Here is a 446148-nt window from a genome sequence, read left to right on the forward strand (position 1 = left end):
TGTCTTTGAACACATCTTTGACTTTCAATGTACACACTGTTATTTAGGGATCTCTACATTAAGCTTTATACCTTTTTTTTTCTTTTTTTTTCCCCCAAGGATCCTAGTCTCTGAACTGCTGTTAAACACCCAGCACTAAAGACTGTACTGAACGGTCAGCAGCAAACCTGCCTCCCATAATTTGTATGCAATGCTGCAGCAACGGCAAAGAGAGGTTACATTGCCCACTGCTTGGTTTAATTGGAGTTAAGTAGATCTATTATGTCAGTGTGCCCCATACACTAGCTGTTTATTTTGATTAATGGATGCATCCCTATGAGTGAAATGTCTGTGTGAGAAACTTTTAGAAGAAATAAGTGAACAGTAAGAAGATGTTATATAAACTAATTTTCCCAAGAGATCTGTGTATTTTAGTGCTTCTCCCTGGCTGGGGTAGCCAATTTCAGACTCTTTGATAGATTTGCTGCTCGGGATGAGAAGTACTCAGCAATTGTTATATTTCACAAGCTGGGACCCTAAGAATTGAGACACTAAATCACCAGTCTTATTTAAATTTCATTACTTCTAATTTGTGACAAAAATAATATTGAGTAAACTATGAGTGGGGATCTGGCCAAAAGGGATGTAGAGACTTGAAACGGGCAGTTTAAAAGAATAAGATGTGAAATAAGACAGGGGAAAAAAGCAGCTGGGAAGAAACTTCTTAGATTTGCTCATAAGCAAAAGGATATACAGCCTGCAAGGGTATTGTGATGGCAAAATAACAAAGGTTAAGGCATTAGCTAAAGGAGGATAAATCCACCATCTATAAGCATCAGACTGGCAGATAGATTCAAGGCTGTCGTCTTCCTGGACTGTAATGGAAGGAAAAGTGGTTCTGCTTTGGGAGGAACGCAGGAGAGGAGATGACTCTTTTAGAGAGCACGAGGGGTAGATGAACCTAACTGGAAAGAAAATGCGAGGACCAGGACAAAACCTTTCCAGACAAACTCCATCAAGGTCAGGTAAATTCGAGTCCCTTCCAGCATCAGCTGAATCTTCCTGGTGGTTACAAAGGGAACGTAAATGACTCGTTTATGCTAAGTGCCTGAAACCAAGGCATCAACCCTGTGCCATCTGTGAACGTTACCAGCCATGTGTGCTGCAGGAAACGGCTGTACTGTGGCCTCGGACTGAAGGTTATTTAGAGAAAGTCCTTTTGTGATCTTACTTATTGCACTGAAAAACGCAGGGAAAGGGGGTGCCCTCAGCAGCCAGAATCTGCTCAGGACCTCCTAGAGGCACACCAGCCATGCCTTCTAGTGGGAAACAGGGCCAGAGAGATTACCTGGCGGAGGTTCTTTAGGAGGTTAGGACCAAGGGACACAAGCGCTTATTAGAAAATAAGAATAACAACCAAAGTTGGGATAATAGCTCATAAGCTCTCAAAGTTTCTAGATGCTTATCCTAATGACAATTGAACCTCTGAACCTTCTGAGGTTAACTTGTCCCCACTTATAACATCATTAGGAGATAATGTCAATGAAATGGAACATTGTCACAGGACAGCAGTTTCCCACTGCTAAATAAATGCTGAGCTAAAGCCAAGTTATTTATTTTCAAAGTGGGAAATATTTACCCTGTGAACATGTTCTGTTCCAGTGACTTTATGTCTGTTACACCAAAATGCTAATGAGGTAGATGCTGCCTGATGCATGTGGTTAAACTAATAAGAGTTTCTCCATGTCTTGCTATTGAAAATATGTATTTTTATTGGATTAGAGAACAGATTCACTCAGCATTTCAGCTAATCTGGAAAACAGTTCATTCATTCCAGTGCAGTTTCTGATATACACCCTACTTCAGTGGCTCCTCAAGGTAAACAGCTGGAAAGCCCTGTTGTCATTCAACAGGTATAGACCTGTAAATTAATTGTCTTGCTAGGCTAACAACTTGACATATATGATGGGGCACTGTAGACGTCACAGGAACCAAAGTTGCAGAATCCCATTAATTTCAACGTGAATGTTACGAAAGGAATATCAGCAGTTTCTGGAGATATGGAGAAGGAGGAAGATGTCTGGGCCAAGAAGCTGCTGTTTGCGTAGACCCGAGACTTTCCAGGACCAAACCCAAGCAGATGTAGGAATTTGGAGAAAGACACATCTGCTCAGTCAAGCATGGGGAGTACGGGTGCCAGAAGAAGGGGATGGATATAGGGGCAGGAAGGTAAATAGTTTTAATAGCCACTTCTATTAAAGCAAGTCTCTACCAGAGCTACGGACTGGTTTCTCGCCTGCTTTGATCATCACAGTCTTTGATTGTTGACCGCCTAGAGGAAACAGAAAAATTGTTTGCACAGAAGACCTCTATTTTTAATTATTTCTTATATTAAAAAAAATCAAAGCTTAAATTAGAAGTTCTAAAATTCAACAAATTCTTCCTTTCTGGCCATATATATTGAGGAAAGGCTTAAAATTATGATTTGGAAAGTAAATTTCTAGAGAGAAAAAAAAATCCCATTAAAGACACTCCCTTTCCCAAGAGCACCGAGTTCCTAAGTCACATGATGTTAGTACCATATTTGTTATTTCAGGGGTTTAAGACTCCTTAGTGCTTCTGTGGATCTGGATCCTCATGCCTTTAATTTACCAAATCATAGTTTCTTCAGTAGTGAGAGTTGAATATTGCATATTGCATAGGCCTGAACTGGAAGTTGATCTAAACAGTAAAAAGCATTGACTGTTAAGGAATACTTATATATTGTAATGAAGCCTCTCTTATTATTTACACCTATTATCCTTATTATTTTTACCACATGGACTTTTTCTTAGGCAAGGCGTTTGGGTAGAATCACCTAATAAAACCATTAATCCATTGCCTAGCAGTTTGTAGTAAGGTATTCCCACTGCTTCTCTGCTCCTTGGTGAGGCCAGGATATTTTAGTGTTTCAGAAATAAACCAGCCTCAGAGCGTTAACCACAAGGGCACACCTTTATGACTTACTGTATTCCATTTTCTTGCTTTTGTTATGAACTCTCTCAGTGCTTTACTCTGTTCTGAAAATTATTTTTAAAAAAGGAATGTATTTTCCAGGAGCAATCCTAGGGAACGTTGATGTGGGTTTGAGTTTGCATTTTGAGAAACCTTCCTTTTCAGCATATATCCATAGCTCCATGACAGTCCTTCCTTGGACGACATATGTCAATGGTGGTAAGCTCTACAGCTTCCTCCATATTCAAATTGCCTCAACGTGCTTTTTCTGCAGGTTTATTTCAATTCATTTTAATATAGTCTCAGAGCAGATGTCATCAGGATCCAATAATCACAGTTTATTGGGTGGACAGAAAGCAGGCAGTGAAGTCTCTATTGGGATCTTCTGCATCAATTTATGAGGTGCACTGCAAAACTAAAATCCATCTGATTTCCATCAGCTTAGCTATAAATGTAGGCATAATGATTCTGTCCACTTATTTTCAAATCAATTTAACATAACTATCTCCCAGAATTAGGAGACATGGATCACTGCACAGTTTAGGCACTAATACAGTGGTTTCTACTCACCAACGTCCAATAGCACTGATTAGTTTAGCGTCCTACTCCTGCATTCACTCCACATCTTTAACAACTATTGGAAACTGTAGAGTTGTGTGGTCTGGGCTTTCCTACACAATCCATGCAATTTGGAGAGCAGAAAAGGCAAAAGGTTTTAATATCAACTGCTACAATTGATAAGTGCTTAGCGCATCAGAATGCTAAAAATAATTTGGTGCTTTGGGGATAAAAATGTCAATAACTTGAAATTTGGAAATTTGGAATGACATGTTCATGGAAAACTTGGATTGAATAAAAATGCCCATTTTATAAGCAAAAATGAACTCTGTTTCATTTGTGTTTTCTCCCAGTTTTCAGCTGTCTCATCAGCTTTGCTAGAATACAAGTGGTTTACACAAGTATAGTTATGCTGATGGTTGAAATGGGGGCAAATCCCAAGTTAGACAATACATTAGTGGAATTTATATGAATATGTAAATATGCATAGCAATATTTCAGTGTACACATTATTCCAGAGCAAAATTCAATTCACAATGTGTAAAGAAAGAATTGAGACATTAAGTTGGATGCATTTTAACGTGGAATTTTAATTTGTATTTTCTATGTTTATTTATAGGGAAGGCTTTATTATGAACAGGATGTTCATCTGATCAAATGCAATGATGCAATTAAATTGCTGCTTGTTGAAACAGGTTTTATGGTGCTTATTAAAAGTAAATATAAATAAAAGTTTGAAGACCTGTTTGATCAGAAATGCCTTTTGATATTAGATGGAAATATATCATTGCATGAAATGCCTTAACTCTTTAAATGTGGCAGATGAGTGTTTTTAACATCACCACACCAAATTACTATAAACATATATGACACAACTAATTTGTTTTTTTCAAAAGCTTTTGTCAGAGACCTCATGGGAGGCCATTAAAAAAACAACACAAACTAATCATGGGCTATATCAGAAATATCCAGGTCAAAGACAGAATCCAGTATGAGAGTATACTGTTAGAAAGTCAGGCAATTTAAGAAGAGTAAGAAAAGACTTGTTCTGCTACCAAATGGAGGGGAAATCTATGGAAAGAAACATCCAAACAAGCCAGTGTCTACTGCCTTTTTTGCTTCTGCCTTCACTAAAGAGACTGATGTGATGAAATGGCTAAAGCAATTAAAGGCATGAACAAATGAGAAAAACTGAGACTAAGATAAGTGCTTATGTTAGTTATATATTTTCATGGTCACTGAGCCTCAGGAAATCCACCCCAAAGTGAGCACTATCAGAGAAAAAGAGCTGTCAGGACAATCTCAGAGCTGTCACTGGTTATCTTGGGGAGCTTATGGGGGGGGGGGGGGGGGGGGTCCAGAATACTGGAAAAGTGCAATTATTGAGCCTATCTTTAAAAAAGGGGGAAAGGAGGATAGATTTGTCAGCTTAACTTCAATTCCTAGAAAAATCCTGGAGCAAATAACCAAGCAAACAATTTGTAAGCCCCTAGAAGATAACAAAAAGATGAGTGACAGCCAACACGGATTTGTCAGTGTGGTGGGTTGACCTTGGCTGGACGCCAGGTGCCCACCAAACCGCTCTACCAGTCCCCTGCTCAGCAGGATGGGGCAGGGGAGAAAATAAACTTGGGGGTCAAGATAAAGGCAGTTTAATAAAGCAAAAAACAAAGGCCGTGTGTGGAAGCAAAGGAAAACAAAAGATTTCTTCTCTACTTCCCATCCACTTCCCTGGAAGCAGAGCTTCAATATAGGTAGTGGTTTCTCCAGAAGACAAACGTCGTAACAACGAATGTCCCTGCCTCCTCCTCCTTTCTCTTAGCTTTTATTGCTGAGCAGCCACCATATGGTGTGGAATATCCCTTTGGCCAGTTTGGGTGGGCTGTCCTGGCTGTGTCCCCTCCCAGGATCTTGCCCAGCCCCAGCCTGCCGGTGAGGGGGGCGAAAATGTTGGAGAGACAGCCTCGATGCTGTGCGAGCGCTGCTCAGCAGTAGCCAAAACACTGGGGTGTTATCAACACCTTTCTAGCTACCAATACGGAGCACAGCACTATGAGGGGTGCTGTGGGGAAAATTAACTCCATCTCAGCCAGACCCAATACAGTCAGAAACAAATCTCATCAAACCAACTTCATTTCCCCCTACGATAAGGTAACAGGCTTTGTAGATAGGGCAGAAGCAGTAGATGCTGTATATCTTGACTTCGTTGAGGTTTCTGACAATGTTTCAGCTGACACTGTCATAGTAAGGGAGGGAAACATTGGCTAGATTAAACTACTATAAGATGGGCAGAGAAATGGCTGTAAACCTCTACTTGAGGCAGACAGAGGAAAAGAAAGTGTATTTATTAGGCCAGATGATGCCAAGTAACTGAAAAGAGGTCCAACCACTTGGGAGGGTGAGATTTCAGAATGAGCTTGACAATTTGTAGAAACAGTCTGAAATATCTAAGATGACTTCAGGGAACAAATGGCTAATCAGCGGCTCTGCAGAAAAAGTACAACGATGGAGAATAAGATAAGAGAGGATCCCTGAAATGAATATTATCAGCAAAGTGACACTTTTGCAGAAAAGCCAAATACTATTATGGGATGTACAAGCAGAAATAATCTCTCTAAAATACATGACATAATCTTTTCTGCTCTATTTGGTATGAATGAGGGCGTAGCTGAAGCATGGTGTTCCCTCTGCAGTTTGCATTTTAAGAAATATTTGGGTCAGCTAAAGGCAGAGCAGAGCGATTAGGGGTGTAGAAACTTGACCTATTAGAAATCAAAGAGTTGAGATTGCTTCCTCAAGAGAAAAGACCAAGTGGAGACAGGATTAGTAGTCTCCGAATACATAAAAGGTTGCTGAAAAGGGGAAAAGATTGAATTGTTCCACATACCCATTTTTGTATGCGACAAGAAATAATGTGCTCTAAATTGCAGAAAGGAATATTTAGGTTAGACAGTGGAAGAACTTTTTAATGGTAAGAATGGTTAAGCACAGAAATATATTGCCCGAGAAGATTGTGAATCTCCATCACTGGAGACCAGTTTACGAGCAGTTTAGGTAAACATATGTTAGGAATAGTTCAGAGAGAGCTGATCCTGCCCGGGGTAAAAGAATGACCCCTTGATGTTCCTTCCACCCATTCTTTCTTTATTTCTCTAAACCATTAACACGATGGCACACAATGGTTCACCATTCAGAATTGTGGAGCTGAATGTATTTCCTAATGATGCGCACAATGGATAAGCAGGACGTTGACAGATGACAGAATATTTTCTCTAGTTAAAGTTTACTCAGAGGAATTTGTGACAGTCCTAAACGGGAAGAATGATAGCGAAGATAGATAGCTTGAAATACTTATTCACAGTGCTGGCTAGGCTAGTTAGCAAACCAGAAGTCTAGGAGACTTTGTGCATAAGACACATGAAGGGCCTGTTCAGCCCTCCCCAATGGTGAAACTGAGCATGAAAGAAAGGAGTCTACACTGACAGTCATAATACTTTTAGGTAAAGTCAAAGAACTTATTGTTTTTTAACTTGGATTATTATATGAATTTGGGTCATTCTTTAGCAGAAATACAGAAGTCCAAATTTGTATCGTTTCCTTATTACAGAGGAACTGAATGACTAGATTGGTTGGAGACGAGTGGGGAATATTAAAAAGCTAATAAAAATAATGATATACTGAAGTGTATTCCATCTTATAATTCAAGATCACATGAGCACACAACACCATTTGTGCCATTCCAAGCGATGAGGAAAATGAAACCCTAGAATATCACTAACCAGCTATTTTTTAGGTTACCTGTCATTTAGAGTAGTCTGGCTTAGAGACAGGAGAGTGTATTCATCAGAAGAGCAATAGAGCAACACTCATAAATAGGTGGTGTGTTTTGAACTCTCTAAGACTGCTTCAGCTCTCTGTACAATAGAGGCTTGTATCCTGGTAAATGTTTTCCTTCTCTCCAGTTAGTAACTATGCACCGTTATTAGCCATCAGAGTCTACACCGGGCCATTCTGCCCTTGCAGACATGTAATCTACTGTAATTTGCTTCCTTGCAAGTAGCAACTCTTTTTTGAAGTATGATTATGTAGGCAGGTTTTGCCTAATCGCAGCGCATTCTACTTCTTAGAGAAATGCATAGCATCAGATATGAGTCTACCACATCTTTTGAATTAACCAAGGTGTTACCTGGAGTTTTTACCATGATTACAAGCCAAAGAAAACCTATGTGCACCAAGATGCTAGTGATATCTCATAAGGAATGTTGTCTTCCAAGTCAACAAAGAGCAAATCTGTGCTCCTAAATTCACAAAACATAACACAACACTGCTAGGTTTTCTTGATTTTTTAAGATGAAGAAACAAGAACTTCCTACCTGCCTGGAGTGTCAAGGAAAGAAACCTCACTGTTTGCATTTCCTATCTAACTATATTTGTCTCATATCAATATAAAATGATTGTTGTATTTCCCCCAGCTGCAGTTGTCTTTGCAAAGTGGATAATTGTGCCTCAGAGTCTCTAAACCGTGTTGGTGTTCTTCAGGATATAAACTGCTACACAGATAACTAAAAAAATCATCTACTTTCATGGTTTAGTTTGATCATAAAGGAAAGACAATTGCTTGCACAACATTTAGAGGAGGAAAAGTTATTAGCAGAGTTTAAAGGTGTTACTTGTTGGAATACAGCAACGCAGACTTAACAATTTGAAATTACTGTAAGAGTCACTAAATAAAGTAATGGGGTCAAATCTCATGTGTCTCTAAACTGGTACAGGTCCATGGAGTTTAACAACGCTGTGCTAATTACATCAGCGGAGAATTTGTCCTCTAGTTTCTCAAGGCCTGTCACAGACAAAAATGCTTTGCACACAGGCGTTTATTCTCAATTTGATATCCTTGGATGTGCTTGTTTGTGTTTATATAGATACCGAGACTGATACGGGGATAGATCTGTGCAGTTCTCTGGCTCTGGCATGGCTACCAGCAATCTGTACGTTTTCATTTTGAACTCTGGCACCTCAGAATAAGCTGGAGAAGAACTAATAACTCTGCCTGGTGTCTTCAGGTCTAGAGAGATCTGAAATGCTTTTATTGATGGACGATGAACTCTGTTTGTGTCTGAGGAGTGTGGGGAGAGTTAAGGGGCGTTCTGCTGCTGAAAAACCATAACTATTGAACTACTTTTACTGAGGAAGGGAAAAAAGCGAGCAAACAAAACAACTCAATGTACTGTGTATTAGGCCTGAATTCACCTTAGGCCCTTTATCTACTTTTTTCATCCTGTTTTCTCCCTGCTTTATTCCCTGCTCCAGCCTATAAGGATTTGACAGCACTGTTGCCCTTTAGCAATGCTTGCTCTACATGGGAGGGCAGCAAAATATTAGCTAGTTTAATGACACTCTCTGGCTCCCTAGAAGAGCAGCATTCATCATCATCACTTAAGAAAACACCTTATCTCAAGTAGACAAGCTCAAGCAGGTTATTGCGTCCACATCCATTACAAGGTTGCAACATGTACACTGAGGTTACCAAGAGTCAACATACGTTTTACTACGGCTTCAGAGAGAATTAATGTATTGAACTACAGTGCTAGCTAATTACCCATATCATTGACCCTGACACCTTAATGGAAAGTATTGTTCACCCACTGCACAGCAGCTCACACAGAATTAGCGTTGCATTGAACATATTATAATTAAGGCCTGAAAGCAGAGAAATTGTTAGAAAGAGGAAAAGAGGCCACTCTTGGTCTGCCTTACTCCCTCTCTCCTGTTCCTCCTTAAGGTGCAACTCTGAGTGGAGTTTTCAGTTCATTTATATGTGTTGCAACCTTGTGTCAAACGGTGATGTCCAAGACGGTTTTGTCTTGGGATCCTAAGATCATAGGCTTGTTATATGTTAATTTAGGCTAGAAGGAACCTCATCCATCCAAGATCCTGCTCACAGCAGGGTCAGCAAGGAGGTCAGACCAGGCTCCTCAAGGCTTTAATAGGTTTGGGTAGCAAAATGCTCCACCTCTCAACTGGATTGCTCCTGCCAGTCACTGAGGTCACTGCTGCTCTCTGCTTCTCTAAGTAGTGCTAACTCCACCATGTAGAGCACTTCACTAGCTGTGTCTATTTCCTTTTAATTGTACTCCTTACTAACACCCCATCACTTTGTCACCACACTCACAACACTGAGGTAGTAAGTTCCAGAAAGTAGTTCTAAACATATAATTATTTGTGGCTTCCCAATCACCATCTGTTTTCTAGTTTCTTCCCCATTATTAATCTTCTTCCTCTTTGCTGACTAGTCAGTTGTCTTAAATATTATTCTTTTAAGTCTCTATAGTGTCCGATGAAAAGGAGTTAGGATTCTGAACGTGTTCTCAGACTTAATCTTGCAATTATCTACTTCATAGTTTTCATCCCTCTGCCCAGGCTCTTTCTTTAGGAAGATTATTTGGCCTGAATAAATACCTTCAAGGTTTGAAGACTCAGTTTCAATAAAGTTTACAGAGGCTTTCATCTTTATCGACATTACAAAAGTCTGCAGTGTGATTTTTAAATTTAGTGGCATAGTGTCTTCCTTGGGCTCATAACAATACTCTTGCCCAAGAGTTAGGAAAACTGTAGTAACCACCTTTTCAGTACTTTGATTCATCTTTTCCTTACTGGACTCAGAAACTGGATTATAGGGTATAAAGACATGGAAAATGTTAAGAACATGTGAAGATTAATGAATAGGACTGAAAAGCAGAGATCCAAGGATTATAAGGCATATTTCAGATGACTATAGATCACTTACAAAAGATTTGTTGTCCTGACCTTATTTTTTTGGTGTATTAACTGTGGTAGCATCTCAGTCTTTATGCAAAGTTACTTCAGGCAACTGTCAAACTTTTTGAAGTGCTCACAATTCTGAAATCCTTAACAATCGAGTTCCTCTGAAATGAGCAAAACAACACCATCTCATGGCAAAACTTTCATGAAGCAGTCAGAGACATAATAATGGCTTCAGAAACTGAGATCCCTAAGGAAACACACCATCAGTTCAAAGCACCAATGCACAGCCTTGCTCAGGATGCAGCTGGCTGCTGAGAGCAAGAGCATCTTCCCAGTTTTGAACCAAATATCAGTATGAAGATATAGGCACCAAAACCAAGACATTGTCCATGGAAAAGTAAACCTGACCTTGACTGAGCCAGAGGTTGAACTAGACAACCTCCTCTGGTCGCTTCCAACTTGTAGTCCTATAAATCATGAATAAGAGTAATTTTTTTTTTAAGATATATTCTTACATATTTAATTGCCAGTTCTATTACTGCTGGCTTAAAACTAGGAATTTTCTGAAGAAATTAACTAAAAAAAACCCCAACAACAGTAAAGAGGCTGTAAAATTAAATTAAACATCACTCTTTAATATCCAGGCCAGAAAATACAAAGTTTGTAAGGCAAATACAGTAAATCTATGTACATATTTTAGTGGATTAGATGTATAATACATGTGGATGACTGTCCTATGCTATGTTTTATTTGCTACACTAAATGCATCGTATCTTACAGACCACAGAGAATTGTGCTGCTGTATTAATTACATTTTTAAGTGATTTTCTGATCTTTGGACCATTTTAATATCTGACTGTTGCAGGGAGAGTGTATTAGAATTTCACACAGCATTGCTATTTGAAAGAATTTAAATAGTAAGCAAAAGCTCTCAATTTTTTGTGTTCTTTCAGCCATTTATTTCTATTAGTATCAAAGTGGCTGTTTTACATTATGCAAACAGTCATTGCAAAAGCAAGCTGGATTGTAGGTTAACTCTTAGAGGAGAAATATATGCTATGATAACATTACCCAGTGTGGATGTGTTACACTTAAGACATTAACTTCAGTATAAATCATTCTTCATACAAAATAAAAGTGCTTTATTGCATTACAGCAAGATCCTAAAACACAGTAGATGGATGTCGTAGAATGTATTCTGGGTGTTGCCAGTCAATTGCTGCTCTTTTTAAAGTAAAGGATGAAATTGTAGACAATGATATCCAGAAGAACATAAAAAACTGATGTATACCCACAAAATCAATGACTATTTAGAATGAAGCTTGAAAACTCGGTATAAAACACTATCTTTATCTCATCAAGCTAGGCCTACATCTTGTCCCATTGAGGGGATTTATGGAGGCAGTACTGCAGTATCTTTAAATGAATGTGAATTCCCTTGCTCCTTCAGGTCTAAGACGCACAGTGGAATATTATGACCTGTTGAGATTTTTCTGAGCAGCAGCAAAGGTAATAACAGCTTCACTTACAGGAATGTGGGAAATCAACCACTCTTTCCTTTTAAGATTCTCTTTGCTTGTGAATAATATAACCATAGTATAAAAGAATGTTTAGCAAAACAAGGAATTAATTTGTTTTCAGAGCTTGCTGGAAATTTTCCATCCATGTTCTTTCAGTAGGAAGAAAAAAAAAAAAAAAGTGTTGTGAAAATGAAAAGTTCTTCTGGAAGTGTCATTTTTCTGAGAAAGGCTTTTTTCCTGCCTTAAAAACATGTACTATACGTTTGAACTAAAAAGCATATTTACCGTTCTTTTTTTTCCCCCCCCCCAAGTATTTCCTCTCTACATTACTAACTAATCCTTAAGTAGCAGTTTTCATCAGTAGCTTTCAAATCAGTACAAAGGAGAAAAATGTCATTGTTCCTCCTGAACCTAAGGCACAGCAAGGGGGAGGAAGGAGATGCTAAGTGGCTTGCATTAATCACCCAGCATGCCAGTGCAGCAAAACCCACCTCCCAAACCCTAGGACAGTTTTCTACTTACTTTTGCACAACCAGCCAGCACTCCCTGGATGCCTGCTCTTTTGGCAAGAATCCCACTGAAATCCTCAGCCCAAAATACCTTTAAGTATGGTGGAATATGGATTTAACCTTCATGTTTGAGCAGTTCGTCTGCTGAAGGAGGAACTCAAGGCTCAGTTAGAAAAAAATCTTCCCTTCCTTCTCAGTTCCTCAGCTTCTGAGTATTGGGAGCCAAACCACATGAATTTTTGTGCCTTGTATGTTTATTGTTTTACTTTGTAGCTCAGCAGACAATGAAGAAGAGAGCAGGTGTGGAAGGCAGGGAAGAACAGTGGGACTCCTTCAAGACAGGAAAAAATACTCTCAGGCATGCGGAGAAAAAGAAGAGTAAGTTGCTTTGTGCTACCAGTCCCTACAGTGGAGGAGCCAAACTACATTCCCAACAGCAGTTCTACCTCTTTCTCCATGCACCTCATTTTTGCATAATAAGAGAAAATAATACTTTGTCATGCTGTATTAAAGATAATCATCTCCTGCTTTTCTATGGTTCTATAGTTAACCCAGTTACAGTCCTTGATATTTGCACAGCAACTGGTTGTTACTGCCTCGAAACAGAAATTCTTTGTTTGCACCTGAAGAAAACCTTATCGATCCAGATGTTGACCTTGATTGCTGGTCACTCAGTCAGAAACAGCCTTGCCAAATTCAAGGAGAGCTGTGGTCAACCCTTTGATTAGTTTGTGTTCTTGAGAGCCTCTGAAAAAGGTCTACATGGTTGTGACACATCTGGAGCCAATGTCCCTAGAGAAAAAGGTGGTGACCCACACCATGAGCCATCAGAGCACAAGAGGAAGCACATGTCCATGGAAGTTTTACTGATTTCCACATAGCTGTGAGCATGGAAATACGTTTGGATCTAGTGGGGCTTGATTTACTGATGGTAGCTGCACTTCTAGCAGAGGGCCCTTTGTAGGAAAACCAGTCCCCGAAGGAGACAACCAGGGGACCTACTCTGGAGGTCCTCTACATTCACGAAGCCTGGAAATCTGCCAACGTCCTTGAGAATATCGTGGTGTTCTTCATGTTCTCCTATAGAGCTGAATGGAGGGCTTACAGACAGATGTGAGTCACAACTGTGAAAAGAGTCCAAATAGATGAAAACCAGAGCAATAAAAGAGATTTCCTGAATGAGGGCAAGAGAAAGCTATACATCCGTCATCGAATACAACGTGCCTACCGGTGAATAACTTTGGAAAGCCTACAGGATGCAGCCAGTATTGGAATACCTGAGACACTCCAATACATTAAAGGGCTTGCAGACTGCAAACTATAAAGCTTCATCCTCCGGTATTTGAGCACACAAAGGCTTGGCTTTGCCCACAAGCCAGCACTGGGGTCCTCCTGGTCTCAGGGCTTGCTTTTTTGGACTTGCAGGAGGGCAGTCACGGGCTAGGGCAGCATACTTAGATCCCTTACATGTTTTTTTTACCTTCTGGTAATATCTAAAAGTGTCAGCTGAAATAACTGCACCATGCTGTACACTGTACCAGCACTATAAAAGACAGTAGGAGTCTCAAGCCACCTACCATTTAAATAGACAAAAGAATGGGAGAATGTAAATATTATCATTCCCATTGAGCAAACAGAGAGCTGGTATCACTCAGGAGGGTCAGGAGGATTAAGGAAGAAAACCCAGATCTCATGACTCCCAGGCCAGTGTCTGAACCACACAACCACAGTTCCGCTCTCAACAGAGCTGCTGTCTCTGGGTTTTGATCAGCACATATTGCTTCCAGCAGTTACCCTGTCTGATTTCCATATCCTTATTAAATTTTCTATAGATGATGTAAAAGGTCAGGGGAAAAAAAAAAAGAAGCACATGCAAATGTGTCAAGAAAAATGCCATCCCTTTTCTGAAAGCTTATTGTAAAATAAATAAATAAAGTAGTATTAAAGAATGGAAAAATTACCAAGGGAGTCATAAAAAGTTAGCTTTAGGCCAGAGAAATGTTGCTTTTCATTTCTATACAGTACATGAGAATATTTTGTGGACTAACAGTGCATGAATAATGTTTTATTAAAATGTATATCTTTACAGCTTTATTTTATCAAGTACTTCAAGGCTTGGCATAAAAAAGGTTTAACAAGTTTGACACATGCTGATTTAGCATTTATACCACAAACTGAATCTGCTGCTTTGTGAAGGAAAATAGGCCAGCTTTCAAAATACAAACACTGTGAAGTATTCAAAGTGAAACAAAACAAAAGTGAGAAGTGGGAAGAACAAAAAAAAGAAAAGAAGAAGAAGAAAAATGCAGACCATAATCATTCCAAACCTGCTGTGGAAAGGTTTTGAACTAACTTAGAAAATATATTGCATTAAATGTTGCATCACTGATGGTCTCAGCATCCTAGTTTCTTAATAGAATACTCAAGCCTGATCTGTAGAATTCAACTAAAAGTAGTCAGTGAGGTTTTCTTCTCTTTTCTTCTTTCAAATGAGCATTTGATCAAGCTCTTCCTGAGCAATCTTAAGACTTTCAACTGCTAAAGATATTAGCCAAAAGAAAACACTTCTGAGAATGTAAAAGAGTTTTAAAATTTTAAATTAATGTCACATCATCAGTTGCAGAAGGAGGTATTTTAGAAATCTTCTTGTTCAGCCTTAGTCTCCAGCCCAGAAGAAAGGCACCCTAAGGTTCATTTGGGATATTATTTGTAAGTTGGTACTTACAAATACTTACTTACTTACTTACAAGGCAATAATTATGTATTGCTTTAAACACAAACAGTTAGAAGAAAAAGGGCTTTTCCTTGCTATGCTAAACTGTGACCTAGATTCCTGCGATACTGAAGTTAGCTGAACCTCAGCTAAACTCTTAGCTAACCTGTCTTGTACAGGAATTTTTAAAATTTTTAAAATTTTTAATCCCAATTTTTCTTTTTGTACAAACCCTAGATAGCTGGCACGTTTTGTAACTTTGCATTTCCATTATTAAAATTGCCAGATGGAGGCCGGTTAAAATTATTTTTATTTCTTTTACTTCAATATTTTTGTACTTCTGCTTTTAAACTAACGAGATGGGGGTTAGCTAAATCCTCTGAGCTACTTGTTTATACAAATGGACTGTAGAGACAAGTATATAAATCTATATACTAAGCTTGCTGGAATTGCTACAGCACTGCAATAGGCAGAAGATGGGTAACATATCTTCTTTGTTAACAGGGCATCATCTTTATAGAGCTAATCAATAAACTAATTAAGATTTGGAGTTGTACCATTGCCCAACTTCACGGTGAGGCTTTTATGTTCTATCTATATCTCTTCCACATTTCCTATATTTCTGCCAAATTACAGATGACAGAAATTTGCCTCTATCATGACACATATCTGAACTGTTATTTCTTGGTATACTAAGCAGCAGGGGCCCACCCTACATCATAGCTTAACATGTGTGTTAGAAGGAAAGCTAGCTGTATATGAAGCCCCTAATGTTTTCTCTGATAACTACATTCTTATGACATTCGTTTAGTCTAAAGATGATTTTCCTGACCTCTGTACACTCTTTGTTTTAAAACTCCTAAGCTTTCTAGTACCTTAAAATCCTTTCAATAATCATCATTCTAGAAGTAATTACAATATTTGTTATTTGTACAGCAATTTCAATACCATTAATTTTTGAACTTCAGGAGATTCCAAAGCTACTTGAATGGGTTATTTCATTTTCCAGCAGTATAAGTGGACACAGCCACTTTCTGCAGCAATCCAGGAGAAGAAAACGGTGATGGTTGTCACATTCCATTGCAATTTCAAAAAAAATGTACATAAACATTTTGTAAAGCCTGAACTTCAAAAAGTAAAATTAACAGAGCTGGTCTCATGAAGTATACATCATAATTTTGATGAAACCAACAGTCCTTTACTTACATGCATCTACATGAAACAAATGAATATGGGAAGTATATATCAGAGATTCTCTAATTTATTAAGCTTTATGGAACCATCCTTTGTTCTTTTAGAAACAGTGTACTTTGTAGTTTTAGCCAACAGTTTTTATCTTAACTGTGTCAACTAGAATACATCTTTCCTTAACAGTCTTCATATGCAATACAATACTGGGGGAGAATATGCTGTTTCTTGTGGTAACAGGTGTGGTAACATTAACAGAAATTTTAAGGCAATTTATGCCTTTTTAGGGTATATTTAGTATGAGACAGGCTCATACTTTCCTGAATAAATAGCATAACTCTATACAACAATTGCCAATTTCTCTCCATTGTATGTTTTATTGCTGGGTGATTCAAAACTGAAAAAATGCTGAAATGGTCCTAGGAAAAAAATAGTTAGATTGGGTAATGGGGCTAATGGAAAGTGATAATTGAGGAAGCTATAAAAGCTGGAAATTTTGTAGTCTAATAATAAAGGAACAAATGTTAATTTTGACTGCTTTGCAGTAATCTGCACAAGAGAAGATTTGTATAGCAATAGAAATCTGATCAATGAAGAAATTGTCTTGGGATTTTCATACAAATTCACAAGCTCTGCAAATCTACATTTTCTGGTGACATATTATCCTGTTTGTTCAGTTGCCTCCCCTATGAATTTCCATTTCAAATTTAACTTCTAAACCCTTTGTGAATATAGTAAGGTAGTGTGACAACAGTAGAGCACTCTAAATCCTTATAGCACTTTCTAACCAGTGCTGTGTGGCAAATTTCTCTTAGCTTCAACGGTAATGGCTGTGAAACACTACCACAGATTTAATTTAATGTCATCCTCATCATAATATCATCTTCTCCGTAGTGTCGCCTCCTTCATAACATTTTCGTCTTCTTTAGTTTAATCCTCTTTCCCACTTGGAGAATGGAAATAAGGGTTAATCATTGTAAATGCTCATGACATAAAATCAGCTCATAGCTGTTGATGACCGTGCTCGAGGAAGGTCTGCAGAGCAAGTTGTTTTGCTTTGTTTTCTGCTAAGCATTGTGGGCGGCCCAATCCTCTCTGCAGGCCTCTGCTCCCACAGAGTTGTCCAGATGGTCTGGCTCCGACCTTCTTTCCTTTCATGTGAGGTGGGAAGGTGGTGGGGAAAGTTTGTGTCTCGCCTAAATGACTCATCCCCTAGATCCCTGGGCCTCAGCTGCTATACAATCCTCAGAAGATCCCAACACGTGTCTTACACCATTGCTTTTTTTTTATTTTTATTTTTTTTATTTGAAATAATCTCACCGCCACCTCTTGCTCCTTGAGCTCTGGAAGGATACAGGGGAGCAGATGTTGCCCCCCTACTAGCTCTAAATTGTAAGGCAAGCTGGACAGTGAAAAGCAGGGAACGTTGGGATGGCTCTGGCTGGCTACAGCAACAGTACAATAGACATTTCAGTGCTTTCGACATGTTGGAAAAAGGCCAGTTTTCCAGGTTCGTGGAAGACAACCTGACGGAGACACATTGGAGACTGGTCTCCCCCCATTCCCCACTAGACAAGCTTGTTGTACCTGTGCTCAGGGTTGGCTGAAAACTGTCTGTCTGTGCTTAGCACAGCCTGACCCTCAGCTGATGAACCATACAGCACAGCACTAATGTTTCAGTCAAATAATAGCTGGAGCAGCAAAGAGGGCTTTCAACTAGCTTGCTTGGTAGGGTATTGTGAAGGTCCAAAATCAAAATTGAACCCGTGCAGCAATGAATATGAAATAAATATGTTTTCTTAGTGCTTAGATGTGAGTGCTAGTCCTATGAATTAAAATCGAGGGAACTGGAAATTTATACAGAAAAATCTGATATAGTTATCTTGTTGAAAGACTGCTGACTTGTATAAACAGATTTAATATATCTACCTGTAACCAGTCTAAAAAGAGTGGAGTGGGCAAAAAAAAGGTGAGAGGAGAGGATTTTGGATCGTAAGATGACTGGGGTTGGAAGGGACCTCAGGAGATCTCTCGTCAAACCTCCTGCTCAAAGCTGGGCCAGCCATGAGGTCACACCAGGTTGCCCAAAGAGAGAAGTCTGCAAAAATTAGTGTATGTAAAGCATAAAATACGCTTGCTATAAAGAACGTACTTGAAGTGGAGATCATTTGTGGAACTAATGGATGGATGGAATAGGAGATGCCCAGAATCTCGGTGCTGTGGAGCTCTGTGCAAGTTCATAAGATTATGGACCACAGGATTATAGGAGAGGCAGTGCTCTGCACTCCAACCACCACCTGCATCTCCGTTAGCAGGACTGAGAGCACACATCAATCAGTGATGTAACTAATGATGCTGTAAAGGTGTCTCCACGCGACTATTATTTCAAACAAGAGGCAGAAATCAAACCTCAGAATAAGATGTGTTATTCCATAAGCACCAGTCAGTAATGCAAGGAGAGGAATCGAGGTGTGATGGGAGACCTCAGTGCCCGAGACACGGCTACTGTATCACTGCAGTTGGTAGCAAACTTAGGTTTTTTAAGGAAAGTAGTTTCAAACATAAATGATATCGTGCTCAATGCAAACAAAGTCTGTTCTGGACTTCATTATGTTGGATAATGATGAATTTGTCACTAGACTGGAAGTTAGTGGTTGCCTAAGGATGAACGATCAGGACATGATTACATTCGGTATAGCAAACTAAGTACATCCCTGCTAGTCATACACATGCTGGTGCTTTAAAAGAGATAATTTTCCAAAGGAGAAAAATTCTGAATGAAACTGATTGTAAATTAGAAAGTTCTCTATTCATGGTTTATTAGATTGTTATAATTCCACAGTCAGGCAAGAGGATACCTTTGGCTAAAAGCTTATGCCATCTCAGTGGTATGGAGAGCAATTATAGATATATAGAGATACAGCAAGAGAAAATGAGGAAAAAGGGGGAAATAGGGGTAAATGAAAAGTTATGAAATACGTAATGTTGTAATAGAGAGGCCAAAGGCATAGCGGGGGGTGAGGGGTGGCTGTCAGGACTAAGACCAAGTGGGACAAGCTGAAGGTGTGCCAGGAGCAAAGAGCAGTGCTATAGCTCAGGGGACTGCGAACATTTATTGCCACATACTGGTATTGTTGCTGGTAAGGTAGTAACAGGTTTTGGCTCTGGGACAGCCTATTTACTTCAAAGTGGCTCTTATATCACTCTTTAATTTGGGAATTCCTGCCTTTAGGAACCTTTTCTTGTATTATTGAAAATGACATAATTTCTAAAAATCCAATGTATTTTTCATTCACTAGGTTATTTTCTTAATTATATTTGCTGGAGATAGTTTCAGCTGCAGTTTTGTTCACCTTCAATTTATGTTCTTATTTCTAAAGCCTTTGGCAGTCTTTCAAAGAGTATTCATACACACTGAATTTCGTCTCTAGCTTTAGATGATAGCTCTCAATAAATCCACGAGCAGTGCTTGCAGAGGGGAGAGCACCTTCCCTTTTCTCCTTCCCTGAGCAGAGCTCCAGCATAAATCACAATCCGCAACACTCCATTGATCTTGGTGAAGCTCTCCTTTCTGCCAAATTCAATGGCTGATGAAGCTGAAGCTACTATTTCTCCAGTCATGTGCCAGCTTTTACAGCAGTTGGAGCAGAAATTAAAGAATCTGTAATATATTAATGTCTGAGTGTGGTTTTTCCATTCCAGGTATCCAAAAGCTGTCCTACTGCCCAGGTCAAGACAGTTTTCCATGACAGTTATTTTGCTCAGACATGAGTTTGAACTATGATAGACATATGTGGTGGGTTGACCGTAGCTGGATGCCAGGCGCCCCCCAAACCCGCTCTATCACTCCCCTCCTCAGCTGGACGGGGGAGAGAAAATATAACGAAAGCCTCATGGCTCAAGATAAGGACAGGGAGAGATCACTCAACCAATTACCATCACAAGCAAAACTGACTAGACTTGGGGAAAATTGGCTTACTTTATTGCCAACCAACCAAAGTAGGGTAATGAGAAATAAAACCAAATCTTAAAACATCTTCTCCCACCCCTCCCTTCTTCCCAGGCTCAGCTTCACTCCCAAATTCTCTACCTCCTCCCCTCCAGTGGCACAGGGGGACGGGGATTGGGGGTTGGGGTCGATTCATCACACGTTGTCTCTGCCGCTCCTTCCTCCTCAGGGACAGGACTCCTCACTCTTCCCCTGCTCCAGCGTGAGATCCCTCCCATGGGAGACAGTCCTCCATGAACTTCTCCAGCATGAGTCCTTCCCATGGGCTGCAGTTCTTCATGAACTGCTCCAGTGTGGGTCCCTTCCCCGGGCTGCAGTCCTTCAGGCACAGACTGCTCCAGCGTGGGTCCCCCGTGGGGTCACAAGTCCTGCCAGCAAACCTGCTCCAGTGTGGGCTCCTCTCTCCATGGGGCCATGGGTCTTGCCAGGAGCCTGCTCCAGCATGGGCTTCCCACAGGGTCACAGCCTCCTTTGGGCATCCACCTGCTCCGGCGTGGGGTCCTCTCTCCCCAGGCTGCAGGTGGAGATCTGCTCCCCCATGGACCTCCCTGGGCTGCAGGGGGACAGCCTGCCTCACCAAGGTCTTCCTCACAGGCTGCAGGGGAATCTGCTCCAGCACCTGGAGCACCTCCTCCCCTCCTTCTTCACTGTCCTGGGGGTCTGCAGGGCTGTTCCCCTCACTTGTTCTCACTCCTCTGTCTGGCTGTGGTTTCTGTTCTGCCACAACTATTCCCCTTCTTAAATCTGTTCTCCCAGAGGCGCTACCACCGTCGCTGATGAGCTCGGCCTTGGCCAGCGGCAGGTCCGTCTTGGAGCCGGCTGGCGTTGGCTCTGTCAGACATGGGGGAAGCTTCTAGCAGCTTCTCACAGAAGCCACCCCTGTAACCTCTCTGCTACCAAAACCTTGCCCCCCAAACCCAAATCAACATATCAGTTCAGGTATTTTTGCTAAAATGGTTGTCACCTCTGACAGCAGGGGACAGTGGCCAGATAGGAGTTGGGAAGAAAGAATCTACTTCAGCAAGGCCTGACGAACTTTCAGCGTGTACGAGTGGGGAGAAAAAGTGGCATTGCTTCTCTGTGCTGGGCTGCACACTCTTTTAAAACAGTTTCTAAATTTTAAAACAGGTTCATGCCACCTTCTGTGTATGAATTCCTGGTAGAGGTCATTAGTAGCCAGGGATAAAGTTGTTAATAGCACTGCAAGAAAGACAGAGGTGGCAATAGGTTTTTCTAGATCCTGGATGATAAATAGTCTGGTTCTGTATTTGAAACATAGCAGAATGATTTGCTCACATCATCTAAGGATAATGAAATTTGTTTCAAATTTATAGAAAATTTAGATAGCTAGAAACATCTCTTGGAAATATATTATTTTAAATGTATGGACTGGGTTAACCTGCACTGAAAGGGAAATTTTATTTGTCATAGCATGGCCATGTTAAAGTTATGTGGGTTCAGAAAGGGCAGGTGGGCTGCCGCACATAGCCACGGGCTGCTCAATCTGTCAACAAAGAGAAAATACCAGAAAAAATACAAAACATTTGGCTGAAAAATATTTTACTAATAAGAATGTAACTAATGAGAACCAGAAATTCCTTCAAAAATACCCATTTCAGTCCTTTTTTGACATTACAATGGGAAAGTATTAGTACTCCTAGGCCCTTTACTTTGCAGCCCTTGGCAGCCTACGGAAGGTCATGGCTATTCATTACCAGCAGAGCACAGGTTAACTGGATTGAACATAGGCCAAATAACATCTCAAAGCAGGCCTCAGCTGGATGATTGTGTTTTGGGAGAAGTATTAGGCCAGTTTTTTCATCAGTAATACCAGCATGAAGCCTGAACTCACCATTGACATCATGAAATGTACATGAATTTTAGATGCAGCATCCATAATTTGAAAAGAAGGTTGTCTGGAAACAACCTCTGAGTGCAATTCAGGATCTTGAGGGCAGGGAAGAGGGTGAAAAGCAAGCTCAAAACCCTGGACTTCAGGAGAGCAGACTTTGGCACTTTTAAAGATGGGGTAATGCCCTGGAAGGAAGGATGGCCAAGAAACTGGTTCGTATTCAAGGATCACCTCCTCCATGCTCAAGAGAGGTCCATCCCAACAAATTAGAAGTCAGGCAAAAATGTCAGGAGGCCTGCATGGATGAACAAGGAGCTCCTGGCCAAACTTAAACACAAAAAGGAAGCATACAGAAGGTGGAAGCAAGGACAGGTAACCTGGGAGGAATACAAGGACATTGTATAGTCATCCAGGGATGAAGTTAGGAAAGCTGAAGTCCAAATGGAATTTAATCTGGCCAGAGATGTCAAAGACAACAAGAAGAGCTTCTATAAGTACACAGTCGACAAAGGAAGACTAGGGGAAATGTGGGCCCATTGCTCTATGAGACAGCAACCGCGTTACACAGGACACAGAAAAGGCTGCGGTACTGAATGCCTTCTTTGCCTCAGTCGTTACTAGCAAGACCAGCCTTAAGGAATCCCAGGTCCCAGAGACCAGGGGGAAAGGCTAGAGCAAGGAAGATCTACTGTTGGTAGAAGTGGTTCAGGTGAGGGAATACTTAGGCAAACTGGACAGACATAAATCCATGGTCCCTGGTGGGATGTCCCCATGAGTGCTGAGGGAGCTGGCAGATGGTGTTGCGAGAATGCTCTCAAGAATCTTTGATGGATGATGGTGACTGGAAGAAGTGCCTAAAGGCTTGAAGAAAGCAAATGTCACTCCTATCTTCAAGAATGGCAAGGAGGAGGACCCAGGGAACTACAGGCCAATCAGCTTCACCTCGATCTCTTGGAATGTGATGGAACAACTAATCCTGGAAACCATTTCCAGGCACACTGAAGACAAGGAAGTCGTCAGGAATAGTCACCAAGGGTAAATCATACTTGACCAACTTGATAAATTTCTACAATGATGTGACTGACCTGGTAGATGAGGAGAGAGCAGTGGACTACCTGGACTTCAGTAAGGCCTTTGACACTGTTTCCCATGAGATCCTGACAGAGAAGCTGTTGATGTGTGGGCTGGACGAGCAGACAGGGAGGTGGATTGAAAACTGACTGAAGGGCTGGTCCAGAGGGTGGTGACCAGTGGCACAAAGTCTAGTTGGAAGCCAGTAACTAGCAGTGTACCCCAGGGGTCAACACTGGGTCTAGTCCTGTTGAACATCTTCATTAATGATTTGGATGATGAGGCAGAGTGTACCCTCAGAAAGTCTGCAGATGAGACCAAATTGGGAGGAGTGGCTCATTCTCCAGAGGGTCATGCTGCCATCCAGAGGGACCTTGACAGGCTGAAGAAATGGGCTGATGGGAACCTCATGAAGTTCAACAAGGACAAGTGCAAAGTCCTGCACCTGGGGACGAACAACCCCAGGCACCAGCACATACTGGGACCCACCCGGCTGAAAAGCATCTTGGCAGAAAAGGACCTGGGGGTCCTGGTGGACACCGAGTTGAACGTGAGCCAGCAATTGTACCCTTGAAGCAGAGAAGGCAAATGCTATCTTGGGCTGCGTTAGACAAAGTATTGCCAGCAGGTCCCCTCTACTCAGCACTGGTGAGGCCACACCTGGAGTACTGTGTCCAGTTCTGGGGTCCTTAGTACAAAACAGACATGGACATACTGGAGAGAGTGCAGCAAAGGGCCATGAAGATGATGAAGGGTCTGGAGCATCTGTCCTATGAGGAGATGTTGAGAGAGCTGGGACTGTTCAGCCTGGAGAAGAGAAGGCTCAGGGGGACCCTATCAGTGGACGTAAGTACCTGAAGGGAGGGTGCCAAGAGGAGAAGAGAGCCAGGCTCTTTTCAGTGGTGCCCACCGACAGGACCAGAGGCAATGGGCACACACTGAAACACGGGAGGTTCCCTCTCAGCATCGGGAAACACTTTGTCACCGCCGGGGTGACCGAGGCCCTGCTTGAGTAGGGGGTTTGGAGACAGTGACCTCCAGAGGTTTGTCCCTTCCAATCTCAACCGTTCCATGATTCTGTGAGAAACAAACTATTCAAGTACTGAAGAAAATGCCTTAAGTTAGCAATATAGAGTTCAGTTTGTCTGGGAGAATTTCAATATTTTTTTTTTTCAATGGTGGAGCCATAAAAATGTTCTACTGGACGCAAAAAACCCAACCTTTCCAAGGGAATTTAGGCCTGTTCATGAGTAGTTCACTTTCTGTTTACTTTCCAAGGAGCTGGTACCTAAAAGGAAAAAAAGAAAGCTTGTGGGTATCTAAAAGCAGCCTGGTAAGTGACTAGACACCTGTTTCTTCAAGAGAAAAAGCTTTCTGAAACTACTGGATAAGGAATAATTAGCAGCAGCTGGAACTTATCATTTACAGACAAGCTACAAACTAAAAGAGAGAAATATAAATTATTTGAAGAAACTATTGTGAGAAGCAGCAGCACCTTCCTCTCCTGATTTCCTCAGGCAGAGACTGAACACCTTCCTGGCTGATGAGGACACACACAATTTGTAATTCAGTCCTCCAAAAATTCTGTCAGGCAGGGCGAGCAGTGAAATCTAAGATGGAACGATCTACTGATCTCTTCTTGCCTGACACACCAGGAACCTGTGAAATGAAGTCAGTTTCCCAAAGACACCCAGGAGTTATTAGCAACCGGCCCAATCCAGGCTTGGGGAACTCAGCCCATATTAGGTCCTGCAGCTTCCAGAGAGGCACAAATTTGCTTAGGCTGTAACAACTGAACACTCAAATGAGAAAACGAGCATCTTTTCCTTGCTCCTCTATGGGTCAAACTATACGATATGCAATTTTTGAGACATCCAGTGTCTAGAGGGCAGTGTAATGTTCTAGAAAGGTGGTTCTATTAATCTAACTCTTTTTGCAGTCCTTATTGGTTGGATTTTGTCAGATGAAGCAATGAATGTTTATGCCCGAGGTTTAGAAAGTAATAAAAATGTTTTATTTTCAACATGGGGACCTGTGCTTGTCTTTATTGGAATCACAGCCTAGGCCTTGTCTGGGAGAAAAATCACTAACGTGCTTGGACTTTTGTAAATGAGGTCAGCAAGAAAGAAAAGTGTGACATGAGATTTTGAATATTTTTGAACAGAAGGAAAGGATCTCTTGTAAACAAACTGTATGTGTGAGTATGACCTGTGTATATAAATAATGTAATCTGGGCTACAGTAGCTATTAATGCTTTGAAAGATATAAAACTTTCATGAAGAGATGTAGGAAGTAATGGAATAGCCAACATGGGAATGAATGAACATTTACGTGATGCTTTTTTTAAAATGAGTGGTCCTCAGAAATAGAAAAAACATGGTACTGCTTTTTCACAAATAAAAGAAGTTTCTTCAGATAATAAAGGCAAATAATTGCACTCAATAATTAAGGAAAAAAGTTTTCTCTGATGTCCCCTGAATTAGAAAAAGGACCTTTTTAGCGAAATTTTTATATGGATAAGTTGCATTTTAGAATTGAATTTAATTCCAGCCTTCTTTTGATGAAATAATACTGTTACAAAACTCTCCTGTACTGTTTTCACAGGGATAACGTGGTTTGTCTTTTTTCTCGGGAGAGCAACAGGGTATTTCAGTGTGCTCCACGGTGCTTTTTTTAGATATACATGCACACACCTGTACATGGATTTGTAGATGCTTGTGCTTATGCAAGCAGATAAGCACTTCTAAACAAAGGCTCCAGGGGAGTTACATGCCCAGAATCAGGACACTTAATTGGTTTTTTGCGCCTATAAAAATCTCCTGCCAGCTGTCATGGCAAAAAGTAGTCTTCCCATTTTGTCAGCTCTCCTTGCCTTTGTAACAGGAAGGGAAGATGAAACTGTTTTCTCTAGTGAGTCCGGCAAATCTTGAATCCTGACCAGCGTCAGACATAAACTCAACCTGTGCTAGTGCAGTTCTTATACAGGCTAAAAGGATTCTTCTCCGTGCCTTTAAATGAAATATGTATGTGATTGCTCTGGCATCTAAAGTATTTTCTCTTTCCCTACTTGCATGTCATCATCTTTAGGTCAATAGCAAAGCACACTGTCACAAGGGATCTTGTGTCTCTCTCCCTCTCTCTGTTTAAAGGATATAAGCTCCATGTACAAGGTAGGTGTTTGCCGTTGGTATTTTCAAAATCATGTGCCTGAATGTAGTTTAATAAAGATGAATCTCAGAAATGGAAGATTTATCTCACCAATTGCTTAATTCCATAATTATTCCCTTTTGCAATTTTCCCCTTATTTCCCTCTAGGACTTTGGAGCTTTTAAATTATTTTCATTTTAAAGTGTATGGTATAGGTGACCATTTTTTAAAGCTTATGGGGTTCCTTACTTGCTGCAGCAACTCTTACATTTCTGAAGGGGTAGAAGCCATCTGTCTCAACAGATCATGTTCTTTTACACTGAATGATGAACCAGTATTTCGGTTGATTTAGACTTAAAACAATCTTGGAAAGGAGGGAATTTCATAAAGCTGCCAATTTTTATGTCTTCTATTAAGTTCCTACTGTTCTGCTGTGTAGATTGCTGGGGTGGTATCTGTCCCTCCCAGATGGCAATGTACGGCTAGATAAAAAAAAAATAGTTTTCTCAATGTCAAGAAGAAAGACATCGAGAGGAATTAACTTAATATCTCCATGTAGTCCCTTATCAATAATCATCCTATTCTCTGGACATCCGCAATGGACAGAAAACCAGAGGTAAATATTTGAAAAGTCTATTAAAGGCACATATGGATATGGAGCCACTAATTTTCCTTTTGTCTCTTTGGAAACCGTTTCCTAAACATTTTACAGCATGCATTCAGCATAATTTAATTACTCTTAGATTTATACTTCAATGCTGCATGAGATGGCATTCAGACTGTATAAATGCAGCTGTGGTCCATGTGAAAACATGGCCTTCACAACAAAGCACTTACTAAGGTCATTACCGAAGTTTTTATTTTCTGGGCTATGTTATGGAGGCAGCCTGAACAATAACCTTTTCATAAGGATTCATAAGGACCTCTTGGTGTTCACTGTATGACCTGACACCAAAAGAATGGAAATGGAAAAGACAGACAGTGTCAGCTTTGGCTTTTCAGTCCGCTGCGGCGCTGGAACAGTTAACAGCTGCTATTTTCCTCTCTACCAAATTTGACCCATGACTCTCCCGAATGGAATGAAAGAAGCAGATCGGGGTGTGCAAGTAGCTCTTTTTGAACCTGTCTGGCAAATACAAGGAGCTTTTCTTTTCTTTCATTCTTTCCTTTGGGTTAGGAAGGGCAAGCCCTGCCTCGGACTACAGAAGTGTTCTCACTCTGCCAGTGCTGCAGAATGAAGAAACCCTTCTGCTAGCCAATAAAGAGAAATTTAGCAGAGGACGTAAATGTTCGGCTCATACACTGTTTAAAGTAAACTACAAACACCTTAAAAACAATTAGGGTGATGGGAGTTTGGGGAAGACTGTCTCTTCAGAGAGGCTGGAAAGCATTTCTCCCATAATAGAGTATGCCGTAATAGTCATTTTCTGCTAGGTGAATAGGCACAAAACACATCTTTGTTCATAAGGCTTTTTATTGTAGCGGTTGTCATGAGCAAAACCTGAAAGTACTTGAAAATCCATTAAAATCACAATCAGTATATATAAAAAAAAAACTCTTGAAAGTTTTTCTCTGCAGACTTTGTAAAAGTGAAAAGTCGATATGTATGAGACACATTTATGTAATTTAATGATTAACTGTTAAAGTGCAGGCTTTGTACAATCAGGCCTGCTGTTTAGCAAAGAAACAAAACCCTTAAATCTTTGCAGCTGCTGGATGAAGCCAACTTCTAAATTGCTGTGTGTGATAAGATGTGCTGAATCCCAGACTGGTTGGCTGTTGACTGGCCTTGAATCAGCGATTACTGTCTCGGGGGTGTTTCAGTTACAGTACTCTTTCCCAAAGGGTAATTGTCATTTGGATTTACGCCTGCTTGGAACTGCTTTTTCTCTGGTTGTGTCCAAGCACTGGTGCAGGACTTTGTGCATGTCTTAAACTTGGGACTTACAATTTCTGGTCTCCCAGACCACATATTTCACAAAGAGAGAATGGACTTGCTTTTAAGATTTGTAATACTTGGCTTTACTTATACCAGTTCTAGAAGTGAGTTTTTTAATATTTTTTTTTTTCAACAGAATTATTGAATTCAGCCAGATTATTTTCACACATCCAGGCCATGAACAAGTGCCTGAGTTCCCAAGTTAAAACAGCATCTTGCCAATTTTAAAACATTTGGCTGGTCAGCAGGAAAGGAAAAGCTGCTTGTAAAGCACTGGAATGCATTTTCAATTAGTCACTCCATTGCTTAAAAGGCGAGGTATTAGGCACCGGGAGGAGAGGCAGGGGGGTGGCAATGCTGGTGGGGAGGGACAGCAAGAGACAGTCTGGAGAAGAGCCTTTATCAGCCCACAACAGCAGCCCTGAAGTTGGAGGCCACTCTTTAATAGATAAGCTTTTGTTTAACAACAGGCTCCCTGGGGACAGTGAGGTTTTCCTGGTAAAAGACCAGGATTTCTTTCAAATAACTTAATATCGCCTTGTATGAGAGAGCAATGGAAAATATGTGTTGGGAAGATGCTAGACGGTTAGTTATTTCTCTATTATTGCCTGATAACCAGGCTGTTGGGCATCCTGACTAAAAGGCTGTGCTTTGGCAGACCTTCCTTGGCTCCTAAAATATTTTGAATGAGATAACACCCTTGAAAGAAGATTAATAACTAACCCAAACTACTCACTATACTTGGTTTATTTTCCTGACCAACACTATGAAGTCCTCAGTCCAATAGGTTTCTGGTAAAAAAAACAGCTGGGAAAAAACCTCTCATGACATAAAACCATCTTTCTAATGCTCAGTAGCCATCGTTGCTCATGCTTTTTTAAACGCTTTGTCCTGTACTTGACCTTCAAATGTTTGTAGCTAGCTGATCTGGAACTTTTTTGACTCCACAGCTGTCTAAACTAAGTATGATGACACTGCTTAGAGATCCTTTTGTGTATGCATGTGTGTATATATGAATCCTCTTCTCAAAAGTGTATATATATTTATTTAACATGACTCAAAACCTTGGAAAGCTTGTACTTCTTTATCGTATTAACTGGGAACTGCTAAGCTCTTGCTAGTGGGACATGGTATGGCATGAGAGACCCAAGTTATACAATAGGCTGGATTTCAGCAGGTAGAGGAAACTTTCGCAGTTGTTGCCTTCTGGCTAACTGTAATAAATTTGCTTAAGTAATACTTCACAGATGTGCTGGCTGTTTCTTGGCAAACAAGCCAAAGACCGTAGGAAATTTCTTCACTTAAAGCATAAAAATAAAAGTTTGAAGAAGTAACAGAAGTAGAAAGTACAACAGAAAAAACATTTAGCTAAAAGATGGGCTGAAGTGCTGCTATCCAAGCACAAGAGTTAAAATAATTTTACAGCGGATTTCTGTTTCTGTTTTATTTGTTTTCTCCTACTATAGCTACATGCTGTATGAAATACGTGAGGCTGTTTTGGAAAATCCATTGCCTGTCACAAGTTTCTCTGTGCTAAACTTAATCTTCTAGTTTTATTTTTAGAAAGCGTATAGTTGCTTTCTTCAATGTTGTAGGAAAAGCTGGCAAAATGCCAGCCAGGTCCAGAAAAATGGAGACCTGGCTTTCGTTCCAGACATGAAAAGTTTAACATTAAAATAAATAACTGTAAATAATTGCAAGTGGGAAAGGAATAAGAATCTTTACTCCTACGGTGTAGTTTTCGTGTGGATATGTTGGAGGAAATAATGGAGTGTTTTCTGTGGGAAGGCAGTGAAAAATGTGTCTATGGAAAGTATAAAATATACTTGTTAGAGAGAAAATTCTTGAAACGGAGAGAGTTTGTGGAATTTCTGGATGAACAGAGTAAGAGCATCTTGGTGCAGTGGAGCTCTGGGCTGGTTTGGCGTTGACCTGGAGTGGGGGACAGGGGCTGAGCTGTTTCTCTTGGCCTTGGTTTCTCCATATACACCAGGGGAAAATGTGGTCCTCCACCTCGTGTGTCTAGTCCTTGAAGTCTAGGGATATAGGAACATCTAACCTTAGCGTAAAGGTCTCTTAGCCTTGTAGCTCTCACCTGAACTGTACAGAAATTGAAACCAGTTAGGTCCCTAAGTGGGACACAGAGGCAGAACATCATGGGCTCTTTCTCACCTTCACCTGCAACAGTGGCCAGATAGGATGTGACAAGGACTCAAACTGGGCTTACAGAGGGGCCGTGATGGGACAGCGTATTTTGAATTTTTTTTGTTTGCAGGCTAAACCTGAAGCCTTTCTTAACTTGAGCCTGGTCATCAATATGAAACACTCGGTGAGAAGTTTACATGGGCAAATACATGAATATAGCTCTAAAAGAAGCAAATGTGACACTAAGAGAGGAAAGAGAAAAGCAGTGTACTGTAACCACTTACGTCCTCCCCAGCTCCAAGTGATGGATTAACCTGTGTAATGGTGGTTTACAAACTTTTGGGAAGAAAGGAAGAGACGCTAGCCAACCTCTTAATTGCTTCCCACGCTAAAAATGCAGGTTTCCTCAGGTCCAAAGAAACATATGACAAGTGGCAACTGAATTTCATTTTCCATGGCAAGCAGCTAACCCATCTCCTGTAGGTAAATAAATACATGACCCCCAAAGTTTCCAGGGGTGGATACAACCCTTATCTCTGAAGAAATGCTCAGAAACATGCGTGAACGAGGTGAGAAACACCCTGTGCCACGTTGGCCTTAAGAGGGAGGTGGGAGCACCTGTGACCCCCCCCAGCTGTCCTCCACCCTCCTCCCCCAGATCTGCACCTGCAATCCCACCATCAGCAGTCTCCGATGTGTTCCTCCTTGTCACAGCCCTCAGAGATAAAGCAAAGCTGTCGGAGCTGTTGCTCTGCGCAGGAGGTAAAATCCAGAGGTCTGAACTTGGGGTCTGACTTGCTCAACTGATGTGGCCCCACACGCTGAGCTTCCCCAGGCTGAGGCGTGGAAAAAGAGGCAGGAGAGGACTCAATGTACAGTTCTGCTACGGTAAGGGGTCAACGATGTGCTGGCCTTTGAACAAAGAAGGTGTTTTGTACCTAGGTAGTTTAAAACTGGTTGTTTCTATCTGACCGCTGTCTGGCAGGCAAAACGGTCACAAAATCTTTTTGGGACAGTGAGAAGCCTCAGTGTCACCTTCTGGCAAGGGCAAGACTGTGCTGGCTTTTGTACTAGAGGGACACCAGTAAGGGGAGGGTCAGGCTGCCCAAAACCAGCCTACAGCGTACGAGGGAGCCCTGAAAACAGTTCAGACGTAGCTCGAGTTTTATCTCACTGAAGGAGGGGGTGGTGGAAGACTTAAAGCAGCCTCAAAAGTTTATTAGGCCTTATTATACCCTTAATTCTGTTTCCATGAGTGTGTGATGCCACACACTACCAGATCTCTACGTGACCATCACGTTACTGCTTCTTTTTAACATACAAGGGCTGATCTTTTCCTTTTTTCTTTTTTTTTTTTTTTTTTTTTTTTTTTTAGAACTGGTGGCAGACTGAAACTAGGAGCATATGCCTGTGGTATAAATAGCAAAGTGGAAGTATCTGTCATTTGGGGTAGTTTGGTTCTGACTGAACAATTCATGAGCTACAGTTTTGCTCCCCCCCCCCCCCCCCCCCCCCCCCCCGCTAGAAGTTTAATTCGGGAATTTCTAGAAATCCCAGTGAATTGGTGGAGCTCAAGGAGAGGTTACAGTCATCCACAGGATGAATGGGAAACATTTAGAGAGGAAAATAATGCAAAAGAGAAATATTTAAATGCAGGGAAATCAATGTCAAAAAGTGTTACAGTAACATAAAAGAAGCCAGTCGTCTAGATTTTCCTAAATAAACACACACTAACAGCAGTTACACAACTTTTCAGATCACCATAGTGATCTGGAGGACGCTTTACTATTTATTTTTTAAGCAGCAACGAAAAGAAGAAATGGATTTAGTGGAATTAAATAGACACCTTTTCCCCTTTCAAACATCGAAAGGGTTACAACTGTCTTTGCATTATTAGGCTTTTTATTATTCCACCATAATTGCAGTCCCGCTTTCAGTCACAGCTTCAGCTTACAAGTCTATCAAGTCTAATAGATTTACAAACATAAAGGGGGAGGGAGAAAGATGATTCTGTATTCAAAAGGTTGTGAACTGTTTTTATTGTGTGTATCTCTATATGAGGGTGAGGGGAGGGTGGGAAAGGAGTTGCATTAGAAAGTCCCTCCTTGAAAAGTGTCAAGTCCAACCTGCACAGAACAGGGAAAAGGAGACCCCCAGCAACCTTCAGAAAATAATATAAAAGCAAACCTCAGAGGCAGAAGAAAAAACCCAAAAGGAGAAGACTGCAGCTTGCAGTAATCTGTAAATGATTGCTGGCAAAGACTGGAGGCTTCAAGCTTGAGCTGTGTTTGTTCCAAAAGAAAGCCAAGAAGGACGGTGTTAATAAAGAGAGATTTAACTGAGGGCTGTGCTCGGAATAAAGTGGGCTACAAAAAGGTCAAATTTGATCAGTTGGAGCAGATTACAAGGGCTTGAAAAGGTAGTGGTGGAGAAATGAAACTGGGACTGTGAAGCAATATAGCACAAGATTGATTTTGGGGGTGGAGAGAAGCCGGGACAAGTGCTTATCAGCTGGAGAAGGAGGAAGAGCTGTGCTGGGTTTGTTGTCATTCCCACACTGAGTAGAGTGCTTTCTGCTTTTGTGGTTAGGCTACCCTGCCGTGGGTTGTGTTTGGGGGTTTTTTTATATATATATTTTATTGTTGTTATTACTAAAATGGTGTCTATAATCTCTGACTTGGATCCTCTGAAAAGCTGGAAAGTTTTAAGGTAGGCCTATGTTTTCTTCTGTTTGGTACAGGCATTTTTGGTTTAGCCCTAAATTAACTGGAGCTTGAGTTATAATCGAAATGTGAGCCCTGGGCTTAAGTAAGAGAGGAGTTTCTGGTAATTAGAGCCCTTTTAAGATACAGCAAACCTTTAAGCAGATGTTTAGAGAGACCCGAGGGAGATTTTTAAAATATACTTCTTGGTGTTACAGTGCAGCAAGGAATTCTTTTTTTTATTCTTTCTTTTTTTTTTTAAGGAGAGATTGCTCCGTAAATTCAAGTTAATAGTAAAGGCTCACACCAGTTGAAACTGCAGGATTAACTCTCTGTTTTCCTCGCAGTGCTCTGCAGGGGAATGGGTGGGAAACTTCAGAGGAGGAAAAAAACCAGCGTGAAAGTTGATCAAGAAGGGGAAAATAGTCTTGGGGGAAGGAAGGGGGACAAACGTGCTTGTTTCGTTTTGTTGTTGAAACTTCCACAGTTTGTTGTCCCTCTAAGGCATGTATTTGATACTGAAAAGTTGCTACCGATTTTTACCTTCAGCACTGCTATTTTTTTCTTTGAAGAGTGAAAAATGGTAATTCGAACCGCTAAAAGAAGGATAAGGGGAAAAAAAAAAATCACTGTTAATGCCTGCTGCAGATATTAGAACTCCGCAGTGTTAAATGCCCATGTTTAATGCTGCTGTAAGTGCCTAGTTTTGCCTATTGAGAATCCGGACGTGTAAAAAGTTTGCAGATGGCTTGCAGAAACGTCACTAAAACATCAGAAGCATCTGGGAATGTAGATGGTGAAATTATACAATTAGTTAAATGTAAAGTTTATTTCCCTCAGCTCTTAAGCAAAACATGAAGCTGCACCTAATACAGTTTGGTTTGTGGTTTGTTTTTTTTAAAAGGAGTAAGTTACAGGGATTTTGAGTATGTGAATTTAATAATAATTATAATGATAATGATAATAATAATAAGATAAAGTACACTTGAGCATCTTGCTACAATGTTTTAAAAATTTAATGTGTCCTGAGCTGAAAGAGGAAAACCAACCCTTCAAAAGTCATACTATAAAGTCTACTTACATGTTTGGTTTTTTCCTCATATTTGCAGAGCATTGAACTTTCTTTTGTCATAAGTTTACATTTCTCTGACCATCTTCTGAGCCTGTATGTAGGAATGTGGACTAAGATCCTTTATCCTTATCTGTGATATGGGACTTGGCCTAGCAGTCTTATTGCAAGTTTAGTTGTTTGTTTTGGTTTTGGTTTGGTTTTTTTTTTTTTTTAAAGTCATTTAAGACTGTCAGCACAGAGTGATGAGTTTCTATTTGACTTCCAAAAGTTCCATGTGGGTGTTAGCTCACATGTAGCGTTGTGTGGGATGGTGGAGTGCAGGGCTGTGATTGGCATCTGGGGCGGGTGGTCAGGCTACGGACCAGAGCTGGGGGGACTTGTGAGTCATCCCCAGTGAATGCCAGGAAAGTGTTTTTGCAGAGCTCCATATGTGTTGTCTTACGACGTGCGTGCTCCAGAAAAGCTATCCTAGGAATTATTTTAAAAGTTTATCTAGCTCTGTGAGACTACTTCTGATTCCTCTGCTAGTCAAGTCAGGTGATACCCGTGTTTTGCTGAGTTGAGGAATGACCCAGAGGACTTGAAAGTCAAGAAGATTTAAGGAGGAGACTCTGTTGTCCTCTTGAATAATTCTGTTTTCTGAGAAAAGGGACATGTTTACACGACTGTAGAAAAAATATCTCCCTGGCACTTTTTCCCTACAGCATGACTGAAGTTTCCCAACTTTGTGTGTGAATCTGGAGATTACGGCTGTACGGACACAGAGTAGGTCAAAGATGCTATTAAGTCAATTTTACTGGACATTTTTTTGTGTAGTTACTGTGTGTGATTGCAGCAGCAGCTCTGTACAGACGTGACATTGTGCAGATCAACTGCAGGATGCAGAGGGTTAAGAGGTGGGAAAAGGCAGTATGTAATACAAGTGAAACGATCACTGATAGTAAAAAAAAAAAAAGAGCTAGAAGTCAACATGCAGCTCATACTGCTTGCGACTTACTAAATTGTAATGCCGCTTCTACCTTTTCTTACGAATTTTAGTTCTTCTTCTGCAGGCCAATTTCCAGCCTGTTCAGTGCTTCTGAGCGTACCGTTTTTAGTGTCTCCCCTCCATGTATCAAGGGAGCCTGTAGCTAATATTTCTAAGAAATAGAGGAGTGTTTCTGTAGGTTTCTCTTAGGCGGCACAAAGCAATTCTTTAAGACCCAAATGAAATGCTGTAGCAAATCCTACAATCAGCTCGCGAGTAGTGTCCTATGGTGGCAAACTCTCAATTTTGTTTTGCTTGTACACCCCCTGTAATTTATTCTGTGACTGGCTCACAGTTTGAGACCTGTTTAGCTGGGAAAAGACTGAAGGATGCAGATCTCGTGGAGGCGGAGGGAATAACTGCATTGGGGTTTAATAATTCCCAGGGACTCAGAGCAGCTGTGGGCCGCCTTGGTGCTGGCTACCCCCGTCTCAGCTGAGCTCTGGCACCTCTGCCCTGCTCTCCAAATCCCCTAGAAGAACATCCTCTGCCCTCTGAATAATGGTGGTAATAAAGGAAAATGTACAATATAACAACAGACAAGGCCGTGGCTGGTGGTGGAGCCTAACAGGTAGGAGAAGGTGGTGTTGGAGGATGGCAGGGGATTTTGCCAGACTTCACCCAGCAGGACTGGGAGAGCTAGCAGAGGTATTAAAATAAATAAATGGCAATATGATGTGTATGTATAATATTACATCAGGCCTCCCTCTTTCGTTGTCTGTCTGGGGTAGTCCACTGAGAGTTGCAATACTTTCTGGCTCCATGTTACAGCAAGGGGGGAGAAACTCACAGGCTCTAAACACAGTTTAACGTGCAGAACAAAACCCAGTTCAGAAAATATTTTCTTTCACTGGATTTCTCAATAGTGAACTGAATATTAAAGTTATTGGAAAGTAATCTGCGAGAGCTCATGAGTTTATTTTTTTTTTCCTCCCATTGTCTCTCTTCAGATAAGCTCCCAGCATAAGATCTATGCTTTGACATTAACACACTGCTGCCTGATCTTCCCTTATAGATGCCTTCTTGCTTTTCATAGTGTGACTAGAATAAGTGTCATATCTGTTGTACTCCTTGGAGCCAGGACAGATTGGCAAAACTTCAGGCCTTTTTAAAATCCTTCAGAGCCTTACCAGCAAATGATGTGTGCTCACCCAGACACAGAAATCCCATTTACCTGTCTCTAAAATGATATGGGTGTTGGGATCTAGCCACCCTAATGCATAAGAGAGACCGAGATCAGCTGCTGTGACTCCAGAGACGTTTCTAATCTCTGTTCAGAACTTCCCCTGTACTCCTGGGATGTGGGTTTTTTCCCCATACCTGACAGGGACAGCTTTGGTTGCTGTTTCTGAAATCAGATCCTGTGCTCTGGGTCCCTACAACAGCAAAAGCAGAGCAGTAGCCAGGCAGGGAAAGGCACAAAAAGGAGGAAAATAAACCAACCTCAAGGCCACGTCTCCTTTGTTGCTTTTTCCCCTTAATTTGGCTCCAACAAGGCTAAATGCAGCACTATAAATCACATGAGTTACCTATACAGGGAAGACCTTGTACTCCTTTGCATTCCTGTCTGAAGAAGTATGTGACCTTTCAATGGCTTATTGCTGGGAAAAAAAAAAGTTGTTTTTAACTTGACTTCGCAACCTCAAGGTGAAATCCAAGCAAAGAGTAGTTTTCACTCAGATGAGCGGTCAATTTACAGTCTGTGAAGCAGCGAATCTTGCCCTACTGCTCTGCATACAGATGACCTGAATTTCACAAGTCCTATTGAACTGGTCCATACAACTTGGGGAGTGGAGTGGGGAACATCTAGTTTGGAACATGTGTCCGGCAGACATACCAATTCAAATGTTCTCTCCAAACTGCCACCCAAACAGCTTGTAAATGGTTTAGCTTTTCAGGAAAAAAGTGTCTTTCATGCTTGGCGAGTCAGTCCAGGAGGAGCAATTTCAGCCTTGTTGGTGTTTGTATTGCGAGCTATTTGGGGGCAAATAGTCCTATCCACACATGCAGCTCCTGTGATTGCCTGTGAATTAAGGTGGGTTAAATAGCTTCAAGGTGTTCAAATTGGGAAAGGGGGGAGGAAAGTACACACAACAGCTCAAATTCAGTTGTTAGCACAGAGCAATAAACTAAGGCTCGTTCCTGTTTTGGCTTTTGCCTTCCCAATTTAGCAAAGCTTAAGATAAGGCATCCGGTGTTGTATTCAGTATCTGAACAGACCAGTTAAGTGCATGGACCCCCGACACAGAACCACTGTTCAGAAAAGGGGGTAAAAGAAATTATTTCACATGCGCTTTACTCTGAGGACCTGAACAACATTGTCTCTAACCACTACTCAAAACCAAAAGAAAACAAGCCCTGAAAGTTTGACCCAGGAACATAATGCTGGAGTCCATCACCACGATGAAATACAGATAATGGAATTTCAGATGTCAGCGGAGAATACAAATTCCCCCATAATTGCCACAATATGCTCGCTTTAAAAAAAATAAATATGCACAAAAAGAGGGTGTGTGTATCTTGTAATAACTAGAAACACATTTCAGAGAGGGTTTTCCAGTTAACCCCTCCAAAAATACAGATTGTGGCAGATGGCACTGAAAGTGATATTAGCGAGGGTCACATAACTCCCGAGTAGTGACACAGATGAGTATTACTGGGGGGATGATGGGTGTTACTAAACTCTGATATATAAAATATGAGCAGCAAGACATAGTCTGGATTCCTCTGCTTTCGGTTTGAACATGTAACTCTGCAATCACTCAAGTGAGTAATACTGGGATGAAAAATCAGGGCTAGCTACATTGAAGTATGAGTTTTTAATCACTTTTTCATCTTTTGTATCTGCGCTTCCTCTGCACTTTGTAGAGGACAATACTGGCAGGGATTTTGGTTTGGCTTTTTTTCTTAAAAAGGCAGAATATAGGGGGTGATTGAAAAAGTAAAGATAACAGAAAATAGCAGATTAGGATGTAACACACTCCTGCATCCATTGTTGATGGCTGAGAAAGTCATCTAGTCCTTCTCTAAGCCTGTGCAGATTTATTCTTGCATCTTTATTTTCGCCTGATTAAAATTCAATATCACTCTTTTCAATAAGAGGTTATTCTCCACTGTTTTACTAAAAACAATCCACTTTTCATATCAAGCCTGTATACAAGCTTATTACATCTTGTTCATTTGGACATGAGTTGTTAAATCTTCCAGGTGCTTTATGGGGGATTTAACCATCCAGTTCAAATGAATGCTCTCTCACAAAGAGGTTTACTTACCATTGCTGCTGTGTTCCTTTGCCTAATTGTTTAAATTGCCCTAACCCCTAAAATGTAACATAAAATTTCTGCACCAGCAACACAGATGTCGAGCAAGAATCTACGATGGTAAGTGTGTAGTAACACTTTCCCAGCCATGAGTGATTTGCAGTTCAGGAACTTCCGATGCCAGCAGTGATGTCTTTTTCTTGATGAATGCTTCCTCCATGAATTTCTCTGGCTGGTATTGCAGTTTTAACTTTGGGCTCACAGCATCTTGCAGCAAAGAAATTCTGTGGTTTGACACACTGGTTACATCTATGCTAATAAAGCAATGCACTGGAAGGGCTCTTTTATGTGTAAATTTGTCTTGCATCCATGTTTTGGGATATGTGGTAGCTGTTTGGAGTGGTTTCCCTGCTAAGGCCTTGAGACATTGAGTTTAGGTTCCTTTCTTTTGAGGGGAGGGAGAGGTTGTGTTGGTTTTGCATCTGTTATACACCAAAATTTCATTCATGACTGGTGATTAGTGACATCTAGTTACACGGATGCACGTGTTGCAGGATGCAGGTAAAAACAGGATCATCCTTTCCTACATGCATTACTTAATCATCCTGACTTTCATCTACCATTTCATCATCTTCATCTCTTAAATCAATGAGAGTCCTAGTGTACTTCTGCAGATCTCTGCAGCTCTTTCATAACTAACCCATTGCAAATTTTTAAGCGTTGTCTAGTTCTGTGCTCGGTGGAACTGAAATAAGGAGGAAATGCCTGTAGAAAGGAAAGGTAGCTGGGCAGTGGCAGTGTTACATTGTGCCTTGAGAGATAAGATTATAATTTCGAGCTTTTCCCAGGCTTTCTGTGTCAGTTTGGATGGTTACTTAATCTCTGTGTGCCGCAGTTCTCACCGGTAAAATGGAGTTGTTTATACCTGTCTTATCTACTTTGGCTGTAAACTTTTCATGGCTATAGAGATGTCCAGCTCTGCACAGAGCTCGCAGCAGTGAGGGCTCAGCCTTGGGCTGGGTTTTTCACTGCCTGCCCTCATAAAAATAATTTACTTAACTGAAACTAGAATTTAACCCTTTTGAGAACAAGTAATTCCTCGCTCATTGGCTAAAACCCTTTCTTCAGTGTTTCTGCCTTTACAAGGCAGCTCCGCAGACAAGCCACTAAAATTCCTCGCACACGCCAGCTTTTTTGCAAGAAGTTGTTAGGCTGAAGCTGGTTGAAGCCTGGAACCCAGAGCTGAATGATCTGGCTGAGTTTTGCCTAATGGCAAATTACTTAGCTTGGTGGTTTGGGTTCCTTATTTTTCCCCTTTGGGTTTTTTTTTTCTTTCATGTGTGTGTGATGCTTCTGTTCAGTAAATCTTTATAAAACTTTGTAAGCTCAGTTACTGTTCTGCTTTATTAACCCCCCCCCCCCACTCCAAGCTCAGTCTCTCCTTTGGTACGCAGTTCCTTCTCTGCATAGCTGTTCTTTTCATGTCCATGAATAATTCTTTTCATAGGCTCATTGCTTGCTCTCCTTCGTTTTTCTAACCCCCTCCCCAGTGGACACACAACTTTACTCCCCTGTGTTTCGTCACCTTCATCCAGCGATACCTGTGCCACGTGACGTTTTCCCAGCACCGGTAAATGGAGGGGCGTCATTAGAGTAATGAACTTCTAGCAGTTATTATTCCAGCAGTCATTATTATAGCATTGCCCATAGAAGAGGCTTTGTTTTGTTCAAGAGAGATTCTTTGAAGATCTCTTGCACTCCCGCTAGTCTCAAGGTGCCGTACCAAGGACGGAGCAAAGGACGGTGAAACCAGGGAGATTTGCAGTCTCTCTTGCTGGGCCTTTACATCAAGATCCAGAAGATTTTCCTTTGCTTGACCTCAGTAGGAGCTTAATTTCTTATCTGTAAGGAAAACGCTCTAACTGTTCCCTGTGGGTGTTGTCTGGTGGGTATCACTGTCTCCCAAGGAACCTGTTCAGACTTCAGGAGCTCTAATACTCCTGAAAAATGCTCTGTGGCACTAAAAAAATTCTTAGCATAACCTAAACCTTATATTTATCCAATCTCTCTTATATGAGCAGCTGAACATGCTTCTACTGATTATAGTCCAATTTTCCTTAATTGAAAAAAAACAACAAAAAAAAAAAACAAAACAAAAACACAAACACAAACCACATAGGAATTGCATTTCTGCATAACTTTCTTGGGTGTTTTTTCTTTGATTGTGTGTGTTTCCTCATGTTTCATCACAAGTGGAAGAGGTTCCTCAGTTTTTTATTCCTTGTCTGGGAAATTCCACGCACCTCCTGTGTACAGAGTTCATTCCGATCATTCATTATAGGATATTTGTTCTTGAGTTGGTCCCAAGCCGGTATTAGTGGACCACTTTGTTACTGAGCTCCTGTTGATCTGCAGATACTGACTTTTTGTTGTTGTTTATTTGTTTTTTTCCAAATGAGTTTTAAAACTGAAGATTTTCTAAAGGTGCAAATATTGGGAGGCTCTAGCGATTATCACAATAATTGTACTGTCTCTCTCTTTTGTTGAACATGTGGATTTCAGATTATTGGAAAAATTTGTCATGTCAGTTGTGCTAGATTTCTTTCTTTTCTTTTTCAGATGTCAACTTAAATTTTCTGTAGCCAGTTATCTTCAAGAAATGCTTTATATAGATATTTTGTATTTCTTAAAAAATTAACGTACTTATTCAGGTAACTTTGCAAGTCTTCAGCAGTGGAAGACTGGTTCTCAACTTAACATACTTGAACTGCAGGTTACATTTATATATTAAATTAGTAGATCAGTGGAGCCAGAACTTAGTTGGGGTTGGAAATTTTGGTATGACTTTTGAGTGATTTGATTAAGCATATTCCATCAAAGAATTTATAAGATACTATGGAAAGCTTTAAAGTAAAAAGGGGGCGAGGTTAGTTTTTTCTTTAGTTTTAAGACTTTTTTAAATAGGGTTTAAATAGGGTTCTTGGTTTCCAAGTCCCAAAGAAAACAGTGATGTATTATAGGAAGGACTTCAAGTGAGCCTTTGAAGCAGTGGACATTCCAGTTCTGAAAAATATGTGGACTTAATAATCTTTCTGCACAAAGAATAGTTTATAAATACAGAAGTGAATTAATCTACATGTGTCACCCCAGCACTACTCTTCCTGTTACGCTCATCCTGAACCAGGGGGCACTGGCAGATTTCAAGCTGAGACTATCTAATTCTGCAAATAGTCACTAAATTCACCTTCAAGCATTTGTAGGATGAATTTCACTTCTCAGACTCTTAGGCTGTAATTAATCTTTGCTTTAAGCAAGCAAGGGGTTACTGCATATTAATCAGAGGTGGTTTCTAGTCCCTGGGAGGTTTGCATGGCTCTCCATGCAGCTTCCTTCCAGAAGTACTGGGTCTGTGATCTGTGTTATGTATTTCAGCCTTAATTTTTACGTGCCCTGTCGGTAGAGCTGCTGGGCATATTTGCTAACTTGGCACTTCAGCTGGACATCCTTTCTGCCCTGGTGTGGTCTTAGGGAAGAATTTCAATCCCACCAGTAGCTGGCACTGCTAAGGCTGGTGGGTGTCCCTGCAGCCCTTGGACTTCCCCCTTGTTGGAAAAACTGACCTTGCCAGGAATTGCAAAATGTCATTGACTGGGGTCAAGTTTCCGCTGGACATGCCAAAATAAAGGATTTATGTAGCCTGGGAAGAATTACGGGCTTGGAAGGGGGAGATAGGTATTAAAGGTTTCAAATGGGGTGATGGGGAGAAAAGTATTTAAACAGTGATGTAAACTTTCATTGACTCCAACAGGAATTAATTGGCAGGGTCTTTAATGTGACTTTTGGGGTTAGAATTCCAGCTGATGCAAACTGACAAAGCTCCATTGAGCAAGATCTACTGACTGAGAGTAACTGGGATTTGGGCCCCATGTGTTTTGCAGAAGACTTGACATCTTTCTTTTGATACATAAGTTTCTGGATCTAATAGGAGAAAGAATGTTTTGGTCAGTGCACTTACTGTATTACTTAATTCCAGCCTGTTGATGCCCAGTTTTACACCGCCTGAAGTCTGGACTCTAATAAGCTCGCTCTTGGGAATAAGGTTACCTTAAGTTTTAACTTTCTAGTTATTTTTTCCTGTATTTAAAAGAAACAGATGACCTACCTCTTTGCTGTTTAGTCAGCATTCAAGTAGACTAATAAATTTAGCATAATCTATTAACAAACCTAAACCTATGACATCCTAGGTTGCAGACAATCTTTGTAAACTATGTAAGTTGCATACCAACTTTAAATCATTGGAAAGTGGTGATAGGAGAAACTAAACTTGCTGTATTGTAGAGTAACTTTTTTTTTTTTTTTTGCTACCTGTTTAAGCTGAATGTCTCCTGATTTTTGCAAAAGGGATTTTTTTTTATCTCTTTTTACTGCTGCAAAAGCAGTTTGTATTTTTAACCCAGAGCGTTGTGGTTCCCATATATAGCTCTGAGACTGCTCTTAGGCTGAGTTCAGATCTCCCTGTTGTTTGCTGAGAGTTGTAGCTACATCTGTGGGCACTAAGTTGCTCTGTTTGCCATGAAATTCATTAAAATCTGTAGTTAATGAGAGCTTACATCATGCACACAGGTCTTACAAGTGCAACTGCAGAGTCTTGTTACATGATGCCTCAAAGCTGGCTAGGTGGCTATTTTATGTGGACTTTGAGGTCTTCTCTTACATCTTGACTCTCATCCTTCTCATAAGAAGAATTCAAAAGCAGTCTCAGTTCTCCACCTCCACACCCCAGAGAAAAAGCAAGTTACTCTTTTACTAAGAGGTCCCCTAATTTAAAAGTAAACCCCTCTAGCAATACTTTCTTTAGTAAGCTAAGATCTAAATTTTTTCTGTTGGTATCAGTCTGGGATGCAGTTATTACACTTTACATCCTTTCTTCTCTATCTTAACTGTAGGTACCATACAACCATGCACAGCAGAGTGTCCAACAACAAAATTAGGTATTTATTCTTGCAGTGTCAAAATAGCAAAAAGACTTTGATCTACTGCAAAGAAAATTCATGTTGTTCACATTGGTGTGGTCGAGTAAAAGCAACAAGAAGAATGAGCATGGATGAAGCTGCAGGTCCAATTCCAGGAGGCATAACTTTATCCTGTTTACATGCAGATAAGAAGTTACCTTTGCCAGAATTATTTTTGCTACAGTTGCAGATGTTTACTGGGCAGGCATCATAGTAGGGAAGTCCTAGGAAAAGACTTCAGTTAATTTCCAGAGAAAAACATCATAGTCACTGTTTGAGAAAAATAAAACACCTTAAAGCAAAATGTCCTGTAATGTACAGAAACCTAGCTTGAATGTATCGTGTACCTGTATTAATCTGACTGTACTAATCGTTACCTTGTTTTCCCATCAAGCTCTCTGCAAGATATTACAGGCTTCTTTGTACATCGTGTATCGGCAATTCAGATTGTGGATTAAATTTAAGCAGATATAATGAAAATACAGTCTATAACAACAGGGGGAAAACAAGCTCTGTTGATGAAAATGAGCCATGCGTACAGGGAGCTTGTGATTTGGACATGAACCAATGGTGGGCTCCAGGTTGCAACATCGCAAAACATGACAATTTGGAGGAAAGAATGAGTTCTGCATTTATTCCCCCCTCCCCACCCCGATTTGTTCTTGTAATACACAACAGCAGTCAGACCACACAGGAAGTTTGCACAAATCTACATGGTGAAAGTGGGGTGGGAAAGCAGAACTAGTTCAGCAGCAAAGGGTTAGGCATTTTTCTTTCTTCAGCAGCTGGAAGCTTACTGTGGTACTACAGAATAAGATCAGCTTTGCGGGGAGGAAGCTCTATAATCAGTATGTGTGATGGTTTCTTAAGATGTGATCATCTGGAACAGAGCAGTTACCTATATATGGTATCTTAGTATATTCTCAGTAGTAGCAGCCAATTTTGAATTCCTTCAGAAAGGTGATAAAAAATGTGCCTTAACTGAGGGGTTCCAGCAATAGTTGGCTAATAATTTCAGACCTAGAAGGACTTCCTTATGAGGAGTGTTTAATTACAGAGGCAAAGAGTTGTACAGAATAACAAGCGCTTCTCAGAAATGGTGATTTAGGCTTTTGTTGTTTGAATTTTGTCGTAACACAAAGGGGGGGAAAAAAAAATCTAGTGGGAGATTTGAAACCAATAACCCGCATGACGATTAGCTCGCAGGATACTGTGCCAGTAGATACCATGGAGGCCAAATGCTTAGAATTGGAAAAAAAATATTTTTATGGATGATGAGAACATCTACAATTAGGTAGGATTAAAATGGATGGGGAAGAATATAAGTCCTGATGCTTTGGCCAACTACTATCTGAGGTTGAGAAGAATCTTTCCTTATTTGGCAACATATCCCTATCCGTGTAGGCTTTTTGTACCTCTTAGAGATGGAAGGTCATATAAAACAAACTCCCGTCTGATCCCATGAGACAATTCCTGTGTTATACAAGAGTGTTTTTAAACCCTACTAATTGAGTTTTCTTTCCTAATACTGAATTCTAACAGCTTTTACCTTATTGATGCAATGCGTGAGGCAAAAGAAAGAATAAATCTTTCAAGCCTGCTGTTACAAAAGAATATACTTTTATTCAACAGTATTATATACAGTATCTTAACCACTTTCTGGACCGATGAGTTCCACAGGGTAATTTTGCATTGCATTAAAATAATTATCCGTCACCATTTGAACTTCGTGTACTCTCAGATAGGTAAATTGTATACTTTAGCAAACCAGCATGCATTCCAAAATTGTTATGGGAAAGATTTGCATTAGAAAAATGTAGACTTCCTCCCCCTCCTTCTCATGACAAAAATCTCCGTACACAATAGCTGTACTGCCACATGTCATGGGGACATTGTGTAAATTACAGAGTTACAAATTTGTCAGCCTAACCAAATGTCTGAAAGAATAATGTCATATTAGTTATATTTCAGCTGTAAGCCTGGCCTGTTTTAACCTTGATTTGTGTGGCAGCTAGCCATACCAACAGCTTGTGCATGGTTGATTATAAACAACTTTGTTTTAATGTAACAAGATTCTCATTTAATTCCTGGGAGCTTGATGCAATGGTGATCAAAGATAAATTCAGACATATCCCCGAGGTAAAGGATTAGATTAGACTGACCAGAAAAGACAGGGTTCTGAAGATTTCAAGATCATAAGATCTTTCGTATGTTGTAATTCAAGCTTTCTGAAGTTGGATAGCGCACCTGAAAATATATAGATGGAGAACTGCCTTGCGTGTAAGCAAGCCTTGATACAATTTGGACTAGTTTTGATTTTCATTTAATTCTACTTGTGTGTGGAAGGTCCTGCATGTGCAACCAAGATTTTTTTTCTTGTTTTTAGAAAAGCTTTATTCATTTGGGAATGCAAGATATTTTTCCTCTGCATTATCTTTCCATATTAGGGATGAAAAGTTTATTCTGGAAGAGCTGGAACCCTTGAAATCCCTTTTCTTTGTTTGGCGTTTGCGTGTGTGTCTTAGATCCTCTTGTGCTGAATCAGATGCAGGGGAGGGGGGTCCTGCTTTGGGTTTTTTGATATTGCTTGTGCTTTCGGTGTTGTTAGGGGCTTTTTGGGGGGGTCCTCCTTTTCTTTTTTTTCTCTTTATTATTATTTCATTTGTTTTGGGGTGGGTTTTATTTTGGCTTGGGTTTTTGTTTGGATTTGTGGGGGTTAGGGGTTGTTTGGGTTTTTTTTTTTTGTTGATGAGGATTAAAATTGTCCTTGTCTGAAGCAGTGTACCTGAGAGGCTCCCTGTCTTTACTTGACTGCCTATTTTCCGGAGGCTTAAGACAATTTAGTATTTTTGAGATTACTATCTCCTTGCCAAGCATCTCAGAAACTGGGCAAGAAGTTCAAAAAGGTGGGAGGAATTAAGCTAACATTTGTATGTGACTATACTTAAGACATCTGCTTCCTAAAGAGGGCAGGAAGGGGCTACGATGTTCACTTTATTTTGAAATCAGCAATAGTCAACTTAGATCTGTAAATGTCAAATTTGAGGGTTTTGGTTACGTGAACATCAAAACTTGACTTGAACCTTTGAGTGGTTCTTAAGTATGTGGGGAACTGAATGAAATTGCAGGAATGATCCTTAATGTAATTACCTCAATAAATTCCTGCTACTTTGCAGCTTTACGTTCTTTCTTTGTAAATAGCTAATTTTGGACATTCCCTCTTTCCCTACTCTTGCCTTCAGAATCAAACCTTTACACAAAGATGGGTGGTAAGGTTGGGAAAAATTTTGGGTTTTCCCTTTTTCTTTTTTTTTTTTTTTTTAAATTTTTCTTTCCCCCTCAAGTCTTCAGTTCCTGAGTTTTCTGTTTGAGAGAGCAACAATATAAACCATGAACTTTAATTTTCTGTGCTGTGTTGTCAATGACGAGTGGGGAAACAGGAGTAATAACCTAAGGTCCTTCATTATGAGTTTGATATTTGTATATATAATATAGTGTTGCCCTTCACCCTGGTGTTGGGAAATCTTTAGGAGTAAAGACAATTAATCCAGTGCTGCCAGTTTTCATAGTTACAAATTTCCTCGGCTCTGGCGAAAATGATTATGCGAATGGGGATTTCTAGTCCATAAACACACAGGGAAAAGGCACAGATGCTCACATGTACACAAAGACTTTTAAGGTAAATAACCTTTTGTTCAGTCAGAAGGTAAAAATGTACAAATTTGCTAGTATTTTTTCTTTATATATATAATATCATATAGTGGGGTTTTCTTTACCTCTACTCTGAGATTATTGCACAACTTTAGGATTTGCTTGGAGACCTACATTTCTTTTGTGGTTGTCAGTCCATGAATTTTTGAAACAGGAACAGCAGAAAGATTTCTGACCTGGTAACAGAAATTACTCTTCTAAATTCCGCATGAGCTTCCGACCAAATGTTCACTTCTCTTTCAGCTGCGATATTTCCCCCTCCGTCTGGACTACTTGTGATAGGTTTCTTGACTCAAAATGGAAGCATCGGTCCTGTTTCTGGGCCAAATTTTCGTGGTCCTTTTAAATGCGTACTATAGAAACTACATAAAACTCCTACCCAACATCCACAGAAGACATCAGCTTGTGAAGATTTCTGACAGTGTGCTTCAGGGAAAGATTTTAAGTCATTTCAAATAGTTTAACTCTAGTTCTTTTATATTCTCATGCTTATGGCTTGCTGTTTTGAAGACCTGTTATTTTTAAGAGTTCATACCAGTACTAATCAATCTTAGCTGCATATCCCCAGATTATGTATGAAGACAATGTATTTATGTATTTATTTGTCAAAGAAGACTCTACGCCAAACCAAAGGCTTAATAATCAGTGAGTGCTGGGTGGGGATCTTTTTTGTTTAGCTGTGTTTGTCCTGGAGATTGTTAGGCTGAACTATTTGTTTAAAAGAAACAAAATGAAAATGAGAGGTCTGTAGCCAAGTTTTCAAATGATCCTCTTGCTCACTGGCACTCACTGAGACAGGAAAAGTGATGGCTAGTGCTTCAAAAATCCTTTGTGCTCTCATTTTTTGGAATTTGAGCTCCTAAGAGAGTTTGGCCTTTTGCCTGCATCCTCAGATTAGCCTGAGCACTGGGGTTTTTTTCCGATCTGCACAGTCTAAAATTAAGACATTGATTGGGAAGGTTTTAAGCCAGTTCTTGTTAAAGCATCTGCTTCGAGGTACTAGCCACCTTAACTGTTCTTGACTTCAAAGAGTGTCGATGATTGAGTTTCATACTGTGATATCAAAACAGAAACAGACCCCCAGTTTGGCTTTCATTAGATTTTGAACCTCTCCTGCCATTTCTTCTCTGCGAATCTCAATTGTTTCTAATACTGTGTTTAACTTTGCTGTGAACTTTTGTTTGGCAAAGGAATGTATTTGCTTGTTTGGGGCAGGCTGAGTTTTACTCTTTGCTTGAATTTCCTGGTGTTCTCCAAAATCACAGTGGCTTACTTGGGAATCCTGCCAGTGTTTTAGACTTCAAATAGTGATAGTAAGTTTTGTGTGCTCATTTGAGGCTTACATAAGGCTAAAGCTAATATTTGTGGGCATGATTAAATGTGTTTGGTATTTTGGGGGGAGAGGGATGTATCTAGCTTATGAGTTATACTTGCTGCCTTGTGGGGATTCTTATGAAATGTAGCAGCAACTCAACAAGTTCTCTAGGAGATGGAGAGTTAATGCATAGTGCTGATACTCATAAATCAGTAGATTAGCGCCTGCCTTACATCTCTTAATAGAAATAGCAGAGAACAACAATCTTATCAACATACATCTAATCAGTAAACTAGTGTTGTGTTCATACAGAAAATAGATTTTTTTTATCATTCTTCTGCTTCACCATGTGACTGTGCAGTGAAGCACTTGCAGGAGATGAGTTAATACATGTTTGACGACAGTTGCAGGCCAAAAAAAACAAACGCAAAAATAATGATTACTAACATGAGGCAGATAATTGGGATGGGGGGGTGAATGTCCACATTTGAACTTTTGAACTGTCGAGCATAAAAGCCTGCTGCTTCCTCTCTGAAACTGGTAAGAAGCTTGTAAATTTTGTGAACACCTGGCCTAAACAAAAGTGGCATGTGGCGAGTCTTCCAATTAATAAAGAGAGATGACGCTGATGCATCAATTAGCAGGCTGATCACTTGTTGTTCTTCTGCACATAGACTGTTTTGATTGGTAAATGTGAAGTTTGGGGGCCCAGAAAGAAGAGGAGGCTGAAAAGATGTGTTCCTAGAAAGAAGTGGTCTTAGAGAGGAGGAGGAGGAGGAGAAGAAGAAGGCTTAGAAAGAAGATGGAGATCACAACTGGAGGAAAGATCTGGGAAGTGAAGCAAGTCCTGGAGATAAGGAAGGTGGGTAGAGATGAATATTGGGGGATGCCTGGAGACCTTGGCCAGTGATGTCCAAGATGGATAACTGCAAGCAGTGGCACAGCATGGACGAACACAACATCTTACCTGACCTTCCCAGACCAGGGATGTTGATACATTATGAATGTAGTATGTGAGGTGATCAAGTAAGTTGAAACTGAATGTCCTTGGCTCCTAAACAACTTGCACTGCCATGAATGATCTGCTGAAACATTAACAGATATTCAAGCTTGCATATATAACGGCACTCTTTAGGTGGTGTATGTAGAACTTTTCAAAGCACAAACCAAATTCTGGCTAATGCATGCACATGACATACAGGCTCAAAGATGATGTAGAATTATCTTAATTCCATAAACAGTATTTATAGTAGGTTGCGGGACTGTAAGCAGCAGTGTAATCATATGTATTTTCCAGAGGAGATTGTGGTTGCCATTTCAATGCCAGTCCATTTCCAAAAAACACAAATAAGCTTGAAATATTTTTAATTAAACAGTACTCTGTGAAAAGTGGGTAGCATTCATTACACACATTCCTAATTAGGCCTTTGAATATAAATGATTTTATATCGTTTTAAATAACATTTTTTGCTTTGAACTCTCAAACCTCACTCTAATCACCTTCTAGCTTTCTTTGCTACTCTTGGGTACAAACTACCCCCCTTTCTTTTTCCTCAAATAATCTATTAAGGGTTGTTAGCTGTGGTAAGAGGGTCCTCAGAGAAGGGAGTAAGTCAGTGACATAATTAGTTTCCTCTCAGAAATATGTATGAATGAAGATAGTTGCATCTGTTAGTGAGTGCAGAGATAAACTTCCCATGCTTTGATTAAGAGTCTTTTGATAAATATTCTTTGTGTATATATTTTGTAGCTAACCCATTTTAAGGAAAAATTTGAATAAATAGGATGTCTGTACTTCCTAAAAAGTGAGCCCTTATTAAAAGTGAAGGAAATGATAAACTATTTTAAGCGGCTTAACTTTGCACAGGGAAGACACGGCAAACTGGGTGTAAAACCCTGGTCTGTATCTTGAAGCTGGAATAAAGGATGACAGGTGTAGTTATTACTTGAATATCTTCCTACATAAAGCTAATAAACCATTTTCCACTTGATTTTCTCACGGCTTTGAAACTCCTCCTAACATAGGTCCCTCTCCTTCAACATGTCCTCCTTATAGGCTTCATCATGGATGGTTTGGAAAGTTAGAAGGGAAGTATCTCTTCGCCTGCCCCCATCTCACCATCCTTAGTCCCTCTTCTTCTCCAAACATTAATTGAAATTAATTAATGTTATACCACAAATCTGAGCAGAATCTAGGTGTCAGACCCCTAAATCTTATCCTTTAAGGTAGCTTGGACATACAGTAGCTGTATTAGCCCAAGCAGAGGAAAGAGATCAATCTTGTAAAGACAGCTTACGCACTGAGCAGAACCATTTGGTCTCCAGTCATACACAAGGAGCTCTCAAACTATCTTATAAAAAGGACAGTCACAAATTGTTATAGCATCAGATACTTATACTTGGAGTTGAAAGAGGTTGGATCATCTGTAGTTAAATTCCAGTGGTGATTGAACACCTAGCTCCCAAACCAATGCTGTCATTAAAAGCAGACCAACATTGGCTCTGAGCCTACTAAGACTAGGTTAGATTTTAAAATACATAAATATGTCTGTCTTACAACAGACCTTTTACATTAAGTCAAGTGAAGCTACTCTGTAACCACAAGCATGGCTCTAGTGCGGTATTAGTTGCTGTCTCAACTGCTGGGTTCACAAAATGCTTCACTCGGCACCAAATGCATAGTATAGTTATCATCTGTCCAGGTTATTTGATGGACGACTCTTCAGAAACAGAAATAGACTCTTAACTCTTCTGCACACTGTTTCTTCTTTGTACAGAGATGACACGAAGGGAAGAAAATCTCTATGAAGACTCTCATTGAATTGATGAGGTTATACAAAACAGTAGCAGAGAATTTATAGGTTAATGTGCCTAAAATGTGTTGTAAAACCCAACAATTTGCATGGGCATATTTGGGATATCCAACATACATTCCAGAGGATACTTGTAACACCCCCCCCCCCCCTTTTCGTGCTCTCCCTAACCCCTTCTTCCCCTGGGCTCCACCCTGCTGTTGAGTTAAAGCCTCTTTTCATCACATCTTGATTAATACTAGGTGCTAAAAGTAAATTGGTGATAACTGCTGGTCATGACAGCTATTGTGCAAACTCTTGCCAATGGCGGTGCTAGTTCTTTCCTGTTCTTACCTGCAGCAGCCTTCGTATTTTAATCACGGGCCCCGAGCAGAAATTGTCAATTAGATTGAGCCTTGTGGTTGTCTTTGAATAAATGTTCCTTAGCAGATAGATTTAGTGCCTTGCTACTCTATTCCCCTGGTTTCTATGTGCAATATACCTTCCATATACACTAAAATGAAGTATCTTCCTGGGGAAAAAAAAAATCTATCCAATCACACACCAGATAAAGTGGCTACTCTGCTGAACTCAAGAAAGAAATGAGAAGGCTTGATGAATGCCTTGAGGCCAAAACAATGATTCTCTTGCTGCTTTCTCTTGGAAGAAAAAAAGTAAGATGGAAAATCTGAGTTATTTCAATTTAAACAGTACAGAGGATTGTGGTGAAAGAGGCAGAGTCACTTCTTTTATCGCGTCTACATTTGATCAATGTTTCTTGAACAGTTTTGTCCCAAGTGGGATAAAGGAAACTGGGATCTTCTGTGTACAGAACTGGCTACAAATTATTGATAAATGGGGCAGGATCTGTGAGGATGCAGGGTGGGTTGTTCCACCGACTCATGAGAGCTCTGGGGGATGCTGGATGCAAATGCAGCTCAGTCGTGTTTCAAAGGATGATTGCATAGTCAGAGACTTGCCCGTCTTAAAAATCACAGACAATTTGCACATAATTATATCTGTTGGACTTGAGTGGGCTGTGAAAAGGAAAGATGATAGAGTCTGGAGTCTGGTGATGTCTAAGAAAAGTCTAGCCCAAGGCAGGGAGGGACAGAACGTCATCTTGCATCAAACGTGATTTTTTGAGTTTCTGATTCTTTTTTTCAAAGAAGTTTCTTAGTTATCTTTTATAGTGGAATCGAATATACATGTAAGATGCTCATACACTGGGGCGGATGAATGAAGGCAAAACATCCCACTTGAAGGGACTGTGGTGGGTACCAGCAGGGCATTGGGACAAGTCCAGGATCCCACAGCACTCCATGGTTCTGGGCCAGGAGATGGCCACAGGAGACACAGGGAGGACTGCAATCATATAACTAATAGGTGGAGTCCGGAGCTGAGACTAGTGACTGGACACTGGGGTTGAAATTTTCACAAGAATGGTTTGTTCTTTTTGGTTTTGCCTTTTTTTTGTTTGGTTGGGTTTTGCCCTTTTTTTGTTTGGTTGGGTTTTGCCCTTTTTTTGTTTGGTTGGGTTTTGCCCTTTTTTTGTTTGGTTGGGTTTTTTTATTTTGCTTTCCTCATTCCACCAAACTGGGGGGGGAATCCCAAAGAACAAAACAGAATAAGACAACAAAAGCATAGGAAGAAGTTTATCTAGCACATATATCAGCAGTTGTCCTGACTGGCCTGTGTGCACACACAGATGTGAGTTTCTGACCAAAAAGATGATGTTGGGTGTTGGAGGTGGACAACAGGATTTGTTGTGCTTGGCAGCATATGTGCATGCTCTAACATGCACTGTTCGTGAAAGAGTATGGCTGGAGGAGGCAAAAGAGAAAGGGCATAGTTGTTACCATGATATAAATGGGTATAATTAGGTGCCTTGCCCAAGGTGACGTGGAAATCCTCTCTCAAAAATGAAAATGGTAATTGAAGTCTTGTGGAGAAAAACCTGCTGCAATAAACACAAAGTTATCTTTCCTCTTCTAGCTGTTGCTTTCCAGCTGAACCCTCTCCTCCAGGGCCGTGGGCTTTGGTTTTACCTCTAGTAACATAATGACTGAAAAAGGTGCTTGGGCAAAAAGGATTAGTAACTCTAAGCTTCCGACCATGGACAGTGTGTAGAACAAATGCTTCTTACTGGCAACGAGTTCAAAGGTCCATCTTAGCTTGTGGGGGTTTTTTAGTGTTTTTACTATCAATTAATTCTTTTATTAATGTTTGAACTTCAGAATGGAAGAGACTCCTGTGCGAGGCAAACTCCAGCAATTTTGCACTGAATAAAATGGAGGCAGCATTTGCCTGTGCTTCCCCTGCAATTACAAAGCAACTCTCTTGTTTTGTTTGAATTTCCTTTGTCGTTATGAAACACAACAGGCTGACGGCTTGATATTAAAAGCAATTGTGTTTCCATTCATGCAGATGCCAGCCTGTTTAGGTGAATTTACTAAGTCCCTAGACGTACATTTTTATATTATTGCTGTCTCTGGGCCGTGCTGAGCATTTTAATTCTCTGAAAATAACCTCTGTTTTCCTTTCATCTCTTCATTAGCTCTTTCATCATGAGGACATGAATTTAAAAATACATATATATCTTAAAGTTGTATGTAATAAAGATGTTTTTATCATTCCAATTTGTTGAGCTGTGCTTTTAAACTTGCACAGCTTTCACAACCATAAAATGGCACAATTATTTTTGTGTTGTATTGCTTTGTACCCTGAGGTTCCATTTAAAGCAAAGCAGAGAGACGTGTTTATAGGCAGTATTGAAAGCAATGTATATGGATCTTGATGTCAAGCATATTTTATTGAAGTAAGATTAGAAAGGGATCTGATGACAAGTTCTGCACTACTGGAGTGAAATCAGAATGAGGTTTTGTGCCATGCTGCACATTGTTAAATCAAAATTAAAGTAATACCAAGCTGTGTTGTTATTTCTGTGGCTTTTTGGTGCCATCTTTTAAAGATAAACTTTATAGCTAATTATGAATAATTTAAAGTAAATATTCTGAGCTTTTTGGACATGTCAGTACATTGCAGTACATGCGCGTGCTATCCCAGCCAGGCCTTTGGGTTGGGGGGAATTTCTGTAGGTGTATCAGATATCTGAAGATTGCAGTTTCCTGCTATATATTGTGCATGTCTGCTTGGATTAAATCCTTGCAAGTAAGACTAATTTCCTTTCTATATAAAATCACCCTGTTAAGTACATCTCAGGTGAAAAGCCCTTTTTTATTTGATCTCTTCATCTATTTTGTTAATGTTCTGAAAACAGGCTCAGAAGGTTTGGGTTTTTTTCAAGAGGGATAGGCTTAAATTCAGTCTGTTCTTAAGTCAAATGCCTGGGGTTGGCGCTAGTTAATAACTGCAGTACAGAAAGGAAAATAGTACCAGAAAATTAGCCGAATTGTGGATTTTCTTTCTGTGTACAATTTTTCATTGTGGTAGGAGGGGAACCCATAGGAAACATAGTTGAGCTTTCAAATTTGCATTTTGGATTCGTAGAGGAGATCCATTTCTGATTAATAGAGGGAACTCCCAAACTACAGGCTTAATTAGATTATTTGTGCTTCAGGATGTGAAGGAATCACCTCTTAAAGGCTGGTCAAATTAAATATCTTGCTTCAGTGTTTTATGATGAGCTGCTCCACAGGAACACCTTGTAGTTTGCACATACACTAAAATTTCTGTGATGGTACAGTATTAGTGTCTGGAAAATACAGTTACTTGAGGCTTTTGAAGCTATGAAGTAGTATGACTCAAACTTCTTAGTGTGCTATTGCAAGAATTTGAGTATGTTAAGGGAACACCAGGTTCCTATTTTAACTGCCAGCTCTGCATGTTCAGCCTGGGCTCTGAATGTCAAGCTGGATTTTTTTTTAATCATCACTGGTGTTATTAATGTCTCTCACCTCTTCTTCCCATGAGACAGTAATCTTAGCAATATATGATCTAATAAATACAGATGATTTAAAATCCCAGCTGCCTTTACTCCATCTAGTCACGGTTTAACTACTGCCTGGTGTGTGTCACGTACTGTCTTCACCTTTTTTTTTTTTTTTTTTTTTTTTTGGCTGTTTCCCTTCCAGGTTGTGCTCCTTTTCCATTGAAATTGCAAAGGATGGAGGCTCTCCGTCAACATGTTTTATGCAGCATTCAGCATAGTCAGATCTGGTTCCCATTTTAGGCCTGCAGATGTTGGCATCCCAAACATATTCCTACTTGCTATTACTTCTTTAACATGGGAAGTTTTATAGCTCAGTCCCAGACTCCCTTCACCCACAAGGGTGAATAACATGGAGCTACTGTTCCAAATACACTTCTTCGGTCAGATGGGCTTTCTAGTTCCAAAACTTGTGTTTTAATTATTAATTATTAAGCAATGATTCTATATAACAACATATAATAAGTTTATATAGAGAAAATCATATATAATATTATTCTGTATAATAACAAGATCAGTGGTATGGAAGTGTGATTTTTGCCTGTGCACTGAAAGACTGTGGATTTGATTTGGGGTTTGGTTTGTTTTTTTAATGATAGCAAAATCTATCTGCAGATTAAATCCCATCCATAGGACTGTTACTAGGTGAGGACTAGTAATCTTTAAAAGCTAGTTTTTTGTAAACATATTTATCCAGAGGGAGGAAGGAAGAATAGTTGCTTTAATTTAGTTTTACATTTCCAGTCATTTGGGTGGCACAGTAAAAAGGTCTTTTGCCAAGCTCAAGGGGAGAAGATAGTAAATGACTTATTGTTGTTTTAAATTTTTGGCTGTTACAACTTGAGTATGCTAGGCCCACAGATTTTTTGTTAATTTGGGTAATTTTTCCTTTTGTTTCAGTTTTTATGGAGAAATTTGATATGTGGAGAAATTGAGGAATTTACCACCCAGCAAAAAACCAAGCTGAATGTATTCATTAATACCAACCCCACAGATGGCTTGTCCATTTTTAAAGGGACACATACTGCTTGGGCTTGGAGAATGAATCAAAAGACCAGGATGATATAATTTAGGGACAACTTTGCGGACAGTCGTGTTTCTGCAAGTTTGCCCAAGCAGGCAAAGCTGCGGAATCCATGACCATCTCTGTCTAAAAGCACAACTCCTGTGTTGTTCACTGGTAATAAAAGCATAAGAACTGGGTATTTGGGAAGCTACTGTCCTAAAAATAATCAATGTTAGTAAATGGGGGGGGAAATGTACAGGACACTCTCTGAGATCAAATTACCAGCTTTAGAAGAGTTGTCTGTCACCTGCTGCAGGTAGTACACAGAGAAGGATGTCTTGAGGGAAATTGGGTTATGCATTTTTAGTTGCTTTTCTTCTGACATTGGTATGAAAGCAAACAGGCTTCGTAAGATCTGGGGGCTTTTGGCTTCCCATTTTCTTTTTGGTGCCAGGTGACCTCAACCCTTGACGGCCAGCGCCATTCTCAGCCAGGCATGTGAGTGCAATACGTGTCAGCAGTTGCGCCGCATATATATTTTTTTATTTATCCTTGGGACGTGCACGGTGAAAGACTTCTCGAGCCCCTGCTGTAATGCAGCATGTCAACTTGGCAGCCTTGGTTTGCACAGGCACTCGTCCTCTTCCTCTCCTCGCCCGTTCACATGCTCCATTTTGGCACGTGTGTCAACAAGTGTGATCGGGTGTAAAGAGGCGTGCGGCACAGAAGTGACGTAGCTGTCACATAGGATGAACTTCCCGCGGTCCAGACGGCACCTCCCGTGATATTGCGCCAGCTGCCCGTGCCCCCGCGAGAGCTGGTTCACCAGCAAGGAGGTAGCATTTACGTCTTTTTGGTAAACGTTTTGTGTTCTGACCCCGGCGTTGCAGTGCCACCGCTGCGTTAGCTCGGTGATTTCCCCGCTTTGCCTTCTTCTCGGCGTGGGCATGCACTGTCGTTCATCCCGCTCGTATTTTGGAGCGATTTGGAAGCCAGCCAGCCGGAGGTGACTTGATTCTAGTTGTCAGCGTCAAAATCTGCAGACAACGAGACGTTGCTGCTTTATTGGTTGCTGCCAGGAAATCATCCTGGTAGAACGGACCCTGAAAGTAATTTAATGGGACGGCTACATTTCAGATTGCTTAGAGGGCTCCACTGAAGGCAGGTCTTGCTTATAGAGAAACTTCGCAAAACGCTGTGCAGAGTTAACCGCAGCGTGTACTGTATGTTGTGTTGGCCTTCCCAGCGGATGAAGAAGCAGTACAAGTGCTAAATACTGGTGGAAGAAATTATCAGAGATGAATGAAAACATGACTTCATCAGCAGGAGCTACAAAACATTTGGTTTCAAACCATTAACAGCCCAACAGTAATGTTTTGAAAAATAGTGTACAGTTGTATTTTTAACTCAACCATCTTCCTTTGCACCTAGCACAAGACAAACCAGCTGGAGAGGTTTAGCCATTGGAGGTTTCACAAGTTGATGGATCTGAGACAATTTCCCAGAGGCTGGGTGATGACAGCCCAGGCTGGATGTAATGCCCTCGTGAAATACGCGATGGCTCAGCCCTGTCCCCGAGATTGATAATCACAAAAAAATTTCCCTGCCTTTGAAGATAGACCAAGGGTGGGTTACTCCAGAAATCAGGCCTTTTAGCTGCTTGTCAAGCATTGACGTTTCTCTTCTGCCTGCCCATGATGTGCCAGCGATGGACTCCATCAGTAACTTCCAGCTGTGGAGCTGTCAGTCTTTCACTAGTTCAAATTCAACTTTAAAATAAAGCCAGGGCTTCTCCATAGCTATGCAGGCTATTTTTGATGGCTTCTACAACGGCTGAGAAGTAGGCAGGTGTCTGTGCTGGTTTTCAGTGGTTGGGACAAAGCTTTGTGAGTGATATGGAAGAAGGAAATGAGGGGTCACAACAGGGTCGCATTTTGCAGGGCTTGCCTGTCCCCTTTCAGAAGTTACCCTCCCTCCGCCAAACACAATTCTTTCTGACTTCCGTGAAGTTATAAGTGATTAAGGGTAGGAATCCAGAAATCCCAGAGCCTGAGAGCTCAAAGAGTTCAGATCAAACGGGGCATGGTGACAAAAATGTAGGCAAAGGACACGAAGCAAAATTCCAACTGTAATTGCAGTTGTGCTGTATCAAGCAGTTATTCAGACAATGAACAATTGAAAAGCTATTCACATCACTTCACATTTGCTTAGCCTTGTGGCTAACATGTCATTTTGGCTATTGTTAGGTGGCAACCAAAAGCAGTGAATAGTCTCTACTGCTTGGGAAAGAATTTAAAAATCTGAGTAAATGAATAGCTCTTTCTTGGATGCCTCTTACTGCTCTAAGTTAGACATGGAAGTGTTAGGTGAACTCGACCTGTTCTCTGCAAGTGCCTTGGTCTGTCCGTAGCATACGTGGAAAGCCAGAGAAAATTAATTAGAAAGGATGTATCTAATTTTTACACAGTGAAAGCTAAGTAAAGCAGACTCAAGCGTGACAAAAAAAGGTACAAGGAGACATCTCTTGACAGGAGTCTGTGCTTGCTTTGGAGATTTTCCCCCAATGTGAATACAGTTCTTTTATTTCTGACTTTGGATGAAACTGAAAGAAAACTGAAAGAAAGGCTCCCTTTGCAGTACCTATCTGAAGCCTGAACAAGAACTAAATCAAATTTCTTTAATCTAAAGAAAGCATCTGGTTCAAATATTGGCTTTGAACTTGGCTGCTGCTTCTTCTGTAGAAGCTATTAGCCCTTCCCCAGGTCTGACCTGGAGCTTCCAAAATCGGAGGGTTTTTCTCTTTCTTTAGATTGCCAACAACATTTGATCTTAACAGTTATGTTTAAAAAACAAATAAACAAAAATCCCCACAACAGCTAAAACACTCTGATGTCTAAAGTCTGTGCTATAGAGAGATGGTATATTATATCTTTGGAAGCAGTACAGGGGAAACCAACTACACAGGAAAGACCTTTAGCCACTGAGACTTGCAAGGGTATCAGAATAAAACTAAAATTAGTAGTAATCAGTGACAATGCTGTTGTTTGGTTTTAGCATTTCACTTGATGCAGAACAAGCAAATAAAAGAAACCTGTTCATGACAAAGAAAACTCTCCCAAATGCCCGCACCAAGAAGAATCCAGCCTGTATGCCCAAATTCTTGACGTGCAGCGTACTTTAATTGTGATTTTTTTTTTTTTTTTTTAAATTGATTTCCATGTTTCTGCTGAGTCAAAATCAGGCAATGCCATGCAATTGCTTTTTGTATGACTGCTAAGGGGTCCTTCTGTACGTGTTAATCTGTGGCCTGACACAATGGTTAACATGGGAGAGAAAGGATGTCTCAAACCTTCCTTTCAGAGTTGCCAGCTCTCATGACTGCTTCAGAACATCAAAAGCAATAACCAAATAGGGTTGGCCGATTTGGTTGGTTTTAAATTGTATTCAGCTCCTTACATTGTAAGGACCAGAGCTTAATTGCTTATCTGCCTGATAAAGAGACAAAGGTGCATGGTTAATAAATAGATCAAACAAGGTCAAGACAGAGGACTTGGAGTCCATAGGAATCAGAGATCCCATCCCAGGTTGGCAATAGGCGTCTTGGGTGACCCTGGAGAAATTGTTTAATACCTAGGGATCTCTGCTGAGTATTAAAAACCAGGATGATAATAACTTGAGTATTATAAAGACATAACTCATTAGCACTTGCATGGGGCTTGGGCATTGCAAAGGTGAAAGCACTTTCCTGATGTGGTCTTAACTCCATGGGTAGAGTAGACTCAGTCAAAATCCAGTTTGTCCTCCAAAATATTACCGAGTCCAGTTCTCTGTGCTTTAAGAAAAAGAACAGACTAGGTGTGGGGTTTGTTTTGTTTTGTTTTGTTTCGCTTTTCCATGGTTATGCCAGTTCCATTGACAAGGTAGGAGCAAAAGGCTTTTGGAAATGAGGGACACTGTACTTGGATTGAATGAAACAGTGTATCATGCAAGCTAAATTACTTTGTACAAATAACTAACATGATTATGTTTTTATATTAAAAACAGTAATTCACAGTCACAAAAATCCATTCCCTGAAGACAGCTTAATACAAAGAGGCTGATTTGGTGGTTGTGTGTTCTGCCAAACCTTTTTTAAAATTAGATATTTATTTTGTAATTTTTTTTTTTCCCTAAGGGTACTTCAGAAAAATAGTAGAGAAAAATATAAATGGGGTGTCTCCTTCTATAAATTCTTGTGTAAACAGCTAAACTCAGAAAACCCAGACAGAGCTATCTGCCACTGTGCTAGGCTCTGTACAAAAGCAGCGAAATTCAGACCTTATTACAATTTAATTAAAATAAACTGCGATGAGTATAAGGAAATCATTGAAAAGCAAAGGCGAGAGTCTTTGGAGATTAATCATATTTGTCACTTAGAAGTACTTTCAGCACGAGTAGGGGGTTTCATGTCTTTAAAATAAGTAAATATATGCAGGTTAGGAAGCTGCTAACATCTTCCAATTAAGAAGTGATAGTTCCTATATCAGAAGTGATGTTTCAGGAGGGATTTTTGTAGCTGGAAGGCATTTCCTAGGAATGTGAGTTGGGTATAGAAAGAGTCCAGTTAACCTGTTGCAAGTAGTTATGTCCCTTCCCGGAGGACTAATTTGAGGCAATTTGGAAGCAACGTACTGTAGTACCTATACATGAAGTACATGAGTGAGCGATGAACACAACTTCTGACAGAGTGGAGACTACATGATGGTTTAAAATGAAAGTGAGGACTAGAGTTGGGCTAAAATCATTAAGCAGCACAGGAGCTTTAATATTAAATAATATTTGCTCTCATTTCCTGAACTGCTCACAGCTCAGTTGTAAAAGTCCACTAACTCATAATATTGTGTTGTTCATGTTCTTCAGGAAAAACAATTTATTTATTTTTTTTTTTTAGTACAAAATCTTACTCTTGGTGTGGGGAGAGGGTGTTAAAAAGGAGAGTACTTTCATGTAGCATTCATTAATAGCAAATGCATTTTTTGGTTTTTACCTGTAGGTTGTTTTCTGCTCGGAGACGGATTCATAGTTATGTGTGTTTAAGGGAGGAAAATTAGATTCCTTATTAGATTATGGTTTTTACGTTTTAGGTCTACATTCATCAGTGTTGATATATTGGAAAAGCAAAGTTATAAGTAGTTCAGTTGCTTGCAGAGATAGGCATCGGCAGGCTTGCAGCCTGTGTTTATCAGAGCTGTCCTGCGTGGCTGCATTTATAACATCGGGCATCTATGAACAGGCCACAGGGCAAATAGTTTAAAATGTGTTGTAATTTGAGAGGCTGCTTCTTTTTTTGTCCTCTCTAAAATGGAATTGTAGTGGTAGATCCCAAATAATCTGAAGACAAGTGTCATTTTATTCTTTTTCTCTAAACTCATCTTTCTTGGACTCAGTATAAAGGTTCACTTTCAGTTCTGTGATGAGTCTTAGAAACTCAAAGTAGCAAGTCCATCCTAGAAAAGAATGTTATCACTGTTATCTATGCAAAAGAGAAGCTGAAGTGGAATCTAAGTCATCCAGACAATCTCAAGCCCTGAAACCTAATTTTAGTCTTTCAGGGAGTGGAAAGGGATGCACAGATCTACTTACTCCAACATTAGACTAGCCAAAACCGGCACATGTCATTTGAGACTTGAGCCTGTGGAAACAATTTGGAATGAAAATGTAGGAGAAAACTGCTTGCTTAATCATCATCTTTCCGCATCTTCACTGAAGAAGAAAAGTAAAGTCAGATAAATCCAATTTGCATGAGATTTTTCATGCATGCAGTTCCTGCTGTGAAGTAGAAAAATATTTCCTCTGCATTTGGAGAAGCCATGATAGCCTGCCAGTGGCTAGTTTAACATCTGTAAGCCCACCCGGCTCTTACCCAAGTCCTGTGAATCCAGGCAGATAAAGCAATCTTATTTCAAAGACGGTAAGTTCAAATCTAGTGGCTGCACATAGTCTTTTATCTTCCATGCACAATCCATTACTGTGTTTTCAGCACTTATTTCCAATATCGTACCCAAATAGTCTAAATTGAGAATTGAGGTATGTCTCGCTATAGAGGACCTTGCCTGAGTAATAGGAATATCCTATTAATTAAAACACATTATTTTTATCAGCGTAGAGGGTTGCTTAAATACTTTCGCTTATCATATAACAAAGGAAAAGATACGATACCTGTTTTTAATTACTGATTTCACTAACTGTTGCATGATTTTACAGTTTTTCCAAATAAAACCCTTCAAGGGCTTTAGATGTTTTAGCTTAACACTGCTACACTTTTGGGGACACAACAGTGCAGAAGCATGTGCTTTACACTGAAGCCTTCACCACATCTTTTAGCTTCGCCTGCCATTGTGATTAGGGTGCATAGCATATCATGTAAAACTTCTTCTGTTTTCATTTTCCAGAGCTGCAAATTTCAAATTTGTAACTCTGTGAGTACCTCCAAAAAGAGCTGGTTTAAGCAAGGAGTGTTACTACAAACTCGAACAGCTGGAGTTGGGCAAAGTTGCAATCAATTGGTCGTGATAGGAGCTGCTAAGGGAGTCTTAATTGCAGTTAGGTTTGAGGTACTGGACCAGAATGGTCATTAAAATCGGTGTTCCGTTGTCAGAGCGAACACTGATCAGAAAGCTTTTTCTACTGACGGGAGAGGGAGGTTTATATGATCTGAGGGGATGGTGCGTATTTTCTGAAGGAAAGTAAAATGCGTACTATTTAAAGTCCTTGAAGTACTGCTTCAAATTCTGAAAAACACCTTGGATGTCACTAATATCTAGAAAAGCCAAGCATGTGAGAATTTAGGTGGTGCTGCAAAAGAGGTGATGCTTCCTGTGTGGTCAGCAAGAGTAGAAGACCTATCCCACCCTGGAAACTCCCGACACCTTTTCTCAAAGAGTAAACTAATAGTTTCTTGCCAGTGATGATTTTCTCTGAATGGCAAATAAACCTTCCAAGAAACGTAATATGGAAAAGCGCAAGCCCTTCGCACAACTTCATCTAGCAATGAGAAAATGTTATTATCTGGAAGTGAAAAAATTGAACTTTGGGAACTTTGTTTAACAATCATTTCTCTTCCTGATTGAAATAAATGAGCCCAAAGATTTAGCCCCACGTTCACTCTTCAGAGAAAGGGCTTTTACATTGATTTCTTTCAATGAGCATAATTTTTTATTTTGATGTGCAATTAGGGCAAATTCAACTTATTTTTTTCTAGCTCTTACTTTTGCACAATGCCCCTTAATTAAACGCACTATACAGAAATGGCAGGTGACTTGATGTGCAGGGCTGAGACTCTGCTGTAATCAGAATTGGAGCCACAGTTCATACCAGCCAGTGGCACTTTCAGGAACATAAAGCTGGAAAATTGAAGGTAAGAAAGCCAATAATGGCTCACTACAGAGCTAGCCAGTGGAAGCCAAGCATGGGCAAGCTCTCAGGTGTAGTACGAGCCGGTTTGTATAGCATCATGTTGACTAGCTGGTGGTCACGTATAGCAAAGGATACATCTCATTAGCAAAACCCCTAGCCAGATCTGAAGCCCTAATTTGCTTGCAACTTGCTGTTCAACAGCAACCCCCTCTAAGTAAAAGGAGCTCCTGCTTGTCAGCGAGGGCTGTGCTAATTGTGTTGAATGGGATTCGGTTCCCTGCCCTGCATCTTGGGCTGAAAGCCAGTGGGGACCTTCAGCTCTTCCTGTGGCTTTGGGCGTTCGCGGTTTCCATTGCCCTAATACGTCAGTAATTCTTGCGACCCGTACCGGCGCGTTAATTCTTCAAAGCACTTTGCAAATCCCTGCGTGGCCAGTTCCAGCTGGCCGCTGTAGAGGCACGTCGATTTGAACGTGTACATGTGGACACTTACCTGCCTAAGCAATGCTATAGCATAGATTTGCTTGAATTTTTTCATGTAAACTGTTTCCCAAAGTATCTTGCAATGATAAATACTCCTTTAGGGCAAAGCAGGTGAGGTAGAGTATGGAAGATACAAGGAAATAACTGGGGTTTTTCTACTGTGCTCTATGGAAGATGGAAAATTGAGAAAGCAAGAGTATCCAAGGAGACTTGTCCAGGTGGCTAAAGGACTATTTAAAGTGACTTTCCTGCCAAATTCTTTCAGACTCTTAAATTCCTGACCTGGTCAGGATTTCACTTTCTTTCTACTACATATATCAATGCTTCTTGACACTTAAAACCAGGAACATACTCAAAAGCTTAAAAAGGAGATCAGCGTTAGGCAAAGGGGAGACAGGGAGGTAACCTGAGCCCCTGAAAATGGACTTTACGGATAAAACTGGGCAAACTGCAAATTCTGAGATCAGTTGGTATTCTAGAAATAACCTGTTTTCAGATGCTACGTATTTTGCTGAATATATGACAAGGATATGTTGACACAGGGACTTGAGGAGCCTTGGAGGAAAACATGGTTAGAAATACTTCTGAGCTTGCAGGACTTTTTTTTTTTCCCCTCCTTTTTAATATATCCTGACTGCCACAGTCCATATTTTCTTTGTTCAAAACTGTACAGTAGCTGTCTACAAACTGCTGTAAAGTGCAGTTACCTGTTATTGCCCTGTAAATAATTGAATAACCTCTTCCAGGCAACATGGTCAAGATGCAGATTTAATTTACTTACAGGCCAGGAGTAAAGGTGGTTGAATCCGTTTGGTTCACTGTCTGTGTCTGGAGGTGTTGCGTACAGGTACATAAATAGTTTACTGAACCTGTCAAATTCTCTGCCAGGAATGAGCGTGCCCTCTGGTCTGCTACATGTACTTATATGAAACAGTTCCCCTTCAGTTCTCAAGCAGTAGGGAGTAATATATTTTCCAATACTTTTGTGGAAGTAGGTAAAAGACATAATGAATCATACATACAGTAGCAGAAATGGACAGAGGGTTTGGGGTTTTGTGGGTTTTTTGCTGGTGGCTTTTTTGGCAAGGGGAAGCATGGTATGAGGGGTTTTTTTGTTGGGTTTTTTTTGTCTCTGTGCTCTTGTGAAACGACATAACCTAATTGGAAAGGTGATGTGTAATTGCCTCTGCCAAAATGTTGATGGTAATAGACAATAGGGTTGAAGTGCTCCCTACCGTAATGTTCAGGTTGTGAAATGAAGCGCAGGAAAATCAAAACTCAAATTAGTCACCATAAACGCGAAATCGGATGCGTGTGGCCAGCAGCTTGCCGTGGCAATGGCCCTTTGAGCTGTGGTGATGGGGACCAGCCGGTGACTTCGTACCAAAGTCAGGCTTTTGGAAGTACTCAAGGCGCTGCTCCGCAGAACCATCCCCCCATCACCAGGGCATAGGTTTGTCACATCTCTAATGACGATGTCACATTAAAACTGCTTTTTTTTTGGGGGGAGGGGGGGAAATTAGTACCATGATAAGGAGTGTGATTAAAACAAGAGACTAGCTTATTTTTTACTTAAAGCCAAGATCCAAAGTCAGTAATATCCCTTGACTAGTTACCTGAGCCTTTCAAAATCTTTCATGTCTGATTTTCAAAGTTTTTATATTGCTTAAAGAAAAAGCTTTTTACTCTGATCTGCACTTATTAAATAAAACTTTAATTGATATAATTTCCTTCTCAAGTTAGTATGTTTTGAATTCTTTAGTCTCTCTTATATTTTAAACAATAATAAAAAAAGACAGATGAAGAGAAAAATAATTTTTTTAGGGGTGAGATGTTGGAGAGAAGAGAGAGAGGGGAGAGATGTTCCATTTATGAAGAGAGTCTTAAATGAGGTGTCATCATCTGCAGATGTCCCCATCGTCTAAACTGCTTTTCCAGAATAATTAACAAAACCTGGATGCCACTATTTCTCCATTAACACTACCCCTTTGGAACAGTAGATGCTAAAAATCATGTTGACAGCCCAACTTTTCCAATCGCTGCCATTAAAAAAGGTTAAGATAATAGAAACAGGAACACTCCTTTCAGCTGTCAGTCTCCAAGATGTGAATGCTTTAAGGCCTGATCACATACAATCAGTAAAATTCCTCTTTATTTCGGTAAGATGGTGGGTGTCTAACGCACTGACACACACGCACGCTTGCAATGTCCTGGCGATGTTCCAGAATGCATAATGATTTCCCTATCTCGGTTCCATTACAGTTTGGATTAGATACAGTATTTTTTTGCTCTTGCTGTTGTAAACTTTTTTTTACATCGCATGGCTGTGCACTGTTAAACAGCTGTTACCGTCCTCTCTAGAGGCGGATGCATTAAGCAATTCTCTTTGCAGAAATACCTTAAGTGGTTTTTAATGAAAAGTATAGAGGTGGGGAGCCACTGTCCAAAATTATGATATTTTCTTGGAATTTGCCTCTCTTGGAAGGTCACTAAAGATATTCTATTGTTTTGAATGGGTGCTCCGTTGCCTTTCAACAGCCCACACGTCCCGTTCATGGTTACCCTCCCTCCAAGGACAGTATGGTGCATTCCTGCAAAGTGACCACAAGGCCACTGTCCCCAGTGTGTAACCAGCCGCGTAGCCATCACACAAGTGGTTTGCCATAACCCTGACCGATAAAGACATCGTAGTACCAGACAAGGCAAAGCGGAGCCAGAGCTGGTATCCCAGAGATGACGTACCTGCTGGCAATATCTGTGCCCCATGACTCCATCACTGCACGACCTGGATGTTTCGGGAGTTGCTATCACTGCTGTTCCAAGGCAGCAACTCCTGACTTGAAGTCTGTTAGTTTTGAAAATAACCTTCTTGTACAGAGAGGTATAAGTAAAGGCATTGTATCTGTATATAATAATGTGCAGCTAATATTTATAGAAGTGCTCTATACTGCTTAACAGTTTTTCACTTTTGTTGCAAGCTTACATAAAATCTATGGCTGCTGTAGGGCAAAGGTATAAAACTTTCATGAGTAATATAAAATATACAAAATGCTGTTGTTAATATTTAATACAATTTGCAGCAGTCAATGAGCACAATCAATGTTTATTAATTAAGTTGTTCTGTTGCAATAGCAATTTCTTCGTTTTGGTGCATGTGTGTCTTCGGGGAGAATTTAGCAAGCTTTTTTGACCCTTTCGAAAAAAATTGGCGTGTTTAACAATAGTGTTGGCAATGTCTTACATTACTTGTTTGCCTTTTCTTCAGCAAGTAAACACAACTCTTTTAGTGACATCTTCTATTTAAACACACTACATGATAAGAGAACTGGGTTTTGGCCAGGGTGTTTAATAAGATGTGTCGCAATTCAGGCTGTTTGTAGCAGCCATACTGACGCACTGCAGATAATCTAGCATTTGGGGGTGTGGTTTTTTTTGTTTTAACCCAGCTTCCTACATGTCCATGGGGGTTGGAGACAAGCAGTACGCAGGGTAGGAGCTGAATTTCTTCAGGTGATACCTGTAAGATCTTTAGTTAACTTGGCGTGTGCCTTGCTGTACCTGTTGAATCAGGCCACGTACTGAATTGCCCCGGCGGGGCAGCGCTTTGGCCCCAGGCACAGACGTGCCCATGTTGGGGATGCTCCTCCTGGAGCCTACCCCACCATGGGGTGCTTCCCCTGAAAGCACAGGAGGGAGCTAATTCCCTGAGCCAAACGTTCTTGCAGGGTTGAACGGGTCAGCAGCAGGATTTTAAGTAAGCCCACCACAGCTCAGATCGGTCTGGTTTATCAAGGTTGCGTGAAAACCATTAGCTTTGAGGCCTTCATAGTACCAAAGGGGCTGGTTGTGGTGGAGAGCCGCCAAGGACCAGGACCCGTTTCAGCAGCAGATGTAGCGTTTGATTCAAGTGAATCCAGGAGATTATTTCTGTCACCTGAAGTACTTGGTTAATCTCTTACTGTGGTTTTAATTTGTCTTCTCCATTTTTTCCACGTTATGTCTCTCTTAAATAAAACTAAGTGGTTTTAAGGTGATTTCTTCACACTGTAAAATAACTCAGTACATCTCTCGGAAAAGGTTTTTGCGATAGCGCTTAATGCCGTATCCAAAATTGTGTGTAGTCTGTAAAGTCCATCCTTTCATTTTCATCTGTGTGCTGTACCAGTTGAGAACTGCTTAAGTACATTTTATTACTATTTTTTTCCCTAGACCATACTGAACTCTCCAACTGCATTAAAACTGGAGCACTTCATGGTTTTGGGTTTCTTTTGGCTTCTTCAGAAGTAAAAACATTTTACAAGGTAGACTAGAGAAGTGTAAGAAGTGGTTCTCCAGCAGCCGGGAAGTGGTTAAGTCATTAATTTATTTGTCTAAAATCATCCCTAAAGTAAACATAAAAGCCCCGATACTTTATTTAATTTGTCCTCTGGGCTAAAAATGCCTTGAGATTACCAATGATCTTAGTTGTAATAACTTTTATATATATATCTCTCTCTATATAACTCTGCCACATTATTTTGAACTATACTGCTAGGGATTTATTGAAATATATCAACCTTATTGCTAATATTTCACAGACGGTTCTTCATTTCAGCAATATAGAATTCAATTTAGCAGAAATGTGATATTCCTTCTGAAATTTTAAATTCCCGGCAGATGTATAATTCAATTAAGTCCAGAAGATTAAAAAAATTGAAGTCATTCTCTATACATACACTCTTTCTGCTCAGTTCCAAAATAATGAAAAACTACAGCTGTTCAGTTTTGGTTCATCTATCGCTTTGTACAATTTTTATGGGTTTTATGTGTAATCACATTTGCAGAGAGAATTTTTATACAGCCTGCCCCATTTTGCACAGTTATTATCTTTCCACATTAAAAACAGATTGTAAAAACTGATACACAAGCCTTGGGCCCACTCCTTAAGGAAAGTAAAGCACGGTCATTAATCATGGGGGGCTGTGGGGGAAAAAGGAGCTTGTAAAACTTAATTGTTTTGTTTCCTTGTGCTACGGGATGGCCTTTGTCTCCTTTTCTTCCTTCCATCAACATGTTTTGGGTTTTTTTAATTTTAAAGTCTTTCCAGTCTCTGTGTGGAACTAAAGGGGTCATTTATTTGTGCATAACTGACTTCAGCAGAAATTGGACACAGGCATTACCTAGAACTGTGATTCTCCTCTGAAGGTGAAGAGGTCTTTTTAATGTAAGCGTCTGCATGCTGAGAGCCTTACCAAACCTTCTTAAGTTCTTGGCTCGTGTTCCTAGGCCAGCGCTCGAGGTCAGGTTTCCATGTCAAATGTCACAACAGTGTCTGTGATCTGTGCAGAATAATTTAATTTCCTGTGCCTCAATTTGTCCGGTTTTGAATGCAGCTGCAACACAGACCTGTTTCAGAGGGTGCTGCCTGCACCTAAGCAATTGCTCAGTTAGTTAAACTGGGATGCCTACAACCTTGCTACTCCATAAGGATATAAGGGAGGTAAACCTTGAATATAGTCACATAACTTATGCCTCAGAGTTTGCTCATCTTTTTTTCCTCTAATCATATCAGTCTATTAAAATATTACCTCTCTCTGTCTCTCTGAATTCCTGGTCCAGAGGGGAATGAAAATCTGTTTCATCTTGGCATTTCAAACATAAAATATATAAAATATTTTTATTCAAAGTGCCAAGTGGAGGGTGTCAGAAGGGGAGTTTAAAAAAAGTTTACCCTATGATTCCTTCCAACAAGAGAGCATTTGCTACTCTCCCTAAGCAGTCACTCAAAGGTAAATAGCTTAAGCATTAGTGATCACCACTGCATCTAATCAACTACCTGATTGCCTATACGAATCCTACACTGCTCAGTATTGACCTGCACGAAGAAAAAATTGATTCACTGACCTGTCACTAGATTGTTTTCCAGAAAGTATAAGGGACTTACCCATGCTTGTTGAAGGTGCTTCTAATCTGTAAGATGTTTCGCCTTCAGCAGATAACGGCAGGGTTTTTTTCTCTCCTCCTTCCCCAGCAAAACTGGAATGTACAGCTGTTCAAATGGGAGAAGCAGATGATTTCACTTTGATTCTGTTTTAGCTAAAGGATCTGGCTTTGGGCTGAATAAATCAGCTCAAGAAAAATAACTGGCAAAAAATTAATGTTGGCAGGAGAGCAGTATTAGATGGAACTGTGAACAATCACGCTAGGTGAAATATGATATATGTACTTGCCACAGCACGTGAAATAACACAGCTGTCCTGTCCACGGTTACTACTTCAGCAGTCATAAAAAGGTTTTCAGATCAGAATCTACTTTCATCTGTGTTACAAACTGATAATCAGACCACTTTAATAATTATGGAAGAAGAAAAACTTATTTACTGTTGGCCTGTGTTTTTTGTGTCTTGTGTATGTGACAACATGTTAAGATCTCGGTCATCAGTTCGGTACTATGCATTCCTCTTACTAGTCCTTTTAATGTATATTTTGGTCTATGAAGTTTGTAGAGAGTTTGTTTGCAGCTTCGTAGAGATCCAGCTCCCAGGTTTGTTAGTTTTCTAACAGGAAAAAATGCCCATGCCATCATGAACCAAGAGGTATTAGTACCTACTCCTAACTTTTCACCTCCTTCTGAATCATGTCCTATAAAATATGAAAATCTTTGAGCTGTAGTCGAGTAATTACTTCTTCCCTTCCTCTTGCAGTCTGCCTGCATCATAGATGCCTCCCTACACCTACTAAGCCACCAAACCTAAACACTATCCTCTTCTGATGCTGCTATTCCTCTTTGATAGTACAGCAGCTTTTCCCTGGCCTGTAAGATTTGACTTCATGCTTCTACATACGAATTAGAGCTACAGGAGACACTCTAAGTAAGGGACTATAAGGAAAGGTCAGTATTTACTGGGATCTGACCTGTACGCTTACCTATATCACTTGTAACATGCAAGTCAGACATCTGCCATTAAATATGTCTAGTTATGTGAATTCTGCATTCCTCTAACTGTGGACATGGAGAACATGTTATTCTCCTCTTTTTGCAGCAGCCTTTTCTGTATTTGAAAGACACAGAAGCTGATCTGTAGCTTTTGAAGGTGTTGAAGCTTCCCTCAGCCATCTACTCTTCAGATCACCCCAGCAACCCTGGTTCTTCCCCCTTTTGCCTCTTGTACATCATAGCATTTGGAACTTGGACCATTCTTGTTGCTCTCCTCTGTGGTCTCTATTTGTCTCATAACTCTGTCATAATTTGATGCCCGAAACCTCAGCAGCACTGGGTAGAGCGTGTTGTGCTAAAAGTTACTTTTGTGGAACAAAAATTCCCGTTTCCCACTGGACTGTGTAAATGTGGCGACACCGACTTTGTTTATCTCTCCTGTGGTCAGGGTGGTCTTCGCACCCTCCCCTTCACATCTCTGTTCCTTTCAAGGCCCTTTTCCCTCTTCCCACCATGTCCACACTGCAGTGGCGTATTAGGACTTAACTGCCTGCAGAAAGAACTTCTTCAGCCTGGCTAGTCTAAGCTGTAACGAAAACAAATAAATATTGTCCAGTTGGATGATAATTTATCTTCAATGTTTTCTCACTGAATTTGCTGTGTTGCAAAACTTTGTGTGCCCATAGCCTATGTTTTGGAAGCTGACCCTGTTGATGCTGGAAAGGCTCAAGAAGAGCATCCAGAACAGAAGATGAGAGATCCTATCCATCTGGCTGACTGATGAGACAATAAAAGAAGGGTGGCTTGGTTTTTTTTGCTGTTACCCAATCTGTCCTCAGACATTATCTGCATATCCAGACACACTGACTTTTTCCCAAGAAATCTCCATGTGAGAATTTTTTCATAGTTCTCTCATTGCACTGAAAATTTATTGTCCAGTAGATGGGATGGCAGTACCGAGATACTGTAGCTATACATAAATTCCTTGACTGAATAAATGCTTGTCAGTAAATACTTGTGGGGTTTTGTGCAAAATCTGTATTTTCTTCATAAATGGGTTTCCTCCTTTTAGATTATGACATGAAGCAGGCATTTAAGTTTGCTATTTATATTTGATCGGACAATAGGTTACATGACCGGAGCCAGGAAGGAAATGAAGCTGGGGTTCTTACCTTACCAGCCATTCAGTCTCGATCTTTTATTGCAGCAAGTATATTTCATTGTCACCTTATACAGGGTTTCACAGCTAATGCCCCACAGCAGCTTCTATATAATTTACAAATCATCGGGGCCCTCACATAATTTCCTTTGTAAAAACTTGATAAAAGTTTTGAAAAGCTTGTGAACTTACCTTTTATCAGGTGCAGGCGTGAGTCTCCATTTAGCCTGCCTGAGCTGCAAGTGAGCAAGAGTCTGGGTTGAGTTTGAAGTATTTTTTTGCAACTTGCCTATGGTTAAATGTGACTCTGTTGGTCTGAGAATAATGGACTTAGATTCAAGAACACAATGCCAAACTGGTAACTGAGATCACCCCAATTTGTAAGAAAATTTCTCCTTTGTTTTAAAATGTTAAATCCTTTATCTCTAGCAACTGAAGAGAGTAAGACAGGCTAAAGTGTGCTGCTACAGGCCTGGCCCTTCTTCCTTGGTTTTTTACTGCTGGGTGCACATTAGGCTTTCAATTACTTTCTTGTTTACATCAGGAGAGGAAAACAATGCTGGTTGTACCCACAGGTGGTCAGCCTTTAGGTAATCAAATGAAAGCAATTAATTCCTTCCACGCACAGCAATGCACCTCCTCCTAATGGAAAATAAACACTGTCACTTCCCATAATGCAGCCCAACACCGGAGGAAGGACCTACGGACGCAGGACTTTCCCAGCTGCCATATTGCTTTCCTTTTCCATCCTGAGAGGGAAGAGGTGAGGGGTCGGAGTGGGGCAGGGAAGATCTCTAATTGGGCATTTTATTTCCCAGCCGCTGCCCTTTGGGGAAAATGGGTCAAAACACACAAATCCCTGGATGTAGAAAACATCACAGCAATCCATATCCAGTAAACTCTGAGGAATGAGTGCTGTAAAGGGCAGTTTGTGGTTTACTGCCCTCCCAAACTCTTAAACAAGCAGCAAATATATGCTGGAAGTGGTTGAATTCCTGCAAGCAGTGCTCTTTCTGGAGCAAGGTAGGGTCCAGGGACCTCGGGGCTCAGATCCGGGGTCGGTGGTTTCACAGCCATGGGTGCACCCTGTGATACTGTCGCGTTGAAAACCAGCTGCTGTCTTTCCTTCAAGGCCCAAGAAAAGCACCTCTTTTTACCCAAGTGATGGCATAGGAAACGTAGAGATGAGTAAAGCAGGCATTATCTGGTTGAGGACAGGAATCCATCCGTCCCAGCCCAGGTAACCAGGTATTTAAGAGATCCTCATCAAAACATTATGGCATGGGCCCTCCAAAGAAACGAGGAAGATATTCTTTCAAATGCTTGAAGGTATACAAAGCTGTTAAGTTGTTATTTTCATTTGTGCACTGTTCCCCCCCTCCCCTCCATTAAAGTGAGGCTTAGAAACTCACTTGTAAAACAAACAAAAAAGCATCCTACTAAGAAAAGTGCTACCGTGGGACTTGCAATAAAAGTGAAGAAGCTGATAATCCTGTATCCTGTCTTTCCAAAACATATATTTGAGCATTTTATGACTTTGACCTGGGTGAGCATGAAATCTTACTCAACCCTAGCTTGAAACTCTTGTGGGTTTTGTCTTTTGAATCGCAGTATGAGTGAGCTGATGGTTCAAATTTAGATATACTTAATGTTTTGGGTTTTGCCATCTTGAAATTCAAGCGTCTTGTATTCTCGTATTTACAAAGTGTTTCCTTCTAAGCTGAAAATGAGAAAAAAACCTCTGTAGTTCATTTTCATTTAGTCTATTTATATGCAAAAGTAGTCAAAGTGATACTCCTAAGAGATTCCAGCCTCAGTGCATCCTAACCCAAAACAAATTTGGAGAAAACTTAGCAATGGACAGGGTAGGGTTTTGTTTTATTTGGGGTTGATTTTTTTTTTTTTTTTTTTGCCCCTGATTAGTTTATGCTGGTTTAAGGCAGGACCAGTGATAGGAGGAAGATACTGCAAGGGACGTGACCTTAATGTTATCCCCAGTTTAGCAGAAAACAATTACTTAATGCAATTTTTTTTCTTTTTACTTTATTTAGGAGTTATTAGATTTAAAAGAAAAACAAAAACAAACCCACAAAGAAACACGTCAAGAACAATTACAAAAAGGAAAATCAAGGCAACAATCACAGTTCTCTGAATTTATCAGACCCACTTTTCCTCTTCTGTGGCAAGTTCAGTCCTATACGTCTTCTTATGCAAATATGTAAACTTGAGTAACATGAGCTTGATAATGCAAAGAATATTAGTGCTAATCACTTGGAAGCTTGTGTAGCTCTCTGTTACAGTTATCTCTTTCACACACATCAGAATGAAGTTTACCTCTTTTTCTTTATCTCTCAACATTTCATCTCTGTATTTGGACAATTCAGTCTCTACTCGCACTACCCTCCAAGATGTTGCATGATAGCTAATGGCTACATTCAACAGCTGGCTTGTCCTATGGCTATCCACAACAACCTCAAGAAAATAAGCTTTTTTCCCCATGCAACTGTTAGGGAGGCCTCCAAACATCACCTTTTCTGTGTTTAGTTTTGTAAAAAGGGCATAATTGTTCTTGTGCTTCGAGTGACCAAAGCCTTGAAGTTCATTTTTTGTCTTGAGTGGGAAGGCCATTGTGGTTCGTGCACATCATCTTGGCTGCTGTTATCTAACATCTAAGTCGTAAATGTAAAGTGTCATGACTCCTTCGAGTGGCTCGAGTGCTGGGAAACTGCCTTGAAAGCTGTCAAACCAGCCAAAGCGTTGCTCCTCAGTCATGATCTGTCACTAAAAAATCCTTTCAGCCCGAAGTTGCCTCAAATAGCAAACTCACTACCTGGGCTATCAGACCAATTTCTATTCATAGGGTGGGAGAAAAGGCATGTTCAACACTGGGAAAATTACTTGCTGGTAATTTTTTGTTGTTAGCCTGTTCTTTTCCCAGACTGCTTTCCTTCCTTCTTGCCTGTCTGGGATGTTGCTTGACAGATGTTTCCTTCTTATCTCACTCTTTCTTTATTGCTCTGCCAGTAGTATCTGATTGATAGCAAGTGGGCAGGCTGGTACTTACAATACCATCCTTGGCTGATAACTCTTTTGCCACCTTTTTTAAGAGAGCTGGAGTCATTGCTCTGTTTTGACTGATTTCTGCTAATAGAGCATGAAAAAGAAAGTAGGATAAATTGCCCTGTGGTAATTACTATTCTTATTTTGCATGGAATTTTAGTAAAGCCTGAATAAATTTGAGCAAATCCTTGAGTTTTAAGGATCTGAGTGATCCACTTTACTTTAAACATTTAGCTGGGCTGGGACCTGGATTGAGCTCTGACACTGATGTAAAAAGATTTAGGGCAAAGGTTTAAGACCTTCCATCATCTCTGTATAAATAAGTCCTACTGACTAAATTGCTGGCCATGTTGGAAGTGTCATTCTGTTGCCTGGCTCCTTCATTCCGTTCATGTGAGTGCTTATCCTGGTGCTGAATATCTCTGGTCCTGGTCTTAGTTCAGTAAAATGTCATGCAAGTCGACAGCGCAGCTTGTGTGAAGGAGAACCATTCGTGGGGATAAGGAGGAGACCTAATGGTCCTCCTAGGCATAGGAGAAGCATATTTATTGCTTTCATTGCAATTTAGTAGACAATTTTTTGTCCTGATGGCTCTTTAAACTATCTGGAACCTATAAAACCACTTATGTGGGGAAATTTTACCGAGTAAGAAATGGAGACTGGTCCAAATTGCAACAGTACCTAATATATTAGGAGTCATGTCTGCGAGGATTTTTGTCACTGTATTTCTCTTTTATCACTATTTACTATATGTCATTGCCAGTACACCCCGTTCATCTGTGATTAATAGGATAATTTCATTCCTGACTTAACTGGGACTCTGCATAGTAAGAAAAATGTGGTGGTTGTATTACTTTATGCAATAAGAGTTGTGTCATGTAAGCAATTGGGGAAACATTCTGCCTGCATGTGTTTATTATGGTGCAGTACTTCATAAAGTCCATTTGAATTGAAAAAGGCTTTTGAACTATTGATTTAGCTGGCACTTTGTGCTTTGAGAATAATAAACAGTTGTAGATTGTAGGCAGCAGTCTATAAGAGGTAGGATTCTGTCTGCTGGCATATGTAATGCAACAACTGATGTCAGCTGCACCGATGAGAAGCAGTAATGAATATGGCAAAGCATAAATTTTAAAAAAATAATAAAAAAAGAACTTAACTTCAAACTGTCTAAGCAGGAACATACAGGGCATTTTGTCCTGAGGCCAGCTTTAGGTATGCAGGAAATCCCATAATGTGTTTGGCAGTGATGTATACTTTGCTGAAATAATTTACGTTGTTCAAATAGACTTAGAAATCGATCTAATAGGAGAATAGCATATGTATTTATGTTGGCCAGATATATGTTTGTATGGGCTAACCTTCTCCTTCCGAAAGATGTACCTGGAAATAAAGAAGCATAAAATACATTGTCTGGAAGTTTTCTAGCCAGCTTAAGTATTTGTAGATTATTTATGAAGTTTGCAGCATGATGATAGAGCTGCACATCTTAAATCTTTCTGTTTACTAATGTATCTCAATCGACTTTTCCCCTCTATCAGTGAATGGAAGAGAGGGTTGCACCCACTAAGATGAAGCAGACATAAGAGACGGTAATGAATGAGGATAATCTTTTTGTCCCTGGGAACTCCAGTGACGAATGAACGCAGATCAAATCCTCAGCACCATGTTCTCTTAGTTGTTTGGTTTGGGGTGGGTTTTTTTTAATTTTTCTTTTTTGTTTTACCTCAAATGCCTGCCTGAAACGACATCCATTAGAAGCGCGTAGGCGCTAGCTTTGTAGAGGAGAATGGGCCACATCACGCTGTCACTTTGGAGGCAGAACTCCCACGGACTCGAGCGAGCGCTGCTGGGAACCAGATGCCGTGTCTTGGCCCAGCCGAGGCGTACGAAGCCGAACCGAGGCACAAGCAGCCTGTTTGGCAAATCCTTTTGAAATTGGGGTAAATTCTTGTGGCTTTCTGTGATCTAGCCTGGATTTCAAATAGAGGGGTTTTGGGTTTTGGTGGTGGGGTTTTTTTTTTCTTTTCTTTTATTGTATAGCATCAGCAAAGCTTTTTTGCCATCCTGCCGATCCGCTGTGATCAAAAAATGATGCTCGAGTCTTGCTGCTGGTGGGAGGTTTCGTACAGTACCTCTGTGCACAGAGTGGACCCTCTACTTCAATCTGCAGCAAGTGGAGGGAATAAAGTGCCGTGTTAGCCTGGTGTACATTTTTATATATTTAAATGTAACAGTTTATGACAGAATTCAAAGTAACCAACTTTATATTCATAGAGAAGCTCAGAATTAAAACTGGTGGGCTTTTTTTTTCTTTCAGATTTTTTTTTTTTCCCTTTACAAAGGCCCAGAGGCAGCAGCATGATTAACACATCATGAGCTTTTAAGTGCACAAGCATTTTTTTTTTTTTTTTCCCCCTTCATTTGTGTTTGCCACGTGCCTGAAGTTAACCACGTGCTTAAGAGCTTTGCTGGATCAGAGGTGAAATCCAGCGAGTCTGACTGTCATTTCTAGCACAAGCAAACAGAAATTGAGGACTGTTAGCAGGGTTTTGGTAACCGCAATTGTTTGGGGCTCTGGAGCCTCAAGGTAAAATTGGTGGACCATACTGGCCGTGCAGAGTTCACAGTTAACCTGCAGTATCTGCTTTAAATTTTTTTTATTTGATGATATGGTCTCCATAGTCTGCCTGAAGCATTGATCATAGACTGACGGGTCGCCACCTTGATCCAAAGCGTGTCGGCTGTCAGCCATGGAAGAGTTTTGGGTTTTTCTGTGGCATTTGAAATCTGGGCTTGGTTTATTTTGGCCCTCTTTCTTGTATTTGGGTTGGTTTTGTTGCCCTCATTCACTGTAAGATGCTCTGCATCCTTTGACCCTTGCAGTGAAAGGGTTTGCATGTAAATGACTGAGCACAGGACAAATGTGGTGGTGTGCGGTTATTCCTGCCATGTTGTGGTAGCCAGGTTTTGGTTTGTTGCTCTTTTTTTTTTTGTTGTTGTTCTTTTCTTCCCAACCCCCCCCCCCCCCCCCCCCTTCTTCAATGAAGAAGCAAGGATTATATAGTTGAATTGTCTGTCAGCCCCTATTTTTTCTCCTCTTGTCTCTGTGGCTTTTTATGCCAGTGAATACATTTTAACCAAATTTGACAGGCACAGAGGTCTCAGATATATTTAATTTCTGCCAGTTTCATGAAAATAGCAGGCATTACAGAGGAGAAAAAGTAGTCTCTACAAGGGAAAGTCAGGAGATCAACCTTCATTAGGTATTCAAAAATTTGCGTGGGAGGGCAACTTTGAGACATAAATCAATGGGCAACGAGGCGCCTTCGGTTCTGCCGCTCGCCAAACCCCTCGTCTTTCTCCCAGCTCTACGTTTAGCTGAATCATTAGGAGCAGATACGGCATAATTCTCTGTCTGAGCACGCTGTGGGGTGACATAAGATGAATGTGAGCTGTAGCAGCATTACATTGAAAGCAAAAGGCAGTTGGAAAACTAAATTCAGATTCACTTATTATTTTTGGATGGACTTCGGGGACGGGGAGGGCAAGGAAACAGCCCCTCTTAAATTGTCTGTGTGCTTAAAGTGGTTGAGCACGGGAGCAGGTCAGGCAGGCTGGTGCTGCCTGTGTGTGTCTGTGTGTGTTTGCAGTGCCGATTAATTACATTTCTTTGTAGCTTGGTAGTGATTTCATCCAGGGGAAATGAAAGGATGTGCAGTTAAATAACCGTCTGTGTGTATATGTAATTTCTGGAGGTGCCTGTGAATGCTAATATTGTTATTCGATGAGTTATTGCTCGGCTCTTGCAGCCGCCTGGCAGAGCACAAGGGGAAGTTTTGTGAACTTTTAGGTGATTTGCCCAGAGAAAATGCAGCAGGTTGGTGACGGCACGATCTGCTTTTGTGTGTCTCTTAAGTTCCTAATCATTGGATAAAAATCATCATTTGTTTTCAGGGAAATAATAGGGAAAATAATGATCTACAGCTTATTTTAAAAAAGTCTAAAGGTATGAATTCTAAATGTACGTGGATTCAACTCTAAAAACGTATCTAAGCCAAGGAAATCTTTCAGTCTGAAATCTGTGGATTTGCTTTTTTGTTGTTTTCTACTTCTGGCTGCCGTTCTGTGAGATGGCGCCTGTTTGGAGGTGTTAATCTATACGTAATGAAATTTCAGAGAACGCATGTACTATATCTGTAGTGCTCCAACTGTTCTTTGAGATCCCTGTGAATGCATCTCACATAATAACCAAAGAAAATAGCGGAAAGCTTGCGATTAGAAACCTGACAAGTAGAGCTTATATAGTGATAGCTAAAAAAGCTACCATTCACATGTTGGCTTTCTTTACACAGCTCAACAAGACATATCTGTGCTTTTGCCGGGGTAGAAAACACTTTAAAACAGAGTACAGGAATTTATGATTTCCATGGCTCACTTTGAAAATCAATCTTTTTCCAGTGGTTTTTCTCTCTTTTCTACTGAAAGCTCTTTTTGAAGGTGTAAGACCTGTTACACTAGCCAGCTTAATCTTTTTTCCCCACTCTGTGTAGGTCAGTAAAGTGAGAACCTTTCAGGCAAACAACACTGAAAGATTAGGACCATTAAAAACATAGCTAATACCTGAGTTGAGTCAATAACGGAGCATCTTACATAAAATTATTGACCATTCCTTAAGTACCGGCTTCCTGTTAAGTCTTATTTTCTGGGACATTGTGTGTTTGTCACTTGCCAAATGGGAGGGAAGGTGCAGACTAGGTCAAAATAACTTGCATCTAAGCAGTCTGTGGCATGTAGGCATGAATATGAGCACAGTAAGAAGTAATTGAAGCGGCAATTGGCCATAGCTGACTATTGCAGTATATTGGTAACTTGTGCGCTAGGTTGTTATGTATACTCCAGGTTCACTGTTCTACCTGGATTGGGTGAAAATGTGGCTTTAGGAAAGAGGCCTGATGGACTGATGTTTTGTGTAGTGGATAAAATACTTGTGTTTGAATTTTATTGATTGATAGTAGAGGAGGTGAAGTAGACTGTATTTCTGGAGGCAAGGGTACACATACAGATCAGATTTGCCAGAATAAAGGAAGCTGGGGCAGAGGAAGATGATGTGAAAGGGGAGTGAAAAGCAAGAGGAGGTGACCGTGAACTGAATACTGGGAGTAAACCAGACTAGAAGAGATTTAAAAATAGAAGAAAAAGACACATTTCTGGCAGTCAAATAAGGAAGGGCCACTGAGACTTCTGCCAGCAAAAGATGTGCAAGTATGGAGATAAACCTCAGCAGTGGAAAGGAAAAAGCAAGAACATCAGTCAGCTTGCTGGGTTTTGTCTTTTTTTTTTTTTTTTTTTTTTTTAAACAGGTAAAAATCTCATGCATGTTGATAGTATTAGGTTATGAGGGAAGAACTTCAATAGCTGACAGACGATAATGTAACTGTCACTGTTGTGCGTGTGGGGAAATGTCCCTGGAGTTTATAAAAGTGTTTCTAATTCCTAGTCCTTCCTATTTAAAATACAAAGCTTTTAGGGGCCTAATAGCCTTAATGGGGCTGTGGCGTGTGGATTTGGTGTTAACTCAAAGAGCGCTACTTGTGAGAGTCACCACCAAGAACTTCCTGAAGCAGCTGGGGTTCCCTCGGAGGTGTCTCCCACAGTCCCGGCCAGACCTGGCCCCGTTTCACTTATGAGATCTGACGAGATCATAGCCTGGGGTGGGAATGGCTTCTGCGAAGAGCTCCGTAGGTTCGGGGAATAGGACAGATTGGGGTCAGGTTGACGAGATTGAAGTTGACATACATTTCATGAAATGAAAAGGTCACGTTTCAATAAAAAACAAGTGGGGTTTTTGTTTGTGGGATTTGTCTTTTGGCTTGAATTTCACTGATGGCGTTCAGGTCCACAAACGTTAAGTGAATGCGGCCAACCCTTGAATATCAGGGCTTTTGTAAGGATTTCAGGTGGTTACAACTCATTCATCTGATCTGTCCCAGTTGTTCGAATATGCCAGTTCACTCCACACCTCCCGCACCCTCTGTATTTCAAAAAAAGCCTTACCTGTGGCTTCATAAACTAATAATATCCAAGAAAGCTTTGCACCTCTCAGTGGGATGGCAGAGCTGCTTCGATATCCTTCCTTCTCAAGGGATTCAGCTGGGGGGAAATGTTGAGATCTCTGCCTGGCTGAGAAAACTCTCCTTTTGTCCCTGCTATAAAGTTTTAAACCCAAACTAGCCAGGATTTTAAATGGGTTGAAACTTCAATAAGGAAAACTGTTCCTGTATTGAAACATTCCTGTTTTTTTTCTCTTGAAACACTTATGGCATCACCTCAAAGCCCTAGCTGTGCTCTGTGCTGTCTGTAAATGCAACAAAAAAGTTGCTTCTGGCTCAAAGAGAATATAATCTATATATATAATGTAATGCAACCAGAGGGAGTTCTCACTAATATGGGCTCCCCAGTTGGAAATAAACTGTTGTATATATCTCTACTGTGGACAGGAGGGTTGGAGGTTTCTGTTTTCTGCATTCGAGACTGCTGTTAAAGGACTTCTGCTGATGGCTATTTTTATTCTTCTCACTATTTTTCTCTTTGGCATTGATTTGTTTACAGCTCTTGTAGTTGCACCCAATTTCCACCTGTCATGGAGGTGCGATGACTTAAGTTGGGCCTCATACATAAGGAGTTCCTAATACCAGTTTGAAATACAGTACCCCCTAAGGTCTACGTATTAGGACCCTTAACGCTTTCATTCACTGGGCCTACTTTTTCCGAGGTGCGGTTGGTGTGGTCACACCAAGTAATTGGTAAAAGAAAAAAGAAAAAGAAATCTTCAGTTTTCCTAAACACACCTGCATTATGATGCTACTGGAAGCTGTTTACCCAAATGGTATTATTGACAAAATGTTCTTCCACCTATACTGCAGTACTCCTTCCTAGAGGGGCAAACAGATTCCTCCATTTTTGCCTTCTTTGATCAATCAGCACGCCCATAGCATCTAAAGACGAGTATTTCCGTACTCGAGTGAATGTGATAGCAGCAAATCTCTGCTCCACGGGCAAATGAGATGTGCCAGGCATTTTAATGATGAGGTAGGTTAGCCAGGTTATAATTGTCTTTAATTTGCACTTGCAGAAGCTGTAACATTTACCTGAACATGATTGGCACTGGGAGAAGTGGAAAATTCTGTCGCACTTTTGAAAAAAAATCAAAGAAACAACTTCAGATCTCATATTTGAAACAGAATATCCTGCTGATTGACCACGCACATTGGTATCAGTAGGATTTTTTTGATCCGTAGAGCTGAATGATCGCTGCAAGTAGTGAACACAAAAAATTAGTTCCATGGTGGAAAGCATGTAGTTTTGCTTTTATCTTTTTTTTTTTTTTTTTTCTTTTCCAAGAGCATTACAGAACGCTCAGCCCTTTTCCCTGCTGAATGGCACATTGAATTCTTGCTCTTCTCCTTGCTGGCCTCGGAGACTTGGAAAATTTTTAACTGAGGTTATCTGGGGTTTTGTCTAGTTTGGTTATTTTTAATAATGGAAAGAAGAGGCTGTCCTTCCCACCCCGCCCACTATTGCACCTTTTTACTGTAAAATATAATTTCCTTCATGAATGAGACATGAGTGATGAACACAATAACTAATGCAGGCCTCTGCACCAGTCCTGGCACTTTTCATGAACTCGTAAACCAAGGCTGTGTTTTCTTATTCTGTTGTGTCCTGCAAACTTCCCCTCTTTCTTTGCAGAAGATCGTGCAGGAAATACCCATAGGCTTTAATTTCATACTTACTGCTGCATTTTTTGTTATTTTTCAACTTCTGCAGTGAATGGTTTTTGCTTTCAGTGTTTCTGTTCTGTAGGAGGGAACTGTGGGTGGTTACAGCTGTAACGTGTGCTCCATAATCTCAAAGCATTTGTTCAAAAAATTCCCGTTTGCTCTGTTTCATTTTTAACCAGTTGAGTGGCGTATGCCGGTGCCCTGGGGGAGACTTGCTGCTCCAGCATCGCAGGCTGAATTGCATCCCACCAACACTTGGAGCACTTGGCAATTGCGACAGGACCCTACAAGACCCCCAGCCTCCAAAGAGAGGATGAGATGAGGGATGAAGGTTGTGTTGTAAGCCTAGCAATTGCTGTGGGTGGGAATTGAGGGGTGAGGCTGCTGAAGATTTTATTTTGTGTTTGGGTCTAATTTTTTCCCCTAAGCTTCTGGCCAGCCGGTCCACAACCCACGTTTCTGCTGAAGCCACTGGGGGAAAGCAGGAGGGCTTATTAGGGAACAGTGGGAGTCGTCTTGGTGGTAGCCAACAGCAGAAGGGCCAAAGTATTGATTGGGAAATGTGCGAGAAAAGGCTACTGCTTCCTCTTAGGAAGCAGCAAGCATGAACAGCAGGCAGTTTGGATGGGAAGAGGGATTTCGGATTAGGGGCAAGGAGGAAAGAGACCACTGCTTGCCTTTGTTTACATCCATCCTGAGTATTTGGGAGTATGTGGATGTTATGTCCTCATGTTAACACTCTCCACAAATCCTTTTTTTTTTTTTTTTTTTCTCCTTGTTGTGATGATGTGATATTTGCAGTGCAAGTTTCCTTGATACTGTTGTTATAGAGACGTTTCTCCTCTCCTCGTGCCAACTATTAAGAGCCATCATGTGCAATAGCATTTGAGCTTATTCTTCTCCTGGCATTAGCAGAGAGATTTCTTCTCTTTGTAAATGTTGCAATGTTTTGCAGCTTAGTTATAAATATAGCAAAATCATGTTGCTTTAGTTCCAGCATCTGGTAGGATCACTTTAAAATATAATTGAGTAAAAATTAGAATTTAAACAGCAATTTTGTCCCTATTTTGCTACTTTAAAACCAAAAAGTCCAACTTTTTTGTCATGATATGTATAAACAAATCTCTTCTTTCTTTCATGAAACTAAAAATAACTACAAATGCAGTCTCTTTCCCAAATTGCTTGCAATTTATATTAGCAGTGGCTTCAAGATTAAAAGTGTGGATCCGCCTATTGAACAGTCCCTGAACTGATGGATATAAGATTGTGGGCTTTGTCAGGGAGACAGCCAGACATGAAACCCTCTTCACCTCTTGTTTACTATTATGGATGTTCACTTTTGATAATTTTGTAAAGAAATGAAAGGCAGATGAAATGTGTGTGAATCTTGTTGCTGTACATACAGGTTCTTGCAATGTAGCGTGTGCACCATCATTTCTCTGTGCTGCTAAAATGGAGTATTCAGCCCCTCTCTTGGGCGAAGTACATGGCAGGTTTGTGGTGGGGTCTAGAATTGAAATAAAGGATCTATTTATTCTCTCTCTACTTTTTCTTCTTGTTTCTTTCTCCTTTTTTTCACTGTCTTGTTTTTGGGGGGAGCCTTTGGACAAAAAGGCCTTTGAAATTCTGTCCCAGGTTTTGTCTTCTCAAGTGTGGTCTCTGTTTCAGCACAGAAGTTTTGTTCAGCCCAAACAGTAGGTACAAATCCGTGTTCGGGAGAGGACGCTGCTTGGAAATAGGTCGTGAGCACTTCTGTGAACCAACTGTGAGTTTAGTATCTCAGTCTAACCTTCTTCTGAGCAAAAAGTGGCAGTCATCTTCCCTTTTACAACGCAATTCAAGCCTCCAAATTCCCCATTTATTTTAAATCAGTTGATGAAACTTCTCTGATTCTCTTCAAGGAAACTTTTATTTACACCTACAGAGAGAGCCTACAGAGCTGGGAAAGGGGAAATGCCTCTTTCTGTCTCAGAGCTCCTCGTTCATTAAGTTAATCTTTGCAAGAGTGAAATATTTTCATAGCCCTGGTTTGTAATTTATATTTCTGTGTAAAAGTAGTAAGGCGATTGCTTGCGAAAATAACTGAACCTTGAGTAACTTCACTATTTTTTCTTCTGATGACTTGAAGAAGACTGAAGACATACATGAGAAATCTGTTCCTGTGTCTTGAAATGCCTTTCATTAGTCCCTGCTTCTAATTCAGCTACTTTGGGAGAGGCTCCCCTTGGCAAACAACATCTGTGCTATAGATTTGTGGCTGTAGTCAGAAACCTGTTACATCTGTTAAAAACGTGTAAAAGATGGACTCTGCCACAAGAACTTCTTCTAAACTTAATCAAAGCAGATAATGTGGGCAAAGGATGGATAAGGAAACAGTTCAGTGATCCTACTCCAGGCTTCCCAATTCCCATCATTTAGATTATGCTGTTCTTAATTTATACAAAGGCCTCACCCTTTGGAAGAGACGGCCAGTAGAAAAGGAAAACTTAACTGGACTTGGTGGTTGTAGTTTGCTATCTTTTTGCATCACAACATTTATTTTGCAGTGTTCGGAAAAGATGCGTTACCGAGTGAGAGAATTTTACATGCCATATCTTCATTTAAAAGCTGTGGCACACATTAAATTTAATTACTCTCCTTCTATGGCTTAAATTGAGGGCAGCTTCAAAAATGAGGGTGGCTTCTATTAAACTTAATTACTTTTCCCTGCAGTCTGCATGGTTAGTAATCGCGGGTAGATTCTAAACAAAGATACAGTAGAGAGATTCTTTTATGAGAATAGGGCTGGAAAGTAGCCTATAAAATATAGAGAGATGCCAAATACCTTTTATACCCCGCTTTAATTTATTATTGTTATAGTTAGCTTGTATAATAATAATAATAATAATAATAATAATAATGTTTCACTGTGATTAGGAAGGTATTGCTGGGGAAGGGGTGTTAGTTGAATTTGGCCTTTAAATGTTTAAGCAATGAATTCTTCAATTTCTGCAAGTTCTTTTGCAGATTTATGGGGTGAAAAAAGGTTAATGATAGAATTTTTTTACAATGTGTTCTATTGACTATAGATGGCAGATCTGACAGTTAAAATGAAAATTGTTCCAGAAGAAACTTGAGTCAAACTAATTATTGGAGATGTTATAGGGATGTATAATTATATTCACCTTTAAAAAAAAAAAAAAAAAAAAAAAGAGAGGGGAAAAAAGTTTTATTACAACTGTGCTTTTTAAAGAACAAGTGGAGAAATAAAAGCTGTAATTGTTCTTAATTATAGCTAACTGTAATTGCACACGACCGCAATACGCAGCACATCAGCAGCAGATTAAGAGATCCTGGCATATGTGTAGTGTACAGAGCAACTTTGAGCAGAGGTGTAGTTTTATGAATATAGTTATGTATAATTTAGGTCTCCTACTTTGGATTCCATCCGTGTTGATTTTATTTTATTTTTATGGCTATTGTGGCAAGATAATTGTCACCTGGAAAGTGCTGCTGCAGTGATTTATGTGTTCTAAATGAGTCAAAAACCTTCAAAAGGAAAACTTGTTTTCTTTTACACCAATGTTGTGATGTGACCAGGAGAGATTCTCTCAAAAGCCCTTGTGTAGCTACTGATGCAGATAGATGGCTAGCAGGATTTTTATTTTAAGCATCTGAATATAATCAGCACCGAGCTCCCAAGGATTTTGCAGCATGGTTGAAAATCTTTGTTAGCAATCTATCCACAAGTTTTTTAGATTCAAACCACTTGAAAATGTAACCCATGAGTCTTTAGCCCATGTGAAAATGCTGCTTTGAACAAAAGCTAGGGATGCGAATGCCTGAAGTTAGACTCCGATTTCTTCTCTTTGCACCCGGTTTACAGTCTAACTTTTTTCAGCTGCATGCTTTCAGCTCCTGTTTTTGAGTGCAGTTTTGCCTGTAAAACACTGCGCTGTTGTTACATAGTGAAAGAAAGAGGGAATGCAGATGCTTAAAGGAGGCTGTTGAGGTTCAAAACTACTAGTTATACTGCGAAGCAGATCATTGCTGAGTGAGGGTCAGTGGGCACCATATTATCAATGAATGTGATAAGTTGTAAGGAGCTGTACTTCGACGTTTGTTTAGCTTTGTAGTTTGGGAAAAGTGTGTATGTCTACCCAAAAGCGGTAGAGAAGGCTTTACGAAAGGACAGTGTGCTTTTAAAAAAGGGGTTTCACCAAGAAGGACAACAATGCACAAGAAGTGAGTGGCAGATTTCTAAGGCTAAGAAGCAGCATCAAGAAATTGGGTGAAATCACTCACAGTAGAAAGAAAAGCTAAAATGGATGGCTAGATACACAAGCAAGCATGCAAAGTTGTAGGAATAATAGAAGTTAAACTCATTCTTGCAAGTAAAAATAAGAAATCAAAACTTGTTGTTTCAAAAAGCTTACTGTGTGGAGAATCTCCTGATAACCAGCATGTTGTAAATAAAATGTTCGCTTCAAATGGCAGCACCGTAGCAAAAATGTCCCTATTACAGGGCTGCTAATAAGCCAATGTGAGCAATGTTTCTTGACAGCAGGCTGTGGGTGTTTTTTAATAAATCTGTGTTAAGTAGAAAAGGAATAGAAGCTGAAACCCAAATAGCAATCCACTTTGGCTACTGTTTTCTCACTCCAAGTATAGATGGATGCATTGACCCCAATCTGAAATTTGTGAAGGATAATTCTGGTTAGTAGAAGCTAATGTGGAATTAAATGTGTATACATTTGTGTATGTGTTCCCAGAAAAGCTAATGATATGATTCCAAATGCTGAGCATGTTCCCCACTCCTCTTTGTTAATACAGTGTTGCTTATGCTCTGCAATAAACTATTATTTCTGTGCTACTTCTGTAATTACATTTAATAATCAGCTCTCACAGTCCAATAGTATTAAACGTAGGAGTCTTTTCAACAAACTATGATAAATAGCTCCTTGCAGAACTGTTGTACTTGAGGAAGCTTTATGGCTCTCTTTGTAAGATTTGTCATTTTCTTAATGCAGCTTCAAAAAGCTTCTGAGCTTCGTTATGGACCGTCACTGTATTTTTCCCTTCCCCCTCTGCCTGTGAGTGTAGCTGGGTAAATGAAGCTTAATGTGCCATTTCCAAGCACTGTGACACTCCTCCAGGGCTGGTTACATTTACCATTGCTAAAGTCTAAATAAGTGAGTTTTAATGAGCAGGAATGCTTGCTAATAGCTGATTCAGGTACTTAGTAGTCCGTGTTATTTAACTGTGGTAGAATTACAGAACATAAATGGTCTGATGATTAATAGATGTACCTGCTATATATTGCAGTCTAATAGTTTTTGCCATTAAAGAACTATCTTAACATCTTTGGGGTTGGATGTGGTTGGCGAGAAAAGGACTTGCTTGTGGATTTATATCACTGGTAACATACACCTTAAAACACTTTATATAATAATTTCACAACACCATCAATATATTGTTCAGTAACATTAATGAACTCGTTAGAGAACGGTGGTACTTGTGTAATTCAACTTCCTGAGGTGGCCAGCTCAGCAGCTTTATTCTCTCTGCTTAGGGCTGTCAAAAATAAATTCAACCCATCCTTTTAAGGTCAGAAATAAGGCAGTGAATTAGATCTTTATCGCCTTTCTTCTCCCGTCCCTTTAATTTTGGGCAGTAGTAGAGGGACCAGTAAGAACAGAGCTTGACTGTATTTTCTGATTTGTGGATGGGCAGGTGGCAAGAGAGAGAAAAAAAAGGCAAAAAAACCCAGATGAACAACAAGTGAACAAGAATGAAGAAATAATAGCGTCCAACATCTGTTGCTGTTTGCGCTGGGATACTCCAGAAGATACTGCAGTATTTATGGAAATCGTATAAGGACTGTTTTGAACTGCAGCTAATGGGACACAGACTGCTGGCAGGCAGGCTTGTTCACAGCATCCTTTCTGCTTTTTTTCCTATTCCATCCCATGTTTCAACCTGACATTTGTGGGTTTGGGATCACAAGGAGGAGATGTCAGGACAGAATGGAGCGAAGCAATGACTATCGTTGACTAACCAGTAGAGAGAAAGGCAGAAACTATTTCAGCAGGTGGATTAAAAGACGATATGAGCAGATATCTGAAGGAGATGTTGGCAACAGTGGTGTTCCAGGTAGAGATGAGCTGTTTTCAGTAGTTCCTGTATCCGTCCGATGAAACCTGTGGTAAAGCTGGTTTCTGTTTCCATAGCTGGGACCGTAGACAGAGGAGTTTGCATCTGCCTGTGGTACAGCATGTGGCCGTGCCCAGCATCCCTCCTACGGCATGACACTTCAGCAAGAGCTGACCTTGTGAGATTTCTGGCATTTGCTGCCTTCTGAGTGGAAAAATTCAGTGAGAGTTCACTGCTCTCAAAGCTGGAAGTAGGAAGACCCCAAAGCCTGGAAATCTGTGGGGTTTTCAAGGGTTGTTGTGTTTTGTTGTGGTTTGGTTTGGGTTTTTTTCCCCCTGGTAGCTGGTGGTGCCGTTCCTATAGAAAACAAGTTGTTTGCATATTGAATTGAGCAAGTAAGGCCATCCTCTTCCTAACTGATGTTAGTTCTTCTAAGGTGCCTATATTTTACCATCCTGTTTTATTCCAGAAGTCCCTCAGCTTCACAAAACTACAGATTCCCAAATGCGTGTCTCTGCCAGGTCTGCATTGGGTGAGAAAATGAATAAATAGTTGACTTAGCTGAAGTATCCAAGTTGTTCTGATTCAGTAAAGTATCTCAGTAGCCTGAGACCAGGATGAGAGGCCATTTCCAAGCTTGGCATTCCTTCATGGAGAATCAAGAGTTACTTCTCAGAAATAAGTTTAACTAAAGCCTCCAAATTTTTTGAGTGGATTCAAGTCTGTCTATATTAGTGAAAACATCCAGCTCCAGGGAATTCAAAGTTTTGAGCTGTTAGCATGTGAAATTGGAGGCGGGGGGCAGGGAAGAGAGAAGAGTGAGGTGTGGGCGTTCAATGGAGAACAGTTGTTAGGGTGGCTTTTTCTTTTTGGCATTCATCACTGAAGACATCAACATTTGACCCAACCAACAGCTGCTACACCATAAAAGCTGCTTGTGGAGACGGTACATATAAGTGCTCCCTGCACCCTACGTAAATATGATAAAGTCTTAAATATCAGAATATATTTCCCTGTACAGCATCCTAAAAACCAAGGAAAGAATCTAGGCCATCACTGTCTATAGTGCTTGAATAATTTCTGGGTCTTTCTTCATAAATCTTATGCATCCTCGTGATTCTTGCGGTTGTTCAGCCTAGAGAATAGAAGGCTCCGGGGAGATCTTATAGCAGCCTTCCAGTACCTAAAGGGGGACTACAGGAAAGCTGGGGAGGGACTTTTTACAAGGGCAGGTAGTGATAGGACAAGGCTTCAAACTGAAAGAGGGTAGATTTAGATGAGATGTGAGGAAGAAATTCTTCCCTGTGAGGGTGGTGAGGCGCTGGCACAGGTTGCCCAGAGAAGCTGTGGATGCCCCATCCCTGGGACTGTTCAAGGCCAGTTCGGATGGGGCTTTGAGCAACCTGGTCTGGTGGAAGGTGTCCCTGCCCATGGCAGGGGGGGTGGGACTAGATGGTCTTTAAGGTCTCTTCCAACCCAAACCGTTCTGTGATTCTTGTGTAGAATTAATACATGGCCCACAGTTCTCTTTCAGTTCTATTTTTGTACAACTGAGTTTGCCCTCAAATTACTGCTGAGACTTCAGGTGTGATTCCCCTCCTTTCCTTTGTGCCATGGAGAAGAGATGGTGGTAAAGTTTAACACTGCAACCAGTGGAAATGGTAGCATGAGCTACAGGTCAGTCAAATACCAAGTGTGCAAAATTTTCTACCCAAGGAGGTTACAGCAGGTTTAATGAGCATAAGGGGAGGAATGTCTGCTCTGTTTTGGATGGTCGGTCTTCTCATTTTGGAGAGAGACAGAGGGTATTTTCCTCCCACTGAGCTCATACAGCTCCCTGAGGCGGGAGCCTGTGCATCACTGCTTTCTCTCCCTGTACTAACGGGGTGAGGATGTAGGAGTTGGTACCATGGTGGATTCTCCTACATGTTCCTCCTGCTGCTTGCTGTGCCCCAGAGCGCCAAATTCGGTACCCATGGTGCTTCCTTCCTTCGCTTCTGAGTCATTAACTTTCAAAATACGGCACTTCCCTGAGAGAACGCGCGGCAAGGACGGTCCCTGTGCTGCCACAGCCGTATCGGCACATCCACGACGGCAGGGTCCGACCTTGGAGCAAAGCACCGAAGTGGGATCTTTCTTCATTTCTCCTCTATGCCCTGGCATTTCTCCCTGACAACCCTGGCTAAATTGCATCCTGTCTGTGCCCCTGTTACCAACCTATAAAATGGACACACTGCTGTTTCTTCCACCTATTCATTTTTATTTCGCTCTTTAATACCAGAGCAGATGACGTAAGAGAGAGGAGTTTTCATCTGACATGCTTGGCGGGTGCTTAGACAAGAGGCCAAGATCTTAGCTGGGATTTGTAGGTAAATTGCAAGGAGTGAGGATTTGCCCTGAATTACGCTTTAACTTGTAAGTTGTAATATTGCTGTCTTCAAAGATGTTGGGGGGGGGGGGGGTGTTAAATAGAAACTTAAGTTTTTATGAAATATATAAAATAGTCACAATGATGAGGACATGTTTTATTTGGGGTATTATTTGTATACTGGATGTACACTGGACTTACACTCTTTTTGTGGCAGGCACTTATCACTGAATACACAGAGATTTCTTTCCTCCTTACCTTAGGAGGAATGAAAAATTCAGAAGTAGCAAATTTAGAATAGTGAAAAATGCAGCTTTTAAAAATAATCATTGGAGAAAACAAGAAGCATGTTTGTTCATGTCCTTTATCTCAGTCAGCTAATCTTGCAGAATGTCAGCTTGTATAGAAATAGATTTTTACATATGAACTTGTTACATCACTTCCTAAAAAAAGAGTATTTAGCTTGTACTTAAATAGCACATTCAAAGACTGTTTATGCAGTATTTCTGCTGCAAATGTATGATCCTTGTTAGGTAGCTAAGCTCTGTGTGAAGTTTTAAAACTGCAGTGTATTTATTTGCTGCTTACTATGTGAAAGATGAAATACTTACAAAAGTATCAGTTTGTAATCTTGATTTTTTTTAAATATCATAATTTTTTTTTTAAAGATGGAATTGCTTTCTACCATTTTGACCTTTACTGGTCATAGGGAACAATTCTTAAAAAATAGAGATGCTAAAAGTATGTGATAGAGAGAAACTGAAACTTTCTGTGAAATCCATTAAATTAGTCATAGCAAAACATAATTCAAAATTTAAACCCCATATTTTATCCAACTGGAGCTTGTTTATTTTTTTACACCCTAACAAAGCTGAGAAACTATCCAATTTAAGACCAGTGACATATCTTGTGTCTCACAATGGTATTTCAATACACATTATTAATTCTTCCAAGTCAACTCCGACGTAATGCCCCATGTGATTTTAGGAAGAGCAGAGACAACAATGTGTCTTTGGAGGTGCCATTTTTCAACTGAAATGTGAAATCAATGTCCTGACCGTTTGTGGTCATTAAAAATCCCATGGCACTTTTCTGCAAGAGTAGAGGCATTGACTCCCAAGTCTTGGTGAAATTCCAACTAAGTAATTATATTCCTCCCGATACAACCTTCCTTTTAAAGCTAATTTAATGTTCCTCTTCAGCTGTTCTCCCTCGCTTTAAGTGGAAAATCCTTCATTTCCCTTTGTAAACTTTTCTTTAGTTCTGCTTTATACTGACAATTAGTAGCTGTCTTTTCTCTTGCCACATCACTGATGCATGTCTACGCAGTGCAAGCGTGGACCCCTACAATTTAAAAAGCTGTTTATTGATGGTCTGGTTAAAGCCATTGAAATTAATGGGATGTATCCCTTTGAGTTGGTGGTCACAGGAGCCATCAATGCTGTAGCTTAGAGGTGTTGCTCAACAGTCTGTTTTGGACCCCTCTCTACCCTGATTTTCTTGTGTTGCTGAGCGTAGTGTAGGGAGTCGGGGGTATGGTGTCTGCTCCCTGTCTGCGTGTAGGCAGAGCCAGGAACGAGTGGTCGAAACATCAGACACGTCGTTTGTTCTGGCAAGCCAGATTTGCCCATGGGGCAAAACAAAGAACAGCTTCACGGTTTTAGAATATTTGGAAATATTTCAAGGTGGAACTTCCTAGTTATCATCATTATTGCAATTTGTTACACACAGCTTATCAGCCCACGTGCCATATCCAGTTATGCTCACAGTGGATATTCCTGGAAAAATATAAACTTTTCAAGTGATCCTCTCAAATACTTAATTTCTCTTCAACTTGTACTTATTTCTGTTCATAAGCATATCCCTTCCGGTACGATTAATGCTTGTTCCAGGTGGAGGACTCTGTTTAGTAAAGGGTTGAACGTTTCACCCAGACCAGAAATATCAGCTTAACTTTGAGGGGGGTTTTTGTGCTTCATGGAAAATGAGCATAAGTGATAGATCAAACTGCTCCTTACAGGGAATCAAATGGGTCATGGTCACTTGTCCTGGAGAAGACAGGACTATCTAACCCTCCTGGTTGAAATTATGACCTCTGGCTCTGATGCCTACAACCACGACCTCAGGGTTTGGACACTTGTCTTCACAAGTTGGAAGACTCCCGTATTCTGCATCGTGGGGGTTTTCTGCTTGCATTTGTGCTGCTTTCTTAATGGCACACCATACAGATCCCTTCTTCAGCTTCGCCCGTATCCTTATGTCCTTATCCTCATGTGCCTCGTGTGCCGTAGGCGGGCTTTATCCTCTCCCCAAAGTGTGAGATGGAAAAAGGAAGAACGGTGACATGATTGCAGGAATGTGTTGCTGCCTTTCTTTTTGCATCTTCCCCAGCACCCCGACAGATTGCTTAGCTTGAATCCATATGCTTTCCTTTTCACAACAAAAATTGTTCTCGATGGAGACCTAAAGTGATTTCCAAATCACTAAGGGTCATGATCCCGCAGAAGGAAAACTTCTTTCTAAGCATAGCCTTGACTCCTATGGTTTGAACTCAGTACTTGCTAAGTTTCCTGGCATGAATCTCGCAGAATATACACAAGATTAACTCAGTTGCCCTTTAAACCCCTGCCCTGTCTCTTGTGCCTCAGTTTACATCTCTGCGGAAGCACAGCATGGAGTATTAAACCGGACAAAAATGTTGCACAGTTAAACCTCAGAGCTGTGTTGTGCCAAACCCTGCACGTAGGTGGGTAACAACAGCTGCCAGTCAGCCTCTGAGAGAAGAGCACCATATGATTTCTCAGTGAGCAAAACATTTAATACAAACACAACACTTTCCAAGTACTCTGAAGAGTTTTCCTGAACAACTTTCTTTAAACAAAACTAATAGGCAGTAAAGTCTGTTTGCTGATCTTTATGCAGATCTTCCCGCTTCCACTTCATTATGAGGTTTTGACTAAAATATTTATACTTTTCTGCTTTGGTACACATCCTACCCCAATCCTACGGGAAGGATTTCTCAGCCTGTAGAGAGAAATGACAAAATGTGTGTGTGGTGCTTGGTTCACCCACACTGGCTTTCTGAGTTTTGAGAATAGCTATATAGTCCTCTCTGGAGGGTGCAGAGCCTCTTCAGTAGGTCAAAGCTCCTCACAGATCTAATGAACAATTTGTAAGCCCACAATTTGATCTTTTTGGAAGACCACACATGACAGGGTAACATTTGGGGGTGCAGATCTCCCACCCAGCACCCTTTTAGCTTCAAAAGCACCTTTATCTTCCATACGTACGGACCACACTACCCCAGATCTGTCCTGCACCGCTGAACACAAAATGCTGGGAAATTGTAAATTACCTTCCCGGAAATCCTGTGGTTGCAGTTTATAATGTCACCCTCCACCTAACAGCCTTTCTAGGGTCTTTAGCCTTGTCCTCTTCTGTCCTTAGCGTTGTTGTGCATTAGCTTATCCCGTTTGCATTGACGCTGATGTCAGTGGAATTCGGGGCAGCCCTGATGAAGCGTTTTGGTTTCCATCTTCACTCTTTTCTAAGGTCATCCTTTCATATCATAGGCAGGACGTGAAAATACGTGGTCTTATATTCATTTTTCCTTTGAGTATTACCCTTCTCTTGTTTTTATCCTAGGAAAAAAAATATCTGTAGATACAGTAAATTATGAGTTATATTTATTGTACGTGTTATTTGGGAGTACTAGGGATCTGAAAATTGGTTGTATAAGTCTAGCTTCAGTTTCTTGAAATACTTCAGAATCCATACGACTGTATCCATTATCTTTAAATAAACTTTAAGGGTTTTCTTGATGAGTAATTTGCTCCATAAGATTTTCTTTTTTAAACTCCCATGAAATATATTTATAGAGCAGTGTTTCAATTCCTGATATTTATAGGACACTTACAGTGGACATTAACCATCTTCAGCAGTCCATGTACCATTTATTTCCAGTGACTTTGTAGGGATAATTGTGTTTGTTTTCTAGGAAAATAATATTTTTAGTTTAATAATCTAAAGGGGGAGCGGGTATGGTTTAAATGTTTACTGAGTTTATGAGAAACAGTGAAACCTTTGGCTAGTTGCGAAGAATCAAACTTCCCTTTTACTTGTGAATTCTAGAGTTTTGTTTGAGTTTGATCTGTATTTCAAAAATCGTTACCTTACGTATTTTTGTTTAAAATTGGAATTTGATCTGACCAAATGCGAAACTGGCAACACAATTAATTACATTAAAAATGTATATGCTAAAGGCCTGCAGTGTCTTTGTTCAACATTCCGATCACATTCAGATTTTTTACCGCTGTATCGACTATTTAATAATTGTTTTCATAAGGCCAGCATCTCTTGTAGAGAGGGTTATTTAACAAAAATGAAAATCTTTAGAAATTTAGATGCACCAATCACTCACTTCTCTGCTCAGAAGCTGACAGTGTGTTTCCAGTTAAACGTCCTCTTTTAAACCTAGCTGCTTCTGCTTCTTGACGCTTCTGCAACACCCACCTGCGATTTGCCTCTAAGCTGGATGAGCAACCGCTATTTTATAAAATGTGCTCCCATACCCTAAAGCAATAAGGTTTGTGCTATTCTGTTATTAGAGCGATAACAGGTAGCTAAAGGCTAGGGAGTCCCTTTAGAAGAAGAAACAAAGAAACGCCCAGCCTGACTTTTTAGTCCAGGTTCTTTCCCCAAAAAAGCATTTCAATGAAAGGTGATGATGCCTGTGATTAGTGGTGGAAGAGAAATATTTCCTGACTGCTCGAACCATTTAGTGATCCAGTTCTTTGATAGGTTACAGAAAATATCATATAAATTCTTTGAACTGTGTAAGTTATGAGTAGGGCTTGGAAAATAAGGTGGCATGACACCAACGTGCAGAGGTTTAATGAAAATAAAATATCTAAAACGTACAGCTGTATCAAATTACCCCATAGAAACCAAGTCTGTATTGCTCCACTCTAATTTCATTTTCTTATCTCTTTCCATTCTCTTCCTCTTGCTCCTGGCTCTCACCTTTGATGCCATTTATATCGTGGACTTTGTTCATCACAGGCACCTGCTAAATACAGACCTGTCTGCCTTTGCTGGGGTGGGAACTGGCTCTTCTGAAAGGGCTTATATAGCTGTCGGTCTGCCACTGAATGCTGTGTGCAAGAAAAGGGTGTGAGCCAGCTTTTTTTTTTTTTTTTTTTTTGCTTATTCCTCTTTGCAACCACTGAACACGGTTCTGCTCTGTGCCTTTTGAAGCAAAACGCCGGGAGGTTTAAGGCAACCTTCTGTGACCGGCAAACTGCGCAGCTTGAAGATAGAGACTCAATGAAAATGCAAAGCCATGCATGTTTAGAGGCACCATTTTATCTTCTCTGACGCTGTAATGGAGTCTACAATGGCCAGTGTAACCATTAAGGAAAAAGCCTGGGTGTCACTGTGGGGTGCTCCATAAAAAAAAATTAATCCTTTAAAAAACAAGACCTTGTACATGCTCATAGTTCATATAGTGCCAAAAAGCATCAGGAATCTGGAACTAAAGAGGAGCTCTGAATTATTGTGGCTTTAGTATAATAACTCCATAGTTGCCCCATCAAAAAAGTGGCTTCAGAACATTGTAAAGTTCTACAAGAGCCTTCAAAAATAACTTTCTTTTTTCTTTTTTTTTTTTACTTTGGATTCATAAAGAAATTAGGCTTGGGGTTTCAATCTGTATTTATAAGGTTTATACCCTCAGAACAAAAATGCGTAGGCTCGGTTCCATGCTTAGAGGTCACTAGGTCCATGGTTTTGGGAATTGTTAAGGCAAGGAAGATTCTGAGGCCGGTATTAATTACCACCACCACCACCTCCCCCCCCAAAAAACCCCAATATTAGATTTCCCCCAGCACCACCACCTGTATGTAAAAGTGAATGGAAGGATTTTCTGTTCCTCAGCTGTAAACAAGGAGAAGAGAGTATTATGTTGAGAATTGTCCCATACCACAAGTTCAAAGCTAAAGATCTGAAATTGTGCAATTTGGATCCAGCTGAAGCAAACAGGGTGTGAACTACCCAGCTATCTTTCATGCAGCAAACTTAAACATAGGACACAGATTTCATAGCTGGACAAGCAAAGTGTGAAACGAGTTGGACCTCTGGTCGAGTCTAGGACAACGAACCGCCTTATGCCTCCTTGATGGTTTTTTTGAGGTCTTATACATGCGAGAGAAAGGAGAAATAGAGCTATCCAGCTGTTTTGCTGAAGTTTGGATAAGGTCTGAGCAAATGTGCTGGGGAGGGGAGCAAGGACATACAGCGGTGGTAGATCTGGGATGTATTTTAAGGACTGTGTACATAGGTAATGGTAACGTATTTAATTGCGCTTTAATGTGACATACTGGTTACATTAGCCCACTTTCACTATCTCACGCTCAGTTTCCCTCAAAACAAATTGCAAACCCACAAACCAGATTCAAACAAGTAAATTGGATCAAAAATCACATATTTGGAAAACAACTAATGCCTAAAACCCAATATAAGAAGATTTAACGTTAACATGGTATCTTTTTCAGTGCACGACATGGTTATAAATGTGTAGAATGTCTTGCTTTTGCTGCAGCACTGAAAAAAAGGAACTTTTTCCACTGGAAAATTGGCCCAGTGCTACATTTCATCTATGTAGGACCATGCAGTGCTGGCATTTGAAATAGCGATAATTTTATGCCTAAAAAATGAGTAATTGAACCACTGAGAACTTCATTCTGATGAAATCCTTAGCTCACACTCCATCATCTGCTTTTCACATTCTTGTGTATATGATCATGCAGACGTCACATCTGCAAATGACGCGTTTGCGTATAAAGCTGTGTATGTGTCTCTGCACTCCTATAAAATATAAGCAGTATAAAGGCGTCTTTAAAATTTTATAGCTTCTTTAAACACAAGCTAATTTTTCCTCACTTTGTGTCTTTCAGAGAGACTGCCACAGAGTTATCTGGAACATTACCAAGGTAAGCAAGTCGCTCTAAACTGCATCTGTGTATCCATGTCTGGAAGGTACTGAAAAGAGCACGACTTTTTGAGCCAGAACATGATCCTTTTCCTAAGGAAAACTGCTGGGATCCTGAGAACTGGGGGTGCAGAGAGGAGAACACACACCGCTTGCCAGAGACAGACAAAATGTCTGTGAAATACTGACGCAACCAAAACGGCGCAGCTGAAAGCGACACGTTGAAGTTGCTTTGAGGTTTAGCACAATTATGCACCTGATGAGAAAAATCCCAGATGTGGCTTTCTTCCAGCTGTGCAATTATACCCATTGCAGGGGGTTCGGCTTTTGCTTTAAATTTCACCTGAGAGATGAGGGGAGGGAAATGTGGAGGTAGGAGGAAAAACACTGTGATCTTAAGGCATTTTCATTTGGAAAGCAGCTTAGACCAAATTCTTCTATGCTGAGAAAGCTTTCCATAAAATAATAGAACTAGACAAGACTCGCAGGCTGCAGTAGAGGTTTTTGATGAGAGACCTGCCTACATATTGTCAGCAGATGCAATAACATGCTGTAATCATGCAGATAGAGAAAAGGGTGGAGAGAAGGGAAACAAAAAAATCTGATATTGTAACCTGTCACTTAGCAGAGATGCCTGGTGAGTAAAAAAAAAATGGTGCTCTCAGTCCTCTTGCATCTTCTGCCACCAGTTTTGCTCTCTGAGGTGCAAGGGGTTTTAACGGGGTCACGGTTTTGGGGAGGGTTGTTCTCTGGTTAATACCAGTACTGTAGTTTATACAATATATAACGTAAAAAAAAATATTTCAACAAGTCAGTTTTCTTTAAGCATGGTAATACATACAGAGAAAAAATGTCTGCCTTTATGGTGCACGAGGTGTATATTATTTGGCCTGTCTATATCGATAAGCTGTAAATACGTAGATTTTCAGTGTATGTGATGGTTTTTCCCCCTCTGTAATGTATCACTTCGTTCTGTAGGTACAAACTTGTGTGATTTATATCAGTTGTTAATTTATTAGATACTTACCATCACTTGATATCCTCAGTTGCGCAAGCAAATACGGTGGTGAAATTTTGCCAGGCGTTTGAAGTGCAGACGAATTATCAGGCCTACCTGACACATAAAAGATTTTGTTCATCTCCATTGCAAAAGAATTACAATTCTTCACACATACAAAAAAGAAAAAAAAAAAAGAAAAAAAAAAAAGAAAAAAAAAAAGAAAAAAAGAAGAAAATAGAGACTCAGCAGAGTAGCTGTCTCCTTGATTAGGAACATCAATAACAATGCTTAGCTGTATCTTTTACTGGTCTTAGTGCTAAAATATTTCTAGTTTTGACTGCATGCCCCAGTTGTTTGGGTGTTAGATGACTAATATAGTGGAAACATGAAGTCCTTGTAATGTAGAAATGAATTCCACTTTAAATTAAGTTAAGAAGAGAGATATAGGTGCTTGAATAAACATCCAGTTTCATACTTGCCATTAATGATTTCCTAAATGTGTTTTTTGAATTATTACCACAAGCCTTTAATTTCAACTGTGGCAAGATGTCACAAGTAAAAATCAGATTATACAAGCAATGTGCACAAGGCATTGCAATTGTGTTATAAATATTAAAACCAATGATCTTGTCTTGATTTAAAACAAATGTTTACAGCTGTGCGCAGGTTGGCTAGTCCTCCAGCCTTCTGGGGGATTCACCTGTTCCTGCAGTTCTCTAGACAAGCAGTTCCTTGGGGTTTTTAATCTTATGTTGTGATGTATTAATCTAATATTTTTTGTTCTTCTTTCAAACTTCAAGTGAACCATTTTGCTATTATTAATTCATAACAGTGAAACAGTCTAAGTTCCCCACCAACACCACATCTTCTTCCACCTTCACCCTGCAACTACTTTATAGCATATAAAATTTTAGTTGTTGCACCTTGAAATAACGAAACTAATAACCGCTTTCCCGTGGTCGCTGTGTTCATTGTATTTTGTCCAATGGGGCAGAAAGAGCCCTCTGTAATGCTAGAAATCTGACTCCCATTTGTGCAGGCAAACATGATGCCTTTTCTCAGGGTAATAATGACTCGTGGATATATTTGTGGCCAGGATTGATCAAATCCTTTTCAAGCACTCGTAAACCTGGTGAAAGGGTTTTTCCTGCACGTGACGTAAGTGCGAGCAGATGTGTCTGTACTTGGAATATTTTGTCCAACTGTCAGGAAGGTTTAGGCGCTGGTGGCACTGATTTTTTGTTGTCATTAAAAAAAAAAAAAAAAAAAAAAAAAAAAAGGGGAAAAAAATTCTGCAAACCCCCTTCTGAATTTTACCTAGTTGAATTAAAGAAGTTAAAGATTTGTTCCCAGAATGCCCTGTAAATAGTCAGAAGTTACAGAAGAGAATATTTTGCATATTTTCTCTTCTCCTATAGTAACCAATAGAGGTTACGTATGTACATTTTGAAAAAAGAAAAGTGTCTTAGTAAGTGGTGACTTTTTAATATAGTCATTTTCCATTAGATACTGCTGATTGTTCTCTCATGATTATATTTAAGAGGAAGAAGAAATTACCTTACTTCTTGCCACTGAAGAATATGTACCATTGATAGGCAAATGTAGAAAAATCTGAGTTGGTGGACATCATTTAGAAGAAAAGCTAATAGATTAACTTTGCCTGTAGAAAGATATAAAAATATTAGGCATGATTATATTGTGTCAGTTCTAATTTACCAGTTATTTCTGATGATTTGGGGAAGTTCAAGCTAGGGAAGGAATTGAAAATTTAAACTTAAAATATGATAAAGAAGCTTTACAATTTTTATAATAAATGACATTATTATATCTATGAATGTATATTGTTTTTTTCGAAGACAGGCTTTCTGTGTGCAATGGCACATCAAAGAACGGATCTTCACAAGGAAAACTTTATAGTAATATTAAGTTGTTCATTGCATGACCTATTTAGAGTACTCAGATACTTCTTGTTGTAGACTACATAATTAAATTTTAAATGGAACATGATAAAGAAATTATACTGGTGATCTCTAGAGATTTGAATACCCTATTTGGATCTTTACAAGAGTGTAGCGAAGGCATACTTTAAAATTTAATAAAGGTCTGGCCTATTTTTTTTTTTCCTCTTAGATGTTCTATAGCTGCTATAGCAGTCCTATTTCAAACTATATTTGCTCTCAACGTTCATAGACGGTACCTGTGATAACAGACCAAACTAAAAGTATTAGAAGAAATATAGCTTAACTTGAGAAATGCACCATTTACACATGATACAGAACAATTATTGAAGGAAGATAAGCTCTTAAAATCTTGTGGTACCTAAGGTAGTAACCACACTTTCATAAACCAGCGTCTGAGCTAAGCGGTCGAAGGGAGCAGTAAATTAGCGAGGTGGAGTGCTCGAGCACAGTGCAAAGCCCTATGGGCACGAGGGAGATGATGTTTGGAGCTTAAACGAGAAAATACTCAGCTTCAATATCAAAGGAATGATTTCAGTCTCTAGCCACTTCTGTTTGTTTCTGTGAGAGTTACTTTATATTTAAAGAAGAACAAATATTTTAAATATAGACTAACCTCACGGATTATTTATTTGCTTAATACTAGGTTACTAATGATAACAGAAGTAAAATTTGGGATACTTTTCCATATTTATGTAGTGGCTCAAATTTACATTTCACTCGGGGCAGGACAGGGGGGAGAAGTTTAAAGTTTAAACGGTCACTTCCTCCTCTAAACTGTTCTTATTTACTGTTAAAAAAAATAAAGAGAATAATTTGCATAGATATTTTGTATAGAAAAAAAATTGTAGAAAGACGTCTGCAGCCGCTGCTTAAATCTTGAACATACTCAGGAAAACTTGTGTTTGGAGGTAAAGGCCATCTTAAAACTGTCATTTAGAAATTATTTTAGAAAGGTGGGAGGAAATCTGCAATAAAATTTAATGGCATAGATACATCAATGTGAAACCAATCAAGTAAGTTCAAAATGGAAATTTAAATCTTTAGCTTGTCTTAGAATTGTAATAATTGGCAAACTTTATATATTTTAAACCAGTGGTCTGGAGTAGGGTAGAAATTTAAGCCCTCTTGAGTTGGTTTCTTATTCTCTGCCTTTCCATAAATTTCTTTAATAATGTCTAAGTTCCATTTACTGTAGAGACTTATGTTCCTGTGTGTCTACAGCATTTTGAAAATAGAATTTAAGTACTGAAGTCACTTCGGTACTTTTGAAAAATGTTAACCTGCAACTTCGCCATTATTTAAATCTAACGCAACTAAGCTTTTATCTAAAGGGAAAAGAAGAATTGACAACCCACCATATGACAAGCAAAATGAAATCTCTTGATCACTAACTGTCAGCAGTCTTTCTAATACCATTGTGTTAGGGAATGATATGTCTTCCAAGGAGCTAAGTACACAAGGTTTTGAATCATTTCTGTCTTGACAGCCTAACCCAAGTAACTACTTGTAAGTGCTTGGATGAATTATAAAATCTATGTGGCTCTGTAGAGTGAGTTAATAAAACATCTATGAGCATTTTAATTACTATAAAATGAAAAGGATTTTCTCCTGACAGTAATAGGGGCATGGACTAAAGACCTGCTTGACATCTCAATTGCTGTCTTCACTGGTTTTGCATGGATTGTGGGAGCTGGGGTTAGCTTCTGTGTTTGCTTTTCTGGTTCCCTTCCAGTGGAGGTCTTCTGCCAAGCAATTTCTCTCACTCTGAGAAGACCAGGTTATAGTTTTTACCCCTCCTGTTTCATATACTGTGGATGTCCTCTCCTGCCACCGGTGCCGCTTTGCCAAGTCATGTCAGGCTTGAACACCCATCCACCTACACTGTACGCGTGTCTCTGCCAATTTACAACAGAATTTTCCTTACCTTGATGTAATATTTACTGAAGTTTTATTCTCCCTTAAATAAAGCGGGGATTGCGAGTATTCCGTTCGTGACCCTTTCTTCTAAAGGAGAAGTTCTGCTTCCACCTCCAAATCCCTTCTCAAAACTCACTTTCATTTAGAGGCATATAAATAATAGGTCAAGAAAATGTTGTTGCTTCTGGGTGGCAGGCAGTGGTAGGTGATAACATTAAAATCTCTTGAATGTCAAACTATATGCAGCTAACCAGCTTTAGTCTTTGGAAATGATCTCATCTTGTATCTTTTCTGAAACCACATCATTAAAAAGAAAACGATTCCAGCCCTTCGATATTTAAATGTTCTCAAGTCAACTGTCTTAAAGAGCAGGTTTTCCATAATTTGAATGCCTGCTATTTTCTGAAGAAAATCATTATTTTAAATTGAGACTTGAATTTAACTAATCACTGCCTTAAAAAAAAAAAAAGGAAAAAAAATCTTATGTTTGACCTTTCTTTATGCCTCAGATGCTTATTTCTAAATACTCTTTTCTTTCATCTAACCTTTGAGCTGTTTTTCTGTACTGCAAGCAGGACTGCCTATTACCCATTCTATGTGCTGTATAGGAATGCCCTGATATTGTTTGGTCCTTCTGAGATGCTGTAATATAAATTACAGTAATTATTTGTGTTAGTAACGAGTTTGATGCTACTGTAAGTGAATCTGGGTTTTCTGAGGAAATAATACACAAGTTATCTCTTCACTATTCTGATTTTTATTTTTTTCTGAGTAAAGCTTCAATATCATTAAAATGTGACAGGGAGTTAGTTATTCCTTCTAGTAGCTGTCAGCATTTTTGTTGTTGTTGTTTTACATCCATTTTGAAATATGATTTTTACAGCTAATGTTAATCTTAAAACACACTTATGTGCAATCTGATCCCTTTCTGAAGAGATATTTTTAAGATCTTAAGAGGAGCCTAAGGAGCATAGAGGTGATTATCCATATGTGCTTACTGATGACTTGCATTCAGAAATTTCTAAGATACCAATGGCAGGATTCACATTGCCTAAATTTAGCTATCACAAAAATCCTCAGTCTAGAGAACGAGGGCAGAAATGAAGAGAAATAGGTACCTCATCTCAGGACAGGGTGAATAACCTTGGGGAATTGTTTTTCTTTCTCCATTGCCTGAAAGTGGAGCCTGGGGGAATAGCATAGACTAGACGTTTCACCTGATGATAGCTTTAATTTAAGGTGAGTCCTAGCAGCCTAAGTTTTATAAGTGTAAAAGTGCCAAGTGACGTAAGCCAATGCCTACTGGAGTTTCGAGGACATTGGCATGCTTAACCTCAAAAAAACTTTCGATATTTGGTACTTAAGTCCTAAATATAGACTCTGGGAAGGAGGGGGGAAAGTCGGACAAAAATGATTGTTGGACTTGATATGGCTGTGACCCAGAAGGCAGTAACTCTTCTCACAGTGCAGTGTCCTCAGAAATCATGGCTCGCGGTCTTGAAGCGGCTCCTAATTATACGTAGCCTTTGAATCTTAAAATGAGTGTTAGTGATTTTACTCAGTGACCTGGGTTTTGAACCCACAACCATTTTTCACCAGCAATTGTTAGCATCTCTCACAAACCTTAATGAATTTGACAGCAGACCTTTATCTTAAAAGTCTGGTAGGGCTTTTATTTTTATTCCCTTTTGTAAAACTCTAAAACTAGAGGCATATTCCCTTCTTTTTTTTTTTTCTGTTATTCACCTTTACCAGACTTCCAAGCATCTTTTTAACTCGTCTTACAAAGCATTGCCATCCAAACGTGCCCAATGAGGATAATGTGCAGCAGAAATGAAAGGACTCGGATCTCTTCATTTCCATTCCTGAAGGTGAATTCCAAGATCGTGATTATTTTTATTTATACAGTGCCTAAAGAGTGCTAAATACTTTATGGAACAAATAAAAGACCTCTTGTAGAAAGCACGCATTCCTATAATCTAATTTTAGTCTCAAATCAGGCAGTATGAATGCTAAGCAGCAGGGCTTGAAGAAAAACGGAAGGTATATGAGGGCTACACTAATAAGATTGAGCAGTTATTTAGGTTCATTATCTGTTCCACTTAATATCGCTGCAATATCTTACTGGTTTAAGTTAAATTTACATTGGTCTGCGGAGGACATTTGACTGACACAGGAATGGTATTTCTCCGGTTAGGTCAAAAAATGAGCCCTTGAACAGCAGTTTGAATGAAGATAGAGAAAAGGACCATTACAGATGTATTTTGAGAAACAGCAAAGGAAACAAACTTAAAATACAAAGCCTTTTTTCCCCCTCCTCGCTTTATTTCCCAGCTCAGTTGAAATACTTGTGCTCCAAGCTAGTAATTTTTGTGTGTATCCATCGCTTAAGTATTGTTTCAGAGCTTAAGATCACTAGAACAGCGTTATGTAGAAAGTCAGTGCGAAGGATGAAACTTGTGGGAATAACTTCAGATGTAAATATGCATTTGGGGAGGGAAAAAAAAGATGTACACACATCAGCTTCTGGAGAAGCAGACCAGCAGCTGAAGTCAAGGAGAGCTTTGTTAACATGGCAGAGTTGAGTTTTCGCTTAGTTCCTTTGCTACAAGACAGTCAAGGCATGTATAATATATTATGATATAATTATATACTACAGAGTATTATATCATATGTTTTATAAATAGTTAGAAATGAACTGCTGATATACAAGATTTTTTGTGTGTCATCCTTACCATTGGTCCCAGAAAAGCAGTAGTAAGTTACGTGGATGGGACAGTGTCAGGATCCCACGCTGATACTCCTAGGACAGCACAGACTCCGGTTTAGTGCTCCCTTCAGCCTTCTCTGCCTTGTGAGCTTCTCTTTTATTTATGAAATAATAGCTAATGTAACATCTACAAAAATTGCAACTGTATGAATGATTCCAAAAGATTTGCTATGAAAATCAAGCAAGTCTTAGACAATTCTTAGTAAATTATTTAAAGGGTTTTAAAAAACCCCCAAGAACCTAACACATTCCCCAGTGTTCAAGGTTAACAGTTTATACTTCATCTACATTATATTAAAAACATTTTTACTGGAGTCCATAAATGTTACATATTTTTAAAAGGCAATGATCACAGTGGGACTAGATACATTACATAAAGCCAGACACAAGACCTGCAAGCAGTAAATGGTGACTGTTTTTTTTATTTTTTGTGGGTGCTGACTTGAGATTCCTCCTGTGAGACGATGCGGATTTTCCCCTCTGCGCCTTGTCATTAGAAGCAGGCAGTCCCTAAATTTTTTCTGTGGTCAGCAGAAGAAGACCGTGAGCCCCAAATTCCCATGTTCAGAGCAGCGTCTCATCGCCGTGCTGTAATTCTCTTACTAGCGGGGATGTTTTGCCAGTTTGGAGCCACTGAGGACCTACCCCACTTTCTGTGTACCTTCTCCCAGTGTATTTTGCAAGTTGTGCCCTACGCAGCACTTCTACAACAGCAAAGTGCTGGCGCGGCGCTTCTCTTAACTGGGCTATAATGGAAAATATTTTTCATTCAGACCCTTGGAATTTTTAGCACTTTCGCACCGTGTTCTGCAGGGAACACTAAAGCCTCAGCGAAGCCATGATGTTGTAGAGGGGATGCAAATCATGTCCGTTTGCCATAATCGAACCTAATGAATGTCCATGGAGAACAAGAGAGGGAAAACAAGATACTAGGCTTCAGCTAAAAAAAAAGAGAACTGACTATCAGCCCTTTCTGATTATTTTGCTTCTGAACTTTTAGATACTAATCTTTCAACAGTTCACGTGCTTAATTTTGGACAATAGTCTTGCTGATATCAAAGTGATTGCACAAGTCAGTGCAATTTTAGCATGAATGTTGCTGCTTACTCATTGCTGTCAAATGAATATCATCTGATTTGATCCCAGCTTTGTCACTAAGACTATAGACAGCTCTACTTGATGAAGAAAGAAGAATATACACATAGAAACTCGGGTTTGGTAGTATCCTCTGGAAACATGAACCGAGAATCATAAAGTGAAAGCTTACAATGAGGGTCTAAATGGTTCCTAATACTATTTAGATACACCGTTTGGGTTAATAAAAAGTACTGGGGAACTGCAGGTGCCACTGACTTTGGTTCAAAGGGCAAGTGTGCTTTTCTGAACCAGGCTATTAATTCAAGTTCTTAAAAGGTGGCTGTGACATTTAGGAAATCTGTTAGGGCTTGGAGCTCAGGAGCCCAGCTTTTAACTGAATGTTCAAAAATTATTTTCTTTATTAAGATTTTCTGTTGGGGGGGTACATAGGAGCCTGCACCGATGTGCTCGTGGATGCCAAAGAGACTGTGGTTTGTCTCAGTTGCCGGTAGCTTTCATTCCAGGATCGCGTAGTGAAGTAAGCAGAAGTTCCTGCAACTAAAAAGTTTTATTTAACAAAAATGAAATATTATTATTCATGTCATGAGTAATTGAATCTCCAGATGTTCTCATTCTGTATCAATGGCTAGGGACAATATGACTCTAGATAGACTGTGACAACATGAATTTATTTCTTTCTCATTTTTCTTTTTTTTTTTTATATTTTAAACCTGCAAAGTGACTGGGGGGTTTTTTTTAGCTGATTACTTGGAGCTGACATTACAGGCTGTGCAGCTGTAAAAAAGACCTTCTCATTTTCATTGAGAGTAATAAAATAAAATATTGCAGAAATAGCATTGCTTTTCCCTGGTCCTGCCCCTGCAGAAATAAACAGAGATAACGTGGATAAAGCAATTGAATTTGGAAAGGCATTCGCAAGAAGAGATGGTTGCTGCTAACACTGAATATTCAGAATGTAATAATAAAAGTAATCATGTTACTAAAAAGCCACCTGTTACTTTCTTCAGTTTTTACCTAAAGCACAGAGTTCACTTTTTTGTTTCTGAATTTATAGCAGAGATGGGAAGTCCAGCTCCTTAGAAACCTTATTATATGCAAGGTAGTAATGCCTTATTAAAGTTAAATAGAAAAAGAAACCATGGTTGCTAACGTTTCTAAAGCTGTTAAAGATGAATGTTTCCACGAAGGAACAGAAGTAGCAAAACTTTAAGTGCTTGTTAAGGCATGCACACACAGTGCATATGAGCAATAAGTCTGTTTTGCTGAACTGTGAAATTGCACTGAGTAATTTCTCTAATAACAGAATAGATATTGCACCTCTGACCCCAGAGGAGCTCCGGGCTCGGTGCAGCAGCCAGCCCTGGCATCAGCAGAAACTTTTGCAACCAAAGCATGGGCTGCGTGCTGAGTGGTGGAAAGACAAGGGAAAAGGTGGCAACTGAAGAAACTTGACATACAGCTTGTAAATGTTCTGGTTGATTTGAAAATTCAGAAAATGATTAATGATGAAGGTACTTTATTTTTGATTCCCCCTGCCCCATGACCTATTCTTCAGAGGAGCTGCACAATTGTGTCCAGAGCTGCGTGTTTGACAGCTACCTCCTACTTCCAAAGAAAGTATTCAATCCACTATGAACGTACAGCAGCAGAAAGTTTTAATTGGCATTTCATGTTAGCTTTCTCTTATAGAAATGATGCAGTGGTGATGCTTTTCCTTTGTGTTATGGAGAATGCCTGTGGAAATAATAGTTCAGTAGCTGGAGCAGGAAAAAAAAACCCCGCAGTATCCCTCAGGATAATACTGCACGTGCAGAAATGGGAAAAGAAATCATATAAGAAAAACATTCCGTTAAAGCAGCAACTTATATCTTCTATTTCAAAACTTGCAAGGTGAAAGAGAGTGATGTGGTTTAAAGGGGATATTGATTTGGCTGATCTATGCGTGAACTCATGCCACAACCCCAGTACTTCTCCAGTCTCTGAACCTCTTAGAATTAATGCAAGGGTTTTAGATTGATTGCTTGAAGTTTTTCTGTAAAAAACAGTGGGTCTGATGAATGGCAAGTACTTGAGGTGATTAAAAAATAAATAAATTAAAAAGTTACTTTAAGGACTGAGAAAAACTCTGGCAGTTGTACTTTCTTGTAGTGCTGTACAGTGAGAGCGAGGCAGCAAGAGACTCTACCTCATTTCTTCTGCCTTCCATTTTATCTTGTGAGTGATTGACTTTCTTCAGCAGCTCCATCAGGTAATGTGACATAAATGGGAAATAAATTCCCATCATGAATTTGTCTCACAGTGACAGGGACATAACAGACGTTTTTAGATATTCATCCATTTGAAAAAATTCAGAGCTCAGGCAGATGTTGAAAACTTGGCAGTCAAGTTTGGCTTGCTATTCTAATGCGGGTTTTCAAATTTTGGTCTTAAGTAGGTGATATTTTATTAACTTGTGGAATGCTGTGGGGCCGAGGTAGTGGGTACTGGATAATAGAAACATGTGGCAGGAGCTGTTTATCTTTACAGGAGCATGAGTTGTTGTTCAGGAGGAAGCCAGTGGTTCAGCTCTTCATCTGATATTATCTCGCAGCTGCTTTGAAAGACAGGCTGGCAAAGTAGAGAAGAGGCAGCTATGGAAAGAAATATCTGCAGGAAAATCTTCTCAGCCCCTGCCCAAACCTCTTTTCGCAGAAATAAGAAGGTGCTTTATATCCTTGGGGTTTTATGGGGTTTAGGGCTTTTATAACTCCTGATATTCTACCTTTCAAGAGATACAGATGTCCAGCTTTCTTCTGTGACTGTCAGCTGTAATGCTTTCTTTAGATGAACCAAAAACATGTTTCATTTTGTAAATTTGACTTCGGGTTGACTTCATTCTGTGAGACAAGGCACAGATTTAAAGAATTATGGCTAGAGTTCACAAAAACATAAGGAAATAAGGATTACCACTAAAAAACCGAAAAGCCTCAAATTCCTTCCCCCCCCCCCCCCCCCCCCTTGTTTCCCTGTATTCTACATGCATCAAAGCTGGTCTTTTCTGACCTTCTAAAGGCTTATAAGATTTATGACCTCTATAAATATTATGGTGAAGCATCAAGTCTAATATAACAAAAATCAAACTGTCCAAAGCAAAAAGACGCACAAAGCAAAAGTTCCAAAACTACACCAACCTATCTTTGATATTATTCTGCCCATGTAAGAACGTCTCAGAGTAGCTAGAGACAGTGGCACATGATTTTCCTGCGTCCAATACTGCCTGCGCAACGCTCACCGGTGAGCTGCTGCTCTCAGGCATGCGATGCATCAGTCATCTTTTGCTTCTCTCACCATATTTTTTAGTCTTCCTTACATGCAGAAATTCTCAAAATGTGCTTTCCCCAAAAAATCTGCTCCAACCACCCGTCTCTCCTACTGGTATTTCCTGATTGAAAAAAAAAGGGGCTTTTATCACATATCCCATATGTGCTCTATGGTGCTGAGAGTTGATAACTAAGATATGATTTTATGATGAAAAATCCCCCAGGGAAGCGTGCAGATGTACTGTGGAAAGATACTGACACTTTGTGCTTTATTTGTAGGAAGGGTATGAACACTTTCTCCCCTTCTTTTTAACAGAAAAGAATATTAAATTAAAAAACAGCCCTGTGTCTCTTGTAAAACTCCTAAAGATATGTCCAAGCGGCGGCTGAACGATGTACACGTTAAAATGGCGCTCTGCAACATATCAAGCTAAAATTTGGAACAGATACCTGATCAGTGGTGATATCACTGTCTCCTTTCTTTCAGCTAAATCTGTAGCCTTTTAGAATTTGAAGTGAACGCTGCAGCTAGGGAAATTCAGCAAGATGTTAGTAATGGGGGCTACTGATGGCATGCTCCATACTGGAAAGCTGTCTTGTTATTGAATGCAAATGTGACTTAGATATGTAAATTATATTCAAGATTTCATCAGTAAGTCTTTAATATATCTAGAAACCATCTTAAAGCATTTTTTAAAAATGTTAATTGAAAGTATGGAATAGTGTTAGCAAGCTCTTTCAAAGAAAGCTTCAATTCCAGGCACGTAACGAGGAAGCAAGCACTCTGATCTAGTCAAACAGAACCTCCCATGGTAAAAACCTATAATTGTTTTAAAGTTCTCTAAAAACCTACATCTCTGTTCTCATCTCATCCCACACACTGTGATATTCCTTATGTTCCTCACTCTCCTCTCTCAGAGCTGACTTTCTTTGTAGCCTTCTCCCACTCCCAGCGTGCTGCCTTCTCTCACCTCCTACGCGTGGAGCTGCCTCCTGCTGCCCATACAACAAGCACTTTTCTACACATCCCAGCCCTTTCCTTTCCTTGAGCTCGTCTGCGCCGAATTCCCCATGAAGCCATCAGGATGTCTTGCCCTGCAGCAAAATCCAGAGGATGAACTTCGTTTCCAAACTCAGGAAAGCTCAGTAATGAGCCAAGCAGTGAATTTACATCTTCTGAGAGCTATCATCAGGTGGAGCAAATGACTGATCTTTATATTTAAAAATAAAAGCAAACCTATTTTAAAGAATAAAGAGACAGCGGATGAGCTAGACAGCATCCCTCTGGTGCTTATGGAAATATGTTCACAAGTGGCAGGGCAGTTGTCACCAACGTTGACTTCAGTGGTTCAACTTCAACCGACCCAGGTCCAATTCATCAACAAAAGCTTGAAATTAGTCTTAAGAGCTAGAAGTGTGGGAACACGGAAGCACAAGCATCCCTTGCTGCCACTCTTGTTTTGATTGTCACTCCTTACCTGCTCATTAAGCAGAGGGATTTTGGAGGTATTTGCTAAGTTACCTTCCTATCTGCAGATGGTCTGCAACAGTGACAGCAGCTGTTCCAAAAGCGAGCATGAAGGGAGGTATTATTGCTGCTTAGCTATGTTTACAAATTTATAACAAGACTACTATTTAAACTATGTTCTTTTGTGACTGCACGCAATATGTTATCATCTGAATGTTGCTGGATTGATGGAGGGCATCAAAGGAATGCGGCACAGAGAGTTTTCTCTGCTTTGGAGTGGTTTCTTTCTTCCAGAGCTTGTGTGAATCTCATAGGTTTGGGAAGAGGTTGCATGGATTAATACTATAACCTGTGATTTGTTCTCCCATGACCAGGAGGAAAAGGAGGGCAGCCACGTGATAGTGTTCAGCTGACAGGAGTTTAGTGGGTAAGGCTGGGGAAGCGCTTGAGTTCAGGAAAGATATAGTTCTATACTGAAAAGCAAAACATAAGTAGAAATAATGCACATTTAATTTTTGCATGTCGAATGCACTTTTAATGGTAGAGGAAAATTGCCAGCTAGGAGTGATTTTTATGGCCTTTTTTCACAAATCACTACATCCACAGACCGATGGAGCCCAGCGTGTGCTATGCCTCAGGGAGGCCACCGGAGGACTGGGATGCTCTTGCATGGCTCCTGACCGTCTCTCCCAGCAGCAGCGACTCAGGCAGGCTGTGCTGCTTTAACCACGATGCCTCACGGGTATGACCAAAGTGCAGAACCCATCCAGGCAGGATGCAGCTCCCGAAGCTGTCAGGACCCCATCAACCCAAACCATAGATGAGGGGTGAAAGCTAAGGTCCTGCCCGTGCTCTTCTAGTAGAAGCTTCTCGGATTCAGTGTATCTTCTCTCTGTTGTGCTTTACATAAAATGGTTGCCATCGAAGATGCTCTTTTTTTGCTTTGCAGCTCATCTATGAATGAGGGTTTCTGACTGTGGTTTTCTTTGGGAAGTGTTTGCAGGAAAAAAAAAGTAAAAGGGGAAGTGCATGTAATGAAAAATTTAAATATAAATTCTAAACTTTTTAGTAGGGAAGTGAAAATCCAAACTGCCTCATTTCCATTGGAAACATGCTGAGTTTCCATGTGGTTCCCCACTTGCGTGACTCATTGCTGCTGTTTGTGTTATTCCCACTTGGCTTTGAAACCGTTCCCCACCTTCTCAGGTGAAGGGATTCATCCCACAGTCCTTTACAGATCCATATTGGAGTGAGATGAATCATTCCTGTCTGTGTTCACTGCTGACTTGAAGGGCACCTACGCAACAGCGTTCTCATGGAAAAGTCCACGTTGGAGACAGGTGAAGTTAAGGGGGAAAAGCTTCGCTGTTGTCTTTTAGTGAGAGCGGGATTGCAATTCTCATTTTCTTGCAATAACACAGGGGGTGAGGAACTGTAGTGATGCACGTATCCCAGTGCATGGTACCTTTTGGCAAACCACACATGTTAGTCTGATGGTTTGAAGTCTATGGTAAAGTGAGAATGAGTTGTGTGGTTTTGAGCATTAGATGTTAATGCATATATTTTGGCTAGTGAAATGCATTCAGTTATCTTTCTGGGAGTAGGCAATCGTCATTTCTTGATATTGGTCACCTGTTGGGTAGCAGAACGCGTTTAAAAATTGCAGCTTGCTGAACTGGTTTGATTAGAGGTCAGTTAAATGTAAATGGGAGAAAAAGAGCTGATGCAGAAGTTTGGGGGTTATTTAGATTGGGTATGAATAAGAAAGCTCTGTGATGTAGGACTGAAGGTCATACTGGGGCTCACTCAAAGTGGAAGGTGAATGTGCTGTGGCTATTACCTGTCAGGGGAGGTAGAAGAAAAGATCGTAATTCTCTGCACAGCCAAAAAGCCAGTGTTTGCAAGGCTGTTCCTGCATGCGTTGTAGCTTACAACTGCTCCATGTAAGTTTTCCTGTGTTCCGGCCTGCTGTCATCCCCCTAACCTTTGAATACACCTGTGTAATCGAATCAGAAAGTAAAGGTCTATCATTTACTTCTCTTAATACCCTTGGACAGAGCGCTGTCTCATTAGAAAGACTCGGCAAAGTAATTCAAGAACTGTAAGGCGCTAATAAGACGCTGTCTTTAAAAATGGATTGGCTGAGTGGAAAGTCTGGCAGGTCCCCAGAATGACTCTCTGGCCACAGGCTGGAATTATTTCTGTGCTAATCTGCTTGGCGTGTTCAGAGGATCTACTTGCATCTTGTGGAGCGGGAGGCTTGGAGGCTGCTGACCCATGAAGAGCTCCCATCTGCGGATCCAGCTTGCTGCGACGATGTCTGGTGGGTGGCTAAAGAGTTTGCCGTTTTCTGCAGCTACCATCCATGGGCCAGGGTGTAGTCTATGAACAGAGGCATATTCCGAATATGCCCAGCCCTAAACTGTATTTACGTTTCACTAGGGTGATGTATAGGCTTTATGTAGCTCTGTTTGCTGTGCTGAAGTGAGCTGTCAGAGCTTATCACTGTAAATTTATTTTTTTCTATGCATCCTTGGGAGAGGAAGCTTTGGATTTTAGAAAAGGAATGGCAAAGAGAGAGCTGACAAAATCAGAAACTCTGCACTTCACTGAAAAGTGACTGGGCACAGCTCTTTAAAGTACGGGCTTTGCAGTTGTACAGAATTGATCTGGAAGAAGATGCAAATTCCATCCAGACTAAATTCAGATTTAGATTTAAAATGCAACTCGCATGGGCACCAGCTAATACACCAGCCAAATTCACTCCACTATTAAGTTAAGAGACTATCAGGTGACCTCCGTGAAATGTATTAACATAATGTCAATAATGAGTCTTTTTATAGGAAGGTGTTGAAGAAATGCAAGCAGAGTCTGTAATATGGTGCCACGCTTCCAGCCTGGCTCGTTTCTCATTTCACAAAGCTTTCTGTGATGGATCCATCTGTTCCCAGGAGATGGGAATGTTTTGATGCCATTTCCACGGGAGACTTTGTTTCTAGGTTGAAGCTTTTCTGAATTCTCTGGAAGTTGCTTGAGACTTGGTATGCATTGCCTGGGGCTAGCTATTGCCAAGCCAGTCAGCATAGCCAGCAGAGATTGCCTTCACAGGCTGGGTGGGGCCTTTACTTAACTCAATCAAGGCTCATTAAAGCTTCAAATCTCTGAATGCACATTCAAAATTGAGTGACAGGAACTTCTGGGAAAGTTTCGCTGAAAAGCCTGCCATAACTGAGTAATTATAATATAGCAGTACTTCATATGCAACTTGATTGTCAGAGTCTGTGTCAAGAGAACTCACAATTTCTGAAGGATAAGACCATATGTTCCAAAAAGAGCTTTCAGAATGTGGGATACTTGTTTTGCAAGTTATTTTTTTTTCCTCTTCATAAAAAACAAAGTGTTATGAAATGAGATTAAAAAAATCCCCCACACTTAATTAAACTGATTCTCCAAGAAAAGGCCCCAAACCTGTTGGGTTAGCATGTTCTAACAAACAGCTGTGGTTTCCGATTTACTTCTGGGTAAACGCTGAAATGAAATGTTGCAAGGATAGTTGAAAGGACACTGCTATCCTAAATAAAAATCTAAGAATGTGCAAGATTTTTTTTTTAAATTTGTATTTCTACTTATACTGTCTAATGCAGTAGTTAAGGACCTCTTTGCGTAAGACGACAATCACCTCGCCGGTTATAATTGGCCTCTGCAACAAAGTATGACCAAAAAAGTCCACCAAATGTCCAGGCAGATTTGTGTGTAGCAACTGGAAATGTTACATGCTGTGGCTTACATCAGCATCGAATATAAATGTAGGTGACTTAATCGTCTTCCATTTTAAGCTGTATCTAAATCACCTGTATTGTCCTGAAAACTTCTTGCTTCTTGAATGTAATGTGAAAAAGTAGCTTTGGGCGTCACTGGTGTTTAAAAGTCAGAGCTGAACCTGAGATGACATTTCTGAGGACATAGGAATTATTCAGAATTCTGCTCCAACAGGAAGGAATAATATTGACTAACAAGATCTCGGTCTGCTTTTGGAGACCCTGAATCTACACTGTGCTTATATTTTTAGAATTTAGATTTTATTTTCATTAGCAATAATATTCTAGTGATGGGGTAGAGAAAACCAGCTAGAGTCAGGTTGGTGGGTAGGGATATTTTTATTCCCAGTAAGGGACAAGCACAGAGGAAGATATGATTATTGCCCCAAGAGATTATAATATCCATTGTCACAAGCACAGCTTTATCGGCTAATTAAGGATATTCCTGTAAGATTTCCTAATAGATTTTTTTCCTCCATTTCATACTGAAGAAAAGTGCCATACAGCAATCAGTCTTTGCTTGCCTTGCTAGGGAGAAGTTTTACTTACACTGTTGTGATAAAATGGGATAAAATCACTCTTGTAAATATTTTCTTGTCCTATATGGGAGACAGTCTCATCATCTTAGCTCTGCATGCTCAATCTCTTTGTTTTACTGGTAGCTTCCTTTAAATGAGGGTAGCATTATGTAAAGTCCACCTGTAAATTTATCTACTCTAATTACTTGGAATATTCTGAATGTTTTATGTGTGTTTAATTTCACCTGTTTTCTTAACATTGCATATTTCAAATATCCTCTCATCGCTAGGTTCCTAGCGGATACTTACTAAATAAGTGACAGATACCTCCACTGGAAGGGAGCTATGTAGATTTGGCATTTGTTAGGCTTGCAACGTTTGCTGATCCGTGTCTCCCATGGAGTATTGATTGAGACATTACATGAATCCTAAACAACATGTTGTAATTGCATATTGGTATCTACTTTGCAGATGTCCTCATCTGGGCTGGCCATTCAGTGCTTCCTTTATGGTCAAGTAGAGAAGAGCTGGCACTTTTCCAAAAAAATTTTCCCAAGATAGATATTTAAAATAGGTTGTATGGATTGCGTACAATACAAATACAGCTATTTATGGATTAAATAACTCAATGGGGAAAAATAGGCATTGTTACACAGGGAGTCCGAGTTAGTGGTTCAGGTGTGGACACCTTCTCTGAAGATATCTAAAAACATATGATATGGATTGTACCAACTTGCCCCTTGACTCTTTATGGGGAGGGGAAAAAAAATAAAATCCTTCCATAAATCTTTTCCATTATGTTGTCTCACAGAATAACTTCTAATGGTCTGACAGATGCTAAAAAGATCACCCATTTTCCATGATCTGTCAAGTTAATTAGACAGATTCTGCCTATATTCTTTCTGTGTTCCAAATCCCAATGATTTGGTTGGCTGAGTTTTGGCTGGCCAACTTGCAATGTCTGCAGCAAACCCTCTAGTCTGCAAAGGCTTCGCTGACTGGTGTAAAGAATAAACTAATTCTACAAAGTACAGCCTCCATTACACAACTCTCTGGTAAATGGTAATGAGTAAGTAGCAAAAGGTGTTCTAGAAGTGATGTGAGCTGCCTCCACTTAACAAAATAGCCACCTTTTTCCTAGTTTTAGCTTGTCCCAGTCCTCATTTCCTAATCTAGGCAAACCACAAGAGAACTGTTTAGCTAATGAATGATTGAAAAGTATGAACACCAAATTCAATAAGTCAAGAAGAAAACAAACATAAAACCCCACAGAGATAACAAAATGTATGCTTAAATGCATCATTCAATTACTCTGCTCGCTCTTTGCTTCCCATTACACTCTCCTTTGTCAGTACACAGTGTATCTAAATGGCAATCTCTGTCACAAGAAACTTTTCTTCATGCCTTTACCTGCTGGTGCAGAACACTGTTGGTACTTTGCAAATACCAAACAATAAAAAGAATTGATTGCAAGCAACATATGAATTGCATGATGGTTAGTGAAGCTTCTCAGAATTTTCCCTACCCAGTACTAAGGTAGCCACGAATGTTTGCAGATTTGGACTGTGCTGCTCTTTATGAATGAAAAGGGCAGTTTCAGGTCAACTGCCGTCAGATAATTTCAGTTCCTTAAGTCACCAAGGGCCATACAAGACACAGAAGGATTGTGATCGATACGGCATTATTCTTTGGTTTTTCTTTCAAGTCAGCCACGAAGCATATTGCCATTACCTGCTTAAAATAGTTTGTCCCGAGGAGGTAAGCTGTACCAGGTTTTCGACTCAAGCTTTTCTTTCTTGAATGTTCCTAGAAAGTTGGTTCATCAACCTGGCACAAACGGAGCAAACCAGCTTTTCTGCTCAGAGGCCACCCTTATTGTAGAATACAGAAGTTCCCTTGCCTCAAAGAATGGAGCCAACTGCTTTGTCTTGCACCATTCTTCGCAGGTCTTTTTAACTGCCTATAATGTGAATAAGTCAAAGGCAGAGCTAACGTTTGTATTGTTAGGCTGCATGGCATTAATGCTTTTTGGGATCTCAAAATCCTCATTTTCAGTATACTAGCATCTGAAAATGATTGTACGATTCTCCAGAGACTTTGCTTGGATATTGCAAGCAGATGTTAGAAAAAAACTGAAAATGGATAGTGGTATTGATGAGTCCCATCATAAAAAGATAAAATAAAAATGTCATTACCTTTGCATTGCTGTGCAGCTTAAGATGATGAAATGCAGCAGTTATCATCGAAGAAACGGTCTTTTTGCATCCTCCAGCTATAGTCTATTGCACGTGATTAACACTGAGAGTCTTTACTAATTAGTTTTTATGGTCAGACAGTTTTCATGAAGTTGGTTTCAAAGAAATCGAAATTAAACTCCTTATAGCTCTGAAAGATAGAATTATGGAACACGAACGCATAGATAATCTTTACAAGCTAGAGGAAAATGATCATTGAGCAACAAAAGCTATATAAAAAGACCCAATAATATCTCAGGTATTGCAATATAGTGTGTATAGGTAAGTGATGATGCTAGGATTTTATAAATACAGTCTAAGTAGGGCGGGGGATACACAGGGTTATCTTTTGTCTGATGGTATGCACTGATGAAACTTTACATATTGATGCTGTGAATGCAAGTGGTGTAGAATTGAACAGGGCAGGATGTAAAACTTCTCTCTTTAGTCATCCTTATAAAATTAAAAAATATAAGAATAGGATGTGGCAGACTGAATTTATCCCATCAGAAGAACTGCCGCAAATCAAAATGAATAATTTCCCCATCCACCAATTTGCTCCTTAGTTTCTCTTTGCATTGTCTTTTTAGTTTGCCATGCCTTCAAAATAAAACACTGCTTCGACTGACTTCATCCCACAGCATTGCACTGCAGACGAAAAAGCTTTTAAAAGATGCTTACACTGAAATGTGGTGGTTCTTTTCCAAGTCAAACCGCCTTAATTTACCTGTGTGTTTGTGCAGATAAGCTTTACTAAACTGTGGCCCAGTAAATATCCTCTCTTCAGTGAGCCTGTAGCAATTACATTTCACAGAAGGAAGAGGAAGCACTGGATTTAGTACAGTTTTCAAAACAACTTAGTTTTATAGCAGAAAAACGTTTAAGCATTTAGGGGCTCGTATCCCAGTCACTACCAATAAATTTCTGGCTCCCAACAGATTCAGCAACCGAAGTACTTCTGAAAAATCTATCTTTTGCTCACTGAATCTCATAGATGAATCACAACCATTTAATTGTTTTATAGAAGGGGAGGTCTTAACTTTTTGGGGGGCTGCATTCGGGAATCAAGACCTTTGTAGTGGACAGTGGAGACAAAAACATACAACTCCAAAAGGGCTAGATCTCATAGTTTCATGAAATTTACCCCATTCCTATACCATTGAACCCTTCGACAGATGACAACTTCATGTCAAAGAGATCCTTAAACAATTTCTAAACGTTAGAGACATACGCAAAAGAAGAAGTTTTCACGGGTCGGCTTTTTTCCAGGGTTGTTTCATAGGAAGGCTTTATTCTTCTAGTTGTATTGTGGAGCCCTACGACAGAGATTTTTGCCGTTCTGATATGGTTTACATATTTGAGATTCCCCAAACACTGCTTTCTTTGGTCCCATTGTTAATGTTTGCCTAATTAAATAACAGGGTCAAGTTGAGGATGATTCTGCCCTAGGCTAGATTATTGCAGCTCTGAGAACGTGCAAAAATTGAGTGTTCTCCTGAAGTAGCACGGGATGACTATAAGATCATTTCATTTCAATTTTGTGCTCTTGTGCCAGGGTTTTGGGTTTTTTTTGTTGTTTTTTTTAGTATGGTTTGGGGTTTGGGGGCAGGGGTGGGGTCAGTTGTACCTAGTTATACAAGTTCCTGGCATCATCGTTACAAAATAAACACGTATATAACGGTAGAATCTTACCCATTCAGAGAAGCATTAGATTGAAGGCATTGGAGGCAATTAGGTGTATATAGCAATTCATGTTTTCAAAGCGTATTATAAACTCCATTTCAAACCAGGCGGATTGTCTCTCCGGACGAGGCAATCTCCACAGCTTGCTGAGATCTTGGCTTCTTTTTTTTGACATTGCCAATGTAGGCCAATAAATGTAAAGCTTGTCTTGATTTTGAGATGTGCCCTCTGTCCTAAACATACCCTGATGGCTGTCATATTCTGTTCAGGACAGCACTATCCAGCAATAAATGCATCTACTACTACACCAGATTAAAGGATGTGAAGCCTTGGAAATTGAACAAGGGGTTAAATTATGAAGTGGCCCAGGTGCACTCCATTAATAAAAGAAGAAAACCACTACTTCAAGTGTTGGGAAAAGTTTCTTTAGTGGTTGTAAAATAGGTTCCGTTGCTCAAGAGAGTTAATACAATAAAAGGGGCTGGCCCCATTATATCATTAAGAGAATCCACTTCCTATTTACAAGTTAGGATTAATTTTTACTGAGGCTTAAATGCTATAAACCCCTGTTGTGTGGCAGAGACTGCGACATTCTGCTACAGGTTAATTTCTTTCCTTGCAAATTAGAAAATAGTGTGACTTACAAAACAGGGGGAGAGAAAGGGGAAATAAGCCAGCAGCTGTGCTTAGACTTTTTTGCCTTTTGGCTTCTTCTTTCATTTTCTAGTCTGCTGCACTTCTTCTTTCAGTGATTTGGATGCTGGATGCCAATTTAAATTTCCAGTGCATTTAGCGTCCTACAACACCAGGGGATTGAAAAGAGAATTAAGAATGTACACGGCATAAAAAAAAGATGATGTATTTTTCTCCACAGTCCTTTTTATCTTTTTACCTCTCTGTGATCGCAGTGATAACAGAATCCAGTAAACTACAGCTGCAAAAAGCCAGTAGCATGTTTATTTGCAAAGGTGTGTTTATAACGGGAACTAGACGGGGCTCGCTCGTCGCTCACAATCTGTAGAGGGCTCTTTCACAGATCAACAGACTATAAGATTGCTTTCCTGGATATGAGCCACTGATGGACCCATACAGGCTAGTAAGAGTCATGTAAGAGTCTTTTATCCTGTCTCAGCGGGGACATCTTCCCCATGGGCTTCACGAGAGAGTGTTTTCCTAGCAGCGGATTTAACGGGGGGAGAGAGGGGATGGAAAGAAGATTAATGTTTCTGCCAGTTCCCCGCAAGTTCACGGAAAATATTGGCTAGAGCAGGAGTGGCCCAACTCCGTCGTGCTCCAGCCTTTTCTGTGTAGTCAGAGTGGCATGTTTTTAATCAAATGTGAAATATAGCTTTAGCAGGTCGAATGGATTAGCCTTCCTTGTAAGTAACCCTGTCTGCTTTAGTCAAGAGTGCAACTTTTTTTTTTTTTTTTTTTTTTTTTTAATGTTTCACACTTAAGGTTGTCGTCTTTAACTTCATCAGTTTAATGGGTTTTGGGAGTTTTGATTGTTAAAAGTGGGAACTATTTAATAACCATATCCAATTGAGCTTCGAAATACGCGCAGCGAAGACGGCAAGGTAAGGAACTTCTCAGCTGGTCTGTCATAAAAGCTTGGAAATGCTTGAAACAAACAGGGAGTGATCTGTTCCTTTTCTTAATACCATATTGAGATTACAGCACTTGTAAATATTTAAGTTTTCTTTGCGTTGGGCTTTCAAATCTTCCTACGTTTTGAAAGTTAATATCCTCTTATTCAAAAGCGGGAAAATCTGTTCATGACAATGTACATAACATGATTTCCTTCCTCTAATGCTGGTTGTTATTTATCAGCATCTCATCAGTCTCCTGTTCTCATACAGCATTGAAGTTATCAGAGAACTGGGGGGATTTTCAGCTACCTTATTTCTGGGCCTCTGAATCAGCTGAGCCTCTAATAAAGTTAGGCTGTTCGTATCAAACCATCCCTTATCAGTAATGTACTTTGAAAGCTGTTCTATCTGGTTAAATCCAAGTGAAATAATAGACCTCGTACCTGTCACATCCTCAGGCTGCTGTAAAGTGTTGTTGCTCCACTAAAATAAATAGTTCAGGTGATTTCCGTGTGCCAAAAAGTTGATGTAAGAGAAATAATTTTTGAAATAGTTTGATTTTCAGAGTAACTGAAGGGTTTTTTGATATATTAATCACTGCCATATTTCAGTGCCAAATATGGTGTGAATCTCACCACACGATCTTTGAAAATTTTAATTTTAGTACTATTTGTAATTACCTTTTACATTTCTGACCTGTGTTTTAATGTGTTGTTTAGACAACTTTCCAGGGGCTTGTTCACTTCACTAAGTATGGTTATAAAAAAGTAAGGTTTTAAAAAAAAAAACAAACCAAAACCAAACTTCAAAATTTTAAAGCTGTCTTTATAGGAATTCATGGGATTAGAAGGCTAGGGAGAGACAGCAAAATGAAAATATAACCAAAGATTCATGGCTGAAACAGGTCTGTGCAGTACTCTTAAGGCAAGTTTAATTCTGTTCACACTGAAGTAGATAGGAAATTTTAACATTCTCTTTAGTGGAAACCAACACTGGCTTCTCTGAAGATCCTATCTTAGATGACTACCGTCTCATCGTTGCTGTCATGTTGAAATTCCTCCTTCTGTGCTGCAACAGTCAGCAACGTAAGTGCAGACAGCAAAAACTCCAGCAGTCAAGATATTCTGCAAGATTTCAGGCAACAGAGAACAGGATAACATGATAGCTTGACCATATACCATTGGATTAAAAATGTAAGACATAGTTCTTCTATTTCTATGAGGATCATCTTCCAGTTGTTGCCATGGGACAAAATCCATTACTTACCATAACAGACTTATATATTTTCTTTTTTTTTTTTTTTTTTTTGGGGGGGGGGGGGGGGGGGGGATAAATAATTAGTGTAGCCCAGTAGTATTGCAAAAGGTGTTGGAACCAGATCCTCTGGTTTGTATTCCCAACACCTTGCACATTCCATTCTCATATCTTTCCTATTCCTCTGCCTGTCTGTTCATTAAGTAGGAATAAAGGGTGCCTGGTGTCTTCTGTACTTTTTTTTCCCTTTTTTTTAATTTGAATGTTGGTTCAAGGCCATGTTTCGGTAAAGCATGTCTGCATTTGTTTAAGTCTCTCTGACTTTAGAGATGAGCGCAGTGTTTTGAGAAACCGAGGCCTCTGAAGTTATGCGAAAACAGTACTTCCTCAGTATAAATAGTATCTCTTGTTTTATCTGATTAGTGACGGGCTATGCTTTTTTTTGCTTTTTAAAGCAAGTGCCTTCATTTATCACCATCCAGGGACCTATTTGGATAGTCAGTGGACAGAAAACAAGGCATGAATATGTTGGAAAAATCATTTGGCTCATGTAGTCCTTTCTAAATATAACTCCCCGATCAAAGCGCAGAGTGTCTTTTGTAAGTCCTATCCAAAACAGATATTAGATGAAGAATATACTGAAGCCTTCAGATTTTTGACGGTGCTTTTTCAAAGGCATGCCATCCTGGATGTAGCATCATGTGATGTTGTTTGAACTGAGCAAACATTTTGCCTTCAATTTCTCTTGCATTTGTGCCACTCTACAGAGATAATTGTATATACAGCTTAAAAAAAAACCAACCCAAAACCAAACAAAAAAGCATCTTCAATTAAAATGCTGGGGATTTTTGAAGGCTGCTGGAGAAAAGCAGTTGCAGTGTTATGTCTTAGAAGTAATTTTTTTATTTATAGCAACTTCTGGACATAAAGAAACATAAATCGTTACAGGGTTTTGTAGTTTGTTCATAAACATAAGGGTCCTTGCAGCTGAAACGGTATCCTTCTGAAATGACAGTTAATAAAAGCTATTTTTATTTAGCTATTAACCAGTTTATATTGTAACAGTGTCTTCCAGGTGCCTTAGTGTCTTGGGGAGAGATGTGGGTGTAGGCATAGGAAGAATATGACTAAACCCTGGTAAATCTTTACCAACTATTAGTTGAGCATTGAAATTTCATTGGATTGCTTTTCCAGTGCTGTGGTTTTCTAAAACAAAGTTGTTAGCTGTTCTGGGGGTGCAATCACAGGAGAGAGGGATGGGCAGAGGCGTGAGGCTTTCCTACTAGTGCACATGGGAACAGGGGGGGCCAGGGAGAGAAAGCTGTTGTTCCTGTAAAACTGCCACAAACAGCGCTAATTAATACACTGATTTTACAAGTGAAGTAGGGGACTTACATAGAATCAATTATTAAGATCTCTTTCTTCAAAACACTGTTTCTATGGTGCTTTGCATGATTATAATATGAACCTGCCCTACAAAGAAGTCGCAGATCTAAGGCTGGATTCCGACAACAGTCATGTAATTTATCAACAGTATGAAGATGAATGTATGCACACATCTGGTAAAATTAGGGAGCCTGGTTCTGAGAGATGCTGTCAGGATCAAAGCCTGGGGAGTAAAACACGGTGAGAGAAGTCAACATGCATCAGGGGAAAGTAAGACTTTACTGATTCAGTCACAATACGTGGGACTACTCCCTCCTTTTCTAGTTTTTAAAGTATTAAGTTTTTTGATAGTTCTATGAACTTTATTGTGCCATTTTCATCAGAATGCAGAGAGGGATGTAGTGAACAAATCCAGCTGTGATTATGCTGGAATTGCACTCTCTTGGTGCTGGACTTACTCCTAAACTACCTGCAATAATCTGCAGTAGCTATTCTGTAGTGAGCTGGGCTTTTTTTGCAGCTATCTAATTGGGGTTCATGCTTCAGGGACCTATTTTTAGAATTATAGTGAAAATCAGACCTTGCAGTGGAGAAAGGTTTGTAACAGACCAAAGGCCAAATTGTTATTTCTAATGCTGGTTTTATTCTTAGCCCTGCATAGTGATGCTCCTCATGTCTGGAGCACAGATAAAAATGAGATATTGATGACTTTCAGACTCCAAAACCCTTTCGCTTGTCTAGAATGCAATTATATAAGTGGCAGTAAGCGATGCCTGAATGAGATTAATACAGGCTGCCTTGCTCCTCGTTGCTACAGGTAGGAATGAGAAGATCTAGGGAATGACTATTGAAAGTATTAAGCAATTAAGGTGGGTAGTAAAAAGGGGAGACTGACTGGGGGTTTTTTTCTCTAACTTCATGAAAATCTGAAGTAACGAGTAGCTGCATTATATAAACCATCAGGTGTGATGATGCATTACATATACTGCTCTTATTTTGTTTAAGAATAACTTCAAAAGATCTAATGCTCCTTCTCAATCTCATTTTAAGCAATCGGAGAATATTTAATGATACAAATCTCTCTTTACAGGCTAAATATTTATATCCATCTAAATGAGTAAAATTAAAACCGGAGTTTGTGCAATTTGAAAGCAATTTAGTCTACCAAATAACAATAGTGTACAAAAGAGGCTCAGCCTCCACTGATAGGGTCATGTCTTCGTACTGGTTAAGTTTTGGGGCAGAATCTGTTCTCAGTTTTACACCTCTATAAACTGACAGTGATTTCATTAGTGCCATTATACTTAATCTGTGTAATTCAAGTAAGAATTGAGACCCTGGAGGTTGAAAAGCACAATGTCAAATTGCAATAACTATGAAGTCAATCACTGTATAATTTCCCTTAGGTTTCATGGATAGTGAAGTCTCTGGAGACCCGGATAAACTTTGAATAATTGGGGGAACATAAATTCAGGGGTTTGTGTTGAGGAACTGAGCTTTCGGGGAGGGAGATGTTTGTTCGGTTGGGTGTTTTTTTTCCAGAGAAGGTGAAAAGATTGCATTGATCACATTGCTGTAATTGATGTGTGGCAGCCCATTTACTACAAAATAAAACACATCAGAAGAAAAAATACTTGCTCCTTTCTTGAAAGTATAATATTAAAATCTATTGAACTTAAATAAGTCCATTGAGTTTCATTGCAGAAGAATCACTTGTTTGAAAAGTTACCTAAACTGACACTAACGGTGTGCTGGGAAATGAAGCAACGGAACCAAATTCTGATCTCATTTATACTGATATAATTAAGGAAGATTGTAGGCCCTTTGGTCTTTGAGGTGATCCTTGCGCGTGAATAGGGCCAATGGGGGCTACAATAATAAAACTAATATATCCAAGAAAATCACTGACAATGGTGTAAAGCTGCTTTGTGGTAAGAGTAAACCTGATCAACACATAAAGCATCCAGAAGACATTTTTCTCAGGAGGTTGTTCACATAATGCACACAGGAGTGTGGGAATGAGAAGGGTGATTATCTTTTACATTAACATCTTTTTATGTCTCTCTAGAATATAAAGCAGCTGTAGGAAAGAATTTACACCTATCTTCGGTTCCCTGCGTACCATGTCTGCAACGTAGAGGGGATATGCATGTGTGCGGGAGCAAGGCCCATATATAATACGTCTCAGCGCTGAAAAGGGTTTTCTGCTTTGCAACGCTCTTAGGAAAGCTTGAGCTCAGGAGTTTGCCCATGCAACCCCCAAGTTTTGCTGGTGCCCTTCCTAGGAGTGAGTTTATTCAAGGCAACGTGAAATAAAATGCGGTAACCTCGTCCCTACTGCAGATGGAGGGGGGAAGGTGGCCTCCCTTTCTTCTTGCAAGCTATTCAGCTCTGCAAAGAGAAATCTGGGGTGTTGAGCTACCAGCTGCTCCTGCCGCAGGTGCATCGGAGGATGCTGCGGGGGAAGGATTCAGATCGGGGCCAGGCAACGTGGATCAGGCAAAATATCTGCTGTGAACACATGTGTGCGCCGTGTAGGGCAGCTGGTGTCACTGGTCCCTTTTTTGCTTTTGTGCCTGTTGGGGCTCTATGGAAAATCCCATCTATTATGTTACCAAAAAATAGATCAGCATAGACTGCAGTTATATATCCAGAGCAGCATTCTGATAGCCATTTCATCCCTAACTTATCTAGTGTGGATAAAGCTGTTGTTTGTCCTTTACTAAAAAATAAAAAGTAAGAAAAAAAAATTTTTTTTAAGCATGGCAACTGTGCAGCACATGGTTCCTGTGCAACTCTTTTGAAACGCCCAATAGTTCAGAAGTATCCACTAATTAGGGCCGCCCAATTGGGCCTGATTTTTCAGATCTTCTGAGTGATTGTTGCTTTCATTGATCTTTAACAGGAGTGGACGGTCAGAGCATCCGAAAATCTGTGAGGCAGGAGGATGAATGTTGATGAACCAGAGGGAGAGTGTGGAAAGAAAATGCTTTGTTTGATATTGCTAATTGTTTTGTTTTGGCAATTAAGTATTTTTTGAAGCAAGTGATTGATTTGGTGAGAGATGAAAAGGGATTAAGTGTGACCCACTGAAACTCATTTCTAGCCCTAGCTGCTTATTACAAAATTAGTTTTTGTTTCAGAATGAAACACACAGAGATACTTGGTGGTATGGAAACTACCAATTCGCTGAATATACAGAGAAGTCCCTTTCTGTAAGATGTCATCTTCTTATCTGACAATCTTCTAATCTGACAATCTTCTAAATATATTCTTTTGAGAGTTTTAATTATTTGGTGACGTTTTTAAAAGTAGCCGTGATAAGGAAAATAAATAGACTGTGATGGAAAACAACTGAAAATACTTGTCTACGCTTTTATTTCTCCAAAACATATCCAGAACAAATTCTTTTGGCAATTCTAAAATAATGCTGTTGGTTTGGTCAAGGAGACTATAACTCTCTGTCAAGAATTGTTTGATACTCTTATCATGAAATATTGATTTTAGTGCCTTTGAGTTAAAATAATAGTAATACCGTGTTGTTTGCTTCATTTTTTTTCCCCAGATGAGGAGCAATTACTATGAAGTTAAGTGGTAGACACAAACTCAGGCAGGAAAGTGTTTGTGTTACTGTGATTATAAGACACACAGATGCCATATAAAATGAGCTTAAGAAGACTTTGTAGTATTTGGGGCATCTTCTTTTCTGCAATAAATGTCTAGTTGAAATGCAGTCTGATGTACCTCCAAAGATTTGGGACTTAATTTTCCACACAAAACAAAATTCAACAAAAAAATCAGACCTTACAAAGTATTTGAAGGAATGATGAGGCTTCTCAAATACTTACATCACGTTATAAAACATGCAGGCAGGAAAAACCCAAACAAAAACAACCTAGGATCCCCAAGATTTTGGATCTGTTTTTAGGAATATGAATGGATTTCACAGAGGGTTCAGCACAGCTGGCGTAGCCAATTCCACAAGGATGATCCTTGATCATTTTTGGGTCCCCAGCCAGCCAGCCACCAGCTCCATCTCTGTGGCTTTGTGGATGATCTTTATTTGTAGCTGCAGCTCTCGATGCAGAGAGGAGCAGCAGAAGAGCACATACAGAGGAAGCAAAGAAGAAAGAATAGAGAGGAAGAGAACGGGGCTCTTAACAGTACAGCTTGATTTGATGTTTTGCCTGAATCTTCACAAGTGTAAATATTTGACTGCAGTTTTGGTGCTTTTTTTATTCCCCTTCAGGTAGAGTATTTGTTTACATAGCATAAAATTTCTTCCTTCCTCTCTTCTGTTCTTTCACTCCACAAGTGAAAATCTGCAGCTTTTTTGGCAAGGGCTTAAAGGTAATAATACTAGCGAGTGGGAATGCTGCTTTCTCTTGAGATTATATAAATCACCCTCCTTTTACTAAAGGCTCCCATGGGAAGGGGCATTTGAGTTTTGGCCCATTTTTTTGCAGCCTCACCCCAGTGAGAGTCCAAATGGACCTGGAAAGCTTGGTTAACAAAACCATCAGATTTTTAACATGAACATCCAAGTTGCAAATTCTTGCTCAGGTGAGGCCTTCCTTACAAAGTGGAGAGCAATTCAGGAGCTAATGCTGGAAGTCTTGTGCTTGAGTACTATCTACTCCAGTCATCTGAACGAATACTGGGAGTATATATATGCCGCAAATGTTGTCTTCTGTTACATGAGAAGAATAGTCAGCACAAGGGTCCTACTCCCAAGAACAAAACCATGGATATGTCTCTACTTCTAGGAATCACATTCATTGTTTACTGTTTCATCCAGGCACCATTGCCTCCAGCACGTGCCATTACACATGCACGTGGTAGGATTGTTTAAGTTCGGGAGAGTTTACCTTCTTTTTGGAAGTTTTATGGAAAAATAAGAGAGTGACTCTACCATAGGTTTCTATTTATGTTGTTTTTTTAGAGGGCGGCAACAAACAACTAAACATATGTTCTTTCAGATGTGTAGATGTAGAGACATTTGCTTATGAAGCTTATCTGATGATCTATGAAGGTTGCTTTTAAATGCCATAAAAGCAAAAAAAAAAAAAAAAAAAAAAAAAAATTAGCCTTAAAAATCCATAAACAAGAACATGCGTTGACATTTGGCAGGTTCGTACCCCATTTCTGGGATCTTGCACAACAGAATAGTCACAAAAGAGATTTAACACTGCAGCATCTCTGGCATTAAAAATCTCCCTCTTTCGAGTGACTTTGCTGAAGTAAAGTATATAGTTGTAAGATTTAGGAGTAGCTTAATTTAAGCATATTGAAACCTGATGATTGAGTGAAACAGCTTTTCCTAACGAGTACCTTGCTGGCAAGGTAGAGAAGATGATATGCAATTTTTTTTCTTAATGAAAATGGAATAGGAAGGAATTAGGTTTCATAGGCCTGTTTCAGAAGTGCTAATGCAAGAAGCAAATCAGTAATGAAAGTACAGATTATTTTTTTTTTTTTTGGTCATGTAAAGGAAAGTTACTGAACCTGTAATGACTGACAAGGGCCGATTTTCACATTACTAACAATTTTCTCTGTGCGTTTTATTATGAAATTATTTGACACTTAAATACCTTAATAAAATTATCAGGCTTAAAAGACCAGCATGGGAGAGTGTGGAAGATGTCACACTGTCATCTGTGCTGTTTCCCATAAAAGATTCAATCTTATTTATTTTGCTTTATGAGTTAGGAAAGAAGGTCTTTTCTGGAATAACATGCAAGCACCTCGCAATTAGTTGTTCACACTCATGTCATCTCCAGGACTGAAGGTACCAGATAGGTTAATGAATTTTCTGTTTTAAATTGATCATATTGCTTGACTTACAGGACAACAGATGGTTCAAGACTGTAGTATTCTTTTAAATCACACAAGACTGACAAAATCCACTCATCTAGATGGAGAGGGGGCAGATATATATGTTGAAGAGTGTAGTAGAGTAATTGAAGTAGATGGAAATTATTTGGGGATGGAATTTCTGGCAGCCAGAAATATTTTCTTGAGCTTAAATGTAGATGTTTTGAATGCTATTAGGAATTTTTAAGCTGTATTAGGCTTTGCGTCCATAGGGTCAACTATCTACAAAACACTGTTCTCCAATGTCTCCTTGGGTTTTCATACTAAATTAATCTTTTGGAAAAGTCATTCTCCCTCAGTTCAGCCATCTCAGTCTTTGGGAATGATTTCATACCATTTGAAGAACTGAATCTAACTTCTCTAACACTGACATACTTGATACTGCATGATCTTATATAAGTGTTGCCTGGAAAGTAGTATGTAGCTAGACTGTGAAATATGGACAGTGTGGGTTCCCATTAGCTGAAATACCTAAAGAATTTGTTATATTTAGGATTTTGTTCACTTATGCTTAATAGAGCTCCACTTTAAGTTAGGGAAAATTGGTTTCATTTTCTCTTCCTACCATTAATAGCTATTAGAGTTGAAAATAAGGCTTTAAACATATCATTAAAGTACGCTTAAGTAACTTGCAATTGACAATTAACTCAGCATGGTAATACATTATCATAACATTTTCCTTTGATAGGTTTGTCTCTTAAAAGATACAAGGAAAGACAAAGGATGCCTTTGTAAGACTGATGTTGAAGTTATTTCTGTTTTAATCATTGACATTTTGTGTATTTTATCAGTGAAATGTGTTCCATCGTATATCTTCAAAAAACATTTATTTGGTGTTTGATGGTGGGCAGTTGTAACAGCCTGTGTTGAGGGGATGTCTGGGTTTCCATGATTTGTTTCTGTGGGTACAGTAGTCAGGTGGGATGGATACAGAAGGAAATTTGCTGCACACTTCATGGATCTCAAAGTTTGGGAGATTAGTCACCGAAGGATGATACAGGCAGAGTTCAAATCCAGTTTCAAGCATGTTTGGCATTCAGGTTTTATTAAAAACCTCTTCAGCAGAAGGCATGGTAAGTTCTAGGAAAAAAACCCTGATTACTAACATCTCAGCATAAGATAACCATTTGTTTTACCTTTCTGGACAACAGTAAGGTATAGTAGTTAAACTGAAAGCACTGTTTGTCCTGTCTTTTAAGACACAGAGTTAACGGTGAGCGTGTGAGCGTGCAGCTCCTCGGCACGATGACCAAGGACTGCCACCTCCCAAAGCTGAGTCGGAACATTACTATGACAATAGCAACACCGATGACATTCTCCATTCCTTGCACAGCCAATGGGCATTGACCTTATCCTGTCAAAGCATGTAAAAGCGACGTGGGCAACACTGGCTTTGTGAAAATTGGACACTTTTATCTAGGATGTTTCACTGCGTTACCATATATTGAGTTGTAGAAGTGTAGCTAAAATAGCTGCTGCGTTGTAAGTTTTTTGCAGTGAAGCTAGAAAAGCAACAAAGGCAACTGTAGTCTGAGCGAATGTTTTTTTCTAATGCTTTAAAAGCAAAACCACCAGTGCCAGGCATGCAAAATTCTGTCAGTTCTATGCCCCAGATCTCCTCTCCTGTTTTCTTGTAAATCCACTCTCGAACATATTGATCTGAAAATTGTACATCTTAGGGCTCTGTAGCCTGGCAGTCTGAGCAGTTTGTTTTATTTTGAACACTTTTGCCATGTTTAAGTCTGCAGAACTTAAAGAAATCAAACTGTTTGCATACATTCTCCTGAAGTCGATAGTAACACAGCATTCAAGCATAGTATTTCCTAGCTCACTCTCCTCTCTTTCCTCCTCAATCATTTCTTGAAAATTCCTTCATAATAACCTTATCCAAACCATAAATATGAAAGTCAAATAAGCCCAAAGGAGATTTATCATCCTCTGACTCGGCACTCCTTTTATGATTAATAATGACATTGATTCCTTTAGAAATGAAACAAAAATTAATTTAAAGGTTCTGATTGGTTTTACTATTAGGTAAACTTAACATATTGAATGAGCGTAAAACAATTATCAGTCTTATTAACAAAATTAGCTACAGCAAATTTACCAGAAGGAAACTGTTGCTATTTAGCTCCCTAATTATGTCACTATTCTTTGTGACCAAATGATATAATGAAAATAATTTGATCTACTGGTGCTGCATAGAGAATTTCCTGGGAGCCGCTGCATATCATAATCTGTTTTGAACGTATGTTTTCCTACTCTTCTTCTGTTTCAGAAAGTAGAGGTCAAGGGCTTCAAAGAACTTTGCAGTGAAGTGAAGTTGAACTGTGCTGGGCAGAATATGGAATAGATTCTTTACTATTATAAAATGTTAGATAACCCTTTCCTTGAGGCCAGAACCCTTTGACTTCTTCAACTGACTCGTGGTGTATGAATTTCAGGCTCTGGAAAAGCATAGGACGTCTTTTATTCTGACTGGCACTAAGGCCACGAACTAGACTTTCCGTGCTGTGCTGTTGTCTATGTATTTCCTTGCACTGTGCCTCCATCCAGGCACTTAAACATGGCAAGTTTTTCTTTTCAGCCCCAAGAGCTGATAAAGCAGAGAGCAGTTGGATGCCCTCTAGCCATAGACATTTCAGCCCAGAGGGAGAGTCACCTGGCCAACCTTGAAGGCTACCGAAGCTTTGGTGATACACAGAACTTGATTTTTGGGTGCCAGCTTTCATCTATTCTGTGTGAGTATCCTATGCTCGTGGGTTAGCGGTGCAGCGGGGTAGAAGCAATGAGAGCTGACGAAGCCGATGAGGGAAATCATACACGGTGCTGGAAAACTTCTTGCAAAATGTCTCTACTGGCACTACTGTACTTTCACCCCAGCAAGCATTTAAACGGTAGGGTCACCGAGCGTTTCCTTCCTACCAGATCTCTCTGCTCTCCCTGGGTGCATCCCGACTTTGTCAGGATACGACCCTCGCAGTATGTGTTCTCATGCCTTTCTTCCACTTGCCATCCGTCTTCCCTGCATTGCCACCAGTGGGCAACTTGGGTTTAGGCACATTTCCTAGTGCCATACCTGTAACAGCTGCTCTGGGGAAATGGTACCATTTATAAGTAGGATCTTTCCCTCTCTCTCTCCCGATGTAGCTTTATGAACTGGAAATAAGGAGATGAAGACATTTTGGTACAGTAAGAAATCTGCAGCGCATGAGTGATCTGCATATTGTAACACTGCCTTAGATTGTAACAATGAACTTCAACACGATCAACTCTGATATTAAACTACACAGAAGAATTGGATGGGAAAGCTCCTGTGGAATAGAAACCCCTTGAGTACTTCCCCGGCTGTTTGCTTAATGCTTATGAAGATGCTCTGAACTACACAACTTGTTTTCTTGCCCACACTACGACTTTACATCTTTATGGTTTGTGTCCTCTGGGAAATATTTTTATTTTTGTTTCATTATTTAAAGCAAACCTAATATTAATGATGGGACTGCTGTGCATTAAAGCACTGTGCTACCAATCCACATCAGTGCATAAGTTTTGGTGAGGCTTTCTGCTACCAATCCACATCAGTGCATAACTTTTGGTGAGGCTTTCTGCATAATTTATGTCCAAAGGAGAGTATGCTGACACAAAATTGAGGATTTAACCATGTTTACTGCTGCTTGCAATAATTAGATCATTTCATACTGGAACTACTAAGCAAGTGTGGCAAGGTAGGCCTCTGAGTAACTGTTACATTTACAGTCTTCTCTTAACTGGTCAAACATGAAGAACTTGAAATATGTTTTGTAGCTTGTTCTTTCTATAGCATCATCAGACAACCCAGATGCTTTAAATGAGATACTTGGGTGCCATCAGATGGACCACTGCAAGAACTGGCAAGCAATTGCTTGGGTTTATAAAACTTCCTATGGTATTTCTTGAAAGAGTTACGTAAAAGCTGCGTGAGGCCCTGGAAGAAGTTCCAAATATCAATTTGTTGACAGTTTCAACACTTCTAAACATGACTGGAACAGAAAGGGCTTTAGATGAGAAATCAAATCTACACGTGTTAACCTCTGGTTTGGCACATTTTAAATCACTGCACACATTTCTATACACTCTCCCTTCAGCCATGCTCTGGCATCTGGTTAAAAGCATATACCAAGTCATATAGCTCAGCTGTCTAAGAAATAAATATATGGGGTGTGTGGTGTCAATATGAGGAAGATCTAGAAGAGTAAACAGGCACCTAGCTCAAATGCAGTATAGAAAGATGAATTGAGAAAGAAAAAAAATTGTGTTTGATAAAATCTATTCTTTTAGGTGCAAACAGAGGCATTTTTTCTTACTGATGGATTACGGAAGAATTATAAGAAACATAAATTCAGACTCATGCAGCCATCCAGAGAGAATTTACATCCAGCAGCACTAAAATGTTCACATTCTTGCACAGGTAAACTGTAGAAACACTTAGTCCTTTGCCTTGAAAGGCATTTTCCATCAGTCACTCACTCCTGTGGCTCCTTCTCACCTTCCTGTTCTGCCATCTGATGTTTGACATCTCAGCTGAAGGGGAAGACTTTTATATTCAGAATGGTTCCATCCATCTTTTGACAGCACTGAAGGATTTAGGTAGCAGAATGTGACCCTTCGTTTAGTTTATATTCTGTTTTCTCTGTAATTGACTTCTGTAGCTGGAGGTGTGGAGACGGCCAGTCCAGCAAAGCAAAAACCTGTCTTCACAGGTTGGGAGGAGTTGGGCTGGATCAAACTGCTACACGTAATCAAGTCAGGCTGTTCTGAGAGGAGAGGTGGTTGCTAACTTCTGCCTCACAGATGAGACTTTAAATTATTAGACCCTACGGATCAGAGGAGAGAAAGAGGTTCCCATACAATCGAAGCATTAAGTTTGGGTGCTCCTTGCGACGTTCCAGAGAGCTTTTTTGATTTCCTGATGGTGGCTCATTTCTTTCCTGAATCAGACAATGCCTGTTCTTGTTTTTACAGCTTTTATAGCAGCTCACCTTGTATCCCTTTAGATATCCTGAAGTGGCATGTGCTTGATACAAGCTCCCCCATTTGCATCCTTTTCTAGGAAAACAGAAACTGTTCTTCCCCAAATCCAGACTTAGTTGTGCTACGTCTTTTTTCAGTGGGTCAGAGCTAACCGTGCTTCAATCTTAACACAGAAATTCCTGTTTGCAAATCCAGTTTTCCAGTCCCTGATGCAAAGTGATTAAGAAAAATACAGTTCCCGCATATGTTACTCCTGCACTTCCTTTCCTCAGTCATATCTACGAGTGAAATGCATTCAAATACCAAAAATACGTAGCGTTTCTGAAGCTGTTATTAATATTGTTCTGTTTGGGGTTTTTTAGCTGTAAACCTTTTTGAAGTGCCTAGCAAACAGCGAGAGGAGCAGCTTTGGAGGGGGGGGACAACTTTGAAATCCACAGAGCAGAAGCTTTAATCTCCAGTTGTGACTGACATCAAACAAAAGTGCAAAAACTCCCTTTGTTCTTGAGCACAAAGGGTGTGTTTGTTGTTTGTTCAGGGTAAGTGAAAGGCCCCCATGAAGTCCCACTGAAGATGTTTAATGAATCTGGCAGCCTCCAAGCTGTCTCTTCTAGAGAGTAATCCTAACGACAGACCCATCACACATAATTTAACGGAGTGTGACATGACAATCTCTGCTCAGGAGAGTCTTTGGAAGGGGAACACTTTTATTACTCAAGAGCACAGACCCCTTAGGGTCGGCGGTGTGGAGCAGAGCTCTTGGTGGTGGTGGTCACACTTTTGCTTCTGAATTGAGGAGATTTGCGTGCTCAGGTGTTGGTTATTAAGCTTCCTAAACACTGACTTTGAATTCATCATTAAAAACGAGTGACTTGTACTATCTTTAGGGCAGGGGGACTGGGATTTTGACAGCCTCAGCTTGTAGTAGAAGTCAAAGTCAAGAATATCTAACAAAGGAGGTCTGCTACCAAAATCGGGCCAAACAGGGCCATGGGTATTAGGGAAGGAAGGGAGAAATAGCACCAAGAGTGGAACAATAACGGAAAAGACTATAAAAAACCAAACAACTGAACATTTCCTGGGCATCAGGTCAGTTAAGGCTTACCATATATATATATATATGAATGACATCTTTTTATCAGTTCATGCTACTTCATCAGTCTTTGGATGACTGGAATAGGAACGACAACGGCCTGTGTCTTCAGCCTCCCTTGTCCTTTCTGTGGCCTAATGTTTATAGCCTTTGGTATTGTGGCAGTTGGGCTGTTTGCTGCCAGGTCTCATGTTTTATTGTCAGAGTGAGGACGTTTTGTGTGGCTGGGAGCATGTGGAGTAGCTGGTGTGTGCCTTTATGGTCTGGGCATCTATTGTCCGGGAATGGGGCAGAAAGGACTTAAATCCTCTCTAGTCTTGAGTGCTCAGGTGGGAGTAATACCTGAGTGCATTGCTCTTCTCTCAGCAAAATCTGTTTTTAGCTCTGCCTCATGCTGCATATGTAAATTTGGGCAATTCACTTAAGTTTTCTGTGTCGCCGCTTCTTCTATAAAATGGGCATAATCTTGTTTACCTACTTCGGGATAAACTATGGAGTTGAGTGTGACTACTTAAGCGCAGCAGAGCCTATGAAGAAGAAACCACTGTTCTCTTGGAGAACACCACGTTTGAGGTTCTTTCTCTCCCTAGCTTCCTCATGACATAAATAAAATTTTATGCCCGCTGCTAGATATAAATGCAAAATGCATTTGTACTGCAAATGTCAGCCACTCCAGGGACTGCTGAAGAGCTAAGCACTACCTGCTGTTGCATTTGATCCCCATGCCAATTGCCAACCACAGCCCCAGCAACCCATCATATATCAGGTCTGATGACTGGGATTCAGCCTCGGTGCCAAAAAACAACCCTGATATCCTGGAACACAATACACAGCCCCTTTCTAAGAGCTTATCTGCCCAGTATCACTGTTTGAAATAATTCCTTGTTCTCTCTTGAATTGCAAGAATATTGTAGGATCTATCTAAAATAGAAGTCCCTGTTTCCCTCCCTTCTTCCCCCACCCCTTATCAAATCAGACGTCCAAAATCAAGTGCCTGTGTACTCTGCTGACAAGCACAAGGGGATTAGGGAGTGACGGGTTTAACAAAACTGGCTCAAGGTTTTGTAAAATGCATCTTGGAGCTTGAGCTCTGAACGAGCCATAAAATTCCTCCCACGAGGTAAAAGTAAGGTTTCTGCAAGACTGGATCAGAACTTAATAATGTTTTTTTAGGTTATTTTTTCTTGCTTTCTAAAAGGTGCTACAAAACCATATGATTTTTTAAGATGCTGCAAGACTAACAATGACTTAATGTAACCATTGTGTAAAAAATCACAAATGTGTTTTACCACCAGCAAAAAGAACTGATTTCTGGGCTGCATGCAAACCATTTGGGGCAATTAGCATGTAATTTAATTTGCATTAATCAGCACAAGGTCAGCAAGAAATTAACTTTGGGTGTAGATTTTACATATAACAGCGTATAAGAAAAAGGGAGGAACTGTTTTTACAGGGTGTTAATTTGGAGTTAAGTGCATTCAGCAAGTTCTTCAGGGTTTGGCCTTGCAGAAGAAAGATGAATGATGTGGATTTGGGAGCACTGAAAGCACAAAATGATGTGGCAATTTACCAAGCATTTAATGTTGCAATATGTAAACGCTTTAACAGACGTCTTGGCACTTGTAAAGATCAGAGCACAGGTTTTGCTGAAGCCTCGAACGCACTGCTAGCACTGAAGGGCCGTGTCTGGATGAACATGGATGGGGTCCCACACGGCTGTGTGCGCTGACCACGCATTGTGCCAAATGATTCAAAACACAGACAGGTATCCCAAAAGCACAGATCTCTCTGCAGCTCCACAGTATTACCTTACTGAGCTCTGAAGTGGGAGGAATTTAGGCAAATGACTCATTTCCTTCTGCACCCCTTTGGCCCTCCAGCCTTTCCCTCCGCTGCCATTTCATTTCACAAAGTCTCCTGGGGCTCTGTGAGCCTTTGGTGCTAGCAACATGGTATGTGTTGTGAGAAATCCACTGCTGGAGACACAGAAATCGTTTTTGACAAGTGGTATCTGAGCATCTGGTTATGGGAAATGAGATGCTGAGGAGTCTGGTGGTGTTTGGCCATGGTAAGGGGGTAGATAAATGTATATGGCTGTTCTTATGCCTTTTTCTTTGAATGAAAAGTATTTATCAGTTCTGTGGCATGGAAGGTGTCTGAAAGTGAGTCTCGTTTGTTACCTGTTGGGGTTTGGTTTTTTTTTGCAGAGGATAATCTCAAGGCACCTTGGAGCTGCCATGTCTACATCTGTAGTCCACATACTACTTTGTTATATCAGGGTTAGAAAGAACCGGGGGCAGCATTGCATAGCCCATTTCAAGAGAGGATGTCATTGCCAGGTCTGCACCCATTGCCCAAATATTCTTCTGGAAACAGGATTTGTGGACAACGTAGACATGGAGACGTCTCATCCAGTTATTTATGCTTAACCGAGATGCTGAGGTTGACCCTAGTTCACCTATGCTTCTTGCCTAGTCAAAGGGAGATCCATGGTAGGTTGAACTGGAATTGAATTGGACGCCAAAGGTGATTATGCTTTTGGGCTTCTCTGTTAGGTGCCCAAAGTTAAGTGGCATTAATCAGGCCAAAGCATATCTGAAGGAACTGGTTATACAAAGAGTTTGGTCAGGCAAAGTGCAGTCACTTTGGGACTCAGAATTAGGATCCAGTTTGTTCACAAACTGGGTTCATATCCTTATCAGATAGCTTAGTTTTGCTCGAGCCTTCCTCCCCTGTGGCTTAGGATACGCTTACATCATCTACTAAAACATTCAAGCTAGTGGGAACGGTCTATCTGCCATGGCAAAAAGCTATTTGGAAGTGGACTTACCCTACTTCTTATGCTGCTTCCATTGCTTCAGTAAGATTTTGGTTTCTTGACACTCTGCCTTGCCAAGATATCCTTAAGCAATATTTTCCCTACTTAGCTCACTATAGAAAAAAAATTATAGTTAATTTTTAAGTCACATGACAGGTTAATAAAAGCAAATTTGAACTTGGAATCATAGAATCATTTAGGTTGGAAAAGACCTTTAAGATCATCGAGTCCAACCATTAACCTAACACTAACAACTCCACCACTAAACAGTGTCCGTAAGCACCACATCCACATGTCTTTTAAATACCTCCAGGGATGGTGACTCCACCACTTCCCTGGGCAGCCTGTTCCAATGCTTGACAACCCTGTCAGTGAAGAAATTGTTCCTAATATCCAATCTAAACCTCCCCTGCTGCAACTTGAGGCCATTTCCTCTCACCCTATCGCTAGTTACTTGATAGAAGAGACCAGCACCCACCTCACTACAACCCCCTTTCAGGTAGTTGTAGAGAGCGATCAGTCTCCTTTTCTCCAGGCTAAACAGCCCCAGTTCCCTCAGCCGCTCCTCACAAGACTTGCTCTCTGGACCCTTCACCAGCTTCATTGCCCTTCTCTGGACACGCTCCAGCACCTCAAGGTCTTTCTTGTGGTGAGGGGCCCAAAACTGAACACAGGACTCAAGGTGTGGCCTCACCAGTGCCCAGTACAGGGGGACAACCACTGCCCTGCTCCTGCTGGCCACACTATTTCTGATACAGGCCAGGATGCCGTTGGCCTTCTTGGCCACCTGGGCACACTGCCAGCTCATACAGAGCCGGCTGTTGACCAACACCCCCAGGTCCTTTTCCACTGGGCAGCTTTCCAGCCGCTCTTCCCCAAGCCTGTAGCGCTGCACGGGGTTGTTGTGACCCAAGCGCAGGATCCGGCACTTGGCCTCATTGAGTCTCATACAATCGGCCTCGGCCCATCGATCCAGCCTGTCCAGACCCCTCTGTAGAGCCTTCTGACCCTCCAGCAGATTAACCCTCCAGCCCAACTTAGTGTTGTCTGCAAACTTACTGAGGGTGCACTCAATCCCCTCATCCAGATCGTTGATAAAGACACCTTTCTCTTCAAAAACTTGTAGTCTGACATTTTAAGGAATCCCTTTAGCCTAGCACCTCGGTTTGGCCAGATTTTTCATCAAGGGTTTTCAAATGAGTCCATCTTCTGGGTGTTTTCACAGGGTATGATTTATTTCTTCTTCCCCACACATCAACATCCTAACTCTGAACCAGACGCCCTACAAAACTCTGTGAATTTGGGCACTAGAATCACCAAAAATCCCCAGTAATTTTTTAACATCTTGCACAAAATTGTCAAGTGTCAAATGACATGAGAAAGGTCAAAGAAAAATGTATTGTGTAGTAAATCTAACTGAAGATTTATACCCCAGCTATTTCTTTTTAATCAATGCTAATAGATTTTTAAAGACCAAAAAAAAAAAAAGGGAAGAGAGAGAGGAAGATCATCCTTTAGGTAAAAAATGTTAGGTAGGGAGTTTAAAGTATTTAAAAAGTGATATGATTTTTTTTTTCCCGTATCACACAATAGAAGTAATTAGGAAGGGTAAAAGCTGCTGAAACAATTGTTGGTGCTAATTCATTTATAAAATCATAAAAATTATTTTGTAGTTATTAGTTTTATTTTTATGACAACTGTATATAAATTGATCCACTTCCTTCCCTTCACAGCATATGTAAAAGGAAATATATATTCTGTAAATATTCCTTCCTTCAAATACTTTGACTCCCTTCAAAGTCTGGCTATTATCCGATAATGAATCAAGAGTTCTCAACCAGTATTTGCAACCAAAGATCACTTCCTCTAATTTGAATTATACAACTTTCAGTTTGTTTCCTTTCCATATAGGACAATGCCATATTACCTACTTTTCAGGCAACTCGATGGAGGATGAGTTGTTCCAATAAGCCTATCTTTCATGTTGGATAGTGTAGGAGTAAAGTCCACTTACACATCACATTCATTGCTAAAGATTCTCTTGGTAGATGTGTCCACTCATCTGGATCCCAGATACTAGAAATTAAACTCCTTCCTCAGTTTCACTTGTACATGAGTTTCTGTTGAACATCACTCTGTCTGGTGGTATCTTGTTTTTAAACATCCACATTCATCCCTAGTGTTGGATATACTTCATGGATGTGTGAAATGAACCTTCTGCATAGAGCGCCACAAGATCATTTTAAAATAGGCTCGATATAACTGTTAGATGTGGTTCTATTTCTAATTTTAACTTAGGAGGTTGTGTAGCCATTAAAGTCTCATCTGTAATTATTAACATTTTTCATGTTCATTCATGTGTGTTAATATACACACTTTATACATTTGTATATATTGTGCAAGTTCACTTTCTTTAGATTGTGGCTCACAGGAACACAAGGTCTTTGGTATTCCACACAGCACATCTAAAAGTGATGATCTTGGCATTACTACAAGTGTAAAATAAAGATATTCCTGTTTAGACAGAGCAGACTCTACTTATACCTTAAATAGACTTTAAATTAAAGCAGAAAATAAATGCTTCTATAACCAGCTGTGTTTGTTCTCTCTCTCCCTTCTTTTCTCTCTCTTTCTCTCAGATCTAGTGCTCTGTTGCCTCGTCTGTTTCTCTTTGCTCTTTTGATCAGCTTTCTCCTCCTTCCCTTTAGTTACAGGCCAGATGTTCTTATGACATGTAGATCTTTCCAAAGAAATTATTTGCTTTGTAGAGTAGCCACATCTGTAATCACAACCTGGCCAGTTGTGAGTTGTTTCGAGTGATGTATTGTCTTTAAAAAACACACTGATCTGTGTTTATGCGTTAGAATTTGTGATTTGCACAAGCTGCAATTTTTGCCCCTTCCCTGTCGAGGTGGGGGAAGCACCAGAGCACATCGTTTAAGTAAACAGGAGGGTGTTGTTCCTTCTGGTGCCTCTGTCTTCCAGATGCTGAGATGCAGAGTCAGCACTGCCGAATGCTAGAGGGAGGCAGCGCACACCTCTTCTAACAGGGAGAAGCAGTGGATACCAGTCATGCTGTATATTTTGAATATGAAACTTTTTCTTCCCCTACTGCCCAAATATTAATCTTCAGCACTTACGCAACATTTTGTACTTCTGTGTTTTCTGTCTGCACTATTTAATTTTCATGATGCTCCTCGGATGCTCCCAGGTGAAAAAGTAAGGCTAGCAAAGACCTTTTGCATCATCCAGACTGACCCATAGGTCTGTAAGTAATTACTACCCCCATGACTCAGCTAGGAAAGCTAGGCATATAATCTAAAAGGTCTACCAAAACAGAGAAAAGGAGGTGTTGCCAAATGTCAGACTGTTTTTGTTGCCTGCTTAAACCAAAAAACTGTGATTTGCTGCATCTCTACTGCAGGAGCTCGAAAATAATTTTCCTTTTCCTGTGCACAAAGATGACACCCGCAGGTACTGTGGGTATGATTAACGCACACAACACATACAGAGTTAGCATCTGTCCTGAGGACAGCATGGTCTGCACACATGCCACTGCCTCTACAGCTGATCGATATGGTTCTACCATGAAATTGTATTAAGATACTTACTGGTGAGGAACTGTGTCACTGTGTCTCGTGTTTTCATAGCCTCTACAGAAACTTCTCCACCGGCATGTACATGCATAATACAAATAATAAATGCAGGACAGTCTAATACCACATGGTTACTGCTCTCCTGATAAAAGTAGTATCTTAGATGTCAGGTTGTTGGAGTTCGGGACCAAATTTGATCTCCCACCTACAGCTATCTTAAAGGCTGTCTAAACAAAAAATAAATCAACAGAGGAAACAGACACAAATATGCAATAATTTGTTCTAGAGAAAAATTAACAAAAACCTCAATTAAGAGCAGAGGTAAAGCCTAACGAGATACAGCTTTATGAGTTATAGCCCATTTCTTGCTATTCACATTCACCAGTGAAGTGGTCCAAAATACTCTAGTTCTAGCAACACCTTGCCTCCTGTTCCACAATTTCTAATAACATAAGGGCTGCAGGCAATGAGTTGCTCCTTTTTCTAGGAGATTTTAGGAGGAGATACCTAAATGGACTTTCTGCTTTCTCAAAGCATGCTGGAAAGGCTCCACATGCTCCATTTCTGAAGTAGAGGCCAATTGCCTTTCCACTTCAAACTTTGCATAGGTGTAATATATAGGTCCACGTGAGACCTGGTAGTCTTGCCTAGCTACAACGTGATTGCTGTAGACATCCTGCAGGCAGGTGACAGCTACATCTGGAAGTGCCAGACGTGCTCAAGGTGTCTGAGCTGCACTTGCACAGTGGTCGCAGCGTGCCCAGAGCAGTGGCAGTGGTGTGGAGCCCAGGGACATGCGCTGGCAATGCTGGAACAGAAACGTGGGATTTCTCACCTACGCTTTAGGCACATAGGTGGGATTCAATTTACCTAATATATGAATCTAAAAGTTAGGGACCTAATCCCTTTGTAGTCAATGGAGAGAGATGGTAATGCTCTTTAGTATAACTAATCTCTCCTCGGTGACAATAGAGAAACCCTAGATGACTAGCTTAGACTAATTGCTCAACTTCAAAGGTGGGATTTAGCAGTCTAAAACAGTAAAATGCTATCAGATTAAAGAGTAGCTTTTCACACCTATACAAAACAAATGTGATTTGAGCCTAAATAACTGCACAGAACAGCAGATAATCAAGACTGCAAGTCTGTCTTGTGAGGAGAAGATGCATTTTAAATGTTTGTGCGACTCACAACAATACACTGTTTTATACAGCTTTAGTGTTCTGCATTATTGCCACTCTGCTCTGGAGTTTATTGGGTTTTTCCGTTTTAAAGATGGAGATGTGAGCAAGAGGTTAATTGGCTTGCATAAGATCTGACACGGGGATGCGTGGTAAAATGGGAAAATAAACCAGGGCTTTCTACTCCTCTCATGATTGCACTCATGATTTTTGGGCTGTTGTCCTGGACACTTGTCCACCATTTCTCTGTTGTGAAATGTACTTCATTGCTTAGCTGGTAGTAGTGCTTGTTTAGTGTAGCAAAATGCCATTGCATTTTGGGCTTCTGAATATTTTTAAAATACCGTAAGCAAATGGAATGGTCAAAGAACAACCTGAAGTAGAAGTAGAGAGCAGAAAGCATATTTTTAATTGATATGAATTACTCATTGTTACTGGTTTGCCACAGAATTTTTGATCGTTTTGCCTCTGTAAACGATTGGTACTGCCGTGGCCTTTCAAGGATTTGCAACATCACATAATTAGTTTAGCAAACTTGTAGGCCAGATGTAGAAAGCTTGGGTTTACATTAAATACAGGGCAACAAAACTATTAAATTTCTACTGTATGTAATTTGCGCAGAACGTTCTGCAATATATACCTATTGGTTATGAATCTACAACCTATTTCATGTTAAATGTTGAATTTAAACTCCACAGCTGGACTTTCATCTTGAAAGAAGCCAGATAGCCCTGTGCATCTGGTTTAATCTTCCCTTTAGCCATATTATTTTAAAGGCACTCCTGCTTAGGATATCTTACAATTGAAAAATAATACTCATATTCCCTCTCATCCTCAGCAGCTGTGATCCCTCTGCAGATGTTGTTCTGTCAGATGTTTCATTATGTATGATAGAAAGCATAGGTTCTTTTTGTCTGTCTGTGTTACCGCTTTGTGGATTTTATTTTCCTTTTCTTTATTTATTCCTTTGGCCATAGATGAGTCCCTCCATAATACTTCACTTTATTTCCTATTGCTGCTGCTTCGCCTTCTTTCTAAGTACAGAAACGATCAAGAACTTGCAACTGTGTGGAGCCGCCCAACAGAAGCCCATTGATTCCCCACCAAAGGGCTCTGTGTGAGCCATTCTATTCCAGCCTGAAAAGAAAGCTTTGTTCCCTCAGCTGGTAGTGTCTTAAGATGCTGATCCTTGCCATATTTTTGGAAAACTGTAGCAGTTTATCAGACTGTTTGACACTTCCCGTTCAGCTGTATATTCTGTAGCGTACTCTGGTATTTGCTTCTTCTCATACATCAGTCTCACGAGCACGAGACTGGTCTGGAGCAGCCCAGGCGTCACGGTGAGTTATGCTGGGCACAAGTCATTTGGAGGTGAACAGTGAAAGAGGAGGAATCTGGAGTGCTGGTGACCATGCCTGAAATGGTAGTAATGGATTTAGTATTTGGGGCAGGAGGTATGGGATTTGTCATGTTGGTTGAATATTTTCCTGGCCGCCTTCCATGACTGTTCAGATATTTTTAGCATGAAGTACAAGCTATGTTGTCTCAGTTGACCTTGGAGCATGACATTTTAACATGGAATTGGTTTGAATTGCTAATCATTAAAATGATTTATTATTTTTTATTACAAGAGCAACTAGAATCCCAGTCATGTTTTGTAGATGAAAAGGGAAGCAAATTGAAACCTGTCTTCTCTTGACTTGCAGTCCTTCATGATATCCATGTCTCCTAAACTACCATCTTCAGCTCTTTCCCTCTACCTCATTAAAAATAGATTATGCCTCGGTTTGTTTTTTAACTTATCTTTTGGTCATTTGACAAATATTATATCAGAATGACTGAAACTAATCCCAAGGTCTCACAGTGCTCAATAAGAAGTGTAGAACAAAAGGATCGTTTCTGTTACAAACAATTTATGACCTTAATAGAAGTTTACAGCTGGTATCAGAAAGGCAAGACCTTGCCATAAGTATATTTATACTGGTGACTGCTCCCTCTTTGCCTTCATTCCCAGACTCAAGTTTACCAAAAAGATCAAGTCCCTAAATGCCAACTTCCGTTAAGGAATTAGAAGCGGTAGCGTCAGGATATTGTAGCAGTATCTTTTAAGGCAGTAATATATAATGTAGGAAAAGAGGTTCAGACCAACCACAGACATAGCCAGAAGTCTATGGAAGTTTGAATACAAGTTTTGAGGTCCAGATCTATTTCAAGCTCAGTGTATGTGACTCCTCCTGGGCTTTTTGACTAGTTGTTGATTTGGGGCGATTCGTGTTTATGGAGTTTTGCATTTCTTATGTTAACAGGACCTCAGAGGAAATGACAGTCTTTCTTAAGATGTATTTTACTGCCCCAGTGGTGCAAAGAAGCCTTTGACTGAAAAAAGCATCACGGTCTTGTTGACTTTTTCAGTCTACTAAATAAGCACCTACTCAAGTATCTGATGTAGATTTAATAATAAAAAAAAAACAACAAAAACACCAAAACCCCCAATCATGCTCCTGCCTCCAAAGTAGCTGCATGGTTTAAAGATTTATCCAGCAGAAGTTGAAACCAAGATGTGAAAATAAACCTCTTTGACTACCTTGGCAGCTGGGAAGACCACAACCTGTTTCTACAAATTACATGGCGATCTCCCAAGTAGGGCCAAAGAGGCTGTTTCCCTGAAATCAGTGTCACACTATAGTTCCTTTCATACATAGGAAGTGAGTAAATCATTGAATAATGCAACACCCTTTCCCATCTGTGAGAACTCTGCCAAAGCCAAGTGTAAGGCTACGGGTTAAAGCAAACTCAGTTACTTGGTAACTGAGTTGTTTTGGAGGGGTTAAAATTGGGAGGGGGGTTGGATTTGTGTTTTGGAGAGGTTAAAATTGCCAAGAAAAACTGAAAACTTGAAGAAGATCCCCAGGTGCCTGCATTAATGCTCCCCAGTCTCTCTGATGTGAGCTGGCAGGTCCCATAAAGGCACTCAGCCTTGAACAGGGAAGGGAAGGAGGGAGAGAGCAAGAGCTCCAGCTGCGACTCCAGAGCCCCAGAAAGAGCCTCTAACCCAATTCCCTTAAAGTGCACAAGCCTCATGAGCCACAGCATCTGTTTGCCACTGTATTCACTGAGTTTGCAGGGCAAACAAAAGATCCGTATCAAGCATGCATCCTTCCAGAGAGGGAAAGCCTTTCCCCATTCGCCCATAGATTTTTCCCCCTTTTCTTTCAGTTATAGATTTTTTTTTTTTTTTTTTTTTTTTTTGTAGGGAGGGGTGGAGGGATGTTGCTAATTTTTTTTTTTTGGATGGTAATTAAGGGAGCTAACACCAGCTAGGCTAGAGTGAACGCAAACAAGACCCCTATAGGCAGCACAGTGCATTAATGTAAAATATGCCCAGACAACATAACTTGTCAGAGAGGATTATTTCTGCTTAGTGAATCTGCAGGGGCCCCTTTGCTCCACCACTCAGCGTCTGACTAGAGAGAGAAAGAGAGAAAGAGTAGCCATTAGTGAGTAGCTACTGTGGCATTGATGTTTGAGCGCACTTCTGAACTGGCTTTTGTTGAGAATATCGGTGCAGAAAGCATGCGCTGTCCCAAATCCGCTGTTACTATGAGAAATGAGGAGCTGCTTTTAAGGTATGTTGTCTCCTTTGTTTTAACGCGTGCTTTCGAGTTGCCTGGGCCCGCTGCAACTATAACCGTGCTGTGTATTAAGTAGTTTCCCTATTTAAAGGAAAAGACAGGCATTGCTGTGTGCAAGTAGCATTTTCCACTAGTTAGAATCGCACATTTCATGTATGATGACAAATGTACGGAGAGGGCAAGGGGGAAAAAAAATAAATATCTCTCTCTTTTTTCTTTTTTTTTTCCCTCCCCCTAAATGAGAGCTGGTATTTCTTTTATCACCTCCTTTGCAATATTTCTGCCTGCTTCATTATTATGCACTGGGCATGGAATAAGCATGGAAAAAGCTCAGGGAGACTCCATATTAGAGCTAGTGCCCTAAATACCACTTTAATTTTCACTTAGCCTATGTAAATAGTTACTAATGCTCTACCTAGTCTTTACCACTTAAAGATGTTTTAAAAATACCTAAATACTCCCTTATGTGAGATTACACATATATTCTCTAATGTTCCAAGGTTTAGCGGGGGGCGAGCATCGACTACTCTTTTCAGAGACACACACACGCAGACACACGCACACACGCACATACACACAGAATTATACTAGAATTGGCACCCCGCTTTGAAAAATGTAGTCTTTTGTTTATTTGCTAGCAGACATTGTAGCATTGAATACATCTTTTGGTCTGACAATGGGACAACTGAACAATGGTGCTGTCAAACTAGCTTAATATATGTCTGGTGATGGGGTGGTTTGTGTTTTTTTTTTTCTTTCCTTTTCTCAGCCCCCTTTTCATTTCCCTTAATCTTTTTGTATATACGGTAGAATATGAAGTGCATTGCCTATTTTGTGACGGTTGTTTCATTTGATATCTGCTGCTAGTAGTAGCAGAGGGAGGGGGAGATTTGTATCTTACAATTATGCCTATTGCATTAAGTTGGAGATTTATTACTAACCTCTCCTTTAAGTGTGGCGAGAAAACTTATTGATTCTGAAAGCTTACAATACTGCTGTCAATCTGGCAAATACATAGTTGCCAAATGTGCCCTTGCCTGATTTTATGCCCGATCGTATCAACTTTAACTGCTGTTTTGAAGATACTGTTCCTAATTTTGTTTAGGCAATGAAAATGCAATAAAACTGATAAATCAGATCTCAAAGTGGGAGCCCCTGCTACTTTCCATTTTTATAATCCAGCTATTAGCATACGTTAGAATTTTTAAGGTCAGGCAGAATAATTTACCTGGATGATTCCTATCCCAAAATCTAACAAATTATTCATATGACATTTCATGAATTATCTTTCTGTTTAGGTAGCCATAGTTTAGCATTAGAACAGTTAACAATTTGGGGGCTGAATTTGGCAAAATGTTCATGTACCTTATGCACTATTACAAGAAATTGTTATAAAGCTTTTGAAAAATTTTGAGTTACTACTTGGACAGCAGCTTGTGTCTTAAATAAAATGAAGTGTCATCAGTCTGTGGAGTTTCTGAAACTGTTTAAAGTCTTTACATACTTTACATGTTAAGTAAACGTATTACTTTTAGTAATAATTATAATCATTTTCTGAGAGAAAAAAGAGATTGGTTTCTATTTTTTGCTGAGATCAATTAATTGTACGGGTTTCATGCTTTTTTAAAAACTGGATTTCTAGTGCATGATTTATATGGGTTGAGGGGGTCTCTTGGACCCCTTAATTAAAAAAAAAAGACATTAAAGATTTATTGATAGTCATCAGAGCTCTCTAAAGCATGTATTTTCAACAACAAAAAAAATGTTTTATGGGGAGACTCTGAGTACTTGCTATGCTGTTTTGCATTTTTGTTGTTGTTGCATCTCCTTCCCTTGTGTGTTGAGGTGGTATAAATCAATAGGAAAGAGTTTATATGAACAAAAAGGTAATATCACATAAAATACTCTAGAAGCCTAGAGGTTATGCATTATCAGGTAGTACTTGTGTGCTGTGTGTTGTGCATAAACATGAAGAAAGCAAGGATGGTGTTTAATATAATGGGACCGTGCTACAATTCACTTTCTTGGAAGAACTTCTTTCAAGACAAACATTAACTCGTTCACAACTGCTCTACTCTGCCAGAACTGGAGGGGGGGTGTGTGTGTGTGTGTGTGTGTGTGTGTATGTATTTTTTTCCTCAAGTTATCCTCCTGCAGCCTGGGCTTTCTAGCAGCTGCTGCCCTTTGTGAGTGTCAATAAAGTGAATCCCTCGCTCTCGGTTACATGGAAATGACCTGTTAGTGATTGCCCAGAGTAGGGTGAATGCCACTTTTGTAGCAGCCACCACCAGACACCTGGGCAGCATACCCAGCTGCCACTTTTAAGGACTATTCAATACTAAAACTGCTTCCTAAGCACTTTTCTCACAGGTGAGTTCATATTAAACTTACAGTCGTTCCTATGTTATCAGATAAAATGCTGCATAAAATACATGTACTACAGGTTTTTGTCTTGGATTGCCAATTACTTTGTTCTTTTCCAAGGGTATTTTCGGACATTGCATTCGCATCAAAGACTAATTTTTGAATTATTCAGTGTGAACCCTACTCCAAAAAAAAATTCTTTCTATGCATATTTACTGAAATATTGCTTTTTGAGCCATAACAATTATTACTAACATCAAAGAAGGTGAAGCAAATCTGTAACACAAGCCATTTCTTAGCATGCTTTAACAGAAGTGTTGGCTTTTGAGAGACTATAAAGGTTTAGAGATCTTATGCTTGAACATCGCAGGTGTCCTTAGCGTTACCTGTTTTGAATCTCACCCATTCAGAAAGCAATGTGGTGCCTTGCAGTTGTCAAACTTGGCAACATCTGTTTCCACAACCGTGCTAAGAGAGCTAATTCAGACTCTACATGAGTTGTTATTTGTTCTTGCAATGATCAGGTGTAATGTCAAAAAGAAAGACCGTTCTCGGTCCTACCTGTCAGAGCAAGAGCAGGATAGGTCTTAATGTGGGAACCAGCTTTCCATGCTGCCAGAGGAAATGGAATTGAATTATATTTATTTATTAGCCTGGAGTCTTCGTCTATTTTTTTTTTTTCCAGATTCATGAACCACAATGATCTCTAATGTCAACATGTTAATGTTCTCTTTGTTAAATGAGAATAAAACTGAAGTGTTTCTGTTATCAAATTTAAGTATGAAGGGATTGAGAGCAGCCTGCTGACAAGGACTTGGGGGTACTGGTAGATGAAGAGCTGGCAGCCCAGAAAGCCAACCGTGTCCTGGGCTGCATCAGAAGAAGCGTGACCAGCAGGTCGAGGGAGGGGATTCTGCTCTTGTAAGAGGCCACCTGGGGTCCCGCATCCAGCTCTGGTGTCCTCAGTACAGGAAAGACGTGGACCTGTTGGAGTGAGTCCAGAGGAGGGCCACGACGATGATCAGAGGGCTGGAGCACCTCTCCTATGAGGACAGGCTGAGAGAGTTGGGGTTGTTCAGCCTGGAGAAGAGAAGGCTCCAGGGACACCTTATAGCAGCCTTCCAGTACCTAGAGGGGACCTACAGGAAAGATGAGGACAAAATTTTTAGCCGGGCCTGTTGCAATAGGACAAGGGGTAATGGTTTTAAACTAAAAGAAGGTAGATTTAGACTAGATAGAAGGAAGAAATTTTTTATAATGCGGGTGGTGAAACACTGGTACAGGTTGCCCAGAGAGGTGGAAGATGCCCATTCCCTGGAAACATTTTCAAGGCCAGGTTGGACGGGGCTCTGAGCAACTGGTCTAGTGGGAGGTGTCCCTGCCCATGTCAGGGGGGTTGGACTAGATGATCTTTAAGGTCCCTTCCAATCCAAACTATTCTATGATTCTATATAAGATTGCAAACTATACCTTTGGGGCTGAAAAACAAAGGAGAGCATCAATTAATATTCATATCTAGAAGTTTTACTGCAAGTGTAGATTGTGCTTGAATACTTAAGAAGTCATTCAGGAGTGAATCAATACTAATTATTGTAATCAGGAGGGTTAATTAGCTGAAGATGCTGCTGATGGAAAGTTCACTGCTTACAGCCCTGAAAACACCTAAGTTGATGAAATCTGAAAGCAAGATGGCTAAGAGGACTTTGTATGGAGAGAAAAGCTTGGCTTTCCATTGGCATTTCAAGAGCCAGTTGTTCTGAAGGGGAAACATAGCTTGTACTTTGTGTTTTGCATGATATGAATTCAGGGAGTATTAGAAGATGCAACTAAATCTGTCTTGAAGATATTTTGTGGTAGTTTCTCATTAAATGCAAGTACCATTTTGGATAACCTGTACTGTCTCTGCAGCATTCATTTGTAGATTACCATAAATTAATATGGATAATCTTATGCATTTGGAATCTTGTTCCAGCACTGTTATTGGGAACAGTTTGTTGGTTGGTTTTTTGTTTTTTTTTACCATTTGTGTGCAGGCACAGGGTCTTTACATGGTATATGCATATAAGTTATGCACGCTCTGTACCTAATATACAGGTATAAATCTGTGTGCATATGTACACACATAGACATGTGCACATAAGTTTAAACATTTTTTCATTGAGGGTGTTTATTTTTGTAGTCCTGTGCCCTCAAAACTCCCACTCAGTTTGTATCTGCAAAAAAGTATTCAACTACATATAATTCAGAGGATAGTTATTGAACAAGTAGTTCATGAAATGTAAGTTAGATGATAAGGAATAAAGACCGAAAAGAAACATCTAAAGAAAATCCTTTTCTTTTGCTGTAATTAGAGCAGTTGTGCTTCTTAAAGTGAGCATTACTGAATTCAAGCAAAATCTAGCTATACAAAATCTTTCTCACAAGTGAATTGCGAGAGGATTTTTTCTTTTATGCTGGGTGTTTGGGAGGTTTTTTTCCCCACCTTTTCCCCTAGTTATATCTGTTAAGCTTATAACCAAGACAAATGTCTGGATGTTTATTCGAGGAAAAAAAAAAACCAACTCTCAGTCACACACACACTCACATAAACCCCCGAAGTCAAGTGATGCTTTCAGAAGAAAGAAATTCTGTTTCAAAACACATCCTTCTTTCCTCTCTAATGACATTAGAGATTATCACGTGCAGGTGCTATTTATCTTTGCAACTGCTTTCCTATGACTGTTTTACTGCTTCCAACACATTTACTTGTATGTCAGCCATAGAAAAGGTAACTGAAAATGGCAGCTGTTGAGAAAGCATGTCGCCATGCCTGGAATGACATGCATTATCGGGGCAGCAGGAGTTGCTGGCTCTACAGCCCATTTCTACTTGACCTGCGGAATGATTGGCTGCCTGGGATGGTGATGAATCACTGGAGTTTATGAAACAGGACTGCTGGCATCCTCACAGAGGAAATAAAAACGGGATTTTTTTCCCTCCTAACACTCTTGCCATGGCAAAAAGCTTTTTTTCCTTTTGTTTTGTTTTGCTTTTGTGTTATTTCACTCTGTAGCAGAAGTAATATGTGTCAATTAAAGTCACTTTAACACTGTTCGTGGCAAGTTAATGATGCACTGAAGGTTAACTATCTTCATTGGCTGGAAGGGGGCAAGAATTTTCCCAAATGTTGTGTAAATCTTGGTCTGGACCCTAATTTTCTCATCTCTCACTCCAGTCTTGAGACTGAGATAGTGTAACTAGTAATCAGCTTGAGCAGGATGTAAAAAGGTTTTTAGCTGTTCTCACACACAACTTTATTTTCTCTCATAGTCTAAGGATCAGTGACCGTTTTGTGGGCTAATATCAGACAGATCCATTGTCAGGGTTTCTGAACTAGTGGCTAAATTGACATTTCTGGAAAGCATCGACTCCCAGATTTGCACTCAGTTTCTTGGTGGTTCGTGAAATTATATTATGCATTAAGCCCACATTACCGGATTAGGCTATTATGAGTCGGTGCTTGTAGGAAAGTATCGTAGGTCTGTAAACCTGCCAGTGCACTGACAAGACTGACACAGTGTGGATCGCAAGCTGCCCTGCAAAATGCAGCCAAGTAAAAATGATCCTTCTGTTTCAATTAAAACACCCAGGATTGTGTTTGAGGGTGGGGAATGGAGAGAATTACTTGCTTGTCTCTCCATGTAGCATACTCAGTGGCTGATGTGTTAGCCTGGGTCCCTTATTCAGGTAGAATAACCTAATTTTATGTTAACTCTCTCTGATTCAAAAGAATAGGGTTACCAATAAAATTGCTTAGGAAGTTTTGAATATGGCACTTACACGAAGATAATGCTTTCTGCCATTATATTAGAGAGGGTTTTTCCCAAGTCTCATGCTTTGCTGCCTAAGCTTTTTCTCCACTAGTTTTGAAAAGCAATTTGCATGCTCACATATGCTGTTAGACTTTTTCACCTTCCTCCGAATTATTCAGCAGTGGCTGCTGCTGGATGCTGAAGAGGCTGCAGCACTCTTGTTATTTAAGGCACAGCCTTCTGATGTCCCTGCAAGGCTTCTGAAATAGAGGAGGGCAAACTTTTACCGGCGAGAAGGGTGATATGGGGAACTGTTGCTTCTGCCCTTCGGTGTGCGAGGGGTAAATGCAGTCCTCGGTCTGGAGTTCCCATGGCAGCAAATCAGCAGGTCATCTTCAAGAGCAGCCTTTGAGGATGCCAGACAACAGTCTGTCACTGGGAGGAAGATAGAGAAGAGGGTTGGAGGGGGGAAAAAATGATAGAAAATCAGAGAGACGATACGGGAATTTACTACCCCGTTTAGACAAATAGAGGAGTGCAGAGAAAAGCAAGGGCACCCGAATGTAGATCATCTGGAAATGGAACCTTGCAAGTATAGATAGCTGTGGATGATACGATAGCTGTGCTGCGGAGTGAATTTAAGATTCAAATCCTGCACCTGCTCTCCCTGGAAGCTGCAGGTCAGCATCTGAAGAATTGAGGCCCTCTAGAAAGGAAATGGTGAATTATCAGAAAACTTAAATTCTTAGAGACTCAGTTTTCAACTGTAACAACCTCTTGGTTTCATTTTCCTTCTCTTCTGCCTAAAAATGATCTATTTTCAGCTAAACTGCGAGGAAGAAGCTCACTCTAAAGCTTGAGAATTTGCCTGCATCATTTCAGCCCACATTTAATTTTAATGAGAGAGTTATATAACCCCCTTTAAAAATAACAAAACACTAACAGAACTGCATCGGCAACACCAGGTGTTCTGCAGTGCTGCTCCAATGAATCATATGGAGATTTGTCTGTGCACAGCTGATGAACATATATTCAACTCAGTTAACCCCCCTCCCCAAATATAGCAATCCAAAGTGACCAAAATTTTTCCTAAAGAGCCTTTCTCACAAAAGGATGCCAAACTAGATGCCTGCCCTAGGAACCTCATGGTTTCTGCATTTTTCCCTTGCAGAATTGTTTTATCAATGGGTTGGGTTTTTTTAAAAAGTTGCAGATGAATTATTGTGCTGTACCAAAGTGAAACATTTTATGTTAAACACTAAGTTGGGTTTAATGTTTTGCTTCAGAAAAGAAAGCCAATGTTCCTCTTTGTTGTACTGAGCCCCAAATCTCTGAAATTCTTAAGAACAGCCTGTTTAACCGGCAGCTCTGGAAGTAATAAACGTACGACTTCATCGGTGTTCCTTTTGGAGAAAGAATCTGGGGAAAAAATTTAACTGGCCATTTTGAGCCTGTTAAACACCTTGGTTTGGATGCAGTCCTTGGCTCTAGGAAGTCCCTCAGCCACTGGTTGCTGGAAGGTGGGAAGGATCAACATGCACTTGGCCATACACATGCTTTTTCTCTTTGCATCCATTACAAGCCATTATGAGAGGCAGGGTCATGGACTAGGTGGACCTTTTGATCTGACCTATGTAGCAATTCTTACACTGTTCATCTGCGGGGGGGACAGACGGACCCAAAACCAGGCACAGTGCAGTTTTCTGCACATCTAAATGCCTTACAGTTACTGCAGGAGCCTTTTCTTTCCGTCCTTCATGTCTGAGGTTTAATGGATTCTGTCTGTGGGAAATAATGATGCCAAACAAAGATAGTTACTTTACATATTATCAGGGTGATTGTTTGTTATTTTTGAGGACTGAGATGTATGCTAGGTACTTCACGAACAAATGAAAAAAAAAGAACTGTGAATTTTCCTACCTTAAAGATGTTACAATCTGAGCGTAAGGTGAGATCCAATCATTTGCAGTGAAAAAGAAAGGAAAATGTGGTAAAAGTGAATGAGAAGGGAAGATGGAGGTTAACCTTATGAAGATCCTGTTGTTAGAAGTGGAGTGCAGTAGCTTAATTCAGATATTGTAATAAACCCCTAGGTTTCTTTACATTTTGTTTATAAAAATAAGTCTACTTTTGGCTTCCTGTCTCATTTGATGTCCCTTACCCAACCTCTTGCCTTGCTGATGCCACGTTAGAACTTCACACTTGCTTCTGCCCATTGCTTTTGGAGTTGGAGCTGCCCTCCAGCATCGCCTCCTGATCCTGCATTTTGCTGTGTTCAGCCCATCCTCACCATCTTCTTCCCTGATCCTGCACCTCTCCCAGTAACCAGCCTCCCTAGCTGGGCAAAAATCTTCAGAAATCTCAAATGTACATAAAATGAGGGAAGGTTTTGTGTCTCCTAGTAGTTGTTCCTGTGGATTTGGATGGCGAGGAGGAAGGTTTTTTTGTTAGGGTGGGCTTTTTCCCCTGCCCTGCGAAGGCATAAGCAGGGCTTTTGCACATTATGAGGATGCAGCAACACAGGCAAGAGCACCAGATGTGTGATTCCTCCTATCCTAAGTAATACAAGATTACACTTTATCACATGAAGATAATATAATAGCCAAATCCAACAATATTAAGTTCCCTCTTCCAGGGTTGTTTGGAAAGGTGCTTTTTTTGACCATAAATAATGCACCTGCTGTCTAGTAGGAAATCAGCTCTACCCAGTGCATACAGTGCCCCAGTTTCTCTTCTGCTTGGGTCATGGTTGTTGATGGAATCAGTCAGCAGGTGAGAAGATAAGGTAGTTCATAAAAAAAGAAAAAAAAAAAAAGAAAAAAGAAAAAAGAGGAAAAAACAGTCAATGCCTGTTGTCAAGTTGAGGTAGGACTGGGTTGACAAAAGCCTTGGTCTTGTGTCTATATGCACAAGGCACTACGCAAAGGCAACACCTACAGATTGATAGCGATGCTCTTGAACAGGGCTGTAAATAAATAACAAGACAGTAAAACTTAGTCTTGCAAATATTTACTTGTTACTACTTTACTTTTTAGTATTTGCTAAATACAGTGCTGAGTGCCATGGATAGCCCAACTGGAGCAAATGGTACTGGGCAGCTCCTGCTCAGCACTAGCACTATGTGGGATTGGACCTGAGGGTCATGGTTGATTATCCCAAGTATATGCACGCTATTAACAAAGTAGGGCATTCCTCCAAATTAAAGGCCCTTCCTAAAAGCCCTCCATCACATGTAACGTCTGCCTTGTGCCATAAAACCTTGCCTAATTGTTTTCGGAAAGATTGAGTTATTACCCACAAAATGGAACAAAGGCCTTATACCCACAGTGTGATGAAATCACCTCTTCAGTGGTATAAAATAGGAAGAAAAAAAAAAAGAAGTGAGTGGGAAGTTTTACTATAGCAACCAAGTTTACATAATATCAATGTGCTTCAAGTGAAAGCTCTAGAAATGCTTAATTTGAGGTACCTTTTCACAGGGCTAATTTTAAATGACGTTTATTTCTGAAAATTACTGATTAGCTACAATAGCCTACGGAAGTGGGGGGGTGAGCCTCACAAGTGGCTAAGATTTGAATACTTAAAGTTCATTGATCAGTTTTAACCAATAATTGAATTTTCTTTTTAAAATGGTTTTGGTTATATGCATATTGTTTTATTTCTCAAAATAAGATTAAGGGAAGATGGTCACATGTTTAGTTTCACAAATAAAAAATCCTTACTGGAAGGTTAAGGCACGCTTCGTAATGCAAAACTTTATGCCAATGTTAGTTCTAACTGGCAAAGACGGATTTGTTACAAATAATCACAGTCTTCACAAATGGTAAAACGGTGCAGAATAGGGTCCATTACTTTTTGCCACTCAAAGAAATGCACTACTTTTTGCTTGAATTGTTTACGGCTTTTACACTGTTCTTTAGCTCTCCTGAAAAGCTTTGTGTAACTTGTGCTCGCGTGTTTTGCTTTTCTTTTTTCTCCTCCCCCCCCCCGCCTCCACCTTTTGTCCCTCCAAAAGCCTGCTACTAAAAGTTAAGCTGATGGGCTTCCTCCCTTATAGGCAAGTAGGCTCATTTCCCGTTTCACTCAAACCAAAATGCTGTACTTTCTGCTATTAGCCATGCTGCTGCTTCCAGGCTCATGGTTTGCCTGGAAAGTTATTTCTTTGTGAAAGATAGCGAACACCTCATTTGCATTCACTAACGCTATCTGGACCAGATTTCTTTTTCCCCTCGCATTAGTGGAAGATCCTGAATGATTCCACTGAAGTCATTTGAGCCCGCTCCAAATTTACACCGCCATCGCTGAGCTCTGCTTCTGCTGCTTCTGTTAGAAACTTGCTTTGATGCCAGAGATAAGCTGAATCCCGAGCATGTTCATTGGCTTAGAGGGGAATAAAGCAGAGGATTTGAACTCTCTTCATACTGCCTTGCAGGCTCGGCAGAGAGTGAAGTCATTCGGAAACTTTCCCTTGAAGTGCTTCCAACAGTAGCATTTCCTTGGCCCGATACTGGGGGGCAAGTTGATTAAAAGAATGGCAATTAAGGAAAGGGTGAGGAGGGGGTCCGGTGTGGGGACGTGATGCGAGCTCCACGCTGGATTTGGCTGCGGGATCTGGAAGGGAAGGGGGTGTCTGCTCTCCTTGCGTCTCGCCGAATAAAAGCCGCGGGCAGTGATGTCAGAGTGAGCTCATACGCTCGACAACAATCCACCGCTCAGCCCCTGTCTTTCTCCAGCTGAACTTTTTGCAGATTTTGGGGTTTTTTTGCTCTGAAGAGGTGTTCAGTTTTCAAAGGTTGAGCTGTTTGAAGAAATTGCATATAGCTCTATGTTTGAAAAGCCGCTTGAACGATGACTAATCTGGAAATGTGAGGTGGAATTGCTTCATCTGCCCCACTTAGACCTATAGAGAAACCAAGGCACAGAGAGAAAACGATGCGACTGCAGGGGCAAGCGGGGTCTGGGCCTCTGAAATGAGGGGAGGATGGATAGGAGGCGACATTTGTAGCTGGAATAGGATTAAAGCCTGAGAATCGCTGATTCCAAATTCCAGGTTCCTTCCTCAAAACTGCCATATGCTCCACCAGCTGAAAAAGCTTAATATCGGCGGGCAGTGATAGCGCAGCAATAATGCAGCTCCTCTAAGCCAGTGTTTAGATCTATTGTCTGATTTATGCTGTGAAAATTAATGCAGCTTCATTTGCTATTCCCCCTCCCCATTTCCTTCTGTACTATAGTAACGGACCAAAGCTTCCATTTCCCCCTTCATTTTTAACAAAAGTTGCTATTTTGCGCACATGCGCCGGTCAAGAAACTGGCATTAGCGTTACAAATAACGGAGCTGAGCCTGTAGCAGCGTGTGAAATGTTCAGGGTTTTGTTTTTTGTTTTTCGCCACTTGCCCTTTGTGTTTGAGAGTTAATTCGTACGTAGACACCACATAATTTATGTTTGAGAACCAAATTATTGGAATGCAGTTTCTCCCTATAAACACTCCTTGAGTCATATCTCGGTATCTTTTAGAGAGAGGGTTTCTTTTTGCATTTGACCCTGTTCCTGCCTCTAACTTTTAAATGGCAAAAGCAAATGTGCTTTGAAAAGTGTGTTACACTGTAGTTGTTAAAGCAATAACCTATGCACTTGTAATGCTTTCTCTATGACCTACTTACATACTACTTCACCCTCCTTATAGTATGATTAAAAGCTGCTTTGAATCCACTATTCCCTCAAGGGATTTGAGGCTAGAATTTAACAAACTGCTGAGAAGGCTTAAGTCAGTAAGAGGGCTTCCCTACAGCTTCTTCCAGCTAATTCACATGTAATTAAAAGGAAAATAAATATTTCAAAAGAACATACGTTTTAATGAAGCATTTTTAAGCACTTATACCTTGTGAAATGGGGTAAATTTATAAAGATCTCACTATTCCATACACAGATTTTAAGCAAAATTATTTGTGACCCTCTCCTCCTCCACCTTCGCATCCTGTGCGAAGCGTGGATTTACTTTTCAGTTAGCAGCGGTGGGACTGTGGTCCTCAAAAGCAACAGGCTGGTGAGACTGAAGTTCCCTTAGATTTAGCATGTACCAAAAAAAAATTATGATGAAGAGGTACAGATCCAGCCGCACAGGGTGAAGTGGGGGTGGAGACTGTTTACTTAAAAGAATATCTTCATCCTCACTGAGCTGCCTGTATTTCTTCTAAGCTAAAACCTGTCCCTTCTGCAGTGGCAAGATCTTGAAATTGAAAGTTAATCCAACTCTGCTCTGCGCTGGATTAACCACCATGGAGGCCTCAGATCAAAACCCAGGTGGCTGCATCCAGCTGGAGAAAGTTGTGCTGGTTTCTCCTTTTATTTCCACTTCGCACTTAGGGTTTTTTTATCCGCCATATAGTCCTACGCTGCGATGGATGGCTGGCGTAGAGGAATCGCCATTAATTCAGTGAAGAGGAGCCATAGCTTTGCTTTGTGCATTTCTGCGTAGATGTTTAGGTGCCATGGTGATGAGGACAGTATGCGAACATATAGAACAGAGCAGATTAATAACACTATAGATATCTGTTCAGGATTGCAGCTGTCCTACGGGGATTACGCTGAGGGCAAAGTGAACCTTTTCTTTCTTTAGACTTGCAAAGTAGGCAAAAATTTTAGCAGCCTGAGGGGTTTTTCTTCCTTTTAACTGTTTAAAATGGAAAGGTCTCTTAGTGCAATAAAGCGAACTCTGAAAAGTTGCCTGGTCTATATTTTTATTACCAAATCGACGCTGGTCAAAATTTAACTAAAACTTGGCCTGACCGATAGCATATTTATTTATTGGTCAATTTCATTTTATTTTCGGATACTCTTCGAAAAGTTTAAGTGTCGTCGTTTTTAGTTTGCGTTTGTTACTGTTTTCAAGTGTTGATTATCCAGAACAAATCAAATTATAAAACCTGGAGAGAGATTCAGAAGGAGAAGCACACACAACGCAGAGAAACGTTTTGTCTGTCTAGACAGCTCAGATCATCCAGTAATCTTCGTAAATATGTTAATATTCTTTTGCCTGGAGCTGCTTTGTACTGAAGCAAGTAGGTTTTGGAGATGCAAAGGAAAATTTATACAGATTTTCAGGGGGCGGTAGCGGAGGGGGGGTGGTGGTGGTGGTGGCTCCAGCTATTTGTGCGCGTGGAATTTTGTGTGCGCCTCGGAGGTGTCGGTTCTGTGCGCTGGCTGTGGCCAGCTCCGAGCACAGCGGGGCTGGGAAGGGGCTTTTGGCAGGTTGCAGCCCCGAGGGAGGATTTACCGCCATTACTTGTTCTCAACCCCTATTTTTTGGTCAGCGAGGCCAGAGTCACTACCAGTCTCCGGCGAGCCAGTAACATCGCTTGGAGCGTTCGATGGGCGCCGAGGTCCGAACGGGGATTTGAGGGGGAGAGAGCCCGTACTGAGCAACCTCCCTGAACCTTCCCAGTGCCCCCAGTTTGGCAGCGGTGTCCGCGCCTTCCTACCCTTACTGGCTGGCAGGTGCAAACCACTGGCACGGCGCGCTCGTAGAAATGGAAGCAGAGGGAGGGGGTTTGGCCGGTGGCTGGCAAAAAAGGGCAAGGGGGCAAGGCTCCCTCCCTTATAATGGGGTGTGTGTGGGGGTGTGCGCACCCGAACCGTGAGCGTGGGGCCGTGAGGGGAGCGCCGCCGAGGCGGCCGGCCGGCCGTTGGGGCTGAGGTGGCCCTTCCCGCCCTCAAAGTTTGGCGGGCGCTGCCCGTCCCCGTCCCCTTACTCCCCACACACACGCCGCGGGGAGCCCCGGGCGACGCGTCCCGGTCCCCTCACCTCCACCACCACCAGCCGCGTCCCCCCGTGGCGGTGCTAGGCCTCTCCCCGGGGCGGCGTCGGCGGGCCCCGCCGGGGGCGCAGGGGTTAACGGGGAGCCGCAGCGGGGCGATGGCTCCGCCTTCCCGCTCAGCACCTGGCGCTCCACCGCCAGTTGCCTCAGCAGTCGATTTCGGAGGGGATTGGCGGAAAAAAAAACACACCGAGAGGGGGAGAGAAATGTGACAACTGCCGGGGCTGGCGGCTGCCGCGGGGAGGCCTCCGCACCTGTGCCTGCCTCTCCGCCGCCCGGCGCAGTTGTGGGATCCGCCGAGCCCCGCCGCATCCTCCCTCCAGACCGCCGCGGCGACCCCCGGAGCCCAGCATGACTTCTTCGTTCAAGCTGGATTTCCTTCCGGAGATGATGGTCGACGGCCGCTTGCTGGTCTCTGACAGAATGTAAGTGGCAGCGGGGCTGCCGCCGGCTAACCCCCCCTCCAAACCACCACACAGCCCCCGCCCCGGGTCGTGTGTCCCGTCCCCCCCCCTCCACCGCCCGGCACCGAGCCCCGGGGCTTCGGCCGGGTCCCTCCCGCACCGTCCAGCCCCTCCGCGGGAGGAGAAGGGGGTCCTCCCCCCACTCCCCCCCCCCCCCTTCCCCTTTATTTTATTTTATCCCCCCCCCCCCCCCCCCCTTCCCAAGTCACTTGGTGGTCTCCCGTGTTGCCTGTGTGTGTCCCCCCCCCCCCCCCCTTTCCCCGAAAAGGCGGCAGCCGGGTGTTTTAGTATTCCGGCAGGTCGGTAACGGCGGGCGAGGGGCGGCGGGGTAAGTGCGGGGTTTTGCTATGCTGCTGATGCAACGTGGAGAAAAGGCAGAGCGGTCGCGCAGAACTGCGTGCGCTGCTCCGCCGTGACCCGCGGGAATTCCTCCACGGACACTTGTCCCCCCTTGCCCGGACCCACCGGGGCGAGCTCAGCCCTTCCCCGGCAGAAGGGACGGGGAGAAAAAAAAAAAAAAAAAAAAAAAAAAAAAAAAAAAAATCCCCTCGCAAAAGCTTCCTCGGCTTCTCAATTTCGACTGAAATGCTAAGCAGCTGCTGGGAGTAAGAGCGGGCAGAAAGCGAGGATTTTTCTTCTTCTTTTTTTTTTTATTTTATTTATCCTCTCCCTGACAGCTGCCTGGCATGGAGAGTGTTAATTAGGGTGAGGATGGTTGGTTTACAAGCGGTTGAACTAGGGATGAGGTTTGTCGGAAGGTTCTGAATGCTGGAATTTCAGAAAGAGAAGTATTCCCCTAGCCCGGCTCTGCTCCATTAATCTCAATCTGAAAGTTTCTATTACCATCCCCTTGGGCATTGCCCATTGACAGGGATTTTCAGGTAAACCTAAGCCTTATACGAACAAATACAAGCTAGAAACGAGGAAATAGTCACTTGCCGAGAGATAGGAAGGCTGAGGACTGGGCTGCGCTTTCACAGTATCCGAAATGTCTTTTATTTTGTTGCTTTTTCGTCTTTCGTCAGGATGATGATAAATGTGGTTTGAGTTACATTAGAATGAAGCGAGAGGCTTTGGCATTGACTCTGTACTGGAGCTATTCTGGTTGAGGCAGCGCTTAAGTTACAAGTGTAAATAAACCCGTGTGTGCAGCAGAGACTTGTCACCTGTGATTTGCACAAATCAGGTTGCATACTGTGCCCCCATCTAAGACTATTCAGACTTTTATTACCTTCTTTACTGGCATCCGAACTTTCTCCTAAGGTGGAGTGCTTTCCCTTGCACCGGCAATGTTCTGCGCGGAGATACTCAGTGGTGGCCAGTCCTTCAGGCAGCGGAGATGTAATAAGTGTGTGGGAGAGGGGAGAGAGGCAGGGGGAGAAGCTACTCGGCGCGGATGACTTATGCTATTTTTACAGTCCTTGAAGGACAGCAAAGTGGTTTTTGTGTAAATGCTGCCCGTTGTCTCTGTTTCGTGATCTTAAATAGAAACGAGTTCTCTGCTGTGTTTTGTTTTTCCCGTTGTAAGATTCCCGTTTTTAGCGGCACCAGTCAATTTCGGAAAACGTGCTGTACTTCTCCCCTTTTGCATAAAAATTTTGTAGGTTTGGCTGTTAGGGTACAAAGTTGCAGCTGAACATTCGTATTGCTGGCTTTGCAGCCCACTGGAGGGACTTGCCACGGCTGAGCTTTCCCTTGTTTTCATCGTCTCAGCTTTGATTAGACTTTCTACCTGCTGTCCTTCCAGGCAGTCAGAAAAGATACTGCTAACAAACATCTCCAAGCTCAAAGGCACTATTAACTGCGGCTGATGATGCCCTGTTGTCACTTAGGCTTATATAACTTTATCTCCGACTTGCCCCTCGAGGGAGGAGTACCATGTCAAACTCTTCCTTCTGCATTGCTATCTTTATACTCCTCTTCTCCGGGAAGCATCCGTAATATACTTTAACACAGGTTGAAACACAGTCAGTGTTCATCAGACGCAGATCTTAATGTGTGTCCAAAGAAACAAAAATTACTCTAGAGAGATGTCAGCTTCTAAGTGGATCTCTAAATACAGAAGTTTAATAATGGAATTGTTAAATACACACATCCTTGTAGGATTTGATGCTCGTTTCTCATATTTTTTTTTTTGGGGGGGGGGAGGAGTGGGGTGGGGGGTGACTTTGTAATCTCTCGAAGAAAAAAAAACTTTACCTCCTGCATCATCAGTGGTCGTGTTGTGATGTGCTTCCTTGTATTAACCAAGCTTTGCTTTGCTGCTGATCTAAGTAATTGTGAAGATGTATGATTTCAAGGGATCATGCGTCATGCATACAAATTAATATCAAGGCTAAATTGCTGTCAACTAAGGGAGCTTCTATTCCTGAAAAAAAAAAAATATCTTGAAACTAAATGCTGTCTGTGGAAGCTTTGCTACACTGCCTTTCTAAAACTCTGTAATTCACTTTTAAAAACATCTTTATTTTGTCCTTGTAGCCAAGTGCTGACATACCTTTATTTGCAAGTCCCCAACTCTCTGGACTAATCAGTGCTGACGAGAACGCAGTTTGATTACGCATAAGGGGTCACGGGCGCGTATGTGCCTTCCCCTTTAGCTGGCCCACCCCAGCCGTGCAGCGAGACGCCAGCAGCGTTCAGCAGGGTGGCACAGTGCATCGCAGAGCATGCTCCAAGTTACGATGCTGCACAAAACTTTTAACCTCGCCATCTGGTCTAGCCATTGAGTATAGCTTAGTTTGGTCTTTAGCAGAAAGGAGTTTCCTATTTTCTAGTGAGGCAATTAGCAAGATAGATGTAAAACTCTTTCACAGTGAAAATTTGCAGAACTAAGTTGAGGGTTTTTTTGTTTGTTTTTTTTTTTTTTATGCTGGTGGCGTATCAGATGTTTTAGTGAATTGGCACCATACAGTTATCACTTACACTTCCCGTTCTTTACACATTTAAAAATTCTCTGTAAAGGGAATTATTTTCAGAATCATACATTCTTTCAATAAGCAACAAAGAAGGAGAATTTTCAAGGACTAACTTTCAGTGCATACCTATTCTGAAAGTTAACTGTCAGCTTGATAATTGTCAAAGTTAAAACACTCTTACCCCTGTGAGACTGTTAATTGTTGCTTCCTTCCAAATTTTGCTGCTGTTATTGTCTAGCTAAATATAAGTAAAATAGAACATCAGATACTTTGAGCATGACTACTTGGTGTAGCTAAACCGTATGCATGACATCAGTGTACCTGGTTCGTAACTGAACGGCAATTTTGCTAATAAAAAATAATCAGTGAAATGGCATTGGAAAATAGATACTCTAGGGTACGAAGCATAAAGATGCATGAACTTTTGCTCTTGAGGGCAGGTGGCAAGTTGGATGCTCTAGCCATCGTAAATGCTCGCAAAGAGACCGCTTTGTAGTGCTCTCGTTAAAGGATCAGAAATTGATTGACTGATGTTATGCATAGCCTGCGTGTGTTAACTGTGTGGAAGAAGCAATTTTGAAGAAAAGATATAGGTGGAAATGTGTATGTGTGTATATTTGGACAGGGTAGGAGAGGGTTAATGGTTACTAAGCGCGGTTATAAAATGTGAGTTCAATGTAATTTGCTTCGTAATTTCACTGACTTACATGTACATGCCAACTGGATGGTTGTAAAGTGGTTGCTTTGAGGATTAAATACTCGTCGTTGTAACCCCCCACGTTGATTTCTGCAATACCACCAAAGATATTTCCATTCCATATTACACATTCCACTGCCTGGGATTACCTTTAATGTAAATGAGTCATAGTGTTTGTTACTACTGAGACAAACTCAAATTTGACTTTTATTTTTGATAGCTGGTTATAATGCCAATAAAATGTGCGATGCTTAAAGCAGTGCACATGCAACTGCATGGCTTGCATGGCAATTATGCTTAAAAGTACTTAGCCTTTGAATTCCTGCCTGTTTTAATCCAAGATGAGTCAAAATCAGATATATGTGCAATATGCTGATTAAAAAGGCAGTGAAGATCAATTTTCAATACTTTTTGTTTGTTTGTATTTATTGCTTAATAAACAAGGGATGTCATCAGTCACAGGGCATTCTTGCACTTTAAAAAAACCAGAACTTCCCTTTCTGCACTAAACCTGCAAAATAGGACTTTTTCCAGCATAAACTGGAGATAATAAAATTAACTTTATTTTTTTTTAAACTTCACCGCAGGGAAAACTCAACATACTGTCAAAAATAATTTTTCAACTATATGGGGTTTTTTAATAAGTAGAATATCAAACCATGAATTGCTAACTGAAAATGGATAGCTGGGCATCAGCTGTTTTTTAAGTCCATAGCCTCATCCTTATACTGGCATTTTATTCTAATGTTGATTCGGTACTAGCTTTATTTTAAGTGTTATGACTTGTTACCTAAGTTACTTGCATGACAGATTCCTTAGGCCACCACTGAAGGAAAGCAAAGCAAAAGAAGAAAATTCTTGACTGTTGACAAAGAGCTTCAGAAAGGAAAATAAACCTCTGGATGTGCATTAAGTAATTATGATTTCATGGTGTCCTTCTCCCCATCATCTTTTCTAGTAGCTGTCTAGAACCCCATTCAGTATTTAACCTAGAATAACTCTCAGCACATTCATATTTATATATATCTTCTGCTTCCTATGATATGATCTCACAAGTTTTTAAGCCTCCCCCACATGTATTCATCATCCAAATTAATCATCAGTTATGATTGCTTTAAAAACTTTGATAACTCTAAATATTTCATTGCCATTTTAGGATGTTTGATATCTTATGAGCATTTAGACTATTCAAATTTCATAATTAATTCATATATTAATATAAAAATATTTGACCCAACTGATATAGGGGAAAGGTGTACAAAATCTTCTAGTTTTAAAAGCTCCTGGAATGCAAGGAATACACTTTGGCAAGACAACCCTCTAGAGAAAAAATCATTGTTTTATAGTTTATGCATATAAAAACCTCTTTCCTTCTAAAGTGGAGAGGTGATTTTTTTTTTTTTTTTTTCCTGAATTTCTACAAACTGTGTTTCCTATAGCGGATTATTTCTTGTGTGTTCATATAATTGCGAAGTATATTGCATCTCCTGACATGGTTTCCTTTGATTAAAACAAACTGGTGGCAGGGCAAGGTTAACCAGAGGCTAAAGTCACAAAATAGAGAATGCATGTAGAGAGAGAGGCTGAGCTTTCCGTAGCGAAGAAGTGTCAAAACAGGAAAAACCTTCATAGGTGCAAGAAAAATGCAGGAACAAGAATGCCTATTTGGAAAATAAAAACTAATTAGAGCAATAAATGTAATGTTCTCAAGTAATTGTGAAATAATTATTCCCCTTTAGAATCATCATACTTTAATTGCTTTCCCCCGCGTTCTGCATGCCTATGGAAAGGAAGAGAAGCGCTTGTGTTCCCTCCAGGATTTCATTTTTCATTTGCAGTAAGCTGCTGGCTTTCTCGTAAAGGTTTTCAGAAATATGTTGCCTTAAACGCTGTTGTGTTCTTCCATATGGTGTTAAATAGAAAAGGTGAATGGCAGATGCTGAAGCTATAAATTCTCTCCTATCGTCCAGATAAAGTACCTTGAGATTTAGTTGTGCAGTTTATCCATCCTCTGTATCACAGATTTATAATCAATCTCTCATTTTCACTGAGACTGTGTTACGTAAATAGGACACACTTCAGCAGTGTATTCTCTTTGCTCACAGCTTGATCCTTGAAAAATCAACTGACAATAGTTTAAAATTATAATATTAATAAAGAGGAGATCATCTGGTCATCAAAATGACATCTGAAAGCAGCTTCTGTTTTGTGTTAAATCTTAATTACTGAATGCCTAAATGAGCCAATTCACAAAGGAGTTGCCTACTGTACCAATACTGCCCGTTTGGTGATTTATTTTGTTTTCCTTTGGATTTACACAAATATAAAAAATATTTTATATTGAAGAGAAGAGCTATGAAGAAGACCCAAGTATCTTGAGTCTGGTCTCTGCCCTGGGACAGCTTCTGCCTTTCCTGGCTGCCGTTGCCTATCAAATGGTGGCAATACTTAAAGCCAAGTTCAAAAGCAGTGCTCCAAAAGAAACATTGGCACAAGAGCAGCGGGAAAGGCTCCGCATCGGCCTCCTGAGTGTTATTTTGTGCATTTACCCATTGCTTACTATCAGGGGCAGCATATTGTCACATCTGAGGGAAGGAGTTATGGCTTAGGACCAGGAGAGAGACTTACGCTGTGCCTGTAAATGCACCAGCCCTGCTGCCTTCAGTTAGGCTGGAAGGGACATGATCACATCCAGCTGTGCCCAGGTTACTCTGGAAGAAGATAAATGTGTCCAGCTGTGCCCAGGTTACTCTGGAAGGAGGCAATGGTGTCCAGCTGTGCCCAGCTCACCCCACTCCCCGCTGCCACCAGGGATGCACTCAATTCTGCAAAGGAGTACGCAGGGAATTCACGTCCTTTCTTTCCCCATCAGCCTACTCAAGTTGAGCCACTTCAGGTTTGCCAAGAAAACAACAGCAGCAACCTGAGTATTTTGTTTTATGATTTTCGCATCCCTGTTAATTTCTTAAATAGTTCTGTGTATCTTACTCCGGGGTTTTAAAGTTTATGACCGTGGTTATTTCAGAGATGCAGCCATTGATCTTTCACAAAAATGGAATTAGTGATCTACTGATTTATTTTTTTTTTAACTTTTTTTTTTCCTTTTGCTGTGCAAGTTAGCATCATGAAGAAAATATAGTCCTGACCGAAAGGCCTAACACTGACTGTCTCCCAGCAGTGGTGGTAATTCATTGCAACACTAATTTACAACTTTTTCAGTTTCTTTCCACTCAAAGGTACTGGGCCCTAGACAACAGTAAAGTTGCTGTATGGGTAAGAGAGATGTCTAGGTACACACACACACACCCACCCCCTTTTAGGTGGTGTGTGTAGCTGGATGTCTCCACGATGGGAGGACAGGTAGCTCCTTTTGAACCAACTACAACCCTTTCTGTCCCAGATTATACTGTGCTTTTTCTTGTACTCTGTTCCTACATCCTATATCCTTTGAAGCAGTTCCAGTCTGATTGCAAGTCACAGCTGACAAGAGCTATCTTGTGTTTCATAACCCTGAAAAATAATGAAGATCCTTCATCCTCTTAATCCAAAGGCATGATGCTGTCTCCTTCTTTAATATACACACGCTCTTCCCATTTCTTGCTTCTCAACAGTTTTGCACCACTAAATTGCTCAGAGATGAAAAAAAAAAAAATATATATAAAAAAATAATCCACAGCTTACTTGACCCACCACTTGTTGTGTCACTGACTCCAGACCTCAGTGGCGCTTAGTCTGGTGGCACTGATGGTGCCTGGCCAGGTGTGATATAAGTGCACTTCATTTGCCTGAAACAGACACAGGTAATTGAAAGTTACTAACTTCTGGCAGAGGATAACTGTATTTGAAGATCTACAAAATCAAGTGATCTAGTCCCTTCTTCTCTTTAATTTTGTTTTTTCCTTGACTCATTCAATTGCTTGGATCTGTCAGCCTTCGCCTTCAATTCATTGCTAGTGAGAGAGACGTCTGGTTATGCCCTTTATCAAAAAACACTTTTTTTTTTCTTTTTTAAATATTTTACTACAGATGGATTGTAGAACAAGCATAAGGAGTCTGAAATGTTGTCAAACACGCTTCATGCCCAGTGGCTATCACTTAAAGAAAACCCTGTTCTGTACCTGTTTTCATAGAAAATACTGTAGAAATCACAAGTTTAGATTTAGAAATCACAAGAAAGGCTGTGGTTTTGCTTGATTTCACCGTGCATTTTAGTAAACTTCATCCCATTGTCATGTCTTTTTGGGGAAAAAAAAATCTATTGTTTCATCTGCAATGTTTCTGTATAAACATATAGAAAAGTTGATCATTTCATTAGTCAGTGAATGAGCTTTCAATTTTTTAAAATTAAGTTTAATTGCTTTTTCCAATATCTTATTGCTTAGAAACCTTTTTTTCATACTTTAACCCCCCTATCCAAACTACTTTTACCTCCTGCTGTCCAAAAAAAAAAAAAAAAAGAGAGACGTGTTCAGGAAGTTACAGTAAGTATTACTTTAGGTATGAATTTGGTCTTTAAAATTGATTCTTGAAAATATCCTGATTGGGGGCTGCTTCAGAGATTTTACTGCAAAACCATAAATGCCTAATTAAGGGATAGCCACAGGTCAGGATGATCTCTGCAGGGAAAAAAATTGCAAAAGTCATTCCCCTTGTCCTAAACTGACCCATGTAATGCAACTTCTTCCTTGAAGCACTGAAATTTTAGGATTGCAAGGTGAGCACTGCCTTTCTCCAGCAGGTTTCTCTGCCAGCTCCTTCTGGAGATCAGTATTGAGTGGGAGGGCACCAGGGGGAAGAGGAAGAAATAAAATTAGCATTTAATTTTGCAGGACGTGGAAAAACAGATGACAAGTGAAGCAATTCTTAGAAAAAGAGAACATCTCTGGACACATAAAGCACTATTATCTGATATTTTATTACCAACTATAGCCTGCTGTCTGTGTTCAAGCCAAACTTCCAATGGGTTTACAGGAGCTTGGCTTGAACGAGGAATGCATAATGCTGGGCTTCGCGTCCCATGCCAGGCTGTCCAGCTCTGAACCATGTATTGCAATCGTATAAATGGGTTTTGCAGTCTTTTTCCCATCACTTGCTTCAGAATGAACTTCAACATGGAAACGTGAGGCAGCTAACTTCTCAGATACTGTTCTACCTTGCTAGCAGAGTGAGTTGCTATCTTGATGACGGAGTGGAAGACAAGTCGATTTTAATTGGGCGGGTATTCTTTTGAGAGATGTTCACACATCTCAGGTTGGGGCAGGGGGTTTCTTTTGCTCTTGGTGAACCTTTTCCCCTCTGCCAGAGAGGAGGATTCATCTCAATGCCTGAGGGCTCTCAGCTTTCACCGATGTACATCTCTCTTTTTTGGCCGCAGAAGACAGAGTACAACTTTTCCTTTTAAGTTGGTTTGCTGTCTGTGGAGAAAAAAGTAAATGCAGCAGCTTTGTAACACTGCTCAGATATAGTCAAAGAAAGTCCAACACTATATGACAGATTTTTAAAACAATTGTGTTTGACTGATTTCATTATTGCTTAAGTGTAGCCTACTATCTCACTTGCTAGACCACATTTATTTATCTTGAAGACAAGGCTGTGTAGAATAGGAAAACCTCAGAGTTTTAATATCTTCTTCTTACCATGCTCCTGTCTGTGCTGTTCCTGGGGTGTTTCACTGGAATGGAATGAAGCTTTGTATGCTTTATTATGTATTGTAGAGCATAATGACTTAGGGGCAGATTCTGTGTATTTTCGAGCTTTTTTTCTGCAATAGCCATTAGAACATGGCCCTGTAGATGTTGACGTAGGGTTCCTAGCTGTCCTTGTAAAGTGAGACAGAAGCAACTCTTCAATGTCCTATGCAAACCGTTCCTTTGGAGGAAACATGCAGTAATTCGCAGAGGAGCAAGATCTGTTTTCCAGCCAGAAATATTGCTTACAAGGCTTAGTTTGGCCCAAGCAGTCTTCAGCAGCACTGGCTGATTCCTGTGTTTTCAAAGTATTATTCCAGGCTCCTTTAGGTCACTACTTCTTCCCCCTGCATGTACAGTATATCGGATTTGGGAAAAGGTCCGGCAGCAGCATCGTTGTTGCCTGTGTGTCTTTGTTGAGGAACAGCAGGCTACTCGCAGCAAGAGATACATGCTGGGATTCAGAAAGGAACAATTTTCAGCTTGCTAAGATGCCAGTATTGCTACCTGGAAGCTCTGCAGAAGCTAGAGACTTTTTGGCTGTTTCTATACCCCTTTGCCCCCTCTGTCCTCACCTCCCCATCAGGGGATACTTAGACTTCTTTACTTGGCTGGCTTTCAGAGGATTTGAAGGTCTCTGAGCTTTCCCTAGGCTCTCCATTTCTACTCAGGTGGGAAAGGAAATGGAGAGAACTGCTTCTGACTTCAGCCAGTCGGGTCTCTGATTTTCCTGTTTGGTTTGAAGCCACAGATACGGAGCAAACTTGGAGCTGAGAGATGCCAGGTGCCTGGGTAAGATGAATACTGTGGAAGGGAGATGTGCAGAAGAAAATGGGGGGAGAAAGGTATGGACTTAGGCAGACTTTCATAAAAGATGCAAATTTAGGATTACTTAGCAGAGAAAGTAATCACTTAAAATTAATGTTATATTTTAAAAGTGGAGCATCATTTGTGTTAACAGGAACAAAGATGTTGTTTTTAAGCTCAGCAAAGCCTCAAATCCCAGAAAATGCAAAATTGCTGCTGTTAATTTCTGAATGTGAACCTGGAAGGCTTCATGGAAACTTAGAAGGAAATAAATCAACTTCCCTCTCTTTCCCCCAAACTCTTTGGGCAAAAAAAAAATCTGTAAATATTTAACAGCAAATAATCACATTGCCAAGAACCAGCAAACAAAGCCCTTTTATCCAATCCTATAATATGCTGTAAATAATGAAAACTCTTATAGATCTAGCTGGAAAAACTTTCCATTTTTTATCGGTGAAGAAGCTTAGCATCTAGCACTTTAAAAATCCATCAACATAGCTAAAACTCTTTTTCCAGTCTCCTACCACTTCATGTCATATTTTTCTCTGTCCTTGACATATGCAATTTGCCCTGCTAATATCTGTTTAAAATGCTGGGAGCCTTCAGCATGTTCTGCTCCACGTTGCATGCCTGCAAGAAGCCTTCACCCCTTTCATACCTCGCAAGGTAAGAACTACCCTGCTCTGCTATCTCTTATCACCATCCATTCAATATTCAAACAAACACCTCTGGGATTCCTACCCAGCTTCACTAGTGGAAGAAACTCCTATAAATATCTGCAAAACATGTACTTGATTTTCCTCCTCCTTTGATAAGATAGGTAAGAGAAACCTATTGAACTTGGTGAACCACCTAGAATTTATATCTGAACTGCTTAATGATTTTATATTCTTACTGTCCAGCTACTGGCTCATGTCTTGGAAGTCCTGGAAGTATGACCATCCTTTTTGGTCTGTGCTCACTGACCAGCATATTGGAATTATCAGCCCTGCCTATGATTTTCTAGGTCTTCTGGGGATCTTTTGTCTAATAAAAATGTTGCTTGACAAAATATAGTAGGTTTTCTTGCATTTTTGTAGTGGATGTTTTATTAGGTTCTCTCAGCTCTGTTTTTCAAACAGTCTCATACAACAGTTGTGAACCAAATACGATACTATCATGGTTGGTTTTTTTTTTTTTTTTTTTTTTCCACAACCACAAGTTGCCCTACTTACCCAATGCAAATCACTGTGGATCTACGTAATGTGCCTTTCTCAAGGGCATCTGTTAATTCCACGTGATAAGTTGGGAGTTTCAGCCAGGAATACTGAGCATTGAAAGAAGACCTGGTTAAACTCAGTAGGACTTAAATTTAATCAAATTTTAAGCAATTCTCCCAGATTATACCTTTGATGGACTTTGTGTGTGAGCAGTTGCTTCAATGTTGAGGTGTTTCGGTGAAAGTTTTATCATTAAGAGGAATGGTATTCCCCTATACAGTATGTATATGCAGCTGCAGGTTAGATGATGCAGCAGGAAGACACATACAGGCTTCAGTAGATTATGGCCCTTTGTTTACGCTCTTGACCTTACATACAGTGAAACTGGTGGTAAAACTCAACTAACATGAGCAGTTTAGAATAGGCTCAGAGATTCAAATTCCAGAAAGACTGGTTTTTATGCATAAATGAAGGATGGAATCCAAGGCTTGTTGAGCCAATGGGCAGAGTCCCTTTGATTTCAAAGCACTCTATCTGTGATCCAAATGCACCGCGAACAAATAAAGACAAAGAATTTATGTTGATTGGACATATTCAGTGTGACAAGAGCTTAAGTCTGATTCTCCTCTTTGCTTATGAAACACAACTGTGTGCTTCTCCCTGGGGTTGCTGGAATACAAGTATTTTGGTAGCTGCATGCTATGACTCCCAATTAGTGCAAGCGTTGGCTCCTAGTGCTAAGAATCACAATGCTTTATGAAATGGAGAGAAAGTTATGGTTGATAATAATATATTTTGGGGTTATCCTGATTTGTTTTCATGGTTTTAAGGCATTAATTTATTCTTTTTCTTTCTTTCTTTCTTCTTTTTTCCTTTTAAAAATAGTTGTCTTGATCTATTATGGCAGTAAGCTTAATGGCATCAAAAGACTTGCAGTTAAATTGTGGGCTGTGGTGAGACAAGGTTCTCTGCTTGCTGACCACCCTCGGTTCTCACCCTTTGTGCTGGTTGGGGAATACTTTGTGGCATCAAGCTCTGGGTCTGCTTGCCCCTCACACCTAGTCACCTGGGAGGTTTTGGGATACTGTGTAGGTTCTTTGTTCTAATGTGCAAATACGCATCTTCTTCTTTCTGTGTTTAAAACTCTGATTTCTTTAGAAAGCAGGTTAATTTTCTTAGTCAGGGAGCCCAATGCACTTTAAGGGATGGATATGTTGAAACCAGCATGAAGATCACTTATGCCTCAGGCTGATTCTGGTTTACTACTGAGGCGGACGAGCAGTTACGCTGAATATAGAAGCACAAATCACTTTTACTTAGGAAATTATTAACTTATATGAAGCAGAACTCCTCTGATACATATTTCTTTTTTAATATCAGATACATACATTTCATTTTACCCTAAAATAACTTATTCTGGGTGGATCTTCTGACCAAATCAAATGCTTGATTTATCTTTCTGAAATTCCTGATCATGTTAGCTTTGAAGAAGTCTTCAGTCACTTCTAACCTGAACCTGGTTAGTTTGTCTCAAAGTGACTTTACCTCTTGCAATGTTGGTATCTTTTCACTTGCTATCTTTCTGGGTTGATCTTGATTTACTTTTGCAAGGGCAAAAGGCATGGTCATTTGAACAAGGTGTACTGATATACCTCTGTCTTTTTAGTTACTGTATTTTAGATTTTTTGTATACATCAGATCTTCAAAGTAACTCCAGTTAATCTTTGTTATGGTTTATGTAGGTTTCCTATGCAAGGTGTAGAATAATGGGCAAAGTAAAAGCAGAATGTATGTATGGGTTAGTATAAACCACAATACTTTTCATACTGAACATTAGCTTGTTGAAATGCCTCCACTCTTGGCAGAAGACAAGCTTCGTAACCTAAGAGGATGTGATTTGAGTGGAGTTTTCATGCCCCATGTGCTCATTGTGTTCTTGCCACTGATGCAAACATTATCTATAATTACATTTTCAAGAGACTGTAAATTGCAGTCTTTGTGGAACAAAAATGCAGCTGAAGAATGGAATGTATATCCTCTCCACCCTCATTATAAGGCTTATAAAAATCAAACTATAAGGCCCAGTACCGTAGCTTTCAGATGCAGGAAACCAGCACCGTTAGCTTGTGTTAGAGTACTTTACACTCAAAATTATGGCCTTTTGATGATCAAGCTAGCGCTGTTATTTCCAATAGTTTGCCATTGAAACTAGTTGAATTAAAATTTGTAATTGAGATGAGTTTAAATAAAGTCAGAGTAATTACTTTGCTTATGTATAATATTATTTTCATGGATTTGAGATTTTATTCACAATTGGTGGTAACATCAAAGATTTATTAGACAGGTCGTAACATGGGTGTTGAAACTTCCTACCACACCATGCTGTGGAACAGCTGTCTTTTTCACCTCTTCCCTACACCAAAATGTTACCAACTTCCATTGGAGTAGCTGAAGAATCAGAAGTAGAAGGGAGATGGGTATCCTTGACTTCCTAATTGTGTAAAACAAGCACTGGAAAGAAACTGAGACAAAAACTTCCAGGTAGAGGCAGCTAATCCTGAACTTTTGTACTATGCTTTTTAGAGTAGAAATTCATACAATCATAGTATATCAATCTCCTGTTCATGACATCCATGCATTCTTTTTCCTCTCATGAGCTTTAGTTTTGCGTGGGGTTTTTCCCCCCCCAATAAGTGGAGCATTTAAATCCTCTCTGAAAGTGGAATTTGACTCTGTAGGGATGATCCCTGGGAGATAAATGCATGTGATGAGAAAGGCACATGCAGTTACTGATTCTGTGACTTAATGCATTGAGGAGTGTGGGTAGAGGTGTTGAATGATCACAATGTTAGTAAATAAATAAGGGATGGTCCTGAATGCCTGTAAATCCATGAGCAATTAATAAGTGCATGCATGTAGGTCAGTGAATTTATTGCTAGAAGCACAAATAGTCTGGACTAAAATTAGTCTGTGTCTACTGCTTTCCTTTCAGTCTGGTTGTTTTTTTATTAAAGAAAGTGATAATTTGGATGCTCTTCATAGCTCTTCATAGGTTCACAGTTATTTTCAAAAGCAATTTTAAAAATAATTTGGATGAAATAATGAGTCTTATTACATATCTGTTTATGACCATTTAGCTTTCTGTGGAAGGGGCTCTAGGCAGCTTCATATTGCAGCCAGGTGACAATTAGGGCAATTAGATCCACGTGCTTTATGCAGTTGCTGCCCAAGTTGGTAATTCTGCCTCCAAGTTCTGCTGCCTGATTGCTGCAAGTTATGCACAGGAACACCATGGTGATTGAGTGCTGGAGTTCCCAGGACAGCATCTATTCTTAGTGGTCCAGCAAAACTTATTAAGAAAAGTAATTAGAACAAAGCTCAAGTACATTAGCCTCTTTAATGCTCCTGAATTCTCAGAGCTATCTTCAACATTGGCAGAGGCTGTGTTTCCAGTAGAGAAATTGAAGCAACTTTCTTTGCTGAAGTTAAACCCACTTTGGTCTTAACATTGTGATGGGAGTTCCTTCTTATGTAATAGTATCAAGACCCAGGCAGGTAAGAAGGTGGTAGTATGCCAACTAGTGAAAACAACCCACCTTTGATTTTATTTTTATGATGAATTTCCGTTGAGATGCAAGGTTCTGTGTTTCTCCCTGTTTCTCATGCGTGGTGTTCTTCTATGCCGTGTCACCTTCCACCTTTCTGCCAGCTCCTGAGGCTCAAGACCTATAATAGCCACAAATCATTTTTTCTTTCTTTCTTCCTCATCTGTTAACTCTGGCAGGCTAGAAATGTATTTTCTTTCTCTACTTGCAACACAACCCAGCATTACATTTTCTCAACAAGTTGTTTCCACCATCCTCCTGAATATTTGTTTCTCCATTGGAATCCAAAAAGCAGTCTCAGGCCTGTTCAGTCTTGTCTGCTGAATCAAAACTATGTCTCCTGAGGCCTTCAGGATGTCTTTGGGGAGATCTCTTTGGCCTTTAAGCTACTTCAGAAATGTAAGTGCCTGTCTTCCTGAGATGGGAACATTCAATAGGTTTGAAGACCTTCAGTACAGGGAGAGACAGGCTCTATTGAGTAGGTTACAAGGAGATCTGCTCTTCTTTTTTCTTATTATATGCCTATATTCCTTCAGCTTGCATACTTACCCCCTTCCCCAGGCATCCCCCTCCCTCCTATTTCTGGTATAGATGGACAAGAGTTAACAAAGTGTCCTTTGAACTGTAGGATGTCCAGTTAGATAGGTATGGGGAGTTCAAACCAGGCAGGAAAATGGGTTTCTAGGTTTTACGGGTCCAGTCTACTCACATTCACTTACTGAACAGTCTTTTTATAAAAGGAACTACAAGCTATTTTTTTCTTCCCTTATGCCAATTAGTGATGATTTTTAGGTCTTCCCTTCTGCCACACTCAGATTTTTTTGTCTTTGTTCTTCAGTTGCCTTAGAGAGGTCTCTTGATGCTTTCTGTACTGTTGCTTTGTAGGCCAGATAGTCGTGTCTAGTGTCATTCCTGGTAATGTGCAATCTGTATAGTAAATTTAATAGAATAACTCTCATTTGTTCTTTTTCTTAAAGTAAATTCCTTATTCAGTGGAAGCTGCTGAATTGCCAGGATTGCACAGCAGTTTGTGTTTCTGTTAACACCTGGAGGACATTTGAGAAGACCTGTCGTTGTGACCACACCAGTACTCTGGTATTTGGTTTTCCTTCTTGGCAACCTTTAGACCTATGGGGGAGTGAAACATAGTTTTCAGTAAATTGACTTGTTCCTGTATTGAATCAAGCTTGTCTCATTTCAGATCTTTGTGTCTTAAATTTCCAATGGCACTGAAAATACCAGGTTTGTTAATTTTAAATTATCAAGACATTCCCAAAGATGGAGAGAAAGTACATCCCATAACTCCTGAGGCAGGCTGACTTTTACCTTGCACAGCAGACAGGATTGATGTTAGTTTCACAACCAACTTTTTAATAAAATACACTGTTTGAATATAAATATTACAGTAGTCAGAAAAGAGTCTGCCACTATCTGCCTTAAAGTCGCTGCTTCTCCACGCTGAGGAGTTGAACGCTGATCCTCAGGATATTTTATTCTGTGATGCTAATAGCGTTAATACAGTATCATTGTGTTTGAGGCTTCAAAGATACTATACAAGCATTTTCTTATGATTCCCTGATCTTTGCATTTATACCCAGCTGTTTGTTATTCAGTTCAGCCATCAGCATCTAAGTCTCAATGGACCATGTAATATGCAGCTGTAGCCAGATGTAATGCTTCCTATTCCTAAATGTTTCTGTTAGAAGCTAAGAGTGGCAGGCTAAAGACTACTGATAACAGTGTTGCTTGCATTAATTTAAACTCTAGAGCTACACTGATTCTGTTTGGCAAATTTATTCTATGGCCAACAAGCAGAGCAATATTTCCAATCTCCATCATTGCTAGCAGTGTTGACATTAAATACATCGAGTATGTCTGCACTGATACAGAATGTACTTATGGTGCTAATTCAAATAGGAGAAGGATGTCCAATTTGCATAAACAAATATATTTTCAGATACAGTTCTATTTAAGAGAGATAAAGACAGAAAGGAGCCTGTTCTAAACAATGACTCGCAATAACGTAGAACAGTTCAACAAATCTTCACCCTCTTTAATTTTTTGTTTTCTATGGATAGCTGGGGAACCTTTACAATATCTTGTTCAAGCTGCAGGCGGGTTTTGCTGTGCTTAGCTTTCCTGGCTTGGGTGGCGGTGCAGCAGGGAATCGCAGTGTTTGAGTTTGCTGCCGCAGATCACACCGAAGCATTTGGCAAATCACTTCAGCAGGTGGCTGGGGATGCACACATACTCGGGAAGTCTTGGTCAAGCCCTTCACTAGAAGTTAATGCCAGTGTGCTGTTAGAGACCTCTGAGAAACTTTGGACAGGAGAATTCTTCACAACTGCAAAATGCCCTGTTGGTGGGGACTCGGCATACATCAAAATCTGTGTGGAAATTAACCTTCTCTAGGGATTTTCATTTTTCATTGGCAGTGCATCTTTATGACACATGCTTTAGGTTCTGCTTGGTCATTTCCAGGTGTATGGTTTAACTCAATGTAAGAATGAAAACAAAATTATATATATCGTGGTAGCTCCTTGTTTCTTCCCTTGCTCAGCTCCTGACCCTATCCCCAGCCCGTTTTGTTTTGTTTACTTATATATTTTTTAATTACTCTGCACACTAAGCAATCCTAATCCAGCAAGGTTGTTCAGGTTACAAGCAGTGCCTTGCTTTCAGCTTCCCTCTCTGCTCTGTGCATGCCCAGGGTGGTTAGTTCTGCACAGCAGCAGGCTTCCACCCCACGTGCTGGGCAATATGGGCTCGTGTTTTGATTCCAGAGCGAACAGCATTACACAAAGGATTTGATGCGATTGTAATGAATTGCATAGGGGAAGTGCTTGTTTGAAATCAACTCCATTAACTCGGAGAACAAACCATTGCAAAGTCAACAGTTTTTCTGAGTGGCCACCGCCAGCCATCTCTTTTGAAAACACTAATGGGCTGTTTAATTAGGTGATGAAAATTGTTTACAGTTGGTGATCCCAAGTTTTGTCATTTTAATAATGGTTAAATTCAATCTCTTCTTTGATTCTTGGCAACTCTCTCATTATTTCATAACCTGCTTACGTCTAGTTTAATTCATTTGCGTGTATTAAAACCGAACCTCTCATGCAGCAGTGGTGTTTACTTAACTGCGCTGTGTCATTATAATAGGTGGGGAATGACTAATGTACAGCAGTGGATGTTAAACGAGTATAGCGTTGCAAAAGAATGTTTGTATTTATGGAAGATGCATTCCTTTTGAACTGACTATATATAAGCCCTAAACATAATCCTGCCAATAGCATCTAAATGTCAACTGTTCCTGTGCATCTATTGCTCCTGGGGTGTGCTAACTTCTCTTCTCTCTCTCCTAGCTTAGTAATATCTGTCATTTTTAGAATCTAAGAAGGGATGATTTACAGAAGTGTCTTTATATGCTTGGTTTTGGCTTCATTGGTTGCTTTAGAGCAACCAAGAGTAGAAGTTTTCTTTTTCTCTTAATTTTCTGACACTTATCCTTACTTAGAGAAGGTGGACTGGAATATTGGGAGGCACTGAACTGACTGTTAATTTTTTTGAATGTCGATAGCCACATGATGCCTATGGGCTCCTTTTTCTCTTCACCCTATCCAAGCATATTACAAAGACCCACAAGTCCCTGTCTTAACAAGCATACAGTCTAAGCAACAGGAAAAAATAATGGTTGGAAGGTGAAAAATGAAATAGAAGCACACCTGAATTACAGGAGGTGCTTCCAGACTCATTGGATGGCACTGGCAGAGGCGAGGAGATGCCAAGTTCCCTGTCTCTTGGTCCTGTGCCCTCTCAATGGACTTGGATTTTGGTTTGGTTTGGTTTGTGATAGCATTAGTTATATGCTGCATATTTTGCAGATACTTTCTGCCAAGGAGCTTAAGCACAGGCAGATAAACAAACTGGCAGATGCTGGGGGAGGGAATGTCTTTTGTGTTTTGCATTTGGTGTTTTTCTTTTTCCCCTCTATTTCAAAAGTATGTCACATATGGGTCTTTGACTTCAGAAGGGGCAGCAGCCTTTCAGATGAGTTCTGGATGCCACCAAGAAGGAAACACAGAGTGTTTTTTTGAGGAGCTGGTGACTGGTCTGTTCGGAAATCACAACGTTGTTAGGTTGATACTGTGATAAGAAATTCTATAGCATTTCTAAACCTCTCTGCACCTCCTATTTTTTTGTTGCAGATGTAAAGGCATCCTTAATGTAAACATGCAATATGCTGCATGGGTAATTAAAGCATTCTTGCATAGCTTTCCCTTGCAAAGTAGTGCAGAAAGTAACAGCCATATGTGACCACAGTAAGATAAAGGTTGTGCTTCCTGGAGCTCAGAAACTACGTAGGAGACCAATCCCATCTTCAGAAGGCACTTGATGGCTTCTAAGTCCCAGTTACTTTCAGCAAGTCCTAGTTTCCTAAGATGTTTGCAAAGAAAGTCCTCCTGCAGCTCAGCTACTCAAGTGTTCTTTAACCCTACAAGCCCACAAAAAAGGACAAAACCTTAGCTGTAATTTTACAGCAGGTGTTACCATGGCAGTTGTTCATGAGTGACCAGCTAAGCATATAAAAAACAGAGTGGTGAGAAGGCTGTACGCAACGGGTAGGCATTTTCAAGCATGACAATACTCACTTAAAGTGTTTTCCGCTGCCATCATGTGTACTTAGCTTTCTGAAATCAAGGTAAATAGGCAAGCTGTGGATTGTTGTACTCCTGTGTCTCTGACAATACTGGACTTGTGGAAAGTATTGTTATGCTGCTGTAATATAACAGGTGGTCTATTATATAAATAAGAATGGCGAAAGGAAGAAAATGTTTATGTTCAAGGAGTAGAACTACATAAATAATTCAAAGGAAATGTGATTTCTCCCATTTTCAGGCTGCCGTATTCTTGGGAAGTTCTCTATGCATAGAAAATGCAAGCAAAATAGTTTTTTTAAAATTTCTAATTGTGTGTGCCGTTTTCTCCCTAGGGAGCAAACAGATGAACCCAAATAAATAAGGTTTGTTCTACAGCTTTAGTGATAAAGATGCTTGACCTGAATAATCGTGGAAAGAAACAAGTGCAAATGTTTGCAAGAATCTGTCACATATCTTTATTATGTAATCAATACAAAATAGTTGGGAATACGTTCACATAGCAATGGCACACCCTATTAAAATATGGTTCACCATAAATGCAATTTTAAGAGTACCACTCAAACCTGCTACATATAAGGGATATTCTTAACATCATTTTCCTCCTTACCCTTGTGTCTTAGTTACACATTCAGAAAAGTCGCTCCTTTGTTTGAAACTTTGTATAGCAAACTGCATGAGAAAGCAGTTTGAGGTTTGTTTGGGGTTTTTTTGGTCAAAGTTGTATTAGCTTGACTATTTTCAAAGCTAGAAAGCAAAGGGTTAAAGAAGACTTTGTATTTCTCTGTTCCCAAACCAACATTTAAATTGAAACATAATTTTATAAACATTACATGTGAATACCATTCCTTTTTACAGGATCTTTTACCTCTGGGACCCTGGCTTGGATCAGGATTTTTTTTTTTTCCTTGCAACAGCTGTTCAGTGCATGAAATAAGCTAGTGGATGTGGTCCAGTTATAGTGGGAAAGTGTCCATCTCCAAACCACCATCTCAATTGGCACCAAGTAACATCCTTGTCTCAGCAAAACGGCCAGAAATTGAATGAGCATGAATAATGAACCCTTTGCAATTGTCCAGGTCAGGTTGACAGCAATTTTGCCTCTGTGTATTGATAAACTTGGCAAAAGTTCTGCATTTCTAGGCATGCAGAAGCCTTTCTTAATGATTAATTCTTTAAAATAAAATGCACTGAGTTTAAAGTCACTGTAGTTTCTACTGCTGATAAATACGATGATGTAGTTTTGAGAACGTTTTAATACAGAGAAGATCTACTTCTTACCCTGAACAGTTTTCATTTTAAAATCACAACTAGAGGAATAATAAAAGGTGGCTTTGTGTTGCAGTAATCCAGGATATGAGATTTAAATAGTATAGATTGTCACATGGCCTAAATTTTCAAATTTGGGTATCTAAAGTTAGACACTGAAAATCAGGCCAATTATTTTAGTCTTCCTACCCATTTTTGCAAGCACAGAAATATACTGTAAAGCCTCGTATTCATTTTCTATGGAACTAATGATGGTTTAGTTTTAACTTAGTGCTTTTTCTCTGAGGAGCTCTGAACATTTTTATGAAGTAACATTTTTATGAAGTATGTCAATGTCTTGGTAAAGAAAATTTTATATTGAAACACAGGGAAGTTGAATCTGTGTTCTTGTCTTAATATACAACTGTCCTTTCAACCAAACCTGGAGCCTTTGGAGGCATTTGCAAGGAGGATTATCTTTCTTGGCTTCTTCCATAATCAGTGGAGAATGAGAGGCTCTAGTTCTGAAATGTCCTGTTGGAGCTAAACGTCGGTGCTCTGCATTATCTGTCTGAGGAGCTTTTTGTCTGGTGTCTCTAGAGGGAACCCAGGGCACTGGATTCCTGTGCCTAAAACTAGTTTTGTGAGTACCTTCTTTTGTGGGATTAATGCAGTATATAAGGATAATGATTCTTCCACAGTTGCCACCTGGAGGACTTTTGTCATTTCAGGCCCTGCTTTTTCTTATGCTTGGGAGATCCACGGATCAAACTCTATAAAATGCCTGAGCAGGGCTGATTAATCTCAGGTTTGTCAAGTATTTACTCAGGAATGAGTCTTTGCCTTTGCAGGGCCTGGTGGGACACCCTTGTGTTGCACAAAAATGAGACCGGATTTTTCCATCAGGTTTGTCTTTATGTAGTCCATCTTGATTTGAGTCAAGTTAGTTGAAGAATGTCTTGTTAATTGGCTGGTCCCATATGACTCATTTGTCCAGGCTGAGCCCTAGAGCTCCTTTCAGTAGCTCCATCCAAGCCAACTAGAAAGCAGTAAGCTCAGAGAGAGCAAAAGAAAGAAGCATCCCAAATGCAGCCTTGTCTCAGCAGCTCTTCATCACGCGCTGAAAGCGAGGATGGAGATTTAGGTTTATGTGGTTTGGGAAACTTCCAGTGAAAATATTCTCTTTGCAAAATGTCAAGTCTTTGTTATCGCAGTTGGGTTTTGTAGAAGCACGCCAGCTTTCTGTCAAGGAATAGTCCTTTGCTCAGGAGTAGAAGTAGGTAAAAAAGAGATCAATCTAGATGAGCTAGCAAGTGGACCACTGTCTAGACTGACCTGATTTGAGTGAGAAACTTGAACCTTGGTGTCTTTATATCAGTTGAGTTCCCTGCCTGCCAAATTGCTTGGTGATTTCCTGTGCAATAGTGGAAAGAGTAGAGCCTTTTCACACACCCTGTTCAAAACCACTGAGCTTGGGACTCACAAGGACAGTGCAAGACAAATCTGGTCTTCAAAATGAAATGTTTTCTGGCCTGTAGAGATCATAGTAATTCTTATTTGTGCATAAGTCTCATCCCATATCATCACTACCCCCCCCCCCCCCCTTCCCAAGACTGACTGTCTTAGAACATCTGATTGATCTATATATACCTTTTCTAACATTAAAGTAAATATTGTTCCTTTAAAGAAAGGCTATAGATCCAGTTCTGCACTTTCCTGGTGATTAGTAATCTTACTATTTATTAATGTGCTATACAGCTCAAAGGCTGCTTTGCAGTGTAAAAGCCATAGAAGATGGTCTGTAAACTGACCACTTACAGTCAAGAGCTCAGCTCTGTCCTGAACTCCTTTTACTGAATAAATTTGCTTCTCATTTCAGACTCATTTGAGACCTTAGACTGTGCAAGGTCTTTAGAGAAAAGACCATTTCCTTGTACTGTGTTTATATAAAACCTAATTCTGGGGACCCTGATCCATGAAAGATCTGAACAGCTCCTACGGTGCAAATAATCATTTGGGAAATATAGGCCTAACCTCTGCAAAAACGAATGTATTTGCTGGTTGTTGAAGGGTGGAAGGGAAAAAAAAAAAGTGTGCATAAAGAAAATGGCATCTGCTAGGCTGCCGGAAAATGGACCAGTCTATTAGGAATTAGTGCTAACAGGCCTCTAAGTTTCTTTCATCAAAATTACTGCAGTCAAAAAAAAAAAATACCACTTCACATTTGTGCTTAATTTCACCTCTGTTTATTCTCCTCTCCTGTTCCCTGAAGAATGTAGATGAGGTTTAAGTTAGTCTTAATAGTAATAGGTTTGGAATCTAGCACACTTTCACAAAATTAACTTTGCTTCTGTTGATCTGGGAATTAAAATGCTTCATTAATTTAGCAAGTCCTGGTTTGACAGCCAAATAATGCATTTTGTGACTTGTACTCTTAAGTCTAAAATTCTTATCTGCAGTTGTCCCCAGATGTCTCTGACATTCAGGGCAGCTTGGAGATCTGCATGGCCTGGAAAGGAGGAAAATGTGCACGAACATATATACGTACAAGTACTGTAATAGAGTTTGTATAAGTGACTGTGCTGTGTCCAAGCATGTCTTTAAGCACTGCGTGAGTAGGTAACTATCAAGAATCCTGTTTCTCCCTGCTTTACAATATACGCTTGTTTTTTCCTTTGTTCTTTTCTCCTTTACCAATGCAACTCAACACAAGCAAGGACGTTTTTGGTGAAGGGAAAAAGGCTTGGAGGCATGATGGATTGCTGTGCTGTACACTGGGCCTGGGGGAAGGGAGCAAAAAAACCCAAACATGTCTGTATTAAAGGAAGAGATTTGTCATGTCTGTTCTACACACTGGACACGATGTGGTACCAACTCCTGGGAAACCCAAGAGATGCCTTTACATACTCTGTAGTCATGTATTTGAGAACTTGATGGCTATTCAGAGTGTTCTTATGTTGCTAGTTCCAGTCATTCTGCAAATGCTCTTTATACTATAGATGTTTTACAAAAAAACCATCCAGGAGCTACACGAACCATGCTATGATCATGTAGCAGGCTTGCAGACTGTGCTATTGCGTGGTGCACACCTGCAAAGACTCGTATGGGCCCTTTGGAGTTTTCCCCATCAGAGAAAACAAATCTCTTCTTTGCATCTGTTGTAAACATATATGATGCCCCCAAATCACTTCTATTTGTATTGTGGTATGTCTCAGGAATTACTCTGGTTCTGAGCTGTAAGACTGTGCACTCAAATTGCATGGGAACAACCCAGGCAAATGGCTACAAAACAAAACTACAAAAAGACCCCAGGATCCTCAAGGCTCCATAAAACTAATCGTAAAACACTGAAATATAAAACAAGTTGAAATAGTTTTGCTTTATTGGTGTCGTAGAATGCTTTTTCCCTTTAGTGTCACCTCAGAGTGGTGCAGTCCAGCAGTTTTACAAGGAAATAATATAAAAGCAGGTACAGGTTCACCAGCATGAGGCATCCCTGGATTCCAGCTTATAAAGGTGAAGAGGTTCAGCCAGCCCAGTAATCCCATTGGATGAATACCCCTCAGTGTATTGTAGCATGCTAAAAACCAACGCAATACATTCAGATTAACTTGTGCTTTGTTTTTTTTTGCAAACTCGTAAGATTTATGTCGTCTTGGTGCCCACTGAAATGTCATGCAAAGATGATCAACTGCAAAATTCTGTTTGTGTGCCCTGCTGAAAAAGCAGGGATTTTTACCCACTCTAGATGAGTGAAATTTTTTGAATTTCTTTTTTCTGCTTTAATTATCATAAGTAAGATAAGTCTGCAGATTCTGTAGCTGAGGCTAATTGTGTTTTGTTTGGGAAAGGATGTGGAGTGAAAGGCAAGGTATGTTTTCATGACATAGCAGTGTGACACTTTTTTTTTTTCATTCATTGCTTTATAGCATTGGTTATTTTAGCAGTAGCTCTTCTCTAATATGGTTCAGATAGCAAAATTCAATATTTCTGCTTCTGTTTCGGGAGGGGTGGGGGAAGAGTTAATTTTGCTCTTCTGTTGTCTAGGAAACAGTGGTTGTACTTACTTCCCTTTTGAAAATAGATAGTGAATTCCACATTCGGGGAGCAGTGAATAAGATAAAAAGCCACAGATTAGAAGCTTGAATTAGACACCATTTGAGAGAGCAAAGATAAGTTCATGTGCGATGGAAACTTTTAGGTTGCACTGAAGTGAAAAGGAGTGGGGCTAAGATCCTTTTTTGAAGAAGGTGCTCAGGGCTTTAATGCTCTGGGCGTGTTGGCGCTGATTCAGCAAAGTGTTTAACTAAGTGCCTAATTTTAATGATATAGGGCCCCACTGAGTCCATGGTTAAGGACATGGTCTGGTTTGTACACTAAGTACTTTGTCTCCCACAGCTTGGAGAATTCAACCCTATGCATATAGTGCTAAAAACAAAGAGAAAGAGAGACACCAACAATTGGAATTTGGGTGCCTGTGCTGAAAACAAGCTATCCATCCAATTTAGCGCTGTAAATACTAAAATTTGAGATGGAGTTAATGACTGGGAACAATGGAACAGGGAACAGGATTTAAAAAAAAAAAAAAGCCTTGACAGTTGACATGATGGGCAGTAAATGACAAGTGCATTTCAGTACAAGCTTAAGACGATTATACATGGAAGAAGGAACTAAAATATAAAGCAAAGGCTGTATGCAACACTGCACGTTCAACTGGAAATGTAGGTTATGTACTTGGTACTAATTCATGTCCCAGTGAACAGAAAAAAAAAAATCTCTCTTCAATTCAGATAGGACTTGGGCTGTAGATTTTTCTGACTAAAAAGCTCTGGATAATTCTTTTCTTATGTATTATTAATAGTTCTATTACATTAAATCTTAGGTGCTCAGAATGATCCTCCAGAGGTGTTTCTCCCTCTCTCTCTCTCCCCGTTGTTCCCAGCTGAAGGCTAGGGTAACTGTGCTCCTGGGTAGGTGAATCTGGGCTTGGAGAACAGGCACGCAGATGCATATAAAGGGAGAGACAATTTGCAGGACTAATTTCTTGCAAGCGATTCAGCAGATGTGTTTTCAGGAGGGATTTTAGTGTAGTCAAGGAGGTGCTGCCCTCCAAAAGGAACAGTTTGAAAAATTGCAGAATCCTGGGAAAGAAAAACTAAAACAAATGAGTGGGAAGGGGGAGGGAGTGATAAAAAAAGGAACATGTTGGAAGTGGTGAAGTGGAAAGATCTTGGCAGGGAGTGAAGAATGGGTGTTCTGGATGTGTTTGAGAGTGCAAAAAAAGGCAGTGTCCCAGACAGTAATGCAGATAGATAGTAAATCTCCTCTCGGGGTTTGTGATTACTATGTGGTGATTTAAAAAAAAAACACCACAAAACCACCCAAACCCAAGACAAAAAAAAGTCACGTGGAAAATCCTCCTGGCTCTTCTTTTGTATTACTGATCACAAGCAGTCCCTTGTGAAAGCGGTCAGTATTACTATACAAATATGCATGCCATGCTTCTGACTAGCAAATTCCAACCCCCCTTGAGGGGGGCTTTGAGAGAGGTTTTAGAAATATAAATGCAAAATCCAAAAACCGAGAAGGAATACGAAAAATGGAAAATGCTCAAGAGGATTTGTGATGGCTTTGCAGACTGGAAGTAGGATGCGAACTCCCAGGCTGGAAGAGGTTTCTGAAATGGCAGTCAATTAAAATTATATGTGGTAGGGGGTTCACAGTCTGCATGTTTTCAAATGATCCAGCTATAGATTGGAGTGTGGTGGGTAAGGTGCAGCACTTAGTTGGATGTCCTCCTGTGGTAGTCATTAGTCACCTTTTCCCTTCCTATAGAGCAGAGAGCGCCCTAATGACAGTGGATATAACGATGCCTTCAGGGATGCTTAAGGAGTAACACAGCTCCTACAGCACGGTGTAGCCCGTTTCCCTTCATCTCCTCTGTTTCGCCAGTGTGTGGAGGAGTCGAGGACATGCCTCAGAGGGGTTGTCAGCCCCCCTCATCACCCGTCCTCCCTCCTGAATGTCCCAGAGCCGATAGACAATTAGCGGCTGCTTCCTGCGCATGGCCGTGAGTCAAAAGGGAGCTCCACCTCCACCGTCTCGCGTGGGGCCAGCAGTTGTTTGGCCTCTGCTGTAGAGAACCGAGAAATGTGAGTTACCACTCGGCCCGAGCTGTGCGTTTCACCGTAAAGGGTTACCTAGCGAGTCCTCGGCGATAGGCATCCATGTCTCCTGATGAGCTATCCCGGTGCTGCTCTTGCCTCATCCCTCTCTGACGTCAACTTTCCTGGGCTGCTGCAACCTTATGTAACTGCCCCAGCTCTCCCAGCAGCGTTTTTTTGGGGAAAAGCTGCTGATTCACCCTGCACACAGGTGCTGCAGCGCGCCTTTGGTTGCAGCTCTCGGGTCGGGCAGCACCAAACCCCTCTCCTGAGCAGAGCTGGGGAGAAGTAAAGAGAGGGGGAAAAGTCGGAGCTTGAGAAAGGTCACACTGCAGCATCCATGTTTCTACCTCTCCCTTGGAGATGCTTGCAGGGAAAAGAAAAGATGAACCCGATGGATGGTTGTATTTGCAAGAGGATGGAATGCAAAGCAGGTGGTACTGGCACGTAATAGACCCAGGGTTGTGTCCGTGCTGCTTTCAGAGGTACGCCTCTAGCAGGCTTTATCCTGGCTGCCATGGGTTGTGCTAACAAAAAAGGCACAATGACAGAGACTGCAGGGAAAACCACCTGTGTTCCAGGTCCCAGCAGAGCGGTGCGTGATGCTGAATACCGGTATTGGTGCCTTTTTGCTATTGCGGTTGATATCGTGGTGATAATTAGCAGAACTCAGTGTACCATCGGTGCATCTTGCCCAGCTGCAACACCGTCTCCCTGCACAGTAGTATCGGCATTCACCCCACGCGGTGCTTGGTTGTGCTGCAGAGGTGGCTTTCTACCTATGGATCCCTGAATCACAGTGGCCCATAGACTACGGGTCAGATTTTCTTGAAAAAGGTTTAAAATAGGAATTACCGGCCCTGGCTCAAGCAGCCAACTCGGAAAACTGAGGCTGTAATCTCAGGTTCTTCTGTGCCCCTTGGCGGAGGAGAAGGGGCACCCTAGGGATGTTTGTCTCTTCCAGAGCCATGGGCAGACCAAAGAAATGGCCTTGGAGGGCCAGTTTCTGTCCATTGATGAGCGAGGGAGCCAATGGCATGACCTACACAGCCTCAGACATCAGGACTTCAGGCATCTGAGATGGGAAAAGGTGAAGTGCGGAGAGACCTAGGGACATGAGTAGAAACCAGGAAAGGGAGGCATTTTAAAAATGTGCTGTTTTAATGAATGTTTTCAAAGTAAACCAAAAACTGAAGTCCCAGAATAAGGCAGTCTACAAAGATGCCAGACTTCAAAAGCCGAAAAGGAGGAGATATGTGGTTTTCAGCGTACAGAATGCGCAATATATAAAAATATATGTTTTGAAGACTTTTAAAAATTCAGAAATCAAGAGTCAAGAGGGAAAGAGAAGAAGAAAAGAAAAGGTGAGTTGAGAAGGAACAAAGAGGGGTTTCAGGGTTTTCTTTGTTGTTGCAGTTTTGCCTTTTTTCACTGCTCGTCAAAGCCTCCTGCAGGAACTCTCCATCATCTAGCTCTAAGAAACTGTCCCAAGAAGTGTCTCATCTCACAGGGATTAGTTGCTTGTTGTGAACATGCTAATTTCTGATGATAGTTCTGAAAGTGTATTTTCTTCCCTTGCTGATAGAGACTGTATTAGCCAATAAAAATAATTAAATTTATATTATCTAGATGTAATTGGTGATTATGCCCTCTAGGTGGGAAGAAATGCTTTCAGATGAGCAGAAGCCTATATCCTCTGTTCAAATGACTAAACTTCTTTAATTTCCACAGAAGTGGACTGCAGGGAGAGTGGTAGCGCCCAAGCCTGCACAGAGAGGGCATTAGCAGCCATTTCCTAAAGTAATTTATAGTATAGTTCACTGTATTATGCCAACTCTAACAAACTCTCTCCTCCTTTACTGCTAGCATGGCTGTAATTCCACTTACTCTACTGGGAATTTGGCTCTTGGAAAGCTAAGTGATTTATAAATTTTTAAGAAGTGATGCATACAGCTAATCTAAAGGAAAATGGGCTCTTGCAGCCTGTGCACCTGCTGTCTGGGAAGGGAGGGGCTTTTTCACAGGATTCCTCTACCAAAATGGGAAAATACTGATAATCTTTAGGGTAGCTTGTTTTAACTTAGTGGTGATGAAAGGTCATTGCCTCTGGAGCCTAAACCCCTCAGTTTACCCAAAACTAGTTAAAGCAGAGATAAGATTTTGCAGCAGTTCTTAGGCTTGGATCATAAATATGAATTTCCCCAATACTGACTACTTTGCTGTCTATGTGGTGGTGCAGTTTTTTGTGAAACTGTGGTGGCCTTCAGTTAGGTCAAACTTAGGAGTCCCTTCTCCTTGCGTCCCTCCCCAACATGCTTTCAGTGTGGAGAACAAAGTCTCTCTAGGAAACAATCTGTGAACAGCCTCTTTCCTTCCAGCTGGGACTTATGGGCAGTGGAGAAAAGAAGTGTGGTACAGGAGTGTTGCGAGGCAGAGAGCCTGAGAAGTCCTCCTTGGTGAATTCATACAGTAGTAACTTGATACTTGATTTCTGGAAGACTATGGTTACTCGTGAATTCTGGAATTGCCTCTGAAAGACTTCATGTATGGATATCCATGGCAAACATAGACTTCAAAATGTGCCTTAAATGAATTTAATACTAATCCATTTACCCTTAGTCCTCACCAAGGTCCAGATCAAAAGTTGCGTGGTGTTCCCACTTCTCTGACAGAGATGTCACTGATGTAGTAGAGAGATGGAGGAGAAGCTGCTCTCTGCCCTGCTTCAGTTGTTAGTGTGTCATTGTTGCTAGAGAAACACAAAACCTTGGACTAGGATTCTGGCAGAATAAAAGCCTTTCAATTCATATTTGATCACATTTAAAGGAGGGGGAAGGAGGGACCTTGTAAAATCCCTGTTCATCCACTAGAGAGCATATAGGCAGTGCTTCTCCTTGGAGAAAATAAAAATGTCTAGCTCTTATTATTCACAATGCAATGCAGTTTAAATGTTTACTGCTGTTCTACCCGTCGCGGTTACGTATGGAGAAGAGAGTATGTGAAAACTGGAAGAAGGGTTTGCAAATATATAACTTTCATGTTCAAAAGCCTCTTACCTCCTGTAAGCATTTAATATCTTCTTGTTCTTAAAGAATGTTCCTATTCTCCCCATGGAAATATTAAATTATTTACAAAGTTCCTGAGAAATCCAGGAGTGGACTTGAGAAGATGCAGAGCAGATCTCTGTAAGGGCATTTTATGGCTTTTAGAGAATTCAAGTGTTTCATTTCTAGCTGATGTGGTTGGGAAGAATCTTCTGCAAACACTGATGTGAAGCTGCTCATTCCGCAGATGATCAATGTGAGAAGCTGGCACTGAGAAGGTGATATCCTTTGAAGTCTAATGATATTAATGTTGACTCTTAAATATTTCATAGCTGCTACTCTTTTGTAGTGATTTTAGTGCTTGAGTTATGGAGCACACTTTTTTTCCCTAATCTAATTTCCATTTTTACCCTCTAAACTGCCTCCTCCTGTGTGTATACAATACATGTAACTTTAAATTTAATCCATAGGGATTTGTGTGCATTAAATGAATGGTGGTAGACCCCATTAATTAATCCCCCCCTCCCCCATGGGCATCAAATTTACTTTTTCCAAAGGCAATACTACCGTTTGTTAATACAGTGCATGTTCGAGGCAGTTTCTGCCAGTGGAATAAGCCGCTGACTTTCTCTGCTGCCCTAGTTAACCTTATTCCCTCCATCTGTAGGTTACAGATCATTCCACTTACACTTGTAACCTGCTGTGAGAGCTAGGCATGAAAAATAGTATATAAACCCCAGGTAACTCTTGTGATACGTATCTTTTCCTCTGTTTTCTTTGTGCCTGTCTTACTTTGTGGGCATTAAAATCCTTCATAGTGAATTTGCTACATTCATATAGAGCAACATGGGTTTGGTGCAGCACAGATGTAGATTCATTACATGGCCTTTCCTGGTGAATTTTTTCTTCTTGTGTGCCACAAATCTGACTTAGTCATTGGCAAAATATTTGTGTAGTACTTAGACACTGGATGGATTTCCACTGAGAGTAATGGACAATCTGGTTAGGATTTTATTTGCCCTCAGTATCAAGCAAAACTTTCTTTTTGTTGCCTTTTGCAAGTGATCAATGGATCCACTTACATTATAACCTGGAGTTAGGAGCAGAATTGTATGTTAATATCTCTCATTGCAATAAAACGACTGTTAAAGTCCATTACTTTTCTGGGGAAAAAATGGGATGTATTTAATTTTAACTGCCTCAGTAGTGTACTGGTGCATATATAAATCCTGATGAATGAAATCAAGCAATTAGGATTAGAAATGAATAACACAAGGCATCTAGTCATTTTGGTGAGTTTGCATTTTGATTCTGATGGATTTTTCTAATATTTGCTAAGTGCATATGTATCAGCAACGGCTCTATATCCGTATGTTGTATTTTTAAAATGCCATCGTGTTGACTTCTGGGATCTAGATTTGTTTTTTGACAGCATATTATGATTTAATTTCAGTTATCTGAAAAACTGCACCATTAAAGTAGCTGACACAGATTTTAAGCACGTCTGTTCATTGTTCTCTTTTTCAAGGTTTTTGAAAATTACACTTGATGCCTAACACTGCAGAGTCAGTTTACATTTCAGGCAAGGTTATTTTTCCTCTTTGAATGACAGCAAGTATTTTTGTGCATGTATGCAAGTGTGACATGAAAATACAAAGATGTATGTCTTACAGTTTTGTTTTTGCTTTTTAATTGATACTTGGATGATAAAAAGCAAGCAACTGCCATATGACAATTAAGTGGACCAACTTTCCCAGCTGGATGTCATATTTTACAACGTATGTAACCAGAGAAACTGTGAATTATGTAAACTGCTAAATAGGATTCTGGGTGTAACTTATTACCCTGCTGGCTGGAAGATACTGCTTGTTACTTACTTGCACTTTCAGAAGCAACATTATTCTGGCTGTTTCTCAGAAGCCCTAAACTTTGTTATCGGGGGAAAAAAAAAAAATCAAGGCGTGAGCGTTGTACTTCTGGTTTCCTATGGTGAAGGAGTAGGAGGTTTTGGAAGGCTGGAAGTGAGTAGTATTGAGCATGACTTCTGATCAGTTGACTGCTATGCCTTGCATGTGTGTGTTCCGCTGCAGGTAGGGACCAGGATGAGCTAGATCGCGTGATAGCTCCTGACGAGAGCAGATGCTGTTGTCTGGGTCCGTTGAGATAAGTGCTCATTGGGCCAGTTTGGGGTGGTGGTTTTTATTTTATATTCTGTGTTACTTCACCAAGTAATGTTTTCTTTGCTTGTCAGTTGTGTCCCTTTGTGTTTTTGTGCCTGTCTTGTTCAATTAAACCAAATTGCGTAATTTATTTTGACATATATTTCTTGAAATACCCCTTTCCTGACATCATGTGTTTGTGTTGCTGTGTAAACCTAATGCAACTTCACTGAAACAGACGGCTTAAATTTTATCCTCGATACAAAACTCACTACTTTATTTTTTCTGCTTTTCAACTTTGCTGCCTTTAACACTGCATCTGCTGTTCTTACTCAGGGTCCCAGGATTTGCTGTTGGACCATGTGCAGCACATTCTTCTTTGTCAAGCACCATGAGTGTAGAGGGTGCTCTGTGGAGGCAGCCAAACTTTTTGCAGAAGCATTCAAGTTATGTCAGGAAGTTGTATCTACATGAAGGTGTGCGAGTTGATTTGGTTTTAGGAGGAAAGACTCCATGGAAGGACCAGATTCGGAGAAAAGCTTTGCTCTTGAGCGAAAAATTGTGTTGTTCCACTATGCATTAGACTGGGCTGGGACAAAATCTCGCTTCTTAGAGCAGATAACTGGAGTCATAGTAGGTGTGAGTTTAGTATTTGTGGAAGGTATGCATGTCAGAAAAATGTTCACGTCCATATGTAGTTGGGGTTTTTGTCAATATAAGACAATATTAGCGGCTGACATGAGCTATGTTTCTTATTCAAGGGCACCTTATGACTCAGGGCCGCTTCTTGAATGAAGAACAGTCCACGACGACTGTGTGAAGAGGTACAGGACATGATGTTGAACTTATCAGGCCTGCTGGTTTGGATTTTAATGTTAACCTTTTTACTCCCTCCAAAAGGCCTAATGAAACATTTTGAGGTAGTCCCCCCAGCTTCTTCTCCATTCACCTTGTTCTCAATTAGAGCCCAGGCTACAGGCAAAGTTGTGGTAATAGTCAGCAAGATCATCCCCTGAGGCTGGGCTCTTCTCTGCTGTCTCTGGCCCTGGAGGTGAGGGGACAGTCCAGGGGACTTGCCGGATTTCCATCTGCAGGCAGAGGCAGCTCATCTTGCCTGTCTCTTCATTAACTGGAGGGGACAAAAGTTGGCAAAGTGAGTGATGCTTTAAATAATGAAGTTTTGAGATAAATACCTGAGTTTTAAAATAAATACTTTAATGTTTTCCCCCTTTTTTAATTTCTGAACTTTTAGGTTCTCTCTTTTTCATGGTTTTTGAGTCTTTCAAAGCCGATGGTGCCGTGCAATGGGAGAGATGACAGTTCTCTTCTCTTCAAACCTGTCCAGCATTTCTTTCTAGGACGTGGTTTCCCACACTTTCACGTGTGAACATTATGCAGGGTGACGAAAGTACAGAGAGAGTGAGCATGGCTGGGAGAGGCAGCCTTGCTCTTGCCTTGACCTCAGTGAATGGCAAATCTCCTCTTTCCTAAAGAGCTGGCTAGAGACTTTCTTGCTCTTGTAGCTAGCAAAGGGCACTCTTTTCTTCAAAATCCCACTGAAAGAACAGGAAAATACCATGAACTTGAAAACACCTGCATTATCCCCTCTTATAAGATCTTCCCAACTTCTTGGAAGATGAAGGAAAGACCCGGTGCATGCCTCCAGAATGTTTTACGTTTCAACTCGTGGATGTTTTCCTGGGTAAAACCTGGTTCAAAATATGTCAGATGAGCTTATGTAGTAGGCCTGTTGAGTACAGTACGTTGGGAGCTGCTCTCTCCAGTAAAGTTTCAGGGGCAAAAAGGAGAGTGCTCTCTTGGTGGTGAGTCACAAGAGTCTGGTGCGGCTGCGTGCCGTGACCTTCACGGAGGAAGCTCTGCCACAGCATGGAGCCAGAGCGCGCCATGGCACAGGTGTTGGCAGCCGTGTGCATGTCCCTTCCTCGGTACTTGTTCTCATTTTGAGCTTTAAGGTCCGCAGAGCTGGGCAAAAATGACAAGAGAAGATCAGTTTATGTTGGTGTGGGAGGAAGGTCTTGCAGAACCTCTGCAAAATGACAAATTTTACGTCGAAACCCTGGGAATTTAAAAACTTGTAAATAGCTCGTCCTTCTCCAACCTTCCCCAAAATATTTCATATTTATATACATTCCACCTTTTTCCTGTTAATACAGCTATCTCCAGTTACAATTCTATGATTTTTTTTACTCTCACATGAACATAAATCTGAGTTTAATATAGTAGCCTTTAGGTATATGACAATATGTAAAGTATTTGAAAATTCAGAAATTTAAAAATTGATGTTGAAACTTAGGTTCATCTGCTAGTATTCAGGCAATGGTGTAGCAGTCATTGCCCAGCAATTCCTATCGTACAATGCAAAACTATTGGTCTTAGCAAGAAGGTACTAAAAATGCAACTAAACTGAGTTTTCAGTTCCTTTCATGTTTTTAGCTTTTAGATTCAAACTACAGTACAAATGTAAAACTTCTTGTCATTTAACATGATTTAAAACTTTTCTTTTTGTAAATGTGATAATGTGTTTCCGCTTATTCATTTCACTGTAAGATCATAGGCTTTAAAAAAAAAGAAGTAACAATTGGTAGGCTCAAGAAAAAAGTGAGTTTGATATGTGCTGTGTATTTATTTCATTTGCATGAACACCTTAATGAAGAAATGAAATGTAATATTTCCCCTTTTTTATTAACTGTCCAGTGTCTTGGGCTGAAAATTGGAAAATTTTATAGACTTCAGTACTCTATTCAAATTCTGCTTTTAAAAGCTTAAGGTAGGATTTTTTTTGTAATCAATTTACTAATTTCCAATAGGTTCCAAATCCCAAATATCCCATTTTGGTAAGGTTTTGTGAATCTTTTGCTTTTATTATAGTTGATCTTTGTGTTCTGTATGTAATTTTTCAGTTATGGGGAAGAATTACCAATATAATTCTCTACAAACTCCAGTAATATCTCTGTCCTTCACAAAATAATGCAGAGAGCTTAAAAGTATTGCATATCATCTTTAAAGGCTACGTAATTTTTTCAGTTTTCATACAGTAGGTAACAAGCTCTCAGCCTCGTCTCAGGCCCTTTTTAAGTATCTGGTTCTGCTACATGGTTCCACTGCTGGCCATGATAGAATATTCAATAATCTCATTTTTTACTAGAATTTTTTTTGTCTTGCAGTCCTCATGCAACCTCCTGCTTCCAGTTTGAATTTTAAGTCCAAGTGATTTTTTTTACCCGTTTCTAGCATTTGGTCTGTACCAAAATTCAGCCTTTCCAACTCTTCCAGATTTCTTTTCCCAACTGTGTTCTGCATTGAGCTCAGTCCCACTTTTCTGTATTAGTTAACCTTTTGCCCTATAAATATTCGTTGATGGAAATTTTTCTCGGTTGGCTTAGGTTTGTGATAGTCAGCGAGTCGAGGCTGATAACGAAACCCTGCTGCCAGCGTGCCGAGGAAAGCATTAAACCACAGCTGTACTCCTTAGTGCTCCTGTCTTTACCTGCCCCTATCGCATACCATTACACTTGATTTATCCAATGTAACGTGATCCTTATACAAAGCCGAGCTTGCTTGTCATAAGACTTTCCATCTTCATGCCTTTCTTATCTCTTTTCCAGCTGCATTTTCCCCAGTTCAACAAATAGCTCTGATGCAAAACTTTCGGAGTAAAAGGAGCCAGGACTAAACTTGGGCAACTTGGATTTGGATGGGACTCAGTGATGAATGTGGGGGTTTTAGGGTTTGTTCGGACTTTTTTTTTTTTTTTTAATCATCCTCCTCCCTTTCAGCCTCTTGTTTTCTGATTCCTTTGATGTGATATTAACCATCTTGGTTGTCTCAGTACTGGAGAAAGGCAGCAGCGAGGTGCACCACTGTGTAGCGTATCCTGTTATCTATGTGTTTTCTCGATCTGCATGCAGCAGCCTTGGGAGCCCAACTGCAGCCATCTCAGGCTGGCCTTTGGGGGATGCAGGGGGCAATTTTGCATTTCTGTGAAGCTGAGTATTTAAAAGCTAGACAAAGTAGTCTGTGCAAAATATGCACAATTCTTCCATAGTAAGTCCCACTAGGACACCTTCCTCTTCAGACTTTGGCATAAAACAGCTCTTAGTGCTAATCTGTGCATTGGATCAAGCTTACAGTGAGTTAAGCAAAGAAAAGTTTCATTCATATCTCTCTTCAAATTAAAACAGTCAAAGGCCTTAGAGTAAGATAAAACAAGTTGCAAAATTGGAAAGTGCTGCTGAGTTCAGGTCATTAAAAATAATATCATGCCTTTAGAAGACTTTAAACTGATTGAAAAATGCAAGATTTCTGTGAAACCTAAAAGCCTAACCAGCTACATATTTCTTTGTCTTGAGAATCATAAACCTTTAGGATACTCTTGTTTCATGTTTTACTTTTTTTTTTTTTTTTTTTTTGTAGCCATGTGCACTGAAAGCTTATTTTGTCCATTTTGTTTAAAGTGAAACCTGAGGATCCCCTGTAATCTGTAAATGAGTTGTGTTGTTTCAGTTTTGGTTTTCATTTGTACTGGGTTTTTTGGATGCATCAAAAATATGACTTGCAGTCAGAATGAGTGTCCTTGTCAAAATTTCAGTAAGCAGAGGTCAAACTGGAACATGAGAACATAACTTACATATTCATAATTGCATAAATTGTCCCAAAAGAAGGTCTTTTATTATCCACTGTCCATTTTCATGCTGCTTTCATGCAGATAAACTGACTAGAGATTCAAACAGTCCTCAAAATACTGATGCAACTTTACTGTATCATTTATACGTCTATGAGGACCTGCCTATCAAAAAAAAAAGCCCCAACCTGGCAGAAAAGAGAAAGTTAATAAGTATGAGAAGAGATTTGGAGGTATTTGAAAAGATGAAGCAACTTTAAACAGTTACTGTACTGAAGGTATTGGAGAAAGGAGATGGGGCAGGCAAATTGTGTAAAAGCTAATGTAAACTTTAATGAAAAGTGGCTTGTTTTCTGTGAACAGCTTTAAGGTTTGGGGGGAAAAGCCATATAATGAAGGGAAAAAAAGCAACCAACCAAACCAACCAACCAAACAGGAAAACCTCTTATCAGTGGCAGTGAAGTCCACAGATGCAGCCATCTGAAGATGCAGAGAACCAGGTGCAATCCGCTATTGGTTTGGTCCAGTTTTTGGTGAGATCTCTGTCACAGATGACTGTGCTACAGGAATGTTTGAGGGTCTTGGCTTTAGTGGTAAAATGCTCTAAACTGCTTAGTTGAAGTACAGCAAAGCTAGCCCTGCCTTCAGTTGGGATAGCTGCGATGGTGAATCAGGCTAACACCTGAGAAGAGGTGACAGAGTTGCAGGGAAAACAAAATGTCCAGGATGGAACAAAAAACCCACCTGGTTACTAGTGAAAGCAAAGCCTGTGACTTGGTTTCCCCTTTTTCACTAGGATGTGGTTTAGCAAAATTGCCACCAGGTGCCTGCAGAGGTGACGAGCCCCGACCGCACTGCAGGAATTGCAAACAGCCAAGCTACACAGAGCATCGTATCATCTGCACTGTGGATGATACGCCATAGATCTGGGGGCAAAAAAAAATCCAAAAGGCAGCATCCAGTTACTGAGAAACACAAGGCTTCCGCCAAACCCTCGTGTGGGTCAAATGGAAATGCACTTGTAGGAAACAAGAGGCGAGTCAAAAGCAGAGCAAAGGGCTGCGGCAGAGCCCTGTGACAGGTTTGTCCTCGGGAAACTCTGAATTTCGGAACTGCTGCCCTGTGATGGTACCTCCTCCCCCCGCCCAGCACAACCTCTTGCCAAAGGGAACTGTAATTTTTATGAATGCCTTGAATTGCAGCCAGGTAATTACCTTCAGGAAATTTTCATTTTGCTAAATGTTAATCTATAGAGAGTGAGTGAGGAAGGGCGGGGGGGGAGAAGCCACAAATTTAATAGCATGATAAACAACCATCTCGATTTGGAAGCCTTACAAAGGAAGCTCTAGGTGTGATCTTCAGGAAAATACTCCATTTCTGTAAGTGCTAATCCTAGGAGGATACTTTGCCTTTGGTGGATATACACGATGTCCATGTAGTGGACCCAACACATTGAATTCTCTTCCTGAACTACTCGAAATTAGCTTTGAGCAGCATTGGTCTACTGTACAATGCTGAGTGTCCAATCGTTGCTCGTGACTTTTCAAAAATCAAAAAATAACATCTCTGCTGAAGAGGCTGTTTCCTCAAGCTGACTTTCAGATTTTTTTTTTTTATTTTTTTCACTTCTTCTATTAATTTATTTCCTGCATTCCATTAAAAATGGCATTTACAGGTCAAGGAGCATTAAAAAGATTTCATTTGCAAAAAAAAAACCAACCCACAAAACAATAGCAAAAACCTCTCTGCCTTTGTTGATTGTGCACTTTACCAAAGATTTACATTTTTCACATCTGTTGACTTCCCATTATAGTTTTCATCTTGCATGTAAAATTGATACACCAAGATAAACATTCTCCCAATGGCTGGAGTAGGGGAGCTTAATAATAGCTGTGATTATTTATTTTTTTTTCCAAAAGAATACTAAAACAGCCTTTATTTTTTGTGATGTCACAACCAGTGGAGAGTTTGACATTATCACATTAACTGCTAATGTATAAATGCAACACTAATGTACTAGAATTAAAACATTGTATAATGCCCTTCCCTTGGTTCAGCCATTAAAAATACATTAATACTCTTTCTTGCAAATTGGACCTGATGCAATTTATTCATCAATAACTGATTTGTGTTTTTTTGTATGGATATCTGTGTTTATTTTCTGGAAAATTATTCTGACTTTGTCTTTTGCAAAGTAAAAGCTGTCAACATCTCGGGTGCACTTATATAGCCTTTATTTTATTGAGAAGAATAGTAGCCAGAACAAGGAAACCCAGTCTCCCTCCTTCTAGCTTGTATTCAAGTACTTGTGTTGGCTAGCTTTATCTGGTGTTGTGTGGTTCAACACACCCATTTGTAAAATTAGTATATTACCAATGTCATGTGCAAATTGAGACTTAATTAGCAGATGTTTGTAACTGCTTTCACATCCTCTTAAGAATCACGCTACGTGAGTGCAAAGCAGTTGTTGCTGGGAGATGAGAACATCACCAGAGCAAAGGCTTTATGGGAGATGGGGAGAGGGTTTCATAAGGTGTTTGGGGGATATTTTTTTTAAGATAATGTGGTACCTTTTTAAAATGCCCTGTTTTGAAGTAGGTGGGGCACAAGATGGCAGAAGATATCTCCCATGTAATAGGTGTTACTTCTTGCATCCCCCTTCTACATCCCGCATGTATCAAGGTTTGAAAGCTTTAAAAAGCAAGCTCCGAGTTGAACAAAAGGACTGCTAGAACAGCAATGGGCATGTCGAAGCACACTTGAAGATAACAGCTGTCAGGACACAGGAGATGAAAATGCAACCAAGTATACAGGCTACAGGAAAACTTGGCCTTAGGCATTTTGCTTTCACGTCAGTAGTTTTAACCCTTTGCACACCAGAAACGATTTTAAAGTTGGGGGAGCACAAAGAAGGAGAAAATCCTTTGTGGGTTGTTTCTGAAAACTGAAAATACACAAGTAACTAGTGAATAGCTGCTGGGTCACCATTATAAAGTACAGGCAGTGCTGCATTTAGATAGCTTGGCTTTAATCTGATTGTGAGCCATGTGTTTCCTCGTACAGGAGCTACCACCAACCCAATTTTAATCAGTTGCAATTTTGTTTTTACATCTAAATTAAATAGCTTGGATTGAATGGGAATTGAAAAGAAATGTTTAATCAAAAGCATTTCTATAAAGCAATAACTCTCTCACTTTAGTTTCATTGGGCATCTCCAGTCTGATATTTTTCATTTTACCCAAATATTACCAGGGCTATAACTCTAATGTATTTTACATCAGCCTCCTGATTGCAAAGTTAAATAAACAGATCATGAACCATATGGGGAAGTCTCCCTGAAGACCTCGCTCTTTAAAACAGTAAGTACAAGTATGACTCGGGAGATTGGCAACAAAGAATGGAAACTTTCTGTTCTGTTGTCTCGAATCCACCTTGATTTGGGAGCAACCAAGAATATTCCTTCCTGATGACTGTTCAGGGGCCTATGTGAAAAGAGTCGGTGGTATCAGTTACTGCAAGTAAGCAGACACATATTTGGCACATGCCTCAGCAGAGACCAATATACCTCCCAGCCAAGCTGAGGTACATTAGCAGGACAGCACTTGATTTGTGGCTAAAATCTGATCTGCGGCCCAACAAAGCCTCTCTCTGCTGAGCCTGTTGCTCCTGCACTTTCCACCTGTATTAAATCCAGTTAAAACGGAAAGAGTTGTATACAAGCTTCTGCTAGCATCTGTTTCCATGCTTGTTGTCTGAAACAAAGCCTAATTATCACAGCCCCTTCCTCGATATTTTCTTTTGACTCACCCAATTGTCTACAGCCTTGATATCTAGAGCATAAATGCCAGGCCTGAAACGTGCATTCAATTAGAAGATGACTCTTGACTGACCTACATAACAGTTCATTCATGAGATAATGTGACCTGGAGTCATGGAGATAGAAGTCAGTTGATTGAGCTGGGTTGGCTGTGTACACTGCAAACTCTCCAGTGATTGAAGAATCATCTAAAATTAGACATACGCTGTATGTTAGCGAGAGTCTTTCAGATCCGTCTCTGTTTCGCTAATATTTCTTTTATGAGATGGGCGTATAATTTGTCACATTGTAATCCTTTAGTGCTTAACTTTATTAGCATGAAGTACTTAGGTATCAAATAAAATGAGCAATTAAGTGATTTATATTTAAGGTCTGCTCTCAGTTCAGGGCTTAGGTAGCCAGACTCCCATGAACTAGGGCAAGAGCGTGCACAGTATTTACCACTTCCTTCGGAGAGCTACAAAATGGTGCTTTTTGAAGGTGAACCTAGTTGTGTGTGTAAATCCCAACTGATATTACTGCGCCACGAGTTAGTATGTATATTTATATTAAGGGTTATTGTGCATTTGTAGTGAACTGCAGGATATTTTTCCTAGCTTTTTCTTACTAGATTTGTGAACTCGCAGCTTTCAGCTGCAGAAAAAAAAGTTAACCAGCGAGCAAATGGTTTAAGCGTAACAATTAAGCGACACTTTTTGTATTACTAAGCCACAAAGGAAGCTCAGATAAAGGTTGTAGGTCGGAAAGAAACCTCCAGGAGCATGCTCGTGAAGTGAGGCGGTTCAAGAGAGGCTGCAGCTGTCACTTCCAGATCTAAGGGGCTGTGAGGTATTTCAACGATTTTCTTATCCTATCTTGTCTTAAAGATTCATTAACAGAATAATGTGAAATTATCTTGTGTCCTCTAGGGCATGAGTTCCTCTTTTTTTTATTTTTTCCCCTCCTCTGTAAGTGTGGTAGGAGAAGTCTGCGCTCTGTCACATCGAGTCCTCGGTTCGTCTCAGATGAAGCCGCTTTGGCGCTGACTGACGCACGTCGTGAGGAGGAAGGGGGGACATTTTGTATGGGGAGGCTGCGTGCTCTTCAAAACACATTTTGGGGCACAGCGCTACGCTTTTTAAGGTTTTCTCTATTAGTAGGTGTATCTCGTATTTTTCCCATGTGCATTTAAAAAGCGAGTTGCATGCTTTTTCCTTCTCTGTCTCTTTGGTGTGCTTGTTTGGTGTTTAACTCCGTGCTGGCACAGTTATGATCGTCTCTAGGGGAGGGTGAAGATTAATCAAAAAGCACAGGAGCTTGCTGTCAATCTGTCTGGCAGGAGGGTTCGTGAGAGTCTTTTGTGAGTTTCTTAGTTTGTTTTGGAGTTTTTTTGCTTTACATTGTATAAGAAATAATAAGGAAGTGGCTGCCTGGACAGGAGTAAAAAGGCATTTAATTTAATCTTTCACTTTGCACATTTTGCAGTGGTTTCCTATGATCCATTTTTTTTTATGCTGCATACTCATGGTTTGGCTTTGAGTGAAGAAATTGTTGCGTAGGCTGGCAGAGGTGAGCAGGAGAGAAACTTTTACTTTTTGCAGGAGTTTTTTGATTTAGGTAGGCTACTGGCTGCAAGCTGAGGATGAAATTGCACAGGGCCCAATTAGTGCCTGTTACCTTTTCTGCTTGCTCTTGATTGGTTGCAGAGTCAGAGGTTTAATTAAGCAGAAATGGGGATGTAGAGTTAATGTTCATTATAACTAAAATCGAAACAGCTGTTTACCTTGCTGAAGCCTTGTGTGTTAACGTCCATAAATCTCACCCCCAGGAGAGCTCGGAGGAACTGTCCCATGTAAAACATGCCTTTCCGGATATCATGTTACATCATTTTACATACTCATTTTCGCAACATTTCCTAATCATATTAATTAACACATTAGGGTATAATTCTTATTGTCTACAGAAATTACTTCAATTAAAACTATTAACATATTTTCACGATTGTTATATTATTACAACTCGCTTTGTTACTACTCAAAAACTACTCTAGCAAACCCAAATGTTTGAAATTAGCATAAAATTGCGGTGGCTGTGCTTTTCCTCTTAAACGATGGATCAGGTCTCACTGTTAACGTCCTGAATAATCTCTGTCTCTGTGCTGGGGTTTCTATGGTGAGAAAAGATGAGAGGTTCTGTAAGTGTCCCGCAAGATGAGGTTAAAAAGAGTTTGTCTTGCTGAGCCTCGGCAGTGCCTACCAGGAGCGTGACCACTGTGCAGGAACATATGGTAAGAGTAAATGCCACAGAGGAGCACAAGACAGTAATGGATATAAATTGGCCGTATTCATGCTAAAAAATTAGTAGGGTTTTTGTTTTTGTTGTTTTGGTTCTTTGGGGTTTTTTTTTTGGTCAGAGCTGTGAGGTTTTGGCCTGGCTGTCTTGTAGGAGGAATGAAGGCAAGAAGCATAGCTAGCTTTTATATTGAACGTTGTTACACTCAAAATCTTCTTACAGGCAAGACAAAATGTGCCCTCTGTGTAAAGGCAAAAATTTATTGGTAGTGTAATTGAAATCCTAATGGTCTAGTCAAAGAATTATTATTAGTTCAGATCTACTTAGTAAGGAAAGGAAAGAATACTGTTTCGGGGGGAAAAGCTTCAATAATAATACATTTTAAATTTATACACACATTTCTGAGTGTCTGCCCCTTTCTGAGGTGTTTTGTTCACCCTTACTCCGTGGGTCGTGAGGCTGTTGGTTTTTAGTTTTCGGAGCTGGGGAGCGATTATGGCAAGTTGTCGGGTACCAAGGGCTTCAATGGGAGGGGTATGTTGGTAGTGGGGGTTTCTTTCTCTCTGCCATGAGGAGCATGATGCTTCTTCCTCCTCACTCTGGGCTCTGCTTCTGGCTATTTTTATGTTTTCTAACATGCTTTTACACCTTGCTCTTTATTCATTGGATTGCAACACCACATTGCACCTGAATTCAGTATGTATGCAATGTTTTACATCTGTTGGCTACTTTTTCTTTCCTTCTTATCCCTAGAACAATGGGTTTGCATTTCTTTAGTCAGCTATAGGTGAATTTTTATAGCCCTGGGGTCATGCGTGTCACTCTGTGCCCTGACTGATATCAGCTCGTGCCTCCATTCCTCTGCACTGCACTGTGTGTTGCCTCTTCTGAGGCCTCCGCTATGATACCGTGTCAGTGTTCCTCTGCACTCTGTCATTATCCTGCGATCATAAATATTTCATCCTACTCAGAGTAACTACTTGTTACTACTGTCTGTATAAGAATCACACTTAAACCACATCATTATGCGAAGATAAGCAAAAGTAAAATAAATTAGGCAATAGCCACCTGGTCATTAGGAAAATTGCTGCTACAGCTAAAGCACCTAAACGAAGCTCCGGGCTGGGCAGCGCAAGTGTAGGCAAGCCTGACATGCCTGGGTCCTGAGGCCGTGCAGACTCAGCACAAAGTTTGTGGCCTATTACTGGCACCAGCAACACTGTGTTTACTGGGCTGCAGGGCTTGAACGTGATGAATGAGATCATTATTTGGGTTTACCCATATTGGCTGGGGACCAAGCTCAGTGACACGGGATGTCCTTTCTGGTCTTAGGTTACTAGCAACACCTTAAACTGTTGAAATAGAAAGGGAACACTTTGCCTTTACAGAGCAGATGTATATTGGCGTACTATTAGCAGACAAGTTGAACAGAAAACAAGACAGTTGATCTAACTGAGGTAGATAATTGCTGTCATTATTCTAAGCCATATGTATTCTATTCATCTTCATGATATTGCTGTGAAAATGCTGTTATCCTCCTTTACAGGTAGATAGTATTTCTCTACAGTTGCCCTAGGATGACTCTGTAGTCAATGCAAAGACATTGCTACCTCCATTTCAGTCCACCTGAAATCTGAATTGCCCTCTAAAATGATTCTTTCTCTTCATGGACTAAATAGGAAATCCTGCACACATAGATTTAATAAATCTGAGCCAAAGAGATTAGAGATTTGTCTGCAGCAGATGAGTTTCAGAGCCTGTGCTTTCACAGCTGTTACTAGTAACTAGCTTAGCTTAAATTTATTTCGTATACGGTCTATATAGGCGACTGCCGTGGTTTAGATTGTGCTGTTATTATACCTCAAATGAGACATGTCCACAAGAAGTCTATGGCTGAGCATGGAATTCAGTTCTCATATTTCAGATGAGAAGATAATGCCCTAATCAGTTCTCGTCCATGTGTTGTGGTCAGCGGCACTACTCAGTTCTTTTCAGTTTGGCTACCACTCCAAACTGTTAAACCATCTGCTGGTGGCAGCCAAAAAGGTGACAATATAATAAATTACTAGAAAAAGTTAAGATGTCTAACATCTGCTCACCACCAATCTTGAGCATCTTCCCTGTATTGATGTTCTGTCATCTCTTGACACACTAAGAGAAGATGTCTGCTCTGAAGTTCTTGCAAATTGAAATCATTTGCAGCTGGACCTACGTTCCAGGCACCCATCCTCTTGTGAATTTTGGGCCTAAATAGGGAATAACAATAGAGAAGGGAGAAGACAAGAGCAGAAGAACAAATAATTTCTTAAAATACCTTAAGAAGTTCCTGGCCCACGTGAAGACCTGTATCTACTCATTCTTCATTATGACTGATGAGGTAATACCTAATGATGGCAAGCAGAATTTTGCAAGACAGAAATAGAAACTGCAACCTCTTCAGAGCCACATGACTGCGCATCCTGGAATTATGTTCTGCATAATGTTTTAATCAAATAACAGTTTGCTTAGTAGTATGGCCCACGTTGGTTAGTGCAAACAGAATGCAAACGTATTCTAGATAAGATTATGCAGCTCTGAAGGTGTTGGTAGGCAGACACTGTTGAGAAAATATACACATAATATTTACTTAAAACGTTCCTGGAGCCTCCTTTGGTGTTATTAGTCTGTCATGAAAATCTGCAAACACACACTTATCAAAAACTCACTGCAAAACATTAGGCAGTTAGTGAAGTCAAATATAGTGGGGTGACTGCCATAGCAGAGCACAGTTAATGGTTGAGCTGTGACTTAACTTACATCCAAGTGCAAACATAATTAAATTAGAAAAAGTCCTGAACCAAACATAGGAGGTGTAGCCTGCGTGGAATGCAAAGACGAACCTGGATCCCATCCTACTGCTTCAATCTCCTGAAGTAAAACTGTAGGAAACAGAAGTCCAGAGCTGAATCCAGCTTAAAAGGTGTAAATCAGCCTCGTAGATGCCACAATGTTCTGCTCGTTATTGTGATACAAACTTGCACAAAATGATGTGATCTAAGAGAAAAGACTTCTGGAATGCAGGGTTTGTGGAGGTTGGTACGACACTAATTTGGGGGATTTTCCTTAAATTAGAAATCAACTTCTATTGTTTAGTTAGTTTCCTTTTCTAAGTTTGTTTGAGTCGAAAAACCTCCTCTTAAGACATGATTTCTCTAAGCATAATAATAACTGATTTCTTCTAAGTTCCTAATTTCTCTCACGTAGATGGCCCTAGCAGCTTATTATACTGTGAACAGGTGAGGGAGGAGCACTCAGCGTAGATCCCTCCGTAGCAGACCTCCTGTCATTTTAAGCCAGCTCAGTGAAATTCCATTGGATATGAATTCACCTTAAGCAGAAGGATGTTCCTTGCAAATAAATATGAAATAATATAACGTAGTTATAATTAATAAAAAAATACTAACGTAACAATAAAGAGTGGAAATACCTAAATACTCTAGTAGCCATCACTATATAGTAAACCAGCTGGATTTGATCCTGGAGAGTATGTTCTAAACTGTATTCCCATGAGTCCTGTTCTGCCACAGATCTCTCATCCATCCATCCATCCATCCATGAAAATCTATTCTTGCAGGTCTAGAACTAGAAAATGTTTCCCCCTGTTTTTTCCTTGTAACAGTAGTGTTCATCATTCACCGTACTGCTTCTCCTTACCACTTCCTATCTCCTGATTAGACCTTGGGGCTGCTGGTTTGTGTTCCCTAGGACCAGCATGTTTTTCCTGAGCTAGACCCAGTAGCAGCAGTAAGCAAGCTATATTTTAGCTTATGTGATTTGGCTATGACATGGCAACAGCTGAAATAAGGAGCCAGTAGGCTAGCAGCAGGAACCTAAGTAACAGAGCATCACGGTGACGGTTAAACTGAGATTCCTGCCATCAACATGCCTGGGCCTCCGTTTAGAAATGGTCACTCAGGTTTGTGTCGTACTGTACCAGCCTGGAGAAGTCCTGAGGGGTTACTCAGATGAGCTGGTGTGTTTTATATGGATCAGTGCCATTTGGAAAAGGTGGGAGAGCGAAAGTCCATGTGCATGTGTGTGTCCCTGACTGACAAGTTTAACCTTATGCAGAAAACAGAGTTAAACCTGTAGCTGTCACTGTTTCATCCCAGCATGGTGACCAGCTGTGCCTGACTGGTTATAACAGGCTGTTTTCCTTTTAAAATCTATTATTTATAGCATTATCTTTTTAGAGGAAGGTGTGAGACTGGTATATTTGGCTGGTTAGCAATGGCAGTATGTTTGTCTACTATAGGATAGAGGTGATGTTTCTAATCAAGCTTGGGCTGAATGGACTTTCCAAGAGGTATGAGGTGAGGTTTCTAAACAACTTACAAGGATTTGGTTCAGAACAGTCATTAATCAGTCATTAAAAAGCGATTGCAAATGCCATTACTTTCTGTCCATCTATAGTGTTTCTCAAGCATGCCCCCGAAAGCTCGACACCATTCTGCAGGTTTAGCAGTAATTTGAATGCAACAAATTGTACCTGCAAAGCACAGATGTTGAAAGCTGAAAAATCTGAAGGTGCCTTATGTTTCCTGTAATTGAAAGCAGGTGCCCTGAAGGAAGCAGAGATTCTGTTTCACTTTATGAAGTATCTAGTTGGCAGAGCAGGCAAAAAATACCCTGTAAAGCTTCATTCACTAGGACTGGATAAAACAGATTAAAACTGTTGTTTTATGATAGCTCTAAGGGACTCCAACAAGGGATCGAGGCCCTATTGTGTTGGGCACCCTAGACAAAAGGAATTAAGTCACAGAGTTTGGAGTACTGAATAAATGGAACTGCATGTATTTAAAGGATGGGATGAGGGGGAAGACCATGACAACCCTGCTTTGTGCGGCACTGAAAACCAGGCCTGGCATCTCCAGCACTTTGGGTCTATTCCCCTCTGCCTTGGGATGGATGCTGCATCCCAGGTCCACGTCTCCCAGTTGTCCCGCTTCTGAATACTTCTGTCATTGCTTCAATGCAAGTTCAGTATGGTAGGCTACCAATCTATCTTATGCCTTGGTCAATGTATACAAAGAATCCAGGCCTAAAAATGAAGAGGAGCTATGAAAATTTATGCTTTTGAGGATGACTTTTTGGGAAACGGTCTATAATGTGAAGCCTGCAGGATAATGAACAGGAGAGAAGTGCCCTAGCTGCGGCTCCACCTGCAGATTTCACAAGGCTTTAGGGAGGGCTGTTTTTGTGTGTATGTGCCTCAATTTACTTATGGGCAGTGCTAAAAGCCCCGAGGGTCCTCTGAGAATTGTTCAGTTGATGTTTGTGGAGGTTTTTTTGTGTGGTATGTGGTACTTTTTAGACATGTAAGAGCCAAATGTTATTACCCCACGGAATTTAGCTGAATTGCATTCAAGCTGAGCGTAGCCTGCGGGTGTAGGTAGTATTTGATACTTAAAGACAGAAAAACAAAATAACAGAAAAGCATCCCAAAACATCAAAACTTACTAATGCTTCCAGCCAGCTTTGTAGTGCTGCAGGTTTGAGCAAGCCAGGACTGTTTCCCCTTCCGTTCTGTGTTTCGGTAGCTATAGCAAGTGCAGAAAGAGGAAACAACTTTGATCAAAACATTTTTCAGCCCTTTTTCTAACGAAACAGATAGTGCCTGGCACAGTATCGTTGTACAGTTATTTCATCTCCCCCAAAATACTTCTGTCAAGTTCTGAAAGTGCCGACTGACCTGTGTGCACCAGGCTCAAAGCTCTTGCTCTGAATCTGCGACTGCCCTTTAAAGACTCTGCAGCACTTCAAGATACTCTCTTGCTCTTTGGATTGCCCACAAGTGGTTTTTGGTTTTTTCCTCCTTCAGTAGAAGGCAGACATTTTCTAGGAATTTTTCTTCTTTAGCCTGTTGAACCACCTGAAAGAAAGAAGAAATGTCCTTTGTCCGCATTGTGAGAGGGATCATAAATTTTGCTGAGAAAATTGAGAATTATGTTTACCGCCTTTAACTAATGGTCAGGAATAGATAGGAAAATTTGTGTCCCTGGCAAGTGGAAGAAAAAGCCTGATTTTCAAAAGATATTGGTCAGATTTTCATTCTTTTTGACAATCCCATTTAATTGACTTAATATTGGATCTCAATTCTAGCCAAATTTTTAAAAACTAGGAATTTAATGACTGTCCCCATCATTTCTCTCTGTATAGCTTCCTCTACATGAAAGGTCAAAAATGTCAGTCAGACCGTACCATTTGGCATGAAGATGAATACAGAAGCTAAAGAGGATTTAAAAAATACATGATCTGGCATTTGAAACTGGAGGTTGGGAGCTGAGTCCTGCTTTTATTCCTTTATCTGCTAGTGACCTAGCACTTCATCTCTTATGGGGTGTGTTTACAGATTTAATAGTCTTTTTGTCCTAGTGCATGGCAGTGGAAAAAGTCCTGCAGGGGCCGAGTCAGATTTTGGGTAGGTAGAAGTGTCTGGGTGATGCTACCACTCTCCCTAGAAGCATCTATGTGCAGCAAGTACATAAAATAGGATTAATGCTCTCCACACCTCGCAGAACCTGAAAGAAGTCCATTTATCCTAAAATCCTGCTAATGTCAAAGGAGAGGTAGCATCATTGGCAGGGCAGTCTGGTCCCCTTGTTTCTCATTATTGACTGTAGAAAGAAGGAGGATGGCTGGGTTACTAATGTGGTACTTACCGAGGCTTCTGTAGCTCAGTGAAATCAGCCTGAGCGTTAGTACCTTCATTTTCCCATCTGTGAAACTTAGGTTATGTCTCGCAGTGGAATCATGATCCTGACTACTTGTGTGTTCCAAATGCTTGGAGAAAGAAGGCAAAGTTAAAAGACAAGGTGGTATTCTGATCAGTGTCATGTTTACTCTAAAAACTGCAAATATACAGCCTGAAAGTATAGCACAGACACATGTACAGCATGAAAGTGCAGCACAGAAAAATAAATTAGCGCTAGATGTCTTATGAGCCATATTTCTCTGTGCAGTAATGCTTTTAGGTGTTATTCTTAGGCATCTCCGGAAAGCAGTTAAATATTTCCAGTCAGTCTTGGAAATACCCATTTTAATGTAGACAGCAAAGGTGGGGGACACTTATTTATGATTTGAATATCCGCAAGTGGTTGGGGCTCTGTGCGTAGTCCCTCTGCATCTGCTGGCTTGCTATTCTCTGCCTTTAGCTGCTCACATTTGTTAACTGCATTAACCTGTAAAATAATGTATATATACACACACATATATGACTTTACTAGCCATCATTAAACAGTCAGCAGACAGCAGTTAGCCAGAATCAACCACTAGTTGTTCTTATAAACATTATAACAAATGGCAAATTTCTGAACTTCAGAGCTTTGTATGAAATGAAGCCTGTCTGAATAAGCCACATCTTTGTGTCATCCATTTTTCTTTCTCTGGAATCACTCAAAACTCCCTTCTGACATGTAGGAGCCTTTTACGCTTCCAGTGCCAAGTGTTTTACATTTTCCTTTGTCTGTCCTGCCAGCAATGTGGCCCCATCATAGGGTTTGAATTGTAGTGAAAGTATTAACATAGTCAAAAAGATTGAGAGTATCACGGCGATTAGATTTTGGGAAAATCTCATTGAGGACATAAAAAAAATATAATTCTTTTTTACTCTATTGACTCATAACTTGGAGGTGATTTGTAAGTTTGAGCTATTCAGTGATGGCTCCTGGACTCTAAAGCACATCTTATATAGATGGTCAGATACCACCAGACTATCTTACCTGGGGTTTTTTTTAAGGTGCTTAAAATGTGGAGTTGAACCTTTGGAATCAAACTGGCCGACAGCTCCAAGTTAGTAGCTTTTGTCTCAGGTTGTTTTTAATTTAGTCTCTGTCTTTTAAGTTGTTTGGGCGGGAAGTGGTTCCAAACTACACATTTAGCATTCACTTATGGGGTTTTTCTTTCTTTGTCTGCAGTGACTTCTCCTGTGGAAGCAGAACTAAAGGGTCTCTAAAAGGTTGACCTCACTGGTGCTCACAGATCCTACACTGAATACCAAATTACTCTAACAGCACTTCCTTAGGGGCTGCTAAAAGTTTTCTGTAACTTCAACCACTGTGATGTGATGTTCTGAATGACTCCTACTTTTATACCTGCATGTTTAATTGCACATCTTAGAGAGTGGAGGGTACTACTGTGTAGGAACTTTTCCCTTTGAATGTATGTTAACCTGTTTTAGTTTTCTCTTTTATGGTTTTGTCATGCATATATAATATCAGCTCTTCTAGAATATCTTTCCTGTGTTTAAAATACAAGCTGAGTTTGCAATTTGATATAACCTTCATAGAGCTTTCACTTCTGTTTTCAGGTACGGAGAAATCAAGTATCTATGTTCTTAGGATGCCTAGGTTATCAGGCACTATAGAATGTCCATCACTCATTCCTACATCCAGTATGTTGTCATATGCAGAGAGCAAAAATCCCAATCCCTAATTGCTGCAAATTGCCATGTGTAGCAAAGTGGGACAGGTTTTCTGAATGAAATCTCAAATGATCTGGTGATGTTTAGCCTCTGCAAGAAAGTTGTTCTTCGCTAGTAGGTGTCTCATAATTTACCAAAACCAAAAAAGACTTTGATACTCTGTCCTGTCACATAAGACTGAGCTGCTGCTGTGGTGCATGAGATAAGTTTATGCTGCCCCTGGAAAAAGAATTCACTTTTTTCATATGCTCTGATATTTCAGTTTCATCCCTTCATGATGTGATGGCTTTCTGTTGTCACTTCTCATTTTTGAAAAGTATTACTAAGTGCTCCGGCTGCTAGTAGTAACAGGATCATGTGATAACTCAGGTTGGAAGGTCCCTCAGGAGATCTGTCGTCCAACCTCCTGCTCAGAGCTGGGTCAGCTGTGAGGTCAGACCAGGTTGCTCGCGGCTTGATACAGTTTGGTCCTGAAAACCTCCAAAGATGGAGATTGCATGGTGTTTCTGGGCAACCTGTTCCAATGGTTGACTGTCCTTGTGGGGGGGATATTTTTGCTTCTATCCAGTAAGATACTCTTCTTTTAGCTTATAGATGTTGCTTGTTGTCTTATTGTGCCACGCAAGGGACCTGGTCTCATTCAGCCCGGAGGGGAGAAGGCTTCAGAGGAACCTTTGCATACTTATGACAGGCTACTGAGAAGAGAGGGCCAAGCCCTTAAATTGGCAGATATTCCCCTACCATTTTATCAGTGAAGGTTGGTCTGGAGTTTTTCACTCTTTGAGAAGTCTTTGGAAGAAGATGTTTTAAAGAAAAGTGATATAGTTCCTGCTGACTGGCCACGTGTGTGAATTTAAGGGATTCTCGCCCTCCCAGTTTTTGACTTAAGGAATCTATTCTGCATTGCATGACATCTTGCCTGTCTCATGACTGAAGTTACATGCATCGCCTTAGTCTTTGGAGCTTCCATAACCCATTAGCAGTCTGCTAATAGATGCAGTAAGACTTGTTCTGCTCCAGGTTTTCTAAACAGATATAACAGGTTTTCCCCCTCGATTGCTAACACTTACGTATGCGCAAATAAGAATGGTTGTCTCAATCTTTGCATATGTCTGAATTTTCTCTCCAGTAGCTGTCTCATGTTAACTTACTGCCTGAAGTTATACAAATTACTGCTACAAATGGTTAACACTTAAGGAAATGGGGAAATTGTTTGTTGTTCAGTCGGTACCTATCAGTCTGGGTAGCAAGTATATAAAAACTTGTTTCATTGTAAGGCAGAGTAGCACCCAACGGCAAAGAATTGCATCGGTGTTTTCAAGCTATTTAGTAACACATTTTCTTTTTTTATTTTAAGTATGCCAATAAATACACATCTATTTGAGTTGATTTTTTTAAAAACCATTTGGGACTATGCTATTATTTCCTTGTTGTATATCACCAGGTATTTGCACTTTTCCCCTAATGTTAAGAGAGAAATAAAAGCAGATTACTAGTCAGGGATGACTCTCTAATTTGTATTTCTAAATCTTACACGACCCCATTGCCCCAGCATGGCAAATTACTTAGGTACTAACTGCAGACCTAAATGAAACAAACTTCTGCTGTATTTTATTTCTTATCAGAAGAAAAATGAGTGCATGTAGTTATTTAATGAAAAGACTATCCTTTCCAGTCTTTTCAAAGGACTTGCTACATTTCTCATTTTGGGGTGTTTGTTACTATTGCTAATAGTATTTTCAGTGCCTCTAAAGCATACCTGCAGATTTCACAGAACCAGAACAACTTCTCATCCAAAAAAAGCTTATCTTCCAAGTCTGGAGAGTTATGAGAGTAAGGAGTGGGGAATAGAGAAAGGGGAGGATTTGACATTTTGTGGGAAATTATTTTCCAGGTCAGAGACAGAGCACTTCTGTTCTAGGAGCAATGCTTATGATGCTTTTTAACTTAAGATATGACTAAAAAAAGAGGATTAAATCTTTTTTAAAAGCTATTTAAACTTCAGCACTAGCTATGTAAAAGCATATGAACAGCTTTATAGGACCAAACTAAATGTCCACCTAACCTAGTAGCCTGTCCTCCACAAAAGCCTGTGGAAAATGTATAAGTAAAAATAAACACACACAAAAAAAAAAGATGAAAGTGCTCAGGGATTATATTTTTTCCCTGTAGGCTCTCCCAAGTGTTTTCAAACTGTTACATGGTGACTTCCAAACCTGAAGTTGCACCTACATGTTTGTTTTAAATAGCTTTTGTTGCATTTCTTTTCCACCAGGGAAGAATTCGGTGGGTCCTTCCAGGTCCTCCTATACTGTGCTATTTTGAGAGAGAAGAGCTAGATATATTTTCATGATATCACTGTTTGCTGCTACATTATTATACCCTCCTGTACATTAATAGTGCTGAGTTATTAGCATCATCCCACATATTCTGTGTTTATGCCAGCATAGTGAATCAGAAAAACATCTGCCTGGGAGGTAGAAATGTGTTTTTATGTATGAATGCATAAACATGAAAACTCTACACCTTCAGATTTGAACTCACACCAGAGAGCACAGGAGGGACCTGTGAATGTCTGCGGTTGGGAACTGGCCCTTGTGCAAATCTCATGTGAGAAGGTTGGAGGGGATAAGGTGTCTGTCCACATCAGTGTTAATGAAGAAAACTGGCAGAGCGACTGCCTCCTCCAAGAGTAAAGCTACAGACGTTGTGAGACTGAGAAACACATGCTGTTATTTCATTAGCATTCATGAACTACTTTGTCATTAATTTAGGTCAGTGTTGCATTGCTTGAACTTAAATTCAGCACAGGGAATATTTAAGGTAACACTGATCCTTCCCCCCCCCCCCCCCCCCCCCCCTTTTTTTTTTTTTTTTTAATGGCCTTTTTTTGATTTTTGAAATATTTTAAGTTTGTCCATTCAGGATGAAGGATGTATGTTAAGCATGGCAACTCCTGATTGGTGTTCAGCTCGACAGCACTGATGAAGAGATACAATACAGGAAAAAGATTGCTTAAAATAAACGAGGAGCCCTTCTTGAACATTTTTACATTCAGAGAAGTATAGCTACCAAAACTTCCCAGAACACAGTGAGCTTTTAGCAAATAACTTAATAGGCTCAGGGGTCACAGTGATCCCCCTGTTGATACTATGGAGTTTTCTGGCAGCTGACACCTCTGCGGAAAAGCAGGAATGTCAGCCGATGAAAGCAGCATTAGCATCTTGACAGATGCGTGTTATAATGGTATCGTTAGACAGGTTTGGAAGTAAAACAGAGCTCATGGATTTCTTAAGAAAGTTATTTTATGCCACAATTACTGGAATTTTTAAAGTCTTGTTTTGAAAAGCACCTATGATAAAATTAGGTCTTCCAGAGTTGGCTGCACAGTCTTTCAGTAAAAAGCCCAGGGCTCTGTCACTCAGTTCTGCACAGAGCTTGCATTATTAAAAGTAAGATGGAAACAGAATTCCCTTTCTTCTTTAATTCCCCCCCACACACACACCTTATCTTTTTAGGCATTTTTTAAAAAATTGCATTATATACCAAAATAGAAAGTTCATCAGAAATCTGGGAGGTAAGAAATCTTACAGCTAGTGAAGATGCTGTACAGACAGTAGTTGTAAGTATTTAGCAACATCACAGTAGTCTTGTTCCGCATTTGCAATTAATACACGTCTGTGTTTGCATTTGTTATAGGACTCTTGACAGCACCAACATAACAAGAAAAACGAACAACCTGAGTAATAAATCTCTAGAGGCATTCAGCAAGTGCCATAGGGCTCATTAATCTTGATTATTCCCCATAATAGATAACTTCACAAATCATCTATTCTCCCCAATCATGCACGTAAGGATAATGTATATATAATAGCCTCCCGTACTGTAAAACCCCAAATAGAATTTCATTTTTTAAATGTAAGTCTTGACAAATGCAAGACAAATATTTATAGAAAAAGCATGGGTATGCATAACAACCAAGTGGCCTGAAACAAGTGGGGCAGAGACTGTTGTGAAAAGGTGGTGACATCTTTTCTGGGTTTTGGGTTCGGGGTTTTTTTCCCCCCACTTTATGATGTCTCTGTTTGAATCAAGGAATTCATTTATTTATAGCCTGAAGTAGATGGGATTTTCTTTCTGAGAGTTTTGGCCAGGCAGATAAAGGAGTCTGCAGCTGGAGCCTTCATGCATGCTCTTTCAGGAATGTAGACAGGGGAAAATAGGAGCAGCTGAGAAATATCCTGAATTCCAAACAATTTAGTATTTATGGTTTATACTACTGATTCCTTCTTTTTCTTGTACTCTTCCTAAAACCTTCATTTGAAAAGCACTGAAGTTATTGAAGAAGACAACAGTTCTAATATGATGTGGTCTTTACCTGTTTATCAGGTTTTCTCAACTGCAACTTAAATTTGCCAGTGCAGCATAAGAGATCTGTGAAAGACATCATATTTAAGTGAGGCTGTATAAGATCATTTCAGTAAAAATAACAGAGGTGCTCTAATACCCATAGCTGACACTGGACTGCGGGCTCTGATTCAACTCAGAAATACTATGGTTATCTTAAAGCTAATTTTGCAAAGAAAACAAAATATAGGAAACACATTAACTTTAAAAAAAAACCCATATAAAATATTCTGGGTTTAATGCAATCTGTATTAAAAAAGGATAGGCAAGTGGAGTGAGGAGAAAAATAGAAGAACTTTTTTTTTTTCTGTAAAAGTGGACCAATACCTTTTATATCTTTGTAATTGTAGTGACCTTAACCTGATGCTTGACAGTAAGTTCTGCTGATTGAAGTTTTGGGACTGTAAAGCTGTGTTTGCAGCTGATCTTTACTCTTACACAGTATAAAACATGAGATTCGATTGCTCTCATCTTCGCCCGCATTCCCATTTTGCCACCTTTCTTCTCCCTCCCTCCATGTGTCCAAATGCTCTCAAAACCCCAGGATTGTGTTCTGTGACCTGGGGCACCAAAATAGCAGTTTTGTGTGAGTGGAAAGGATTTAAAAGAGTAGCAACTGAACTGCTTTAGGGAGGGTTATCTCTACTTGTTCACTGTTCCTCCTCCACCCTTTGTAACAAGTACGCAGGATTCATTTTCCTTAAAATTTAATAGAAAAGAGAACATGTGTGTCATCTTTCAGAATTGAAACAAGAACAACCTGAGATTTGGATCCATTTCTTTTTCCAAGATCTGCCATGCACATCACTTGAGCAATTCTGCCTCTTTAATTCTTTTGCATGTGAATGCAATGCATATCTATAAAGTATCACAGTCCTTTAATAGCCTACATTGCATATTGTGTCTGTCTTCCCAAATACATACATATTAATCATATCCATGTGCAAAATACCTTCTGGCACAGAGGTGAAGAATGGGTCTTACCTCTAAGAAGTTTTAAAAAGGGGAGAAAAAAATTGAAAATGTTCACCATCTTCTAAGTTTGATTAGATGGATTCAGCATCCTGTAGATTTGGCTTTTGTGTTTAGACCCATTTTTCTTCAGACCTCTGCAAAGAACTTTCTAAGACAGTGTCAAACAGTAGTGCATTTTGGCTTGAAATTTTTCTTTGATATCAGCACAGTCTGGTAGTTTGAAGCACAGCCTTGGAATCAGGATAAATGAGTTGTACTCTTAGCTGTCTGAGAAAAATTCAAGTAACTCCCTTAATCTCTCTTGGCCTCAGTTTCTCCCTATATAAAACTATACTAATAATACTTCACTGTCTTTGTAAAATGTTCCACAGTCGTCTGATGAAAGGAATTATTTTAAGTTCAAAGTGTTACTCTTAATGAAAGAATGAACTTGCTTATTCTTCAAGAAATACATTATATGAACATCAAAGAGCTGTTTGTACCAAGTGTTAGTCTGCCATAAGGTGCTCCTGTGTCTCAATTAGCAATATTTTGTCGCCCACTTCTCCATGAAAAGGAATGAGTTTGGTGATCTGGATTCCACGAGATACAATTCCGTCAATGTCAATGTGTGCAGTAGAACTAAGTACAGTAACTGGCATTAGCCATAATTTCCTATTCTGTCCAAAGATTAGCATGCCAATGGATGCAAAGTGATGTGCAGTCACTTGTAATCATTCTCCTTCCACTGCCCTGCTTGGCTGATTCCTCCAAAGAGCCAGGAGTCAGTGCTGGAGAGCAGCTTGAATTTTGCAGTTCAGGTTGTGATCCAGTGGGTTACTGGCTGGTTTTCATGCTTGGACCCATCTTTAGTAATGCCACTTAGAGTCACGCCCGAAAGTGGGAGTATCCTCATCTTTTGTTGGGAGAGATTATCAAAATGTAGGGATTGTTTCTATGGAAGTTCATGCAAAAAGCACCTATTCAGGTAATGATTGACACTAGTTGACCACCAACAAAAAGATGTTAAGCAAGTGGAAAATATGATTTGTTCTTAAATGGATTAATATACGTTTTAACATTTTTCCTGTTTGTTGAGTTTTTCTACCTCCTGGCTAGTCTCAGCCAGATGAACTTGGTACTTCTCTGGCTCTTCTCTCCTTGATAAACCACAGAGTATCAACAGTGTGCCTGCTTTCTGCATTTACCCAGTGCAGCAAGTTCTGTCTTAATGCCTCTTTTCAAAGAAGTGCTTTTTTAGGAGCCAGTTGGAAGAAGAGGAGGAAGATGGGTAATGAAGAACTTCTCTGCATTGGGAAGGTAATGTGCAGTTAGTAGCAGTGAGCTTACAAGGCATTGGCAGCACGGCACCCCCTTTACCTGTAGATATCCCCAGGGTGTCGTGACTGCCTCTGAGCAAGGAGTCTTCTCCACTGTGAAAGTGGACTGTGCCGCTTTTCCCACAGACACGCTCCAAGTGTGGATGCTTCTTCTGGAAGTACGGAAGAGAACAGTGACATGCAAGAAGGTCAACACAGTAGAGTAGAAGGTGGCCCTGGTGTAACTTGCCCCCCACCTGGGTTGAAAAGGAATAAACACCAAGAGGGTTCATAGCAACCCTGGACAACATAAGTCCTGAAGGTCAACATTTGTTTTGCTTGAATGGCATGACTGATACTGTTGTCTTTTTGCATCTTGAAAAGGCATTAGAAAGCCCTTTCTCTTCTTTTTTTTGTTATGCTAATATAGTGGTACAAAAGGGGATAGTGACCCTTCTGGTTTAAACTGGGATTACTGGGTTTAAACTGGCAAAGAACAGAGTTAAGCAAGGCCAGAATATGAATATTAGGACATCTTTGCATCTCTTTAGCTGATGATGGAAAGAGAGAGGACAGCACTGTATTTAAAGACATTTTGAGTTCAAGTACAAAAAGGGTTACAAGGAGAAACTGGTCCCCCTCCAGGCCTTGCTAAGATGGGACTATAAATACAAGTAAATAAGTGGCCAGAGCAATGCTGGAGGGATCATTTCTGTCTTCCAAGATAACATCTTGTATTGTGAGGAGGCAGCACTTAACAATCCTTCCTTCCAATGGTATCTCCTTTTACCCAAGAAAGCATCTCCATAAGCACTTTGAAAATACTCCTGTGCTTGCTTCGGTGAGATCAAGTGACCAAAAACCTGTTCCCAGTGTAAGCAGAAAAACATATTAGCTGGTTTATTTTTAAGTTGTTTGGAATCTTGACAAGTGAAAGCAGCTCTAAATGACATCCAGATTCAGAAAATGTTACTCTGAATATCTGAAATAGAAGTTGTAGTTGTGACAGACTCCCAGGGCTCACATCTCCGGAACTTAAAAGATGAGAAACACATGTTTAAACTCAGATGCCCAATTTAGAAATAAATTCATACAGGCTCTCAATCTCTAGACTAGGACCTGTGTTATGGAAAAAAAGTGTATGTAATGCTGTTTCCATTATAAATAGAGACTAATTTTCTTGAAAAGACTCTTAATACTAAGCAAACAAGTAAGTTTAGTACTAAAAACATTCTCAGTGCTTCATTGCCTTGGGTTTACAATATCATTTGCACGTCAAATTATATTTCGTCTTATGATTTAGTAATGCCAGAAGAATAGATCTAATTCTGTGTCTCATGATACCCTTAAAGATGGAAGATTGCTTTCCATGGAGTGTAAAACTCAATTTGTAGTCATGTGTATAAAACATGACTTTATGGCAGATTAGCTTGCTGTAGATTTAGTTCTCTCTGACAGTGAACTGAAAAATATTAGCATTTCACTGAACACAATATTAATGGCAAGAAGAGAGTATTATTGTAACATAGAAAGCAGAATGGGATTCTTTAAAGTAGAACCAATAAGCAGAAGAAAATGTATTTAGAGATTTGCAAGGAGTTTAGATAGAGTTGGTTTAACTTTTTTTCTTTTCCTCCTCTTTTTTTTTTTTTTTTTTTTCTTCTCCCCTCTGTGAGTCATTTTAAGAAACAAAAGTATATTTGCAGTTGTCAGGCTGACCTAATGATTTTAAATAAAACAGCAATTATAGGACTGGAAGATGCCTTTGGACCATGTGTGCTTCAAGTTACTGTAGTAAATAATTTTTTTTAAAGGCTTCTTTTTTTTTTTTTTTTTATTTGCAAATGTCTTGCTTAGCAGTCAGATGTGCTGTTTGCTTTTTCCGGTGGAAGGAGAGGGTATAAGCAGAAGATCAGAGTGATTGTTTCTATGCAGTTCATTATTTATAATGCTGTGATGGTATTGTCAGTTTGCTGAAGCAGGTGAACATCTCCTCCTGGGTGTGACAAGGCTGTCCCTTGGCACCACTAAAACCATTACATCCATGCGTTGCACTGAGAATTTTAGTAGAGGAGATGGAAGAAGGGAAGACATTGAAAAGGAAACCAAGTAGACACTATAATTAAATGGCGATCAAGGGGAGACTTTCATGGAGAGCACTTCAAGCTATTCTGTATCCTGTACTTGAATTTTTGCAGCCTATCTTATATGTATCTGCCAGAGTGATCCAACACATTTATACAGAGTCTGCTTTTATAATGTGACTGATAATAATGCAATTCTTTATGCCTAACTCAAAGTTAATATATTCAAGATACAGATGATATATGAGGGTGGAGAAAGCACTGCAATAATTTAGCTGCAGTTGTAGAAAGGTTCCCCATGCTTCTGTTTTAACTGAATACTTTTTATTTATTAATTGTGTTCATTTTAATTCCATAGAAACTCAAATAACGATGTGTGAAAACAGCATAATTATGCTTTGATATTTCTGCAAACGTAATAACTGAATTCGATCTGCTTTTAATCTTTCAAGCTATTCACTGTATCTATCTTTTATTCCTATCGTTATCTTTTTTTCTTATTCAGTTCTCTTTGATTAACAGGCAGTGGAGGTCTACCTGCTTTCTTGGGTCAGGCACAAGCTCTGCTTTCTTTTAAAATAGCTTTCAGTGTGATTACTGTTCCTTTGTTTCTATTAAGGAAAGCATTTAATATTGCAAATGATGTGCTAAATTGTCCCATTCTCTACAGAATATTTTCCACATATTCCAAAGGCTGAAAATTATGACAGTGTGCTTGTTCTTAATTATGCATGCTTATATTAATTCATATTTTCACCAATTTTCTTTCATTTTTAGCTACAGCTTATACTGTGTGGGACCCAGTCCTACAAATATGCATGCGATTAATTTTTCTCACCAGAATTGGTTTTGTTGCTATTGCTTTTTGCAATCTCCATAGGATGCGCTTTGCAACATATACTACATACAACACCATGCACTTGCTGTGGGATGAAGCTTGGTGTACAGTCAGAACAGGGCATTAAGGGATGGAAGGGGAAGCTGGTTGCAGCCCTCTGACGTTGACTGGTTTGTAACTGGTTTGTAACCGGCCGGTTGGGAAGAGCAGACGGGTGCTTAGTGACACAAGGGCTGGCACGCATGGCAAATTGCTCTCAGAAAGCTGAGATGCTTTTTTTCCCCGATCGGAGTTACCACAACCACACTGCTAGTGATACCTGAGCTCCTCTGCAGAAACCAGCCGCTGCGGTGGTGGAGCCTCAGGCGAACAAAGTGAGTTGCAGTAAGTTGGAGGAGAAGACAACAGAGGCACATGAATCCTGTTTCCCAAGCCATCCTGCTGTGATGCTTATTTTACAAGCTATCCTAAAAGATGTTTCTAATCTGTTGAAGATGTTCTTTAATCTCATGGTGGTCTCCTTCTCTTTGGTGGTAGCATAGTTTAAGAGGGTTTACTCTTGGAGTTACAGTTGATCTAGACTGAGAATTTGGCCTTAAAATTTTGTCTTCAAAATAGTTGCTGCTTTGCCAACCAGTAGCAGCCTTTTGTTTGCCATTGCAATGAGGCAGAAGTTTGAGGAGACCGAGGGACCTGTCTAGCGTGACTTCCTTACTCTGTGAACGTCCCCTGTCCCAGGGAGAGGTGGGAAGCGCACACAGCTTTTCCTCCTGAAAACCTCAAAAATAAAAGCAGCTTGTTACACAGTCTGGCGTTGGAGTTGAGCGCACGCCCCACGCAACCCATCGCTCAGGTTTGCGGTGCTGACGTGCGCATCACGGACCTGTGGTCGCTCTCCGGCTCCGTGACCCAAACGCGGCTGATATCGTCGCAGCCTTCAGAACCGGGCTGCTTGACGGCACCGTTCCCGGCTGGGGTTTGTCACCTCCTTCCTCGTGCCCGGCACAGCCTCTCCCTTCGCATGTCCCCAGCTATTGAAGCAGTACTGTCTGCTGTGGCAGTGGTAAAAATGCACTTTTAGAAAAAAAAAAAAAAAAAAAGGGCCAAAAAAAGATGGGTTGCTGTACAGATCCCAAGGAAATAGAAACTTAATGACATCTTAGCCTTGATGGGACCGTAACGATACCAGTTGTTAACCCTCTCAAGAAAAGTATTTACCGAAACATTGACATTTTTTTTAAGTTGAACAGGCCAGGACAAATACTGAGGGTTTCCTGTGGTTTATCTGGCTTATTGACATGCTAAAACTGTAACAGCCAAGCCTAGCCTAGGACTGTAAATAGGTAGGTAGCCTTCAAAAAAAATACATCTTACTTTACTGTGATAGCAATGTCTTTATGCCTCGGCTTTTAGAAAATCCTCTGTCACTAAATATGCTGCTCTGTGTTGCATAATTTACAAAAAGATGCCCAGAAAAAAAGATGTCGTCAGTTTATGGACTGTGCTCTGTGGTACAGGAAAAGAGTATCAGAGATGGTTTGTCTGCCTACCCAGAGCAAGGAAACCACCCTTAGTCACACAGTCCTATTAATAACAGCTTAGATACTCCATGGTGCAACTTAGATGTTGTTACTGTGTAGCACAACAGAAGTTCGTTCTTTGCATGCAAGGATCAAATTTCGTAAGTATTTAGAAATACATGCGTGTTATGTTGGTTTTTTAAGGGCTCTCAACGTGCCTGACACAAGCACCCTTTTGACCTAACACTTAATGAATTTTGGGCATTTCTGTTAAGCATCTACAGATCCCTTGAGACTTTAAAGGTTTTTTGTAGGAATTGCAAGAGGAATTCCAAATACTTAAAAAAAATAGTCACGGGCTTTAAATAGTTAATGAATGCACATCATTTACCTAAACAGTGTTTTTATAGATCTTTGCAAATATGACATTAATTAAGGAAAGTAACTAAAGCTGAAGTGCCACAGAATGTTAATCCTCAGCATCAGTAATTAGCTGTGGATGAGAATTTTCAAAAATGTTTCCAGTTTATATCATTTTGTTTTGGAAGAAACACAAATATGTGGGTTGAATTATTAAGACAACAAATGAGCCCTGAAAAAACCCCTCTGAAAGAGCAGACGGACGTATCTGTGCTATTGCAACGAGCCTTTGCCGGTCCATAGCTGTACTGATTCTGTGATGTAAGATAAATCTGAGATAACCCGGAGACATCCCCTTCCCACTCGCTCTCTCCCCCGTGCCCGCACAAGGTGTGTGCTGTGTGTCCTTTGCTCTGCACCGGGAGAAGGGGGAATCGATCAGCCCGGCCAGTTGCAGAGGATAACCTTGCATCCAGCGAGACCAGGTAGTGCAGACAGCTACTTGGTCATTAATTTGATTGTGTTTTTAACAAACTAGTAAAAGCAGCTCTTCCAATCTATCCCTCCTGCATGCCCTGATAATTGTTTTGTTTATCTGCACAGTTTTACTCACCGCAGCGGGCAGTGGAAGCGCTGTCTGTATTGTTTGTCTTCTTAAATTGTTAAATGAAATGACTCAGAAGATTCAGGAAATTAATTTTTGTAGTCGAGATATATGGGGAGAAAAGATAGCTTTGAAGTGGTGATGTCAGTGTAGCCACTCTGAAATTCATGGTTCGGCCTTTGCAAGATTTTCAGAGGCTTAAAAAGTGAGATTTTTAAAAAATAGTTGCATCCTTTTTAGTTACCTATTGATACATGAACCTTAACAATTCGCGTCACTCCAAGCTTTATTCAACGAGCATTTTGTAAGAAAATGAAAGCCAAGATACCCATAGAAATAAGACTTCAAGAATCAGAGCTTTTAAAATAAAGCATAGCATTATTATTAGACTCATATTAAAATTGTGATAATAGCCAGTGTTACCTATTCTTTCTCTTTTTTTTTTTTTTTATTAGGATGATTAATTTAACAGCTACTATTGAAATAGCCATAAACAATTTAATAAACCTAGTAAAACTTCAGATGCTTCTTTATTATGCATTCAAATAGGATTCTCAGCCTCTTGAGTCCTACTCTACACCCTTGAATGCTGCTAAGTAGTGCCATTAAAACAGCAATACTAGGAGACCATTCTCATTTATAGCGATTGTAAAATAGGGGCAAGACACTGGTTTGGATTCAGTTTGAGAGAGATATGTTTCCACAGTAAATGCTAAAGAAAATATAGAATAAACCGTAGTGTCTCTGGAAACCAAAATGTTCACTTTGCCCCGTTGACATGTGTTAATACAGTCTCTGACTTTCCTATGTTAAGCTTGAATGTGTGTTAACAGATGGTAAAAATAGATCTTCCTACCTAGAAGACAGTCAGAATTGTGACTAAAGAATGATTTTGTCTTACTGAAATATCATTAATGTTCTATAGGTTGATTTCTTTCAAAATTTAGAGGCTTTTGTTAGTTGAGGATGTTTAAGGGGAAAAAGTTAATACAATACATTTTTTTTTTATTGCATGCTTATGAAGAAAGGCTTATTTGCAAATAGTTTTTCAAGGTATTTGATAAAAATTTATACTTTGTCTAAGACCTGGAAATTCAGGCCTTTAAGACATTTCATTAGTTGAAACATGTTATGCAGGATCTTACATATTTTGCCCTCATTTTTGTGATATATAGGTACAGGTAATAACTCAAGCTGTGTGACAGCTAGGTGAAACGTGAGCCTGTGGTTTCCTCCCTAGGTGAAAAAAGGTGAAGCCATAAGCCTTTGATTTTTTGGTTATTTGAATATACAGATACAGGTATATCATTCAGAGATATACTCAAGAGTCATCTTTGTGCTTGTAGAGATATGCAAGAACTGCACAGAAAGTGTCCTGTGGCCTAAATTTGTCAGGAGTCTTCTTTGGGGACTACGGGCAGAGATTACTGATGAAGAGCAAGTGCACTGCTTCTGCCTCCGAGAAGTCAGCTTGTCATTCCTTTCTGACACCTGTAGTGTTGCTTTACATTTTTCAGGGGGTTTCTGCTTCAGTGATGCAGCTGGAAAACAGAGTTTGTAATCAGTGAGTGCGACAGAGCCATTGCCTTTCTGCCTCTGAATAAGAAGGTCAGGAGTTGCCGAGTTCTTCATCCATTTGGTTGAGAAAGTAGATTTTCAGAGATGACTGCAAAACAGTACTTGTGTCTGTGACAGACCCCTCCTTTGCTTATGAAATGTGTTATTCTGCACAGTGACAAGCTGATTAAGAGCAATTTTCTGGAGAAGAAATAAAGCTACCAACAGTAGATGGAGAAGAGAAAAAAATTAGGCTCTTGCGCGAACATCCTTATATCAGTGGTTGTGCTCCAGTAATTAAATTCTGACAAACAGATGAACAAACAATCTCCAGAGGTAATGAGGCTCAGTCAATGAACCACAAGTGTTCACAAGTACTAACAATAAGAGAAAATACAATTGAAACCCCTGCATATGTGTTACTCGAAAAGCAAGTTAAGAACTAATTAAAAGGATTTCTGTTTTCCTCTCCATGCTTTGCATTTAGAAATAGATTTACAGAGTGTGTTCTCCACATTCCAGTATTCCAGAATTCTTAGATATAAGCATGAGAGTAGGTTATAAACTTGCTTGTTTTAAAAAGGAAATTTAATGATTTCAATGCCCCCCCTTGACCAAAAGTTAGCATCAGCATTATGGGCTTCTTTTCAACAAACTTGAAAACCTGTAACCAGAGAAGTGAAATCCTTCAACTGCAATGTGCTTGCCCTTTGCTTAGGGTGCATGAAATGCAGACTCATGAAATGTGGTTATAGAAATTGAATACAGTTCCTCCCAACCCGCTTGGTGATAGCATATTTCACAGGCCGAAACGTAACTATCTTTTCTGCTCTTCAGGAAAAATGATAACATATGCCATCACCTTAACTGTGCAATAAAATAACTCAAATTGGTCATGTCTGTATAAAAGTGCTTTGTGTCATGTGATATAAATATCTAGATTTTTTTAATGTCCTTTTTCTTATCACCTGTGACAGAGACCTGTCCTCACCTCTCTCAGAATTGATTTTTTCCCTTTGAAGTATTGTTTCTTACTTCTTCAAAATATTTTTTTCCAGAAAAAAAAAGTTGGCAAAGCAACCGTTTCATATGACAAGTACAGATGGGGAGTTGACAGTAAATAGCATATCAACTTTCCCCTTTGCTGCTGCTGCTGGGCTGAGAGAGTTAATCCCATCAATAATGACAGTCACCTTAGTTTTGTTGATATTCTGTAATCTGTCTTTCCTTTCTCTCCCTGGTTCACTGCAATCCGCTCTTGGCTAGTGACCTGCCACATGCTACTTGGTATCTAATTGCTGCATGTGTTACTTTTTTTCATTTAAAATTGTGCTTTTAGGGATGAGGTGAAGTATCTTGAGGAACACTGTCAACTGGTTAGATATAAATTTTTTTTCCCCTCTCTTCCTCAGTGGAGCCAGCATTTAAAATTTATTCCTCAGGGTGCTTTTTGGCTGCTGTAAATGATGGAGATCACCAGTGGCTGATGCTTTCAACTGCTCCAGAGCGATGGACAGAGGACCGTTTGGAGAGGCTCAGTAATGCATCCATAGCCACATAGAAGCCATGGTGGTCTGGAGTGAACAAGTGATAGTGTAGTACCAGGTCCATGGTAACCCTCTATCACCAGCGAGGAATCTGTTCCCCATTTATGGACCCTATAGCTATAATGATCTTTTTTTTTTTATTTTTTTTTTTTTAATTCCTCTATGGCAGAGCCAGCCATAATGAGTACCAAGGTCTTGAGCACAGTAAGGGAAAGTCCTAATGACTCAAAAAAACAAGAGCTGAACTGAAGTCAATTTGCAAAATGTTGAATGTGGTTCTGACTTCCTAGTCCAGAAAAAGATTTGTATCTGGGGTTTAGTTTCATAGTTATTCTCTTGCTGTAAACAGGAAGAGTAACTTGAAAGAGAAGGGAGGCTGCATGTAGATTACTCTCCACGCACAGTGGCACGTGCGTGGAACTTGTACTGTACAGCACAACTAGGGTAAAGAAGGGTTTTGGTCTTTTCTTTTTTTTCTTTTTTTTTTTTTTTAATGGGGGCTGGTGGTGAAGTTGTTTCGGGTTTTTTTGTTGTTGTTTTGGGGTTTGTTTGGGTTTTTTAAATCTACATCTGTGCCAAAATGAAATGTTTGTCTTCCTTGGGTCGAAGACAGAAAAGTTTCTATCAGTCCTCTCGAAGATGTAGGCACACTGTCCTTTACACCATGGGAGCTTTTGCATGCTTCTCTTGATTGGGGTGGTGCTGTCTTTGCCAGAAACAAGGGGCTGAGGGACAATATGCTCAAGACATTGATGTTTCCTCTACTGGCAGCCAAAGACAGGCAACAGAATAGAAAAGAAAATTTTAAGAGTTTCCTTCTCAAATAAGACTGGTTTTCCTACTCTCCATATTAGGTATTTTTTATATAGAAGGGGAAGAAAAAAAAAGCAGACTAATTCTTATAGCTGATCTATTTACACATTTAATTTTTACTATTTATGTAATACTTGCTGATGAGGTAGCCTGGTATACTGATATCACCACTAATGATGATGTATTTTACATCTAGAATACAGTACTATCCCTAATCTTAGGTTTAAATCCTGTGTCTCTGTCATGGCATATGAATACAGCAGAAGGACAGAGAGACTGAACTGGTAAGGCACAGAGATTTCAGAATTGCAGAACACATTTAAGAATCTAGTGTTCATTGGTCCAGTCACTTAAAATTTAATTTAATCTTGAGGCTTTCTCCAGCATGGAACATTGCCATAAAATGAATTTTTATATATATCTGGTAATAGTAGCCTAAAATCTAGCAAATTTAATTAGTGCATTTTAATAAAAATCTTACATTTTAAAAGAGTGAACTGGAGTCACTTGTGAACTTGGCAGTAGATATCTTTGGAATAAACTATAGTAAGTATAGTTGCATGAAGGATATAATTCAGCCATATAAAAATTGTTCTTTAATCAGTTTTAATAATACTAGTTGCTGCTGCGGTGGTGTTCACACAAGAATCTCAAACCCTTCATTAAATGTTAAGTAAGCCGCAAAAATTCCCTTATGCAGTTCTGTAGTCATTTTTCACGTTCTTCTGTTGTGGCACAGGGAAGTGAAGTAATTTTCCTTCTACAAGAACCAGAAATAGAACCAAGATTCCCCCAAGCAGCGACCCCTTTACTGACTCTCTCCGTGTTCACCAGTTGAAACATGACTGCTTATTGTCTTTGTATATTCCAAATGTTTTAAGTTTCTTCTGAACTGTTTGCTATCTAGGGATTATGTTATCTAGTGCATAGTATAGTTATGACTGAGTATTCCATGGTCTGCAGAGTGCTTCTTCCCCTTTTATTTATTTATATTTCCTTTTTACTTTGCCCTCTTTTCTGCCCCTCTCCCCCAAAACAGAAGTGTGTAAGCATAAATAAGGTCTATGCATTTTCTCCTCTTGACCTATGTACAAGGATGCTGTAGAATTAGTATTTTAATTCTGAAGAATTAATAAAAAAAAAAAAAAAAGGTATTTTCATTACTTCTCTCTCCTATGAAAGAAATCCCCTAACCTTATACCTTTTTATCTTCCCTGGGAGAAAGCTGAAGTCAATACACTAATGCTAAATATACAATTTTTGACAGCTAGAGGAAAATTTTGACTGTAACTGAGAGGTTATTTATGTACAAACAGGCGCCTCCGTCCTACCCGTCTGTGCATGCAGGTGTGTGGGCACGCACTCTTTTACCCTTCCATCCTCCCACTGCATTCTTCCCTTGAAGAGCTCTCTACATCTGAAAAATGAAGCTTTTTTACATATCCAGCTCCAGTCAATCCCGTTATCATTAAACTCTTGTTGTGGGATGCCTAAATGAACTAACTTGTGTATAGCGTGCTGTTTTCCCAGCGTTAAGCAGTCCCCATTTGTGTGGTTTTTTTCTGTCATGGAGCCATAGCCAAGAAAGACAAACTTCCCTCCCACAGCAGAAGAACAAAGCATTGTTTCCTCTGTGCCTGAAATTATTTTTCTTGAGATAGTCCTACAGGGACCAAAGCCATTTTGCCATTACCCCTTAGTGCTACTTTATGTGGGATTTATAATGAAATTGCTTTGACAATTTGGATAATGACGGAGCAACACAATAATTGATGAAACATTTTGGGGTAGAACAATTGCCTTTGGGAGACATCAACTTTTGTATTAAAACTATAGTCCTAACGTAATACGCTGAAACTTTAAATAATAATAATTAAAAAAATAAAATAAAATAGTCTTTGCATTACTTAGTGTCTCTCACTGATTTTAGTTCCTGATAGTTCTTAAAGCAAGATTGTAAAGGGCTCTGAATCAGTAAACCCCACATAGCTGAAGGATTCTGTCTCTGCTAATCAAATAATCAAGGAATTGCCTTGTTTGTATTAGTTCCAAGACGGACATTAATAACATGAGTAATAGTATTCTGTAATTTTCACTAAGCCAAGTAAATGAGCTCGGTGAGACAGCTTTACATTATGCTAACAGAGAGGGAGAGAGAGTTTTACTGTGTATTTTAATAATTTCCCTCAAATTCTTTGTTTAAAACTTATTCCCTAAGATAGTAATATGTTTTACATTTATATATATATATTTTTATTGTCCATCTAATGCTTTTACATTTAAAGATCTCAGAACATTTAACTTCAGTTAGTTTCTGAATGAATAGTCTCACAGAGCTCTTATTGTAGATCAGAGAATTACATTTACTAGTTCTGGAATATGGTTTCATTCATTTGTAGATCCGAAGGACCTAATGAAAGTACGTTGTCCTTCATAGCTCCAGTTTGCAAACAGGAAAAGTGAAATGCAGAGAGCTCGAGTGCCTCAGCCAAGACGATAAAGCAAGCCAGGGACCTGATCCATATACACTATGTACATTAAACCCTCTCTGAGTACTCGGGATTGTTTAGCAGAACAGCCAATCTCTTGCAATTACAAACGTAGGACTATTTGCATGGATGCATTCTTCTCATGCTGATTTCCCAGACTTACATTTTTTCAGGTAAAGCAGTCAGCTCAATTGCTAACAAAACTCTTCTTCTGAGAAAAATTTTTACAGCTGAACTGTGAATTCCTGGAAAGGGAAACTGAATCCTTGAAAGCACGGCTCCACAGCCCTGGAGAACTCCTCAAGAGCGCTGCATCGGGTAGATTTATCCACTAATCAGAGTAGTTTTGCCATGAATGCTGTAAGAAATCTGAACTTCAGCCATAGCTCTGACACTTGTAAAAGAGATGTTGAGTTAAAACATGTGACATTACACCAAACAGATATGTTAAAAATTGTACTTAAAGGTTAATATAATAAAAGTGTAGTTCATGTGAGAGCGATAGAAATATTGATCATAAAAATAAGTAGTGGCCCAGAAATTCAGCTGAAAAGGGGGGAAAAAACCTAGTTGATATATGAAGAATTTGAGCTGTGACACTAAGATCAATTGCTGTATTTTCACCCAGTGAAGCATGAGAGCTTCAGATAAGGGCAGTTAGTCAGTGAAATACTGACTGACATACCCTTTTACTGTTGGCATTTGGTCTCCAATATTGATCTCGCCTGTCACTGCCGACAAAGTATACTGAGGCTATATATATGTTCAGATAATGTTGTGTTCAGTGTTTTATGAATGATTTCTAAAAGCTAAAGGCGTATAAGGAGTTAATTCTAGCATCTGCCCTCATTTATTTGATTGCATCTTTTATATTGCTACAAGCCATTATAATCTTCTGCCAGTTGGTCAGAAAACAGATAACATGCTATAATCCGCACAGATTCTTTAAATCTGAAGATTTCCCATTCCTCTGCTAAGAAACAGTGTATGTAAACAACAATTACATAGCACAGTCATTCTTTGACTGTCAACGGTGGGAACACTGTTCCTGAGTGTACAGAAGGTAGCAACTAAACTGGGTAAAGAATAAATCTTTAGGAGGAAGGCCATTATTTCTTCTGTCAATTTGGTGTAGCTGGAAGAGTTAAATTCAGAGCTTTTGGAAATAGTAGTGATATTACATCAAAACCTGTTTACTGAGAGACATACATCAAAAGAGTTCTGACATTTTATTTTCCTTTACCTTTTTCTTCTGGCTCCAGCTGAAAATTGTCTGTGAGCAAGATTTTGGGTTCTGCTCTTCTAAAGTTAACAGTTTGAGCTGGAGTCAGAAAGGCTGAAAGAATTATGTGCTTGGTTGCCAAGTGGGGTGGCTTTCAGCTTTGCTTCAGCCACCTTGGCCAGACCAAGGATCAAGCCCTTGCTCCACTGCAATCAGGAGCTTTTGCATGTTACGGGTTAGCCACTGGCTGCTTCAAAGGGACAGAAGGATTTATCTAGAGAAGAGTATCTCAATCCAAATCAAATCATTTTTCTGCCTTCCTCAGAGCATCATCCACAGAGTTGTAATTTCTGGTTCATTTTTCTCACGTTTGGTCATACCTACAGGATCCACTATGGGTGTCATAGCCAGCAGACCCAACGTGGTTTTTATTGTAGCCTGGCAAACCTTGAACTTCAAGGGAAGAAGAGACAAGGAAAGAAAGTAGAGCCCAAGCAACGAGTTCCTTGACTGCTGTGAGGGTCTGGTGTGCCCTACTCTAAGGTAGACTGGGGTGGCTGAGGTGGCTCTGTCTGTGCAGTGACTACTTATTTCTGGAGAAATAGATAAAGTTGAGTTTTGTCATTTACCCAAGACAGCTTATGTCAGTCTTAACATTTGACCTCTCAGTCAAGTTCATTTGCTTTCTTATAGCCAAATAACTCTCTGGGATAATCCTAGCCAGCAGAAGAAACGTCACAAGAATGAGTAATGAACTTAAAGGATGGAGACATGGGCGCGATGTCAGGAGCAAACTCGGAAAATGCATCAGGTTTTAAGGAGAATGAGTGGTTATCATAACAGTAACTTAAGAACATAACTGTTAAGACAAATGATTTGCATGCAAAATTCTGCAGCAGAAATAAATAATACTGGAAAATCGCTGCATCCTATATTAGTAATGAAGCAGTGGTTAAACCACTGTGAACTGCCAACAAGCCAGTTTCACTTGTTTCCCCGCAGCCGGTTAGGAAGAACCTGTAATTCAAAAATAGACATTTGATGTTGTTTCTACCTGTCTTTGCTTCAGATTTTGTTTTCTACACCCCATAAAATTTTGTGCTGAATACCAGATAGTACCATCACTGGTGGTGAATTTTATGATGAGGGTGTCTACCCACTGAGCTGCATGCAAGGATTACCTGGGTTCTGAGTTATGACTGGATGTTCCTCTGATGGGATATTTGAAGTTACGACAGTACTTCACCTTCTTTAAAACTCTAGGGTTATACTACACATGGCACTTCTAGAGATGCTGAAAGTGCTAAAAGAACAGCAATCTTTTGGGTTTTGGGGTTTTTTTAGTAATGAGCAGAGGGAGGAACCACAGGTGAGATACATGTGTGCAGTATTACTGGGCTTCTTAGATTGGATTGTAGTGGTGCTTGTCTTACTATGGATTTTCCTAGGGTTATTGAGGGTAGTGTGACCGTCCACCTTTTAGCTCAAAGATGGTGAATGAATATGGTCATGAAACATAATACAGCATATTGTAGACAAGAAGCATTCCTAGACGTTGGATGAAGCCAATTGATGTTCTTTTTGCATTCTCACCTAAGGGGTGAGGATAAGGTTAAAATTGGAAATTATGATGCTTTACTCATTAAGGCCTTTACAGTTACAAATGAGTATGGAGTTAGAAAGGATGTGTTCTAGACCATCAAAAGCAATTCTTAGCACTTTTGAGATTTCACCTTTTCCTGAAATGGGAAAATCATTTATGCATATTACCAGTTGCTTCCTGAAAGACAAGGTATTTTTCTACAATAAGCTTGAAAAATGAGACCTTTTCAAACTTTTTGTTTCAGTCAATCAGCTTTGATTTTAAATCATGAAATTGCTTAGGTGTGGGTGAGCAAAACCAAACACCTGTGAAATACATCTGCTGGTGGCAGCCAATAGACACATAGTGAGTTCAGTAGTGAGCTAATGCCTCTCTGAAGTGAGCTCAAGTCAATCAGGATCTGCTGGTTGTCTGTTTAAAGCAAGCACTCTCAAAACTTTGAATTTCATATTCAAAAAGCATGTTTTATTAGAATATATGTGAAATGTCTTTTTATTTTTTTTAATGGCATAAGCAAACGAGATGGACTGGAAACCAAAAGGGAGCCAAAAGGGGATACACACCAACCTCCACTTCTCACCACGAGTCTTGTGGGCAGAGTCCTTTCAGTCCACAGAGTAGCTTTCTGGGTCGCTGGAAAATTTGCAGAATCCCTTTGGTTCTCAGCATGTCTGTCTTCCATCATGTCTGCAGCCTGCTTTTCCCAGTGGTCCTCTGCTGTCCCTCTTGTCCCTTGTTGTGACTATCATGCTCATGCCACCATGGCTAGAAGCATCTCTCCCTAACGTGCTCTTTTTCACCCAGGGAGCTTTGACTCCCTGTTTACAGCAGCACAGGAGCAGCCCAAGAGCAGAGATGTAGCCTGTTGCAGACATGAACCACTCTCATGTGCTGGGAATTGGCCTCCTTGGCTCCCTGAATGTGTCAGGGACTCCTGCTCCAGCCACAGTGCCACCCCCAGGTACTCTGCAGCCAGTGATCACCCTTTGACTTGAGTCCTTTTTCTTCTCCTTTTCTTCTTCCTTTCTTTCTTCTTGGGCGAGATTTGGAGGGTTTGCAGCAGTCTGCAAAGCCTATAAATTGTCGGGAACCCTGTTACCACAGATGAAAAAGCTTTTTCAGGAAGCACTTTCTGTTTCAGAGACAGAAAAGGGGAACAAGGGGGTATTTATGGGGCTTTGGTGTATTCGTTGGTTTTTGCAGTTAAGGGCCTGTTGCGAGTGTTGTCTTCGACACTCTTCAAGGATCTGATGCAGCAGGTGTGTCTTTGGACTTTGTTTCATTCTCCCTCAATTCATCTTTGCCATGATTTACGAAAAGAACAAAGGTGGTCAAGGGTGAATGAAACCAGGCATCCGAAAAAAAAAAAGGTTACAGCATACTTCAGTCGCATTTTACAATGATATGATCAAAGAAGCTCATACACTACTACTGACATTAACATGATGACAATTTAAGAGCATTAATGATCTGTATCAGCATCTTCATCAGCCTGCAGAAAAAAGGCAAAAGCAAATATCAACATAGCTTGTTAATGGCTGACTTCTTTTCCCATTTCACTTTATTTTGACATTCTATGTACCCTGCCCACTATGACTGTTCACCTTATCACCATCATCTTGCCAGCTCCACTTAAACTTCAGTTCTTCATTAAATATTGTGCTAAAAAGAACATGCTATTCAGTATTTGAAGCGATTAAGAGTTGTTTGCAGTATCTAATTTAGATCAAGCTAGCAATGTAACCAGGTCTAATGACTATTTCCTTTCGTTTTTTTTTTTTTTTTCATAATCCTCTGATACATTTTGATGACTGTAATTTTAGAGAGTGATTGTATTGTCATAATTTAGAACCTGGATCCTGATGTAAATATATACGCACACACACATATGTAATATATATGTGTTTGTGTATATATACATTTATGCATGTACATAAACATAGAAATACACAGTCTACTCTGTGTCTCCCCTTCTAAATGGGATCTGTGGATATACCCTTGAGTTCAAACCCATCATTTCTATTCTCCCAGGCACTGTAAAATTCATTAAGCTAAGTAAAATGGCAAATTATTTGCTGCTGTTGAAGGACATAGAAGCATGCTTGTTTGATTTTTGAGCTCTTGTCTATGTTGCTTACCGAGCAACGTTGCCTTGTATTAGAAGGGTCGTGATTTCAAAAGACTCTAATAAAGCTAGTCATATTATGTGTGTGTATTAGAGTGTAGCAAAAAGCCTTTGTTCATTTTGACTGCCATGAAGCTGACTTAATGCCCTGTTTTGCAGCTGTTCTCTAACTACCGCTCCCTCCAGTAGTTTTTCCTTGCTAAGACCAGTTTTGTCCATCTCATGGGTTCGTCCAAGAGTGTTTGCAGTAACGTCTTTTTGAGGTTTTGCTAGCCTGTGACATGTCTAATGAAACAACTGGATATTTGCTAGTGTAAAAAGCTGAGGAATATTTTCTGCACATTGATTTAGGAGAACAGCAGTAGTTTTACTCCAACCTATCAAACCCCAACGTATCTGTGCAACCCTCAACGTGTTTAGAATGCAGAAGCATTCATGAGTTTAGTCTTTGCATCTCGCGCTCCCTTGTTACAACTAAAGATATGTCAAATCATTTCCTTAAGGGTTTAGGGAATGAGACTGACAGGGCTCGACTTCAAAAGAGCCTGTCATTTGATAGTTTGCATTTAGGCACCTAAATAAGCAACCTAGTACTGCAGATCATTCGGCATCCAGCAGACTCAATTGCTCTTGTTGGGATTGTTTGCAGCGAACACTTCTGATAACCTGACTGCAACTTTTAGATGGCTAATTGGGAGCTGAGCCTATTGGACTTAGGTTGGGCTGGGTGTGCTTAGCACCACTGGAAACCCATTCCAGGATCTCTTGTTTTCCAAATGCAGCTTGTTGGTACGCACGTCAGTGCGCCTGGCATGCTTCTGGGCTTTGCACGTCATCTGTTCACCGTCAGTCTGTTCAGCAGGTAGTCCTTGCTCAGTAGCTGATAGCAGAGTCTAAAGGTGAAAATATGCTTCGACATTCTCCTCCTCCCTCCCCATACGCTAAGTAATGCTAAGTATGAGCAGCTGGCAAGGAACCTATCGTTCGTTCTGGGTTTGAAACCTATAAATAGCCAGGTCGTTAAAGGTGTCGCTTACAATAAGCCTTTGTCCCAGAAGCTATTTGTGGGGTGGACTTTGGCTCTGCACAGCTTTCTAGGATTGCCAGAAGCAATGTTAATCCACCTGTGGCACTGAGGTTGGCAGAGCTGGTAGCGATTACCTCTTCTCCTTTGTGTATTGCTCAATCTGGTCAAATCTTGAAACCTGTGGGGTTATTATAAATTCATCTGGGTGTAAAGGAGAGCAAAATTTGGCCTCACGTCTTTACCACCAAATAAAAAAGAAAACAAAATGATCCAATAACTGGCAAAATTTTCGTAGAAGTGTTTTAGATAGGGAAGTAAAAATAATCCCTGAATCTTCACCGCTCTTCAAGGGAAAGGGAAGAGATGCGCTTTTTATTTTAAATAATTCATTGGGTTCCTGCTTACTGTCTGGGGAACAGAGGATGCCACAGTCCAAAGCCAAATACATGCACTTTAGCTGAGTCGTAATGAAAAGATACAGGGACAGAGTGTTCAGTGGTTATGGGGCTATTAAGAGACTCAGCAGACCCAGATTAATTTCTCTCCTCTGCCACAGACCTACATTATTACCTTGGTCAGGACACTCAGTCTGTAAAAGAAGAATTTTGCTTGCCTGTCTCTCAGGGTAATGTCAAGATAAATTAATCAGGTTTATGAGTCACCCAAATACTGCTCTAATGAAGGCCATTTAGTATGGGTTTATGCAAATGTTTTGGGGATGTGAGCACCAAAGCAAAAACAGTAACAAAGAAAACTTAGGGCAAATATCTTTAAGAGTGAGCACTGCAGTTTTTTAGGGATGGTGCTTCAGTTCAGGAAGCTTCCAAATTTGCTGGAATCCTTCATTTTGTACTAGGAGGATTATGGATTAGGTGCTGCTATTATTTCCCTAATTTTCTTCTGTAATTTCAGTGTTAACTGCAAGCAACATGATTTGATTTCACATCAGCGAGGGTCTTTTCCATTAGCCAAAGCCAGTTAAATCATGACGATTTTCTCTTTTAAAAACACAGAAACAAATGTTACTCAAATCAATTATTACCGAAAAATGCTTTGCTAATTGAGTTAAGAGAGACTCTGCCCGTTCCATGGTTTCAGTGGTTCATTGAATATGACAGACGGGTTTGACTGAAGTCAGCCTGTATATATATACACATATAAAAATATACGTGTGTGTGTGTGCATGTGTGCGCACAGACCCGTGCGTGTGTGTAGCACAGCTGATGCTCGCTGAAAGCTTCTGTGCGGTGAACCATGACATTAATAGTGAAATCAAGGTTCGCTAGCTGACAGACATAAATTTGCCAGAGGACATCCCTCTTCTCCACCCTCCCTGGCATGTTTGTGCACTCACACACACACACGGACATATATAATCTCGACTGCTGTTTTCTGGCAAATCCTATGGATACTTGGAATCACTGTTCTCAAGAAATTTGCCAGCCAGCCTCTCATTCATAATGTCTTGTGTGCGTTCCTGCAGGCTGAAAAAAAGTAAGTGAGAAGAATTACAGATGATTCAATTAAACTGATATTGTGCACAACAAAACTGAGAGCAAATGCAATTTCGGTCCTGTTCATGTGACTTAATTATCTCTTACCTCCCCACTCCACCCCCTTTTTTAGAATTTAAAAACAATTATGATATAATTGCCAATCTGGAGATCCCTAGACATGCAGTAAATACCCTTTGTCTCATTGAATGCTCTTTTCCTTGATTCAGAAATGGGACCTTATTAAAAATGCACACACAGAAAAAAAATCACATAAAGTCATCAAATGACCTTCAGGAAATAAAATTCTGCAATGCTGTATACCCAGAAAAGACATACCGGTGTATTAAGTGAGCGAATCAGCTAAAATCATTGAAGATAATTAGCTGTGTGCATTTATAAGATGCACACACTTTCAACACTCGAGGCAAATCCCTAGAAGTCAATTGAGACCTTCTCTGATAGAGGCTTGGAGGTGCATTTGAAGACCAAACATGCCTTTTTTTGCTTGAATTAGTAACATGTTTCAAAATTTACTAACAGCTTTTTAATGTGTAATCAGCTTGACTTAATGGGGAAGAAAAAAATCGCGATCATTAAGAAGCCCATACTGAGTGTATATATTCACGCGGTGGGAAAGTGCCTTGCAGTATACAGTAGTTTGGAGTAAGTAGGATCCATTATCCATATCTGCTGAAGGGCTGTCAGATATGAAGTAAATTTAGAGACCTGCTTGTCCCTTTAGCTATTCATCACCACTGAGTGGCTCTGGCGGCAGCTGGTGGTATTTTTAGACAGGAGAATGATACGGAATTTCTCCATGTGCCGAACATTAGCTGATCCCATTACTCAGAGCTACTCAGAAAATCGCAGCTGACACTTCAGGTTGGTGGCAAAGACGAGCAATTGGCTTAGAAGGGAAAATACAGAGGAGACGTCTGAGGAGGGTACATTTGTGGGGACACTGGCACGTTGGGGCTCGCATCAGCCGCGGTCTTGTGTTACTCAGGGTCAGCAGCAAAATGCAAAGATAATTTTTGAAATGCACATTTTCTTCAGGATTCAGTACAATATTGCTCAGGCGTCTTTTCACGTAATATACATAATGGTTTGAATAATAAGAATAACAACTCTTTGTTAGCTCCATAAAGCATCTAGCAGTCAAAAAAAGGTTTGTCCTGAGCTTTGGGATATTTTCAAAATAATGTGGGCAACTGACTATGAATAAGGTATTTTGCAAACAACCAAAGTCATCTGTGTTATTATTTATCATTATTTCATCAAAGAAAATCCATTTAGTTTAATATTCATTTGAATTGCTTCTCTTTAAGACCTCCAAATCCTAATAATGCGTCAAACACGCTCCGGAATGTCAAAATAGTAAATTGTATGTAATTTTCTTTGACAGTAAGTGGATGAGTCCTTGCCAGAATTGTTCCTCTTTACACCCGGTGTGAAGTCATTGCTTTTTTTCCATCAAGTGATATTTGACTTCTTAAAACCCACTAACAAGAACACTGCTGACCTTCTCATAACAAATTCAGTCGGCGCTGAATGGGGCTGGGCGAGCAGGGAGAAGCGGGCAGCGGGCAGTTGTCTTCTGCCCGTTCTTCTGCAGCCCCGGCTCCACGCCATCGAGAAGCGAGGGTGGGCCTGTGTGCCGAACGTTTTAAAACTGGACGATTCTTTGAAGAATGTACTTTTTTTTTAAGAGCTCTAGCACTGACCCCCAAGCACTGCGACACTGAACTTCCAAAGCTTTGGGCTTACAATGAATAGCATTCATCTTCGCTTCTGGTTCTGATCTTGTAAAAGCTAACTCATGCATGCACAACATGATAGACCATGTTACGCCTCAGAGCCTTTTTCAGAGCTATCATCTAATACATTTTTTATAAGCCAGAGTGCATTCATAGAATTCTGCCTCAAAAGGCATTCTGCTTTAATGGCTGCACTGAAATGTCTAGTCTGGGTACTTGTGCTTTTTGGAACAAAAGAGTAATGAAAATGTTGAAATTTTTTATAGCAGTCTTTAAGTTTCAGGGGTTTTTTTATTAAAGGTATGGTGTTTAAAGGTGGAAGGATGTCTAGAGAAAAGCTGCTTTCTGCTGGTCCTAAATGAAAAGGGTCAGAATTTTGGCTTCCAAGAAGGTGTATGCTCTTTGTGGAAGTGGCTGTTTGTGTATATTTTATAATATGTATACACGCATGCATATGTGCCTCTGCAGACAGGCTGATCTTGAAACAGGTTAGATTAGGAAAGTATTAAGAGTGGCTTTCTGTTGTCAGCCCTGAGACTTAGCTCAGGTTAGCTGCTAACAACAGAAGTGAAAAGCAGAAACGGTTCATGGATATAATTTTGTAATGTGCATCAAGGTACCAAAAAAAAAAAAAGAAACATTTTTTCGTTTGAGAAAGGAATGTTTCAAAATATATATTTACCCTTCTTGGATTCTGTAGCAGATGGAGGGTTTTGTACTCTCACTGGGAAATTAATTTTCTGAAGAAAGTTAGTAATGTGAAGTAAACAACAGTGCTCTTGAAGTTTTCTAGCGCTCTGCAGACAGGAGTCCATTCATTTGGCTTGCTTTGACACATTTTGAAGATTATTTTCCTATTGATCAGAAATTTGATTTAGCAACGAGAGTCATTCTTGGGTTTTTCTGTAACTGGAAAGCTTATTTGTCTTTAAAATGGGGAAGAAATTTGTCTGTAGCAGTAGAAAAATTGACATTTTTACATTATAATGCTTTCTTGGAGTCCCAAGATAAAAATTGTGTTGAAGTATTTTAGAAAATACTTTTTCTTTTTTTTAAGATACTTCTGAAAGGCTTCAAGATAAAAATTCTGCAAACTGTTTGCTGGGTATGAATGACTCATTGTAGAAGCTGAGCTTGGCTCTGTGCTTGTACTTTGAAAATCTGCAAAGAGGTAAAGCGTGTCAGAATCTGGGCCTTTGATTCACTTCTGCGTAAGAGATGCAGAGTGTCTTTTGCTTTGTCTTAAGAAAGAATAATTTGTACTGACGCTATTGTCCTCAACTGAATTTGAAAAAAAATAGAGTTTATATATTTCTGATTCAAATTAAGAGTCAAAGACAAGATAATTGAATTGTGTCTTTTGTGTGTGAGGGTGGGGTATTTGGTGCAACAATTGTCTCAATTTTTTGGTTTAGATTTTTTTTTATTATTATTGCTCCAGAGCCTTGGTACAGCTTGCCATACTTTGCTTTGGCTTGGCATCTTCTGCCCTGGCGCTCATCGTACAGCCATTCAGCCACCGTGCTTGTAGGTTTATTTTGACTCTAGCAGTGATTGCAAGCAATCTAACCTTTTGTGCACGTATGTCTTTCTGTGGGACTTGAGTATCATTTGCTTTGCAGAAAAGGCCCAGGGGGAGGGACTCGCCGCACAGCAAGTTGCATGGGAGTCAGCATTGCACCCTCACGGCGCAGAAGGGCAACTGCATACTGGGGTGTTCTAGCAAAAGGGTAGGCAACAGGCCGTGAGAGGTGGTTATTTCTCGTTTGGTACCTGTGAGTCCCCATCTAGACACTGTCCAGTTTTGGGCTCCCCAGTACAATACATTGGCATACTGGGAGGAGTTTGGTGGAGGGACACCAAGATGATCAGGGGTCTGAAAAACAAGATGTACAAGGAGGGGCTCAAAGAGCTGCTTTGTTATCCTGGAGGAGAAGGTGAAGGGAAAATCTTACAGCTGTTTTCAACTACTTATTGAGAAGAGGAGTATTATTACAAAAACAACTGAGCAAGACTTTTTTTTCCAGAGGTGCACAGAGTGCGTCGGACAGGAGGCGATAGGCACAAGTTGTTAGAATGGAAAGGCAAAGGTTGAGTAGCTACAAAGGAAAAGAATTTCTCCATGGTGGTGGTGAAACACTGTGACAGGCACCCAGAGGGACTGCCCTTGGAGATACTGAAATATCAGCACAGCCTTGAGCAACCTGATCTAGTTGGCCCTGCTCTGAGGATGGCTTGGCCAGGTGACCTCAAGATGTCCCTTCCAACGAAAATTACTCTGTGAATCTATGCTGACACAGGCTCTCTCTGTTTAACAATGTAGTAATGAAATTTTAATGCTGACAAAAGGGAAGAGGTCAGTTCCTCCTGCTTTAAGAACCATTTGTGTGAAGTTAAACCAAAAAAAGAACCACCCCAAAACCAAAACAACAAAACCCCCTTGTTTATCAGTTGTGAGTTTTGCACAACTTGTGACCAGAAGTGGGCAAGTTAGAACTTTTTGTTATATTCTGCAGAAGCAGAAACCATGTGGCTATGTTTTTGCAATGACTGCAGTAGTAATTCATGGTTCTCACAGAAAATAAGTATTTGTAGTCACCTCTGTTGCACTCTAATTTTGTTGGAGTTGTTGGATATGGAAAAGGAAAGAACTACTTGGATCCTGTAAGGAATGGGATGAGCCAGCGGTGAAGTATGACTGCAGAATCAACTAAATGCCCACCTTTCTGCTTTTAAGACTGTCGAGACATCCAGGAGGAGATTTAACATAGTTAATCTTTTAAAGCTATAATTAGTATTAATTTCTATTGCAGTGGAATTCAGAGAGCTCAATCAAGGTCAGCTGCTAGGTGAACAAACATATAAGAGAGCCAGACTTTGCTTCACCCTCTCCAACAAAAACAATTAATTGAAATGTTAAGCTGCCTCTGAAACTCATGACAAGATCCACCCCACTTAATTGTAGCTGTCTTAAGGGTTCCATCGTGGGCCTTTTACAGGCAATGGAAAAAGAGTGGGTCCCGCAGAAGACTGCCTCAAATGTTTTAGATGCTACTAGGATAACACATGTGAGATTTATCCCAACAAAAGGACTTGTCAAAGACCAAATTTCTAGTACTGTACCAGGGCCTGGAATAAGACCCAGGTCTTCTGAGTCATGGTCCCGTGCCTGTGTTATTTTTATACTCTTATCTACCGTGATCCTGAAGATACCCCTCTATCTGAAACAAGATGTGCTATTTCATGGAATATTATTTGGTCTGTTTACTCCAGAAAAGTGTGTTTTGCACACCAGTATCACTTCTGAAACAGACAGTATGTCATTCTAGATATTTTCAAAAGCAGCCTACAGCAGCCTTGCTCAACATTTCTGCAATAATGATGACAACCACTGGAATAATATAAACCACTTACTAATCAGTTTGCGAAGGCAGGACATCTGCTTTACACAATACAGAAGCAAATTAAGGAGGCTTTCACAGTAGTCTGAAATTGTGTGTTAGAGTTTAAAAAGAGAGCGAGAGAGAAAGAAACTAATGGTAAATAAATTGGACCATAGCGCTAGTTTTCATCCAGCTGTATGCAGCTCTAAAACGGCTATCTCAGAAAGGTACCTATTATTTATTAATTCAAGATGACTGCAGAAAGCAATTCCTCCATAAATTTCTTTCCAACAACTTTCTAATCTCAGTAAGTTGTTGGCAGAAGTTGTGCTGGGAGAGTATGTCCTCAATCACAGTTTTCACTATTGTAATTCTGAAGGGCACTTACCTGTAGACACTTGGCTTTTTAAAGCGTGTAGTTTTGCATGCAGGCTTATCATGTGCTAGGTGCTGACTCCAAACTACTCAGTCCTACCCTGCATTGCAGAAGAAAGAGAGGGAGACTGGGATTCACGGCAGCCCAGATTTGATGCGTTTGGTTTGTATGACTTTATCAAGGTTCTTATTTGTACCTGCTTTTCCATCATCTTCCTGGTGCAGTTCCAAAGCCAGTTTTCAGTGCCTCTAAGAAGCTCCATGCATCATTTCCTGAGCTAAAACTTTTAATATTTTTCACGTATGGAAGGCTGCCAACTTTTGTTTTGAGATGTAATATCTGGGCAAGGGGGAGACTAACTCAGCTGCCTGGGGATTAAGCATCAGAGCTAGGAGTAAGACAACTGGGCAAAATTCAGATAGAGATTTGATTTAGGGTAGGCATTGCACTTCAGCTTGGAAGCAGATCTCTCTAATTTCCTTTCTTGGATACATATTTCAATAGACAGCTATGTCTAGCAAGGTTTAGAATTAATCTGGACAGAAATCCTAAGATTATTTTTTATCACTGTCTGGTCCTTGACAAGGATGCCAGTTTAATTTGTTCCTTATTTGCTCTGAAGACTAGTGGGGTTGGGATCTGAGGTTATGTTTCCAGCAGTTAGCCACATCAATATTGTTTGGTTAAGCATACTCATTTAGAATTGGGAGAATATAAGTCTGAACTACATCTGTCTGCATGGAGAACCCAGTCATGGAATATACACACTGCCGTGCTTTGAACGTTTTAGATGGCACAACATAGAACCAAAGTCTGACGGTCCAGAGAAAATTAGTCCTTTTGGGAAATGCAGATGTTAAAGATCTGAATGCATGCAGCCTTTAACTAGGAGAAAAATACACTTTAAGTTCATCAATATTTTCTTTTTTCTTGGAGCAGGGAATGTACTTATTGGCAGAATTTCTGTAGAAATTGCTGGGTTTGCTAATGTTAAGAGTAACGCTTCCCCACTTAAAAGAAAAGGGGAGGACTGAATCCAACCGTGGAATGTATGTACGTTATTACTTTTACTTTTGCCAGGATATGGAATTCCTGCACTCCTCTCAGAGTTGGAAAGTTTAAGAAATAAAGCAAAACATAATGCCATTACAAAAGATGTTTAAGGCTCTTCAGGAATTGTTTTTCACTTAAGTCCAAAGTAATTATGTGCAGGTTTTCTTTCATCTGTTTATTTTTAAAGGTGATGAAGTATTTAGTACACAGTGTTACACTTTTTCTAAATTAAGTGTGAAGGATGCCCATCATCTTTCAACTGAAATGGCACAGCAAAGTATTAATGAAGCAAGACTCTACCACAATCTTTTTTCTAAACCAAAAATGGGAGAAAATACAGATTTTGGGGAGCTACTCAGTGTTTCTCCCAGCTGATCCTCTCGTCAAGGATGACAGCAAAGACTGGTGGTCCTCTAAGAAAGTGTGATCTCCTCTGATGTCCATGGGTTTCATCAGTCTGCCGTTAGCCCCCGATAATAAGCTTGTCCAAGATCAGAGCTCTTAGTACTGCTGCATTGAAGCAAAAATGGGGGGGTTCCTCTCTCATTAATATAGCAGCTCACTTGAGTGCTCACTTGTCTCATGATTATCTTAGGATTCACTGAAAAGTGTGGATTCATTGAATCTATTCAGACTTGTTACTAATATGAAATACCGCTGGTCTTCATGATACTGGCTACAACAGCCTTAGGACCTGCTGCATAATTTAGGCTAATGATTCTTTTTATTTCATTTTGTGCAGCCTTCTATTTCTGCCTGGAAGCAGAGATACTGCAACACTGCTAGAGCATCTCTAAGAATCACCGTTGCTCCAGACACTCGTAGCACCCCAGTTTTGTGAACTCGCAGGTGCACATTTCAAGATCAATACTTATTTTTGGACTAGAGGTTCAGGGGGAGCCCCTGGAATAATATTTTTGCAGTACCTCAGGATTGAACTCCCTATGGTTGGGATATACTAAGGTAGTCTAAGGATGGCGGTGATTTGTTCCTTCTGCACAATGTTTCTCAAACCTCAAAATGTCTTTCCCTCAGCAATTTAAAGGTTGCTGTTGGCTGTGACTGCAGGGGAAAAGACATTACTGTTTCTGTAAAGAAGTTAGTTGTAAACATTAAAAGAGCTTCAGTAATTCCTCTAAGGGGAGGCACCAAGCCTCACAAAAATATTGACTGAGCTTATGCATAACTTTTCTGTACCTCCTTGGTTATAAATAAAATCAAGCTACCCAGATTACATTTCATTATAGAAGACAGGTGACCTGAAGAATTTAGAAAGGTGTGAGATAATTAAGAATGATAATTTTCAGTTAACATTTGAATGATATGGCTCCATTATAAACCATTTAACGCAAGATGCAAATGAATGCATCTGAAAAGGGAATGTTACATTTGTGGGTTTACTGTAATTGAGTGCAATATGTATTTGAAGGAGTTGTTAGTAGGGAAATGAAGGTTTAAGGCTAAATATGACTATTCTGCTGAAAAACTAGAAAATGTTTTAATCAAGTAGTGAAAACAGGCCCCTAAATAAATAGGACTTACGGGAACATTGGGTTGCTTTTTGGAGGCATGTGAGGCCACGAGATCTTGAACAGTCACGGGATTATAAGGCAATGAGAAGCACCCTCCAAATTGTCTTCGTGCTATTGATGTTTGCTGTAGAAAGTCTCAGTTCATTGCAGATCTGGTATCCACAACACCCTCAGAGTGGCAGATCTGCTCCTTCATCAGGAAGTTTTGATGGAAAAGTGCCTTAAAAGCCATCGGCGCCCATGGAAGAGTTGAAGAGGTGCCATCGCCTCTTGTGTGGCCAACAAGAGGCCAGCACTGGCCCCTTGGGTCACCTTTTCCAAGCGCGGGTGTGCCGTGTGTCTTGTCTGCTGAGAACAAGTTAGCCGTGTTTGAGGGACAGAAGTGGCACTGACTACATTTAGAGCCGCTGAGCTGGAAAAACCCAAACCCAAACCCCCACGACCGCTGAAATCCAAAGGAGCAGCAAGGTCGGGGGCATCTGTCAGAGCGGCAGGCCGGAGCAACGGGTGATAGGAAATTCATTAATTAACTTGAGAAGTGCTGTTCAAAGACAGAAATGGCAGTGTATCTCATCCCAGGTTGAGCTGGCAGATAAATATTGCCTCGTGATAAGTAAGTGAGGCCATGTGAAGGCCTCAGCTGGCAGATCTAGTGACAGTGCTTCAAATAGAAATGTTTGTGGGGATACCTTTAAGTGCTGATGCTCTCCTCCTCTCGGGAAAACACTGAAAATAGTATTTTCTAGCCCAGAGCCACTGAGCAGAAGTAAGCATTTGCAATCTGTTGACATTGTATGTTAAAAGCCGCAATCTGTATCTGGCAGATGAGTAGAGATTTTGCAGTTGGAGGCTGTTGAACTAGCTGAGGTAAATAGACAGGAATGGGTGCTTTGGTCTTTAATTTGTATTCAATTTTAATATCATTTAATTGATTTTTGAAGTATTTTTGGAGCTTCCAAATAATTTGTAATGGTCTTTCCGAGCTTTAGATATAGCGCATCATATTTTCAATTAAAGAATCATTATTTAATTGATGTGGCTCATTCAAGTCCTGATAAATATGGGCACGATCAGAGCTGGTTTTGTTTCCTGATTCATTTCTCCAACAGGACTGAGGAAACACCACCTTGAACCATGTCTCTAATGGTGAAATCATTTCCTGCGGAATCAAAACGCTGAAGAATATCATTATTTGCATGTATTTTACTAAGGCTTCCACCACATAATACAGAGATTAATAATATCACTAAATTTCTCCCCCCTCCAAACACATGACTTGACTTTAGTAAGCCACACACTCTACAGTAGAAAGCCAAACATTGAACAGAAATAGTAGCTAATATGTAAAAAGAAGATTAAAAAAAGAAAAAAAGAGGAATGTTTTTAGCTCAGTTTTGGCTCTACTGTTGTCATACCCCAAAACCGACCTCTGTTTCTACATTATTTGTATGCTGTTTGGATATTAGCATTGCTGCCGTTCAAAGCTGTCTCCTTTTTCTTCTCTTTCCTCCCTCCACCAAGTATTTCATTTTTATACCTGTCATGAAATAGTTGGGGTCGAAAGTCAGCACGGAGTGCATCATTTGTACATTGTGTCTCTTTTCCTCATGTGCCTCTGCTGCCAGAGAAATTGAACTTTCGTCCATTAAAAATCCATTTATTGTGTCTTGACTTCACTGAACTAAAGAACAGGACATTTCATCAAACAGTGCAGTTTAAAATCAAATTAAATTGTACTAGTGCCCAGGAAATGTGACAGGATAAAGACCCTAGTCATTTAAAAAATCTTTTTAAAGACCTCCCTAATTGCACTTGTTGATACTTCCACATGTCCCTTAAGGTCAATACCGGTCAGTGATGTGAGGACTCAGCATGGGACACCTAAGAGGACCCTTTGGGGTTTTTTCTTTTTCTTCTTTCTGTAAAACAGGTGGTGAGCACTTCCAAATTCATGCTCCCTCAGGTCTGACACCTGCAAGCGGAGTCTGGGTGTAAGTGGTCCCCAGTTGTGATGTTCTTCCCTGTCCTTCCAGCTGAACCTTCACGTTGGGCATCATGTTGGACTGGTGGTACAGGACTGCCATCTACAGCGATGATTTGCATTGAAGCGTGTAGCACGTGTTTAAGTAACTTGGTAGCAAACCCCATGAAAATTAGGGGAAGCACGCTTGTCCAGTAAACTTGCCTGATGGCCTTTCAACTTGGTTAAACATATCCCCCCCCCAAATGGGTTTCGCATCGTATGTTCTTCCGTTGGCAGCCTGGTCCCTTTATTACCATATGTAACCACAACATGTGGAGGAGAGCCGCGTTAAATATGTTTCTTATCCTAGTTACAGTTTCCATAATGTTGATGTGCCACTGGAGTCAGAGGAGCTGGAGTTTCACAGATGGATTACAGAATTAAATTGTGCAACTTGCAGGGCTGCATATGTGCCGAGTTTCTGGAAGTCCGGAAATGAAACCGAGGGCTGAGAAAACACCCTTCTTCCAGACCCAATTGCACGGGCAACAGCTGGAATTTGCACGGCTCCTTATTCAATTAATATTCAGAAGCCACTATTGCGTTTTCCCAAGAGCAAAGAGACAGTAAAAGCAAGCTGCTACATCTGACTCCACTATTTGTCCTCCCCCTTATGCAGTGCTGGGTTGTTTGGTTGGTTGTTGGTAATGTTTTGTTTCTTTTTTTAACCTCTTATAAATACACGTTACATTTGGCAAAGAGGCAACTAGGGACCAAGAAGAGAACAGCAAAGTGGTGTTTCAGAAGCCAAGAGAGAAGCATGTTTAAAGTGAATTGCACCAGCTTTTTGTTCATATGGGAGATGCTTGTATTGGTTTTTGCTTGACTTGCTTCTGTGCATAGTAAACTGCTGAGATGCTCGTTTATAGTTTAGATCTTTCTAAGGTATGGTTTGGGTTTATGGTCTAACCAACAACATGGGGAAGGTGATAAAAATTTGTTTTGATATCATGCTGACAAGGTTTCTAAAATCTATGCAGCAGGTTAAATGTAAGCATGTTATCACTACCTTTCATTTTTGAAAAATTAGGTATATCCTTTTATTTTGGAGTGTACTGTATATTCTAAGTGGAACCAGATTACAAAATGATATTTGGAAAACACTTTTTATAAACCCTTCTTTTGTTTATATACACATAAGAGGTGTCCATTTTATTTGTGTGCAGAAGGAATGCAGCCAGTATGCTGCTCTTCTTGGCTCCCAAGCTGCTCAAATAGAAGATGAGGCCAGGGAATGTATTTTCTTATGGTGCTGTTTCTGGACTGAAGCATGGGCTGGCCCATGAATTACAGGTACTACAGAGGCTCCAGAAGAGTCAATTCTCTGGCAGCTTGCTTTTTTCCCTACTCAAGGCCAGCCCTGGAGAAACAGAGCTGAAAGAGTTACTAAATTGCATAGGTTGTTACTTGCTGGCTTCAAGGAATGATTTCAGTCTAGAAATCATTCATCATTTCTTGCGAGGTATTGACAAGTGACCAAAAGCTAAAAGGAGGTTGAGGAAGTCAAGTTTTTAGTTTGCAATCAAATGAGAGGCTTTGGGGATCTGGATTCCTTCTTTTCTGACCCACCAATTTCAGGGCAGTAAGAGCAGGAAGCACTACAATATTTTTTCATGTACTTGGTTTTGTAATACATCAGCTCAAATATAAGCTTTTAACCATTGATTCCAACATAGGCTGAGGAGATGCAGATCAATGGTCTTGACTTCGGTGTTTGGCTTTTTGATTTCAGGATTTCCATGTGCATCAGTTGCATCATTTTAATAGCAAACTACTTTTTTGGTATCTCATCATCGTTTAAATAATTGATTTTGGTTTAATTTGCACCCTTTTTCCTATTTTGACAAATTACGATTATAGTGTACAGCTTTATCATTGTCTCATAAATGATATAACAACTGCTTGTGAATGCCCATAAGTTTTTATTGTTGTGTGTGCATGTTAATAACAACATTGTGGAATGGCACAGAGAAGTTTTTGGCAGAATAATGTTTGCATTTCCTCTAGTAAAATATAATACCATAGTACAATTCCTGTATAATAAATCCATAGAATCTCTTATCTATCTGTATCATGGTAATGATTCAAGTACAGAGCTTCTAAATAGAAGGTGTATTTTACATCTGTGATACGGATAGATAGTTTGAGAAACAGAAGGGTTATGATTCATCCAAAGTCTGGGAAAATTATTACCATCCCCAGAAATTCCAACTCTTGCTTCCCATGGGCTCTCTGCTCAGTGGGCAAATTCCACCGGGTGTGTACTGAGTGAGCGGTGGTCACAGGGTTGAAAGTGGAGGTTTGAAGCATTTTGGGGGATGGAGGGAACATTCTCTGTACCACTTTTCTGGGTTGTGGAGTCAGGCTTCACTTACGCGTAATGCTACCTCTAGGGAATAAATGCTAATACAAAGAAAAATTTGTACTGAGTCTTGTGGAAAAAAATATCCATTTCCTCCAAGGAAATATGAATAGAATAGAACAGAACAGTTGGAAAGGACCTACAACTATCATCTAGTCCAACTGCCTGACCACTTCAGAACTGACCACAAGTTAAAGCACGTTGTTAAGGACATTGTCCAAATACCTCTTCAACACTGGCAGGTTTGGGGCATTGACCGCCTCTCCAGGAAGCCCGTTCCAGTGTTTGACCACCCCCTCAGTAAAGAAATGCTTCCTAATGTCCAGTCTAAAGCTCCCCTGGTGCCGCTTTGAACCATTCCCACACGTCCTGTCCCTGGATCCCAGGGAGAAGAGCTCAGCACCTCCCTCTCCACGTCCCCTCCTCAGGAAGCTGCAGAGATCAATGAGGTCGCCCCTCAGCCTCCTTCTCTCCAAACTAGACAAACCCAGAGTCCTTAGCTGCTCCTCACAGGACATGCCTTCCAGCCCTTTCACCAGCCTTGTTGCCCTCCTCTGGACACATTCAAGGACCTTCACATCCTTCTGAAATTGTGGGGCCCAGAACTGCACACAGTACTCAAGGTGAGGCCACTTAATTTCCTAAAGCGTTTCCTCCAGTGCCAGCAAATTTTCTTCTGGGTGCTGATGTCTAGACCATAGACTAATGTAAGTTTGGACTTCTGGGGTCGTCTGCTCCAACCTCTAACTCCAAAGCAGATTCGATGAGGTCACATTGCTCAGGGGCTTGACATGCCCTTGCACACAAAAATTCGAAGAGTAAAACACCAGATTAATTATTTTAATTCCCTCTTCTTAGTAATATGTTGTTGTCATACTTTGCTTCTTAGTTTTAATTTGAGAGGATATTAATATGTGTCTGAATGGGATTAAACATGTATAAGCCTTGTGGTGACTGGTGTTTTAGGAAATAGTTGTTTTCTTCAGCTAGGGTTTACTCCTGTGAAATGCTCCTAGTATTTTTTGAAAGCTTAGTCAAAAGCTTAGAGCTAAAATCGGGGAACAATACATGTTTTACTAACAATTTATCAAGCAGTGATTCCAGTCATTTTTTAGGAGAACGCAAAGACCTCCATGAGACAGCTTACCAGGAGCGAATTAACCAGTGCAGGCACTTCATGTGTTAAAATTTGCCACTTACTTTGCTGTGGGATGGCAGGAATGTGGGACAGTGGAAAGCCTTGAGTTTGAACCAAACCTGACTGAGGAGACGGGCAAGATGGCAAGGCAGGAGTAACACAACCTGGGTGGGGCACCAGGCACAGCTCCTTTCCTCCTCCCGTTCCCAGAAAGCCAGCGCGGTGATAACGCACCCTGAAGGAGCAAAGGCTTGGGTGATTGCCCCCCGCCTCTCAGCCCAGGACCTTCTTGCTTCTCTGGCCCGTTGCAGGCAGAGGAGAGTTCAGTATCCGTGTCGGTTTTCTCTCCTAGGAAATCTCAGCAGTCGGGCAAACAATCTTAGCGCTTTTAACACTAATGAAACTTGAAGGCAGTAAACAAAATCATGGACTAAATCATCCAGTGCTGACATGTCTTTTGGACAGCAAAGAGCCTTTCATTCGAACACATGAAATAACATTTCCGTCGTGTTTTTGCTAGTCTGATAATTAGAAGTGATTTAAGATAGCCGTGAAGGTGCCTCTAATGGGCACCTTGTGGATGTTAATAAAAGGAAGAATACATTAAATGTACTGATTTGTGATTGGGCTGATGGGGTTAATATTTTCTTAGAATATAGCTGGCCGTTTTTCTTCCAAGTAATAGTGTAATGTAATTATAAGTACCTTAGTAGATGGACTCAATTGCTCCTATCGTGAAAATTAATTTCAGGATCATGCTGAGGCTTTCTTTCCTTTCTTCTTTATTTTCTGCACCGTGCAGGAGGGAGCAGACACATACAAATGAAATTATGTTTGAACAGACCTACTCATGGAGGCCTGTCCAATTCCTAGGAACGACTTAAATTGAAATCTATGGGAAAGGAGTGCATTTCTTGCTACATTCCTTCACATTTTCTGTGCCCGTAAAACTCCCAGTTTTCTCGCATGCTCTTTTAAAGCACTTGACAAAGCTAGATTGATATCTCCAATTTATAGGAGGCAAAAGTGAGATATGCTGAGTTTTCCCAAAATGTTTCCCAGAAGTAACTGAGCTATGATCACACCTTTTCCAGTAAGTTTTGCCAAGCTTTCTAATCAAGCTTCTTCAGCACAGGTGGATGTTCTTGCTGTACTATTTTTAAGCACTCAAATAGTAAATAAAAATAGTATTATTTATAATTATCATCATCATCATCTCCATTTTTTAATGCATGGCAAAATACAAAATCCTGGAAGTTGTAGTCTCAGGATATACATTTCTAAATTTTTGTGGTAAGCGAAAGTTTAATATACAGAACGATTGCAAAGGTTTTCACAGAATGAAATTGACAAAAATCTGACATGAAAAATCTATGCTTAGTGATATTTTGAGCTCTCGACAGTAATTTTAGCCTCGAAGAACTTAATGGAATTAAATCAAATAGGACTCTCAGAAATTGCTCTGAAAACATACACAAATATAGAGAGATATCAGCAACATGAAAGTGTTGGTTTGCTGCTGTGTGGTTTGAAACCTTAATTACCAATACTCATTAGCAGATATACATCTGACCTATACTGATTTAAAGCAGCTAAAAATAAGTCCTAAACTCGTGAAGGAAGAGTGAGTCTTGGTCTGTTGGAAAGCAGTTTGTTCCATGCTTTTAAACCCAAAGCAGACACACCCAGGACTAGGTTTTGTAGGTGTGAAATTGGGTCCTGATTTGAGCTGATGATGTAAATCCACATTTGGGCAGAATTTCAGTGGAAGGTTTTGTACCAATTTTATAGACCTTGCAAGCTCAGAGTATTGACCATTGTGTGTGTCTGTGCTTCCTCAGTAATAGTACTTCTTGCTACTCTTAATGTAGGCTATAAAGTGTTAATGAAAGAAAAGGAAAGGCTGGAAATTTCTTTCCAGAGAATCCTTTGCATTGTGATGGAGGGAGAAACACAAATGTACTTGCAAGTCCAAGCAGAGCTATGCTGGAGTTCATCACTCCCTTTCCTTTGGTTTTCTGGAGAGGTACTTAATGGTGTTTGAATATGACTGTATAGTGCCATTAATGTAACAGTTTTCATTGGTACAGTGCAACACCAGAAGGATAATCTCTGTGTTAAGTACTTTTCCTTTATAATCCCTGGAGAGTCAGAATTCTAAAAGCAAATATTGTATTTACCGTAGACTGTAAAAGGGAAGAAATGAGGCTAAAATGCAGAGCAGCAAAGATAAAATAGAGTTCCTTTTGGATGTCTGCAGTGGTACTATGAATATATACATATGCACTGTTATGCTTTTTATTTTATCTCTAATTTGAAATAAACAACATGATTACAGATTAGATCAATCATGGGTTCAGTATTTCTGGCCGAAGCAAGAAAAGACTTGATGTGCTAGCTAACCACGTAATTGAAGCAGAGATTGTTTCACTGTTGGTGATTTGTTTAAGGATTTTAATTTACAGTAATGAGTGTTCTTTGCTGCATTGTAACCTGGCTCCCCATGTCTGCCTTTGGAAAACAGTTACCGCTTGTATATACCACTGGAATGATGATGCGAGGCACGAAACACCAAAATGGAGCAGTTGAAGGCTGCTGCCTGGCACCTCTTTTCCAGAATATAACAGAGTGGGAAAAGTGATGCCTAGCTGTCCTTACTTGGATTTGCACAGGAGCTCTCGTAGGAGCTCAGCAACTGTTGGGGACTGGGGGAAATGGAAGTGGGGTGTCTTTCAGAATTCATCAGGTAGGCAGATAACCAGTGCACTCCAGAGGACAGCCGTGCCTTGGCTACTGCAAGGACTGAAGAATAAGATACGACTTTTCCCTGCATCTGACTTGTGTGTTTCTTGTTACAAAGTTAAGCAAAGGAGTAACAGGCAGTGGTAGCTGGAGAATATCAAAGGTCCTTGAAAGCAATTTGACCAAAACAGTCAGTAAAGCGAAAAAGAGATCAACAGTGTACAGCACATTTATTTTTGCGGAATAGTTATTCAGACTAGAAGAGAGCTGTTGGGAATCCAAAGTTCAAAAATGATAAAACATGATGCTAGGAGCCCTATGTTCAGATGCTTTGAAGTTGCTGTCACTTGCTCTGCTTTTGGAATACTGTCCAGGAATGGAGCAGTAATGAGGGTCAGCTACCATGGTTGCCTTCCTTATTTTTATATATTAGGTGTATTTTTGGTGGAATACTGAGTTTCGTGAAGAGCAAATAAGCTAAATGTAAATAAAAAGTGTGCTAAGGACAACTGAAAAGAGGAGTGGTAGAAAAAAACCTGAATACAAAGGAAAGTAGAGGAATAGAAGGTAAAGAAGAAAATGTGGTCAAGCTTATAGAAAGTTACTTGAATGTCTGGAAAAACAGGTTTGGTCGTCTGCTCCAGATGGACAAATGATGCCTTGTCCCTTGAATTCCCCCTAGGGACGCCATCCATGCCTTCAGTGCACGTCAAAGGAGCCTGATGGACTCTCTCTTCAGGGTGCCTCGAGGCCTTGGCCATACATCAGAATCCTCTTTCTTGTGGTCAGCTCAGTCGATGTTGAGAGTAAAAGTCTCTTTTTCAGTGAAAGCTAATGGCATTGTTCCTTTAATCCAAAATTGGAGATTTTATGTCTGAATTCGGGAACTCCTGCAATCAACAGGATTTTATTCTTTTTTTCAGGAGGCTGTTACTTAGACTGCCACTGCTAGAAACCCATGGTTAGTTTGCTCATCCGTAGTTCAACAGTAATTGTATTTAAGGTTCGTTTTGTTGGGATGCTGGTGACGCTTAATCTTTCCATAGTGTCAGTGGTGCAATTCAGCTCTGATGTATGGGTTCACCATCCTGCTAACTGGAAAAGCCCACTGCAGGTATGATTTCTGTCATCTGTACAAGAGTTAGGAGAAAGTATGTTGTGGATGTACTGTGGAAAAAGAGTGGGTGGTACGGTGGAAATGTGGGTTGTGACGAAATCCTCATTCTTGTCCACTCTGTAACTGTAATTTAAATGTCAATCTATCCACACCAAACATTTAATCATATGGCATACCTCTAATTGCTAGAGGAACTGAGGCATTGGCTATAGAAAGCAACACCAAGGTGTTGTGCAATACTACCGGAAAGTGTAATAAGTGACACGGAAAGCTGAAACGGTCAGGGAAATCCTAGTAGCTGCAGTGTTACATACTTATGTTTAATTTTTCAATGAGACACTTGGAATGACATCTTTTCTTTTACAAATGCCAAGGAGAAGGATTATCGTAGAAAGGACTGCAGAACGACACAAGTCTTCCATTTCACAGGACTTTGCACTAAGTAGGAGTGTTAGTAGGCTACTCAGAGGGAAGTAGGGCAGATGAATTAAATCTTCATTTCATTTCTGTTGAGCCTCAGCAACTGAACTTTAATGTTTTTTAATTACATTCCTTACCTGGCTGGTGAGAGGGGCTGTATTAAACCACAAATACCTTAACATCTGGGGCTCATTTGTTCCAAAATGAACACCATCTCCTTTAATTCCCTATTTGTCTCTCTCTGCTCTTACAATATTTGCCTTGTACTGATTCCCCTTGCTAATTGCAATCCATCCAGCGCTGTATGTGAAAAAGCCATTTTAGTTGCATGATTTAATGCTTTTAAGTCATCTTGGCTTTGCTGACTCATTGGTCAACCTTGAAAAATCATAACAGTGCAAACATTGCAATGCCATCAGAGGACTAGCAGGTTGCGCAGGGGACTCTGTTACTGATTAGTGTCATTTTTTTTCCAAGTTGAAAGAGCTATTGTGTTTAAGGCCATGAGATTTAGAATTAGGAGTAATTAAAAACCGAGGCTGCTGCCTTTATATTTTTTTAAATATGAAGGGCCCCAGGAGTCTCTGTAGTCATTAGAAAATCCTATTCTCCTGCTAAGCTTGTCCTTATAAGCAGTTCTGTTGTTGGCTTTACTGAATGTAAAGCAGGATCTTGTTCAGAGTTGATGCTGAGAGAGGGGAAAATATCGTAAAGGCAGGGGAGAAGAAAAGTGTATGTGTGTTTGGGGGGCAGATATTTAGTGCTTGCATGGTTGCTTTGTAATGTGTCCTTAGCAACTGGCTTTCTACTCTAATGGGAAAAAATAGATGGTGGGAAAGCATTCAAGGAAAGTGGGTCACATTTGATCCATGACCTAAAAGGAAAAGTGGGGGCAGGGAATAATCAGCTCAGATCATTAATGAGGTGAAAATTTATCCTTATAAGGCTCTTTCATCAAACTGGGCAAAACTGCTATTCCAGTGTCTTGGTTATGTGATAGAAAATGCAGCTTCCGCTCTCTGAGAGCACTGCAATTGCTTCACAGCTTTTTATTTATAAAAAAGAAAAAAGTTGTTTGTTTTAAACACGCTCAAGCACCACAATGATTAGACATGACAGTTTGGCTGTGGGGCCTTCCTTTCAGTTCAGGAAAATATAGAACATAGCTGAGCTGTCCTTTCCTGGTAAAAATGAGGTCATTTGTAAAGCTTTGTGTACATTTCTGCAGCACTCGTAGAACAGAGCTAGCAAAACAGTTCTTCTGAAGTCTCAATCCTACCTCCACCAATATTCCCATTTTTAAGAAATGCAGACCCATTGACCATGTAAGATGAGAAATCACAAGCTGTGATTTAGACTCAATGACTCCTTGAGGATGTTTAGTTTTGATTTAACTGTCAGGGGCGCGTACGCTGCAGTCGTAAGTGCGCTGCTGTTGCTGACTCTGAGCTTCTTACGGCTCTGTATGGCTAAGGGAAAGCTTCTTGTAATCTGTTTCCTTTTCCATGTAGGCTGTGTATGTGTTCTGAAATAAGCAAAAGTATGCTGTCAGGCTTGATTTTTCTCATCGTTACATATACAGATGTATTGTATACACTATATTTGTTAATCCCTGTTGTTCATAAAAATGCCCTAGGCAATTAAAATTTATTAAATAATAATTTATTTTATGTAAAAGCTAATATTAATTTTCATATACAACTATTTTTCTTCTACCAAACAAATGTTATATAGCTGCTAATATTTCAAGGTAGTTTTAATTAGCATCTCAGCCTAATGCAACTCTGTCTGAGAACGCATCATCAAATTAAGTAAGAAAGGATAGCAAAGGATGTACTGGAGAAGTGACTAGAAAATACGGAGTAATGCAAGATTTGAGCTGGCACATGAGAGTCGCATTCCCTTCTACCTTGAAACTGCAGGGAATATGTTCCCATTCTGTCCAGGAAACTCTTGATGTTAACCTGCAGATTCTCTGACCCTTCATAGTAAAGCACTAACTGTTTCGGTCAACTGTGTTGACATTCAGTCTAATCATGGAAAGATGGAAGCACAGAGAAGTAAAGAAGCATTCAAGATCTTGGGTTCCATAATGAAGATACTTGGTATAAAACAGTAGATGAAAAATTCCTGACTTTGTAGGCTAAGTCAACTCAGACCTGCTGTGTCCCCTTCTCCTCTTTTTTTCTTAACCACCTATTAAAATACTCTGAGAATGCATTGTGTTTCCTAGCATATGAAAATAGTAGGAAAACATCTGGGCTAACTAATAAAATTAGGTCTGCTACTTAAAAAGCAGCCAGCATTGTTTGGGGCCTCAGAGATGCTCCTGCGATGCAAATAGTAATAGTGGCTTTGGAAAGTACTTCTGCTGTATTGCATAATTTTCAAATACTGCTTTTAAAAGACAAATTAGAATTGCATCAAGTTAAAAGAAAAAGTGTATCAATATTAACGTAATGGTTCAACATCTATATAGTGCTTTCCTCCGAGTGTTTCAGAGTTCTTCACTGGGATGGGAACATAATGTACCGATTCAAAGGTGAGGGAGATAAGCACAGCAAAGGGAAGAGACTCATGAAAGAGCGTGGCTGAGAAACGGCTTTCTTTGTTGCATAGTCCTCTGCTCTTTACCATTAGAAACACTTCCCAGTTTTGTTCTTCTGTCGGATTTTGTCTTCTCTGAAGGATGGTTATAGCAAGAAAACTGATGTGCCTTAAAATAATCCGTACGTAATACCCCTCTCAATGAATTTGAAATTGCTTGAGTAAAGCTCCACATTTGGTGTTCGTAGCTGACCTGCTGCCCAGCAGGTCGCTGTCTATCGTGAGTGATTGCGTGGGCATGAGGTACAGATATCCTTCCCTGTGTTAAACCAAAATGAGCACAAGTCCACAGTTCTCCAGTGGTGGCAGTCAGAATGAAAATTCAGGTTTCATGGTTTTTTTCTCCATATCTCTTGCTTACAGTGACCAGCCCAGCAGGTTCAGCCTTCAAATCATTAAAATAAATGTTCATATTCTTAAAATCCCGTATTTGATGCTTGGATTCCCCTCTGTTTCCTCTATCAAGCAGTTGAGACCTGTGAGCTTTGAGTCTATATTCTTGCATCGGCAGCATCCAGGTTCCTCTCCTTGCCCTGTGGCAGGTTTCTTCCCATTTTCCATCTGCTGAGCAAAGGTGCCGATGACCGTACAGAGAGGGGTTATATGGAAAATCAGTTGGAGGAGAGCTAGAGATCTTAGGGAACCACATGGCGTTACTAATCCTCCAGCTTTCCAAAGACTTGTCATCACAAATAAGAGTTTTCCACTTTCAGGGGGAGGAGGGAAAGAGAAAAAAGAAGGAAAGAAATTAACCCTGTGGTGTGATGACAGAGAGATTTCTATAAATCACACTGTGCTTCACACTGCTGCTGACAGCAAGCCAAACCTGAGCAGGCCAAGTTTCCGCAGGTCGAGTACAATACAGGGAGCTTAAAAATACATCCACAAGTGTTTAACTACCTTTTCTGTTGCACAAGGCTATTGACGTTTAGAGGCTTTGTACATCATGGGATGGTCAAAGGGATGGGGATGGTATTCCCCTTTTTTCCCATCTCCTCCTTTCCCATTTCCTTTGGAAAAGTGCCAGCAAGTCACCAAGACCTGCGTTCATTTTCACTTGTGAATAAAACCTCCAGAGCAAATAATAACCCACTGGGATAAGCTTTTCTTCAAAATGTACACTTGAGAAGTTACTTCATCCTTTTAAATTTCTCCTGCTGAAAGTATTTATCGTGACCTTAAAAACATGGGTTTCGGCAACTTTTCAGGATGTATTTTCCTGTTGATTTGGCAAACAAATTCCAAATGGCAGTGTTCTGCTGTTTTCCCAATGCTGCATTTACGCAGACCGCCCTGGAAACTCACAACTAGAAGACGGAGGTCTATCTTTGAAGTCAAAAGTGTCCCCATAAATGACTGCCATATGACTTGGGAAATGTGTGTGTTAGGGTGTGGTTTTGTCAGGATTTTTCATGGTATGTTTATTAGGAAAATTTAAACCAGTTTTTCTGAGGGTTTTTTGTTTCTTTGAATGATGCCTTTAAAGGGGGAGTTGCTCCTTTCCTAATTATGTGTAGTTGTTTATTTTCTTGCGAGCCTCAAAAGAACAGCGTAACCAGCGGAGGAAAAGAACTTATTTGCAATAATAGGGTAAAAATCAGAAACTAAAGAAAATCTTGTACTATAAAAAGAGTTTACTTTAAAGACTCAGTTTTGTTGTTAACTACTTGTGTGCTGGTGCTACTTAACCTTTTATATACCTGCTCTCTTTTCAGACATAAAAGTATAATTGTTGGTAACCCAAAATACAAAGGAAAATTAATCCTTCTTTGAAGAGCTTAGAATAGACATTGCAATGGGATTTAGAGGTTTCAACAAGTGCGAAATGGAGACAACGTGGCTCATTTCGCCATGCGTATGGGGCAATGCTTTCCATCTGGCACACGTAGTGGTCTTTTCATTAAAAATCGCTTAGTATTCTGGCTTCACAGCCAGTTTCTCTTCTGTAATCTACGTATCGCAGTTGCATGTGTTGATAGTGGTACATATGGTGGGACCTGGTTCTGCCACCATTTGATGCTAGCAGTAGCGTGTAAGACTTGCCGAGCTGAAGTTGAAGCTAGGCTCCAGCTTAACCCGTTATTCTGTCTTCCATCAAGCTGGTAGGAGTACTTGTGCTGTAACAGAGACTCAACCACCAGTAATACTAAGGTTTGGGGGATTTCCCCTCCTCCCAGAAGCACTAGAGTGAATTAAAAGTATGTTGAAAGTCACTGGGGAAAATCACTTTCTATCTGTTGACATTTTAGTAGCAATCTAATGAAGCAGTTAGCTTTTTCTAGTATGTTAAAGTGAGGACTAGTTAGTAAAGATTTAGAAAAGGGAAACTTTTGGATTTTTTTGAAGCTTCCCTGTAATACAACTTGAAAAAAAACCCCCTCTATTGATTTTGTTGTTGTCCAGCAATCTGATCAGAGCTGAGGTCTGCTCTATAGAAAGACTGGGCGCTATTCCAACTCCCTTTTCTGCCCCCCAAAACCTGGCTGAAAAAAGGTGACTCTTCGCTGAAGAACTATGAAATATTTCACAGACAACATTCATGTTTTCCTTTAGTAAACAGGCCCAATTCAGAAGAGATAGGAGGAACAGAGGTGTTCTGCAGAGAGGAGGGAAAAAAGAGCAAAAAATCTCTGCCCCCAACCCCACACCCCTGCTGTATTTCCCATTTAAATGGCAAAGTCAGCTGTCTCCTGCCCTGCATGCAGGTGCTCAGTTGAGCTACAGTTTCATAAGCTTATTTATCCCAGTAACATTTGAGAGCTTTCACCACAATTCCCAAAGTTTTGTCTGCCCACATACTTTCCCTCAAGGAAAATCTTTTCCCTTGGGAGGGATAAAGATTTTACTCTTTGTTTGCTTGTATGTTTAAGATTTCGCCCTCCTCTGCCATTAAACCGAGCCTGATCCTGATTTTCAGGCAATTTTACAATTTTACGATTGTACAATTACAATTCAGGCAATTCACAATTTTAATCTGTGGCCTCTCTTATGCTCTGCTAATACCAGAACCCTGTTTTCCATGACACTGTACAGGAGGATTAACTCTACCTGAAAGAGTTACAAAGGCAGGCAAGGGACTAAAATTCCCAAGGCCAAATAGTGCAGTGAGAAGAGATGGGAACAACCTCTAACACCTCTTGGTTCTCAGAGGCAACACTGCCTAATGAATAGGCACTGAATATCTTAGCACATTTTATCCACCTGCAAAAATTGCCCTGTCGTCCTCTGGGGTGGGATTGCCCCACTCCTGCCCTGCTCTTTCTGGCTTCTGATAGATTGCCAGAATGAAACCTCAAGTCCTGGAATAGCCACACTCCTTCCCCTTCCCCTGGCTGCTGGTAGAATTCCACCCTGCCCAAGCAAAATGCTTGATTCATTGAAATAAAGCACGATGCTCTGCATTTGCCTCTGTGCTGCAGAAATCAGCGTCGTCACCTCTTTGACCTCCAGTTCACCAAAACCTTTCCATGTGGTGGAAAGTAAAAAGTTGGCTACCGTCCTTCACAGGTGACTGGCAGCTTCTCCGTGCTTTCTGCAGGCTTGGTTCGTGCAGAAGCAGGTCAAGACTGAAGTGCTCGCGGTTGTCGCCCCAGCAGTATCTGGTTAAACCCATCATGTACCAAGATGCGGTGGACCGGCCACCCTAATCTGAGCACGTACGATACCCGAGAGCTCTCATAGCATGTGCTGTGTTTGTGTATATGCTATTAGTGTTTCCACTGAGGTCTGCATCTTTCTAACAGCTCGCTGCAGCTGTATTTGCGCATTATAAAATAGTATGCTTTAAAGTGCCTTGTGAAGCAGATTCTTCCAGCCTCGCGTTGGAAGGAAACAAGAGTCGCACCATGCAAAAGTGTGTCTGCGCGTGTCAGCAAAGTGCTTTTTCAGTGTGATAGCTGAGTGCAAAAATTTCAAGAGGAATCAGGCAATTAAATTTCAAACCCACATCGCTTCTGTTTGTTAGGAATTCGTCGTTTCACATAGAGGCAACATTTTGCTGTGTGTCTCCTATCTTCTATATACACGGTTTAATTTTAATTTTTTAATATTGTCTTTCCCTCTTGTTGGGATTTTTTTTCTTTCTTTTTCTGGACAGGTTATACATATGCTAATAGAAATATGCCTATTATTTGAAGCATAGTTCTGCTTGTCAATGAAGCTTCATTAACACCGTTATCACTGCCTGACATTTATCTTATAATTTTCCAGAGTTGACTGTTACATCTCCATGGAAACCCAAATTGCAATTGAAACAAGTGAGATAATAAAGGCATCCATAGAGGATTGACAGTATGCAAGCCCACAGTGTTTGTAGGCTACATTTGTTTATAGTTCCTTAGATAAATCCATTGCAGTGGAGATTTTTATTACCTGTCTCCTGTCTTTCTATGACTGCTGCTTATTGCAAGGTTTAGAACAACACTTTTTTTATTTTGCTTTTTAATTAGACCAATAAATTTTATTGGACTCAGCAAGGGAGACATTGAAGATGTAAATTCTAGAGTGATTTTTCTGGGATGAAATATGAATTCTTTTATATATGATATTGGCTCTATATAGACTGATGCATTCTTAGGTTGGTTTGGGGTTTTTTTTGAAGCAGCCAAAACTTACGATCATGGACTCTTTTGATTTGCTGACTCTTTCAGTATGTAACAAGGATCTTTTTTTTCTATACCTAAGGACTTGAGCTCGCTAAGTTCGTGACTCTAAATCAATTTAGATGGTGCCTCAAAGCATAGAGTCATGAAACTGGAGTGGGTCCAGAGTGAATTAATCTGAAATTAATTTGATTTTGAAAGGCTCCATCTGGCTGTGTTTGGAAAGGCATTTAGACAGATATATAAACAAATGATCATCTGTATTCTATATGCCAGATGTGGTGTCAAAAAAATGAAGAAATGGCTTAAAAAAAAATGAGCTGAGGGGGATTTTGTTATAACGATGCTCAACTTGTTAAATTTACAATTGCATCACACTTTGTACAATAATCTTTTCTTATATTCAGAATTATAAAAGGGGGGAGCATGGGTGAGCTTGATAGGATATTTTGTTTTAAGTAAGAAAATTGAATGTCACAGCTTGCTTTAATTGTCTATTTGAGATCTCACATAAATAAGCACAGCTAACTGAAATTGGCTGTGCCCTTAATATGAGCAGTACTGTGATCTTCCATTCCCTTTTTAAGGAAGCTATTTAGGTAAAGCAGCCGTGTCAGGCATGAGGCATTGGCCTCCCTCTTTGGACATATGCTTTTTGGGCCCCATGAAAATAGCTCCCTGTGCTTTGTGGAGCTCGGCTGGGAGCAGGTCCGAGCGTGTGTGTACACACGTAGGTGTCGGTCTTGAAACACATTGGACTGTAAATTACTTCTTGCAATAATTGGTTGACTTTAGCACCCAGAAATGGCTGTGTTTCAGAACAAATGTTTGGAGGACACCTTTCCCATGCCCTCCATCCCCCAACCCCAACTCCAGGACACAGCTTGCTGTAAACTAGGTAAGTCCTTGCAAACCTCATCAGAACTGGCAGATAACTGCCAGCCTGGCCATAAAACTTGCTGAAATAGTCGCGTCATTAATTATCAAGTAAAAAAAAATTTTTTTTGAAGCCTTCATTACTACCTTTGAAGTTTTTTGAGGGGCAAAGGAAGAAGGGAATTGAGTAACGACTTTGTAAATTTGGAGCAGTAAGTGTTTGGAATGTGGAGAGAGAGACTGAGGTTGTTGACAAGAAAACAGATGGTCCTACGTGTCCTGAATTTTAAAAGCCTGATACTATTCTAATTTGGTTGTTGACATGTCACAAATATATAAGCATTTGGGTGTAATCAAATACTTTTCTTTTTTTTTAAGTAATACCGATAAATGTTTCCTGCCACACAGAAAGAAGTATGCTTCATTGCAAATATGTGTAATCAGTAAAGCAAGGCATTAATAATCCACACCATTAATACTGAGCAGTCAGCTACTTCAGACTCAACTTCATGTGAAGAATTATATCAATTGGTGCTCCAAAACTATAATATAATTGTGCAACCGCATGAGTGTGCTCTCATGTTACTGTCCAGCTTACGGTAATGTAGAGAGAGCCCCTTTGCAATTTGAGTCCCTTTTAGACATTGCACAGATATTTATGCAAGAGAACAGCCTCTGCCCCAAAGAGATTAAAAAGGAAAAAGTTGGTGAGGAGCACAAGACGACTGGAACAGTAAGTTGTTGCTCGCGAGCATCATAGTTGTGGTGATCTGCCAGGGTTCTCTTCCTGCCGTAACGGAAATTAGTTTAGAGACAGACAATTTTTAAGCTAGAAGCCTTTGTTAATGCTAAGCTCCCCAGGTCAAAACCAGATGTGCAGATGCCCATCTGGGAGTTGGCCGACAGAAAACAGATACTTAAAATTCATGACTTAGGTATTTATCAGACATGTCTTAACTCTTGTGGTACTTTTCTCCTGCTGCGTAGAGTTAGAAATGCACTTACCTTAAACCTGATGAAGACAGACCCAGTCTTGTTTGAGGGTTTAATGTACAGAACAAATTCTGCCCAGAAAGCAAAAATGACTTATTGGGTGGTTGCCTAAGCTGACCTTTATGTTGCAAAACATTATTGCTTGGTGGACCTCATCTAGCCTTGAACTAGTTAGTTCCCAATGCCTACAAGAGAACCCAGAAGAACAAGGCTGGGGCTTAATGTATAGCCTCGTAGTTTAGATCTCCAAACACTTATTTTAGACATTCTTATAACATATCCCCTGAAATCTGTGATCCTCATCCATACTTGAACAAGAGGAGAAACAAACTCAAATGGTAAAGGTTGGGGTGGGTTTGGCTTCCTTCGGCTGTTAAAGGGCAGGTGTCTGTCACTGGCTGTTGACCTTCTACTAGTTTCAGTTTAGTAAAATCTATAGGCCAGTGTAGGCAAATCCTTGAAGATACCGAAAATAGACCATTTTAAGTTTTATCAGCATAAAAAAAAAAGATGCTGCGAGTTCAGACTTGTAGAGATGGTGTGTTTAATTGTTTGCTTCCACCTTTGGATGAATTAGCTATGATATTTAATTGTTTTCCAAAATAGAGGACTTTAAAAAACCCAAACTTCTTCCTCTCCCTCTTTGCCTTCACTTCTGTACTCATTCATTTTCTTGTTTACATATATTTTAAGTTGTGTGAGTTACTCCAGTCATGTCTATATACAGCACATATACATCATTAAGTACTAGTTTGTATTTTAAAAAATAATTTGCTTGATTAAAAATAGGTCCGTACACCAACAGTAAAAGTTGAGACAGTCTGAGACACATCGGACGTCTTTGTTTTTAAAAGATGTACTTGAATGTAAAGTTGTTTTGAAGGTATGATGTAGCAGATGTACGAAGCTTTTGCAAAGTTACTGTCGCTTGACTCTACAGTTCTAGGAAGCATTAACAAAACCAGGACAATAAAATAACATCATTTGGTAGTTTTAAACATGTATACAAGGGTTATCCAGGTTGTAGGTTGAAACCTCAGCTTTAAATCAAACTGGTTGGTAATGGAGGTGCTGCAACAACACAGAGGCTGAGCACATGAAGAGCCACCAGCCTCTAGAGGTGGATGTTTAGCGATGAGCACGGCGGAGGTTGCAGCCAAGTAGGGACAGACCCTTTCTCATTTGCTGTGGTGAGAAGAACTCCGAGTGCTAATTTTAGGAAGTCAAGAAGCCTTAGCACAAAGGAGTGTATGTGCTCCAATGTGTACCATGAGCTGAAAGGGTAATTGCATTTTAACGTAGCACTTATTATGATTTCCTTTTGTATCCTTGATTTCTTCCTCTGATACTAATGAGGAATCTGCATCTATACTTCTAAAAAATAACGTGTTTTATCTCTGATGCGCTCCGCACTCTTCTGATGTTTCTCTAGTATGCATTTTGTTCAGTACTTTTTCCAATTCATATTGCCCTTAGTATCATGCAGTCTGACCCTACCTGCCTGAAAGGTAACTTCCCTGTGCTGGTCCTTCTCCCAGCCCAAATTTATTCCCTATCAAAATATTTTTCAAGGTAGGAATTATTTTTTTTTCCTCAGATATTCAAATCTTTTCTCCTCTGTGACAGGATGCTACCTCCTTACTTTACCTAAAATTTGCATTTAAGGCATTAAAGTGATCATGTGTACTAAGTTTGGAATTAATCAGAAAAAAAGTATCCCCTATAGTAACAATGGTTCGCCAGAGTTTGTATGACCTAATGTATAGAGAGAGTTAGCAAAGCTGAGCTACAGCTGATCACTCGTCTCACCAGAAAAAAATGACTGTGAATTTTAAATTATCAAAGCAGTAAAAAGGGCTCCATTGTCTTAAGAAACATTATGCTTTTACAGATAATTTCCGCCAGCGTGGAGGCAACACAAGAAAAAACTCTTTGCATTTACCATTCAGTGCTTACACAAGCACTTGAGTATTATTAGCTACTGAGAATAAAATCTGAGCGTTGGATGTCAGGTATTAAAAGCCATCAGAATGGTTCATGTAGTTAATGTGCGTGCGTGAGTGCAAGTGCGGTTGCTCTCTGCTGGATGGATGAAGAATTGCTCCGCTCTTTGTTAAAGGCTTTATGGGTCTGTAAGATGGAGTAAGGGAGAATGTTTTGCGAGCTCAGAGTTTCGGTATCCCTCCTGCAATCGCAGTTGGCCTTCAAGTGTAGCGGAATGGCAGCTTTGCAAGTCTTATAGCTACTCAGTTGTCAGCCTCGCAGATGGGTGCAGGGAAGCCTGGAGAAAATTATTTTGTAGACGTTATGGCATGCATAGGACCAGACGTCCTGCCGTATGCTGCTTTCTTCATTGGGCATGATGTCAGGTTCATTTAGCAACTGCTGTTACAGATATGTGTTACTTAATAATAATTATTAGTATTATTAGCGTTTAATAGTTCTGCCAAAAACTGTACAAGACACTACAGCAGGATCAGTTAATGATTTTTTGAAACATCATCTTTCCTTTGAGCTGCTTTTGAGCAACTGCGCTGTGAAAACGCTGATGGGCCAGAAAGCTTCTGGAGATGACTTTTTTTTCCCCCCAAAACACAGAGACCTGGTCGTTTATGGCTTAAAAATATGGAACAGCTTCTTTTTTTGTTTGTCAGAGGTTCTGGCCCTTATTTTGCTGGCCAAAATCCAATTTAGGTAATTACATTCAGTGCCTATAAATCGCAACCCCCTGCAGTTTTCAATTGGGTACGGTATTGTTCTACCCTTCCTGGCTGAAATTGTTGTGCGATAATGCTCCATGTCATTAAACAGCTGCCGTCTGTCACCTTACGATGAAGTCATTCCTCTCTAAACAATGAGTTTATAAAGCTCTTCTGGGTCCTTCCAGATAAAATTTGCTCGTAAACCAGCAATTATGATCTTTCGAGTATGGTAAGGTGATGCTTGTTTGTCTCTCTTGACAGCAGTTGGAGTCCTTCAAACGGGTGTTGTCCCTTTTGTCAGCTTGTGTGATATCCTGGCAGTGACTCCGCAGCTTGGATGTAAATATTTATTACTGTAAACCCCTTATGCCCGTAAAAGCCTCTGCGCTGGGGTGGATTTAGTAGTCTTTACACTTGGAACCTGCTCATTATCATGCTCTTGTTGTTATGTTGGCTCTTAGAGGGAGTTCAGTGTTCTCCTACAGATGTCTTATACCACAGAACGTAAAAAAGGCGAATCCCCAGCAAAATGGTAAACCCACTAAAATAGGGTGAGGGTTGAGACATGAATTAACCAAAACAGAACAGTGAGAAGGGTTCTGGCCAGGGTTAAAAACAGATTTGAAAAATGGGTCTCACGTAAACCCGTTTGGTCCCCGTTAACAGCTGTTTTTCAGCACCTGGCTTGACACCTAGTTCATTAATGGGAATGAACATGGATTAACGCCAAAGCTCTTAACAGTGATGAATTTAAGAGAGCCCCTTTTGATCCAGACTTTATTTCTGAGTCTGCCTCTCCTTAGCGGTCAGTTCGCTTTTAGCAGCCTTGCTGTAATTACAGATATGAATGGCAGAGATGGAGAAGGCGTCTACTAGGTTTTTCCGGTGCTCCTGCTTAAGCAGCAGTGATATTAAAACAATCTCTAACTCCTCAAAGAGTGGCCCTGTCAACTTGCTGAAATGATGGAATGGTAGTTAGGTTATTAAAAGGAAAATTGGCACAAATTGAGAGAGAGGATGCTCTGGCAGCAACCACAAGCAGCCAGCGACTCAAGTGGCTTAATCTCTGCCCTCGGGCTACTCTCTACGATATAGTTGACACCTTGTCAGTGAAGATGATGTGCTGGGTCACCCCCGAGTCCAATGGGCTAAATTGGCCGTGGAGGGAAGGATTGCTGCGGTGTACAGACAGCAAGCCACATAATCTAATTTTTTTAATATTTTTTTTTAATGTATGTCATCATTTGGGTACTGACAGTAATTGTCAAGGGATCCCGTTCTCATTAGTGTCCCCTAGACACAGCTCTCTCTGTACTCTCATGCTTTCAAGAAATAGTCCTAAGCTTTTGCAAGAATTGCTTTGCCTCCTCTTGGAAAGTTTCACACGTGGTTTTTCTTTTGCCTTGTTATTTCTTGGGTACAGCAGGAGGGGAAAATGGGGGAAGGAAGGAGCCACTTCCTCTGAGAGCCATTGTGTTGCCAAAGAGAAGTATCAAAAACTCTGCGGCTGTTGGTGACTAGGAGGTCTTAGTGCAGAGCAGTAATGTCCATTGGGTAAAGATGAAGGTTGGGAGAGGGTAAGGGAATTCCTCTTTAGCAGAGATTATTTGTGAGGGATCAAAAATATTTGGCTGGATTTTGTATTGACCCAACAAGCTCTGTGACAACTGAACTGTCAGGCAGGTGTGCCGTGCAGTTGTGTTCCTCAGTGGAGCCTTCAAGTACACTGCAGGGATCAGATATGTAGAATCTATAAAATTGGTTTGGGTTTTTTTTCCATTGTTATCTTTCTGTTGTTTTATTCGCTTGTTCAGTTTCTCTGCATTGGCTGTAGTCCTACAGCTACTGCCAAAGCTGGGTGAGGATGCTACTGCAAGTGCCGTTGCTGCAGCAGTGCTCATGTGCTCCTCAAAACCCCAACCATGAGAGTGGGATCCCTCCTCTGAGGTGCTCGAGAGCCTTAGTTTGCACTGAAGTCAAAGGAAAGGCAATTTCGAAAGGAGCCCAGCTGCGCTTGTAGAATTAAGCGCCCTCTCTGCGGACTGAACTTGCCTATGAACCTCCAAAAATCTTGGCAGCTCAGTGAAACCCCTACCTTGTGGTAGAAAAGGATTATCAAGAAAAGTCTAAGCTATGCTTGTTTTTTTCCTAAATCTGCAGGAGTTAGTGGATTGACAGAGCTGTCAGTGGATAGTAGAATTTCGTCTGGAGAAGTTTTAATGACTTACCCAAGTTAATTCAGGCAGCCAGTGACAAAACCTGTCCCCCGGAGCTTTGCATCACAGCATATGGTAGCCTACACGTGGAGTCAGAGCCTTTAACTGTCTTTATCCAATAAAGCATTTCAGGAATATGATCAACGTAATTTGACTTCAGTTCCACTAAAGTAAAGAAAGGGCTAAACCATTTTGTGGAATTAGAAGAAATCTTGGCCTGTGCCTAAACCTTTAGCTCAAAGCAGGACCTTGGTGCTAATGGGGTCATTAACCTAAGAAAACAGGTAGAAGTGTTGAGTTTTGTGGTTTCCTAAAAATTGACTTGTTAGCAATGGAAATTGTGGTGCTCCTGGTGGTAAAGGTGGTTTGGGTAAAGGAAAAAGTAAATAAACTTGTTATTCTTCATTAAATATGACCTTTGCTGTAATTTTGGGCTAAAGTAGCAATTGTATATGGATTTCTTAAAGAACAGATCCAACAGAGAGAATAGATGAAAGGCATAATTTAAAAATGAACTCAATTCGTTTTTTAATGTAAACAACGAATGAAATGAAGGGAAAAATTAATCCTATTTCTGAAAGAAAATAGTTGACTGAGTCCAGGGCAAAGCTGGGGGCTACACAGCTAAGCTTCTACCTTTTCTTGTCTTTGCAGGTCCAAAATAATGTGTAAGCATTTTCCTTAGTTATTTTAAGCTATGCATCAGGCAATTTTCTACCTCCCTACTAGGGAGGTTGTTTAACAGATTGGGTTTTATATAAAGGAATAGGAATTGGAAAGCAGTAACGCAGTGATTTTCTAGAGGTATAAGTGTCATGTAGGTATCTACTGCTCCATGAAGGTCTTGATAGTTGTTCCCATGGCATATCATTCAAGTGAGTCAGTCAGGGTTTTTCTGTTTCTTGGAGATTTGGGGGAGTGGGGGGTGGTTCCAAAGAACCAAAGGTTGGTTGATTGTTTTGTTTCGACTTACGTGTTATGTATGTATGGAAAATGCAGTTTCTAAGGCCTGGAGAAATCATGATTTCTCCAGGTGTGCTTGTGACCTGTAGAACATCTTCAAAACGAAGAGCATATGTAAGACAAGAGAGGGTATTTGTGCATGAAACATGATCTAAAAGGTTGGACCAAATCTTTCAGTCTCTTACTCAGGCAAGACTCCCGCTGGAATCAATAGGAATTTTGTCTAATATACGAGTGTGATAAGTCCTGTTGTCTGCTGATCTGTGTTGAAGACACTTCACAAGTGATGATCAAACTTGACGTTGTTGGTTTAAACTGTGCCTTTAATATAACTTTCTTCTTCCTGTCATAAGTAGGGGGAGTGCTAAAGTTAATATGGGCATATTAATATGTTCAGGTGAAGTATGTTTCAAGGAGATGAAATACATGAAACTAAATAATTTGTCTTTGCACTGGTTATAGCTGTGAGACAGGGGAATTAGGGTTGTGTTTTTCTTGCCATTCTTAGGGGGTTTTTTCCTCCTGTAAAATACGATTTTTGTCTGGTTGTGCAGATTTTGAGCTCTTCCAAGTCCTCTTGTGGGCATTCTCTCCTGAACAATCATCAATGGAGAAATAGTAATTAATGCCAAGATTTTGAAAGTGGCAGGTGGCTCTGAAATGCCTGAATTCTGCGATGATCAACTTTTGACATTGCTGAACACAGGCCATTTCCCTCCTTCCCCTGGTGGAAAGATAGGGGGAGTGCTTTAAAAGTCGCGTCTCATTAGTGTTCTTTCTTGAAACTGAAGCATCCAAAAATTATCACCACTTATGGAATCTCTAGCCAAGTAATTAGTTGAAATTACTGTCCTTAATTATCAATAATAGCATGAGGGGTTTTTGGATTTTCACTTTTGTTCAGTATTTAAAATGATTTGTTTTCCTTATAAGAGTACAAGTCTTCCTAAACCATAATATGTCACTCGTCTCACAGAGAGCAGTTATTTTTTGTTGCTAAGTTCTTTTCCCCTGCAAAAGTGTGTGGTTGTTTTGAACTTATATATACATCTGGTGATCAGATAGGGTAACGATTTACAGGGTGTGAAAAAATTCAAAAATCTGATGTCATTTTGCAGGGAGAAAAACTTTTTGAAGCAACATTTTAATTTTTGCAACAGAGTAGACAATTTTGCCACTGCCTTCTCTTTTTGAATTGTGCTTTTTCTTACGCCAGGGTGCAATAAACAATGTGCTTTAAACTGGAGCTCTCCAGACTGCTTTTCCTTTCTAAAGAGCGTAGGCAACTAATCGGCAGCAACCAGCCACATAGCTGGAGTGTTTTCCATTCTAGGCAATATCATACTAATTTGATGCACACATGGATGCTTCACACAATCTGCAAATTCATCGCTGGCATCTTGCATTAGTCATCTGACAGATTGCCAAGTGTTTCATATTCCTTTCATGTGACTTTATTACAAAACACACACACACACACGCACTGCTTTATTTCTGCGAGTAGCTAGTTTAGTGAGAATTCACTGCAGTTCTGTTTACAACAGCCATGGAGAGAAATCTGCACTTATTTGCAACTATCCTCTGCTTTAAAATGCAAAAGTCCCAGTTTGTGTTGTGCCGCTCGCTTCTTATGTAATGACATTAGGCAGCAGCCTGCAGAGAAAACCAGACTCAATGAAAAATGTAATCACATTGTTTTTTGTTCATAATACTTATGCTATTAATTAAATACTGATTTTTTTTTCTTCCTGCTTTGTGCCAATTGACATCATCTTCTGCATCTAGTGCACATGAAAACTGCGTACTCTCCTAACTTGCCTTCTCTTTTTAATCTCCTTTTCCACTTTCTAGTAACGGCACAGCTAACAAGATGAATGGAGCTTTGGATCATTCAGACCAACCAGACCCAGATGCCATTAAGATGTTTGTTGGACAGATTCCCCGTTCATGGTCGGAAAAAGAGTTAAAAGAACTTTTTGAGCCTTACGGAGCTGTCTACCAGATTAATGTTCTCCGAGACAGAAGTCAGAACCCTCCCCAAAGTAAAGGTACAGTAGTTGTGCTCTCTTTGCTTTCAGTTTGTTTGGGGTTTTTTTTTCTGATGATCTTGCTTGCCTTCAGGATTTCCAAAGAGGTTTTCATCTGGGCTGTCTGTTTTGAAGCATACTGTGTTGAGACATGCAGCGGTCCTAAAAGGAGAGGACTCCTGAATACCTATCGATTACTGTCTTCCTCCTCTTCTTAAATTGCAGTATAAGTGTCTGTTATCTGGAAGCGTGCATTCCAACTGTGCAAAAAATAACAAAAGATTGCTGTCCTTGTTTAAATTATCATTGCCAAGAAACATGGAAACCAGAGCAGTCGCTTTCCCAGGATTAGCTCATGACAAATATAATTTTCTACTTCCTTTCATTTCCTCTCCTTGCACCCCAGGTGGGAATAATTTTAAGGATACAAAAGGGGAGAAATGATAGCAGTGGGCTCTTGCTACGTCATTGCTCCAGAGGCAATAAAAATTACTATATAGAGTCGCCCTGCCCTTTTTCCAAAACCTGATTTCTTTTCTGCAGTCATGTAAAAGGATTGATTTTTGGCACTGGTATTTTTCTAAAAGAAAGGGTTGGTTTTCCTTCCTGCATTTTTTCTGTACACATGTAAAGTATTGTCCTTAACTATATTGCTTTCTTTCACTGTATATCTATGCATGTTTAGGCACGTAAGAATTCTGTCTATTATACCTATGTAAGTATAACATATGCTTACACATAGACTGAAAATTAATATTTTGTTTCACAGAATGCATTTTTCTCCCTAAATAGTTGTATACTTTCATTTATACTTCAGGTTTGGTACATGAAAGTTTTGCTAGCATTACAAATAATTAGTGCAGCTCAGAGGCATACCTAGATATGCTTGTGTGCCTGGCTGTAAGGTTCCCAGATAGTTATTCATTCTTACTGCACTCTTGCCACTCTGCTAAAAACTTTTACAGCACACATGCTATGGAGAATATCATAAAACGATTTTGTTGGCTAGCAGCTAACTAGCAGTGCAAACCAGCACTTGCTTGAGATTTCCAGTTCCGTGAGAGGTGACTGCTGTTGCGTGAGGCACACTGCACAGCTTTGGGTGCTCCTGTGCTTTTTGTGCAAAGTACTGCCAAGGCCTTGCGGTGGTACCGGGCAGAGGATCCCCTCATCGGCCTCTTCTTTGCTGCCCCGAGTTAAGCAGTCTTGCGCTTTGGGTGGTATTAGTTCATTTTGGGTCGCTTGCATGTATCGCTTCTGGTTAAAAGACTTAGTGCGTTGGCGTCACACCGATGTCAGGGAGGGGGTTCGTCTCACCATACCTTGCTGCTAATCAAGCCCACGTACTAGATTGCCTTCAGAAGTAGAAGGTATTTTTGGTTGGAGTGTTTCAGTGTAGTTCTGCTTCCAGCTCCCTCCGTTCCCCAGGATTGATGTATTGTAGCATGTAGCCCCCTGCTATGTTAGCACAGAGCCCTCACCAACTGTCTTTTTCTTGTAATGCTGGGTAGAAGACAGCATTAAGAGGTCAAGCAACTGGATTTTCTGCAGTCCAGGCTGCTATGGATGAGCAAACTCCTACTTAGTTTAAACCACTAAAATGCTGAACTTTGAGACTCGTCCATTTAGAAAGAGCTGATTCCCGGGCCACAGAAATGCCTTCCCACTAAGCAGTAAATGAAGTGAGAATGATATTGTGGTTAGACAGAAGAAAGCCATTGATTCCCGTTTCTGTAGTGTTTGCCATTATACTGTACCTGTCTGTCAGGCAGCTGGAAGGCATAAGGATTAAGCACAGGTCATGCAAATCATTGTAGACTAATTATGAAGGCTTGTAGTCCCCATCTTCAATATTCTTTTTGAAAAGGTGGTTGGGTTTGGGGTTTTTTTCCTTGCTTGGACTCTTTTCAGCCATGCACAGATGATGCTTTTATGTCATTATATGTTTTAATGAGTAAATGAAATTAATCCTCAAGAAAGGCAGTATAACTTTCTGACTTCTATTTCCCTGACACAGGAGCAAGCTCCTCTGGTGGTCAGCTTTTCCCTTGGGAGCTTTGGAGGAGTGTATCTCCATGCTGGCTCTACCCTTCCTCCTGGCTGAGTCTGCCAGCAAGTTTGCTAGATATAGAAACCTCTTGAGTTTCTTTTGGATATCTCTTGACTAGGAATGATCTTTATTTTCTTAATCCAGTAGCACAAAAGATTCTGTGTGAGAGATTGTTAAGACTGCTAAAAACAAATTAAAAAATTTGCCCTGAAAAAATGTCTGATAGTCTTCTTGTCATCACGATGCACGAGAAATACTTCACCTCTGCTATCTAATTGGCATTTGATAATGAAGCCGAGTATTGACTTTTGGTTGGGAGGTGTGGTTGAATTCCGTGCTCTCCTTCTTTGTGAACACCCACACGAAACAACCATTTTTATTTTATTTGAGCTGGGTGGATTGGAGTAATGCATCACCTCTGTTTTGCAGAACAGTGCATCAAGGGGACCCTGTTGTCGGGTGACACTGGAAAAAGTCCATTTTTTCATTTTATTGCATGGCTGTGGCTGTGTGTCATGCAGAACATTCACAGGCTGGTATCACCTAGAAATTTTCTCTGAGTATTCTGCAAGCCATGAATTGCAACAACAAAACTACAAGTTAGCGTTACTACACCATGCGGGGGGTGGGGGGTGGGGTGGCAGTTTGGTTTTGTTCTTTGAAGAAAGGCATTTTGATTTTTCGAAAGATTTCTCTCTTACCAGACAAGGGCTGTGTATTTCTGTTAGCTTGGCCAAAGGGGCTTCTCCAATTTGGACAGAATTTTTCTCTGATGAACTGTTCATGAAACTGCAATCTGAGTCTCTCCCGATTCTGTCAAAAATAACCATAGGCTGCTTCTCTCTCTCCTGCTGTTATTAAGACTGTCTTTCATACCCTCCAACGACAGACGGCCTAGTTCATGTCTTTCCTCCTTTTTTGTATTGCTTGCCAGCTCTGCAAAGCTGAAGCTGGAGGAAGAGGAGGAAGACAGGTAGAAAGCCAAGTTTTACTCACTTTGCAAAACTAGAGGAAAGATATCTCACTTCCACAGATATATTGCTGCTAGTGCAAATGTTGCAACTTGGCTTTATTAATTGGGAACCGCAGGATTGGCTGCATTTCCATGGGTGATGGTTGGAATATCCTCTGTCGGTAGGAAACTCCTTGTGCTTTCCAGAGTTTGCAGTTCTCCGCTTTTTTTTGGATATGTGAAAGAGCTCAGCAAAGGAATTTGACTTCGTGTTTATCCCCTGTTGTTTTGTAAGGCTTTTTCCTCTTTCTGCAACAAGAGAAATCCGGGGGATTAGGTAAACTAAATACAAAAAAAAGAGGGGGGGGGGGGGGCAGGAAATCCTGTAACGCTGAAATAAATGGCACTCCCAGCTTCTGGGGGCTAAGGGGATTCAAAGTCTAGGCAGATCAGCCATCTCTGTTCCCATTCCAGCTTTCTCCCTTTATATAATTTATTCTGGGTGGATAGATGACTTTTTTTCAGAGTGGTTGTTAAAGAGAGCTTCTGTAATACCTCAGATGCAGCCAGCTCTATGCAAAGGCACTATACACTGCCACCAAGATCTCTCTTCTTCCCCACTGTTCTCCTAAGCCGGAAGGATTTCCTTGGCTGCTTTTGTTTCGGAATCCGAGTGCTGAAGCAAGCAGATGGCACAGGGCTACTTTTGCCTTTTGAAACGCAGCAGAAGAGTCTTGGGCCAGATCCACAATGTCCTTTTGGTACCTTGCCCCGGTTTTGATACCTGTTAATTCCTGTAGGGATCAAGGTCCCCTAAACCAGCTTTGTGAGCCTGAGCCTGCTTGCGCTGCCGTAGGAATCGCGTTGCAGAAAGCAGGGGAGAGGCACCCGTGTAACAACTAACTCCGTGTTTCCTTGTAGCCTTTTACAGACCCTTTATCAGATTAGAGGGAAGCTGCTGAGTGAACAAGGATGTGCTGTAGTTAAAGGCCAGTGTTTATCATTATCCTATTTAACATGGTAATTTAAGTCTACCGGGAAGCAAGCAGAGGAATCTGATAATGAGGCGTTCATCTGCTGCATACAGGAGAGACTGGATGGGCAAGGCACATAGGAGGCAGAAGTTATCTGGCTTGGTTCGGTACCATTTTGGCTACAGTTCAGCCCTTCGGAAATACTTCTGTGCAGGTAGGAGGGATGGTTCCTCCCCTCCAGCCTGTCCCTGCTCACCGTGCCCCATTTTCTGCGTGGCAGAGGAGAAAAGGGAACTTGGGCAGTCCTGCACAGGAGCAGAGCTGTGGCACTCCGCTTGTCACACAAACCCATCCTGACTGTCCTAATCAGCAGCAAAGTCGTTAACCAACTGTTCCTTGCCTGCCCTTGCATCACTGCTCAGCCGATTGCACACTCCTGCTCCTGGAAGCAATTTCAATGCATTGTGTTTTGCAAAACTATTTTAGATGCTCTTTAAAAGCTCCCTTCAGCCAGCGCTCCAGGAGTCAGGGTTTCTCTACATATTTTGATTTATTTTGTGTTTTGCATGCTCTCACAGTTCCACGTGAACATTGCTTAGCTTTCAGATGGGGTGAGTTGCATCATAAGCACATACGCTGTCAAAAATGCAGAGCTTGGGACCGCAGCCATTATGCATGTGTGTTCTAGGCTAAATTTAAGTGATCACGGCTGAGAGATCTTCTGTTAAATCGCAAACTTGAAATCTTTCATGCACTGAATGAAAAAGTGCCTTGCATACTTTTTTTAGCAGGTGCTTTGTGCACTATGTGAAGTCTCACACAATAAAGACTGGCAAAAGCCCGATGTTGCTGTTAGATACAAGTACAGTGGGGAGGGAGAGCAAATGACAAATTTGAGTTTTTAACTTTCAGTTTCTGACTTTAGGATGTTTAAATTTAAACCTTACAGAACTTTAATTCTATAATTATTTATGGGTTATAAGTAGCATTATAAAATATGTTATAGATGTGAGCTGATATTTATAAAAGGTAATCCTTACTCGACAAATCTGCTGGAGTTTTTCGAGAGGTTTCTCTGAAAGTGGACAGGTGTGAAATTGTGTATATAATCAAGCTGGATTTCCCAGGGGCATTTCACACAGTGTCACACAGGAGACTAATACATACGGTTGCTGGTGAAGCAGAGAAGGACCCATTTTCAAATGGAGAAAGGAGGTGGTTAGATGATCGAGGGCAGATTAGAATGGGGAAAGGTTACGGGCCAGGGGAGGAGAGGGGATGATGATTGGAGAGCAACAGGGACTGCTATTGGAGATCAATACTTTTTCACTCTCTATGTAAATGGCTTTGACAGAATGAACCACCAACTTGTTATCCAACTTTTTGGATCGTGCAGAAGGGACTGGATGGGGGCAAAGCCACCTGATAACCTGGAGAAAACAATCCAATACAAAGAGATTCAGCTGGGTAAAAAGAACTGTGAGCAAGAAGAGTAAATCTGAGTTTTGAGTGAACAAATATGTTGAATGAGTATGTTTTTCAAAGATTCGAGAGCAGGAGAGGATTTGAAGAGTGCACATATCATAAAAGGACTGACATGATGTTTTGTATCCGTATGGTCAAAAAGGCACAGAAAAAGCGAAGCTGTATAAATGGAAGCATTGAACATAGCTTTCAAGGAAATACTGTACCACTAAAAGGAGGATTTTTTTGATCATGTTTAAACTACAGTTACCAATATTTAGTACCATTCTATAGAAAAAGGCAGAGGTCCAGAGAAGAGCAGCATGATTTTATATGAAGTCAGGAAGGGTTAAGCCATGGTGAAAGGTCTAAGAAGGTTAACTTGTAAAGGGCTTCCAGCATTGACTTACAAGACAGCTAAAAGGGGAAAAGCTGAGGAAGAATACAGGACTGTACCTTGGTTTGGAAAGAAAAAGTTATAAGGGGATACAATTGAAGTTTCTGCAGTGTGCTGAAGAGCATACTGAAGGCAGGAATAGATAAGCTCTTTCAATTAATATTAAACCCAGGGACTGCACAGCATAGACTTAAGATTGAGAAACAGCAGGCCAACAGAAAAAAATCCAACTTCTTAAGTCAAACTTTTTTCTTCCACTTGCAGAGCAGAGAATGGTCTTCCAGAAGGAGCAGTAAGAAAAGTTCCAAAAGAGACTTTGCTCTTCTTGCTTCCATTTAGTATTTTGAAATAATGCATCCAGAGCAGTATGTGACATGACTGCTCTCCACGTCCCAGTACCGTTTCACCATGGAAGCAGGGTGAGGTGCCAAGGCTGCGGTGGGCACAGCTGACAGGGGCTTATCTATGTCCAGCATGCAGAGTGTCTGAGATTTCTGATGACCCCTGATATTTTTGCATGGCTTTGAAGAGAGGGAGCAGATGAGGATAACGTCCCATCGCGTACTTGACTGCAAACCTGTTGCCCACATATAAATCAGTCTCACTGTATATTCCCATCATTGACCATGGCAGAAAAGTCAGCCCCCTTTAACGCTGAAAAGTATCACAGCAAACCCAACCCAGCCAAGACGGTGCAGAAGTAGTGGAAGATATTTGTGAAGATACTGCATCAGGAGTGGGGGTTTGTGACTGCAAAACAGGGACAGTAGCGGATGTTGGGGGGATCGGGTAGAGAGTGTTTTTTGGTTGTAGTATTTAAAGAGGGAGATAGCCCTTAAAACCTTCCTTAGCCTTGTTTCTGAAGTTCCTATATACAGCACGTGAATGACTGGAGCTGTAGCAGAATTAAGCATATTTTTTTTTTATATTCTTTTTTAAGGCATCTTTTTACTCCATGTTTTTACAGTGTTTATCACAGTGGGGGCTTGGTCCAGAAATGAGGGCTCTAGGTGTTGCTGTAAGAAATTAATAATAATAACACATCTCTAAGGGATTAAAGTAGATCGCTTTGGGGCTCATTGGTTGCAGTTTTGTAGCAGCTTAACTGTGATTTACAACTGTATATGAATTTTCAAAATTAAGCTAAGACTGTGTAAGCACATTGCTAATTATATCCATGCTGAAAAAGTGCATAAACTTTAACTACATGAATTGGTTTAGTTAAATTGATAGAAAACCCAAATGCAGAGCAGCCATTAGAAGTGTAGGACTTCATATTCCAGTTGTGGTTTTCTTAATTGATCTCTAATGTTCGTGTCTGATAAACACTTGGGGAAGAGGCAAGTTAGGTAGAGGGATGTTTAAGCTTCAGTTCAGGCATGAAATAAAATCCGAGCACTTTCCATGTACATTCAACAACTCCAGAAATACAGGTGAAAATATGGGTTCAGTTTGCCTGACAGTTCAGGAACAAGATAGCCAAAAAGGAAGGGATATGTCTGTCTTTTTTTTTTTTCTTTTCTAATTATATTTAAAAACAACTGAAGGCTAATGATTGAGAATTAGGGGGCTTGAGCAATAGTGGGTTTTTGTCAAGACAATGCTGGAAAAGAATATTTTGCACAACAGTTAAAAAAGGCAGGCAATTCTTTGCCATGTTGACTTCTTCAGCACACCATCCAGCATTTACCTACAGAATATTTTAGAACAACTGTACAAAAAAATCCCAAATGTTCTTAAAATATAAATGGGTAATCTGTTTTTCATAATGCCATCATTACATCAGAAAAAACCACATAGGCAGGCAGTTAAAACAGCCTGAACTTTCAATAAAATTGAAAAAAACAGCTAATCAAATTGCATTGTTGAATCTGAATAATATGCCAAACCTCGGTCTCTCAAATATATAATCTCAAAGGCAAAAATTGTAATGCATGGAAAAATCTAAGTCAAGTCATGCACGCACTTGCACACAGGAATTAATCAATGGATATAATACTCAGACATAAAATCACATGCATGTTTAAGTATTTTCAAGATTGGTGCCTACATTTAAGATATATACCTCTGTAACAGTGCCAGATACTGTCAGTTTGAGATTTATAGTATTCAATTTCTTTGGTTGCATATTAAAGCTCACATCAATGAGTTTCGATCTTTTTATGACATTGTTGTAGCACTGAAATTCTTTCCTCTTCCAATTTGCTATTAAATGAATAAACATACAATATTTATCTGCTTGCCACATAAAAAATGATGTGTGTTTTTGTTAAAGAACAATGGTTTAAAAAAAAAACCCACAACCCTTCTTTTATTATATAGTGTTTCTAATTCTATTCAGTTCTAATGTTTGCATCATTTGCTCATAACATAGAAGGAGGTTTTGCAAAGGATTTGAGAACCAGTCTGAAATCTTCACGTGCTTTGGCATGGAGCCCAAAGGAGGAAAACATTTGACAACTGAGCAATGTCAAAAATGAAGTATAATTGGGGAGTAGCCCTATAAGCATGTATTTCAGCTGCACTGCAGCTTCCAAGTCTCTCATTTCCATTGCAAGAACGGTGTTTTATTGCTTTCATCTTCTGCTCCTGTCACCCCACTAAAATCATGCACAAGTGCACGTGCATGCATATGCACAAATAAATAAAAGCCTATAAATTAAAACGCACAATGCAAGAAGTTTTGGTCATTGAAAGACAGAAGAGACTCCAAGGCAGTGAGAATTTCTCTGCCACTGCTGAGATGATGTGAGAGACGTGTAAATATTACAATGATGGGTCGCAATAAAAAGCTAAAGACCATGTAAAATGTTTTAGCATAAATACGCCATCAATTTTGTTAGTTCTTAACATGAAATTTAAACCCTAGGAAAGCTTTAAAAGGATGTCTGTTATTCTTTATCACTTTGAAATACGTTACAGAATGGATATATGTGTAGCATTTGCAGTGTAAATTAATTACTAGTTCATTACTTCCATCTTCCCTGGGCCAGACCTTGTCACCCTGTATTTTCTGCTGGAGCTGGGTGGCAAGAGGACAGCATTGGACGTGCTTTGGGTCTTGTAGGACCCATAACCTACTCAGGATCAGACTTTGGTGATACCGTTGCCACGAAAGGGTGTGCCGTGCCACTGGTAGGAATACTTTTTTTTTAGACGTCAGTTCCATAGTGCACTGTAACCATCAGCATATTTCAAAAGAATAGCAAATAACTCCCTAAGGATAAAGTCTGGTAGTGGCTTCTAAGCCTGGTTTGAGCTTAACTCAAGCCAGTGAGCTGTGGGTGGAAGGCTGCGTATGCCATATAAATCTCCTGGTCCATCTATCTCAGGGAAGAAGGCATTTTCAGGAATCTGTGTCTTTCTAATTGCTTATAAAAACACTCTGAGACAAGGCAGTGAATAAATTAAATTTGAATGTTTCCAGTGGATTTTTTCAGTTTTTCACTGAACCTAATTACTGTCTAATCTATGCCCATGAGTATGCAGTTTTAAGTGGGATGTTAGACTTTCACTCTGCAGATTAAACTCTGCGGTGCATAAATTCATTATTATTTGTGGAGGAAAAAACTTCAATGTCTACTACCCTGTGGTTTTAATTTAAAGTAACTACTACATCTGAGTCATGCATACTTTTAGAAGAATAAGACGAGCTGGAAGGAGATGGAAGATGTTTTCTAATACACCACGTCTTTTATTTGCCTAACTGAATTGGGAAAATTTATGTTTCAAACAATAATTAAACTGTCCTGGTAGCTCAAGATGTCATGCTTTCAACTGCAATTTTAGGGAGCTGTACCACGATAGGGAGCAGATGAGTGTAATGTACTGCATGAAACTTTTTAGCTGCAAGGATGAGTGCGGCACTGTAAGGAGCAGCGCTGCTGCTTCAGCCGTAGATCTCCAAGTGTTTTGCAGAGGGAGACAAATATCATCGCTCAATTTTTGCCAGCTGGAAGTAGTGAGATACAGAGGCCTGGGGAGACTTTTCCCAAAATTTTTGAGTCACTTTGAGCAGGCAGAGTAACATTCTGCCTGTGCCATTGTTGTGTTGCCTAAATCGAATCTGTTCCCTTCATTCTCAGTGCTTGAATCCCTGAGCTGGTTGACACAAAGATTTTGTTATGTTAACACTGCCCAGGTGAGATCTGCATTAGTTTATTCACGTATTAATTGGATCTGATGAGGACTTCAGTTAGAAAACGAGTGTGGAGCAGACCCATAGGCACCAGCTCCCACTCTTCCTATGCCCCCCCTAATTAAAACAATGAGTACTAAACAACAGGTTTCCTTTATTATTTGCAGATCATGGGATATAAAAATCATTGTAGATTTAAAATGGACTATATTAACCCGAGTAATTCTTCTGGGGCTTCAGTTTCTATAGTGAAAAGTGTTGTGTTGTCTCTGGCTCAATTAGATTTTTCTCAGTGTCAATTTTAATTCACTTCACTGGAGCGTGGGGGAACTCTCTGTGGAAGGGAAAATGTTACTTCTGAATGAGAGCCTCCTGTAGCCCACATTTTATTTAAGGGTTTTAAAATGCTTCGCAGTCCCACATTCTCCCTTGAACGTCTGCTATTGTGTGCTGTAAGAGCTGAACGAAATCGCTTGATGTTTCTTAATGTGACAGGCATCTGAGTTTGAGCAGGAGGATGGAAATAGGGAGAGCAAGGCCCTTGCTTCCCTCTTTTTATTTACTACGGAAAAAAAAACATAAAGCCTTGGAGAGCCTTGATGGCCAAATAGACATAATTATGTCAAATGTTTCTCACCCTTACAAATGTCCACCTGTCCACACGTACAGAGAAGTCAAAACTAAGAAGCAGGGTTTGCTTTTGCAATGCTTAGTCCAGGGTGGAGGTTGAGTGGCCCGAGAAGTTGGTTTTTTCCCCTTTAGACGTGGCATTTCTCACCTCCCATGGTCGTCGGCACTTAAGTGTGGATTGCTTGGTTACACTGCCCGAGTAGCCCAAAATGTACTATTTCTTTCCTATTTTTAAAAGGAAAAATGGAGGTGATCTTTAATGTGAGGGTGCTTCTCGCTATTGTGAGAAAGAGAAGACAAGAAAAAGAGCCTACGATAGAGTTGTAGGGGAAGGTTTACCAGACAAGGTAAACATCTGAAACGTCCACTGTGTATAGGTGGGACTTTCCAAAACGCTTGTTTCCATCATGCTCAGCAGGTTTCTCTTCCTATCTTTAGACCTGTCCTTCCAATATTTCATTAAATTCTCAAGATATTAGATTTATGGATAGTTGTGGACACGGAAGTTTTACTTTGGGGTTGGATTTTTTTTGTTTGTTTGTTGGGGTTTCTTTGACACCTCCCAGCTTCCAGTTTTGCAAATGATTTAGGCTGCTTTCCAGTATGTCACTGGCCTACCTGCAGAAAAGCACCTGGGAGTGTCACCAAAACCAGTCAATTGGGTCAATAGATGTGAACCTCTTTTCTGATTCAGAGAGAAGATGATACCTCAGCGTTATGCTGGAGTGCCCCATAGCTATTAATAATGCCTGCCTGTATGTGAAAGGTAAATAAGAAATTATCTCCATAGAGTATCCCTTCATGTTTTTCAGAAGAATTGAGCAAAACACTCTATCAAAATTCTGCTTTCTGAGTGTGTCATCTCCCAGTCTTTATGTTTCCAATAGCGTTAGCTTCCCTTTCCAGTCCTGAGCTGTTAGCATGGAATGCCTTTCTGTGCTTTGTTGCTTGCTAGTTCTTGCTTGGGTATATATTGAGTTAAAAGGTGCTGTGTGAAAGTAGGAAATTATTATTATTATCATCATCATCATCATCATCATCATCATCATTATTTAGATGCTGTGGTTTAAGTAATTCAGAAAAATCTCCCAACTAAAGGTCAGCATAGCTTGTAGGTTTACACATGCACAGTACAAGTAACCTTCAGAAATTTCCTCATGACAAGATAAGTGCAGCAATTATATTTAAATGAGTGCCAGAGAAAATTTCACTGTAAACTACATTAGCTGGAGAGTGTACGCTCTAAGAGGATTTAATTGAATTAATGTTACTTACTATCAAATGCTCCGTCTAGTGTATTGCCAGGTCTCCTTATTACTAAGAATAATATTTGGCTCCTAAAGACCCCTGTTCAACTAAGCACACAGTCCTGATGACTTCAGCAAGCGATTAAAGTTAAGGCATGTGCTTTGCTGCTTTACTGAATAAGAATAGGCTCGAAGCTAGGCACAGGTATCGGTGTGTGTACATAGCGCGTAATCACGGAGCCCTTCGAGAAAGCTGTTGATGGAGATTCCTCTTACAGATGGTTTTCCAAGTGTCTAACGAAGGTGGGATTTTGGCAAAAGTGTCCTTCCTAGTTCGAGTGTAGCCGTTGTGTGGAATGGCTGCACCAGCGATGGAGACGAGCAGCCCGAGCTGGGTGTACAACAGGAGGGGTGTCGGGGTGAGCCGCGCCGGGTCTTCGGAGCCCTCCGCTGATAAGACCCGTAACCGATCGTGATGGCAGAGGGGTTTCATTGAATAATCCTGGTGCTATTTTTAATGCTGTTATTAATGCAGGATTCTCACTCTTGCATTATACGGAGGTGCCACAATGAGATCCAGGTAGGTTTTTTGTGTGACTTCCTACATAAAAGCAGAAATGCAAATAAAATGCATTAACATATTCACGTTATATAAATGGAAAACTCAGACGCGTGGAAACACGGTGACATAGCCAGAGACATGCTTCAAGTCAGTGATAAAGATATCCGCAGTTTTCCTACTCTGCTCTTATGTTTTAGCCATTAAGGAGAAAATGTGATGTATTGGATGTTTTTGCAGAATATTTTTGAATGTCAAAAATACCACTGATGTATGCGTCTCCTTTATGTTTGATATTATTCTATTTTCCTTTCATATGCGTTCTTTAAAAAGCGAATACATGAAATCTAGCAAAAATATCTTTTATTCTCCATTCATTCAGCAACAAAAAACAAAAAAAAAAAGGTTTTGAACTGCTCTTTTATGGAAATTGGGAAACAGTGGAATACTTTCTACAGCAACTTTCTTTATTGTTGGCCGAATCAAATGGCAAAAGTTTTTATTCACCTACGCATCTTACATTTTAATGATCCACATGTCACTCCTGAACTTCACCCACCCATGTTTATGTATGCAGTTGACATTCTGGTACAATCAGTAAGGCACATGCCATTCAAAGGAGTTACAATCTCCTCTTTGTTTTTGTGTTTTTGTTTTGGGGGGAAAAAGAAAGAGTAATTGCCCATGTCAACTGATGTTCATTATACGGAATTGTTTAGCTCTCTTAAAAAATCATTGATCTGCTTTTCCCCCGTGAAAATATTCAAGGTCTCAGTTCACAAAAGAGCATGTAAAGCAGCAGACTGGCAATCTGTGCTGCAAGGAGTGAGAGTGCGATGTTCTGCGCAGCAAATGTCAGAAGTGCTTGCTATCTTAAAAAAATAAAAAGACAAATATTTAGTAAGGATGAGAAACATTATTACGGTTGCAGCCAGATGTGGTTTGGGGGAACAATCTGTTTAAAAGTAGGGAAATTTTTTTTCATACATTTGTATGGAGCATTTATGATTGAACATTCGTTAGGTAGCATCTGGCATGAACTGTTCCCTCTTTCTAAGTTTCATGGCTTTGTGTTGTATTTAAGGAGTATATTACAAAAGGTAACTTGATGTCTCATTCTCATTGGTATGGTCATGGGTTTAACTTTTGAATTACTCCCTTGAAATAGGAGGAAGGGGAAAAAAATACCCCAACATTTGGGGTTTTTTTTAATAGGGAATATACAATATTTAGTTGTCACAGAGAGTGTCCACGGTACATTGTGTGCACGCAGCAAGTCAGGAGCGCAGCCGCCTCCGCTGTGGATCAGGGTCCGTGCACCACAGATAACAAAGGGACCCGAAATCTGGGGCTCCAGTCTTGTCCACATGCTCTTATTATCGTTTGCTGTTTGTATTGCAGATGCACGTAGCAGATTGTAAAATATGCTGTACAAACAGATTGGTAAAATGATCTTTGTCCTGAAACACTGATGGCATAGATGAACAAGAAGGATTGAAAGCGTGCCTGCACTGAAAGCTGCACAGCCCAGATGCCAGAGTTTTGGACCCATGTCCTCAACAAAAAGGCCTTTGTGCATCTTTATTGAAGCAGAGATCTGTTCTTGCTGATCTTACTGTAACGGGCTGAAATTTTAAATAAGATTTAAAAGAAAATAGCACAAAGACCATTGGAGAGTGAGTAGGAGAAGGGAATGTGCCTACTTCTCCCTTTTTTTTTTTTCTTCTTTTTCGCTTCTCATCTAACAGCATTTCTCCTACACTTGCCAAACCAAGCCTGTCAAGGGACCAGGCTTTCAAACTTTGGGTAGTTGCTCACAGTATTGGAATAACGCCCTGAAAAAAAAGGCTGGGGCGTGCAGGGCTGAGGCTTTGGTGACCTGACTCTGAGAGTCACTGCTCATGGAAACTCTGACGCTCTGGAAATGACGAGAGCAAGCCTGCAAACTTGGCTTCCTCTCACTGGGCTACTCAAACAGGAAAAGTTATAATACTTAATGTTTTTTTCATCGTCCAGGGCATGTAAAGAGATCATCCACTTATGCCCTGTGTGGTTAAGAAAACCAAGAATTGCTCATCTTATTTACTGAAGTAGCTAATGTGCGTTCCAAAGTGCCTAGATGTTAGCTTGTGGGGGAGGGAGGAGTGAACATTAAGATTAATTTCAATGAAAATATTTTTGTGGGAATAGATTGCTCAGTGAATATAGATCATGTGCAGCTGGTAGAATAATGATATAAGCCTGTTTATATGTTTTATTAGATCAATAAACTATTTACATGAAAATGGAGGTGTCTGGATTGTGCAAACAGCTCTTTCAGAGGAGCTTTGCTTAGGGACGAGAAGTGATTTTGCCATTTCAAAACACTTCTGTTTCTCTTTCACATGAAAGTGCTCTCTCACTGAAATTATTAAAGAAAACATTTTTCAACTCTGAAGTATCGCTGATATTTTGGCAATGGCTGTGGTCAGTAGTCCAAGTGATGGGAACTGCTGAGCGCTCAGAATTTAAACAAATTGTGTTGACTTTATGGTAAAAGAAATTTTATGCCTGGACAGGACATAAAACTTGGACCCACGTAGTTTTCTGGGTTTGAGGTACGATGGTACCTGAACATGCTGGGAGCCAGAGCTCAGCGTCCATGGCTGCTCGTGGCTCAGCCACTATTGCCCTGGTCGAGGGACATGGGTCTCTAGATCAGGCAACAGATCTCATGTTCCAGGATGCAAAGGTCTCACGTTTGGAAATTTAACTTAACTGAAAAAAGACCTGCTGGTTCATCCAGCTTGTTGTCTGCCAAATGGATGCTTGTTCTGTTTAGTGCATTCCTAAATGTTTTGTCCAATTTTATTTGGAAGTGGACCATGGGATGCTGTTTCCAACTCCCCCCCCCCACCTTCCCCCAAGATTAAATGTTTTTTTATTGCACTGCAAACACACACACTCCTAACATAGTTTTAGTATTTTGGTCCCCCAACTTTATTTATTTTCTGTTGTATAATCCCTGTTCTGTGCTAATACAGATGAATGGGAGGGATGCATTTTCTGTCATGTAAAATAGTACTGGGGATAAACTCTGCCTAAGATTTTGGCTGACCCCCGCATCAGGCTTAGCTCAAAAATTAATTTGTCATTACCCAGGTGCTATTCACTAAGCTTTATTGGCATAGAGGAGCGCCACATACTGTATGTTTTTTGGAAGGAAAAAAAGTGGTCATGTAATCACTGAGACAGTAAACAGTCATTTCCAATCCAGTAATATTTTATATGAACTGGCACCGTATGTTGTATATCATCCATCTTGCTAATCCTTGTTCCACATTGCCTCCCACTTGAGGCCAAGAACATTACAGCTGTGCCAGAGAGTGGGTGGAAAAATAGCCTTATTATTAACCTAAGTTGAAAACATAATGGTTTTTTGAATGTCTTCATTCACAGATGCAGTAATACTAAAATATTAATACCCTTAAGTATAGAGAAACAGAACTTTCATTTAAAAGCCATTGTTCATGTGTGTTGCAAAAGTGAAAGCCTTAAAACAGTGTTGCGAATGCCCTGTACCATTTGTTTTATGTTTTATCTTGTAAATTCCAGTATTCTGCAATAAAGGAGCCAAAATATTCTTCAGAGTAGGTTTTGAGCAACGTTGCTGCCATCACTAGCGTTGTCTTGTGCTAAATGAAAGAGTGTCTCCAGTCCTCTGTCTTAAAACACAGGTAATAATCAAATGGATATTGAAACACAGATAATGACTTTATAGTACCATGATCAAGCAGAGTTGCATTGCCAATGTCAGTGTTTAACTCTCAAGCCCAGTGGGATCAGAAGTATTCAAGATGCATGTGTTTTCTGGGAGCAATCATCATGAAGAGTACAGGAGAAAACTGCAAGCCTCACCTGATTAATCTTCATAGCACCCCAGCATCCTGGATTTACAAGCAGAAATGAGGGACATAGCAATGAAAGCTGAGTAAATCTGCAGCACAGCATCACTGAAAAGCCACAGAAAAAGGAGATGATGCTGTTCTTCAGCTACAGTCATGGTTTGCCTTTCCTAGGTCAGTAACTCACTTCTGTGTATATCTTCCCAGGTAAAATATGAATCTTCCACAAATGTCTTTGGGAGGTGTAGGAGTTGCTCTTGAATAGTGTTCAGAAAAAAAGAAAAAAATCTTGATTGTACTAATTTCTGACTAGCATGAAAAAATATGTCCCCTTTTAAAAAGCAAAAAAAGGATTCAAACCTACAGTGTATTAGACCGTGTGTTGTAAATCAGCCTAATTGTTTTAGAATTCAGAAGTGTTTAATCATTTTAAATTGGGCTTGTCTGATATTTAGTTCCACGTTTTTGATAACTCTGCAGGACTAATATGTAGCCTGTTGTTGCACAAGAAAAGCTTTTTTTATCCTGTCTTTTAAGACTGATGGAATGAGAGGAGGTTGACAAGTAATCACTTAGTTATCTCTGTGTCAAAGCTTATGATATGCATTATAGTGAAAATGTGCAATACGCAGTTCCAGAAATAATTTTGCTATATATTAAGGTTTATCTTTCTTGCATACAAAATGCAAGAGTGAGTAATGCTGCAGTCTGATAACGGATTTCAAATAACTTGGAAATATCTTTAGATTTGCCCTAATAAGGCTTAGCAGGTACCAAAATATTGTGCAAGATATGGGTCCCAATCTTACCAGGACTTCCCTTCAAGCACATCCTTATTCCCCTGTCTGCCATTGCGAGTGGCAAAAGAAATCTCCCATTTTTAAGACACCATCTTGAAGTTTCTCTGTTGACCCACTGCACTCTGTGGTTAAATACAAGTCATCTATGAGTAGGGGGTTTTTTGTGAAAAGACCAAGCAACTCTTGTTGCCAGTAGGAACTGGTGGTTGCAAAGCTCATTTGACAATCTAAGCTCTAACCCACCATTCCTCAGTGCTCCTTCAGGAAAAGTTTGCATAGTTTTTGCTTAAAATTTTAAGTGATAATAACATGTTGTATAAAAGACGAGGGCACGTTGTCACATTAACGAAAGGATACTGCTACCAAAATATTATGATTATTCAGGTTGGTCTTCATGCGAAATGAACACCGATTAAAAGCAAGAGCCTTTTGTCAGAGAAGCAGCAAAGGCTGAAGATGAAATAATGTACAAGAACCCCTTGGATTTTTTTTTATTTTGTATTTTTTTAGCTTTCAGATAAGACTGGGGACTTTGTTCTAAAGCTCTATGAGTTTTTTAGTAGCGAAGCACCGTTAAGCTGCACATCCGTGATATTTTGTTGGACGCGTTCCTGTGGCTGCCGCGGTGACCTGCAGAGAACGCCGTACAGAATCGTGCTACTCCAAACGTGATTAGATACATTCAGGATCCGCATGCTATTGATGCCAAGGAACACTGAATAGTTTCATCTACTTTGCAGACAAGCTTCAGTGTAAGCCCTCCTGCCACTGCCTGTTCAAGGCCACCTTTGACAGCCACAGGAGCCAACACATAGCTGTTTAGGCACTCGTTTTGTTCCTTTTCTCTATTTTTCCTTCTCCCTCTGATTAAGTTGCCAATCATCCAGCTTCTTTCTCTTCTTGTCTTGATAAGTTGCCAATCATTTCATACAGCCTATACCACTCTAGCCAAGTATTTCTCTTGTCATAACTTGGAAATAGGCTGCTGGAGATTTATTTTAAATCTTGATCTGATGAAATGCCACATCTTGATCTTTGGAGAGCCGTAGGGCCTATATGTCATGGTACTATCTTGTTTGGACTGCTCTGAACTGGAATTAATTCAAGGACTTGAGACATGTCCCATGGGTCGTCCAACACAGTCTCGATATTCCCATCCCTTAATAGATATTAAATATTGGCTAATAGATTTTTTTATTCAGTTTTCCAAGTCATACATAGTGGATAATAGCAAGAAAGAAACCATCAATTGTATAAAGACTTCTGGGGGGAATAACATATTTATTTGTATGATACATGGGTTTTCACTGTTTTGCTCTGGTTATTGAATCATTTATACAAAGATTGCAAAGTAGTAGCTTTATTTAGGAAGGTTTTCAAGAAGTAAGTAACAATGGGAAATTAAGCAAAGCTGAAAGTGTTTACCATGAAAAGTGTCTTTAAATTAATGTTTGTGAGATTGCAAAGTAGTTTTCTAGAGAAATTATGGGACGCCGGATTCTGGGAAATCTACGGATAGGACCAGATAAAAATTTGGAAGAACTATGTGTGGAGGTGTAAAGCTGTCCTCTCTGGGAGGGGAGCTTAGCTGAATTTTCCTGCCTCTAAAAGTTTTATAATTCTGTTAAAACTGCTTTCCTAGATTTGCAAGACAACACTTTCCCCCAGTATTTATACTTCATTAGCTCATTTTCCAGTCACAAGGAAAAGATTATGAATCATCTTAGCTTTTCTCTCTCATTTTGGAAGTACATGTGTTACACGTCTATTCTGCATCTCCCTTTGTTGATTTTATGTTAGTTAATCATCAGACAAATATAAAGAATAATAATAATAATAATAATAAATTGGCGTAACAATCTCTTAGCACAAGTCGTTTCCTTGCTCCTATGAGGCTGACCAGGCAAGGTGAAGCGTGAGCTGTAATTCTTCATCAGGGCACTTTTTATTTTTACACTGTCAGTCTGTGCAAAACAAGATGCTCTACAAGGGGCAAACGTGAGTCAGGCTGGGAGGCTGTGGTGAGATCTTTCTCAAATATCTTTGAGCTTGAGCTTTCTGAGCATGGATCCCACACACAAAGTGTGTTCTTCGTTCTCATTTCTTGTGCTCATTAAGCACTGCCATTTATTTTTGTGTCTGCACAAATATATGGCTTTATTACTAAAGTGGTTTGTTTATCTTTGCTGCTGCTGCATTTATTTTAGCACTCATCTAAACAATTAATTAGGGAAACACTTGAGTGCCAAATACACTTCTTCAGATACCACTCAGTTGGTTTTTTTTTATTTTCAGGAGCATCAAGCATTTTAAAAAACCCATCTTTCGCATTTTTGTCTAACCATGCCTTTTTCCCCCTTGTTTGAAGCTTCCACAGGCAGAGTATATTGCTTTGAAAGATCATGGGCCCTGTTGAGAGTTCAAAGGCAAGTAAAGATGATGCTTAAAGTTCAAAGGCTCTGTGGAGTTGCATCTTCATCTGCATAAAAGTGCTTCAGCCAACTAGAAAGATAGAAGAGTTGCCAGGAATTTCTTCTATGTCTTTTCTATTATTATTATAAAAAAAGCTTAATTGGGGAATAAATGTGTCACTGCTAACAAGTTCAGGGAAAGTGGAGCTCCTTAGATGAAACACTGCTTGAAGGTGTACACAGTGTAGGAAAGATTTGACATGTGCTGTGACCCTGTGAGAGTGAAACTGTGAATGCCTAGAAATCAATACAAGATATGTAAGGGTTTATAATGTTGAAGTCAAGAAAGAATTGAAAGTGTTTGACTGCGTCTTGGGCAAACGGAGTGGGGAGTATGATGTATTCAGACAACGAATGGATTTAGACCCAAGTTTTAAAGATGAGGAAAAGTAGCACATTTCTAAGAAAAAAAGTTTTCAAACAGATGAAAATTAGCTCCCTGAAAATAGTGTGTGTATATTGTAACAAATCATGACTCAGAGTGGAGGCTTTGTCAGTTCTTCGACCTGCAGAGGATGGAGCCCCCTATTAGTTGGCTTGGCCAAAAGCAGTAAAATATGGGGTTGGGGGGGGGGGTGGGGGTGGGGAGAAATAGGTCTTCGTTGATTCAAGTTCAGGGCACTCTGAGCCAATATTTAACCTAGAATTTCTTCCCATGCTGCTTAAGCGCCCCTTAAGCCAGCTCAAATGTCTTGTATCGATTTCTTCTATTTCTTAAAAGCAAACTTTTGGAGGACTGTAGCGTATTAGATGGAAGCAGTGCTTACAAGTATCGCTCTGCTGTTACTCACGTCACTATTATTACAGTATATTTTTACCTCACTTTTTTTTCTTTCTTTTTTTTTTTTTTTTAATGGTTTCTTCACAGTATTCCTTTGAGCTCAGGACATTTTATTCTTTCCATTTTACAAGGAGAAGCTAGGGCCCAGGGAGATAAAAGGCCAGATTGTTCAAAAGCATTTAGGCATTGAAAGATTCAGATGGGCATTGAACATTATTTTCAGAAGAACTTCAACACCCTATTCCTAGAAATGAGTTATCCAAGGTCAGATTTTAGATTCTCTTGCAAAAATGGTATCCAAGTCTTCCAAATCCAGGTAAGTGTTGAAACCAGCACACACACCATGTTCTTACTGAGTTTCTGGGTAAGGGACAGGGTTGGGGTTTTGTTGTTCTTTTTTAATGGGTTTTTATTAAGTGTCAGCAATAGCAATTTTTCCACTTCATGCCGCCTTTTATAACTCCTTCTCCCTGGACCTCTTCCCCTTTTGTCTCTTTGTACTGCTAGATCTGGCTTTCCCTATACTGTCTTTAGAAGACACAAGCTCAGATTTTTAGAGCTGTCAGGGCTATGGGTGGATCGGTGGTCTTGTAATACTGAAGGAATGTGTGGGATTTAAACAAAACTTCATCATGTCAGATACAACAGGACTGGATAAATTGTAACTTAAAAAATGCATCATAATACCAGATTTTAAATTCATAAATTTCTTGATATATTTTTGAAAACAAAGAGTGACACAAGACAATCTTATTGTCTTGCATGTCTGTGGCAACATGGACCACGCTGAGATTTTAATGTCTCTGGTTCTGTTTCTAAAAAATAAAAATTAATTCCTGTGTTCTTGCTATGAAAAAACTCATCTCGTGTGTGAAATTTGGTAGTGAATGAGAGCTGGTTCCCAACTGATGAGTACAACAATAAAACAGTAATTTAACTGATGTTGTCTGCTAACATTAAATAAACTCACAATATATGTCTGAGGAAGTTAAGCTGTGTTAGCAGCGATGTTGTGGAAAAGCCACTTAAATTCCTTCATTGCCATTTCACAGAATCACAGGCTGGCTGAGGTTGGAAGGGACCCGTGGGGTTCATCTCATCCAACGCCTGCTCAGAGCAGGCTCACCTACAGCGGGTTGCTCAGGTCTGTGTCCAGGCAGGATTTGAATATCTCCAGGGATGGAGAGTCCGTGGTCTCTTTGTGCCTGTGGCCTCTTGTCCTGTCACTGGGCACCGGTGAGAGGGCTCCATCTTCTTTACTTGCTTCCCATCAGGTATTTATACTCCCTGAGCCTTTTCTCCTGCAGGCTGAACAGTCCCAGCTCTCTCAATCCCTCTTCATAGGAGAGATGCTTCAGCCCCTTCATCATCTCCGTGGCCGTTCACTGGACTCCCTCCAGTATGTCCACGTCTCTCTTGTACTGGGGAGCCCAGAACAGAACCCAGCACCCCAGGTTTGTCTCAGCAGGGCTGAGCAGAGGGCAAGGATCGCCTCCATTGACCTGCTGGCAGCGCTCTGCCTGATGCAGCCTGGGATGCCATTGGCATTTAACCAGTGAAAATCGTTTCCAATACAGAACAGGGGTTTTTCATAGTGAGAGTGTAGGTTTATAAATTGCAATTAACTCTCAAAGTCAACGATTTGAAGATTTTCAAGGGATAATTTTATGGTAAAGCTGTGCTATTCTGAGTATTTTTCACTAGAGTTGCCTCCTAGTTGAACTAGAACTTGAGTGGTTTCTCAGGAGTAGCAGTGCAATTAGAGGCTTCATCAGAGCAGTGGTCTGGAAGTCTTATCAGGGAAAACCAGTCTTTAGTGATCTTTCTCAAGCATTCAAGTGAAAGAAAACATAGAAAGAAATCCAGGACTATAAGATGTGTGTGCTAGGAAGTTTGATTTGCTACTAGTGAATATTGGGGTTTGAGACTGTAGGGCTTTTGAAATGTCATTAGGGAAAGATGTGTCCCTGCCTACATTAATTTATGTAAACATGATCTTTGTAGAGTCTTTTTGAAATGTAATACAGCGTCAGACCAGATTTCTGCTGTAAGAATGGATTAATAAGGGAGGACATCTTAATTTTTCATTTCCTTTTTTTTTAGCATCTGTGCTCTGAACCCTCTTTCTCTACTATATCCAAAGACGCATTTAGCAGATAGACAAACTTCGGAGTTAACTGGCACAGAGGACATGTTCATTCATTTCAAAGCCAGTAAACTCAAACCAGTAATTGTTACCTGGCCAAGGAAAAAGGAAACAATGACCGTCTGCTAGGAAGAAAAGAGTAAGGATTTGTATGAGGGGAGAAGAAAGTGAATTAAAGATTAAGGAGAATTAGTGCGAGAATAAGAAGGAAAAGAAGAAAAGAAATGGTAAAGGGGAAATGAGGAGAAAGCAGTATAAGCAATAAGTGATTATTTGTGTTGTAGTTACATTTAGATGTCCTCTCCAAATTCAAGATTTCTTTGTGATACAATGTATATACATAATGACAGGCCTTTTTTAGAATGATTTCCAACTAAAAAAAAATATTATTTGTTTCTCCTGTATTTTGTGTATTTTCTTTTCTGTATTTTACAGGTGGGAAGTACAGTGACTTCTCATAGGAGACCCCATACAGAGCTAGAGACTGGAATACCGTCTCCCCACTCTTTTCCCCTGCTGTCCTACTTACTTGAGATTTATTTTTTTTTTCCAAAAGCTGACAGGCAGTTTTTATTGTAAGCCATATGGACTGATGTGTAAGATCCCAATTACTCTCTACCCCTGAGATATAGAAATGTGAACGGACCAAACATGAACTCGACAACAGACGCTGAGCAGCCGCTTTGATTTTCTCGCTGCTGTTGATTGACTGATGGCCTTCCATCTCACAGGCCTGGGAAAGAATGACTCTCCCAAGGGATTTGCACCGCGTGAGTGCTTGGAGGGGCTGGCAGAGGAGGAAGACCCCAGGCCAGGCCAGTGTTCAACCTGCAGATCAGGGTGTTGACGCAGTACCGATGTACACGCCCAATGCCACCGACTGCTCACTTATATCTTCACAGCATTTTCTGAGTTTATGTTTGGACGTGTCTCATCCACTAGTCAGCCCAGACCATTACAGCTCAGCTTACATCCCAGCATGCAGTGGTGGTTTCTTTAGGGACAGATTAGTTAGTGATGACATGAAATTGCCTTGATGCTATAAGCCTCATTTGTATGTATTTATTTACCCTGCCACCATGTATATAATCTCATTCCACATTTTTTTCCTCCTCTATCTCCATCTACCGCAAATATCGAGTGAGTATTGCCAAGCTGCAGATGTGGAAGTTGGCCCCTTTCTTCAAAAGTAAACCAGAGTACCAGCGTGCTGGGCATTCACTTCCCGGTCATTATGCAGTCAGCAGGAGAGTTCAGGAATTTGCAAAAGCTGTCATTGTCCTATATGAAAAAATGTACATTGAAATTCTTCAGATACTTTTACAGCTATTAGCCATTTAAAACTGTTTAATCTAAGTGGCTTATTTCAGAGAGCAAGAAAAGCAGATTCTGGCAATTTTGCCCTTGATATCTTTTCTATCTGTGTCGCACTTTAGTCAAAATTTACATAATAATGGGTAGGGAAGTGTTGTGGCACACGAACCGGTGCATATTAGTTCTTAGTTGCTTTCCCAAAAGGCTTGAAAATGCAGTAGATTTAATCTAGGTCAAAAAAAAAAAAAAAAGGGAAAAAAACCCACTTCCATTTTGTAGGCAGAGGACATTTACAGAGAGCATTTGTATTCACAAGGGTATGGGAATGACAGAGTGCGACTCCTCCAAAAGAGCTCCCCGGTGCAGCTGAAGGCTGACAGCAAACTAGGACTTGTGGCCAATTAACAGAAAGGCCGTCATAACTTGCAAGGCATGGAGAGAAAAAATTGAGCTCCATGGGATCATTTTTCACTGGCCATTTACAGGGCTGTTACCGGCCTGGAGCATTTGTGCTTTAATGCGATAGGGGCGGTTCGGGGCACGCTGGGGCTGGTGCATTGCCGCCCTGGATGTTATAACCGGGAGGAAAAATAGAGCACAGGGTGGAATTTGGCACATCCCGGTTGTGAATCCTTCTCGCATATGAGTCCCTGCCTACATTCAGCTAATGTATTAAGATTAGAAGTGGCATAGCTATAATATGTGCTGTCATTAGAGTGGCGATGCGGTTTCCTAGCTGGTGACAAGATTGGTAATACGGTTTCCATCAGGGTGCCAATTATATCAAACTATTAGCAAACCTGAGCTAATTGGGAGGCGGCATTGTTAAAGGTTGATTTCTGCAGTATATGGCAATTCTATCAGGGATTGCTTCGGGAGTGAATCATTGCCATCGTACTCTCGAGTGACTCCATATACAATAGAGAAAGAAGACGGTGCAGGTTGGAATCAAAATGCATCCCTGCCTTAGCCACCACCTTTTTTTGTTCAGTAGAATTACAGAAATAGTTGGATTTTTATTTCTGGAAACGTTTTTTGCTTTCCTTTGTCAGGAATGTCTGTATTTGCTATTCAGGCAGTTCGTGTTTTTCTCTGGTTTTGTATGGAATCACCCAACCAAAATCTCTAAGACTTGAAACACGTCTCCTAATACTAGGCTGGTGTCTTCCATGCGGGTTAGCTAATTGCACTAAAAATGCTGGACAAGGCTCCCATTGCTTTTCACCAAATTTAAGGAATGTGAAAAAGCTGGTTGCCCAATCACACACCTGAACTCCTGTAGCAATAGGTCTTTTCAGTGGTTTTAGTGGAAGAGAATTTTTGATGTCTTCATTGCCTTTTGGAAAATGACAGTGTAGGTCATGGCGGGTTTGGTTGCAAATCACACTGTTCAGGCAGCTGTTTATGATTTATGGAGCACGTATTTCAGCGTTCAGGTGAACAGCTGGAATGCCAGAGACCCTTTGTCGTGGTTTAACCCCAGCCAGCAACTAAGCACCACGTAGCGGCTCGCTCACCTCCTCCAACCCCAGTGGGATGGGGAGGAGAATCGGGGAAAAAAAGTAAAACTCGTAGTTTGAGGTAAGAACAGTTTAATAATTGAGAGAAAATAATATAATAACAACAACAATAATAACAACGATGATGATAATAATCATCACCATCATCATCATAATGAGGAGGAGGATAACAAAAAGAGAGAGAAATAAAACCCAAGAAAAACAAGTGATGCACAATGCAATTGCTCACCACTCGCTGACCGATGCCCGGAGCAGCAATCCGCCCCTCCCAGGCCAACTCCCCCCAGTTCATATACTGACCATGACGTCCTATGGCATGGAATATCCTTTGGCTAGTTTGGGTCGGCTGTCCTGGCCATGCTCCCTCCCAGCTTCTTGTATGCCTGCTCGCTGGCAGAGCATGGGAAACTGAAAAATCCATGACTTAGGATAAGCGCTACTTAGCAACAACTAAAACATCAGCATGTTATCAACATTATTCTCACACTAAATCTAAAATACAGCACTTTACCAGCTACTAGGAAGAAAATTAACTCTATCCCAGCCAAAACCAGGACACCCCTTTAAAAGGCAGCCCTGTTAAAAAGCAGTTTAATGTTTGAATGTTGATAGTGGAAGAGTGAATGTGGAAATCAGGAGAGGAACATTTGGAGGGGAAAAAAGAAGAAGAAATCCTCCTTAACTTAAACTGGCTTGAACTGTGCAGGATTGACAAGAAACTACTGTCCCCATTGAGATTCCAAGCTTGTATGAAGCCAGCACCTGTTCTGGTTGCAAATGCACACACAAAAGTGAGCTTCATTCACAGAAAGAAAGAAACATAGCGGGACTTCACTCATTTAGCCTTCCAGGGCCTTCAGTCCCTTGATCTGTCAGCCCCTTAGAATTCAAACGCAGCCTTTAAAGGAATTTTCAATTCACAACATGATGACTTTGTTGATGTCCTGAATGTGAATGTATTTTGAATTGAATTTGTCTGCCAGGATTCCATTACTTGCTAAAAGAATACAGAGTTCAATCATCAGATAATCATTATAGCTGTTTTGAAGTGTTTATTTTATTAGTCTAGAAGGTAAAGCAAATTTCATACTTTTAAGTTGTTGCAGGCTTTGCAGGCGCACTGATAAGCTCTTGTATTTCTATACCCTATGGTTAGGGTTCAGATACTGGCAGCAGGTGATAATATGCACAACGCAGGAGAGATCCAAACTGACAAATTTTGACAGTTGAAAACTATAGAAACTCATAAATCAACGAATATGAGGGGTTTTTTTCTCCTATATCTGTTCTCTTTTAATTCCCAAAAGTTAAGTTTTCAGGCCTGGGAAACTGCAGCACATTTTTCTTCGAGCAAATCAGAACCTCAGAGCATCTTGTAGAACAACGTGTTTTAATTCCTGTCCACGTCCAAGGGTTATTGTCTCATATTGATGCACGTGCATAATTCCTGGTAACTTTAACCTAGGAACAGTATAGTCAGTTTAGGGAGCTGTAAGAGACTTTTTCGCACCTGAAGCAAGATGGAGGTTGCCGTATTCATTCAAGCATGAAATCCTGGCTGAGAGATTAAGCCTCTTACACAGATCCCAGTGCCGTTAAACGCCAGCGAGGACCGTGTAAGCCACATCTACGAGTGGAGGAGAGCTTCCTTTTGTTAGTTGTTCAAAATTAGGGATGTAAACAGCTCTCACAGAGTAATTAGTCTGTGTTTGAATTGGGAGACGGCGATAAAAATAATGACATGATGGAACTCTTAGCGATGTCATATGGCTGTATCTTACAGCCTAACAAAGCTGTGTCTGCACTGCTGGGTGGATGGGGGCAAGGGTTTCACAGGGGGCGAATTCAGGTTGTAGAGCAGAAGTCGCATGGGAGGAGAAGTCCCATTGCAGGAGATCTTTGAAAAAATCCTCATGCTCATAGGAGGAATGGCGTTTTTTGAAGTTTCATGGTGAAAACTGCAATTTGTCGCAATTCCACAACGCGCAAATGCCCTCCAGAAACCGAGGTTCACTGTCAGCAGAAATTCATGGGTACGGTGGTATGAGAGTCCTCACCATTTGCTCTATTTGCTCTTTTTTTTCCAATCCCTAACTTTAAATGGTTGCTTTAGTGAAGCCGTGCCTGCATGATCCCCATGTAATCCGTTGCTGCCATCTTTGACAGTGACTCAAGTAAAGCTGTTTCTAGCCAATACACAAGGCCGTTTGCCCCTGTTGGTGTCTTGCTAAACAGGTTTCTGTGGAAATTAAATAAATAAAATCTCCACCACTGGTGCTAATTGGTGCCCTTGGCAGCCTGAGCAGGGGCTTGTGAATTGAATGTGTCATGGAGAATTGAATGTGTCAACTCTCTCCCAATGGCTGGGACCTTGAGGTCTTTTTCTGGCACTAAATTTCCTTTGAAAAAAAGAAAAAGGAAAAAAAAAAAAAAAAAACAAAGAGAAAACAACCTGCAATAAGAGATCTTTTCCCTGTTTTTAATGAGGTGTTGAAGTTGAGCATTGTGGTGTACACACTGCAGCGTTTTCTCGTCAGATGCTTTGAGAAGTAAGGCTGGTTTCTGCCTTTGTTTCTCAGGCATCCCATTTGTTGCTATTAGACACTGTGCAGCATGGGGTGGCAGGTTTTATTCAGTCTGTTCAAGCATCTGGCAGGATAGCCATGAAGTTGTTGCCGATGTCCTTAAGGGACTGTAGGGATCCGCATGGTTCATTCAGTATTTTTTCTACGTACAAAGAAGAAATGTCTTACACTGTAGTAAATACGGTTCCAAGTAGAGCACAACCAGCTTACCAAAACGCAGGAGATTTGCTGCTTCGGAGACACTGACTGGCAGCACAAGCTCCTGTTCCCTTAGTCGAGAAGATACTAACCCACACAGAGTTAAACTGAGCTGTATTTCAGGCTGTTCAGGATCGGCAGAACCTTGTCCACAAACCAACTCACCTTTTAAGTTGTTCTGACTGGGAGGGGAGCAGGTTATCACTGTCAGGCTTTGAGTTATTTGGATGTCAGAAAAGCTTAGCTGTCGTTCAAGCTGCTGTCAGGTTTGTTAGTGATGAAGCCAGAATTATGTGTGCAGGGGGCTGGAGAGAGGACGGTTGGGTTTTTTTTCTTTTCTCTTAGTAGGAAACATAATTTTTCTTTTCCGCTGGTATTACTGATTTGTCTTTGGAAATACTACATTGTCTTAGGGAAAATGGAGGAAGGACAGTTGTGTCCTAGTTGTCTTTCAGCAGGGGCCAGCTACCAGTCCTAAAGCACAGGCATCTTCCCTTCCAATATTTCTGCAGGAAGACTGAATTTGGTACTTTCTGCTATGGGATGTAGTACTGAGCCAAAGGGATTTTTACACTGGAGGCATCCTCGAAGCCGGCCCGTTGGAGCTGCAGTGTTTTGCGTAAGTTGGCAGCGAGCATCTCTGGAAAGTCCATAGCCTGAGCTGTAGTGTTTCCTTCAGGACCGTGTGCACTTTTGCCTTCTCTGTTCTTCTGTGTTTTCTTATTTCCTTTTTTTAGTCCAGCCCTGACCTCTTCAGCAGATAGCTTCAAAATCAGGTGTCTGCAACTGGTGCCCGTGGTCTCCTCAAACCACAGCAAATCATCTCTTGATTTGTTGTGATTTTTTAAGAAGATATGAGCAAAATGAGTCCGGAGAAAGATTTTATCCATGTGCATTTTCAGATGTATCAGTCTGTGAGCTTAGAAGTCTCCGTTTCCGTCAGGGTCCAATGACCTGCCTGAAACATCTGCACGTTTCCCATTAAGCTGCTGTTTTCTCCCAGTCCTCATTCACAGAGACATTTTTCTCTCCTGTGCTATTACTTCACAAAAATGACTAGTTAAAGGGTATTTCAGAGCATATTCATCTTTCAAGTGCAGTTCTTTCAAGCAGTGCCAAGAATGATAAACCAATAGATTTCAAACTTCTCCTTATCGGAATAAACCCACAGAGCTGAAATCTAAAATGAAACTCTTCGGACCCATGGTAAAGGACATCGCAATTGCAAAGTCATGACTACTGCTTGATATTTTCCCTTCTGACTCCTCTCTCCTGGTTAAAAAGCTTTATATTAAAAAGCTAATAAACCAAATGAAGAAACAATAGAAGATAGACTTTGGAGCTGGCTGGCAGGATAGAAAAACGTCGCAGTGTTTTCTCAAAGTCATGCTGTTAAATGTCAAAAACTCGGATTTGTTTCCCATTTTCATTCTGCAGTAAAATAATTTAAATTTGCAGAATTTTCCAGCGGAACAGAAGATTTAGAAACACTCACAGGAAGCACAAACCTTAACAGGCTGTGGCTGTCTGTAATACTCATCCCTGCTGAACAATGTTTGGCTCACTGAAATAATTACTAAACCATCTCTATTGTAAACTGTGAAATTTTAAGGAACCTGTTGGCAGTATGAAAAATGTTTCTCTCAGCTGCGTTAAGTCTGCATTACCTGCCTGCCCGTGTATTGTATTGCCTGCAAGTGCTTTTCTGCGTTAGGGATAAACTCGCTGTATGCCAGCTAGGAATACATGATTACCTTTGCTTGTTATAAAGGTAATGGTCGTCGCTGGCCCGGCTGCAAAGCCGGAGGGAGCGTTCACAGTGCAATGCACAGCTTGAGCCAAGCGAGAGGCAGCGGAGGGGACTTTCTGGATTCAGCCCTTCCTTCCAAGGTGTGGTATGGGCCGCCTCCACACGGTTCCTTAAAATGTTTGCTAGCTGTGTTCTCCTGTGCACGCTTTCTCCTAGGTCTCCTGTGCCGTTGTGGGGATGCTGTGAGGTTGAACAAAAGTGGGCATATCAGGTGAGATGTGATGTTTCACCTTGGTCAACGTTAAGGAGCCGATGCAAGCAACATCTTTGCTCACCGCTGAAAGGACAGATTATTTTATCTGTCATGCTCCGAGGGAACACCAAGGCTTGAGAGCTGGTGTTTCTTCTATTTACTGTTTGGTTTTGACATTTCTTTGGAGCTGCAACAAATCACGGTCTGTGATTAAGAGAATAGGATTGTTTTTCTGATTCATCGGTAAAATCTGCATCATCTTGTTTGATACGAAGTAGGTTTTTACTTCAGCAGCCACTCGTGCCTCCCAGTTGGCATTACCCAGCACATTTTCCCTCTCCCCGTAGCAGCTGGGTCACAGAGCACCCCATCTGCAGCCACAGAGCTCTATAGGAGTTTTGGGGTCTCTTCGTAATGTGAGATGGCTCCAAAGCAGGGGCTGCTCATGTCCATGGGACAAGGGCTGCATTCAGCCCCACCGTATTTCCCCTGTGGACAGAGTAGCAACAGTTTAGTCTCTAAGGGTGTTTTTACATCACTGATTTACTGTGCTGGGTGGGAGCTATTTAAGTGTGAATTTTCCTTGTGCCTGTACCTGCTATCTTGTGTTATGCACATAAGTGTGCGAGTGATGCTCACAAAGTGGTTTCCCTCCTGCTGGAAGTAAAGTGGAAGTCACAAGCTGGGATACTGCATTGAGCATCCCACCTGCAACGTGGATGCAAGGTCCTCCCGCAGGAAGGTCTTCACGCGTGCCCCATGCGTGCCTAGGAGCAGACTGCATTTCTGTGGGTCATTACAGATTGCAGCAAGTCAAATCCTGGTCCTTGTTTCTTTGTCCCACGTCTGTCATGTTACAGCTCTTCACTGATGATCTACCTGTGAGCCCTGACCTCACCCTGGTGCTGGTGTTGAGCTGCCTGGGTTGTTTACTTCAAATGTTCGCAGCGGAGAAAGTGGCAACAACCTGTGTTTGGTCCCACAAACCACCCGGCTGGACCATGCTGCCAAAGGGAAAAACCATAGGATTAGGGCAACTAAAACTGTCTGCTTTACTGAAGGTTAGACAGATTCAGGGTGAAGAGAGCCTCACTTAATGCTGTCAACCATCAGCAGCCTCCACAATCCCACCAGTGGCAAATTCTCCTGTAGCTTATTTTTCATTCTTGCAACTGAGATGAGTGTCCTACATCCAGTCCTACCTGGTTTCAAATAGGGGTGAACAAACCTTAGCTCTTATATGTAAGGCCCTTTAAATAAGGTCCTGCTTTAACCTGGTTTTCTGCTTGGGATGCAGCAATGAATTCCTGCTGCTTGAGCTTGCCATGTTGCTTATATTCAAAGTGTAATGGGGAGCCTTCAGAAAAATATAACCTTATTTACACTGTACAAAGCCAATTGGATTTTGGTTAACTTAATTTCTAAGTGATTACAGTTCACTAACAATGTAGGTGTGCTGTAGAGGCAATGCACAGGGGGTGATTTTTTATTTTAAACCATACAAGCTTTCTTTTATTCATGTTATTCAGGCAGCCTCATGATAATTCACATTTCCAGCTTTCATGATGTGTTGTTCAACCACTGTTTTTTCTCCCTCCCTATTGTACTCTCACAAATCATACTCACTAATTTCTGAAAGCTTTTCATTTCTCTCTATAGGTTGTTGTTTCGTAACATTTTATACAAGAAAAGCTGCTCTTGAGGCACAGAATGCACTGCACAATATTAAAACTTTACCTGGGGTGAGTACATTTACTTTTTGATCCTAATTATTTTATCGCCAGAAAAATAGCCCTTTTCCTCAGATGCTGCTTGATGCCCCAAATGACCTTCATCTCTTCAAGGGAGGGTGGCTAACCTGATGGTTTGTCCTGTAACGGTGCCAGTCCTGTAGCAATGGCATCATCTCAAAAGGCAGTTGCTCTTCTGTAGAAAGTCCCTTGGCTGGAAACAGTGCTGATTCCTGCTGACTAGAGGCAGTTACTGAAGTGCGATGTAGATTCAATTATTTTTTTTTTTATTTAAGGGGGAGGGAGGGAGAAAAAAACATATGGCAAAAAACCCACTGTACCACTGGGGCTTCTAGTTTGACAAGGGAGAGAAGAGGAAAAGACAAAATACAGCCAACTTCGTTAAATGCAGCCTTTATCCACATGGTTTCTAAACAACCTGACTGCATTGGTGCGGTGGCTGCACATCAGGGTGCTGTAGAGCGTGGTACCACGTAACTGCTTGCACAGTATCATCCTGTTCCCTGCCACCACCTCTCCTCAGCAACCTGTTCTCACTGATACCTCACACCGGGGGTTGAAACAGTTGTGGTTGTGTTGTACAAACTGCAGCTTGGGTTATCCTACGGTAGTTCAGATTCAAGTTACACGGCTCGAGAGAAGTATATCATTGGTAATTGCATGTTTTAACTCTGAAATCTTCTTGTGCTAATGTTTTCATTTCTTCTGCTGAATGTGGCCAAATACTTTTGGAATGGGAAAGGAAAAATATAAAGGATGGAGGTATATTCCCTCTTGATGTAGGGGAAGTGTTCAAGTATATGGTTGGAGTGTATGTTTACAGACAAAAAAATAAATAAATGTATACAGCACTGCATAAATAAATAGAACATTGACTGGACCAACAGTTATATGGCCAACATCTCCTTTAATTCCTACATGCTGTATGTGAAACCAGACACTATGTGTCTGAAAAATTCACATGTGGCCAGATCACTTTATGCAACTCCTGCTAGGGAAGCCACCTCACCTGTCATGGAAATGACCAATGTAGAGAAGTATGTTGGACAGTTACCTGTGAGTCCTGCTAAAATGGAGTCCTCTGTCATTTGCAAGTTAAAATGCTGGAAGAGGCGGTAGGAAATCTGCAGAAGTAGGCCAGCTGCAGGAAAATAAAAGAAAAATTGCGGCCCTTCAGATTCAAGTGATGTTTTCCAGCAACTGGCCTTTGCAAGGGACGGTGTCAAGACCTTACAAGCCTCCCAGTGGCAGGCTCAGCTTTTGAGGGTGTAGAGGATGGATGCGCCATCCGAGAGAAAGGAAGGCTCCAAGGGATGATTCCCTTTGAGACCCCTTCAGAGCTCAGGTTGAATCTCAGCATTCTCTAGCTCTACAACCTCAGTTGTTGGTTCCCATCCCTGCTGCCATAAAATGCTGAGCCCTTAAACGAATGCTCCCTAATGCAATCCAGCTGATGTTGCACTTAACCCAAATCATTGTGTAATTGCTCTCCATCACGCTTTGAGTCAAATGGCTGTGCTGACTGGCTAGGTAGGATGGACACTCCAGCGGAGGTGGTCCTGAGCTGCTGGAGCAGCACCCTGCCCAGCCAGCATCCCTGGGTGCAGGTAGGGTGTGGGACCCTACCCTGAAGCTCTACCACGAGATCTATACATCTCTCCCCTTAGAAGCAGAGAGGGTCCTTTTGTTTGCTCCTCTCTCCTTCCCTGAGCCCCGCGAGCTGGCTGCTGTGTTTTGAGAGATCTTGGTTATCCCAGCGGGAGACTCGGAAGGGCAGACTCCTTCCCTGACCTCCCCATGTACAGGTGGCAAAGCTGGCTGAGCTCTGCGTCGCGTCTTACCTGAGCAGGGCATCATTTTCTCCTCTGCTTTTGTACAGCTAACGAGCATGCAGCAGTTAAAGAGACTACTGTACCTCTTGATTTTTTTTTAAGTAAAGCTCAAAAATTTCTAATGCTATCTCTAGCTCTTTGTCATTTAAAACTTACCTTTTCAAAGTGTATTTTTCTGTCCTGACTGTGAGGTTACAAACATTTCTTTTAAGGAAATGTGAAAACTACATTCCCGTGACGCTGGGGCCCAGGCTTTAAAAGTATTCCTGATACTGCCAGAGATTGACAGATACTGCCAGATACTGTTAAGATTTTACTTTGAGATAAGTTGTTATACCTGCTTCTTAAAGAGACTCCTCTAATACACAGAAGCGACTCAAATACAGATCCGTTACTTCTCTTTGAGAATGATTCAGCATATATTATATAGCAGATTCTATATTTTGCACGTGCTGTATGCTGACATTCAGCATATATGGTGATAGTGTTGTGCTGCATCTGTGTATTCCCAAAATAACTTCATTTAAGCATGCTTTAAAGTTGTGGCACACATGCTGAAAACACTTCATGTTAGCAGGATTCTCCTTATATGAATTTTAGCGATTTCCATGTTGTTAGCTCTTGCCCGCCGAGCAGCTTTCACCGAACGGGCAGGAACCAGTAGTGGATAGGTCCATGTGTGAAACAGTCTCGGAGCAAATGGAAGCAATCTTCTGGCAGAGTGACAACGAGGGATGAATTTGCATCAGGTTCATTTGGGCATCAAGTGTCAGCTTGCTTCCAGTAAATGAGATATGGTATGTAGGAGGTTCAGTAATAAGGTGTCTCCTGGAAACAAAAGAATCCTTGCCTTCCGCTTTTACTGTAATACTGCCATGCGTCAGATAAGAGACATCCTTAAATAGCCCAGGAAGAAAAGCCGAGGCAAAGGCAGGTGATTTATTAGTGTGAGGTAAGGAATGATGGCAGGGGCAGGAGCAGAGGTCTGCAGGGATGCCGTGGCGGTTGGAACTTGCCTGCGTTTTACCTGCGCGCAGGTATATCCCGCGCTGCTGCAGAAGCGTGGAGGGGAATAGCTCTAGGTTCATTAAATGATAGAGGCCAGATTATTTCTGGGCTTAGGCTCTTCATTTCTTAAATGCAGATCTGCTCCAGGTGGCTCGGTAAGCAGGTTTGGGATCAGCCAGCAGAGTGAAGTTTTATGTGAAATTTATCCCCCTTCCATGACTGCATGTTCAGTTTAATTTAGGTAGGTATTTGAGCAAAGCCTGCAGTGCTCTGTTTCTATATCTGCTTTTTGCGTGGCCCTTGTCCTTACAGAGACATGAAAACACGAGCGCTTTATCTGCTCCTTTGAGCTGCACCCTTTTAGTGGACATGAAGAAAATAAGACCAGACATAAATGATTAATGCAGAATCTTGGAAGAAAATATTGCAGGGTGCCTTGCTGTTTGATTACAAGCCTTGGAATTAGTCAACATTTCCATAATTCTAAACCAATATACACCTGTTTTCCCACTGTGATGTGAAGGCACAACTTAATTTAACAGAAACCCCGCTGTGCTAAATCTCTCATTAAATACCAAGCTAGTTCTGTAATTTAAAGTTGCAGCACCACTATTTTAACTGAATTGCCTTTGTATTATAAAATTAATAAGAAGTTAATGATGCACTTTGCTGTATTCTTTCAGATTTTTTTCACAGCAACAACAACAAAAAAGAAAGATAAAGAAGAAAAACATGTCACCAGCTGACATCTCAAGGCTTTTCTGGTTTTAATCATTTTCCTGAGGATAAAATTCATTTAAAAGATTTTTTTTAATTTTTAAAAACTTTCAGCATAAGTAGGATCAAACATCTTCTTTTTACTCATGATTAGTATAATCTCTCTGTTAGTCATAATATTCCTTGTCATATAATGGAGCTTTTATCTTTCCTCCAAAATGTATTCAGATATCACTTGTTATGGTAGGATTGCTACTAGGCAGAGAAGATATAAAGTGTTTGAGAAATACAAGCATATTGATATATATGATACTTAGCAATGAAATAGGGACAGTTCTCTTCTGTTTACTTGGTGCTGGCATCACGAGTAGCTTTTCTGTCTTGTAAATTGTCATGGTTTAACCCGGCAGGCAGCTAAACACCACTCGCTCGCTCCCCACCCCCCAGTGGGATGGGGGAGAGAATCCAAAAAAAAAATAAAAAATTCATGGATTGAGATAAAGACAATTTAATACAACAGAAAAGGAAGGGAAAATAATAGTAAAAATAATATCAATAAAATAATTAAAATATACAAAACAATTGATGCACAATGCAATTGCTCACCACTCACCGACCAATGCCCAGCCAGTTCCCGAGCAGCAGCCTCCGGCCAGCTTTCCCCCCAGTTTATATACTGGGCATGACATCACATGGTCTGGAATACCCCTTTGGCCAGTTGGGGTCGGCTGTCCTGTCTGTGTCCCCTCCCAACTTTTTGTGCCCCTCCAGCCTTCTTGCTGGCTGGGCATGAGAAGCTGAAAAGTCCTTGACCTAGTCTAAACACTACTGAGCAACAACTGAAAACATCAGTGTGTTATCAACGTTCTTCTCATCCTAAATCCAAAACACAGCACTGTACCAGCTACTAGGAAGAAATTTAACTCTATCCCAGCTGAAACCAGGACATAAATGAACAATATTAATTTCCAAATGTGTCTTTTCAAATATAACATCCAAGTGTGTAGCTCATATCCTAGCTCATAGGGTTGCGGTTTGTATCATTCAATTTACAGTCAGCTCTTCTTGGAACATTGGTCTGTTCAATTTGAATGTAATAATGATCTTAGAAATGCGCTGCTTTGGGATGAGATGTAGAACTGAGACCTTAACTAGTCTCATCTTCATTAAGAATCTCATGGCTTTGTTAGAGGTGTTTAACTTCTATTCCCTAAACAAAATAATCCAATAAATTCCTCCCATGTAAATTTATTCTGTACCTTCAGTTAGAGGTAATAATCTTAATCCCCCCCGTGCTCTAATTTGCTGCTTAGTGAAAATTCACTTTGGTATAGAGAGCAAACCTCAAAGAGCTGCATGCAGGAACTGCTTTAGCTGCCTTTGTGGCACTGACATTTTTTGTTTATTTTAGTTTTAAAGTGCATTAGTTTAAAAAGAGAATGTGCTCTGTTTCCTAACTATTGAATCTGGTAGGATTTCCTGACAAGAGCTAAGTGCAGGTACGTAACACAAGAGCACTATATGTTTGTTGGATTCTTGGAACCCAGTTGCTGAATAAATACCCCTTTAATCTTATGCAGAAGCTATTTGCAGTCAGAAATCAATGAGAATCCATTTGTCAAAACTACACCTAAAACTCTTTGGAGTCTTTATTCTGTATTTGAAGTTATATTTAGATTGGTTTAGTGGTGGACTTGGCAGTGTTATGTTAATAGTTGGACTTGATGATCTTAAAGGTCTTTTCAAACCTAAATGATTCGATGATTCATCTGACATGGCAATGATTATTCGTTGCCTATATGGATATTTTTGCGTATATCCTCATAGCTAAGGTTATCACAGAAATAACTAACGACCTGCACTGATTTAGGTCTCAGCACTCCTGTGCACTCAGCAGACTAATGGTTTACATGGTTCTTATTTCAAGTGGGATATACATATTCCAAGTAGCAGCAAACCTGTTGTATTGAAGTTCTGGCATGAAATGAGGACATTAGCTGTATGAATGAATTTAATTAAGGGTTTAACAATGGAGATACACAGGTTTGAGAAAGCTCTTAAAATTTTAACAGCAAGGTAGAGTTTGTAGGATCTAACTGTCTTGTAAAATATTAATGGCTTCTTTTTTTGCAGGATGTTGTCGATGGAAGGATTTTTCAGTTTTTATATTATAAGAATCACTACCGGTTTTATTAAATGCTGGCTACGTGGTAGGAAACAGAACTGTCTTAGAGGGAACTTTTCCCTAAGTATTCTGCGCTGGCTGTAATGAAACCTTGGTGTCCATTTAGGGGTGTAGAATATGAAAACCTGATTTTTAAAGAGGAACTTAGATCATTCTTCTCTTTTGGTGCGCATTCACTGTAAGGTTTGTTCTGCCCTACACCAGGCTGACGAAGCATCCCCACGAAGCCTTTGGGGCTTCCCCTCGCCCCCGCAGACCAGCTCAGGGTTCACGTTGAGTGTAAAACACACTTGGTCTTGCTGCGTGCCACGGTGTCGGTATCGCGTGTATCAGCAAGGCAGCACCACGGCCCCTCCGGGGGCATGGGGCTTAAAGGGTTGTAACGTGGGAGAGAAATCTCAGTGCTGTGCTGAATCGGTTTAGCAGGTTATTTAACCTTCCGAATAATCTGTTTCAAAATGCAGGCACCCATGACAACTTACTATGAATCCACGTTCACTTTCTGATAAAATCCTGTTTGTCCAACAAGAAGCAAAAACCCAAATATATTTCTGATTTTCACTTTACATCATGAGCTCATTTCTAATGAATATCCTGGCACACTGTGTTCTGGAGTAGTGTTTTAATATCCAGTTCCCTTCTCTGCTTTAGGCCTTATGAGTTGTCAGTACTATATGAACATAATGTAAAAATTACCTGTAATAAAAAGGTAATCATCCAATATGACTTGAATAATAGCCTGAATATGAGATATCAGTGACTTTGAGAGATTTTGACAAACAGAAAGGGAATTCAAAGAGCAATTAAGTTAGTTAAGGGATAGGAGTGATTGATTTATGATGACAAATTGAACTAATTCAGTACCCATATAGCATGGCCAAATGCTGTTTAATGAAGGATCTGAAAAGTCTAGAAATGTTGAAATGATAAAAATAACCAGATGGGAAAGCAGAGAATTCCCAGGGAGCGCCTATTCCTAGGAACTGAGCTATAAGACATTGAATGATGTTGAGAAAGTGAATCTGGCCCATTTCTTCCTTTAAAATACTATGCAAATGGAACTACTTAATGATGCATTTTGTCCAGCTCAGAAGTGATTTTTTATTATGCAAATACACCACTTCCACCTCTGCCCCTCAAAAAAGGTTGCACTGGCTTTGCCACTTAAGTGAAAAATCAGTATTTGTGCTAAATTCAGTTACCTTAGTACAAAGGTTGGGTTTGCATCTACCATTACTGTTAAACACAGAATGGATCACCAGCGCTGAATTCATAAAATGGTAAAAAGTGACTTAGGAGCCCAATGAAATCCCTGTAAGTAGCTGAACTTGCAGCTTAACAGCAGAACAAAGGGTGTTGTGCATGTGTAGGGAGAGGGTGATATTGACTAAGTGAAAATAACTTCTCTAAATTGAGAAAAACACTTAATTTCGTAATTATATTGTCCCTTTTTCTCAGTGTAGGATGGGGGGCAGATTCACCTTCCCATACAGTTTGATCATTAGGATAGCTTTCTGGCACGCAGAAGAATGCAGTTCATATCCTCTCTGGCTTGTTTGTTGTAAGGATTTAACTTGAATTGACCTAAAAGAGCCTTCACCACTGGACTTAGTTGAGATTGGAGGTCACTGTTTCTCCTCTTGAAGCTGTTCCACTGCGTATGAAAATATTAAACTCTCATGGCGTTGAGAGAGAGCAAGTAAAAGCACTTGATTGCCTAGTACTGAGGGCAGTGACTCAAGAATTGCGATATCCGGATAGGAGTCCATAGTCTAAGGGGTATTTTTATTATTTGGAAAAGCTTCAAATGTTTGGAAGATACTCCCCAAGAACAGAGAAGTGCAGGAAGATCCGTTGACCTGAAGCATTGAGAGGAGGAGGCTAAACCTTGATCTGCCCTGCTCAGGGGGGTGATGCCCCAGCCTCACCCCTGCGGTATGTCAGGAGGGTGCAGAGCTGCACAGGGTACGGGCATCAGTGAGCTCTTTCAGATCCTAGACATCCGTATCGCACTGCTGCTTTTCCCTGGTGTAGCAGATCTGCTGAGAAGCAAGAGCACATCTGCAAATGCAGTTAGAGGCACACTGGCTTTTTTAGATAGCTCTTTTGGCGTAATTCAGGATTATTTTTTTTGTGCAGCTTTGCCATATAATGATGTTGGGATGGAAACTAAGTAACGCATAATACTGGCTTAACCTCAGAAGAATTCCCTAATGTGAAGCCCATCCCCAAAAGGCCAAGCTGTTCTGGCGTGTGACACTGGGCTTTACCTCTGATTTCCATGACTCCGGACAGTTGAGGTCATCACTTCGCAAAATGCCTCCAGAATTTAATGTCCAACTTAGAACATCTTATTCAGCGAGGCTGGAGGATCTCTTCACAGGATATTGCTTTCAAGCTGGGTACCCAAAAATCACGGACTGGAGAACCTTTTGCTGTGCACTTCAGAATGGAAAACTCTGAACAAAATTGAGAGGCCATCACTGGAGTACTCTAGGGTATTGCAAAGCCCACCGAGATTTAGGTGGGATGCTTAGCTAAGGATAATAGCCCAGGCACTCTCTTCAACAGCTATTTATCCTCCTGCTGGTGTTAGCTGTTTTCTGTTATCCGGAACAGAAAGTACAGGTGCTTCAGTCAGCCTCATTAGCACCATGACAGAAGCTATTAAAATTGTCTTCGTAATGAAAAACTAGTTCAGGGAGCCTTCCTAGCTGTCTGACTACTCCTACAATAGTGAAATTAGAAAGGCAAATCATAAACAGTGTTGCAGGCATCAGGAAGTAACATCGTTAGAGATGCCCTTGGATGCCATTTACCTGCCTCGATAGCAATGTTTGGCGCCCATGGATCTGAGTTATGTTATGACTAAAGAGCCTGGGCTTCATGGCATGTTTATAACAGAGAGACTGTTTGTTCAGCATCCTTCTGCCATTGTGTCCAACCCCGTGAGCTGTGCTGCTTCTTTCAAAGACCTCTGCTGTGTGGTCTGTGGCTCTCTGCATTGCTGTTGAAGGGGTGCAACGTTGTCTCATGTAGTGTTTGTACTCCCGTGGTGGTGCGGGAAGCTGACGCGTCTCTAGCTAGCTTTCTCCCGTCTCAATCGGGTAATGAACCACGCTGTTCAGATGCACCGTGCTGTTGTATGCGACAACATACCTGATGAGGGAGAAAACGTAAGTTCTGTCTTCTCTGTGGACATTAGAAACCCCATAATATGTCCTGGAACACTGGGTGAAACTGGGTGGCTTGACTGAACCTCCTGCTCTAATCACACACCTTGGGCAATTATATCCTGCCTAATTAAAAATACTCTTTGCAGACCCAGAGAGATAATTGATTTTTTGCTCATTCTCTGGAAGAAATTATCATCTTCATCAGCTCAGCTGGAAGAGCCCCTTCTTTGTGTGCTCTTCCCCTGTGGTGTGCGGAGCAATCCTTTCTCCTCTTGCCGTCAGGATCACTGGGGCTGCTAGAAATACTCAGGGATTCATTTGGGTGCAAGCACCTCCTTGGGGTACAGATGTGTTCGTCTGATTGTCATGGTGGACATCCAAAACCTTTAGAGACACTAAAACGGGCTGTGAATTCCCACCCTGAAAGGTTAAGGAAGACCCCTAGTTGCAGAGCTTATATTTCAGGCTGTCGGTGTGTGGGGGAAGTGATCGGCACCCTCTAAAAGAGAGAGCAAATATCATCAAAGCGTTACATACCTTTTAACAGGAAAAGCAGTAACAGAGCGGGCAAGGCTAGTGTTTGTCTTACTTCTGGAATGATCCATCTTTTCACTTGCAGCTTTGCTGAAATCAGTAATGGCTTTTCTCCCAGAATGCAGCCTGAGTATCTCCAGAAGCGGAGAGCAGCAGTCATTGAAAAACATGCCACCATAACTCCATTTGTTAGCGAAAGCCTATCTCTGTTGCCTTGTGCCAGGGAAGTTAAAAAAGCAAAAACTGCAGAAGAAAAAAAACCATTGAACTAAACAGAGTCTTAAGCAGTGGTAAACAAAATGTAGCTTCCTTTGTGGTTGATTTTTATCCAGCTGCAGCCAAATATCAAAGCAATATCAAAGGCAAGCTACCCATTAATTAATTCAGACTGACTTCACAAAGCAAGCTGGAGCTTTTGCTGATATCTGATTCTAACAACTTCCTAATCTTCACAAGTTGTCATTAAGAGTGGCGTTAAAGCAGTCTGCAGTCAATCCCAGCTCTCGCCCTATTGTAACTCAGAGATGGGCTATCTCCCGTTGCAGGAGCGGGGGGATACGCAAGCAGGGGTTAGAATAAGCGACGTTGCTTCTTTGCAAATGGAATCTGCAATGTATCAGGGAATCTCATGAATACATTGCCTCTGTCATTCATTCTAGGAACACTCACCCAATCCCACTTGCAACCATTACAAGTTGCAGCAAGTGGAAATTTTCTCTTCTGAAGGAGAAACACAGGGGGGGAAAAAACCAGAAAAAGGAAGAAAAAGAGAAGCTCATGTATGAAAGGAGTAATTGGAAGTCTGTAACGATCTTTAAGAAAGTATGAATAGAGCCTTATCACTGATTTCAAGATAGACAACGTAGGATTCTGGGTTGAAGAAAATGAGATTGTGGAAAATAAGACGCTAATCAGAGGATAAGATTAGTTTTAAACTAAGAACTGAAAGTCAGGTAGCTCCATAAGTGAAGCTTGTAATTCCACCGTGAAAATAAACAAAACGCTCCAGTGTTCCTTACCGCTGCCAGGATCTCTCAATGGGATTACGGCCTCATGCAGAGATGCAAGGTACGTGATACCTTTATATTTCCATTCAAATGTGAATGGCTCAAATGATTGAAGGGAGTTTGTGTTCTAGAGCATCACTTGAGCAAGTATCTGCCAGACAGCGACTAATATTATTTTGTGGCCAATTCATGACAACACCTTAACGGCAAATGTGCTGTGTTGTTATACAGTATGTCCGTTTCAAATATCGTGAGGAATGCAGAGAGGATGAATGCTGTTGCAGGAGTACCTCACCAAGCAGCCACAGCAGCATGGGTGTAGATGGTGCATTTATTTTCTCCAGAGCCAGGTACTGCCCAAATGCCAGTGACAAATGGCAATTATTTTTGATTGTACACAGAATTGAGGATTTACCGTCGTAAGAGGTAAAATAAAACTTAGATCAAGTATCAGGAAAAAACACTATCTGTCCAATTAGAATAATCTTCTAAAAGAAACAAAGTTAAATCTCAATCCTTAGGGGTAGTTGGGGTAGGAAAGAATTAGAAAATATGTGATAGGCAGTAATCTTGTATTGGCATTAAGTCCTTCGAGATGAGCTACTGGATTTTTTTTCATCTCACATTTCTTCGGTTGCTAAGAAGTGAAAGAAATTGCTATGCTTGTGTGAATATAGAATCCTTCTATTTGTACAAAAATAAACGATTAACCGAAAGGAAAGATGTTTGTAAGTAAGAGCTACAGTCAGTTTAAGTGCTGTGCTTATAAGCTTGTGTCTAGGGGGCTCTGAGGTTGCTCAGGCAGGCCCTTGCCTCTTGTGACCCTATTCATTTTGCAAAGAATGACATGGATTTATCCCAGTTTAAAAGTAGCCTGATAGCTAACAGCTCTCACGTCTGGCACTTGTCTTCCTCCCTGTTGACACACGAGCCAAAAATAGAGAGTGTGACTTGGTGAAAATTTCTTTTCTGCACCCATGGCCTCTTCCCCTGTGCTTTCCTTGCCCTCCACTAGCTTCACCGAAGCTGCAACAGCCCTCAGGCTGCATTAGCCCCGCTCAGAAAAAATAGCATACGCCAAGAAACCGGGAGTTCAAGACTTCCCAGTAGCTCCAAATGCTACCTTTGGAGCAGGTAGGATGAATGATGTAAGAGGTTTGAGCTCAGTTGGTTTTATCAGAGGACCTACCTGATAGCTCTCCGTGGCCTCCAGCTGTTCCACCTGAAGCTATCTCTGCAAAGAGATTTCTTTGACCTTTAGGCAAGCTGCGCATAAAGATGCTACTCATGGGGCACAACACAGAGAAAACTTCTAATTGAGTAGAATAGCGATAGAAAGAATAAGTAAGAAAAGACGGGTTTTCACACACTGGCAGTTGTAGTCACTAAATGAAGCATGTTGGTGCTTTTTTTCAAGGGAATCGAGGGGCCCAGTCGCTCGAAAAATGCATTAAGGTTCATATTTGGGATCAGATGCTAGTTCAGGGCTTTGCAAATGGGTGGAGGCAGGTTGATTTTGGCCTTACTGTTCCTGATACTGTCCCTTTTACTAATGAAAGCTTAATCACAGCTCGGTCCAAATACCACAGCCAGCTGGAACTGACTCATTCTTCAAAAATATATGTTTCTGCTAATGTTACCCATTTATTTTTTTGTTTGTTTAACTCCCCAAGCACCTATTGAGTGAAATATTTAAATACATTAGAATTCCTTAAGATTAACATTATAAATGTATACTGCATGCTTAGTATACATGAATAAAAAATACTTTCCTTATCCCAAAGAAAGCACTGGCAAAATACATTAGCTAGAGAGATGCTAAAAAATTAATGAGAATGAGTTCATACAAAGGGTGGTTAAAAATTACACGGTTGCTTAATGTGATTCTTACTGCTGTTTGTAATTGTATGTGTACACAACTAGACGTCCATATTTTCATGTGGACTGTGTGTGTTTGTGTATGCTTGTGGCTGGAGACAGCAGTAACATTCTGTTTTCATAAATGGATCAAATATCGAGCTATCTTTTTTCATTCTCTCTCCACAGCCAGATTATTTCCCCACTGCAGAGTATTGGCATAACTCTGAGAGCTTTTATTTGGATGCTGATACTGGGTAGTTGTGGAAAATTCCTGTAACTTCAGCTCATGGAGAGCTTAAATAGAATTTATGAGCCATATCCTCATTTGGCATAAAATATTATGGCTCTGCTGGTTAAACAATAAAACTCTACTACTTACCCAAGCTGATCTCAGTCAGGAGAGTAGGGGTTTTGACATCTTCATTCAAAACCCCTTTTCTACCTGAATGCTTTGGCTATTCCCTCCAATATTTAAAGAGGCATGCATGTTGACAAGTAGTTTGGGGCTCATATCTGACCTTTGAAGAAATCTGGATTAGTCTGTTTGGTAACAGGGTGGAATTTGACTGCCTGACTGACTGCTGGAGAGGTGGGAATCATGAATCAAGACATGTATTCTGGACTCAGAACTGCTTTGCACCTTTGCTAAGTGAAAGCGGCAGCAGCCCCACATCGTCAATGCCAACTCTTTCTATAAATTGTACCCTTTGCTCTAATTTAAAAGGTAGAATTTCAATAGAAGTTATAATTTGGATGCTTTGGGGGCTTATTTTAGACTTACCTCAATCATGCTTTTTAGCTATGAGATGTTCTTGCTGGTACCTTTTAATGTAAATATGAAAGCTTTCCAACAAGAACTTTAAAAAAGCTTTACATTAAAAGAAAAAAAAATAAAATCCCATAGCCTAGAATTGGAGGTTTGTACCAAATAATAGACTCTAGTTTCTGTCAGAGGAGGAGACCAAGTGCATTGTTGGATCAAGGTGACCTTCCATGCTGCACAAAGAGTCAGGCAGAAGATCCGCTTAGTAAATGAACAGAAAATCTGTGATGTGAAACTGAGGGAGTGGTTGAGGCTGGTTTCTCTCTTATTGAATGAAAGCCCAAAATGGAGAAGTTAAGTTTAGATGAGATGATGTTGTGAAAGAAGCAGAGGACCCCTGACTATGCTTTCATGCCTTTCTGAAACGTTGCTGTCGCTGGTCATTCCCCTTAAAGGGTTATTTCCTGAATTTCAGCTTGGCAAAGGTAAAGGATATTGCTGAGCTTAATCACATGGTGTTTTCCCAGAGCATAGTTCACAGAGGAGACAGTACATGCAAGGACAGAACAGTGTAAATCTTAAAGTAAAACTTCTGCAAAACAAGCATTTAATATCCTGGTAGCCATGGCCTCAGTCACAGCCAAGTTTGTGTTTTGCATTGCAAAAGGCATTGCACGTTTTTAAAAACCTTTCATTTAAACTAGATTTCTCTGCAGTCATTAGTAGCCTAAAAGAGAACTTATTTTATTTTTGTTTGGGGTTGTGTTTTGGGGAGAGGAGAAGAAGGAGGTAGAGGATTGCTTTGTTTTCTTCACAAGTATCTAAAAATCATCCTAGATGTTGATGTGGAATCAGAGGGATTTATGTAAAAGGGAGGGGTTTCATGTGGACCAGCCTCAAACATTAGCACCCTAAAATGCTGCCCACAGCCTGAGCTACTTGAATGTGTCCATTTGGCAGCAGGAGAGGGGTTTTTAAGATGGGAACACATTTTGAGTCTTCACAGATTCTGAAGTCCTAAATGAGAAGGGCAAACTTCCCTGAACATGCCCTCAGGAGTCGGTGCTTGCCAAGCAGGGGATTTGACTTTTGCTAGGAGAAGAAAGGTGAAATATGTCTCTGCAGACCACTCAAGTAAGCACAAGCCTCTGCTTTGCTGCCTTCCCCTTCTGGGATGGTTAAGGGACCTCTGCTTCATTCCAATGGGAGGTAGGAAGACTTTTCATAGAAGATGAGATAGATAATAGGTAGTGTGTTTTGGCTTTGCTCTGGCTCTGTTTTCCAGTTATTAATACGGTGGGGTGGTGCTCTTAGATTTGAAGGAAGAGTATTCCTTTTTAAGTCTCAACCTCCTGTTGACTTCTGGAAACCAACACCCAACTAGGGAGATGGAAGAAAGTACGGCTTCAGAACACTTGAGTCATGTCCAGTGGGACATTGCCTGCAAGGCTTGTGTCATGCTGGGAACTGAGTCCTGGCATTTTAGGTCATGCTGGGCAAATCCACCCGATGCGGCGCAAGGCTGCGTTAGTTATTAGCTGAGATCCCAAACCCACAACAGCTTGGCTGGCATTTGATTCCTCCAGCTATCCTCCATCACTGCTTCAGGTTCTTACGTTACCTCTTGAGTAGGGTATCTAGGGAGTAATACTGTAAAAAAAAAAAAAATGTGCTGTGCGGAGTACACCCACTCATTAATGCCTTACCTCTACCTGGTGATAAAACTATGAGATTTTGGCTTGAGAGACTTGGCTTCGGTTGTGGAATCACTCCAGATGAATCATGTATAGCGTCTCTCTCTGCCTTTTTTCTCCCATCTTCTTCTTTTCTGCTAAAAAGAGATAGCAGCGGTAAGCACCTTGCAGTGGTGTTAGGAGGAGAAATCAATTAGAGCGTGAGGACCTCAGGCTCTGTTGTGGTGCGGACAGCTTGGCTACCTCCCTTCGGATAGTCACTCTGGGCCACGCAAGTGCATCTCTGGCGTGGCGCTGGGCAAATCGCCGCTTCACCACGCTTCGTTTTCCTCTCAGAAGCATGGGCCGTAATTTTCGCTCCTCGCAGTTACCTTGAATGGGTGTTAAAACTCAGTCAATTAATGTCACAAGGAGACTTTTGTTATCTTCCTGTACCTTATCATTTTAATGCAAAGGGAAGAAAACCCCTACATTGGCATGCAAACGTCAATTGGCAAAATGTCAACAAAAGTTATTGCCGCTGCAGATGAGATGGATAACTCTTGCTGTTAAAATAATATCTGATGTTTTGCTCAGATGTCTAATGGGTTTGCTTTTTAAGCATGGATGATACAAAATATCCCCAAGGCATTATTCCCAACAAGATATAGAATCCCACTTAATGTCTATTTTTAGGATTGAATAGGTTCTGTAAAGGCTCATTTGTTTGAAGAAAAGATAGTTAATCACTTTGGTTTCCATGTGATTTTGAAGAGAAAAATTTTGGTCATACCTCCCCTTCCTTATCTCCACTCCGTTTGGCACGCATGTGTCCCAGAGTTGTTGCCATTTGTGTGGGTGTTGAGAAATGAAGGAATTAAATAAATGGAGTAGAACTGCTAACAGAGCAACAGTAGATATTTGTACATTAGGAAGTGAAGTTGTCACTTCTAAGACCACCAACTTTTTCATTTCTATGAGGGTACAACTTTTACAGGAGACCAAGTGTTATGGCCTAATTAGTAAATGTACAGGAGGAACAGCAGGATGCGGCGGTGACTGTGGAAGGGATCGCTAGAATATTATTATTATTATTATTATTATTATTTTAAAGCACAGCATTGTTTTTAGTCTCTTGAGCTAATGTTCAATTTAACTTGAATTTAAAACATGGAGTGTAGTGGATTGCAAATGACTGAGTTGGAAAGCTTCCAAAAGTCATTGAATTTCAGCAGTTTTAGTGTTCTCCGGTAAAAGAAGCAACTTGTTTTAAGCAAGCTATATGCTTGTTTCTGTGCTCTAAATAGAAAATAATGATGTTATGCATTACCGCATGAACTATATTTGGCTCTCACCAGCAATATTCATTTTCTCCTGCTTCTTTCCCTTCCTCCTCCCCTCCCTCCCTCTCTCCCTCTTGCTCTCTCTCCAGAAGATGCATATATATGTCTGACGGTAATCTAGGAGGCCAAGTAACAGACCACATTCTTCTACTACTAAAATTGTATGAATACCTAACACATTCTAAATCCCTTAAATTGGGATTTATGAAAGGATGACAGCAAACAATCTCCTGGCTATGCCATCACTCAGGCAGTTACAGCTACTGCTTTGCATTTATTTGTGAAAGTCTATGTGATGGATGCACATTTGTCCTCCTTTTACCCATGAATAAACTAAGGTAAGGGACTTAAACCAACACTGGGAATCCAAAGCTCTGCCTGTGCCAGTAAAGCAAGCAGGACCCACAGCACTGGTCTCCGTGCCGGTTAGCACTTTCCTGCCCGGTGTGTGGGCATATTTGGAGGAATAACATGGTCTAGACACTGTTCCCTTTAGGCAGTGTGGACAAGGGTATTCTGGTTTGAGAAGACGGAGAAGTATAGCTGTGTAAATGCAAGCTGTGCCACGCCACTTCTCTTAAGAGCCAGAGAGCGGTCCCTTGCCTCTTTTAATCACTAGTATTTATTTGGCCTCAGAGACTGTCCCCAGTTCCTGGAGAAGTTCCCTGAAGCTGTAGCCAGATATTGACTGTGTAATGCAAGTTAGTTAACCCTGGAGAAGTTGTTCTAAGCAGTTCTCTTCCATAGGAAAATACACACCTCTCACTTCTGGGAAACTTGTATTAACTGTGAGTCACAAGGGTTTAAGAAAGCAAAACCAGTTGGCATTGAAGTGATGTGAGAAATACCTTCAAGAGCTCCTCCAGAAGGATCCTACTGAAAAACTTGGGAGCTAAAAGCTGAAATAAGGGGCTGGGGAGTGTGTGTAGAGGTGTCTGCACATAATAATCCAGAAAAACAATGATCTCCAAGACACTGAAAATCATTGAATTCTCTGGTGCTTATGGACCATTTTGCCTTCTTGCCCCAGTCTTTTGGTAGGTCAGTGCATTTCTTCCTGACTTCCAGACTCAGTGAAGGTGTTCAGAAACCTGGCAGGTAGCAGTTTGGGTTCTTCTTTTCCTTGGACTACTTGTCTAATTAAGCTGCAGTCACTAATTGGATGAGGAGCTTGGAGAAAACTTTAAATTCATTCCCGGACCAGAGTCAGGCAAAGAAAGTTAATCTTTCCCACTGTTTTTCATGCTGGTTCCTCCTTAGGTGCTTTTCTTCTCCTGTGCCCTTAGTCTGTCCCTGCTGCTCCTTAGTATTTTCTTCCTCTTTGGTTTTCCTATGGGTTCCAAAAAGTCTATGGAGTTATAATCCTTTCCCCAAGAAGAATAGTAGGGTTTTATTAAGGTCTGACATCTCTGATTCTCTCTCCCACATTCTCTCTTGCCACTTTACAATTCTGAGATGTACAAAATGTGAAAGAAGTCCCCTTTGGCTTCAACAATGATTGATGCTAGCAAGAAGCAAGTCCCAAAGTGCTAGAAATGACAAGATACATGCAAGCTGTCATCATTTAACCCTACTGCAGTTTGTTTGGTTTGGATGTTACCCGAGTAACCCAAGTTCTTCAAATTTACCCTTTGCTTGGGGGAAGGTTTAGCTCAATTTTGTGTTGTGATTCCCCGCGATGCACTCTGCAAGGGTGACAGATAGGGGACAAACTGAGCTGGGCCATGGCTAAAAGCTTGTAGCCGTGGGAGATGACAAGGAGGAGAGGAAAGTGACAGGTCTAAAGAGGGCTAGGAGCTCTAGCAATCTGCTGGTGGCTTTAAACGGTTGTAGAAAGATAATGAGAGGAAGGGTAAGGAGTGAGGAATCGTGGATAACATCCTCCACACACTTCCCTTAAACTCCCATGGTGTAAAGTCACACTGTCCTTAACTTTAGAGGACTTTTAGAAGATGGTCTTTGACATACTGAGCTGAGTGAAGGCATAGGCAGGTTTACATGCGCTCGGGGTCCTTCCTTGATGAGTGGTTTTCTTTCCTCAAGGCACGAAGACTGACAGGAGCGAGGCACGTGCAGTCTGCAGCGGCAGGAACAGAGAATAAAAGCTGCTAATAGATGTAGTAATCGTGTATGAAGGTGTTTTTTCAATGGACCGTAAAATAATGATTTTTCATAGTCTAATTACATGGCCAGAGTTGCGGAGGTGCTGAGGGCACCCGAATTTCACAGACTCAACACAGCTGCAGCAAATTGAGCCCATCAGCTCCTTCATCTTCACTGAAAGGCATTTCCTGCTTTTTAATCACCAGAGTCCTCTGTAAGACAAACATACTCGCATACATAACAAAATACCTCTTATTAAACCAACCGATACAGATCATTTAGAGTGTTGACTGCCTCAGCCTACAAGCCTGGCTTCACTCGCAGAAATTACTGCTTGCAGGAAGTCTTTAGCCTACCTAGAACATCTGAGCGCCCATTTGTCTTCAGCAAATGGATGGAAAGCAAGTGCCCAAAAGCCTTTCCACCAAATATGCTGACAACTCTGAAATGAGATTTAAGCAATTGCTGGTGACGCAGTGGTGACTAGGAGCGCGCCAATCCCATGCTCGGCTGTGCCTGGAGACAGTTCTTCCCCATTCACGCCTAGAGCTCCGGGCTTAAGATTACACCTGATTTGAAGCATCCCCTGCCTAAATAAAACGAGCCGCCTTGTGCAATGTGCAAGCACACAATAGTAATCACGGCTAATGACTCTGCTAAATGCTAGGCTGCACACACCTCCTTGTTTGGTGTTTGTTTTGTATACAGAAGGTAGCATCGACTGAATAACGAGGATGCCAAGTTACAGATGGGGTTGTGGAATCGTATTTGACAGCCGATTAGAGTAATCTGACAGAAATGATGACTTAATCACCACGACAGACTCCAAATTCCCAGATAGAATTCCACCCAGGTTAATCTAATTTCCTTGCAATATTTTTGCCAGAAATAGACTCTTAGCCGGCTTGTTTTCTCCCATGCAGATGTCACATGGCTTTGACAAGAATGTAAATAGGTAGCATTATTATTGTCGAAAAGATGACTTTGAGGCTCTAAAGCTGGAGAAGATGCATGCCTTTGAGAGGTTTTTGGGTTGCTCTGCTGTGTTTTTTCCTCTAATGAAGTTATATTTACATACAGTGGGATGTACTCAGGAAAAAGAGGGGGAAAAAAGACGTATCTAGTCAATTGTAATTCTAGGCCACGGCTCGGTCCTGCTGCTGCCCTCGACGTAGCTAGCGGCCAGATTCTCATTGATTTCAGGGGGATTTGCAGGATTGCATGTTCGACAACTGTTTCTTTCCCTTTTTGGTTCCCGTGGACCGCATCAGCACCCCTGCTTGGGATGCGCCCAAGGAGAAGGGGTGACGAGCATGGCCTCGGGCTTTGCGTGGCCTCGGTGGCAGCAGACGGACCCCACTTCGCTGCCAGCAAGGCACCACGCAACCTTGGGCAACAGGCATTTGCCCAGGCATTTACAGCCCTCGGCTGTAAAACGGTGCCATGGCGTGTTTTGAGACCTATGGATGGAGAGCACGTATAGGAAAGGTAGGTCGTGCCGTTACTGGCTGCACAGCTGTATTCGGTAGAGCTCCATAAATATTGCCAAGTAGAGGTTGTTTCTTGCAGCCCGTAGTCCAGTCTGGTTCTGATATCCCTGTTGCCAGGGGAAGCTGCTCACCCTCAGAAAGAACCCTTGCCTGAGAGCTGTGTTGCTCTCTTTTACTCTATGGTCTGAGCATCGGATGATGTTAATGTCTATAAATTATTTACTTCAGTTATTTTTCTTACTCTTGCCTATTTATTAATTGCAACCGTGCATTCATAAATACTGTATTTTCATAAGCAAAGCTTTCTTCAAGCACAGAAGAAAATGTTTCCTGTTTTTCTGTGTGACAACCTGACATACTGAGAAATCACTTACCTTGAGATCCATAAGTGTATAGCTTTGTGATGTATAGCTACAATAACAGCTTTCTGATAAGACATGAAATCCTTCATTTCAGTAGATGACATGATTCTAGTGGGTGGCATCTAATTTGAAACAGGTTTATATCATCTATAATCTTTTGGAGGGCCTCAGAAAGCGCAGCTATTTTATTATTTTACAGCCTGCAGTTATACAAGCAAGATATAAAACGCATAGATTATTTTCTTTTTTGCTCATTGTAGAGTGGAAGGATAGTACCTATTTAGCCTTTGTCTCTGCCCCTTTAATTTTCTTATTCACTGCACACTTCTTTGAGACTCATTCTTTTCTTTTCTTTTCTTTTTTACACCTACTTTTAAATATTTTATGGGTAGAGAGCTTATAATATGTATTGTCACGGCAGTTGTCTCTAGAGGTCAGCAATGAGTTTAATAATGAGATGCGAACCAGTGACTCTGTAAAACCCATTTCGGGTTATAAATGGCATGTTTTATTGAATCTAGTGTTAAAGGTTGTTAACGTATCAGTTGGCGATGGTCAGGGTTAAACAAGCTTCAACACGAGCCCTCTCGTGTTAGGAAACAGTCAGTAACGTATTTTTCCACCTTCCTCTTCACTGAAACCATGTTTGTGTATCACATCCATTTTACTGTGGGTAGTCTGCGGGTTAAACTCTCTGGGCCTGATCTGAATCTTTTATTAGTTTTGCACCAATATAATTTTGTTAAGCACAACGGCATCGCTCCTGACTTCGCTTGCTGGTGCAAAGAGAATTTGGACCATGGGGCTTTAGCAGTAAACTTTGAAATCAAGTCAAAACTCAGTTGAAGCGTCTTATTAAATCTTGCTTCTTGCTTTGTGAACATAAGAGATTACTGACTTAATGAACTTGGGGTAATTATGTATAATAGAAGAGGATGATTTCTGATGTGGTAACTGTGTTTGTCAGGTAACACTGATCTTTATGTTGTGACCACGGGGCTGCAAAAATAACTTCTTCACATGAATTTGGTCTAAAGTTGGCTTCTCTGGTTCAGGCAGTCTGAAAAGTGAAAGGCTTGTAACATTGTTAGAATAGCCTTTATTCAAAATATCTCCACTTAGGGGCACATAAATGCAGCTAGAAAGAGCGATAGATACTCTATGAAAGGTCTGGATTTGAGTTGGGATTTTCTTCTATAACCTGCATATTCCCAAATTTACAATACTCGATTTTCTTTCCTCTATTTTCTCACCACTCCATTGCTCCTCAGAGACTTCAATACCTGCAACGGGCTTGTGGAGCAAGTTACACCTTTTTTCTTCTTTCACTTTTTGCTTACTGAATGGACATGCTGCATCACATTCCCATGAATTTAAAGTCTCCTGCAGTGCCCAATGTTTTGTTGATGCCAGGATAAACTAGATAAGCACTAGCTAAAGAAGATAGAGTACAATAGAAGTTCCCTTTTTTCTATAAATTAGATCGAATAAGAGTGGTGGCAGACAAGTGCTGGGCTATTAAAGTCCATTTGGGAAACAAATGATTCAAAGAGAACAGAATTGTTGAAACTGAAGCAAATTTATGCATCCTGGTGACTACATCCACCTTGTGGCTTCGCCTTTTCCTTAGGGCACAGTGGGGAGTTTTGCAATCAGTGCAAGGAATGCATTGATTTGCAGGGCCAGGGAGCGATCTTGACTTTGAGTAAATCTTACGGAAACTTTCACAGCAATATTTTATATTTTCTAAAGAATGTAGCAACTGTGTCCCTGGAAGTTAAGTGACTTCACCAAAAACAATGCAGATTTGGTTTTCTGTGCTGCTTCGAAAGCTCATTTGATATGAGTGCATGGATCTTCTCTCCTGCTCAGCTGTTTTTGTTTCCCAAACTTTGCCATAATAGTCTTTTATAAAAAAGAAATGAAATTGCCTCTGACATTTTCAGGCAATACTCGGCTCTGCTGCACTGAAAAATGATACAAAAGCAGAAAGAGCATAGATTTTTTTTACCTGCTCACGTGAAATGGTGAGGAATTGCTGAGGAGAGAAAAGGCAGTGGCCCTGCTGCTGCTGGAAGGTTTGTGCAGTCAAATCCCAGCAATCCTGCAGAGCCCTATGAAAGAAAATAAAAGTGGGGGTTTTTGCAAGCTTAAACATCTCCCACAATGAAACTCAATGTGAGGTCAGTTCTGAAGGCTTTTGAGAAAAATTTCCCTGAGTCCATCACGGTGGACACGTGGCTGGCTATAACCAGTGTCCAGTGGAAAAGCCAGACACTCTGATCAGAGGGAGCTCAGCTGCTGTGGTGTTGCTAGTCCTGAAGCAACAGAAAACGCCCTTCATAAAAATTTTGTTGGAGCTATCAACAATTCAGTGTGGGGGGAGCATCATTTAGTAATGAAAGCTGAGGACACACCGTACTGAGTGTGCCAAGGTAGGATGCCACGTGATGGTCAGCATAGCGTGCTGCACACAGGGGTTGGTTTCTTGTGCAGTGAGAGACACGTGGATGGAGGAAGAGGCTGAAAAGGAAAAAGTATTTGGAGTTTTTATGGAAGCCAGAATTCTGTCATGTTGTGATGGAAGCTTTATGAATGAATGTATATTGTATTCTTAAAAAAATAAAAAAAAAAAAAAAAAAAAAAGATGAGATACTAAACAGTTATAGGAAGCTATTATAGGAAGCATGAGTCCCTTCCTCTTCAGTCCTGAAAGAATCACCACGGTTTTTTAATTACAAGCAAAGTTCATTTGTCAAACTCAACTCCTCTGAGTATGTTTGAAATGCTTGCTAGCTCTTAAATTACTTGAAAATTCCATCTCAGTTTTGGCAGTGGTTTTGCTCAAGAAAAAAAAAAAGTTGGTAAAACAGAAACCAAGCATGCCATAAACTAATGAGGGCTGTAACTTTAGAGGTCTTCTGAAACTAGATACAGCAAATTAAAGTTTTATGAGTCCTGTGGGCCCAATGATCTACTTTTTTTAATCTTCCTGGTTATAAAATGCTCCTTTACCATTTTATTTTTTCTTAAAAGCCTATAATACAGTGTTATTTTGAATTTATATCATTTCATCATGTTTAATATTAATCGTGTATCTTTTTAGCCCTTCATTAAAAACGTGACTCTTGATTTTTTATGACTATCCAACCTGCCTTACTCTTTTTCATTTTTGTTTTTAGATGCATCATCCTATTCAGATGAAACCCGCAGATAGTGAAAAGTCAAATGGTATGTGTTTAATTTATTTTTCCTTAATGGTGACTCTCTTTAAACTAAAGCAAATGCAACCTTGCGAGAGTTTTTGCTTTACTCCTGGTGTGGTGAAAACGATGAGGTAGTTTCCCTACTCCTGAAATGCTGGGGAAGATGTTGACCTGCTCTGAACTCCCATTTATCCTCTGCTTTAAAGAAGGAAGGAAATGTTCTGAAAAATGGTCTTCCTTGTACCCACTGTATGTCACGGCCTACCTCACTACATACATCTTTCCCTTGTGTTCTCCTAGCAGCAAGGTGATGGGGGAGCATCTGAATTAATAAGATGGAGATGGAATTATAATGGTGAAAATAAAAAAAGAAAGAAACAAAAAACAGTCCTGTGTTAACAAACCATATAAGCAGCTGATGGGCCTTAAACATTTGCCTAAACTTCCTTTTTTCCTTTTCATAGAACGATGCTATTCTGAATCTGAGCCAAATTTAGGTTTTAATCGTATGCTTGGTTCTGAGCTGGGAAACCCACCTTGCAGCTTTCTGTATACTTATTCCTCTCAACGACTGTAAAATGAATGCTATAAAGACAGTAATATCTATTCAGAATACTAGGGTACTGCCTAAGTGGATGTATATGACATGCAAAATAGACAGCATGCTAAATCTATTAAACATGCCAGGTTTGTATATTCAAGGAAATAAGATAATCGGATGGTAACGCAACCTGGCTGTGTGTGATTCTTTAAAAATATATACATGTGTATATTTTGCCCCTTGATTTGTTCCTGTAATTTTCTAAAATATATGTTAAAGATATCATCTGCCTTCTTAGATTGCAAGAGCTTCATTTTCCCATAAGGCCCACATAATCAGAGCTGGTTCCTCCAACAGGCATCTTTGCACCTCATTAATTAGTAATCAGGGCAGAAGCCGTGCACTTAGAGATCTACATACCTGCAAATGTAAATTATGATTGGGCTCTAAATCTCTCCGCAAGGCTTTTTTAAGGCTTCTTTTTTGCTAATTGTAGTGCATCCCATTTTCAGGCTTCTCCAAGGATTATAAAGTTTGGAAGGAAATTAAAACTTCACATTATGCTAAGTTTCCTATTATGACAACTTTCAAAACAAAACTGGCCACAAGCACAAGAAATTGGAGCCATGACCCATTTGTAAGGGAGTGGTGTTCTCTCTCTCGGGTTGAGTTTTAGCAGTCATTTCTTGCTGTCTTTCAATGCTCAGAAGAGAGGCTGAGGTACCTGCATGGGCAGAAGGACACAACTTTTCAGGCCTCACTGCTATAAAGGAGAACTTGGCAGTTGGAATCCAGACTCCGCTCCCTAGTGCATTTATTGTGCTTGCAGTGGGCACCATTCTCCCTTAGGTACGCCTGGACCCTCTGAACTAAGTATGGCCTCTATGGGTGCTTCTTTCAAAGACAAATTTCACCTCAAGTTCCTTGGCAAATTAGAAAAGTAAGAGGCAATGAGCCAAAATTGACTCCCAATGAGTTAGTCGTTCATTGCCTAAAGTTTTTTGTCCTAAAGGAGGTTGAATGTATTGGCAAAGTGCTATGGGAAATTGTGCAAATTCTGTATTGCTCTGCAAATAACACCTGCTTGGAAAGCAGAGTAGGTTAGCTCCTTGCTGCTGCTGTTAGACCAGGGTTATCTGCACAATAGTCTTGTCTGCACTGTGGGAATACTCTCTTATTTTCTTGCACCTATCCCTAGCGTGAAAATCACAAGGGACTGACTTTTTTTGCTTTTTTTCCTTGCCTTTCTATTTGGAAATTTGGGGAAATTTCCCCAAAATAATTTGGGGAAAACACATTGACAGATCAGATGTTGCAATTGTCAAATTAAACACTTTTTTAAATTTAGACTCCTTGAAGGTGTGGGTACTTCTAGTAGGCGTGTTCTGGGGGTGGTGAACTCTTCTTTTTTAATGACTGGGGAGACAGAAGGCAAACTAATACCATGATAATGGTAACAAAGGTACAACTCCTTGGAAAGATGGGGCGTAGGCGTGGGATCCATGGAGGAGGTGAGAGTTTGCAAGCAGCTTGCAGAGCCAAAAAGAGAAAGAGCAGCATGGGGGATGCGGAGGCCTGTTTGGCACGTGTTTCCCATATGCTTCAGGCTATCCATCTGAGGAGGTATATAATCTGTGCCAACAGCAAATTGTAAACTGTACCTCTTCAACCAGATTGGTAAGTTCAAAGGGGAAAAAAAAGAAGGCATGCCAACGCATCTTGGTTTTCATGATCCGTGATGTTTGAGCTTTTGAGGAATGCTTGAAACCCTTTGATTTCTGAATAGTGGGAGGATCCCACTACATTTTATAGGTGAAGTAATGTTTCTCAAGTTTCAAAGAGGTTAAAGAAATTCTCTTGGTCAGAATTTCCAGATAGCTTGTGGAAAGGTATGTAGGAGAGGTTGAACGCTCATTACAATTCTGAGCTTGCTCATATCTGTGAAGGCTTGAGAGACCTGTTCAGGTTCCACAGGGAGGAAGGAGAGGTCCTCTCATTCATCTTACAGACATTTTCAGAGAACAGTATTTGCTGTGTAATAAGATGTCCCCTCCCTGTCTTGAGTCCCTTGCAAAAAGGTTTAAATGAGCGTCCAAGCCCGGGAGTACCAGGATGAAGTGGTCCACGTTCTCCATCACTGTTCCTGTCTTTAGATATATGCATCACTTCAGAAACCTGTCCCTTAGCACAAAAGGACAAGGTCACCTCATGGAGACTGGGAGATGGGCATGGAAGAGGCACCTACTGCACATGTTTGACTAAGTGCCTGGGTGCTTCTGCAGGATTGGGACTTCATTAGCAACCTGAAGATGTGTTTTCTTCTGGGTAGGAACTGGGTGGCTGATAGATCTACACAATCATCTCCATTCCTTCCCTGCGTACAATATCTCATGTGTCTGAGTCATCTCGCTGCTCATGCAAATGAAGAAAAGCTTAATTTCTTCCACCAAGCTTTTAGCAGCAAGTGTTGATGGGGAAAGACTTGCCTTTAGATCTAATTAATTTCTCTACCCGGGAGGATTCTGAAAAGTTTTTTATTGTTCAGAAATGAAACATCCCTAAAAGATTTTCAGATGATGAATTTTGTAGTGTATCCTGGTCTGATCACCCATTAGGTCTACCCTGACCACCTTTATATTGCTAGGTGGTTATTTTAACCTATCTTACAAAGTTTTGGTTAAGGATACCTGCCAGAAAAGGACTGTTTGAAGGCTCCACTATTGCTAGATTCCTCTCGACTGTTAATCACGCACAGTATTTGTGCATTTAAGGATATTTTTCCCTTTTGTCAAACAAAGGGAGTCCCTATATCCTAATAGCAAAAAGCACATAAATATATGCTTGACTCTAAGTTGTCTGTGGTCATTAACATGCTACAATTTAGCAAATACTTTAATGTGTCTTGGATCAGGATTTGAAAACAGTCAATACTTTCAGGCATATATCCTGTGGACAGTTTGCTCTTAAATGGATCAAAGCATCATCACTTCAGGGAAAATGACAACATTCTCTATTTTAAAAAAAAGGGGGGGCAGGGGTAGCTGAGTGATCTTATAATTTATTTTTATTTATTTTATTAGCTAAAACTTGAAAAAATAATTTTGAAATTCTAAGTGGCACAACTTTCCCAATTTGGAGGGAGTAATTAAATGCCATATGTTAGCACTAACACATAGAAAAGTTGATAATTAATGCAGGCAGCTCCAGATCCAGGTGTGACTTTGACAGATTGTATGCAAGGGGTTTTCACAGGCTTACAAATCGGGATAAAAGTCTGTTTTTCCCCCTCTTCCCTTCTGGATGAAAAAAAAAAAAAAAAAAAACAAAAACAACAAAAAAAACACATTTATACATAATTAACTATTTCTTGATTTGCTCAAAAGAGAAGGCAACTTCTGGATGGAAAATGCACTCTTTAACTAACTGGACTCCTCAAAAATGTAAAATGAAGGGATATAATTTTGATTTTTCAAGACAGAATTTGGGGAGTTTAGAAGAGAGAAAAGGAAAGTTTGCTGCATCTTCAGGGAGATTTCCCATGATTACTACAGAGTTTAATTCTTTTGTAGCATACAGAAAATAATCTCTACTCCTTTATTCTCCTGGGTTAGCACAAGCTATCTAACACAGCCTGCAAGAAATGCTCATTACTGAAGCAAATTGAGTAAAGCTAAAAAATTAGACTCTTCAGGATGTTATTCTGCAAGTTGGATGTAGTGCTGTCAGAAGGCAGGAGGCTCAATTTTAAAGAAGCTCCCCCCCCGCAGCAGAGGCAGACGTCATCTCAGATAACCTTTGATAGCTAATGTGACGCTCTGGATTTGAACACGATACCTAGGCACCTGTGCTAGTAGTCATTGCAGAGCTAGAGTCAACGGAGTTATGAGAACAACTCATCTCTTTTTAACATAGGTATCTGCACCTCATCACATGGGGTTCCTGCATTCGGGCAAAAGATTCCCACCCCAAATCCAGCAGGCTTAGCACTGGTTGTGTCGTACTAACTGCCTGGGCAGCATAGCTAACCTGCGTTTGTAATATGTTTGGATGGATTAGAGGTGAACCCCGTAATTAGTTAATCAAGATACTGTGCAGTTTCACCCCTTCCTTCATGTAACTAGAACTTCAGGCCTTGTTTACTGTGACCTTCTGGCTGCTTCTGCTCCATCAATGAGGGGTACTCAGCCACCCATTCTACTAGCTGCTTACGGATGGTTGTATCTACTTCTTGCCCCCAGAGTAGTGCAAAACAGCCAGAAAGTACAACTAGGTCTATGAGCAAGGTTCAAAAATAATAATATCAAAAGCTCACCAAAAAATGTTCATTAATTTTCTGGATTTTGAATTATTGAAGCCTACCCCTAGTGTGGGGAAGAGAATTATAAAGCAGCAGTGAAATGCTTGAGCTATGTGCACACAGGCGCTGACCCTCATGCCCTGTTATCCTTCCCTCCAGCCTTCTCCTTTGCCTGGTCTCATTGCCCAAAGCACTTGCAGCTCCCAAACTTTGTCCAGTCCCTCAGAGCTCTCTTGTTCCCACCTTCCCTGCAACTGGAGCTCAAGACATCTGTGTGTTATCGTGATGACCAAGTTTTGGGATTTGGCTGGAAGGTAACAGCCACATCGACTGTCAGTAGCCGTGGAGAGACTCCTATGAAACAAGCCATTCCCTCCTGCCAGGAGAGGTGAGATCGGTCACTCTTCGGAGGAGCTGATCTCTTGACATTGACAACAGCCAATTGATAACATTTTAGCTGAGACTAAAACTGGAGACCTAAACTGCAGATGACTAAAGTTCAGCAGGATTTCTTTAGACTGCCATCCTTTCTCCAGCCAGCAACAGGGAGCGCCTTTCCCAATCTCGACGCTTTGTTGGGTTGCGTGCATTTAATGTTGGGCTCCTCATTTTACAGTCTATGGGAGCAACCCAAGGTGCACAGGCCAATCAGCAGGCTTGGCTGATCAAAAGGGAAGTTTGCTAACCTCTAAATAGGTTTGACCCACACTTCTTGCAGTCCGTTGTCTATTTGATTCTCAAACCATGCCTGCATTCATTTCAAAAGGAAAGGAGAGAAGTGGCTGAACAAAAATGCAGAAACAAATCCAGACCACCAGTCTTACAGAGCTGAAAAGGCATTCCTTTCTCTACGTGATAATGTACCGTTAAAAACTCTTTCAGCTTAATAATATCAGATGTTCTATCAGATGGAGCGAAACATGTCATTTTGATCCTGACAATTGTCCCTTTAAATGTTTTTTATGCTGGGCCCTTAGCCAAAAAAAGAATAGCAATTTTCTTAAGCTTCAACGCTGATCAGCAATGACTAATAGCACTGAATGCAGAGCACGTCATCATATCAATATGTTTTCTGTACTCCAAGCATTCTTCATGAAATCTACATTTTTAAGATGTACAGTACACGGGAGCTGGATGTTTAATTTACTATAAAATCACCCTCAAGCTGAAAACCTGCAAATCATGTTAGTTAAATGGCATATTTATAGGTTTACTACTGAAACTGAAAGAGGCCGGTGGGGAGTTTGTCATCTGCTACTCTTTGGAAAATTAAAACAAAGCCTTCCTGTTTGCATCTCATTTCTTTTGAATCTCCATGTGATTTTCTTTGGTTTGAGTCTTTGTTCTTGCACCTAAGAAGGACTCCAGAGACCTGCTTTGGAATGGCATGGCAGGCATTTGTCCAACTCAGCCAGCAGCTATTTTCAAGACAGGGTTGGGATCCGGTCACCCTTAGGGTAGACCTGCACGCTGTATTTCAAGCCTAAAATCAACCCAAATTTAAACTGGCTGGTACTAGCTGACACACAGGCAGGAGTTAAGGGGTTCATAACCCAGAGCAGAAGGCAGTGCTTGGACCCGTGCTTGGCACCAAGGCTTACCCCAGCCTGATCTCTGTTTGTGGTATGGATAAATCCATACCTGGCTGCCCAGCTGGGTCCCTTGCCTCATACCCTTTCCTGCTGCCCTGTTGTCGAGGGGACAGGCTGGCCAGGGACCTTCCTCAAAGAGATTACTCAAGACAATATAGGAATTGTAAGCAGCCAAGTTACAGGCATCCTTTCACCGGCAAAAGTGACTACCTAGACTCTCCTTGTGGCTGTGAGCAAGGCAATTCAGTTTTACCATCCTTAAAATAATTATTAGCAGCAGCAAGGCCAATTATAGATTACGAATCAAATGTAAGGTTTCATTGTAGGACATAAATATATATATATACATAAGTACACACACATATATATCTATCTATAAAAATCCCAACTTGCAGGTCTTATTTGCAATCCCGCATATTCAGCTCCTGATCTCTGTATAACTGGCTCATCCCGTGCATTCATCACTTGTTAATCCTTTCTGGAGGGTTAACCTGCATGTGGAACCTCAATATAAAGTGTGAATGAAAATGTTGAGTCTTGAGGAATCTCTGCTGAGGAAAACTTCTTCTCCTGGGTGTTAAATTCACGCCAATTTTCTTGCAAGCTTGTAGAGTGAGAAGCTGGGATTGTAGGGGCTGGTCTCTGCTTTAGATTCTGAAAAATGCGTGGTCTTGGTGCTTGCTTGTATGAAAGCTACAAATACTTTTTAAAGTCAGCAATTCTAAGGAAGAAATTACTTCAAACCCCTCTCATGATCAATAAACATGAACCTCTTCTTTTTATTGTTGAAATTATTAAATGCACTTAAAGTGTTGAAGTATAACATAAATAAAATCCTATGAAAATAGATGCAGTTTCTTTTTTCTCAGCTGCAGTTTATTCCATTTGGCAAACTCATCCTAGTACAGGAGAGAGAGTTGGGGAGCAAGGGAAGATTCTTTTTTTTTTTTTTTTGTAAACCCAGAAATGAAAATACTTCGTTACAAAAATAATTTGCACAATAATAGAAATAAGTAAGTGCACTGCAGATTCTCTGGAGTAAAGCTTTCCTTCTCTCTTTGCTTCCCTGCAAACTCTGACAGTCTGCTCATTAACAGTGAATTGGATTTACATGCCATTTCAAGAGAAGAAGAAAGCACTGGTGTATATACTGTATAATAAGAACTTAGATTTTTAGTTTAATATAGATTGGAGGGTACGTTAACATTTTTAAGTCTTTCCAGGGTGAATTAAGTTTTGATGACCTTTTTCATTTTTTACAAGACTCCACAGCTTTAGACCTGTAAATTTGAGTTTGATTAACAGGACTGTGTGCGTCCTGCTGCAGCAGTCCAGCTTTTGCTGATTTTGGTGACTATGCAGGCAGGAAATAGTCTACCAATAATTCAGGTAAAGCACCTTTTTCATGTTTTTTTGCAAACTCAACATCATTACGAATCAAAGGATTTGGCCCTGGGAAAGCATTATGCAGCCCCCTTGTTAAAGTGGTGCCCTGGAATATGCCTTGTGTCCTCCCGAAGGGGAGAGGGCTGTGTCAGTCTGAAAAAAAAAAAAAAGCAGGAAAATTTAATGCATTCTTTTTCCAGAGCAGTCGTTACACATCTGCCTTTCGAGTGCCACGCATTAAGTTGGCTGAAATTGAAAACTCAGATAGGAGCTGCTCTCTCAAAACATTTCTCAGGAATATTTTTCATTAGCTCGTATCATTATGTGCACAATCCCTTCTTCACCCTCACCCCCGTCATGATTTCTTTCATACAGGAGGGAGGTGAGGGAATTTATCTGAATTAAAATCTATGCAAAGATATCTTTAAAAGTCTCTCTAACAGAGGACGCTTTTCTTTTAGAAGCCGTGATGGGGAGGCATATGCAGAATGACTAAGGCAGCCAATTAATATGTTATATAAACAGCAAGCACCACTAGAAAAAGGAGAGAGAGAAAGAAAAATGAGAGATTTGGGGTGGGGAAGGAAGGGGGGAAGGGAGGTTGTAAGTATAAAGTGTTTGCCTTAGGACTTGTCTTCAGTTACAGAGCCAGACTCACATGACTGGAGCTTGGTTTGATGTGGTAATGAAGCATTGATCACAGGAAAAAGATGAAATGGCCTTTGCTCATTCATTATTTTTATCTTCTAGCTGTGGAAGACAGAAAATTGTTCATAGGAATGGTTTCGAAGAAGTGTAATGAGAATGATATCAGGGTGATGTTTTCTCCGTTCGGCCAGATAGAAGAATGCCGAATCCTTCGGGGACCAGATGGGCTGAGCAGAGGTGAGTGTGCAGTCTGTAAAGTCTCTTTCCTTAAGTGCTAATTGGGAGCTATATGTCACAGCCAAGGTAGGCATAGCCGCTGTCTGCAGCTAGAGGTTACGCTGTAATACGTCCCACGTGATGAAGGTATCCACGTGAACTTTTCACAGTGACTGAAATTATCACCTTTTATTTCCAGTGTCAGAAAGGTCTCGGTGCCAGCATATTAACTTGTGTTATCGCCCTGTTTGTCAGCTGGAAAGGTTCCTTTGCACCCTGAGAAAACACCCTCAGTTTTCTGCTCTCGCAAAATCAAACATCCTTCCCTGACCCCATTTCTGCTTTGTAGCTTAAGGCCAAAAAAAAAAACCAGGACTGTAAATGACTGCTTGAAGGCATACAGGGTTATGGGAACTGGCCCACGTTGTAGCACTATATCTCCTCCATTCCAGTGTTTTCTGTAACTATATGCAAAAGCATAGGTCTGCTGTAGCTGAGAAACAAAGAGGTTAGCTTGAAGCGGAGAGCTTTGCCTGGACAAAAGTTTGTAAAAAGAGCTTGTAAATCTCGTGCCTCTATCACAACCCAAAAACCAGGACAGAGGTGTTAAGCAGCACCACTGAGAGTGGTCAAGCAGCTGACCTGAAATTTGGGAACAAAGTGCAGCACAGACTTCAACAGCCGGTGATCCCTTTTGAGTGCAAAAGTGCCTTTTGGGGAAAAGCCCTCTGAAAACATATTGGAAAGAAAGATAGGTGTGTATTGATGACCCAGGCTGCATATTAACTCCATGGTATATGGTCCTGAGACTATTCTCAGAGCATGAACCTTCTCAAAAAGCCGGTAGCAGGTGGAAAAGAAAATAACAATAGTCCTGTCTGTCAGTGTGGAAGGATGCTGTGGTACTAGCCGTGGCCATTTAATGGCACGGGGAGTAAAGTAATTTTAAGCGTGGAGCTGTGAAAACATCACTTCTGTTTCTATAGAAAAAAAAATACATAGAAAGCACAGTTTATGCATTTTATTACATTTTCAAAAGGCAAAGAAAAAAATAATAGTACCCATTTTGCATATAGATATAGGTATAGATACAGATATTTTTCTTTACTTTTGCATGTACTTGTTTCCAGTAGGCTACAGGATCAGCAGTATTTTTGCAACAATTTGTGCGTGGGGAGTTTTGTTTTGAGTGCAGCCCAGCTTCTTTAAATTGCCTACAAATTTCAGCAGGGGAAGTTGCAGGTATTCCTATATTTCATGGCGCTGCTTGAAAGCACTTACTAACTTCTGAATAATAAGGACTTGTTGCAAAGACTCTCTGACAATAAAGAGGGAGCTCCAAGAAAATTACGCACTTATGTTTATGCATGCTTAGTCTGCGATCCCAAACCTCTTGGGGCTGGGATGCAGCAGTCCCTTCAGGCAAGGAGAGCCTCAGGATCATGGCTTTTGCCTTGGGGAAGACTAGGGGAAAGGTCTGAGGTTGGTTCCTGCAGCTCAGTAATGAATGTTAACTGATGGAGGCGAGTGCTGTCATTATCCTTCTAGAGCGAACACTGAGGCAAAACAGGTATTTCTGATTTTCACTGGTTTCATTTTGTAAGTAGCACAGGGAAGGGATGATGGAAGACACAAGTGGGAAAGGAGCTAAGTAACTGCTGAAATAACAAGATATGGGCATCAGATGTTTTGAGCCCCCAAAATTTTTTTCTTGAGTCCTCAGTATCACCCAACAAAGAAACGGATCTTTCCTGGGATCCATAGAAATCCCACTGTGTACTTGCTTTTATTCAACAGACGTTGGGCATAGTACGAGCACAGAAAGGCTAACTACGAGATCCAACAGGGTGAGTGAGGTTGGTGGGGTTGTTCTGTTCTGCCGTAAATAGCAATCTCACAATAATCAGAAGCTGAGATTTTTAAGCCATGTCACCAATGTATCAGGCAGGGCAGTGTCATCTGCCGGCCAGCAGAGCCATAGCATTATTGTGCTGCTTTCTCCTGTTGGAGGCTGAAGATCTCAGTCCAGGTCGGTCACACACCAGTAGTGGTAGCAGAGCTGTATCCTCTCTGCCACTCAGGTTTATTTTGGTCACAATCGCGACTGATACTCTATCACGCCCTCATGCATCATGCCCTGTTAAACTTGAATTGCTTTCCACACACCCATGTTGACACTTGAAAATGAGTTCATCTGTGCCACCCAGGTTTTCAGGCAGATATTTATCAGCTTCACAAAACCACCACTCCATGAGAGAAGGCAAAGTGTTGGGAAAATAGTTGGTATGGCAGTTGAAATGAAAGGTGCTAAAGGAGATTTGTAGTGGAGGGAGCTTGGCTGAAAAAGCACAGGGTGAAAAGCTGCTTCACTAAAGCAAGAGGGAGAATTTATACAGTTAAATTTTGTAACGAGTTCCAATACTTAATGTGTTTTAATTCATGTTACTCTTTCCAAGATGTTAATTCCCACAAACAGTATTTGTTTTCCCGGCACCCGTCCGGATGTGCTTTCCTCCTAGACACAGAGGGGTGAATGAAAAATAGTCACTGTCTCAGGAAAGCATTGTCCTCACCATGCCAGAGCCTTTGGGAACTTGCAGCGCTCACAGCAGTGAGATGGAAATATGGTCCAATAAACTCTGTTTGGCATCTCTTTTCAATTGCATAACAAGTGCACATCATGGTATCTTGGATGAAAAGAGCTTGAAAAGTATATTCATAGGCGTCTATGCCAACTTTTGAGCTTTGTTAAAGGGTCCAGGCAAATAATCTTAACTACCAGCAGAGAGTTGCAAGGAATAGCTCCAGATGACACTGCTCAGTAGAACAGCTTTGGTTTGTGCTGCTTTGTTTTTCCTGTAGTAAAGAGTAAAAAAGGTTTCAGTTGACTTTTAGGCCATGCCTACACTACAACAGCAACCTTACCACTAGTACGGTAACAGTCTGCTGTCAACTCATAGGCGAGACGTAGGGTTGTAGAGAGACGTAGGGTTGTAGTGTACCACACGGCTCCAGTAACAAGGAGAAATTCAGTCCTGTGGCATCAAGGGAGAATGTAACACTTGGTGATGAGTGTGATATAAGTGCTAAGATAAAGAGAGAGAGGGAGATTGAACTGGTTGTTTCTATTGTAGTTTTTAGCCAAGAGTTGACAGAACTTTAATAAAGTCGCACCCATTGCTGTCACTACTGATAATGGACCATCAGCATTTCCACTCCAAATTCCGATTGTCAGCTGTTTGAAACTCATCTGTAAAATGAGACTAAAATAATGATACAAAGCTCCAGTGGTGGAGCAGTATATTTTAAAGAAACCCGAGATTTTTTTCCTTGAGTCATTTTTTTCCCCACTGTTGTTCACTCCTGCATCTAAGAAATAATTGTTGTTTTTATCTGTAACTTGTTATATTCTGGCCAGCTACAAGAAATAGGCAGCAACCAAAAGGCATTGCCTTCCAAAGGCTCTGGGATAGTCCCTGTGAAATTAGTTGGCTGGCAGAGAGTAATTCCTAGCTGTAAAAAGTATTAAAAAATAAAAATACCCTGTTGGCTGTAGAGATAAAGAAACCAGGGACACAACAGACATGGAGGCTGGCCTTCGCTTTAGCAGGGTTCATGGGACTATCTAAAGAAGCTTGCCACTGCCTGTACTATATTCATTATTCAAAGAGAAGGATTCAGCCTGCAGGGTTGTTTAATCCAGCACTTTTTCTGAAGAGCTAAGTATGCTTTACAAAAATTCATGATTGTGATATCATGTGCTAAGCTTCATTATCATGAAAAAGCAGAAGTGAACTGCCTCAGATGATTAAGATTTTAAATCACTTATTGTAAACGGCTTAAGGAAACTTTCAGACCTCCTGACTCCTAGCACTATGTAATGTCTACATGACCACAGATGCTAACACAGACAGCCATGCAAAAATAGCCAGAAATACCTGAGATTGATTTGTAGCTGTGCCACTGATGTGCTGCATTGACCGTAGGTGAGTTGGTCTCTCATCATATCTCTGTTATCCCATTCCTTAAAATAAGGATAGCAGTGCTCCTCTACCTTTGTAAAATGGTTGGTTTTTTTTAGATCAGTGGATCAATATCTCTGTATCACTCTAGGAATTATTACCATCCATAATGATGATTAAAAAAATCCTCTTATCCTTATCACAGGAGCACCACACAGCAAATTATTCTGCTGTATTGCTAAGTGCAGATTTATATAACAGATACCAGAAAGAAGTCAACTGGGTTAATGGCATGCACTAAAAAATCCTGCTAATAACATGTACAGACAGTTGGATATAGCATGAAAATTGTGGGAAAGCTCAAAATGCATATTTCTACATCTTCTAGGCTCCTAATTGTATGATTTTTTAACAAAACATCACCAGGCACATGGGACAAGTGAACATTTCTGCAGACATTGATTACAAAGATTTTTTTTTTTTTCTTTGCTTTAAAAGCAGGTTAGAAATGGCCTGGAGAGTTATATCATGGTCAGGCAATTTAATTTCATGAAAATCCATTCATAACTTTAAGATTCAGGGGTTTTCTTGATGAATTAGTAAAAGAAAATTAGTATTTGCATCATGATTAATTGCAGTGAAGGGTAGGTGAGGAGGTTTTATGCCTGTTTGGTTTTCCTTATGGATATTTACTGCTCCTTTCTGAGCTAAAGTAACATGAAGTGCCAGCCGTGGGAACAGCCTGGATTAGGGGCCACCTTCTGACTTGTGTGTAAGTGATGGGAAACAAGGACAGTGGAAGTGCTGTATTTTTAATTGCTCTTCAGAGGCACCTCCACGCCTTATTTCTTTTGCTGTAATGTAGTAACATTTTAATTTTTTCCAATCATTATGGCACATTTAATTTTCTTTTTCCCCTGCTGAAACTCTTTTGAAGCTGAGAAGGAACAAACACATACAAGTGACCAGTGTCTCTGTGCTGGCCTTTGGCCAGTAACGACATCTCAGATTTCCATTACTGCAGCTTTGCAGCAATCCCTCCCCAGAGGGAAGTCTGAAGTGAAATAATAATTACAAGGGGTTTTATTCCAACATAGGGTCATCGAGGCACTGTTAGAGACTGTGGTCTTTGGTACCCATCTGATTCTGGTTTTGTGTACATTTCAGTTACTGAAGTCTGTACTTTGCAGGGTGGTTAATTGACTGTCCACTTAGAAATGCTTCGAGGGAACGGTGAACTTCAGGAAATCTAAAATCTAGAGTCTGTCATCTGGTCAATAGTCAAGAGAAGTCAGTAAAGCCAAAGACATGAGGCATGTTTACAGTACGCGCCTCTTGTTACATTTACGTGTCTGATATGCATAAACTAAAGAGCTTCACTGTGACTTTTTCAAAATGTGTTACTTTGGGCTGAGTTGTTGCACTTGGTCTCAGACCTGTTGTTGTGTGTCTTAAGCAATATCTAATGACCAAATGTCTGTACCATAAGCAATTCGATGTCTTAATTTGTAGGTGAAATGTATTTTAACCACTAAGACAGATTTTTGTGTGATGTCTTCATTAGAAGGCTGTTTCCCAGGCTGTTCCTTCCTTCAGACTGCACTATATTAGCACTGTGTAGAAAAGGGAAAGTCTACTTTGCAATCTCAGCTAGAAATATTTTAACACAACTAGAGCTTATTTTTATCACGCTTCAATTTCCACAGCTTTTTATTCAAGCCTTATCTTTTCTTTAAATAGAGGCTTTCATCTCAGAGGATCCCAAATACTTCTTGCAGGAGTATTTTGGCAGCTTTTCACTATTGTCTCTTCACAGTCATTGAAGAAAAACCTTGTTTACCATGAACTAGGAAGGTGTAGTGCAACCATTACACCACCAGCTGCGCAGCCATCGTACGTAGTACTGCAATTGCTTGGATGACTTTCAAAATCTCTTGAGGGTTCTTCTGTGTCAGAGGGGTCACTGTATGTATTTTTTTGTAAGTTGATTACATCTGCCTTTCTTTCTTCTCCAGAACTTTAAAGCCATGGTTTTAAACTTCCATTTTTAACTCTAGTCCTGATTAAAAAAATGTCAAGGGGTTTTGCATCTCCCTTTGGCTTCACTGAGGGTTTGGGGGCTTTAAGACCTCTGGTAGACCACGGTAGTTTTATGTGGAAGGTTTCTTCTGTAGGTATGAAATCAGACACCTTACCTTGAGGCTTCCATACTTAAAAATGTTCTACTTCACTTGCAGCTCGCAAGTATTGCTGTTATGTTAGACTGTGCATGAACTGCTGACTGAACGTTTCAAAACAGTCTATGAAAGCCTGAGATGAGAAGAATTGAGTGAAGCGGGAGCTGAAATGGAGCAGTGCTGAGCTTTTTTAAATATTTCAAATAATTGAATCGCTCGAGCAGCAAGCCCTAGGTTTGGGATGGCACGGGTCGAGGAAGAAGCTTATCAAATTTCACAGCCTCTTCAAAATTCTCTTTCAGTTCGGGGTGGGAGGGGGGTAAGGACCAACCCTGTGAGTTTAGATATTCTCTCAGCCGAGATGGCAAATGTGATAATGTGCTCCAAAATACCTTCTGTGACGGGGCTGGGTGCCTCCCTCCGATTCTGCCTGCAGGAGGAAATTACTTTAAGCAGCCTTTCCTCAGTCTATCATTTATCTGGTGTAAGGGGCGAGAAGGCAGCCTTGGAGAAACAACTAAAACTCATAGACCTCCTTTCTCCCTCCCCTTTTGTTTCTGTTAGTGACCCCTGACAGTTTGAAACAAGAGGTGATAAATAATTGCAAGGTGACTTGCAGGTTGGCTGTATTTACAAAAGGATTTTGGTGGGTTTTTTTGTGGTTAGGTAGCTGGTGGTACAAAACAAAGTAGTTTCAAGGCATTAGCAATAGAAATATCCCCCTCTCCACCTTTTCTCTCCCAGAGAGTTCCATAGCTTCAGTAAGAAGGGAGTAATTGAAGTATCGAGACTCAGTATGGTAGAACAGAAATAGTTTGCTTGTAGCTATTGGTCCGGAAGACCTCGGCAACGGCACTACGATCAATGCAGTGTTTCATAGGATGAGGTAAAAGGCCACGGAAATCTTTCTTGTTTCCTTGCACCATGAGGCATGAAATCTGATTAGTCTTGTCCTCTTATAATTGTGATTTATGGTCCTAAAGCTGGCAGTATGTTCCCAAAAGACTACCTGTATTCATGATATACAGTGAGTGAGAGTATGCTGAAAAGAGGTTTTCCCAACCTCTCAGAAACAGCTGCAGCAAGAGTACAGGATGGTTCAGGCAGAGCTCATCTGACTTAAACAAGTGAAATCTGGTGTCCTTAGACACCAGCTTCTGAATATTTTCTAGGTGCCCTACAAAACCATCCTCCTAAAGTGCTAATGTTCCCTGTATAGGAAAAGAAAGGTGCTGCCATTGACCGTGGCAGAGAATACGAGCGTCTCAGAAGAACAGCTTTTCTGAATACCTAAATTATATATGCAAGTTCAGTGATTAAGTGGACTGAATCCTATCATATAGGCTTAGCTCCCCTCCAGTGTGGCAGTCTGGTCATGAAGGAAAGGATCCCATGGTTCACAATTAATAAAATATATAGGGTCCCATTTTCCACACCTAATTAAATATATGGGCACAGATAATAAATATACAAATTTTGTGTGTGAGTATCCAGGTTTGGTAGCTGAAAAAACAACCCTTGAATGTCAATACATGTAGCAATGTCTGGAAAGATGGTTAAATTAGCTAGCATTTAATTGGGGTGCTTGATGGTAACAACTGAAGGTCTAGGTTTTCAAAATAATTTAGAAATAAGGTTGTCTGCTGAATTTTTACCATGGTTATTGAGGCAAATTGGGTATTTACTGTGCAAATGGCCACTGTCCATCGGTGGGAAATGGCCTGTCGACTGGAGATAACAAGGGGACCTAACCTTGTAGCCTCTGGCTGGAAAACCATAATTAAAATGCAGTCCCATCTTCTCTGTGGAATGCTGTTTCCAAATGCTCATATTCAAGCCACATAACCTCATTCATCAGGCATTCCCCTTGCCCGGAAAACAAGTTTCTTTCAAATTGTTAGCTCGCTATATGGCACTTTACAGAGATCTGCTACGAAGGTCTTTTCGCTCCACGACAAAGGCAACGGGATCCGCACAAATGGATTGGGGCTGAGGAAGAAGGAAGGAGGTTTTGCCGTACTGTTGGGCGCTGAAAGTCCCCAACAGCTGAGCTTTGTGGTTAAAAAGAGAAAGAGCTTAAGGGAGGGAAGAGAGAGTCTGCTTTATCTTGAGAGGAGCGCAGCTTTATTTCTCTGCTGATTCACATTTCTTTTGAGACCTGCTAATTGCAACATCTCTCAGTAAGTTACTTACAGCAGTACTGCTGGGTAGAAATTGTGATAAATGCATAAACTGTGTCTTATTGATTTTTGTTGACATTTTACATGCTTCTTATGCATTCTAAACCTCCATTCAGTAATTGTCACTATGGTACACACTCCTGGATAATGAGAGCGGAAGAAGTGAATGAAGCAGTTTCTTGACCATTATAAACAATATTATTCAAGGCTCTGTATGGGGTTTCTTGCCTGCCCTCCAGTATATGTCTATTTGTGCTCATCCCCCATTGAATTTGCAAGACGAGAAATGAAAACCCTTGGTGTTATTTCCTCTGTTAATGATAATAACAGAAATGTTTTTAAGAGAGATTACTTTGAGTCTGATGGTAAATTTGGGCCTCTTTAATTTTAGTGCACAGCAGTAATATGGAATCTAGTGGAGGTACTGTAGTTTATTTACCCTTCTACTGCACATTTTGTCTAGATTGCCATACAGAAAGCTGTTTTGTTACATCATTTTCTTTGACAGAAATTTGTTGCTGAATAAGAATAGTATAGCGACACATAGTGTGGCTAAACAATAGTAAGACATCATCAGCTGTTACGTTACCTAAGAAATACGTAGATTCACAACAGTGCCATGAAGTTTGTGTAAAAGAATTCTGACTTCTGATTTTATGATGCTCACCTATCAGTCAGAGGTACAGAAGCCAGCTTAGGTTCTCTTGTATCAAGGGCTTTTACATTAAAGAGAAAAAAAAATAATACCGCATGATGCAAAAATGCATTGACTTTATTTTCATGACTAGATGTAGTGCTTTTCGGTAATGATCAGGCATTGCTTTCTCTTACTGTTGTTTGATTAAAATGTGAATACAGTCTTGACTTGATAATCTTACCAGGTACACACAGAGCAAAAAAAGAAAAGGTATTTTATGCCTCAAATTGATTTGCATAAACCAAACAATCTGTTGCTTGTTGGATTGCAAAATGGTTTATTTTGCCCATTGGCCACAGGGGCAACAATATTGTATTTTTGATGCCAGAATGTAGCTTTCATGCATTAGCTCTAAAATGACAATATGCTTTAGCCTCTCAGTGCTTAGATTTGCTTCATTTGGAAATCTTTTAAGTAGTAATAATAATAATGTTTTGAGGAAATTGAGTGGAACACTAAATTATTCTCTGAAACCTAAGTTCAAACTGTGCAAGGCTAAGGGAGCTGAAAATCAATGCACTTTTAAAGTCATTAGAGATCACAAGTGAAATAAGTCTGTGTTGCTTTAGCTAAGCTTTTAGTGTGCCGTGGTATTATTACAAAATCAGCCTGAATCTGCATTAATTTCACAGTCTTTTTCTTTAAGATGCCCAAGGGTGCATGAAGAATAAAATGTAAATCTCGGAAGGCAATGTTTTTATTAGTCAAAAGGGCAGTGAGTCATTCACTAAAAAAGTTGACCTGTACCATGCCCAGTGTACATATGACTGACAATAGTAAAAGGGTGGAAAAATAGCCCAGGCATTAGCCTACTGGCTTTTCATTACGATTTAAAAGGCTGAGGAGGGAAAAAAATGATTTTTCAGTTATTCATGCACATAGCTTCAGGTTTGTTCAAGCTGGTGGTAGCTTTCGTAGGTCAAAGAATTATACTTGTGTCTAGGACTCGGAGAAACAAAAATCATAAAGATTTTTATTTTTAATATGTTATTTTCTTAAATGTTGAGATTCCACCTACATTACTCAATTTTGTCTGAGTCTTTTCACACTTAGTCGCAGGCTACACAGTGGAGTTTTTCTCTTGCTTATTTGTACGGTTGTTCTTGGTGCATCACGGAAATATGTGACATTATGGACTCCTTTATTAAGTTCCCAGTTCAGCTGCCAGTGATGCCAGTCATTTTATTCACTATCCACAATTTACCTGCACAAAAGCCATAGCAAGCAATTGTTAATGCATGGTCTGAATAGACTAAACTATGCAATCCGAAGTCTACATAAAAGCCTTACTTATTTCAAACCCTGTGGCTAAAGAACAAAAACAACAACAACAACAACAAAATTAAAGGAAAAACCCTTTCTCCTCACCCATCCCCACCTAATTTTTTTTCTTTCATCTATGGTCAGATTAGCAAGTCAGCACTGTCGATAAATAAACTAGAGAAGTTGTTTATTTTTATGTACTACTGAGAACAGTGTCGTCTTGTGGCCGTTCTCGTAGACTGTGTTGGTTTAACAAGCGTCCAACCCTTTTGTCTTGTTGTTTTTTGTCTTTCCTGCTCCCTGTCCCCTTGTTCCCACAGGCTGTGCGTTTGTCACATTTTCTACAAGGGCAATGGCACAGAATGCAATCAAAGCCATGCACCAGTCTCAGACCATGGAGGTACAGTACTGTATCATTTGCCCTTTCTTTGTTTTCTTTGTGCAAATGATTGCGAATGGTAAAGCCATGCTCTCCTGGACCAGATCAGACACATGACAATCACAGATTTAAACTTTTTACCAACTCACTCTACCTGTCTTTGTGAAGTTTATTTTTCTTAATGACCTGAAAGCACACAATAAGGTTGCTGTGTGGTATCCAAACACGGCTCTTGATCCTGTTTTCAGTGGCATTCAGCAGAAAATAAAAATGCCGTGAATACCGCTCCTCAGTCATACTCAGAGTATATCTGATGAGTAAATTACCTTTAATTTTAACACACACACACCCCCCCCCAAGAAAAATCTTAGTTTCTTTTAAATAGATTTTTAAGTGTTGTGGTTTGTGCTGCTCTGAGAAAAAGTTCAAGAGATTTACCTGGCCACGCTGAGTTACTAGTGCATGTGTTTTTCTGCAAATAGAATCTCTTTTTAAGTTAATATAATTTCTCCTTCTTCATGTAGCCAATAAAAATGCTAATGATGACAGCGCATATCAAAGTGTGGCACTTCCTGCAGAGCACCATCGTGGCTGGCCCCTCACAAGCAAAGCTCTTTATTTCCTTCCAAACTGCCTCAACGGCCTCATATTTTATCATGATGAGCAACACAAAACTTTAAACCTGTTCACTAAATGTGAATATAGCTGCAGGCTAACGATCCATTCATTGGAGTGGTTATCGAATGCCACGGCTTGTCTGGCAATCTCAAAACTTTTTTCAGTCTGTGATTTTTGTCATGGTCTTTCAGAATTTTGCACAAAAAACCGCACAAGTATGAAGTCTTTACTTACTCTGGATCTTCTAGCTTATCATTGGAGAGTGCATGTTATACTGTATTATGTATACTGTATCTTCGTGTAGTGATGATTTTTCTCAGAGGTGGCATTGATGTTATGTGCACTTGTTTCTTTTTTTATTTAGTTTTCCACCAGGACCTTTCAATTTTTTTTTTCTCAGTGATTTTTCTTTGCAATGCTCTAGTCTCCCAAAGCATGCTGGGTGCTAAACAATCATTATTGCGTCATGTCGTTGAGCTGCTTTGTGTAACGAGCCAAGGGGGGAGACCAGGGGTGGGAGGGTGGACAGAGGAGAAGAAGAAGGAGAAGATAAAAATCAACCCAGTGCATGAAAATGTCACTAACTGTTTCCTGTATACTACAAGTGATGATATCGGCATTGCAAAGCTATTGTCTTTCCAAACATCATGTTTGAATTTGGTTGAGCTTCTTTTATAATCAATGTGTTTTCTTTTCAGTGCAATGCATTTTTAGACCCTGAGTATACAGTTTTAGATGAGAATCTGCCAATGAGATGAGAATAATTGAAATTATCTTTACTAGAAAGCTGCTGTTATACAATCTATGCAGTCTGACAGTATATTGTGAAAAAACTGCCACTTTGAGTCTCTGAAATAATACTCGTAGTAATTTGTCTGCCATGCACTGCTCCATTAATTCAGACCTAAATGTTTCGCTGGGTTTGATTCCAAGTAAAAAGGAAATGTTTATTGGTAATACTGTGTTTTACCTATATTTTCCATGTGTTTTAATGTATTTTTCTGTCTAGCAAAATGAATTTTACACAGCTCTACCTCAGAAGATGGTAAAATTAAAGAGATAATACCTCCCAGACAAATTCTCCCATTCTTCTGTTGTATGCAGTACTCCAAAAGAGGCTGCATTTTGACGTGACACTCCTGTTGACATTAATTCCATAGAATAGTTACGCTTGGATCAAAATACCTCTCAAAACCTTTAGAGACGTCATCAATGAGATCCCCAAATTGGCAAGACGATTCCAAATATTTTGCACTTTGAACGTCTGGGTCTTTGTGCCAGTTGAGCTTAGGGAGAGAGTCCCTTCTTGGAGAGAAGCAGTACACCCTCCAGCTCCGTGGGTGAGGGACTCAATGGAGTCTGTACCTACTGGCTTGACAACACAAAGAAAAGTATGAAGGCAGCACCAGCTGTTGGGAAGAAAATGGCTCTAAATGGGATGGAGATACCATGCCATTGAATGAGGAAGGGAGGTGCACCTTGTGTATGTGCTGGGAGCTTGCCCTCAAGACAGAAAATGGAAAGCATAAAAGAGAAATCACCTTTTATGCAAAAACAATTTTGCTCACTTTTGCCAGTACTCTTCTAGTAAAAAGTTAACTTGGGTTAGCTAGTGTTACGTCTCGACTCTCAGCCTGAAACAGCGGTCCTTGGACACTTTTGTTTCATGGTTTTTTGCAAACAAAAGTGGACTTGGGGGACAATATGTAGTACACAATTACGTTTCAACCCAATTACTACAGGGTTTTTCTCTGATTTATTTTCAGTTCTTTGCCACACATCATTGACCAATATGAATTATCAAAGTGGCCTAAGAAAGAACAATGGGGATGTTAATGTCCAGGTGAACAAGGCTGCTAGAATAACGAATTCTCTTACTACTCTTTCAACCTGACTTTCTGACCTGGTTAAATTAACTGATTTTAAAAACATAATTGCTGCTCTAGAGTTTTTGCTCTTCTATCGTATTTCTGTGGATTTTTTGTTTGTTTGTTTAACACATTCAAATGCAGCACCAGTAGAAGACACTAATTTGTTATCATGGAGTAAATCTGATGCAACAATAACAACCCTTTTCTCATATAGAGCCACTTGCTACATATAATTTCAGTCTTCAGAATGTTTGCTCTCTTGAAAATGATGAAGTAATGAAATATAGAGCAGACAGTGAAAAAATGAATTATAGATTCATAAATTGCAGGGATATTGTTTTTATACAATTTACTGACATTTAAGCATTCATAAATATGGTGTCAGCTGTAGTGTTGAGTGCTGAGCTGCTGAACTGAGAACTGAAATAGCCATATAATGTCTCTTGCTTTGAAATTCATTTTTATTTCTTTGGATATAGGCTTGATTCTCCTGTACATCTATGTAGAAGGCAGTAAGTTCTGGTTGTTCTTAGCCCATTGCTACCAATCCTCATATTAAATAGAAACAGCTTGCTTTTTTTATTAGCAAAACCGGAAAAATCTCTCTCACACCCTCTACCTCCTGGCTCCTTTTTCTTTCTTTTTTTTTTTAAAGGGTCTTGTTTTTAATATTAGTATAAAAATCACTAGAGAGAGGTAATTGTGTAACAAGCTGACTCCTTCATAACCTTTATTTGATTGCTGGAGTGGTACGTATCTCCTTTCTTCCTCACTGAAACACTGAAAGACATTTTTTACAATGAAACGCACAGGAAAGGAGTTGGAGGTGGAATAATAAATCACAAGTGATGATTTTCTAAGATAATTCTAAAGGAACAGTATTGATGCGAGATCTTCACACAAGAGATATTATTGTTGTTTATTTCATCTGTTGATTGTGAATATTCTTATAATTTGTCCCGGTGTGAGGTTCTTCAGCGAAAAGGTACACGGCTGCTTTTTGTAAATAATCGAGGACAGGAACTTTTCTGAAGATGTTCATAGTGTTGTGAGAGCAGCCATGGGAAGAGTTAGGTTAAGTATAATCCTGCTCCGCATCCCACACTATACGCTTTGGCTAAAGCGCTGCTGTGTTTTTTGGGCTTGAGTCACCTTTCACTCCTACCATTGTATTCAGATTGAAGTTAGACAAGAAATTAGTATAACAAAGCATGGCGGGTGGAGGGAAGTTATTCATTGGATCCTATAAAGTTGGAAAACAGTACGAAATGGACTGACAGTTTCTATGACTCACAAAATGCTTGAATTAATTCGAAGAACTGAATCATTGCAGTATATAGTTTGCTCCCTTGATTTGAAAAAATGAAGACTTGAAAGGTTAAAATATGAAAACATTTGTTACCAAGGAAAAAAAAAAATAGTGCGAAAGCAACAGAGACATCTTTCATATTCACGCGTCTCGTTCTCTCAGTGACTTTGCCCAGGAATACCCAACCTGAAGTCCGAGGGAAATATGCAGCTTACCTCAAAAATCTATCTGGTCCATGACCTCCTACTTCTTCTCAAGGGTCCCTCAGACATGGGTGAGGAGTAGGCTGCAGACCAGATCTCTAGTTCTTTCTTACAGCTCCCCTATTTCCTAAGGCGCCTCACAGCCCTCCCATATCATGTAACAACAGGCTCGTAGAAGCAGTAGAAGAAATGGTGGCCATCAGGAATGGGCTGCTATCACCAGAACTAGACACTTTTGGTCTGCATCCTGCCCTTTGTTCACATCTCAAGGGTGCTTGATACAAAGCGTGCCTGGGAGCGGACCGCAGGTGGGTGAGTTGTCCTAGCAGCATCACCCTTTGTGCTCACTTCGGACTGGGGGTCCTTGATATGCCAAGGAGCGGTGACCGGCTGATGATGGGCGCTGAAGTAAATCTGTTGCTCACAGTCTATTTACGCAAGGTACGCGAGCCACCTGCAGCAAGCGTGCCCGCGCAGCCAGCCCGTGGCGGCAGGGCGGTGTTGGCTGTGCGATCCCTGGCAGCAGGGAGGTTGGACACCTCTCCCTTTGGCGATGCCTTGAAAACAGACTGCAGACAAAGCATCACGTCCATCTCATCAGCTGTGAAGCTTAATTAAAGAGGACTGGTACACTTCGCTGTCTCTGGCAGCAATTTTGATAGCTGGAAGGAAAAGAGAGCCTGAGGAACGGTGCTTTATAAAAAGAACTGGGGAATCCACAATTTCTCCATAGCCTCTTTTCCTAAGAAGCTGAAAATCTTAGTCCTTGCAGTCCTACATATGTCAATCACAAAGAGAGGGTGAGCGATCAGATCGTGCCATTGCCGGTGGCCCTGTGGGACACGGCTGAGCTCACGATGCGAGTGTGACTTGATGTGATTTAACGCTTCTGTCTCTCCCGATCTGTCTAACCACAGGGCTGCTCTTCGCCAATCGTGGTGAAGTTTGCCGATACCCAAAAGGACAAGGAGCAGCGGCGTTTGCAGCAGCAGTTGGCACAGCAGATGCAACAGCTCAACACTGCCACTTGGGGAAACCTCACAGGTCTTGGAGGACTCACACCACAATACCTAGCTGTAAGTTCATTTCAGAGGCGGTGGCTGTATTATACTGCATTTGTTTTAGAACCACGGTAAATCAGCTATAGTAAACTCCCTGCAATAAATCGCTAAGTCCTCCAGGATACGTAGCATGTCTTCTTCTATATAAAAAAACTCTGTATGTTTATCACATGGTCTAAAAATAAATAAGAGGGAATAGAATTTGAATAAACATTTCAAGATGTGTCAGTGCTGTCCAAGGCAAGCATTTAACGTTTATTCGTGCTGCAAAATAAATTTGATTCCATTAGTTTTATTGTTCTTTTGAATGTTAGAATCTGGCGTTTATAGCTGAAATAAAATTTAAGTTCTTCCTTAGGGGAGGACAGATGGGCAGCTGAACACTGTAGGGGCCATATCTATATGAGGCAGCCTCTAAACTGGAATGTTGTGGTTCAATCCTCTAATTTTCCACATTTTCATTTGGAAACGGCACTCACTTTAACACGTGGTCCTGTCAATGCTAAACATGCGTGGTTCATACTAACTTGCACAGAAAGTGAAGGTGGCAGGGGAAAACCATTTGCTTCTCCTAAATTTAGAGGGGTGTTTTCCTTGGTCCATTTGTCAGATGCGAAACAAATGCTAGCTGCTGCCCCTGTTGGAGAAATCTGAAATCCACAGCCACGTGTTTTAGGTCCTGGGTGGCCAAGAGAGACTCCCCTGCAGCACAGTTGAGAGGGAGCCTTCTGAGGCTCTCGAGTTGAGGCGTCTGGTTGAGCAGCTTTTGGATAACTTGGGAGTTCCTGATGGTTCCGAGTTACACAAATAGATGCGTCCATATATATATATGTAGTGTGTATGCATAAATACACGATTTGTATGCGTACAATGCCTTGGTATAGTGATATAATTATAAAGAGCAATTTACCTGGCAATTAAAAATATATATTAGTACTGAGGTAGGCTAATTAATACTGAGGTAGGCTAAACTGTTGTATACAAATATCAGTCTAATGAGTATCTGTGTGCTTGATTCATAAAGATAATAAAGGAAAAACTGAATTCAAGGGGGTGGGGGAGAATGGACCGTGATTGACAGAGATGAGTTATGGTAACTACTAGACTACAGAGGGTTGTAATTAGTCACGCTATGTTGGTTTAAATAGATTTAACACCTGGTTGTTAAAAAGAATAAATTGATTAATTGTTTTAAAGCAGCAATGTTATTGAGTTTCCCTTGTGTCTCTGTGTTTCTTAATAGAGATTAGACATTAATATGGATTTACAGCATTGACTCTAGGGATGTTCATTCCAACAATAGACAGAAGCAAGAGACTATATAAACGTAAAGGAAAGCATAAATACTCCAAATGTGAAATGATAGCTCATTTTAGTTTTATCTTCATTTGTTACATTAATGTCAGATAGATTGCTATGTTGTGTTGTTAATTTGCAGCTTCTGCAGCAAGCAACTTCCTCCAGTAACTTGGGTGCCTTCAGCGGCATTCAGCAAATGGCCGGTAAGTTAAAAACCATTTCATTTTGCTCCAGCTATGTGTTGTATTCTTAAGCTATTGAATTCTATACCTCTAATAATCACATTGTCGGGGGTGGGGGGGCATGTTGTGTGTTAAATGTGGCAGATGTATTGGCAGGGGACAGCTCACAGTTCAACATCAATAGAAACACTTTCTCCCCTCTTTCAGAAACTGAAATTAAACCCAGTGCTCCCAGGTTGTGCAAACAGTTTGTCTTGCATTAGTCACCTGCCATTTGTCCAAAGTAACCAACTGTAAATTGCAGGAGAGCTCTTAGTCCCTGCAGCCGTATCCTACCCTATGAAAAGTGTCAGTAAAGCAACAGCAGGATTACATTCTAATTTCCAGTGAGATTTCTGTGTCCTGAAAAATCAAATTAATGGCAGCCCTCAAACATTTTAATAATAGGTGGTGGGTAAAAATGTTCTGACCTTTTTAATGAAACCCAAGATTACAGGCCTACCTTCAGTATGAATTTTCAGGCTTCTTTTATAATCATGGAAAATTAACTGGGTGCCTTTTTGACTTTGGAACCCTAGTTGACAAAATTACACAACAGAAGATTTTATGTAAAAGTATAATCTTTAGTCTGGAGGAAGAAAGAAAGAAAGAAAGAAAAGGGAAAAAAATATCAAAGTGTGAGCGGATTTGAAAGCCAGCTAGTTGGAGGGTTTCTTAGTAATGAGCTGTGTGCCAGTAGTAACTGATGTGTAGTGATTAGCAAAAGGTCACTCCCACTGTGTGACCTACCATGCTGATACCCTAACTTAACATGATGCTAGAGAAGGCAGCATGTGCAGTAAATCAGAGCACAGATGCACATTATGCCTGCCGCGAGAAACTGTTAAAAAGCGTTTTTTCTTGTTAGAGGAGAAAAAAAAAAAAGGAAGCACAAAACCCCTAAATTGCTACATTAGTTTATTTTAATCATGAACCTACTGAATCAATGAAATACAACATTGTGCTTGCTTCATCATCACAAAACAAGGGCTAAAATATTCAGAAGTCTTTATGAATACCATTTTCTCACTCTTCTTTTAATCCTGGTCTTTTGCTTCTTCTGGTTCTGCTTTGAATGAATCCTGAAATACTTTAACAAGTATAGATATACCGCACTGTATAGCTATACCCCACAGGTATTCTTTGCTCAATCGTTATATTATGCCATTATTGCAGTGACATCAGAGACTAATGTGAACCTGCTGTCTGACAATATAAATTGGCCTACAGATGACAATATCTCTAAATTATTCTCTCTTCCTCAGACCTGCTGGCAGTTCTTGCTGGTTCTATTATGTTACACTTGCAACCTAGCATTTTTTCATCAAAAAAATGTATCTTAATATGATAAACAGAACAGAGCGGTTCAGTAACAGTTTTATACTTGGCAGTTTTGGAAGTGACTTTGAGCTCAGAGATTGCGTTTTAATGTTTTCGTATTTGGTTAGGTCTACAAAATGAAAGAATTGAGACATCGAGGAAAAACAATGCGATATCCATTGCATTATGTTCTCCTTATAAGTTTTCTGTTGCCTGTTTCTCACTGTTAGTGTAGATTCAGCTTTGTCTTCAAGAACGGTGTTGAAACTAAGAATTTTAGTCAAGTAATTTCAGGATGGGTTCTCAATCCGGGATGTGATTTATTCTCTGAAAATCATACGATCTTGAGACTAGTAGAAAGTAATCTTAAGAAATTGTAGTGGCACATCATTGTTACTTGAGGGATACACATTTTCAACCACAGATTAAATTGCTAATGCACTTGTCTATTAATGACTGACTGCCTCTCATGGAAAATATGTAGTTTTTATCTTGTATTCATGTTATCAAAACATCTTGAATTTTAGTCCTATCTTTCCCCAAAACATGTTACTCTTAAACCTTTATGTTCAAGGTAAGATTAGTGATACTAAATTTCTCTCCGAGCTGCAGCTCTACATGCAAGTGCCAAAGACTAAGCGCTATTTCATTGGTAGGACCGAGAGCTTATGTCCTCTCCTCAGAAATCATGCAGTACTATGGCATGCAGTGCATCTAGTATTAAAAATTTGTATATCGTGTTTTGTGAAAGGCATAGAAAATACTGCTGTGTCTGCAGCAAGATCTTGCATTACCTGCTGAAGCCATCCTTGAATGTTTGTAAAGGCCTAGAGTTTTTTAAATTCTGTATACATTCATTTGACAAAAATGAATCCAATATGTATTTCCATATTGCATATAGCTTGCATATTAGTATAATATTTCAAGGTGAGGAATAAAATCTAGACACAATTGAGTAAGATGCTAAAGAAGATCTGTCATTGCAGCTTGCAAGTTCTTTGAACTTTGTGTTTGAGGGGTCCAGCTTTTATCTTTGAAGTCAATGGGTGTGCTTACCACATAATTCAGACACTAAAAGTTTGATCAAAAGCCACATGAGCCATTGAAATTTCACTCTTACTTACATGTCAGGGCTCTAGCATCTCTTTTGTGCTTAAGTCTCAATGAAGTCACAGTTTGCTAAATTAAGACTTCTAATACAGCCACCCCCTTGTCCAAAATTAGGGACATTTGGATCTGTAAGTATTTATTTATACTGCTAATGCTCAAGTTGTCTCTGTACTGAACCAAAAGGACACAGCACACACCCTGCTGTGTATGTGAAGAAATATTTGCCATGAAGTCCTCAGTGTTACTATTTCTTAAATCAAAGCAATTTTCTTTGGTAGCAGGGCAAAGACACAGGTCTTCAGTATGAAGTTTAAAATTCCCTTTCCCTAGTATCATGCCTCAGTCTGGTTAGAGTAGGTTTTATGTGGCAAAAGCAAGGGTTCTTTGGTTTTGTTGAAAGGATTCGGATTTTTAGGCATTTCTGGTTGAAGAGAATTGGAGTTTGTTCGTTTATTTGTTTGTTTGTTTGGGAGCTGAGGATCCAATCCAAAGAAAAATGGGGATTTTTCTCAAGAATTCACTAACATACAGACATTAAACACAGAGCACCGACTCTAAAAGTGAATGCTGTTCTTGCTGTAGTAGCCCACTGACCCTACTATATGTTCAGTATTGCCGCTGCCCTATGTTCATAAACCATGTGTGAAGTCCAAGCAAATGATGAAACTGGTTTAACTAAAATCTGTGAGATATTAAAACTTGAGAGACAAAAGGTTGTAGTTTGCCATTTAGCTTTCCAAGCTTAAGGTTCCACACGTGATTCCCCAGTTTAGGTTTTTCTCATTTTTATTGAAAAATGAGATTGTCATGAAATTGTTTTATTTCAGGAGCCAAGCCGAAGAAAACAATGTAATATGTTGAGAGCGGTATAAATTTGGGAGAGTTGGCAATGCTGCCTTTGGTATTTTAGTAATCCCCTCGTCTTGATTGCAGGAGCTAACACTACCTTGCCAAAATCTGCTTCACTCTCCTTTGTAAAACATGCAAGCACATCCCATCATCACGTGTATATTTTATAGTGAGCACTTCCTCACTTTTCCTCCCCTCCTCCGATATCCGCTAATGCTAATTTAAAGGCAGTGTTTTCTCTCACATGCCTCTCAAGCCTCAGTGTCTAGCCTGCTCTTTGTCTTTGGGGAAGGCTAATAATGTAGATGAATTACATTATGTGATTTGATTGTCTTATTTTAAAAAGACAATGCAAGCTACATTAAGCACTAGCAACCTTTCAAGCAAAAAAGATTCCTCCTTCAAATATATACAAATTGCATGGAAAGCTTAGTTCAAAGGAGATTGATGTCATTTGAACGTTTGCATTGAATTTGGCTGGCCCTGGATCAGGTCCTAAAAGCTGCAGTTATTTAAGCCAACCTGCCTGCTTAAGAAGAACCTGGAAAGTACCATACAGACAGTATAAATGGGGGTTTTATATTACATAGGGTGACTGTAGAAAATTGAAATGTTCAAGAAGATACGATCTATAAAGATTTTTCTATTGTCCATTAATGTAAAATGTTTTGGCAGGAATAAATATTCGCTTATACAGAAATATTTCTACATGTGTGACCATTCAGGACATAAAAACACATACAGTACTCATAAAAGACACAAAGGGACTCTCTTAATTTCATTGAACAGACAGTGTATTTTGCTTTCTGAAGTCATACAGGAGAAGAAATGATGCTTTTGGCTTTTCTTGCTTTGGCTTTCAAATCCCTAAACCCTCTACAGCTGGGACTTTTTCTATTTTTCCAATGTATGTTTTTTCCCAGTCCTTTCCAAACGCTCTCATGGTTTGGTTGCATTTTGGGTTGAACTTCTGGCCCTTTCTGAGCCCTGTTCAATCCATTTCACCCTTCTTCTGTTAACCAAGCCAGATTTCCTCCTGTTGCAGAGTCTGTAGGAGCAGATGGGTGAGAGAAACTCTGTGAGGTTCTGCTTTCTGAATATTTTCCTCTAATTGTTGGATTGGCTCAGTGGATCTGGAGGGACCAGTTGGAAGCCAGGACCATCTGCACAAAAGCTCTATACTTTTGCATTGGCCCAAGGATCCTTTATATCCTCTGACTCTTTGGTGGCTTCATTCCAGCAGAGCCATACTGAAGGAGGGCTTCTCCTGCTATGACCTCTTTAGGGATATCATATTAAAAGTAAAGGTCATTGAGAAACTGTTTCCAACTCAAGGGAGATAGCTGTTTCTTAAAGATAACTGCCAGTTTTGAAAATGTTGACCTCAGGGACTAAAAACATTGAGCTTTTGTAACAGTAATTCCATTGAAAGTCCTACTTAATTTAACCCATACAATTAGTTTTTTTCTTTTTTTTTTTAGCTAAAAAATTAAACAACTCCATTTAGCATTTTTTGGAGAGGCAGAGTGTGAAACAAATGAAGCTGCCTTCAATCCACATGTCACTCCTGCGTACAGGAGGAGAGGCACCTTGAGAGGAAAACCAACACTCGGCAGTTTACAAGGCGTGCTTATTGAGGTGTAAAAGTGCATGATGTGGAAGTTTGGCTGAGCCTGGACACAAGATCTGATAGCTCTGGCTTGGGCTTTCCATAAACGGCAAAAGGAAGGAGAGGGGCTTTTTATTGCCTTCATTCCTCTGGGGGTGGAATTCATCCCACTGAACCTCAGCAGTTTGGAAATTAGGCGTCCGGTCTCCCTGCGATGTCAGTGAAGAGGGAGTCACTCACAGGCTGCAATTCATCCTACTAAGGGCTGGGGTTAATCTATCTATTTTAGGATCGAATGAATCATCCGCTCGCTCGCTCTCCTTTGACTATAGCGAGAGCCTGGGCGAGTAACTTTCATTCGGGTAAAGTTAGATCAGACGAATCCTTCCCACTAGGACTGGGGAAGTTTCAACTGAGAAAAGAACATTTTTTGCCAGGAATTTGTTTAGAGCATGCATGACTTACTTGAAAATGTGCTGAAATCCTACATGAGTCAACTAGTAACTCTAGCTTTCAGTTAGATTTAAGCACATACTCTTAAAAAACAGGGCAGAATCAAATGTGGACCAAAAAGTTGTTTTCAGGGCTTTGCTAAATCGAACACTAAGTGATCAGGGTACCTTAAGCACTGTTCAGATAAGCAGTTTTTCTAAAGGTAGGTGCAGAGTGTATGCGGTTTGATGGAGGTAGCCCCCAGGTCTCCTGTCTATTTTAATTCTTAGAATATTACTGGAAGAACATCACTGCCTTTCAGACACAGGGCGTGAAGACTTTACCCCCGTTTTTAACATCAGCATCCAAAATGGCTGATGTCAGTGTTAGCAAATAGTTGCTTTTTGGCCGGGAGATGATAAATTTTACCTTAATCCACAATTTTGAAGCTGCAGTCAGGATTTAATTCAGAAGGAATAAATCCTAATAATTGGGAAGGATAAAATTTCCAAAGAAAAGGAAGTCAGGTTAGTGGGAGTTGCTTATGGGCTATCCAGATTTGGCTCTGATAATCACCACTGACTTTGAAACTCTCTGTGCATATATTGTAGCCAGTGCCTGCCTTTATTAAGAATTTGTTCAGCAAGCAAATCTCAGCTATTTCCTAATATGATTTTATTACGGTTTTGGAAACCCAAGAGCTGATGAGGCCTAAGAAGTCTTCAGAACCAGCTCGTGACTCTGTTGCCTCCTCTACAAATACCCTGTAATTCCGAATTTACAGTTATCACAGGAGAAAAGCTGCGGTGACTGAAATGAGGCAAATTGCTTCATTGTATGAAAGTTTGTGTCAGAGGCAGCACAAGAAGTTGTAAAATGTAAATCTCATGCTCTCAAATTTCCCCGTGTTTTCACAGAACTGCATCTGTGACTGTGCAGCACTACAAAAATTTCCTGTGAATGTGCTAATAGGCCTTATGAGAATGTTCTATCACCATCCATCTGTCACTTTTTAACAGGCCTGATTGGCAAGCACTTGTAACAACTGACATCTGTTCTCGCTTATTGATATGTAGATTTATGGTAATTGCTGTGAACAATAAGACACAAAATTACCTAAGGTGAACATTAAATTAAATTTTCATGCCCCTATCCTTATAAATAATTTTTTTTAAATCTTAAGTTTCAAGCAAGGCATACTGTGCATCTGTTTTGTACATAATTTAATTGTTTTTTTAATCTGCCAAATAACAAAATGAAAGTTGAATTTCCTTGCAATCTTGAATATTTGCCAAGCTGATAGCGCATTGGTAAATACATGTTATTAAAAATGGAATCAAACTGTATTGTGATTCTGTTTTTTTTTAATCATTTCCCTTTAATTCCCAACATCGTCTCTATCATGAAGATCAAGAGTTACTCCTTACCCAGAAGTTGGTTTTTTTTTCCTCTACAGGGGGATTTTCATTTTTCATGTGCAGCTCTGCCTATGAGGCTGTTCTTCAGTGTTAAGCAATTTGCATTTCTTCAGAGAGAGGTGCATTTGCTGAGTGAGCAGCACTTTCAAATAAAAACGATCTACTCATTTGCGGTCCAGCTCTGTTGCGGGATTTGGGACTGTTTTGAAAAAGCTGTAGGATGTGAAATGTGTGAAGGCAGTATGTGAAAAGGGGGACAATGAGAGAGCAGAGTAGTCCCATAGAACTATACCTTAGCTGAAGTTCAGCTGAACCAAAAATCCCCATGTGAAAGCAAAGTACTGTGGGGGACTTGAGAGCATTTGGTTTCCCTCCTCCAAGTTTGTCCTAGCAAGTGGGACGTTGACGCACTTGACAAGTCGATGGGAGAAACCAATGAAGAGGGAGCAGAGATGGTAAGATGCCTGGGGAACGTGAAACAGTGATGACAGGACTTGGTTTTTTACATGTTTGAGCAGACAGAGGATCCTAAAGAGGATGCATATTAAGTGATAAACCTGTTGACGCAGTCAGCTGTAGAGCGTGCTGGATGAGGGCGAGCGCCGTGAGCCCTTGCTGACAGTCACATTTCGGGGCTCGTTTCAGCGGGGCTCTTTGCTGTGCTTCTCTTACGCATGCGTGACAACAGCAAGCAGGCTTTTTTCCTGAAGGCACCGAAGCTGACACCCTATAACATCTGCAGAGCTGGTTTGTGGCCAGTGTCTTTTAGTCACCTCTACAGTAAAACAGACTGGGTGGGGAGACAGCTTCGTCACTGCCTAGCTCTTGTTTGTTAATCTTCTTTTGGCATTGAAACTCTTTCGTCGAGTTGATGGGTTCCTCTTGTGCTTCCACAGGAAATGTCCCACTATTAAAAAAAAAACGTTTCTGTGGGATGAGGCAATGCTGGTGTTTGTTTTGCATCCGCACAGGCGCGACGGTGGTTCGTGAGCCCAGAGAGAGCGGTTGTTTGTTCCGCTGCCTGTTGACCTTGTTGCCTGCTGTACTTTTCCTTGAGCGCTGTACAGTGTGCGTATGCTGCCTTCCAGCCTCACAGCCCTCTGTGCTCATAGACTTCTGCAGCCTTGCATGCACGGGCGATGCTATGCGCATAAAATGCGATAAAAAAAGCAGTATTAAATTGCTTCAAAATCCATTTGTGTCTAAAGTGAGGTTTGGAGAAAAGTCCGTGTGTTTTCCAGAAGCATGTGGGATTTCATCTAGGTGAAGCTATTTTGCAGTCTCTCCTTTAGTACTGTTCTGTATTTGTTCGCTATTTTTTAATCCTGCCATGTGTGCTGTTTAAAAGTCCAAAGTGGAAACCTCCCCACAGAAGAAATATAAGCTGATTATGACTGATCCTTCTGATGAATAACTAACCAGTGGGTGATAGAAGAACATGCTGCCATGGTGGAGAGCAACCCACTGCTTTCCCAAATCTGTTACAGAATGGCATGAAATACGGCCTCAGTGAGGACCAGCAATGTTTGCTGGACGTTCTTTGCTGAATTACTTATATTTCTTATGAAAGAGGAAGGTATTTGAGGACCAAATATCAATCCAGGCTGAAAATGGATTCCATATCTCATTTTGAGAACCATTGTCTGCTTTGTTTGCAAAGAGCTGGACCCCAGCTTAAGTCTTTTCCACCTCTAAAATCTTGTTTGAAATAATCTGCAGAATCTTACTATCAAAGAAGGAGGATTTTTTCAATACAAAAGAATAATTTACACCTGAGGCAAGCAAGTAGGTCAACTGAGTAATTAAAAAAGCTAAATTAAAATGATGCTGAATTTCTATCTGAATTGTACTCTTTGACTGAAAAGTTCTCGAGTTAAACCAGAGATAGGATTTGAAAACTTATGAATTTCCTTACCATTTCTGGTTTTAGAAATTTATTTGTTAATATGATGCTGCTTCCAAAACTTAATTTTGGACTGATAGTAAAAATAAAAGGTTTTTCAAGTATTCAGTCAACTTTTTCTGCTTTAGAAGCTGAACTTGTTCAATATTCGAGATGTTTTAAGCAGTTTTATTCTATTCATTTGTGTATCCAATATCTAATTCTTTAGTATTTATAAAATGTCCATGTAATTAAGGTACAGTTTTGCCATTTCAGACTTATCTTTGTATTTTAAGGACTTAAACTTCGTGAGAGCTGGTTTAGAAGACTGACCGAATTGCAACAATGACCCATAATCACTTTGTTTAGTAGTTACATCTAATTGTCTAGGTTTATAGTGACTTGTGACTAGGGTAGCTTTATTGCATCTTGCAAAATAGTTAGGGTTTGTAGTGTTTGAGAAAAGCCTTATTTTTTAAGGTGATCGTTAGCCTCCAGAAGAAACCTGAAAGAGCATTTTTGGTCACATAATTCCTCCAAGTGTGTTGTGCAGATTCCAGACTACAGAGTAGTGGATCTTAGATCAACAAAAACCTTACTCCTAACGTTGTCGTTGTGTCACATTTTCAAAAGCACCAACATCTGAGCTGGCTGTGGGCATTTGGCTGAGGCACAGAAGTTAGAACCTCAGCCAAGCTAGGTGCTCACCTGAGAGCTGACCTGCTGTCGTGAATGAGTGGTTTGGACCGCTTAAAGAATCATCGTCAAAGGTATTACCAAAAGTGATTTAATGGGAATTTATAAAAGCACGACTTCACAAAGTTCGATGGCAAGGTTCACTCTATTACTTAATATATGGATGGAACGTAGAAAGGAAAATCAAGTTAGAATCAAACTAGAATGATTTATACAGAGACTGAAGATGCAAAAGGGTAAGAGAGAAACATACAAAGGAAAATGAAGTTAGAATTGATTTTTCATGATTTGCACAGAGTAAAAAGATAGGGGAGACTCTCTCTTTGAGTCACGAGGTTCAGAGAAGACCCCCTTGGTTTCTAAACTCCTGATGGAGCTTAGGTGCGGTTGGATCCACTTCTAGTCCCAGACCATGTCAGTGGTTTATGTCTAAAGGGATTATGTATGTAGCAGCAGTCTGAGGTTCATTCACAGTTTGAGGTGAATCACAAGATTTAGCAGAATTTGATCCTTTTAACATTTACAAAGTGATTCAGTAGAATTTACTACAATAGCAACAGTGACTTAGTTATAGATTCAAAAGGGCAATATTTATACTATACTTGCTATAGGATACCCAGGTCAAGTCACACACGTACCCACACAGACACTGAGCTATATACAAACACAGGTATACCTGTTAAAAATTCTCCTCGAGTTCAGTGAAATATTCATGTCAAATGCCTCATCATTTTCTCAATGGGCGAAGGGTTGAGCCTCAAGGACTGAAGGGTATCAGCCCAGGTCCCATCGTCAGCTTTTGGCAATGGTCCTCCAATTTTTGCAAACTGGGGAGTTTGTGAGGTCTGAGGCATCCCCCTCAGAGGGAGATGCTGGTCACAGCCTGCTGCGGTCCAGGAGAGCTCAAAGGGCCTCACTTGGACTGTTTATAGGTTCGGGAGATGATTGCCTTTAGTCATCAGCAAATTACCAGAATTCCAGTAGCACTGGTACCATTTCACTTGAGCTACAGTCCAGGTAAGGGACGTTCCATGGCTGACAGGGGATGACTAATTGTTCCTGCTCTTGTTTCCCGCCTCAGCCAGGCAACAGGAATTCTTGGCACGGTCAGTGCCGCTCCCCACCTTAGCTGTGCAAGAGTTCCTGGTACAGTCAAGGGACCTTTAACCACCCAACTCATTATACAAAGGCCAAGGCCTAACAGGAATTCCTGAGATCGTTGAGCAGCCGAGGAGGGGGTGAATGCACCACCTCACCTGCCTGTTAGAACATGCTGTATTTAAATTTAGGGATTTATTCACTAATAGATGCTTATATCAAGGTTCACCTCACAGAGCCTAAAGCTGGGACAGCAAGAATACCTCTTTATGGGGCTCATTGATTGTACCAACCTGAGTCTGCAACATATGTGTTTGAAAGTAGTATCACTCTCCATTATTGCAGGAGTCCTCAATTCCCAGAAAATACCTCCCCTTCATTGAAGTTTTTTTCTTCTCCAACTTACTTACAATGTATTATGTTTAACCTCTTTTTTTTCATCTTCTACAAGTTGTTATTAAGTTCCCCTGGTTTGAGAAACAAAGGGTGCAGGGAGAAGTGATATCTCTTGTTAGACAAACTAACGTTCAGAAAAAATTGGGCAAGTTTCCAGGCACTCAAGCTCTTCGTTGGGTGTTCCCCAGAACTCATGCCATCTTCCCAGCTCTATCACTTAGTCTAAAAAAGGTATTACTTTTCCTACCACCTAACCTTTTGTGTACTTATATTATCAGGACTACAAGAACATATTAAAACTCTTTTAGTATTTTGGTTTTATGCACTTTGTCAATTCTATTGAGGTCTCAGGCAGCATGCACTGGTCTCCCTCATGTGTCTGAACCAAAAAGGATGATCTCTCACTGCCAGCCAGACAAGGTCTTTCACATCTTTATGTAGACAACCAGTCTGAACATCGCCCCTGTGGGCAGTTGTATCTTATTTAGAGGTTCCTGAGCAGGATCCAGTCTGGTTAATGCTAGCACCTAACTTGTATCTGCATTTTAGTCTCTTACTGAAGCAGTTTGCCGCAGAGTAAGTGCCTAAGTATTTGTTCTAGTCCAAGGTAAAAGGTAGGTGTTCTTGAAGGCTTCTAGAGAGACAGACTCCTATTCCTCTGATTGAAGTCAAATGAATGTCATTGGCTGTTCCTTAATCACCTTTTCCATTTCACATAAATTCTATTTATTGTTGGTCCTTTTTTACCTGTCATCTAAATTAAAGCCTTTCCTATTTAAATGCATCCATTTCTTGAAGGTCCTCATTGAAATGCAGGTATATCTCCCCCACATCTTCTAAAATAATGGAGCAACAGATGACTGAGTAGACTTGATATCACAGTCTAGAACTTATGGCCTGAAAGCCCCTGCCTCAGTGATGGCTCTGTGATCAGTCTGATACTAATTTGATGTTCCTAGTTCATATCTGGTTTTAGAAATGAACCGTCAAAAGGAAAATCAGCACAATTATTGGCTACTGCACAGTGTAGTCTTAGTAGATACATTCAGAGGAGGCATGGGAAACAAATTGTATTCATCCCAATTATATGACCCCGTCCTGAATGTGTTTTAAATGTTAGTTATCTTTTTTACACCCCCTGTTGTGTCAGGAAATAGTATTGCACCTGGGCTTCACACAGAGTTTAAATGACTTTTAATTCTACACTTCCCTTGTAGAAGAGGCACAAACCAGGTTTAATTTTCCTGAACCATGGGCTGATCCCTTTGCTGTATTCTCTCAACTCCAAGGTAGAGAGGTGGGAGATGCTATTCGGGGACTGTAAGAGGTGGTTTCCAGATTATAGATGTCTTGGGAGTGAAAAGAAGAATTGAATCTCTTGGCAAGGTACATCCCAAGCTCCATGTCCATTGAAAATAGCTTTTTTTTTTTAAGTACATGTTTTAATTAACCCTATTGCTTCTCCATGCAGGCATGAACGCTTTACAGTTACAGAATTTGGCAACTCTAGCAGCCGCAGCAGCCGCCGCCCAAACCTCAGCTACCACCACCAATGCAAATCCTCTCTCCACAACGACTGGTGCTCTGGGAGCCCTCACAAGTCCTGGTAAGAGCAGAGCTTGCTTTCAAAATACAAACATGAGAATAACTGGAAAGATGATAGTTAAAACTGTGAGTCCATGTTGTGTCTAAATTCTATGCTCATACAAATTCTGAAGACCCTTTTAATAGCTGAATATGTTTTTGTTGCTGTTATTTTTAAGCAAATAACTAATTTTTCAAGTGGTCCAATTTTTGCGTGTTCACCTTTCCAGATTTATTTCAGGGGCCTTTAAAACCTAACGGACCCATCTTACAAAACTCTATGTGAAAATTAGAATTGCATGAGAAACTTAAGCTAAATTTAACTTCAGAAGGAATTCAGAACATGACCAAATTCTTCCCACCCTACAGAAAAATCAGCCACAGTGGTTCTTTTTAATCCCTGAGAGACTGATTTTTGATTCCCAGCACATCATGCATGTATTGCCTTCACCCATCATGAATTTTTGTGAAGTCCTTCTTTCTTTTTTCCCTTCTCTTTTTCTTGCTGTAGCCTCAGTTGAGCTTTCTTCTGGTCCTAACTGAGAATACAGTTACAGAAGTGGTATCAGATGTACAAGGAATACACAGCCAGATTCTGACTTTCTTACACTAAGCAAAAGATTGATTTATGGGGGAATAAGGGAGAGGATAAGAGGTGGTGGTGCCTCCATGACCACCATGTAGACTTTCAACCATGCATGTCTGATGTCTGCAAAACCCTAGCGAGAAATCAGGGCAAATCCAGAGTTCAGTGACACTTCAGCATCTCCCCAATCCACAGAGAGAGATGTTGATTCAGTGTAGTTACTCCAGATTTACAGTGATGTAGCTAAGTCAAGAATCTGGCCGCTTATCTTTACATAAAGGCTGCAGGGTGTAATTATTTGCATCATGAAGTGTGTTTATTGCTGTTCTAAAAAACATTCATATTATTTTAGACACCACTAAAGAACATTTGTGTTTAATCTTGTTTAAGTGTGTATTTATTCCCCATGAAAAAGTAATTCATGGCAGACGGTTTGATCTCATCAGTAAGGAAAACAGTCTTCACTGCACAATAGAACTGGGACTGAGTGTGATGCCGGGTGTTAAAACCGGCCAATGCTTTCTGTTATATTACAGTTTTATTGTTTGTTTGGGGGAGAGCTTCAATGGAAGGCAGCTTGGCTAATACTAAGTTTGTGCAGAATTTTCCTCTTTCTGGTGTGAGCCTCATCTCGACCTAAAAATCATATTCATTCACAAAATCTCTGAGAAGCAGGTTGGGTGAAAATAATTTTGGTTTGCTGACATATTCTTTTTCAAACCTGAGCAATGTCTTCCCTCCGTCCCGGAGCTGGGGCACTTTGCAAAAGGCTAGTAGTCTCAGTGTCAATGTTTCTGCGGTACTCCTGTCTAAATGTCACCCATTTATAGAAGCGGAAATGTTGCATTTCATGCATGCTCTGTAATATCTCTGCAGTTTAGCTGTTAAATGTCCGAGTAGCCTGTCCTCCCAAAGCAGGCTCAGCATTTCTTGGGCCATACTGACAAAACTTCTCAGGGCAACTCAAGGTACTGCACCGCGGTGCAGAGGGGCTGGAAATGAACTTTCCTTATCGTTGCTGCTCTGCAGCAAAGTGGCACCAGAACCTCAGGCAGCAGTGTGTTTCTCGTGTTCTTTGTCTTGCCATGTTAGCACAGGACTCAGATTCATCCTTAAGATCCGCATTTTCCTCTCTCTCTCTCTCCAACACAATTTTCTTATCCAGCCTGGCTGACTTGTTGTTCCCTCTTTTAACCTGGTCTTGAGGCTCCTTGAGTACCTGGAAGGTGGTTTCGTCTGATGTCCAAGTCTGCAGAGGCAAATGGTTAGAAAGGGGCTTCAGCTGGGCTGGGCAGATACTTCTTTGGGATTACCAGAGCTTAGTATTGCTCAGGGTGGTATTGTAGAGCAGATACCAAGGTTTTTCCAAGGAGATTAATGATTTTGGCTAACACATTGAAGATGCGTTATTTTCAAAAACTTCTGGACATTTAGCCTTTGAAATAGTGTAGTTCAGAATGACAATTGCTTTTGAAAGCCTCATAGATAGTAGCTGTACACAAGTATTTCTAATATTAGACAGCTTGGTGTGTCAAAGAGAAAGTCTATATCTAACAGATCCATTGACCTATTTATGTTGCACAACCAACCTAAAATCAAGCCTTGTTAAAAATGTCCTTCAGTTTAACCTCTCTTATCTGGTTCCACATTCTCCACCCTATTAAATATTTTGTAAACCTGAATAATATCTTCAATGATTCTTCTCTGCTCTATGGAAAATGAATTTAGTTCGATAAAGCTTTTCATAGTAGCTCAAAGTATTTCCATTAAAACTTGAAATATGTTGGCAGAAAACATTTAAATCTGCCTTTCAATGTGTGGATATTTGGAGGCCTTGAGGGTATTTTTTTGGTCTAGTTTTCTTTTAATAGAACACTTCAGTTTGTTGTGTTTCATAAGTGTAAATTATTTTGTCTGATTTCAAAGCCTGCACTAAGCCCAGGAAGAAATGTTTGTGTCTCTCCAGATAATGCATTAAATTAATATTTCTCAGTTCAGAAAACTGCCCAAATTTAGAAGAGTGCAAAGGTACATGCTTAAATTTAATCCTTTTCTTGAAGCTGTTAAAGCCAAAGTACTGCATGGAACAGGGATGGGCATGAGCATGTACTTCTAATATGCCTTAAACCGTGGCAGCCACATAAATCATATCCATGTTTCTACCCATATATAACTATATCTCTCCTGAAGATGTCTCCTGAATCAATCTTTGACCACGAGCTCTTGTTCTCTCCTTTGGAGACATGCATCATAAGAGCCCCAAAAGATGGTTACTTCGGTTAAAATTTGTCTTGCAGCTTAATTTTATATAGATAAGGTTTAGCAAGCATCAAACTGTTAGGGAGGGGACGGTGGTCAGGCCAGCTTTGATGCATTGGCAACACAGAAAAACAGGCCAGGAAGTGAGGAACCAACAGGGCATCTGATATTCGAGGATGTCAAGTTTTGCTGCTGGCTTCTAATTGCAATAGATTCAAAAAGAAAAGAAAGATATTCAGCATCTAATAGTGACTGTTAAATCTGTATGAAACTCCTTCTTCAATTCAAGGTTCATACAATCACATATTTCCAAACAAACTCCAACGATCTTTCTCTCATACTTTCTTACTAAATAGCTTTGACCGCAAGAGAGTCTAAGGACAGTCATTCTCCTCCGTGTGCTAAATACTTTCTCTTAAGCTTGAAACAGTATTCATTCAGAAAGAACAGAGACAATGCAATCCCCAAACTATTAATTTTTTTATAATTGTAAATTTATAATTTCAATTTTGCATACCCATGGAAGTCTCTCCCTACAGCATTGTTAGAAATGATTTTTTAAAAGCCTTTGCTTAAAAAAACATGAAAGATTAAGCTTTCATTTTAGTAAAAATCCCCTCAGGCAATAACTAGGTTCTTTTGTCTCTTGGCCCTGGAAAAAAATTAAAATGGTTTAAATTGCCCATGGTTAAAGTAACTGTTTCTTGCAATTATCAGATGGTAGTGAATAAAAACGAAAATGAAATCATGAAAGAATAAAAACCAGGTAAATGCATATTATGTCTTTCATGAGTTTCTCACGGGTCTTTTGAAGACTCATTTAATCATCTTTCTTGTCTCTTATTTTGATATGATAATTGTTTCCTTTATTTACTTTAATCACCTCTATTTAGTTAATTAATTCTTCACTTTCTTTTCATTTCACTCCCTTAGAATACTTTCCTGTTTTAGAGGCAGGTACCTATAGTATTTCATAACATAAGGATTTGGGCTGGGGTAGCTTTTACCTGGCTCCAGGTTGTCTGAGCCAGTTTGTCTCCACTCCCTTTTGGTTGGGCCCTGGAAGTTTGCATTTCCCATTAACTAGGAAGGGATTTTGGAGGGACTACCTCAGGTGTAGGTATCGGCACTGTAAATTTCTCAATTTAGGCAGGATGAATCTCAGCTGAGTGTCAGGAACCTTGTCCTCCAGAGACTGTCCTTGACAGGTCCTGCAAACGGATCGCCTAGTAAAGAGCTTGCAGGGAGGCTGCTATTCCAGAGCCTGCAGAGATTTATGGTTAATTTTGGGGGGGTGGGAAGGCCTGCAGGTGGATGCAAAGGAGGGACATACAAGCTCAGGATCAGGGTATCTGCCTCTAACGCTGACATTTCATTTGCCTCAGTTGACCGGCTACCCTTATTTTCCCCAGGAAAATAATGTTTATTCTGACTGTCCTGGGTGGTACAAGGGCGATACGGTACTGTAAAACATTTCCTGCCATCAGGAGGTATGAAGCTCCTGATCTTTTTGCAAACTGATGTTAAGCAACAGCAGAAAAATGTTTTGTGCTCACGGAGAGAATATGGAAGTTGGGTTTCAGGCACTAGCTTACTTTCTCATCTTGCCCTTCTCCATCACTGTGTGTATTTTTATTGTTATTGTTTAATGCCCTAACATTAGGCTCACAGAATCTCATAGGTCGGTAGACACTTCCCAAGGTCTCTACTGCAGTCTCCTGCTCGCAGCAGGACCGCTCAGAGCAGGTTGGTGAAAGCCATGACCAGTCAAGGTTTGAATATCTTCAGGGATGGAGATTCCACAGCCTCTGTGAGCTCATTTCAATTTTGTTTCTTAAAATTCATGCATAAATGTTTTTTCAGTAGCCAGTAGGAAAGCCCTTCGATGTGCAAATGAAGAGACGAAACATCTAATTATACATCCAAATTTATCTGCATAAACATACACAATATAACTTCTGAGCTGTGGGGGGATAGAATTGCTAAACCAGAAGCTAATTCAGTTTCAGACTGAGGAGCCTTGATTTTCCATGACATTTTCATGATTATTTGATTCTCTAAACTATTATTTATTCACACAGCTGAACTAGCTATTCATGCTTCGGTAAAAAATCTCTTCAGGTTTATCTGCTGTGTAAACCTTAGAGGAAATCTTCCTGCAAAACAATAGTGTCAGTGTAGAAAGTAAGATTTTTTTCTTTAATGACCTCTTAAAATCCAGCCCAGCTTTTGCTATATTATATCAGAATTCAGCCATTAACTCTTATGTTGAAAAAAAACTTCTCCTAGGCACAAAAGTCTAAAAATACTCATTTTCAGGCAGATGCTGACATTGAAGAATAACAGCCCTCAAAAAAGAAGTCTGTGAAGTATAGAATAAACTGAAAAAAAGAAAAAAAAAATTATTACAGTGTCTGTCCTGTAAGAATTAATTCATCCTTATCCCCTGCTAAAAGCGGAGAATTATAACTTATAGTTAGCATCTCTGTGGTTCATTATTTTCTCTACCGCCTAATACAGTATGAAGATTGTCTTTGTTAGCTGAAGGTATTCATGTTGCGAACACAATTGTTGAAATATTAGAGATTTTATAGAATATACAAGATGCTTCAGCTGAGAAGCAGTGAAGAATGTTCAAATAATCATTCTTAGAAGATTCTCTTTTTGTTCACTTCAGTACAATCCATTTTTCTCCAATCAGCGGTGCAAGTCTGCCACCGTGACATTTTGTTAGAGGCCAGTACACCCACTGAGATAGCTGTGATTTGCTTCCAGGATGATCCAAAAATAACCCTACCAGTAGATGTGTAGGAAAGTCTGACAGTTTGCTAAAGAATGAACTGAGGTAGATGTTTCGTGTTGGAAAAGATCGGTTTAAAATGCAGAATGGCACTCTTCATACTGTAGTACAAATTGATTATTTTTGTACCATTTCATGTGGAATTAATGCAGGATCCATTATTATAAAATAATTTCAAATAAGGTACCATTATTATAAAATAATTTAAAATAAGCTTTATTAGTTTTGCAGCTCATAGAAAACTTCCCTAATATAATGTTCATTATTTTTATGATAAAGATACAGTTGATAAATATAACACATATCCTAAATAAAGGTTTATAAATACAGTATACATACAGTACACATACCCTGGATGGATGCTTAAACAACCCAAGTGTATGATTTTCAATTTTATATTTAAATCTAGTTGTATTATTAGCACTGTTATCTTAGTGCTTAGAGCACAGAGCTGTCCAATACCTTAACCCTGATCTCAGCAGCATTTTTTTAAAAGTATGTGTTTGCAAAGAACCCGGGGAAGAAAATCTTGCCTTAGCATGCCCACCACCCAGTGCCTGTCACTTAACAGCATAGTTCAAGGAGATTTGTGATGGGAGAAGTATATTTCTGAACTGTTGTGTGTCAGCTCGGCTTACCGACATAGTGTTAAGCTTCTGAGACTCTGCTTAGGCTCCTAAATAAGTGAATTGATGTTGACTGCTCTTAGTGCCCAGAGACTATGCTACTTCTTGGAGAGATATATTGGTACTAAGCCCATCTGATAATTAGGTCACCCTTAAGCAGGCGTCCAAACACAAGTTGGAGCCAAAAATAGGAAGCTGGGCATGCTTTTTTGACCTATATTTGTATTTTTAATAATGCTACAAAATATCTTAAATGACTAAGGAAGAAGAGAGTAGGAATGGTGGCTAAAAATCTCCCAGAGTCCTCGTACAGTAAAAGGAGAGGTAAAGGGTGATGAATTCCCAGGGAGCCTCCCTGGAACAGCACGGTCTCTCCCTGGTCTCCTCATTTGGAAAACCAAGCCAGTGATAACCTGAAGGATGCTGATGGCAGCAGACAGGCCATCAATTAACTAGAATGACCTGTTTGCATATTTGTCCCTTAAAATGTAACAGGTCTTTGTATACTCTCCTAGCAAACTGGTTTCTGAACAAGTGTATGAATTCAGCCCGGCGGATGTTAGGAAATTCAGTTGCTAAATGCCTGGGCTTGGGGTGGGCAGAAGCTGTCAGTGAAGAAGTGTGAGGCTGCCCGGTAACTGCAGAAAGAGATGTTTTGCAAAAGCTCCTTCCCTCTTTTTTAGAACCAACATTATCAATTTATGAATTTTTGGCACAGAAACCTCCGACTGTTTCCTCAGAACTGCATAAATATCAAAGTTGTATACTGAAGGACAGAAACATGCATATTTTTCAGTGAAGCATGGTGCTAGCTAATGCTTTGGGTGGGTTTTTTTAGGAAACTGTGTGCAGTACTAAACCATGGATTAGTCAGATCTAATTCAACAGGAGACATGTTTGTTTTTTAAACATTAGTACATTATCATCTTCCTAAAGTATTAAATCCATTGCCTTAGCACATTTCAGGATTTAATTTGCTTGCAGTATACGAATAACGCTTTATAATACATCATATTTGGTAAGTGTCTCTCTACCCCACTCTTAATCTCTATTTCAAGCCACAGGAATCCCAGTTTGTAAAAAAGGCTATTTTTCTTTCTGTTGGAAGTACTATTTCAAGTTCATTCAGGGTTGTTTTCTACAAAAGAAACATGATACTATCAGCTTAGCTACACAGATAGATAGGTGAGCTTATATGCTATATATCTTACAAGAAGTTCCAAGCCCAGAAAATGCTGGAGTTCATAATAGTCAGGAAATAATTTAAATGTTAGCAAAACTCATGCACTTGAAGGAGCTTTCAACTATTTAAGGTTTACTACTGCCAGCACTGCTTCTTCAACAGTACTGAATTGTACATGTGTCCATGGATACTCATGGTCTGTTTTCCTAAGGCAGGATAAATTGTGGAACATAATGGGAATTAGAGTTTATGAACGTCTTTAACCTAATTGTTTCAGCATTGTCTGAAAAGAGCTAGTTGTTTGAGTATGAGGCTGCTAATTTATTTTATGCATTGGCCAAACAAAAATATCTCCAACAACTGCATGAGTTCAAAACCAAACAAAGTAAACCCTTGACTGCCTTTGCTGTTGGCGGAACAAAGATGTGCAATATGAATGAAAAGAACCAGTGCCACATTGAACTATGTATGACTTTACAAATGGTCTGCAAAGGACCTGGCTGAGTAATTTTACATGAGACAAGATAATCCTCGAGTTCTGCGGCTTACAGAGGTGAATGACTATATCTTGTGGTGTTCTATTACAATGAGATTGTGCTTGCACACCTCACTAAAAATCCTTTCTTCCATGGAGATTATTATTCATGCACTTTCTGGACTCATAACTCCTTTACCTACAGACTCAAATTTTCAGTCTATAGTTTATCTCATTTTTATTCTAAAATATCATGGATAAGACTCCCAAGCGTCTGAAGTAAACAAATCTTTTAGGCACATCTTGCTGCAATGGAAAGATAAACACCGCCCAAGGACTATTTACCTGATATCGAGACAGATGTATTAGAGAGGTGAAAATGAAGATGAATCAGGCCATCCTCTCCCAAATACTAGAATTTGAATTGCCATATAAGTGTGTGATTAGCACTCTTGCAACAAAAACATTGCTTACGTTGAACTATAGGCTTGAACTCTACTGACACTCTTTTTTTATGGAGAGATGCTACTGCTTGTGGTTTGTTATTTCTTAGTGGTGAAAGTATCTCAAAGATGATGCAGGCACACGGGGGGCAGCGTGAAGGAATCTGCGCTCCAGGCAGGAGATCCTGGCCTCAAGTAGAGCCTTATTGATTCTAGTTCAGAAATTCTTCGGCAAGTGATTTGGCAGTGGTTGTATGCTGAAGTGGCTCCACATGGAGGTCATTTCAGCACTGGGGCACGAGTCCCTGAACAATAGCTCACTCCAAATTGTGTGAGATAGCAGTAATAAACAGGAGAGCACAGCTGGAAGTTCCCTGTAGAAATGCTAATGCTCTGGTTTTGATGTGAACTCAGTGGTGCTTCGATGAACACAGGCCACAGCCCTTGGCCCCACTGAGTAGAAGAGTCATAAATGCTCAGTAATTATTCTTTGTTTTCTTCATATTGTGGGATTTCAGTTTGGTTTGGTTTCAGTTTGAGTTACAGTTGGAAATATCTAATGGTCAGCTATGAAGTTTAACCCAAGCCAGTCCACTGTGCCTTATTATTCTCTTCCCTAGCCTCTCTTTAAAGTACTTCCCACCCAAAACCTAAAGCAATTTATAGTTGTGGTCTGCTGGGGAGAATGCACAATGTGTTGCAGGCACAGTGCTGAAATAGGACATATGACTTGTAGTTTACACTGGAGGTGGATGGTCTTCACTGAGCAATACATTTCAACAAAAGAGAAGCATCGGTGTGGAATTGGCCCGGAATATTAACTTGCTTTTTACTCTCTCTCTCCAGCTTCATAATCTCACAGGAAAATGTACCCTTAAGCACAATAGCCTAGATTCACAAAGATATGCCCAATCAATAAATGCTTGTTTCCTAAAATACCTTCTGTTAGATAGATAGGTTTGGAGGAAACTTACAGTACAGAAGACCTAGAAAACGACAAAAATAACCAGCTGTTAGGTTTGTCTGCCATACTTATAGTACCTTTGTGTGCTCTGTTTTCTCCTCCTTCTTTGCACTGCTGCAGAATGTCCTTGGTATAGACACTGTAATTTCAAGACAATCAGAAATGTCAAGCTAGGCTTTAACATAAATGATATAAGCGATTAAGATAAGTGACCCTGATTTTCACTTGTCCCATGTTCACAGGGCTTGCTTAGCTCTCAAAGACCCATGCACTACTGAAGAGTATGGATTTATGAGTCTAAAGTTAGTCTCCAGTTCTTGAAGCCCTTGGCTTCTTCTGAATTTGCCAAGAATTTGAATGAACTGGTTCACCTCTCTGTTTTCTTTTTTTCCTGGTATAAGTGAAAGTACTCAAAGGACTTTGTAAAATATAAAACTGTTTTCAGAAAGCCAGCTTCAGCCAAAAGGATCACCATGGGGAAAGACTCCCTTCCTTCTCTCCCTCTCCCCCTCTGTCTTGCTTAGTCTCATTTGCACATGCATGCACACAGACACACAGAAGCAACCAGATGTTGAGTGGATGCAGCTTTCCCTTCCTCCTTTCCTCACCGGTGCTTCTCTTTTCCTGTACCCAGAAGATATGGACAATCTTCGACAGGAATTGTTCACCTGTGAGTAATGAAGAAGTAGAGGGACACTGTCTTATTTGACAAAGGCTGTGATATTAGTGTATGTCTTTCTATATTGTCATTCTTCTTTCCCCCTGACTCTTTCTTGCTCTCTTGCTTTTCTGGTGCTCTTTCCCTGGAGTGCGTCTGTCACTTTTATTTTATTCTATCCAAGCACAAGCAGAGCACTTAAACTTACTAGAATCTTCCTTTTTGACATGTCAGACAGCACTTCCAAGATATCAGAAAATGAGCAAGTTTTCACTTCTCTCTCCACACCAATGGCAATGTGTTTGTTAGAGGACCTTATAGAGAATTAACGGCACCAGACCAGGAAAATCTACCTCTCCTTTGCCAAAAATTGCCCCAAGAAACAGAACCAGTGTATGCTGGTGCTATGTTAGCAACTGGGAGACCATCGTTTTGTGCCAGGGTGAATACTCAGATTGGCTGGAGATCACCGTAAAGGGCAGACAATTTAATGCCAATCACACATGCTAGTTAGATTAGAATACTGATGAGCCCTTTTGAAAGGCCAACTGCATCTTCTTTCAGCAAAAATATTAAAATGCCCCCCTTTCCCCCACCTCCCCCCCCCACCCCAGATTCTCCACAAGAATAAATTAAAACTTGGAGGTGTGGTTATTATCACAGAATAATTAGAACCCATGGGATTAGAGGCACTCAATGTTTGTTAATGCCCCTGGGTTGTGATTATCTAATAATGATGATGCCTCTGTCATCGCTTAATTATTCTTCCCCTTTAAAATGTTCCTTATGCAGTCAGAGCCCGTAGAGTGTGCTCATTTCAGACAGAAACGCAACTGCAGATTCCTGAGAGCCATGTCACATGGGCGGTGTGATTGACTTACCCACTTCTCCCCCATGCCCATGTTTATAATCCTCATTTCATAAGCTCCATCATTACTATACTTGAATTGCTCCTCTTTTCCATTAGAGTCATTTCATTCGCACTTTTAGGAGAAAGAGTTTTGGCCTCCATCTCTTTAAAACAACCAGTTGTTGTTAGTGCTACATAAAGAGAATACACCTTAATCAATTGACCTTAAACATGTAAGATCACATCTGGCCACAATCCCACATAACACCGAATCAGTGGTCCAGATTCCCCACTACATAAGAACCTCCTACATTTGGGTGCCATTCTTCTCTGTTTAAGAGAGTACCACAACCAAAATAACACGTTGTAAACCAGACCAAAGTTGGAAGTTTGCATAGACTTTTTCCAACACAACTGAACTTTGTCCAATATCTTTAGTCCTTCACTCAGGCCAGCAGGTGTTCATCTTGTTTAGATAAAGTTTGCAAGACATCATTCCAAACATTGTTGGTTTTTGCAACTAAAGATTAGAAAGAAAAAAGAGAACACAGCCTTAATCTGATTATCCTTAAATCCCGTGTTGTCTCTTAGCTTTATTATCCCTCTTATACTAACAAAGGGACAAAGGAATATTCCGTTTACCCAAGAGATTTTGGGTAGTAAACAAAGATTTTAAATTCAACTTGCTAAAATTAGAGATTTCTGCTTTGGGTTTAATATTTCTTTTCCTTTTGTCCCCAACTCTTATAAATGTTTTTTCTATGTCACTGACTGGGGAGGTGTTAGAAGTATTAAAATAATTTTGATCTTCTTTTGTTGCTGCATTTACTCTTTTTGCATAATTTCTTTATATCATCTCTCTCCGTGTTTCTACTATGATTTTATTTTCTGTTGCACATTGCTAAATCTAAAGAAAACTAAGAGGAATCTAAAATCTCAAGGAATCATCCAAGGTCAGGACCTCCTTTTGTTAGATGTAGATCTAGCCCTGGAAATCTAGCCCACACAAAGTAGTTGTGGCAGCCTGGAATCAGAAGCACAGCCAAGAGTTAAGTGGCATATTAGCTGTCAACCTCTATTCCTGTAAACAGACCCAAGAACAGAAGCCAGTTCAGTTTTCTGCCAACACATCTTCATTCTTCAGCTTTCTTTCATTCTGCCTCAGTGTTATCTGACTTTTTCTACTTTTCTGCTACACTGTTCTAATTTTCATAGGTTCATAGAATAATCGAGGTTGGAAGGTCCCTCAGGAGATCTGTAGTCCAAGACCCTGCTCAATGCAGGGTCAGGTGTGACGTGAGATCAGGTTGCTCGGGGCTTAATCCAGTCGAGTCTTGAAAACCTCCAAGGACACAGACTGGGCGATCTGGGTAAACCGTTCCAGTGCTTGACAATCCTCACGGTACAAATATTTTTACTTATATCTGGACTGAACCTCTCTTGTTTCAATTTACCTCTCACCTTCCACCATGCACTACTGCTCTGTCTAGCTGATGACCTCCTCATAAGTACTGGGAGGCTGCTTTACATCCACCTGAAGCCATACCTTCTCCAGCCCGAACAAGCCCAACTTGTTAAAGGATGAGTGCTCAAGCCCCTGACCATCTTACTGGCCTTCCACTGAACTCCCTCCAACCGACCAATGTTTTCCTTGCAATGAGGAGCCCAAATCTGGATGTAGTATTTAGATGTGATGTAACAAGGGCTGAGTAAAGAGGAAACAGCACCTAGGTCTCCTAGCTCTTCTGTTCCAACAGCCCAGGATGCTGTTGGCTTTCCTTGCTGCTAAGGCATGCTGCTGGCTCATGGTCACATCCCACCAGGACACCCTCCCCTCCCCGGGTCCTTTGCAGCAGAACTTCTCCTCAGCCCATCCATCCCCAGCCTGGGTTACTGAAAGGAATTATTCCTTCCCAGGTTCAGGACTCTGCATCTGTCCTTGTTAAATTTCATAAGGTTCCTGTTGGTCAACTCTGCGTCCCTCTGAATGGCAGCCATTTAATCAGGAGCAGTTTAAGTGAGATCTATTTTATCTAGCCCTTGGAGTCAGTGAGCTCAGGAAGGCAGCAGAAAATCAGAAATACACCCAAATTCAGTACAAGAAAGAGGATTCTGAACTCAGACAACTGCCAATACAGATTTGACAGGAGTCTTTCCCAAAAGAGCACGTTTTCTCTGCAACTTCTCATGCTTGAAGTTATAGAGATACCAGACCTTAAATTTGTGGGTAATATTGATCCCTGGTGCACTGCTATATCGTCTTAACCAGAGCAAAATAAGTACTTTGAACACCAAGTTATTTAAACCCTCCATTAAGTAAAACAACAAGAACAAAGTTGTGGTTCACAGCCAAGCGGTGATAAGCAGGTAGCTGATATCAAAGTAAACGCTGAGCTTCCTGTTGTGCCGTGCGTTGGGTAGTGACAGGCAATTGTGGAGTGTAACCGAGAGCTGCCTAAAGGAAAGCTGTCAGCAGGGCTGACACAGTTACCGTTGTGAATCTCTACGTGGAAAGCCCCAGCGTAGTTAAGCTGGTCTTGGAGCTGCCCTGAAGCCCTGCAGCGCCAGAAAGCTGGTTCTGCTCCAGAAACATGAGCTGCTCTTCACATGGATGGGGTGGGTGAAGGTCTACAGCAACCCTCTGTGCAGGCAAAAAGCTCAAGCTGCCCTTGCTTTTCTTTGCCCATTCACTCCTTTAGTCCTGCCCAAGAACCAAAATAATGCTTCCAAAAAGAAACTTTACTTAAAGTCTTTGAAATGCCTCTTTCATGTTCTTAATACCTTAATCCCAGGCCTGCAGTGTGACTGTGTATCATTTCCAGAGAGTATGCCAATGTTGGAAGAGGAGGAAGGGAACAGGACAAGGTGAAGAGGAATGGAGAGAGTGCATAGCCTACTGCATATCACCACCCATAAAATAGCACCAAGTTAGCATATATAGTATGCAGTTTCCAAAAGACTGGATTTTTCTGTGGTATATGACTTTCCTGAGAAGTCATTGGAGTTCTTTATTACTTAGATATTTACCAAAATAAATTAAGGACAGAATGGGGTCGGCCACACTGCAAACAACCTCTCTGCTAAATCATAGTGGTACGTGTATGATTTGAGTAGGTCATTTTCTTCAGAGCAACTCCGAGAGGGAGTGTTTATCTAGTACTTTGTTTCGTCAAGAGGCAGCCTCTCTGGACCCTGCAGTTGACCTCCTCTGTTGGGGAAGAGGATTCATTTTATAAATTGGCCCTGAGACATGAAAGGGCTGTGATTTGCCCAAATGAACATAGGTCTGTGGTTTTCTTACTTCGGGATACCTAGAAGCCCTATCAAGAGCACTCCTTGGTCTTAGGTGTAGGAAGTAAATAGGCATGACAAAAATGTGCCTGGGCCTCCAAGATACGGCTTTCTAGGAGACAAGCCAGCAGCTGGGAAGAAGCAGAGTTAGCTTTGTCTTGCAGCAAAAGCATAGCGAGTGCTTTATTCAGAGCTGCACAAGAAGTTTGAGGAAGAACTGGGAAAGGCATCAACAGCATCTGGTAGTTTAGCTCCCCCTGCATGCCATCCCACAACACATTTCCTCTCTGAATGGTCTACATCTACTTTGAGTTCACCATCTCCATCAGTGGAAACAGGAACACTTCCAAAGGGCAATTCAGCCCATTCTGAGATAGAAATCTAAAAGTAGGGTGTCTGAGTTGGAGGTCTCTTAACCTCAGAGACCGTCCAAAAGATCAGTTTTGCCTAGACTGGCTTAAACTAACAATGAGGCTGCCAAAGGTGGGGAAATTAATCGCATCCACATTGTGCGCAGCAAAGCCAAAGAAATATTTACACATCATTGACTTTCCTAGATGCTGTTATCCTGAATCTAGTTTTCCAGCTGATGTAAATCCAGATGATGTAAATCATCATGACTCTATGGACATAAGCTAGCCAAAAGAATGGCCAAAAGTTTCTATGCTAATACCGCTTGTTTTTCTAGGCTGGCACAGGTTTTAGGAATTGCGTTGAAACATTATTTAAATTAAAAGGGAAATGGCTCATTGCTAGTTTAGATTTTTATTAAAAAAATCTCTGACCTAAAAGGTGCTATAACCTTTTACAGGCAGAAATAAATGTGTTGAGGAGAATAGTTGAAAATGCCAGCTCCTTCCAGCCTTAAAAATCTCTATGAGTGCAACATTACTAGTTAAACACAAATATCTACACCGTGCAGAGCAGCCACTCCAAATGAAAATGTGTTCTCTGTATCAAAGAGAGCTCTGTTAAAGAATATATTAACCGAAGGCCAAGTCTCTTTATTCATAATGAAGCTGATCGCAAAAGATTCATCAATTAAATGGAGGAAACACATTAAGATCAAATGGCTGGGGTTGGAATTGGTTTGGGGGGTGTTGGGGAAAGGCTGCAGCCATGCCCTTCTGCATTTCACAACTTCTTAATAATATTCTTTGTATTATTTGAAGTCTTCTGGTTGTTTATTAAAGTGGAATTGAGTTTGGGAGAAAGAGGAGGAAGGTTGTGTGACTGACACAGAAATGTGGGAATAGAGGGGTCAATGAAGAAGAAACACTAAGGTCTCTAATAGTAAAATCAACATTTTTTATCTTCTCGCCTTTCATGGTTGGAAAGGCTGAAGTGTTCCGTAAAGTCTCTGTATGTGGCCTGGATGGAGAAGGCAAGAGGTTACCAGCGTGCAGTGTACCTGCAGGAAAGAGAGCAGATTTTTCTACAGGTTACTGGACAACTCTTTGCTCTTGCAAGTCGAAACTGACCTCTTTATCCAATGCTGTGATATTATTTTCACATATTAACAGATTTTTAAGGTCAGTGAGGAATATGATGACCATCTTGTCCGAACTCTTGCAACAACAGCCAAAGGATTCAACCCCGTAACTCCTGCCAATAGTCTCTGATTGAGCAACAGCCTCTTTGAGAAAGTTGTCAGCTTATTCCAAGGACTGGTGTTAGAGAGGAAGAAGTTCCTCTGAGTAGACAAAATCTTATCTCTCATGTTCTGATGTTTATCCAGGGCTTAACATTGTGAGGGAATGATCGGTGCAGCTGGTAAAAGGCACCTCTGTTCTTCAGCGACTATTGTATATTCAGCTAGCATTCATCAGGCTGCAGCTCCAGTCTGCTGAATCTCTCCCCCTAGCTTCAGTATTAGCTAACTCACTTAATACTGTCCCAGAAATGTATTGAGTCCTTGACATATATAGGTTTTAAGGAGGCAAGGATAAAATTCCCAGTGCAAAGAGAAAAATAAACCACCAAATGTTGTGGATACAGGGTGTGCCATACAGAGTGACACCAGAAGTCCAAGTCATTTACACTTTTTTTGTGTGTTTTGTTTTTCCTCACTGTTGCACCAAATGCTGCTGCACCAGTAGCACAAAGAGGGCAATTCCTAGTGGTACTACAGCTCCGTACATCAAGCTGTGTAAGTACCTGGAGACAGATGCCTACTGTTTATTAAGCAGCACTATGAAGTGATTTGATTCAGAGCAGTAATGTTCTGGTGTGGAGGATAGAGGGAGTTGTGAAATGTTTTAATTTATTTGGTGGCAGGGGAACCTGGTAAAAAACAGTTTATAAATTCTGTAGGTATCCAATCTATTTTTGTGATCTGGACAACTAGAAACCATAAATATAGCATAACGCTATTCCGACAGTGAATTATACTTTCTTTGCCATTACTCTGAGCAGTTGTGGAGCCCAAGAGCTTTGCTTACACGAGAGAGTTATACAGGTTTCCCCAAAGCAGTGCAGTCATCTACTGTTACCACAAGGCATGTGATTTTTCTTTTTTCCCTTTGGCTCAATATATGTTACAATTTTTCAGTTGAAAGAAACTAGAAAAGGGCAAAGGACAGGAGAAGCACAGTCCTTGTCTTTAGATGGATTTCAGCATATTTTGGGAGCACATGAGGTAAAAACTTTCAGCTGGCCTAAGCCTCCACACATGTCTTGTAGGACCTTTTAACTTGTGTTTCATCTCCCTTTAAGTTTTTGGGGGACAAGGAATACCATTGCTTCATCTGTTGGCTTTATCCAGCATTTTGTGAGAAATTTTCACCTGTCTTAATATCTTGGAACTTTTATGGCCCCTTTATGATAGTATTTTAGCTCATCACTGTCTTCATCTTCATTTCATACATGCAGTTCTCAGTCAAAGGGAAGGAGATAACTAGTGTGGAGTATCTCAGGAAACCTCGTGCAGCAAGGTGCTGGATCTGTCCTTTACAAGTGCCCTAACAAAAGGCGATCCCTTCATTTCTGTTCACCCCCTGTTCAATAAGATGATGGAAACCAGACAATTTGTTCAGTTTCTTTCTCCTCAAAGAAATAATAAGCCAAAGAGGAAAAAGCATTGTCCCACTGGATCTGTGAGACAGATCACTGCTAAGCAGAAGGAATGGCCGCAACAACAAAACACTGATTTCTGAGATGCTTCAGTGCTCCAACTAGTATTTTACATTGATTATATGCCAAGTCATTATTTAGGCAAACTAGATAATCTGCATTGCAACTTCAAATGGGAGAATCACTGAGGCACCTGCTCTGTGTTTGATGGAATAGAGAACCTTGATATGAATAAAAGAAGAAAATGATGTTGGCCCCAGATACCGACCATCCCCGGAGCATGTGTTTGAGCAGTAAGGCTATGATAAGAGCCACCACAATGCACTCTGTGGGCTGCGCAAGAGAGAAGGATTTAATCAGGTTTTTCTGCCTTCTCCAACAGATGTGTTGACAATCCATAAGCGTATGGCTCTCATTCACAGGAGTTATTTGCCCCCAAGAGCTTTAATGTAATTTTCAGGCAGTTTCCTAACCCCCATTTCTCTCATTTCTTAAATATATGTGTTTCCTCAAGAGAAGAGGGTAATAATCCTCTGAAACAGAAATGGAGGGAATTCAGCCCAGTCAAAACCAATCGGATCCTTCAGATTTGAGGTTTATATACTTCATTTAAATGATCTGCTAATGAACATGAGCAGAAACACAGAGCAGTATGGGTCACAGGGAATTCGCTGACATTCATTCACTTTGATTTTTTTCTCTCTTCTCTGTTGGTGCCCACATTATCTGACAAAAGTGGTTTTTCACTTTTTTTTTTATTACTTTTTTTTAATCAAAGACATTATTGGCTTCTTATTGCTTTGTGGAGAAAGACTGAATAATCAAAGCTGCTTCTATCTGCAATATATAAAATTATTCATAACATTTCAGATGCTAGGGATGTGGGGTCAAGGAATGACTCAGGGAGTCTGAAAATCTCTTCTCACCCACACCAAGAGTATCTTCTTACTTTGAGGCCTCATGAGTGTGAAGGCTCGTCTTTGGTGTGTCTTAAGGTTGTAAATGGGGGGGGGTTGTAGGTTAGAGCTTTAAGGTTTATGCACAAAGTCAAAAAGTTGCCTCCTACTTTCCTTAGTGGATCCTGCCAACTGTGGAGACTTTCTTGAGGGTTCACTGAGTAATCTGATGTGTTCGACAGCTCAGAAGAGCATCACGATAAAAGTGGTCTTAACCATTTCACAGCTAGGTAATGAATAGGAACAAAAAAGCATGGTATAGACATGGTGTGCCTCCAGTAAATCATCAACAAAATTCTGGCTTTAAATGTTCACTTTTCAGAAGATAATGTAACTTTTTAAAGCAAAAGAAAGAAAATCTTTATGATGATGCACTAAAGTAGGGCTCAGGAGACAAGCTAAAAACCTAATTGCTTCTGCAGCTTTTATGAGTGTGATTCATCCAGTGCAAGTTTACCTGCCTGTAAATTAAGTGTTTAATCTACACTGGTTATGCAAGGCCCTTCTATGAGAGAGACATGCATTTCTAGTTCATCCAACCTATCCTAAATGATCGCTCTCTATAAGGTGCTTTATTACTTTCCTATGACAACAGAGTGAGTCTCTTTCTCTTCCTGAGCATGTAGTTTAGATGGATTCATCTCATCCACCTTCATCATTCCCTTGGCGTTGTAGCAGCAAGGACCTTTTCTCCACCTGAGCCTCAGCTTCCCCTCTGGCACAGATTATGGGGATGTATATAGTATCATTTGTGGGGTGCATATATGTGACTAGTTATGCGCAAAGGACAAGCTAAAAGCCTGCAATAAAATGGACAGTTGGTTACATTTTGTATTTGACCGGTCATTCTTCTTTTTGTAAAATTCAAGGTTTTAAATGATGTTCATACAGTCTCCTAGAGCAGAGCCATAATGGCATGGTGTCTCACTTAGAATAATTAAAATTTCTCTTAGAACACTTGGGGCCCAGAACAGAAGGCTGTTCTATGACAAAATTAATATGAGTAATTCTATTTTTTTTCAATGATGGAGTTTAAAAAGTGGCAAAATCTCAATAGCCTGGTTAGCCGATTAGCGTGGGATGCTAGGTTGATTGACAAACTTTTGAGAAAGTGACTGGTCCCACACTTACTGGTTTTGTATTATGTTTGCGAACAATAGCACAATGCTAAATTTTGTGATCCAGTCGTTGCAGTTCGAGTCTCATCAACACTTTCCATGAACAATCGTACTATTAATATCTTGAACAAGGTTTGTCTATTGGTCTCATTTTCTTTTTTCTTTTTCTTGCAAGTAGCCCTGTTGTGCTCAGCATTATTGTAAACTGTTTTGTGATCAATTAAAAGAAGCAAAATATGGCCTTAATTTTGCCTTGCTTTTTTTTTTTCCTTTCAGTGGCTGCATCAACTGCTAATTCCACAGCTGGTGCGGCCATGAATTCTTTGACTTCTCTGGGTACTCTCCAAGGATTGGCTGGAGCCACTGTTGGACTGAATAATATTAATGCACTAGCAGGTACCGTAAACAGTGAGTATTTATTGCTGTGGTGGACAGCCTTCCCCAATAATCATGCCACAAAAACTATCAATTGTAAAGCGATGATATTATTATTATTTTTAATCAATATACAAAATAAGGGGGTCAAGTTGATCTAGTTCCATTCATGGTACATATGCAGTTCTGGAGTCTTTTAGTTTCACATAGTTTGCTCTGCAAAGTGAAGTCCCTTGGGTCCCTGCACAAAGACTCCTTTTCTTGCAGGGAGTATGGAAGGTAAAAGAAATGTCACCAGGGATTCGGGTTATTGTCGTGGTTTAAGCCCAGCCGGCAACAAAGCAGCATGAAGCTGCTCACTCACTCCTCCCCCCCACCCCAGTGGGAAGAGGAGGAGAAAATGTAAAGAAATACTTGTGGGTCGAGACAAGGGCTGGGAGAGATCACTCACCACTTATGGTCATGGGCAAAACACAGACTCGACTTGGGGAAAAACCAAAATCAATTTAATTTACTACCAATCAAATCAAACCAAGGATACTGAGAAATAAAACCAAACCTTAGAACACCTTCCCCCCACCCCTCCCTTCATTCCTGGGTGCAACTTTACTCCTGAATTCTCTCCCTCCTCCCTTCCAGCAGTGCAGGGGAACAGGGGATGGGGGTTGGGGTCAGTTCCTCACACGTTGTCTCTGCTGCTCCTTCCTCCTCAGGGGCAGGACTCCTCACTCCTCCCCTGCTCCACTGTGGGGTCCCTCCCACGGGAGACAGTTCTCCATGAACTTCTCCAGCATGAGTCCTTCCCACAGGCTGCAGTTCTTCATGAACTGCTCCAGCGTGGGTCCCTTCCCATGGGCTGCAGTCCTTCAGGCACAGACTGCTCCAGCGTGGGTCCTCCCCATAAACCGATCTTCAGGCACAGGCTGCTCCAGCGCGGGCTTTCCCATGGAGTCCCGGCCATCCTGGGGGGCATCCATCCCCCTGCTCCGGTGTGGGCTCCTCTCTCCCCAGGCTGCAGGTGGGCATCTGCTCCCCCGCTGCCCTCTGTGGGCTCGGGGGGGACAGCCTGCCGTCTCACCACGGGCTGCGGGGGCATCAGCCTCTTTCCCCGCTCCTCCTCCCCCACCTCCCTCACTGCCCTCGGTATCTGCAGAGGGGTTCCTCTGACATCCCAATCTCCCACTCGCTGCAGGTTCCCCTTCTTAAACCTGTTCTCCCAGAGGCACTACCACCATCACTGATGGGCTCAGCCTTGGCCAGAGGCAGGTCCAACTTGGAGCCGGGGAAGCTTCCAGCAGCTTCTCACAGGAGCCACCCCCGAGGCCCCTCCCCCGCTACCAAAACCCCACCACACAAACCCAAAACAGTTATCTAGGTTATAGGAGAAGCTGCTTTTTCATTTAGGGAGTCTGGCAACAGGTGTATCACCTCAATGTACAAAACCTCACTCACAAACGTAGTGATAAGAAAGATGTTTGCCACAGAGGCCGTCCTTTTAAAGTGTCTGTAGGAATTATCAAATTGACTTGAGAACAACATACTTTAAAAATGAAGGCAAGTCTTTGGCTTTTAATTGGCAAGTATAAGAGAATGATGCAGTCAGCCACCTGTAATACCAGAGCATGCACATCTATCCTATGACATCTTAAACAAACCCTGGCATCTCCAGCTAAGTAGATGCCAGTAGTTGTTAGAACATTCTTCCTTGTTCCTAGCCTTCGTCAAGATTTTCCTGAAGAAGAAGGATTTATTTTTTTTAATTTATTGTTTCTGCTATGATGACTTCACCTTTGCCTGCAATGGAAGAGATTTGTCCAGCTGCATTTTCCCCCTCCTTTTTTTTTAGCTGCTGTTGCTCCTTGCATTTCCTATCGCAATGCAAGGAATCTATTTGGTTATTGCCAGTCATGACCCGTCATAACGTACCCTCAGGAATGGATGTCCTCCTCAGTATCTCTTGCTCAGTCTGATGCTCTGCATGATGTCCTTTTTGTCACTGTTACTTGGCTGCTCGCCCAATCTTTTTGTTCTGTGATCTCTGGTTGTCATTGTTGGGAGTTGGGAAGGAAGGGGGCTAATGGATGTCCATGTAGCAATGTTGAGTGGTTGCATGGGGTCTTGTGTAAAACAGGTCTTGCTTCTGGCAAGGACATGCGTATTTCACACAAACAACCTCATAGTAAATATGACTCAAGAACAACTTAAGAAAAGTAAGTATTAGGTCCCAAAATGGCAGATGTTAGTTTCCTTTCTTAATATTACATTAGTATTAAAGCAAGCTACTGAAAACGTCATGCATGAAAAGCTAACTTACCTGCTCTTGTGAGCTCTCGTAGTACAAGAGCTACCCTGTCATAAGTAAGAAGTCATTAAATGTCCTTTCCTGATAAACAGTCATTGTGCTTTACTTGGTTCATAAGAAGCCACAATATCAAGAGCAGAGTATGGCATCCCATTCCTTCCCTCCCACAAGTACTAAGAACCCAGGCACGCTAGAGCACTCCAAGATAGCGTCCCCTTCAACAAGACCAAGCACAAATGAATCACCTATGAGCTCTTGACTTTGCGTGGGAACACTTCTGTTGCACTCCTTTTAACACTTCTTGCTAGGCTACAGACAAAGGGTTTATGTTTTTTCAGCAAGTATTTTGAGGTGACGTGTGTGCAAACTTATCTGCATGTGTTATTTGAAGTATTAACGATGTATTCACAACCTAGTACCCAATTTCAGCTTGTTTTAAGCCACCGTTACTTCCATGGACTTGTACCAACAGAGGCAACAGAGAAGACTTCCCAAGTCTTCTTCAGGGATGTTTTTATGGACACAGAGAGGGCACATGCCTAGAGTATCTGTATGTGTATAGCACTTACAAAATGCATATGAATATGTCTGTCTATGTATATACATACATAAGACAGATCTAAAGAGGGGAAGCTGCTTCCCCACAACAACACAACACACCATTGTGGCACTGTTTCTTTCAAAAGGGTGACACTGATTATCAATTTCAGGTACTTGTGATGTTAATGATAGCGAAGCATTGTTCGAATTACAACAACCTCCCCTGTGCATTCTAATGACGAGCCAGTGCTTTTCCTAGTGACCGTGTCTGATGCAGTCGTTCACACTCAAACCTGCCTAGGAGTTTGCCTTCAGGGAAACCTTTCGTTCCATGAGTCTGGTGTTTCACACTATGCCATGGTCATAAGCACTCCAGTAAAAACATTCATTGGTCGTGGAGGTTCCTGAAGTAATTGTGCAGAGAAGTTGGAATCGAGTGACATGCTTCTAATTGGTGAATTAACAAAAGCGATCCAAAGCACAAGTCAAGCGGAGCTTAACCCAAAAATTAATCAGAAGGTGGCACTGGGCTTGGGCATTGATTTACATAGAGGTGTTGGAAGAGGTACTCTTCTGTTGAAGCCATGTCCTGCTCTGTATGGGAGAATCACAAGGAGAATGTCTTCCACGCTGAGCTCACTAGGAGACTTTTATCTGTTTACTGGATCCTAGCTGGGTCCATGAAAAAGAAGCTGGTCTGTGGAGACTGATAGTGCTCTCATTGTAGAGAGAAGCATTGTAGAAAGATGTCTGGAGGCCTCAAAAATTAAAGAAAGTGGAGTATGGTAAGTTTAACTGTCTCCAAGGGTTTGGCAACAGTTGTACGTACGTGAGGGGATTCACCCACTCTTCCCTCAGTTGTGCTTGAAGCTTCTAAAACCTTAAATGACAAAACATTAGACTGTCTCCTTTGGGCACGTAAATTTAAATAATGTAACTAACAAAAAGAATTATGAATAATGAGGAAAAATTAATAAAGAGGGAGGAAGAGATTCTTTGCAATTAAGAAAGAAGACCATGGATTCAGGATACTGGAGAGCTATGACGCAATATTTGTGTGTGAACCCAGGGCAGTCACTTAGCCTTTCTGCCCCTTATTTACATCTGTAAAATGGAGATAAAACTATTTGTGACAGATTTGAAGGTGCTTGGAAAGCACTTTGAGAGACCTTTGGACTTGCCAAGCATTGTCACTTCTGTATTATGTAGAGTAACTCAAAAAAGTAGAAGGCCATAGATGAGAGACTCCAAAAGGTTATTTCACAGAAGTGAGGAAGAGACCAGAGTTCAATATCAGACTGAGGTGCATTAGTAGAGATAATAAAGAGATGGCAGAGATGTGTAACTGCAGCTGGACCTTGTAGATTTCATAAAAGTGTAAAAAGGGGGAATAGAAAAAATGTCGAGAGCTTTCTACAGATCTGTTTTGCTCAGGAGGGAAGTGGTTTTGGACACGTGCGCTGGGGTAGCAGTAGCCATGCCCTTCCCAGGAGCAGTGGGGTGAGCTGGGGCTGTCTGGCTGGTTTTTTAATCTGAAATAATTTGGTGGGAAGGGGCTATTGATTCTAGGTGAAAGAAGGGGGAGGATGCTGCCCACTGCAACACAAAGAATGTTTGATGACTGATGATGACTCATGAAAGATAACATGTTATCCTAATGCTTCCTTTATTATCAAGTTACTTCAGCACTGTAATAGAAGGAGAGATACAAGCTGCTTTATCAAGAGCCTTTACTTTAACCAGTGCTGTGTGTACACCCATGCAAGCAAGGACACAAACCTAAGTACAGAAACATCAGAGCAGGTCAGGGTCAGGGTCAAATTTTTCTTTTTTTTTTTTTTTTAAATCTTCATTTTCCAAATGTTGGGTCTTTTAGATATAAGATGCTTCACAAGCTATCTTGGTTTGCAAGTTTTATTTTATAACTGGAACCATTATACAACAAGTATCTGGCTCTCTTGCGCTCTGACTGAGGTTTTTGTTCAAAGTGGTGGCAGCCAGTACGTCCTATCAGGATACAGCAATGCTCTGAAGTGGGGTGGAGGGGAAAGAGAAATCTTCAAAGAGCAAGACATTTTATTAAGGAAAGGCTAAGAATATCACATCTCTGTCAAGTGTTTAGTCACACAAATTATAGTAATATCCAAAGGTATAATTTATGCAGTACAGTTCTCTTAATTGGCACAGACTCTGGTGGAGCCAGAAAGGTGCCACTTGAGCAATTGTCCTGATTATCAGAGACTCCTAGGAATACACTTCTTGAATCTACATAAGAGATGGAAGAAAACTAGTAGGTCAGCATCTTTATCCTCCTCTGTCAATGCAGGGTAATTCCTTGCAGTATTCTTTCTGTCTCTAAATTACTCATGTGATAAGGTTTATGCCACTTTCCTTGAAGATTGTTTCCCAGTCTAACAGATTTCATTGTTAATTCACTATAAAGCATCCTCTGCTTAATTTCCTCACTTTTCTCCGATGTACATATCACCCCTTATTATTGCTCTGAAATTAAGCCCTCTCTTTCTCTTCAATGTTCGTAGCTTTTGGGTCTTAATATGGCTCCACCAGTCACCTCTTCACCAGTCACTTTGCCAACCGAACCACTGCACAGTCAATGTCTAAGAAGTGGTTGCTGGTGGTTCTTGGGGCCCCATTTTTCCGGTGACTGATCTACTGCACCTCGAGGGGCCCAATTAAGCCCTTTTAAGTTGTTTGTGAGCTGTTCACCTAAAAACTGGGGAGCACGGGATAGCTAGTCGTGCAGAAAACATGGCCTAACCCTCAGCCCTGATGAACACTTACGCTCTGGTTGACAGAAGTCGGAGGTGTGGGCGATGAGCAGGGCTCTGAACCCTGCCACTCCTCCAACTGCCAAAGAGACTGTAGCTCCAACAGAAAATTCACTTTTTCTGGAATTTCTGAAAACAGTAATTGTTAACACTCTTAATTTCAGTGTGGAATAGAAGCAATGGAGAGAGTCTGTAGCCCAGGAGTTTGTCCACCATTGAGTCAGAGTAGTAAAACTTCTTTTGCAGACTGCACTGTTTGCACGGATGAGGGATGCCATTTTCCGCACAGCTAGCAATCCAGGCTGAAATTTCCTCTTTGGCAGTCATCCCAGTTAAATTAATCTGTTATTTATCAGGATGTAGAATCGCTTTAAAGAAAAAAAAAAAAATTGAGTGACTCTACTTCCAGTGAGAAGAAAGATTTTGCTAGAACCAAATGCTTTCGTTTCTTCATGAAAGATGCCTGGTCTGGATGAAGCACTTTTAGTCACCCTAGGTGTGCTGCGGCTCATGTCTTCTGGAGTAACTGGAGTAACTAGAGAAGGAGGGTGGAAGCACAGTCCGTCTTCCTACCACAAACCTACAGGATGAAGCCCATAATTGTACAGAGGGTTGTTTAAAAATGCTGTTAATGGGGGCTCTCCGCTGACTCCGTATAAGCAAAACACTTCTGATACGGGGCGGTCGTGGCCTGTTGCTAAAGACCTTGGTCAGAAAGAGTGGGTTTCCTCGCAGACGGCTTTTCTCCAGTGGCCAACTTGCAAGGACGCAGGTCCAATAGGTCCCGCTCTCCCAGCTTCAGACACCCTCAGCAGAAGCCCGGGTGTCAAGGAGGGCGGGCAGAGAGGCTTTCGGGAGCACCGAGCTGTAGTTCTTGCCAGTAGCAGGCTGCATGCGAGTCCGTTTGACTGTGCAACCCTTGTGCTAAAGTGACCCTGACGCCAAAGTCGTGTTTCTTTGTTTTCAGTCCCATTTGGTGAAGTGCCGAGCTGCATGCCCTGCTGTCGTCGTCAGTGTCATATAATACCAACGACTTTCGGAAAGCACTAATGAACAAGTGCAATTTCTTTTCTCTATTGTTGGGTTTTTTGTAAAGTTGCTCAAATGCTCTCAGGTATGGCGGCCCTGAACGGAGGACTCGGCGCAACAGGCTTGACGAACGGTACGGCCGGCACGATGGACGCGCTCACCCAGGCCTACTCAGGAATCCAGCAGTACGCCGCGGCCGCGCTGCCGACGTTGTACAGTCAGAGCTTGTTGCAGCAGCAGAGCGCGGCGGGCAGCCAGAAGGAAGGTAAGGACCCGCTGGCGGCAGGCGGACCACCACGGACGGACAGGCGAGCGCGGTGGCGTGGCCTCGTTTCTTCGCAGAGCCTTAACGAAGGACCTCGAGTAGCCCGATCGTTGGGTTGGGTTTTGTTTTTTTGATCGTTGATTTATTTATTTTTTCAGTTTCTCCCGTTGACTCTCTTTAACCTCTAATGTAACTCATTTTTTAACCACCTGTCCTTCAAGTTACACTTTACCGACCATCCTTTCTTATATAAAGACATTTACCGACTACTGCATCACCGGTAACAAAAATCATCCCTTTATGGGTGCCGCTCTCTCTTCCGGTTTCCGGTTTCTGTGATAATGGAGTTAATCTGATTAGGTTTAAGGTTTTGAGTTAATGAAAAGATCCGCTTTCGCTTTGAGGGGTTCTTTGCTTAATTGTGGGTCTTGCGGGGAAGCAGCTAAGTGAATGATTGCCCCCTCTCCCCGCGCCAACAGCGAATAAACCTCAGGAAGTTACTGCTAAGAATAAATGAATACTAATTACAAGATGTTTAGGAAAATGAGGTTACCCTTTTCCCCTCTTCCGTTTCCCTGCACACTTCCCAGGCATTTGGGGGGTTCGTTTCTGTTTTCATTGCTTTCTCTCATCCTAATTTCCAGCTAATTCTAGAAGGACAGGAAAATATTGACTGCTTTCGAAGGTTGTATCTATGTTGTCACTACTGTTCTTGCCAGGGCTACGCTTTGGAAATAAACCTAGTGTAGTATCCTCATGAGGAATTTTTTTATCCTCTTTTAAAATAGTATCTTGTACTGTTATGGGAAGTGTTTCCTAGGAAGACAAATTTGGCATTCCCCCAGCTGGCTATTGTATAGGGACACTGGAGTTAAAATGTATATTTTCTCTGAATTCTTCACTTCATTTGCTGCTAACAGCTTGGATTATTTAAAATGAAAGGATTTTTTTTTTAATTAACTTTTTTTCCTCATTTTTTCATGTTCTCTGCATTTATCTTTCATTTCGCTCACTTTGGTCAGTGACAACAGACTATTTGACACCAAAAAGGAATTGTTTATTTGGTGTCATTGTCAGATACAGGCAGAGGAGAGTTTGATATTTTTCTAAATATTTTAATTTTTTTCTGCTTATGAATGTTCATATCAAGTGTAGGCTTACTTTTTATTATGAATTGGCAGTGTCCCTTTTAAAATACAGTCTTTTTGATTATATGTCTTGTGTCTGTTAGTGAGGGGTTAAGTTAAAGTGAGTAAATTCCATCATTGAATACTGACAACTATGTTTTGTCTCTTAACATGATTTCTGATGGAATGGTGAAGAGTCTGGAGCGGTTGAGGATAAACAAGTACCAGAGAAAAATGCTATATAAATATTAAATGCTGAAGCACAGTGAATTGTTTCATGCATATGCTCTAAACTATTGTTTAAAAAGTTTTTTCTCACTATTTTAAAAAATACATTTTCTGCATAGGATAGTTTACTTGCGGTAAGAAGAAATAAGTTCCAGGTGGCCAATTTTTTTCTTTTTTTTTTTTTTTTTTCCCCACCCCAAAAAACTTTTTTTTTTTTCCTAATCCATTTATTATCTCCTTTGGGGCAAACATTGCAACCTCTTCCTCCAGGCTGAGAGAATGCAGCCAGCCTGGTTCTTGTGTATGGGAGAGGCGAGGCTTCATGACTCTGTTGCAGAAGGTACTCCATAAATCTGATGCGTGCTTTCCTCTTCCTCTCCAGAAAACCAAGGACATCACATCTGAGGCACACTTAGCTTCCATTAAGCAAGGCAATACTTAAACAGGTTACTCTAGATGTGTTTTTACCAGAAGTGTTTGTTCCCTTTGTGTACCACTTATGCTCCTGGTGTCCGCATGGGAAGGCTCCATGTCTGGCTCCATTACACATCATGTTCTTCCAGGCATCCATGGCTCATTTCCAGTATGTTATTGTAAAGGAGAAATTGAGCTAGGGAAAAAAAAAAGACCTATTAGTGCTTGGATGAGTGTTTAAACCAACAGAACTAATAATGTGTATCTCAAATTTTGGCTGTAAGAAAAATATTCAAAGCACCTTTGAGTTTGCACCTTTCTTTGCAAACTCAACATTGTCTAAAGCCACTTTAATTTCAACCCAACTACTTTATTTTGAATTTTTTAAAAAGACTTAACGTTACAAAGTTTCTTCCAGGAGACAGAGCTTTCTATGGGGAATTTGTATTTTTTAAAAAGCTGTCATTTTTAAATGAGTCAGTACAAATTTAATTCTGAGTATCTTTCTGACTTCCCTGATTTCCAAGTCACAAGGCTTTCTTTGTCTTACCCTTTTAATTCACATCTCCACCAGTTTCCTGCCCTTAAAGTTTACATCTGTGGTCCTCAAATCTGAGTTCAGCTCATTGCATTTCCGTAAGTTCTTGCAACTAGAATTAAACCGACAAACCCATGCAGGTGTTTGAGGCAGCAGAGGACTCCTTGTGCAGTTCTTGGGGTATTGTGAGAGAGCAGTACATTGTGTACCTGTTTTTCTAACCTTAATTCTACTGAAAGACACCTGTATAAGTTGAAGAAAGAGTCTGCAGTTTATCTTCTTCTGTAGTAGAGTTATCAAGTAAGCATTTTTCAAGATAGGATGCTCTAAAGAGCTGCATTTCAGCTCTGTTCCATTGATGACCCACTTGCTTTTGTTCCTTCAAAGTTGGAAAGTGAAATGCTTTCTGACCATCACCTTCAGTAAGTATTATGGAAAAATAGATTAAATATAGCACTTGTAATAGCTGTTTTCATACTTTCGTTTTGTTTTGTTTTCCTAAAGGTCCAGAAGGGGCAAACCTCTTTATTTACCACCTCCCCCAGGAGTTTGGAGACCAGGACATTCTGCAGATGTTCATGCCTTTTGGAAATGTTATCTCTGCTAAAGTCTTCATTGACAAACAGACCAATCTGAGCAAGTGCTTTGGTATGTCAAATTTAATAAATCGAATAGTAAAAACTACATGCACTGTACTGAAAAGGGGCCAGGAAAGAAAATTAACAGCAATGTGAGAAATGTCATACTGGAATCTCATTCCAAAAATAATGCACTGTTAATCCTCAAATGAGCAGGAAGATGCACAGACAAACTAGTTCTAACTAAAAATTGGATATGAAAAAACAATAATAATCTTCCAGTCTGACATCTCGCATGAATGTGTCAAGTACATGAAACTAATTACACCCTATGTGGGGGAATGTCATTTAGTATACTATTAAACTGCCTTATTATGGATACCTAATTATTCTCTATTGTATAGCTGAGCCACTTTAAAATGCTCTATGTTTAACCCATTACTTCTACATTACAGGAATTTCTTTCTTCTGAATTAAGTACAAGATTTTGCAATTAGCGGTTGAATGGTGTGTGCATGTAGTTCAGAACTCTTTACAGACAGGCGATGTCTAGGTATGCAGCTCCAGCTGTTGTGGGTGGGCTCCAGTGTATTATGGAAGGTAGCATCTCCCTTACCTTAGGGCAGGAATGAAGGGAGCCTCACAAGATCGGTGTCAAGTTTCCCAGACAACAATTTTGAGCTGCCAGGAAATTAGATCACAACAGAGGAGAAGTTGATATGTTGGTATAAAACAAGTTCTAGGGTTGATTAAGTGGGCTGATGCCTTTTGAATAACACAGATGCACCAGTTCAGTGCTTTCATGGAGTGGGGTACAGAATGTAAGTGAGTGGCAGTCTATTAGAGCATTGGTCTAATCATCGTGGTCTTACGCAAGGCATGAGGTGGGTCTAGGAGGAGGAAAGAATCTCTTAAAGATAAGTTTTATAAGGTTTGACCTAAAATATTGGAGCTTCCATAAAAGTGACAATTCTTTGCCAGAGTAAATGAACACAACTGTATGTATGACAAAAGAGTAGCGAGTCCAGACAACCCCCTAGTTTCCAAAACTCCTTTGTACCAACAGTGTTGCTCTTTGCCTAGCACCATCCCTTAATTCCAAAGTGTCCCCATTTGAAGTGTCCCCTTTAACCATAATACATGTTTCTTAGCTTGCATAGCATTACTTTTTTTTAAAATCTAGGTTTTGTTAAAGTGGTTGTCTAAGGATTTGTCTCCACCAGGGCCATGGAAGGGCCCCACAGCTATTGGGCTTTAACCCATCTTGAGAGGGTTTGAATTTATCTAAACAGACAGTACCCAAACATGAGGAGAATTCATCAAGTTACTCAGAAATACCTACTGCACTGTCAAGCCTTGTCATAATCTGAGTGTTTTTCATCTGAAGATAAGCCCTTAGTACACTTGGAAAGTTAATTCAGTTCAGAGAAAGGGTGTGATGTTCTTTCTTGCATTTTTCCATAGTCTTTCAGTTCATTTTTGAAGCATTCATCTCTTTAAGCTTTACAAAAAATTGTTCATATCTAGACTAATATAGTCCAGCATGTTTCTGCAGTGGGTTAAAATGGTCCGTGCAAATTTGAAAAGTGGGATTGAAATGGACTCCCTATTGATCTGGAGGCAGTTCAGTTAGTATGTTGGGGTGACAAAATCATTGTTGAGGTCTCCAGGAATCTTGATGAAATGTCAAATCAAGCTACGTTAATCGAAACGCAGCAATTGTGGTGACTGCTGAAAGAATGTAGATTAGTTTGGGCAGGCGGCTCAATTCATCAGCTCGCTTCCCACACTTGCTTTTTGTGGGTTTCCTTTTACTCTTTGATTACCTACTTACACATTTGTCTGGATTTATGGGACACAATTACCTAACTTAGAGTGATGCACCAACGTTATCTTATTTGAGGGAAAATGGAGGGGTCAACACCCAACGCATGCAGGAGTCCTCTGCCTTTTTGGCATTAGTCAGCTTTCACTAACATTTCAATTTCTCATTCTTCCTCCCCAGATATTCTGCCACCAGTGAGAGAGTTCTGCTTTAAAAACAGAAAGTACTGCAGTGGCAGAGGAAGTTGAGATTTTCTGATTCAGTAGGTGCCCACTTGGTGATGCTGCTAATCACAGCCAAAGCCAGAATTAATCCTGCTAGTTTAACATACTAGCACACTCTTGTATGTACCTCCTCAGCTTTATTAGCAAGAATCTTCTATTTGTTGTTTTGGTCCCATATTTGTGTTTTAAAAAGCTTTATTTTTTTCTTTGTCCTCCCACCCCAAAACTAGGACAATAGTGCATCTGAAGAACCCATTTCTCTCCTGTATCACTAATGGTCACTGCTCTTTGTTACAGTTTGGGTTTGGTTTTTTTGTTTGGTTGGTTTGGTCTTTTTTTCCCTTGTAGTAGTAGTAGTAGTAGTAGTAATAATAATAACAACAATAATAATAACAACAACAAAAATTTTGCACATGCTTGGTGCTTTCTACTCTGGAATTTCCAATCTCCTGCCCAAAGGAGGAGGAAGTCAAATTGCAGATGAGGACCGGTTGAACACCAGAAGGATGAAAAGATTGTCCAAGGCTGGCAGAATTGGGAAGGGAAGGTGCATTCTGAGTCAGTCGCAGGACAGTGATATACAGTGATGAACTTTTATGTAACACTGCTTCTCAAAATGAAAAATTACTTTTCTTTGCAGAAAATGGACTTTGGCATTATTTGCTTTCCTGTCCACCTCAAATGAATGTTCAAAAGATTAAATGGTGATGAGGATGACAGGACAGTCTGTTTATGCTTGGAAGTGCTCTTCCATGAGTTCTCATGAGCTTTAGCTGATTCAGCAGACAAAGGGTTTCACTCTTCAAGCTTATCTCTCGCCTTTCATAAACCTTAGAGTAACAGAAATGAGAGATGTAAAAGTAAGGCAGGGGAGGGCGGGACCCAATGACATCAGTGCATAAACGCAGTTTTTCTCATAGCAAAATTGCTACTCGAATGATTAAAAATATTTATCCTGATTATACAGATACCTAGAGATTTAAAACAAAAATCAGAATCGTCATGACAAGGTCTTTGAAAATTGATAAAAAACATCATCCCATCCTCATGTAACCTGCAATTTAAGATTCAGACGAAAAATGATGAATGGGTGCAATCAGAAAAAGATAAATAAAGGGAGAGAATGCCAGATTCCTCTGTAAGCTTTATAAATGAAGGTTCTCAATAAGGGAGAAGACGAAAGTGTAACAGCCTAATGTAGATATAGCATTCTGTGTAAAGAGACAAATTGTGAATCAGAATAACAACTGAATGATAAGGGCTGATGCCACCGATGCAGCACAGAGGTAGGTGTACGTTTGAATTTGTGGCTGAGTCAAGGAAGCGAATAAAGAGACATAGAATGAGGTGACTTGTCTCAGCCCCCTCAAGTTAAGCATCACCTGAGCTAATTGTTCCTCTGTCATCAGTGGAGGTGTCTAAATTGGTGACATGAATGGTGGGTGGAAAAGCCACCTCTGGGTGTGCCGCCTTCTCTTCATTCACCGTTCATAGATGCCATTTAAGTGACTAGTTTAGATCAGTTGCTTAACTTTCAGGTGGCTAAAACTAGCTAAGAAGAAAAGGAACCAAGGTGATGACAAGTTCATAGCAGAAGACTGTTCTGAATGCGCTTAAGAGAACAAAGTGAATGTCAGGAAAGCTGTAGAGCAAAATGCTGAATTGTCAAGGTAGGTAAGAGTAGCTACATCTCAGCTGGGGAACACCTGCCTGGAAGGTGCTACAGCTGCCTTCCAACTCATGGTGGATCTCTTTTCTGTCCCTGAGGCAATCCTAGAGATCAAGGCGGAGATCTGCGAGCTGATGGAGATAGACACAGGAGTGCAGTGCTAAGACAGTGATTGGAGTCATGTGAACAGATAAGATCTCCTAGAAGAAAATAGGGGAAAGGAAGAGAGTGATGAAGCTCCTCAGGATATGGCAGTAATATTAAGAGGAAATGATCTAGTGGAGAAAGTGAGGATGTGACGAGAGTTACTAAAACCAAGGAAGGTGTGGAGGAACCTTTATTATCCCTTAAGGAGGTAACAAATAATCGACCACAGAACAACGTGAATAGAGCGTATTGGCTTTGGCCAGGAGCAGGTCTGCAGAGATTTAAGTGAGAGGTGGTTTTGAGTGGAAAGAACAGAAGTGAGCCTGAATTGTCAGAGAAGAGTCTTAAGTTAAATAGTTTGGTGAAGTTGATTTAAGGTGAATCCATAGGGATGGCCTATGAAGGAGAGCAGCTGGACAAGGACCAGATGACTTGATAAGAGGGTCTTTTTCTTTACAATGGGGAAAGTGTATCATTCTGACGCTGAAGATGGAAGAGGGCAGCAGTACAAGGTAAGCAAGAGCCATAAAAGAACAGGTTAAAGTGATGGTAAAAAGAGGTCATGAATCAGAAAAGTAGGCAGGCACCAAGCACAAATGAAGAAAGCTGGTAGGAGAGAGGCGCAGAAAAGCCTGTGGACTGAAAACAAAGTGTGTGGGATCCATGCTTTAACAGAGTGAAGGGATGTGTGTTAAGGCAAATTCAAGTGGAAAGAAGAGGGAGCATTTCAAAGCAGATGCATAATAGCGGGCTGAGTACAGTAGTAATTAGCCAGAGCCAAGGCAGAACAGCAGTTAGGAGAGCTTTGCAATTACAAGTGGGAGGCCCAGATATGAAAATGAATTTTGAGCTTCCAGAATCAGGGAGATTTGAGTCCATTATGAACACAGCATTTTTAGTCTCCCGGGGAAGAGAGAGCTGAGCCAGGCCAGCCATTCTGAATTACCCGAGCAAGCATTATCCCCCTAGTTAGTGCTCGCAACCGAGGAGCAGAAGATCTGGAGGTCTCGTCAAGCCCTGCCGTTGTCTTTACGATGCTGCTTAATTTTGATGCTTGCATACCCCTTTGGGGACCAAGAGGCTGAATTAATTAACATTTAATGTACCTTGAGATCTTGAACTGGAAGGAGCTGTAAAAATACAAAATATTAATATTGCAGCTGTCCTAGGCTAAGCCCAAGGAGACGAGTGTTTCACAGCGCACAGGACCAGTGCACATGAACCTACATTCAGGTGTGCAAATGCGCAGAGGCATCTAAGTCTGGGGTTTGTTTCTGTAACCAGGCTTTCTGTTTCAGCTTCACATCTGCAGACTGGCCTAATAGTACTTCCTAATAGACTGGGAGGTATGTAGATACACACTGAAAACTGTCACAGTAATAAGTATCTTCAGTCTCTAAGGTGGGTAGATAAATAACAGATCGGAAACTGCATTGCACCAGAACTGGCCAGCTGCATCCCAGCTAGTAAAGAAATACTGTGACGGTAAAGGGGAAGGCAAAGGAAACGGGAGAGGAAATGGGATACGAGGTGTGATCAAAGAACTAATTGAAAGTGAGGTTAATGTGTCAAATAAATAGTAATGATAAAATCCTAGCAAAACGCCTTCTGACATTTGTTCTAACCTATAGTTCGCTTTCTCTCCCGCCTCCGTTCTGTGTCTCGTAGGTTTTGTTAGCTATGACAATCCAGTCTCTGCACAAGCTGCTATCCAGGCTATGAACGGCTTTCAGATTGGCATGAAACGCTTGAAGGTTCAGCTGAAACGCTCCAAAAATGACAGCAAACCTTACTGATCTTAACCCCAGATGCTTACTGCTCTTATTTTAGCTTTCTTAGGGTAAGTCCCATGAGCAAACCTGTCCTCTGCAGGGGGGTTAAGAAAGAACATAGAGCCAACCTTCACCAAGAGACAGTTATTTTTACAGTTACCACTTCCATGTCCCCACTTGTCCTTATTACACTTGGCTCCCATTTCCTTGCCAAGTAATTACTGAGTTGTGTTACTGTATTTTGTTTTGCAGCATAATTTATCTCCTTTTTAAAACAAAAATAAACGTCTTGAAATTCAAAGCAACACACACACACACAAAAAAAATGTGCAATTTAACTCTGTGAACCCTGGTGCCATTAGCACACAATAAAAGTTGTTTTCTATGGATGGATCGTATTTTACCAGGGTGGCACCAGCAGTTTATAGGTTAAACGAAATGGCCTCATGCCAGTTGAAGCACTTATTTTGCAACAAAAATTGAAACAAGTCTTTCCACTACATCAACTTGTTTTTTGAGAAGATTTGATTTTTTTTTTCGGTTCGAATCAACGTATTGTTATATATTAGTCTGATTTTACACTGGTCGTCTTTATATTTCACTTTTTTTTAAGTTCTTGTTTTTTTGGAAAGGATTAATGTAAAAAAGATTTAGAGATCTGTTTCTAAAGCTACAGGGTTTAAAATAAAAAAAATAAAATAAAATGAGTGACAATACTTGATGTTTCTTGAGAGATAAATTTAATAATAATAAAAAAAGAAAGCCACAGGCCTGTAAATTTTATTTGTAAAAAGCATTTCTATTTTTATACAAAATTTTTACTGCCTCAGAAATAATGGAAGTTATTTATTGCCTATTGTTAACTTATTGGATACCTAAAGAGCAGCTCTCTATGCTAGCTAGATCCTTTGAAGTAGTCTCTAGAGTAATTGTGCCAAGAATGGGCGCTTTTTCACTGTTGAACCCTACACCCTTTACAGTTCATGCTTTTATCCTCTTGTTTGTATTTGTCTGGTTATTTTGTTCGTAGTTTCCATTACCTAGTTTAAAGTTCAGTTGTCTGACCTTTTTTCCCCCCCTCCCCATTCCTTTCTGTTACATTTGTAGAAACTGGTTCTTTCCTCTCTTTTCTCCCCAAAGAGGAATCCATTCTCTCTGACTCCTTTCAGATGGATTCTTTTGGGGTTCCATTGTGCTCTTGTTGACAAGTATTGTAAGTTAATGCAAATTATGTGAACGGCTCATAGACTCTACTGATGAAAGATTTGCATTAGTTTTCTCCTGCACCCATAAAAGTGATTTTGTTTGTGCTGCATAGATTCTATGTAACTTTTTTCCTCTTCCTTGTTTTTTCCCTAGACATCTCCATGCCCGTTAGCCCATCGTTTGCCTAGCATGTCCCTGTGGCGTCTCAAAAAAAAAAAAAAGTTTCATCGTCCCGTCATTGTTTCTGATGTCTTTCTGACCTCACATCATATTTGGTTCTCCTACTGACCTTTGAGCTAGTTTGACCTTTGAAATTTGCATGTGACCTCATCTAGCTATGAATTCTGGGAAGTCAATGTGAAAAAACATTGCTGCATTCATGCAAGACTGAAATTTATTATTAGATAAATTAATGATAGGATTTAAAAACAACCTGTGGCAAAATGTTTTTTCTTTCTTTCCTTTTTTTGGTTTTCTTTTTTCCTTTGGGTTTTTTTGTTTGGGTTTTTTGTTTTGTTTTGTTTTGTTTTTTCATTTCGTAAAAAAAAAAATAAAAAAAAAAACAGACTTGAAAGTATTATACAGGGATTGGCATTCTGCCTGGTCACTGGTGACAATAGCAATATGTGTCCAGAGGCACAGAATGTTGGTTTCTAACAGACTACTTCCAAAACAGTTTGAGAAATAAAACTGTCTGATTTTAAGTCTCTAGAGGTCTGTAATAGTTTTTACATTTTTCAGGCAGTGTAAAGTTTTTTGATAAGGCCATTTTAGGTGGCTCACTTTCTCATTAAAGTATATATATAGAACCACTTTTTGTAGATTAGTATAAGAAAATATTTACCCTGTTTTAGGGCAAATGCTACCTACTTGTGTCACCTTTTGCTGAACTGACTCACAGTTAGACAATCCATGGTTTAATGCACATGAAATTACCTATATTTTATACTGTTTCAATGTACAGAAGAAAGGTTACTGTAAAATGTGTTACGTTGGTGCTTCTGTGAATTAAGTTGTGGTTTCATCATGAGTCTTATGGTCTTAAGTGTTCTATGTTTATAAAAGACGAGTTTAAAATTGGTTTACTTGAACAACAAGAACAAAAACAAGATTCAAAAAAAAAAAAAACAAAAAAAAGTTGTTTGCTTAAAAAAAAAAAAAGGATTTCATGTGAAAAATGAAAAAATATTCCAGAATAAGTTTGTGTTGGCTTGTGACGCATTGATGTCATTTTTTTATTGTGAACAATTTAGATGTGTTTGTGTTCAGCAAAATGTGATCGGTTTTTCTTTTAAAGAAAAAAAAAATCAGTGAAACTATAGTGCCAAATTCCAAAGGTACTTTCTTCCTAGAGCTTCAGTGTGTTTCTTGTGTGAAGTAATTTGATAACATGGGTATTTTATTATGTGTTTTGTATAAATCCCTAATATTTAAAGAAAAAAGAGGTTAAAAAGTTTGTTAACTTGCTATCCTGTGGTCTTGTTGCCTGAAATTGTTATTGTTTGTTATTTCTCTTTGATGTTTTTTGTAAAACATTGTATAAGTGCCCATGTTTCACTTTTTTAACCACTCTGCACACATCAATGCTGTGAAAGCAAACCTCACTATGTATTTTCTTCATATTGTATGGAAACCTCTAAGGTGAGAAAGTTTTGAACTTTTAACCCTTTCCACCCAGAGCTGTCTTGAGTGTTAATACCTTTTATACATTCACCATTTTGCTGTTTATTTTTATATATATATCTATATCTATAAATATATATATACTTAGTTTTTTGTGGTTTATTTAATACATGGTTGAAATCAGAACAATGCACAGGGCAGATCTGAAGGACAAAAATATTTTACTGCTGTCTAAATTTCTTCTGTATCTATAACTAAAATTATTTAAAACCGTAATTAACTTGTGGTTTTCCTTTTTAGATTTTGGGGGATTTTGTCTTTTCTTAAAGAGCTTTTAATATGCTGCTGGAATATGCTATTCAGTATTAATAAAATAAAAGAAAAAGAGAACAATTCTTTAATTATCTATTGTGTGAGCCACTCCCAGACAGGAGTGGTAAATCCACCATTTGAAAACCTTGAGGAGAAAAAAAAAAAAAGTAATATTTTTGTAATTTAAATAAATGAACTTTTGCTTAAATCAGATGCACTAGATCTTCCTGGGTGAAAATTCAGTGTGCACTGCAGTTAAACTACTTTTTATGGATAAAGTTTACATACACTGTAATGTTTGGTGTTACCTGCCATTATTTGTAACGGCAATATATTGGCTTACTCCTGCAGACACTCGTATAGAGAGGAGTAACTTTACTCGTACAAGTAGTCCCTGGGAATATATATGTGACTGATGTGGGTGTTTGCTGGAGGAAGCTCTGTGTAAGGAACCAGAAAAGAGATGCTGGTAGCCCTTTTCACTGCCTTGTAAGTCTGATTAGATTGCATTTCTACCGCACAAGTAGTGACCAACAACCAAATTTGGTTCTTTGCTACCGGTATAGAGAATTCATTGCCAATCCAATGTGTGTGAGCAGCAGTACCTGCTACTGATGATAAAGTGCCATAACTTCTTCCACTTCCTATTTCTATCCGATTATATTCGAAGCCGCCTAAAATTAAAAAACGAAGCCCTATATGAGCAACATCAGCTGGTGCACTCTTGTCTCTCATCCCCAACTTAAATGCTTCTTTATGTCGAGCCCTGGGATGGAAAGGACTAGCCTCTAGTGATGCAAAAAAGTTTCCTTCTTATAGCACATGCACTTATAAATAAATGATCTATACTTTTCTCACATGTTTTTACTACTGCTGGGGCCTTCCTACACCCTTTGAGGGCTATTTTGTACTACTTGCAGCAATTTTGCATATTCAAAGTATCATCTCACGTACATGATATTATATATATGTGCATATATATATAATATGAGATCATCATTTGGATTGTTTCGACTGTTTCACTAATTTTTCTCATTGTACCCACCGTATAAATTTTCAAAGCTTTTTTAGATGCCCTAGTGTGTCCTGCGGGTTTACCAGTCCAGTTAGAGCGGTGATGCCTTTGGTCCTCAGGCAGTGTAACTCGGCATCGGGCTGCCCCGAATTACGCTACACGGGACATTGGCTTAGCAGGGGGAGAGGAGGAAAGTTTCTGTACTTCCAGGCAACCGAGATGGGTCATTGCTGAGAAAAGTGTCCATCCTGAAAAAAAATCTGAAACAAAAAAAATTGAAAACAAAACCAAAAACCCAAACATACACCTCCTTGGAGACAAATTATCTACCAGTTCTCTTTCAAAATGTTGAAAGGAAAAAGCTGCAAGGGTGCAAGGGCCTAATAAGAGAGGAAGAAAAACAAGGGAAATTGCTTTACAAAATTCTAATCAAAAGACTAGACTAGTTGTTTTTTCAAACAAATTAGCTAATTGCGATGAAATGGCAGTCCTCAAAGGAGTAACAAGTTCATCTTTCTTTCACCATAGGGGTTACAGTTCCTTGGCTTGTGCTACTCTGGAATCATTTTACTGTTTCTGTTTTTATTATCTTAAGTGCTAATTAACAAAAGGAAAAAATATCCTGTAGTTTCATTACCTTTTTGGATAATGTCATACAAAAAAAAAAAAAAAAAAAACAAACCTATGTATTTGTGTTTTTTTTGTGCTGTGAGAATTGTTGTTTGTAGATTAATAATACTATCATTTTGTTTAGAATTACAAACTAGTTTTTAAGTATTGTCTGAGAAAAGCCAAAGTTAATGCAATCTAGTGGAAACTGTAAGACCATTTGAGTATTGTTTCTGTTTTATTGATGCATTTGGATTTTGTTGTTTGATGGAATTTGAGCCAAAAAAAAAAAGAACAAAAAAAAAAAGAAAAAAAATAAGCAGGCTTTCCTATTTCTACAACTTGATTGTACTTATGCATTTTGTACCAGTGGAACTTTTTATACTGGAGATTAAAAAACAAATGGAAATTTTTGTGGCTTACTCTCGTGGGCCCCCTCGATCATGACTGATTTTCAAGTTTGATTTCTGGACGGTAGAAAGAGAGTTGGTTTTGTTTAGAGAATTCAAAACTTTGGCTTGATTTCTTTTTTTCCCTTTGCTTATAACTAGTGTTTAGAATTTTGTCTTAACAAAAGCGGTAAGTTTCACTTTTTATTCTGTATCGTGCAGTTACACAATAAGGTAATTAGAATTAGGAGTACTCGGTCACTTTGCGTGGATAAATGTATTAGTTAAAACGTTAGGGGTTTGCTTTTTTGCTGTTTAGATCAGAGTTTTTTCTGATTCTTCTGTCCTCATTGTGAACATAACCGTGTAGTTGAAACAGTCAGACTTATTTTTGTAACGTATGTTATTGTGTGATGCAGTTTTTTGCTTCTGTCTCCAATATTAAACCATTTTCCTAATACTTGTCTCTCTACTTTGTGTGTTGTATTGTTGGTGGTCATTCTGTGTTGGTAATACATCTACACACCTCACTGTTTCACGTGCCTGTTTTTTTTTTTCTCTATTTGTTGGTTGTGTACAAAAGATACAGTCGATTCCACCTAAGTGAATATCTGATTGGGGGGCAAAAGAGGATTTGTACATTTTAGACATGTTACGGTTTCTTTGATTTTTCTTTTTTTTCTCTCTTCCTCCCCCTAGTCATGCCTTATCACTTGGATAATCTATATGGCAGGAAGCATTTTAAATGAGTTTCCTGCAAAGTCATATTGAAGGTAGCTTTTGTTAGCCTTCTAACTGCAAAAGCTTCTGCACACAAACACACAGAAGCCACCTGAAAAGATTTTTTTTGCTGTGACATGTCAGTCAGTCTGGAAAATGCGGATTATGGAGGTCAAGTCTTCCTAGTCGTTAAAAAAAAATAGTAATACTCTGCCGCTACTTCGCAGAAGCGTATGAAACGTTCAAGAAAAGGAAGATATAGCCTTGGGATTTCTTCCAAACTGCACAGTAATCTGATGGCATATGGTGTTAGTCAAACTCTCCTTAGAAACTAATCACATCTTAACTAGGGCTGTGAGAGTCTGCAAAAGCCTACCAGGTGATCGAGCTTGTCATGTGCAGTTATACCTATAATAATTAAAAAAATAAAATAAAATCCAAGTGAGCACAGGAAGACGTTCCATTAAAGCCAGTGGAAGTTAAAAAAAAAAGAAAAGGAGCGATAAATGATGGAAAAATCCCTGTTGTTCAAATGGGTGATATTTTTGCTGTGGGCTTACAAAGCAGATCATTCTCAGCATTGGCTAATAGTATTACACAAATCTCAAAAGGGACAAAAGAAATACCATAGCACTTTTTTTCTCATTATTTTTTATGGTTGGCTTTTAGCTTTTTCTATTCTTTCATTTCCTATAATTTTTTCCTCCTCACAAGAATCTCTCTGCTCTCCCCCAACCGGTGTCTACCATGATGAAATAAAAGCTGCAAAAGAAAAAATCTATGTTGTTCTGGTTTACAAAAAGTCTTTCTTCTCTCCTCTGTTTGATCGCAGATACAAACCTTACAATTTGGAGAGGGGGAAAAAAAAAAATAAGCAAAAACCGACCAAACCAAACCCAAGGAGGAGAGAGCAGCACTGGCGAGTGCTCTCTGGAATTCAAGCCATACGCCCCCCGTCCCTTTCCTTTGTCCCACTTTCTGTGATGCTCAGGAATCGAAGACCACTTAAAAGTGCTCTTATGAGACCCAAACGACACTCCTCCCTCTTGTCTCCTCTCCCCTGGTCGTTCTGGCACTCTGGCTTTGGCTCACACACACAAGCACACACACCCCCCCGAGTAACATCCGATGAGGTCATGGTGCACTGGGTGTTTCCATGTGGTGTCAGCAGCGACGTTGGCTCCTGCGTTTGGAAGAGTTTTGAAATTTTCCGGCGGCTCATGAGTTGGCCTGGTTGTTATTGGTCGATAGATTTTTTTTTTTTTTAACTTTTTTTTCTTCTTCTTTTTTGCTTTTTTCACTTTTCCATTTCCATGAAAGGCAAATAAGTGATGAGTCTGGAGTCCCAAACAAGCTCAAACGTCATATTGCAGGGTCTGTTGTCAGAGGTCAGGGGTCCAGGCCACTCTAAGATTAATTTAAAAGCCCAGGCAGGAAAGCAGAAACCGATGGTCAGACTATATCCTGGGCCTTTGACACCTCTAGAGTTTATGGTCCCAGTTTGGATAATTTTGACACCAGTGGATTCAGTTAAGTAAGTCTTGACTTGCATGAATGGTGAATCAGAATTCGTCTCTGGGTTTTTTAGGTTGCTGTGGATGTTTTCTTTTTTTTTTTTTTTTTTTTTTTTTTCCTCCAAACTTGGTCTTAGGAAAGAAACTAGAGCTTTGTGAAGAGTCTTTTCTTCCAAAAATACAACTGAAAAAAAAGACTTATACTGCAGTTGGGTTTCTTTTAAATACTCAGGGCTGAAGGATACAGGTTTTTCTTTTTTTTTTCTTTTTTTTTTTTTTTTATTTCAACAATGGGAAAAAATGAGTTCCTTAAAGCAATGTAGCTGAACAGTTTGTCCTGCTTAAATGCATGCTTTTAATTTCAATTATGTAAGGCACCTTGCAGTGTTAGCAAAATGTCTCTTTGTTAGCTATATGTGTATCGCCATGGGAAATTACCAAACTGTCACAAGACTTGCTGATTAAAGAATAGCCTGCCAGAGTGTGTGTGCCTTTGCCCAGTGTGACTCTTAGGTATTAGGCTAAGGAAAACAGTTTAACAAAATGTAGTGTGAATCATTCCTGATAAGTGAATAAAGCATTGTGACCAAACAATCAGATTATTCACTTATCAGGAATCGACTGTACTGATAGTTTGCCTGATTGTTTTTGTTCCTCATCTCTGTTGTAGTTTCACTACTTTGCTGTGTTCTGTTTTTTCTCTCATGCTCTTAGCAAAATCACTGGGAATATCCCTTCGTGTGATCATGAAACATGCTACTGAGTAACAAATAAAAAAAAAAAAAAAATTAAAATATAAAAATGATATCTTAACAAAATCTATGCACTTGCTATCAGGAACACAATACTGGATGTGTCTTATATATATTGAACTATAATAGTATTCGATTTCTTAAATAAAGCTTAAGAAAGGATTCTGTTGTCTGTAAAATTTTATGAGCATTAAATGGAAAAAAAAATGTTTCTAGGGTTGGGCACTTTTTGTTATATGAAATCTTACTGGGCACATGGTCTTGAACCGTGCCCAGGCAAATGTTACATAATTCGCTTGATATTTCATTAATAATGGAGACCTTGAAAATTAGGCTTACTGAAATGTGTGGGGAGAAAAAGTCTTACCATTCAGTGACTTGCAGCAAACAATTTTAAAATGCAGAAATTTCTATCTTTTTTCTGTATTTGCAAAAGCAAACGTGCTTGCTTTTGTACTAAAACTGAGAAATAGCTAAAATATGTGAATCAGAAAATGTAATGAAACAATGCTATATTACTTCCACAAGCAATACTCTACTTCTTTTTGGTATGTGACTTTTTTTCCTCTTGATTCTAGATAGTTTTAGAATTAAAAAAATGAAGCCCCGAATGCTTAAAATCACAGATACAACACCGGAGGTCAAAGCATCTTTTTGCAGAAGATGTGTGGCTTACTGTATGCTTCCTGTGTCTGAGCCTTCTCTTAGGAAAGTATTTTCACATCAAAACCCATGAATTAAATGAGAATCGAATAGCTAAAACTGTTGAGTACACTGAAAAATTTATTCCTTCAATGGCTGTACATTTGCCACAAAATTGTAGGTTTCAAACTATCAGATTTTTATGGAAATGCCCGTACTACTTGTATTTAGCAGACTTTCAATGACAGCCTTTGGTGGTAGAAAGATCCAGGAGAGTGGTGGGGGTTGCTTTCTTTTTTTCTTTTGAACTGCATTACTGCCTCACTTTTCATATGCCATTATATTATCTGAAAAAAAAAAAAAAAAAAAAAAATTAAATGGTGAAAATCTATCCGCTGCTTGTATCATTCTCCTCTATTCATACATATTTAGCAACTGTTACTGAGCTCGACATCCAGCGGCCAGGTTTGTTAGACCTGTAAGCCCGAAATCCTGCTCCACCAGAGAGGCCACGGAGAGGATTGACCTTGGTGGGCAGCAGGATGGTCCTGTCCATCCCACATCTGCACAGAGCTCAGGTGGGGACCCAGCCCTTCTTTTCAGGGGCTGCTGATGTAAGGCAAATATTAAATAATAGCAACGATTAGCTAATATTTGTATTCCCTCTGATTTTCCTCATTAGCAGACTTTCTTTTTTTCCATTAAAGGGAGCTGGAAAGTTGCAGTCATTTTCTGAATCATTCGCCCCTGTTGATAACCTAATTGTTTTATATGAATGCTAATATTTCCCTCTCACACATTTATATCTATCAGCTAAATCAGCAGTAAAGGAAACTCTTCTGGGATACATTCCTATATCAATTAGCAAGGATTTATGCTCCAAAGCACCATTAACATTAATGGGAGTGTGCTCTTTAGCATAAACAATTGGCGATAGGTCTGGTGGACTTTATTTCATAAACAAAGAAGGATTCGAAACTCGGAGACTCGTTTCCTGAAGACGGTACTTCAGGGAGCGATGTCCCAGCCTCCCCGGGCTGCTCTAGGGACATCTCACTCGCAGGACGTGCATAAATTGTTGACTTCACAGCAAAAGGAGACAGCATCCATTTGGAAAGTGGGCTAACTTCTGGTATAAAGTTTTGCTGGCGTTTTCCCTTCTGAAAAACTTGCCTGGAAACACACCAGGCAAAATTTTCAGCGTTATCTCGCATCCGTCTGACCGATGGCTTGAAAAATTCCACTCTTGGCTCGCCCACGTTGCGTGGTGCCGCGGGGTGGAGACCACAGAGGTGTTGGAGGGAGGGATTTTGGAAAGAGGCAGAAAGAAGACCAGAGATGAAGTCCTGCGGGAAAGCAAGCAGTGGGTTTATCAGCTCCCTGAACTGTCGGTTTCACAGCTCCATGCCTTTCAGTAGAGAGTTAGAGGGGACCAGAAAAATCACCAATTCTCACCTTTCACATGTAGGACAGCACAGTTTCCCCCCTCACCCCGCGCTTGATCGACTCAACAAATATGCAACCAAAAAGTTTCAGTCTTCATCCAAAGCCCCTGGGAGTTGGGGTGGAAGTCCACTGCTTCCCAGAGGTGCACGATCTGCTGAACCCATGCCCGTACTTCTGCAGATGGTTTTTCTGTTGGTTCTGGCTCTGCTCAGTTCTGCTACATTAAAGAGCCTTTTTATATCTGCCGTTTCCCCCCCCCAAAGGCACTCATAAGCAGGTCTCGAGTTGCTTTTCATCCCTCTTTTCAATAAGATAGATATATCATGCTCTGGAAGCATCTACATGCAATAGTGGGATTTTAGTCCCTGAATAATTTGTGTCTTTTATTTCTGCAGCCTCCTTTTTTTATTCTTTGTTTTGTTCCTGACAGCCTTTCTAAATTTGGGGTACCAAAGCCAGATGCATTATTTCAACATCAAATCCAGTGGTGCAACATGCAGAAATTAAAAATGTCATCCCTACTCTACTCCTCTGAATTACAGAGTCAGGGATTGCGTCAGTCCTTGCAGAGAATAACATGCAAAAGCCACAAAACACCATATTTTCCCGCGTGTGGTCTGCTTGCCTGTTCTTAGACTTGAAAGCTTGCCTACAACCATACTAAGAGCACTTTTGTATAACTCCTAGTCCTCTTCATTATTTTCCGATGTTATCAGCAGTTTTAATATTTACTTCCGAGTCATTAGTGAAAATATTCAATAGCATCCCGACCTATTACTGATCCCTGCAGAACCCCTCTAAAAAAAAAAGATCTCCTACAGTGATTCCCCTTTGACAGCTTCTTTGTTGACATGTCAGCCAGTTCTTAATCCATTTTATGTGCCTTGTATTGATAGGGTGGAATGCTAATTTTTTAATCAGGGTCTGCTGCGCTGTCAAACATAAAAAGTCAGAATATATTCCATCTTTGCAATTACTTATATCAGCCAAAACCTACAATCACAGCAAAGAATAAAATCGAGTTTGACAACCTTTCCTCCCTAAAAAACTGTTGATTGGCATTAATTGTTTACCTCTTCTTTAATGTCTCCTACCCCTTTATACCCATGTCAGTATTTCCATTATTTTGCCGACGTAATGTCAAACTAGCCTACCATGAACTGGGTCACCCTGCTTGTCTTTTATGAATGTGAGCATGAGAACGGCATGTTCTCCATTGTCTGGGATGCTGCTGGTGTGCTTAAAGGGTCCTAAAGGTTCGTGTCAATGGATTAGAGCTCTCTGTCCCATTCTCAGCCCAAGGTACCTGGGGCTACCTGCTTGGAAATACTGTATCTTTAATAGCAATGGTAGCTAAGTAGACTGTTGAAAGTTGGACCAGAAACTATTTTATCCTTCTCCTAACATGTAGGTAGAAAGAAGAGAATTTGTATTTCCTCTTTTTCCGCAGCATGACTAGCAGTTTTCCCATCTCCGTAAGCCTAAGTTCAATGCTAAAATGAACATACTTAGAGATTTTTGCAGTTGTCCTGCCCTTCTCACCCAGGTAGAGTTGATGATGTAGTCGGGAACTATGGGGTAATGCATATTTATTTATAAGCCAATAGGGAGCATGGGTGAAGGTAAAATACTTTTTCATTCAGTCATCCTCCTCTGAATACAGTTGTTTCTCGTGGATGCACATGTGAGTTAAAACCCTGTGGCTCTGAAACAGACAGTGGAGAAGAATCGCTACCACCTGGAGGGTGGGGGATACCTGGATGCCCAGGACCTATTAGAGAAAAGAGGTCACCTGGAAATCAAAAGAAACCTGAGTCAGTCAAACTGACTTGACACCAGTGTCATTACAGAAAAAAATGTATAATTCCTCCAGCTATAATGGAGGAAGGCAATGTGCTCGTTTACGCAACAGCATAGGCACAAAGGCTCTTTCAGGCCACGGTGGTGCCGTATCGGTGTCTGATCATGCCTCTTGGGCACAGACCATAAAGGTGCTGAGATACCGATGTATCTGCTCAGGAACCTCAACCTCAGCCCAGCATCCCTCAAAGCAGACACGTGTCACTGCTTAACCCTGTAGACATCTCTGCTAGTCGAGGTAGCGTAAGTGCATCCTGGAGACAATTCTTCCCACCTGAAGCAGTACGGCTAAGACCAGGGAATGGAGGAGCTCTCTGGAGGTGTTGCTGACTTTCCGTTGGAGAACAGAAGCAGGATTCAGTTTTCTTAGTAGAGGAATCAAGTATTGCTCCCAGTGCCTGAGGATACCCTGCTTAACTACTAGCTGCAACCACCGCAACAGAAGGGCACAGTTCTCCTGCAGGTCCGTTGTCATACCTGCCAGCCTCACGTGTGTGTCAGACCACTCTGGGTGTCTCAGATGATAGCACTAAGCATCTCCGCTTAGGCAATTCAGTCAAGCCCGGGATGACTAGCTGAGCCAACTCGAAGGCCCAGGCGCACCAAGAGTCTTAGCTCCCATGTTGGGCAACAGTCAACTGGTCAGCAGAGTTATTCTGCTTTCCCTGAAATAGACAAGTACAGCTCAATTTGTTTGCCTGATGTAGGCATCTAGTGCTGTTTGGAATGTCCTAGAATCTCCAAAATATCCATGAAAAGCCTGCAGAGGTGATGCAGGATGAATGGGACATTTGTGACCTCCAACATGGGATATCCTAGGCCATTTCAGGCTCTAAATAGCATAAGCATATGAGTCTGGTGCAGCCAGATACCCAGCTAAGGATCCCTGAGCTTAGAAGGATGACTCTGTTAGCTGAATCCCACTTTAGGGCCTTTATTCACTTTCCTAAACCTGGGCCACATATTGGATACTCCAGGGAAGCTCAAATGGCATTGATGCCTGCATTTATATAAAAAAAAAAAAAAAAAAAAAGACCTCTAGGAGTCTAATTTGTAGATGGCTGAAGTTGAAATTCAGTGAATCCCATTGCTAACAAATGAGCCTCAGGTGATGTCCCAGGGACTCTAAGTGGCAATTGTGCCAAAAAAATGACGACCGCAGCGGGACTGCTTTCATGGAGTACATGTGTGCAGAATATCCCTATGACAGAAGAGCCAGACCCCCAAGAAGTTGTACTTATGTGATCTGTAGAGCACGTCTGCCATTAGTTTAATCCCATTCAACTTCTGGTGCTGAGGATCCCCAGGAAATGACTGCTTACCCCTTATGGACTTATACCTAAAGTATCACATAATTTGTGCCACAGCAACCTCGGTCCCTGATCCTGGTATGATCATGCCACACACTGGAGCACCCCCCCCTGCCCCAGGCCACAGATGAGAAGCAGACACTGGTTCCTTCAGCTCAGAAGAATAATAAAATAAAAAGCAGGAACCTTCACAGCCTCTCTGGGCAATCTGTTGCACTATGAATGGTGTCAAAGACATGGTGAAGATGTTTTTCCTGATACCCAGCATGAATATCTCCTGTTGTGATTTATGCCCCTTGCCTCTCACACCTTGTCATACTGCAAAAAAAAAAAAAAAAAAAACACAAAACTGCTAAACCTTCTTGATAAGTTCCTCATAGATATGAAGGGAGGGTGAAGCTGTTAGGGGCTCCCCAAGCTGTCTCTGCTCCGGGTTGAACAAGCCCAGCTCCCTCACCACGTATGGTAGGTGAGTGCTCCAGCCTGCCCAACCATGCTGGTGGCCCTTTGCTGAGCTCCCTCCGGTGTGTCCATCAATTTTCTGTACCGGAGGAACCCAAAATTGGATGCAGTATCTACACTTGGTGTAACAAATGTCTTGGGGGGGGGGGGGGGGGGGGGGACAGGGATAACAACTTCCCTCAGTGTCCTGGCTCCGATTCTCTTCACGCAGCCCAGGATGCTGTTGGCTGGCTTTGCTGCCAGGGCACACTGCTGGCTTGTGGTCACGTCCCACCAGGATGTCCCAGGTCCTCTTCAGCAGAGCTGCTCCCCAGCCTGTATCACTGCAAGCACCTCTTCCTTCCCAGGGGCAGGTCTCTGCATTTGTCCTTCTTGAATTTCACAAAGTTCCTGCTGGCCCTTTCCTGCAGCCTGTCGAGGTCCCTCTGGCTGGCAGCCCTGCCCTTGGCCACCCACCCCATCCATTTGGTGTCCTCTGCAAACTTGATGAGCTGGGATACGAAGCGGTGTGAAATATGGATGTTTCACTTGCGTTGTTGTGACGAGATGTCCCTGGCTGGACGCCAGGTGCCCACCAAAGCTGCTCTATCACTCCCCTCCTCAGCTGGACAGGGGAGAGAAAATAGAATGAAAGGCTCGTGTGTCAAGATAAGGACAGGGAGAGATCACTCACCAATTACCATCATGGGCAAAACAGACATGACTTGGGGAAAATTAATTTAATTTATTACCAATCCAATCAGAGTAGGGTAATGAGAAAATAAAAATAAATCTTAAAACACCTTCTCTCTACCCCTCTCTCCTTCCTGGGCACAACTTCACTCCCAAATTCTCTCTCTCCTCCCCTCCAGCAGCGCAGGGGGACGGGGAAAGGGGGTTGGGGCCGGTTCCTCACCCCTTGTCTCTGCCGCTCCTTCCTCCTCAGGGGCAGGACTCCTCACTCTTCCCCTGCTCCACTGTGGGGTCCCTCCCACAGGAGACAGTCCTGCACGAACTTCTCCAATGAGGTTGCGATTGTACAGTTCCCCCCCCCCCTTCTTAAATCTGTTCTCCCAGAGGCGCTACCACCGTCGCTGATGGGCTCGGCCTTGGCCAGCGGCAGGTCCGTCTTGGAGCCGGCTGGCGTTGGCTCTGTCAGACATGGGGGAAGCTTCCAGCAGCTTCTCATAGAAGCCACCCCTGTAACCCCCCTGCCACCAAAACCTTGCCATGCCAACCCCATACAGTTGCACTTGTCCTTCTACAGGTGGCTGAACCTGATGCAAGCCCAGGCTGAGGAGAGAGCACATTATGGCATCACCTCACCCACTCCTCTCTCCTCTTACTTTCATGCCAGAATAAGTTAAAAAGAAGGAAACTCCAGCTGGTGCTAAGAAAGGAACCAGCAGTTCTCTAGCAGGTTCTGTAACTAGTCACACAGCGCGCTCAGAGCACACTCTTGAGCAATGCTTCCGCTGGTCCAAACAGCTGCTCGTCCTTACGTACGTTCGCAGTAGTGACAATGCCAAAGCCATGGCTGCACCACTTCCAGGATGGCCAAGATCCTTGTGCTTGCAGATGACAGGAATCCATACAGCCATTCCCTTGTTAACCAGGTGTCAGTCTGCTGCCAGCAGCCAAACACAGTCTTCCCTTCCACAGGAATGACCACAACTTGTGGCACAAGGTTAGGGGCCCTCTGGTCTCCTGTCTTCGTCCCAGCTTTTTCTGCAGCTCACCTTTGTCCCTTTCAGTCTCAGCAAAACTCGGGTTTCCAGCAATCTTGTGGGTAGGGTAAGGGAAAAATACCACCACCACCACTGCTCAGTTAAGAATTGAGACCGTGCTGACTGGAAAGGCAGGAAGACCTTGACCAGCGTATGTGCAGGGGGAAGAAGGGGTCGTGAAGGGCCGTATCTCCTCCCTCCCCACATCCCAGGTTCCTGTCTCAAACCATGGCCCTACACAGATGGAGGAGAAACAAGCCCAGCAAATGAGGTTGCATAGGCAGGTTTGCTTTCAGTTCTTTTTTTTTTTTTTTTTTTTTTTTTGCAAACACCATCTTCCAAGCCAGTGGATCCCGTGGTCATTTTCACGGGCCTTACAGAGTCAAGTGCTACCACAAATTCCCACGTGAGATGCCCCACTTCCCTGCCCCTTTCCAAGCACCTTCTTCATGACTGGGGATGCTTGCCTACTAGACAGCTCTCATTTGTGCCAAAATATATTTCCCAATTAAAAAAAAGAAAAACCTAGCAGTGTCCCATCCCTCCCCATGTGCCTCCCTTTTAGTGTTCCTGCTACCTCACAAGAGAGTTATAGCTTCATTCAACTTCTGAACAACAGCAGTGGGGCTGTGGGGAGGACTGGGAGGTGTAAGCGTTTTCACAGCTACTGAAGTTGTACCCATGCTTATGCCACAGCCTGACTGTTTATATCTTCAACATCTCGGCAAAATGGCTTGTCACTGGGTCAGAATGCAATTTCTTTAGCATAAATCATCTCCCTGTGCCTGGTGCAGGAGCAGATGCCAGCCGTAAATTTAGTCTCGGTGGAACACAGCTCCTGGATGAGAGGTCATGTTCCCAGGTGTGAATAAATAAAAAGTGCACAACTCATGGAAACAACAGCAAGCAGCTGGATTGTAGCTTTGCATGGAGGGCAAACAGGCTTAACAGGAGGCGTTCACAGTGCCCCTTCTCCCCCAGCCTCATTTTCTTCAGCTCATTTAGCCTTACGGTTTTCTATTAACAGTTGCCCATCTCCCTGCTTGCTGACTACCCTCTCCTTGGCAAAGTACAGAAATGTTTCCTACCTACAGTCCCCAGGGCTGTGGAGTTCAACCCAGGGGACTGGTGCCAAATTTCCTACTTAGACATAAGAGCTTTTGCGTGGCCAGCCCTTGGGCTCGGTTAACCGAAGTTCTTTGTTGGTTGAGCATCCGTGTAACACCTATTGGGAAAGCTAGAGAGATATCGCCATACGTGGGTCAGACCTTAGCTTGACCTACCGTGCATCTGAAGAAACTGCTCGTTCTCTGCCGAAGGAGAGTGAGGAAGGGATCCTGGTGCAGAGACCTAACTTTGGCATCCCGGTTGAGTGCTCAGCTCATCTGGACACGGTGCACCGGGGCATGCTTTCTGCCGGTAAGGAGCCCTTGCGCTCCAAGAATGCACTTCTGGGCTTGCCTAGAAATTTGTGATCATCATCTTTCGAGGTCTAGGGAAACAAAATACACAGGGGAAAAAAACAAAATAAAACAAATAAACAAAAAAAATCCAACCCCTCCCCCCCCCCCCACCCCTTCAAAACGGATTTTGTGCAGCAAAATCTACCTGTGTCCTTGGGAAAACAAGCTTGTGAGGAGCATTACTATCAGTGCTGGCAGCTCTCTTCAGTCTGCTTCTGCATATCCACAGAACTGCCTTCTCCTGAGCAGCTTTCACCCACTGAAGGCTCGCAGGGCATCTAAATGGCTGCAGGGCTTATGTTCATGATGCACTCACCACCGCTCCCGTTTTACGTTCGGTTGCCCAGCCATGCCTGGGGAACTGCCTGCATACCGCTGCTGGTTTGGACTGACAGGCATCAAAGGATGCCTTCTCCTGAGCAGAGCACTTCAAGACCCCATGAGGAACTGTGTTTTGCCTCCCCAAATTAATATGCAAAAGTAAGCAGCATGAATCAGCCACGGGGCACTGCAGCTCTCCTGTATTCTTTTTACTCTTACCAGCAGCTTGGATTTTATGCTTGGAGCATCATTCTTTCCCCATTCCTCACCTCTCAACTGGTCGTCTCTCATCCCGTTCCCATTCCTTTTCTTCCTATGAGTAATTCTTGTTCTCTGCTCTGTATTCAACAAGTGCTTGAAATGAATGAGGGAGGTGATTAATTATTTAGGATTGTACAATCTAACTAGGTGCAGTGGGAAGGATTTAAGCAAGTGAGACATAAAGGCTGAAGATCAGGAAAATATTTCCTTAAAGTGAAATGTAATAGAGGGCAAGCCTGCCTCTGGGGCAGCATGGGAAGTTTCTCCTCCCATGGGATTTAAGATTGCAAAGAGCAGAAAATGGTCTTTAAGAGTAATCCTTCTGGGACAAGGTTAGCTAGCCCAAAAGCCTGTATTTGTCTCTCCCTTCTAGGCACAATGGTGGGACACAGTGTGTGAGAAAGCACTGAAACGAGAACACAGAGAGATTTATTCATGCTGCAAACTTAAAATGCAGTGGGCAACTTCATGTCAGTGCAAACAACTCTTTTTATAACCTGTTTGAAGATATTTTTTTATATATCCTTATTACTCAAGTAATCAATTTTCAACAATGAATGTGAGAAGACACTGCATTAGCACAGCAGGTAAATTTGGGGCTGAAAAGAAAGCACAGTAGCCCTTAAAATGAGAATTAGTTGTGAAGACTACATCTAAGATTTCTAATAGTACTCTGAGCAATATCAGGGTTTTCTGCTTTCATTTGCTGTGCTGTCTCCTTTCATTACAGAATGTCCTAGCATGAACCTATCTGCCACGCTCTTGAATCCTTTTATCTCTCATGAGCTTTTTTTTTTTTTTTTTTCCATTGATCACTTCCTTCTCATGCAAAGACTTGATATGTTTAACCTTCATAATCTTCCTACTTTGCAGTTGTGGGTCTGTAATTACAGGCTGTTTGAGGGCTCACCTAGCAATAAATCAAGTTGCGCTAATTGAACAAAAACTTGTTCAAAAACCTTCTCACTGAAGTGATCATTTTGCCTCTTTTGGAAAATTTTTTAGCTCAGAAACAGCGCACAAACTTGTTGCTTATGCGAAGTCTCAGGATTATTTTGGCAACTCACAAAGCCCATTCTGGCTGCAGGCAAAGTGGTGCCTTCAGCCAGGCTAGGCTGCATGATGTGGGCAACCCGAGGAAGCTGTGAGTGGCCAAATGTTGGCTTGGGTGAAGCCCATCAGCAGTGGACCATTTTGTCACCTACAACAGTGTGACATTTTAATACTACAGGCATCTATTCCAGCCTATCTGAGGGCATTGCAACTTAGCTGGTTCACTGAAATGGCTAGAATTTTGCTGCCTTTTAATAGCTTCATTAGCTGTGTTCAATGCTTAAAATACATCTACGGAACACAACGCTGTCTCTGGAGCAATTCCCACTCTAGTGTGAATTAGTTACCCCGAGCCCTCGAAGCCGCTGGAGCATCGTGTTCCTCCTGACCTAACTAGAAAGGCAGGACACAAGATCATCTCACGCGGCAAAGTCAACACACCTGAGCTGCCTGTGCGCTTTGCGCGTAGCACAGGTAACCTGTGGGTGGTGGCTCCAACACACACGGGTCATAGACTCATAGAATGGGTTCGGTTGGGTCTTACGAGTTCATAGCGAACGAGCCGTGTGCCGATATTGGTGCAACCACCAGACATCTGGCCAAGTAGCGGCACGCGTACGGCAACACCTGGAAACAGGGACTCACAGGTCTTGAAGTTTTTTGGGTGCCTGATGGCTGCATGAGTTGATGGGAGATATCTGCTGGCACTGAACCGCCAATCTACATTGACTTGCAGAGCCGTAACTTGCTGGTAACACCAAAACAACTTACCTTTGTTTTCCCTCAACTATTACATTGCATGGGACTCCTGGAATTGCATGTTCTTTTCTCTAATTTACTTCTGTTGAGGTGAGGACTGCCTGGTATCCCCAGGCAGAGGCTGTGTCTTCAAACCTTCAGTGCTCCAGAGAGCTGACAGTGATTTCAGATTCCCACAAATATAGGATAAGGAAGCAAGAAAAATAATTTTACAGTACGGGATCCTGATGCTTCAGAGCTGTTCACAGGAAAAGCCCAAGGAGAGGGGAAGAGGGGGATGCAGAAGTAACGCAAGGGGGAGGTTTCTTGTCACTTTTCGTTCCTCCCAGAGGATATTATCTGCACATTGATGCCAAACAACATGTTGTGCTTGTTCTTTAGTTTGGCACAATACCTCCTGCCTTGCTCTTTGTCTGATCTCCTGGATAAAACAGTCGACTCATCTTCCAGATCCTCAGCTGGAATTTCTCTGTGTACCAATAAGCAAAACAAAGCTTCTGCATGTCCCAATGGTTTCAGCTTCCTTCCCTCTCATTTAATTAGTTCTTGTAGTAGTTAATGGCCACCAAGTCTGCTCTCTATTTTTCCCTGGGGGTTATGAGACTCTCATTTATAAACGATCTCAGGAGGCATCAGGTAGAAGAGGAGGGCTTTGCCACTCTGACCCTCAACATTTTATTTATACTTTTGCTGAGTCTTCATTTCCAGGCTAAATGTTGCAGCAAACTGACACCAGCGGAGTATAACCAAGTCAAAGCTTTTCCTGCACACTGCCATTTTTTGAGGAACGACTTGAGACTGTTAGGACACATCATGCAAGTTAACTTTGCCTGCTGTTGGGTCCGGGTCTCCCATCACTAACAAGCTCCTCTTTGACCATTGCATTATGCTGCACAGGCTGTTGAATACAGAGGGACTTGTGGCCAATCTGGTCTTGAACAAACAGCTACAAGCTTCAGCAACTACCCATACGCCCTAGTGTCCTACAGATGTCTGAATGACATTTTCCTTCACAGAATATCAAGAAATAATGGTGGGAAAATTCGTGCATACCTGCAAAGATTTCTTATTGGTGGCTGATAAGCAAACTTGAGGAGAAATGATTACTTGCCTTGCATTAAAGAGGAGCATTGGCAGGACCTTGGAAAGCCAAGATTTTGTCCTTATAACATTTCAATGAGCAAAGTTGTGCCAGGCAAAAGAAGGGGAAGGTTAGTGGTAAAAAGCAGCAGCTTTCAATTACATTTTTAAAAAAAAAAAAAGAAAAAAAAAAAGAAAAAATAGATTCTGCAAAAATATTTAAATGTCTTCTTACAGTGAAAAATCTGAAGTGAGTCTTTCCCATCTGTTTTTTTCACATTTCTAAATAAGCATATGATTATTTTTTAATGTTTTCTCCATAGGGTGTTAAAGTGTTATTAAGTGACGCTGGCTCCTGAGCTTCTATTTTTAAGACCCCCACCATGACTGCTTTGCAGCAAAGATGTGCCAAGGCTTGCATTTGACTCTGTAGTGCTCAAAGACTTCAAGTTCTCATTATCACTATGGCAACTATTAATCATTCATTTGTTGTAACATGATAAATACATGCCCTCAACTAGAAAGCATGTTACAAATCACTGGAGTACCCTCAGAGCTGCTCTGTGTACTGCTAAGTCACCCAAAGGAAAGCACAAGTACAGCAGCAAGTATGTGAAATTGTTGCAGCAAACCTTGTGACTTGGGTCATCAGAAGAACAAGGTAATCAAGTTCTCAGTTGTTAGGTTTTTGGTTTGATTTCTCAAAACTGTAAATGCTCATGGTGTAAGGCATTTACTGTAAAATGCAGAAGCTTAGAAGTGTGATAGTCATGCATGTCTCTGCCACGCACTGGGAGATGGCATGATGACCCACCACGTTACCTCCAAGTGCTTGGATCTACCACGCAAGGATGAAATTTCAGGTCTTGAAGACAGTATAGGCACATTGCAAGGGTCTCCATTCTCCAAAGCAATGCTGGTAAGATTTTTCTTGGGCACAGAGCTATACTGACAGGGCTACACTGTGTAATCTCGGAGCTAACATTAAGGTATCTCCATTGTGCTAAGCAGCATGAGTACATCCCTTATGTGGTTACAAACCAAGAGCCATCATAAGACATCCTCTGCTCTTCTCGCTCCTTTTTCTAGCCCCTGTAGGCTCTTTCTAGTCACCAGTACCAACCACAAGAAATTCTTGAGGACAACATCCGCAAAGACATTTTAGCAGCCACACTAGCATGAAGCCAGGCTTAAAAGTAAATCTGTTGGCCATACTACTACATCACTGGCCACAGCAAAGCCCTCTCATTTCACCTCCCCTCACCAAGAGCAGCTGAGGCAGACTGCCTTGTATCTAAACCGACCGGGGATAGCAGCCTGTGGAGCAGATGGGCCAGTGTGAACGTTGGTCAGTAACTTGACTTTGGTTTCCCATGTGATGCCTTATGGCCTTCAAACATTAGCAGGGCGAGGGCTACCTGCATGTTCCTACCTGCAAAGCCTGGTAGGAGCATGTTGGATAACTGGTCTGGTCCTATTTCCAGAGCCTACACCGAGTTATCATGGCAGCTATGCCCAAAAGCCTTCTCCAAATGACTTTTAGCTGAGTTAGTTACTCCAGAAGCAGGCCCTGCAGCCAACTAGCATGCCTGTAGCATGGAGCAGTGATCGTAGCCGTAACAGGCCAAGAAGTGTCACTGGCGGCTGTAGACTCCCAACTGCCCCAAAAAACCTTAGCCCTCATTCTGACAGGCCACAATGAAGAATAAAAGCCACCACCCAACATCACTTAGTCCTTTGACCTCTTTTGAGAGAACTAGTGATTTTTTTTCCTGGATCAGTGTGAATTTTATACAGTGAGAACAAGCCCAAGGCCATCATTTATACAGGTCCCTGGCACTGACAGCTGGCGGCAGCTTCAAAATGCTCTGCCGTATCAGTGGTATCCCAGAGCATCTCCTTTGCTCCATAAGCAGGTCAAGGGAATTGATTATTCGCTTTTATTTGGTACTTGTGAGATGACATCTAGGGTACTATGGCCAGTTTGGGGCCACCAAGAGAGTGATCAGCCAGTTGGAGTGAGTCCGGTTTGGTTATAGTCCAAGATGATGAGGGAGTCAGAGCACATGGTGTAGGTGGTGATAGTGAGACAGCCAGTTTGTTCATCCTGGAGAAGAGACAGCTTCAGGGGAAGGGGGTGGGGGGGAGTGGGATCTTACAGCTGTCTTCAAGAACCTAAAGAAGATGTTTCTCAGGAGCATACAACAAAAGGACAAAAAGCTACATGGATGGGATGGGGACAAGAATTTGCTGGAAGGGCAATTCCAATTAGATGTAAGGAAGGAAGAGTTCACCATGAAAGGAGTTAAGCACTGAAACAGAGGTCCTGAGAGGAGGTGGGATCCCCATCATTGCAGACATTCAAAATTCAACTAGGCATGGCCCTGAGTAACCTGAACTAACACTGAAGTTGGCCCAGCCCTGAGCAGCGGGTTGGACTAGGACCTCCCGAGGTCCTTTCCAGTCAAAACTGTACTATGGTGCTGTGATCTTTTATTTAGGTGGTTCCTACCTAGCTAATCCCCAGCAGCACGTCACTGCAGAATACATGCTACTTAATCCACCGCTCTTTGATCTTTAGGACTGGTGTCAGCGAGGGGATCACTGGATGAACCCAGCTCTGGAGAGATCTTGTCTCCAGAGATTTATGACAGATAACTACATTCCTCACTCAGGCTACATGGCATTTTGCTTTCTTTTATCCTGCCCACCCTCCCAAATCCCTGTGCCCAGTGTAGCAATTCTCATCTGTGTAGTACAGAATCTGAAGTAAAGAACTCAAAGATGTGCTAGTGCCACCAGGAAAGGCTTTAGAATTAGCTTGGTGCTGTACGTCTTATATTCAGATTAATCAGGGAAATAATCACACACAATGTTCATAAATAGATAGATCCTGTGCTCCTAACAGAGGCTAAACTTGCAAAAAAAAAAAAAAAAAAAAATCAAAGGATGGTTTGCATCTGAGAACAGCAGGCTTAGCGGATGGAGAAGGAAAATCTTCTCACGGTATTTCTATTCAAGTCCAGCCTCAGCATAAGGTGATCACGTTATGTATTTAAAAATGAAAACTCCCATTTTTCTGAAGGGAGCTTTATCACAAGGATTATCTACAAAGGCTACACAGAAAGATGTCACAGCAAGGAATAACGTGCCAGACTGGATAGGAGCAGCAGTAAAGGGGCTCCGTGATGCCCGGCACAGTCGAGATACTGAGATAACGGCCTCTTTGTTCCAGAAATGTTTTTCCATCATGCTCATTGCTGAACTACCAGAGCACTTTCAAGTCATGCACTAGGCAATATGACTAACATCTGCCATGTTTTTTCCTTTCATCCTGTCCCCAGGGGCAGAAGCTTGTGCAGTCATGGGGAGGGGGAGTTAATTACATCACATACATACGTTTGTACGCACACATACGCACCCATGAAATCTCTTCCTTGCACACATGTTGCTTTATTTTGCTTCTTGTCAGTAAGGGGAAGAGCTAGAAGATGTACTTTCCACAACAGTAGGGGTGGAGGTTTGTAACACGTTTAAAAGCAGAGATGCATTTCTTTGAAGTTCTGAAATTCAAAGGTAGCACAGCCAAAATTGCATCCTACAAGTAAAAGGCAAATATTATCTTAAAAACATAAACAAAATCACCCCTCCTCCAAAAGTTCCAGCCCAGAATACCCTTCCCTCTTCTCAAAACAAACAACTTTTGGCTGCAAAAAGCAACATGAGATGTGGCCAGGCAAGAGCTGTAACAGTGTTCTCTTCCAAAGCAAACACTCAATGCTTTTATTACAGTGAAAAATAATAATGGGATACAGAGTGTACATGATGTAAACACCTTTAATGCAATTCTAATTTTATTGTTGCTTCAAGATCACAGATTGTTATGGCAACTAAAGAGAGAAGGGGGGGAAACCTGATCGCAGCATTAATTTGATATCAGATTCATTTGTTCCACGTTTGTGCTTCAATGCATGCATAATAAACAATCCCAGTTAAAGAAAAATAATAATATTGAAGCTATAATAATGGCATAATGTAGTATCCACTTAACCCCCAAGTCTGGTTAAAAAAAAAACCAAACAAACAAAAATAAAAATAAAAATCCCTCATGAGTCTATTACTGTTCCAGCTGCAATACAACTCACATTATAATTAATAACATTTGTAAAGCAGGAAGGCCAATTTTCAGAAATCCAGTCTATCGGAGCACTGAAAACTGCTCAGCTGACAACTGCAGCAGTGGTCCCATGTCCCAGCTATAAACTCTGGGCAGGCGACTCAGCAGCGGCGGTAGATCCCACTCCACTCCCTCAGAGTGGATGCGGGCACTGCAGTACCAAACGTGGGGATGAATTCCTCGGTGCTAACGTGCCTCCTCCCACGGAAGGCCAGTGCAACCCCTGGGCACAGCCCTGCCTGGATGGGGAGGAGGCATCTCTTGTGCTTTGTGAACCTGACCCGTGATGGATGGTTGCGTTGGGATTTGGTTCCCAAGCCGGGAACTTGAGCACACGTGTGCTACATTGGGTCCCCATCCACAAGCACTTGGACAAAGCTCCATCTGTGGTGGACGAAAAATCTTTTACCTTGGCTGCAAATCTTCCGAGTGGTCTCAGGATGTGCAGGGGGCAGGAGAAGAGGCTGAACTTCTCAGGGTGGACCTGCAAGCCTTGCCCTAACGAGTTTTGGGTATCGTGAGCTTTAATCACAGCTACCGGTGAACACTTAAGTACTCAGAGGTCATTTTGTTAAGTGACATCCAAATTAGGTGTTTAAGGAGGCAGAGGGCAGCTAAGTACTTTTGAGGTTCCGTAGCAGTTTCTTAGTTTGATTTAACAAGTTGTGGAGGAAACCTGCATAGGGCCTTACCTGAGCATCGTCTGTCCAAGGGCATGGAGTCATTGCCTACAGCCACATGCGACAACGCACAGAGATGGCTGATAAAAAACTTTTGTTTCAGGAAATGCTCTCAAGTTGGGAAGATGAGGACTGGGGCACAGGGTTGGGGGGGGCAATAACAAGGACAATAAGCCCAGACAAGTGATATCCTGGTAGCTCAGATCTTCACTCAGGCTCAAATGTGGAACCACCATGGGCCTTGGGGATTTTTTGTTCCACACAGATAAGTGCCTTCGTTGCCCACCATATATAAAGCTGGTATAGGTAGGAAGTGGAACGTGTACATTTACATGTAAAGACACTTACACCCTCTCTATCAACAGGTTAAAACTCCTTTCATCCTGCCTGAGAATAAAAACTAACTGCAAAACCCTAAAACTTTCCACTAACCAGAATACCCATTGTGCCCAGAAGATCAATAAGTGTAAAGTGGAAAAAGATTGAAGCTACTTAAATGAGGATTCTTAAGGGAACCGTATCCATCTCTGATAAAGGGGAAAAAATAAGCAGCATCAGAGAAATGGAAGATACAAGCTATTGCCCTCCGAGGAATGTGATGTCTGCAGCTTACCCAAACATAATTCTGGAGGCTTTGGGGCATGAAGTGTGGTTTCACTTTGAAAAGGACCCATTATTAATAGTGTCATGGGTTTCTGGGATTACTGTGTCTCAGAGGTTTATTGTATGTTCATTTGCTCTGTTTACTAGCAAAATGTTTCTCCTCCAGATTCTCATCTTCCAGGGCTGTAAATGCAGCTTAGGATCTGAAAGTCAAGATGAGCTCTTCCAGGCTCATCCATCAAGAGTAATAAAGTGTCTCCTGGAGGTTACACATGGGTAAGCAAGAGCACAGTCTGACGGCAGTGGGATTACACTGTGTGTCCTACAATTAGAAATTAATGATCAATTCTTTCAGATGATGCAGAAGATAGAAAAGGCTCCAGTTCCTGAGTTCTGCTAGTACACCAGGGCTGATGGCAGGAAAAATTGCATGCTCTTCCCCAGCCAGAAAACATAACTCTCAACGCGCAAAAAGCATCCAGGCTTACACAGGTGAGAACACGCCTTTTCTACATCCACCATTTTCAGAGTAGAAGTAGGTTTTACTGATACTTCTTTCTTTGGAGAGGTGAAAGCAGTAAGGCAGGACATGGCCTGAGGGTCAGAAATGTGAACACCCTGTTAATGCGGAGTGAATTAAAATATGAAAAATGCTTTTGCGCAATTGGCTAATAAAAGTAGAAATGAGAAATTAGTTTGTTCTGTTTCCAGACAATAGCCTCATTCAAATGTGAGTCTGTAGTGCAGCATTCAGAAGCATCACCCTGTGCCGGGGAGCCAAGTAAAGCCGTGTTTTAGTCCAGTTGTTCCAAATGTATCTGTATTATTCTTTCAGTGACAAAAGTAAAAGCAAGAGGTCTCTTTACAAAGGATTCCCAGCGTCAGCAGTACTTGCATTTACAAATCATAAATGACCAAACCCAGTTCAGCAGAAACAGTGTCATGTAGCTACCAGCTTCTAGTTCAGTGTTATTTAATTATTGCCAGCATCATTGCTGCCTTTTTTTTTCTTTTTTTTTTTTTTTAAGCTTATTTCTGGTTATTCATACTTGGCAAGAAAAACCAATGTCACAAATACATTAACTACATATTGTGTTCACCGACGTTGGTACTTGGTGCATAAGATGCAGCAGTAAATTCTTAAAGTCAGAGCTACAGACAGCTCTTTTTATCTCCTGTACTGAATTGTCATCAGTCTCTCCAAAGCACGGAGGCACAGACTTTTAATATTCTTGGTGACCAGGGGTGACTAACCTGGAATCCTTGAAAAGGCTTCAATCTTTACAGGACAGGCCACCTCCACCAAGCTGATCACACAAAACCTGCGCTCAGGCTTACGCCCTGGCACAAGCATAATCTTTTAAGTTCTTCTGACCTGCCAGTATAACCTGTATTAACTGACATGTCATGCAGAGTTGTAGGAATTCATTTGCATGGTTGAACCAGCCATGATGGGAAGTTGAAACCTGACAAAACCTCAAACAGGAAACAGGGTGGAAACGATGGGCTTCCTACAGAGGAGAGCAAATTAGATAAGACAATGATCCTTTCTGGGCTTGCAGGCCAGGAATTGCCTTTATGTTTCATAAATAAACATGCAATTGGCTTATCGAGGTACTTGGATAATGGCTTTTTTCTTTTTTCTTTTTTTTTTGCACACAGACCATCATCCAAGGCTAACAAGGACAGGTTATTTGTGCAGAAATGGAAATATTTGTCCTTCATAGTTCATTTCTCATTTGACATTCTTTATTCCTGATTGTTCTGCTTTAAAAGATAGAAGCATCCAGCCATGGAGAAGCAATAATACCCAGCAACAGAGGAAGCTGATGACACAGCACAAATGTTGTACTTTGCGCTTAGTGCCTGGCACTCAGCAACACCACGGGAGCTAAATCCAAAGGGGTTTTTTTGCACAAACCCATTTAGCAGATTCTTCAGAATAACAAACACATTTAAATGAAGATCAGCCCATGAGCAAGGGGTAAGCAATAAAAAAAAAAAAAATATAATTACCCACCTGCTCCCATCTGGATTTTGCAGATAGTGAAACTGGGTCATAAATTTTGGCCACATAGTCTTGAAAGGAGGCATTGACCCTCCAGATATTATCCTCAGTCTTCTTCAGGGAAAAAGACCACTCAGATCAGGAGTTCCCATGCTGCCTACAGCCTCCTGTCTTCTTTGGGACAATCTGAAAATGCCTCCTGTAATAAAAAGGTCAATGTCCTGGTCACGTAGATAAGTAACAGGCATGACACATCCCCTGTCCAGGGACACTGCAGTATAAAGGATCTCTTTATGTGAGTTATAAAGGGTATAGTTTCTATAATGCTGTTTCCCGTTATGCTATTGCTGATCTTTTTCCCTACCACCTGTTGCTGTTCTGGAACCTGAAAGCACGTGCTGAATGACAAATAATCCCAAGTAAGGATTCTTAGGCAATTTAGACAAACTCAGATTTTTTTTTTCCCCCATCCCTTCTTTTCAATATGGAAATGAAACTTCTAAAAAGCCTTTTCCAGCCAGAAAACAGAGTGTCGGCAGGAATTTTCAACCCCCCCCTCACCATCACATTTTGCAGTACTGCCACCCAGAGCTGAAAATGTGAATTCGGATGTGATTCTTGGATTTGGTTGCTTTTGACCAGAATGCAACCTTTGATGTCTTTGTGACGGTACACCTTGGATGACATTGACTTGAGCTAAGAGAGAGCTACCAAGAAAATACAGTGGGCCAATAGAGCCTGAATCTGCTCTTCTCTTTCATCCATGAGATCCCAGTCACAAGCAGCATAAAGTAATTATAACTTGCAATTCTGAAGTTTATTTTGACAGTGATTTTGAGTTTTTCTTGTTTAAGTTTGCAATGTTTAGAGTATTTTGCTCTTTCAAGTGCTTTTCTGCTTATGATCTCTCAGCAACTTATAGTGATTAATGGAAGCTACAGTATACTCTCATATGATAGCGCAGACACAGGATTACAGCAGTTTCTTCTTCAAGAAATGAAAATTACACTCTCTAAGCCACTAGAATATAGTAACTGGTGATGAACGTTGACTTTAATGGCTACTGGGGATCTCTCACTGCGCTACTAAAATTCAGCCACTTGTAGAATGAGAATGCAACTGCCACCCAGCCATCTGCAGCCACAGTGAAAAGCAGTTCAGAGAGAGACAGCTGTTTCTGGATCGCAATGTAACAGAAATGGTAGCAAAATGTTGTTGACATTCAATGAAAGCAATTTCCCTAACCTGAAAATTCTTCTTATGTGAAATTTTAAAAAAATATATATAAAAAGAAATTTTACAAGGATTGACCTCTTTTGGTTAGGAATGGTTCAGAGCAAAATGTTTTCACCAAGCTGAAATTAAATATTTAAGGAGGTTATTTATTGGGAAATGTTGCCATTTGGGTTTAGATTTGATCCATTTCAGAAAATACTTTCGGACTTGCAGTGTTTTCAGTGCAATGGAAATCCTGCTTATAACATTAACAGCAGAGAGATGAGCCCCGAACACTCTGCAGATGGCTGAGAGGAGATATCCCATGTCCCAAAGAACCTGGAGTCCAAAGAGACGAGTCGGTCAAAGAGTGGAAAGAGATGGCAAAGGCCAACAGCTAACCCAGACCTTCCAAAGCCCAGTCTGGTGTCTCTTTCATTGAATCCTACTTTCTGATGGTATTTCCATGCTTTCGTTTCTGAAGGACTCTCAGCAGGTTGAGCTGCACTACCTTGCACAGCCAGACTTGCAGGTAGGGCTTTAATTCCTGATGTTTCACTCTTTTTTATGATTATAATTGGCTCAGGCTTAGAATTAAAATAAACGAGCAAATGATTTGTACTTAATGTGTTTGGCATTTGTTACCTCACCCAAAAGGTAGCTCAGGTGAGTTTCCTGGCAAATACAACCTGTTTTCTTTAAAGACATAAAAGCCGTTATGCAAATCTTGGAGCCGGAGGACTCGTTTATCCCTCAGCCTCACAGATACAGCCAGCTCCACTGAGTTCATGGCTCTGTGGGCTGCCCTGATATCGTGCCATTCACGCCCTGAAAAAAACAAAGCCCCGTGGCCATGGTTAATGTGGCACAGATTAAAGACATCCTTTGCTGGGCAGCTTTCAGCCAGCATGGTAGAGCTCATGCTGCCTGAAAACAGTTGTGCAAAAACACCGTTAGTGTTTTTAGTGGCCCAGGCAATACCCAACCACCCCATGGACTCATTGCCCAGGGAAAAGACCTCTTATCTGTGAAAAGTCTGCATGGCAGGATCAGTTTTAAATATGCTAAGATCCCTCTTAACATAACTGAACATCACAGCTTGAGCCCTTCGGCCAGGATTTCTAAGATCTCTGAACAACCTGCTCTGGACCCGTGAGGAGGCAATACTTACCTACTCACCATCCCTGAGCTCTGCGTGTTGCACAAGGGAACCCTCTGGAGAAACAGCACGTCACTCCTAAGTGATAAAAACATCTTCTCCCGCCCTTCCTCTAGCTGTTTAGCTATGAAAAAAAAAAAAAAAAAACCCACAAAAAAACCCAAACCTGCTCTGCACTGCCAACGAGCAATAGTTGTTTGGCAGGACACAGCCTCCTCTGTGCACACCAGACCAGACCCTGGGCTCCTCGCGGTGGCTGCGGGGTCCCTAGGGTGGTCCCCGTCCCTGGAAAGGGCTCCTCTGCGCCGCCCAGGCTCTCCGCCACATCGGCGATGAAGCTGTCAGCTGTCGAGGGCATGTGCTAGAAGGCATCGATTTTTATCCTCTGATGAAGCCTCGTGTACAAAATCTCCTGCAAAAGGGAACTAGTCAGAGGTAAAAGGGACTCCTCAACACGAGGCAAAAATAATGTTCCCGTCTCCCTCTCCAAGCTGAACCCAAGAGGGTGTGCAGCCGTGCTGGGGCACCCAGCCCGGCACGGGAATCAGCCCTACAGCGGTGGGTCGGCCACGGTGAGGGACACAGCTGCCTTCTGCCCAAGGCACGGGGCTGCCGGGCTCCCTGCGAGGCCGCGACGGTGGGTTCGTGCCTGGCAGAAACGCACGTGACTGTTAAAAGAGGTTTGCCACGATTTGCAGTAGACTTCCCACCGTTGTGAAGGTGCCCATGTTCTCTGTCCTGGAAGGGAGGTGGGCTCAGCCCCCAGGTCAGTGAGACTGGGAGGGGAGGGAAGAGGGGTGCTTAGTTAAAGTCTAATTATGGTTCTAGATGTCTAAGGCTTTATTGAATTGGCTTTCAGGTGCAAACGTGGCACCTGAGTCTCAGAGGAGAGGCCATCTCGACTGATGGAGGCCAAGAGACGTTGGTTTCTCCTTGTAGCTGTATCAGAGTCAAAATGAAGAGGCAGGATGAGCGGTTGGGATGGGTTTCACCTCTACATGCACATGTGGTGAAAACAAACCAGCACGTCCCTGCCCTGGCCCAGCCAGCCCCCCTGCGCCTGTGGGGACCCAGGGTGGACTTTGGTGCCTGCCCACCCATCCTCAGCCACAGAGGATGTAAGGAGGGGCATGACTAGTTAATAAAGACATAAAATGTGGTTGTCTGGTGAGAGCAGAGTCAGGATTTAGCCATCCAGGGCGAACCAGGGCCAGTGAAACATCTCAGGAGAACAGTGAGGGTGGTGGCGGGGACTGAAAATAATGAATGTGCCAACAAGAAAGCCGGTGGATGGGAACTGATGGGAGAAGGTGATTTGAAGAATGGACAACCAACCAGTCGATCAAAAGACAAGGAACTGCTGGGTGAAATAAAGGCAGGAGCCATCAGGCAGCGGAGGCAGCAGGGCAGTCGGTACGACACAGTAGGTGACAGGTAGGGCAGAGAGCTGTGGTCCCACCAGGCAGAGGGAGGCAACTCCAGAGAACCAGTCTATCATTACCCCTGGTATTTATTCCCCTCCCTTTCCCTTTGATCAAACAGTTGCCTTTTCATCCAGAAACTCCTTTTGCCTTTGCTGCTGGCAGTCTCATCATTTATTATCTAACTCATCCCTCCCTATAAGTCATCCTCCCATCACTAGTCACTCACAGCCTCCCCAGTTCATCCTGCATCCAAAGAGTCATGCCCCATCCCCTTCCAAAGCCAACCCACCGCTCCTCCAACTCAGCACGTTCCCATGTTTTTCGCCGCCATGCAACTGCGGCACCACTCATCACATCACTGACAAGCTGTCAATGTAATCATGCTGCTGAATAAGGGACACATTCCTGCAGCTCCCACGCATTCAGGGAGGCTCAGGCTCTGGGAAAAAGCAACTCCCCGTCAAGGCAGATTATTCTAGCTGAATGTATGTTTATTTGGAGTAACCTCACCATTTTCATTGGGTGCAGAAATAGTGAGAACCGAAGCACAGAGGGGAGACCTGATTTTCTGTGCCTGCCAAGCGAAGAAACAGAAGAAAAAGCTGAAGGCAGCTCTTGCCCATCTACCCTGGGTCAGGCCTGCGGTGGTCTCCAGAAGGTTGCCTGGGGCTGCTCGAGCTTTCCCTGGGCACCACCAACCCGAGCCAGCTTCGTGCAAGCGACGCGTGCATGGGACCTGCATGGCCTTCGCAGTTCATCTTGGGTCAGAGGGGAGGTGTGTACAACAGCAAATGGGGAACAGCTAGCAAAAAAATAAAAATAAAACAAAACGACCTGTGATATTTGGGATAACGTGTTTCCTGACAGATGAAAAATGTCACCACCAACTCTCTGTACATGCGTGACAAATGAGCTGGCAACTGCTCTAGGTCACAGCCAACCTTTGCTGAACTCACGCTAGCCCCACAGAAATTACCCAGCCCCGGCCCTAAATCCCTGCCAGGACACCCTCCCATCTTTCCCACCACAAGCCCATGAGCTTGTGGCGGGGATGGTTTGCTCCCTGAAAAAAAGCACCAACACATAAAAAACACTTTGCAGTTTTGAGCAGAATCCAGTAAATAGTTTGGAATCAGAAAAGAAAACAAAAATAAGCAAAAGAGCCTCCCTCAAAGCTCGCAAGAATTTTACGTTTCCTTTTCTGAGATTTCCTAATTTTCTGCTGTCACACGAAATTTTAAGACTCCAAATGGAAGCAATACCATCGGGATGATAAAAAAGCTTCCATGTGATCTTGAACCGTTTTTGAGCAGGGACTGAACTGGTCTAGTTAGGAAAGCTTGTTTGTTCTTGCTCAGGACAGACCTAGAAAGAACGTCATTTAGAAATATTGTTTGGTTTGGCCCCATTACTGAAAACTGAGAATCTTTTTCAGTGTGATTCACAACTGTTTTATAAGGTTTTTGGATAACAAGAAGGAAAAGATATGCAAAACTTTTCCTTCTGCCACAGCTGGGTCTTCAGGAGAGTAACCGAAGCAAAAGCAATACAGAGAAAGAAAACTGGAAACAAAGCGAATTTTTAAAAAGTTGTCAAAATAGTGGTTGGGGTTGGCCTTTATGTAAGATTTCATGGCTGGTTTTCCAAAATATATTTTTGAAAATGCTCTAAAACCAGACTTTCAATCACTAAACCCTACTTTTTTTCCAAGTATCATTTTCAAAACGATGGAGAAGCAAACCACACGGTTCAGCCATTTCAAGAGGAACACAATTTTTGCCACGAAACTCCACGTTTGGGACATTTAGCTTCTAGCTCCTGGCAGCTCTGCGAGTCACAAGGCGCTGCTCGGGACAAGATACTCCCACTCCTTTGCTGCACAAAGATGCAACACCAGCAGCCCCTTTGGTGCTCTGCTCCAGCACCCGCAGAAGGAGAGAGGGAAAAAACTGATATTGGACAATAATTCACAGGCCCAGCACAGAGGAGGAGCCAGGACGTACACTGGGACCAGCGAAGAAACAGCATAGTGTTTCAGCTGATGCTTTTCATTGAATAAGGAATATTTTTAATACTCAGCGCTTGAAAACTGCAATTTTTTTAATCCGAAGGGGTAAAAAACTCAGCCTTTCTCCTTTGCCTCAGTGATATTTTGCTGGAAATCAACATAGAAAGTCCAGTGAATATGTTGAAAATTTTCTATGTGACTATTTTTGTTTTTTAATTTGGGGGGAGGTGGTTGAAAGGGAAGTTTAAAAAATAAACTTACCACCTGTCTTTTCCGTCTGTGGCTGTCAAGCTTGCAAAAATATTAACAGCAATGTCACAATCATAGCTAAATTTAGAGCAAACATCATTTTTCATCTGAACTAACCACATTATTAAGCAACTTTTAAAAATGACAGGTGATAGCTATTGAAAATAAATTATATTGAGAGTTCAGGTGGAAGTGTTAGGAAAATGCATAGGCAAAAGCATACAACTTAAGCTTGCAAAGTGTATGTGTTGAATAGAGACTATAAACTATATATTTTAAGTTAAATGAGAGTGAAATTTTCCCTAGAAGAGCTAAGCCCTATGAGTTCAATTAGCCATTCACATGCTGAGTTCCTAAATAGACGTCAAAATTCATGTGTATGTGTATGCACATATTATAGATAATTATAAAAAATTAACATTTAATTTCATTAAACATTTAATTTCATTAAATAATATTAAATAATATAAATATATCAGTGTGTGCATATAAATATATGCATACACACATATCTGTGGATTTATTTTTTTTTAATATATATGTGTGTGAACATGCACACACAAACACACTTATCTATATATGTTGGTGGAGGCCTGCATCTTGTGCACATATCACCGATCATATCTTGACATAATGGATTTGCAAAATAGAGTGGCAAAGATGTAAAAAAAGTGAACCCTGCTGCAAGGACAAATTAGCATATTGTGAGATCCCTGCAGAGGAAATCAAGCATCTATACATTTCAGCCTACAATGTCCTGCAACAAAGGAATCGCTCATGTTGCCTGCAGCCATATTTTTAAAGATAAGAAACTAATTAGCAACATTATCAGCATATCTTTATCAAAAATTCTTTATCTTTCCCAGGTTCAAGAATGCTGCGCACAGGGAAAACATTGACTTTAACAACATAATAAGAGGGCCTCAGTGGATTCTTAGAACAATAATAATAATATAATAACAACAACAACAATAGATAAGATATGTTTCCCCTTTTCCATAGTGGTTGATGACAAATCTCAGGTACCTGTTATCAGTCCCTCTTCCTTTGGCCAGAAATAGAAAGATCTTAATTTAACCCTCTCCCAGTTTACTGAAAATATGTGGTGCTTACCTCAGGGTGGGGTGTAGAGGGATGTGAGGGCAGAGAGGACCAGCCTTGGTGAAGTCAAGAGAGGAGGTGAGAAGAGGTCTCTGGAGCAAACTACCCTCAAGGTTTCACCCTGGGGAGAACAAGCTGGGGAATGAGCCTACACCCCATGCGCACAGTACAGATGGCCCAGGGACAACCAGAAAATCAGACCATTTGTGTAGATGTACCTTCGGGGGGGGGGAATAAAAAAAAAAAGAAGAAAAAAAAAAAGGTTGTTTATCCTCTCTTTTCACTGTGATGAAGACGGAGGAGAGTCCATGGGCTGTCCATCAACAGCCCTCACTCTCAGCACGGGTCATCACGGACCGCTGAAGTCCAGGGACAGCAAGAGTTGCTTTGTGTAAATTTTCATAGCCAACCAGAGCTTTTGAAATATTAATGGTCAATATTCAGGCCAGAAAAGTGCAAGCAGTGTTAACACACTCAGAAGAGCAGCTGGTTTTACGTAGCTTGTGTTTGCTGCTTGGTGTTGTCAACAACTGCTGTGATTTTACCAAGAAACTCATAGAAAGTGGTGCTTTTCCTAATAGCCAGTATTCCTGGAGTTGTATGCATGTATTTTCAGTATCACTGAAAGCTTGAAAATTTCAGTCCTGTAGGTACCTCTACTTAAAAAGAAGGCAAAAGCGGTTTTGGTTTTCTTTTTAATCTTCATTTTTAAGCCATTGTTGGGATTTAGAGGAATGAAAAATTACGCTGGATCTGGTTGCCACTGAGCACCCAATGACGGAGGTTTCCACTGCGGGCTTTAAGGTTTTACATGAGAAACCCACCCCCAAACTGTGCATACCATGAGCTGCAGAAGTCAGTGTATTTGCTGCTGAAGGGCCAGATTATCCCAGCCGGGACGTGGTCCAGGGCAGCATAGATGGTCAAACCTGAGGCTCCAAAAAACTGGACTTGGGAAATGTCACAGAAACCTGAAGAATAATAAAAACATGGAAATATCTCCCGAGGGAATGTGTGTCACTCACTGCTTCTGTCAAGGAAATTGCAGAAAAATTTCAGCTGACAAACGTACAGACCCCAGGAGCAGCGCTACCGTGGATGACAAACCCATCATACCAGGGAACAGTGATTGCTGCACCCCTTCAAAGAGTGTCCGCACAGCTCCGGGGCAAAGCAACTCATAGGAGAAAAACAACCCCTAGCCCATGCAAACTGCCACAGTCCCTGCAAAAATACCCTTCCTCAAATCCCAAAATCAGGAATAGCCCTCAGCCCTCCCAGGAAGGGGACCAACACGCTCTTGCCCTTCTCCTCCCACCCAGTTACCGCCAGGAGAGAGGAACCAAATCCCCCTGAGGAGTTTTTCCATCCAGAGAGCAGAAGGCAGCCGATATCATTTATTGAACAGTCCTCTGGACTTCTGGGTGTTGTGTCACCTCTGAATTGAGTGACATACGTCCAGAGGCAGCGTGCATTGCCAAAAGCAATCGTAGTTGCTGTGGTGACTTCTTTGCTCCTGCAAAACCCCCTTTCTCACTTTGGAGGCTCCCAGTTAAACTGAGCCCTCAAACAGTGCTGCCTGCAGCATGGCCAGGGACGGTGCAGAGACTCGAGCAAAATACACAGATTTCTTCAGTAACGCCTCTGGCTTTTGACTTGTACTGCAGCCCAACAGCTGGCCGAGAGCTGAGTCTGGAAACACGCCTGGTTGCCTGTCAAGGTAGAGGGGCCGCAGGGAGAGCAGGGCTATAAACATCACTGCAAATCTATGTTGCATCTATTTTTCACTGCAGATTTAATCAAAGCATCCTCCATGCCCTGCATATTCGGAGCATTTTGTTTGAAAACCAAATGAGGTGGTGGGTCGATGTCAGAGCTCAGCTCTGAGGCACCAGATTTAAATAACATCGTGGGATTTTGGTGCCTGGGCTCCCATCAGAGACGGCAGAGCCCACAAAGCAAGTCAGCTCCACTGAAAGTTGAGCTTGGGGCATGGGGCTTGCAGATATGACATGGCACATATGGAAGGCCTCAGCACTTCTGGACCGACACCTGCGTTTGGAGAAACAAATCAAGCCCTGACTGCCTGGCCTGCTGTGCTGCTCCCTGCGTTGACTTCATCTCCACCGAAAATAACAGGCATCACAGACAGATGGAAATAGTTCGTGGCAATTACCAAACTAGCTCAGCGACTCCTGAAGCTGCCCAGAGGCTGCGGCCAAAGCTGGGACAAAGCTGTAGACTTGCTGATCCAGGATATGACCTCTGGTGAGACCAAAGGATGCCTCTGTTGCGAAGAACGGTCCCTGTCAACTGCGTGTGGTTCACGTGGCAGGCAGGCTTTTTGCTAGTGCAATATAGAGCCTGAGGGATTTACACTTCACTCTTATCCCTCTTGCTCACCACAGAGCTCTGGTCTTGTGAGCAACTGAGGACCCACCAGTCACCAGCTCAAGGGTTCCAACGCAGCCACTTGCAGATCCTTCCAGTTGAGTGTCTGCCAACAGGGTTATGAAGCGCTTGTACAAAACCAGAGATGCTGTCGTTCTTCCTGGTGCGTCCAAGTTGTGTACTCTATGTATTGTGGTCATCTGTAAAAGATGTTTAAGAAAACACCTGTGAAAGAGCAGAGGGCACGTGAGGTGCAGTGTTGCTGAGCTCCAAGGGGCAGCGGCAAGGACTCTGCTGAAACACCACCCAAAAACTCCAGCACTCCCAGGAAGGCTGGACCAGTTAGAAAGAGGTAAGACAAGTTTTTTAAAAGACAGACGAACTTTCAGAGGCCTTGAAAATAGAGTGTGTTGGAAAAGTTGGAAAGCCCGAAGAAGCAAGAACTACCAAGAGACGAGGCAGCAGCAGCCTTCTGGCACATGAGAAGCATGCTGCAAAAAAGCAAGGGACAATCTGTGTTCCACGTCCAGGACATATATGGACTAAGTTAAGAAGAGGGAGATTCAGTTTAGATATAAGGAAAAACTTTCTAGTGGTTGGGATAGTAGAGAACTGGAATAAATTTTTCTGACAAGGTGGACTTTACATCATTAAAAGCAGGTTTTAAAGAGATTTTTAGAACAAGTCAAGAAAAAAACAGCTCTCAAGAGTGCTACTGGCCTAGCTGGTACTCGTTCATTCCTTGCGGCACTATAATTCTGTAAGTCAGTGTAAATACCTGTTACAAATTGTACATGCTCTTTTGAAGGCTCGCTTTTAGACGTGGTGCAGAGACAAAAAAAAGGAAACTTGTGTAAGGGAAGACTGCATAAGGAATACTTATACTGAGAGGTTTATGGCCCTATAACTTTGGGATTTTAGAATGATATAGTCTATGATAGATAACTTTACAGCGTCATGTTATTTACATGGGTTTACATATTCTTAATAGTGACTTACTAGCAAGCTGCCTGGTTCTTTTTGAAGCTGTGAGTGACTAATATTTAATATCGCGTATAAGAATGACGCCAAAGTCTGGAAGAAACTTTCTGCATGTCCCAAGTGGACAACATTCTGCTCCAAGATTCAGCAAAAAATTTGCAACTGCCTCTGCATACTCTGTTTCAGCACAGAGTCGGTATGAGTTATGTTGGCCTTGGGAACGCGGGATCTTTCAGCAACCTGCTCACCTGCTCGGATGTACTTCTTCACCTTGATAAATCTAATTTCTCTTATACATAGATACAGGCACATACATACGCAGAGAGATATTTAAAGTCAACCCCAGCAAGTGGAAACAAAGAATGTTTTTTGAGATGGGCCTAACAGATTGGATTAAAAAAACCAAATTAAACCAGCAACAAACAGCCCTTGAGTACCCGTGTGCCAAGTTTAATCCCCTCGTTAATTAAAAATGGCCGAATTATAACCCCTTTCAAAAATTAGGTTTACAGTGGAAATGCCAACTGAACAGACCCTTCACTGTAACAGCCCTGCTGGCAGCTCCAGAACACAATCGCAGAACGGCAAAACATATTGGCACCTCCTGTATACGCGATTGAAATATTCGCTCGGCGCCGTCTCTTCCCGTTAATTGCTGTGTGGAAAGCGGTCCCCGTACAACCTCTTTATCTATCTGCTTCAGAAGCGCTGCCTACCGCCACGCACACTCCAGGGGCACGGTTGGCCAGGCTGCTGGGCTCCAGTGCCAAGCTCGGCGAAGTCGCCGAATCCGTTCGCCCCCTCCCCAAAAGCAGCAGCTGGATCCCCGCGTGGCGCCCGGGCTGCCGCCTTGGCTTGCTCTGCTCTTGGCCGGCGCGGGGCTGTGCAACAGCTTGCACACCTCGCTGGGTGGGATGCTCCTCGCTGCCGGGCTGGCTCGGCAGCCTCTCCTTGCTTTTTGGGAGACGAGCGCTCCCGAGGTTCTCCGCTTTGACTGCTAGCTTTTCTACCGGCAGCGTAACTCTAAAAAAAACCTTCCCTGCTTTGGAAAACAGTTTGCCTGTCCTCGCGTCGCATCCTCTCCCGTCCGTGCTCTCTGTTTTCCACTTTTAATTACAGTTCCTTCAATACCTTTTAGGATGCAACAGCACCCCGATACCAGCTATTAAAACCCATCAGGCTAAGGGTAAATGCAGGCTGTAAAATGGCTTCTGCCTTTGCAGACGGATTTCCTGTACGAATTCAGCACCAGGGGCCAGATCTCCACTGGAGCCGTGCCAGTCCACACCAGCTGTCAGCGCAGCCACAGAAGATCAAGTATTTCTGTTCCACCCTGTCTCATCATCACAACTGTCAGCTCAGGCCCCACCACAAAATATTTATTAGTGGTGACAACAGGAAAGAATAGAAATACCAACTCTTAGGTTGACTTTTGCAAAGTCAGTAGGTTAAAAATTTACAATTTGTCCTCCTAAAGTGATTAAACATGTTGGGAAAGATACGGGGGAAAAAACCATCCTCGGGGCTTAGAGGCAGGTTTGCTTTTTGTTTAATGAAGAATTGGCAAAGGACTTACACTGCACGACACTTGACACCTCTCCTGAGTTCATATACAGAACTAGGAAACAGAGCAATCGGCGAAAGCACCAAAGTATTGGCATATCCGCGGGTCTGACCATGCAAAAGTTATAAACACTGAAGTGCTAAGGGTTGCTCTGTACTGAGAGACAGTATAAGCCTATGCATTTACATACCAGCTGTCATCAAGGCTTACCCAAAGTGTTTCCAATTTCTTTTTATTGTTTTTTATTGTGTTTATGTGTTGGAAATCGAGGCACAGAGCCTGCAAGTCAGGGTGAAAAAAAGGACAAAGACAAATTAAATGAGGTGCCAGTGGAATTCAGGTGCTTAAATGCACAGAAAGCAATATTTAAAACTCCCTGCTCTGCTGCTGTCTAAACTTAGAACTATCTAGGCACCCAAAGTATAATTCTTTATTAATCGAAAATTTCTCTGTTCTCCTCTGTAGTGCACCAAACCATTCGCAGTCCTCACTGGTGGGCCCTCAGTCCAAGTCCCCACCAGGCATGGTCCCCTCCGTCCCATGCTCCAGTACCTCCCCCTTCCCACCAAACTGGGGACAGTCCTGGGGCAAAAGATGAGGCTCCCTGTGTCCCTGGCTGTGGATTGTGCCTGGTTGGAGAAGCTTCTCCGAGAGTCCATGTTTGGGACAAAAAGTGAGTTAAGGTTGATCTGCATGGTCAGCCCTCGGCCCAGCAACCGCCCCACTGACTTACCGGCATCATCCTGCTCCCACCTGGAGGGTGCTGGCGTCGGACTCCTCTCGTTTGGAGTCCCCTACACCCCAGCCAGCGCATGAGGAGGAGGTCCTCGGGTTTCCCGCTGGGGACACACATTTCCAGCCCCAAATGCTCTGCTCCTGGCTATAAAGGCACTCCGCGTCGGGGGCTCATGTCAACCGACCTCCTGTCTGGGCCGCTCATCGGAACTCCCTTGACTAGAAAGACACCACCACAGAGAACAAAACCGTCTCCTGCTGAACTGATTATATTACTGCAAGACACAGAGGCAAATGAAATCTCTCATTGAGAGAGAAGGAGAAAGCTTTTAATCTCACTCTCTGATGCTTGCCAGATCGACAATTCTAGAAACACAAACGGAAGAATAATTATACAAGACTCACTTAGGTTGCTGTTCAGGTTATTTTTTCATATGTAAGAAAGAGACAGAAAAGGCTTGGCTCATTACATTGGTTTCATAAGCTGTTAGTGCAAATTGATTAGAAATCTAAGTTCAAGATGTAACAAACTACTCAAAAAATCTTCTCCTCTTAGCTGTGGCACAGTCACAGCATTATGGATTGATACAAGACAAAGGAAAAAAATAAAAGGAAGAAAATAGCAATTTGGGGCAAAGTCATATTTTCATTGTTACAAGTCCTATAGCTCTTTATGGAGGAAGGGGGAAATGCGTATGCTACCTGATCCCAATCATTTTAAAGGTAGGGAGAAATCTCTAAAAATATCCATTAAATCTTTGAATTCAGTTGGTAAACAAAAGCGACAGAGAGGACCAAACACTGGTGTCTGGCAACTTATAGCCACTCAATATTAGGAGAAGATACGTCAGGGTTTGGGTCAGACTCGAGCTCGGCACGAACACATTTCTTCGAGTGCCCTTGAGGACACTGTACTTTTTAATTGGACTTGTACTTCCAATTTGAGACCTGAGTATCCATCACACAAGGCATTTTTTAAAAATACAGCATAGACAGGATTCGTCTTGCCTAATTCAAAACATCCACGCTGGAGACATCTGTGTCTTACTGAGCCTCCCACCCTTTGTAACCGTGAAGAGAAACAGGCGCTTTTACAGCACGCTCAGCTGACCTATTTTAGATATCAGCTTTAGGGCAAGATGAATCATGCCTCCAATGCGCCAATTTCCCTGTGGTGCCAAAGCAAGACTAGACAACCGGTTTATTTGCTCAGATGAATCCCACGTGGCTGGGGCTGATAGACTTGCGCTACAATCTGGCTGAATGTGAACTGTCTCTGGTCCCAAGTCTTACATCATCCTACGGAGAGTCCTGTGAGTTGGATGTATTAGCTTGGGTGGTTATGCACTAATTCCATGATATACCACCAGTACCAGAGCTGTCTCGCACCTGGCCAGTTAAAAAATTAGGCGGAGGAAATCAGCTCTGCACATACCTACCCATCCACACACCTTCAATGCAGTAAAGAAATCATCACTGCTTCGGCGTTGCTGTATTAACGGGAAGGGCCATGGGAAGCAAAAGAAACCGCAAATGCAAAAGCAACTTGCCCAAAGTCATACTGGAAGCATGATGAACGTAAGACTACAAGCCACTTCTTCCAGCCCCCTTCCTGCCCAGTTCAGCATTCATCAGCTGGAAGTTTGATCACTGCTTCGAAACACTTCCATTATCTTTGGAAATCTTTCACCCTCCTCGGGAAATCCAGCCCGTTGTGTTTTAAGAGCAGACCAGCTATGAGATGTCTTCAGGAGCCTCCAGACCTCTTGTTCCTCCTGGAACAAGTGCAGCCCCAGTCTGTGGTCTGCAGGGAGCGAGCGTAGCTGTGCCTTGGTGGGTCCCCAGAGCTGAGTTTGAAAAGCAGCGACTGTCCCCAGATATCATCAGGGCTGCCCTAACAGCAACGTGCTGACAACTGCCATGGTCTGCTAATGAATCCGGGGGGGTTCCTTTGAGAAACAAATCACCTTAAAGTTTTAAGTTGTCCCCAGAGCTCTTATTTTATAAAGTCTGAATCAAACAATGGCAGATTCAGCCTAATTCCAGCAATGTTGGTATGGATCTGTAGTGGGAATAATTTGCATTTTCAGTTTTTGTTTCTTGGTGGATGTATGTTAATGCCCCAGATAGCAGCATCAAGAAAATAATTTACATTCTAGTCTTTCCTCCTTTGGTGAGGACTTTTTCTGAAAGGCAGCTTTGTAGGTAAAGATTCAGATTACACAGGGACATTGAATATTGAACAGGAGATTTCCTTCCAAATTTTGTTTCCAGCAGGGCTTAAGAAAGATAACAAGAGTTTTATACGTCTGATTAAAAAGCCAACACTCCAAACTGTGCGTATGTAGGTTTTTGGCATGATTTCTGTTATGGTCATAATCAGCTGCTTGCCCATTCCAGCTGCTAAAGCACAGTAGACAAGACTTGA

At 40.7% G+C, this 446148-nt stretch overlaps 1 protein-coding gene and 1 long non-coding RNA gene across 15 annotated transcripts; one reads left to right on the forward strand and one right to left on the reverse strand.

Moving 5' to 3' along the window:
* Nucleotides 1-32928: 32928 nt before the first annotated feature.
* On the forward strand, nt 32929-408536 carry CELF2 (CUGBP Elav-like family member 2). 12 transcript variants are annotated; one of them, XM_049814458.1, is made up of 14 exons: nt 32929-33098; nt 98484-98519; nt 274207-274403; nt 306155-306237; nt 329482-329530; nt 338072-338206; nt 348785-348864; nt 353762-353920; nt 355344-355407; nt 367707-367841; nt 387377-387508; nt 394203-394400; nt 397212-397355; nt 402819-408536. In XM_049814458.1, exons 1-14 carry the CDS (start codon nt 33046-33048, stop codon nt 402944-402946), a joined length of 1593 nt encoding a protein of 530 aa, XP_049670415.1. In that variant the 5' UTR covers nt 32929-33045; the 3' UTR covers nt 402947-408536. The 12 variants fall into 12 exon arrangements, with proteins under 12 accessions (XP_049670415.1, XP_049670423.1, XP_049670412.1 ...); XM_049814455.1 differs by lacking the exons at nt 32929-33098; nt 98484-98519 and adding an exon at nt 147559-147711 and having other exon boundaries at nt 402819-402990; nt 404282-408536; XM_049814466.1 differs by lacking the exons at nt 32929-33098; nt 98484-98519 and adding an exon at nt 145365-145425.
* Nucleotides 210466-226935, reverse strand: LOC126044587 (uncharacterized). Of its 3 annotated transcripts, none has more exons than XR_007507719.1 (5): nt 225625-226935; nt 217908-217963; nt 211770-211890; nt 210800-210979; nt 210466-210647 (listed from the first exon to the last, which is right to left on the reverse strand). It is a non-coding gene; the product is annotated as an uncharacterized LOC126044587 (long non-coding RNA). The 3 variants fall into 3 exon arrangements; XR_007507721.1 differs by lacking the exon at nt 217908-217963 and adding an exon at nt 220271-220382; XR_007507720.1 differs by lacking the exons at nt 217908-217963; nt 225625-226935 and adding an exon at nt 220271-221773.
* Nucleotides 408537-446148: the final 37612 nt, after the last annotated feature.

Source organism: Accipiter gentilis, chromosome 11 (assembly GCF_929443795.1).
Source record: "Accipiter gentilis chromosome 11, bAccGen1.1, whole genome shotgun sequence".
Lineage (NCBI taxonomy): Eukaryota > Metazoa > Chordata > Aves > Accipitriformes > Accipitridae > Astur > Astur gentilis.

What these genes read in the sequence shown, in the direction of transcription:
- CELF2 (XM_049814453.1), top strand. Translation starts at nt 147,605, where the DNA reads ATGTTTGAGCGCACTTCTGAACTGGCTTTTGTTGAGAATATCGGTGCA. An exon ending in TCACACCACAATACCTAGCT is followed by an intron (nt 353,921 to 355,343) that starts GTAAGTTCATTT and finishes GTTAATTTGCAG; the next exon opens with CTTCTGCAGCAAGCAACTTC. An exon ending in CAATCTGAGCAAGTGCTTTG is followed by an intron (nt 397,356 to 402,818) that starts GTATGTCAAATT and finishes TGTGTCTCGTAG; the next exon opens with GTTTTGTTAGCTATGACAAT.